We start from the raw sequence: 523976 nt of genomic DNA on the forward strand, positions 1-523976 counted from the left end.
TGGGATGAATGTTAGAAAAGTAAAAGCCATGGTAATTGGAACAAAGCGGCCGGTGTCATCATTAGTGATCATATGAAGTGCAAACGTAGTGACAGGAAAGAGAGGGAGGGGTAGAACGAGGCTAGTTAATGGACGGTATCAAAACAGAAAAGTCATACATGAAGACGAAGGGTTAGCTGAAGACTGTAGATCATTGAAACTTCTCACTTGCAGCAAGTGACATGCCAATAATGGCAGAATAGGCCTAGCTATGATGAAGGGGGTAGTAATATATCAGACTTCCGGGCAAAGGTTACCCTCACCCAGGAATGTAATAGCCGGGTGATAAGAAGGAAATCCGATCACGCGATGTTTTAACCGTAGAATCCTTGTTATTAACGATCCATAGATGAAACCACGAACGCGTCGCTTCAGAGAGGGTACACGTGTTTTCCTCTACTAAATGGTGACTGGGCTGAGACATGGTGTCCACAGAAAATTCCATCTCAATTTCCCTGACTTTCCCTGATTTTCCCTGACTGCATTTCCAATTTTTCCCTGACTTTTTCTGGCCTCCACCATCCCCATAGCCAGCCAACTCTCACCTTATTTACTGTCGTATTATTACATTTTATTACACATTATGCACACAAGATTACAAAGATACAGAAAGATTTTTTAACGTACATTTACAAGTTTACAAAATGTATTATATTAGCACATGTTGACATAAAACTGAAAAATATCATGGTTTAAAATAAAAAAATAATAATGATAATAATAATAATAAAGCGTCTTCTGTACAATATGGAGAATGTGTTCACATGAAAATTTCTCACTTATGATTGCACAACTATCCATAAAAGTGGGGAATAAAAGAGTTTATATTTTTAATAAGTGTTCCATATTACAAACTGCCTTTCTTCTTTTCCAGCTCATCGATTCTTGCTTGAAGAGCACTTTCTTCTGATTTCAAGTTATTCTGCAACTTTTGTCTTTTGTCATTTAAATCTTTTAGCTCTTGATTAATCCTTCTCTTTTCTACAATTTTCTTTTCTTCTTCGCGCTGTACACTTTTCTGTTTGTCCAGATAATCTTGGTACCTTCGTCTGGAACATTTTACAGACTGTAGTAAGCTCCTGGTGATGGATATATTACCTACACCCCCAGCACTGCTGATAGCATCATGCACAGTCTTTGAGACACCAGAGAGTGTTCTACAAGATTTTCTACAAGTAGTAATTTGTTGATGGAGAAACCACTTTCAACCGGTGAATTGCCATGTGACATTACCAAGCAAATTTTCACTACATTCAAAAGGCTAGCAAACTTGACATCATCCTTTAGCATCTTGTAGTAAAACTCATCTAATCCTACAGAATCGTCGTGTCTTGCAGTAAACTCGCAAAAGTATGATTTCAAGGAACCTTGTGCTTCAACACACAATACACTGAACTGTTTCTTTGCCTGTTCAGCCACATCTGACGAAATCCTGTTTGCACTGTGAAGGTCTTCAAGAACAATCTGCGCTCTCTTTCTTGCTAGAGATGGCTGCTCCAAAATAATACTTGGGGCAAAACAAGTGACACCACGCACAAACCTGTACTTCAGCGGGCTTCTTTCACGCAACTTCTGAACTAAACCTATGATTAATTTGCGAAACTCAAGTTTGAATTCTGCTTTTTCCTTGTCTGTACATACGGTTTCTCTTAATACTTTCCTCGTAGCAAAACCAATGTCAATCATTGCTGAAGGAAGAAGGTTCTCATTTGAAAGTTCCAAAGACATCAGTTTTTGAGCAGAGTCAGCTTGCTGCAATATTTCTGGTTTCACACATCGAGCCAATAAACTATGCATTAAGTCCAAAAGTGCTGTGTGCAAGAAAGGCATTAGTGGCTTTGGAGACTGAAATCTTCGAAGAAAAGTTTCACATTCTGCTGAAACAACTCTATAACCAGCCAACTTACTCTTCAATAGAGGGTCTTTCATCTGTTCCTTTAAAGAAGATTGTTGCCGACAACTAGGTAGTGTAGAATCTTGTATGAATTTCTTCACATTGTGATAAATTTTCACAGCCCTTTCCAAGCAATCCACATTCTCAAGCCATCTGATAGAACAGAACTTTTTTGGGAAATCGGTGGATCCTGTAATGGTAGTATATTCCGCCCGGCGAGCTGGGCTGTTATTAAAAAGGTAATACATATCCCTAAGAGTCTCGTCTAAATGCCACTGTGATGCCTTTAGCCCATTTTTCATGCTACCATGCAAAACATGTAGTCCACAAACACCAGTGTCTATCAAACTTTTTCCATCGGGATTTCGTTGGCACATTTCACTCTTTAGTTTTTCCCTGAAGAGGAGATTTACGTTTGGTCCATCCATGGAAACCTGCAGTAAATTGTCTAATGAAAGACCTATTCCCTCTCTGAATCTCTCCAAAAGATCATCGGCTCTTGCCCGTCCCAAAAATACACTATTTAGATATGATGTAGAAACTTTTTGTTGATTTACATTACGACTAGGTCCATCTGGCCTCTCTGAACTACTTTATTCAGAGATTCGTCGAAATATATGACAATCTGAAGCCTGTTTAACTCTATCCATAACACAATCTTTAAAATATGGAGCAAGCCATGATTTACTAGATAAGAGGCTTTTGTCTTCCCAAGGGTAAATTTGGAAGCAATAGAGCTGTCAGGAAACATCAACTGGAAAGTTTGGCTAATGTTCTGGCAAGCATTCAAGGATATTTTCTTTGCAACCAACTCCAAAGTCCATATTATTTCTGCCTTCATAACTTCTTCGGTCTGTATGTATGAATGTAAACCACGCTCTTTATTTTTGCTATTGATTTCACCACTTCCTTCACTTGATTCTGGCTGATCATCTTTATGCTTACACACAGTTTGATCAGATTCCTGGCTACAGTCACTTGTACCTGATGACTGACCTGTTGAACTGGAAGGCACAAACACACTGACAGCAGGTTGCATGAGTTTAGCTTTCAAGTTCTTAAGATGTTGAGGTCCTTTAGCATGAGAGGACACTGCTCTTCGTCCCATGTTACTAAGCTTGAATGATTTTGAACATACTTTGCAAAACGCACATCCACTATTTCCATGTACACGTCCAATCCAACATGAAAATTCCGGGTACAACTTTTCATCAAGCCATTGATCATTAAAAGAAGTTGACTTATTAGCCATTATGATGACTCATAAGGTCAGATTATTGAGTTGACATCCCACTTAAACCTGCAAAAAGAGAAAGTGATATTAATTTCTGAAGCAATGCAAAGAAAGGCATCTAAAATATTTTTGGAAGTGAAATTAGAAATTACGTACAATGATATACTTACCAGACAAAAGGTACTGATAGTAAACTGTTACCACAATTTGATTACCATCACTAATATATGTACGAGCTTTCAAGAACTAACTCACTGTTCACATCATCGTCCGTGCTGCCCTCACCCATCCTATTCTCCCATCTAAGCCTGATGATGAGAACAGTGAGTTAGTTCTCGAAAGCTCGTACATATATTAGTGATGGTAATCAAATTGGGGTAACAGTTTACTATCAGCACCTGTTATCTCGTAAGTATATCAATGTTAGTAACTACAAAGCGGTCCAACTTTTGCGGTTTAGAAATTATGTAGATAGGTAGATACAATAGAATATTATGCTCTGAAGCACAGAAAAAAATATAAATGTATTGTAAGAAATGGAGGACTTTGGACTGACAGCTAGGCCAAGTTTGTTTACGGGAAGCAAGCGCTCACGGAATAAGCAAGCCCATTATGCCTGCATCATTGACTCACAATCACATGTTCACGGATGTAGTTTATGGTGCAAGTCTTTTGAATCATCCTGTTGCTTTTCATCATTGGGTACAGGCCATGCGAAACAATCTATTAAGTATCTAGACAAGCCCTCAGTTTTGGTATGTTTCATTATTGGGCTCAGGTCGTGCGAAACATTTCAACTGATATTAACAACTGAATTTCTTTCGCTTAGCCTACCAAAGAGCCTGAAATATTGACTTGGTATTCCTATAGTACAGGTGTTAGAAAAAGATGAAAATAAAGTATGTATGAAACCAAGAAGAGATTCAAAAAACTCTACTGTCAAGTAAAAAGCAAAAAACGGAAGAAAAAAATGAGCCGCTAGGAAGGCGGGAAAGTACCTTCTGATAAGCATCAGAAGGTGAATACAAAAATACTTGTACATTTCCATCAACATATGGTGTTTGTCCCTCCAGGAATCAACTGCAAAACATACAAGAAATCTTTCTAATTGTAATGTTTGTAATTGATCGTACAATTTCTTGTGCATTTTCCCTGACTTTCCCTGACTTGGCAAGCTTTTCTTGTGATTTCCCTGACTTTCCCTGACTAAAATCCATTTCCCTGACTTTCCAGAATGTGGACACCATGTGAGAGGTAGTCGAAGAACAGGAACAAAAAGTTCAAAATGTATTAATCTCGCAAGAATTTACATAGATCTCTTTAACACACACACACACACACACAAAGTGATTAACGGAAGTGGCTGCTGAAAGTATAAATATATATATATATATATATATATATATATATATCAGGGTTTGCCCAAGTGAGCCAGCTCGAAAAAAAAAAAAAAAAAACCTCCGGGTTTTGTCGGGTTGGACACACCTGAAAAAAAAAACACCTTAAAACCAACCTGGGTTTTTGAGCTTTTTCCTAGTATATTATTGGTACAACTGAGGTGATCACATTGAAAGTGATTTTTATCAGATTTTGGACTTTGCTTGGGCGAATTAGATGCTTTCATGCTAAAGTTTACAAGAACATTTAACGTTAGACCTATATAAAGTTCTGAATGCACTAAATGAACAAAATATCTTACCTTAGTTTGAAATAATTATATAACAAATTAATGTATGAATTATGCTTATAGCCTATTTGAAGTAAAATATGCAAGTTTATATTTTAGAAAATACTTTCCATGAATAGTTTGCTTGCCGACTCGGCGACGCCGGGGGACGTTATCCCTTATACATTTGACGAGTTTAAGGCCATAGGTGCCTGTAACACCAGTAAATACAGGGAGTCCATAAAGTCCTGTAGGAAAGTAAAACTCTATAACTTGGAAACTACGTAATGTATTAACAAAATACTTTTTGGTGTACTTACAGAAAGGTTCAAAGTTTTGTTTCAGCTAGCCAAGGTTCATCGCCAAACCTCCAATTGTGCACCATTTATATTCAAACACTCTTGCACTCTTGCAACCCCAAAAGTTTATACACTTGAACATAATGGTTTCCGAGTTTTACTGCCCTGCAGGACTTTACGAACTCTCTGTATGTAAATACATTAGTAAAACTATTAGTATTATTTCGTAGATTTGATGATAACACAAGTTTTCTTCAGTAGAATTTGGTTTTCCAACACATTAATTTAGTTCCATCATTAGTTGCTACTCTTCAAATAAACATTCTGTAGAATCAACACCAGCAGTAGCGTAAAAATTCTCGTCAAATTTCAGAAGCTTAATGCTCGCAGTTCCGAAGACTATGTAACTCTACTCCCTCAAGTGTTGAATTTAAACTTCCGTACTAGTGGAAGTGTCAATATACAGTAAAGAAAGCTGCATTATCGCGGAAAACACGTCGTGAAAGAAGAGCTCGAGAAATTCCCGCAATTGAACGCACAAAGCATCGGAAGTGAATACTTCAACAATAAAACTATTTATTTTAAGCTGGAAGATATTTAATTTCATTTAAGAAACTTTGAAATATTTACTTTATAAAATATGAATGATCTCTGTTAATTGTTTTAAATTCATTTTCGGGAAAGAACCAGCTTGCTAGTGAAGTTCCCGTAATTGGACGCGTCAAGTATCGGAAGTGAACTTCAACAATAAAACCATGTATCTTACGCCGAAAAATATTTGCCATATACAGTGGTGGATCTAGAAAGTAAAAACTAGGGGGGGGGGGGCAGAATCCAGACAATGATAGGTATATCACGAGTTTACTACAAACTTTTGAAAATATATATAAATAATAGCTTAAATTATTTTTGTTACTCAAAAAACGGGGGGCCTAGTCAACCCCGGCCCTGGCCTAGATCCGCCACTGCCCATATAAAACATTTTGAAACATTTATTTTATAAAACATGAATTATACCTTTATTTTAAGTTAATAAATTTAGTATTCATATTTAGCGAACGTTACTAAGGCTCTTGAGATGACTCGATCTACAGTTATTCGTTTGTCTGCCTGTACCACACACACAGAGTACAGGGTACAACTTTCGGTCTTTTAAGTTTAAAATTTCAGGGTACAAGCACGAGACACACTAAATCCTCTGTATAGATTTTGGCGGCATACCGACGTAAAATTTCAAAATGGCTTAAAAAAAAAAAAAAAAAAAAAAAGTGGGTATCCACGCTACAAAGCGCAATTTTCGGTCTTTTAAATAGAAATTTTCAGAGTAGAAGCACGAGACACTCTTAATTAGCTGTATGTGTATATATTTTGGCGGCGATCCAACGTAAAATTTCAAAACGGGGGCCATTTTTCAACTAGCGGGTATCCACGCTACAGGGTGCAATTTTCGGACTTTTAAGTTGAAATTTTGAGGATAGAAGCAAGAAACATTCTAAGTTTGCTGCATAGATTTTCTCGGCGATCCAATGTAAGATTTCAAAATGACGTATATTTTTTTCAAAACAGTAGTGAACAGAAAATTGTTGCAAGTTGCGACAATGACAGTCTTGAAATATAAATCACATTTTAGCACTTTTACCCCAAAGACACTGAAATATTTCAAAAAAAACCCAATTATACCCGAAAATACCCGGGGTTTTTCAAACCCTGATATTATATATATATATATATATATATATATATATATATATATATATATATATATATACAGGGTGTTAATGAACTATCCCGACAAACTAACAGGTGATTCCTTACTTTAAAATAAGAGAAAAAGTTCATATGAACCTGTGGCGAAAAGTGCATAGTTTTAGAGCTACGGATGTCCAAAGTCGCGAAAAAGCCAAATCTCAATAGGCCCTACTTCGAATTCCAGAAACTGTGGATGGTGGGCCTTACCAGCGTAAAGCAGGTCACACATATGCAATTCAAAAATGCATATTTCATTAATTTTCAGTGGGTGTACAGAGTATTCCATACAGCGTGAAATTCCCAGACATACCATCAACTGAATTTTGAGATATGTTCTGACTTTATGATTGGTCTAAAGTAGGCAAACGATAAGCCTTGATAGCAGTGAACACATAATCCTTTGGCGCGATGTCGGAAGTGTTAAGGATCGTCAGCAGTACGTTTTCTCGTACTCAGGAAAGTGCATGCTGTGATGTTTTCTTTCACACTTGTAAGTGAAAAAACCTGGAATATACTGTAACGAAATACATCGCATCACGCATTATTCCAAACACTAAAAAGCATGTAGCTGCCGGTTCCTAACACTTCCGACTTCCCTCCGAAGCATTGGATGTCCATTGTTGTCAAGGCCCACCTTCTACCTACTTTGGACCCTCCTTCAAATTAGAGTATATCTGAAAACTCTATTCAGAGCATATCTGAGAATTACACACTGTAGGGAATACCCTGTATGCCTATTGAAAATTGACGAAATATGCACTTTTGAATTGTGTATGCGTGGCTTCCTATACGCTGATAAGGACCAGCATCCACAGTTTCTGGAATTCGAAATAGGGTCTGTTGCAATTTCGCTTTTTCGCAATTTTGGACAGCTCTAGCTCTGAAACTATGCACTTTTCACCATAGGTCCATATGAACTTTTTCTTTTATTCTGATGTGAGGAATCACCTCTTACAGTTTGTCGGTATAGTTCATTAACACCCTGTATATAATGAGTACATTTGGTTAAGCAAAGTACATTTTTCTCTCAAATATAAAGCAAATCAGCTAAAAGAAATAACTCTATTGCCTAAAAGCTCTTCATTGGCTTCTGTCCTTAGCCAACAAAACTAGTTGGTACTTTGTATTCTGATATCTCAAATGTAATATTAGGATTTCTAACTGATATATGTATCGCTTTGAAGAACTGAAATTACTATCCACTAACACATGTGTTTAAATACTCTCTCTCCTTACCTAAGGTCAAGTACTTCAAAACTCTGCACAAGTATTGAATGACCAGAAATGGAGGTATCATCTAAAGGTCGAACACCAAGCTTGCATTTACTAGGATGATTTCCGTGAGCCATAAGTAAAATTGCTATAGAACAATCCTGAAACAGATATTTAATTCCTTTATTAATTTATAAAAGTACATTTTACGATAAAACAAGGACTTAAAAGAGGTACACTTTCATTTTAATAACTTAGAATTCAAATGTGGGAGGAACATACATACCACGTTGCACTAAAATATAAGTTCTGTACACAAACAGGGAAATAATTTTTCTTTCAAGATGAAAAAACGATCGAGGAAATATATTGCCTTATGTTTGGTAAACTGCAGAAAGTACTCGAAAGAATAAAACTAAGTTGACTATATTGGTTCTTCGCCGCAGGTGACGACTAATTTATGAGACAGCACAGAAGGGTTCCTTCTGTAAGGTTCTTGCAAACATAAAACGCCACGTTCTGTTAATTTCCATATTTTTTGTCGACTTTGATATTGGACAATGTTGGAGGGTTTGATTAACACTTAATCACCGACCACTTCGCTCTCCATCAGGGGCTCACTTTGGTGATGAATCAACAGAGTATTGTAGAATTTTACTCTCTGCTGTTTCTCAAGTTTAGGCATTTGTTGCGGAACCAAATTATCCATTTGTTTTCAGTTTCTCGATTTGGTGTAGATGATACGGAATGGTTAAAATAGAAACGAAACTGTCGATGAAATTCTGTGACGATAGAGTATTTATTCCTCTCCATACTTAAATTAAAACAGAGTTAACTACAATTAAAGTGCGCCATCTGTCCTTGCACCTAAATTCCACAAACAAGTTTTTAAACAACGCATTACTAGAAATATTTTTTTTTTCGAATTTCAAATTGTTTGATGTGATGACTTAATTTTACTAGTGATTTGATTCGAAGTGATGACTTAATTGCACTTCTGTACGAAAGACATTAAAAAAAATCAACTGCGTGAGTTTTCTCGGGGCTCTCCCGCTTTTTTCATTCTACCCTTTTCATTCATTTCTCATCATCACCGCCTCCTTTAGCCTAACCGGCATTATCGTATGATGTAAAACTTAAAGATTTCATTTCATTTTCCATAAACGCAGAAAGGAAAGAAAAAAGGAAATAATATACAAAACAAGCAGTTGCAAGTAGCGCTGTACGCAAGGTATTTAAGAGCCTTGTAACACGGCAATTACGTAATCCTTCCTGTTTTTATCTGATTTAAAAAAATCAATATTCAAAGAACCCATTTACACTTGCGCAAGATACAAATAAAACAACAAAGGCATAACTAATTCACTCACAATATTCAAAAACTCAGAAAGCCCTTCCCGCTCCGACAAGCACGAAAGGAAACCTCACTCGCTTTCAATATCACCCACATCAAATTAAGTATAATCGATAAACTGATAATTGAGCATAAGGAATACATTATAATATAACGATAATACAACCGTTAGCGGTGTTTCGAACATAGATACTGGACTTGTTCGAGGATAAAAGCTAGGTTATGGTGAAAGCCATGTGGTCGGAGTGCGGACTGGGTAGCATAATGGTTAAAGTATCAACACGGTACGCCAAAGGTCCCGGTTCAGCCATGCCCCTTTTCACTCTGTGTATTATTGAATTCGCACCTACAAAGGATTTGGTGTACATAAATAAGTTTAAATCGGTTGTTTCCGCTTTTTATTAAAAAAAATATACAAGTTAGTAAATATATATATATATATATATATACACTTTTAAGAATTATTCATTGACTATCTAGGATGTTAAAAATTAGATAATACCTGAGTTCTAATTAGTTAATGAGTTATTGAACAAGAGAAGAAGACGTGCCTGTATTCCGCTCTCGTTGTGTCCTGAAGTGTGTTTATTTAGTTTGACGAGTAGCGCTTTTCAAATGTTCGATGCCATGTCACTGAATGCAAGCAACTTTGTGTGCGCAGATTGATATAGGTGGCGGAGGAGTGAACAAGAAAGCAGAGAAATATGGCGACGGAGAAGTGTGTACGTGGGTTGTGGTGTTTGAGCTGTGCAATTGTGTTTTTGAATTCTATATATTGTGTGTTTTTCATGTGTCCTGAGTTTCTAACTCCGAATACAAATAGTGTGAAAACAAATGTACTTAGAACACGCGAACATGGTGGAAGAGAAGTAATATTTCTTTGTACTAACTTTTTACATTACTTGCTCTGTGGTCGGGTTTTTTATTATTATTAATTTTAGTCCGTTGAGATCAGTGACACCCAATTGTCAGATCGAAGGAAAAATACTTGGCTCTTCTCATTTGTCCGTGGCTTGGATAGTCCCAATAGTCGTAGAGGTCACGTATTTTTGTCTCTGTTCCTGGGTTCCTTCGTAAGGGTCCCAGTTGTCGGAGCACATTTATTAGAAGTTCCGGATGTAGGCCATTGACGTAGCCGAAAGTTGCTAAGACCATTCGGTCGTGGTAGTTCAGATCCCTTCCCCAGAAAGCAGTTCGGATGAATTCCGGAAATTTCCGTGCGTGTCCAATGACGTCTTGCAATTCGAGCCACAGGTTCGCTCTTCGCGGAGGTGCCATTGCTACTGAATAGTGTCCGCGAATGGAAGTTGTACATGGGTCTGCCTACATTGACGTAGTTGCCCTTGTACTTAAGGTGTCTTTTCTAGGAATATCTGTTTTTATAGTATGGGAAGAATAATAATGTGTCCTTGTACTTAGTGTATGACTATGTGTAGGGGGTATGCCTGTGGGGAGATTTGAAAACACACATTGCATGTCCCGTGCATGTGGATACTTCTGTTGCACTACGTACAAAAATGATTCTATTTGATGTAGAAGTGGTAAAACAACACATAACAAACGCAGATCACGGTGCATTCTCACTCCATGTTGGTGTGAATACAACATGATCTGAGTTTGTTGTGCGTTCTATTACCACTTGTACATGATATAGAATCATTTCTGTAGGTAGTGCAACAGTAAGAAGTATCCTCGTGCACAGGAGACGAGAAGTAGCTGTTCCTAACTATTACCGGTTTGAGATGTGGAAAAGTCACCATGAAATTCACGATTTAAAGCGTCTTTCTTTCTTTTTTTGTTTTGTTTAAGCCAGTTTTTTTAAACCAGGTGGTTTAAACCAGCCAACCCTGGTCAAGACTAAATTTCTTCTACATCCAGTGAAATATCACAATCACAACTTAAGATAAATGACACAATAACACTAGAAATCATCAGAATTTTCGACGTTTTAAACTATCAATATTATAAACATCAAAACTAACCATTGTATTGGATTTCTTTGGGGTATGTTTAGTACAAGGGGTCCAGAAGCACGTAAAAAACACAAAATTTACAGGAGAAATGAGTGATGCAAGTACATATTATGCGGGACTCCTACACTAATATAACAAACTAACCTAACCTAACGTAACGTAACCTAACCAGCCCTACCCTAAACTAACCAAAAGTGAACAGAAATTGCCAAAATTGTAACAGTTTTTAGAGAGAAAAGCTGGACCCCTTCTGCTAAACATAGGCCATTCCTTTTAACAGGAGGAAGTTGATGAATGAAAAACTACTAAAACAAGGTAAGAATATATTTGATCTAGAAGATATAGAAATCACATACCAGTCCAGAAAACTGAGAATAAAGAAAGAAAACACCGTGCCCTGCGGGGCTATAAGCCGCCTTTACTCGCTTACGCTCGCTCTGCAATACCATGTGAATTAAATATGGGGGAAGTTCGATACAGAAAGAACCAACGTAGCTACTAATCTATATGGCGGAACCTGTGTTCTAGATCAGGGCCTTCCCGATCACGCCCAATAGCCACCACAAATATGGCTTTTGCCGTGCAGTTTTACTATGCGGATCCACAGATTGTAAAATATACAGAAAAACTTGGGGAAGTCCTTTTAATTTGCCCGTCAGGAACAGAACCCAACAAACACCTGCGGGGCTTCTAACCCGTTCCTACTACTTATACTATGGATCTCTATAGTAAAACTGCACGGCCTTTGCTTTGCAATAGTTACTCAAAGCCTTCCCTTTTTCATTAGGTAGAAACTTTAATAAAAGTGTATACAAATCACAACCTTAAAAAGATAAGCCAGTCACTAAACTATGCCCCTCCTTGATATATTATTTTCGGCATATAACTAAATTATTTCAGGAATAGTGATTCCAGCTTGTAATTTATCAAAATTCCTGTAGTACCTGGTTAAGCAATGGTTTATTTAAAGGCGTCCACGTTGTATGCTAACTTTACTATCCCGTTAACACAACGATTGGACGAATGTAGCCATCAGAATTAATTCAACTACACTGTATGTGAATAATGGCACCAAGCATGTTATCACAATTCTTTACATACTAAATACACATTCTCATTCACTTACCAAATATATTTAGTGATCCTAAATTCACTTCCAATATAAAATTGTACAAATTTGCATTAGCACAACCTTTTCACTGTCTAACCTTTTCAAAAACGTGGGCCATATACGTTGCACAATGTAGCCAAGTACAAACTCCAAACACAGTTTCCCTTGTGCCAAGGATGAAAATTCAATTTGATCATTTCAATTTATTCATAGGGTTTCTTCTACTTTATTTTGTACATAGCCATGGGCGGCGATTAGGGTGAAAAGAGAACAGTTGCACCTCACTTTTTTGAAATAAGCAATTAATGCATATAGTTTAATTTGGAAATGTAGTTTTTGTATGTATTAGTGGTTCATAGAAAAAATGAGGCAATATAATATTTGCGGTTTAGTAAGTACGTATTGGTTATTTGTCTTCCGTGAAGTTAATAAAGCTACAAGAATTGCGTTTTAGTTGCAATTCAAAGCAATTAATATTGCAATTGCGTATTTCTTTAAATGTCGTAGCATAAGTTTGTAGTATTTATTGTCTTCCATTTTCTAAGAGTAATAATACACGTTTAATAGCATGCGGGAATCTTTCTAATATAAATAAAATAAAGAGTTTCTTTGTGTGTTTGCCTGTCTCTGTGCGGCCTGGGGACGAGACGAGTGGACCGAGAGTTACCAAATTTTGGTCCTGGCTCAAGGGCGCCTGTTCTGGGGGCCGAGGGTGCCCGGGCCCCCCAAAGCTCATGTGGGCCCCTATTGTATTTATGAATATACAATATTTGGCATAATTTGAATGCGATATGTCTTAAACTCTTCATATATATACCTTCTGCATCTGAATGGGTCCCCCAAATTTACAGAGAAATCAGCGCCTTATCCAGGCACCAGACCAACATGAAGCATTTTTTCAAAATTCGAACCAGGGGGTCTCAGGGGGAGCGTTTAGTGTGACATGTAAACGTAGTAGAAAATGACTGATATTTTTCCTTCGTTGATCAGTTGTTTACATAGATATTTTATCTAACCCATGCGACAAATGGATATTTCAGCTAGTTAAAAATATAAGCTGTTCATTAATCACCAGTTTCAACATAACTATTGCAAAATAGACCGCATTATTCATTAATATGATTAATATTATTCTTTCTATTTATTTGTTTTTCAAATTTGTTATTAATTAATCTGATCACACAATTTTCCAGACAGAAGTTTAAGATGTTCATGAGTAAGCAATCAAATCTTTAACACTTTCGTTGTTTAAGAGTACAAAGGGCTAGTAGCAACTTGCGATGCTCTTGTCAATTTACTTAATAAAATATGAAATACGATATATGGTATTTTAACTGAAAAAGATAGTGTCCTATTAGTTATACAACCTTTCGGCAAGGAAAGTGTTAGAATCACCCAGGGGAACTAACACTGTTATGCAAATATTCAGATTATGTCTTGTCCCCCGACTTTTAACGTCCAATCGCCGCCACTGCACATGGCAATATCAGTAGTTTAGTTTTAAATAATATAATAAGACTAGCTGAAATGGCATTCCTTCACACTGGTAGAATGTTGGAAAATATTTGGGTGCAGATTTATTGTAGGACTCCGAATAAAAATTCATTGCATACAGTAGCTATATACTTCGTTTTCAGTAAATATAGGGGAGATCGTTGTACCAAGAGCATAGTGTACCTTGAGCCATTTCCAATATCTCGAAAGGTGCTTCTTTCTGGTGATCCAACACTAATGTGTTTCAGAAAGCGTTGTTTATGTGAGGAGAGGAAAACAATTTTCTACGATCAAAGTAAAATTTTCAGTGTTAAGTTGAATCAGTGTCGACTGTGAATAAATAGACTGGGATTAATTTGAATATTATCATCGGATGATTCATCCATTGGTAAGTAAAATATTGGTGAAGTTCTGAGTCTTAGCTGTATTGTAGTGTTTAGGTAGCCATCTTTGTTGAAATGTAGATGCTCATATACCTTGGGCCAAAGCTATAGTAGTAATGGGGACACCCTATCGAAGTTTGGACTTTGACCCCGACCTTTGTGACGTCATAGGTCAAAGGTCAATGACCTTGGCCCGGGGTCAATGACCTAGGGGTACATAGGACCACCCCCTCTAAATTTTGGGAGGGGTACCTTGGCGAACCCCTTAAATTTTGGAAATTGACCAATTTAAACATTGGGTATTATAGTACAGGACCTTAATATGTATTATGATAAATTTGGATGGTCCACCTCATTCCCTTCTAGGGGTACAAAATTGCCAAAAATATAAACGTAAGCAATACGTTATACCACGTGTTTGGTTTTTGGTCCATTTTATCCCCCTTTGATGAGGTCCTATTACCTTATATAGTTATATGGTCATGTATAGGGGTCCATTACCTATCATAAGACATGGGTATATTGGTGCACCCCTTTAAAATTTTGGGAGGAGTACCTTGGCCCACCCCTTAAATTTTGGAAATTGCCCAATTTAAACATTTGGTATTATAGTACAGGACCTCAATATGTATCATGATAAATTTGGATGGTCCACCTCGTTCCCTTTTAGGGGTACAAAATTGCCAAAAATATAAATGTAAGAAATATGTTGTACCACGTGTTTTGGTTTTTTGGTCCATTTTATCCCCTTGGATGAGATCCTATTACCTTATATGATTACAGGGATCTATTTCCTATCATAAGACATGGGTATATTGTTGCACCCTTCTTAAAATTTGGCAAGGGGTACACTGAAATTGTCCAATTTAAGCATAGTACAGGACCTCAATATGTTTCGGTGTTCCTATTACCAAATTTTTTTAGTACAACCACGTGTTTGGTTATTGACTCAATATATCCTATTTGATAAGGTATGGACGGGTATCCTCTTTCAATTTGGTATAACCCCTCGGGTGTAGTACGGTCACGTGATCGATGATTTGGTTTTGATGCGCGACGAGGTCCCTGGTCAATGTTCTCTAGGAATTAGGTGGAAACTTTGATAGGAAAGATTCATGGCATTTAATTTTTTTTGCAACTTTCAAACTAAAAAAAATCAAACCAAAGTTTTTCAAAACAAAAATTGAAACGAAAACTTTTAAACGAAAATCTTGAAACTAAAAAATTTTCAAAACAAAAATTTGAAACGAAAAATTTTCAAAAATTTTCAAACAAAAAAATTTCAAACAAAGTTTTCAAACAAAAATTTTGAAACGAAAAATTTTCAACCAAAAATTTTGAAACGAAATTTTTTTTTCAAACTAAAGAATTTTGAAAACAAAAAAAGTTTGAAGCAATATTTTTTTGAAACGAAAAAATTTTCAAACTAAAAATTTGAAACAAAAATTTTGAAACAAAAAATTTTCAAACAAAATTTTTGAAACGAAAATTTCAAAAATTTCAAACGAAAAATTTTCAATTAGAATTTAAATCAAACAATGATCAACTTTCACGGTTAACCGTTAAACTTTATCCGGTTTTTAACTATTCGATTAACAAATAAACGGTTTTCAACTATTCGATTAACAAATAAACGGTTTTCAACTATTCAATAAACAGATGAACGGATTTTTCCTTTTCACACCAGTGAGTGTAAGAATTGTTGTACTCGCTTTAAATACGCATCATTTTTGAAACAAGGTGTTAGTGTTCATCATGGATACACAGTGGAAACATCCATTTACCTGTATTCTCGCAGGGCCTAGTGGGTGTGGAAAAACGTATTTTGTGAAGCGATTACTTTCACATCTCCCAACCATGATCAATGCAAAATTTCGTAAGATATACTGGTATTATGCAGAATGGCAAGACGTGTATGCAACAATGCCGGTTCCAGTAGAATTTCACGAAGGACTTCCACGAATGAAAGATTTTCAGCCTCAAGATGGACCACATTTGATTATTATTGATGACCATATGCGAGAAGTGAATAGTGATACTGTTGATATGTTCACAAAAGGATCACATCATCGAAATATTAGTGTGATTTTTATAACACAAAATGTATTTCATCAAAGTAAAGCAAATAGAAATATGAGTTTAAATTGTTCGTATTTGGTGTTGTTTAAAAATCCACGTGACAAGTCACAAATCAAGCATATGAGTTATCAAATCATGCCTGAGCATCCACTGTTTCTACAAGAAAGTTATGCAGACGCAACAAGAAATCCACATGGCTATTTACTGATGGATCTTAAACAAGATACACCCGATGAAATGCGATTTCGTACAAATATTTTTCCCGACGATTTGCATCATTATGTTTACGTACCAACAAAACATGTTTAAATTATTGTGCATGTGAAAAGAATGACTTAGTCTGTCACGATGTCTCCTACAGTGAAACACGCTGATTTGCTACGTGCTCTGCACAAAGCTAAACCAAGATTGCGTAAAGCTATTATTGCCAATGCAGACGCTTCATTAATTCATAGTATTTGTGAATGTTGTTATAATGTCTTAAAAGGCAATGTTCCACTGACAAGTGCGCAGAAGTCAAGATTAAAGCGTTACAAGAACACGCTCCGTTATCTCGTAGACAATACAAAATCATTGGATAAAAAGAAGAAACATTTAGCCGTACAACAAGGAGGATTCTTACCTGCATTACTTGCACCTGTTGTAGGAAGTGTGTTATCCAGTATTTTGTTTAAACAATAAACATCATGGAACATAGCAAGAAGATGGTTTTAGTGGCACCAGAAATGCTTCAACGAATGCATGCATCATCATCCCGTGTGAGTGAAAATCGAGAATCTAATTTCGATCGTGAAATGCAATCTATATTGAACACATCGTATCCAAGTGATGAAGAAAAATGGAATCAGTACAATAGAATATTACAGAAATATCTTTATGTGATACGTAAACAAGAAGAACCAATACCACTTACAATTACATCAATGAAACCTGATGGTGACGTTCCGAATGTTGACGATAGCACGAAACAAGAAATTTTAGCCGCAATACCACAAATGTATCGTAAGAAAGCCGAACTACTATTCCGTCGTTTAAAACAAGATGACGCAATTACATGGGATCATAAAGGAACAGTGTACATCAACGACAATAAACTACATGGATCCAATATTGTAGATTTAATGTGTGATGTGACTCGACCGAGGAAACATTCTAATCCTCAAGGCTGGGAATTGTTTTGCAACTACCTTGCATCGTCAAACACACCTCAAGAATTGATTGGTAATCCACGAAGATTAAACTATATTGTCAAGCATAATAGTACAACAGCATCTGAAGGATCTGCACCACCAAAACCGGCACCTGAATTATTTTCTTCCGGAGAAGAAGAAGAAGAAGATGATGATGATGATGTTTTAGAAGTCCGACCAAAAAGAAAACGTATCATTCCACAATGGTCAACGTACAAACCATGAACAAAAAGTTGAATTCCATTTATTACAATCCAGCACACCCTGCATCATTTTCTACTGCAAAGAAATTATGGCAAGCCACAGGAAAATCTATACCTCTAGCCAAAATAAAACTTTGGTTAAACAAACAACCTACCTACACGTTACATCGTCCTGTACGTCGTCGTTTCCGTAGAGATTTTTATCTTGTCAACAATATTGATGATCAATAGGAATGTGATTTAAATGATTTACAATCACTTCAAAACTATAATAACAATTACCGCTATATTCTTACAGTGATTGATGTGTTTAGTCGGTACGGGTGGGCTGTACCACTAAAATCAAAAAGTGCCGAGGATATAGTGAATGCATTTGAAATGATTTTCCAGGAAAGGAAACCAATTGTGCTACGTAGTGATCAAGGAACTGAATTTACCAACAAGACAGTACAAAAATTTTTCAGGAAACACAACGTGCAACATGTTACAACAAAGGATCCAGATATTAAAGCCAGCATCGCAGAAAGATTTAATCAGACATTGAAACATCGTATGTGGAAATACTTTACCAAATATCAAACATACAATTACATCAAAGTATTGCCTTTACTTGTAAAAGCATACAATGAAAGTCGGCATTCCAGTATTAAAATGGCACCTGCTAACGTTTCTCAGGGCAATTTACTGGAGGTGTGGCATAACTTATACGACAAAAAGCTACAACGTTCAAAACAAGATACGGATTTATCTGTTGGTGATACTGTTCGTATAAGTAAAACAAAACGTATCTTTGACAAGGGTTACCTCGAGAACTGGACTTGGGAAATATTCAGAGTAAAACCCATTGTACCAAGAAACCCACCAGTGTATCGACTAGAGGATTTAAACCATCAACTCATCGATGGTGTTTTCTACAGAGAAGAATTACAACCAGTGCCGCTCCCTTCGACGTTCCTCATCGATAAAATATTACGTACAAGAACAAAAGGTCGCAGAAAGGACTATCTCGTCCAGTGGAAAGGATATCCTTCCTCATTCAATTCGTGGATCCCTGCAACTTCATTGAAGAAGAAGAAAAATGGAACCTGATCAAGATTTTTACGTTACACTTCCCAGTAATAGTTCCATGGATTATTTTCCAGAAAATACATTGACTTCATATATTACGAAATTACAACGACGTGTAGAGTTTCGCCAGAAATGGGATGTGGCAATTGTAGAGATTCATTATCCACATTCTTTGCTGAACATTAACAGTGAAAACAATAAAATATATTACAAATCATCAAGTAGTAATGATCAGGAACCGTGGAAGGTTGTAACGATCCCTGTTCGCTATTATAACAATATACGGGATCTTATTCATGCAATTAATATACATCATAAAGAAACCAATTTATTTATATCTCATGACGCAACTAATAATATATGCCTCATAAGACATCCCAATAAGGAAATCCATACTTCTGTACAAATCTCACCAAGTGTTAGTTTAATGCTTGGATTTGAACCAAAAAGTGATTTAAAAGATATGCAAAAGGGACAATATACACCGGATGTACGATTAGGTTTACCATCACAAATGTACGTCTACTGTGACATTATTGAATCTGTCATTGTTGGAGATACAATGGTACCCTTGCTACGAATTGTCAACATGGATCCTGTGAATCATACTTTTGGAAGTCATGCAGTACAAATCTTTAATCCTGCACATTATGTTCCGGTGGAAAAAATGAATTTTGAGCAAATACAAATCGATATAAGGGATAGCACAGGTCATCGTATGCCATTCACCTTTGGAACGGTGTGTACAAAACTACATTTCCGTCGTCGTCGTCATGACTGATCCGTATTTGCAATACTACCAAAAACAAGCGTTATCCGGTATCGGCAACGTCTATGTAGGAAGTCCCTATCAAGCAGGACATGGCATTGGAAGTTTCCTTGGTGGCTTATTTCGTTCAGTGTTACCACTTGTGAAGCAAGGCGCTAAAACTGTGGGAAAAGAATTATTAAAATCAGGTGCCAATATGATTAATGATGTTGTGATCTCGAATCAACCGCTGGAAGAATCGTTTCATCAACGTATGCAAGAGGCAAAATCAAATTTACAAGAAAAAGCTAAAAATAAGTTGAAAACTATGCTGGGAAGTGGATATCATAAACGAAAATGGGATGACTGCTCTCAGTTTGAGGTTGACCTTCCAACGATCAACAACATCATCAATCCTACAAAGAGACGTAAATTATCACATAAGAAGAAGAAGAAATCATTGGCATCGTCACCAGATATTTTTGATTAATTCAACGATGGCTTTCTTACATCATCAATCCTGTGAATGTGTAAAAAGTGAATTGGACATTTTTTCAACGTTGCCCACGCAAACCAGTGTTCTGGACAATCGTATTATAGGCTACAAACCAATTAGTTCAATAGCTGAAAATTCACCAATAGAATTTGTAGTGAGTGGTAGCAGTGATGAATACATTGATTTGCCACAAACCTTATTGTACATCCAAGCACAAATTGTGAAACCAGATGGTTCCTCCTTCACCAATACGGATAAAGCAATTGCACCTGTCAATGATTTTCTAAATGCTATGTTTAGTGAAGTACAAATCTACTTGAACAATAAACTGATTTCATTTCCGTCACATAATCATCCATATCGTTCGTACATGGAAAAACTGCTCAATTATAGTGATGGAGCTAAAAATACACATTTACAAACAGCAATGTGGTTTCAAGATACGGCTGGTCATATGAACGCAACCACAAGTGAGAACAAAGGATTTCAACAACGCTATGAACTGACAAAACAAAGTATGAAATTCGATATGATTGGACATCTTCATTGTGACATTTTTAATCAAGATAAATTTTTAATTCATGGAGTGGAATTACGTGTGAAACTTATTCCTGCAAAGCCAAACTTTTGTCTCATGGCCGGTGAAAGTGGTGTCAATGCAAAAATCAATATTCTAGATGCATCGTTGCAGGTGAAAAAAGTCAGCATCAGCCCTAGTATCAAATTGGCACACAATAAAATTTTACAATCTACACCGGCAAAGTATCCTCTGACAAGGGTTCAAATGAAATCATTTACCATCCCGAAGGATATACAATCCAAAACTATTGATAACCTGTTTATGGGAACATTGCCAAATCGTATTATTGTAGGATTTACATCGAATGAAGCATCCAGTGGAACTATTACCACCAATCCATTTGAATTTCAACATCTAAACATTAATTTCTTTACATTGTATGTGGATGGAAAAGCTGTACCTTCAAAACCGTTGCAACCCAACTTTGAAGAAAATCTTTACATTTCATCGTACCACACATTGTTCTCAGGCTCTGGCATACATTTTACCAATACTGGAAATACAATTTCAAGAGCCGACTACAAGAATGGATATACACTGTTTGTATTTGACCTAACTCCCGATTCTTCTGCTGGAGATTGTCACTATTGGAATTTACAACGACATGGAGCCATCCGATTGGAAGTTCATTTCCAAGAGAAATTAGCAGCACCTGCAAACTGTATTGTGTATGGGGAGTTTTCCTCACTCCTAGAGATCGACCACCAGCGCAACATTATCCTGGACTTTTAAATTACAAGGTACGTATACGTTATGTATCATTTCCATTCACGATGTTGAATACACTACAATTAGCGAGTGCTTTAAACGGTAGTCCATTGTTCAGAAATCATTTTACCGGGGTATTTGCAAGCGATGAGTTGCCCTCACGGATTTCTCTTCCTCTGGCAATGATTGTAAATACAGATCCATCCACAAAACTAGGAAGTCATTGGATTGCAATTTATATTGATAATCGCGGTGTTGGAGAATATTTTGACAGCTATGGCCTTCCTCCTTATGTACCACAACATGTTGCATTCTTAAAACTTCATTGTATGTACTATAAATATAATAATAGCCAAATGCAAAGTCTTGGTTCATCCGTATGTGGCTATTATGCTTATTTTTATTTGTGCTGTAAAGCCCAAGGAAAATCTCTGCGTGAAATTCAATACTTGTTCACGGTTAATGATCGTAGACTGCTGCAATATACCTTCCAGGTAATTTTATCATATTTATCATTGCAAATGTATTGTTTAATCATCATCTATTTCTATACTAATCATCTTTTTCCTCGTTCTTTTTTACAGAATTCACAATACGAAGTTTTGCAAACGGGTGCTATGCTGCAAAACATGGAAACAAATCATTACAATCAAGAAGAGGAGGCGGTCTAATGAAGAAATCCAGCTCAATATACAAACATTGTCAATAAGAAAGAAAAAGAAGAAACCAGAAAAAAAGAATAAAATACAATTTATGCTTATTTATGTGTTTTTATTGTCCATTCCATATACAACGTTATCAGATTCTCCTAAAGAACTGTGCGATATAAGACGAGAACCCTGGACAAAGTTTCCACTTAATTCCTAGGATACATTGAGTCAATAACCAAACACGTGGTTGTACTAAAAAAATTTGGTAATAGGATCACCGAAACATATTGAGGTCCTGTACTATGCTTAAATTGGACAATTTCAGTGTACCCCTTGCCAAATTTTAAGAAGGGTGCAACAATATACCCATGTCTTATGATAGGAAATAGATCCCTGTAATCATATAAGGTAATAGGATCTCATCCAAGGGGATAAAATGGACCAAAAAACCAAAACACGTGGTACAACATATTTCTTACATTTATATTTTGTCAATTTTGTACCCCTAAAAGGGATCGAGGTGGACCATCCAAATTTATCATGATACATATTGAGGTCCTGTACTATAATACCAAATGTTTAAATTGGGCAATTTCCAAAATTTAAGGGGTGGGCCAAGGTACTCCTTCCAAAATTTTAAAGGGGTGCACCAATATACCCATGTCTTATGATAGGTAATGGACCCCTATACATGACCATATAACTATATAAGGTAATAGGACCTCATCAAAGGGGGATAAAATGGACCAAAAACCAAACACGTGGTATAACGTATTGCTTACGTTTATATTTTTGGCAATTTTGTACTCTAGAAGGGAATGAGGTGGACCACCCAAATTTATCATAATACATATTAATGTCCTGTACTATAATACCCAATGTTTAAATTGGTCAATTTCCAAAATTTAAGGGGTGGGCCAAGGTACCCTTCCCAAATTTTTCAAGGGGGGCATTAATATACCCATGTCTTATGAAAGGTAATGGACCCCTGTATACGCCCATATAACTATATAAGGTAATAACACCTCATCAAAGGGGATAAATTAGGTCAAAAACCTCCGAAATTTGAATTTTTGGCAATTTTTTACTCATAAAAGGGAACAACATAGACACCCAATACTGATAGAGGTACATACTGTGGTCCTAGGCTACCACACCCAATTTTTAGATTTGGCAATTTCCAAAATTTAAGGGGGGTGGTCCTATGTACCCCTGCCCAAATTTAGGGGGTGGGCCAAGGTACCCCTCCCAAAATTTAGAGGGGGTGATCCTATGTACCCCTAGGTCATTGACCCCGGGCCAAGGTCATTGACCTTTGACCTATGACGTCACAAAGGTCGGGGTCAAAGTCCAAACTTCGATAGGGTGTCCCCATTACTACTGCTATTTGATGAAAAATACGTCAGCACTGACGTCATTTTTGTCTTGAATTCAATAGTTTCATTCAAGAAATTTCGTTTCGGGTCCTGTTCTAAACAATCCAATTCAAGAACGTTCAATAGCCAATCAGCGCTAGAGTTGAGTGCAGGAAAATACGAAAGAACTATGATGGTGTCGTGACAGAACGGCAGTTGTTGAATAAATATCTTTTCATTACTCTCTTCCATAATTATCTGATGTTCAAAGTGTGCTTATAATAATAAACGAAGTCTAATATCTGCGCTGGAAAATATTGTTAGTAATTTTGTTGGTAATATACACGATTTCTGTAGTTACAGTGCTTGCATGGCCATAACAATTGTTAAATTTTGTGGCAATGATATAGGTATTAACTTGAGAATTTAATATACAAGAATATCGGGTGTAAATTAAGAAAGAAGAGTCCATCAAATAAAAAACATATATCTGACTTTTCTTGCTTTAATCAGACCTTTTGTACTGTTATTAATCTGGGATAATTAAAATAATAATTATCAGATTATATGATTGATTCTATGCTCGCAAACTGAAGTGCCGTGGAAATGACTACATGTTATCCTATTATAAGATTACAATTATTTTAGTACGAAATTCACACGTAGCATTTCAGAAGTTATTTCTTAAGATAGTATTTGCTTTCATGCATGCAGGTTAATTTTGGGAGGACTTTCCCGTAAGGTACAAATGCCCATCCAGACGTATGCCATATATACGAAAGTAAAAAAAAAACTAAAATCGAGAATGCTATTTAACAGAACCAGGGCAGGAACATAAAAAGGGGCCCACGCGAGAGTACGACTGTAGAGAGCAGGCGCGTCATCGACGAAGGTTATACTGCAAGAAGCATAAGAATAAGAATAGTGCAACAAACCCTTCACATAGTATTCACTCATTTGAACTTAACTATAGACCTTGTAATGATTTGATACTGATAAGATTAAACTTCTAAACATAAAATATTTGTTTCCTATATTATACAGGCATGTTCCGACGGTGGAAATTATTATCCCAAACAGTCCTCTTTCATACGCACTTACACATTTTAACAGTAAAATTACTATTTGTTTTACGGGTTATTCTTAACCACTACCAAATATTGGTTAGGTTTGTGAAGAAAGTGTGATGCAGATATGAGCGGTAAATCCAGTGGCTGAAAAAAAATGTGTTATCATTGATCCGCTTGGTTTTTGTACATTTCAGCCTTTTCTCTAAACAGTCCTAGATGCCATGGCATAAATAACGTTTAAAGGTAGTCATTGCCTCGTGATACAATTTTGGGAAACAGTTCGATTTTTTTTTCTTTTTGAGTGTGATTCTGCCATCAGTACGCCGTTTGAAGAATCAGATTTTTAAAAAGCTTAGTACAGGGCTTTTATATCTAAGCAGCGCTTTACTCTTTTAACGTCAGCTAATCTAATCCGCATTTAATATAAAAAGGAGCTAAATACTTAGTGAAAATTCGGAGGGGGTTGCTACAAAATCAATTGACTTGTTTTCTAAATGATTTAATATACCGGTAATCTATTAAATTCCAAATGCTTCCAGAAAGTTAGGAAAGATATGCTAATATTATAGCTATTCATGCGTAGGTCTGAAGTAGATCAGGACGCAGTTTCGCTTTCATCTGTTTTCATAGTTTGTCATTTGTTTTGGACCGCCACCTATCAACAAGTACATAAAAAATGATTCAATATGAATTTCCTTGCTTTTGGTTGGCTGATAGTGATGTCACTTTATAGTTGAACACGTTTCAGATCTAAATAAAAATCCATTTTTCAAGTCCTACTTCCACGAAGATCGTGAATGAACGAAGGTGTATCTTTTGTGACAGCGTGACTTTACTCCGTTCCTTGAATTTGAGGTAAGTTCTTAAGAGTTTATTAACCGCGTTACTCAATATCAATGGAGTGCTTTTGAAATGTATTACGCATGAGGATAACATTGTTATCACTGTTTTATTTAGCATGAAATATTTAGTCTATGGGAGAGCAAATGGAAGAATTAGTGGGAGTATCATCACGTACTTGACCAGAGGGTCGAATCAAAAACACCCACACATTAAAAGTAAGCACGAGAAAATGATATCATTTGTTGATTTTGGTTTAGCGTCCCTTCAGTAGTGAGGCTATGAATACAGCTTAATGTCGAATCTGAGCGCATACTGGGTGTTGAGCCCAGGCCAGAGGTGCGTAACGCTAACCACTTAGCTATGAGGAGGCTCAGTTTCTGAAAGTTACCATTAACGTATACAAAATTTTAGTTTTTCAAAAAAACTACGCACGAATTTGTTCCCTACAGCATGCCTTTTAACAGTGAGACGTGGACCTACAGTTTAATGTGGGATCTGATCTCCCGCCGAGAATCGAATTCGAGTATTCCTTGTCTAACCGCTTAGCTCGAAAAAGCAAGCGCATAAGATTTTGTTTTCGTTTCATGTTCGACATACGTTTCAAAGTTCAGTGTGAGTGGAAAGATGCTTACTACAATGATTCTCTCAGCACAGTTAGAAAAAACAATTTCATTAATTCTTTTTATCACTACAGAGACTTAGGTCAGTTACATGTTGATGTTGGTCCCGGGTTTGATTTCCAGTATGACGACAATAAAATTTTTTAACAGTAGAACTATTTGAGATGTGATAATTCTTTTAGGATTGATCGTGTAGTGCTCCGACTAGTGACACCGATATTGTTGAGTGGGTTCAGGCCTCCTTTCAACAGATGTTGGATTATTTATTGAAAAATGTCGACGAATTATCGATGGTTGGATTATCGATTTTATCTCATGATGAAAAGAACAAACCGTTTTATTTGTCTTTTCGGCGTGCAAGTAATTTGACACTGGAAACTTTATGGGCTACCTTCGATCGCATCCTTCAAAGTAACGATAGTTTTCTCATGAACGAACCGTTCATTGTACATTTTCATCATGTGGATGTTCCCCGTGGATTTGGAAGAATGCGTCGAGGTCTTTTGTCAAACGACGAGCTACTAAAACGCAAGAAAGGCATTTTACGTGTGAAAAACACCGACAACAAATGTTTGGCTTATGCAATTGTGATTGCTATTGGCCTAAAGAAATATAAAGATACGAACAAGAAACTGTACAGATAATATCAGGACCAAAGAAAGTGTGTCGTTGTCCCTGACGTACATGAACTTTTGTCTAGATCCTCAGTGAATTTAGACCATGTGGATCCGTGGAAGAGTTCCGACAATTGCAACGCTACTTGACAAATTATTAACTTACCGTATACACCAGCTTTTCCGGAGAAGATATTCTGTATGAAGGGCCGGGTGGCGAAGACAAAATTCCAATCAATTTAATATGCATCAATTCTCATTATGACATTATCACGTCATTAACGTCTGTTTTTTCTACCAACCATTACTGTGCTGCATGCCACAAAACTATGATCATCTTAATAGACACGTCAAGAACTGTTCAGCCATGTGTGAGAAATGTTTGCAGAAACCGCCATGCAGTAGACCAATACGGAGAAGCAGTGTCCGGAGTGCAATCGTGAATTTTATGGTGAAACATGCTATACAAATCATCTGAATGTACCATGCCATAAAAGCCAGCCAATATGCAAGATGATAAAACAGTGTTCCAAACGTCTACGCATTTATTCGTTTGTCCATACAAGGAAAAGAGAACATTATCGTACAGACTATTTTTGTAATGTGTGTCGTAAACACGTTTTGTCGTCTCACCAATGTTATATGAAGCCTGATACGACTAAATTAGAGCCTGGAGTTCCATCAGTGTTACATGCCAAGAAGGCTATGATTGTCTTCTATGATATCGAAGCCTCACAGGATACTTTCTTCGATGAATACACGTTCATTCATAAGCCCAATTTACTGGTGGCCCACCAAGTATGTTACAACTGTGTTCAAGATGAAGATATACATCATCCGTGTGAAGTTTGTGGACAGCGGGAACATATTTTTCAAGATGATCCGATCAATGCCTTTCTTGCGTATTTACGTCAACCACGACCCAACATCAAGCTTATTGTAACTTTGGCACATAACTCTAAGGGATATGATGGTAATTTTATTCTTAAATCCTTAGTGGTAGAACATGAATTGAAACCTACTTTGATCTTGAACGGAGCAAAAATTTTAAGCATGAAAGTGAATCACTTATCGTTTATTGACTCCTTAAATTTCATGCCAATGGGTTTAAGTAAATTATCCAAGGCATTTCATTTACCAGCGACCAAAGGATATTTTACACACTTTTTAAATACAGCTGCAAATCAATCGTATGTGGGAAAATTACCAGACACCCATTTTTATGGTGCAGATGAAAGTGGATGAACGAGAGAAATTCATGACATGGTACAACGAACACCAGAACGATACGTTTATTTTCCAAGATGAATTGGTGAACTATTGTATCCAGAACGTCAACGTACTTCGAATGACTTGTATATCTTTCATGACCACTTTTGAACAAGACACCCACGTCTATCCTATCCTGGAGGCTATCACTTTGGCGAGTGCGTGCAATTTAGTATTTCGACGAAATTTCTTAAAACCCAATACTATTAGCATTGTTCCTGCACGAGGATACCGTCACAGAAATTCACGGATTGCTTTGCAGTGGCTTGCCTACATGGAAGAAAAAGAGGGACATCCAATTCTACATGCAGCTAGAGGAAAAGAAGTTTATGTTGCTGGTTTTCATCTGGATGGCTACTACAAACATCCCGACACTGGAGAGGAACACGTGTATGAGTTTCAAGGTTGTAGGGTCTATGCCTGTCCTCTGCGTCCCAGCGTAAAATGAAATTATTACGATCCATGGGATATAAAGTACATGAAATGTGGGAATGTGAATTTCGTCAAGTGTTAAAATCCAATCCAGCATTGGCCTCTTTTTTAAGCACACATCCTTATACTAACAAGACACCATTAAATCCAAGAGACAGCTTCTATGGTGGCCGTGCTAATGCCATTAAATTGTATTACGTCGTAAATGAAAATGAAGGCGAAGAAATTACATTTTTGGATATTGTTTCCCTGTATCCATATGTAAATAAATGTGGACGGTATCGAATTGGGAACCCACGAATATATCTACAGGGATATTCAAAAATGCGCGACATCCATGATGTCAACGGATTAGTCAAGTTAAATATTTTGCCTAGTAGAAGTTTGTTTCATCCAGTACTTCCATTTCGCTCAAATAAAAAGTTGTTGTTTCCACTTTGTGCTGCCTGTGCCACAGCATTAAATCAAGATTCTGAATGTACACATTCCGACAGTGAACGAAGTCTAACAGGAACGTGGGTGTCGTATGAAATTCAAAAAGCCATTGAACTTGGGTATCAAGTCATTGAAATTTACGAAATTTGGGATTACGACATCACCGTATATGATCCTGAAACCAAGACTGGCGGACTATTCAACGAATATATTAACACATTTTTGAAATCTAAGCTTGAAGCTTCTGGATGGCCCGCCAATTGCGTCACCGAAGAAGAAAAGCAGCAGTATATTCAAATGGTACAACAACGTGAAGGCAGAACTTTGGATGCAGCAAATATAATGACAAATTCAGCACGTCGTAGTCTTGCAAAACTCTGTTTGAATGCCTTCTGGGGACGACTCGCTATAAGAGACAATTTCAGCCAAACGACCATCATTAACGACCCCAAAGAACTGTATCAGAAATTAACTGCTCCAGATATAAAAGTCAACTAAATTTTACCTGTTAATGATTCGTTGTTATACCTTTATTGGCAGTATGAAGATGATGTTCCAGTACAAAATCACAATGCTAATGTTGTCCTTGGAGCATTTACAACGTGTCAAGCTCGTCTGGAACACTACAAATATTTAGAATTGCTGCAAGAAAGAGTACTATATTTCGATACAGATTCCGTGATATTCACTCAGCGACCATCAGAGCCCACAATAGAACCAGAAGTATTTCTTGGTTCAACGTCAAATGAACTAGCATCAATTGGACCAAAAGCATACATTAAAAAATTCGTGTCTGGTGGCCCAAAACAATACGCTTTAGAAATCTACGACCCCGACAGAAAATCAACCAGTTATGTACGCAAAATTCGTGGATTCACACTCAATTATACAGAAAGCCAAAAGTTAAATTTCAATAGTCTGGAGCAAATGATCGTTAATCAATCCAGTGAAATAATCTCCATTAGCACGGTACACAAAATTTACAGAACCCACGATCATTATCTTGTCACAAAACCTGAAGAAAAGAAGTACAGTTTCAACTATAAAAAACGCCGATTAATACCAGATACATACGAGACATTGCCCTATGAGTATAAAAAAGCCAAAACAGAATAACACCCATATTTTTCCCTAATCCCACCAACATCACCTCCCAAAGACAGGCAAAGAATCAACCGCAACACGGGACATGCTTCAACGATGCACGAGCGGAGACAAACTCAGGTGCAAAAGATGACAGCACCTTGCAGAAACCAGTGGAGAAAAAGAAGGATTTCAGGTATCGTACGTCACATTTGCTTTTCTTTTTCTCACCTCACTCTCTCTTGATCAGTTAGTTTATGTTCTTGTTCGATGTTAATAATCTGTTTTTCTTCTTTCACAGGAAACAAAATAAATATTACCAGTATATTCATATGTTTTATTTTCTCTTTACAGAATTTGTATCCGTCACGGACACGTCTTTCTTTGAAGAAAAATAAATGCACACGAAGATGAAGAAAAAAGGAAATTCTGTACTCTCTTTCACATGCTAAATAAAATGTACAGAAACTTGGAGAAAAGTAATTCTGTATTTTATTTCACATCCTAAAATCAAATTCTTTTTCTGTACTGCGATTTCAATTTCTTTTTCTGAATCAGTTTACCGGTAAATTAAATTTCTGAAATCAATGTTTTGCGAAAAAATCTAACTAAATTTTTGTTTCAGAACTTTTTTTCGTGTACAAAATAAAAAAGTTTTTGTACAAAATAAAATTTTGTTTTAGATTTTTTTGTGTACGAAATAAAAACTGATTCAGAAAATTTTTCGTGTACAAAATAAAATTCTGTTTCAGAAAATTTTTTGAGTACGAAAAAACTGATTCAGAAAATTTTTTGTGTAAAAAACAAAATTGTTCCAGAAAAATTTTTGTGTACGAAATAAAACTGTTTCAGAAAAAAAAATGTGTACAAAAAAATTCTGTTTCAGAAAAATTTGTGTACGAAACAAAAAATCAGTTTTCATCACGAAACTGCTCCGACTAAATGAACCGATTCATTCTGATAATGGTGGCAACACTCGAAAATCACGCAAAGTATCGCTCAGGCACTGAGTTACAGTGAACACAACTAGATTCGAACCAACAATCCTAAACGTCTGATTCATCTCTAAATACATCCAACTAAACAACAAGGCTATGTTTATACGTTTTAATGCCAACGCTTAGCACTGAGTCAGCAAAGTTTCCTTCAAGGTCAAAGTCGCACACGAAGTAAAAAGATGACAACACAGACCGTCTATCTTTCTATATGAAACATAAACCTAGTGTAAAAACTGCTCACACCGAAATATGTAATGTAACATAGCTTGGCCATGTTCTTTTCATACGAGAAATTGCTCGCATCGAAGGGTGGCTCAGCGCATATTTTTGATGTGTGAGGTCTCTGCTTCAATCCTCAGTCAAGTAAGTTCATGTTTCCTCCTGGTTCGTCCTATCATTTCTGATAATCGTTTCAAGGGGACGTTAAACTGGACATTTCCTTAAACTAACACCAAGAATCAAACTCGGGACCATTACATTGTCTATAACGTAGTAATCAACGAATTAAAATTTCTCAATGGGGCACGGTGGCTCACCGCTTGTTTCTAATGTGTGAGGTCCCTGCTTCAATCCTCAGTCAAGTAAGTTCATGTTTTCACCCTGTTTCGTCCTATCATTTCTCATCATCGTTTTCGCTGGGACGTTAAATTCAACATTTCCTAAACTAGCACCAAGAATCGAACTCGGGACGATTGAAATGTCTATAAAGTAGTAATCAACACATATACGGTACCCATGTTCACCCCTGAAGCGGAACAAAATGGATCACAAAGTACTTATCAAATTAAAGGGAATATATTTAAATACGCCTCCATATAACGTAATAAGGCTCCAAAATCAATACTCATCAAAGGGAACGATGGCTCCCAAATTTAAAAAAAGTAAACCATTGTACTCTATTAAATAACGAAAATGTCTCATCAAAATAATAGGATAAGTTTTAAAAAACTTCCAAATTTTAATATTTTTATACTCATTAAAGGGAACGAGGTCCCTTTCGTCACGTGGATCAAGGTGATCATATGTGTCCTAAATGATCCTATGCATTCCCTGGCCCCTGAGTAAATACAAGCAAAATTTCAATAGGTAATGCAATCCCGGACCAAAGCATCTCTAACTCATTCACATTAACGCTAGGGGCATGGGGTTCAAATTGGATAATCAAGAGAGAAATAGGGTCACCCCGACGTCAAACAAACACATTGGCTCGAACCAAATACCTCTACTTCATTCGCACCAGTAAGGGACGTGGTGGCTCAGTGGTAGAGCGTTCACCTCTGCTGTATGGGGTCCCTGGTTCAAACCCCGCGAAAGTAGTTTTGTGGTGGGCAACATTATGCTCGGGACACTCCAATTTTCTCCCACACTTTCATTCATTTCTCATCGTCACCGTCTCCTTTAGCCTAACCGGCATAAACGTGGGACGTGAAACTAAAGATATCATTTGCACCAGTGTTAGGCCATCTCATCAAAGGGATAACAATCTCCAAATTTTATGCCATAAAAGGGAACGAGAAATAAAAAGCATTCGTAAACCTGTACTAATTCATAACGTAATAAATCATCAAGATCATATTTTTAATAATTTTAAAGAATCATCTTGACCTCTGATCCAAAACTCCCAATTCAATGACGTCATAGCCGGGCCAAAGTACCTCTGACTCATTTGCACCAGCGCGCTGCATCGTGCATGGCCCCTGAATAAGCATAAGCAAAATTTCAATAGGTGACGTAATCCCAGGCCAAAGCATCCCTGATTCATTCGCTATGGACCATGAGGCTCCAAATTGGATAATCAAGAGTGCGATCAAGTGCTGCAAGTACTACTTGCTGTAATGCGAATATTGAGAAGTTACCTGCGTATGAAATAGCTGCAAATAAATACATTATATAACTTATTTATTGTTATTACACGATTTTCTTAATTTGTATTCAATATTCACATATAACATACCGACGCACAGTGCGTCGAGCATAGGGAGTAATGGACAAAAATAAAACAAATGATAATGAAGCTTTTACCACATGTTATTGTGTCACAAGGCACTCTTTGGCGACTTAGACTGAAGCAAACGTACTTGATGCTGTTGAAGTTGACAACTGTACTTATACACAAAGTAATATCTCATCCAGGAACGTTAAAAAATAAATAAATAGTTAAAATCTATGTTAGAAATTCACTGTTCACGGCACTCGAAAACACAAACCCAAGCGACTCAAAACTACATAACACTAAAATATAATGAAAAGTAATGCATTAAATGACTGCAAAAGTCCCAGAGTTTCTGAAGATCAGTCATCACCATCACTGTGTAAGACATCAGTTGCGATAGCGATGGAATTATGGAGCTGGACAGCATCAGTTTTGAAATAGTTTTCCAGATCCGTATCTGTCCTCCTTTTCTTTTACTGAATACGTATCTTGGATTAGACAATAGAAAATGAAATGAAATCTTTGAGTTTTACGTCCCACGTTTATGCCAATTAGGCTAAAGGAGACGGTGATAATGAGTGATGAAAGAAATGGTGGAATGAAGAAAGTGGGAGGAAACAGGAGAACCCCGAGAAAACCCACGCAGACGGTGTTTGTCCACCACAAAGTTCAATTGGCGGAGGCTGGGATTGAACCCGGGACTCCAAGCACCAGAGGTGAACGCTCTACCACTGAGCCACCGCGGCCCACGAGCAGACAATAGAGTCAGATAGAATAAGCATATGCGCCATCAGGTCTAAAGTATTGGAGCGACTAATGTTCCGTGTGTGGTGTAGCCTAGTGTGACGGAAGAATTTGTGGAGAGCTTCTAAATCTTCTTCCGAAAACTGCCCTACGGGTAACTCAAAAGACAGTAACATATCTACTTCATGGACTAGTAACTTATGTAAACTGCTGGGCATGTAATACCACTTGTATAACCGTAAGTATAAGTCTTTGGTAATCACAAATAAAAACTTTAAACTTATCTTGATCGATTACTGTGCTACTAGCAACTAACCGTGAATTCACTGATAAGTTTCGAATAAGGATTTCACCAATGCGTGTTATTTCAGAACCCTGCTTGGGATCAGCAAAGAACCTTCTGGCTGTATTGCTGTCATTTGAGGAGCCAAAGCCTTGTTTGGATTTATTTACAATCAGACCCATTTTCTCTTGAAACAGTTTGAATTCCCTTTGTCTATTTCTCAAAAACTGCCTTCTTTGCTGGACCCATCACCTGCCACGTTTTAAAGGGTAGACGGTACGCGATATCTAATAAACTTTCGAACGTTCTTATCGCCACGTGAAGGGGGGATAGACTAAATGAAAAGAGAGCTTCGTTTGCAACCTTAAAACAAATTGTGGTTGAATTGAACACTGGAAAACGCACCACGTGTCGGAAGACCAACACATGTACAAAATGAAGATCTTCAGGCAGCAATTAAGACGAACAATGTGTTTTTGGTGGAATGCTCGTGGCATCGTGCATCGGGAACTGCTACAAGTTGTCAGAGCATCAACGTAACTGTGTGCTGTAGGCAGTAGGTTTCTATTCAAGAACAACTTAAAACTCTAAAGCCACCACATCTGAATCACAAAGGAGTCCTCCTGTTACAGGACAACGCTAAATCCCACGTGTAGGGATGGTATCGAGACGAGACTTTGTACAGTCTCGGTTGATAAGTAGCTTTCTCGGGCTGGATCTCATCTCGAGTCAAAAATCTCGGTCTCGTCTCGGTCAACAGATGCTTGTCTCGTTCTCGAAGGCCAAGTCTCGGTCTCGTCTCGAAAGTCTCGAAATAAATAATATGAAATTAAAATTGTGAAAATATTATTATCGTACAGTCTGTCGTTTCCGGTTCTTACTTTTTGCCTTCATTCTTGACAGAATTATGGTATGATGTACTTCTTCGTCGCTAATTTGCTAGCGCTAATGCTTTCGATGCGTGTGTTCCGAGTTCAATCATCAGTAGGTATAACATACCTGGGATAAAATCCTAATAGTAACTCATATTTCACTTTCGACAATAGACTTTGTCTCAAATAGCCTCAGTACTGGCTATACAATTAAACTCTATCAAATTAACTCCAGTACTATACAGTAGTTTATTTACTTCCTTTGAATCAGAATTCTTCAATATCTCCTAACGGATAACGCAACATATAGCAGCACGAATGTATTTAATCGTACCGAAATTGAAAAGTTACAATTTCTCAGTTATTATCCAAAACACTCTGCTTTGATTGTCATTTTGAAAACAGAATATAACGTTCATTATCTTAACAAATAGAGTAAATTATTACTACCATATATTTTGTTTCAAATTGATCAATTACTTTATTCTCGTTTTACATCTCAGTGTTTAATTGACACTTTAAAACAGGCACTTCCTTAACCTTATAGTGGGAGCTACGGCACTCATTTTTGCTATCTGTGGTCTCCGGTTTGGATCACCAAGCAAGTTAGATTCAAAGTCTTATCTTTCGTATAGTTCGCGTCTCACTTTAAGTACATTCTGTATCTTGTACAAGTTTATAAGGTCGTAATGTAGTGTCGTATAAGCATATATCCAGTGCCGTAACATAGATTAAGCGTATTCCTGAGTTCTCAGCTGTGCTTGGGGTCGCGGTGGCTCAGTGGTAGAGCGCTCACATCTGGTGCTTGGGGTCACGGGTTCTATCCCAATCCCCGCCAAGTGAACTTTGTGGTGGACAAACACCGTGTGCGTGGGTTTCCTCGGGGTCCTCCCGTTTCCTCCCACTTTCTTCATTCCACCATTTCATTCATTATTCATCATCACCGTCTCCTTTAACCTAACCGGCATAATTGTGGGACGTAAAACTCAAAGATTTCATTTCATTTTTCTCAGCGGTGCATGTGATCTTTATTCAAGAAAACTAATCATTCGTTCATTACGCTAAAATTTTACGCTTGAAAATTACTTGCGAAACATAGACATACATATTATGTAAGTATATAGGTAATTCGAGCTATATGTATCTATTTTCTCTGTCCCGGCAAAACAAGTGATTCCTAACTTTTTAGTTTTCTTTAGTATTAATTTTCGTAGTTTTGCTGCAATATGAAGGATCAAATTTGTTTTTCGCTGTACGAATTTCGTTAAATTTTGGATCTGTTTTTACCCTACCTTACAGAGGTAGACTATGCTAAGTCATTTTTTGGTCGAAATTGAGTTAAAAATACTTTTTTAATAGACTATGTTCTTTCTAGTGGTGTAACAATGTAAGTCTAAAAGCCCCTATTACTTTGTAACTACTTAGTATAGTTTGAAAACAGTACTATAGGTCTTACTTAAGGAACTGGTTTTACGCTTCTCTTGCAAAATTATGAAATTATGACTTGGTTTAGTTTACCTCTGAGGTCCAGATATAATAAAATCATAGCCATAATCATAATCAACCATTGTCAATCCACTGCTGGATGAAGGTCTTTTCAAGTCTTCTACACAACTATCTATCTTGAGCAATTCTTTTTCAGGTTACTCCCCAGTTGTTCTTGATTTCGTCAAACCTTCTTGTATAAGGACGTTTCCTAGGTTGTTTTTATCTCGTGGTATCCTGTCTAGAATTGTTTTTGTTCACTGATCATAATTTCTTGCAATATGTCCAGCCCATGTTAAAAATTATTCAATTAGTACCAGTCATTAGTTGCCAAATAATTCATTTCTACAGTATATATTTGGCCTACAAATAGTTCAAATCCGCTACTTTTGGAGCACAGACACAGTACTTTTTGATCTTCGAATCTGGCAACACTGACTCAATGATTTAAATCAACACAATGTGAGGACCTCCATTTGGTCTAGCGGCTAGCACACTTGACTTCGGTTCGCGTGGTCCCGAATTCGTTTCCCGGTGGGGGTACAGTTAAACGACCGAAGTGGTTCAGTTTCAATTATAATCATTAGCTCCACGTCTCCTTTAGACGCCCTAGCATAATCATGGGACGTTAAACTAAAACAAACCAAACCAAAAATCAACACAATGTGTATTACTAACTGTAAGTCCTTGAATAATTGCATATAGCTATATGGTATCGATCGATTTTGAGGTGGTCGGTGGTCAAACTAAAACAAGTGAAATGTAACTAGGGTGTATTTAGAACTTTTAATTAAGCATGGTTTTGTGTACATCAGGCCTAAGACTTAGGGGAACAACTAGTGTTACTGAAAATTTATCAGTTACAATTTGCATTTATATGTATTGTTGGAACGAAAACTTTGACATTAACATTATAAATAACCCAAAGACTATGAAAACCGTCGTCTTTTGAAACCATTCTTGCACCATAAAAGAAATTACGAGTTATTAAAATATTTTGCAGCTTAGTTACGTTGTTTGCACTATACTAAGAATAATATTTAGCAATTTATTTAAGTTGGCAACACTGCTTAAAATAATGGAACTGCGACTTTGTTGTAATTAAGACCACCAAAAACTATTGTTATAATGTTATAGAAGCAACACAAATGCGTTTTTATAAGCAGTAAAACAATCACTATCCATGTGTTTGGTATCTCTGAAACGGTTTGAAATAACAATTCTTGTAAATGACATAATGATCACTTAAGTCTTTTGGAAGCATCTACATGATGAGATGTGATATGTCAGCACGTGTTCGAAGTAAAGTCTTTAGAAAAGTTAAATTTTTCATTTCTTGTAACTTTGTTCCTTCATTCATTCGAAATATATTATATCATGATCATAGTATTTGACGATAAGATACAAATGATGCGCATTGCACCGTCTATGCCAGCGTTTCCCAACCGGTGTGCCGCGAGGAAATCGAAACAAATTATTAATTCTATAGGAACCAAATTGCAAGACATAGCGAAAAATGTATATTTGTATTTCACATTACTATGAACCTCTACTAAAAATCTACAATTTTAAGTTTCATACTGTGTTACTTTTCTGTACATTTTTAATGTTGAAAAACATACTTATCATTGTCATGACCATTATTGTTTCTTTATTGTTGCAGAATATTTCGTAACTTTAAATTTTAACATATCATTCAATGAATTCAACAAAGCAAACATGCATACAAATTACCTACATTTGTGTTTTAAAGGTACAGGAGATTTGTTTATTTGTTCGTTATTTAGTGATCTTCCTTTTTAGTGAAAGGTTAGATACAGTTTTCGAAAGAGAAAGTGGAAATTGAAAAAAATCCAGTCCTATATTTCATTGTAATTGTTTTCTATTTTAAAATTAGAATGAAAAATAAGCACAAAGGTTTACCACGGGGGGAAACTAGTGATTGAGCTTTCTTCTCTCTAAAAAGATAAGTAATTACAGAAAAATATCACGGTATTTTATATTTACAAATAATATATATATATATATATATATATATATATATATATATATATATATATATATGTGTGTGTGTGTGTGTGTGTAATATGGGTGTGCCGCAAGTTGAAAAAGGTTGGGAAACGCTGGTCTATGCTATTTGACTTATTAGAGATCTCCAAAATGTTGATGTTAGTGATACTGTATTGTCCTTTGTTACACTGAATAATATATGTGGTATTGTGGTTTTATTTAATATCTAAATTAGAAATAGGTAATACCTTACATAGTGCAATTTGAGAAAATATAACTTTATTTTGCATGGTAACACTGCTTGTTTACATACAGGAGCGGATCCAAGGGAAGGGCTATAGGGGCTATATCCCCCCTTAACGTTCAGGTATACACTGAATAAAATGAGCTTCAATCCTGCTTTACACTGGATAAAGAGGCAAAGTATGGTTTAGCCCCTCCCTTGATCATATCCTAGATCCGTGCCTGTATATATATATATACGCCTCGAAAACGGTTGAACATAAATAAACTGAACAAAAACTCAAATAGGAAATACTATGGGACAAATCGACTGGTGATGTCATGGTGTCCCCCAGAGCCGCACTTCAAGGGTGCCCGGGGCACAACTTTAAAATTTTAAATAGAAGCATGGGGCGGGTGACACCATCGTTCGATAGATCTTTAAAAACTGAAAAGGAATGTAGCAAAAGATTTTTTCATATCGGTCACCGTTTTCAAAATGACAGCCAAGATAAAGTCAGTTAATTGTCCAGTAGCACTAATATGAAAACGGTTGAACATAAATGAACCAAACAAAAGTTCAAATAGGAAAGCCATGGGGGCACATCGAATGGTGTTGTCGCGGTGTCCCGAAGGGCCGCCCTTCATGGGGGCAGAGGGCCCAACTTTAAAATTTTAAATGGAAACATGGGGAGAGTGATACCTCGTTTGATAGACCATCAAGCACAAAATAGAGTTGTGACAATTAACAGAACAAAAAGTGAAACAGGAAAATGACATAAAGCACGTCGGATGATGTCGCGGAGACCCCCAGGTGCGGCTTTCATGGGGGCCCAGGGCCCAACTTTAAAATTGTCAATGGAAAAAACATGGGTCAAGTGATATCTCGTTCGATAGATCTTTAAAAACTAAAAAGTGTTGTCGTAGAAGATTTTTCATATCGGTTACCGTATTCAAAATGGTAGCCAAGACATGGTGGCTGTATTAGATAAAACGTCCAGTACCACTAATATGAAAACGGTTGGAGATAAATGAACAGGATAAAACTCGTATAGGAAATCGCAAAAGGTATTTATCATTCCAACGGAGAAAAGATTATTAAAGTATAAGTGATATAATGCTAAAGAGGAAATCTAATTCTTAGAAAATTACCTTTCCGATTTCCCTCCGTAAGTGGGTGAAGCGGAAATTAGTGGTAAAATCTCAAACGAGAAAAACATATGGTATGGTTTATCTGAACACTTGGGTGTACAAGTGACTGGTACTGTAATGAAGTAATGAACCAATATTATGCAGACGACTTTTGAGCAAAGTCCAACATTTGTACACGTTGTTCTAAAATTGCATTGTTCGACAAAGTGGTTTCTCATTTCACTTGATTGATTTTTGCACAAATCATTACCTGCAATCAAAATGGAAAGTAATATTTAACAAGAATTTTACCTACCTTTTTTTAAACACACCTATCTGTTATAAAATCACATTTCATATAATTTTGTTGTGTAGATACAACTTGCAAAAACTAAGGTTCTCATTTGCAATTTCACCGTTCCTTCCCGTCCCGCTTCACCCACTTACGGAGGACGTTGGAACGATGATTTTCTAGGAACTAGATTTCCTCCTTTGCATTATGGCACTTTTACTCTAGGCATCTTCTCCTCTGTTGCAACATTTTCGAGTCCTAGAATGATAAATACCCTCTGTGATTTTCTATAGGAGTTTTATTCTGTTCATCCGTTATTATCTTCAACCGTTTCCATATTAGTGGTACTGGACGTTTGATCTAATACAGGCACCATGTCTTGACGGCCATTTTGAAAACGGTGACCCATATGAACAATCTTTTGCCACAACGCTGCTTAGTGTATGAAGATCTATCGAACGAGGTATCACTTGACCTATATTTTCGTTTAAAATTTCTAAGTTGGGCCTGGGCCCCCACGAAAGCAGGCCCTGGGGGGCACCGCGACAACATCATTCGATTTGCCCCGTGGATTTAATATTTGAATTTTTGTTTGGTTCATTTATGATCAACCGTTTTCATATTAGTGCTACTGGACTTTCATCTGATGCAGGTAACATATCTTGGGGCTATTTTGAATACTGTGACCGATATGAAACATATTTTGCCACACCACTTTTTAATTTTTAAAGACGTATCGAAGAGGTGTCACTCGACCCATGTTTCCATTCAAGATTTTAAAGTTCGGCCCCGGGCCCCGTTGAAGAGCGGCCCTGCAGGGGCACCATGACATTGCCATTCGATTTGCCCCATGGTATTTCTTATTTTAGTTTTTGTTCAGTTCATTTATGTTCAACCATTTTCGAGATATTTCCGTGGAAAGCTTAAAATGGGCCACCCTATCTATCTATCTATCTATTTATGTATCTATCTATCTATCTATCTATCTATAGATAGATAGATAGATAGAGAGAGAGAGAGAGAGAGAAGATTATATACAACAGCATTGAATTTTGTTTCGGGAGAGGCTTGAGGAACGGGTAACAAACATTTGTGTTGTACCTGCAATGCGAAAAATGATTACAAATTTATTTCGGGAGGGGCTTGAGCCCGATACCTATCCCCTAAATACGCCACTGTGCAGGTACATCAGTCAACCGTTTCCATATTATCTCATACAGCAACGAAACAAATTTTGAGTAATAGCAAAATAACTATCAATATTCGAGACGAGACCGAGACTTTCGAGACTGACCATGGTCTCGTCTCGATTTATAGAGGTCTGTCTCAGTCTCGGTCTTGTCTCGGTATGTAAAATTCCGTCTCGGTCTCGTCTCGGTACATAAAAGTCCGTCTCGGTCTCGGTCTCGATAATTCGAGACGAGACCGAGACGACACCGAGACTAGTCTCGGTCTCGGTACCATTCCTACTCACGTGGCTAGGATGACACGAGACACCATTCTATGCCCTTTATGGGAAACACTACTGCATCCGCCATACTTTCCGGACATTGCACTATCCGATTACCACTTGTTCTACCGCGATGGAGTTCAAGGCCTTTCAGAGCGTTGGCAGATGGTCGTCGATGCTGATGAGACTATTTTTGATCTTCGAGGTGTGTCTTAAGTGACATATCTGTGTTTAAGACTGTGGGTGAAAAATTGACAGAACTTTCTTGGTTACCTTTATAATAACAAAGCTCCGCCTCCTTTGGAGACAAGGCGTATGTATTGTTCGTAACTTCAGTAGACTTGTCTAGGATTCTCGTCAACAATAGGGTTATTGTCTGCTAATTTCTTTATTGCTCTGACGAATTTCTTACTTGTGGTGCCGCACCGGCCCTGGGTAGGTCCCTGGGGTAGGAAGATTTATTACCTGACTGTTAGGTGGTCAGACTGGTTCCTGGAAAAGTTGACTGTTAGGAGGGATGATGTACAGTTTCTAGAAAAGGTTGAATGAACTGTATCACATGATTTCTTTAAAGGGATCTTCATAATATTATGATTTTAATTGGATCGTATCTTTTTTATTATTTCGTTTTCATTAAAGAAAACTCAACACATGTGTTGGATCGTATGCTAAAGCATACTCCGCAGAACAGTGATGTTGTGATCTAATTAATTAATTTAATTGGGTCGCATGCTAAAGAATACTCTGTAGAACAGGCATGCTGTGATTATATTAATTATTTTAATTGGTTTGTTTTCATAAAAGAAATCTCAGAGGAATTATATTCCAAAATATTAAAAAAGCTGTCCAAGAATCGCTGATTGTGATCATATTCAAGATGGGAGGGAATAAACTTTATTCATGTGAACTTGTTTTAACTGCTCGTAATGATTTTTAGTTGGATCGTATGCCAAGGCATATTCATTGTTAAATATGTGTGAGCGTACTAAAAGCTCGTTTTACGGAGTACGAATAGAGAGCGTGGTTCTCGTACGTCTTTTGCTGGTGAACTTTTTGGAAACCGTTTGGGCGAGTGTGAAAGATGGCTTTGTCGTGTAATGACGTTACAGGTAGGTGTTAAAACACGAAGACAATACAAAAGAAAATCAACACCGTGTCGGGTAGAAGTAGTTAGATATGGTTACTACGAGCGCATTTCCCCCTCCACCCCTAACTACCAAAACATTATGAACCCACCACTAACCATTACACTTTAACGCAGAAGGAACCAACTAATCATACAAAGTTACACGGCGCAAAGTATTCCCATAACTACAATGTTAAAGTGAGATCGCATAGGCTTTTATGACATTTAAAATCATAAAAACTTACATCTAAAAACTTCATCTAAAACCACAACTAAATTATTCTACGCATTTACAAATATAATCATATCCATAATTTTCATATCTACTACATCTTCCAAAGCTTCAGAAGTCACTTGTACATTCTTTTTTAGTTTGCGTTGCAATTGATATACATGTTGTGCAATAATATCGAAAATAGTCTAATTTTATTATGTTTTGTTTAGGCATTTATTATATAAATGAATTGTATATATATATTTCATTTTTCTTCTAACTTATAATGCCCCCATGGTAGGGTATTGATTCCATCCTTTAAAACACATCTCTTATCATCCACACAAATTAAAGCTAACTTATTTACTTCTATACTGTACAAATCGTGCTTATAACTTCTAATCAAATTCATCTTCTTAAATATTCTCTTTGGCTAATCAAACAGTCCTTATATTCGTTAAATGTAAGTTCTTTATACACGACACTCTTCTTAACACCTTTAGCTTTCTTACAACACTTTTCTTTATCGAACTTACCTTTAAAGTCTTTATCTGTTAAATCTATTTGAGGTGCTTTTATACTGTACATCTTACTTCTTAAACCCACAAACTCTTCTATGATTGTACCTTTAATTTCATCCTTCATCTTACCAAGTATTTTCTTATTGATTTGTGGTATCCTATATTTGTTATCTTTAGGGTAATCACTCGTGTCGAAGTAATCAATATAATTTTTCATGTCCTCGTACACACCTTCTGTTTGGATATGGTATATATAACTATCGGTACCTGTATAACATACTTCTATTTTGTCTTGATACTTAGGTTTCATCACATTATAATGGAAATCGTACATTAAATATTTTGACAAATCTAGAATTGACATACCAACACAAATCGGTTTGTTAAATTGCACTTTAACCTTGTTCATGTGAACTGCTACTAAATTTTCCGTAAAAACTGTAGTACTCTTATAATTCGGTTTTGCTACAAGCTTCTCGTATTTTTTCTCATCACTTACAAGTTTAATATTAACTCTCTTTCTAATATTCTCCATAGTCTTCCCAAATACTGAATTATTCATGAGCTTATAAAAGTCTTTTTCAAAATCATTTGTTGCTTTCGTTCTCATTTGTGTGTTTAAATCAATATATTTCTTTAACCAATCTGATTGTTCGAACTCTAATACTCGATGTATCTTGTTAAGTTTTAATCCAAGTGAAAGACATTGTTTTAGGTTTCGATAGTGAATTACATATTTTTCTTTGTCATATAGGGTTGTTAATAGCTTTGATTGTTTTGAACCAGGCGGACATATATTGTGTGGAGCTAATGGGTAGTCTTTGTGATAGTCATGTAATTCTTTAGGATATTCAAGATCAACTTCTAATATATAACCAGTATCAGAATCATCAGGTATATTTGTGAAATCTATTTCTCTTATCTCATCTTCACTTAACCATCTAAATCCCTTATACGGTAGATATTGACTCATCGCCCACCCATACAATTTATTGGCATCTAGATACATTAAGTAAGTATCTTCTTTATTCTTATCATAATCTTCCATATACTTATTGTTTGCTTTTACATATCTTTTTGAGCATTGACTAATCCCACCTCTTATACCTTTCTCTACCATTAATACCATATCATAATGCCACAACAATTCTAATTTTATATTTGTCATCTTTAACATTGCATCTTAAGCTAAACCTGGTGCTGTCATATACCAAGCAGGATCAAGGTCATAAGCTTTAAGACATGTCTCCCTAAAGTTCTCAAACACATCTGCTAACAATAATACATCTGTTTTCATATATAAATCATGGCATTGTCCGAGATTCTTAATGCCAAATGTTTCCCATACTTTCTTTGCATGTTCATAATCTTCATCACTTATATGTGTGTTCATAAGCTTGTTAAAGAATGCTTCCTTTAGCAGTAATTTTTTTTCTCTAAGCCTATCCCAATTATTAACATAATCATATGGGTAAACACCTTTTCTTATTACAAGTTGAAACTGTTCTTGATTAGGATAAAAGTGTTGGGTATGTATCATTTGCTCAGGTTTCAAGTTCGATGATAATTTGTCTAAACTAGAAGCCATAAATCTAAATGAATCTACAAATTTCAATTTAATAGTTCCAACCTCTTTACTGAATGATATGTATCTTTCTTCATTATTAGGTATTAGATCTATTTCTTCTTTATTACATCCAAGCTCTTTTATAAACAAGTGAGAGTCATATCCTGTCAAGTTATGTATGATCACTTGTACAAACTTTGGTACTTTGACTTTTAAATTGCAGTTATAATATAGTGGTGCTATAAATTTTCCAGTTATATGATCGTGATGCTTAACTTTATGATTTTCTTTAGTATACTCCTGCTTACAGTAATAACAACATTTAGATTCATTGAACTCTTTTCTCTGACTTTTTGTTAATGGTAATTCGTTATTTTGTTTGTGTATGTTCGATATGTGTTTAGCTTCTTTTGTTAACAGTCTTATAAATTTATTAGCAGCGTTCTTACCTCTATACAAAACAGGATTGGATTTACTTCCATCGATCTTTACTACATAATAACAAAATCCGGATGGTTTATGTTGTTGATATTTTTTCGTATATGGCTCGTTATCCGGATAACATTCTTCACAACCCATAACATTATGTAGCAAACATTCAAAATCAGCATAAATCACAAATGGCATTTTCATTGTGTATTGGTAGTTTTTAAATTCAACACATTTACCTTCTTCAGGCATTATTATTTTTACTGGTTCATTTAACGAACAATCTTGCTCATGTTTATTTAAAGCGTGTTGTGAGTAAAAGTATAACAAACATCTATCACATAAATATTTTCGAGCTCTCTTTTTAGTTAATTGTGTACATACTAGTCTGCTTAAATCCTTAATCCAACAATAGTATGTTTTAACTTGGTCTTCAATTTGTTCTTTTATATATAATAAATTGACATGATTTTTTGCTTGTTTTGTGTGTGATGTAGTATATAGATTGAATAGCCTTTATCATATGCATAAACATTTATAGAAATATTAAGTAATTTTTCAGCTCTTGGAATATCGCATAGTTTTACAGGAAAATGAATATCTTTTAATTTTTCTTCTAAGTATTTAACAGCTTGCTTGTACTTGGAAGGTCGTTGTGGATCTTTATTAACTGAGTATAGTGCAGAACAAATTGAATATAAGAAACATTTTTCATCTTAGTTCTTTACATTTATGATTGCTTGTTTATTTTTAATTTTATCAGGTAGATCTATGTATGTTGATCCTCTATATGGTGTATATTTGACGATTGCTAGTTGTAAAAAGTTAATGTTTATAAGAGCCCAGCCAGAACCTTTAGCTTGGAACTCATCCATTCTTGTTCTTAATTTTTGTTTAGTCTTAGTTATTTTTTCTTTTAAATTACTTGATTGATACATTTCTTGGTTTTCAGTGTTAAAATAGAAGTTTTGAGTTTCTTTACCTTTCTTATATGTACAACTTATATAAAGATTAGCTTTTAATGAACTATGTTTACTTAAGCTAATTTGTAATCTGTTTAATATGGCTTTAGATGTTGCAGTAATATATTGTTCAAGTGGATCTTGTGCTTTGTAATCTGTTGTAAATTCCCATGTTTCTAATCTTGATTTCATTGTCGTTTCTTTGAGTTTTACATCAATTGGTACTGATTCAACTTTGATTTTCGGTTCTTCAATTACTTCTTGTTTAAATGGGTATATATCTCTAATCTGTCTTTTGCTTTGTTCATCATCATATTGTTTAAGAAGGTTTATTAGTTCTGCTTTTCTTAATCGGGAATATTTTTTGGTTCCCTTTTCTTTACATTGTCGTCTTAACTCTATTACAGTAAATATACTATAATTACTCATCTTATTTACTATATAGAAAATCTTACTATTCAATTTTTATCTTCGCCTGATTATTTCTGTTCATTTTTGTACTATTTTTACTTCCATTTATCCTAATACAACACTTAACATTGTACACTCCTGCCATTGTCTACATATTACGTGTTGTATTAGAACACGACTTTGATGAGAATAACCCATCAAAGTCACATATACACATATTAAAATTAAATCATTTTTGTAAACTTACTCATCATCATCATCATAATCATCACTACCATATTTATATTCATCATCACTACTCAAATGAGATGTTTTTGTTGCATTATTAATAATTCTTTTTCCTTTACCAGTATTTGCTTCTCTAGTAGTGCTGCTAAGAGTTTAAGATCATGATGAATTAGTTTAAGTCTATCATGTAATAAATCAAATTCTTTCTCCATATTTATTATATGGAAAAACAACAAAAATGAGATAAATTTAAAAAATCTAAGAATAAAAACAAACATGACTAGTGCTAAGGAAATATTATCTTACAAACCTATATTTGATTGTGTATGTAAATATTTAGATATTGGTGGATATAATGATGAAGACAAAATAAATTTTAGCGTATCCATAGGTATGTTAGATCATTTGTTCAAGAAAGCCAATAAAGAAAAGAACTCATTTCTTATACAAAACATTCTCTATACAAACGTTATGAACTTGTCTGATGAGATATTAGATTTACTGACTGATGAACAATGGCTATCTATAGGTTATGATGATTATGAGAAGGAATATAACTATGATCACATTACAGAAGATTTTATAAGTAAATATTTGCAGAAAGTTAATTTCAGTGAAATATGTTCATGGAAAAAGTTATCGGAAGAGTTTATAAGAGAGTTAGCTGATAAAGTTGATTGGGAGATCATTTCGGAAAGCCAAGACTTATCAGAAGACTTTATAAGAGAATTTGCAGATAGAGTTCATTGGAGAGAAGTATCGTATAATCAAAACCTATCTGAAGAATTTATTAATGAGTTTATAGACAAAGTTGATTTTGATGCTATATCTTATGGAAGCAAACTCTCTGAAGCCTTTATACGAGAACATGCAGATAAAGTTTCTTGGTGGCGCTTATTTGGAACTCATCAATTATCAGAAAACCTTATAAGAGATTATGCTGACAAAGTAGATTGGGAAATGATTTCAATGTCTCAAAATTTAACAGAAGGATTTATTGCAGAGTTCAAAGACAGAGTTCATTGGCATAACATTTCAATTTATCAAAACCTCTCTGTAGAGTTTATATATTTCCTTAGACATTACGTAGATTGGAGAGTTATAATAAGAAAATATTATAATAATCCCGACTTAGGTAGTATTTTGAATTTAGCATTCGATGTTACAACAGATGGTTTGTTTAATGTTTAACTAATTACCATTTATGACTACTATATCATAAAAGTCGTAACCTTAGTTATCTAATATTAATCTTAATTATCTTTTATGACTATTATATCATAAAAGTTGTAACTTTAATTATCTAATATTAACCTTAATTATCAGATAATACCCGATCATATAAACAATCAATTTCTTTAACCAATTCTTCTTCTGATAGGGGTGTCCAAAACTCATTACCCTTACCTTTACGAATATCTAGTTGTTGCTGCATTAGGTTGAATAGCTTAATACTGTTAGGATCTCTAAACTTTTCATATATTATTACATGATTCGGATATTTTTCTTCTGCTTCATTAAGAGGTTTATATAGACTTCTCTTTTGACATCTGATAGCATAATAAGGGAAAGGATCATTAGGTTTGTTTTTCTTATATATGATTAGACAATTACCTTTTGAAACATCATCTGTATATGGTGCTGCGATTTCTTTTAAGCCCTCGTTTTGAATCTTTAATCTTTCCATTGTTTGTTCTATTTCTTCTACTTTTCTTTGCAACTCTTCTTGGTCTTCTTGAATTTGTTTAAAATTAGAAACGAAATAGTCTTCGATAATATCATAGCATTTGTCATAGAAGTCTTGTGATACCCATAAAGCAATAGCGAGAAATATCTTTTTATACATATATGTTCCTGAGATTAGATTGTTTATTTCGTTACCAGCTAGTTTTACTGTGTAAAATGAGTTTCTGAAGTGGCTGGAATCCAAGGAACTTCGAAGTTTTTGTAGTAATTTTATAACTCTTTTGATTGTTTATTTTCTAACCAGTTATCAAACCTCTTACCAGCACTCTGACACAACTTAGTAGCATTGAAATATCCTGTGTTTTTATCCATAATCAATTTAAAATCACCAAAAATACCATACCAATAATTGTCTTTAATCTGTTCATAGCAAATATCATTTAAACTAAGAGAATTATCCATAGTACTCATATTTATTATATAGAAAATGTTGATTTTTTTGCCGGAGGATATCTGCTCCAGCTAATTTTTTCATTACAGTATTGCATTAGTTCTTTTAATTCTTAAACCAGCCTTTTATGGTTATTATTCCATAAAAGACAATCATTTATATTTACATTACAACATTACTTTTATCTATCCAACTATTATGTGAATCATCAAAACCTAGCCATTTAACATATACTTTATCACCTTTCTTTCTCAACACCTTTTCTACCAAGTATTCATCCTTATGTTTCGTCTTTAATAGTTCTGGTTCATAAAATCTACCTTGTACATCCTCTTTTTCTAAATCTTTAATTCTATATGTAGGCGGATTAGATGGGATAACTTCACTAATAACAAATACTTTTGTTGACCAATTAGGTGTATATCCTTTCTCAAAAAACCCTTTCGATTTACTTATACGAACATGATCACCTAACTTGTATTTGGGTTTAACACGCTTATATTCTTTCTTATACACTTTCTCCAATATTGTTCGCTCATTCTTCTTATTAACTTCTATAGGCTTTAAACCAATTGTTCTTTGTACTCTATTATTATACTCACTAACCAATGTTGGTAATATCTCTATCCATTTATAATTCCCTTGTGTTGTGAACCTTTTCCACATGTTTTGTTTAAGTGTTCTATTAAATCTCTCAACAATAGAAGCTTTCTTACCACTATAGGTTGAGTAATGATTAATCTTATTTTCCTCCATTAACTTCTTAAATTCTTTATTGTAAAACTCTTTACCTTGATCAGTTTGTAAGTTACTAGGTTTTCTAGTTCTTAATATGGATTCGAGTGCTTCTGTAACATTTTTACCACTCTTATCTTTATCAGGAACAGCAAACGCATATTTTGAAAACACATCTATAATCGTTAGCAAATACTTATAGCCTTTATTTAATTTGGAAACACCTTTTAATACTCCACTATCCATTTCTACAAGATCAGCTTGCTAAAGATCATCAATACCTTTTATAACTACACTTAATCTGTCAAAATGTTTTCTAGATGGTTTGTGAATTTCTTCTATGATGTCTTCTCTAACACCTTTACCATCATATAGTCAATCATTCTTTTTAACGAATTGAGTTTTAGTAACACCACATACAGAACAAATACCTTTGTTTAGATATCTCCCATTCTTTGTTTGTTCAATTCTAATGGTATCTTTCTCCGTATCTGTCAATTTCTTACACTTAACACAATACATCATCATTATTTATTGTATAGAAAATCAACAAAAAAAATTAAAATTTATCAATACCTAATACTATACTTTTAACATTATCATCATCATCACTTAATTCGTTTTCACCTTCATCTTCTATTTCTATATACATAATAATCTATAATAATTTACCTTCTTTCAATTCAGAATCTTTAGATGGTCTAATTGTTATCTGATCATGCATATTAAAGTGTAATGGAAAACTTTCAACTAAAGCGTCATTTAAAAATAAGTCTATAAGATGTTTATTAAGACTTGATTCTATATCCATTAACCTACCTCTATAAAGAAATTTGTAGGCAGCATGTAACATGCTTGGCTTCTAGTGAATTCTATAAATTCAACGGAGGCCAGCACACGGATTATTAATAGATATCGTGGGAAATATAATACTAATTTTAAAGCAACAATTTTATTAACATGAAAAAGTATATGCTTTTTATACACGTTAAACAAGTAGTGAAAATGTAACGAAGAACAACAAGTAATATGAATATGCAATATCGAAATAGTAATTTAAATACGGTATCCTTTATATAATCTAAACCATTAATTTCGTGAAGACTCAAGACTAACAACAAGTTTAATAATTTTAAATGTGAGCACAAATGATCAGTTTGCATAAGGCCTCGTGGCAGGTTAAATTTAGAAGGTTAATATAGACCAAATATATATTTCCATGAGACCTAAATATGCCGGGATGATACCTAAATACTTCCTTTTCCATGTACATATAATCTAAATGAAATTTAGGAATTACATTTTATATATTATTACCGTTACTAGAAGTCTAGTATTTTATGACTATACTTCTTACCTGCGAAATCCAAAGTGAGGCAAATTCGTAACGGCCCGGCTTAGTTCTCGACCTGGTACCGAATTTGCCCACCAGATGGTAGCTCACTTCAGACATAGGCCTGTCAATTATAGATTATCTCTCCCTCTATGTAGTTTTCATCCTTTGCGCTCTTACAAATGTTCTTATACAAAATGCATACAAAAATACATTTATTGGGACTATTACGTTACATAATATATCCTACCCCTCTCTCTATATAGGATACTAACCTTATTACAAAAGGAATAGTCCACAATAAATGGTATATGAATTGTTGACCAAGAATAAATTCTCTACTTACAGTTTTCCAGAATCTTATAATAAACTACTCTCTTACATATTACATCTTATTGCCATGCCTGCTTTACAAGGTATTAGGAAGATATGGTATACTTCTCTCTGCAAAGAAAAAGATAATAAACCCACAGAAAATATCTAACAATGATTACAAGGTAACATATACATATTAAGGTTCATTATTGTTATCAACATAAGGTTTAATGTGATTTATGTGTCTCTTAATGATAACACTAGGTTGATCACATTTTTTTAACCAAAGGGTGTTTAACGTAGGTTTATTAATGACCTCAAATGGCCCATAAAATAAGGGGGATAATTTAGGTGTATAATGTTTAATTAATGAAGCCTTTTGAAACTTCCTAACCAATACTTTCTGACCTTCCGAATAATTACTAGGTTCTCTATTTTTATTATAACATTTCTCCTTTCTACGCCATGCTTTATCAATGTTGATGATGACTCTCCTCAACCTTTCTTCTTTATCCGGCGCCTTAGTTAACTCGTCGAAATCTATTTCCCACAACACATCCAGAGGTGTATAAAGTTTTCTCCCAAGAAACAATTCGGATGGCTCGTATCCCGTACTCTCACTCCTACTGATGTTTAAGGTGAATTGGATTCTATCCAACAGTTCAGCCCAATTATTTTGATGTTCATTACAATAAACACGGAGCATGTTTTTAAGAACTCTGTTCACTCTTTCACAAAGGTTACTGCTAGGATTGTACGGAGCTGTACTCACATCCTGGATACCTAAACTGAAGAGAAATTGCTTCATATGATGACTACAGAACACTTGAGCACGATCATGAATGATTTTCTGAGGTTGTCCAACTAACATGAACAACTTCATTAAATGTTTGCACATAACCTTGGAATTCAAGGAACGCAAAGGTTGAAGCATGACGAATCGTGCTGCTGCGTCCGTAATGACGAGAATATGACGATAAGGTCCAGAATTTGGAAGTTGGCCAACAGTGTCCAAATACCAACTGTTGTTTGGCGTAGTAACTTTCCTACTGTAGTAAACTCCTTGTTTTTTTCTGTTGGTGGCCTTGCAGAGTTGACATCGCTGATATCCTTTAACGTATTCTCTGACGTCACGGTATAAGGTCTTCCAGGTACATCTAGAAGCTATTTTCGCTATCGTCTTGGAATATCCAGCGTGAAATCCGCCCATCTCATCACTGTGAAAATATTTCATGATAGGATACACCATTTCCTTAGGGATGACTATCCTCCAACCATGGTCTCTTCTGCCTCGGGTCTTCTTCATTAAGATTCCGTCCTTAAGACAAAATTCATCCGCCCTTTGACCTCGCCGCACTTCTTGGATAATATTCCGTACTTCAGGATCTTCCATTTGATGTTCCTTTAACGGTTTGCTAAACAAGGGTGAACTCCAAAAATTGGCGAAACTAAGGTTGACTGGTTTCCCTTCGAATTCTTCGATTTCATTAACTGAAGGATCATTAGTATAGAATTCCACACCATTGTTCGTGCGCGAAATAAAATCAGCTAAAAAGTTCTGCTTACTGCGGAGATAAACAACCTTGAAGGAATATTTAGATAGTTTTTCAATTAATGTACCATACTTACGTTGACGCTTATGATTCCGTAACAACCACGTGACTGATGAATTATCACAAAAAACAGTAAAGGGTTTTATAAGATACATTTCAAATTTTTCGATAGCTAGAAGAAGAGAACGTAGTTCAAGTTCGTATATGCTTTTAGACCAATCTACTGATGAAATATTCTTAGAGAAAAATGATACGGGTCTAAGAAGGCCGTCATCATCATATTGAGAAAGTATAGCTGAATGTTTCTTGTAAGTACTATCTACATGAATAACAAAGGATTTATTCATGTCTGGTAATTGTAATACAGCATGTTCAACAAATGCTTGCTTAATATTATTATAGGCTTCATCTTCCCTCTCACCCCAGTGAAATTTAATTTTATTGGATCTTAAACGGTGAAGAGGTTCCATGATTTCTGCATAATCTTTCACGTATTTTCGGAAATAATTAAAATACCCACAAATACGATTTACTCCTTTCTTATTTTTGGGTTTAGGTAATTTAAGAATAGTGTCAATCCTTTCCGGATCAATTCTAGTTTCTCCCGCTTCAAATTCATAACCTAGGAATTTGATTTTAGTTTGGAAAAGTTGTGTTTTCCTTTTTGAAACTGTAATTCCCCATTTTCGAAAACGTTTGAGAATTTCCTCTAATACTTTTTTATATGTTTCAATATCTGAGGCATGAATAAGGAAATCATCTTGAAAAATTTCAAGATTTTTACCTACTAAATCCCCAAAGATTTTATACATGAAACTAGTAAGAACATATGGGCTCAATCGAAATCCCATTGGGAGAACTAAATGTTCTAGTAAACGGTTAGGTGTACAAAATGTAGTATATTTTCTACTACTCTCAGCGATAGAGAACTGATAGAAACTTTGCTTTATATCTAATCTTCCGAAGATGGTATCCTTTCCTAAATTCGCTATAGTAGCCTCTACATGCGGGGATGGATAACTATTAACCCTTACTTTCTTGTTAATTTCTGAGTATGCTATAACAAGTCTAGGAGTACCGTCCTTATTGTGAACTAAAAAGCACGGAGACGAATAAGGAGAGAAATCGACCTCACGAACCACTCCCTTGTCGATAAGCTGAACTATATATTCATTAAGAGCTTTTAGTTTAGGGCCTGTAATTTGATATGGGGGGAGACGTACTGGAGTTTCATCCTCCATTTCTATTTCATAAGTGAACCCCTTTATTGTCCCTAGTTGTTCAGTGATGACGTCACTGTATCTCTCACAAAGATTTTCAACATAACATGGTAGATCTGGGTATTGTTCTACAAGTTTAACTGAAAGAGAGGAAGTATTATCAAAATTACAATTGTTAGAATCACATTCATCATATGTGTCATTAATGCTATTTGATTTATTATGATAATAAACGAGGTATTCACTACCTGGTTTCTTTGTTGTGGCCTGGTCCTCCGGTCCACCGGAATCTGCTGCCAGAAAGGTACAGTGCTGTTTCTGCTGGGCACCTTGTTTATTTGTTTTTGGTTTCCAGTGTCCTTCCCGAACGATCCTTTGTCCATTGCACCTCTCTCTAGAGTGACTCCGGACCGCATCGGAGACGCTGGAATGAGATATAGGACGAGTAGTTTCCATTGGAGACAAATAATCCCTCCAAAATAGAGGAACAGTAAGATTCTTCTGTTCTATTATAAATTGTTTGGCACTCAATTTGATATCAGCTTTCCATTTTAAAAGAAAGTTATTTCCTAACAACAAATCAAAATGTGGAGAGTTTATGATGTAAAATGTTTCACTGAAATCACAACCTTGAATTGAAAATTTAATTTCTGTGTTTTCATAAAGTTCAACCAAATGACCATCAACAGTGGTAGTCACTAATTCTGCTGAAGTAGGTTTTATAGGAACACGACACATAATTTGACGTAAATATTTTCTGCTTATCAAATTGATACTAGAAGCTGTATCCAATAAACAAGAGTTTGTGATACCCGCAATTAGCACAATAATATATAATATTTGTTTATCACGCTGCATATTAATTAGTGTTTTTGAAGGTGGCACTGATGTACGCATAGGTTTTCCACTAACACAGAACCGCTGAGTATGTCCATAGCCAGCACATTTATAGCATCTAATAAGATAACGTTTTTCAGTTTGCAAGCCAGAAACTTGTTTTTGAATTTTAGAATGATTTTGTGATTCTTCAAAAATGTTCGGTATATTTATAGCAGGTGGCATTGTTTTAAGTGACATATAATCTCTTTGATATTTAACAAAATGATCGTAAGTTGCGCTATGGTCAACAATTCAGAAACTGAAGATGGTATGGCTTCCCCAAAACAATTTTGATATATTTCTGGTAAAACCAAACTGGTTACAATATTACAAAATATTTGTTCAGTGTATGTCATACCAAGAACATTGGCAACACTGATTTTCTCTTGGAAAAATGTTCCAAGTTCTTCCCCATTGTTCATTAATCGGTAGAAGAATTTTCGTACATATTGTGTACGCCCTACTGTGGATATATATTTACATAGCAAATTAGTACATATTTCCTCCCAATCATTACAACGTGTAAGGAAAGAATGAAAGGTTCTGTTAAATTCACCCCTAGTTTGGGTTAAACTTGCTACCAAAATAGCTTCTAATTCTAAGTCATACCTCCTTATAAGCTCATCTAACCTAACCAGAAAGATGAAGCAAGAATGGCTATCTGTGCCATCAACTATAGGTAATGACTTTATTTGCTGTTCCAATGAACGGAAAATACTTTGTCCTAGCAATTTATCAAAGTTGCATTGAATAGCAGGACGTGCCATATTTGGCTGCATTAAATTCATCTGTGTCAATGAAGACGGAATTCTACTTTCATTATTAATGTACTGTTTACAATGCGTTTCATTTTCATTCCTATAGGACACAGTTCGTTCATTTTTCATGAACTGATCCTGTCTACCCTGTACATTGGGAGTACCTTTATTATTATGTTTTGAAAAATAAATGTTACGCTGATGTATATCTGTGCCTTGTCCAAGATTATTTTGGCCTACAGACTGTACGTTCACACCGCGTCGCATCGGAACCTTAGTCCAAGATACCTTTGATTGGCCTACATAAAGTTTACCTGCACCACTAATATTGCCACAACGTGGACATGGGTACCTAATTGTCTGTGAAAAATGTTCACTATTAAAGGGCTCACACGGAGCTTGTACATTTTGTTCAGAACAGTATTGTTCTCTAAATGAGTGTGCATTGAATTCTGCACCATATAACCCACTGGCTGTGTGTGCAGTTTGTTCAGCACGAAATGGCTCCCGTGAACCTCGTGCATTCAACTCAACATTAAGTGGCTCTCTAAAAACCTGGGCGTTTGGGTAACCCACACCAACTTCATTTTCAGTTTCAATAGTTTGATTAAATTCACCTTTATCACTTTCATTACTCTCTGTTAAATCTTCATTATCAGAGAAAGAAATTAAATTATGTTCACTCATGTTTTACACTTAATAAAATCTCTAAGGTGCTCACAACTTTCAATGATTTTTTTCCCACACGATATCTCATCAAGAAGACAGCTGTAATTTTTATGCTTGTCCACTTGATGGACTTTGGATTTCGCAGCCTTAAAAATTATGTAACATGCTTGGCTTCTAGTGAATTCTATAAATTCAACGGAGGCCAGCACACGGATTATTAATAGATATCGTGGGAAATATAATACTAATTTTAAAGCAACAATTTTATTAACATGAAAAAGTATATGCTTTTTATACACGTTAAACAAGTAGTGAAAATGTAACGAAGAACAACAAGTAATATGAATATGCAATATCGAAATAGTAATTTAAATACGGTATCCTTTATATAATCTAAACCTTTAATTTCGTGAAGACTCAAGACTAACAACAAGTTTAATAATTTTAAATGTGAGCACAAATGATCAGTTTGCATAAGGCCTCGTGGCAGGTTAAATTTGAAGGTTAATATAGACCAAATATATATTTCCATGAGACCTAAATATGCCGGGATGATACCTAAATACTTCCTTTTCCATGTACATATAATCTAAATGAAATTTAGGAATTACATTTTATATATTATTACCGTTACTAGAAGTCTAGTATTTTATGACTATACTTCTTACCTGCGAAATCCAAAGTGAGGCAAATTCGTAACGGCCCGGCTTAGTTCTCGACCTGGTACCGAATTTGCCCACCAGATGGTAGCTCACTTCAGACATAGGCCTGTCAATTATAGATTATCTCTCCCTCTATGTAGTTTTCATCCTTTGCGCTCTTACAAATGTTCTTATACAAAATGCATACAAAAATACATTTATTGGGACTATTACGTTACAAGCAGCTAAATTATATACAAAAAAGGCTGGTTTCCCAAGATCATCATCTGCCAATGGACATGGAACTTCAACAATTTCTTTTCTTGTAAGTAAATTAAACTCTTCTTTCACTGATTCAAGCTGTTCTAATGTTACAACATCTTGTTTATCAATAGCATTAGATACATTAACCAATCTTTTATTCTTAAAATCAACCCAGGATGTAAAAACTTCTCTAGATTCTTCTATTATACTTTTAACATTACCAAAAATATCCATATTTATTATATAGCAAACGTCTTTAGGAAAGCTCTCTTTCTATGTACATTATAACAAACCAGAATTCACCTTCTTCCATAGCTGAATTTTTATTTGGTTTAATCGTTATTATATCATTCTTCTTAAAACCAAAAGGTATATTTTCAAGCAAAGTATCACCTAAATATATGTCTAAAAAGTATTGATCCAAACTTAATTCCATGTGCATTATTTTCCCATTATAGAGAAATGTGTAACCATTAGAAAGATTGAATATTTTAAAGATTGGCTCCTTAACATTCTTAATTCTCAATCGATATAATAAAGGTATAGTTTCTTTCTGCATAATCAATTTAGTAGTATCCATCCTAATCTTTTGAAAATCTTCTTTCTTTATGTATGTGTCTTGTAACGTTTCTAATGCATCTTCAAATCGTTTTATATCGTTCTCTAATTGAGCTTCTATTGATCTAAGTTGACTTACGCTAACAACATCATTTAAATTCTCCAACAATTTTAATTTTTCTTCACTAATATCAACATTATCTTTTCTATCTTTTCCATTACCAAATATATCCATACTCATTTATTATACAGAAAATGTCCATCCTAATTTTTCAAAACAATTTTTTAACATTTTTATTTGTTTAAATGAGTGTTTAAAATCAATATCAACATGAACATCGTGCTTTTTCAACAGATGGTACAATACACATTTTAAGTTAATAAACAATACTCTTTTCGGATACAGTTCTTTAAAGGTTTCGTATAAGTTTTCGAAGTGGTTTATAAGTGTTTCTTCCATATGTCGTAAGTTTATTGGTTTTTGATCGGTTAGGTGATAGTGTATTAAATAGACATCATCATAATATTTTGTGTATTTGTTTTTCTTTAGTACTTCTAGAACATCTTTTGTTGATATTAAATCTTTTGATATATCTCTAAATTCATCATTTAACACCTTGAACACCTCTTCGGGAATAATTCTATCCTGTAAAGCTTGCAAACGAGATAACTGTAACTTAAATCTTTTTATAGTATCATACCATGGTTTTCTTACACAAACCGCTCTCATTCCTACTCAAGTACTGTAAACCCAACCATTCTCTACAGAGCAATAATCACAAATGTAGCTACTCCTAAATTTTGTTAATGACTTACTACCACAATTACTTCATTTTAATGGTCTAGAACTATAATTTGACAACATGTCCTTTAAGGTAATTATTGGATATAACTTTACCTACTCTTCTTCCGTATACAAAACTTTAGGTATTAACATTTTCCATAACTGAACAACTGTATATGCGTTGTTTTTATCTTTTAAGTCTATCTTACTGACATCCCGAAAATACCAATTAAATTTATATTTAACTAGTGCATCTAGTTCATCCTCATGCTTCTCAAAATAATCTAAAAATCTATTGTGTATAGCTTCCATATTTATCTTAAAACAAAAACTTTTATGGATATAAACCATAAACGTACTTAAACTTAATAACATTTAATCATTTTTAATCATATACATAACATCACTAAAAGAATACTCTTGATTTAGAAGATTTAAACCTTAACACAAAGATGACCACATATAACTGAATCAAAGTCTTGTATTCGTTCATCATTGTAAAATAAGTTTTCGGTATCAAGATATTGTACTAGTTGTTTAGGAGGAACACCACCATAAGAATCAAAAACGTACTTTATGTTGTTATCTTTCCAATAGCATATCCAATGAGTACAAATGTTTTCTGATTTATCGAGGTTAACTATACCACACTCATGTACATAGGGTTTTTGTGGAAGTTCATCACTCATAAATACACCTCTAAATCGTTTTATCTTTAATTTTTTAACCAACCTCTCTATATCGAAGTTGGTCAATGGTTTTAGTTTTTTGACTTCTTTGGTTTACCTGCTTCCTGCTTTCCTTCCATAGCCATATTGTGCCTTTTTTGTTCTTCAAGTTCTTGTTTATTCTTCTTAGCATCCAGTACAGTTTTAGTAATCGCTGCTGCACCACCTGCTAATGAACCGACTGCACCTAAAGCTGCTAAAATGGCTGGAATTGTAAAAATAAAACCGCCCATATGCTCTTTCTTAATCTTTTTCATTTGTGCAGTAATTAGAGTTAAATCCATTCCTTTACCTTCTTTAATTTTCTTAGATTAATCACTAAGTTGTTTCTTTGTTAATACATGATCAATATTTAAATCCTTTAGTTCGTTATAAGGAACACTAAACATACAACCTTTAATAGAACACATCTTCCTATTTATTTAAGAGAAAATCTTAGTTTGTAAAAGTACAGTCGTTGTTGCTCCACCAAATTCAATTAAGGAATCATTCTCATCTGTTATCCTTCTTTGAAAATTGTCAACCTTGTCTTTAGATATAGGGAAAATTAATGGATAAGTAGGCTCATAAATAATACTAAGTTTAAACTCAGCATCTGTTTTAAATGATGCTATAATTCCTGTTTCTCTATGTGTGTATTCAGTATCTTTAACAAACATACCACCAGCTATATTACAGTGAACATTAATTGTATCAAACGGGTGAAACTTTGGCAACTTACTTCCAATATGTGTTTTGTTTTTTTCTAAAATTTCAAGAACATTAAACCCGAGGACAGTACCTATACCCCCAATTGTAACATCATTACTATCAATTTCTATTTTAACTCTATTTCTTAAATGATCTTCTGATAATGTTATGTTGATGGATTGAGATTTTAAATACTCATTAAGTGATTTTAAATTATATTGCCCTTCTGGTATAGAAACTTGTCTATCACCATATGAGAAACTTTTTTTCTGTTGTTATGTTTGGAGTTAGATATGTACTGTAAAATCCAACTAGTTCTATACTTAAATAGTTGCTACAGTTGTCTAATTCGTAATGGAGTTTCTTCTTTAAAACAGAAGTATCACTCGTTAACTTAAATACCTTAGCCATTTATTATATAATAAATGAATGAGTTTGATTTACCTAGAGATATTCCAAGAGAGAAAGTAATCAAGCTAATAGAAAATATCATTCAAAAGTTAGAATACAGTTTAAAGAAGAAAAAGAGAAAACTACGACTTGTTAAATATACATACTACACTTTGATCACGTTATCAGTTATACTTTCTGCAACAACTGGATTTATTAATATTTTTATACCTGTAACAATTTACTCAATATTAACAACGTCTCTTGCAACTGGAAGTGCTATTATAACAGGTTTGTCTTCCAAGTTAAACATAAGCAAAAGAAAAGACGAATATAAAACCATTGTCACTTGCATTAACTCATTTAAAGAACAGTTAGAGATGATAATAACATTAAATGGTGAAATGGATGAAGAATATATAAAAGATACATTGCATAAGATTAGAGAACAACTTAAAGATATAAGATCATAAAAGAGACGATTTTCTCTATAATAAATGAGTAAGAAAACTATTAATTGGAATGTAAAAGAGATGATAAAAGAAACAACAGTTAAGAAAAGAAATGAAGAACTTAATACCTGATGATATTCGATGTCTTATAGTGGGTCCATCTGGGTGTGTTCAAACTTTTTTGTTATTTAATTTTTTATTACAGCCAGATTGGTCAAACAATAATTACTTCTATATATATTCTAAAAGCATGAATCAGCCAAAGTATGAGCAACTAAAAGATCGATTTGAAAAAGCAGAACTAAAGTTCAATAAGCCTATAGCAACGTTCTTAAGCGGTAATGATTTTATTGTACCTATTGATGAATGTCAAAAATACTCTGTTGTTGTGTTTGATGATTACATTTTAGAGAATCAAGATACTGTTAGAAATTACTTTACAAGAGGTAGGCATAGACATTTAGACTGTTTCTATCTTGCACAAACATATTCAAAAGTGCCTAAACAGCTTATAAGAGATAACGTTAACTTCCTATGCATATTCAGACAAGATTATACTAATCTTAAACATGTGTATAATGAGTTTGTTGGAGGAGATATGTCTTATGATAAATTTAAAGAGATGTGCTCAAAATGTTGGCAAGAAGATTATGGTTTTATAGTAATTGATATGACAAGGAAGGTAAACAATGGCAAGTATAGGAACAAGATAAAACACTTTATAGACGTTTGACGTTTTTTGATGTTTGACGTTTTAACGTTGGACGTTCTTTGAGGTTTATTGACGTTTTTTCACGTTTATTGACGTTCTTTGACGTTTATTGACGTTTGTTCGTTTTCTATACAATAAATGGATGAGAAAGAAATTGATAAGAATATTAAGTTGAAGGAGTTCTTGATAAAGGGCTTCAAATCTTGGAAGAAAGAAAGAGCAGGTATATACGATAAATTTAAAACACAAGAGCAACCTGTAATTTAAAACACCTGAGGGATGCTATTCAAAACTTGGGAAGTGAGATCAAAGAAGTAGCAGAACAAATTAAAAATCTAATAACTGAACTGGTTCCAGTTGTACATAAGACGGTTTCAATAGATCCTAGTCTACTAGAAACACCTAAAAAGATAACTTATGATAGTTCCCCAAGTAGTAGTGATACACCTATAACAGGAGAAATAAAACAAATGAGAAAACAAATTAAAGACAAAGTTGAAGGAGTAAAGCCTTTAACAACAGCACAATCATTTGGTAAGATTGCAACGAAATATTATAGTAAAAGAAATGATAGTGTATTTGGAATAAGAACTCTAGAAGAAGATGGAAAAATAATAAATAAGATAGGAAATTCTGAAGTTAAAGTGAATGGTGATGATTTGATAATTAATGGTAAAACTTATAAAGGAACAGAAGGTCTATGGGAATTGTTAACGATGAATACTAATAAAACCATTGAAGATTATGACGATGACGATTTTGAACAGTACAAGGAAATAATAATAGAATCAGATGCTGCCTTCCAAAAATATAATCGAGATAAAGTAGCATCTAATAGAGGTTCAAAGTATATTAATATTATCAAGCCTATTTGGGATAATTATATTAAACCATCTTTACCTCCAACTCCTGAAAGGACTGGTGAAGGAATTAAACAACATACAGAGATACCTAAAGAATACATATGGATGGATGATGTGAGAAAGTTAATTGATCGGTTAATAGTTATAGATGGAGAAGAAAAGGCTGGTAATAATAACTTTTATAATGAGAAAGTAGGTATAGAGAGTATGATTAATAACAAGCTTTCACAATTTATTCCTAATGATCCAAAAGGTATAGGTTATTTGATTAAGATTTTAAATACATTACCACCACGATTCTGGAATGATGAGAAGCTTGGGAAAGGATTAGTAAATGATTTGATTAATAAACTCCCATTTGAATTACATATTCCAGGATTTTCGTACTGTGGTCCAGGAACTAAGCTGCAAGAAAGATTAGAAAGAGGTGATAAAGGTATTAACCCATTAGATGAGGCTTGTAAAGAACACGATATATACTACAGAGACAATAAAGATACAGAGTCAAGACATATTGCAGATAAGGAACTAGAAACTAAAGCATGGAAAAGAGCATTTAGTAGTAATGCATCAATTGGTGAACGATTAGCTGCTTTTGAGGTTGGTACTGCTATGAATGCTAAGGTTAGGTTAGGATGGGGATTATAAGTTTTTAAATGTTATTATGTATGATTCTTTTATGGGTATATCCCATAAAAGCGTTGTTTCAAGATTTTCTTTATAATAAATGGATAGTGTTGAGAGTTACGAGTTACAGTGTTTTAAAGCTAACACAAGAAAATTTAATAATTTGAATGAAGCTAACAAAGATATTGAATTTGATTTCGATGTGGGGGAAGGGTTCATACATCCACACAAAGCAGATTGTCATATGACTTTTGAAGTTGTTGGTGCATCAGTTGGAGGAACATTTGGTGCAAATGATACTATAAAACTTGTAGATAACTTCTTACCATTCTTCTTTTCTCAAATTGAGGTTAAAAAGCATGGAGTTGTTATAGATAAGATTGAACTACCAGGAATAACATCTACAGCTATTGGAACATTAAAGATTTCCAAACCAAAAGTTGAATATTTAAAACAAGCAGGATTTGAAACAGATGATAAACTTGGTCTAAGAAAGGACTTTAGTGTTTTGTACCCATTAAGATTAATTCCAGGCTTTTTAAGTGATTATAAAGAGGTTGTGTGGAAAGGTGGATTGAGAATAACATTTACAAAAGCTAACAACAATAACGATGTCTTGTACTAATGGACTGGATCAGCTGCAGGTGCAGCAGCTCCTCATGATGGAAAAATAACAATAAAAAGTATGGAGATAAGAATGCCTATTGTTGAATACGAATCTAATTATGAAAACAAGTTAAAGTTGAATATTCTTAAAGAACCTAAAATCATGTTTTCATTCCATACTTATCAATGTGTTCAGAAGACTGTTGTAGGTTCTTTCTTGGAGTTTGATGTTACTACTCAATTTAATTCTAGACAATTTGATATGCCTGATTTCGTAGTTGTAATGTTCCAAACTGATAGAAGTGGTAAACAAACAGCAGATGCAAGTAAGTTTGATCATTCTAAGGTAAAGAATATCTATCTTAAGAATGGGAGGAATGAGGTATTTCCAAAAGAATCAAGAAACTTAGATATTGCTAACAGGGATTATTTTAAGATGTATGAAGATTATACTGCATTTGAAAGAATAACATGTGGCAATACCGAAATGTACTATGATCCTAAAGAGTTTATAGATAACAGACCATTGTATGTCATTAATTGTAGTAAGAGGAAGAATGTATCGGTAAATGAGAGAACAAACATAAAGATTGTAGTAGACTTTGCAGAAGCTGTGGCTGCTGATACTATACGTTATGCGATTTTAATTGGACAAAAGAACTTTACATATGATCCCAAGAATGAGAAAGTAGTAGAAGAGTTTTAGATAGTTAAATGTATGTTTGTATTGTTTTATTAAAGTTTTTCCATAAACGAAATTGATAAAAAAATGATTAAATATTTTTGGTGAAGATAAAAATTGAATAGTGTTCATTGATTTTCTATATAGTAAATACGATGTCGAGTCATATTGAGCTTTTAAATAAACTTGGAAGTCTTGAGCAAAAACAAGTTATTGGATTAAGAGAATTAGAATTAAATACAGAAGATTGTGAAAATGGAAAAGATTAAATCTAAGTTTGGAAAGAGCATTTTAGTTGAGTGTGAGGAGTTTGTCTTTCTTCCACCTAGATTTACAAAACACTTAACAGATAAAATGATTGATGAGATCGTTAAAGATGGAATAAAAATCAAATACACTGGTCTAAAAGATAATTATCCAACTGTTGAGTTTTGTATGTAAATTTTATGTAAATTTTCTGTATGTAAATGAGAATCGGTTTTATGAATTTCTCATAAAACGAGCATTTTCCTTATAATAAATAAGCTATGGCTACTTGTTTGAATCAAAAATGACGTTAAAGCATTGAGATTCCTTCGCATAGATGAGTTAGAAAAATGTAAAGCGTACGAGATAACATTATGGCTCATTCCATGTCAAATGAACCAATATCAGATTTTATGGTTGCCCTTACATCATGGATTTTCTTCACATTTTGTCTGTGGGTAGATACCTATGAGAAATGACCACAGGAATATTTGCAGATCTTTCTCTCTTAAACGGACCTCAGGAAAAATAAATGAAAATCTGGCATTTTCCGAGACTTCTGCCGCGGAAAAATCGACATGTAATGTTAAAAATTCTTTAACTCCCTTATTTTTCGGCCAATTGAAGCGATACCAGAATATCAGAACTAAATCCTAAGTTGCAAGACAAAAGAAAAAATGCCAGTGTTTCCAACTCAATATTTTTTTCGGAACGTTCCAGGATTTTAATTTTTCAAGATATCGCTTTAAAACATATAGGGATGAATTCACCCCATTACTAATAAATGTGATAATTGTTAAAAGTGAGTTGGCAACACTGTAACCTCACCCCCAAATAACGTTAAAATTCAATAGCTCGGTCCCTAAGTAACCGATTTCGAAAATTCAAACGGCAAATGAATACCAATAACATAACCAATTTTATAAAATGCATAAATGATTGCATAACTCACAGGATATTTCCCCCTTTTTCAATATCTCTACAAAGTTTCATTAAATCGAAAAAATAAAAATACTACCATAATTTACATACAATTCTAAGACTTCTTAAAGAATAACATTTTCCCGAAAACTCAAAAATAAACCCGTAAAAAATTCCAAAAATTTTGAGTTTGTAATAAGTCGGCTAAATATTAACTGATTTTCAAAATTCAAATGGTAATCAATAGAGAAATATTACTATCTATCGAATGTTTTGTAGGTTGCATAACTCTAAGGATATGATTATAAAAAACTCAAATAAATCCCTTATTTATACATATATCTTTAAAATTCAAACGGCATTGTGTTCTGTATACCCAAAGGTCTTAGTTTTTTAGTCTTGATACTATAAAAACACTTATACACTTAAAACATACTTAAAATTACAAGTTTGGATATTGATAATGAAACCATAATAACACTTATACACTTAAAACATACTTAAAATTACAAGTTTTATTTTTGTTATTTTTTGGATTCATTTCTAAAGTAAAACTGATGTATTTTATAACCATTATCTACATCTTTCAAACCCTCATACTTAACAAACAGCTTACACTTTTTCAAATCTTTCAATACTTGCTCAGTTTCGTCATTATATCTTTGTGGTAATAACGTTTTATATTTCTCATCTAAATGTACTAAAACTCTTTGACCATAACGCTGTGTTTGAATCAATTTCCATAAGGCTCATTCCATGTAAAATGAACCAATGCCATTTGCCCTTATGTCATGGATTTTCTTCATATTTTTTCTTTGGGTAGATACCCATGAGAAATGACCACAGGAATATTTGCAGATTTTTATCTCTTAAACGGACCTCAGGAAAAATAAATGAAAATCTGGCATTTTCCGAGACTTCTGCCGCGGAAAAATCGACACGTAATTTTAAAAATTCTGTAACTCCCTTATTTTTCGGCCAATTGAAGTGTTTCTGGTGTCAAAGCTAATAGTCTCTACTATTCAGAACTACTGTTGAATCAGAAAAAGTGGTTCATAGAAGAGAGATACAAACTCTGAAACACAATTTGTATGATTTTTATGTTATTTTTGTAAAAAATCATATCTGCTAAATCACTGAAAACACAACCTCCATATTTTTACCTCACATTCACCTAAATATGTATGTTCAATAGTGCAAAAATGAAAAGGGTGTTTTTTGTGGTTTGTCAGTAAGAAATTATAATGCAGGGACACGACTTATGGCACGTTATTAACATTTAACATTAACATGTTATTAACTATAGAAATGTAGCATTTTGTTGGAATGTTTACTACATGTGTTACATTTGGCTTGGTTGAGATGAACGCGTAACGTGCAAAAATTAATATATTGAAACATTATTTTATGAATACGGAAGGATATCATAAATATTGAAGGAAGTCAATTGCAATGACATTCTCGCTCACTCACTCCCCATCACACATACCCACGTTACTATTACTAGTGGGTCTAATGACCAGGTGCCTCACGTGAATTTCAAAAATTGCGCCGTATTGAGTGGATGGCCGATATTTTGAAAAAGTTTGCCGCCATTTTGAAACTGTACATTGGATCACTTGATTGTTAGATACACTAAATTTTATACGTCTTTTGCTTCTATTCTCAAAATTTCAAGTCAAAAAACTGAAAATTACGACCTGGAGTGTAGATGGCCGCCATTTTAAAAATCGGCCGCCATTTTGAAAGTTGACATTGCTCCACTTTAATGGTACGCACAGTAAATTGTATATGTCTCATGCTTCTATTCATAAAATTTCAAGTCGAAAACCCGAAAACCGCCCTATAGCGTGGATGGCCACCATTTTGAAAATCTGGCCGCCATTCTGAAATTTTACTTCTGTTCTATTCTATAAAGCAAATTTCGAGCGTCTCACAAAATTTCGTGTTAAAAGACTGGAAATTGCGCCGTAATGAGTGGATGGCTGCCATTTTGAAATTTTACTTTTGATCACCGCCAAAATCTAGACAGCAAGTTTAGGGTGTCTCGTAGTCCTATCCTAAAAATTTCGTATCAAAATACCGAAAATTGCGCCCTGTAGCGTGGTACAGACAGACATACAAACAGACATACACAGGAAAATCCAAACGCAGATCGAGTCCAAGTAGGAGCCTCACTGACGTTCGGCAATTAGTTTTTATATATATATATATATATAGATAGATAGATAGATAGATAGATATAGATATATATAGATATATATATATATATATAATGTTACTGAGTGACTGTTATTTGGTATTTTGAAGTTATTCTAACAATGTTACAAATGGTACCAGGTGACCAGTGTTCGGTTTGCAGGCAGTATGAGGAATGTGAGGAAGTTCCAGACAGGAAAGTAACTTCCGTGTGTGACATGAAAGCAAGTGATGTGGAACTTATCAGACTTAGAGCCAAATGTTCTGACTTGAAATTTATTTGTGATTTCCATTTAAAGCAATATTTATCTCTTTATGAAGACAGGCAGAGAACATACATTGATCCTTTTCAAAAGCATAAGAAAAGGGTAGTGAAAAGTTTAAAATCTGTTTCGCTGGCATTTTCCAGAAGATTTACAGATATTGAACTAATTCCTGCCACGAAATTGAGTATATCTAGCAGGAAAGATTGATAGCAAACAGCAGCAAATCGGACAGTGAAATCAACTTTGATTCTGATGACGCTTACGAACCAGATGAATCTGTCTCAGAAAAACTTAATAAAGCGTATGAATTACTTAACTGTTCACCACTGAAAGCTACCAAAAGAAAAGTGGACAGAAGAGACACATACTTAACACATAAGGCTAGTCGTCTTGCTGCCAGTTTCACAGGGTTAGCAGCAAACGCTTTTGGTACTGAAGGGCCCCAGTCCTGTAAGAATGAGGTGGATGAAGACAAAAATGCAAGGATTGTGAAAGTCTGATGGAGAGACTTTGCGCAAAGTTTTCTGCCAGCAGTGTTGATGAGAAAGTCCAAATATTAACCCTTGTCCCTGAATCATGGAGTATCCAAGACATAGTGTCTTATTTCAATACCACTGTGTATTTAGCAAAAAAAAAAAAAAAGCAAGGAAAATATTACAAAATATCACGAAATTTTGAGGTAAGGACCGTGAGACGCTCGAAATTTGCTTTATAGAATAGAACAGAAGTAAAATTTCAGAATGGCGGCCAGATTTTCAAAATGGTGGCCATCCACGCTATAGGGCGGTTTTCGGGTTTTCGACTTGAAATTTTATGAATAGAAGCATGCGACATATACAATTTACTGTGCGTACCATTAAAGTGGAGCAATGTCAACTTTCAAAATGGCGGCCGATTTTTAAAATGGCGGCCATCTACACTCCAGGTCGTAATTTTCAGTATTTTGACTTGAAATTTTGAGAATAGAAGCAAAAGACGTATAAAATTTAGTGTATCTAACAATCAAGTGATCCAATGTACAGTTTCAAAATGGCGGCAAACTTTTTCAAAATGGCGGCCATCCACTCAATACGGCGCAATTTTTGAAATTCACGTGAGGCACCTGGTCATTAGACCCACTAGTAATAGTAACGTGGGTATGTGTGATGGGGAGTGAGTGAGCGAGAATGTCATTGCAATTGACTTCCTTCAATATTTATGATATCCTTCCGTATTCATAAAATAATGTTTCAATATATTAATTTTTGCACGTTACGCGTTCATCTCAACCAAGCCAAATGTAACACATGTAGTAAACATTCCAACAAAATGCTACATTTCTATAGTTAATAACATGTTAATGTTAAATGTTAATAACGTGCCATAAGTCGTGTCCCTGCATTATAATTTCTTACTGACAAACCACAAAAAACACCCTTTTCATTTTTGCACTATTGAACATACATATTTAGGTGAATCTGAGGTAAAAATATGGAGGTTGTGTTTTCAGTGATTTAGCAGATATGATTTTTACAAAAATAACATAAAAATCATACAAACTGTGTTTCAGAGTTTGTATCTCTCTTCTATGAACCACTTTTTCTGATTCAACAGTAGTTCTGAATAGTAGAGACTATTAGCTTTGACACCAGAAACACTTCAATTGGCCGAAAAATAAGGGAGTTACAGAATTTTTAAAATTACGTGTCGATTTTTCCGCGGCAGAAGTCTCGGAAAATGCCAGATTTTCATTTATTTTTCCTGAGGTCCGTTTAAGAGATAAAAATCTGCAAATATTCCTGTGGTCATTTCTCATGGGTATCTACCCAAAGAAAAAATATGAAGAAAATCCATGACATAAGGGCAAATGGCATTGGTTCATTTTACATGGAATGAGCCTTATGGAAATTGATTCAAACACAGCGTTATGGTCAAAGAGTTTTAGTACATTTAGATGAGAAATATAAAACGTTATTACCACAAAGATATAATGACGAAACTGAGCAAGTATTGAAAGATTTGAAAAAGTGTAAGCTGTTTGTTAAGTATGAGGGTTTGAAAGATGTAGATAATGGTTATAAAATACATCAGTTTTACTTTAGAAATGAATCCAAAAAATAACAAAAATAAAACTTGTAATTTTAAGTATGTTTTAAGTGTATAAGTGTTATTATGGTTTCATTATCAATATCCAAACTTGTAATTTTAAGTATGTTTTAAGTGTATAAGTGTTTTTATAGTATCAAGACTAAAAAACTAAGACCTTTGGGTATACAGAACACAATGCCGTTTGAATTTTAAAGATATATGTATAAATAAGGGATTTATTTGAGTTTTTTATAATCATATCCTTAGAGTTATGCAACCTACAAAACATTCGATAGATAGTAATATTTCTCTATTGATTACCATTTGAATTTTGAAAATCAGTTAATATTTAGCCGACTTATTACAAACTCAAAATTTTTGGAATTTTTTACGGGTTTATTTTTGAGTTTTCGGGAAAATGTTATTCTTTAAGAAGTCTTAGAATTGTATGTAAATTATGGTAGTATTTTTATTTTTTCGATTTAATGAAACTTTGTAGAGATATTGAAAAAGGGGGAAATATCCTGTGAGTTATGCAACCATTTATGCATTTTATAAAATTGGTTATGTTATTAGTATTCATTTGCCGTTTGAATTTTCGAAATCGGTTAATTAGGGACCGAGCTATTGAATTTTAACTTTATTTGGGGGTGAGGTTACAGTGTTGCCAACTCACTTTTAACAATTATCATATTTATTAGTAATGGGGTGAATTCATCCCTATATGTTTTAAAGCGATATCTTGAAAAATTAAAATCCTGGAACGTTCCGAAAAAATATTGAGTTGGAAACACTGGCATTTTTTCTTTTGTCTTGCAACTTAGGATTTAGTTCTGATATTCTGGTATCGCTGAGTGTTGATGGGAAGGAAAGAGAGAAAGAGACTCAAGAGATATTTCGTCACGGATTCAATGACGTATGTATGATGTATTCTCCTTCGAGGAGACTACGTCAGATAGAGCGCCCTCTCGACTGCTAGCTAGAAGTTGTGTTGAAGGAAGAGGCTAATCTATATATATATGTATGTTGTGTGAGGAGAAGGAAAGATTATCGGATTGGACGGTCCTGTGCTGGTACTGGAATCGTTCAAATGAATCAGTGACAGATCATCTATTCCAGTAAATGGTACATTTGTTATATTCCTTCTCATTGAATTTTTAAAACTAATTATTAACGGATTTTCACGATTCAAGTGTCAAATGAAAGCTTATAAACTGGAGATAAGGATGCAATAAATATATTTTGTGTAGGATTCCATTGTAATATTTTAGATGTAAGTTTTTATGATTTTAAATGTCATTAAAGCCTATGCATATCTCACTTTAACATTGTAGTTATGGGAATACTTTGCGCTGTGTAACTTTGTATAATTAGCTGGTTCGAAAAAAGGGTCAAAATTGCGCTCGTAGTAACCATGACTATCTACTGGTAGACATTACAGAATACCGACAGACTAATATAAACAAGTTTGGTGCCACGGTAAGTGAACATAAGACATTGTCGGTGGAGAATACGAAAGAAGATTGAGGTTACAGTAGATAAAAATCACAGAATGCAAAAGAAGTTTGGCATCATTATCGGTAAGGCTAGGACCGATCAAAATTATAAACAAGAATACCAATTGAAAAATCACCCTGAGCAATTATTAAAGCAGGTCAAGGATTTGTGCGATGATGCTGGTGTTACCATTGAACATCAAAATGGTTGTACTATTGCTGATGCGAAATAAGTTCCAAAACAAACTAACACTGTATACCAGATGGTCCTTTATGAGAACAACAAGATGAGTCGGGAGTATAATATATCTGGGAATTAAAGTTGGCAAACAAAATTTACATCTTGTATGAGGACAATTATTACCAATTTATAACTAGTGTCCGAAAACTTTTGGGAACCGATGGTTTTTGTGATCATTGTTTGTAGGAGAACAATAAATCTGAAATTTATTATTATTATTATTATTATTATTATTATTATTATTATTATTATTAGTGAACATCTTACTATCACTTATTTAGTAAAATTTTCATTCTTACATTATGAAACTTTTAAGAGACGCTAACATCTCCTCAAGACTTATAAACACTTATTTGCTATAATAATAATTGTACCAAAGGATTATCTTTCAATATTTTAAATTGGTCTGTACATAGTTTTAATTTTGTAATGGCGTTAATCAGTTATTCTTTTGCAACATTTACCACTTCCTTCGCCTCATTACCAAAACACATGTTTAGCATTATTATTGCACCTTAGTGCACTACACAGTAACTATTTTCAACTTTCTTAGACAATTACAACGGTGAGATTATATTGTTATCAGTTTATATGCCCACAGAAAAAAATGAAAGAATCTTTCTACGCTTTGTATGTGTAATACACCTACAGAACACTGACAAGATCATTCAATGAAATATAGTTCTATCAATCATGAACACAATTCTAAGTTTTTCTATTCACAATGTTCTTAGCTTAAAATCTTTTTGCAAGAATGTTTTTATCAGTTGTTTAAGAAATGTATCATTATTAATTCCTTCATCATATATATGAAAAAAATTTCTAATTTATTAAAAGTACGGTCATGCATCTTCTAAAATTGGTGCTGAAATTCATCTTGTATGATTATATCCGTAATAATACTTATCACATTTGTCTTCAATACATTTTTATCTAACAGAATGCAGTCATGGTTTATTGTGTCTTTTAATCCTCTTGTATATCCACTGCAAAGAAGCAAACTTCTTTTACATTCCCACATTTGAAACGTGTTTATTAAACATTAAATGCTTATGTGAATTTTATTGCAGTAACAGAGGCACACATCTTCACTACTATTTTCATTAGACATTTTGACTTCTAATTTCCAGTACTGACAAAAAAGAAGAAATAGAAGATTCCTCTATTCAAACACTTTTTGAAAATATTGCCTTTTTATGTAAAAGAGTACGAAGAGAGATGACCATAGTGCGTGAAATACAGTCACACACAGATTTATCCTTTCTTAACCGTGCTACTTATAGTTTTTACTAACCTCATTGTAGACCATTTACCGATTTTTTTATTGTTTTATTTGGAAGACCTACCTAAAACAGGTTCGAACAAGTATGAGATGACAAAACTCCCAGTCAATGACCCTGAAACTCCCAGTTTTTATTTTGTATTAGTAATAGGCTACATTCTTTCATGATTATGGAGTGTACTTGTGTTCTTATGTTCACTTTAAAATTACTTTTATAAATTCAATAAAACATTTTTGCAACAGAATACTCACATTTTTACTTTCATAGGTTTCAAAACTGTTCACTGTATTCACCTAATTATTATTTTTTCAATGTATATATGCTCACAGGACGAATTCACATTACATGTTGAACCAGTAATATTATATTTTAATTTGTTTTCGTTTCCAATTAAGACTATTCCACATATAGTGTTATATAAAATATTTAAAAGTTAAAGGAGACGTTTTAATATTATCTGTCTCCTATACTTTGTATTTGTCATTTTCCCACTTTGATTATCCTAAGCTTCACCTATTCATCATTTTCTTACTTTTGACCATCCTTCGGTCTCTCTAATGCTGAGTTTCCTACTTTGTCCACAGCCATCCCATCCGAATAGTCATTTTTCTACTTTGACCATCTTACATTTAAGCCTTAGCGGTTTACTCCCTTTTCTGTTTGCTTCTGGCATTGCTTGCAAAACAATATATATTCACACACTCTTTTGTGCGTAAAATTCAGCAGAGTTGTCAGCAGGAGGCAATAGCTGTTCTACTATTGCAGAAAAGTATGTTCACAGTTAACTACAACAAACAATACCTAAAAATAATACTGTTCAAACGCAATAGGCAAGATCAGATGGTAACAATAACTTGTTTAAAGGTTAAGAAACACGACAATGTTTGTTGGCATTGCATAATGTAGGTTGAAAATATATGTTACAGTTGATGTCCAAACCAACTAATTTATCTTTGCTACAAACACATGCAAATTCTCATGTCCACTTGATAAATCTCCGAATGCTAATTTTGATCACAGCATAGTACACCTTTTATCGATAGATAGATACTGAGAACTTTATAGGTAACATATTCTTAAATGCTGATAAGCTCAAACTGTGCAAATTATAAAGTTTCCAACGTCACCCTCTAACACCTTTCTCACGTCCGAATATTTGTTTCATGAAATTGGAATTTATTTTTAAGGATAAAGTGTGGAGTATCTCCTATTTATCTGGTTTCTCAAACATATATGTTGTACATTCAAAGAACAAGTACTTATTCAAATAACTTTATATGTAATAGGATATACATCTCTGATATGATGGTTTCTGATTCAATCACCCACACTCAAGTCTTCATTTTATTCATCCACTTGTCTTAAGAGGAATTCTTCATACAAAGATTTGAAGTTCAAGCATACTTTCTGACTTCAGGTTCTTGAGACCATTCATCTTGTTGGTATTTAATAACTTTAGCTAAATAATGTACAATGTATAACAGGTGTAACTTTTGGAGTGCTTACTTATCACTTATTTACTGTTCAAAACAGAAAAGATTGGAATTGATCCTAATAGTTTTCAAAAGAATTGTTGACAAACCTCTCATCAGGTTAGCCATAGCTCCGTAATGCTTTTGAGAAATTTAATTCCAATTGAATTTTAAGACCAACATGTTGGGAAGAAATAAGTAATGTGAACTATAGAAATGTTGTAGAGAATGATAGGAACATATTTCGCAAAAAACATGGAGTTTACTGAATTCAAACTTTTGAAGTCTCCAATGGCTCAGTGATAAAGTGTACATCTCTTGTGTATCTTTTTTTCAATGGCATTAATTGTCAGCATTATCCATTTCTCTTAGCTAAAAGAACATAAGCACTAGAACGTTAAACTGAATGACCAAGGTAAGTTAAATGGTAAAGCATTCAGGATAATTCCAAACACTACCAGAGTTTGCCCATAGCTAAATGGATAGTGCACGTGTTTTTAGCATGACAAATCTAGCCCAGTTCCTGGCAAAACCTTATTTTTCACTTTAGGTCTACGTCTCATATAACCTCACTTCTAAAAGTAAAAATAATAATTTCTTTCTTTGTTCTTTAATGTCAAGCTTGCCTATGAGACAAGACGAGATGAAATAGTTACGTCATGGTTAAGCGGTTAGCCCATACGCCTTTGCGACCTAATTTTTATTTGTACAATACATTTTCTAATGACACTTTCCTGTGTTCACAGTCATTGAGGGTTCGATTCCCAGTGGAAGCTTTTTTTAAAAAAAACTTCAAAATCTAACACTTTTCTGTGTAAGGATTACAAAACAATAGCCTTGATGGTGAACAGGAGCTAAACTCCAAACAGCACCATCAACACCAATGACTATTTTAGCTGAAGTTTTCCCTAATCCTTCCACGCAAATGCGATGTCAAATAAAATAAGATCGTTTTCACCTTATATGCAACTGGTCACAAGTTCAAAACCAAGTGACGTTTTTACTAATTAAATTTTATAATGAGACTCAACATACAACTTATAGCCTACTTTTCTGTCCTCCGATTCCACGAATATACATTTCAATCTAGTTGTTTAATCACACTTCACCTTAGATGGTTGGGATCCCGGATTCAATCCTTGGCCAAATAAGATTATGGTTGACAATATCGTGTCCGTAAATTTTCATGGTGATTTTCCCGCTTCTCCTCCCAGTTTCTTCATTTCTTATGATCACTGTCTCCTTTAGCCTAACCAACATAATCGCGGAATGTTAAAATAACAGATTTCATTTCATTTTAATATATAGTCAAAGGAAATCATTTCAATACATAGCCAAGGGAATTTCAAAGCCAAAGGAGATCACTAATTATTTATTCAGCTAATGAAGAATCTGATTTCAAATTACAATGTAGGGCACAAGTGGCTCAGTGGTAGAGTTTTCCCCAGTGTTGGGGGTTCACCAGTTAGTCTTTGTGGTGAACAACATCGTGTCCGTGGACTTTCTTGGAGTTTTTTCATTTCCTTCAAATTTTCTTCATTTCATTCATTTCTCAAAATCATTGTCTCCTTTAGCCCAACGAGGACGTAAAATTCAAAGATTTTATTTCACTTTACCAGCATGAAACAACCAGCATTAAGTTGAATTCATATCATTACTTGAAAACTCTGATAAATACTACTTCAATTCTCAATTTTTTCAATTGTTTTGAAAACTTCAAAGTTTGTACACTTTAGTGTGAGAGAACACAATATACAGGCATCGATTTTTAAAAATCGTAGTTTGTTCTCTAGTGCTGAATCATGTAAGACCTGTAAAATAAGCAAAATAAAAATACCAAGTTCTTTCATGGCTAAGTGGTTAGTGCTCATGCTTTTGGTATTTAATTTTTTATTCGTACGAAACATTTTTTATTGTCACTTTCCATTGTTCACACTCATCGAGGATTCGATTCCCAGTGGAAAGTCATGTGGCTCGAATACCAGGTTAATGAATAAGGGCCATGTCTCATAGACCCTCGGTGCTGAAAAGGACAATAATCTCAAAATTCAACCAATCATAAAAAATAGAACATGCAATAATTTGAAGTATATAAAAGAAGAGACCTTATGTGTTTTGCAGAGAATGAATTTTCATTAGACAATATTTACTGATATAACCAATGTGACCAGAAAATAAAAAGTTACACATCCATGAATACTGTTAGGATGGTTTTAAAAATTCAGAAGAAAGAAAACTTTCCCCCGCCTTCACTATAGCCCAATCCTCCCTATCATTTAAAAATATTTCTAGTTCATTATAACCCCGTACCGCTAATATTTCCACTGGGGCATCAACATCCATTGCCCGCACTTCTTTCATCGGTTGCATTGCCTCTTCTCTTTGTTGAATCATTGGTGCTTCATATGTAAGTGGAACTGCAACTGCTTCCACAACTCTTACTACTTCTGGGTTGCGCCCTTTATTTTTTCCACATCTTTTCCACCTCTTTTCCCCATTCTCCTTTTGCACCTGTTTCTTCTTTTTCTTATCCAGATTGTCCAAAGTCTGTTCATATCGTCTAACCAACCCACGGGATTATATGCTGAAGTACTAGGTTCTGGTTGCAGCTCCATCTTTTCTGCAAAATAAAAAATAAAAGTGTTATTAGTACAACATATTTTCACCAAAATAATACAAATTATAATCGTTGTTTTAATGTACACAATATATACTTAATAGAAATAGAAATAAAACTTTTGTTATTCTAACCACGTACCTGAATCAGCTTCTTTTAGCGTACAAAACGTATAAAAATATCTTTAGTTTGCAAGACCTATGTAGGATGCTGGACAGTTCTTCATACATTTTTGGATTCTCAATAAATCCGCACAAACAAACTATCCGTAATGTGTGAGACCCAGGCTTAATTTTCAATAAAATGTTCATATAATTCGATTTACCCGTTACAAGCAATATTTTTCTGAGAATTTACAATATCGCCGCTAACGCTGTCGCCCTCGGAGCGAAGCAACCCGGGTTCCATTCCCTGTTGGGGATTAGTGATCCCGCGTAGCGTACTCGCTAACGCTCTCACCTTCAGTTCAACCTGTCCCGGGTCCGATTCCCGGTGGGGGACTAGTGGTCCCGCGTAGCGTAGTCGCTAACGCAGTCATGTTCGTTGCAAGCGGTCCTGGTTTGATTCCCGGTGGGGCACTCGATCGAAAAAGTGTAATTTTTAGAATATCCTGAATGATGTTTTTCTCATTCACAACTGTCAAATGCCTTGCGTGGTACCTAACTTATAGGTCACAGATCGCTTCCCTTCCCCCATATAGTGTGCTCTCCGAGAGACGTCATCCCTCAGAACGCGACGGGTTAAAATGTCTTCCATGCCTAGAGCACAAAATATAAAATCCTAATCAAAACCGAGTCATTCTTTCACCGAAGTATAAAATGATAAATCTAATTCGCTCACAGAAACGTTCGCAAAGACTCTTGCAGTTGTAAAAATCCTATATTTCAATATTTCAATCTTAGTGAAAACTTTTATAATTCGAATTTTTCCCCAACAACAAACACATTTTTAATGGTATAAAACAGAGCACATAGAAAATTATTTATTTAAAAGTGGTAAAGCGTTCACTTCATACATCTGGGGATATGTAGTTCAATCCCGGGTCATGCCAACTGAACAAACACTATGTCTATGCTTCCCTTATACTTTTTCAACTTTAATGTACCCAGCATAAGTGTAGGATGTTAAACTAAAAATTTCATTTTATTTATTTAAATATAAAATATAGTCTCCTTGGTAAACAACAACAAAAAAGATTGTTTCAAGTAACTATTTCAATAGATACTCAAGATATAGAAAAACATTTTTTCCTAAAAAAAATTATCACATCCATTAACTCTGACAATAGTAACCTTATAATATATCAATAATAAAACTATCATATATATATCAATAATATCAATCATATATACCAACATTGGTACTACCAGTGACACCTAACGGCAGAATTCTAAATTAGAGGTTAGTTGAGCGATGAATGTTGTTCAGTGCACACGCTTGTGTGATAGTTTTACGTATATTTCTATATATATTTAAGGTAAGTACAGTATATTTGTATTACATTTGTTTTCAATTGTGTTATAAAGCCCTAGCACATATTCACTATTACAATCCTAATGTCATGCAGTAGTTAATACTAACAGATGCAAAACATGTCTTCCATGCGCTAAGTTTTCTCTTACCCATAAGATTCCGACATTTCAATAGTCCCACAGTAAAGCAGTGAGTATTTAGTTGGGAGACCCTACCCACATCATTTATGGAGCATATCTCCCTCTAGCACTATTGTTGTAAACGCTCTCTTTGAAATCCTATTACCAAAAAGATGGAGTAAAATGTCTTCGCTGAAGCAAAAGTCTAGGGGTACTACTTAACAATAAACACAGGTAAAGCCCTGCTGCTTCAGTGCGAAAGGAAACGTTTGCTTTGGGGGAACCAAGCATGAAACAAATAGCGCTCAGTGATGTAAAAATCTAGAGGTGAATTCGCTCTTAAACACGGTCAAATACTCCTCTCTCGGCGAAAGGGACCGTTCGCTTTGGGGGAACCAAGTATAAAACAAATAGCGCTCAGTAATGGAAAAGTCTAGGGGTAAATCACTCTTAAAACAGGGGTAACTTTGCCTCTCTAACAACGCTACATGGATGGTCTTCTTGCGTTTTCTTTTATATTCTAAAACCAAGCCTAACAACATTTCATTGGCCTTATGCAGAGCTGTCTTGAAGTCTTATTAACACCAAACTACGAGCTGACAATCTGATGGTTATCAAAATTGTATTTAGAGTCTCTAATTAGAACGTAGTATTTGACGAAGTTAATCACATGTGACTAATTAATCTAGAGCAGAGGGTACTGTATTACCAACGGTTTAGCGTGCAACACAACATTTCGTATTTCATGTATTTTCATCTTTTACAAACTACGCATGCGGTCACCTATTTTGCGTAGTTGCAATATTTATTTTTCTTACCCGATGCAATGGGGTTATATGAGTTAATCATACCCAATTCAGCTATTTACTTGTACTCAAAGTAGAGTCTGAATACCAAACAGTGCACCTTCCTTAATACAGATCTAGTATGATACTAACATATCTGACTAATCCCCGATTAACGAATTCTCTCTCAATACCGCCCCATATGTTTAAAATACGCAAGTCCATATTTCTTACATTTTCAGAGGGTTTCTCCCCAATGCTTGTCCAAAGACAAACACCCATAAAACAATATCTATCCTCAATTTTTTCTCACTAAATTACAAACCAGTATATCTTACGTCTTGGAAACATTTGGCTATTCATTACCTTTCGCAACACTTGCGATGGGTATACTAATCTAACGCAAACCCAAAGGGGGAGCCAATCGCACACTTCTATGATCAAAAATAAACGATTGTGTTTCTTTCTTTCGAGTCTAACTGTAGAAAAGTGTCACACATCTACAGGTAGCTCATGCAAATCTGGGTATAAAATATCAGACGCAATTTCTGCGATAACCAAATCTATCTCGGGAAACTGCCCCACTGTAAACTGAAACCCCTTTATATCTACATTTAAACACTTTTTAGTAGATCACAAATTTTAAAAAATGCTCCTTGAGTAATTACGAAAAAAAGAACCAAATAATTATCAATCAAGTAACAATGTTACCAAAAAAATCAATTAAAAATTAAAAAAGTAAAATGTTGGACAGTACGCAATTCTGTTTGATCTCGCTTTCAGTTCAAGCAAATTCCACACTTGGTTTCAGAAGTAAACTATAAACTCCATTATTGGGGGCTCTTAAGGGACGTCAACAAGCATTTTCTAAAAAGACTGACTAACTTCTTTTCGTAAGTATTTGAATATTTTCCGTGTAAATAAGACGGTACCTTGTTAAAAAGTATCATAAAATTTTAGATTTTTACATATTCCTAGTATTAATAATAATAATAATAATAATAATAATAATAATAATAATAATAATAATAATAATAATAATAATAATAATAGTTTCATCCTTCAATCTTTCTTGGTTAAGTTGTCCACGAGACGAAACGAGACTAAAACATAGTGTTCAAACAATAATTTGGTTAAGCGTGAAACAATTCATGAACAAATAAATATTGAGAACATTCAGGGGGGCCCGCGGGCTTGGTACCACCCTCAACTAATCTTTCAAAAAAAATATATCTCGTTCGTGGGGACCCCGCTCGTTCAAGGGTAGATTCCCCCGGTTTAAAACATAATGTCTCAGTGGTAGAGAATTTACCCGCCTCGGTGCTGCGAGTTCTTGGTTCGATCGTTGTGCAAATAAATTTTTGATGGAAAAACACCCTGTGCGTGAGTTTTTCTGGGTTCCCGCTTCAATCCTTGTGCAAATAATTTTGTGGCCGACAATCAAATGTATGTAAATTTCCTGGGAGTTCCCTCCACTCTCAATACAAATATATCAAAAAACAACAACAATAATATAAAAGTTACTTAAGTTTAATATCTTCTTTTGACAACCACAAAAATATCCAAAAAACACGTTGAAAAATAGACACACAAGTTTTTTTAGAGCGCGATAGCCACTAGTTAGCCGTCTCGCAAGAGCGAACTTAGTTATAAAAATTGGTGCAGTGGATTTATATATATATATATATATATATATATATATAACATATTTATTTATTAAAGTTATAGGGAGATAAAGAAGAAATAAGGTAAACGAATGTTCGTTTGTCCTTGTGTAAATGCCGCTTGGGTTCAATTCTTTCCGTTTACAAAGAGGAAAAGGAAGGAATATTTCTTTTGCCAACATCTTGTCGGATCTATGACCTGATCAAAGAATACATGTCTTTCTTTTCTATGAAGCTAGATGGTTAATAAATACAAATTTCTTGAAAGTAATAACCACTTTTAGACAGTTTTACAGTGTGCCTAAACTTTGTAGTCGGCTGATTTTATTTTGTAGATCCCCAGTATATCTGGAAAATTTAGCAAGCAGTTCTGTTAACAGGAGACATTTTGTCGAGTTTTAATAACACATGTCGCGCTACCAGACATCTAAGCTGATATCTACGAAGGTAGCGAATATTGCTGAGGTGGAATGCGACCAGCAATATTTAAAGCATCATAAATTTATTGATCCATACATTTGAACGATGGAATGAAAACCAGTGTGTTTTACACTCTTGAAATTTTTAAAATTCATTTCGACGTATATCTCAATAAATGTTGTATTTTTGCCGAAAAGAAAAGAGCAACCATTTTTGTCTTTGAATACAGAAAGACCAACAAACCCTTTTAGCAGAAGATGAAATTGTCTGAAACACTGTTTATGAGCTCCAATTGGTCGCTCAACGGGATATTGGTATTGGAAACAAACAAAGGGGCTTCAATAAATTAAACTACCGCCAGAGTTTCAGTTGTTTGCAAAGACAAAGCTAGTCACTCAACAGGGTTGGGGTAGTGGGTGAAATAATGCTTCCACCCAGCGTTTAGCTACAAATGCACCTCGTCAACCATTCGGGAAAAGAGAGGAGGGAGGAAAACCACTTCAACTTCTAGAATGGGTTGGCGTCAGACAGAAACGTGGTCAAAAGTGAACAAAATGCATTCATCCATTCGCAACAACAAATGTGTGCTCACCAAGTGGAAAATAAGAGAGAGGAAAAACAAAATAGCTGGTCAAACATCGCGGGGGAAGGTGGGCCTTACTTGTCCAAACAAGAAACTGTGAGTAATAAGGAGCAAAAGGAAGAGGGAAAATGAAATCTTCCTTTCACTCAGAACTAAAGAAAGTGACTGACAGGTAACCATCTCCCTTGGTTCAAGCAGAACACATTAGCATCGGATAATGGCAGGAGATGTGGCTCAACTGGACTTGGCTTGCCAATCAGATAGCAAGAATGATTTCTACATTGAGGCAGTGGAAACTTGAAAACCTAGCATTTCAGTTGGTAGAAAGCTTAGCTGAACGGCGGATGTGCGTATCTGTTACTGCACCGGAGGACTCTTGTCATTTGAGAGCCGAGTTGAAAGGAAAACGGAGTTCGCTTCGCAGCGAAAAAATGAAAAATAAAAAATCAAAAAATATTAATTCCCTTCCTTTCTCGTTCCTACATAACTTATTTCTATTTTTTCTGTTCTGTTCTGTTAATATTTTCAGAAAAAGTTTTCTAAGTTAGCGTGGCTCATCTTAGGACTTTACATAGTAAAACGAACCAAAAACAATCCATTAAAAATCATACTTTTTAAATATTTCCGGAACAATTTTAGCACGTACACATATCAGTAATTTCGAAACAAGTTTCTCGTTATGAGATTTCATTGAAAGCGATCCGTAAAAATATGAGGGAAATCATTTTAATGCAAACAAATTAAATTAAATGAATGACATCATTTTGACGGATCAAATTAAATATTTAAGTAGGATCACAACTAAATTAATGGTAAAAAGCTTGTGGGAGCCAGGGATCGCGTTTCAAGACTTATGCTGAAGTTCTAATGATCTGAAACATATTTTAATTTTAATTTAATTATAATTTTTAAAATTTCGATTGAAGAATCGTGTAGGATCATGTTCCAAACAGCAGAAAAGATCATTCCACTGTCCAGGAACAATTCAATCCCTTCTATTGCCCATGTAAATAATCTTCCTCCCGCAGGGACCTACCCAGGACCGGTGCGGCCCCACAGACAAGAAATTAGTCAGAGCAATAAAGAAATTAACAGACAATACCCCTATTGTTGACGAGAATCCTACACTAGTCTACTCACTTCTTGATGTATTTTCTTTCGCTGCTGCCTGTTTAGCAGCAAAGGCAAGCTCCTTTGCCGATTTAGTTGCTACAAGAGGATCTACGCGACTTTTCTTTGTTTTACGGAACACTCTGAGAACTGTTTACTGGGTCTACCACGAGTAGAGCAAGCGCCATCGGTTTTCACGTTGCTGTGATACCGAGCGGTTATCATTGTATCTTTGCTAGCATGTATCTTTGCTATACATAGCCCGAAAGCGAGCACGCACGATCAAGCCATTCGTTATTTTTAGCTGGGAAAACCGACCGAACTCGGTGTGACATTCGTCATTTTTTGCTCATCACATGTAATAACTTATTAAATTTCTCTAAACTGCTGCACTCATCTTCTGTAGAGTCTTCAAGTTTATAACCACTACAAATTGCCTGCAGAATTTTCCCTTTCTTCCGTCTAGCACTGGTTGTTGCTACCTATCTTTCAAAAATGTCCTTGTTTTTCCTGGTGTCTTCTGCAATTTTAGTAATTATAGTCACAATTGCGAACACTTGCAAACACATTATTGCTGAATCCAAAGGAAGATATTTCTGCAGAGATCTCCAGACATGTTTATGCTTTTTTGAGAAATTCCAAGTGTACCACAGCAAAAGGCTTACCAAACGTTCGTCGTAAAGGAAAGAACGTACCTGTGCTATAACTGCCCACTAGTGACAAGTCTCACCCTACGCTTTGGTCTCAAACACCAGTGCTAGTCCTATGGAGACATCGACTCAGGTCGGTCTAATATAGTAGTTGTGCATGCGGATTGTTACCTACAAGAGTGTCATCTCGACTAGAGTCGGTCAAATGTGGTAACTTCGCGCACGCCCTCTGTACACTGACGGGGTGTCGTCAGTTTGTGGCTAGGGATTTCTGTCTTGTGAATCATTTCTGATTCATTCCGTGCGATTTCCAAGTCCGAAGAACACGGTTACTTTTCTCATTTTTGTCCATTGGTCGACGCACTGTGCGACGTTCTGTTAATACCTCAGATGTTATATTTTAAAGATAATAAGTACTTATTTCGTGAAATGATTATATGAATATATATATATATATATATATATATATATATATATATATATATATATATATATATATATATATATATATATAACTGATGAATTTTAATTTAATTATTTTACATAATTTTCATGCATTAAGGAAAATACTACTGAACTAGAAAAAAATCATAAATTAACATAAGAGTAATGAGATAAGTAGGCTTACCATATTTCTTAAGAATTCTTCTCACTTCTGCATATTTCCTCATAGCACGTAATTTAACTTCGGCATGCTTCTATCATTTGGCGCACAAAGTAACCACGATTAAGCAAAATGTTGCCAAACCACTAAGAAAAGTGTGTGCGTTCATAAGTCTGTTAATGATCACAAATAACCTTACTATGTTCATTGTAAGATAAAAGCGTCAGCTTTTGGAACAGTGTCGGCTACTGGTGCACTTACCTTACCAGGGAAGAGTCCGAATGGGGCAATCGAGTTGCCGAACGACATGTATCAGACATAAAAGAGGGTAAGAAACTATGTTCATATGCAAATTTATAGCGGCTAAGGGCAACATGGAAAAGCAGGAGAGCCGGAAGGAATATGGCCGATGTAGGGCCCAGCAACACAGAAAGCTAAGGAATCACTCGTTCCGAGCGTAAGTGGCCACATAAATTAAGGTCAAGTGTTTAGTAGCAGATGAATGATAAGATCTGCTATATCTGTAATTAACATCATGGCCGCCATATTGAATGACCATCTTGAATTCGGATTCACAATGTGAAAGAGAAAGTGGGTCATGTAACATATGAAATCGAACTGAAATTTTACCAGGAATCCATTGCTATTAACCATTTTGGAGTAACTTTATTGTAAGTTGAGAAGTAACATACAAAAAAAAATCGTGAGGGGATATTTGAACAAACTGCGGAATAATCTGTCGGAATAATGTTGGTACATGATGCACATCTAGAAAAAGATTACAAAAAGCAGTTGCACGTGCAAAGAGCTGGTAATATTGCAGTGTAAAAGATGGATAGTTGTTACGTTAAAACACCGACACAAAGGAGGCTGGGGATTACAGGTACAATTACGACGTGGTTCTTCTCAAAGAAAATAACTTTTATCATCACATAAGCAAGTATACTGATAAAGGTATATACCATGTATGAAGGACAATTGATGTGAACATTATCTATAAGAGTGTGATGAAAACACAAGAGCTGTTCTCACCTGACACGCTATCATCTATCTCTAACGTTTGATATTCTTCGACCACTGTATCAATATTCACTAATAATTAAATTTCTGATCTTCTTACAGGGATTATTGTTGCACGTCCCAAACTCATGCACTAATAATGACACAACTACGTGGAGATTCATATTCATGCCCATAAGAAGAAATATTTTTTCCATATGATGAATTAGAATATGCCTTGTCATTTTCTAGCACGTCCTCAACAGTGGCTCACCGACCAAGGGCACATTTACCTTCCCACCAACCAATCTATCTTACTTGACTACTTCGCTGATAACACAGATAGTAGCTAATGAACTTTCTCTCGTATTTTCTGTCTGCAAACTGAACACACAGTAAGTGGCACGGACTCACCTGTGGTCAATTCTTTCTCTGTTGTCAATGATTATCTTTCCCTTACTCGCAACTATCCTGCATGTAAACAGACTTTTCCTTTGGTCTGTATACAAACTCCAGCTCTAGCTTTTGCTTCATACCAGTGAGTCTATATAACACAGTTTATATGCGTCTTTTTTTTCATGTTACTTCTCCACTCACAACAGTTACTACAGAATGGTAAACACACAATGTATTCCTGGTAAAATTTTAGTGCTATTTCATATGCCACATGACCCACTTTCTCTTTTATACTGTGAATCCAAATTCAAGGAGTTCACTTTCAATATGGCGGCCATGATGTTTATTACATATATCAGATGTTACGCATCTACTACTAAACATTTAGCTTCATTTCTGTGGTCATTCACGCGCCGAACAAGGGATTCCTTAGCTTTCTCCGTTGCTAGTCCCTACGGTCGGCCATATTTCTTCCGGGTCTCCTGCTTTTCCATGTTGCCCACAGCCGCTATAAATTTGCATATGAACATAGTTTCACACCCAGCTCCATATCTGATACATGTCGTTCGGCAACTCGAGTCCCCATTCGGACACTTCCCTGATTAGAGCAATTAAATATTCTGATTTGAAGCACTACCAATTATTACTTGTTACGTGTATAGAATGGTGTTCACCAGGTTATGGCATATGCTGATAATGTAAATTAAATAGAGGATGATAGGAGAACAATAGAAAGAAATGCAAAAGTACGCTTTATTGAACGCTTGCAGGGACATGGGTTTAGAAGTAAATGAAGAGAAAATTAAATACATTGAAGTTCGTCCCGATCGTAATATGCCAAATTATGGATGCGTTAAAATATCGAATAATACTTCTGATAAAGTGGATATTTTGAAATATCTAGGATCAATGTTAACAGACGAAAACGATATTGAGGAAAAAATTAAATGTAGACTAAAGGCAGGAAATTTGTGTTATTATTAAGTTCAAAATCTCTTGTCGTCGCGAATTCTGTCGAGAAATTTGAAGTTTGCAATATATAAAACAATAATCATGCCTGTTGTTCCGTATGGTTGCGAAACATGGTCGCTTACTCGGAATGAAGAACACAGATTGAAAGTATTTCAGAGCAAGATCTTGAGACGACTATTCGGAACCAAGAGAAACGGGAATGGGAAATTTCGAAAACTTCATAACGAGGAATTACATGATGTGTACGGTTTACCAAACATTGTTAGGGTAATCAAGTCTAGGAGGCTCAGCTGGGCAGGTCATGTAGTTAGGATGGAAGAAAGAAGGAACGTTTTAAAAGTCTTAATTGGAAGACCAATCGGAAAACGACCATTATGAAGATCTAGGCGCAGATGGGAGGACAATAACATTTATTAAGATGGATCTCGCAGAAATAGGAATAAAAAGTAGAAACTGGATCCAGTTGGCTAAGGATAGAAGTCAGTGGAGAGCTCTTCTGAACGCCGCATTGAACTTCCGTGTTCCATAGGCCATAGAGTTAGTTAGTTAGTTAGTTAGTTATGTATATAGAAAGAGAAGATAAAGATAAATCAAGCGATGAAGATTAAATGTTGGTAATTTCAAGTAGTGATGATATGAAGATGATGTATTGTGCTAAGTTTAAGAAGTCAGCAGATATGAAGAAATACACCATTAGAACAAAGAATGGAAGATACATAAAGAAAGGAGTATGTAGCTTATGTGGAATTAATAGAACTCAATTCGTGAAAAAGAAAGATTTACCAGAAGAAGATAAATGTGTTAAAGAAGACATTATAGAAGAAATACACAAGCCTGCAAGAAAACAATTTAAAAGATTAAATGTTTTTACAGAAAAAATTGATTTATGGCAAGCTGATCTTGTAGAAATGGTTAGTGGTGTATTAAAAAGTATTTCTAAATTGAATAAAGGCTATAAATATTTACTAACGATAATTGATATATTTTCTAAATATGCGTTTGCTATTCCTGTTAAAGATAAGACAGCTGTTAATGTTACAATAGCGTTCGAATCAGTATTAAAAATTAGAAAACCTAATAATTTACAGGCTGATCAAGAAAGGGGATTTTATAGCAAAGACTAAAGAGTTAGTGAAAATTTGCAATATCAATTATTACTCAACTTACAGTGATAAAAAAGCTTTCATAGTTAAACGCTTTAACAGGGCTCTTAAACAAAACATGTAGAAAATTCCTACTCAAGGAAATTATAAATGGATAGAAAAATTAAAGAACTGGTTAATGAGTACAATAATAAAGTACATAAAACAATTTACTAAAGAATGTAGAAGCTAATAAGAAAATGAGCAAATAATATTGGACAATGTGTACAAGAAAGAATATAAACATGTTAAGCCTAAATATAAAATTGATGATTATGTTCGTATAAGTAAATATAAAAGTTTGTTTGAGAAAGGTTATAAACATAATTGGTACACAGAAGTATTTGCTATTAGTGATGTTATTCTATCTAAACCAGCTACGTATAGAATTAAATATCTAAATAAAGAAGAAGTTAAAGAAATATTTTACTAACTAGAATTATTAAATATATAAAGATGAGTATACAGTTGTGAAAATATTACGAAAGAAAGGTGATGAACTATATGTTAAATAGTTATGATTTGGTGATTCACATAATAGTTGGACAGATAAAGTAAATGTTGTAGTGTAAATTTAATATGTTTAACTTTTTATGGAATATATGTATAAAATGCGATGGAACAAAAAATAGGCAGTACAGATATTGGCTCCCTCAATCTTGCTGCAGAACGTAGATCCAAGTCAATGAAATTTTTAAAGATTTTCTATATAACAAATATGGAGACATATTGTGGTTTAATATATGATCACCTTAAACTTATTCATCAAGATCTTAAAATTACAGCAGCACTAATAGAAAAAGAAATCTTGTTAAAAGAAAAGAAGTGGTGTTAAAAGAACAAGAAATGTTATTCAAAGGAGAAGAAATTAGGCAGAATATATAAGCGAGAATCAAATTGGGATAGTAAAAAGAATGAACCTGTAAATGATAGTGAAGGTGGTGATGAGGTAGATTCTAAAGTATATAGTTTAGAATGAAATTATTAGTGACTTTGATGGGTTATTCCCATAAAAGTTTTTAGAAGTTTTGTATTTGAAAAATGAAATCTACTTTTATAAATTTTTCAATAAATAAGAGGAATAGATATACTGTTGTAGAATTAAGAAAAGGGTATAAAAAGATTTTTCCAATCAGGAAAAGCAAAAATCGTTACCTTCATTCAACAACATAGCAAAATAACGAACATCAAGATGAAAATCAAAAATAAAAAGCAAAGATGATATTATGAAAGGTAAGATTAGCAAACTAGAATCTAAACATGTGGTAGGCTATTTTCAAAACATTACTTGTAGAGATATGGTTCTTGAAGTGCTTGATAAATCTAACTTTAAAATGTGGGAAGAGTTTTCTAAATTAAGGTCTCTGAGACTTTATTTATCACTTAAGAGAAAAACTAACTTGGAAACAAGTTTCATATCATCATCCACTCGTACTTTCCTTCGTTAATCATTTTAAAAATATATGTAGATTATGGGTGTATCTAATAATAGACAACTAGTTGCTCGTCATGATATCATAAAAAGTAAGGGGATAAATTAAATTGGAAAAGAATAAGCGAACAAAATAAGTATTGTTTAAGGGGATATTCTCATCTTAAATCCACATTTGTATTAGAATATGAAGACTATCTAAGATCACATTTAATTACTCAAGATATACACGAGAACACGATGAACATGTGTCTAATGATTATCTTAATAAGTTCAAAGATAATATAGATTGGTGTATGTGTAGCGATTACAACTGGAGTAAAAAACTGCAGAATATGCTATTGAGCACTGTAAGAAATTTAAAGATTTATTAGATTGAAAAGCTTTCTCTTATAAAAGTTGTTGATTAAGGCCTTATTTTTAAGAACATTTAAAGACCAATTAGTTTGGTGTTTGGTTTCAGATAATTACTATTTTTTAAAGGACATGAACTAGGAAACTCTCTTTAGATGATTTTGGTGATCTAATGCAGTGGGAACTTATTACACATTGATTAAATAAATCTCTGATTGAGAATAACAGGATAATATTATTTTGCAAAATGTTAGTTTACGTGATAAGAATGAAGAATTCATCTTTTAAATATCAACACAAATATATAAACTTAAATTTACTAATACACTGTAATGATAGGAAATTTTCTGAAGCATATGAGTGAATCTTTTTAAAAATAATATTAATATCAAGCAGTTTAGAATCCGTAAAGAGTAAATCCAGTATGTCCAATCGATCTCCAATATGTAAAGAATCAAAATCTGAAACGTATAAAACTAGCTGGAATCATATATTTTGTGTTGAATGTATAATTTGTTGGTTAAGAGAAAATAATTCCTGTTGCTTGTGTGGAAAGATTTTAAGAGATTTAACAATTAGAGGAAATAATGATAATGATGAACTAGCGAAAAATGTTACTGATAATGATATACGAGAAACCATTAATGCAATAATTAGAGATCAGAATGAATAATCAAACAACATCTATTATTTTCTAGCTTATGTAGGATGGTGATGTATTTTGTATAAAGTAACAGGAAACTCAATTAATATGTTACAGCTTTATTGAAATTATTTTATAAAAAAATATTAGATAAAAATGAAATATTTTTAAAATATATAGCATTTTTGGTAATGATGAAAATCATATAACAGTTGAAACATTTAAGAAAAGATGAACTCATAAAAAGAATAACATGTTTAGAATGTAAATGAAAACAACTAAGTGAAGAAAACAAAAGCTATAGGTGCATTTTAGTAAGCTGTTTAAAAACGTTCCATTACATCAGCTGATTAAGATGTATGAAGGTATAAATCGGATTAAGGTATGAAGGAAGATATAAATCAACTTATACGTTAAAAAAGTCAATATGAATAATTTAAGTAAATATAAAAATATCAGAAGACTATATAAGAAAGTTATTTCGGGGAAAATTTCATCTAATCAAAGATTATCAGAAGAGTTTATAAGAGAATTTGATGAGAAAATTGATTGGGAGAAAATCTCATCTAACCAAAAATTATCAGATTTTATAAAGGAGTTTGAAGATAGAGTTGATTTACATTACCTTGATTGTGACCAAAAATTATCAGAAGAGTTTATAAGTGAGATTGATTTTAAATTTAATGATGATGGTCTTTGGAAAAAATTAATAAATTTTCAGAAATTGTCAGAAGGGTTTATTAGATAATTTTCTTCTAAGTTTAAACATACTGGTTGTTGGGATAATTTACAATCAAACGTAAGATGAGTGAAAAAATTTGATTGGCATTTCATTTCACGTAATCAAGTGTAATCTGAAGATTTCGTTCTAGAGTTGTGGGATAAAGTAGATGAACATGAAATTGTAAGATACCGAAAACTCTCTTCTGACTTTAAATTTAAACTTTTTTTTAATGGATTTTTATGATGAATTAATACTAACTGATAATATATTCTATTAGTCTTCTCAATAGTATTTATAAAGTTAAAGCCATATGTAATCACATTTTTGTAAGAAATGCTTCAGAAAGTGGTTGTGCTTAACCTTTAGACACACGCGCTGGGGTAAAATCCCCCGCAAGCCATTTCATTTTTGTGCTAGAAAAAGGAAAAAAAAAACTATTGTATCGCCCTCTGCTTATAGGTATCTTTCTGGCTACAAGTAATGATTGTATTCAGCCAAAACTCAGTCAGTTTTCGTTAAGCGGTCGCATTGTGTGGATCATAAACAATTGTCTGGGGTGAAATCAACCTCGCACATGTATTTCTGTAATATAAGTTTTTTGCCAAGTTTTCAACCTAGGTTTTTAAAAAACGTGTGATTAATATATATATTTAGTTACTTATTTCAATATTATTTTGGTAAACTTTTTTTTAAAAAAATCTGTAAGGGAGAAGACACAAAATGGACAGTATTGCGCAAGGGAAGAAGAGAATAAGATACCTCTTTGATTCTGTTGAGAGTCATGAAGAACTACTTCTTAACGATTCTAGTGACGCAGAAGATCATCTACTTGAAAGTGGACATGATACAAATATTGAACAAAACTATGAACAAGAATTATAGTTTGTACGGGTACGATCCACGGGAGCTAATAGCGAAAAAGGAAAGGGAGAAATAATCAAGGTTATTCGCCTATTCCAAGTATATAACCATTGCTTCTTATGTTCCCAAGCCCGGAAGAGTTGTTGTTGTGGTATGAAAAATGCACCATGACAACAAAAATGATCCAGACACAGGCGAGGAAAATAAACTTGTTATGATAACTGATTATAATTTACATAAAGCGGCATGAATGTTGTTAACAAGCTGTGCGCAGCGTATACTGTGTCAAGAAAGTGTAAGCTTTGACCACTTACAGCGCAAGCTAAACGTTGCAGGCACAAATGCTCTTGTCATTTCCAAAAACAACATTGGAGTACAAAACCAAGTAACCAGAAGACTACTCCTGAAGGAACTGGGTTTGAAGCTTTGCAGGGCACATAAAAGTTTCAACATCTCATAATGTCTCAAAACTTAGTTACGCCACATTTCCATCCACCACCTCAATTAGTTTTTCTTATATTATTAGTGACTGATGGGCTATTCCCATAAAAGCCGTAATAATAGTACAACATGCTAATAAACATAGAAATTTTGCAGATCTTATGACTATTAACTTTTGTATTAGTGTTAAAGGTGTTCTCTATAATAAATAAGAGATGAGTTTTAATAGTACTGTTAAAAATGATATAACAGAATTGAAATCAAATCAAGTGGTGAAAGTAGAAAACAAGAAGGTGAAAAATTTGAATATACTGTAGTTGGACTTGAAAAACGTATGTAAAGAGAATGGGATAAAGGGGCTGTCCATATATTACATAACGCTATTTTGACCAATTTTTACACCCTCCCACCCTTTTGTCACCTTCGTAACATAAGGTCGAAACCCTACCCCATTTGTTACGTAACACTTTTTGATTACTTTGGGGGTTATTACAATAAAAAAACTATTTTTAATGGTAGACCTTTTTATTACAAAATGTGTGTATTCTGAATACATTTCTAGTGTTTTTCGCCAATAAATCAAAGTATTAAAAGTGGTAGTACCGTAACAATACTTTAACCCCTAAATATTGGTTAATTAACAGTCTTAATTCTTCGAAATTGCATACTGTCGTTCGCCAAGAAGATCGACCAATCTTTTAATTTAAGCTAGAAATACAAATTACGGAACAAAGCAGCGTTTGTTTTTATTTTAAAATAATAACTGTGTGACAGTTTTGTCACCAATTGAACATATTGACTTCATACTGTATGATGAAGCCAATATGTTCAGTTAGTTGGCGAAACTTTACACAGTTATTATTTTAAAATAAAGATTGCTTTGTTCAGTGATCTGTATCTCTACTTTAAGTTATTTAAGATAGCTAATATGAACCAATTAATTATTGGAATTAAGTTTTAAGTATCTTATTTTGCTCTGCAAATTGTGGATTGTTCCGTTTTGGAAAATGTTATTTTACGGAAAAGAGTTTCTTCTGTTCCAAATACGAAACCCCTTAGAAGAATAGAGTGGGTAATGATTCAAATCAAAAGTTTTGAACAATATTCTGAGGAATAGCGATACGAGTGGGAACGTGAGAGCATTTTCAAGCAGTGGCTACGATTACTAACGACTAACGCCAGAAAAGCATGTGTTGTAAATGCAGTGCTATGATATAGCCAAAAAACGGAGTTTTATTATCTTGCAATAAATGCAGTATTCGTCATCAGTCATTTTCGTATCTAGTAGCGACTTTGAATCTCTTCCGCATGGTTCAATGTATATGGGCCATATGTTCGCAATTTCCCAAAACAGTAGAAATATTTATTTACTTACTTATAAAAAGAAAAGAACTGAATAAAATTATTTGTTTAAAAGATTCCATATAAACCTGAAAACAAAATAAAAATTACAGCAAAAAATGCGTTACGGAACGAAGACGTAAGCTCCCTTCTCCCCTTATCACACTTCGTAACACAAGGCCTAACCCCTCCCCCTTTGCCGCGTTACGTAATATGTGGACGACCCCTAAGAAGTTACTCCTGTTTAAAACAAGCAGAACTTATTTATTTATTAAAAAAAAGATGATACTAAAATGCAAAACGTATTCCCATTAGAGAGATATTTTAAAAACGTAAACCTAGAAAGTAAATATAAACGTTGGACAAAAAGAAACGTAATTAAAGTATAGATTATAAGTCTCAGAATAACGAACACTGGTGTATATGAAGATCCAATGGACTTTTAATGCAATATTTAAAGCTTGTAGAAATATGATTAAAAACGGGTTTAAACATTTTAATGCGTTTAAGGTAAACGTTTCATTTATAAGCAGCTTTAAGAAAGAAAATCAGATGCAAGAATACAACTTTAAAACTCACACAAAATTACACTTGAGTTCACAGGTCTAAATGAATACCATAAAACACAAGTAGTAAACTTAAAATAGGAATGGAAGAATTTCAAGGAAAAGGTTCAGGCTGGACTTTACATTCCGTTAAATATTTGGATCTAAGAATTAATAAATATACAGCAACGAATAGATCATCATATATAGAACGTCCTGAGACAAATAGAAAAAGAAAACTATGTATTAATATTAAAAAGAAATATCAAAAATGCTTGTTTGGTCTATTCTAAGAGAATTACATCCTACTAATTCACATTCATAGAGAGTTCCAATTTGTGAGTGTAATTTGAGCATGAATTGATAAATTTCTTAAAGACATTCCCTTTCCTGTACAAATTACTGACATAGGAAAGTTTGAAGCTAATGCTAATATATTAATAAGTGACTTTGAAATTTGACGACAATGAAAAAATCTTTCCATTTAGGGTACCTAAAGACAGATAAAATACATATTCGATTTTTATTTCTAAAGCTTGGAAATAAAACACACTACTACCTAAAAATCTATGGAAGATTGTAGGAAGTCAAATAACTAAAAGTGACCATAAAAATTATTATGTGAAGGATGTTTGGCTAAGCATTTTGAATCAGAAAAGTTATTAAAAGAACATGAGAAATACTGTAACTTACATTCTGCTGCTAAAATCATATTTTCTAAAGGTTGGAAAACACACTACTGTCTAAAAATCTATGGAAGATTGTAGGAAGTTAAATAACTGAAAGTGAGCATAAAAATTCTTATGTGAAGGATGTTTCGCTAAGCATTTTGAGTCAGAAAAGTTATTAAAAGAACATGAGAAATACGGTAACTTACATTCTGCTGCTAAAATCATCTTACCTAAAGGTTGGAATAAGATATTAGAATTTGTAAATGATAAACGTTCTTTAAGAATACCATTCACAATAATTGCAAACTTAGAATCAATACTAAAACAAATAAGCGCATGTTAACTTGATCCAGAAAAATCTTATGAAAACGCTTATCAAGTTCATGAACTGAATAGCTTTACTTACTATGTTAAAAGCACTTTTGGTTCTTATAAAAGCGAATCAGTTGAATATATAGGAGACAGGAGACAATGTAGGAGAAAAAAATATAAAAAGGTTAACAAAAGAAGCAATCAAAATAGCAAATATATATGATAAATATGCTCATACGATCTCATTTCCTGAAGAAAAAGAAATATTTGAATCAGCTACAATATATTATATTTGTGAAGGAAGTCTCAAAGATTTACCATGTTTGTTAGTGAAAAAGATAGAAATCTTCAGGATTGAAATTGAATACTTAAAGAAAAAGATAGAAGAAGAGTTAATCATTTAGAAGAACTGCATCTTGAAATAAAAGATGGAGTAACAGAAATAAAAGAGCAAAGAAAAGAAATAAAATAACTTATGAAAGACTGTGAGGAAGAGTATGAAAAGCTTGAAAATAGTAAAGAAGCATGCGAAAGAAAAGTAGCTGATCATGATCACTTAAGTGGTAAATTTAGAAGTGCTGCTCATTCTTGCTGTAACGTAAGGTACACAAATCCTAGATATAGTCCTGTATATATTCACAATCTCTCTAGATATGATATATATTTATTTATAAGAAGCTTAGTGAGTGGAAATGGTAAAGAAACACGTAGATGTAGTAGCTAACACTGAAGAAAACTACATTACATTTTTGAAGGTAATTCAGTATAAAGATGCGAATCGAAAAGGTAAATCTATCAAGTTACGATTTGTTGATTCATTTAGATTTTTATCAAAGTGTTTAGCAGAATTAGCAAAGGACTTAACACCAGGACAATTTAAAGAAACATAGAAGTTCTTTCAAAGGAATTAATAGACCTAGTAAAAAAGAAATGGATATATCCGTATGACTATGTTGATCCCAAAGAAGAGCTAGAAGAACCAGTTCCACTATCCAGAGAAAAATTTTAAAACAGATTAATACGAGAATACATAAATGATGAGGATTATAATTACCATATATTAATCTGTAAAAGCTTTAAGAGAATACACTCAATTTTATAACAAAACAGATGTTCTTCAACTAGCTGACATAATAGAAAACTTTAGAGATACTGCGCTTAAAACATTTAAATTGGATCCAGCATTATATTTTGCTAGTTCTGGATTTTTCCGGGATGTAATGTTAAAAAGGACAAAACAGAAACTAAAGCTTCTAACTGAATATGATAAATTACTATTTATATACAAAAGTATAAGAGGTAGTGTCTCTCAATGTTCAAACAAATATGCAGCTGCTAATAATAAATACTTATATAACATTGACAAAAGGAAGAAAATTCTTACATAGCATATATGGATGCAAATAATAAATATAGTTGGGCTATGAACCATCATGTGCCGTATGAAAGAATATAAGGTTTAATTGTTAATTGGTAATACTGTAGAAAGAAAACTGTGCAACTTGATTTGTGACGTTCAGATGCTAGTGACCCTTGTAAGTAAAAGCGCCCGCGCCCCCGCCACCATAATGATGCCTATCTACCCTTCTTACAAGGGATCTTTTTCTGGTGTCACACGAAATGTGGAATGAGACTATGGTCAATCGATTTGTGTTAGTGAACAAGAAAATCCATAGGCGGGAAAACCCTCGATCGCAACCATTCGGTACTTATGGGAGGAGTAGGGGCTCTGGCAACACAACACGTTGTGAATAATGAGACGAAAGATGGAGGGAGTTCGATGAGTATGCATAGAAGCGCAGTTAAACATATACTGCAATGTGACATTACATTCGACAATACTCTGACAAGTGAGGGCAGAGGCTTAACACGTAACGACAGAGGAGAAGGGCGGGTAAGCGTTTTAGTATAACGTAGGGGAAAAGTTCCATAGACGGTAAGAACACATACAAGCCGATTTGAGATGAATAGCATAGTTATAATATACCATGGACATGGTCAAGTACATGGATGGAGAGTAGAAAGGCAAGGAGGCAGCGGCCCCCCACCTTTCTCAACGAATCTTTCAATGTAGAGTAGTGTATTGGACTTTCTCTGCCTTGCTTCCCTCCCACTGTAAGCATTCAAATGCAGTCCGACGTCCCTTCCACTGTAGCATCAAATCGTCAGCACTAATCAATTAAGTCATACAAATAAATAATAAACGATAGTCAGCTTAGAGACAATACTTTGAAGCACAAGTGAAAGTATGTGTTGTGCTTCTTTGGTGCTTTACAGTGCATTCACATAGGGGTGAATATTGTTATCTTACTTTTATGTCATCATCGTCAACATCGTAATCAACCATTGTCGATCCACTGCTGGATGAAGGTCTCTCCAATACTTCTTCACAACCATCTATTGTGGGTAGTCCATTGTGTTGTACTACATTTCTTTTTGTACCCTATATTTTTAGTCATACTTCTCGCTCATTCTTATTCATGTTCAACTTATACTTCCAATCAGGCACGTAGCAAGTCAGGGCTTTAGGAGAGAGGGAGGATCCTAGCAATGTTGAGGGGATACACAGACAGTAACACGTGCGGCAAACGTATGAAATTGAATGCCTACATGTATACAACAGTCTATTCACATCGGGGGGTGCGGTGGCTCAGTGGTAGAGCATTCACCTCCGATGCTTGGGGTCCCTGGTTCGATCCCAGCTCGCGCCGTGTGGACTGTGGTGGACAAACACCGTGCTCGTGGGTTTTCTCGGGGTTCTCCAGTTTCCTCCCACTTTCTTCATTCCACTATATCACTCATCTCTAATCGTCACCGTCTCCTTTAGCCTAACCGGCATAACAGTGAGACGTAAAACTTAAAGATTATTTCATTTTTCTATTCACATCGGATGTTACGAGGGGAGGGGTTCGGGCCCTACGGACAATCCCCTCCATAGCTCTCTTTCTTCCATTTGTGCTTCACGGTGTCGTCTACAGGCTGTCTATAGTTTGTGATTGATTACTTGACAATGTATTATTACTGTACCATTCCGCTGCTTCTGAGTTTTCCTCAATTGTATGACCACTTTTACTTGCGCTTATTCGTCCCCTCCTCTTGTCGTTACGTGCTACGCCTCTGCCCTTACTTGTCAGAGTATTGTCGACTGTAATGTATCATTGTAGTATATGTTTAACTGCGCTTCTATGCATATTTTCATCGAACTCGTCTATATTTCGTCTCATTATCCACAACGTGTTGTGTTGCCAGTGCCCCTACTCCGCTCACATAAGTACGGAACGGTTGCGATCGAGGGTTTTTCCCGCCTATGGATTTTCTTGTTCACTAATACAAATCGATTGACCATAGTCTCATTCCACATTTCGTGTGACACCAGAAAAAGGTCCCTTGTAAGAACAGCAAATTACACTACTTGAAACTACCAAATACTCACGTTTGGAAGAGATGAGTTATTCACCAGGTCCTTTTTGAATTTGAGTTTAGTTGATTTTGAATTTAACGTTCCTTTCAGCAGTAAGGCTATATGAGACGGGACCCAATGATTAACGTTGAATCCGAACCACATGAGTTACCGCCGGGAATCGAACCCGAGTCTTCCACGCCAAAGGCGCGTATGTTAACCGCTTAGCCACGAAGCAGTTACCTTTCTTGAATTTGTACTGATGTCATAGAAATACAGTTTTCAGAAACGCACACTCAATCATAATCATCATTATAGGTATTCTGCCATTATTAGTACCTCAAACCTTTTCGCCTTTACGTATGTTTTGATATCGTCCATAATTTTAGTCTCCTTTGCCCCTCCCTCTCTTTCCTGCTACCATACCCTCTAGCACGACCCTCATGATACAGTTACTTCTTAGCCAATGTCCCAAACAATTTATCTTCCTCTTCTTAATAATATCTAAAATTGTTCTTTTCTCCCCCACCATTTCTAACATCCTCTCATTCGTTTTCCGCTTGACCTAGCTAATTTGCTCAATTCTTCTCCACACCCACACTTCGAAAACTTCTAGTCGATTTTGATCATTATTGTGGAGTTTCCATCCATACAGAACAATACCTCACACAAAGCATTTTATGAGTCTCATTCTCAAACTCAAGGTCAAACAAAATAGTCTTTTCTCCCTCCTGAAGGCTTCTTTCGCCATTTCTATTCTTGCTCTTATTTCACTTCACACTTCATATCATCACTAATAATACTATCCCGCTATCGCCCAAATTTTCAACATAGATGAGATTCAGGCTTGGGATCGTTTTTGATTTAAATTTGACGGAGCAACGTAGGGGAGGAGAAGGACGGGGAGAGAGATAAAAATCAATTTATATAAGACTGAAAGTGACTGTTTCTAACTTAATAACTCTTGAACTATCCGAACAATCTCAATCAAATTTTCATAATTACATGAGGCTTTGATCTGGACACATTTTTGTAATTTCACTTTAACGGTATATCCTAGGGGAGGGGGACGTATAAATAAAAACTAATAAAACCTAATAACTTTTGAACCACCCAACCAATCTCGATCAAATTTTCAACATATATGAGGGTCGGTGTTCTTGGAAGTTTTTTTTGTTTCACTTTGATGAGTGAACCTAGGGGGGGGGGGGGAGATATATGTAAAAAAAATAAAATAAAAATGACTACCTTTCTGATTTCATCACTCTTGAACCACCGACCGATCTCAATCAAATTTTCAACATACATGAATTTAGGGACAGGAATTAATTTAGGCATTTCACTTTGACGATGCAAAGTAGGGGAGGGGGAGGAATTTAAAAATGATCAAAAATTACAGATATTAGTGTTGAATCCATAGTGTTCGGGGTCGATGAGAGAAATAGTGACACTTCTGATGCTGTTCCAATCCAAGTTCAGCCCTGATAAGTGGGGGGAGGGGGATAAACATTTAAAAATGATCGAAAACGACTAATATTAGTGTCGAATCCATAGTTTTAGAAGTATCTGAGATTAACAGTGACAATTCTGATGCCGTGCGACGCAGCACGGAGGAGAGGGAGCTATATATAACGTGGGGGAGGGGGAGAGAAATTTTAAAATGATCAAAAATGACCGATATTAGTGTTGGATCCATAGTTTTCGGAGTCGATGAGAGAAACAGTGATACTTCTGATGCTGTTTTAATCCAAGTTCAGCCCTGATAGTTGGGGAAGGGAAGGGGGATAAACATTTAAAAATTATTGAAAAAGTCTAATATTAGCACCGAATCCATAGTTTTAGGATTAGCTGAGATTAAGTGACAATTCTGATACCGTGTGCCGCAGCACGGAGGAAGGGGAGCTACATATAATGATAATCGAGAATGACCAATATTAGTGACTAATCCATAGTTTTCGATATCATTCAGATGAACAGTGACATTTTCGATCCGGTTTAAATCCAAAATCAGCACCACCACTTGGGGGAGGCGTTGAAAGAGAGATATAAAAATGATCGAAAGTGGCCACTATCAGTGTCGAATTTATAGTTTTCTGGGTCGCTTAGATGAATAGTGATACTTTCGATTTTGTTTAAATTCAAATTCTACCCCGCAACTTGGGGGAGAAGAGAAAGAGAGATTTAAAAATGATCGAAAATGACCGATATTAGTGCTGAATCCACATCGGAACGGTGACACTTCCGATGCCATGGCCCGCAACATGGAGGAGGCAGTGACGTAGCACACTTTTGCGGGCCCCCCCGCAAAGTATAGAGAAGGGGCCCTAGTTGTAAAGCCGATAGAAGTAAGATTGAAGTTCTACTTCTTTAAATCTTTATTCATAGCAAGACTTCGGGGCTCCCCCGCACTGCGGGGGTTGCGGGGGCAGCTGCTACGCCACTGAGGAGGGGGATATATATATATATGAATGATCGAAAATGACCAGTATTAGCGTCGAATCCATGGTTTTCGGTGTCGCCGAGATGATCAATGATCTTTCCGATGCTGTTTAAATCGATGGCATTAAAAACGAAAACAGCATATTTCACGGGTACTAATCACATGAGATAACGGAGTTGTGTATTTAAATTTTCATTTCAACCCAGCGAAGCGGGTAATATATGCTAGTAGTTCTATAATCGTCACATCTCTTTGGATTAAATTTCTTAGCCATCGGTATTATGATCGTCTTCAGAAAATATTTTGGTTACTCTCCTGTTTCATATATTTCATCGCAGAGTCGGAACAATTCTTTCTTTCCCTTGTCTCCCACATTCTTAATGAATTCGATTATAGTAAATTAAGGATAATTCAGCAAAATGTACACACAAACTCATGGTTTCCTACGTCAAGATGCCCTATCAAACAATTTGCGGTGAAAATGGCCGAGATCCAAAGCATCGTGGCACTACAGTCAGAAGAATGATGTAACACGGCGAATCTGTTGTTCAGTAGACATCGACAGAACAAGTGCAGTTGTTTCGCGGGCGTGTTTGTGGTGACTGTGTGTGGGCAAAGAAGCAACGAACACATATTGATAACGTAACGAGGAGCAGGTAAATAGAGCGTCTGGAGGCAGGCGAAATACAGCAGGACATGTCATGGAAGGTGCATGTTCCACGAAATGTTATCTCGCAAATATGTAACGAGTCTAACAGACGGGAAACCTGGCCCGCTAATACAGCAGAGGACACTTACGGTGTACAACCCCAAACGAAGACAGGTATCTTTCCATAAGTGCCCGCAGATGCAGAACTGCAGGGAATATTGCCCAGGACTTTGCTGCTGCCAGTCGAGCAGTTGTTTCAAAACATAGTGTACCGGCAACTCGACAGATATGATTTATTCGCCCGAAGGCCTGCACTTTCCATTCCACTGAACAACGCCCATAGAGGAGTCCATTATTTCTGGTGTCAAAAATACATGGAGAATGGAATAGTGGACTCAGATAACAGATGAGACACGGTTTAGTCTTCAGAGTGATTTGAGTCATATCATCATCTGGAAGGAACCAAATACAACCATGCTAATCTCGAAAGAGACTCATATGGAAATGGTGATGCTTTGGTGTGGAGTGGGGAGGGATTTGCATTGACGCATGTACATACATTCATGTCTTCGACAGGCAACTGTAACAGATCAGGTTTCCTGGGATATCATTCTGAAATAACATATTCACTTTTTCTCGGGACGCTGTAAGTTCTTCTTTCACACTGATGGACGACAATTCCGGGCTACATCGAGCTGCCATCGTGGAGCAGTACCTGGAAACAGACGATATTCGGCGAATACCGTGGCCTGCAGGATCGGCCCACCTCAATCCGATTGAGCACGCGTGGGATGCTCTCAGTCGACGTACTGTTGCCTATGTTCCACCTCCACGGACGCTTCCACAGCTCCCACAGGCATTAGTGCAAGAATGGAATATCACACCCAAACAGCTGCTCGATAACCTGATCCAGAGTATTCCAGAACTTTCTTTTGCTTGCCCCTGCAGATGTTCACCATGTGTGATTCTCTTTGTCTCATTTTTGCAATACAGTGTGCATTTGGATATGTTGTTTTCTTTGAACAACATGTTTCGTTTGTTTTCTCCACTTTCCTGAATTATCTTTTATTTATGAGCATGAGTGTATATAATTAGCCAATGAATATTAATGGAGAAACATAGGAATACAATAACAAATATATCTTTATTTATTCTTTACATGTAAATAAACAGTGACAGCAACAGGTTGTTCAAAAACTTGATGACATGATTGATGAGCTGAATTATTACTTTTTGTCTGAATAATAATAACTCACTGAAAAAAAGGACGTACAAAAGAAGTAATCGAAGAAACATTCATTTTTATAAATGTCAGACCGAAACTCACATTTTGTAAAAGAACAAGAATAATATCAAAAAGAGCATCCAGCACGAAGGTACGAACTTCTCTTCGTCTCCATGTTCTTTTAAGTTTTAATTTTTCGCACTAGGATGACATTTCTGAGCAACTGAGTGACACCTATATGTATTACAATGAATTACGATTGCAATTACAGGCCACACCCACACACCATAAGAAATATTAAACATTAAGATACATACAAACATAACAATTCTCTCGTGCAGTACGGACCCAAGAAATGTCGGTTATCACAGAACATACATTTTGTTTTTAATACAAGTTCGTGTAATTCTAAAATTGTCGAGTTGATACAATTTTTCAGTGACGCAGAAACCATATAACAATTACGTTACAGATAAAAAGAAAACATCGTGTAATAAATGGAAATTTCTTAGACTTTACATTATTTTAAGTGAGATTACTTCGATAGTGTTCTACGTGTTTTCGAAACTTCTTTTGCGTGATTTTGTTAAGCTGGTATATCTGGTAAATTCTTTGTATTAGATAACCAGCATTTAAAAGGTTATAACATAATTATGGAAGTTGTAACACATTCAAAGCAAAAGTACTTTCTTTATAACGACATATTGATTTTCTTTTAAAGATTAATTCCCCATATCACTAACAACAACATTTATTGGTGGGTGATTAGTTTTCAAGACAACTGGGTTTAGTCTTTATTTTAACAACAGTCGGAAACTATTTCAATCACAGATCATTGCAATACTATTCTTAAACATAAGTAGTAGCATTTTATAATGTACTGTGTGAGTCGTAATTGGGTTTTTACTTCTTTGTACGATGTCAAGTTCTTATAACTAAAAAAAAATAGAACCCTAATAATGCTATTTCGAAATAGTGAACACTGTAAAGCAACACAATTATTCTATGAAGAAACTCAATCAAGTATTTGTGTATTGTTTATTTACCACATAGAACAAGAATATTCATATTCACTAATAATATTACCCAGTGTAAATCTTCAGAAAAAAAATACTGTTTTACAAGAAAACCATATTACACGAACATGTTATATGATAGTGCAGAAAACGAACTTATCATTGTTACAACTGAGAAGTAATCCTTTTGGTAAATGTTTTCCTAAGAAAATAGAGAAAGTTGGGAAAAGTATTTACCGTCTGCAATCATGAAGTAACTTCCTCCATTGTTATATTTAGTCTAAGTTTATCTTTCTTTAAATTCTACAGACACTGTCTAATCAATGTACCACAACTTCAGTTTCATTATTCTGTTTAGTGTAGTTTATCTTGTGAAGTGCTACGGTAGGCATTTCTCTCTTAATGTTCAATTTTAGGATCTTAGTTTCGAACATTACTTAACATATTATACCTAACAGTATTTGACACAAGAATATACACTAACAAAATAAGTACCATAAATGTAGAGCATCGATATTCGTAGTCTATTCATAGATAAAAAAAGATTAGAAGATATAAACAAGGAGTCTAATGAAAGTTATCATGCATGCAGCTATCAGTATAATACCCATCAGCAGAAGAATAAGAAACAAATAAAGAGCTAAAGGCAAGTTCAACCGCAAAACATTGCTATGTACAAATAACATTACTTTAAAAAAAAAATCTTAAAGTTACCCAAGTTTCACTCAGTTTAAACTTTTGTACATACTACTCACACATACATAAAAAAAAAGAGCAATATCTGCAATTGGAATTCCACTGCCAACAAAATATGTACAGATATGGACCCACCGTTTGGAAGAAGTGACAATGAGTATCAAAATTACCACTGTCAAGAATTTTATCTGTCTCTACACCATCACTGAATGCTTTAAACTAACTGGTTGAAGTAATCTATTATTATGCGATAGTTTTTAATAATTCGTGGATTTTGAATTTTCTGACTATTGTAACAAACTGTTACTTCAATTTTAATAAATCACTGGTAAACTTAATAATAAACTAATCTTATCCGCGAAATGAAATATATGCAATTAAAAATTACAAACAACTGTTAGCAAACTACACCAATTTTAGTTTGATAATAGTTCTGCTAGGAAAGGCCTCGTGTAAACGTGGTAAAAATTTGAAGCTATATATGTACATTGGAATATTGTCGAACATATACGAGCACATCCCATTATAAAGTTTATTCTGAAACGACTCAAATGTTATCAATAAATTGAACATCGAACCTCTTTAAACAAATAATCATCATTAATAAATTAAATATTTAAGTTTTTAAACAGAATGTCATCATCTATCAACATACTTTGCAAGGAATTTTATTTACACAAACAGGTTGAAGAAAATATACGAATTGAAATAACATTAATATTCGCGGCAACATGGGACTAACAGTCTATGATGATTTACGAATCACTATTCAAAGAATGCTCTTTTAGAGACCTATTATAAACAATTAGAAAAATCTGTTCTAAAATACATATATAATTCCAATTTACCTAATGGCTAATATACACAATAATTTGGGGAGAAAATAATATTAACAAGCACGGAAAACATGAAATATGAAAACTCTTTTATAGAATTAACAAAGGACAGTGATAAACGATGTAAATATAACACATATACATTAGTAATATATGAATAAAAAAATATTTTCTACTCGATATGAAGTAACAGAAATAATACTACTACAAAATTCAACATGTAATAGACACATCACTATTCCTCATACACAAATTTGTACCATAATAGAACCATAGGAGGTTTCCGCACATATTCCACACTACTGATTGGGCAAATTATGTAAGATGGCAGAAGTTGAATTCAGAAGTCCAATTCTCTGTTTGTGTTTTCTCTGTTCAGTCATCTGTGGGAAAGAAAAAAAGTGTTAATATGTTACATAAGAATGTACAGAAAACTGGATTATTTTTCTAAAAAGGCTGTTTCAGAAACTTTGTACCATCATACAGATTCTAATCTCGCAGAAAGTAGTTTTCTGCATGTGACCTAAGGAATATCAGTGTTGTTGTACTAGGTATGTGTGACATTTGCTACTCAACGACAAGTCGAGAAAGTTGTAAGTATAAATTAAAACTGTAACTTGCATATGCCACTGATCAGAAGTATTCGAGTTCTGACCACTTCATCTAATACTTGAAAAGGACTTACATAGATTTACCTCTAGAAAAACTCCTCGCCAGCAGGTTAATAACATTAAAATATTTAAGAATATAAGAAAAATGCTTTACACAGTAGACCTCTAACCAAAGACAAAATACGGTACGTGTAGCATGTGAAAACCCTCCTGGAGCGATCACGAATTCTTTCCTTCATAACTATTGCTTCAGATTTGGATATTTCTACAGCTAAAGAACACAAGAGAATGAGTTGTTTATAACACATTATTCTGTACACTTACTAATGAAGAGAAGAGCCATGATTTTTCTAAGAAACATTTGCAGTGTTGCAAAGCAAAAACATGGCTTTCTTTGACAGAACTTTGACAGTTACCCAGCAGATAAACAGTGTAACTTTAACTGAATCTTTATAGCACCAAAGCAAGAACGATTATCCTATCATACTGATGGTAGAACTATGTGGACAATATTTGAGACTACATAGAACAGAAGGAGCAACAGCAACATATTCTCTTAACTTTTGTGACGCTACTCAGTATTATAGAAATAAAATCCAAAAGCTTATGAAATGACTCTCGTGTACATAGTTGCACATAAATACTGTATAAATGCAGGTAACTGACTACGTAAAGAATTAAATGAGTCATGAACTTAGTCCATATTTTTTACGTAACTCTAAAATGAATCTTTATGTAAAGTACTCAAAAAGAGTTGTTTGGTCAATTAGTTTTCTTGAACACTTAGTATTGTTCGCCAATCTATGTTTTACACGAACAAATCAGTACTTAAATTTAAGACAGGTTTCCTGCCAGCAAACAGACTGACACTTTCTGATCATCCCTTGTTTGATGATTAGCAGGATCTAACTTTAGGTATCCTTATTATATAGAAAACCCTAATAATATAAATGTCACGGCTTAATGGGTCGTCTTCTCCATACATATTTTTCTCTTACAAAAATTACTAAATGTTATTACCTCCTTCACATAATGCAATTCTCTAATACAGTTTACAATTTATGAAGACTCTTAAATAGTAATTATCGTACGTGCCAAAAGTTACCTCAAACAGATGAACTTAACCATATTTTAAGGCTGAACACGAATTGTTTTGCAATGGACAGTTTAAAAAAAAAAAACTTACTGAATATATTTGCAGCATTAGAATGTAACTTAAAGGACCATTGCACATGTCATTCCTTTTTGAAGGACTTCAAACTTCACAAAAGAGCATCAACCATAGCTTCTATATGTTTCACATGGGTAGAGTAAACCTACCTGATCTCTCAGTTCAGTTAGCTGCTGTGACAAACTTGCAACTAATGTTTGGGTTGCTTCTAACTGAGCTTGCAGTGTGCGAAATTCTATTTGTTCCCCTTCGCTTTCATCAGCAGACAAAGATTTTGCTCTCAATCTAGGAAACCATTCAAGGTTACGATCCTGTTCAAAGAGAAAAAAATAATACGATAAAACTTAAGAACATTGAAAATATTTGATGATAATGAAATAATATGAGCCGTAACTAAAACGAAAGCACATGATTACTAAGATTCAAAACTGAAACCACTATCAACTCTCAAATGCAGAGTTCATGGCAAACAGAAAGATCTCGGTTTTTCTCCGTCATTATTAGTAACATACTACTTTATCAGTTATTGAGATTTCTTTCGTAAAATGCTAAATTAACAGAATAAATAATTTAAAAAAAAAGTAACCGCAAAAACGAAACTCAATGAGTTTTAAACTACGGAAACTTTCAAGTCATCAAACAAGCATAGCCGTCCGGACTAAAGAGGGTATCAAGTCATTAGTGCTGCAAGTAATTTTGTGGGTATTTTCACGTACGTAAAGTATTTACAGTTTACAACCCTGCAATGATATGAAGCCAGAATTGCTATCCTTTCATAAACACTTTGTTCTAAAAACTGAGAACCTGAATCGTTGGTGCTTTCATTTACGCTGAGCTATTGACAAATTAAACAGGGATTTTGCTTGAAGTCAAACCAGAACTACATCTATACAAAATCACTATATACTAGTAAACAACGATGCCTGAACATTAGTGCTCGGTAAGTTAAATTATTAACAAATTGATATAGTCATTCCAGGATGACGTGGGACCAAAATCATAAATAGATACACTGAGAACCATTATTTTGTAATCTCAAAATCATGGCTGTTATTAACCTGTTTATCTATATGATACTGATTCATACAAAACGAAGGGCATTTACTATTCTTTGTAGACAAGATACATGTTCATATAATACTAGATCTATTACATGCATTGAAATCCATTTAATAGGCTATGGAATATTAGACAACTACTTGAATACAAGTATAAAAATTATTAATACCCATCGATAAAGAAAATTGTGCAACTGGGCTTCAATTCTTTTTCATAGTACTAATAATTCTCTTGAATATATTAGACCGACATGCTTGTTAGTCAGAATGAATGTAACTGGTAATTCTAGCTTGATATTATGGAGAATCGTCACACATTCATACAATAGTCTAGCGTACAAGGAACCATTAACAAAATGCTTACAGCACTCACGTAGCATTACCGGTTAATGTACATACTGCATTTATATTACAAAGCAATTTTGAAAGAATGGTAACGATTGATACCATTGTTTATCGGTACAAGAGGAAGAAAAACGTTTTTTCTATGGGTGGCGATTTTGGTTTGATGCCGTACTGGAATCGCCACTTTGATTGGTGAAGAACTTAAACGTACGCAAAAGCACTAACAACGTGCTTGCAACAGAACTATGATTAATAAAAACAAATCAGGACAAGACACTATTGAAAGGATTCTGACTACTTCATGCCACAGCTACAAGTTAACACGTGAATTACTTGAGGTATGTGGAAAGTCTTTGCACCACTATTCAATACTAAAAATAGCACTAACGATAAATATTTGTCGTCCGTCCTTTGATATATATATATATAAGGACAGCAGGCAATGATTTGCCAAAACATCATGACCACTTGCGTAATATCTGGTGTGCCCACCTATGGCTCGAAGGACAGCAGGAACACGCTTTGGCATGGAATCAATGAGGCCTTCTAGGTGGCTAGGGGCATGGCGCACAACATCTGCACACACAAATTACTTCATTCTTGTAAATCCGCGGAGGGAGTCGAAAAGCTCGGATACGACGTTCAATGACATCCCAAAGGTGTTCAACTGGGTTAAGATTGGGTGAGTTTGGAGGCATTGCAGCATCTGAAGTTCACCATCGTGTTCCTTGAACCACTGTAGCACAGCGTTAGCCTTGTGACAAAGAGCGTTATCATACTGAAAGATCCCATTCCCAGCTGGAAACATCCCCGACATGAATCCTCGGTCACGTGACATGATGTCCTCTATACATGAACTACTGAGCCCATGGACGACTACGTCAAGGTTCTTCAAACCATAGTGAAGCGATAACAGGCCTGTCGTTTTCCTACTATGCACGTCTCGAACAACTGTTCTTCTCGAAGATGATTGATTCTGACACGACCATCGATGCGATGAAGTCAGTATCGTGATTCGTAGGACCATGCAAGTTGTACCATTGCTCGGCGGTCGACGATGGGTGCTTGCCCATTCCAATTGTAATCACGGGTCACGGTGGCTCAGTGGTAGTGCATTAACCTCTGGTGCATGGGGTCGTGGTTCGACTCCAGCTCGCACCAAGTGGGCTTTGTGCTAGACAAACACCATGTTTGTCAGTTTCTTCGGTTCCTTTCCTCCCACTTTCTTATTCCACTATTTCATTCATTCTCATCATCAGTTTCCCTTACTCTACACGGGCTAATCGTGGAACGTAAAACTGAAAGATTTTATTCTCTTTCCAGTTGTAATTGATGATTCCGTGCGGTTAACATTGCCGCGTGGGACGACAGTAGCTATGAACCATATCTTAACAATGTACGGTGAATTGTGTGCTCAGATACATTCTTGCTTTGTCTGCTGTTAATTGAGCCATAATTTACGCTCTATCCTGTTATACCAACATCAACAGTCTACAACATCCGATATGTTCAATAAGGTATGGCCGCCCTGTGCCTTGTCGTTTGGTGCTGGTTTTACTGTCCTTTTCCTACCTAGGGAAAAGACTAACCACGGCAGCTCACCAACACTCGATATGGTGCGCTGTTTCCGAGATGCTCGTGCCCATCTGTCTAGATATCACAATCTGTCCCAATAAACTCTGATATATCGCCGGTCTTCTCACTTCTACACACAAGAATCACACTGACTGATCGCGTGAAATCCTTGTCACTGTCTGGCAAGCAGTTTTGCCGTACCTCATGCATGATTTACGTCACCCCAACTTCATTTAAAAAGTAGCAAGTGGTTGTAATGTTTTGGCTGATCACAGTATATCATAAGCTATTTACAGAACTTATCCGACTGATCAAATTTGAGACTGCGGTTGACATTGCCTTGCTTAGTAGCCATGTGAAATATTTTTCTGTACAAACTTTTAGTTCTTGATTACAGGACCATCAAATTTGGAGTTAAAACAGATAAATTTCCAAGATAGTTTTCAATAATTACTATTTAGAACAAGAATTAGAGGAAAATACATGGAACTAAAGTGTTAAACGATAATCTCACATTAAACTTTAGGTAAATGTAGTGTAATTTTAATAAAGATTAGGTAGATTCGATTAAGAATAATTCCCTCCGCAATCGGGAGTCACTATTTTCTTTGTATGTATGTATGGAAATACGTGAGTTACGATGGCAATTCTGCTTTACATCATGTCAGAATTCCACTTTAATTTACGAATAAACTGATGTGGTCTTTTATAGCAACAAAATATTTCCAGCACTAACACTTGAAACACATCTTTTACAGAACAACATGTACAATTGCCGATTATCCCTAGACATCATATCAGAATCCCTAAATTAGTTTGTAAGAAACATATAAACACTGAACATGCTGGCAGCACTCTCACAAACGTAGAACAAACAACTGACACCGAACTTATTGAATAAAGTGCTTTCGTAAGGAAGGCGATTCCAGGTTGATACTAAGATAGAATAGCCAGCTTAATTTGTGAATAAATTGGAAGTATTAACAATGTTTGAGCAGTCGTGATTCACATCCTTGTTTGCCAGAACAAAGAAGATTTGTAAGGATTGCAATTCTGGGTTAACATCATCAGTTCAATTTGTAAATAACTTCACGTACACTAAACCACTAACTAGCTCTAAGTATTGTGTTAAGTTTTGTTCTGGCTCTCGGATCTAGTAATGTTAAGAAACGTTTTACAGATTTCATTTTAAAAATAAACAAGCAACCAAGCCAGTATATTCTGTACCACATAATGTTGATTTTTTTACTATAGAAATTAATATATAATAAAGCACACTGAGTTACAACACTTATATGAGTTTAGTTTCTAAATGGTCTCTCTCTCTCTCTCTCTGTTTCATTATAAGTGCTTATAACTCGTAACACAGGCAATGACACGTGACAAGCAATAATGTATATATTACTAGGAACGATCTAAAATAATTAAGATTGTTAGTAACATGAAATGAAATCTTTCAGTTTTACGTCCCACGTTTATGCCGGTTAGGCTAAAGGGGACTGTGCAGATGAGAAATAAATGAAATGGTGGAATGAAGAAAGTGGGAGAACCCCGAGAAAACCCACGAACACGGTATTTGTCCACCACAAAGTCCACACGACGCGAGTTGGGATCGAACCAGGGACCCCAAGCACCGGAGATGAACGCTCAACCACTGAGCCACCGCGCCTCCCTGTTAGTAACATCGTAGAAATGAAAAATCACTGTAAGAGTTGTTTGTGTGTGTGTTTAATACCCTTCTTTAAGAACATCACAGTCGATATAAAACAATGGCAATAAAATATCACATGGAATGAGTGTTGTGAAGCTGACGTAAAGATATGCTAATTAAAAATTTAAGTTATAGGTCTAGCAAACATTACTGTTATATTAAGGTACTGTTTATTAAGAAAAGTATTTGCTTAAATATGCGTTCATAGCTTCAAGCTAAGCTTCAAAATATTTCAAAGACAGCACATGTTCCTAGAGAAGCCCATGTCCGTACCCTTTTAGGTATACGTATCATATTATTTCGATATTAAAACAAATGATGTCAAATTCCAATTATACGAGCAAAATAGAGAACGAGTTAAAAGTAGGTAGTGTTTAGATTCAAAATAAACATCGAAAATTCTATAACGTGGTTACGGCTGGAATAGAAGGATCATGGTGTTTCACACATTAACAGTTGTCAACCACAACAGAACAGTAATTGTCTTAACTCTAATGAGGATAATTCAACATTCTATGATTACTTGATGATAAATCAAACAAAATATTTAACACATGTATAAATACTAACACTGTAGTAAAACATTTATTTAGAATAATACCTTTACTATGTTCTTATAAAAGTAATTTGCCGATAAATTAATCTATAAAATCTACTAACATCAGTTTGCATTATTTCATTATAGTAACACAAAACAAGCAAGATTTAAGAAATAAATAGTAATATTATGACAAAGTAATGGCAAAAGGAAAAGGTTTATGTCACAGGAAAACTGGTTGGTTGCTTTAGGGCTTTGAGTTATTTTCAGCACCAATGGTTTTGAACCACTTGAGCTCTCAAGCATCTGAGTCTCCCACACCAAAGGCGAGAAAAAGTTAATTACTTCGGAGTGAGTGAACAACATGTCAGAGGAATAGTACCAAACACAAATTTAACCACTCCTTTTTTTTTTTTTTTTTTTTTTGACATGTGGTTACTATATTTTTAAAAAAATACTACATTAATGTAAATTTTTATGGAACTGTGATATTGTATATTACAATAAAAAGTCATGATATTTGTTTCCTTATTTTTCATGCACTCCACTTCTCATTCACGACCAAATAATTTCTCGTGAATAAAGAGATAATTTTGGACTGTCCATATTACTGCCATTAATTGATTAAAATAGCTTGCAAAATTTCCTTTCTTTAATATTTGTACTTGTTACAAAACTATTGCATTATAGTTTACCACATGTGATAATTCTAAACACATTAATGTAAAAAAAATAGTCATCTTTTAGTTCTATTGCAAAACACTTTATAGAATATTTTATAAGTAACTACATTACTTAAAATACACCCTGAAGAAGAGTAAAGCAAGGGTGGCATATTATATGAATCAATATTTCTCATACGATATAACAGTGATATGATAAACATATGTCGTAAGTGCTTGACAGCACTACATAAACATGACAACAAAAATGATGAATATAAACCTAAGTAATCGTAATAAGACAATAAAATTTGAAATTTGTCTTCAAAAAAGGAGTTAACGTATGTTTAAGGGAAAATCCATTAACCCTTTTAGCAGATACTCTCACAATTGTGAATGCAGAACACACTACTTATAAACGTTATGATTTCCAATATACTCAACAGATGGCAATTCAGTACCTGACAACTTATCATTCAAACACACAAATGTGCTTGTAGCTAATTTGTGTACTAAAATCCTTTGATTGGCATTTTTTGACAAATGAAAGTAGCATTCAGAATTGTGAGGGTATCTGCTGAAAGGGTTAAGAGAAGGAGGGAAAAGGAAATTCCACGGATTACTATGTTATTATTCTTGAGATTTATAAAATAAATACAAAGAGAAAAGTAGTTTCTTTTATATTCTGTACACCCTTTAAATATGCAAGCATCCTCTTTTTTGTTTATTTATGTTTATATCATATTTAAGATGTCTAAACGAACATACCTTTACCATTGCATAAACGTAACTTTCTGGTCCCGTGAACTCTGTTGGATCCTTAACTTTGGTAAGAACTATAAAATATAAATAATGCCACATATTGTGCTCGTACTTAATATGCTCTTCAAAACTAACGGTTTTATTATCGAATGAAGTTCTGTTAAGACCTGGAAGAGAAATTAAAATAAATAAATAATATCGAAACATTATTGCATGTAAATAATTACCATATTTACTTGCGTACATTATTTACTTTCTGGCAAAAATTCCGGCGTAAAACTTGTAGTTGTAATATATGCTTCGATTTTTTTTAATATATCCATATTTGTCTATATTACGTCAAGTGGGCCGCGGGGGCTCAGTGGCCCTCTTCTCCGGTGCGTAAGATCCATGGTTAGATCCCAGCTCGCGTCCAACGGACTTTGTGGTGGACAAGCACAATGTGCGTGGGTTTTCTCACGATCCTCCCGTCTCGTCCCATTTTCTTCATTCCACAATTCTCATCCATCTCATTATTACAGTCGCCCTTAGCCTCGGTGCATAATCATGGGACGTTAAACTCCGTTTCTATATATACTTCTGCGGAGCAATATCTTCTGGTATTTGTGACCTTCGGGAATTTCGTTAGTTCCTTGAAGTTTAGTGTCCCTTTTCAGCATGAAAAGTTTATGAAACGTGGATTTATAGTTTACGTGAAAGCAGGGTTTGAAAAAACCCGGGTATTTTTGAAAAAACCCAACCCACCTGGGCCCATGTGGGTTTTTTCGGGTATTTTCGGGTTTTATTGGTTTTTTTCGGGTTTAATTGGGTTTTTTCGAAATATTTCAATCTCTTTGGGGTAAAAATGTTAAAATATTATTTACATTTCATGTGTGTCATTGTCAGAACTTGCAACAACTTTCTATTCACTGCTGTTTTGAAAAAATTGCCGCCATTTTGAAATTTTATATTGGATTTCCGAAAAAATCTATACAGCAAATTTAGAATGTCTTGTGCTTCTACCCTCAAAATATCAACTTTAAAAGTCCGAAAATTGCACCTTGTAGCATGGATACCCGCTATTTTAAAAAATGGCCGCCATCTTGAAACTTTAGGCCGCCAAAATATGTACAGCTAATTTAGTCTCTCGTGCTTCTACTTTGAAAATTTCAACTTGAAAGACCTAAAGTTGCGCTTTGTAGCGTGGATATCAGCAGCGGCGGAAATTTGTCTTCAACATTAGGGGGACGGGTAAGACGGTATATATACATGGTGGTAGGTAACTCCACCGATAAACTTTGGGAGATGATTCCTTATATGAAACGAAAGATAAAAGTTCTGATAAACATAGGTCGAGAAACGTCTCCTTTCAAAGTTATGAACCGCCGAAAATTCGAAAAATCATGTTTCGAAAGCTCTGCCTTAGAAACTATAGGACCTATCCCAAGCGGTTTAAGGAATTACACAGGAACTAGTATCCTCCGTTATCGGCGAAACGAACGCGCCATTAGTACTTAAAGGATTATCCCTATACCTCAACTTCCTTTTTACAGCTCGTTTTGCCGATAACGGACCACGGTAGAACATGGATATTTAGATAGAGCGCATACTAGTTCCTTTGTAATTCCTTAAACTGCTTGGAATCGGTCGTGTAGTTTCTAAGACAGAGCGTTTCGAAACGTGAATTTTCGAATTTTCGGCGACTCATAACTCTGAAAGGAGACGTTTTTCATCCCATGTTTATTACAACTTTTTTCTTTCATTTCATATAAGGAATCGCCTCCCAAAGTTTGTCGGTGGAGTTACCTACCACCCTATATATATATATATATATATATATATATATATATATATATATGCGATGTACAAAATATTTACGAAGGCGAAAAACAATGCTGAGGAGGATTACCCATGTCGGTCCCGGCGTCCTCCACAGGGGACATAAAATACGACGATATTATTATTGCTTTACAACTTTAAAATCAGACTGGCAAAATTGAAAACTGTTTACAAGGGATGATCCAAATATGATCATTCCCTGTAAACAGTTTTCAATGTTGCCAGTCTGACTTTAAAGTTGTAAAACAATAATAATATCGTCTATTTTGTCCCCTTTGTGGGACTCCGGGACAACATGGGTAGGGGATCAGAGTTGTCTTCAACACTGGGAGACGGTCAGATTTGAGGCTTATTCTGGGAGGTATCAATTTCATCTCACTTTCCTTTGTGACAGTTGGACATAAATCATCACATTTCTTCCTAAAAGACACATTTCCAATCGGATTATTGAGGGGGACAGTTCCAAGATTGTAGGGGATATGTTCCCATCACCCCCCCCCCGGATTTTCGCCAGTGGATATCAGCTATTTTTAAAAAAAGCGCGCCATTTTGTAATTTTACGTTAGTATGCTGCCAAAATCTAAACAGAAAATTTAGAGTGGCTCTGGTTTGTATCCTGAAAATTTAAAAGACCGAAAGTTGAACACTGTGTTGTAAAGGCAGACAAACTAACAAATGTAGATCGAGTCATCCTAGGATCTTCAGTAACGTTCGCCAAATATGAATACCAAATAGCTATATTAATTTAAAACAAAGACATAATTCATCAAAATGTCTTAAATATTCTATTTTTCTATGTCTATTTTGTTTATTTTTCAACATAAAATAAATGGTCTTATTGTTGAAGTTCACTTTCGATCCTTTGCGTTCAATTGCGGGAATTTCCCGAACACTTCTTTCACGACGGGTTTTCCCTGAAAATGCAGCTTGCTTCACTGTACATCGAAACTTCCATTAATACTGAAGTTTGAATGCAGCACTTGAAATAGTAAGCGTTACGTAGTCTTCGGAGCTCCGAGCATTAAGCTTCTTAATTTTGACAAGAATTTTTACGTTATTGCTAGTGTTGATTCTACAGAATGCTTATTTGAAGGCTAGCAACAAATGACTGAACTTAACTGTTGTTGGAAAACCAAATTTTACTGAATACTTTTGTTACCATCAAAGGTAAGAAATAATATTAATAGTTTTACTAATGTATTTACATATTTACTGTTAGTACCGGCACCTATGACCTTAAACCCGTCAACGTATGAGGGATAACGTCCCTCGGCGGCGCCGAATCAGGAAACACACTATTCACGGAAAGTATTTTCTAAAATATACAATCGCTTACTTTACTTCAAATAGGCTATAAGCATAATCCGCACATTAATTTGTTCTACAATTATCTCAAGCTAAGGTGAGTTTTTTATTTATTTATTTATTTATTCATTCATTCATTTAATGCATTTAGAGCTTTATAAAGTTCTTATGTTGAATATTGTTGTCTATCTTAACATGAAAGAGTATAATTTGCCCAAAGAAAGTTTAAAATCTGATAAAAATAACTTTCAATGTGATCACCTTAGTTATACCAATAATACACTAACAAAAAAGTCAAAAACCCAGGTGGGTTTTAAGATGGGTTTTTTCAGGTGGGTCCAACCCGAAAAAACCCGGTGGGTTTTTTCGGGCTGGGCCCACTTGGGCGAACCCTGCGTGAAAGCCTAACCACCATAATTAATTCACAGTTTTCTTATCGGAAATTGGACCCAGAACCATTTGCACCAAAGGCGTGCGTGCTAGTCATTAGAGCAGCGGGTAGGGCTGATGGGAATTTTACTTCCACATATAGGCTCACATACTAATTTCTGAATTCCTTCCAAAAGCCACGTGTGTAACATACGAAAAATTAAAAATTCCAATAATTTGGTCCAAAAGTAGGGATGCGTAATAATCCAAGTAAATATGGTATGCTTTCACATTCACAGTAGATTTTTAACGAAATTCAAACTATACGTTAAGAAAAGGTCTCTATTAAGAACACTTCTAATCAAAACAACAGGCGAGAGGGGGGAGGGCATTGGTACACGGGGCACATAGGTACGAGGTAGATATTTTTCCACTGTGAAAAAGTAAATGGACAACAGTTTGGTGTTGACAACATTGGTGACAAATGAACACCGTGAGGCACAGTTGACGGATGGTCACAGCGTTCTTTTCTCTGTGCAGAAAAAAACTTGATTTCTTACAAGGTACATTCGCGAAGTGTCCCCTCGGGATTCATATAAAACTGATTTAAATGCAAAGTTCTCCATGGCTCAATGTATATTGTACTAATTTTAGCGGCCCATATGAGTAATTTGCATATTTATGAGCCTCCATATACCCGAAATTCAATCATACACTACTATAAAGCTCGGTCACAAAATTGCTTTTAGTTTCTTTAGATGTAACTGAACATGAATGTAGGCATATGCAAAACAAACTGGATCACATACTGCTCCTCTGACACGTGTTATGTACACCGGCCGCCATCTTGGATCTACCATATTGGATTCAACTTTCAGTTTTTTAAATTGGAATAGGTGCATGTGATACATCAAATTCATACAAAATTTTCTCGGAAATTCATTGGTGTAGTGAATTTCCGAGAAAATTTTGTATGAATTTGATGTATCACATGCACCTATTCCCATCTGAAAAAACGAAAGTTGAATCCAATGTGGCGGATCCAAGATGGCGGCTGGTGTGGATAACACGTGTCAGAGAAGCAGTACTTGATCCAATTTGTTTTGCATATGCCCACATTCATGTTCAGTTACATCTAAAGAAACTAAAAGCAATTCTGTGACCAAGCGTTTTAGTAGTGTATGAATTCCGGATATATGAAGGCCCATAAATATGCAAATTACCCGTATGGGCCGCTAAAATTAGTACAATACACTTTGGGCCGCGGAGAACTTTGCATTTAAATCAATTTTAGATGAATCCCGAGGGGACACTTTGCGAATGTACCTTGTTAGAGCAAAAGTAAATTTTCACTTATGTCTTTGTAAGCTTATATTTGTAATAAGCACTGGATTTTTGAAAACTTATGTATGTTGCATGAAAGTGTAATTCTTTACAAATAATTTCATTTATGCTCAATTGCCCTGCGTGGAGTAATTTTTCAGTTATAGGAATTAATGATCCTGGAGTTCGGTTGGGGCACATTAGTACACATGCATGTGGGGTAGATTGGTACGGACCAATGTGCCCCCACTGCTCTGTACCAATCTACCCCTTCCATTTGTAATTATACGAGTAGACTACTCTTTGTGCATTTCCCATGTATTACAGTTTTCATTGTGATTAACATCAAGTAGGAAAAGTTACTAATAATATAGGATATCTCTTGTGTGATCGCTTGATTCCATAATCAAAGCGTAAAAATAAATAAACCAAAATAATATGGAAAACTTTTCTATTATTATATTTCCCACCTTCCGGAACTATAGGTATAGCCGATATAAAAAACTTTTGAATCGAAAATTGTTTAACCATTTAGGAGCAGAGGCGGATCTAGAAAGTAAAAACTGGGGGGGGCGAGGGGGCAGCCAGACCCCAGACTATGATAGGTATATCATGAGTTCACTATACACTTTCAAAAATATATAAATAATAGCTTAAATTATTTTCGTCTCTCAAAAACTGGGGACCTAGGCTCCACGGGCCCAGGCTAGATCCGCTACTGTTTAGGAGTCATGATAGCGAAAATGTGAAGATTATTTCCCCCAGGTCATAACATGCGAGTGATTTTAATAGGCACATGTCTAACAAAATCAACCTCAAATATATATTTGTACATGGACGCTAAAAGCAAGCGTATAGCAAGCGTCATATTCGAATTTCAGTAACCCATTTTTTTTAAGTTATTAAGCGAAGTTCTTGAAACTTTAATATTATAAAGGTAACTAAGAAAGTTCTGTCGCTTTTTGTGAAGGTCTGTGTTCAATTGGCCCTCACACCGTTAGTTGAATGCGAATGGAGATAAGGCGAAGGTTAGTTGTTGTGTGGATATACCAACATACTACCTGATTGTGGCAGTTCAGTTACACAGTGAACTTGCGTAATGACAGAGTGAAAATGGAACCTCCACAGAGAGCTCTAAGGGCGAGTATAGTGTACGAGTTCAAACTGGGGTCAAACGCCGCTGTAGCAAGGAAGAAGATATGCCAGGCCTTTGGTGAGGGTGTTGTAACTACGCGGATAGTGCAACAGCGGTTTAACAAGTTTAAAGACGGTGACGAAACATTGGAAGACGCACCATGTGCCGGAAGACCAACATATGTACAAAATGAAGATCTTCAGGCAGCAATTAAGGCGAACAGTGAATAGACATGTAAGGAACTGACATTACAATTAAGTGTGGGTGAAGAAACCGTTCGGCAGCTCCTCCATCAACTTGGGAAGCACTACAAGTTGGGTCGATGGGTTCCACATGATTGAATCCGGGCCAGAAGGCAACGCGAGCAGATACCTGTGTTTCTTTGCTGTCTTGTCTGAGGAAGGAGTCATTTCTGGACAGGTTGTTGCCATATGGTGAGAAGTGGGTTCTGTACGAAGCTCCACGGCGCCGTCATCATTGGTTAACATCACTCGAACCGGTTCCGAAACAACCGAAACCGCACTGCACCAAAAGAAGGTCCTCCTGTGTGTTTGGTGCAATGCTCGTGGCATCGTGCACCGGGAATTGCTACGAGATTGTCAGAGCATTAATTCAGCTGTGTACTGTCAGCAGTTGAGCCGTGTTCAAGATCAACTTAAAACTCTGGAGCCAGAACATCTGAATCGCAAAGCGGTCCTCCTGTTACAGGATAACGCTAAGCCCCACGTGGCTAGATGACAAGGACACCATTCTACGCCTTGGATGGGAAACACTACTGCATCCGCCATACTCCCCGAACTTGCACCATCCGATTATCACCTGTTGTACCGCGATGGAATCCATGGCCTTCGAGAACGTTGGAAGAAAGTCGTTGATGAGGATGGAACTATTTTTGATCTTCCAGGTACGTCTTAGGTGATAGGTCGATGTTCGAAAGTTGTGGGTGAAAAAACGACAGAACTTTCTTGGTTACCTTTATAATAACAAAGGTCCGCCTCCTTTGGAGACAAGGGGTACGCTCGAACCAAAAGTATAACATCTTTTCCAGTTAGTAGTTGAGATATGAAATATTTCAAAATTTTATAAACTGTAGGTAATCGTTCGATTATTTACTTCTATTTTTCCTTATAGAGACAGAACCTCATTTATAGTACGTTTTTATCCTTGTAAATAGCTTGCGGAACTTTTAAATTTTGATGAGAACACAAGCAAGCATTGGACTTTTTATTATTTATTTACTAGCAGCGTTCACCCCGCTTCGCTGCGGTCACCCCGGAACGCAATAAACTTTGTTACTTAGATAATTTTTACTTTTTCGCTTTCAAGTGATATGATAAAAACCATAGAAGATTGCATTAAATGTTAACATTATATCGCCTGTCATTTATGTTAACCCGCCCCGCTTCGCTGCGGTCACCCCGGAAGTTTTCGCTTTCAAGTGATATGATAAAAACCATAGTAGATTGCAGTAAATGTTAACATTATATCGCCTGTAATTTATGTTAACCCGCCGAGTTACACGGTCATGCGGGTTGCATATAAATACGTTTATTTTTACCTATGATGAACTAACAAAGGATTTGTACGTTATGGACACTTGAATGGTCAATTATCTCAAGACACTGGTAATTGAAAATTAAAGTGATATGATAAAAACCATCTAGGGTCCAAATCCTAATAACCCCCCAAAAATGAAATAAATTGGTTCAGCCGTATTAGCGTGATGAGGTAACAAAGGATTTGTGCGTTCTCTTTTATATATATAGATTTATTTATTTTGTAACAGGTTGAACTAGATCTGTCGAATTACTAAAGATTCTTACAAATCTTCACATTCCTTTTTATGAAGCATGTTTTTATTTTGCACTTTTTTGCTGTAGGTCCTTAAATCTATTGTTAAAATAGTTGAGTATGTTGAAGTTTAATAGAATATTATATCTCAAAATATTTCATGGAAAAATAAAACAAAAAAATCACATTATTTCTATTATCAAAATGACTGTGTGATATTTCACTTCGCTCGTACCAATCTGCCCCAAGCCAGTAACAATCTGCCCCTATATGAAGAAGATTGGTACAGATTCCAGGCCTTTCGTAAAATGTAATTTAGTCTAGGTGGGACATTAGCAGAAACAATATTGTACACCTTGTCTTAAAAAGGTTGAGTGCATTATTTATTGCTGTTTCGAGGCAAAAATTTTCTATGTCCAACTTCGGGTATCTTCGAAAAAAAGTAAACCAGGTTCGAACCTCTAAGACAACCTTTGCAATCGGAAAAATTTTGCAGATGTGTTTTTCATCTTTTAAATACAATAAGACTTGTTATCAATTGTATAAAAAAAGCAACATTGATTGAAATTCGTAATGATAAAATATTTCGAAACTTTGTTTTAATGTCCGCACATACTTGTTTGTCATTTAGCTATCCATACGTAATGGAACATTTAGATACGTAAACGAATCTTTCCATATGTAAAAGAATGCTGAAAGTTAAGACATACAAGTCTCGCCTGGGTACTAAAATAAAAGTCAAAGTGGAACAAAAACAGCGTTTGCAGTGAGTATGAATGTCATAATTATCTAGAGAACTGCTATACATCGCTAGAAGCATCTTCCGAAGAGTGCTTATGTTAGCTCAGCGGTAAGCCTTTGGATTTCAAATCGTAAGGTTGAGTCGATTCCCATCTGAATCAATGTTTTTTAAAGTATATTTTCCGCAATGCATGAAAAATTATATAAAATAATTATATTAAAATACATAAGTTGTATATATATATAACATAATCATTGCAGAACATAGTAATTATTATGGTTAAAATATAACGTCTGAGATAGATGTTTACAGTACGTCGGTATTATATATGAGAGTGTTAAATACAAATTAAGAAAATCGTTTAATAGCAATAAATAAATTATGTAGTGTATTTATTTGCAGCTATTTGGCATATAGAGGTTAATTCTCAATATTCATATTGTGAAGATATGTGTATTTGGACATATGGAAAAGTTTCTTATTTTGAACAATGGGACATTTTATTTTAAAAGAACATCTCAGTCAAAAGCATCATCATTCGTTTCAAATTAAATCACCTATCGACTTGTTTTTTCTAAGTTCATTTGCCTTTGCTGTCTGCCATTCATTTCTTACGTTGTAAATTTTTCAGTTAATAAAATAACAGATTGCTTCCCCGTCCGCATTCCTATCATCACTTTACCTTGGTTAATCTACGAGCATGCACTTTTTCCATCGAGACACAAATCAAAGTGAATAACCGAGGATATGAACCCGGAAGGAACGCCAGACAAAATGGATTGAGAGACTATCGGAAGGGACAGTCGACATGGAGCGAGGGACGAGATAGAAGGTAGACCGCTAGCTACATTTGAAATTGACGATTGATAGCCTTGCTCTATCTTAGAGAACACCTTTGATTCAACGACGATGTGTTGCTTTTTAAGAAGAAGTTATAAGTTTGTCTAAAGTTGCGGTCTTCGCGAAGTTGGTTACTCAGTCCGGGTTTCCCCGACTCTTAACTTTGGTTACTTGAACGACCAGCCAGCCAAACAGAGGGATGGACGGACGTAGGCCCGTTGGAGGAATCGTGGAGAGGACAACGATCAGACCTGCAAGTAAGTGCGAGTAGATTAACCTATCCCGAAAGTTACTCCCTTCTTGCCCCTTTTCACCCCCTTTAACATCACAGTCTGTTTCTTTTGTACGTGTTGGATTTCATTTAAATGCAACCCAGGTTAGATCCCGTACCTCACATTTTGTTAAGTTCTATATTTACAAAATCCTGGGCGCAACTTGTCGGATCTGACATCCCCAAACACGTCAATCATTAACTCATCATCTGAGCTCTCAGACCGACAAGGGGCGACTGCACATGGCGGAGATGTGGTTTTAACTTGTGTGGATGCACACATATCTGCGACCCTCGATTTATTTTGCATTAGTTTGTTTGCCGCCCACCGTTAGAATTTGATGAAATTCTATTTGTTTTGCCACCCTCCCTCCACCCTCTCAATTTGTTGTGTTATTTTGTTTTGTGTGCTTTTAGTTATATTATTTAGAGATATTTAGAGAAAATGGTGAATACTAGCATTATGGCACAAACTCGACTTACGTCTCTAGATTCTATTGTGCGCCCCACATTTTTTCACGGCAAGTATGGGGAAGACGTCATTCGTTTTTTTGAGTATTTCGAATCTTACTGCGTCATTTATGAGTTCAATGCAGTAAAGAAGCGTCATTTGCTTCCATATCTGTTAAGGGACGGAGCCTTAGCGTGGTTTCTAGCTTTAACTAGGACAGACGAATTTGTGAACTTGTCGTATGTAGACATAAAGAGACGAATGATCACATTATTTGGTGGTTTTGTAGTTAAGAAGGTGACGGAACATACTATTCGTTCCAGAGATCAAAAAGAAGGGGAACCTATTATGACATATATTTATGAGAAGCTAGATCTCATACTTAGTTTTGATAAAGCCATGCCTATTCAACAACAAATTAATTTCCTTATTGAAGGGTTATTGCCTCAGTATTTTAAGCTTACATGCAACAAATCGTTTCCATCTGTTGATGCGCTATGTGAGTTTTTATTACAAGAACAGTCAGCTGAGTTAATAGTAAATTACAAGACGCTCATTAAATCTAATTCGAAAGAACAAGTCTTGCAGTTTAGTACACCGGAATTTATCGCTAAGATAGCTGATGTTTCATTGCGCGATAATTCTCATATTTCATTTCCTCTCGAAGAACAACGGGGAAAAAAAGAAATGCTTGCACGTTTGCATTATCATATCTCATCCGCTGAGAAAGAATGCGGTGATCTACAGTCAGTAGATTCTATTCCGCATCATCAACATAAATGTAACTCTTTTTTTTCTTTTTGTTCCTCTGAATGTAAGAGTGCCAAGAATAATAATAATATGCATGATAGAATGGGCTCTGCGACGAATACTTCTGTTATTGCTAAGAACGAACAGAACAAGTGCAAACAGAATCATAGTACGTCTCCCGCGAATAATAAAATACACTGTCCGGCCAAAGCATTAGAGTGCAACATGGCGCAAGTCAGGAGAAGTAATAATTGTAATGTTTTACATAGTGGAAATAGTTCAGGGAATAGTGAAAGACCTGTTTTTAAGACCCACACGATTACTACGCCTATTGTTAGGGATAGGATTCTGCCTTGCATCAAAATTACTATTGGAAATAAAGAGTATAAAGCGTTATTGGACTCTGGGAGTCAAATTTCAATTTGCACTAGAGAGCTCCTTCCTCCGAACACTAGACTCGTTAAAAGACGTACTATTATCCGTGGCATCTCGGGTAAAGGACTTGAAACTAACACGTTAGCTGTGCTGAAGTTCAAAATTGACGGCTATTCATTTACGCATACTTTTAGAGTTGTTGACAAATTTGCATCTTCTGTTTTGTTGGGAAATGATTGGTTACTTCCTCAACATGTCACTATTAACCAGGATATTCACGTAGTTCACATAGTTAGGTTTGGGAAGCCTACTGATCACGCTTTACCTGAAAGTCATGCTATAGGCACAATTTCTGAACAAACAGCGAACCTTATGCAAGCGTATCTCATAACGGCGAAATCTGTTACTTTGCCACCAAATTCCAGTGTTTCAGTACCTGTTAGAAAAATTAATGATTTAGTGGGAATTAAAAATGTTTTGCAACCCAATGAAAAAATCTGTTCTAAAGCCGAAATTTTTGTTAATGAATCTAGAGTGGATCCTGTTAATCCTGTCATTAGAGTAGTCAACCCAACCAACAAAAAGTTGTGTTTAGAGAAAAATCTTCATTTAGGTGAAGCCATTGACATTAGGCCGGGTGCACATGATCCAAATGATACAGATAGTGTTCAAAATAATGGTTTAGCCAGTAAACAAGACAACGGTAACTTTCCTGCTGGTTTTGATGTCAAGCGTGTGGACATTAACCCTCAACTTTCGGACGATCAGAAGCAAATGTTTTATTCTGTTATAGAGGAGTATAAGGATTGTTTTTCTTGGTCAGAGGATGATTTTGGAGTGGCCAAGGGCTACGTACATGAAATTAAAATGCTAGATAACGTCCCAGTTCACACCAATCAGTTTCCTATCCCCTTCCATGTAAGAGAAGAAGTTAAAAAACAGATTGATACTTTGCTTAAACAAAAGGTTATTAGGAGGTGCATCTCGAGTTATAACTCGCCTATTCTTCTCGTGAAAAAGAAGTCTGGATCTTATAGATTTTGTTTGGATTGTAGAGCGATCAATTTACACATTGCACCAGACAGTTTTCCTGTACCGTCGATAGAAGACATTCTTTCGCGTCTTAGTAAGTGTCGCTACCTGTGCTGCTCGGACTTGCTCAGTGGTTTTTTTCAAGTGAAAATCGCGGAAGAATACCAACACGTCACTGCCTTTTCAATCCCAGGAGCTGGTTCTTTTTGTTTTACAGCACTTCCCCAAGGCCTTATCACTAGTTCCGCTGGTTTAAACAGATTAGTGAAAATGACATTGGAAGGATTAGAATCTGAACAAATTTTCGGGTACCTTGATGATTTTTTCTGGGGTGGGAATACTTTTGAGGATGTTATCAACCTCACCAAGAAGTTATTTCAACGAATTAGAGAACGTGGTCTTAAACTTGCACCAGAAAAAACGAAATTGGCTTATTTTTCATTAACAGTTTTGGGACACGATATTTCGTACGATGGCTTGCGAATTTCCAAGAAAATAACTGACTCCATTAGTAATTATGAACGTCCGAAGACGAAAAAACATGTGAAAAGTTTTCTAGGATTAGCTAGCTTTGTAAGACGATTCTTACCTAATTTTTCTGAAATTGCGGAACCTTTGAATTCACTTCTCAGAAAGGATGTACCGTTTAAGTGGACACAAAAACAACAAGATGCTTTTGAGAAAATTAAAGATCTTATCATAAAATCGCCATATTTGATGCATTATAATCCTAAACACCCTGTATACTTGTTCTGTGATGCATCAACTCGCGGTCTGGCTGCCGTGCTCAAACAACCTATATCCTCTCCAGATGACCCAGAGTTAGCACCCATTGCTTATTGTAGCCGTAGCTTAAATAAAAGCGAGAAGTCTAGACACCCTTATGAACTTGAACTTTTGAGTATCATATATGCCTTTAGATCCTTTCGTTATTTTTTACTAGGACGTCACTTTTTTTTGAAAACCGATTGTAAGAGTCTTTTGTTCTTAAAGCAGACGAAAAATGTAGGCAAATTTGCTAGGTGGCTTAGTTTTATTGAACAGTATAACTTTACTGTGACACACATATCTGGGGTATCTAACATAGAAGCCGATGCACTTTCACGTTTTTCTCGTGCCCCCAGGGACATTTCTGATGAGCAACAAAATGAGGAAGACCCTCGAGTATTTTCTTCCACTGTTACAGAGTGTAACAATATGCTAAGTGACGAGCCTTCTCTCAGAGATGAACAAATGAAGGACCCGTTTTATAAGGATATTTTTGATTGGTTAGAAAACAAGGAAAAGAAAAATCCCAAAATTGAAAGACAGGCCTTTTATTTCACGGTTAAAGAAGGAATCTTGTATAGAAAACAAAAAACATCTAGTGGTATGAAATTTTTAGTTGCTGTACCTGTTTCATTACGCTACAAAGTTTTTGATGCGGCTCATACTTCTGCCATTGGTTCAAGTCACGGAGGTTTTTCTAAGACATATGATCTTTTAGTGAAATCTGTGTATTTTCCTAATATGAAACAATATATTTATCAGAAATGCAAAGAATGTTTAATTTGCCAGTCCAGCAAAAATAAACCTGGTTCTGCTTATGGTACATTGCAAACGTATCCTCAAGTGCCGCCCTTCTATCGCATTTTTGTAGACATTGGAGGGGTGTACTCCTCGAGTAATATTTTGAGACACAAGTATTTGATTGTCGTAGTCGATGCAGCTACTCGGTATACTATCTGTGGTTCATTAGCAGATATAACAGCGTCTTCTGTAAGTAGTTTTCTTTATGAAAATGTAATTTTGAAATACGGTATTTTCAAAGAATTAGTCACAGACAAAGGTCCATGTTTTACAAGTAACCTATTCAAGGAGTTGTGTGCAATGATTGGAGCTAAGATTCGATTTGTAAATGTTCAAGCTCATTACGCTAACGGGACTGCTGAGATAGCTATCCGAAACATTGAACAGAGACTGAAATCTGCGTTGTGTAATAAAGATCAAGGAAAATGGGTCGAACTGCTGCCATCTATTGTGTTAGCCCACAATTTAACTGTTAACTTATCCTCTGGATACAGCCCTTTTGAACTTTTGCATGGATTCAGATGTAGAATGCTACACGAAGCAATTTTGGACACCCCTTGTGAATTTCAGGACAATGCTGAACGTTTACAGCAACTTGGAGAAATACGAGACAAAGCCCATGATAAATGGTTCCAGAGACATAAGACGGCAACGAAATTTTATGACAAACGTCATTCGAAACCCAATTTCAAAGTCGGAGACAAGGTATGGATTTTGGACAGCACCATGAAGAAAGGATCCACCAGAGCTTTCAGTGGACGTTATTTTGGTCCAGGAATAATTCAGGATATTGACCACCCAAATTCCTATTTTGTTAAGTTCAAGACTGCACGAGGAAGATTCAAGGTTGATTCGATTGCAGTACAAAGATTGAAGAAGTACTACGAGAGACAGGAGAAGGAAAACGAGGGAGAGGAAGAAGAAGATAATGTTGACTTGGATATACAAGACGTTGTCGAGGATGCTACTGCGAATGCCTGCTGTGCCGAAGAACAGGAAGGAAGAAATAAGAGAGAAAGAAAAAGAAGAACTCTATGAGATTATTTTTAATCCTGCGGTAAACATGATAGAAAAAGAAGAAAATATTCCATCTGTGAATCTTCGTGAAGTTGTGATTGCCAACCAATTACCTACTTGGGCTGAAACAGGGAAGAATTGTTCCAGTTTGAAACCGAAGTTTGGTGCCAATTCTGCAATCAACAAGAAAATCAGTGTTTTTCGAGGAGATATCGCTATGATTAAAGCTGACGCCGTTGTCAATCCCACGAATGAATTACTTATTCCATTAGGAGGAGCAGATAGAAGTATCCAAGAAGCTGCAGGAGAAGAATTTCGTAAAGATTGTGAGAAAATACGTTCTTTAAAACCAGGACAAGTGAAGATTGCTCCAGGCTATAATCTCCCCGCTGATCATGTATTATTGACGTGTGGTCCCAGAGATGCGAACAAGAAGACTTTGGAGAATTGTTATAACAATTGTTTTGATTTTGTGTTGAAAAATCAGTTTTCAACTGTGGCTTTTCCTTGCATCGCTGCTGGTGCATTTCATTTCCCTAAGGAACCTGCTGCGAGAATTGCATTGTTGAGTACACGAAAATTTTTAGAGGATCATGTGGACAACGTAGACCGTATTGTATTGTGTATTTTCGACAAGGAGAATTGGGATCTCTATCAGCGTCTTTTACCTGTGTATTTTCCCTTGGAAGAAGGAAAAGAAGTGGAAGCTGTTTCTCTGCAATGAAGTTTTTTTTTTAAAAAAAAAAAGAAGGAAAAAAAGACGGTTCTCAAAGGAAGATTTGATGGATTAGGAACATCTGTGAAGTTGGTGACGAATTTTGTTTTGACACTGGCCATGTCATTATGGAATTTGTTTTGGTTTGTTTGTATTTCTAAGTCTTGCCGGCAATAACAATTACAACGAAGATAAGGAGAAAAAGGAGTACTCATATAGACATCATTTTTTTCAGTCACTTAGAACTGTTGGTTAACTTTGTAGAACACGTTCTTTTTCTTGGTCATCTAATCAACATCTTATTGATACATTATGTCTAGCAGAAGAAAACTAGGGAGATAGACGCAACTATGAATTTATATTTGTTTGCTATCTATGTTATGATAGTGATGAAGAAGGAATTCTTACGTTTTTTGCATTTTTCAAGATGCATTTTATGATATTAATGTGGATGTAAAGAAGAATGCAGTTTTTTTTTCTTTCCCTGGATTTTTGATTTGATCCTACGATTTGTTATTAGTTATTGGGAATATACTCAGTCAATGTATTCTTTTCAAAGGAATATACACTGTTATAACTTCTTGTGTGATTTTAGTGATCTTTTGGAATGATCAATTTTTCATCGCCTGCAGTGTATATAATAAATTTGTGTATTTCATCATGAAGATGACTTGGGATTTATGTATGACGAAGATTTGTACTTATTTGATATATACTTTTGTATATTTGAAGATTTGACTTGATTCCACATTTTCCTGTGGGTATACGTACTTTTACTTTCATATAAGAAGAAAGAAGTTTCTTTTCTTTTAGCGCATAATTAGTTAGGGATTTAGGAATATGTTTGGTGATAGTCTGTCATGTTGATTTCTTTTGAGGTTTTTAATAGCCAGTGCAGAGGGCTATAACTCTGCCAACACGTCGGTCATTGTGGAACTAAATTCTCCACAATTCGTTTTTCTAAAACCTGAAATCAACATTCTTTTGTGTTGTTTCATCTGTTCTTTCTATGGGTAGCTAGATTAATTTTTCTTCTACCGCGTAATGATAATTTTGATTATAGAGTTACAATTTTATTGGAATTGGAGTTTTATTTACTATATATAGATATATACGTATGGATTATGGTTTAGTTATTACTTTTGTTTTTTTTTTCCCCTGATTTTTCGTCGATTTTTATTCATTCCATCATTTTATCCAATTATTGTCCCTATTCTCATATCTTACGTGTTTTGGGCAGTCATTGACTGTATCCCCTAAATTTTGTGATGTTACTATCATATACCTGTCTACCCTACTCCTATAATCTACTTGTACTGAATGAACTTTCCAGTTAAGTGATGTGTAAGGACATTGTACCTGTGATTTCCAGTTCTACATTTTATGCTTAGTGATGCTGTGTTTACAAGATCGACGTTGCTGTGCTTACGTCATTTGGCATTGACTGTTCTGCTGTCAACTGTGTTAGTGTGTGAACATTTCTGCTGTACTCATCATTTCTTATCATATGATTCTTTTCAGATTATATTTGCTGCTGTGTTTTTATCATGAAGACTGAATGAAACTACAAAGATGCTTAAGTTTTTTTTTTTTTTAAACAGAAATTCTAAAAAGTGATTTTTTTTGTTTGTCTCCGAAATGTTTTCATTCGGGACTTTGATTTCAGGGGGGGGATGTGAAGATATGTGTATTTGGACATATGGAAAAGTTTCTTATTTTGAACAATGGGACATTTTATTTTAAAAGAACATCTCAGTCAAAAGCATCATCATTCGTTTCAAATTAAATCACCTATCGACTTGTTTTTTCTAAGTTCATTTGCCTTTGCTGTCTGCCATTCATTTCTTACGTTGTAAATTTTTCAGTTAATAAAATAACAGATTGCTTCCCCGTCCGCATTCCTATCATCACTTTACCTTGGTTAATCTACGAGCATGCACTTTTTCCATCGAGACACAAATCAAAGTGAATAACCGAGGATATGAACCCGGAAGGAACGCCAGACAAAATGGATTGAGAGACTATCGGAAGGGACAGTCGACATGGAGCGAGGGACGAGATAGAAGGTAGACCGCTAGCTACATTTGAAATTGACGATTGATAGCCTTGCTCTATCTTAGAGAACACCTTTGATTCAACGACGATGTGTTGCTTTTTAAGAAGAAGTTATAAGTTTGTCTAAAGTTGCGGTCTTCGCGAAGTTGGTTACTCAGTCCGGGTTTCCCCGACTCTTAACTTTGGTTACTTGAACGACCAGCCAGCCAAACAGAGGGATGGACGGACGTAGGCCCGTTGGAGGAATCGTGGAGAGGACAACGATCAGACCTGCAAGTAAGTGCGAGTAGATTAACCTATCCCGAAAGTTACTCCCTTCTTGCCCCTTTTCACCCCCTTTAACATCACAGTCTGTTTCTTTTGTACGTGTTGGATTTCATTTAAATGCAACCCAGGTTAGATCCCGTACCTCACATTTTGTTAAGTTCTATATTTACAAAATCCTGGGCGCAACTTGTCGGATCTGACATCCCCAAACACGTCAATCATTAACTCATCATCTGAGCTCTCAGACCGACAAGGGGCGACTGCACAATATTACAGCATGTCATTTATGTTCTTGAAAAATTATTCGATGCATAAACAGAGGGTATAAACAGAGAATTCAAAGTCGGAACGCTCGCAAGAAATTCATGAACCCCAAAGGTCACGTGAGCAGACTGGAATTGTCCTTATGAAGCACGCCACAGCAGAAAGTCTTTATACAGATTTTCACTTCAATACCTGATATATGCTTTTGCAATGTGGAAGTGGTGATGCCTTGGGTCACTCTCGCTCGCTCGCGGACTCTGTATTTATATCTGTATTTTTATATATATAAAAGTGGATGTATGTGTGTGTTTCAACATAATTATGATATGTCTGGAGCAATTTTAACCATATTTCTTACAGTCTGGAAAAAAGTACTGTCGGGATACATATCAAAAATTCTAGAAAAGGATCGATATTAATATCGAATCCATAGTTTCGTGGTCGCTTAGGTAAATAATTCTACTTTCAATTCAAGTCCAATTAAGCTCCCATTAGCACCCAGGGTGGTTACGTAGCGACATAAAAATGTCGAAATCAACCGATAATAGAGTCGAATCATAAGTTTTCAGCGCCGCTAACAGTACCGCATTTCCCATTAGTCCAACTAGGCCCATGCCTAGAGGGCAGCATATTTGAAGAGCGCAGTTTAAAAATTAAATATTATTTTAATTTTTTTTCGTATGAAAAACTTAAAAAATCAAGAGCAAATATACTATTTCATAAACAATCCTCTTTTACTATTCTAATATGTTTATGATAGCGTAAGAAACAGAACATTTTTCCCATTTGTTATTTTTTGTTACGTAGTTGTAGCTATAGCATCTAGTGAGTGGTATTTAACTATAATAAATTCACTAGTTAAGTATATTCGAATTAAGTTTTATTTTTAAGTTAGAGATCAAGGGGCGGAGAAATATGTAGTTATTGGGGGTGCCGAGAGCAAAAGTGCATAGGGACGCCGAGCTTCTAAATGTAGCACTGATCGCTAAATTAATTGGTAGAAATTTTAATGCCATTTAAGACCAAATTTAGTCCTAGCGGTGGCAGTATCCGTTTGCTCTCCTAGGGAGAATGAACGGGGCTGACATCAAAATTATAAAAAAAGACCGACATTAGTGTCGAGTCCATAATTTTGGGGGTCGCTTAGATAAAGAGTGGCACTCCAGATGCCATGTAAGTTAAGCCCCCATTAGCACCCTGAAGGAATGTGTGAGATTGTGGCATGTATAAGTAATTGAAAATGACCAATGTTAGTGTCGAATCCATATCTTTCGGGGTCCCCAAGGTCATTGGGGGCAGTTCTGATTACCTTTGAGTTTAAGTTCAACTTCCAGTAGGAGTAAGATCCCCTAACACATCTAATAAGGAGAGTTGAAGTGAGTAACATATACAATGATTCAAAACGACCGATATTAGTGTAGAGTCCATAATTTCGTTATCAACGAGATAAATAGCAACACTTCTGAACGAACATTTCAGCTGGGTTTTGAATTTACAGGGACAGCATCGAAGGCATTGGTCGCACAGATCTAAGTATTTTAAGGTTTCTGTATAAATGAATATTACAGCGTAACTCCGGAATGCCTAACCTTTATCAAACTTTGGGGACATATTACTTTCAATCTAAGAAGAAAATATTGTAGTAGTGTGAAGTTATAGAAGTTGGAAGGTGTGACATGTAAAAATAATGTAAAACGACTGATCTTAGTGTTTTATCCATAATTTTCTGGGTCGTTGAGATGGATAGTGATGTTCCCAATGGAGTTTACATCCAAATTCATCCCCATCTTCACAGGATGATGGCCTGGGAGAGCTAAAAATAAAATCTCAAAAATTACTGAAATATTTGTCGCATTCATAGTTTTCGGGGCTGAGAAAGCGTTTCCAATAACTTTGGAGGTAGTTTGTACCCACTTCATGATGGGCTTTTTAATCATATCAATTTCTTACCGTGAGAAGAAATGACCATTTCAACTATTATATTAAGCCAACCTTCGCAATCGATGAAAAAATTGTGAGGATGTATGTTTCGTCTTTTAAATGAAATAAGACATGTTAAAATCAAAGATCGAGTGGGTCAATGGGTCGGTTGATAAGTGGGTGAAATGAATGGGTCAAGATTTGTGAGTGGGTCAGTGAAACGTGACCTACTGCGAAATACCACTCACCGTGACTCACACTGATCCACCGACCCATTCTGTTCAGTGCATTGTAGGCAGCATCTTCTGAACACGGGTGAGCCTGTCTACGTTTTAGTTCAGGCAGTTTTGGATTTTGGTATTTGCAATTGTAAGAGTGGCAATAGCAATAGGAGTTCGATTTTGAGAGGCAGCCTGTGAGCTTTTAGAGGAGCTAACTGCTGGAAAAAATATTTTTGAATCACCTGTAATATATGAATTATTATATAAAAAATTGAAAGTAACTATGTCTGCGTGATCATCACGGTCAAATTGCAAAGTCAAATGAAATGACGTTTGGTATATAATCAGGCCCCAATCCCAACTTGGAAGTTATCATATGCGTATCACTTTCATTATAATACTTAGGGTGTATCGAAAAAACGTTTCTTTCGAAATCGTGTTACCCTTAGTGGCCATTTTTGGCCAAATGTGTTTAATATAACATAGAAAAATTTCAAATCGATACCTCAATTTTTTGAGGTGCCACCATTGACTTGAAATTCGAAATACAATGACTAAATCGTAGATTTTTAAAACAACAAATGAAATATTTATTACTTCATAAAGTATTTCCCTTAGTAATAATTGTTTTCCAAATAGCTCAAATACAATGAAAAAAGAAATTTGAAATCGTTAGCTCTGTTTATGAGGTGCCACCATCTCTTTGACTTGGGGGGAAAATCGATAAATTTACAATATTTGTGTGGCATCTGCCTTCCCTGCAACTCAATTTTCGAAACAAATAGACTTGCCATGCTCAAACATAACAATCAGTTTGAGGTGATATCACATTTAAGTGTTGTGCTTTTGCTAGTTTGGTAGCGCTGACGCATGATAATCTTTTTTGCTTGATCCTATTGGGTACAAGCCTGTGGCTTTTTCCATATAAGTTTGTGAGTGCGCAATTGTTTTGCTTGTATCAACATGGAATTTCAGAATAAGACTAGATTACAGTCAGAGGACACAAAAAACATTATTCACGATGTTATTGGGTCTCCAGAGGAGCTTAGTTGTGTTCAACTGCCTACAATAGAAAGTGTGCTGAAACAATTCCTGTTATAAAAGGGAAACAAAGAATAATTCCGGTTCTAGAAAAGATCAGCCAGCCAATGACATTACTTACATAGTTGCTTCTAAAAATTTCAAGTTTGGAAGAAGTCATCTATATGTGAAAAGCTAATGTAAGTCAACAATGAATTGTTGCCTTAATTCTTCAATATCATGAAAAGTTCATCAGCTCCTAAAACCAGTGAAAAAATCCAACCCTACATGTGACACTAAAATAGTACAACTTCACAAATTTGCCAGAGAAACCTTATTTGATATTGCTTGGTGTAAATGTGCTGATCCACTGATTCACTGTAAATGTAAAAAAGAAAGACGAATGTCGAAGTTAGAAGTGCCGTTTAGTCTTGATCAAAGAAGACAAAGGGAAAAGATTATAGGAGGATTAGAAAAAAGTGAATCAAAACGGCTTATGAAGCGGTATAAATGAACAAAAAAAAAAAAAAAAAAAAGAACATTTAAAGCAATTTGAACAAACTTTAAACGAGGACCAAGGAAATCTACATCAGGCGAGGTGGGTGACAACGGCTAGTGGAATTTTGCGCTTGCTTTTACATCGGAACGGAAAACCAGTCAAAAGAGCTCAATATTGTGGTTTCCTACATAATGAATATTTACGCTTCTATATTAAAAGTGAACCATCGTGCACACGAGGAGCTAAACATTTATGGAAACTTATATTATTTTCTAGATCTATGGATTCAAATACTAAATCAATCATAGATCCAGTGATAATACGAAATGCATGGTTTAGTTATCCCGAGAATTTACTTCGGGCAATGATATTGAACACAGATGTGAACATAAGAAAACTTGGTTGAAGAAGAATTTTGAAAACAAGAACATTATCCTTATCTGTCAGTGTGAGAGTATTCAAAGATCCTGAGGTCAAATTAGACGCGAAAACCTACATTGATATGATAAACTGGTCTGAGTGTGTCTTGACGGAGCCACTACTAACGCAACAGCTAAGCAAGGATGAGCTGCACATAACATAAAAACTGCCACAGTTGCAAGTGAATAAGTAACAAGTTTTCCTTGCCACTCAATCAGTAGAGCGCATGATAAAATTAGTGACAGAAGAGGCTAGTTTTGTGTGGGGTGCAGACGCTAACCATGGACTTATTTTGGCAAATTCAAAATCTCGGGAGCGGATACCACAGTTCACAAAGAAATCAGAATGCAAATTAAAAATGAGTAATTGAGATAAATATCAGACATCATTTGAGAACCAGTAATATAGTCTGCAACTACAAAATTAAAGATAGGTCCAAGAGTGGGAGGAAGGACGGAACTCGAACTGCAGCCACCTTCATCGTGGTGAGTTCTGGGTTATTGCCAATGTAATAAATTTATAAATTTATTTGGAAATGAGTTAAGTGTTGCAGGAACTACAATGTTGTATCTCAGTGAGTTTTCTGCAACTTTTAAAATATTATGCGTTTTCCAAATGTATGAAAACTGGAATACTTTTAATTTTATTGATTTCGGACTCCATTGTGTCTGATACTTGAAAAAAAAAAAAAAAATCACTAACATGTTTAAATGTTTTTGCGAATTCTTTTACAAATACACATTAATACACACGATAATTGACTTTTCCCCCACAGTTCAGAGGGATGCTGACAACTCAAAAACTGAAGTAGAGTCTTGAATCTTTTCACAGTATATTCGGACTGTCTGGAGAACAATTATTACTACGAAAGTGAAACATAGTGTAAAGTTGTAATATTTCATTTCGTGTCTTAAAAAATCTACGATTTGATCATTTTTTTAAAAAAAATTCAAGCCGATGGCGGAACCTCAAAACATTGATGTATCGATTTGATTTTTGTTTTTTGTTTTATTAACCACATTTGGCCAAAAATGGCAACGAAGGGTAACAAGATTTCGAAAAAAAACCGTTTTTTTATACACCCTAATACCTATCCTTAGGGGGAGTAGGGGTTCGAATTTTTGCGAAAAATTGAGTATCTCACAAGCCGTTTAACTTAAAGAGCTGAAATTCAGTATATAACTCTTTATTAAAAATAAACAGAACGTGTCCTGGCATTTTTTAAAATTTTCTTTTACGAGCGGGGGGGGGGGGGATTTTCTATATATTGGAAATTGGTAGTGGGTTGATTTGCAAAAATAATCGAAAACGATTGATATTAGTTGAGAAACAAATTGAGTAATGAAAACTACAGTTCTTCGCATTTTATACCCACTGCTTTCTATTATAATAATTCCTGAAGTTGGTGTTTAATATATGGAGCATTCAGAGCATAAGGCAATCAAGCCATAAGTTGTGAGAAAAATGGCCATAAAATTTGTATTCCAAGCTTAATTACATGGGCATTTTTCAATTAGTACGGCATGCTTAATTATATGGAAAAATAGTTTTTTTCATTTTTTTTTTTACGTTGGTCTACTTTATCTTGATTTGAGACTTTCAAATTTCATCCTATTTTCTACTGAAATGTATCTGTAAGCCAACAAAGAAATAATTATGTATGATAAATTTAAATTCATCTTAATTCGAAAGATGAGAAACACTTTACCATTGTATATCGTAAAGGTCAGATCCACCGGTATTGTAACAGAGCGGTGCTTGAGCGATTGACAGTAGGAATTCAAACTCCGATAAGTGGTAATTTCACAGTCTTGTTTTATTACAAGTGTAACCTCTTTAGTCAATGGAGAGGAGGACGTGGATCATGGGTCAGAGTTGATGGCAATGGGTTTTCATGGGTCGGAGTTGGTCACAATGGTTCAGAGTGGTTCATAGTTGGTGGTGGGTCAGACTGGGTCAATGAGTCATTTGGGTGGTGGGTGATAGTGGGTCATGGTGTCCTGGATCAAATTTTCATTGACCCACACCATCTCTGGTTAAAATGGTACTGAAGAGAAGAGGCACCGCGGTGGCTCAGTGGTAGAGCGTTCACCTCCGGTGCTTGGGGTCCGTGGTTCGATCCCAGCTCGTGCCATGTGAACTTTGTGATGGACAAATACCGTGCTCGTGGGTTTTCTCGGGGTTCTCCCGTTTCCTCCTCCTTTCATCATTCCACCATTTCATTCACTTCTCATCCTCACCGTCTCCTTTAGCCTAACCGACATAATCATGGGACGTAAAACTGAAAGATTTCATTTCATTTCCAAAAAGACCTGTATTATTCTTTTCTCATTAGAACCAAATGAAAAAAAAAAAAAAAATTGAGGTCTTGGAAGTAAAACGTAGACAAACTTACCAGTGTTCAGAAAATGCTATCTAGAAAGCATTGAGCAGAATGGGTCGGTGGATCAATGGGCCAATGTGAGTCATGGTGAGTGGTGTTTCGCAGTGGATCATGTCTTGTTGACCCACGATCCACTGACCCATTCACACATCTTGACCCAATTGATCCACTCAATCTCTGGTTTTAACATGTAGTATATCATTTAAAAGACGAAACATACATCTACATTTTTTTTTCTCGATTGCAAAGGCTGGCTTTATAGGTATACTAGTTGAGATGGTAATTTCTTCTTAAGGTGAGAAATTGATACGATTAAAAAGCCCATCTTGAAGTGGGTACAAACTACATTCCAAAGTTATTAGAAACGCTTTCACGACCACAGAAAACTATCAATTCGACAAATATTTAAGCAAGTTTTTACATTTTATTGGTCATATCTCCGAGCCCTTCATCCTATGAAGATGGGGACGAATTTGGATATAACGCCATTGAGTGCCTTACTATTCATCTCAACGACCCAGAAAACAATGGATAACACTCTACGATAAGTCGTTTTACACTATTTTTACATGTCACTCCTCCCAACTTCCGTTCCTTGTAGTATCTGACTTCCATAATATTTTTTCTTAAATTGAAAGTAATATGTCTCCCACGTTTGGTAAAAGTTGCTCCAGACATTCCGGAGTTTCGCTAAAACATACACTTATACATACATTAAAATACTTAGAGCTGTGTGAGCAACGCTTTTGATGTTGCCCCTGTAAATTCAAAATCCAGGTGACATAGTCGGTCATACCAAAACGTGACATTAAATGTTACTGCAACTGTAATAGCTTGTAACCCAAACTATGGATTTGACACTAACCTCAGTCACTTGAGACATTTTATTTTTCATTCTTTATCGCCCGTCATGACGATGGGGTTTGAATCGATTGAGTTGATTTTGAGTTTAACGTCCCGTCAGCAGTGAGGCTATATGAGACGTGCAGCTACTAATTAACGTAGAATCCGAACTGCATGAGCTCTCGCTGGGGGCCGAACCTGGGTTTCCCATGCCGAAAACGTGTACGCTATACGCTTAACCACAAAGGAGCTTTACGATGCGAGTTGAATCTGGACTTTAACGCTATCGGAGTTGTAATTATTAATATCTACAACAACGAGAACTATGGATTCGACACTAATATCGATCGCTTTTACTTTATATATATATCCCCCTCCAACTCCCAATAGCTTACCCCGAGAGTACTCTTTTTTTAGACTGTAAGCACTATATGTAGAAGTTTGTTTACATGATGGAACATACACGCACAATATATATATATATATATATATATATATATATATATATATATATATATATATATATATATATATATATAAGAGGCGGAGAGAAAGAGACCACATTCATATACAAAAGAATTGCAGATTATTGAACTGAAATCCTTTGGAAAGAAATCCTATTCTGCCTTCTTTCTTAAGTATAAATAAGTCTCTTAGACATGACTTCGTGTTCGTAGATTTCCTGTTTAGATGGTTTTGGGGTTCGTGAGTTTTGTGTCTGTAACCAAGATTAGAGTTTGTATAATAATTTCTGTTTATACCCGCATAGTCTCTTTACCTTTCAGAAAGCATACATCACTTGCTGTAATGAGAAAATTGAGAAGAAGTAACCTCTGTATGAAAAATAGCTGCAAATAAATACACTATATAACCTATTTATTGCTATGATATTATTTTCTTAATTTTTATTTAACATTCACATATACAATATCAACATGCTGTGAATACCTATATCAGATGTTATATTTTAAACATAATAATCACTATGTTACTTGGTTTACTTTTTTCCGAAGATACCCGAAGTTGGACTTAGAAAATTTTTGCCTCGAAACAGCAATAAAGAATGCGTTCAACCTTTTTGAAACAAGGTGTACATTGTATATGTAGCTAAAGAATCACAGTTTATGCCGGGGAAAAAAAATCATGTTTCTCAAGCTGACGATATCTTCTAAAATCTCGGAAAAGTAAAATTCGTACCAATGTCCCCCCCCCCTCTCCCCTAATTTATCCAGCCAATTTGGATAAGGTTGCATTATTTTCTACTAAGAACCCTATAAAACATTAACATCTATAGCCTTAAAAAAAGGAATGCAATAGTATTTCCGTAACACGATATATGTACCTAGGTATATTTCCTACTTTTGTTACAGTACTAGTAGTTTGTGTAACAAATTACCAATAACTTTCAGACAATGTGATAGATCTTTACGGAGACTAATTTCTCTGTATAATTCTGATTGGTTGATTGCATTTTAGCGTTCATTTTCAACACTGAGACTAATAAGAAGGGGTCTACTGATTAAAATACGATCTGAATCATTAAGCGGGTTTTTTACCCAAGGCAAGTGCCTCCACCGGAAATTTGACCAGGACCACGCGCAAACAAAGTACGCGCGTTTACCGTTAAGCCACGAAGAACGCTCATTGCATTTCAAAGCAAGTCCGGACTAAGTTAACTCTTTTAATTAGGAGAAAAAATTAATTTGAAACGGCATATCTACAATCCCCCTTTGAAGGTTGCTAGAACTTTCTCTTCGCAATTTTTGTTCTACTTTCACTCGATTACCTGAATTCAACTTTCCGAATTTGACAATACCTATACCCTTGATAAATCTTGAACTCGATTTATGTCATATGTAACTCAGGATGGTCATGTGAACACTCATTTTAACTCAATGTACCAACAATCTATTTTTGTGTGGGTCTACTTTTATCTGTGTCTAATACAAATAGCATATACTTGTAAATTACATGAAATACTTACCACAAATAAAGCATGTACTCTTTAAGATGTGTTCTTTAGCTTGCTTTTCACTTCTTAAATCAGCAAATGTATCAATAATAACACCAAATATCAAATTCAAAACAATAATGATGACTATGAAGAAGAAGAGTAAATCATACACTACTCTGGCCACAAATAATGGTTCCTAGAAAAATAAAGCAGATATACACATAAATATAGGTATCACTTTACACATACCCAAAAATTATGCTTTTAAATATACTCTGTCGTTTAATTTCACACAATCAAAAAAAGATAAATACTATTGAAACTGCGTAATAACCGAAACAGATATTTCTTTCATATTTATAACTACATGTAACCTTCAACATTCTTATTTTTACATTGTTCGCGTAAAAACCAACTTAAAACAACTCCTCTGGATTAAGATTTTTGAAATTACCTGTATGCATGAATTGAATATTAATAATGATACATTGTGATGTCTTACTTCTCGGAAATACACTAAACATGTGTATGACAACACTTTTTAGTTCCTGCGAATTAATAACCTGATTTTTTATTTATTTTTTTATATTTTCAACACTACTACATAAGTAAATCGCTTTTAAAAATATGATGCTGAAATTTTACGTGCTTTCTAATTTTTCTTCTCTCCTCAAAAACATGTCGTCTTGGAATTACAATTTCTTGAACTATTCAAAAAATTTACTTAAAAGTACAATGCAATTGAGTCGAACCATTCTTTTACAACTAAAAGGTAATAATAATTACTAATCTGTATTTATAAAGGTAACCAAGAAAGTTCTGTCACTTTTTGTGGAGGCCTGTATTCAACTGGCCTTCACACCGCGAGTTGAAAGCGAACGGAGATAAGGCGAAAGTCAGTTGTTGGTGTGGATATATCCAACATACTACTTGGTTGTGGCAGTTCAGTTACACTGTGAGCTTGCGTAAAGACAGAGTGAATATGGGACCTCCACAGAGCGTCATAAGGGTGTGTATGCTGTACGTGTTCAAACTAAGGTCAAACGCCGCTGTAGCAAGGGAGAAGATATGCCAGGCCTTTGGTGAGAGTGTCGTGACTACGTAAACAGTGCAGCGGTGGTTTAACAAGTTTAAGGACGGTGACGAAACACCCATAGACGCACCATGTGCCGGAAGACCAGTACATGTACAAAATGAAGATCTTCAGGCAGCAATTTAACCGAACAGTGGCCAGACATGTGAGGAACTGGGACTACAATTTAGTGTGAGTGGAGAAACCATTCGGCAGCACCTCCATCAACTGGGAAGCACTACAATTTAGGTCGATGGGTCCCACATGATTTGACTCTGTGCTAAAAGGCAACGCGAACACATACCTATGTTTCTTTGCTGCCCTGTCTAAGGAGCCATTTCTGGACAAGGTGTTGACATGTGATGAGAAATTAGTCCTGTACGAAGCTCCACGGCGCCGTCATCATTGGTTACCATCCCATGAACCAGTTCCAAAACAGCCGAAACCAGCCCTGCACCAGAAGAAGGTCCTCCTGTGTGTTTGGTGGGCTGCTCGAAGCATCGTGCATCGCTAATGTTACCGGCTGGTCAGAACATCAATGCAACTGTGTACAGTCAGCAGCTGAGCCGTGTTCAAGAAAACTCAAAACTCTGGGCCAGTCACAAGGGGTCCTCCTGTTACAGGACAACGTTAAGCCGCACGTGGTTAGGATGACCCGAGAGACCATCCTACGCCTTGGATAGGAAACACTATTGCATCCACCATACTCCCCGGATTGCATCCACCATCCGATTATCACCTGTTTCATTTCTTGGGCAATCACCTCACTGGATGCCAGTTCAAATCCCTAGTAGAGATACAAAACGTACTTGATACTTTCTTCGCTTCACGCCCCACCAAGTTCCACCGCGATGGAATCCATTGCCTTCCAGAACATTGGCAGAAGGTCATCGATGCTGATGGAGACTATTTTTGATCTTCCAGGTACGTCTTAGGTGACATGTCGATGATCGAAGGTGGTGGGTGCAAAAGCGATAGAACTTTCTTGGTTACTTTTATATATTGCCGTATATCCAGAGCTTCGATGTTTTAGACTAAAGTTTGACAGACAGACCGTACAATACCCAATTATTTTATCAAGCCCCTTTACTATCTACGAAGTCTGTCCATAAAGAAATCGAACTTTCAAAAATTACGATCAATGAAACCGGATCTTCTGTTTGCCAGCGCTGCGTAGTGGGATTCTTCATAAGCATCTTAACGATAACTACAGCTTATCTTGTGTCGCTATGAATTGCAAGCGTTGGAGTGAAGTTGTGTTCCGTGCTTGTGGCAATTTTATGGTATTAAGAAAATGAAGATTTTGGAAGAGCACGGTGTAAAGTTCAAATTTTGCTTCGAACTGAACACGACATTCATAGAAACTCTGAAAATGTTGCAGGAAGTGTACGGAAAGACTATGTAAGCCGACCCAGCGGCACGAGCGATTTCAACATTTCAAAACAGAAAGAACATTTATCGAAGATAAGACAAAACTTGGATGCCCATTATTATCACGTGACGATCTACACATTTAGAAAGTGCGGAAAAACAGTAATTTGACCATCCGCGAAATAGCCGAGGAAATAGGAATCAGTAAATCGTCCTGTCATGTTCCTTAATTGAAAACTGAACATGCATTGTGTTGCTGCAAAATTTGTTCCTAGGTTTTTAAAAACAAAATGAACGAAAAGTAACACGTATGGAAATCAGTGAAGATCTTTTCAATCATGGAAACGAACACGGTGTATGATTGAAAACACCATAACAGGTGACGAGACTTGGGTTTATGATTATGACATTGAAACAAATCTCAATAGGTGGGGGAAAATTTTCGCCGAGACCCAAAAATGCACGTGAAAGTTGCTCAAAAGTTAAAATGATGCTTACTGTTTTCTTTGATTTTGGTAGTGTTGTTCATTATGAATACGTACCACGTGGTCAAGCCATCCACAAAAAATATTTAGAAGGATGAGGCGTCTAAGGGAGGCTGTGAGGACGAAGAAACCGGAAGCCTGGAAAAATGGAACATGGATGCTGCACCATGACAATGCTCGGAGCCGTTCGGCGCTTCTCATTAGGAAGTTTTTGGTGAAGAATAATACGACTATTGTACCCCAACCATCCTACTCGCCTGATTTGGTAGCTGCGGACTTCTTTCTATCGCCAAGCAGAATTCCACCCTGAAAGGTCGCCATTTCCAATCTACTGAAGAAAAAAAAATCGCTACGAGACTTCAAGGTTATTTCAAAAAGAACGTTCCAGGATGGGTTCCAGGAGTGGACGATGCATTAGGAACGATGTATTGATAGTGGTGGGAACTATTTTGAAAGAGATAAATCAGAAGTACTTCCACAAACGGTATCATAGGATTCAGAAAGTTCAGTTTCTTTCTGGGCAGACCTCGTCCATATTACAACATAATATTGAAACCAGGTTGTTGTTGCTAACTACTGAAACAAGGTTTCAAACTTTCGCTAACCCATCTATTACGAACTTTGTTTATTGTTTATAACTTCCAAGTTAACAAAAAATTGACAACATTCATGCATTCATGTGGGCAAATACATTTACCTTATATTAAAGGTGAATAATTTCTTGAAATGTTAAGAAGTTGAGTATGAGAAATAGAATATGAAAAAATGTCAAATGAAAGAGCAACACTTAAGGAGAACGATTGTCCTTCAGACTGAAAATGTTAAAAATTTTTGTTTAGAAGTAAAATGAGAGTGTTAAAGATGTGTTAATTAATTTTTCCATATAAAATATATGGAATTCAATTTAACGTGCTTATTTATAGTTCTGTATTTTTGTTTAACAGTTCATATGAAGGCTATATCCCTTGTCTAGTGAGATTCAGACGAGATTTTACTTGCCTCTTTGTTTTCGCATTACGGGTAGAAAAATGGTGTACTTATTACGCACTTGGTATCCTTTTTTATAACTTAGTTCACAAAATCGTTTTGGTATCCTTTTTATAACTTAGTTAATATAACCTAGTTAACAAAATAAAAACTGACAACATTCGTGCAGACAAACACATTTACACTGCATTAAAAGTGGATCATTTTATGTATCCTTAAGTGAGACTGCTGTTAAAAATGTATGATCAATGCATGTACGGTGCAGTAATTTTTTTTTGAATAAGTAAATAAATAAATCTTCTGTAATTTTCTGTTATCAGGATTGTAAAAAGTTGACTTCCTTACTTCTGTATAAGTTTGAACAACTTACCTTACTACTTGGAGCTCGCAAAATATCACCAATGCCACCTCCATTTCTTAGGCCTTGATTCAGAGTTGTCACTATACACATGACTAGAGAGTCGCAGGCCCGTTCTTTCACCTCACCTGACACTGTCACAATGTCAACATCCTCATTTTCTGTGAAAGAAAACAGTTGACCTTTAATGCTAATAGGAAGAATAAATGGAATATGTCTAATTTACAAAATATTATGAGCGTTATATGCTTCACTCACATTCAAATAATACATATTGCTTTTTTTCTCTTTCTTTGTAAAATATACGTACTTCGTATTAACGCGCAGGCCTGTAGTGTTACTTTCCTTTCCAACACCGAGACTATATGAGACGAACACTATTTAAAGTGGGATCTGAAACTCTTCTGTTTGTGTTTGTTTTCGCACCAAGTATCCCCACCGGAGGATATTAACGTAAACATTACCACGTAAGTTCATGAATATTTTGTGGCATTCTTCATCTCAATATATGTGAGATGAATTGTTTACAATAATATATATATACACACCACCACCACCACTACCACTACTACTACTAAAATAATAATAATAATAATAATAATAATAATAATAATAATAATAATAATAATAATAATAATAATAATAATAATAAGGCAAATGTCTACCAAATACGTCAAACTACACCAAAATTACCTCAATAATATTGGAAAGTCAATATTCAATGAAAGGGGACAAAGCAAACAACTTTTTTCGATCCCATTTTTTAAATTAAATTATACTATACTGTAGAGATGCAATCGAAATACGAATTTGTATATGAAATATGAAGAAACACCGTAAAACCTTCAATTTCCTCCTCTATGGATTTTTTTTTTTTTTTTAATGAAAAATCTTATGCCACATTGTAGGATACTTAGTAAAATACTAGCAGCGTTCACCCCGCTTCGCTGCGGTCACCCCGGAACGCAATAAACTTTGTTACTTAGATAATTTTTACTTTTTCGCTTTCAAGTGATATGATAAAAACCATAGAAGATTGCAGTAAATCTTAACATTATATCGCCTGTCATTTATGTTAACCCGCCCCGCTTCGCTGCGGTCATCCCGGTGCTGGCATATTGTAAAAGTGTCTGTAAAAATAAGCAAATCAATTAAAAAATTTTAAACAGAAGATTCAAGCTATTTTCCGCTGTATATCGCCTGTCATTTATGTTAACCCGCCGAGTGACACGGTCATGCGGGTTGCATATAAATACGTTTATTTTTACCTATGATGAACTAATAACAAAGGATTTGTACGTTATGGACACTTGAATGGTCAATTATCTCAAGACACTGGTAATTAAAAATTAAAGTGATATGATAAAAACCATCTAGGGTCCAAATCCTAATAACCCCCCAAAAATGAAAGAAATTGGTTCAGCCGTATTAGCGTGATGAGCGGACAAAATTTTGTACGTTCTCTTTTATATATATAGATTTATGAAGAATGAAGAAAAGAATTGTAAACGTTCTTGAGAAAAATCTCCGGTAAAATCACCCTAAGACTGAACTATCCCTCGTGGATTTGTTCAAGAGGAATGACTTATGATATATGATAAGCTTCATAATAATACTTTTATTTATGTTACATGAACTAAATCGACTGAATAAATTTTATTTTTCTTTTAAGATATCTGTGCGAGTAACACTCAAAGAGTAAACTACCTTTGTGGATCTCTTCATGACACATGACCTGTTAATCAGTTACTATCGTAACCCCCCCCTCACGTGTTACCACGGGCAATATTTTTCATCTCTTCCTCTCACTACGTTCCATTTTTCTTCTTCGATGCTGAATGCCAGGAATAAAAAAAAAAAAACAAAAAAAACTTAACCCCCCAATCTCTCGAAGAATATGTAGTTCTCGAAACTTCGTCTTATTTACAGCCTAAGATGCAAGAAAAACATTTACAAAAAAATTTCAAAGTTCTACGTCTTCTAGTTTCGGAGATCTGGTAAACGGTAAAAATCGAATTCGCCCTATCTCTCTTAGGACATTTAATTATCAAAACCTTGTCTTATTAACAGTCTAGAGAAGCATTTCCCAGTTTTTCTAATGTTGTAGACTCCTTGTAGCGATTGTTCATTATCCATGGAACTCCGTCAAATCAAAAGTGATGTTTATATATATTTACGTGTCATAAAAATTAAAAGATAAATTACATATTTACAATCTGAATGTATCGCTTATGGCAATCCAATACTGATATAAATGGAGATATTAAAAAGAAAAAAAAAATATACAGTTAAATTTAATATTGTGAATTCAACATTCATCTACTGTGATGGATGATGCATATTTCAGCCTAGGTTTAATTTTATCATTTTTTTCTTTTACCTTTTGCAATTCTATTCTTTTGAATTGGTTCAAACATAGGCAATATATATATCAAATATTCGGTGTAATTAAAATGATAAGACCAAGTTAAATGAAAATAAAATGTTCTGCGGGATCCCGTTCAACCTCTAGATCCGTAGACTCCATATTAACAAACACTAGTCTAGACTGTTAGAACATTTATTCAAAATTTCAGGTTGCAACACCTAATAGTTTCGAAGTTCTGGCGAACGGTGTAATAACTAGTTAAGCTTCCACCATCTCCCTTTAGTCTGCGCAATTCCCGAAAATCTCGCTTTATTTGCAGCCTAGGACGCAACGAAAATATTTATACAAAATTTCGAGACTTTACGCCAAATAGTTTGGAGACCTGGCAAACGACGATAATAATAATAATAATAATAATAATAATAATAATAATAATAATAATAAGAAGAAGAAGAAGAAGAAGAAGAAGCGCTCTAATTCCCCTTTACGATACGCAGTTCACAAAACCCCACCTTATCTGCAGCGTAGGGTGCAAGGAAAACAAAATTTTAACATGCTACCTACGCCTTATAGTTTGGGAGATCTGGCGAACGGCATAAGAATCCATTTCAGCACCCTATCCTCTTAGGACCCACGACTTTCAAAACCTCGCCTTATTTACAGCCTACGGTGCAAGGAGAACATGTATACAAAATTTCACTATCTACGTTTAATAATTTCGGAGATTTGGGGAATGACAAAAAATCATTTAAGCCCCCTGCCTCTCATCTCCGTTCGGATACATATTTCCCAATATCTCGTCTTCCCTGCAGCACAGGGTGCAAGGGGAACATTTTTACAAAATTCCAAGGTTCTATGTCTGACAGTTTCGGAGATCTGCTGATGAGTAAATCACTGAGTCAGTCAGTGGATTTGCTTTTTTATATTCTTGAAATAGAAACAAATCGCTCGAGCTACTTCACAGAAAATCATCCGACAAAATCTCACTTCTACCACCTCTACTATTGTGGTTCTTTTCAAGAAAATTGACATATTGTTGCATTATAAATGAAATATGAACAAAATCAGTGAAGCTGCTTTTGAAAAAATCTTTGAAAAATGCTCACCTCGGAAAGAAAACTATTTCTTCTCGATTTTTCAGAGATAAATAATTTACCACATTTTAAAAGGTGTTAAAAAAATATTGATGCATGAAAGATAAACATCATCATTAGAGACGTTTTTCAGAAAATAGCGATTTGAAATATTGAATGCTGTGGCCTTTAGCCTAGTGCACATACCTTGGTACGACGGAATCGCAAGAACACTTTTTTTTTGTTATATAGGGATCTTAAAATATACACATTCTCTGAAATACAGAATTAGATTTTTTCAGGATCACATGGCTCTTTCCTCTTGTTTTAGAACGTTAAAAATTCCTACTATATGGTATGAATGTAAGCAAATTTGCACCCTGTAACTTAAGAAGACGAACGATAACGATCATTATGAAAGATTTAGTGGAATGATGACAGTAACAGAAACTTACGAAAAAAACGAAAAAGAAAAGAGAAAGCGACGAATACAATGTTGATTAGTATAACTTTTTATGGTCTTCTAAGAAAGTGAATTTCTCATACCAGATTTGAGCGCTATACCACTGTCCAGTGTGTTCCCTGCTTGTTACATACTAAAATACGTTTACGTTCTGTAGTATTGCTGTAGTCTTACAAAACGTAATGTTTCAGACGATAAAAGCCTACACTTACCTCTCATTGAGTATCTTGAGGTTGCATTATAATTACAGTCTTTATTATCTGCAGCACATGTTCCTGAATCATTTACAGCTTCAGCATGTTCATCAGTTAATTTTCTTGCTTGCACTACCAAAAGAAATAGAATTTTAAAAAGGAGAAGGCACTTGAAGAATATATACATTTATTGCTTGTCACCAGACTAGAAGAAAATAACTTCAATACAAGTGCTTTAATGAAGGAAATTATTTTAAATTACTACTTTGTGAGGTGAAAGTGCTAAAACTTCTTAAGAAACCAACATACAAAGAACGAAAGTAATTGAAATCCTTTACAGTCTTACAAGGGAAGTTCGGGAGAATGCACTTGCTTGTAGAGAAATTAAGCATGCCGTTTGAAAGATCAATTCATGCTGATTGTAAGCTAATAAAATTCCTGTACGGTTAAGAACTTTTCGAGAGATTCAATGTTAAATGTTAAATGCGTTAAATGCACGATTGCGCCTCATAGCGACCTATCGTTATTATGCAGTTTTGAGAGTTTGAACTTGCTACTTGTTTGATCACTGGGGTTCATTCACAGTCAAATTGTCTATTGCAAGTTGGATAATGGATGGCAAAGACATAATGGTTGAGAATTTAGCAAAGAACTGCACACGATTTGTACAGCCATTTAATGTGTTGGATTCCGACCAATGAAATATTATGGCAGGAGGTTTGTACATAGTATGAAACTTTTTCGTCCGGACGTTATGTTGTACTAACAAAATATAAAATACAAAATTATATACAATACAAAATACAAAATTCGAATTCTAAATATCGATTATTAGCAAACAGAATTCTCACCTAGCGGACTGGCCCAAGTGCTAGTGTATTAACTTGTTTTAAAACTTTAAGGTTTAACTTCTCGTCGTTAGTTTTCTTAAATGATTTTCTACCAATATCTTTTACCGTTAGACAATGTGAATTTTGGTATGATATCTTATATTCTCTCTCTAAGATTTCTTTTACTGAAATTTGAGTAATGTAATGAGTAATATTATTTCAATGTACTTACGTATGGGTTCTTCATCCACACTAACAAGAAAATCATCTTTGAAGAACATATAGCCAATAATTGAGAACATATATACAAGAATAAGCGCTAACACTGCTGTCAATATAATAGATCGACCGTTACGTGTTACAGATCTGATAACGTTTAACAGTGTTTCTTCTCGGTAAACAACATCGAAAAGCTAGAAAAGAAAAATAAAATATTGAAATATTATATATATATATATATACTTATTATATTTCAATATAATAAAATATTGAAATTTCTGCATTATGTTGAAGGTCAATAAAATGAATTTTGATACAAAAAAAAAAAAAAAAAATGGAGCATCAGATAAATCGTAACATAGGGTCAATCCATATGAAGTGATCCATTTTTCTTTATTGCTTAACCATTTTTGTTTTATTTTTAAAAAGTTTTCTTATATATTAATACCATATACATTGACAACACAAAACTGGTTTCTAAAAATTTTATTCCCAGCCCGTTTGAGAGTGGTGGCTATCTTTGTTGAGCAGCGTGTGCCAATTAGTAACTTTGCAAACGTTAGTGTAATTTGTATATTTTAGGACTGGATTATTCAGACACATTGTAAGAAATAGCCATATGTTCTTCAGCACTCCGTCTTAATTTTCTCTTTTAGCATGAAAAGCCTTAATTGAACCCTGACAGGTAAAAATTAGTCACTAAGTTTATTATCGAAAGAGAATGAATTCCACTTTATAGAGTCGAAGTTTATAATAAAAAGTGAAATATCAGTTATTATTTTTTTTAATTATAAGTACATATGGTATTATATTCACTATAGCTAGAGTATTGACATTGATAAATGCTTCCTGTTTTTTCATTCTTTTTTTTTAATTTGAAATTTTGTATTTTCTAGTACGATATCTCTGGGGAACACGGATGTATTTATTTATTTAACAGAATATACACCTATATACAAGAAAACTATAGTAAAAATTTCAACTTTAGTATTGACTGTGAACAAAGTTATGAATTTTAAAAAGTGGACAATTACCTTAACCATTTTCTTCTAAAAACAGACTAATTTGCACAACATACATTTTAATTCCCATTTCCAAAATATTATATATTATTATTATTATTAACAATAATAAGAAGAAACATTAACCTTTTAATCTTACACGGAATGTACTTGAACCTGAACCCACAAAGTGGGGGTGATGTATATATTTCCTGAAAGCTTGGGTAAAGGTAAGATCAAAACCGGTTACCAAAATTGGGGAGGTCTCAAGTATTCCGCTTGAGGGCAGCATGTTACTCATTTTTATTAACACATTTAAGCGTGTCTTCAAGTGCGTTGCAACCCCGAAAAATCTGAAACGGTGGGACAAATATGAAAACAGAAAAACATGTCTTTCATCATTTCAAAAGTATAATGTATCAAAGTAAAACAAATTGTCCCAGGGTCCCCCGCAGGGTCCCAGATGGGGTCCAACTCAAAATTTTTAAATGGAAAGGTGGATCAACTTGCACATCGTATGAAAGTTGGTGTTAAATAAAAGAAGATGAATCAAGTCGCGACTCTCTACGATAAGCCTGTGCAAAATAGCGGTGGGTCAAATATCAACACAATCTTTATTGCAAAGTCTATGGCCACTCGTATGAATCTGAAACGGTGGAATAGGTGTAGAAACAAAAACACGGATATGTACTTATAATAATAATAATAAAAAATCCACTTTGATATTTCGCCCCTTCATTATGAACTTTAGTTCTATAAAATAGCATTTTGTTCCCTTTCGATAATAAACTTGCGGAGCAGTTTTCACCTATTAGGGTTCCATTAAGGCTTTACATATTAAGAGACAAAATTAAAGAAGTTCTGAAGAAAATGATATTTATTTCGAAGTTGTTTTTTTTAATAATCTAGTCCTAAGATATGCAAATTTACAATATCTGCAAAGTCACTAGCTGGTACGCACTGCTCAACAAAAAGGACCACCACTCACAAACGGGCTGAGGTTGAAACTTTTAGGAACCAGGTTTGTGTTGCCAATGCACATGGTAATAGTATATAAAATATTTTAAACAGTTAAAAATGGACAAGCAAATAACTAATTTGATGTAGTGAGCTAGATTTATTTCTTACTATTGTTCTTCATCCATGCAATTTTTATTACTGTATGGATTTGCTGCAGTTATGTGTAATTAATTTACTCAATGCTACTCGTTTAAGAGGAAAATATGGTGCTGGTTATAGACAGGATATTGGCATAAGTACCAGCTGTTCAGAAATGTGTAAACGTTCACCTTTAACACTTTCCGGTCCGGTCAGTCAATGGTACAACTAATGGCCAGTAGGATGAACGATGGGTTTAGCCCTCCCTTTGCGTCACACTTTTATTGCGAACGAATTATGGGCTATATTCGCGGCATGTCTTCTGTACACATTCACTGGTACCACTTTGTTCAATTTTGACTCGTTAGATTTCATGTGCGTCATAGGGCAAGCATACCTGAATACGTGACCAAGACAGCTGTATTCACGTTTATGCTGTCAAGAATGAAGTCGAGCAACTTAGATGCTCATTAGATTCAGGTTCTAACGAGAAGGTAGAAGAAATACATTCTCAACTGTCAACTTTAACGTTGAGATTAACAGGGCGACAGACAGATTAACAGGGCGTCACTTTCGAAGAAAATTATCTCCAACGGAGAAGAAATCAAAGCCGTGCTAATCTACGGGAAATGGGCAAGAAAAGACGCTACGTTTTACTGCCCCAAATGTAATGTACTCCTATGAGTTTCTCAGTGTTTTGAACTTTTTCAGTTCAAGGCGTATTACCTCTAACACTTTTTTCTTTTGGTTTCTGTAAATATTGAGTTTTGAACTAACCTGCGAATAATATATTCAATTTTTAAGACATTATGCATTAACTACTTTTGTATTAGTTGCTATCACTATCTATACGAAATTTCTTATATAATTTCATTTTTTTTTCTTTCCCAAAAACTATTAATGAAAAAGATTTTCAAATGTACGAATATTATAACAAGTTGCTATCTTTTCAAAGAGTAAACTCTGTATTTTTCAAAAATGCCTTTAAAATTAAAGCAACTTAAGTGTTTTTTCCTACATAAAAAATAAAACTCCCATCTGCTGGGAAAAACACGGCATTTTGAAGTCTGTCCGCTATGAGATTTCTTTTAAAAAACAAGAGTCATACTTTCCCTTATCCACTAGAACCTAGCACACATTAGAATTTCGTCATCTAATTTAAACAGATACCAAATACAATTCTACTGTCAGAACATAGCTTAAAAAGTTCAACGACAAAAATGATCATACAAAAAGCAAATTTTGATCGAATATCACATGATTTGATATTTAAGATGCTTTTTCTGAATTTTAATTGTAACAAGATTGTGCTGATACTTCAATGTCGAATTGGAGTGGATTATTAATTTCCCCTCTGTAATCTTGGTTACCCAAAACTGGGTAAATATGATTAACAGAACAAATGAATTCTGATGAACATCGCCCAAAAACGCATCGAGTAGAAGACGCTAGACAAAATGTTGAACTATCCGAAGTTAGAACATTGAATATAGATGGGTACATTGATAGCGGTTAGTGACAGGTAAAGTAAATCCACACATAAGAAAAATGAAATGAAATCTTTGAGTTTTACGTCCCACAGTTATGCCGGTTAAGCAAAAGGAGACGGTGATTATGAGAAATGAATGAAATGGTGGAATGAAGAAAGTGGGAGAAAACGGGAGAACCCCGAGGAAACCCACGAGCACGATGTTTGTCCACCACAAAGTTCACACGGCGCGAGCTGGGATCGAACCAAGGACCCCAAGCACCGGAGGTGAACGCTCTACCACTGAGCAACCGCGCCCCCTCCACATATACATATACATATATAGAATTTCTATAGAATTCATATACATTTTTTATGGAAGTAATTCTCGAAAAAAAGTCATCTGTCTCTTGGTAAAAAATAACAAAGAATCTAATATTATGAAGAGTCTACCACAGGATATTGTGCCTGAAGTCAATTCGAAGGGCACCCATCATTCGACTATTGTTTGTAATGAAGTTACAGCGTATTTTCATGTAAATCAAGCTCCACATTCAGCATGTAAATCATGAGTTCTTTGACTAATGTCCATTTAAAAGTTTTTCTTTCCCTCTTTCGTTTATTTGGAGAATAATTTACATTTTCTCAAAGAAAGTACGGTATAATTTTAGGTTGCTTAATAGATTTCAAGAAATGTTTCCACCCAAGAAGGAGAAGTTTGCGGGGTCATTACATACTAAACAACTTTATATATATATAGCATACACAACAATGGAAAGCATTTTGTGAATGATCTATTTTTTGAATTATTTCAATTTTCTGTATTGTCTCATTTTAGGTAGTAGTGTATATTACTATCTACGTTAAGGAAATATTTCGAAAATGAAATGAAATGAAATTTTTCAGTTTTACGTCCCACGTTTATGCCGGTTAGGCTAAAGGAGACGGTGATGATGAGAGAGATGAATGGAAACATTTCGAAACTCTAAAAATGTCTTGTACAGTCAGCGACAATTTTTTTTCCGTTTGATGAAATTATTTTCGTAAATAACTTCAGAATGGAAGGACAATTTAAGTGAATTAAAGGAATGCAATTTTCTGTACATTCCAGCCTTACCATCATTGTACGTTCCAGCCATACCACCGTTATTCTCAAAATAAATTTTACCAAACGGAAATAACTTTTGTTCCTGATTGTACTAGAGCTAATGTTACTATGATCATTCTATAAAATAAATGAGTTATGAATACTACTTACGAGAACAGAGTAAAAAAACGGATGCATACAAAGACCAAGAACACAAAAAATTAAATATGCTAAGTGATATAACAACTCAGCATCAGTTATTATCTGATCGAAATTTTTAGTGAATGTTCCCTGATTGCCCATTATGCTGACTAAATGTATTCCTTTCAGTAACACCTATAAGGAAAGAAGGAAAACAAACATATATTCAATCTCTTTGTAACTATGAAACATCAATTACCACAAATGCTATTAATTATCAGTCAAGTGTTTCACATATTAGCATTTAATACACACAGTCCTGGGGTCGTATACCTACAATTTGGAGTCATTGTACCTATAATTTTCGTTACAATACAGAGAAGAATCATGAAGCAGAAAACATGAAAGAAAAGGGGAAGAAAAAACATGAAACAATAAATTGTACTACATTACGACATGTATGTATTTGTACACTCTTTGTTGTTAGTTATGTGCAAACCAACTTGCTCTGACTGCATGTACAGCGAAATCTATATTGAACAGAGTGGGTTCCATTGAAAAGTAACCAAGTTACAGATATTTCGCGGATATACAGTACACTTTGAAGAAATAATAATATATATTTTAAAGTATGTTTCTGTAGTCGGGAACTAATTATTACCTTTGTATTAGCTTATATTTTATTTGTAACATACTAAATTTTAGTTCTACAATGTGGAAACATCGCAGATCTTGGAGTGCCATTCGCAAGCTGCGATATAAATGTTGTAATTGCAATATCTATTTGTCTTCAAAACGCGACGACATATTCTTTATTCCTTTACCTCTTCTTTATTCATTTTCAACATAAGCAAATAAGATATGTACACGGTGGTTACAAAAAGTACGCTATTCACGGCGGTCCAACGCGGGCTGTAATCAACGTATTACATTGAAATTTGCTAAATATGCTAATGAGACCATCCGAAAGAGAGTTACGCTGGAAAAAATATTAGTTTTACTTTCCGCCACCAGGGGAAATGTGGCGCTGTACAGGCCGTAATACACATGAGCTCACACTTCACACACACACGAACGCGTGAGGAACAGTATGGCTATTGTTAACAGAGTGCGTGCACTGTTAGTAAAGTTGGTCTATCAGGACGGGAGCAATTACAGTGCAGCATTGAAGGAATATCGGCGTCTGGAAGGAATGAGAAGAGGACCGCTATTAAGAAATGAGTTAGAGAAGACGGTACTGAAGTTTGAGACAACGGGTGAGTTTCATGTGTCTCCAGTAAGAGGAAGACTACCCATTTCAACGGAGGTTGTTGACAGTTGATGTGGCTGTTGTGAACCACGCGTTCCATATTTCGCTACAAGTGATCGGGCGGTGTTACGAGAGTTGGCCATCCCATGGCCAACAGTGAGGAAAGTTCTTAGGGGCATTTTACACTGGTATCCTAACAGGATTCATACAGAACAACAACCGAAACCTCAAGATCGCCGTAACGCCTTGAGTATGTCCTTCGGTTGTTGGCACAGATGGAAGTGGATGGCATGTGGCTGTGGGTATTCTGTGGACTGATAAGGTGCATTTTACACTATAAGGGGCAGTGAACACGCGAAATTGTCGGATATTCCACAGGTTGTGCAGGAACAGATATTAAACTCTGCGTACGTCACTGTGTGATGTGGATTCAAATGAACGTTCAATATTGGTCCGCTTTTGTTTGAAGAGACGACACCCCAAAGAGTTGTTACCTATACCGTGACATCGGCACGTTGTAGGAACCTTTTGGTGCAACATGTGATTCCTGCGTTACAGGCACGAAACTGTTTTCATGCAAGACGGGGCAACACCGCACATCGATTGCTACGTGAAAGATCTGTTCGTGAAACCTTCACTGCTGATTGCATCATCTCCCGAGGTTTTCCAGATGTGTGGCCAGCAAGATCTCCTGATCTAAATCCGTGTGATTTCTCGCTGTGGAGATATCTGAAACCGGGTCTACCAGAGAAATGTCCAGTCTGGTAAATCTAAAGGACAGCATAAGATGTCATGTCGCAACAATTCTGCAGCAACTGCTGCAATTAACTTTTGCGCACGCCATTTTGTTAATGCGTCGTTGTCTGATGGCCATATGGAGCATCTTATGCAAATTGGTCACTGTAACCACAAATGTTAATAAAGTTATTACCATTGCAGCTTTTGCTACCATTAAATGGAAAAGTTGTTTCACCTTTTGTTATCCTCTCATTCTTCCTAAATCTCTTCCCTTTGCACCATTTGTTACAATCACCTGCCCTTCACCTTTTTTGCATGACATTTACGTGTATCTCAAATATTTTACCTCTTCGACCTAGATAATCGTCTTATCTATACATTCAGGATCATTTCCATGTGAGTATTACCTTACACCGCCACATTTTCCTCTGGTGGCGGTAAGTAGAACTAATATATTTTCCAGCTTAACTCGCTTCCGCATGATCTCATTAGCATATTTACCAAACTTCAATGTAATACGTTAATTATAGCCTGCGCTGGACCGCCGTGAATAGTGGCACTTTAATTGTAATCACCTTGTAGTTCCATGGAACATTCGAAATATCGAAGCTACCTCGTTCCTTCCAAGTAGAGGAACAACGAAGTTCTAGTTGTGGATTTACAAACAAACCTACTTTGACCCTGCCAGTGGGGCCTGACCACCAAACAACGGATGAGACAGATTTGCTTAGTCATATAGGTTTATTTTTCGCACTTTGCAACATTAATCCAATTGTTATTTGTTAGTAATTTCCTGCAAAAGAAATATGCTTCAAATACTTGAAGAAAACTGGCGTCCATAGCTTAATAAATTTGTGTGACTGGACTACAACGTCTCGGGGAAAACTTAATGGTGTCAATCTGTTTATCATTTGCAAACATCAGGCATAAAAAGAAAGAAAAAGTAGTATTACAGGCTCTCTCGTATTTCTGGACAAGTCTTATAATTCACCAATTCACAAGTTTTCTCCTTTTCTTTTCTTTTTTTTTTTTTATTGTCTTCTGAAATATAACGGTAGTAAAGGATTAATTGAAATGTCTTTTGATATTTCATTAGTGTTTTAGTTTTATATCCGTTCCGTCAACGTTTCGAAAAGCTATAACAATTTTGTCGTAGGTGCTACTAAAATTTCTATTTTAACGTCTCGACAATGGAAACACTTTAATTTTTAGAAACGACAGCGGAATGGATATTAAATTTGTCAAAATACGGATGAAACGTCATAAAATTTTTCACACTTGATTCACGCTTATAGAAAATCTTCACAAAATATATAAAGGGATGTTTAGAAATGTTTCCAACATATAGCAAGATCTCGTATATATTCAACTGTTAAAGGCATCTAACATACAGGAGTAAACTTGACATAGCGGTATAGAAATAACACAGCTTTAATGCAGTCAAGTAACAAGAGAGACAGATGGACAACTTATCAAGTAATAAATAGTGTATATCTTTTGGAAAAATACAGGTTTAATAACAATGAGGTCATCCTTAGGTAGGTGGCTAAGCTAACAGGTTCATTGTAACAAGAACATAAAACCTACATTTAACTGAGGTTAAGATTAAGTCACACAGTTTAAACAAATAGTAATAAATTCTTTTTTAAAGATATATATATATATGAGTTTATTTGAATTTCAAAATGATCAAAAAAGATTCAAGGTATTCGATTATTCATTTTCGAAAGTTATACAGAGTCAATTGGTAAAAACAGTTTTATCCAGTACAGCTTCAATTAATGACATTTGTCCGGTCGCAGGAATTCTACCGTTATATCTGAACCGATCACAACGATAGTGACGTATTAATTGCAAGGGAAAAGGAAGCGTGCCGATTTGAGTCATATGCTAAACAATCGGACCCCGAGGCAGATTAGTGTTAGTACCTAATTACTGCAAGTAAGTTGAAGTTGAGATGGAGTTGAAATTTTTAACAAAATTATAAAAAAAATGTTCAACAATTGAACTATCGAAATTACTTTTCTTTGAACTTAATCTGTTATCCTATATAATATGCTGTGATCCTATATACTTTTTAAAGAATTAACTTGCAAGTTCCTCCAAGAACAGCAAACTAGTCTAGTAAAGTCATGTTACCAATGGTTATCACCATGACCAACTTTACAAGTTTTGTATTATTATTTATTTATTTATTTATTTATTTATTTATTTGAGATAAGTATACTGGTGAGTAAATATATCCAACTTTAATATATAAAAATATCTGTAAAACTAACTAGCACCTGAAACCGTTTTCCAAGAGTTATTACTATTAACCTTCATAATAATAAGCCACTTCAAGCATAAGGAACCGTAATCCAAACTATGTATTAGTTTTATGTGAGGATATAAATTAATTCTGATTGGTGAGGTGGTTCAATTCAAACTAGCTGATCTTTTTACACGTATGGAGAAGCAACTAAGATTGTGAAGAACCAAAATTCAAATCTGCCATTGAGTTCTGTGTGGAAAAGACAAAAATTAAAATACATTGATATATTTGTGCAAAATGAATGTATTGAAAAGGTAAAAGTAGGATGCCAGAAATAAACTGGTGAGTCTTATAATGCTCAAATAAGTCGGTTAAATAAATTAATGACTGTGGCTCATTAATTATTTCCCCACTCCTCGAAAAAGTACAAGTCAATAATAAGGGATGATATACCAAAATTCACATTTTGATTTAAGTACAAGTAAAACTATATTGGTATAGGCTAAGAAAAAAGGAATTAACTTTATATAACTTCATCTGACGTTGCCTATTGTCAATATACAGACTGATGACAATAAAATATGCAAATTTATTCTAGTGTTATTTAGTGTGCTACATTCTGATTTCAGACGTCATACACTATTGACATCCATTTTACGGAAAACTAGTTTGAGCACTTTGCTGTATTTAATTAACCTTCTAAATAGGGAAGATACATGCTTTGGATGGTCTTCACGCTATTACTCGCATACTCTACTGCAGTCACAATAGAAATGCCTGTGTTCCTGATACTCGTTACTTGAATGAGTTGGATTCGATTCCCTATATATGAGTAACATCGTATTCTGTATGTTCAGAGAGATGGAATTTAACTATCTTAGATCTGAGTGTAAAGTTATGATTTATTTTGCAGTATTCCAGTTTTTTTTCTGAATATTAGGAAATTGTGATGAGGAAGTTCCTTTCCAGTTCTTGCTCTTTTCTGCGTAAATTCACTGGTGTGGAAATAAGTAAATTAAAACTGATTAAGTGATCTTCGTCCAGATGAGAATTACGGACGTAACATAATGCCCACACAGTGTTTCTTTTTCTCCTACAACTATCTTGTACTTACACAACATTAACCATTCTTTAAGTAACTTTACCAAGGATAATAAATACAAACATTTGTTTTCTTTTAAAAAGAATAGTATCCTGTAATGAGAACGTGTATTAATATACACTAGAAGGTTTTTTTTTAAAAAAAAAAAAAAAAAAAAAGAACCAAACCATTTCATGCTTTCAAAAGTTTTATTTACTAACGACTTTATGATTTCATTAGACATTGTTCAGAAGATTTACTCCGTAACCCACCGGGCACTGTAGAAATCGGAATAATAGAGGTAGATAACATACAGAGTTCGGGATCCGAAAGTGCAGGGGCGAGCACTACTTACAGCTACTATGATTCACAGTAAAGAACTGGTTTGTTAAGGTTAAGTAAGCTTTCTTAAATTTGTTAAGCTTATGTTAACTTTCGGGTGATCGTCGGTTGGAAAGCTTAGGTTATGAAAGTAATATATTTATAGATCTTTTCTTATGTAAGCGTAAACTACAGTAAGTTTACACCTACATGACGAGGAATTATAAATATGCTAATTACTTACTTAAACTTTTCTGCTCTCAAGCTACCCTAAACCGATTAAACAACTATGTGTGGACACCAACCGATTACCAAAGTCTACCACTATGCTAAGTTTCACCTAAATTGGTTGACTTTGGTTGAAGTCGTGCGATATATAGTTCCTTGATTCTTCAGGGAAAGATCAAATGAAAGACGCAAATCAACGAACATTGAGTGGAATTCACTTTGTATATAATAACATTTTCTGGCCATATAGGGTAATACCACAATAATTACAGATCTCTGAAGCCTGTCATTTGTTTGCAAGCTTAAGTCAACTGCCTGGGCAATATTAATTCAAAGCAAAGATAAATAATAATGAATATACCCAATTTCAAAGAATAAAAAAGTCCATGTACTTACAGTAATAGTACCTAACAACCATAGCGTTGGTTCAGGTCCAACTGAAAATATCATTCTCAAAATTGTTGATGCAACAAATGTACGAACACCGGACTGCCTCGGCAAAGTAATGACTATCGCTGCTGAGACCAACATAACTGCCCATATCAACCCAGAGAGATGTGGTCCTAACTCTACATGGGAGACAAATGATTAAAATTACTTTATTGTCGTTGACATTTGCTCTAATATTTTCTACCTATCATCCTAGTTTATATAACCAAAATCAAAGATAATTAACATATTATTAATATACAAAAACACACTGAATCACTAAATAAAGATACCTAGTTTTGAAGCATCATATCAGAGTGCAGAAGAGCTAAGAACAGAAAAAGAATGCTAAGCAATATATAACATAGTAGGTATCAAACTGAATTGTATATCAAACAGGCATCGAGACTAAACGGCCATCATTACCCCTCATTACAGTGATGGTTATGTGTCACTGCCGGCCAAATTACACACATATATATATAGATGGTTATTAAAATAATGGAAACATCTAAAGTTTTTTTCAAATCGTAAGATATGTGAAGTAGTAATACTAGGGATGTATGAGAAGCGCCTGGCTGTTGTGAGTGGTGTGGGAGGTAATCGTCTATAATACGTAAGGAGTTAGAACGGAGGTGTATGTTGAATCGGGCAGACGGTGGTGATGCAAAATGCAGGAATTCTCCAAGTTAGAGGTCAAATTGTTTTGCGCGTTTGACGCAAGTGTGTCTAAAATGGCCACTGTGATAGGTATATCGGAAGAAACAATCGCGACGAAGAATGAGTTTAACTAGTATATAGAAATGGTACCAAGGTATGTCCCGCCATTTTTTAAATTTAGAATTTCATATAAATACATCAGATACGGACGCCAGTGGTAACACGTGCTAGCACACCCATTTCCAGAGTATCACAATCCCAGAGTAGCCATGTCTTTGTACAGTTTCAACCTGGCACGCTGGATCCACGGCTTCGTAGATGGCGTTATATTTGTAGCCTACCATCAGCGTGATGCAGACAAAATCGAGACTCATCACTTCATTCTATTCGTTTCTAATCGTCGATGACGGTGTTCTGTGGCCCATGCAAGACAATGGGTGCGGTGAAGTACAGAGCGAAGTGATACTCCCTTGGGTAGTCAGCTTCTGAAGCAGGAGCGTCATTTCAGATTTTGCTTGGGGGGAGGGGGCAAGACCCGTTGATATAAGTAAAATTTCGCGTTTTTCACTGATTTACTACTATTCTATTGATAAAATCTGTATACATCTCAAACTCAGGGAGAGGGGCAAATGCCCCTCCCTGTCCCCCTAAATGACGACCCTGTTCTGAAGCCCATTCGTTGAAGCAACCGCTATACAGCCCGTCTTTTGATTGTTCAACTAAAATCCTCACTTAGTAGGTCGGTCACCTGGGTTGAAGGTTGGTGGCGCTGGCTTATTCCTCGAAAATTACAATTTTTTAAGATTGCCTGTCATTTACAATTTTCAGTATTACTGTTTCGTTTTTACCACTATCCTTGTATCTTGCCATACTCTCGATCCTATGGAAAGCGGAAACCCCATTTTCGCACGATTACTGAAACTGAGTTTGTCCTCGATCTAAATCGTGCGTTTTACCCATTCTATCAATTTTACCAATTACTTCGAAAGGATTACTCATACCGTTATGTATTATATCCTACGGCAGCATCCGTTCATGCACAGAAATAAAGCAGCAGCAGAAATGACGTAGCGTTATGGCGAAATATGGCGTCCGGTGAGCAATGTATACAAATACTTCCTATTTACTAATGATATTTTTTCCCGTTAAATGCGGGAATTTACTAATAGGGTTTCTTTTTGAATGCGTTTTTAAATGTATTATGAATATAGCATTATTTTTCGAGACCAAATTAATCTTTCGTTTCATGCGAGTTCGTAAAATCGGGGTTATATTGTATATAAATTACTTCACCTCTCCAAGAGATGGCAGGTGTGTAAACCTCGTGCATGCTGAATGGTAGTTGTTTGAAAATGGCACCTCAGCCTGAGACGCTCGAAACGGTGAAGATGGGGAGTATTCTATGGCCTAAACTACAGAATTCACCCGAAATCTATCGTGAATTATGTATAAAGTGTGGTCAGAAGTGCATAACATTTACAAGCGTGTGTACCTCTATGCCAAGTTCAAAGCAGAGCAAGTGTGTTCGATGAAACCTGTCACAGACGGCCGCGCATATCCCACACACAAGCGAAGGTTGACGCTGTGAATGAAATGGTTCAATGGAACCAACGTGTATCAATCCAAATAATAGCGGATGAATTAGGTATTTCATATGGCACTACACCTCCAGTCTTAGAACAGCATCATTCTTGAAGTGGGATATCACAAAGTCCAAGTGAGATGTGTCCCAAGGCACCTCACACTATTGCACATGCAGAAGCAGATGGGATGCTGTCTTGGACATTTGCTTCGGTACGAGAAGGATGGAAGTGCATTCCTTGACATTACTGTTATCGGTGGCAACTCGTGGGTGTTTCATTAAACCTCGGAACAAAAGAGAATGGTATGAAAACACACAAACCTGCTCCATCCACAAAATTCAAGACAACTCCATACGCAGGAAACGTTTTGCTCACCATTTTCTGGAACATCCAGGGTGTGATTTTTGCAGTAAAAAGACGAACTTTGGATGCAGCTGAACTTTGAATTGTGCCACACTGGACAATATATGAGTTGCTCTGCGTCAAAAATGATGTACAAAGCCTTCGAAGATGATCACTCTACATGAAAATAAGCGTCCCCATATTGCTGCAATAGTGGGCAATAGTCATGAAACATCAAAATTAAAATGCATACTGCAATACAGTTCAGACCTAGCACCGTCAGACTTCTTGTATCTATCCGAACCACTAAAGGAGAACCTTGGCACCCAACGCTTCCGCAACAACAATTAAGAAATCACAACCGTGCGTCAATGGTTTAGCGTCCAACCGAACGAATTATGGGTATCGAAAACTTGGTGTCACGTCGGTACAATTTCTCATTATCAGTGGCTGCTGCGTAGAAGAGAAAAATAATATTTCCGCTTCAAACTGTGTATTTCAGTTTTTATCAATACATTTCTGTTTTGCCGCGAAAATTTTATTTCTTGATTTTTCTCCGTAAGTGTAGTAAAGTGAAAAAAGATTACGTAATTCTTTAAAATTAAAGTAAGAGTCCTATTGTGTATTTTATATCTGAGCACTCCAAGCTAGCTGAGCGGTTACCGCGTTCACTTTTGGCTCCAAATTTCATTCCAGATACTAGTATCAATCATATCACAGAACAGTCAGAAAACTATAAACACGTCTCTTCTCTAACATGATTATTATTTCTTTTAACGTTTTTCAGTTGAATGGTGAGGTTTCAAATTCATATGTATTTCCTTCTGTTCTTTATCTACTAATAATTGGAATTATCCGAGTTTTTCATTCATTAATTGATTTGTAAATATACAACAGATAAACAAAGAAGTTTTACGTATACTAACAATTGTACTTACTTGGTACAGAATCCATAAATGGGTAAAAGAAGGCAACAATTAAATTGATGAGAACAGCACAATTGAAGATCACATTGCTCCACAACGACATGTAGCTACTAACCGAAAATAACACAGGTTGACCTTGTGAAAAATAGAAACATTCGTTAAGTCTGCTGTATTGAATTACACAAATATTTATTACGTATGTACATGAAACTTGCAACAAGTGAAATATCTACACACCACACTCACTTAAATCAAGAAAGTTATTTCTGAACGACTTAATAAATTATTTTATATATTACGTTAATTTTGAAACATATGCAGTAAAGTGACATCAAAACTGACGAGGTAAATTCTACTTTGGATTATGTATTGGGCCACTTTACTAAACAAAAATGAAATGAAATGAAATCTTTGAGTTTTACGTCCCACGAATATGCCGGTTAGGCTAAAGGAGACGGTGATGATGAGTAATGAATGAAATGGTGGAATGAAGAAAGTGGGAGGAAACGGGAGAACCCCGAGGAAACCCACGCACACGGTGTTTGTCCAACACAAAGTTCACTTGGCGGGGGCTGGGATCGAACCCGGGACCCCAAGCACCAGAGGTGAACGATCTACCACTGAGCCACCGCGGCCCCTATACTAAACAACTTGATATTTAATTTCTTATACTTATTAAATAAAAGAGCAAAATTACGATTCTTGCAGAGCTACTTTATACTGACATTTAAGCGAATTTTTCACAACACAAGCTTTCTGTACAACAGACTATGTTTTAACACAAAATATTATCTATTTAATCACACTTCCAAATCTACCTTAATACATACCTCGTAATTTTTTCTGCCACTTCATTTCATTAAACATATCTCCCGTTCTTTCAAAGAAATCAGATACCTTAGAACCCTGGTCATCTCTCTCTGCCGTATGAAGAACTCTTATTTTAGTATCACTTGTAAGATACTCACAGATCTCTGGGATAGGGAAGACTATCTGTTCCAATGTTCTGTCTTGGCGAACAATCTGTTAAACGATAAAATATTATACATTATGCTTTCTGCATATTAATTGGTCTTTCATTTTTACTATACACCTATTTACAGGAAGAAAATATATACAAAGACGCGAAGTTTAAGATAAACGAAATAACAATAAACACAAACAATATTAAAATATAAGTGATACGTTGTTGACAATATATTTCGACAATATAGTTTAGGTATATATATTTTTTATTTATTGAACAAATTCCCAGATATAGCATAATTGTGCCATTTTACACAGGGAAATATCAACAAGCGGGAAAAAAAAAGAAAAAGAAAAATAAAAAATAAACAACAACAGTAACATCAATAGTATTAACAAAGAGTGCACAAGTAATATTATTTGGCCAGCGCGCGTTTTATTGCTCTTTCAAACACCGGGTAGCTTGAAAAAATGTCCACCTCACTTGTTAGATTATTATAATAGCTGGGTACTCGGTGAAAAAGAGACCTCTGTATAATTGTCAACCTAGGGCGTGCAAGATGGAATAGGTGGGCATTCCGGGTTTTTCGGGAAGGGACATGTAAGGATAGTTGTTGAATTAGGGTTTCTGATCGTAGGTTCCCATTTACAACCTTATGAAGAAACTTCAAGTCAGAGTTATTTCTGCGTACTTCCGGCGTCTGGATATTAAGATACCGCAAAATTTCCTCCTTAGGTAATATTCGAACTGCGGGAACACGAAAACGTACTATTGCAATAAAGAAATTGAGAACAGACTCAAGTCTAGAGAGATGTGTAGGTGCGGCCATGGCCCATATGGGAGAGCAGTATTCGATCTTGGGTGCTATAAGAATTTTATAGAATGTTGTTAATGATGCCACAGTACGTAGTTCAGTGAATCGGTAAAGAAGCCCCAGCATACGCATTGACTTCTTAACTATTGAGGAGATGTGGTCAGAGAACGAGAGTATGGAATCAAAGATGACACCAAGATCATTATGACTGGCAGAATATGTTATAGGGGAATCGTTAATATGGTATTTGAAGGGAACAGGAGACTTTTTCAGAGTAATTGTAATACCGTCACATTTCTTACTGTTAAGTTTCAAATGCCACATTTCACACCAGTCTACAAGATAATTTATGTCTTCCTGTAGGGCAATTGTGTCGTGGAAACATGATATTTCTCTATATAATTTGCAATCGTCAGCAAAACGCGAAAGGCCACTAGGATTAACTGATAGGTGAGAGTAGAGATGGTCCATATACAGGACAAATAGCAGGGGCCCTAGTACGCTTCCCTGAGGCACCCCCGAGATCACAGGTTGGGGGTTAGAAGTCGCCCCTGAAAGAAGAACTTTGTGTGGTCACTCGGATGTGACTTCCATAGATTCCAGGCAACCTTTTTGTTTTTAAGAAGATCACGCAGCTCATTGTCGAACCAGACCGGAAACTTCTTCGATTTTGATGTTTTTACAGGACAAAATCCTTTATAGTTGAGTGGACAACAGATGTGAATAGGTCCACCGCCTCGTCGACAGATCCTGCCTCCAACAAACACCAAGGAAAGAGTTCAATAGCCCGACAGATGTCGCCCCAGGGGGCTTTCTTCCAAAGAAGTTGTGACCTACTTTTAAGGGGCTGGTTTATAGTACTGGAGGGGGAGAAATTGAGTGAAACATCCAAGGAATCGTGGTCCGAGGGAAAGAGATTTCTGCATGGAACAATACGACGAGGTTCTAATTTAGAGAGAACATAATCCAGATTGCTATTTTTGCGGGTATTATGCATATTGTGCTGACCCAGTCCAAGTCCATGAATAAAATTGTCCATGAAATAATTGTCATTTCCGTCTTTACCGATGCCATGCTTACTGTCCTGCCACGTGATGGAGAGGTTGAAATCAGCCAATAGGATGACGTCACCGAGTGATAATGCTTGTAACAGTGAGTCATGGCAAGCTTCTAAGATGTACTGAGGAGTGTTCTTATGCGGTCTATAGAAGCACCCAATAAACACAGAGCTACACTTTGAAATAAACACTTCGACCCAGATAAGTTCACAATTCCGTTCAAGTTCCAATCTTCTCTTGCTCTTCCACTTATTATTTATACAAATCATCACTCCACCTCCACGAGTTATGCGGTCTTTACGAAACATGGAGAAATTATTAAATATATATAAACCTAAAGAGTACGATACTCTTATAAAAAAAAAAAAAAAAAATGTACAGCAATACACAGATAGACGAGGGCAATATGCTGTCACACTTTGAAACTAATAGCTTTATATATATTGGAAATCCTGCAAGTTGTGAACTTGAGCATCAAGCGAATTCCATCCGAGACTTGAATTCTAAATTATTCGGGATTTCAATAGAATATTTCAGTGAAGTTCCAGTGTTTATGCTTCTCTATAGACATGATACCAGACCTGAACTGGAACAACACGCGAGTACATAAAATTCACTAATGTAGAGTTTTAAGACTATTGCTGACCCCCTGTCTCTGAAGTTCCTGGATATGAGTTTGCCCACTAAGAGAAAATTATATTGACAACGTCTGCTTCCTTAAATGTTTTCATACGAAACGCGTAACTTCCCGCGACTACCATTTACACACCAAATTTAGCCTGGTTTCAGATAGTTTTATTCGCAACAGAAATTACATGTGTGTATTAAGTTTACTTGATCTATTCATACCTTTGGGCTACTAATTAAAATCTTGAAATTCGACAGACATCGAATGATGACCGAGGTTTCATTTGGACTTTTCTTCTCTTGCTTAAAAAGGTAGAGGAGGAGAGAAACATGCCCCACGATATAGTTATAATTAAAGAGTAACCTACAATACCATCTATCTATTAAAATGCTACAATAGCAATAAAAGTACCTGAGCTCCAACCTCTAACTTTTGATTTCAATCCTTTAATTTACGGGTATCTGAGATTTCACGTTTAAAAAAAGACAAATATTTTAATGTGTACTTTAAATAAAATATTTATTAAATATTTTTTCATAAAGTTTATTTTCTAAAATTATTGTTCAAAGTCTTTGTATTTTGATAAGCTTTCTCCAAAATCAATGCAATTGAATTGTGCTGCCATCTTTGGAGCTCTTTTAAACTATACTTTTTTGTTTATATATTTGTGGCCAATCCTTTCTACAATGAGATCTCGGAAACTACATGTTTTACAAAAATGACGTTTTCACTGATCGATTGCAAATTTTGCGTAGATTGTCCAGTTCTAATTGAATATTTTTAAAGAAAACATGTGCATTATTTCTTTATTACATTTTTTTTCGGGTACACTGGAAGTGTTGAAATTAAAAAAAAAAAAAAAAAAAAAAGTAAAGCATCATATTCTACGCATTATACATTCCAATACCACATAATTGTATATAGGGGTTGCATATCTGTCAGATGTTTGTTTCATGGCCAAATGAGAATGAAAAACGTTTATAACCATTTTTTTCAGTCTAAGAATAATCTTTATTGTTTGGAATATTTTGCCCAATGAACACCATATGTCACTGGCATTATAATTAATTGTGTATGTAATGTATTTGCTTATTACATACTGCATGCAAGAAGAAAGAAAACACTGATCATACAGGAATTAAAATCTCCAACCAGAAGTAGGCTTAAATCTTGCAAATGGTGCGAGATATTCAAAAACTAATCGAAAAAATCTCTCCTTTACGGTATATCTGGCCGATTTTTATCAAGACGTCTTTCACTTGTGTTTGTAAAGGGACATGTACAGATGTGAAGAATAACAAGGAGATTCATGCTCATATGTGAATGATGCGCTGTGTAGAGAGCGCAGGTTCAGCTAGTCTATATATTAAAATGCTAGGTTTATATGTTTGTCTCTAATCCTTTCGACAATGCGATCTCAAAAACCGCAAGTGACGTTTTCTATGGTCGATTCCAACTTACGCTAACTTATCATATAGAATTTTATGATCTACACAATCAAATGCTTTATTTAAATCGCAGAATGTAGCTAGAGCAAAACCCTTATTTTCAAAAACTTCATATATTGTTTTCGTTAGTGATCCTACTGCATCAATTGTGGATTTCCCAGATCTGAATCCAAATTGAGCTTCTAGAATTATGTTTTGCTCAGTCATGTATTCATATAGCTGATTTTTAACAATAGTTTCCATAATTTTAGAAAAAACTGGAATAAGAGATATTGGACGGTAATTAGACGAACACGATCGATCTCCCTTTTTGTATATAGGAATAACTTTTGCTATTTTAAGCGCTTTAGGGAAAATACCTTGAGAGAGACATTTATTGAAGCATATTGCACGGGGTTGCGAAACGTGATTAATGATAGCTTCTACAAGGTTGTTCGATATGTCAAATATATCCTTACTGTCAGAAGTTTTCATTTTTTTTTTACAACTTTTATGACATCATCAGGGCTAACATGGTTAATAACAAAAGAGCTATTAAATGGATTATGTTGACTTAAATACTGATACATATTTACATTAGTATCTGCATTTTTTTCTTGATTTCCTCTACGGAAGTAACAAAATACGTGTTAAGAGTATCAGGCGACAGCGTAACATTACCTCGTTGATTATCTTCCATGCAGTTTTTCATTTATTTGATGATAATTCAATGCAATTTTCATTGTATGTTGCTTTCGCTACCTTTATTGCAGATTTATATTTACTCCTTTGAGACTTATAAATATCACTGGATTCACTAGTCATTTTATTCTTATATATATTATAATACTGCATTACTTTAGCTTTCATAGCAGAGAGTTCTGGGGTATACCACGTTCTTTTACCTAACTTGGTTTTCTTTGATGAATTATATCGGACCACCCTTTTAGCCACACACATTTCAAAAATATTTAGAAACTTTGTTAAAAAAAGATCAAATGTATCGCTGGCATTTAAATTATCATACTTAATGTTTACTTCCCAGTTTATACACGATAATAGTTGAATGAAACTTTACAAATTAGTTTCTGTGATGGGCCTAGTTGCTATAAGTTCGGTGGTGGGAAAACTAAAATTGCAGGATTCTGCTTTTGTTGTACTTAGATTGACTAGCAGGGCATCATGATCTGAGAAAGGAAATTGACATACATTACTGGTTAAATATTCCGTTTTTACATTGGTAAATGCATTATCTACGCACGCTGTGCCTCTAGTCGGTTTACGACAAACCACTTGAAGATAATGTTGTCTGAGTAAATTAAGTAACTCATGGACAGTTCGTTTGTCAGTAGTCACATCAAAATGTGCATTTACATCGCCCTCTATTACTATCTCATAATTATGCCAGTTGCTGAAAAATTCCAATAACTTCTCCAATTTTTCAAAAAAAAAAAAAAAAAAAAAAAAAAAAAAAAAAAAAAAAGATTACTATCAGGAGTTCTATAAACAGATACAATTATTAACTTGTACTGATCCAGAAAAATTGCAGTTGATTCAAATTCACGTTCAGTATTAAGACAAGTTATATCTAATTGACGATATTCTATTTGGCTATTAAAATAAATAGTGACCCCACCATGTATGTATATTAGGGTGGAGCGAAAATTTTTTTTTTAGAAATGCGAATTTGGATAGGGGGCAAAAGTTGCATAATATCATAATACTTTACCATAGAAAATTTCAGCTCTCTGAAATAATTTTTAGCCGGGGCGCAAGGGGCCTTAAGTTTGAGATTTTGTAAGTCAATTTCCATTTACTACGTAACTATTTTTCAGATCTTCGCTGGAAGCAGACTGTAAGTTTTAGTGTAGATAGAGTGCAAAAGATGCATCCTGTATCAGTACATAACAACAAGAACTTTTAATTCACTAAAATTATTTTCAGCCGGGGCGCAATGGCCCTGAAATTTGGGAATAATTAGACGAAAAGTGATCAACTATAAGCAATTTGCTAGTTTGCCATAAAGAAGTTTTTTTGCTATTTAGTAACAGTCTTTTTCTGGTATAATGAACTTGTTAGCTATATTAAGTCACTAGTATAATAGTTTGGTGGGTGGAGATAAGAGGGTACAAAACGAAATCAGGGCGCGCGCTCGTGCAGGTGTTAAAGTATTGTGTAACTGTTTGGCAGCTTGACGATTGTTATTAGTGTGTTGTACCTGTGCTCGGGGCACGTGTCTGGTTAGCGGCCATGTTGCTACGTTAGTTATTTGATTAGTTTTGCGCTTTTGTAGTTACTGATGAGTTTATTATCTACCACTGTATTACAGCCTAATATCTGGTGTTTTTGTTTTATGCTATAAAAAAGAAAGATGGCAAAATCAACCAGGTAGAATATGTCAAGAACACAAGAGATGTTTCGTAGTGCCAAAGGTCGCGACTGGAGAACGCTTCCAACTTACGAAGACGTTATGGCATGTTATTTATTTACGCGTCAGCAGCTGAAGGGGGCGGAAGTAAAGAACCAGCAGAGAATTTGGTTTCCACGAAGGTAGCAGAAAAGGTGGAAGACATTTGGTAACGTGTTTCAATTCCTGTTGTTTCGCTCAGCCATGTATCAATAGTGATCAACAGTCACCACAGGAAACTGAAAATATTTTTAAAATTGGCAGTAAAAGGGAGAATGAAAGAAGAAATAAATTACAAGAATTGAAGAAGCAGGGCAATAAACCATTTGATATAGCAGCTTGCAAGTGTTTAGATTTCACGGTGTGTCGTTGTACAGAACACTCAAAATGCCTAAATCGAAGAGTGTGTTTTATCAGACCAAGGGATAAGTAGAAAAAAAGTAATCGGTGGTATTGATGTTACTTGGACAAAGAAAAGAGAAGAAAGGAACGCCAAAAAGCAACTTGCGGTCAAACTTTCAGCCAAAACAGTACCAGTTACATTATTGAATCTTTACACTCCTCGTCATCTTTGGAAACAAGAAACGAAGGCAATAAAGAACACGCTAAAGCTGGAGGAGATCCTGATTTTAGTTGGAAGTATCCTTTAAAGACAAGAAAGCAATCACAGATTAGATGCACGGAAATGAGAAAATTTCTCTCGACATTAGCAAAAGTGAAGGAGAAAACCGGCGTGACTTAAAGAAAAATTGCAGCTATTGCTACTGAAGTTTTGGAAGATTTTAATGTTGTGAGTCCAGAGCAGCTGCAAAACGTAATTGATAGAAGTAAAATACAAAGAGAGGTTGCGAAAAATTGTAAAAGTGTAAGAACTAAAGTGACTGTTAATAAAGAGAAACCTCGTACCATCTATTTTGATAGGAAGAAAGACCAAACACTCGCAATGTCCGGCTCCGGAAGTCATAGAGATATGAAGAGGAAAGATCATTATTGTGTCCTTCAAGAACCGGGTAATAAATTTCTCAGCTATGTCTCTTTGACAGTTTGAGCATCAGCAAAGAATACTGCTAATTCCATCTGCCGGGAATTACAAGAAAATAATGTGAACCTATGAGATATGGTAGCTATCGGCTGCGATGGTACTAATACTAATGTTGGGTTGATTAGAGTACTCGAAAACCATTTAGAGAGGTCCTTGCAGTGATGCATACTACTTCGTCATTTACTGAAAGAAATTATGTATCTACTGGTACTTTGTCTGGTCCTATTGGTAGATCATTGGTGAATTGAGAGACGAATCCAGTGTGCAGCGTCGGAAAGATTTCTTCAGAACTCCCTACATACCTAAACGTGCGTCATCTCAGTTATGATCAAAGATATTTGTATGAAATATGTCAATCTGTCATAAGAGGAGGCTGTGATAAAAACCTAGCAGATAAGAAATCTAGGAAACTTGCGCATACTCGCTGGTTAACAATGGCTTGCAGACTTTTGCGTCTATGTATATATACGCCAAATTCTTGAGAGAAGCTCTAAACTCTCGTAAAGTTCGTAGTAAAAGTATATGCACCAGTGTGGTTCAGCATAAAACTGAAACCTCTTGCAAAATACGGAGCTAAACATTTGTTCTTGACCATAAGACTTTCGTGATGTTTGCAAGAACCATACAAAACTTTCGTCAATAAAGTAATTTCCAGAAATGCACTCTATGCGAATTCTGAAAATATTCTTATTGGCATGATTGGTTACTACAGATCAGCTACGCGAATCCTTGCTGACGATAAAATCCTCAAATCCAGAAAATAATGTAAACGTTGTGAAACTTGTTCCTTCCAAGTGCCAGTGTTAAACTTCAAGGCTAGTAATTACACAGAAAAGATAAACTAAAATGAGTGTAACAACAGAACCGCCAATACTGACTCATATTACAGATGATAAATTGCGAGAAATTTGTTCTTGAGAAAGTACAAGTGTTGATATCCCTGAGTTTCCATGTTATACGCGAACAGTGGAAAGATTAGTGAAAATACTTAGTGCAGGTTCTTCGTCAGTATGTGAGCCACGAGAGATTTCTTTATTCGTTCCAAATTTGACTTAAGAAAATACATGACTACTTTTCAGATAAAGTCGCAGTATTTTGCTTGAAGACGTGAATGAAACATTCAATCTAATACTGATGTAGCCTGTAACATAGAATATGACCTTCGATAGCTTTAGAAATCAACCTGGACATGACAACGAATCTTAACACCTTCAAATTATAGTCTCCTTCAAGCGAAGAGCTGCCTAATAATTACACAAATGAATAATAAACGTGTATTTATTTACAAAACCTATCAAACTTAAGGCCCATTGCGCCCTTGCTAAAGAATATTTTAGAGAATTGAAATTTCCGGCGGTAAAGTACTACAATATGATGCAACTTTTGCCCTATATCCGAATTCGAATTTTAAAAAAATAAAAATTTGAGCTCTTTTCACTCATTTATAAAATCTGTCAAACTTAAGGCCCATTGCGCCCCGGCTAAAAATTATTTTAGGGAATTGAAATTTTGCATGGTAAAGTACTACGATATTATGCAACTTTTGCCGCCTATCCAAAATCGAATTTCGAAAAAAAAAATTGGCCTCTTTTCGCTCCACCCTAATGTATATACTCCTACTGTAACTATTCCGATGCAACGTAGCGGAAAGGGAGGGGGAAAAAATGTTAAAATGATGAAAAGTGACCGATATTATTGTTGAATCCATAGTTTTCGGGGTCGATGAGGGAAAAGTTTACATTTCTGATGCTGTTTCAATCCAAGTTCAGCCCTGATGGTTGGGGATGGGGAGGGTACAACGTAGGGGAGGGGGATAAACATTCAACACTGATCGAAAATGACTAATATTAGTGTCGAATCCATAGTTTTGGGAGTAGCTGAGATTAACAATGACAATTCTGATGCAGTGTGTCGCAGCACGGAGAAGGGGGAGGGAGAACTATATATAATAATAATAATCGAAAATGACCAATATTAGTGTCTAATGCATAGTTTTTGGGATCATTCAGATGAATAGTAACATTTCCGTTCCGGTTTAAATTCAAAATCAGTCCCGCCACTTGGGGGAGGGAGAGAAAGATGTATATATATAAAAATGATCGAAAGTGGCCGCTATCAGTGGCCACTTCGAATTTATAGTTTTCTGGGTTGCTTAGATGAACAGTGAAACTTTCGATCCCGTTTAAATTCAAATTCAACCCCTGGTAGACAAACACCGTGCTCATGGGTTTTCTCGGGGTTCTCCCTTTTCCTCCCACTTTCTTCATTCCACCATTTCACTCATCCTTCATCATCACCGTCTCCTTTAGCCTAACTGGCATAACCGTGGGACATAAAACTAAAGATTTTTTCTTCCAATTCAATCCCGCAACTTGGGGAAGGGGGACGAAGAGGTATTTTAAAATGATCGATATTAGTGCTGAATTCACATTTTTTGGGGTATCTGAGGTGAACAGTGACACTTCCGATGCCATGGCCCGCAACATGGGGAGGGTGAAATATATGTATAAATGATCGAAAATAACCGATATTAGTGTCGAATCTATTGTTCTTGGATACCCGAGACGAACAGTGACACTTGTGGTGTTGTTTAAATCCAAATTCAGCCCCGCATCTTGGGGGAGGGGGAAAAGGAAATACATAAAATTAATCAATAATAACCCATATTAGTGTCGAATCCATAGTTTCCGGGGTCGCTGAGATAACCGGTGACACTTCCGATGCCGTGCACCGTAGCATGCAAGAGGAGGAGGCGAAGATATATAATAATGATCAAAAATTGCCGATATTAGTGTCTGATCCGCAGTTTTTAGGGTCGCTGAGATGAAGAGTGCACTTCCGATCCCGTTTAAAACCAAATTCAGCCCCGCAACTTGGCAGAGGGGGAGATAATAAAATGATCGAAAATGACCAATATTAGTGTCGAATTCATGGTTTTCGCGGTCGCCGAGATGATCAATGATCTTTCTGATGCTGTTTAAATCGATGCCATTAAAAACGAAAACAGCATATTTCACGGGTACTAAACACATTAGAAACGTAGTTGTGCATTTAAATTTTTATTTCAACCCAGCGGAGCGGGTAATATATGCTAGTAACTGATAAAACTTTGAACTGCTATGTCTAGTGGAAAACAGTACAAGCACAATATTAAATACACATTGTCAGCGATTAAGATTTTTTAGTAAGATTTAATTTTTAATTTGGATGAATTATTATTTGGAATGGGTATACCTAGGTACGCTGTTATTATTACACTCCCCCTTAATTTTATTTACTAGTGGTAATTTTTTTTATCCTTTCTTGTACAGTATAGTTTCCTGATAGTTATGCAAAATGGTGATGTGTTACCCGTTTCAATTATGTAATAGTAATTACAGTTAAGCTTATTTCATTTGTAACACAAGATGATTATAAAATCACTCAACATTTCTCAAATATTGAGGAATTTGTTTGTGTCTCAGATAATGTGACAGAATGCTAACCAAAGAAGTACGAATCACCATTGTTTCTCCCCGCCTGCGTGGAATGACGTATGCATAGGTGCGAAATGACTTCATCGTAGATTTCGAAAACCAGATTAATTATTAAGAACCTTGTCAGAACCTTCCAGCATACTAGTAGTGTTGGAGGCGAAGAACGTAGAGGAAGCTATCACACGTAGCCCAACCGAATCTATAGGAGACTTGGCACTTTCAAAGCACTGTGTGGAGATCTCTCCGTTACAAGTTGCACAAATGTGCATACCACATCCCTGCACAAACTTGAAGCTAAGAATTATGCAGCTCGATAGGCTGTGTGTTATAACCTACGGGCTCTGGAACATGACAATTTGATGCAGCACATGTTATTTAGTGATAAGGCAACATTTCACATCTGTAAACGTGCGAATAGACACAACTGTAGGATCCGGGCAGCTCAACAACCAAATATGTTGCAGGAGTGGATAGGGATACACCGAACGACCGGCGTTATGAACGATCTTTCGGGATTGTTTTTGTCTCCAACACTACCAGTATGCTGGAGCTTCTTGACTAGATTCTTAATACTCAAACTGGGGGACCGAGTTTTTGAAATCTACTGGAGAAGTCGTTTCGCACCTATGCATACGTCATTCCACGCAGACGCACAGAAACAATGGCTATTCGTTCTTCCTTGGTCAGCACTCTATCACATTATCTGCGACAGAAACAAATACCACCCACATTTCACAGAAATGTATAGTGATTTTAGAATCGGCCTACAGTTTTCCTTTGCATTTAGTATATTACCATTTTGATAGTATAGTTGTAAATATGCAATATCTATGTATGTTAGGCTAATATATGGTAACTAATGCTAATAATAATTACTTACTTCAATTTGTGAAGTATGCTTAGCGTAATATTGAAGAGCTTGATGGACTTTTGGATCGTTAATATTATTTGCTGCTTTCAGAAGTGTAGCCAATTCTTTATTGTGCTGAGCCAGCTGATGACACAAAATGTAAATGTTGTGTCCTACCTGGAAATACAAAAAGGAATGAAATGCTTACACACAAACGCACATGAGGTAACCTTTTACAGGAAATCAGAGATACTAAACACAACATATTGATTCGACAGCATATTATTTCTACAATACTGCAATGTACTAGTAAATCTGGTAATAACTACACTCAGAAATTTCGTTTTAGAACGCAAACGCTTAAGTATTCTGATTTATGAATTTTAGTTTATATCACACTGCACACTTTATTATTATTATTATTATTATTATTATTATTATTATTATTATTATTATTATTATTATTTACTTCGAATCATTTCTGAAGTAGTGTCTTGATTCTTCACAGTATGAAACAAAGATACTTAAACCGTTTTCAAGTATACTGTTCACCCTTAAGTAATGAGATATATACACTTAAAAATAAATGGAATAACCGATAAACTGTGTTTATTACTTTCCCTAGCTACATAAAAAATGGAACTAACAAGCAGTGTTGGGTAAGTTACTTGTAAAATTGTAACGCGTTACAAGTTACTTTACTTTCCCTTAAAACATAACGCGTTACTTTTAGGTCCGAAACTTTGAATAGAGTATATGTAAAAACTTCAATTTTTCGTATTACTACTACTACTACTACTACTATTACTACTACTACTACCCACTATTATATTATTATTATTATTATTATTTTCCCCAATCATCGTAAATGTTTAGAACTGTAGGTTGATAATAATAGCGCTGCTATATCCTTTCATGCGGACAGTTACTTTATTGGAAATTTAATGTGCTTCCTTGACTTTATAAAAGCAATGTTGCAAGTTTTGAATCGCTTTATGTAGATGCAAGAACAAATTCCTACTTACAGCTATATGAACATTTTCATATAATGTAACACTGTGCGACACGGCGTCAGAAAAAATGGCTGCTTACTATTATTCTGCTAAACTAATTATATAATAATAACAGTATTGTTATGTAAAATTAAAAATACAGAATATAGAGAAGCATTACACTGCAACTAATAAAATGAGAACACACGAACTGAAGGTGAATCAAAACTTACCAGTAACTCAAAAATCGATACATGTTTTTTTTTTAAAGCTAGTTGTTCTAACCTTTATAATCAACCGAACTCTAGGATACACAAACTGACCTGAAAGAACTCCAATATCACATATCATCAACAAACTATTTTCTAGTAATAAAGTAGGCCTGCTCATCAGAACATAGTTTATTCATATTAACCCCTTACTATATATCGATAATTATAGCATCCTAGCTGTTGATAAATATTTCCGGCCGGGCACTTCAGGCACTTTACTTTTCAATTCAGTCCACGATCATCCTCAGCTTTTAAGAAAAAAATATATTCTTTCAAATGTTCGAACGCTAAAATATTTTCGTTCTCCATTTCTATAAAAACAACATAAATCAGAGTAAACTAGACTACCATTGCACTCACAGTTCCCACACTGAATGGGAACAACATCTATGACAAAATCGTCCAAGTGCTTGCAATCAGTACACGTGATTTCTCTGAGGCTGTACTCATCTTCCAGAAATAGCAAGTGGCACTAAGATCTTATCTGTTTCTCTGTGTGTCGGGGGACTGACTGTCGGTCACTGACATACTTCATGCTCCTTTGCTTAATTCTGAGAAATTCACTTACAGGAAAGAAACATTTGTTTCCGGAAAAAGAAATATACATATATTGTATTTAACTCGTTCGAAATGTAACGCAAACTAGGTAGGTTACCTAAAAATTTGTAACGCGTTACCCTCACAGTTACTTTGGAAAAAATGTAACGCTTTACTAGGAAACGTTACTTAAAAAGTAACGCGTTACTTGAGTTACGTTACTTCCCAAGACTGCTAACAAGCGATGTACTGTAGTGACAATTCATAATATTACAGTTCTTACTTCTTTCGGTCGAACCCCGTCTTCGCCGTCTGCAGAGTCATCATCACCATCATCATCATCTTCTTCTTCTAAAGTTTCCTGATGGAAAGCTCTACATGCAACATCCACCTGAAACACAGGAGAAAATTTTAGGAAAGTATTTTTGTTTCTTCACTTTAAGCACATACTGCTTACAAACGATAAAAGAAAGCTTTTTAAAAACTTAAAATACAAGTATACATGTCCTATGTACTTATTTCTTCTTTTTTTCAATACGTTGGCTTCTTTTTGTTTGATTATTTAACGTTATTTCTAGCTTGCCCAATAACTAAATACTTGTCTATTTTATGAATACCAAGCAGGTCCTGAATTGTTCACTATGGCAATACTAACAGAACAAGAACAAATACAAAAACAGAAAGCAAATTTTTGAGTAAATGATGTGTCCATATCGTAGTAATATATTTATAAAGTATGTTGCCTCTGTCCATAATCTCTACATTCGTATTTATGCATAAAGCAAAACAATAAACATTACTGATAATAGTTATTTCCATTATAAACACAGGGTGGGCCATATTGATGGGACATATTTAAAATTCATTTGTGAAGCATGTTGAGAACATTTATTACCAACTTTGTGGAACACATTGCTAAAGGACGGGAGTTTTGCACTGTTAAGTGTTTAAAGATTACATCCCTTAGATGGGCATCACCTTAAGAACGTTCTTTGGTCGTAACAATCATCTTCAAAAGAGTTTGGTGCAGGGTTTCGGTAGAGATGGCTGCTATCTCCCTTCAGATGCTGTCCTTCAGTTGATTGATAGTAATGAGCTTTATACTGTACACCTTCTCCTTTATATAACTCCACAGGAAATAGCACGGTTGAGTTAGATCGGAGGATCTGAGCGACCAACGGATATCACATCATCTGGAGATAAAGCATCCCGGGAAGTGTCGTCGAAGGGTTGTCATCCTGCTGCATCCACATGACCCTTAGGGCAAGCCGTCTCATTTCAGGAATGAAAAATGTTCGTAAAATTGTGTTATACTGCTCAGCGGTGATTGTGACGGTGTCATTACGTTCGTTCTCAACAAAATAGGAACGTACCACACAGGCATGACTCACTGTACATCACACGGTAACCTTGATACCGTGCAATGGCGTTTCATGCAACAGTTACGGATTTTTTTTTTCTTGCCCACAATCGACAATTTTGTTCATTGACATAACCTCTGAGGCGGAAGTGAGTTTTGTCGGACGCGATAAGGTGTTGCACAAAATCATCACCTTTGTTGATTAGCCAATCAGAAAATATGCTTCGTTAATCCTTACCTTAGTTTAACAATTTATGCACCACCTGCAATTTGTATGGATATAGTTGTCCTTTTTAATGATTCGCCGCACACTGGTACGGGAATTATGCATTTGACGACACAACTGCCGAGTTGACTTCTGTGGACTTTGGTCCATGGCATTGGACACACGTTCAATGTTTATTACATTACGCGACAATCGAGGTCTCTCAGAGAACCGTTGTTTGCTAGCGTTGTCTCACGAAAGTTGTGAACAGCATGCACACCTTTCGGGATGATGGTACTCGATTCTTAAAATGTTTGAAACGCCGTTGTGCTGTGATGACGGAGCTTCGACTACTGAAGAATGCCTCCACGACGTACGAAATTTGAACGGCGGTCCACATCACGATGATTCACTGCAAGAATGAAAGAAATGTGTACGTATCAGTAACTCCCATTCTTACATTTCCTGTTAAGCTATATGGAAAACTTGCACGACTGTTATTGCTCGCAGTATTCAAAATATAAGTATATCCCATCAAAATAGCCCATCCTGTACTTCATAATCCATTCATTATAAAAGAATTAACTTTAATATAATTTTATGTTATGTCATATATTAAACTTTACTTGCGTTTAAGTTGTATATTAAAGGAACCTACCTCTATTTGGGAAACTGTACACTGGAACAGCAATCAGCAGATTTATTAATAACTGAAGCAGAAAAACAACAAACGCTCTCATATTACATACATATTATACACTAAGGTGAATGCGAAGCTTCCGAGAGAAAAATGGATGATATCTTTCTAATCCATTGCACCACGCTGAGCTTATTTAGTTGTATATTTTGCTGTATGCTCAAAACTAGAGAACCGGCCAAGATTTTTTTTTTTTTTTCGTTTAAGGGATTAAGAAGAATACTAAAAAACATAGTTCTGATTTTAAAAAAATCGTATTTCTTTAAAAACGTTATACACTTTCACCCATATAAACACCCGAGTTTTCTTAGTTATTACTAAGTCTATCTATGTAAACAACCTTTGTAAAACGTGTTTTAAAGAAAAGCAAGTGCTTTTCTTTTTTTCCTACACTGTGACTATTTTGGGCACTTTCAGTATATACACGGATGGGAATGACTTTAAAGTTACCCAGTAACAGCTCACGGATCTTGTCCGAGGCTGGTACACAAGAATATTGTAATAGGTAGTAGTGGTCCCAAACATGGCGTATATGGAACATCTGAACACTTTTTACAGGGTGTTTCTCATCTTAATGACACGTGAAATCATTCCGAGAGGCCACACAAGCAGCCGTATGCGTAAAGTAGCTGGTCATACATATGCTAAATATCTGCCTCGGGTATAGTGTCTCACTCTCGCTGTAGATCTTGACGCAGGTGAAAGATTGTCGTTGCCGAAGTTCGGCTGAAGGCCAGGGATCGTCTCACGATATCGCACACTCCTCGATAGAGCTTAGTTCCGGATACCTAGTAGACCAGGGTAGATGTCGTATAGAGCAAACAATGCACTCAGATGTCATACAGCATTCCAACGTAGCACCTTCCTAAATGCACGAAACTCATTCTCTGTTATTTAATATTTTTCCTTTCCTCCTACTTCTTTTCCTTTCGACTTACATACGAATACCATATCTTTAACTGTTACTATACTCACCAACTTCCTCTAGACGTAAAATTTATTATTATGCAGATTCCTTACTTTGGAATAACCCACCATTTATTTACAACAATCCATGAACTTGTGATTCAATGTAAATGAAATGAACATGATCACATCAACAAAATTAGTAATAGTCTTAGTAAAATCTTCCTGCATTCTCCCCTCTTTTTTAATACAATTATTTTGATAAATAGATTAAAAAATATGTATGTTCATGCTTATTATATTAGTGTTTCTCTAAACTAAACAACAACATACATACCAGCTGCTTTGGATTCATGTTGTACAATATTCTCTCAGCATTCTCACTGTCCCCTCGACTTTCCATGATGGCCAACAGAAGTTTCGATGCATTGTTTTTTAATTCTAGCACAAGATCCATTCTGGTTTTCCCAAGTGGATTAATGTCATTTAATATTAAAGCTGTGATTATATCCAGTCCATTAGATTCATGTGTAGCAATGCAGTTTTGATTGTCATGGCATGGTCCTTGGCAGTATTCAGTTAATGTCTCCAGAGTTTGATTTATGAGTGCTACATTATTTTCATTGATATAGAGTCCTAACAAACCTAAGCCTCCTGTTGTTGAACCACATATACAGTCTAAAAATGTCAAAGTTTCAAAGACTAGATTGTAATTTGTTTTGTTGTTTTGATTTCGTAGCAAATTCTGGAAATAAAAACATAAGCGTTATTAATTTTGTGTCAGTAAATTATATTATTGTAAAATACAATATATTTCAAGGCGAATCTAGCAAGTTTAAAACTATTTTCTCTGCTAATTTTACAAAATGTGACGAAACGTACGTGACACACTATGTGTGCCTGGCTGTTCGCAGATAAGTTTATCAGACCAACCCCAAAAATCTTTGGAAGAGTTAAAGTCAGCCATAGAACTTAAAACTTCTGTCACTTCAGTGGAGTTTCTTCACAAAACAATGTCTAATTTTGATATTATATTGAGTAAAATCATTAAAGTTGATATAAAACATATTGAAACTGTTGTAATGTAAATGGCATGATATATTGTCGAAACTAACATTTAAATAGAAACTTCATTTCTTTTCATTCAGTAGTTACTTACAGCCTTTTTATTCTTGCTTTTATTTTTACGTTCCACGGTTCTCCTACTTAAATTAAGGAAACGATGAGAAATGAATAATGATAATGAGGCAGATGGCAAAACGACGACACGTAACAGCCATGCATTCAGCGCGATCAGACCACGTGACAGGTCTTGTGAGACGAATACTTTACTCAAATATAAGTAATCTAACACATGATTAGCAGGAAGAAGGAGCGGAAGCCCCATTGAAGGAGACAAGTGTAGTGCAAACTCTGCCGTACCCCAATCACTGGTAGAGATACAAGGGCTCGGAAGAAAACCAGATTTTTCGGAAAAAACTCGTTTTCTTCCGCTTCGCTCTTTTGCTTGGGAAATACTGGGCTTTTTTCAAAATTCTGCTTTAACCCTTAGAATTCCGGAAAATAATACTGACGAACTGTCAAACATAGTCTTGGGGTCCATTGGACCCCACCGGGAGTCCTAAGGTTAAATTGATAAAGGAGACTTTCTTTTGCTTCTCTACAATACAAATATTCATTTAATTAGTGGTTGGTGCAGATAATAATATAAAACCTCCAAAATAAACCATGAATTTCGAAAAGATTTTTCAAACAATTTTAATTCTTAACATATATACATTATGAATCCCAAAGAAATAGCCAATTTATATAATTTTTTAATCTCTTATATACAGAAGTAAGTTTTTTTTTTTAAAAAAAAAAAAGAAATACACAAACAACTAGCCAAATTGTATGTAGTATTTTTACTTCAAAATACCCCACACCCACTTTTTGAAACAAAATAAAATTAAAACATGAGAGGAATACATTTACATGATACTCTTAAAGGCTGCACGTCAAGAGCTTGGTTTGGGGTGGTTCTGTATATTCTTGAAATTTTAGAATTAAGTTTTAGCTTTCATATACATTGTATGAATATTTCAAATGAATTTTCCATTCATTGTTCACATACGTAATAATCTGTTACCACCTATCATGTGCTTCGGACCTACGAAATCGGTAAAGTCCCGAATTCTGTAATGTTCTGAGTCAGAACTTCTGACTGTCCCTCTTTCAAACGTTATATTAGCAAGATTGATCCCATACGCAAATGAAATTATTGGAGATTATCAGTGCGGATTTACGCGAAATCGATCAACTATCGACCAGATATTTACCATTCGACAAATACTTGAAAAGAAATGGGAATATCCTAGTACATTAACTACTTATTAATTTTAGAAAGACTTATGACTCGGTTAGAAGGGAAACATTGTACAACATTCTTACAGGATTTGGAATATCGAAAGCTAGTTAGATTAATTTAAATGCGTGTAAATAAATCCGAGAGTAAAGTTCAAGTAGGAAAATTCTTGTACACGAGCTTCCACGTCGAGAACAGCCTGAAACAAGGAGATGCGTTATCGTCATTGTTATTCAACTTTGTTATGGAGTACGCTATAAGGAAAATCACAGATAGCAACCAGGGCCTACAGCTGAATGGTATTCACCAGTTTATAGCGTATGCTGATGATGTAAATCTGATAGGGGATGATAGGAAAACAATCGAAAAAAATGAAATGAAATGAAATCTTTACGTCCCACGATTATGCCTGTAAGGCTAAAGGAGACGGTGATGATGAGAGATGAGTGAAATGGTGGAATGAAGAAAGTGGGAGGAAACGGAAGAACCCCGAGAAAACCCATGAGCACGGTGTTTGTCCACCACAAAGTCCACACGGCTCGAGGTGGGATCGAACCAGGGACCCCAAGCACCAGAGTTGAACACTCTTACCACTGAGCCACCGCGCCTCCAGGAAAACAATCGAAGTACTGCAAAGTCTTATTAAATGTTTGCAGGAACATTGGTTTAGAAGTAAATGCACTGAAAACTAAATACATGGAAGTTCACCGGGATCGTAATACGGCAAATTATGGATGCGTCAAAATGTCAAATAATACTTTCGACAAGATGGATACTTTCACATACCTGGGATCAATATTAAAAGATCAAAATCATATCCGCGAAGAAATTATATAAATGTCGACTGAAAGCAGGAAATTCGTGTTATTATTCAGTTCAAAATATCTTGTCGTCGCGAATTCTGTTGAGAAATTTAAAGCTTAAATTATATAAAACGATAATCATGCTTGTTGTTCTTTAGGATTGTGAAAGATGGTCGCTTACGCAGACAAAGTATTTGAGAATAAAATCCTGAGACGAATATTTGGATCCATGAGGAATGGGAATGGGGAACTTCATAACGAAAAACTGCATAATTTATACGGTTTACCAAACATCGTTAGGGTCATCAAGTCTAGGAGGCTCAGGTGGGCTGGTCATGTAGCCACAATGGACGCAAGTAGGAAGTTTCAAAGTTTTAACTGGAAATCCAATCGGAAAACGTCTATTGGGAAGACTTAGAAGCTGAAGGGAAGACAACATTAAGATGGATCTCGCTAAAGTTGGAATACAGAGTAGAAAATGGATCGAAATGGCTGAGAGAAACGAAAGGAGGGCTTTCGTGAACGCGGCATTGAACCTTCACGTTCCATAGGCCAGAGAGAGAGAGAATGCATTTAAATCAAGCACAACTGCACAACAAACATGAGTGAGTGGTTAGCTTTTGCGCTTCTATCGCGAAGTCCGGGATTCAACCCCGCATGCGACCATAGTCTGACAAGTTTTATATATATATATATATATATATATATATATATATATATATATATATATATATATATATATTAGGGTGGTCCTTAAAAAATAATTTATGAAATGTTAAACTCTTACCTCATCATTTTATTCTCTGTGATGAAAACCGTCTACACGCAAAATTTAAGAAAGGTTGGAAAATTTTAAACCGTGTCTCACAGACCTTGAAATTTATCATTACTGTCCAATATTACGCATCGGTGAAATAAGACGAAATGCGCTGCCTACAATACAATGGAAAATATTCTTACTGTGGTATTTATTTGAAGCTATAAGAAAATGCAATATTGTGTAATGACTGCATTGTTCAATTTTCATTATTGACCCACCTTATCCCGTCGAGGCTTCTTCGCGTTCGGAAACTTGCGCCGGTGTTCTTCCACAACTTGCAGCACGTATTGTTTTTGCTCTTTATCCTTTGTGAATATGCAGTTGAACTCCTGCATCAACGCAACTGCCCGTTCCGCGAAGTCGTTCACAACTTTTAGCTTTTGTACAAACTCCCTACCAGCATTATATTCAGGTCTGGTTTCCCATTCTTCCGGGTCGAATGCAAGAAAATAGCTTGGAATCTCCAAAATTTCGGAAAAGCGACGAGAGATGCTTTTGTAACAAACTTAGCGACCGTCTTTTCGCTTAAGTTCTGTAATTCTGGTTCAATGTTGATCCTCTTCATCACATCCCCTGAGCTCTCATTCTCAGATAATGCTTGAACCATCTGTCTTTTCAACAAGACAGTTATATTCGGCTCAAAGAACGCGAGAGAGACCAGTACTTCACTTAAGTACCACATGTGACGGGAGAAGGCTGTGACCGCTGCTTTAGAAATATGCTTGTCCTCATATGAAATAAGTTGCTTCAAAAGCGAGAGATCATTGGAAGGAGCAGCTGTAGCAAGAGGGGCCTGGAACCATGCGCGAATGTACACTCTGATGGAAAACAAAGCGAATTTCTGCATAGCCGTGAGCTCTCTCTTATTCATAGAGAACTGAGAGCGATGACTCTCGCCATCAACCTTGCCTGGTGGAGTGCTTCCGGCTTATAGAACCGTATCCCTCTATGAGAAGTACCTCCCAGGTATATTATTGCCAGTTCAAGCATCTCCCGGTAGTCGTCACGAGGTTGGGTGTTGAGCTGATTCTGGCAAAAATCAATTATGAGTTCTTTCTCATCAACTTCTTCCTCGATCGGTAGATAAGCTTCATAATTTATATTTTTCCACGCCTGCTGGAACCGTTGGAAGATTGCGATGTTGGGGCCTGATGAGTAGTTATGACTTTCGGTGAAGACCGCATTTGCGATGATCTCCATGATGTGGTGTCTGCATGCTAGATGGAGTAACTCCTTTTCTATCAGAGTGCAAGCTCCGCTCTTTTTTCCAGTATTGCTGACGGTTATATCGAAGCACAATCCTCGCACTTTGTCAATTAAATTCCACTCTTTCAAGCATCACATCACTGCATTTGCCATAGCTAAGCCAAAACCTGAACCGGAAGGAATACTAGGAGCACCGAGTAACTTGTTTACTTCTCCCCCAGACACAAGCACTGCAATGCGGTCAATTTTATCGTTGCCAGTTACAGCTGGTAAGATCTTTCCATCAAAGTGTACAATGAGGGAGATATCCTGGGAGAAGATTCTTTCATAACGCCAGCTGTTGTCTTGCGATTTTGCATCCTCTTCTTGCGTATTGTGCTTCGATTAAGTGCCAGTTCGTCGACGTCTTGGCCAAGGCTGGAAGCAGCAGCAGACAGAATATGGACAGCATCGCGATCACTCACTTTCGTACGGTCCAAGGCAGCTGCCAAATTCGGTGTAACAATGGATTTGGTTCCTGTTTCTTTGTTTTCGGTTCAAAAAGCGCTGTTCCTTTCTCCTCATCGTCGTCTTCAGTACTGCTACTGGAGGAATCTAGTTCAGCTAAGGCGTTCAGCCCCTTACTACTTTCTTCCTCTTTCTGTTTCCTTTCTCTGAATCGTTGATACTTTTCTTCTCTTTCTTTATTTCGGTCTTCCTGGTCAGTAAACTTCTTTTCAATTCCCACCATGTATCCCCTGTATCTCTGGGCCAACAAAACCTCTCTATCCTCTTCAATTATAATAATTTGTAAGGTATTTGCATGTGCAATATCAAAGAGATTTTCCAAATCCGCTTTAAAATCTGTTTCCATTTTTACCTGTGATGCCGATCGTCGGGATTTGCTTTTCTGAAGAGTTCACCACTTCTCATACTCCTTCTGAACCTTCGGGATTTTGTTATATGATGCCATGGTGGGTATTCGAGCCATCTCCAAGAATTTCAGCACCTCGTTGACCAAATAGGTGTTGGCGTCTCTCAGTATATGGCGTCTTTTCGAATTAGAAAAAACAAACGTCGAAGGACATCGCCTTTGGAAGGAAGTTTCCTACCGCCAATCGAGCTAATTGGTTTTCCGATTAGCCAAACCTCCGTATTTGTCCGCGTACTCCGCGTGCTTGTGCTTGGTCCTGCTGTTGGCTCCTTGGTGGCCATTTCAATATTGTATAAAAGATCACTAACTCAGCGGCCCAATTATATATAATGTAAACATTTATTTTACACAATTAAACCTTTTACCACTACGACAAAATTATAAGGAAACCCTTCTAATACTAAAACAAGAACAACCACTTTGCTGCCATAAGTATTACCGGTAATAGTCATTTCGGAATCACTAATACACAGTGAGTTTCACCGGTGATACTCATAAGCAACATTAGGGTATACACCCTTTTTATGTTCGGCATGCAATCACAGTTTCAGTCGTATCAAGATTGGTACCTGAACAATCTATACTACATGTAACGTGGCTATCTACGTGGTTATCAACGTGGCTATCAACGTGAAACATCTATCGTCGGTTTTTTCGAAATTTTGAGATTCGCTTACGTATTATTTGCTTTGTTTTATTCTCTGCTTCTGGGCCAATGCTAACATTTTAGCGCGAATAAATAGAGGGAACAAGTGTTTTAAGCGATGTTTTTCTGTTAATTAGCTTATAAATAACACGATTCTACAAAAGTGTCCAGTGTTCACATACCCATCTAAACCTCAGAAGGACTTCCCAATTTCAGGGTCGATTCGGCACGGTTTAAAATTGTGTTAAGAAGTTAAAATTTTGTTTACTTACGTTTTTCATGAGAGAGAACATATTTAGGGGGTAAGACTCGGAATAATTTAATAACAAAAAATTTCTTGTATATAAGGACCTCCCTAATATATATATATATATATATATATATATATATATATATATATATATATATATATACAGTGGCGGATCCAAGGGGAGGGCTATAGGGGCTATAGCCCCCCCCCCTTGACGCCGAGGTATACACTGGATAAAATGGGTTTCAATTCTGCTTTACACTGGATAAAACGGCAAAATATGGTTTAGCCCCTCCCTTGATCATATCCTGGATCCGCCCCTATATATATATATATATATATATATATATATATATATATATATTCCATCTGTGAATGTAGAGATAATGTGTGTACTGTGAGTCATGGCCGACCAGCAGTGATGGATTTGCGAAGGAGGTATGGGTGGGAAGGTGTCTTTCGGATTGTACCCCGAAATTACGGGATTTCTAAAACAAACGAAATATTAGTTACGCCTTTACTCATAAACTGCAAGCTCCCTTCAAATGAAATTAAGAACTCTTATAAAAACATTAATAAGAAAAACCCCTGCCAAAATACTTCTTTAAATTGGCCACTGGTTATCAGTATAAAATGGTCCTCAAGGTTGTATCCGGAAGATTATTGCTGAATATACAAACCGAAACAAAATATTAGTTATGCCTGTACTCATAAACTTCAAGCTCCTCCCAAATAAATATTAGGGACTTTTTGAAAAACCAAACATTAATCAGAGAAGCCCCTCCAAAAATACTTTTCTAAATCCGCTACTGATTATTTCTATAAAATGGTATTCAAGGTTGTATCCAGAAGATTATTGCTAAATCAATGCACAGCTACAGTATAACAGAAATGTGGAAGTACGCCCTGACGGATATATTGAAAAAGATAAGTTTAACTATGTGCTAGAAGCTAGAGTACTAAGCTCTAAAAAATAAAACACGGATGACAAAATATGAAATGATCTAGAAGAAAAAATGATGATAACTCAGAAGTTAAAATAAAGTTAAATAGCCTCTCAAATTGCCCTCAAATACTATGTAATTTATGTTTAATTCATAGAACATGTGCTTTATCCATCATGCTGGTGAACTCCACAGCGAAATATGGCATTTAGGTCATGAAATCTTATTTAACTATACAGCATACTGTAGAAAAGCTAACTGGATAGAAAAATCATGAAAATGAAAACAGCCAAAATTTCCATTATTTAAAAAACTTTTTTGAATCTCTAATCACCGGACACAAATTCTGTCGAAAAAGTTTTAGTCGTAGGCACCTCCTACAACTAACTAAGATTCTACAAATGGCCATACAAGCTGCAAACAAGCATGGTTACGTGAAACACTTTGTGACAAATGGTACCATCTATCATAGAATGACACAGATAACCTGCCATCTATCATAGATACCATCTATCATAGATAACCTGCCACGTAGGGTTAGTTAGGAAGTTTTGTGTGTTGCCGAACGAGATCCTATGCATCAAGTACAAATTCCAATATCTGAAATTGTTCTTTCTGTGCACTCATACAAAAACAATGGTTGGAAGTTAATTTTTCGGGTGCCCAATTATCTCAGGGTATTGCATTACATATACACACGCGTATCGTGTAACAAAAGTTAGGGAACACTTAAAAAAAAAGTAACAAAGCGAATAGCATTACAAAGTAAACCATTTCGAAGTAAGTGTTACGTGTAGTTTACATATCGTTGCTGGGTGGTGTAATAATCCAGATGGCGCTTTCTAGAGCTGAGAAGGCTTTCTGCGTGCTAAAATTTGACAAAAGGAAGAATTCAACGGATGTCCAACGAAAATTTAGAATGAAATACGGGAAAGCATCAACCAGGAACGCAATCTACAATTGGCATACGTAAAGTTTGTCGAGACTGGGTGTTTGTATATCAAGAAAAGAAGTGGTAGGCCAGGTGTGAGTGCAAATGACATTGAACGAGTGAAAGAAGCTTTCACAAAAAAGTTCGAGAAAATCTATATGCAGAGCTTCATGTGAGTTGGAAATGTCAATAATGACTGTGGTGTGTTTTGCGTAAAATAAATAAATAAATAAACACGAAATAGTACAGACATTAGTTAGTCCTAAAGACAAAGATCAGCGATTCCAGTTTTACAGTGCAGTGCAGGTCAAAGATGATGCTTTTGTGATTTGATATATATTTTTTTTCGAATGAGGTAATATTTCATACAAATAGAAAAGTGAACAGGCACAATTGTAGAATTTGGGGAATAGAAAACCCACGTAACATTGTTGAACACGACCGAGATTCTCCGAAGGTAAATGTTTTTGTGCTATGTCTCACTAGAAACTTTATGGGACTTTCTTCTTTGAACAACAAACTGTAACTGAAGAGCCCTTCCTTCAGATGCTGCAGAACTAGTTAATGTGCACAGTGAACCAGAGAATTTTGCCCTTTAGTCAGACAGGACCCCCACATTTTCACCGTGAAGTTAGAGCATATCTGAGCGCAGAACTACCTAGTCGTTGGATTTTGCGTGGTGAAGCAACAAACCAATGTGTGCTCAAATAGTCTCCTAGGTCCCCGGATAAAACTCCTTATGATATTTTAATGGGGTTATGTAAAGGACCTTGTATATGTCCCATCTCTTCAACGTGACGTTGTGGAACTTAAGGGATAATTGAAAAATAACAGCCACAATTTCGGAAAACATGTTGGGAAAACGAGAGCTTCCAGCTTAACGTCCCACAATTATGTTCTTTAGGCTAAGGGACGCGGACGATTAAAGCAAGTGAATGATGATAGAAGAATTGGTGGAATGAGAATGTGGGAAGATCCACAACAAATTCACTTGGTCGGAATCGAACCAGACACTACGCACCAGAAGAAGCGATTTACCACTGAGCTACCGTACCCATTGAAAGACATGCTGCACCGTCAGGGGCAGGAGCTTGATTACTGTACCGACATTTGTCGGATCACATATGTTTCCCACATAGTATGTTTGTAAATTGAGTGCTGTTTATTCTTTAAAATGATGTGCTTTGTTACATGGTAATGCTACTAGTTTGGCTATATATACTACCACTATATATGTCTATATCTATATCTATCTATCTATCTATCTATCTATATATCTATATCTATATATATATATATATATATATATATATATATATATATATATATATATATATATATATATATATATATATATATATATGTATGTATGTATAGGGTGCAAAGCAAACACCAACAGGGGAAATCTTTTGATATATGCCGCACTACAACAGATGAAGAGTGTTACCAATCAAACAGAAAGTTATATTCTTTTTCAATACTACTAAGTCCGATTATCACATATTTCAAATCTACATGTTAAACAAGAACATGCAATACCACATTTAATATCCAAATTTTGACAGTCTCTACCATACCAACACCACAACTGACATAGACAGGGAAATGTATATTTAAAGTACCTTAGTGGTAGATACCACGACATATATCGAATAAAGGGGAATTAAGTTACGTAGGGTTGAAACTTTGTTTTCTCGAAAGGCTATATCTGAGAACAAAAACTGATTACATAAGTGCCATATCTAAGTACATACGTAACTTCCAATACACAAATAAATCATTTTGTTTACGGCAATTTGATATCTCGAACCGTTCCAGAAACATGCTAAACATTGGTAAAGTTTGCAACACGGCTAAAAATTATGTAATTCCGAGAATTTGTTAGCTACGATTACCAAAAGCTCCTTTTGTAGTGTTACAAAAGGAAAGGAAAACAACAATTAATGTAAATACTTTCCACAAACATGTTATTTTAAGTAATGTTACAAACTCTCCTAATGTTTATTATATCTCTGGAACGGTTCGAAATATCGAATTGCCGTAAACGACAATATGATTTAATTGCCTATTGGAAATCATGTAAGTACTCAAATGTGATGTTTACGTAAGCACTTTTACTCGAGATATACCCTTTCCAAAAGAAATTAAATTTTCAATCCCATGTAACTTAGTTCCCATTTATTGTAAATAAGTCTTATCATTCTCATGCTGTCTATCACTACTGCATGTGTATTGTCCCATTCGTCTGTTATGCCATTACTGTTGCAGAGGTTTCCAAAATTTGGATATTTTTGATACTGCAGAATCTTTAGTTTGCAACACTGAGTAATAAATGTGGAATTGTAAATTTTCATTTAACATGTAAATTTCAAATATGTAATAATACGTTGTAGTAGTGCCGTTTGGAAAATATAACTCTGTTGGATTAGTAACGCTGTTCACCTTTTTTTTACTGTAGCGTATATCAAACGAATTCCCAATTGCTGTGTCCTTCGTACAAAATTACAGCATTTTTACCTATTGGTTCAAAAGTTACATGGTTACATCCAAGTTAAAAAAAAAAAAAACACCCCATATATATATATTAAACGTTGTTCAGTTTTTTTCTTATTACTATTACTCTGAATAATTTTTCCATGCATAGTGTAAATGCCTGGGTACTAGAAAACCGTGAATTCTTTAGTACGCTCCATTTGTCGACCATGTATCGTTGCGTGAAATAAAGTAATTCACACAGGATGCTACTACTACAATCTTTTACACTACAGAGTGGCGCGAAATTCAGTTTACCCACATACAAAACTCACCATACTACAACAAATTTGAGCCTCAATTGGCGAGAAAAACTACGAGTACACTGTTTGCAAGATCACACGACAAAGTAAACAAAAAAAAAAAAAAATATTTAAGTTTTACTTCCCACGGTTATGCCGGTTAGGCTAAAGGAGACGGTGAATTTGAGAGATGAGTGAAATGGTGGAATGAAGAAAGTGGGAGGAAACGGGAGAACCCCGAGAAAACCCACGAGCACGGTGTTTGTCCACCACAAAGTCCACACGGCGCGAGCTGGGATCGAACCAGGGAGCCCAAGCACCGGAGGTGAACGCTCTACCACTGAGCCACCGCGCCCCCCAATGTGAAAAAATCAAACATATAACTTACCATTAAGTGTATGAGGCGCGTCTAGAATGTAAGCTGCTGTAGAGAGGTAATTACAAAGAAGACATAGTGCCCTTCAAATGTTTATTGCCACAGATGCTGCACATGTGACACTACTTTTCAACATATTCACCACCACATTTAAACATTTGTCATACTATCTGATCAACTTTTGTGTTCGGACGTTGTGAAAGTCATTTGCCTGAAAGTGGAACCAATTTATGAAAACTGTCTGCAATTGTTCATTTCTAATCAACATATTTACCAAACGGGAATTTCTTGAAGTATAAGAAGACATGAAAAGAGCGAGGTGCACGATCCAGACTGTACGGTGAGCAGTCAAACATATTTAAGTGGAATGAATGATCATGTAATAAATGTCTCTTTTCGGGGGAAAGGGGGAGGGGAGGCTGAGTAAAATTACTTTTGCGCTACTGTGTTCACGTTAGGATTTTACAGCTTCTTAGCAAAAAATTCGTGCCACAAATTAGAAAAATTTTTATTATACAATATTTGATTATCAAAAATTATTCTCATAAAGAACACAGACATTTGACACATATTTTGTAAACTTACTTGCAGATCTCTGTTGTGGTTTTCACAAAGGAGTTGAAGAAATCTCAATATAGGCTGCATTACTAGTACTTTAGACGATAATTTGTTCTGTTCTTCTCTATCACGATGGCGATCTAGCTTTTCAGCCAATATATCCTCCAAAGCAGAACCTGAACTCAAAATTAATGATCCCATGTCTTCTCCTAAAACACACAAGAATATAATTATGTTAAATAAACATCATGGAAACAATGAAAGTAATCACATATGGTTTAAGAACCGAAATGTGATTACTGCTTGTTAAATTCTTTTGTAATAATTACAGAACCACGATGTCCAATGATTTTTTTTTTTGGGGGGGGGGGGGCCAATGAGTGAGGTTACTGCAGATCCGACTTTATCGTATTAATCGGGTTAAAGAGCCTATGTTTCAATGTATTTTTTGGTTGTTGTTGATATCTTGAGATCCGCCATATTAGATCGACGTCACATTTTGTAAACGGAAAGGGGGTCGTATGCGACATCAAATGACACGTTAATTTTCTCGCAAATATAAATCCTGTGATTGGTTTCATGGTAGTCGTAAGGGTTCAAAAATTACAGTTTATGACTGACATCATCTCTATTGTAGATGACGGATGATGTCCCTAATGATGAGAAAGGATTGAAGTGATCCTGATACTGGAGAACTTAAGCGCAACGAGTATAACAGACATCCTGGCGGTATCATAGTCTTTTTGTATTGTCAAGTTTCATGAAACAGGTAATGTGGCGGACAAGCCCCATAGTAGCTGTCCGAAAACTGCTACCAACGGCGAAACGTTCACGACAGTCCTGAAATTCTTTGCCGGAAGGTGAGAGAGAAACACACGACGTCCATCAGCAGAACCTGGAGTCAGTCACATGTCCAATGTGCAAATTCTGCAAACCGACAAGAGGCATGCGTATAAAATAAACTTCCATCAGAAAATAGCAGAGGATGACCCTCATAGGCGAGTGCATTATTGTACCTGGAGCTTACGCCAACAACATCATCCATCGCTCGCATAATACATGACGAGACGTATTTATAAGTAAACTGATTATATAAACCATCAAAACCATAGATAACAGAGATACCCAAACAGTATGCACACATTCAAAAACGAATTATTAGTTTGAAAGTGTTGTATGGAATATGGAACTCCCATGTCATTGGACCCATATTCCTAGGCACATTTTTTGTTTCTGCGGGCTACCTCAAACTGCTTTAGGATATAGTGGTTTCGTCTCTTCTAGCATAAAGTTACACCTTTCCTAGTTATTTCCAGAGGATAATGCACAACAAACTACGGACAAGAGGTTCGCCAATGGACAACTCCTCGATCATTGGATTAGGAGGTGTGGTCCTGTTTGAACTTTTTCCTATGGGGTTACTTGAAACGATGTTTACTCCGGAAAATGCAAACCACCTTCAACACGCATCATGGAGAACGGCAGTATTTAACATAACATACTTCGCAAATGATTTTGTAAGCCTATGCAGAATGACTGTGCACAGAACAAGAGGCAACAGACTGGAAAAACCTCTACAATCTTACCTATGGATACCTCAGTATGAGGTGTGAACATTTAGATATAAATAACGTTTGAAGCGTTATCAAAAACTAATCATGAAAGTTTACGTGATGTTTGATACTTCATTGACCATCACGAATTATAAAATGTGACGTCGATCCAAAGGTTAATTTCAATTTTTGATGTTTTTATTAGTTAAGCGTCCCTTTTCGGCTCAAGGCTACATGAGACATGGACTTGTAGATAAAGGCGAAACCTAAACGACCGTAAGGCAGTCAATGCTATCCTAGCAGGGGAACGTTTAAAAAAGACACGCGTGCTAGCCACTAGATAAGCGGGAAAAGCTATGAGTGCAGTAACCTGATTTACATAGGTGAAGTTAAATCGGATGTACCGTAAGCTCTTCCGTTTCAGAGACATAAAAAAATGTCATACCTTTAGTTGCAGCAAGTATTAATAAGTGGTGAAAGTAAAGAAACTAAATGTAAAAGCAAATTAGACTAATTGCATATAAAACATGAATAAAATATGGTGTGTTCTAAAATGTACAGAAAAAAGGATGGGGTACTACACACGCACACATAAAAATGCGATTACTGAGCCACAATTTGCCTTCAGCTTTAATGATGAATGAAGCTTAAATCAGTCTAAAGGACACTTCATAAAATTTAATTGGTAAATTTAGTCCTGGTAACAATCAATCGGTATCAAAATAAACTGGTAGAAATGTGAGACAAAGATATAAATATTGTAATTTAGTATTCTAGTAGCTATAACAGAGATAAATCTTTACACACTGACTTTGATTTTATTGAAAAGTTTTAGACATTATAACCTCTTAGGGAAATAAATACTGGATCTTTCTATAGTCACATAACCAGATTTGATTTTGTGGTTAACAAGCTTCGCATGACAAAACTATGAAAAACGATGTAGCATCCAAGTGCTTATTTATTCATTTTTAGGCTAAAGAAGACGATGAAAACTAAATGATGATGATGAAATGGAAGGTGAAATAGCAACACATAACACCCATTCCCTGATCGGGATTCGAAACAGCGACAGACAGGTTTTACTATTGCTAACCTGACGGCCTAGGCTACTTGACAATACTATGCGAACTTCTGAATGTATTTTTGAAATTTCAATAAAGTGAACAAAAAAAAAAAAAAAAAAAAAAAAAAAAGTGATAATTCAAGAGCAATAATGTACACATGGGGTGAGGCACCCAAAGAATTCTCCCACACAATATATTCTTACAACTGCATAACCTTTGCTGAAGTCAACTAACCCGGGGTTCCACTTCTTGCACCGGCATATGCTTGTGACGTAGCTATAGCAGCTTGATTCAACTCCTCTCTTAGTTCATCTGTAATTATTATTCCGTTTGGCTTAACTGAAAGCAAACACACAATAATTAAATATATTAATACATAAAATTGCATAAAATGTACTTTTCCTGTTCTGATATAATGAAGACTGACTTGTTTTAATTAGCTGCTTCAAATACTATCTTGTTTCAAACGTTTGCTCTGATATGATTTATTACCGAGAAAATGTAAATTCGGATTGAACTCAGTGAATAAAATTTCAACATGCTTACTAACTCATTACATGTTGCCCAGTAACTTTAATAAATAAATAAGAAAACTGGACATTGTAATGTAGTAAATAAAATGGGATTTTTCATTTTAATACCCATGTTAAAAATATTAGCTTAAATAGAGTACGGTTTCCGCACTATGTCGCTCAATGAAATTTTCATTTTCTTCCATCATTAAACAGCCTTCTCTGGATATTTTCGAGATATTGTAGAGTTGCTTAAATATATTCAATAATGACATATCAACATTATCAGTAGCACAGAAAAAAAATCCGTCGATCATTCAAATATCTTTATTTAAAAGAACAACGAAGCAAGAAAGAAAAAAAGATTCCCATTCTAACCCTTCGGAAGAAGGGCGGTAAGTTTCCTATTGATGTCTAGGCCCAAACCAAGTACCTTTGACAGTTGTACGGACCGATGAGGTTCTACATCCTGACAAGTTCTTCCGAAATTATTACACGAAGAATATGGAAATTTTCCACAAATATTCTCCATGTACTCTAGCCTAAAGACAGGAGTCGTGAAATTGCGACACCGTAAGGTGCGAAAGGCGAGCTTGATTTTCCTTTTCGTTCTCCAAAAATGCAAAAGGGTAGGGCCTTGAAATTTCGTATATTTCCCTTGTACATTAGAGCCTACACTGAGGAAAAGTTATACGAAATGACTCCTACAGAAAAGAAGGGGATCTTCAATCTTTTCATCAGAACTCTTGAGCATAAAAACTTAAATTTATGCAAAATGTTATCCCTGAATTCTTGGTTGAGGATAAGACAGAGTTACACGAAATGTGACCGCTACGAGAAAAAGGAGGTCTTATAACTCTTCCTTACCCTTCAATAGATCTTCGAAAATGTCGGGCATAGCAGCTTGAAATTTTGTACGAATTTTCTCATTGAACCTAGGCTGAAGGTAAAATGAACTTTTACAGTAAGACATGAGACTCCTTAGGAAAGCGGGCTTGGACCATTCTTCACCGTTGATTAAACCTCCAAAACAGTTGGGCGTAGGTAATTAAAATTTTGTACAAATATTCTTAGACTCTAGACTATGGGTACAATGGAATTTTCTGAAATTCAAGAATCAAGAAGGTTGAAAGGGGAGTTAAATGGTATGGATAGGGTAAACCTTTTCTCGTTCTAAGAAGCTGAAATTGTGTAAGAATTTTCTCTCTATATATACACATCTAAATTTTGTGTAAGACTCAGTTTAGAGTACTACATAGGAAGATTAAATAATGATTTTCTTTTGAAACGCTCAGCACACAGCCACAAAATTCGTATACTATATATTTGAACAAAATACAAATACAATCATGCTAGAAAGAGATTTGGCGAAGTTTCGCTACTAAGAAAAGACTCAAAGATCATTTTTGAAAAGTTAATTTTGAGAGTTATAAATTGAGCAATACTTTCCACAAAACGGAGAAAAATCTTACGATTTTAGGTGAAAGAAAGTGATTTTACTTGGTCATAATTTTAGAAAGTACATTCACAGGCGCCTCTAAAAATGAGATTTCAGGATGGTTGGAAGGAATCCACCATTTCGGAGTGAAAAAATTATTTCACTCTTCCTCGAAGTTGTGAAAATTTAACAGGAGCGATTATGTGAGCGGTTACATAATTTCAATGACATTGAAACTGCAACAAGTATTTTAAAAACAGATAATTTATAATACATATAATCAGATATTTTTCTCTCGTGCGGAAATCGGGCATTTAGCTAGTAATAATAACAAAACAAATCTTATGAAAACCAATGAAATGATCTATTTATTGGGTTGATTGCGTTTTTCGTACTAAGTCCATACCAAATGTAAACTTTCAGTTTAATGTAAGGGTCTGATATGTTTAAATTTTCCCTTTCAGCACTCAGCTATATGATATGTAGACCTACAGTTGACGTGAGATTCTTACTACATAAGGTCACAAGTACGCATGTTTTCTAGTGGTATCAAACCGATTTTTTTTTTTTTTAATCTACTGTGTGTAGAGGTGCCTCGAAATTGAGAATAGATATGTTTAAACGGTTGGTAACTGTTGCGTACATTAAAGAAAACTTTAGATCACCAATAAGAGTTATAAATTCCAGGATTTCAATGCGTATTTTAGATTTATACGTAATGTTCAGTAGCACTGGAATCACAAGTGTTCGTGTTTGATTTTAACTCTATCTTCTCGACAATAAAATACGACAGAACTTGAAACATGGTGTTTACTTAATACTGTTTCTTTGCTTCTTACATTTCGACATTGCATTCAATAATTCTTTCATGTACTACTCTGTTTTATTTTTTCTTTTCTTTGTGTTTAGTCCTAACTTGTTTATTTAAATTGTTTAGTTTTGTTTAAAGATGTTTGTTAAATGTAACTTGTTAGCTGTAGAAGAAGAAGAAGCAAGTCGGGTAGGTGCTTGTTGAAACTATGTATAGCAGCAGTGTGTGAGTGCGCGCGTAGCATATAGTTGCACCATCGTAGTGTTCAATGTGCATTTTATGTTAACTCGGGACTTGTAAGAAACAGTCATTGTATTATCAAACCGAACTATTACAGAATGAACCAGCTTTTGTGTTATACAGTCCATCACTTTGACATGCTTTTTTTTTTCTTCTTCTGATGATGCATAATTTTGACTCCACTTAGACTTTACTTTCTAATGATATAAGCCATTGATGAGTATTAAATTTAAGTTTGCACATCATTGTGCCCAAAGTTGTCACTCTCCTTTGATTTTGGTTCGATAAAAAGAATGTTAGCAAGTTGTCTATATACGGGGCACATGCAGGTGGACGGATACCCGAAACTCAGCTTTTTCTTTAGCAAGAGGTAAGATTAAGGTCTTCATACCAATAAATTCCTTCTTTATTTCCATGCGTACGCGCCTTTGGCGTGGGAGATCCGGGTTCGATTCCCGGCGGGAGCTCATGTGGTTCGGATTCCACGTTAATCAGTAGGTCCACGTCTCGTATAGCCTCGCTGCTGAAAGGGACGCTAAACTAAAACGCTCAAAACGCTCTTTATTTCCATGTTTTGGTCGTTACAAAGCTTTTTCCAATTCTATGATTGCTGAACCTTAAAAGTAGGTGTTACGATAGACATATATTTCATGTGCAAAGTGAACATCAGCTTAAAAAGTAAAGAAAAGAAAATCAGGCCAGCCACTATACATTTTCATTGTAAATAAACTAGCAGATGCAATCTATCATAAGGCCAATTATTTTTAATAGTTAAAATTTCTTTGTCATTATTCTTACCAATAAATGTAAAATTAAAATAATAATAATAATAATAATAATAATAATAATAATAATAATAATAATAATAATAATAACAAAATTACAGAAATAACAAACCTTTCCTTCTTGCAATCCTATCAAGTTCTTTCCCTTGGTCTTTCTCTTCATTTGTCTTTGCTGCTATGTCTGATGTATTAACAGTGACTGTCGATTTAATTTCTTGTTGAGCATCTCTCATTTTATCGTGAAACACCTGTGAATCGCAAATAGGAAAAGTCACATTAAAAGAGCAAAATTCAAATTCCTACCACAACACAACTTCGATACGAAAAGAATTTCCAACGGGTAAGACAAGAAGCAAGCACTGGCCTAGGAGATAAAAGTGTGTGCAGAAAGTCTAAAATAAATATTTTTCACACGTGTGAGAAGCATAAAAAGGTTCGATTCTGAAGTCTGTACCGATATATCATTTTAAGTATATTTACTTTTCAGACAACTGTCATCATTCACGAAGATGATTTACATCTTGAAAAAGAGTAAGTACACTCTACAAGCTGCAAATAACATACTAATTCCAAGAAACCGATTTCTACTTGTACTATTAATAAAGAAAATATGACCAACCAAGTAATATGAACAGTCATAGGTAGGTGATAGTTAAATACGGGTTTGTGTGAAAGTAATTAATTATAGTTAGTTTGTCTCCTCGTCATGGAATGTCTCCAAATTAAATAATCTAGATATCAATTCTCTGTTGAATATTTGTAAGTGCAAAAAATCCTCGAAAATATCTACCTTAAGACCAGTGGCGTAGCAGCTGCCCCCGCAACCCCTGCAGTGCGGGGGGGGGGGCCCGAAGTCTTGCGATGAATAAAGATTTAAAGAAGTAGAACTTCAATCTTACTTCTATCGGCTTTACAACTAGGGCCCCTTCTCTATACTTTGCGGGGGGGGGGGGGGCGCAAAAGTGTGCTACGCCACTGCTTAAGACGAAGATACATATTGAATGCTTCGAAATTCATATTACAACGTTTGGGAAATAATTCAATTCACAAAAACAAGCTTAAAGGCTTACGTAAAGAGAAGTCAAAATATGTTTCGTTTTTAACTTAACTTCGTGATATGTGGAAAAATAAACTTGATATCCCATAGCACAAAAACTATTGGCATTTAACATGCTTAGGAAATTTTACAGAAAGTAGCACTTGCTCTTGCCATTAATGTGCACTTTAGAATTTGGAACACTACGAAGAAATTCCTATATAAAGTAGAAAATCTCGAATAATCTACAGAATAAAAGTTCATCAGTATGAAAAATTTCTAGTTCAGTATTCTTACTGCTCTGAATTAGATAATAGTAGCTAGTTCAAATATGAATCTTTAAATATCATAAACCGCTTCCCTTGAGGCCAGGCAAGTGTTTGTGCTTTCTGGTTTCAATGCTGGGAATATAAATTCTGAAACGAAGCCGATTCGATCTATCTTCAAATAGATTTAGTTTCTTAAGTAAATTATCTCTGAAACTTGCAACAGAATTTTGAAATGTACAATAAACTAACATGATACGAAGTTGCTACACAAAGAGTTAAAAAGTGGATGACTGAACGGGGACTCGGACCCAGGATCTTCCGCGTACCATGTTGATGCGTTAACTGCTAGGTCACCCAGTTTGCTTCCCAGAACAGCCATTCACTCTCTTACTCTCCAAGTCGGTGCTTTTTATTTAGATCACATGCCTTATACCCAGGGTTGTGAGAAACCCAGTTTTTTCTTTTTCTTTTTCTTTTTTTTTTTTTTTTTTTAAATAAAGACCAACCCAATAGTTGGGTCTTATTAAATTTTGTCCCTACATTTAAAGCTGTCTTCCTACTTAAAATACCATTTTTAGCACTTATGTTCTATTGTACATACTTAAAATGAAACTCTGAAGAGCCATCCACGTTTCGTGGGATATATTTTGCACTTGGCATTCGCTTATATTTCGATTTCTAGAAAGGACGAAGTAGACAATTAAGTAGAGTATAAAGAAGTAAATAATTCTATATAATATAGAATAGGAATAAAATCCTCTATTACACTCAGGATTCAAGAGCAGCCGTCCTGATTGAAGATTTCTTTCACTTCTCTCCAAACATTCCAGGTAAATACCAGTCACTCCTGAAGTCAAGAGCCAGAGATGAAAGAAAGTGGCTTTATTAACCCTTTTAGCACAAACGCTGTTTCATGCACACATATCATCAATTATCTTTAGAACTTATATGCTAGCTTCGACGTGATTTTAGTTTGTCTTATATCCAGAGGTTATGATGTTATAACAAAATGCATTTTCCGCTCCTTGCGTTCGACGATATAAGGTGAAGTCCTTTCACGTTTAGGCTTGAAATGAAGCTGCGTGGTTTGAGGTAGTGTAGAAATATTTCTATCTTTGCTTAGAAAAAAGTAAAAGAAAAAGAAAGTTTATCAGTATTGTTTGTCGGTACTTTAGGTCCATAGTTCATAAGTATATATTAAGATATAACTTCATAGCATTTAACTCGTTCTTCTCTTCCCATTCCCCTCCTTACATCCAGAAAACATTATATGAATTTTTTAAGGCAAACAAGGAAGTGGGTACTGGTTTAGCTATTATTTATGTGAATTTGTTGCATTTGTATTTGGGTGATGTACTTTGAGTGTAATGCGTGGCACATTAGAAGAATAAGAGTGTTGTCACTGTTTTCAATTCTCCGATAGTACAAAGAACATTCAATAATTTTTGCACACATAGTTATAATAGTGTTATAAGTTGCAATATGATGATGAAATTGTAAGTGAACATACTTTGATCCTTTGGCTACAAGTCCATGTCACTCAATGTAGCCTCCATCTGATGTGACGCATCTCGTCCAACGTTCTTTCCACACCTTGAATGTACTTCAGGTGGCTGACTTTTACACCATTGTTTCATACAAGAAATGAGCGCGTTGTCACTGTCGAATGTTTTTTTTTTCCGCAAATGGGCCTTCAGACGAATAAACAGGATGAAATTCGAAGGAGCAAGGCCGGAATATAAGGAGGCTGAGGGACTACTTCCCAACCCATTTTCATGATTTTCTGCTGTGCCATCATGGCTGTGTGACGCTTGGCATTGTCATGATGGAGATTTATAACCTTAAATTGCAGCTCCGGTCTCTTGGTCGGGAAAGCATGTCGTACTTTATCCAGTGACAAACAATAACACTCCTTATTAATCGTGGAGCCATGTTCCAAGAAGTTTATGAAAATGACACCGCACTGATCCCAGGAAAAGGGGACCGTAATTTTCTTCCAAGCAACATCCTACGAATTGATGTGGCTGATTCATTACTGGTTTTGAACAGGAATTCCATTCCCTACCGTTGTCGGGTCCTGATGTATACTTCAGTGTCCATTGTGATTTACATGTGAACAATACGAAACAATTATTACCATTTTGAAGCCAAAGGATTAATTAGTTTACCTATAATTTCATCACAATATTGTAACTAATAACAATATTATACCCACCTATGCAAAACTTATTAAACGTCCTTTGTATCTTATTTGTATTGTCAAATAGAACTGAGAAATATTTTTACCCACGTAACTCTTCTAGATATTGCTACGAAACTTGGCACACGTATTACGTATAAATCATAGTATTTTTAAGTTAGATCATATTCGGGTACTCAAGAGGACATCAGATTTCCAAAAAGCAATTTTCGGAGGAAAATTTCCCTTATTATCCCTTTTTGTACGTTATGAAGACATGCACATGGTATCATCAGAAAGAATGTTTCATTCTAGAGAATGACGTATAAGCCATGATACTTGGATGAATAGTAGTAGAATAATCAGAACTGAATCGAAATTTTTCTCTAAAATTGCAGAAATTTGAAAGAGTTCAACCTAATACGGAAAACAATTTAATGTTCATAATTGCGACTACTAGGTGTGAAAAGGATAGTTAGCTCACATCTTGCTTTTTCATTGTAACAATATATTGTATAACGTCAACCACAAAGAGCGGGCTCAGCGTGAGCCCTAATGATATTAGTGAGCAAGATATCGATCTAGAGAAGTCTCTCTCAGAAAAGCGATCCCGGACTCGCCAACTTGAGCCTCAGTGAGACGTGAGCGCAAGCTTCATTCAAGATAGTGAGTTTGAGCCCGAGTGAATCCTGATTACAAAATGGCCAAGAGAATGACGTATGAACCATGATGTCGGATAATTAGTACTAAAGCAGTAGCTACTTAACTGCAAGTCCACATTTTCCTTAGAAAAAGCAAGAATCTAAAAGGATAGACTGAATTTAATATATATAGTATATTGAAAGAACTGAAATGGAATATTTTTTTAAAATTTCGTTCTCAGTTGCCAATTTGCTTTCTTACAATATATTTTACGATTAAAGGACTTGCTATACTACATTTGATAATCATACTATATGCCACATATTTCACTAGATATGAAAGAAAAATCCGGGAGTTTCTCGATCTTCCTTTTAATGCAGCTACTTTTCGTTTATATACGTGTGTAGTGTAGTGTTGAGAAAATACAGGCAGATCTATAGTGATTTTCTTTTCTAAATGAAGCATTTAGTGTCTTTGATTAAAACTATAGTATTAAAAACAAAGTCTGATTTGGAATTTGGAATTATCATAAGAGATCTTGTTTCTTTTTTAATGAAACTCGTTTTCCTTTGTGTGTGTGTATGTATTGAAAAATCCTTTTTTTTTTTTTTTTTTTTTTTTGTATTGAAAGGATTTCAATACTTCGTATTTATTTTGTATTGTGTATGTATTGAAAAATCATCCGATAGTAGTACTGAAAAATCCTTTTTTTTTTAAGTGAAGCATTTTCAATTTGTAATTAACTAACACACGGAGGACATTTTATTATTTATATACAGTAATACGCGAGTATGTACGACAAAAACAAAGGGAACGTAGTCGTATTGCTTTTTGTCCCAGATTACACTTGAATATCGTTACAGTGAATTTGACAGAGTACGAACTAAATTCGTTAAGCATGATTCTGAAACACATTTTTTCCGCAGTATTTGTTCTGGAGATCTCCTTTTGATAATATTAAAACCAATTCTGAAACTAGGCGTGTACTGGGAAACAGTATTGAAGAAACTGATCACATTAAGGTTATCATTTCAATCCAAGTTTTGAAGTATAATTTTGGAAGTGGATTTTTTGGGCTGGGGAATATTCCAACAACCCTTCTTATACCACAACCTAGCTCTTGTACTTGGGCAATCCAGTGTCCATATTCAGAATACCTCTGACGGTTGTGTTATCATTATATATTAATGAAAGGAGAAAACAACTGGATCTTAACACATCAGGTGCGAATTTAATGATACACAAAGAATGAAAAAGTGGATGACTGGACTTGGAACTCGATTCCGAGTTCTTCGTCGTGCCGAACCGATGCGTTAACCACTACGGCACCCAGTTCGCTTCCAGTAACCGACTTCAAGAGAGAGAGAGACAGAGTATGGCTGTAATAATTGAAAACAGCACTGCAATTAATATGCTATGACTTTGTTTGGAAAAAAGTAATTCTCTGTTACTATATCATATGCAAATCAGATTATGTCTTATTCTATCATATAGTTTCTCCTAAATCATTCATATCAACATTTCATTCATATCAATATATAAAGATATTTGACATTTGAATATCCGAATTTTCGCTTTCAATACTGGAACAATTTTTCTCATTTTAACACCGTTAACGTGTAATATACTGAATATTACACGTAAGAAATAACAAAACGTCAATTCCCTTCTCACTTCTAACCCCACAAAGCGCATTAGTTAAAATGTAATGATCATATCTCATAGCTACTAGGAAATATCCACTAACAAATAAATGGAATACACCTACTTACTTTAAAGAAAGCTTGACTCAGATCTCCTCCCATAAGCTTCGTATACATGCTTTTTTGGATGACAGGATTTCCTCCTTCGAGAAGTGCTATACCCAATTCTACAGCTTCAACGTATATGGAGGGCGAGTGAACAGATTTAATCACCAATTCAACAACAAGATCGGAGGCACCTTCTCGATCCAGATGACTCTGCACTTCATGTAATGTCCGTCCTGCCCGGCTTAAAATTTTTGCTGCAGAAAATAAATTCTTGTACAGTTCCGAAAATAATAGTAACGCAGAAAGACAAAGAAAGTAACACAGACAAAGAAAGCATACTGCATTATTTCTTAGCACACATATTTTCCCAGCAGTTTTTGAACTACAGTAATCGGCAAACATGGTTTGCAACCAGTACGGAGTCAGAACGCAACTGTCTCAACATATTACTTCTTTTCTAACATTTTCGTCTAACACATGTTCGGTACCTGACAACCTTGTACCAAATTATTGACCATTAACCTTCTGTAGCACCAGCACTACGTATTGAAAGGCAACAATTGAATATTCAAGTGAAAAATATTATATTCATGGATGAAAATATCATGTAAAATATCGAAATAAGTTTTATTAGCAATTTCAATGGTTCTAATTTTGGCCTTATTAAACTGCAAGATGAATTTCTTTAAGATTCAGCTTCAACAGAGTAAGGACATTCATTTATTCGCGGATGTAAATTTTGTTTCCACTTATTGAAGAAGTAATAATATCTGTCTTCGAAGTTAAACACAAAATTAACTACGTAATCAATTAACTACAAATTTCAGAATTTTCTTGTTGTTAGTGCACATTCTCCGAACTATTTCCTTACCTCCTGGGCCGTGAGTTATAGTTGGAAGTTGAGATGGTATAGCAAGGTCTACAGTATTTTGCTTCTGCTGAAAAGTCTTCCCGAAATATCTGCTGAGTAAACTGTTGCGGAGAGCATCGCCCTAATGTACAAAAAGAACCTAATTAATGCTTTACTCACAGCAACCGGAAAATTTGTGATGGAAAATAGCATTTAGAAACTAAAGATATTTATTCCAATAGGCAATTGGCATGCTTTCAATCAAATATGAATTATATAATATACTCTACCTAGAACTAATCTTACAACTACGAAGACCTATGAGAGGATTCATTATATACGTGTACTTTAACTACTGCAACAATTCTACTTAGATGTAAGCTCATGCAAACTTTGGTATTACAAATTTGGTCATATACATAAGGTTTATCATAAAGTCTGCATTAATATTGCAAATATCACACAATATTAAATATGCTGTTATTCTATCTTAAACCTGCTTCAGTGTTAATATTATAATTTAAATTTTCACTTGTTCAGAACTACCATTCCTCATAAATGGATAAGCATTAACAAAAGCCAAACTATAAATATTTTGCTTTACAAGTGTACTATTTTATTTAAAACAGTATACCTCATACACTATAGGCGATGTCAATTACAAACCTTCCAAGCAATAAGGCATACTTTAGATACTCCAGTCTTCAAACTTAGGATGCATTCTAATAGAAAGAATAACATCAACATAATTACTGACCAATCAAAATACACTCAGAAAAGTAAACATCAACACTGGTGTCTGAAAGTTGTGTTCATAAAGAGCAAAGAGTAATAAAAAAAAGCACTTAAAGGAGTGGCTATCCACACGATAGCTAGAGTACTTATTAGTATTGTTCATTCGGTAAATGCGGTTATTCATATTAAATACAAGAATGGTATGCATCAGTGTAAGGAAAAAGAATACAACAGACAAGAAATAGATTCAAGCACTTTGCAGTTTTGCACGCTACGAAAAGATAGAGCATGCATCACAATAGTAAGGGATAAAAAATACATTTTAGCAGTGCTTCACTTTCATACCCTTTTTTGCTCTTCTAATTCCGTTTCATTCACTGCTCTAGGATCACCCTGACAGCATGTTTGAGAAAAGGGAGAATTTATTTTTCAGCATGTGTAGAATGCACATTCCTAACTCCATCACTTGTCTTACTCTCTAGACAAGGAAGAAAGAGAAATTTTTTATCACTTGTTAATTGAGAAAACAATGCAGAGGATTAGTCTCGCATTTCTCAGGCAACAATCTTCCCAGCAACATTAAAAGCAGTACCTACTGAGAGTTGGTAAAATAGCTTTGAGGAAGAGAAAAATGCAAGTATTTCGGTGTTTTATATGGCGGGCGCAATAAAAGTAATGTATTAGTACTTCACAAGTGACCATAAACCTTAGAATGTGTGATGAACTACCAGAGAAGTGGAAGAACACTGGTACACTACATTTGAGTGAAGGGAATGATTGCCCATACTACACAGTTGTCGAAGAAATAAAGAAACAAAACAAGCGACACGGAGTCTATTAAAATATTAATTAATTAAGAAATATGTACATAGATAAACAGTTTTTTCTAAAGTGTCGTGTACACCATTGTCAAACTCTGAATTACCCATCCATTTAATTTCTTTTTGTAATTAGAAAATGTGAAATTCTACATTTGTAAAATGCTATTCTCATTCTCTTTCTTTCTTGAGGTAAATGTTGTACACTTCGATTCATCTTGTTTGGAATTATTTTAGTTCTTTGAATAACATTTTTCTGCATGATGTGCGTGAATCACCTGCTAGTACTGGAAATCAGTGTATACATAAGCATCAAACACAATTTTCTGTACTGGTCGTCTTTCCACTTCTTCCTTTTTTGATATTTATCTTCATCAAACGTTTAAATTATACCTTCTTCATTTGCAGAGAGAAAAATTAATTTATAATCAATTTATAAAAGTTCCTTCGTGTCATGTATTTGTACAGATCAGATTAACATAGCTATAAAACTGCAGCTATGATAATAAATGTCATATTTGAAACAGTAGGAAAGTAAAACGATGAGCAGTCTTCAAAACAAACAATATACAGGGCCTACATTTCAACAGATAATTTTATCAAAACTTAAATGCATTAACTCAATTTCTCCTCACTCTGATGTGCTATTTTCATGACATGCACTAACATCCGTTTGAGAAAAAGCACAGAATGGAAATCAATAACTTTATATATATATATATATATATAATAAAATGACATTACTGTGTATTAGTACGTAAATTCATAGCATGTACACTACCAACTAAGATCCTGAGGTATATTTCAACTTTACGTCTTTCAAGTATATTATTTTTGAATATACATCCAAATAATGAATTGTTTCTTATGAGAAAAAGTAGAACTATTATTAAATTTGATTTCTTCAATAGGCAGTGCGATTATATTTTATTCCTCTGTTGGCTCTTTATCCAAAGCATCATTAATAACAGGAATACTGCCTTGGTAGAAAAGTTTACGTTACGAAAACTTAGAATTTGAATCTATAAATACATAATCATCCTTACACCGCTTATTGGCACTGTAAAGCAAATTTTTCTTAAAGGCAAAGACTCATCGATATATATTCTTTTTTATTCTTCTTAATTTGCCTTTTCTTACTGATATTATGATTTATGTAAATCAGACATCACGTTATTAAAACCATCGAAGCATAACGAGATAAGAAACCTAGAGAGAAACACACACAAGATAAACATAGTAATGCCGGACGCTGAAAATCAGAGTTATTCTTGATTCAACAGTCGTTTTCGACTGAGAACAGATTTTTACTCTACTTTACAACCATATCTGAGGATAAAGAATAGCTTGTCTTCGTCTTCTGAATATTTCCAAAATCGTAGTCTTTTAAGATCTAGCTTACACTGCATACTCTACAAAAGAATGAACAATTAAAATATCAAGACAATAGATTGGGAATAAGAGAAATTCCGATTTTTTTTTTTTTTTTTTTTTTTTTTTTTTTACATTGGAAACACGCACATAACATTTTTGTATATTCTAATGTCCCAAAACAACCAAAATAGTTTCGATTTTGCCTAAAAATCTTTCTTCTAAATTTCGACGATGGTAGAAAGATAGGGTAATTGGAAAATTAGCGTTATGCTTACGTAAGGCATTATATTGAATATTCTTTATAAGGAATTTCATTTTTTTTTATTTCTTTTTAAAGTATAAGCAATCGTGACATTTATTTCAACTTTAACACATTACTATGTCTCACACCCACCTCACACCACACACGGAAAGTATAAACACTTGGTTTTTATTTATTGTGTACACACTTAGGTCACTTGTGAAGAACTGATTTGTTACTAGAAGTAAGAAATAAGTAGTAGTAATGATACAATTATCCCTAAGTAACTTATTTACCTTTTCCCCATATTCTGGATCAATAGCCATCATCTCACGTAACGTTCGCAATACTTTCACACACAGCTTTTCTTCTTTTTCTTCAAGCAGCTTCTCAGTATGTTTGATCAATCTCAAAAGAAATAGAATATAAAATCAATAAAAGGGTAATAAACACTGTTAAGATTTAATTTGCTCCTGCATTAACGACAATCGTCTGTTCGCTAAGAGGAACTTGTCCCAAACTTCACCGAATATAGACTGGAATGATATCGAATATTTCCACCCACGTTTACACCAATAAAAATTAATCAATATATTAGTAATCTTTGTACATATTTAATTTACAATAAAAATACCTATTTCTAAAGCTTCAATCTGCCTCATAACTACGAGTACCATGAAGTAACCGTGCATACGTTTTATTTTTTTTCTTTCTTTTTTTTCAAAAATCTAAAGATCCCACTCAGATATTCGCTTTGCGCCATCACGTAAAACATTAGAACACCGGTACATGGAGTCCCTAGCTTAACTTTATCTTCTGCCAAGTGGGCTTTGCGGTAAATGAACACCGTGTGTATGGGTTTTCTCGGGGCTCTTCCGTTTCCTTCCACTTTCCTCATTTCAATATTTTATTCATTATCATCATCATTGTCTCCCTTAGACTCACTGCACAATCGTGGAACGTTAAACCAAAAACAAAAACTTACTCAGGATGCCCGTTTTGACTTGAAATCGTACTATTCCTATGTAATCTGAAAACTACAGTACAAAACCATGATAAAGTAGACATATAAATATTTATTTTTTTCATCTGAAGGTAGTAAAAAAAAAAAAAAATCTTGGCTAACTTTAGCGAACACTTCTTATGTTTTTCCTCTAAATTTATTTTAAACCAATACCATTGTTTATATGATCTACTAGAACGTATATTTTTGTATGCTTATACGGAAAATGGATGTATTACATTGTAAGTAATGAAAAATCTTCAAAGTTATCAAGATATAATTTTGCATACTGATTCAATGATTTAAATTTCCTTTTATAACTTACATAAATGTATAAATGTTCAAAACCATGTATCGCTTTAAAGCTCTTACGGCTAAAATACATACCGGCGAATGAATCCACCACTTTCACATCTTTTCCTCGCTTCAGTACCTAGAGGAAAAAGTAGCTCTGGCCTATACAAAATATCTACCAGGAGAGAGAGCTCAGACTGCACCAATGGCTTAAGTTGGTCCTCTAACAATGATACTATGTCCTGAAGACCTTCAATAATACTGCGGTCGAGGTGCATTAACTATGACGAAAGAAACAAACATTAATTCTGAAATTTCTGATCATGTTTAGAAGATATCTTTCATATACATGAACAATGTCAGAAGTACGAGGAAATATTTGCATATTTGGACAAAATTTACGAACTAGACTACAATTCGTTTTTTTTTTTTTTTTTTTTTTTTAACTGAACGTCTCTTTTTAACAACAAAGCTGTATCAAAACGTTAGTCTGGAATATTCACAAACATTATCAAAAACATACCTATTAACATATCTCTGTCTTATTCCAACATTATGAACTTTCAATAAAATGCTTTAAAATGAGTAAATGGTGCACAGTTTATTACTTTCAGTCTTTTACTCGTGTCTGATTATATAACACTCGTCCCTTTTTAAGTCAAGTTTCAAAAATATTAGTCATTGCTGGTAACTTTAAGGAGTAAAACTGTATTTGCTTTTGAGACATAAATATGTGATAAACCTGCTTCTTTGAATCTATAATATATTGGAAGGCTTGTAGTACAAACACAATTACCCACAACTTATCTAGAAATATTGTTCTTACCAGTGGCGGCGGTTGGACGTTAAAAGTGGGGGGGGGGGGCAAGACATGATCTGAACAATTGTATATCAATGTTAGATTTCCTGGTTGTTTCTAACACTGATCAAAAGTTGTATAACCAATAGGACACTACCTTTTTTCACTTAAAATACCATATATCGTATTTTTATTTTATTAAGTAAATTCATAAGAGCAATACAGGTAGGTACTAGCCCTTTATACTCTTAAACAACGAAAGTGTTAAAAGAGATTTGAGTTCTTGCTCATAAACATCTTAAAATTCTGTCTGGAAAATTGTGTGATCATCAGATTATTTAATAAATTTGCAAAATAAATAAATAGAAGGGACAATATTAATCATAGTAATGAATAATGACGCTTGTTTTGCAGAAGTTATATTGGAACTGGGAATTACTGAACAACTTATACTTTTAATTCCACACATGCAATTAAATCAATAATTTACTCTTAGAAAATGAAATACAATAAGCACTGCAAGCATATATGATACTTAAAGAAATATGAAATTGCAATATTAATTGCTTTGAATTGCAATTAAAACGCAATTCCTGTAGCTTTCTTAACTCCACGGGAAGGCAAATAACCAATACGTACGCAAAGGCAAATATTATATGGCATCATTTTTTTCCTATGAAACAGTAATACATACAAAACCTTTACCAGGGTGTCCACCTTCTGGAAAATAAGTGAAAGTCAGAGAAAGGTCAGGGAAGTAAAATGTATAAGGTGAAGTCAGTGAAATGGCAGATTGGTCAGGGAAAGTCAGGGAAAAATCGATTTAGGTCCATTGTTCAATTATCGAATTTATGAAATAGGGTTGATTTCTTTACTGTTACTGGATGCAAAATGTGGTGTTCTCAATGATGATATTGAGGGAGTCAGTATTCTCTGATATAGTTGTTGAAACTAATTTTCTGTGAGAAACACACTTAACTGCATCCTGGTATATTTGCTCAAAAGGGTAGACGCTGTTCTAGAAGAATTGCATGGTGCCAAGAGGATATCTGGACAAGTGGCTGAGAACGCGAAGAAATTGTATCTCCAGCTCACAGTGAAAGCTCAGACTGAAGATTTTAAGGAACACTCGAATGAATTCATAGCCAATGACAGAGATGGTATTGGACTTGATGAGTGTTTTCTTAGTCTTAGGAAATGGAAAGAATTTCGTTGACTTATGGACAGTTATGAAATTGTGTTTTATCTTCTTTCACGAAAATGCATTTTTTGAAAGTGGTTTCACAATAAATAAAATTCTCATTGTTGACAACTTACAAGAAGAATCTCTGGTGGCTCATCAATGGATCATATATGATTCTGTGATGAGAATAGGTAGATTATCAGGATTAATAATTACAAGAGGTATGATAAATTCAGTGAGAAGTTCAATGAGACAATATCAGGTGTATCTGGAAAAGGAAAGAGAAATAAATGCTGGAGATGAGAGAAACAGACGATTCAGCAACAACTAAAGGAGCTGGAGGAAAAAGAAAATTAAACTGCGGAGACAACAAGAAGGATATTCAGATCAATGAGAAGAAAACTATGCGAGAAAGGATGAAAACAAATTTCTAAATGGGTTGCATTTAACGACTGCACCAGCAAAAGTATGTGTTACATAATCTTTTTTTTTTTTTTTTAATAATTACTAAAATCATGTATGAACTATTTATTACAACAGGCAATATTATAATGCTGTGTAATTGGTATTACAATGTGTAAGCGTATAATGTGTAATTTTTTTCATATCTTAAGTACTCTGTATACTGCACACTTTCGTTTGTAACTTTACATTTTGTGTAATATGTAGGCCTAATGCACGTGTTTGTAAATTTACGTTCATTTGGAAAGAAAATTGAAAAAAGAAAGAAACAGAAGGGGAAGAGAACAAGGCCAACTATGGGGAGTGTGGAGACTGAGGTTTCTTTTTTCTATATTTTTATTATTCAGGAGTCAGGGAAATCTGGAACTTTCGTCATGGAATGTCAGGGAAAGTCAGAGATCTTCTCTCCAAATTGTGTGGACGACCTTTTTACATTTCCAAATGAAACTATATAAATTAGGGCGTCACTTCAAAAAAGTGAGGGGGCAACTGCCCCCCTCTTGCCCCCCCAAATCGCCGCCCATGGTTCTTACAATGTACTTGTTCTCTGTTTGGCCTAGTAAATGAATTTAACTTAGGCTGAGCAGGTTTTAATGTAGACGGGATCTTATTGAAATTCAATTAACTTAAGGATGTCATAAAATCAGAGAAACTTAAAAATCCTATTCTAGGGGAAACTCGTGAATTATACAACTACGTAAGAACAGGGAGATAAAAGACAGTACATAGCCTATTGAAAGAGTACGTTAACTATTTGAAGATGAATAAATAACATACGTTAATAAATCCTGTCAAGAGAGAAATTCATATGCAACAATTCATAGAATCTTTTATTTGGAACTGATTAAAAAGGAATATCATATTCAAATACTGCATGTCCTAACTAAGAAAATTATGCAAATAGAGCAAAAACATGTAGAATTTGTAGGTCAGATCGAAAAGATACATTGTTTTTGTATTATTTTTGGTAATAAACGTTGAATTATCAGGTTATCCAGGTTTTTAAAAATACATTTGTTCAATTTCGTGGAAATAGCTAATCCCTGGATAACTTTTATTTACTTAACATTTCTAATCAATGAATACATTGTACATAGATCTTTGAACAACATATATCCTGAACCAAGTTGAATGTGATATTTAAAGGAAAAATTCACTGAAAACACATTTCAACAATGGACTCACCTGTGATTGTGAACGCTCCATTTTCGGAGTTTTTGCATGCTGCAACCACTTGCTTGTCTGTCTACTTAACATCGCCGCTTTGTTAAACATGGCAGCTACCTGAGTTTCTAAATCTGAAGGAATGGCTATCCCTCTGCTTTTCGCTAAAGAGAACAAGTTTATAGTTTACGTACCACATAGTAATATTAGAGATGGGTGAAAAGTAATTAGGCATTAAAAATCTGCATTGTGCAATCTTAATGAAACACTGCGTACATATATATTATGGAATAGGATTACGTACTTACACACACATTTCACAATATGATTGCTTTCTTATCTTTCAAGTAAGATAATTAGCCGCTTGACTGTCCAGGAGATTGTGGTACCCTACGAGGTGTAGAGTTCAAGGCGAGTGCTACCTGACGATTTTTGAAGAGTATGTTAGGTCCAAAGTATCTAGCTGGGGAAACATCAATAAGCTTGTTTTCATAAGAGACTGCATGTTGCCACTCTTTGAACTTAACGTATAGGCCTGGTTGGATCGCGATTTCCCGGAACTTTGGCTGGGATGACGAAAACTTTACGAATGGTTTGCCAGATATCTAGATTTCACGCCCTGTGACTTTTTCCTGTAAGGCTCGGCAAAAAACAAAGTGTCCAAGACAGAGCCACGCGCTCTGAAGTCATTGAAGAAAAGGATTCGGGACATTATCAGTAAAGTCCTGCAGGAATTTCTACTGAATACTGTGGATTCCATTCCCATTCGTTGGAGGATGCCGTCTATGCCCACGTAGAATTCTGACCTAGCACATGCAATCCTATCTCATAATGTACAGACTTAAATAATAATAAAACAATGTTTAGTTGCTTCTCATTCATCTTGAAGTTTGTATGAAGATGATGTAACATTGTTTAAGTTTATATACACATGATATAATACACCGCATAATCAGCAACAAAAATATATTTAATAACTAATAATGCAATTTCCACATTCAACATTATCGATATTCTTCGTTGTTTTGTATTAGATAACGTTCCTCCATTATACTTGGCAATTGTCTAAGTTTCTTGAAATGTTATCAAAGTAGTGTCAGAATTTATATTCCAGACTATAAAATAAGACTTATTATTATTATAATTATTACAGGGTTTAACTTAGTGTTTACTTATTATTAGCAAAGTTGCTCTATCTACATCACTTTGGAATCTAAATTATGTTTTTTAAGCTTTTACTATAGTAAACAGAGAGAATCACGATTAGCTTTTAAATTATGACAATTTAATATTCATATTTTTATGCGTAACAATATGCTGCTCTGTCTTTAATACAATGTGTCAATATTATAACTGGCTATTTGATGAGATCAGATTAACTCATTGAAGAGAAATCTTAATGCGTTTTGTTCATTTTTCTAATTCTACGATACATTTTTGCCAACTTAACAACACAAACAACTTACGATTTGTCAGGTCCCCTGGAGACCTATTTTTGCTTACAGGAACATCCATTTTAATAAAAGAAAATGCTTAGCATTGTAATAAGCTGAATAAAAACGTATTTAAAACACAACTGAGCAAGAAAGATGGCGGCAGTATACAAATAAATGTGAGTGGTCCCGATGAGGCTCAGTCTCTACTGTGTATATACTATGCATATACTATTGTATGGAGCTTAAGGAGGGCATGGTGGCTCAGTGGTAGAGGGCTTACCTCTGGTGCGTGGGGTCCTTGGTTCGATCCCCGGCCAAGTAAGTTTATGGTGGACAACATCTTGTCTGCGGGTTTTCTCGGGTACTCCCGTTTCCTTCCACATTCTCTTTCCCCCAATTCTTCCATCATCGTCATCGTCATTTACTTGCCTCAATCATCGTCTCTCTTAAGCTAAAGGGCATAATCGTGAGACGTTAAACAAAGATTTCGTGGGACGTAAGCTGATGCAGGAACAATTCAGGATACTCATTCACAGCACAAATTGAAGTTTCGTTATTTATTACTTTTAAAAGTCCAGTTCATATAGAAATGTTTCTTCCATCACCTTAGCTAAAACTTTCTCATACCTTTGACGTTCTATACAGCTAACCTTTCTTTATAAAAACTACAAAAACAACTAATGAGAGTATTCTTATCGTTTTAATTCAGTGAATAGGTTGTTGGATTGGGGTTTAGTGCCCCTTTCTTGAACTAGGTATTTGAGACGGAGACCTACAGCTTAATGTGGGATGCGAACCACACAAGATTCCGCCAAGAATCGAACCCAGATTTTCCGCGCCAGAGACGCGAACATTTATGATATAGTAACGAGGGACCTCTTTAATTTAATTCAGCAAAGTTTACATTAAATACAAGAGGTACTACGACTAACTGCTTATGTAAATAGGAAGACTGTAAAATCATAAGGTACCTTGTATCTATACTTTAAATTGTAATTATTTGACGTATCCCAACAGGATTTCTTCTATCCCTTTTTCCCCAATTTTATCCAATTTACATTACTTGGAGCATATATGAAAGTATTCGAGGTTGAAGATCAGTCTCATATATTCTTACCTTCGACAGAACTAAACAAAAGCATATCTTTCTTGCCTCCTCGGAAATGTTTTTGACGATTTTACGAATTAAAATTACCTATGATTGTGGGCAAAGATGCAGGAAAGACAAATCGAGTGACTATCTTTTTAAACATGCTTGTACTAAAGTAAGTAGTAGAAAAAAATCCTTACCAACATCTGAGAGTGTTCTAATGCAATTTTCCACACTAAAACGTTGAGATGCAGTTAACCATGTACATTGAGACACTCGGAAAGCGGCCTGAAGCAGTTGTACAAAAATTGGTTGCCGAGTCTGCAGGAAAATAAACGGATGATAGAGGATTGATTGGAAACATAAGTAAATACAACAGATGAACTTAACTGGCTTAGATATTGAGAAATAACAATTTTCTAAAAGCTTATGCAATATTGTATTGAAGTAGGTAATATATGTATATATATATACTGTTGCAAGCTTAATTGTAACACCAAGGATCCCGAAATTAACGTAAGAAAGAAAATACAGCCCATCAACACGGAGTAAATTGATTGCCTGATAATGCACGTGTTTCTCACAACTCAACAAAAGTTGACCTTATCAAAAGATCTGAAAACACATATTTTAATTCGGTTGCAAGGAATGCAGAGTAATGTTTATGAACTTCGACAGTGATGAGGTTCCAATAACATAGTTACGTAGACACTTCAAGTAGTACACACGATTTAATTACATGTACAAAAGATTCTTGATAACTGTATAAAAGAAAATTTACATAAATACATAAGTCTAACATATACATCTATATACATCTCTCTCTCTCTCTCTCTCTCTATATATATATATATATATATATATATATGTGTGTGTGTGTGTGTGTATGTATGTATACAGGTTTAATCGTTTATATTAATTTTCTAGATCATTATTGCTTCTGAAATAATTTCTTAACACTCAACTCAATACACTAAAAAGTCAGTATTTAATATAATACGAAATCCAAGTATTCTAAAACTACTCATACTACCGTTCAAAATATTAACATAAGCACAATAGTTATAATTAGTACTAAAATAATATTTCAATCAACAGAGAAGGGGAGGACGGTCGAATGGATTAGAACCGGTAGATTAATACGTACACATGAAGAGAAAATTCTTTGCATAGTTCAGTTATTCTTATTGAGTGATTCACTTGTATGTTATCCGTCAGCACCGAGGCTATGTGGGACGAGTCCTCCCGTTTTAAGGGAGCTGAACCACTGTAGTACGCTCGATGCTCTCCCACCAGAAACCTAACCAAAGGCTTCGTGCACCAAAAGTCTAGATGATTATCATTATATTCGTACGAAAGATTATAGGTATGCTGAGTTCGTATAAATACCAATAAAACACACGTTTCACTCTTTTAAGATCACATTACACACTTAAATCTTACCACAAGTCGTGTAAAATAATCGAGAGTATTAAACAATGAATGGGTGTAAATTTACCTTATATAACCACTGACTGTATTCTTATACTCAAAATATATCACGTACCTAAAATGAAATACCCTAATATAAATAAGGCACAATGAAGACATGAATTTTCACGTCATGCCTTCATTATGTTATTCCCGATCACGGAACACATATGAACTACAGCAGTATGCTAAACGTGATTTTATTGGCATGTTCGAGCACTTCAATGAGTAAAATAAATATCTTTTAAAGCACACTTCTTCCATATAGAATTAAACTTCTATATATATGTTACTATATTTCTAGATTAGTCTGCCATTAAGTCAGTAGTAAATTCTGAAAAATATGCATAACTCTGGAAAAGGAATAATAATAATGAAAAAGAAAGAAAAGCATAGCGTATTATCTAATATAAGCGACACCACAAACTGCGCTTATATTTTCTAGTGCTATATCATTTCCCGTTATATAAATCACCATGTATTGCTTTTTGTACTGCAAAGTATTCTCTAAAGTATTTTTTACATTGATTATGTTTAATATTACCACAGAAAGAATATTTAAAAGCAATGTGCATTTTTGGTAGACACGGTAAAATAAGTTTTTAAAATCACTAACTTAATTACTGTAAGTTTAACCACCAAAATCTACTCACTTGAGAAGATTGTTATATTTAAGGGCCCTTTCTCAGGTTGTCTACCTGCAATGTAAGATCTGTTGGCCCATTTACACCCTTGCTCAATGGGCATTACAATTGATGCTCATTGTAATGTGTGGACATTACATTCATGCTCAGTGTAATGTTATTTTCATTCAATTGTCTTATAATTATTAGGAATGGTCCTGTTTCTGGTGCGTTTTCCGTTCCTTTTAATGTACAGGAAATATTGAACTTCGACTATAAACCCAGTCATCAGTTCTTCCATTTTAAGTACCATCTTTCTAGTCTGTATATGGACTGACATTCTTTACGCAGTAACTAACTGTCCCCGATATGCTTCCATAGGGAATTAATATTTTAACAAAGCAAACGAATATACTGCCAGATCACTATTTTTATCACAAACACTAAAATCTTTCATTACAGTTCAATGATTTTGACATTTGCAGATAACGGTAATACTGAATTACTGCCTAAATTGAAGATCCGTACATGAGTACTAGCAAAATATCTTGTCATTCTACCCAGTGTAATGATATCGGAACGTACGACCTTTTGAATACAAACTATTTTCAGTTGCTACCAACATATCAGATTAATGATGTTAACGACAATCGCTTCTTACGTATTATAAACTTTTCTGGTCTAAGTAGAGTAAAAGCCGTTAAAGTTAGTAACTTCAGGTGTAATCATATACGTACAAATATTTCTTGTTCACCTAGTAAGTTGATCATCTGTGTAAACTGAACAGATTTTTGTGGAACCACAGGTAAAATATAATAAAGTCACTAGCAAAAGTCCTGACCCACTTTAGGCATTCTTTCCCTTTAACTTCGGGAGAATAGGCCACTTAGAGTCTAGCTTTTTATTGATGTAGAGGGTTATGTAGTTTTCTGTAAGTAACCAAAAAGCAGTACTTAAATTCTTTATTTTTTAATGAGATTTTTAAAGAAAGTAAGGGGGTATGAGCTTTTGCTGACCACTGTACTAGATAATATACATACTTCCATTATCGACAAAAACAAAAGTATCATAGAAGTCTGGTACAGACCCAGGATAGTTCTCAACAATGCTCTACTGATATTGTTAAACAGAATCTTCCAACATGAACATTTCGCTAGGGGCTGTCAATTCATCTTAAGACAGAACAGAAAGCACATAACATGAAGCTCCCAACTTTCCAAAGCGCAACATTGCATAAGCTTTTAAAACAATGTTTAACCTGGATAATCTATAACAAACAACCAAGCATATTGCTAACTATTTGTTATCTACACTATGTCTATGGCATAACTGAAACCAACGACATGCTAAAAAGTTGGACTGCAAGAGTAATTTCCACAATAGATACAACATGTAAATGACAGAATATTTACGTTTAAATTCTACGTACCCTTTTAAATTAGTTACTTCATACATTTTTAAGTCTTACATTTCGAATTTCATCACTTGCACTTTTGTTTTGGTCTTAGAAATATTCACGTCACTCTTTGGCATTATTTGTAATAACATATTTATTATCCTGTTATTAAAAATGTTCAAATTCATGCATGCTGAAATAACTTACGAACATCCAATCTCCTTACATAATTTTATGAGAATTTTAAAGACCTTCGAATACGTACATAATAATCAATTAGATAATTTGTTGGACAAATCAGAGTATAATTATAAAAATGATAAATTCATTAGTAAAGTTTGTTCGTACGTCATTGGATATATATATGTCGGGAATTAAAAATATCAGGATAGTAGTTATCAACAATGCTTACTGTGTATAATATATAATAATAATTTTAGACTTTCATCTTCAAAATAAAACAGTGTAATTTCGGCGAAATAGAATTTTCTATAGGAATACTATTCAACTGACAATTTGTCACGAATTTCACATTAGCAATATGTTAAGTAAAGATTGGAGGAATGTAAAAGACATCTATATGTTTGTAGGATGAACATTTTAGGTTATTGCCCATTTATTTTATTTTGCTATAGAGTGTTAGTAATGGTATAGAAATATTTCATAAAATACTGGTAAAGAATATTTCATAGAACTGCTGTGATAAATTAGCAAATAACTCCACAATATGTAAACACTTATGAAAATTTTTCAAATTTATTCTTAAAAAGTTAAAAGTTTTACTTGTTTCATTTTCTTACATTCTTTTTTTTTTCGAGAACTAAAATCTGAAGCGATTAGCTGCGTTGGTCCAATTTATAGAAGTTACATAAACTTTGTTTTGGTGAAAATTTGATTAGCGTTAAAACTAAGGCTGGGGTATATACGTAAATTCTCATACAGAACAAAGCATACATTATGTAATTTCTTTTCAGGGATGGGTGAGAATGCTTTGGATTTGGGAGCGTTTTCACATAGATTAGTTAAAAAGAAAAAGAAATTTCAGTCGCAAAGTCCTGCAAGATACTGGAGAAAAATATCTTAGATATCATCTTCCAAACATATTTTGCACGCTACGAAAATCCCTGAAAACTTAAGTCACGGCAGTTAGCCTAAATGAGATCGAAAGAGTTTCACTACTAGTGCTTAATTTACTGAAGAAGAATTTATATAAAATTTTAGAAAATGAGATTGTAGGCACTATTACAATGAGTTTCGAACAAGATTTTACCGCAGATTCTTAAAGATCACTTTTGCCAAAGTGCGATATCTCAAAAGCACAATATGCTTCGTTGTGTTTTGGCAAATGACAACAATATGCATGGTGAAAATTTTTAATAAGAGTGTACATCATGCCCCATTTTCAATGAAGAGACTATCTTTTGTGTACCTCTTTCATGGATTGTTAAGGGGTTGGAAAGTAGATCTATGAAATGAAACTGTGTTACATCCCACAGTTATGCCGGGTAGGCTAAAGGAGACAGTGATGAGAAGGAATGAAGGGGTGGAACGAACAAAGTGGGATGAAGCGGGAGAACCCCGAGAAAACCCATGCACACCGGTGTTTGTCCACCACAAAGCTCACTTGGCGCTAGCTGGGATCGAACCAGGAACTCCACACACCACAGGTGAACGCTCTACCACTGAACCACAGTGACCCCTAAAAGTAGATCTAGTACGACAATCTTCGATTAATCGTCACATTGGTGGGGTAGTGCTGAGCGCCAAGGTACTGCCCAAAGCCATATCTTTACTCTCAAACGATGCACCTGCGTATTTAGTGGTATAAAGTTGGTATGAAATTTGTCCTATGACGGAAATGAATCGACAACTATGCTAAAGCTAACAATTCTTTAGAAAGACAAGGTCCTTATCTTACAACATAACTCCCGTCTCCCTCTGTAATAAAAAATAAAATGAAATCTTTCAGTTTACGTCCCACGATTATGCCCTTTAGGCTAAGGGAGACGAATGATTAAGGCAAGTGAATGATGATGGAAAACTTGATGGAATTAATACATGGGAGAACACGAGAGTAACCCGAGAAATCCTAAGGACACGATGTTGTCCACCACTAACTTACTTGGCCGGGAATCGAACCACAAACTCCCTCTGTAACCAACTCTGACACTACCTGAGTTGGGATACGAAAATCTTTTCTACTATCCATATTCATCGACTTCTTCAAACTTATTGATCTCTTGTGCCACTTCAACCGCTTTCTGCTGTAAAGTGATTTTAGAATTTTAGAGGCGAGTTGTTGATATTGTAGCCACTAATATATTTTCAGTATGCGATTCAATTTGAAAAAACAGTCTTAGGATGTCAGCGTGGATCGCACTGCCTAGGTGAATTTCGTTTATAAGAATGTCATAGGTAGGTAATGTCCCAAATATTTCAAATGTATCAAAACAATATGAATAACTGTCACTTGCCCAAACACGTATACACACATACGCACTTTTGAAAATTGTAAATCTGTCACACGAAAGACAGATAAATTTGAAATTGTATTCTATCAGCCTTTCAGAACATATTTCAGATTACTCTACCAACGAACTGCCTTTTAAAACCGGGCAATTAAACTGAGAAATATACCACTGAATTGGCAAGAATACCTACAAGAGGAAGGAGGGGTAATGACGTGCAGAGCGTCATTAAAATTTCTTGTGGGGGAGGGGAGCCAAATATTTGAAGCAGTTAGCCACTACAAGTCTGTATAAAATGTGCATAACTTTAATCATGGCCGTACCATGGGGACGGGGGAAGTATTGAAGATCACAAGCAATGAGAAGGTTTAAATGTGGATGTTACTTCTGTGAGGATATACATAGGAATAATTTAGAGGCGTGCGTCATATACATCGGAAAATCTCTTGAATTGGAATCCAATGCAATCTTTAAGTTCTACGTCCCACGGTTATGGCGGCTAGGCTAAAGAAGACGGTGATGATGAGAAATGAACGAAATGAAGAAGAAAGTGGGAGGAAATGGGAAACACGCATACGGTGTTTGACCACCACACAGATCACTTGGCGCGAGCTGGGATCGAACCAAGTACCCCACGCACCAGAGGTGAACGCTCTACCACTGAGCCACCGCGGCTCCTATCTCTAGAATTGGTTACATACAAGTATACCCTAAAGTATGTCATCTACGACTTATGATTTATGTATACACACGAAATTAACGTGCATAAAACCAAGATCGAAGTATCTGGACAATCCTACATTAAGAAAAATGCCCGACCAATGAAAATTTGAGTCCAGTATTCAGCCATTTGTCGCCTATTTTAGATATCAAAATTTCAACTCAACGAACCATGATTACGTTCTGTAGGTACATAATGGATGAAAGTAATTGATCGAACATTGTACACATAGGGGAAATGGAAAGTACCCTGAAAAAACGCAAAGTCAGTTCTAGGAAAGCTGGCATGACCTGCGGTAGAGAGCTTCATATTAATATACGTATAAGAGAAAACAAGAATACTTTTTAATTGTAAGTAATAATTTTTATTTTAATTGTTATTGAATATTAAACTGAAAGAGGTGCATCTATTAAAATGTCCACTTCAATATTGTAACCTTCAAATTGATGAATATATACAAAACAATTTATCCCCCTGTAGTAACATTTTGGCAACGTATCATTAGTGTACTTTTTGATGACAACAACTAGATGAACATACTATTAATATAGTTCATCAAATATATAGGCATTCTGCATTTTATGACTGTTAATCTAAGGCGCTATTCTGGACTATCTTTCCCGTATACATACATAATAATATTCGTGATCTGCACTGAGAATATAGCTTTTATTGATATGAGGTAGTATATAATGAAAATTCATGTGATTCGAAAATGAGTGCTCTACTGCCACCGCAACATTCAATTTGGATATTGAATAAACTTACTCATTAAAAAAGAAAATATATACAGGGTGTGGAAAAACAAGACCATCCAAACTTTAGGAGATGAAAAAAACAAATTTTTCTAATAAACAAGTATTGAGAAAAGACAGCATTTTTTTTAAGATCTGTAAATAACCTAATCTTTAGAAAATCCGTTTCAGAAGCATCCTAGCTTTAAAACTATGAGACTATGAGGCTCACAGAGTTCGAGATATCAGACAGGAACTAGTATAACTCATACATATCATCCATGTCTGTAAATCATACTGTACATATATAAGAAGGTAAGGTAAGGTATTATATGGATTTTCGGAAGTTAGTCAACTTGCTTTAGTAAAGTTAATTGTGTTGATATGATCAGATTCGCAAACATGTATTTAGATAGAAATTGTATTAGTTCTTAAACCATTTCTTGAATCTCTAAAACACAGCCTCAGTTTTCAAGCAAAGACGCTTCTAAAACTGACTTTTCGCATTGTTGCAGTTTATAGTTTCCAAACAAGATTTTCGAGTCGTGTTTATTATCTTCCTGAAGTTTCTCCGGACCCTGTATTATATATAAGGAAGGTTATAAGTGATTACTGCACTACATTACTCAGTTAACAAGGACATGCAAATCAAAAGTCTAAGAGTAACCCATCATCAACGTCACATCAAATGGGCACCAATACTCACATGGAGGAGATTCTGTATCGAGTTACAACACTGCTGGCTCCAAAACATCCTGGCTTCAAGCAGATGTTTCTATGGATACACCCAATACCATGACAACCAGATCATGCAACACAAAATGCCCACCAGATTATTTAAGTAAAAACATGCATCGATTTTTTTTTTTTTTTGTATTTATAATGAATTACACCTTGAAATAGTAGCAAAGCAGATACAAATCTAAAATCTTTAATATGTACTTAATACAGAGGCATCTACAAGCTTACCAATAAGCCCAAAATCTTCAATATACTACCACGTGACAGCACAACAGCAGTATTAAAGTCAGGAGTGCAAGAAAAATTAAACAAGCAAGAGATATTTATAGAAAAGGTTCAATTATAGCACGCAACAATTTGTTTTATGTTTACTACCTACTTTATTCCTTTGCAGTACTAGCATTTTCACTTTTTTCTTCTCTTTAATAATGAATTAAATCGAATTCGGCTTTAATACTGTGTATTCAACAGTTACTACTGATGTACAGCAAATACGAGTATAAGCACTAAAGGGAAGTCAGAGAAATAAAGGAAAACAATCATAATGAACGGAAGTAACTGAAGCCAACTAAAATATGTACAAAGATGGTTTTCTTCATATCAGGCATGTGAACTACACAAAATAATAAATTAAGAATGCTACGACCATACGTACACCACATTTTATTTAATTGATTAATTATTAACTCCCATTATGAAAATTGACTTTCTAAAATTTATTTAAATGTTAGGGTTAATAGCTCAAATTTAAGAAAGAAAGATTAGATTTTGCAATTATATCTATCATATTAGTTCTGTTAGTAATATCAAATAAGTATACTATTATATTTTATTTTTAGCCTTACGAGAATGGAGTGGATTACAATTCCGAAACATAGACAGCACACCTTCTACGAATCTGTAATTTCAGATCAGCCAAAATTCATTTAATATCACAATACTTAAAGAATTTTTCTTCCAGAAATATGGAAAATATTCACAAATAATTCTAAAATGTATATTCAAGTTAGCTGAAATGTCCATTTTTTGGCACAGAAAGAACAAAGTTTATGGAAAATAATTTAATCCTTCTCTCTCCCCTTTGGAAATCTAAGTAAAATGAAAAATTCCAGGTTAACTCAAATGTTGACCAATAATGTTCAAAAATTAATTTCAAACAGTTTAATAGATTCCTCACATTGAAAATTTTATGAACACTAAATCAGAAATTAAAATATAGAAAATCCTCCTCTTAGAAGGATAATTTTTGCAAGCACTGCCTTGTCAGATACACGTTATTTATTTTTAATGAGAAATTTATATGCTGTGTTACATCTCCCTAACTTGAGGAGCTCTCTTTACTCCCACTTAGCGTAGCTATGCATTTCGATCAAAATAAATATATAAACAAATAAATAGATAATAAGAAGAAAAATCCAGAATAATATAAACTTTAAAATCAGAGTACATTCGTAGAAAAGACAACGAAAAATTAGTTTGTGAAAAGCACTGCAAAAATATAAAGCCTGTAAAAAAAATCTGGTATTTTTTTTTTAGTGAGACTCCATTCACAATAGATTTTTTTAAATTTCATCCATTTGATTTTTTAAAAACATCAAATATAAGAATATTATACGAGGGTCATTCCATAAATAATGCACACTAATTATTGTTTAGTTATGCATTTAATTTTTATATCTCTACACATGTCTTCATGCTCCTCAATGATAGAGTTCCAACGTCTGAAAGCTTCAATATTCTATCCAGACGCCATTTTTGTTCAGCTGTCGAATTGTTCGGGTAACTATGACAGAAGCTCTTCTAGAGATAGGAAACGATGCATAGGTTGTTTCAACTTTGGGAATAAACGGAAGTCTTGCAGACTCACATCCGGAGTGTATCGAGTGCGAGATAACAAATCCCAGCAGTATCCACGTAACTTTTTACTTATGACATTCCCGAAGTGTGGGAGAGTGTTGTCGTGCAGAATGAATGGTCTAGCTTCGAGAAACTAAGGTCTGGTTTCTTGCATTTTTTTGTACAGAAGTCACAGTAATACACTGCTGTAACACTTTTTACACATGGAACTCTGTTTATTATGATGCTTCCTTAGCGATCATAAGGAAAAAAATCATCATCTGTTTGACCTTTGATTGAGCTCATCGACATTTTGTTAGTTGTGGTAAAGATTGAGCTCTTCACACTCTACAAGACAAGTAGGGTAACAAGCAACTCATCGCAAACTTCGCATAAAGGATTGATGATTTATGTCAGGGTTTCGAAACGTAAAGTTTCAATCTTAACATACGTCCTCTGATCGTTAACAGACATAGTACACGAAACACTTGCAGGCACCATTTCCAACACTTATCAGTCAAGATGTGTACACTACAGAGTTCACAAGCATACGTCCTGCTCCATAATGAACTGAAGCTGAAATGGCGCAAGGTTTACTGGGATTTCGTTATTCAAAACACACTGTTGCCAACTTGCGTATTATTTATGAAATGACCCCCGTGTATTAGGGACGATGCAAGGCACTAATCCTAGCTTCACCAAAACTGACATGGTGGTAGAGATTGGCGAGCTTTGTAAGTATATTAAATATTATGGTGTGCATACCTTTAGTTATCGAATTAGATTTGGGTTTGGAAAAAGGATATTCTATCTCGCATGCTTTCAACGAAACTCGTCCGATCTTCACTAAACTTGGCGTGCTGGTAGATCTCATAGGCCTTAGTAGGCAAATGGAATATTATGGTACGCAGATCTAAGTTATTGGCCATCAAATCTGGCTTTGGACTGAGGGAAATGATATTATATATCGCGTACTATCGACGAAACTCAACCGATCTTCATCAAACTTGGCATTGTGGTATACCTTGATAAGCTTAACTACGCATGAAAGATTATACTGTGTGCCAACCCTTGGCTTTCAAGTCAATGCATTTAAAATTTCGTGGTCCTGACTTGGCGAAATCAAGAAGTGTTACTAAAATGCGATCTGTGAAACTCACCTGAACTTGACCAATATCATCATAGTTGTAGACCCAGCCCTACTTAGTAAGCATGTGCAATATTTTTTGTTGATAGCCACTAAATGAATTAATTAGGGTATACAGATGGTCATTAGAATAATGGAAACACGTGGAGTTGGAAACAGTCAATGTCTGGGTTGGCAACGCTCACGCGGCGACCACAATACCGGATGGTTGGTGGTGATGTTAAGAAAAATACGTACTTCGTGAGGAGCAGTAGGATGGCAGTTCGGAGTGAACTGAGCAGACGGTGATAGCGTAAAATAGGCGGCCTCAATGATTTCCAAAGAGGGCAAACTGTTGGCCCTTGGTTATGTGGTGTGAGCGTGAAGAAAATGGCAAATATGTTGGGTATGTCGCAAGGGATAGTGTCCATAGTGTTCAAGATGACGACGGGCTCCAAAACTCATGGCAAAACCACATCGCGAAGAACAGTGGTCGGAAGAAACCCCTGAATGATAGGTCCTGCTAAGCATTAAAGCGGATTGTCACTCAGAATCGTCGTGCGACTACGGTGCAAGGGACGGCAAAATTCAAGCAGCACCTCCCACAGCCTGAGACAATCACAGTCCGCTGCAAGTTACATGACATTGATACACGAGTCGGGTTGCACGCGCCGAAAAGAGATCATAACGCTTTAGCACAATAGTGTCACGATCACAACATGGATTGATAATAACTGGATACGTGTGATATGGTTGAGTCAACGTTCACTTTATTTCAAACATCGGGCAGTGTTTGTGGCGGACGTACAAAGAAGGGTATAGTCCGCTCTGCCTTCTACAACCATGAAACATGGCGCGATTGATTCTATGATGCTATGAGTCGCAATAACTTTGTTTCCAATAGGAGCTGTGCTGACGCTTACCGATTGCGTTACTGCCTGTGATCATGTCGCTGTTTTAGGGGGTTATATGGTTCTTATGGTCTAGATATTTCCGGGCAATGACGTCATATTTCCGGATGATAATGCTCCCATACACACAGATCGAGATGTTGCGGCATGGTTTGAGGAACATCGAGATGAAGTTGAATATTTCTCCTTGTCCACCCAATTTACGGACATGAAGATAATCAAATATCTGTACCTCAATCTGGAGAGCAGATCTGCGTCTATCCTATCCCACGGAATTAAGTAATGCACTGCACGCGGAATGTTATAATATTTCAGTTGTTACCATTCACGACCTCTATCACTTCATTTCACGTCGCATCAGAGCTGTTCTAAGGGCAAAAGGTGGACCAACGCCTTATTAATCTGGTAATCTGCACTTTTTTAAAGGTGTTTCCATTATTCTGATACTCATCTGTAAAAGACATGCACTGGACAGAGACGATTCAAACGATCGGAAGGCATACTGTAATTGAAGTCAACTCCCAATTCTTGGTGAAAATTGGCCATCAAAATAATGCATCTCCAGATGGGAAATAGTAGATCTTTACACATACGAAAATTCCTTATGTTGATTTGTTGTTTGTTGAAATATAAGCTCAAAATGTTTTGCTATAATCAATGAAAAATTTTTCTCGCTTGCGTTAAACCTACTTGTCAAAAAGGGACAATTCTGGGACTGTTTAATCCAGAGTCAGTAACCAGTTTTGTCCAAATGTTCAGATAACGTTGTAAATGTAATTTTTATTTAATGTGAAACCAAAAGTAAAATCGAATCTTTCCCATCATGCCTTCATTTCTTGTTATGTTTTGTTCACATTCTATTCATATACTAGTGTCAATTATGCCACCAAATGTTATCAATATTAATCAAAGGAATAGGTCACTGCAGTAAATGACTGTATTCATTTCTTAAATCATATACATCATATCATACCCTAGATTTATTACTGAAATATGTATTTATGAAATACGAATAATGGGTGATATCAATAAAAATAAGTAACTACTCCTGAGAAGTCCTGCTCGAGAATCGGAGTAACTACACCTGGAGTAATCTCCTCCCTCAATTTCGTATCAATAAAACAAGCCACTACTCAGGTCTAGTCTGCTCCAGATTTATGAACGTTTACTCGCGCTTCCTCTGCACGTAGCACTGAGTCGTATCAATAAAAGAAGTAGTTACTCATTTCTCCCATCTGTTGGGCGGTCATTTCGTTGTGGGTAACTTCTGGCGCAGTATCCTAAACGCCATGGAAGGGACAAGTAGCAACGACAGTTTCAATTAAAGTGCATTTGTTGATATTATAAAAGTTCCAGTGGTACTTTCAAAGTCACAGTTACCACAAAGTAAACGAAGGAAAGCCGAAGCTTTGAAGGCAATTACATTGAAATGCAACGAAATATCAAATACATCTACAAATGAGACACAAATCCAAAAGAGAATCTTTAATATCCGAGCGAGCATTAAAAAAAACTAATTTGAAAGAAAAAGACGGGAAACAAGAAAGTATTACTGAAACCACGGGAACGAACCTCTTGGAACTGATGGATGTTGGTTGGAATCCAGCAATATCAAGATTAGCACGACAAGTGCATATCACGTGTTGTCCAAGGTCTTGTCCAAGATTGTTTGGCTTTAAGAACGAAATCAGACACTTGGCCCCTTTGTTTCCTTTTTTAAATAGTCCAGCCAGTCACGTCGTAAAGCACGTCCATCTGATTGCGTTTTCCACACCATACGTGTCCCCTTTCACCTTGGCATAAAAAAATATACATTCTCATGTATACACCCTTCCTATCAGCGTTGAGTTGAGTTGATTTTGAGTTTAATGCCCTTTTCAGTAGCCAGGCTATATGAGACGGGACCCACTGATTAACTTGGAATCCGAACCATATGAGCTCCCACCGGGAATCGAACGCGGGTTTCTCATGCCAAAGGCATGTACGCTATCCGCTTAGTCACGAAGGAGCTCTTCCTATTAGCGTATTCGTCTCCAAAATACTAGGTTTCTTTATTGCCACGTGTGTATAGTCAAGTGCTCCGATAGCACCCGGAAATGTATATTGTTCTTGCCACTCTGCCTTTGCTGTTTGAATATTACACACACCTCCGGAAACAATCAATTTTCAGATTTCACAATAATCGCATCCATTACACTTGTAGTAGTCATAGACACAGTACTTTGAGCCACAACAGAATCTCCCTGACATTCAGACCTGGGATCCCGGATCACTCACGTAAAGCAAGAAAACCCGCATCTTTTTATCATTACGTAGTGCATCACCCCAAATTTCCGTTGATTCTCCTAAATAATGTTGTGCTAACTACTCTACATTTTCTTTCATGAACCTATGTTTTTTGTAATCTCCATTTGCAACATTTCTATGCAATTTATAAATTTTGCTACATAGCAAAACAATCATATACTCTGCCATATTTCGCACGGAGTCACCTATTTAGCTTGCTCCACAAATTTGGAAAAGTTACTAGTATCACAGAAGAGTCTTTGATTTTTATTGATATCAAACGCGGAGTAGTTACTCGGCTCGAGAATAGAGGTGTGGTTACTTCAAAAGGGCGGGGCTTCTTCGAGGTCAGCCGAGACGACTAGTGCTCAGTTCTCTTTTTATTGATACCAATGCGAGTAACTACTTCAAAATTGGGCGTAATGAGTAACTTCTCCGTTTTATTGATATCACCCAATAATATACGATTTCGAAATCTTTCCTTTTCTTATTTTTAATTTTATTTTCCGAACAAATATACAAACTCACAAATACAGGATTTAACTTGGAACTACCGCTGACTGACTACTATATCTTTGAAACTCAATAACCGAGTGATATTACACGGTCGTTATTCTTCATTCCTAAGTATTTGCTAAGAAAGAAGTTGAAAAGTTAAAGCTGTAAGGGGATTGGAAAGGAGAGGCACTTCTTTTAACATGCAGGACGTAACTATTGATCTATCATATGAAAAGGTACGAAATTTTGTATTTGGAAATTTTCTGGTTCGCAAAATATAAATCTTTATCGGGTTCTATAATACGAGTGACAGAGGAGACGAAGACGAGAGATTTTTCTGACTCTCGGGCACAACTTTTGAATAACAAAACTTAGCATCACAAACTTTGGTATTTGGATCTTTTTGTTTTATGGGATGTCAATCTCTTATTCATTAGCACAACCGCAATATGGATGACGCAGTGGAATGTAAAATATTCACTGAGGTGAAACACAGGAAATTTGCTAGTCTATTATATGAAAATCAAATCGGCTTAAAAACTTTAACACGCAAAATTTATTTTGTAAATCGCGACGATTTTTATAGTATTATAGATCACTGTGAGCAGATGTTTACTTATTATACTGAATATTTGGAAATCGAATCCCTATAGGGAGAGGTGAAACTTTTAAAATGACCAAATGTTTCTTTTGAACAGATAAATGTAAAGGCAAGTAAGTTGATATAGGAGCATTTTCTACATAAAATACGGATGCTATTCATTTGCACTTAACTCAGTACCGCTTTAGCAAAGGGGGGGCTGGGATAAACCATCTGCATATCATACTTAACCTAGAAAAGAAATGAAGAAGGACATTGAAATAAATACATTTCATATTTGCCTAACTCTTCCTTTGTGTATCGATTTTGACGTTCACTCAGTCAATAATTTCAACTGCCTTTTCTGCAGTCTTCTTCCGGAGTTTGGAGAGGTCAGAAGTTAAGGAAAATAGTTTTCCTTAACTATTTCAATTAATTACAATTATAGAACAAAGGATACGCTAATATCTTGATTTCAGTGTACACAAATCGACTCAAGAAACTGGCACACTTAATTACAAAAAGCCTTCAAATCTGACATTAAAAGAAATCTAAATTTCAGATGGATCAAAAAATTGATCTATTTCTCTTTAAATCTAAAAATATAATGTAAACTACAGAAAACATAACTAAAACATAGATTCAACTCTCTCATTAATATGGAAAAGTCTTTAGATCAAAATGCTCATTCTGTACTTTATGAAATAAAAAAATGAAATGAAATATTTGAGTTTTACGTCCCACGGTTATGCCGGTTAGGCTAAAGGAGACGGTGATGATGAGTAATGAATGAAATGGTGGAATGAAGAAAGTGGGAGGAAACGGGAGAACCCCGAGAAAACCCACGCACACGGCGTTTGTCCACCACAAAGTTCACTTGGCGGGGGCTGGGATCGAACCCGGGACCCCAAGCACCAGAGGTGAACGCTCTACCACTGAGCCACCACGGCCCCCTTTATGAAATAAAGCGTGAATGCGAAAGTACATATACTGACATGATTATACGTGACATTACAATGAAAATTACACAACACATTAGATTCAAAAGATGAGAATGTATTCACATGAGGATTATCTTAAACATTTATTTACTAACAGTCATAGTGTAAAGGTCACGCATTTTTTAAATAAATAAACTTCACAAATAAAAAGAAGTGTATTTGAATCTTTCTACGTCTGCAAAAAATCCACGCCTCAAATAAAATAATGCAAATTTGGATAGACAATGGGACGTCATTATAAATAGCTTTATTTAATAAAAATCAAAACTTTACAATATTTATTTCCAATAAGAGTTGCAAATCAATCCTATTAACTGTTTCAGTGTATTAATTTAGAAAACTTATGAGCACTTAAAAATTTAAGCTAGAATGCACAACAACAAAACAGGTTATATTTTTAGCTCCCGACGTAATGATACGGGAGCTTTGAGTTGACTTCTGGTGTATGTGTGTGTGTATGTAGTACTTTACTTCTCGGTAACTATTCGCCGGATCTTAACCAAATTTGGTCAACAGATATCCCATGGCCAATTGAATAAAACGTGCTATATTTGGTGGCCGGACTCGGCCAGGGACAAGTTCCGCTCAGCTCGCTTTTTATGTGGTACTTTACTTCTCGGTAACTACTGGTCAGATTTAAACCAAATTTGGTAGGTAAATAGTTCATTGCCAAATAAATACAACTTGCTACACTTTGTGGTACTTTATTTCTCAGTAACTATTGGTCAGAAATAGCCCATCGTCTCCGAAATAAAAATAGTAGTAGGGTAAAATTCTTCACAAACAAAAATTCGAAAAGCTATCCGTAGGCTTTTCTTTGCTACAAGCAGCAACTATTGTTTTTCTATTTCTCATAACTTATGTAAGTAGAAAATCATGTCTGCCAACCGTAAATTTCATGAAGTCATCAAAAATTCAAAATGACGGACAATATGGCGGTCCGAAAACAAAAGCAAATTTAGCTGCCATGTGGTATCAAGTTTGGTATCGATTTCTATGTTTTCATGGTCGTAGAATCAAAAAATGGTACCAGAAATAGCGCCAGATGCGCACAGAAATAGAGAAATTTGGCAAACAATAGAATTACTGCAAGCTTAAGGAACATTTATGTAAAATGGTATATTCTTGCTTAAGATGACTGGAGTTCTGTTTGTGGAAATAAAATGAAGGAATGTGAGGAAAAAAGTTATCATTTGTTGACGTTGAATTTAAAGTCTGTATTGTACATCCAGAAACACGCATTGTTAGACTGCCATCATATGAGAACACATTTTGGCATTAAAAATGCTACAATCAGTTCACACACCAAGACCATATTGATCAGTTGATGAAGAAATGAGGAAGGATGAACACAAGAAAGGCTAAGTAGAGAGTCAAGATAAGAGGTTTCCAACTACAGGTGAAGAGATTTTTCAGCCTGTGAAAGCTTCTATGTGATCACAAGTCCCTAAAGTTAATTGGTAGGTTTGTATTTTCTGTCAGAAAAGGGAAGATGGCAAAAGACTCTCTCAAGTTTTAGCACTTGAATGTACACTCACGTCCAAAATGATTGTCGCATATCTATAACTGTCTTCTTGTAAGAATATAATTTGATTATGATTTTGCAGGGTACTTTTAATACTGATATTATGTGTATAATCGGAAAATGTATGTGTGTGGTAAATTTCATAGGAAAAGCTTTATAAATACGAAAATTAGAATGAGTAAAACAAAATGTTACTAAATGGACAAGAAAGTTTTATTTTCGTTTTATTGTTCTTATTTACTGCTCTTTTGACATGGAATTTGCCACATACATGTCTTTGCCGATTACACACATACTAACTTTATAAGAAATACCGGGCGATTTCGTTATCAAATTATATTCCTACAACAACATATTTATAGACATGAGACAATAATTTTGAACATGAGTGTACTTCTACTATTCGCAGACTTGCAGACTCCAATGAACCACTTAGATGTCGAATTGGTACAGAACACCTGATTGCAGCGGAGGCACATTATCATCCAAGCTGTCGAAGGAATGAAGAGAGGGTAATTAGATTGAAAAATTCTGTGGAAACCACTGATACTCATGGAAACCCTATATTCTCTGATGTAGCTACTGAGCTGAAACGAGGATTTCACATTGGAAACATTTACACAGTAAAAGAAATAGCACACAGGTATAGCCGTCAAAAGAAGAAAACTGGCGTTTCGTTGACATTAACAAAGATACGAAGAAAATGCTTTCTGAATATTATGGAAACAATATACAATTTGAAAAACAGATATGCAGAAATCTCTCTCTGCTTATCTTCCCAAGAAAATTACGTACAAATTAAACTGTAGAAGTTGTTATTGCTCAAGATGGCTCAAGATTGAATTTTCAAGAAATTATTTCTGATACTAAAAACATATTCTGTACTGCAATGAAAATTCTATCAGACCTTCAATTTATTCCTGCAATTGAGGATTGCTATCAATTAACTTTAAATGCTGAATTCCAATGTTTACCTAAAAATCTATATACGTTTCTATACTAACATACAATAAAAGAGGGAGATTATGTGACATGGCAAAAGACCCTGTTGGAATGCGAACACATTCAGAATGTAGTCATAATGAGCCGTATACAGGAAGACTAAGAAAGGGTGCTGAAGATGTGCAGTGCCTGCAAGAATAGTTTGAGAGATTTTACATGTTTAGCTGACCAGCAGAATCATTAATTTGTATCTCAATTGGTTATGTGTTACCCAAAGAACACGTAGAAAAGCTAATAAAGGCACGAGAAATAGATGCAGAGATAATAGACTTTTTTTTTTTTAAATAAATGAATGGTTTTGCCCAGATGCTACTGAAGACCTGCAAGCTCCAATAAAAAAATGAACATGATGACTTTCAAAAATATCGTTTTAAACCAACAAGTTAAAGAAGAAACTAACCACAAAAATGACGTGAAGATTCAACAGACTTCTTGCAGCAGTATGTTCAGGAAGAACAGTAGATATAAAGGACGTCTTAACATACGACTTTACTAGTAGTACACCAGCAATTTCAAGAGGCTCACGTTCAACAGACGAAGCTCCAGTTTTCACATACTAACAGAAGAAACCTACACTAATTTGACTGCTTTACCAAACGAGCACTGTGCTCTAATAGTAGATGGCATGTCTCTTGACATCGACTTGCAAAACCAAAGGATGCTGCAACATTTGAGGATTTAGTATATAAGAAATTCAAGTACTTAACAAAGAACAAACATGTAAGAAGAATCGATGTTGTATTTGACATATACTCCGATACACCTACTTAAAAGATGCAACAAGAATAAGGAGATCAACTCTGCCCAAAGTTGAAAGTATTAGACACCTCATTCAAGATAGAAATACGTCTTTACCTAAAAAATTGGGAGCGATTTATCAATAACTCTGAAAATAAAACAAATCTAATTACAATCCTGGCTGAGCAATTCTTTCTAATGCTACAAATCTGCCTGATTTAGAGTTTATTGTTGGTGGACTGACCAAAGGTAAAGCCTTACGTTCACAGATCCAAGATGTATGTATTCTTTGTTAGATGAAGTTGTTAGTCATGTAAATACCTTACATTGTTTATCCTTGATAACATTTTCAAAGCATGAAAATTGACACCACGTTTGATGCCATATGCCAATTTGAACTTACTTCCCTTTTGGGCAGCCACCTTGTTCTCCATCTTTAATTTCTGGTGACTCCAAGGGACTGACGGGTACCAAACGCAATTTTCTGTTAAAACCAGTTTTAAGAACCATAAAAATAGTGATTACCACTTGTAGCAAAGAAAAACCTATGAGATGTGAACTTCTCTCCCTTTTGGGCGGCCATCTTGTCCGCCATCTTTAATTTGTGGTGACTCCAAGGAATTAAAGGGTGGAAAACGCAATTATCTGTTAAAACTAGCTTTAAGAATCATAAAAACAATGATTGTCACTTGTAGCAAAGAAAAACCTACGGGTTGCAACTTTTCACTTATTCATTCCCCTACTATAGCTATACTTGGTGGTGGGCTCGGCATGCTTTATATGTAGTATTTTATTTCACGGTAACTACTGGCAAGCCAAATGTATATATATATATATATATATATATATATATATATATATATATATATATATATATATATATTGGTAGCTCGGCTTGGCTAGAGACAGGCTCGACTCGTCTTCTACGTGGTACTTTATTGCTGGACACTACTGGCAGGATCTAAATGAAATTTTATGAGCAAGTAGCCTATCACGTAGGAACTAAAGATCGCTATATTTGAAGGCCAAGTTTGGCCAGCCACAGGCTCGGCTCGACAACAGAAACTGTGTTCCACAGCTTTGCACAATGGAAGCTTCTGAGTTCAGTTTATCTCTTTTTGTTTAAAGTTTATATTTACAATCAATAACATAATTAACGCTATGGAAGTTTCTCAATGGATTTTTCTGCAATCAAATCAAGAAATTCTTGAATTTATCCTAAAAGTAACGTATTCTTTGTTACACTAGAATTGTAAGTAGTTGGATTTTTCTTTCAACTCAACCTCGCCAAATTTTCGAGGAAGACTGCCTCCTCTGCAGTTGAAATCATTGTATGAATGAACTTTAAAATCAGAAACACACACATAAAAGGTTAGTAACATATATAGCATTAAAAGGTGTTCTTTACGCATGATTTCAAATTAAAAATACTGTGTGTTTTCATCATTCTTCCTATAAATATTATGAACGGGCTAAACAATTTCTACATTAGCGTAACGAATGCACTTGCTAGCGAAGTTCGGTAACAGAAACTCCTTTTGCAGATGAATTTCTAGGAAACTATAATTTTAATAAAAAGGGGTTTGAATTATATTTCAAGAAGATCAAAATTAACTTTATGAGTCAAATTACACGCAATCTGTAGACAGGGTTGCCAACTCGCCCACATTCCAAGAACTCACGTATTTGGCACAACTTCTAAACTTTCTCCTGCCTTCCGATTTGATTTAATCCAGGAGCTCATATGTTCAGCATTATACACAAAGCAATATGGCGACTTCAATGATAAAAGTGCAAGTATGCAGTTTTGAAGGTTATCTTACTTCTTTTCTTTAAATAGTCAATCTTCTTTTAGAAACATAAGAATACCTTGTTATACTCTGCAAACTTTCAATACTTGCCAATAATTTTATTTCAGTTTTCTGTAATAAAACGTTTTAAGTCTAATATTTTTATTCATTTATAATAACTGTAAGGTCGTAACAAAGTCTTCTTTATTTTTACAAAAAAAGTTGGGAACCTTGCCTATAAAGCACAGGTCTTTTAAAAGTGTATAACACAAGCTTAAGCTGTAAGTCATGTGTAAAATATAAAATAATTACATGAGAATGGAATCAAAAGTAATCTTTTCTCATTATATTCAATGAATCGTGAACATTCTGCACTTCAAGTACAAAGCAATAAATTTTATTCCATTAAAGACAATGTATATTGAAAGAAATACTGTACATTTTTATCCACGGACTCACCGAAGTCATTTTAAATCTGTTTTTTTTATAACAAAAATAATTTTATTCAATATATATTGAACGAGAGTCATAATTCTTATTTCATTTTAAACTTCCTCAGAAATGTATATTGGATATCTGAACGTCTAAATGCTATTTTATTTGATTTGATTTTGAGTTTAACGTCCAGTTCAGCAGCGAGGCTACGTGAGACTTGGACCTACTGATTAACGTGGACTCCGAACCACTTGAACTCCCGCCGGGAATCGAACCCGAGTCTCCCGCGCCAAATGCGCGTACGCTAACCGCTTAGCCACTATTTTATTTGACTACGTATTACAGCGAGTTCATCATTCTGCAGAGAGTGACATAGAACTGATCGCGCCCAGTCAAGCAAGATTCTGAGTTTTGGATAATTTCAAACGATAAACTATCAAGGATGTTTGAATTGATGGTACCTCAAAAACAGGCACGTTTAGTCAATGCAAACGCTAACCCGTACACGTGTCCCCATTGTTACCATCTCATACGTATGACATCTTGCAAATTACAAGTGTCTCCATTATTTTGTTAACCGTCTGTAATGTTGTTATTAGGATAAATAAAAAGCTATTAATTAAAATCACTACATCCGAGTGTATCTTGGCAAAGAACAAAACAATGTCTCAAATTGGGTTAATGAATTACAAAAATAACGAATTCAAATGGGATGAAAATAATTAAGTCATCAGTTCCTTCAAATATCGTCAGGTGTTCCATAGCTAAAATTAAATCATTTTATTATCATATTTGGCTGTGACATACGTGAGATGTGGTGATTAATGACACTCATGTAAGGATAACTTCCAACTTTTTTGAAAGACTATTTTAGATTGATATTATATAAGTGAATGAATTGTTTCATGCTATTTACGACTTACGCGCATTATGTATATTTATATCCAATTTACCATAAGAGGGCCCTATCTGAATACGGTCTTCATGGAATGTTTTGCTGTAAAATTTCTTTACTCAAAAAATTGCATAATGGTTTAAGAAAATTCAGTTAGGACTGCTTCAATCTCAAGGCTCGGTCTCCTGAGTTGAAGATCGTATTGACCTCAAATCTACTCAAACACAATTCTGTTTTGAACTAAGTATTCATATATATTATCTGAGCATACAATTCAATAGAACCCTACATTTAACAAACATAGCAACATTAGGCTTCAAATGCAAACAAAACATATAAATATTAATAATAACCGAAATTTGTTACGCATAGGACATTAAATTACAAGATACAAACAACAAAACAATTTAACAGAGATATGCTAAAAAAGACGAGAACAAAACAACCACAAAAATAATAAAAAAGAAGTTTTGTAAAATATGACCTCTAAAAGTCAAGTGTATTCGGTGCAAATAACATACACTTTCTACTTGATGGCAAAACTTAACCACAACTCTTTAACGATATCAAGATCCTTCTCCTTTTCCTAACACACATCCTCTTTAAATATGTTGATTTTGTTTATTACTTATCTATAGTCGACATATGCATTCAATAGACAGATCCATACATCATCTTAAAGTACCTGGACAATTTTGTTTATTTAGAATACAGGGCCATAAATTATTTTGCTCATTCGAACACATTTTGGTTCAGTTGTAAGATACAAGCAGATATTTGAAATGTGTGATATTTTTACCCATAACAGAAGTATTAAAAGGAGCAATTTTCTTATTATCTTTCACGTTTTGATTGGGAACTTACGTATGTTTGTGAAAGAAAAGAAGTTCAAGGAGAGATAAATCGTAGACTTCCTTTAAAACATTTATAATGAGGGAATCATACAGCAATCACAAAGCATTGGTTTCCCACTAATTCCCTGTCTACAGCAGTACATACAACAAAATTCGACGAGGCATCATTTATAACCTCAGAAAATGATTCTTTGGATTAATATTTAACTTTATGTATTTTAAGACTAGCTTTAAGATTTCACCTCCTATTATGCATTTTTTTAAATGAAAATAACAACAGCACGACTCTAAAGTACTGTTTTGAAATATCCTTATTGAGATCGGAATAGAGAAAAGAGTGTCAGAGTAACAACTTTTTGTCGACTTATACATTCTGTGCAGTTTTTACAAATATTGATAAAGATGCAAGACATTTAGTTTCATATCCACGATTTGTTTCATTTAAATGGCGATGTTTTAAAAGCAACTGATTACTTTCCTTCGCAGTGCTAGAAAATAATTAAATATTTCGGACAACTGCATTAGAATTTTAAATTGATTATATGATAATTATTATTGTTTAAATTAGCTCTAATTCTCTGAAAATAAAAGCCATATGTCGCTTTTGAAACTTCAGCATTTAAAAATTATTATTATTATTATTATTATTAATAATAATAATAATAATAATAATAATAATAATAATAATAATAATAATAATAATAATAATAATAAAAATTGCGGAAGTCTTGTATCTTTCACCTGTCGATTTGTTAAGAAATGTATGTCTTTCCTAATTATACAGATCCATAGTCAACAGACTGATGTACTGTACCTATTAGTACAATTTGAAGTTTCGTAATCCGTATCTTAATTTTGGTAAATAATAATAATAAATCATTGGAGATAATTTTATGTAAATTAGTAGACGAAAATGTGACTAATATCTGACATATCGCTGATATATAATTTAGAGAATTTAACAGTACGTAAAATCCAAGCCACTACACAATACCCATGGATACATATATATATTTGTTTATTTACATCATCATAATTCCATCCGGCCAAAGTTAATTTTCATATTAATAAAATTATTTTTATCATAATATTTCTTCGTAAAATACACATTGACTTTTAGAGTACGTTTAATTATCAATTCATACCTGATCATACACAAGAACTAATTCTTCCTCCATACTCTAGAACTCAGAAAGAAACATTCACAAATTATGTTACCTTGTTTACATTAAAAAGGGAGGGTTATTATTTGAAGTAATATATCTACGAATACGAGCTTTCCATGTATGCTACAACCAATGAAAGTTATTGATCAATTCATAATTCAACATTTACACCTTGGACAATAATTGTCTCAACTCTTTTTTTTCTTGTAAATAAAAATGTAATTATGTATCGACAACCCTGAATATCTCATTTATAATACATATATCATTTACCTAAAAATGTGACCCACGAAATATCCACTGAACACAATATAGTGCCAAAACTGGAGTCAACACTATGCACATAGGTATATATATGTATATTTGTTACGCAAGTAAACCTACAAAAAACCAAAATTAACGAAAACAGCAGATAAATACAAGAATGGTACCTGAGCTATGTAGATGTTAGTAGACATCTTTTCCATCTTTTTATTAATTATTACTATTTTGCTTCGATTTTAACACGGCTTTAGCAGCTACATTTGGAACATGGTTAATAAAGTAAATATAAATAACGAACATCCCGACAGTGACGCATAATCGGACCCTTCTAATGTTATTTTTCTTCTCTTCTCACCATAGATGCTCGAAAATTAAAAGTTTGTGTTTCTTCTTTTCAATCTGTGTATTTTCTAAACAAACAAGTAGGTGTTTATTAATTTGATACACATATATAGGGCATTATTATCTACTTATATTCTTCTATAAACTGTTTTACTTTGTTCCAGCTTGGAAATTTACAACGATAAATAAGGTTAATTATGCAACCAGCATTTCAGGACTAAACAAAGACATATCGTACCGTAACCAAAATTTACGATTGTTCCGTAAATAGCTAATCTTCGGAAGTGTTCCTAAAAGCTACTTAGAGTATGCTGTCAAACTACTTTTTTGTTTCTTCTTCTGGTATTTGACTATCTAATTTTCAGGTTTTAGTAACTCCTTATGGAATGTTAGTAAGGTTTTAAATGAACAGTGCCCGTACTGTGCAAGAGTAATAAGCACACACACTTTTTCAAAAAATAAACCCTTACCTGTACAGTTGTACTCTGATCAGAGAAAGGACTATTGAAGAATGTACTTATGATGTTCATCACACTATTCGTAACATAATTTTCTAAGGCTGTATCAGCGTGTTTTCTATCATGAGTCGCATTTGCAACAACTCCCATATCTACTAAAAAGCTCTTTTCAAACAGAGTCCACATGTGATTTGATGTGTATATTTCTTTCATTTCGACTTCAGTATCGATGTAACAATGGTTTAAGAAATTAATGTATGCTTCTTTGACCTGAAAGAGAAAGCAGTCTATTTTAGAAAAATGATTTATACTCGAACTCTAATTACTTGTATTGAAATGTCTCACTTGAGAATACGTCTTCGCTTTAAATAATCCTGGCAGTTATTGATACTTCAAATATCAATCCGTACACAATTTATTTGTAGATATATTTGTTTGCTTATTTGTAACTTAAGTTTTACTTCGCATGGTTACGCTCTATAGAATATTGGATATTGGGCTTTCACCGGTATCACAAGTTTCAAAAGTAAGTGTACTAATTCGAATATTAGGTAGCCTTTGATGCCGAAGTTATCACTACACACAGGCCAAATATGAAATTTCGTGATAATTTAAATCATGCTTCGTAGGACGATGGCAACAAAAATCTTAATGTTTCATGGGATGTAGAATCGAAATGGTGTGTTCATATCGTATTTCATACTATTTTGACACCGCGTTCATCTTTAATTCAAAACCTTAATATTTTTTCATGGATTAATCCATTTGAAATAATCCAATTTCAAGGTTCCTCACAAAATTTATTACTTTTTAATTCTTGTACACACAGTTGTATTACATCTAGACAATAGAAAACGATCATTTATTAAATTTTAGATGTTCAGTTATATATATATATATATATATATAGGCGCGCAAGCCTATTTTGCAGATTATAAAGGTTTGCGGTAAATGCTCTAGCTCCGTTATTAACGAACTTACAAAGTTCATTACTGAATTTTCTATGTCTGTGTGTCTTTCCATCTGTCTGTTATTTTCAATGATTCCTGCATTAGATAGAGAATCAAAAACTATCAGAGAAAGTAATTAAATTTTTCGTGTCACTCTTACCGTTCCCAAGATATTGGCCAAAAAAATGGCCGACTTCAAGCGATTTAAGGAGCCATATCTCGGGAACCATAAGTTATAGAGAGATGATATTGATGTTGATCAATACCTAAGAGGATGCTAAATATTTTGGTACTAAATAGTAACCGGTGGTCACTGTCCAACTGGTTTGACCAGTGGCCAGTTGGATAGTGGTCATCAATTAATATCGTTACGAAAATGTTTAACATTCTATTAGAGATTGATTAACACCAATATCATCTGTCTATGACTTACCGTTTCAATGATATTGACCAAAAGATAGTTCCGATTTCGGAAGATTTAAGGAGCCAAATCTCGGGAACGTAAGTCACACAAAGATCATATTGGTGTTAATCAATACCTAAGAGGATGGTGAATATTTTGGTACCAAATAGTAACCGGTGGCCACTGATTAACTGTCTATTGGCTAATTGGCCATGGCCACCGTTCCCCAGATATTGGCTAAAAAAAGTTCGAATTTCTAGATATTTAAGCAGCCATGTCTCGAGAACTGTAAGTCATAGAGAGATGGTATTTTGCTAATTTTTGCGAGAAAGAAAAGAAGGTGCGGATAGAAAGATTCACATCTAGGAACAATCACAATTATCCTTCCCGTTCCATATCTCCATTCTTTAAGTTCGTTCTGGCAATGCTCTTGGAGCATTCTCAACTTTTTTTTTTTTTTTTAAATGTACTAATTTCAAGCAAAATATATTCAAAAGAGAATTAAATGTGCAACATTTTATATCAAATGCATATTTAAGCCTACTACACTACAAATACATTTAAAAACTTGTTGAAAATTCAAGTTTGAAAAACGCAAATTGTCATTTTTGAAAATAAAAATTTTAAAAAGGAAAAATATGTGACTGTTGGTGGTCGGAGAAAGTCATGTTTCTGTGAGCATGCACTCGCTTTATGATAAAAATGATGTGATTAAGACACTACGATCATTGATATAATAATATTTGTTAGTTAAGTTAAAATGTTACGGAAAATGATGATAAAGTGATCTTGTGCTGTAATTTTTAATATTAGGAGGCAGAGGGAGTTAAAAGGCAACAGTTTATAAGGTAAAAGGTACTAGATTAGTGACTAGCAGCTGGCGCAAGAAGTAATTCCGGACTTATGTGCAATAATATATAGTCTAATGGGTATAGTTATTTAAAGGAACCGATGTATCATTAAAATGCAATAAACAAGAAAAAAATTTCTTTTACGTACAGGAGCCGTAGTGTCAGCTATTGGACATACAACATCTATAATAGAATGTAGGTTATTGGAGTTACTTAAAGGAAAAATGAATAATGCGGAAGGTTCGCCAATTAAGATAGTACGTCAGTGAACGATTGAGGTGTGACACCAGTAGTATAAACATTCGTTGTTTACAATAGTAATAAAGGAAGAATCTTATCAACCAATCCTAAGTAGAACTTGACTGGATACATTAGTTTCACAATGGAGGCATAAGATTACGTCTATGTTTCATCTTAGGTGAAATAAGAGATACATTTAGATCAGAAACTGTTGGCTAACCTTACTAAACGACAAAATAGTGATAGAACTTAAAGTACTCGGGGAGTCTATAAAAGGTATGCCTATTAAAGAGTACAAAGTTTCCATTCCATTAAGATCTGGAGTTACACACCGGTATTTTGAAAAGCATAGGAGATACTGTATTCTTTGGCCGACCAGGTAAAAAAGTTAAGAAACATGTGTAGAGCACGAGTTCTAAACAAGATCTGTAAGTCGAGTTGGGCTACACTTATGGTCAGTGATGATTTCAGAGGATTTCTCCCGGGAGAGGAGGGAGGGATTTCAATACACAGGAGGTTCAAGTAGTACTGTGAAAATACTGGTAACCCTTATTGAGCACGATCAGAGATTTGCCCCGGTAGAAATTCCCATCGGAACACCCACTGAAATCATCACTGACTATGGTGATAGTTAAGAAAAAGAACGGGGCTCTTAAGGCTATGTATAGAATCGAAACGATTACTGAATTTAATAACTGAGAGAGTTAGTTATTCGCTTCCTAAAATTGAGGACTGCTGGATAGAATAAAAAATGCCAAGTATTTTGTATTGTTGTACGATCTCCGCCAAGCTTATCTACGGTTAGACGTTCTGCCAAAATCACAAAAATATATAGTAAATACTTCTTAGGGATTTTATTCACAACATCGGCCTGAATTGTTCTCTGCAGGTTTCTCAAAGATTCATGGATCATGTGTTGAATTGAAAAAAGTGTCATGTTATTTAAATGATGGGTTAATTGGGACGGGGAGGGACTATCAATGAGTGTTATCAACGTACGGAGCAAGTATTAAGGTGATTTAACGATTTCAAGATACACGTAAACAAAGCGTTGAGTTGATTTTGAGTTTAGCGTCCCATTCGGCAGCAAGGACACATGAGACATGGACCTACTGATTAACGTGGAATCCGAACCACACGAACTCCCGTCAGGAATCGAGCCCGGGTCTCCTACGCCAAAGGCGCATATGTTAACCGCTTAGCCACGAAGGATCTCTACCTGAACAAACAAAAAATCATTTTCTTTGCACACGCTATCAAATGCTTAGATTACGAGATTTCCAGTAATGGTATTTTTCCAGCTCAGCATAAGATGTGGCCTATATTAGATGCTCCGCTATATTAGAAAAATTTAGTTAGACTTTCAGCTATATTACAAAAATAATACAGTTGCCTTTTTTTTCCGGGATACTCATTTTTATCATGGGAACTTGCCCCCGCTACCATCATAAATTTTTTTGGTTTTATTAGTCCTGAATTTCTCGAACATTGTAAGAAAAGAGGTATTAAGCTAGTGTTTGCACCGCCATACTGGCATATTTTGGAACTTTTAATTTTCATATTTTCTTATTCTTCTTCACGCTTTTGTTTTCTTAAGTTATCACTACAATATATAGTTGAAAAACTATAACTTGATTAAAAATGGTTTCATTTTGGGTAATAAAAAATTGTTTTTGTATACTTGACGGCAAAGGGGAGGAATGTAACAAAATTGGAAGTAAAAACAAAAGAAACTGCTAAGAACACACTTTAAAAAAACGACTGCGAGTAACTTGACATGTAAAGCAAGGAAAATTTAGAAAGAAGGAAAAAGATTGGAATTAATGGGCAGTATTAAAAAAATGCAGAGGTCAACGAGGTAACAATACGTACAAACTTTTCAGTTTGTGGTACGTTATTTACCATAGTGGCAAAATAGTTATGCTTTTCACTTTGGGTAAAAAAAAGTCTCATTTAATAAGCCACACACCATTCTTAAGGGAGAAATTTTAACTATTGTGAAACAAGAACATCAATGAGCTTTGATATTTCATAATAAAAACTATCAGTGAATGCAACGTGTCGCACGAAGGAATTTTCATTAGAGAAAAATGTGCAATACATTTAAACTCTTCATTTTAATTGAATAAAGTTAGGTAGAAGAGACTGATATATAAACAAACTTACCTCTGGTATACAATCTTGGTGGCACACCATTGATACAATGTCATCGAGAGGTAGTAAACTATGGCATTTTATTTCAGTATACACATTCTTTCCCATCGTACAGCAAGCGAGAAGTTTTACTAATTCCACATGATATCTATAATTAAAACAATAAATTACACATGAAATAAAATAACTTGTCTTCTCTATGAAATATTAACCCCTGCCATTGAGGGTTTACAACTGGAAATTCATACCAAAATTTTATAATCAATTTTAACCAATATCGACCGTACCATACTCCTTTTAGCTACATTAGGGGTATAACGGTACATATACAGGGTGGGCAAAATAAAATTGGCCCGGAAAATAATTGTAATCCTGGCATGGAATGTACCCTTGTTCATGAATAGGATACTGCTCTTTACACAAAATGCTGGAAATGGCCATCGGTGACGTCGATGCAACAACTGGTTGCTATCACATGTCTGCACATACTCTGTTGTGTCATTACGTGTGTGAATGAGTGAGAGGTGCAGACATGTTTAGTGACCAGTTGATTGGATTTGGATTTTGAGTTTAACGTCCCTTTTCAGCAGCGAGGCTATATGAGACGTGGACCTACAGATTAACGTGGAATCCGAACCACATGAGCTCCCGCCCGGAATCGAACCTGAGCCTCCCACGCCAAAGGCGCATACGCTAACCGCTTAGCCACGGAGGTGCTCTAGTGACCAGTTGAATGCAACACAAAATGGTTCACGACAATACAGCATTGTTCATTGTTGAGTGTTATGCGAAGCACAATTCGTGGAAAACGTGTGCGGAACTGTTTGCGCAAGAGTTTAAGAATGAAAGTGGTTTGGCAAAACTTACAGCAAAGTCTGCAATGCCAAACCTAGTAGCAAAAGGCGCGAAACGGCGTCTGTAGCAAATAAAAACCGTAATCATCCGAAAAGAGTTAGAACATTAGAAAACATGGCTCGAGTGAAGGAAAGCCTGGAACAAAGCCTAACGAAATCTTAACACGCCATTTATCTGTGCAAATGGGAATTAAGAGCTCGTTGTGTCAAAACGTCATAAAAAATAGAACCTGCACTTTTATCCTTACAAATTAACCGGTACTTTTACCCTTACAAATTAACCATCGTATATGATTTAAAGCCTCCTCACTTCCGCGTGTTGAGTTCTGACGTTGATTTCTGAGTGAAATGAAATAAGGATGTTTGGATCCTCAGTTTTTCGTTTCTTCAGATGAGGCCTGGTTCAGCCTGTCAGGGTATATGAACTCTCAGCACATGCGCCATTATGCAATAGAAAATTTCCATCAGTTCTTTGAAGAGTCGTTGCATAATCTCAAGATTAGTGTTTGGTGCGCAATGTCTGGTTTCCGCATCATAACACGATTCTTTCACTATGCTTAATGCTTATGCTTATAGGTATGACCAGAATGGTTAATGCTTATAGGTATGCCCAGAATCACTTTAGTCCATTTGTGTATCAACTCACTCAAGATGTGAGGCAAATCGAAGGGTCAGGTGTATTCAAATAATCCTCACACACTGGAAGAGCTACAGCCAAACACTGAAAACCCTGCTGAAAGTCTGCTGCTATCCCTCAGGCAGAATTTCTACGCGTGTCGCACAGTTTGATAAATCGAGCACGGCGCTACATCGATGTCAAAGGTGACCATTTACAGCATTTTCTGTGATGGGCAGTTCTCCTGTTCATTACCAAGGACCAACTCCGCGTCAGTCTTATAAATATTTTCCGAGCAAGTTTTATTTTGCCCACCCTGTATTTGTTAAAATATATTCCACTATTTTATATGTAATTTAAAGAAAAGAAGAAAAAGTAAAGGCATAATATGTACAAAAAACGTACAGGGATGTTGATAAAATGTATATATTTGTGGAGTCTCCTTGTTCAGTTGATTTGAATTTCATAGGAAACCCAAGCGACCATGAATCAAGAATTTTTACTTCTTTATTGTTTCCTTTCTAGTTTTACAGTACCGCAGATGTACCTCATTATTTCGTCGAACGCTCTCAACCGGGCAAGAATAGCTAAAACTTTCAAATCTCAGCAAGACCCATCTCACTCAAACGGGTTTGCTACCTACTGCTGCTTCCAGCTTATAATACGAGAGACAAGAAACTCACTACCATGCCCAACGCATTCAGTGGGACAAGAATAGCTACAACACTCAATTCTCGGTGAAGCCCATCTCATTCAGGCGGGATCACTTACTTTAGCTTTCTACCTTGTTCTCCAGTTTGTAATACCGGGGAGACAAGAATGAAACCATGTTCAAGAAACCATGCCTAAGCACAGTTCACTTTATCGGTCTTCGCAGAAGAGCCCCTCAGACTCTCGTCCGGGTGCTTTTATACTTTTGCAAAGTGAGGGGTGAGACATTTTTTCTGACTGAAAAAAGAGGTGGCTTGGTTTCTACGGACAAAAAGAAGAAACTCGACTCTCAAGGCAACGCATGTCAGAGTTTATACAGGAGGATGGAAGAATTTACAAAAAGCTATTCTTAATGTTGTGACGATTATACGTTACACCAATCACTACAAATTTAAATTTTAAAATATTTCTCAAATATGGACTCAAATCCCCGTGTTTTCACACCTGAACTCAAATGGCTTAAGACACTGAGGCATGTTTTTTCCCTCGGTTCTTTGTACAGCAAAACAGTGCTAAAACGTTGGAGTCTTAGAGTAATCCATAATTACAATAAATTATTTTTTATCTCCTTTACATTTTTTCCATCTTGTTTCAAAATGTCATTCATATACATTGAACCTCGCAATGATGCCACGGAGAAGTTGAAAAAGTTCTTATATCGTACGCTATTTACAAGGATCATTGAAGTGTACCAATCATTTGGCTCTGATAACCTTGAAAACAAGTGTTTAAGTGAAATATATATATTGCCAGGTATATATTACGAAACAGAAAGTTCTCTTTTCTTGGAAGTTAGGAGAAATAAGGGGTAGGTGAAACAATCCTTTCTCGAACGGGAAGAATATGTTTATGGAAAGTATTTGAACCCCTTTCCCCTTCGGATATGCATTAGAATGAAAGTGTAATGATCAAAATCTGCCATGTCACCCATATTGACCCCATTTCATTACCTCTTATCACCCCCCAAGTGGACGTTGCGATGGACAAACGCCGTGTTCGTGGGCTTTCTCTGGGTCCCCTCCCCGTTTCCTCCCACTTCATTCATTCCATCACTGCATTAATTTCTAATCATCACTATCTCCTTTAGCCTAGTCGGCATACTGTGTAACGTAAAACTGAAAGATTTCATTTCCCTCGTCACCCCATGTCAATGGGGGATGAACTTGGACTTAAACTATATCGGGGGTATCATTATTCATCTCAGCAACCCTGGAAACTATGGACTGGACATTATCATCGTCGTTTTCGATTACTTTTACACGTCAATATTCAAGTTCTTCCAAAAATTTTGACCTACCGTTCCCTCCTTAAAACAGTAACTTTTAAAAACGTTGGGACACGGGTTCATGTATTTCTAATGAATTTATACACCGAGTTTCATTTTCGTAATTTGATGGGCTTGTGAGATGCTTAGTTTTTAAATAATTTATGACCCTTCCGCTCCTTCCTAGGGTATGAGTTTTCATAAAATTATCAAATGATCCTTGGGAGGCGTAAGTTGATAATCACGCAAAGTATAATTTTAATTGGTTTAGTGATTACTGCGTGATGCGATTCAACAGAAACTTTCGTTATACACTAGATTTCAGAGATTTAACTCTCTTGTTGAACGCATTTCCACTTTGATTTAGTAATAAATAAAAGTAACCTAAGTACCTATTTAACAGAATATTTAATACAATATTATATGTTAGTTACGTATAAAGCTATGACTTCCTTAAAATTAAAACAAATCAATTACAAAGAGCACGCACAATTCACCAATTTCAATACAATTCACATCCATATATCTGGCATATTTGCTGCCACCAAACACTATACCTTAATGCACTGCTTTCATCCATTCGATGTCTTTCAGATCTCATCATCTCAACGAAGTAATTGAAAGATGCTTTATCATTGTAGAACACAAGCACATCTTCACCTGCGTTTACTAACTGTGTTTTAAGAAATAAAAAAAAAAGAAAGAGAAAAGAAGGAAATCAATATAATCAAAGTCATGTCACTTTTGCAACAAGAGAGAAAGAGGGTGCTTTACATATGAATAAAAGAGACAGTTCTTTATATTACAGTTTAAAAATATCAATATAAATTTTAAAATTCAAGTACTGAGAGAAAAAGCAAACAATTGTTTAATTACTGAGGGAAGGAATACAAGTGACTAACTAAATCTAATACAAGTGACTAAGGAAACCAAGCACGCTTTCCTTTAGTAACTCTTTCTTCTAACTCGATATGGCATCTGACGATAATAATTATTATGTTTTGCCTCCTTGTCTCCAGTTTTAACATGCTTTTGCAGTAACGAGGATATATCTGACATGGAACTACAGAACATATATACACAGTGTGTCCCACCTAACTTTGCGACCTGAAATATTTCCGAAATGACAAAAAATGTGACAAATCTAGTTACGTAAGAATGTACCCATGTCAGGGGCCTATAAAATTCTGTAAACAACAAGTGTCCCCAGAGGTCCCATCATAGGGCCTCAGGGGCCAACTTGATAGTTTTAAATGGAAATTCCCTATTTTTATTGCATATTCTGATTCTGCGACCGAAAATACGCAAATTTTACTTGAAGTATTTTTCGTTATCCGCCTAGATGGCGCTGTAATCACAAAAAAAGAAATATCATCGTACGCTACTTGGGATTGATAATAAACTAAATATCTCAAGAAATACACGTGCAAGTAAAAAGCAAGAAATACGTGTCCAATATTTTAAAAAGGCTTAGCATAAAATAAAATTGCTTTTATTTACATTTCAATGCGACCATGGTAGGCCATTGCAATATGAAAAGGAAAGTTTTTGTGTTTTGCAACAAGAAACATCTTCCCTAGAATTGTAAAGCTCAAGTAGACAAATATGTTTGTTAAATATCACGTGACACGGACAGATTAAGTAAAATCATTATTTCACACTAGTACAGAAAAGCAAAAATGACAAAAGAGATTTCACGGAGAACAAATTTAGAAAACCGGATAAGAAACTTAATTGATATACAGGGCTATTGTAAATGATCTTCCCGATTCCAAAGGTTAATAACTCACGTGTGTTTAGTAACAATGACATGCTGCTTATGTTAAATGACTGAAAACTCAAAATTATTTTTTGTTTATAAATACATGCGTGTTATGTTTCTTGTCAAAGTTGCTCAAGATGAGAAGATGAGTGTTAATGCAAAATACATCAGTTTGATAATCTAATTCTTGGCACACACTTTTTTACATTCCACAGCCAGGAGATCGATCTGCTTCTTAAATGCATTCTCAAAGTTTAGTTTAATTGTTAGGGATGGGTGACTGATACTTGGATTTAACATAACCCTAACTTCGTTGAAAATTCCGTTTCACATGAATGTAGAGAATAAAAAAAAAATAATAGTAAAAACATTGTGCTGTCTTCGTTTCCTGGTATCTAGATTTACTGTTACCCTAGTTACGGAATGCGCAACTACACATCACCTTTATCACCTTTAATAGCCACGTACTGTCTCCCCAGTTTTATATATATATATATATATATATATATAAAGAACTTGATTATCATGAGTCTCCTTGCCTTTTGCGACTTGGTTGTCTAAAATTAGCAGATGAACAAAGTGTAACTGATGTTTCACAGCATGTGCTTAAACTGCGCACCTTTCTTGGTTTTACAGTGAACAATTCGATGGTAAAACACAAATACTCTGGGCACCAAAGTAAAGAACCTCTAACCTAGTAGGCATTTTCGAGGAAAAATTGGCATGCAGCATTTTCACAAAGTTCAATGTCCACATAATACAAATCCACCGTATGCCACTGAATGTAGGTCTCCGTTATTTTGTAAAATTAATCAGAAAAAAGTAGGCACTACACAATTTTTGTGTATTGAGATTAATAGGTACATTGCAGAGTTATATGAAAATCGCTAGATGGTGGGAAACCTAGAACTTAAGTTCACTGCGACTAACATTACTCACAAGAGGTTTATATTAACTATAAGGACGAAATATGATATAAAATATAAATTTTAATAAAATAAACTTTTAAATTTGCATACTGTTAAAGTTGTTTGTATCTAGTTAAGATAAATATCAAGTCTTACACGGTAGTTTGTTGAACTTCCATGCTTATAATCTTCGTTTACGTTTAGTCGTTACAAGGGACATGCTGAAAACAAGACAAGTTGTGGTGTTCTTAATTAAGAAGCATTCTACTCTTCATTGTTCTTTAACCATCATGTACATGCTGTTCAAATATTTTACTAACAGGGGTCAAGCTTAACACCTTCCTCACAACTATCATAATATAAATTACATACCATGCTTAGATCATCTTCTTGTGTATGCTTAACCAGATAAATTAACACTGATATCCATCTCCCAATGAAACTACCAATGCTCATGGCTTCAGAGAAGGCGTTACCTTCTACGGCCTGCCCACTTTCGGATGAGAATGAAATTGCACATTTAAAACGTACTTTAGTGCTGTTGTCATTACGGTAGTTTCAGATTTTGTTGTGTTTCTGAATTGATGACATTATTCAGATTCGAACATAGAAGCTATTTGTAGCCTCGAAAGTACTTAGAACACCGATGTTGAAGAGTGTCTTATCTGTCAAGATACAAGTGAGAGACTAATAATGTGGCACCGAACGAGGTCGTTAACTCAAGCTTCCTTGATAAGAAATAAACTGCTTGACACGGACAGCAGATCTGCAATCAATCGGAACCAAGCAGTGGTATCATCAGGAGTCAATTTACTGTGGGGTTCATGGTTTTTATCCTTCACAAGCAAGACTAAGATTCGGCGACTACAAAACAGAGCTAACAGCTCAGGATCTGAAAATTACATATCACCCAAAAAGCTGAGAAGCTCAACACCATCAGTCAATTTGGAGGTTTTGGTTTTCTAGGCAACGAAAAAACTATGTTCACAACGAGACAATGAAAGACAGAATGAAATTGGATTCGAGATATGTAAATACATGGTTTTAGTTTTGCAGGGATTTTACCTTTTCTCAAGTAACATGCCTCAGACATTGTAAAGCATTGCAGACAAGGACTTGGCTACCCAAGGCATTGAGGATGATCTATTGGAGTCTGCACAGAAAGGACAAGATCAGTTTGATTCCTCTGTGGAGAACAGGTTAAATACAAGCTGACTCAAAACAAGTATCTGATTTTTGCATCTCTGTATGAAGTGAAACAGTTGCAAAATCTGGGATTATAAAAACAGTGAAAGCTGATAGGAACATTTTGCAGCGACTCATTGCTGCATATGAAGCAGGACATCCAGTCAACCTTAACAACTAACGCATGAACTGTTCGTTTTTCCTCCACCTCTGGCAGAAACAAATGTGCAGCTTCACACAGGCTAAAAAATGATTCTTGCTGGAATATTGACTGATCTTATTCCTTATCCCAACAAATTTGATGCCAAAGACTTTGACGACGAATCACAGATAATCATAGATTGACAGACCCTGGTAATAGGAGTTGGAAAGCTACAGGCAGTACACACTTTCGGAGATCTTGCGAATACTTTTGTTCAAAATGATTTCCAATGTGGGGAAAAGTTCCAGTGCATTGATACAATTTTTGGTCTTTACTATCATTACTCAATCAAGGGTGGTGCACGGAAACTGCGTGGGAAAGGCTATGTGGGAATCAGGAGACCAATAGATAGCAGAGATGTGCCTCTTCCTGCAAAGCATATCTCGCTAAATTTCTCTCATATGAGCTGATTCTGCAAGCACCATCCAAGAAGACCATAGTTGCTGCAGGTAGCTTCAGTGATGAGGGAAGGGTCAAAGCTTCTGACGCAACCCTTGACACTAATGACTTGGAGGCTAAATACGAAGAAGCTAAAACCAGGATTATTTTACACTGCGTTGAAAGCAGGACAAGAAGCATTGTTGTCTCTACAAGAGACACTGAAATCTCAGTTCTTCTTAGTTACTTCCACGTAATGTCATTACAGAAACTGTGGATGAAAGCAGGGGCAGCAAGGATCAGAAAGTACATTCCAGTTCACACCATCATTGAAAAGCTGCAGATGGAACCACAAGTTCTCCAGCTTCTTCCAGCTTCCTATGCAATCACTGGATGAGACTCAACTTCGTACATTGCTGGACATACGAAAAGGACGTGCTGTGGTATGTTTGCACAGCATAACCATCTGCTGAAATTATTAGGTGCTGATACAGTTCTTAGCGACTACACCATTAGTAATGCTGAAATCTTCTTGTGCAAAGTGTATAACGCGCTGAATGCTCACAGCATCAATGAAGTTCGGTCTGGAATGTTCGCCAAGGGCATTACAATAGAAAAACCCCTACCAACCAGAGATTCTCTTTACTTTCACATACAGTGTTCTCATTAACAGGGATTAATGTGGAGACAAACCCATTTGCAGCACCCAATTCTGCCTTACCCTTTAACAATGGGATGAAAATGGAGAATAGTTCACTTGCCTCTCATTTGTTAACATTGCCGCAAATTCCAGACGCTTGTGAGGAGTTGATTACCTGTACCACTGGGTGTACGATAGCTCGGTGTAACTGTAAACCAATGCCATGCACAACGTCTTGCAAATGTAGCAAGTTCAGTAACACTTGCATGAATCAGAAATTTGATCGGAATTTTAACGTTCGAGCTGATATAAAATCAACAGTTTGGTACAATGCATAATTTACTTCACATATGTGTATTATCATTAAAGAAGTACCAAAATACTCTACACACCGATGCAGTGTCATTTCAAGAAAATAATGTTCCTAGAGTATCGGATAATTTTCATATCAAGTTTGGCGCAGATACGATGAACTGTAAGGAATACATCGAACAAAAGTAATTTTGTAATAGGTTAGTAATACTGACAACTGGGTGCTTGAAGATTTAAATTCCAGCAATTGCTTTTCTAGAGTAGCGAAGAATATTTACGCCAACTTTAATAGAAATTTTGTTGAGCGATATGCAAACTGTTGTCGAACAAACACATATTTTGAGTTCTCTGTGCCACAAAACGTACTTTCGACCGCCTTTTTTTTTTTTTTTTTTTTTTTTTAATTTCTGAGAAACAGTGAATGTTACAGCTTGACATACGACGACAGATATGAGCTCAGCAACAACAAATCATACTGAAATAGCACTTAAAGTCTTTTTCCTCACAAATGCCCACCCAACTTTATTTTTGAGGATTTCTCCATATCGCACCTGAGTAAAATACTGCATTCCTGATGACGTCCAGTTCAATAAGAGCAAAATCATCAATAACCCTTTGACGAAGATTATCCAAAGTGGTTGGCATTGTTTGATATACTCGAGTTTTTAGATAAACCCAGAAAAAGTAGTCTACTGGCGATAAATCAGGGGAACAGAGAACCAGAGGGCTACCCAATATAACCTCTTCTGCAAATCCGTTATTTAGGAAATTCCGTGTTAAAAAATGACCGCATATTTACACGGTTGTGCGGTCCTGCACATCTCGCTGAAACTATCTGTGGGCAAAATTGTCTTCTGCAGTGTTTCTTATTGCTGGAAATATTTGATTTCGAAGCATCTCCTCACAGGGTTCAGAAGTCAAATTGTTATTAATAAAAAAGGGACAAATTATTGTATATTTAGCACTACCGCCCAGATATTCAACTTTTCAAGATGTAGAACGTGGTTGAAAGGAGCAATGAGATTGCTGTCAAATCAAAACCTGCAATGACTTCTGTTAATGTAACCGGTTAGGTGGAACGTGACTTCATCAGAAAACACATTGCTGGTAAGAAAAGTAAGATGATCATTGATTTATTTCATCATATCTTCACAAAATTCTACATCCCGATCAAAGACATTCATCCAGCTGGTGTATCAGATGAACTTTGTATGGGTGGAACTTCATTTTCTTCATTCTTTTCGCAGAAATGTGTCTAATGTCATGTTGTTCAGCAGCTTTATGAATGCTAAGTTGAATATTTTCAAGAAGTAACTGCAACATCAAGCTGTTTGTCGCCGATTTCGGTCGACCAGGAATGTTACAATCCTTTATAGTTACTGTTTCTTCGACGCGTCTTACGATGCACTCAACAGTAGATCTCGAAATGAGATTGTGTGGAACGCGATTTTTTTTTTTCCCGTTAAATATTACCCTTACTTCAGCACATGACCTTTGGTGATTGCCTCATGCTCGTATCATCGAGAGCGTTAGAACTTTACTTTTGAGAGCTCTAACACAAATCAGTTGAAATGCAGCTTGAGTGTTCAGAGGTTCTCTGTAATAATGCTTACTGCTACCAATATATAATGGCTTCTACGCTGCTGGACCATAATTTACGATCAACCATAAGAATTTACAGAACATGACATATTGGAATTGACAGAACATGATATGTTATTTGTTCCACTAAGTTTATAGGAGCACATTTGCTCTCTTAGATGTACGGATCAACTTTACATGTTTTTACTTTCACTTCTCAGATGGAATTACATGCAGTTTAAAATCAAATCGTAATTATGGACATCTATATCACCATAGCAACAAAATGATGATGTCCTTTTAAACTTTGATAGATCCACCGATCAACCTTACATGTTCACTTTCACTTTCGCCTCTCAGGTTTATACATATCTACATAAACAGGACAAAAATTAATAACATAATTCTCTTTTGACACTATGTCCGATTATCAATTGAAACTTCATGTCCCAACGGACAGCTAGAGTTAATCAACTTTCATAGTGTCCACAAGCTCATAGAAAAAATTCAGTTCTTGAAGAATATTGTTACAAACATGTTCATAACTTTATTTGTTTGCAAGTCTTAGAACCAACCTCACACAGCATGTCCAGTTCTTGAACCAGGTTTTCATTTATCAACCTCAGGTGACATACAATGATATTATTATTATTTGCGATTTATGTGTTATCTAGGACAACAACGAAAAAAATAATCAAACTAAAAGTTGCGTATTTTCGGTCGCAGTATCCGAGTCTGCATTAATGTAGAGGGTTTCTATTTGGAATTTTGGGAAGATGAAGGAAACTTTATTTTATGTTAGTTGAATAGATGTTTTAAAATGATTGGACACACACATAAATTGCAAGTGCATTTCTCGAGGTATTTAGTTTATCGTCAGCCTTAGGTGGGTAGCGTGATGTCCATTTTTGTTTCGTTATTACAGCTCCATCTATTAGAATAACGAAAAAGTGCTTCAAGTAAAAGTTGCTTAGTTTTGATCGCAAAATCAGAATCTGCAATAAAAATAGGGGTTTCCATTTGAAATTTTCAAGTTGGTCCCTGGGGTCCTATGATGGGACCCGTGGGGGCACTTGTTGTTTACAGAATTTTATAGGCCCCCGACATGGGTACATTCTTACGTAACTAGATTTGTCACATTTTTTGTCATTTCGGAAATATTTGAAGTCGCAAAGTTAGGAGACGTACGTATGATGATATTCATTTTTTGCGATTACAGTGCCATCTATTAGAATATCGAATAAGTGCTTCAAGTAAAAGTTGCTTAGTTTTCATCGCAGAATCAGAATGTGCAATAAAAATAGGGGGTTTCTATTTGAAATTTTCAAGTTGGCCCCTGGGGTCCTATGATGGCGCAGACGACAGCAGAAGACGCAGAAGAAAATCAGGCAGTTGTGTGATCCATCCAATTGACGCCGCATTGCGTGTGAGGAAATCATGGCGTTCACATTGAAAAATTTGACAACTGAGGAGCAACGAGGTATTATCAGATTTCTGACTGCAGAAGGGATTAAACCGGCCGATACTTATCATCGGATGGTGGCTGTATACGGGGGAGACTGTGTGTCCGACAAGTCAGTGACAAAGTGGAGTCTTCGTTTTCGTGAAGGTCGGAAGAGTTCAAGTGATGACCCGAGACCAGGCCAGGTAATCACGCCGAACTCATCGACAAGGTGAGCGACCGGGTGAGAAGTGATAGGGTCACAATGCGAATGTTGAGAGTGATAGTGGAGGCCAGCGTTGGAACAGTGTTGACAATTGTGTTGACAAACAGGTTGGGTTAGCGGAAGGTCTGCGCGCAGTGGGTTCCGAAGATGCTCCGCGAACCGCAAAAGGAACTGCATATGGGGCTACCACTGCAACACCATGAATACCTCGCATTCCTGGAGTGGATCGTCGCCGGTGACGAGAGCTGGTGCCATAACTTCGAGTCAGAACAAAGCGAGACAGCATGCAATGGAAGCATGCGTCGTCCCCTCTCCCTAAAAAATTCAAAGCTGTGCCTTCAGCATGGAAGGTGATGCTCACTGTCTTTTTCGACGTCCGAGGTCCGATACTCATCTAGTTTCTCGGAAGAACCATTAGCAGTACCGTATACTGAGAGACACTCCGTACCCTACGCAAGCCCATCAAGAGCAAACGGCCTGGGATGCTCACGGAGGGGATGATTCTGCTCCACGATAACGTTCGTCCACACGTCTCCCAGGTCACATAAACTGTACTGGACAAGTCCAAGTGGAAACAGCTTGAGCATCCTCCCTTCAGCCCCGACATATCCCCCTGCGACTTACATCTGTTCGCTCCGCTATTTAAAAATAATAATAATAAAAAAAAAAAAAAAACTCAAAGGGAAGTGCTTCAAAAATCGGATGACGAACTGAACGGCATAGTGGGAGATTGGATGCTGTCACAGCCACATGAAACAGGGAATCCCTCGGCTTGTGAAACAGTAGGATAGTTGTGCTCAAGCCTCTGGTGATTACCTTTGAATAAAGATGTCGATTGTACCCACAGTGTCGTTTCGTACCTTTTCATTTGAATACCCCTCGTATATATATAAAAATGTCAAAGTTCATATTGACGAAATCAGTTACTTAGTCCAGTAGCTGTAATAAGCGCCCCTAAGGCACTTGTTAGGCTCTGACCCACTAAAGTGGTGGAATAGATATGATGATGATGCCACAAATTTATCGTTAATAATACTATGGAAAATACTTTGGAAAATCTTTCTCTGTGTGTACTTACCTCTTGCATAACCATATCCTGACATTTTCTAATAAATTGATTTTCAGCTTTTACTATTGTCTGTAGAAATTTCAGATACTGGACATGACGACCATGCGTTTCAATGCAATGCACAAAATGCTGTATAACTTTTTCATTAACCTCGTTGCATAAAGTCGAATTGTCTTGAAAAATGCTGCAAACAGTTTGCGCCTCCCGGATCTGCAATAACAAATTCATATTAAACATTCATGTCAAGGCAATGCTTAAAATAAGTTAAACATTTAATTATTTCGTAATTATGTTCCTTTAAAAAGATAATTCTGACACAACTCCTTCTTTAAAAATTTTACAAATTTTTACAAGTTTACAAATAATTAGTGTCTGTAATTAGCAATTTGACAACAAAGTTCTACTGAAGACCTTAAATTTAGACACAAAAGATGTCGTATTAAATAACTAGTTATAGACATAATTCAAATAGATAATATAAAAGACAGGAATACACTATATTATGATAAAGAAAGTATGCATTAATGGACACACTTAACAAGGAAGAAAAACTGGTCAAAAACCCATAACAAAACTTAATCCTTAGAAGACGGAAATTGTAATGTTTTCACCATTTTAATTCCTTTAGTATAATTCTTATAAACACGAAAATTTTGCACGATACGACCAACAAAACAGTACGTATTGGAAAGACTTTATCATTTAAGAATTTTTAAAACTATTCTTAATTAGTAGCACGCGCAAAGTCGTGAGCAGGAGTGGCACAGGGCAAAAAATAAACAATCGTTCAAATATTCTTGAATGGCATATATAACGATAATTTCAATAATTTACTAACTAGTGAAAAATACTATAATTTCAGTGTTCATTGTGTTAGTTTCATCTCTATGGGAATTGATGTTAATTTTAAAAGAATATAACGTTTAGGAGTTAATGATAATTTTGTTATATCTAATTAATAACAGTACTCTTATCTCGGTAGTGTCATAATGGAAGATTGGTGGGGATATATTTTAGTATCACTTTCATCTTAAAACTTTTTTTTTCTTTTTTTAAATATTCATGTTCTCGGAAACTGTACACGAGGATTTATCTTTAGCATGCCATTTTGCTCAGTTTGAGGAGGGCCATTGTTTGATATATATTTGTACTCTTTGGACAACCATTTACGCTAATAACATTGTAGAATAGGTCTTAATCTTCATTTCTGTCATAAGACATTCTTTTTCCATTTCAATATTAGATGTTTCCTTCATCTGTCTGATGTACTTTGAAAAATTCAAGAAAAGAACAGAGAAAGAGAATGATCATCACGGAATAATGGTTCAGCACTATTTTTTTGTTGCTGAAAATACATGCAAACACAATCAAGTGTTAGGTCTGTGTGTTAATCAACGTTAAACAAAACCCATCCTATTGAGTTACTGCCCTTTAAACAATTGAAAGCGCTTTACTTATAGCACAGCTCAGATGTGATCTCTTTCCCTACCTTTTTGTATTATATTCTTTTAATTGCAAGTGAGCACAGAGCTCAGAATTTTAACTATCTGAATATCATTATGTAAATATACAAAATCATATTCTACATTGATCTGATCTAGTTAACTAATTCATCTCCCTAAATTGGCATCATTTTTATCCAACCTGTACTTTTCCAAAATGCATGCATTATTCATTAATCTCCATTTTGGACACCTATCTATCTTAGTAGCTGGGCATACCGAAACAAATGGTATTCCTGTGCAGCTGATGTTAAATTCACCTTTGTACTTCAGGCATCTAACTGAATATTCGGCTGTATACGTAATCTTCATTTCTTAGTAAACCTTTCAGGGTATATTTTAGTATGTTACGTTTCTCAGGACCAATAAACCCAAGGGAGAAAGGAGACAACTTGCCTGTTTAGAAAACCATTCATCTCCTAATAATACAGTAGGAAAGAGTACTGTTTCTTTTTAAGTCTATTGTTGGCAAGTATACGAACAGACCAGCTCAACTAAGTCTCATTTATAACACTGTGCAACACGAAATCTGTCCTTTACATGGAAATATGTTTTTCTTATGTATTTTTCCATGAGAAAATCAAATCTATGATTACTTTTTATGTTTCACGTACCAATTTTGTGAAAAATTGACGAGTTTGAAATTTTGCACTGTAAAATCCCGTATTTTTACGGATGTGATGAAGTATGATTAAAGTTTGGTTTGGTTATTGGAATTTAGCGTACCTTTTTGGCAGCGAGGCTATATGAGACGTGGGCCTACAGTTTAAGGTAGAATCCGAGCCTCCGTATCGTTCAATGTTTTCCTACCGGGAATCAAACTCGAGACCCCCTGCACCGAAGGCGCACATGCTACCCACTAGATCAGTGGGGAGACAGAAATGCGCTTAAGATAGAAGTTGTTGCATATGTAATACACTTACAATATAGGCTCATTTAAACATCATCCAAACGACAATTTTTCTTCTCTACAGAAGGAATACGCTCTTTAAAGAGGGGTTCTCTTCATCCAAAATTTTCACCTACCGCGTAAGAGTTTTTTCTACGTTATAATAGGGAACACTAGTTTCTCATATTTCCCCTCATTCTTTATCTTCATTTCAGGTAGTAGCCCATTAACATCTACTGATAAGTGGGTTCAGATTTGTGTTGCCTAACACTGTTGCCAGACGTTCTAGCATTTGAGTAATTTTTGGTTCGATTGTATTGTTATTTACTAAGTGGTTTCGTTTGGAATGGTCGGATTTGTCGCGTAGTGTCTTTTTGTGGTAGTGTTTCTTGTGCATCTGGGTTTCAAGAAAGTGCTAAAAAATACGTTTAGTTATATGCAGTGGAGTACAATGTCCCGTGCGTGTAAAAATAAACCAGACTTATTTTGTTATGTGTGGTGAAATTACATTTAAAACTCAAAAAGTAGCCTTACACCTTTAGTGAAAAAGGCTATGAACTGTACTTTGGCTGTAAGGTTGGAGATCAGGATAAGTGTTGAGCCCCACACATATGTTGCACTACGTGTCCTAGGAATTTGAGAAGCTGGCTACAAGAAAAACTAATTTCTATGAAATTTCCTGTTCTTATAATTTGGCGCGAACAAATATATCATGTAGCTGACTGTTACCTTTGTTTGATAGATGTAAAGGGTTTTTTCTCTAAATCTAAACATAAGATTCAGTACTCTAATTTAAAGTCAGCTATCCGACCAGTTCCCCTCAGTGAAGATCTTCCAGTACCTAAACCTGCAGAGCATTACATTATTGATTCGGAAGAAGATACCTCAGACGTTACAAGCAGCAGAGAAGATGTGGACTTTCAGCCTTTTACATCCCAGACAACGTTACCTCATTTGATCACAGAAAAAGAGCTTAACGATCTTGTAGGAGACAAATTTTCCTAAAAGAAAACGGGAATTATTGGACCCCAGGCTTCAAGGTTGGAATCTCTTAGCTCAAGATGTTAAAATAAGTTTCTTTAGAAAACGACAAAGTAGTTTTGAGGACTATTTTGTTGTAAATGGAAGCATTGTTTATTGCAAAGATGTGGATGGCTTATTTCAGTCTTTAGGACATAAACACAACCCTACCGAGTGGCGCTTGTTTATTGACAGCTCGCAACTGCCTGAAGGCAGTCTTCTCCATATTGTAAATGTTCACCTGTCTGTTCCTGTAGCATATGCGGCTCATACAAAGGAGACGTATGAAGTTATAAGTGCGATATTGGACTTCATTGAATATAAAAAATTCAAATGGCATGTGTGTGGAGACTTGAAAGTTATTGGTATTCTCACAGGAATACAACAAGGATACACCACGTATTGTTGTTTTTTACCCATGACAAAGCAAACCACTAATTCCGTAAATACTGGCCTCAAATACCAGATTTCATTCCCGGCACCAAGAACGTATCTCGTACACCAATTGCGAACCTTCAAGATGTATTTTTGCCACCACTACATATCAGGCCTGGGTGATAAAGATTTTTGTTAAAGCACTAGATAGAGAAGGTATTGCTTTCATGCACCTTAAGGAGAAATTCCCAAACTTAAGTGAGGCAAAAATTAAAGGAGTATTTGTTGGTCCACAGATTAAAACAGTCATGCAGGATGAAGACTTTGAAACTAAACTCTCTGAAATTGAAAAATTAGCTTGTCTGTCATTTAAATCAGTATGTTCAGGTTTTCTTGGAAACGTAAAGGATGAAAATTATGAAGCTATTGTTAGTGACATGGTGCGCAGATTTCAACTCAGATTTCAACACGTGTCATTAAAATTACACTTTTTGCACTCACATCTCGACTTTTTCCCCTCAAAACCTCGGCGCAGTAACTGATGAACACGGAGAAAGGTTTCATCAGGGCATTGTCACATTTGAAAAGCGTTACAGTGGAAAGTGGACTGGAAGTATGCTTGCTGAGTATTGCTTGTCTATCATCAGAGAGACTCCAGAAGATGTCTACAAGCCTAAGCGAGCAAAGAAAGTATTTTAAAGGGTAAGTCAACAAAATTTAATATTAATATAATACGACTTCCTAGCCTACATTGGATAGTAAATATATGTAAATATGTACATTTCGTATAATGTGATGTGGTCTGCCCAACAAAAACGTGACGTGATGTTTTGTTTCCACCAATGAATTCAGCACCTGTCATTTAGTCAGAATCACACAATTTCATTTGAAGGACGGAAAAAAAGTTTAAATTTGTTGCACAGTGTAATTCATACTCTACAATTGCAAGACACTTACTAGTTCAATCAAAACTAGTTTATTAAGATGTGGTGTCCTACGTTTTCTTTGTGTGTGTTGGAAGTATCTTCCTACTAGGGAACATGGAGATTGCTAACAAATAACGATCAGATTTATGTTGAATGATGTAAAAACATAGTTAAAAAAATATATGATAACGGCCTTGTGTCATCCTGTTGCTTGCTGGTCAGTCTCCAATAACAGAGTGAATCTAGAACTTTACAAATGCACAATTACAGGTCGCCTTTGGTATTCCAACACTTAAAGTGAAACGAAAAGGGTCCACCACGAATGTTTTGAATGTTTCCTAAAACTGAGAAATTTATCTGCATCGATACTTTTTTTTTTCTTTAGGTGTATGTTAGGTGTGTACATTTTAATACGGACCATATTACTTCAGACTGGCTGCGGCATTGACGACAGAAAGGCCTTATCTAGTTGGACACTTTATTCCATCTGTAAAGAAAGAGTTTCCTTAGGTTTTTGAAATGAAAAACCCGAGCTTACTATTCAGAATCTTTTCTATCTTTTCACAACTGTTTCATAGCATTTGCACTGAAATGGATAAAGGAACATGTGTTGGTCATCATATCAAATTGATTAAAGGCGCATTCTGCAGGGGCAGGATGTTTCAATATTTAAGCCAAAAGCAGAGTGTCATCTGTATTTTTGTCATTACACTTTCTTGAAACAAATATCCTAACGGGGAACAAGATTCGAATATTTCCCATAAACCTATTCTCTCCATGCGAAGAGCGGGCATTTCAGTTACTATCATATACGTATATAAAATTGAGCATAAAGTTTGTAAAGAAGTCTCTGGTGCACTTTATATTGTAAAGTAAAACTTCTTGTCAACTGTTTATGTTAAGCATGTTTCACCTGCAAATTTGTATCAATTACAGTAAGTTCAGACATCGGACATAACGTAACAACTTCAAAATGACTTTTCGTACTAAAGTAACATATATTCAACTATTCTGAATTATAGTAATAATAGAAACCGGCCAAACAGAAGGATCAAATAATATCATTTATTATCTAAAAGTGACAAAAGATTACAATGAACTATGTGAAGTGAATCATGTAGAGTACAAGCACTTTCTTACAGTTAAGTTTATATTTAACTAAAAGCTCCATAACTACTGGCTTAAAGACAAGCAAGATGGCAGTCCTTACCCCTGGATTAAGGAAAAGATCCAACTGTTTATGAAGAAGAGCCTGATTTTGTTGATTACCCAAACAGAAGTTTTGTAAGAATTCATGAGCAAGGCGCATCAATTCGTTCATTCTCACATCTTCTTTCTTGTCGTAAGGAATTTGTAGCAGATCCAAAACAACTGTGTGCACACCTACATTCCGAAGAAGACGCTGATCATGTTTACGAGGCTTAATAACTCCTCCAGGCCCTACTTGCGTACAAAGTTTATTCATACGTATCAGAATCTAGATTAAAGAGAAAAGCATAAACAACTTCAAAATTCAAAACAACTTAAACAACTTCAAATCAAGAAATCTCGGATACCCACGGAATATTTTTAATGTTTACATTTTATAATAAAAACATAAACTACTTTCTCAAAGTAAATTTAGCATAGTATAAGTCATATGTCTCAATAGGTACTAACTTCCTCAGACACCGAAACAGTCGATCTCTTTTTAAGGCATTAAGAATTCTATACACAAAACATTTATCTGAGAAAGAACTTAAAATGGAAGTTCGTTGACAATAATTGTATACATATGTATGTGTACGAGAACATTATACAACCAAAAGCACGCACCACCTTCCATATTATATATATATATATATATATATATATATATATATATGCACTCTTTCTATGTGTGTGTTTGTCTTTTCGATATGAGTACAATATTTGAAATGATCTGATAAATTTGCTGGAAGTTTTAGCCCTAGTTATCTTTATAGTAGGGTATCTAATATAGAAATTAGTGATGCTGCTCAATTTAGTGTTAAATTTGATTTTTATTAAACTGAGATTCAAAATTACGATGTGCATTTTGAAATATGGGGTGCCACTTTTGTCTATTGTTAACTTTTGTATTTCAAGATGACACCCAGAATGGTTACTCTATTTAAAACTAAAACACTTTTACAAGTTACATTGATGTGTCAAACGATACGTATGTTATTGGGTCAAAAATAGCTAAGAGAGAATTTACTTGCTAAATAGAATATACTATATACTGTATTTATATACAGGGTTTTCGGTGAGGAAGTACAGATATTTTGGGAGGTACTAGAGGAGAACATACTAAGCCAAAAATTTTATATGAACGTATATTCTATTCCCCCTGGTTTCCGAGATAGAAGGTATACCTTTTCAGCTCCTGACCAAGATGAAGACATTATTCATACTTAGGATTTAGGATTTAGATTTCTGGATTTTCGGCATTATGGCCATTTAGCCCGTCACGTATGGGGAATGACGTCCGTCGGTGATCACACTATCCGGGAAAGGGAAGGAAGAAAGGAAGCGGTCTGGGACCTGTATAAGTTAGGTACCAGCCCGGTATGTGCCTGGTGTGAATGAGGAAAAGCCAGGAAAACCTCATTCAGGATGGCTGGCCTGAAAAAGATTTTTACAGTTTTTCGACCAAGTGCCCCCACCGAGAATCGAACCCGGGACCGCTCGCACCGAAGGCGAGAGCATTAGAGACCACACTACGCGGAGCCACCACATTATTCATAATATGGAGCAGAGTCCAACAAGTGTTAGAAGGATTTCGCGTTGGATTGAACTTCCTCGTACTCATGTACATGATGTACTTTAAGGAAATGGACAATCTTCAACGTGTGCAGCATTTCCATCCAGAAGACACTGAACAATGTGTTGTGTTTCGTAAATAGGTACAGGCGCACCCTGTTTTGCCATTTATTCTGTTTACTGATGAGGTCACTTTCACCCGGATCGGGATCAACAACACTCGGAACACACGCTGAAGTAACGAAAATTTGACGGCAACGACATTAAGAAATTATCAATAACGATTTATGGTCTGGGAATATTGATAGTAAGATTATTGGTCCCTTTTTCTTCTCTCAGCGTTTGACCAGTGAACCTACTTGCACTTCCTACGCCAGGTCCGCTAGAGGATAACTCCTCTTCAAACTAGGTTGTCATCAATATACCAGCATGGCGAAGCACCATCCCATGCTACCAAATTTGTACGCCAGTACCTTAATCAAAATTTTCCAAATCGTCGGACCAGTCTGGGAGGAATAGTTAACTGCTACCTCGTTCACCTGACTTAACACTTATGAATTTTTTGTTGTGGGGATGGTTGAAGGGCATTATGTACAAAGATATAACACAAGAAAATGAAATGAAATATTTGAGTTTTACGTCCCACGGTTATGCCGGTTAGGCTAAAGGAGACGGTGATGATGAGTAATGAATGAAATGGTGGAATGAAGAAAGTGGGAGGAAACGGGAGAACCCCGAGAAAACCCACGCACACGGTGTTTGTCCACCACAAAGTTCACTTGGCGGGGGCTGGGATCGAACCCGGGACCCCTAGCAACAGAGGTGAACGCTCTACCACTGAGCCACCGCGGCCCCCAATATAACACAAGAGACGAACTAGTACAGAACATCGTCAAGGCATTCACTACCATCAAGGAGTGCATAGAAAACATCGGATGGGCAACAAGACGTGTAATGACCTGTACTGTATAATGCATCGAAGAAGATGTAATAGTTTTGAAATGGGAATTTTGCATGGGAATGTCAAACTTTCTTTTCCAGTTTACTCGAAAGTTAGAAAATGTGACATACTATTGTCTTCCCCCGAGCCACTCAATTTTTTAAAGCTACACTCTAAATAAAGCTGCCGTGGCGTAGTCCGTAATGGGTCTATCTACTAGCCGGACGGACAGGGGTTCGATTTCCGGTAAGTCTGGGATTACTACTTTTGTTCCAAAACAGCTCAGTGGTTCACCCAACTTTGTTCAAATGTGAAAAATTACCTTCACATCACGTGTGGCTCATTTTGGTCTTATCCCGCACGGGGATACCTTATATCTTCCGTACTAGATACTATTATTAAAAATCAAACTTGACACGAAAATCAGGCGCGAAGATGTATTTTATCAATACTATTTCATCAATAGTATCCACAAGAAAAATAACCATGTGGATGTCACACAATTCATTATGGATTTTACACGACGAATGAACTTACATTAAACATATTCATAGGCTGGCCATATATTGACCCGAGGACAAGACAGTAGCGCCAAGATTCAGTACTGTGAACAATGCAACAAAACCTCCTAACGCATATTCACTTGAACATGTGACAGAAAAAAGCCTCTCTAGCATTATGACAGAGACATCAAGTACATGCACTAAGCCTCTCTCTCCCCATCCTTTCCTGCCTCAGCTTGGCTGGCCTTTCTTTGGTCAATTTCCGGTCGGCCTTACTGCAACATTATATATGTTAACTATGTACTTCGCAAAAACTCTTTATCACATTAATGAACTGCATTTCAGATAAAGATTTAACTTAAGGTTTGTGTAAAGGGACAAGTTTTGCCGATAGATATAACTACAGTCTTCGTATCTCTCCCATGTATTTTTCACCTTTCACGAAAATTTACAATTTCTTTTATAAATTCCAACCTAGAGACTTCAAATTTTTAGAGAAGGAACTTCATAACCTATTAAAGGGAACAATCCGTGCTGATTATTTATTTAGAATTTTCTTCATTGTTGAAACAATTCCATTGTTAAAGGTTTGGATATCCATTTCAACAATGAAGAAAATTTTAAATAAAAAATCGGCACGGACTATTGCCTTTGAAGTCTGTAGGTTAAAATTTGTAAGAGAAATCGTGAATTTTCGAGAAAGATAAAAAACTACATGGGAGTGATACGAAGACAGTAGTGCCATCTATCGGCAAAACTTGTCCCTTTAAACCAACCTTAAGGAGATTCGAAAGTTGAATGGTCCGACTTCAAACCCAATTGACATTTAATAATAATAATAATAATAATAATAATAATAATAATAATAATAATAAAGGTGATACTTACGATTACAGGTACATCAGATGTCTTCCCATCTTAATTTGAACAATAGTAATAAAACAGGATGTCAAAGACAGATGGATTAATATCGTCCACAACAATACCACAAAAATAAACATTACAAATAACTTTTTGTATTGTCGATATTTAAACAATCCTAATATGCATGACTCTACTTGTGCAAGCAACTGGTAAGTGCTTACTCTTCCAGTTCAAATTAAGATTTTAAACCAATAGAGTGAACAGATATTTGTACTTACCTGCTGCATCTTTTTATATTCCTCAGCTTGATCTGGGTGCAGAGGTGGACCAATATCCAGATCTATTGCTGAACCCTGTTTGTCTGACGATGATAACACTGGCGGACTCTTCTTTTGGACTTCTTTCCTATCTTGAGTATCATCTGCATCATCGTCTTTGCTTTTCTTTTTCTTACTGTGTTCTTCCGCACTCTTTGACTTATACACCCATAATTCAGATTTTTCTACAGATTGTCTCAATACATCCAAGTCAGCCTTTATTTGTTTATAAGACTCAACATCACTGTCAGAAACTAGTAGCTGAACCTAAAATAGTCGAAATAAATTACTAAACCAACTTAGAAGAAATTTACGAAATGAAAATAAGCAATCAACAGTTCTTTGCAATTAACGAATTCAAGTACGATTTCACTAGAATTTAAATCGATCTCATCTTCCTAGTTCCTTTTGCATAGTGAAAGTAAGTTATTTTCCACTGGTATTCAATATATTAATATCAACAACTAAATTTACATTGTGTATGACTTACCTGTTTAAATGCTTGTAGAACTTCTTGTCTTTGACTAAAATGCCGGAATAACAAATGGAGAGCACCTGACACCAAAGGAGGGTAATCATGCATTGTAAGATGCAGAAGTACTCGCAGAAATGTTCGTCCGCCCTGACCATCCAAATCTAAAGCTGCACAGTCTTCACTAGTGAAGATAAGACGAAAGAAATTACAGTTTCAGGAACTCTTGACACTGAATTTATATAATAGTTATAAACAACTTCAATTGTTGTTTACCTTAACAAGACATCATCCAAGAAAGACGTTACTTTATAGCACATAAGTATAAATACTGTAACAGTAATAAATAAAGGAAAATATGATGTATGGATTGATACCGTAATTTAAAACAGCACCACAAAAGTAAACATTACAAATAAGTTTTTGTATTGTCGATAGTTAAACAATCCTAATATATATGACTTTACTTGAAAATTTCTTGATAACCAACTGGTAAGTAATATACTCTTCCGGTTCAAATTGAGATTCATCATTGAAAGAAGTAGAAAGAAGTCATGATGAAAAATGACATCTTTTTTTATGCCACACATATGCCCTGTAAGTTAGAGGAGACTTATAACAAGTAGATGATTAAGAAAAGGAAATGAATGGCTATGGAAGAATGGGTAGAATGAAAATATGTGAATCCCACCATAAATTTATCTTTTATCCTCGAATTCAATCAGAAGTCTCCTTGTACAATAGGCAACTGCTTTACAATTAAGACACACTGTACCTCTGTACGTAGAGGTCAGTCTTACTTTCTTCTTACAATCTGAAATTCTTACCAGGCTGATGCGTGTAAATATTACTGAGATAGCTCGCATTAACAATTTTATGTAAAGGCATACATGATGTCTATAAGTTCTTATACGAAATTTTCTATGATACACAAATCAGCATTCGTTCTCATTTGCATCTTAGCAAATAACTGTTATTATTGAAGTTTCGTCTCATCAATCATTGAGGAGTGGGGGTGGAGGACAGACACAATGACATAGTAGTAATGGGTTTACCTCTGGTAGGAGGGGTCATGGCGATCTCAGGACATGTGAGTTTGTGGTGGATATCGTGTGCATGGGTTTTCTCGGGTTTCTCATTTCCTCCCACATTCTCATTCTGCCATTTTTTCATAATCATTTGCTTTCATTAATCATCCACCTTCTTTAGCCTACAAGGTATAATCATCGGACGTAAAACAAAGATTTCATTTAATTTCATTTCAGGTTTTTCAAATTTGCATTTGTTGTATAAAACATGAAGATAAAATTAAGGTGAAAGATTTGAAATTAAAAACTGTTAGTGATGAATATTTCATTAACAGGATTAAACTGAAACTTTATTCGAAAATCAGATTAAAAAAAAAAATCTTTAGCAAGTTTAATTTCACATTTGCTGAATTATTATTGAGCAAATTCAAGCTTGCGTTTTGTTGAAAATGGGAAGGAATGTTAGCTTTGTAAAAATACAAATGAAATTTTAGCAAAATATTACTTTCCTTCGTATTTTATCTATCAAGAGATAGCACAGTTTAAACGGGATGTATTAACCATGTTTAATTGAAAAACGCATCAGGATAACTAGGGAACATTATACATGAAAGAACCAGACTAGTTCATTTTCTTCCAAATTGCTTTGACATAACAGGATTGTTCAAAGGCAAAACACAATGGCTTTTCTTTATTTCATTTTTCTATTAGATATTAATTCTTCAGAAATTCTCTTATATGTTTCATTTGCTGGTATAAAGTTTTACGTCCCATTTCAACAAGACTAAGGAAGACGTACACCTACAGCTTAACGTGGAATTGTCCCTCCGAAAAACAAATCCAAATCTCTCGCGTCAAAGGCGCGTATGGTAGCTAACGATACCCTGAGCTCGACCACTTGTAGGCATTGGATTATTTATTTACATTTTTAAATACTTTACTAGCCATAAATGTAAAACATGTGTATTGATAACTAATTTCTATTGCCTAAAGAAACAGAAACAGAATCAGCAAATACATTTACCTCAAATTTTTATATAGATGAATGCTATAAAACTATTCGATTTTAAATTGAAATGGTGATTTATCTAGATAAAAGAATGCAATAGTCATACTTTAAATAATGATCTTGATCATTAAAAACGCTTACGAAACTGCTTACTTATTTCTGAATTTTTTTTCATAATTTGTATATATTTAAGTTAACATACTTGCTCCCAAAAATGCCTTCAGCTTGCGTTCCGATACTTTCTAGATCTATCCCCTTTTGCCCAACAGACACTGCTTCGCCGGTGCTCCTTTCTGTTTCATCGAATTCCCTTTTGAAGATGGACAATAAGCAGCTGATGCGGTAATCCAACCGGACATCCAATATGAACTATAAACAATGAAAGGAAGGAATTATATTAATTCATGTTTATTAGTCATAGTTTTTTGTAAACTGCAAAAACAATAATTTTGTTAACATAAAATGAACGCCTTACAACTCTCACAGTATATTGTTAATAAATGTTAAAAATATAGACAAATTAAATATTGTAATCATAAAAATATCATACTTCATCTTACACTTTTTTCCATCGAAGACCTTAGTTGTTATTTAATAAATAGTGTTTATTACGTTTTTATGCCCAATGAATTGACTTAATACTTTGATTGTACATAACTTATGAATCAGGAGCCTGTACAACATAATATTTAACATGTTTATATAGCAAGGTCAAGTTCTATAATCACACTAATTTTGATCCCTATCGGATTAGATCGGTACATTTTTTTCTTCCTTCTTCGAAAGTCTGACTCAAAATCTGAGCGCCCATAACTCAGGAATCAAAAACCTACACAATATATTGCTTCACACGACTCTACAGCAGGTAAAGTTCTACTACCGTGCCAAGTTTGATAAAGGTCAGATGAGTTAAGTTGAAATCATACGACATACAGTGTAATTGACTTTTCTAGGGAAAATTAAATGAGACGAACAAGGTATACAAAATTTGATATGGAATCGAACGACTGTTTTCTGCTTGATGGACACACGTTTTACCATTGGATTACCAGCAATATAATTTTCAAATGATTCAATGGATCTAATTTACCAGATAACTTCTAAAAATCACTAACAGAGGCAATTCGCTATTTTGTGATATTTTTTAAGTTTTTCTCCATCTACAATATTCCGTAACAGACTGATATATTTCACTTCTTATATTAGGCACTACTCTGGTGTTAGGCCACTGCCTAGCGTATCTGAAAGATATGACCAGTTCTGGTAAGAAAAGCGATTGAAAATTTAATTATTTACAGAAGACATTAGACAGGGTGACTTGCTTGAGTAGAAGTAAAGCTCTCACAGTGTCACACGAAATAATCAGAGAAGACATCTGTCAGCCTTAAATTGCCGACTAAATATTATCAATACTTGTCGAGTCTTTAGTCAATATGAACATACATAAGAAAGCAGAAAATGATCACAGCAATATTTATTCTTGACTTAAGATAAACGTGTTAAGATGGCCAAAACTTACAATGGAACCCAGGATATGCCAATTTGTTATATTATCACACTACCATATCGTCCATTCATTCTTGTGGGCCACGGTGGCTTAGTGGTAGAGCGTTCACTTGTTGTGCACGGGGTCCCTGGTTCTATTCCAGCTCAAACCAAATGGACTTTGTGGTGGACAAACACTGTGTGCTTGGGTTTTCTTGGGGTTCCCCATTTTCTCCTCTTTTCTTCATTCCACCATTTGATTCATTTCTCATCATCACCGTCTCCTTTGGCTTACACAGCTAAACATGGGATGTAGAACTCAACGATTCCTTCTTGATTGGTATGTAAAATAAACCAGAACTGTACGAATTTAAATGCTAATTCTGAAATGTATTTCTAAGTTGTTTTTCATTTGTCCTTTCAACTTATTTGACAATTTTCTTAATTCTTGGTGAGTTTACTTATACTAACCTATAAGAGTGGAATATCACTGATGGAGTGACTTATCACTTTACAAGCATCCTCGGAACCTCTTGATCGTATGATCAAACTTGGCATTGTAGTTTGTTTCTTAACTCCTAGTTGCTGGACTTTTCAAAATTCAATCCCTGGACATAAAAGCATGAAATTTTATACACGGAACACGAATAAAGGATTTTCAGTATCTTGGTATGTTGCAGTTTTACGCAAGAACTACTTTGCAATTCCAATGACCTTTTGTATCATAGTAAGTCATTAACTGGGAATGGTTATATGACACTGAAATGTATCTCCCAAGAGAGGGGGGGAGAGGTGCAAATCCGGAAAACCTATTTGTTCCATTGCGACTTTTTTGTTTGTTTGTTCTTGTCAGGTCATGACTTCAGGCAGGTTTCCACGCCTTTCATTTTCTGAAATTACACTCTGAAGGGGAAGAGGGAGAGAGAAGTCTTGCGATTATGTGTTTATCTTGGACTGTTGGGCATACAGGCACGCAATTTTGTATGAGGTTGCTTCTTGCTGCAATATGAAAATCGCATTTACTTGCCTCAACTCAGAATGAGAGGAAAATTTACGATTTATCTTCGGTTTCAAATTGTTGGTTATTCACAAAATTTGATATAACGAATTTCTTTTCTCCAGAGAATATGAATCTATCAATCAACTTGATTGACAAGAAGGCAAAAAGTGGAGTGGCGGCACTTTTTAGAACTACGAGATGTAACTTTCGGAATCAGATATAGATGAAACGGTACAAGGCTCAGTATCTGAAGTGCTTCTGTTTCAGGAAATATGAGAATCATTCACTCTGTAGATGAATTTAACATCACTATTGGAGTAGGCGCTAAAATATTGATCACATTGAAACGTAGCAAATTTGTTGATTTTGCGTAACGAGTCACATGTAATGGGATGAATACACGGTTTTCAAGTAGTGAAAAGTTATTTAATTAGGTATTAACTTTGAAAAACATACGTATAAAGAAAATCCATGTCGGGGAGGCTAGAGACCTTGTGGAACGATCTCCATGAAGTTGGGAAATCTATATCATTTCCGGGTACATGCAAGCATTTGGACAAAATTAATCTAGGTCTCGATTTTGAGGAAAATCATTTTGAATGAGTTACAAAAACTACCTAACGATTTTCAAAAAATGGGGTTAATCTGTGGTACGAGAATAGTCATTACTGAGGGAAAGAAACTACTTTTCTGAACAAGTTTTATAACTTGGGTCATTTCTTTTGGAAGCAAGAGGGCGATTCAGGTACGTCCCACTTTTCCGAAAAACTATTTAGGGCAACTTTAGGAGAGTTTCAAATTCCAGAGAATTCAACTTGCGTCATGGAGTTTTCTTAGCAAGACGTAGGGCAGTTGTAAATCTTTCAAATACTTTCTATTTGTTAATCTACTGTGAGAAGAAGGTCGTTAATAATATATGTGCTATTATACATGTTATATATGCGTTATTATACGTTAGTAATATATATATATATATATATATATATATATATATATATATATATATATATATATACTAATAACTGTACCAAATAATAACTGCAAGAGGTGATTCCCTACATCAAAATAAGAGAAAAAGTTCATATGGACCTATGGGGAAAAATGCATAGTTTCAGAGCTAGAGCTGTCCAAAATCACGAAAAAGCTACATTTTTACAGGCCCTATTTCGAATTACGAGAAAGTATGGATGGTGGTAGTTATCAGCGTAAAAGAGGACACGCACGCGCAATCCAAAAATGCATATTTCATCAATATTCAATTGGTGTACAGAATATTCCCTACAGGATGTAATTCCCAGACAAGCAGTCAACCGAATTTTCAGATGTATTCTAACTTTATGTTTTTTTTTTTTTTTTTTTCAAAGTAGGCAAACGGTAAGCATTGACAGCAGTGAACACCGAATCCTTTGGCGCGATGTCGAAAGTGTTAAGGACCGTCAGCAGCACGGTCTCTCGTATTTGGGAAAATGCGTGTTTTCTTTCACGCTTATAAGTGCAAAAAACGTGACGAATTACGTCACAGCACGCGTTATTCCGAACATGAAAGAACGTAGAGCTGATGGTTCCTAAAACTTCCAACTTCCCTCCGAAGCATTGGGTGTCCATTGTTGTCAAGTCTTACATCTTGCCTATTTGAATCCACCTTGTAATCAAGGCATATCTGAAAACACTGTTGACAACACATCTGAGAATAGCACCCTGTAAAAGATACCCTACACATCCTTTGAACATTAATGAAATATGCATTTTTGGATTGCGTATGCGTGACTTTTCTTACGCTGATAAGGACCACCATCCACAGTTTCTCGAATTCGAAATAGGGCCTTAGAAAGTTAGTTTTTTCGAGATTTTGGACAGCCCTAGCTCTGAAACTATGCACTTTTCCCCATAGGTCCATAGGAAATTTTTCTCCTATTTTGATGTAAGGAATCACCTCTTACAGTTTGTCGGTATAGCTCATTAACACCTTGTATATAAAAAAAAATGATACTAACTTATAAACTGGTTACAGTGACTAGGATATACAACTATGACGCGCACTTGCAATTTACTTCACAGTTTTTTCAGTTTTATTAACACACAGAAAACCCTGCAATTAAACATCTGGTTTCTCAATATACAGTAGTCTCGATTATCCGAGCTAATGTGGATCGGATCTAACTCGGATAAGCAAAACCTCGGTTAACACGGATGGTTAGAAAATTTTGTGTAGTATTTATTATTGTTGTTTATTGGTTATTTCTCTTTATTAGAATATTTATTATTACTGTCTTTATTATTTTCATTGAACATACAGTGCAGTACGTACAAAAGGAATTACGTACATACATACGAAAGGAATTAGCCATAATACAGTAATGAAAATGCAGGTTCGATTTAGATACGTGCATAGTAAAACACAACAGAAAGAAGGTATTGTTTATCATACATATGAATCTTTTAGAAAGTCTTTTACAATATCCTGCTTCAATACAAGCTGACTCACTTTTTGGCCGATATATTGCGCAGACGTCGCAACATCAATTCATGTGGTGTCGTGGGGGAGGGGGGCGTCGTTATCTTTACGCCAACTTCTTTTTTGCTTTGTTGCTGAAACAAAGGCTTGCAAAGTTGCTTATCGTTGTAACCAGATCAGTTTGTAAATTTTTGTTTGTTTATTTGGATTAAACTAGGATAATGCGGAACCTTGGTTAATCGAAACTCGGATAATCGGTACTCCACTGTAAATAAAATGTCACATATATAAAGGAACCACATACATAATTTTAATTCACATACTTTTCATGTTATACGATCTAATTTCCAACAGAATCACTTGCCAACATATTTTACACTTACTTGAACTTTGTATTAAAAGAAAGAAAAAACTTTGATCCAATACTTTATTTCTTTATTTTCTTTTGTATAATGATATATATTTGACGTTTATATTCTATTACACTATTTCTTTAAACTCTAAAAATATGTTATGAGAGTTCCTAACACCTAAGATTTCACACGATTAGTTTTAGTCTTCGATATTTGTTATTAAACAAGTATGAAATAAGTCGACTTCTTGTTTCTCAATTTCAAGGTAGCTACCCAACACACTGAAGTGACTGAAAACTAAGGAAATAGCAGGGATGCAATAGTGCATAATTCATACCAGGACCGAGTACACGTTTATAGTGTTCGTTCTGTTTGGTTATTTTATTCTTACTAATATACCAAGACTCATAAACACAGTAACTTACCTGCAAAATTTCTATTATTTTCAGTTTCGTGTCCATCACCAAGGGATTCTCCTTCTTCAGCTGCGACTGCTTCTTCTGCACTGCTGGAAATATCATAGATCTTCCAAGTCCTGCTGCTCTAAGGGTAAGGCTCGTAACGACTACACCCATATCCCCAATGGAACGAAGAACACCCCCTTCTGCTACAGTATAACACAGGGAAAGAGTCCACATCATGCACACGTAAAAGCAATAATAAAAACATGCACCAAATAAGAAAAATTAGGCCACATAACTCTACAACCATACATGCATCACAGATATTAAATTAACAGTATTCAGTGAGAGAGACATCATGTCAAAAAAATGTGGGCAAAATCCATAAGCTAACACCTATTTCTATTTGTGGATATTGTTTGCCACAAACTAATTTTATATTAAAGCTCTGTCCGTACTAGCCATGTTAACATTAACATGACGATGATCTCAAATACCGTTAAACAAACAAAAAAGTACCACCATACCAGAAAAAAAGGGGAACAAAAATTTACTAAACAGACATGCACACATGCGTGAACGCATACAACCTTTTCACCGTAGCATATATATAAAGGTCTTATTGTCTTTGTTCCTTCAAAAGTAGTCTTTAAACCATGGAGCAAAGAAATAAATGAATACAGAAGAAATAACACTGCTTTCATCTCATGTAAATTGATTCCAACTTTTCTTCAAAAATCAAATCAGTAATATTATATATACTGTGTGCAAGTGAGATTTACTTAAAATTAATGTGATTCAAAATTCCCATGACATTTCTCTGATATTAATAAATACTCTTCTTTTACAGATGACTTAAAAAGATGCTAACTATAGGAACTGGAAGTACTGCGGATGAGCAGCGTTCGGGGAGGCCGGTAACAACACCTGAAACAGTGGAAGTTACCGAAGTCATCATCACACGGAATCCCAAAACATATACCTGAAGATTCAGCAAAAGATTCAACCTGAACACTACTCAGCTCGACAAGCTGTGTGTTCTGACTTGTTAAATACATTTGAACATGATAACCTATAAACAATGTGCTGTTCAGCGATGAGTCAACGTTTCAAATGTGTAGTCATGTAATACATAATTAAGGATTTGGGTAGAAAAACAGCTAAACGCAACACAAAAACGACTCACCTAAGTAAATGTGTAGAAAGAAATAAAGAAGACGAATATTTACTTTACGAGTTTTCATGTTTAAGGAACCAACAACAAAGGGAACAAATACCTTGATATAATGGAACACTTCTTGGAACCACAGCTGGAACAGGATATAATTAAAGATACCATTGTATTTAAAAAAAGAAAAAAATGTGTTCCGTTTCCGTTATTTGTTTGTGACCACCTCAACAAAACCTTTTCCGAGAGATGTATTCGTCGTCACTCTGCGAGACATTGAGCAGACTGCTCTCCAGACCTGGCACCACTGGACTTCTTTGGGATGTGATATAAGTCGCGAGTATATTAAGATCAACATCAAGGAACAACTGAATGCGATACACTAGATATGTTGACAAAAGTATTCTGGTCTACAGGAGAAACTTGAAGTCTGTGCTTGGATTCTAGAGGGTCAGCAAATTAAAATGTATTAAAATTATCTGCTACAGAAACGTAATTCTCATCTGTACCAGATAGTTTGTAATATAGCAGCGTTTTGAGGGAAATGTACAGACTTATGGGTTATCCTGTATATTAACCTCCTCTCCTACAAGTGAGATTATATGCAAACAGAGTTCATTCTTTCTTAGCTTTTAAAAAGTGAAACACAAAATTTTAAAAATAAACATTATCTTCAATGAGTTTATTACTACGTACTTAACAGAACTTTGTTTGCAATATGAAAATATGCATTTATAATAGTACTCTATCTCCACTGTTTCGTGTTCATAAATCTCACTTTTTCACACTGACTAAAAAAAAAAAAAAAAAAAAAAAAAAAAAAAAAAAAAAAAGGTACAGTCCGCAGCAAAAAACCTGCAACATGAGCATGTAAGTTCATTGTGAAACGACGAAGTCTTTTACTCCAAAATAAGTGTGATGGGGAGGACGCGGAGGTTTTTCCTGACGTGATTCGTGCCATTTAGACGTTATGTTGATTCCCTGTTCTGTTAGGCGTAGTTTCACAATAAACTTACATGCTCATGTTGCAGGTTTTATGCTGCGGACTGTACAAATACGTCTCGGCCTCTTGTTTGCTGCACTAAATAAAGCTATTTCTTAAGCTCTTATAACACAATATTATTCCAACTATTCAATATCAAAACACCTATTAATGAACGTCATCTGTTTCGAGGACAAGACTGTTACTTGAGTAAGTGATTAATCAACATTGATGACAAGACGATGACCATCACCGATAGCGTAACATAAACATATAACTTCACATAAAACCACTTCCTAAAATAACATATAATATCTTTAGTTATATTAATCACATAACAGAATAGCTCTGGAGAATGGTAGATAATATGAGGATAGTAACAGTTCACATAACATGAAATTCGTCTTTATGGATCAGTACGTAATCACTACGTAACCAAGTGGTACAGGATTTAATTTTTGAAAGAGGTGAGCAGTGAACAATAACCAACATGAAACAGGATTTTGTATTATGAGAGAAGTACATGGTTTCACGTAGGATGTTATCAAAATATTATACAGGTGATAACTTTTAAATTTAAATTCCACCTATATTTTTCTAGATCATCCTTTCCTTGGACTAATTAATTTATCATACATACAGATATAAAGGATAATGCCCCTCGACGAGTGCTCTTCTGAGGAAGATGGGACAAGAAAATGGCCATGATCTCTACTAAAGGTAACATATTCATACTTTCTGATATGACTTTGGAAAACGATTGTAAATTTGAGCCACAACAGAGGACACCAATAGGCCGTCACCTACACTTGATACCTTGTAGAAACTATACGTTCATTATATGAACATCTTAACAATTACAGACTCACGTTTTAAAACAGTACAATGAAAATTTAATAAACAAATAAAAGCATCAACAATCTAATGCTCAACATGCTTTAGAGCTGAATAGTCTTTGGTATTTACTATTCAGCGGATGCAATGTTATGAAACATCACTTACTAAATTTCGTTCCATCAAATATGTCCACACATGCTTGGCTTTACGTAGCATTCACAGTGTTTAAGAAAATATAATACCTTGCTTAAAAAAAGTGATGTAATAAAAACAAGCAAACATCTAATTTGTATAAAGCAAAACTAAAGTACAACTTGAATCAAATCATAAGAATTCAACTACAAATTATTAGGAACTCAAAAAGTTATTTCTAACTTTCATATATTGAACTTCGAGGAGCTCCCTACATCTTTCGTTTCGAGGTTAACAAAGAAAAACGTATTAGTGAGTGTTTCCTCTTGTAGCCTGGTGACTTTGGTCACTACAGTTAAATTTGGACGTCAGCCAAAGAAGGGGAAAGAAGGGAAGCCCAAACAGTGTTATAAGACCTGTATGATTTGCAAGTTTGAACTGGGAACAAATGCTAGTGAAGCGTGAAAGGAAATATGCCTGCCACAAAGTAGTGATGTGGTAAATGAGCGAACAGTACAATGATGGTTTAACAAATCTAAGAACTGCGATGAATTCCCTCAGGATTGAGAATTCTAAAGCCACAGATAACGCGGCATTTACCTCGACAATTGATGTCAAAAATGGTCAAATAAATTAGACATTTCGAGAACCTTTCAACTGCAATGCAGAAACTTTTGCAAACATTTTCCACCGGCTTGGGAAAAGGTATACAGTAAGACGGTGCGTTGTACATGAGACTTAGGGACACGAGCAAACGGATGTTTCTTTGTTTATAAAAGGGATTCGTTCCTGAAAAAAATGCTGATGTGCATCAAAACCGTTACATCAACAAATGTTACGTTTGAGTCTGAGGAAGTGATCGGAGTGTCGTCACCTGGCTAGACGATCAATGCAGAGTTGTATGCTCGCAGGAATTGAGACATGTACGAGAAAAATTGAAAATCATGGACAGTGGTTGTGAATCTGAGATGTTATTCTGCTTCAGCACAACGCAAAGTCACATGTTGTTACGTTCACCAGTGACATCGCTAATGCACTCTTGTATTTCCGCGATGTTGTATTGTCGTATAGTATTTGTTCCGTTCGTTAAACTGTCACCTTCGGAGATGACTGCTTCAAACATTCGATGAGGCTACCTACGTACTGGACGATTTCTTTGGTTCAGGTTCCGTTGCGTTCTACCACTTGGGATCCGTAATATGTGAAATGTTGGATGGAAATTACTATAATGTCGAAATTCGGCAGAACTTTTTTGAGTTCCTAATAAAAACTATTGGAACTGTCGTTTACCATACAATGCCATTTGTTTTCAGAACAAAAGTAATACGCATTTTCATTCACTTGGACAAACACAGTACAACAGTGAATATCATAATCTTGCACACAAAGACATTGTGCATATTTTAACCCACAAATAAAATTCAATAATAAAAATAATTCTCTTTTAAATGTAACATTTCAGACACTTGAAGGTTATTACCAAATACACTGTCCTGATTTTCCACTGCAATTGATACTATGCCAAATTCTATTTCAATAAACGAATTTTAAAAATGATTACAAGTAATCATAATAGAAAGAAGTAATAGTAACAGTAATAAAAAGAAGTCTTTTAATAACAGCTTACGGAAATAGTACAGTACATAATTATAGTAGCTGAAAGAGAAACATAACTATTGTGACTTGCTATGTTACTTTCAGTCAGGACGATAGTATTTTCAATTGGAATTTTGAAAATCTAACCAATTTAGCAATTAGCATAAACATTTTCGCAAAGAATCTCAATGATGAACATAATGTGCAAATCAAAGAAACTGAAATTATCCCTATAATTTAATACTTTTAACCAATATTCTACCACAACATTTGGAGGATTCTAATAAATTTAGGAGAGTACAATGAATGAAAGTGAATAATTACTCTAACTCTCATATCTAATTATTAAACTTCACAAAGCTAAATTCTATTGCTTTCAGACATGAATTTCAAGTATCTTCACATCTCAAATGCATGTATGGTAACTAGTACACGAACTATATAACTTTGTATTACAGACATCCTACCTTCACTGTCATCCGAATCCATTTGTTCAGCTTAAGTGAAAAGAAGTAAAGAAACTAAGAAAAGTATTCTCTAAATACAGCAACACAACTTAGATTTTCTCTAATACAGCGCAAACATTTAAACGAACCTTTTAATGAATATATATATATATATATATAAATCATTTAATAAAATTACCAATTTACGTTTTTATAATTAGAAACGTAACTTTTACTATGCTACACTACTGTCGTTTATATTTAAACTTCAATCTTACAGTTCATTTCAGCGTTCAGCAGGTTATCATCAGAAAATATAGGGGATCAGAGAAGTAAACGAACGACGAATTAATACATATTATTCGTCCAAAAATGTTTAAGTTGCTTCAGGTGCCGTTATGGATCACGTGAATAGAGACATCAATTTGCAACAATAAATAAATAAGTAAAAACCGCATATGACAAATGCAGGTTCACGGAAAAAGAGGGAGTTGAAATAACAATTAAAAAACACCAAGAACTACTAAAGCAATGAAAGTGCAAACAGGGAGGTTAGTAGGGGCTTGACATAAAGGCGCATAATAGAAATGTACTTTAAGTGTTTCTGACGAAGTCTCTCACCGAAACTGGTTTCGGTCTTCTCCAAAACCGGTTTCGGTGAAAACTTTTGGAAAACACAAAACTATTTCTGTGGAAACGGAATCAGTTTCTGGAGAACAATGAAACACTATTCTGGTCAGAAATAGAACCAATTTTGAAAAGAACCGAAATTGAATCCGGTGAAAAACGGAACCGATTTCGGAGAAAACCGATAAACGGTTTCGGCGAAAAACGGAACAGGTTTTGGAGAAAACCGAAACGGTTTCGGTGAAAACCATTTCTGAAAATTTTCAAAAACCGGTTTCGGTTTTCCTAAAAACCGGTTTTTGTGGCCACCACTAGTTGTTACGTCCAAGCCTTCGACCCGCTGTACACTATAGGTTAAAATCGTGCTTAATTAAAAGTTCTTAACTGTTTATATTTAAAAAATACAGCTTAAACCGAAATGAGAACATTTATACAAAATTTCATGATTTTACGTGTGATAGTTTCCGAGATCTGGTGAACAGAAAAATATCATACAAATCCCTTTATCGCGGACCTTATTTCAAGAAAGCTCAGCTTATTTACGTCTTGAAATACAAGATGATGATTTGTACAAAATCTGAAGACTCTACACCTAATAGTTTAGGCGATCTGGCGAACGGCTAAAACTCTCTTTGTCCCGAGTGGCCGCATTTTAAAAATCCCGCCTTACCTTCAGCTGAAACTGCAAGAAAACTATTTATGTAAAACATTCAAGGTAATAGTCGTAATATGTTCGGAGACATGGAGAACAGTAAGAAAATAATTCAAGCCCCTTATCCCTCTTTAGGGCCTCAATCTTAAAAAGCCCTTCTTATCTACAGCTTGAAATGTAAAATTATTTATTCAAAGTACCAAGGCTCTCAACTAACAGTTTCGGAGATATGTTGATGAGTGAATCAGTGAATGTGTCAGTGGGTTTACTCATATTATATATATAATTTAATTTTGGCGAAAACTTAAACTGCAAAGAAAATGTACAAAATTCAAGATAGTAGTCCTAACAATTTCGCAGATCTGGCGAGCGAGAAGAAAATCATTCAAGTCCCCTTATCCCCTTTAAGGGGGCTCATTAAAAGAAAAAAATCTTCTACAACTAGAAATGTAAGATCATTTATTCAAACTATCATGGTTCTACGCCTAATAGTTTCATAGATCTGTTGATGAGTGTATCAGTGAGTATCTTATATATATATATATATATATATATATATATAGAGAGAGAGAGAGAGAGAGAGAGAGATTACAAGAAAACCGTCAGCAACACAAACAACCTACGCACTTGTTGTGGCATATTTTCGAATAAGAGCACAGCACTTTTGAAGGAGTTGAGTAATCCAAGTTTCTCTGAACATGACTATATGTACTTAAAAACAAAGGAGTTTCATTTCGCAGTGTGAAGCTACTGTAAACTTCCAAACTATGCGAATTCAATACTCAAATTTAAAGTAGTACATCTATAAATACTTAAATAGAAGAATAAAACCAAAGATAGAACATGTTCCTCGGAGCTGAATCCATATCAAAAGCTACTTGTCGCTATCTATTCCCGCTTTATCAAGTATGCAGTCAGTGTTGACCGGAAATCGCAAATTTTCACCACTTTCAATTTGAGGAGGTAAATCAAAGTCGAAACAAAACTCATTCTTGGGACACAGAGTTTGTGTCAGAAAAATCACTTTCCGATAGTTTTTGCTCTATGAAAATAAATACTGAAACCGGAAGTACTAGTAAATTTCAACCACTTCTGGTTTTGGTAAACTATTGCCGCTTCTAGTGATCTAAATCGATTTCAGAAAACCGCTTCTAGCTATTATCGTTTTTCCTCTATGGCGATAAACATTGAAACCGGAAATGGTTAATTTCTACCACTTTTGGTTTGAATAAAGGATTAACGGAGGAAATTGAGAGCCTATTCTTGGAGTGATGAATCGAGTGCAGAAAACAGCTTCTCGATGTCTTTTACCGTTCTTGCTCTATGAAAATCAATATTGAAACCGGAAATAACAGCAAATTTGAACCACTTCAGGTTTTGGTAAAGCGTTGCTGGTAGTTATGATATGTTGCATTGAGATATTGAATCGTTCGCAGAAAAAACACTTCTCGTTAGGTTACCGTTTTTATTCTACGGCCGAAAAAAGTTGAAACAGAAAATGGCTAATTTCAACCACTTCCGGTTGGAATTGGGAGTTAATGGACAAGATTCTTGGGACAAGATTCCAAGAATACTGCTTCTCGATATTACATACTTTTTCTCTCTGATACCAGTCGGCAGACAAAGGAACGAACAAAGCCATTCAGTAAGACTTCTAACACTTATGTATAGATAGTTTGGAAGTGTAAAATTGAGCTAATACATTGCTACCCACACACAAACTACCAACATTATCGAAAGATTAAAGTAATACACAAAATATATTTGTGTGTGTTGAAAGCCGCTATCTACGTTTCTTGTACATAATCTGTACTGTCATAAACATGATAAACTGTATCAAACAGAGGGCATATACTCTGTGATTGATTGAAAATTTTGCAAAAAGCAGTTGTATTGAGAAACCTAAAAACGCACGACAACTGTTTTTTTTTTTTTCTTTTTTTTTCTGAAAACACTGCAACATGATTTTTACCTCTGGGAAAATAATACGTGATTCCGGTGTAGAAAACGAAAAAGATAATTTTTGTACATCACGTCACAGTTTTGAGATATTGCATGAGATATACTTCGCTCATATATGTAACTAGCCTTTGGCTAGCTGGGGCTCCATCCCCAGACCCCCGAGTTTCCTCGGCCTATGGCATCGCATTTCTTATTTATCAGCCTTTGCATCAACAGTGAATTTCGTAAACTTGCTATTTTCTAAATTTGCCCATCCGGGGGTTTCGCCCCCACACACTGTCTTTACTCGGCCTACGGCTTCGCACCTCTTGAACCCACAATTCTATCGTTTGTTTTCCTATTTCAACTATCTGAAAGATAAGATTTTGTATCCCAAGAAAACACCCCCATTTAAATAGCATGGAAATTTCTTCATCTCCTTTTAGACCTCTAAGAAATTAAAAATATTCACTTTTTTCAACTTTTCTGTCGGTTAGTCCTAGAAGGCTACAATCATGCCAAATTTCATCATTCTTATCCTGCCGGGAGTACCTAAACATTTTAGGGTGTAGAAGAGGCCCCATATAAATAACATGGGAAAGATTTTTCAGTTCCACATAAAACCATTCTACGGTTGGAAATTTTTATTTCTGATGATTCACTTAGGTAACGATAACGAAAACGTACAAGTATACCAAATTTCAAGTTTTTATTCAAATTCTAAGTACCTAAAATATGCGATTATAGGTCCAAAAAAAGGCCCATTTAAATAACATGGGGAAATTCTTCATCCCCTCTTTAGACCCCTTAAAAATTAAAAATATTCACTTTTGGCAATTTTCCTGTGGGTTTGTCCCGAAAAGCTACAATTATTTCAAATTTAATCATTGTAGCCCTACAGGAAGTGCTCAATAATTTGGGGGTGTAAAAGGTGCCCCATATAAATAACATGGGGAAAGAATTTTCAGTTCCCTATAAAACAACTCTAAATTTGGAATTTTTAATTTTTAGTGATTTACTTGGATAGTGCTAACGAGAACGTACAAGCATACCGAATTTCAAGTTTTTATTCCAATTCTAAGTACCTAAAACATGAGATTATAGGTTCAAGAAAAGGCCCATTTAAATAACGGGGAAATTCTTCATCCCCTCTTTAGACCCCCTAAAAATTAAAAATATTCACTTTTGGCAAATTTCCTGTTGGTTAGTTCCGGAAAGCTACAATCATTTCAAATTTAACTAGGAATGCAATGCATGTACCCGATTGCAATGAAATGAGCTGAGCGAGCTTAAACTACGTAATCATTCCTGGCCATTATGCAATAATAAATGCCATTTTTAATTGTTGACAAAAAAATCGCGTGAAAACTTTTTCCCCATGTTAAGTCTATGCAAGCGTTTTTCGGTGATTATTCCTCGATGGTACATCGGATTTTTGATTTCGACCTATGTTGTCACTAAACACGACATACTCTATCAGCGTGCTAAGTTTTCTTGAGATCGGCCAAACGGTCTAGGAGGAAGCGTTTTTCGGTCATTATTCCTCGATGGTACATCGGATTTTTGATTTCGACCTATGTTGTCACTCAGCACGACATACTCTATCAGCGTGCTAAGTTTGGTTGAGATCGGCCAAACGGTCTAGGAGGAGTTCGCGGACAACCAAACGGCTAACCCGAGTATAAGAGCTTCGCTTCGCTCAGCTCAATCATTGTAGCCCTACAGGAAGTGCTCAATAATTTATGTCAGCTCATGTAGTTTTATATATAGTTAAGATTAAGATTTATTGAAATGAAGAACGTAAAGTAAGCCCAGTTAACCTTTAAGAATCGAAGAATGGAAGTTTAAAATACTTTGCCATAAGAACATTGTGCCTCTCAAAGTCCTCTTATCTCTTTTTTTTTTTAAATAGATAACAACAGTGTTGTCAACAACGTTAACAATAATGTCACTAAACGTACTGCAAAAAGTCGTCAGAAAACTTAATTGTAATGGAAATAATGCTAGTTTATTCGCTGTACGACATTACAAAAGTCCCTAAATCCCTAGTTTAACAATGGTAAACGAAACAAATCTTGTCTCTAAAATATATTATCAAATCGCTAGATTTAGCGACAAAATCCCTAAATTGGCAACACTAATTGTCAGCCCTTTAGGTTATAAAAATTTCATTTACTTGATTTCTCGCGCCGCATATAACTATGTATTTTCGTTCCTATTGCCCATCGATGATTCAAAGTGAGAAAATCTATGCCAGATCGTCTTATCGCGTTCTCCTTCCTTTACAAAGAAAAATAGATCCTTATCTGAGGTGTCAGAATTCAGAGTTGTTGACAAGATCTCTCTAACACGCGACAGTGTGTTGTTGACAAGATCTATTCGCGCGTGTATGGTTTACGTGTGTCTGAAGCCTATTGTTTTAGAAATAGTGTGTTGTGCTGTGTATCAAGTGAGTTATTGGTACAAAACGAAACAAGCTGGTTCACGCTGAACGTGTACTAAACATCTGGATAATTTTTGTTATGTGTGTGGCAGCTTTACATCCAAACCACAACGGAAGAAGATATATAACATTACAAAATTTGCTTATTCTTTGTACTTCGGTTGCCTATTTAGAGACCAGGACAAGCCATGGGCTTCGCATCAGTACTGTATAACTTGTACAACAAATCTTAGTTTGTGGTCACATGGGAAAGGCCTTCCCGTTTGCTGTACCGATGGTGTGAATGGTACCAACAAACCACCTCAATGACTGTCACTTCTGCATGACTAGGATCTCCGACATGTCTAGAAAAAATACACACGTCATCCAGTACCCTAATATTCCTTCGACCATACAACCTGTGTCTCACAATGACAACTGTACCAATACATGTATCCTCAGACACAGGACAATGGAAAAAGATGACTGGAATGACCCTGATGTTTCACCGGAGCCAGTGGCTTCTACGTCAAAAGATCCGTACTATATACCAATACATGCTGACAGTGATACACATTTAATAGGGCAGGAAGACTTAAATGATTTACCACGGGACTTAAATTTGTCGAAAGAAGCATCCGAACTTCTAGATTCTGGACTACAGCAATGGCAATTACTTGCTCCTGGTACAAAAAATTCTGAGTTTCGACATAGGCATCAACCCTTTGCACAACATTTTGCTATGGAAGAGAATATGTGTTTCTGTACAAACGTTACTGGTTTCATGAACAAAATAGCTATTTTATATAATCCAGATGAGTGGCAATTGTTTATCTATTCCTCAAAATTTTGTTTGAAAACCATATTGCTTCATAATGGTAATACTTTCCATCAGTTCCGGTGTTCCATGCTGTTGACTTAAAAGAAACCCATGAAATTATGGCTACCATTTTGCTTGTTACAAAATACAAGGATCATGGTTGAAAAATATGAGTGACCTGAAAGTGTTTGGCTTGCTGCTTGGATTGCAAAGTAGTTTCACCAAATATTGTTGTTTTTTGTGTTTGTAGGACAGTCGCGCAAAAGACAAACATTATGTGGGGCAACATTGGGAGAAGCGAGAAGAATTTATCCCAGGAGTATATATAACATAAAAGTAGAACCATTGGTTCCTCCTCATAAAATTCTTCTTCCTCCATTACATATAAAACTTGAGTTGATGAAGAACTTAATGAAGGCACTCAACAAAGATGGTGACGCTTTCACGTACTTGAAAAATGTTTCCTCAGATCACATATGGTAAATTGAAGAGAGGAATTTTTATTGGGCCCCAAATCAGGAAAGTCATTTTGCACGAAACGTTTGAAATATCTTCTACAAGGATCTGAGTTAATAGCTTGGCAGTCCTTTAAAAGCGTCGTACGTGGGTTTCTTGGAAACAAAAAAGCTGAAAATTATGAAATATTGGTCAGAAATTTGTCAGAATGCTACAAAAACATAGGTTGCAGTATGTCCTTGCACTTCCTCCATTCACATCTAGACTTTCTCCCTAACAATCTACTAGATGTTAGTGATGAACTAGGGGAAAGGTTTCATCAAGACACTTCCGTGATGGAGAAGAGATACCAATCGTAAGGTTCCTGCAATGATGAGTGACTATTGTTGGTTTCTTCTGCGCGAAAGTAAACAGGGTTACAAGAGGCAGCACAAATGCAAGCGTTTGTAAAAGAGGTACGAGGCATATTTTCTTTCAATATAAGGTATCAACGGTGTAGATATAGCTTGACAAAGGTGGACACTTAATAATGAAATTATCATCAAAAGTTTGAATAGATGTTTTCAAGGCATTTTATAAACATCTTATCTCCGTGAACCCTAAAGTTTTTCAATTCTTCTCTACGCGATTGTTATGTACGATTGCATGCATATCAATTTAGATTACTAAGGTGATTTAAAAAGTGAGTTACATGATTTTATGTGTTAAAACCTTATAGGCGTGACCATGTAACAATCTGTATCGAAACGATTTAATGTATGTATAATACAGTAGGACTTCGATTATCCGACGTAGTTTTCGGACTATTTCTCAACCCCTATTCAACCGATCTGTTTCAAATTTTGGGAGATACAAGTAAATAGCCCTAAAACCTTACCCTCCAAATCTGCTGTAAATCGGTTAAATAGGGACTAAGAAATATCCCGAAAACTGTGTCGGATAATCGAGGTTATACTGTATGTAATGCGAATAATAAATGTCCATATCTTTTGATCCTGACGTGACAGGACATTCTTATGGTGATTTTCGAAATCAGTATGACCGTTCAGTATGACCGAAATCAGAATCACATATTTTGACCGCGAAGGTATTAAAAAAAAAAAAAAAAAAAATGTTGGGCAGCGAAATTATTCTACACCATATACAAGACTTGGGAAGTAAAAGTTTCCAACAACTATTTGTTCTTCTTTCTTTACGTAAAATGTTTAACGAATGTTTTTTCAAGTTCTGATTCTAAATTCTTTTCAGGAAATAGCATTGCTTCCAAGCAAGAATTTAATAGTTAAAATAACATTATTTGGGGGAAACTTACTACCACTTAAGAAAATAGTAAATGTCAAACTTTTGGACAAATGCTCAAAGGATATGATCTTTATTTCAGATGTTCTTTACGACCTACTGAATAACGTAACAGTTAAGCACAATTTCCACGAAATACCAACTGTGGGTATACAGGATGGATTATTTATCTTGATATGCCCTTTTAACTTTTAAACTAGTAAATAAAATTTCAATAATTTTTTTAACATCCAAATATCGACAGAGGGACATTGTTTTAATATACTATGCAATACCACCAGATTAATAATGTTGCCAACCCAACATAAGGACATCTTTTTTTTTTTTTTTTTTTCAAATGGCACTACGACTATGTGTTTCAAATATATATGTTAAATGAAAACTTACAATGTCACACTTACTATTCAGTGTTACCAACTAAGGACGCTACAGTATCACAAACATCGAAAAAGAACCTAATTTTGGAGGCTTCTTCAACGGTAATAATGTAAATGAGATGGACAGGCAATGCACATCCAAAGTACCTTGATGTCGAATACTACAATCATCATGACGTATTTTGAACAATTAGAAACAAAGTTACCACGAACAGAAAATTTTGTTTGTTTCAAAGGAATTCATTTCAAAAGTACTTAGGTAAGTATCATATCCAAATACATTGATGGTTTTCAATAAACATAAAGATCATAATGCCGTTTCCAGCAATTTGGTATCTCATACTACTTCGGAGATAAGAAAAACATCGGTAAAGATTGCTATACTGCTTAAAATGGCGTATTTGTGGGAGCTTTTAAACCAATTGTTGTACTCCTTTGCTTCCATAAGATTGCAACAGTGGTTTCTGAAGAATAACTAAAACTTTTCTGACCAGAATATATAGTTATTTATTAAAATTGAAATAGCGTTACGTTTTCCACAACTTAACGTTATCTTCATCAGATCCTAACTCAGAGAAATACCTTCAGAACATTAAAATATATACTAAAAAGTGAGGACAAAATGGAAGAACTTAGGGTATTATCGAGGCAAATGACCACTTATAAACAGGTGGACTGACAGAAGAAAAATATAAACACAGGTGGATGGGTAATTAAGGCAGGTGACCGATTCAACAGGTGTAGACTCGAAAAGAAAACACACAGGTGACTGTAGGTGGTTTGCCAAACAGAGAGAGTTAGGCCTTTCTCTTTTTAGTATATATTTCAATGTTCAATGTTCTGAAGACATTTCTTCCAATAGTTTTTGGTAGGTGTAATTACAAGTTTTACAAGGTGCAATTAGGTGCAATTACCTAATTTTAAGCAATGTTGCAAATTCACCAGTGTTTACTGTACCTCTAGAACGGTGAGACATCAAATTCCTGTAAACACCATGATCTTTGCATCTAATGAAAACAATTTATGTGGCTGGACGTGGTATTTATCTAAGCAGTTTTTCGAAATATACGGTAGCCTTTCAAGAATGAAATGAAATGAAATCTAGTTTTACGTCCAACGGTTATGCTGGCTAGGCTAAGGAAGACGGCGATGATAAGAAATGAATGACATGGTGGAATGAAGGAAGTGAGAGGAAACGGGAGAACCCCGAGAAAACCCACGCACACTTCGTCCCCCACAAAGTTCACTTGGCACGTGGTACGATCGAACCAAGGACCCCATGCACCAGAGGTGAACGCTCTACCACTGAGTCACCGCGGACTCCTATAAAGCTTTTGAAAAAGTCGAAATTTAAATCTCTTGCAACTTTGTTCCTATTCATTCACAATACATCAATCATAATTATGGTATTAGACCAGAGTATTTCGGAAATAAACTACCCCGTCCGTCTCACATTATTACTGTTGTAGAGGTCTCCAAAATTTGGATATTTTTGATACTGTAGCGTACTCAGTTTCCAACACTGAATAACAAATGTGATATTGTAAGTTCTCGTTTAACACGTAAATTTGAAATACGTAATAGTCTGACGTAGTGCATTTGAAAATTTTAACTATGTTGGGTTGGTAATACTGTTAACCTAGTTGTATCGCAGAGTATGTCAAAAACAATGTCCTTCTGTAGATAATTATGCTATTTATATTTAAAGGTTTCATTGTTCCAATAGTACTGAATACTGAACAGCACCCAAGAACATTCAACCTAGTTGTTTCAACCAGAATTTATGTATAAAGGATATCTTGACCTAAACAAATTTTCATTTATTTCCAATCTAAATATTACAAGGTATAATACTTGATAACCATACGCGCACCAATAACTGTAAATAATTATAATCACGCACCAATTACGACTACAACGTACGCCGATGTTATTTATCCGTATTACAATTCAATGTCTGATTGCACAGAATAATATCTGTAACCAACTATATACATGATGGCATCACTAAGCCCTTCTTGCCAACACTATAGGTATGTGGGATGATCAGTACAATCAAGACAATAACACAGCTTCGTTCAACTCTACTTAAACTATTTGCATAGTATACAAAATTTCAGTTATTTATCTTTAGTTTAAAAATTACAAGGGTATATCAAGGTAAATGGCTCACCTTATATATATATATATATATATATATACGGGATGAGTCAAAATAAGTGTTACAAGCCAATATCTCGCGAACTATACATGAAATAAGAAAAATGTTAAGAGTCAATGTACAATACAGAGGGGCCTAAAAATGGGTCAAACATGAGGCTCCCCTCGCCTTCTATTTTGGGGAACGGGGGTGTACGTGAAACTTTCAAATGGGAACATAGGTCGAGTGATAAGCCGTGGCAGTCTGTGAGTTTTATGCCTCTTGAACTCCCAATTTTCTTCACAAGCCTTAAGACGATTTATAATATTCCGCTTGTCCTCGAAAGATAACTTCTCAGAGAACAGTGAGAGTGGAAATAACTCTGCTTCAAGATACCACAAGTTAGTTTGAAACTTGTTCATTGCAGATTCAGACAGATTTATTCACTATGGCGTATTGTTTGATCTGTTTGAACAGAAGTAAGTCGTTGACGGGGCATCACATGTCTTGGGACACGAAATCCATGCTTTCACGTATATGAGACTTGCAAATAAACACACTTTCCGCAGATTTTTTTCCTCTTTGACTATAAGCTTTAACATTTCGCGGAAAATTTATAACTTGAAGCAGCATATTACCTTTCCCATCCAACGAGCCATATGGTAAGCACCTGGTGACTTGAAACGGTACTCCTTTGGAAATTCACCAAGTATCAACAGGCAAAGCTCTATCATTTCTTTATAGTCATCACGGGGAACATAGTTATTATCTTCCTTATGTACAAGACAATTTTGTAGAAACATAACTTCATTTTTCAGTGTTCGTACATATGGCATGGAAAGGCGTTCGTCTTCCAGCGCCTTAAAATTATAATGCTTAAGGTTTGGTCAAACTCTTGGAAACGTTGAAACAGTGGAATATTTGAACCTCTAGTATGTTCTCCAAAATTGTGGGAGGTGCATAATTAATTAGGTGAAATTTATCCGTATTTTAGACTATACCAATCATAAATAAAACTCCGTTTCTCTTCCAGTCGTGGACTTATATGTCTTATATTTATGCCTACACTAGAAACGCCATTTGTACCAAGGAGGGGGGGTATGGACCCCCCTTCGAAACTAAAAAATGGAAAAATTAAGGAAGGATTAAACAAAAAGAAACGAGAAAAAGAAGAATCAGCGTTAAAAATAAAAAGCTACAGCAAGCGTTTGGTTACTCTTTCTTATGAGCAGCTTTGTGTGGAGGAAACGGGGGGTGTAAGTTAAAAATGGATATTGTTGTCACGGGGTTATTTCATTTCACGGACCCCTTCTCCCCCTATTACGAAATCCTGGCCACTTTAAATGTTGTTTTTGAATGAAATTCACAAGCATTGCACAAAACAACGAAAAGGTCCATCACCGCTTAAATGCGAATACGTTCAATATTTCAAATAACAGGTATGGAGCATAATTGAAGGTTTTAAACGGCCCCAAAAAATCTTTTTACTGCAATGGAATTTTTCATTCCGTATATTTAGATCACACGGATCAAAATTAGCAACTATGCGTTTAGATCAGAGATCTTTTTTTTTTCAGCATAGAATGGACCACCCTAATATATATATATATAGTGTAACGGGAGGTAATGCAAATACTGTGACAGGTGATTGTACGTGACTAGTACATGAAAAAAGTTGATATAAACATATATCGCGAAACGCGTAGTTTTCGAGTAAATTGGGGAAAACCTGTAACAATGAATAACACCACGCACGTATTTACCGATTTATCACTAGTAGTACCATTAATGAAAGTACATGTTTTGGCGAATGTCCAGTGGTATGCCCTCAAACGCAGGTGTTTCCAGAAACTGAAGGAAAGTTTGTCCATTCAGGTTATTGACTAGGACGATTGGGCCAATGAGTATGTCATTCACCACGGCACACTATATATTAACCGAGAATCTGCTCTGGAAATTTGTGGAGATGGTGGCATGCGGATTGGCATCATACCAACAATGCCAATCGTGGCTATTATTTATGCCATCTCGTGTAAAAGTAGCCTTGTCGGTGAACATGATGTACAGGATTAAGTGCTCATGTTGTGTTACCCATGTATAAAAGGCCACACGTTTCTCTTCGTCACGATTATGAAGGCTCTCTTCACGCTGGAAATTGATGCAAGACTTCCTCCGCTAATGTTCTCCACACTGCCATATGAGACCCGACCTCGAGCCGACGACCTATGCGCTTGGTACTTGTTATTGGGCCAATTGTCCTAGACAATAACCTGAATGGAGAGACTTTAAATCAGCTTCTGGAGACACTACCACCTGCGTTTGAGGATATACCACTGGTCATTCGCCAAAACATGAACCTTCATTAATGGTACTACCAGCAATAAATCGGTGAATACGTACGTAGTGTTTTTCATTATCTCTCGTTTTCACCAATTTACTCGAAAACTAGGCGTTTCCTGATATATGTTCATCTGAACTTTTTTCATGTGTTAGTCACGTACAATCACCTACCTCAATATTTGCATTACCTCCTGTTACACCCCCTCTCTCATATATTCAGATGCTATGCGAAATTAAATGGTTATCTATAATAAATGATTCGTACTCTTCATGCTCTGTCTGTTACTATCTAACGAGAGGAAAGTACATTATATCATTATTTTATATTACTATGATATACCACCAGATACTTACAGTCAATCTCACCAGTTGGAATTTTCCCATTAATATCACTCTCTGAAACGCAGTCCAGTATGTTCAGAAGTGTTTTAGTTAGTCGAAGAAGATCACTAAAGCTATAAAATCCAAAGTAGATGAGGTCTCTCGCAAGTTTTACTACCTAAAAATGAAGCCATATAGAACGAATCAGAGAAAAATAACAATGACATAGAAAAAAATGTTACACAAGTTGCCTTCTAGTTACTGATTATTTAGTTGCTGTAAACGTGACTGGAATGCAGAAATTTAAAGTAAACATTGAAATGAAATGAAAACTGAGTTTTACGTCCCACGGTTATGCCGATTAGGCTAAAGGAGACAGTGATGATGAGTAATGAATGAAATGGTGGATTGAATAAAGTAGGAGGAAACGGGAGAACCCCGAGGAAACCCACGCACACGGTGTTTGTCCACCACAAAGTTCACTTGACGGGGGCTGGGATCGAACCCGGGACCCCAAGCACCAGAGGTGAACGCTCTACCACTGAGCCACCGCGGCCCCAAAAAAGTACACATTGGATATATATATATATATATATATATATATATAAGGCGTTCTGAGTAGTAACGACGAACTCAACAAAATTTGTACAATTTGAACGCTCCGAAATTATATTTGAGGTATTCTGGGTAGTAATACCAAACTGCTGTGTGGTAGTTCTCGTGACTATAGTGGAGGCCGTTTTTCTCCTTAGAAGATAGTTTATAAAATAAATAGACGGTCATTTTGAGCCTTCAGAGAACATTTTCAGGAAACAAGCTTTTGTTGAATTCGCCCTTACTATCTGGAATACGTGATCATATGATTATTATTATTATTTGGTAAGTAATCATAAGATACATTTATCATTCCCTTTTCGGGATTCCTTTGTTCCAATATGTTGAAGCAAAGGAATCCTGAAGAAATCGTTACCACAAAATAGTAAGCATGCGACCACATACTAAAAGATACAGTATAATATAGTATGAGAACTTTCGCTAAGGTTCATCAAATAATGAAGGTCAAAAGTAAGGGAAAAAAAAATTAAAAACAGAGAAAAAGCTGAGAAGCATGTCATGCTGGAATACAGCATGTGGTCCCGGGATTGTATTATTAGGCTGTAAGTAGGTAGAAATGCAGAAAGACAAAGGAATAATAAATGAAGAAAAAATGTATAATATATGGGGAAAAGGATTAAAAAATAAAAATTAATGAAATTACCAAAAATTCATTTAAAAAATGAAATAAGAGATAGTGCAGTGATGTAAGGGTAATACAGACTTCATACCAGACCAGGGTTGGCTGGTTTAAACAAAAAACGAAAAATGCTTTAAATAGTATGAATTTCATGGTGACGTCTCCACATAGCACATCCTCTGCATTTTGTTTAGCTACTTTTCACATTTTAATCAAGGGGACCCGTGTTCAATTCTCGGTCGAACTACAACCCATCTTTCAAGTGTAAACCAAGTAGCGATTCGAGGTGTCCCTTTAAGCGAAAGTCTTCTCCGTGATAACCTTGGTATTTCATAAGGATGTTAAGCCTAAACATACGAAACGAAACCAAATTATACACTCTGTAAAGAAAAAATAGCGACACCTCAATTTTCAAGGTAACTTACAAAGAAAGCCATAGTTGCAGCCGGCTAGAAGAGGAATAGAAGGAAATTATGAGTGTGATAGTTCATTTGCATTATCTGTGAAACCTATGGTGTACAACGGCGCTTAATAATTATTTATGTATCAGTAATATTCTCTCCAGATGGCACCTGAGAGCGTCTCGTAAATTATTGGAGTGAGAATTCTGTATTGCATTTGTGATGTGTAGGTCCAGGTAATTACCATTTTGTGATTGTTCTATGCTTTGTCATTGTTTGAACAGTGTCAAATGGCAATATTGTTGTTGTGCAGCGTTATTTTTGTATGAAATTGTTGCTACATGTGGACTGTAAAATGCATGATTGGTAAGAAATGTGACTTGTCGTCACGTTAACAAGACATACTTCTTGCTTTGCACAGCTAAGTTACATCTCTAAGGGAGATGGCTGGAATACTCAAAATTCGCCATTCGACAGCAGAAAGAGTAATTCACAAAGAAAAATAGTATAAGAAATAATCCCTTCGTCAACAGTGTAATAGAAAAAAAAGAAAGCATCACCCAGAGCAGATCGCCAGATAAAATCAATAGCACTGCAGAATTAAGGAATGACTTCCCCAAAAATCGTTTCGACCTTCGAACTGCAGTCACTCATACGACTGTATTGTCTTAACTGTATGAAGAGGATCTTATGAAGAAAAAAAAACTACCTGGAAAGTCGAAACTAACAAAAACACAGAAGACTTCAACACGTACGTTTGTGAGGCGATATGCTACTTGGACTTATGACAACTGGAAGCATGTTGTTTTCTCCGTTGAAAAAGTTTAGAATAGTGGGAAACGATAGTGGTGTGAAGTTGTGGATACGAATGAGCGAGGAACTTGATACGGATTTTGTTTAAGAGATGCAAATATTCAGTTACTGAGTGATGGTATGGGCTTGCTTCACTGCCAAAGACGTCAGAACAATTGATATATGTGAAGAGTCATTTAACGCACAAAAATGTACTCAAATTCTGGTACGTAAAATTCTTACAACAGCTAAAGATAACTTTCCTGAAGAAGATATGGACTACTTCGTTTTCCAAGACGTTAATGCTTCATGTCAATGAACGAAAATCGTTAATACGTGGTGCAAGAATATGACTATTGAAAGACTCATGTGGCCTCCAAACTCACCTGACATGAATCCAATTGTAAAGTTTGGGTCGATATGAGCAGAAGACTCAATAGACAACTATCTGGGATAGAATGGAACTCACGGAACAGATAATCTGGGAGTGATTTCATGAAATCAAGGTTGCATTTTGCAATACCCTTGTCACCAAAAGGCCTCGACGATTCCCCTGCACCTCCTAAAGCATGGTCCACATACGAAATCTAGTTTGATGTATGGTACCTCTCAATGTTCGTACACAATATGTCTTACTCTTAAGAAATTACATTTTTTGTTTTGTGCTATTATTGTTGATTTTTCATACTTTTATGTATAATTCTTCCCACAGCCGTTTTTGCTGAAAACACACATAGCTACTAATATATGCATATAAATTCATTATATGCATATAAAAAACCTGAAACTGTGGCGCAAGTATTAAGAATGAACTGCTCATTAAGAATATGCATTGTAATATTATCAGTAATTCATGTAAAAACACATATTGGTTAATGTATGTTGTGAAGACCATATCCGAGCAAGTGTCGCTATTTTTTCTTTACAGAGTGTATATTTCTACTTGCCTGAATGCCTGTTATTTTATAAAGAAGCCAAGGTTGCTCACATATATTGATAGAAATTGGTAAAATGTATCAACTGCCTACGTAGCTTCCAACATCAGCTTGGATTCGACTTTGTTTTAATTTTATTGAATGATAGCTACATACCAAATTTGTAATTTAATACATCAGTTTTAGCGTAGTGATTATGATACGTTGACCTTAAAATTTTACATACAGATACATTTAAAGTAATAACAGGATTTTCCCAATGGCTAAGGCGGAAATTTCCCGATTTATATATAATTCAGTATAATGTTTTTACTTGTGTAACTGTTTATCATTTTGTCCTTCTGAAATGACTCTTGACAATTATATTAACAACTAGGCCTATGTAAAGATCAGTACAACGTATTTTTATCAAGAGTCCTTTGTGAGTGAGTCGGCAATCGCATTTGTGACCAATTAGTCCCGGTTTCGTGTCGAAATGGACAATTTCTCTTGGATGTAAGCCAAGAAACGGTTTGGATTCTGCTTTAAGCTTATGTGACCCCTTCCATCATAACCTTGTTGTTGCATAATAACACCAAGGCGAAACAAACTCATTTCTGTCCATATCTAATATAAATACATAGGAGTAAATTATTTAAATAAAAAAAACCTGGTTTAAACCAAAAAAAAAAAGGGGGTTTAAACCCAAAAAACCTGTTTTTTTTTTTTCAATAAAAACCATGGTTTTTGCCAATCCTGCTTCAGACGAAGGAGTGCCACGGACACAAAAGTTCCCATCTCTGTCTGAGGGACATGACGGAAGTTGGGAAGGACTGTCAGGATATTGTTGTGAATGGTTGTGTTCTGTGACAAGTAGAGAATTTGAGTACTCTACGAGTATCGGTTATTGATGCGAATATCACAGGACCTAGTTTCGCTAGATAATGCGATTATTTAAGGTGTAAATTAAGCTGCAAAAATCGCAACTATAGGATAAAAAGAAGTGTATGTTATCTTTGTAATCATGTGTCAGAAGTTCAAATGCTTATCAAATATTAGGCAACTTTTACATCTGGGTTTCTTGCGTTGTTTCGATAGAACTATGAGCTCTTTCAAACAACGTTCTCGTAACCAGGATATTGCAGTGATGAGCCTTTGGTAAATTACTTTCGCGGGATGGGTAGGGCGTGGCGGAAAGCGTTTTCGGTTTCAGACGAGGTGATAGAAACGAAGCTAGTTTCTGTAAGGACTGGTATTAGATATGGAAGTTTAAAGTAGATTTTTTTTTGTCGGAGTTTTTGTGGAATTAAATTGTTTACTGATCATGTTGAGCAGATATCCTCAGCTAGCTGAAAGACGATGGCGTTGTGTCAACCGTATACACACACAGTTTGATTTAATCATGAATTGTTCGTGCCAAAACAAAAAATGTTATTTGTTGGTGTATTCTCCAAGCAGCAATTTATGGATACGAGAGGTAGTCAAACAAACTATCGCATAAGTAGGTCAAAGGATGGGCTCTACGGTTCTTGACCCGTTGGCGTTGCCTCCATACCCTGTGGAGAAAAATAGTTCATCATGCGAATCCAGTGGCGCAAAAGATAACCTTGAATCTCATGGTGTTTCAAAACAACACCGACAACGCTTCGGAGGTGATTCCTGACATCAAGATAAGACAAAAATTATAGACCATCCTGGGTACACAAATGCTTCCTTTCGGAGTTATAAGCTGCCAAAAACATGAAACAATGAAGTTTAAAGGTTCATAGCTTTAAAACTATGGGGCCTGCCATAATCGGCTCAAGACTTCACTTAGGAACTAGTATGTGCCCTATCTAAATATCTAAGTTTCAGAATCCTGCGGTACTTCCGTAACAATTTTTATGGAGGTAGTTGGAAAGCACTTCACATTTTATGTCCGCAGCGAAACTCCCTCTATAAAAATTGCTTCGTGAGTACCTTATGATTCTGAAACATGTATTTTTGGATAGCCCACATATTCGTTCCTAAGTGAAGTCTTGAGCCGACTACGGTAGATCTCATAGTTTTGAAACTATGGACCTTTAAAGTTCATTTTTTCAAGTTTTCGGCAGCCTATAACTCCGAAAGGAAGCATTTGTGCACCCAGGATGGTCTATACTTTTTGTCTAATCTTGATGTCAGGAATCACCTCCCAAACGTTGTCGGTGTTGTTTTGAATCACCCTGTATATATATTTGTATCTATTAAAAAAGAAATAGATATGTAGAGGAATAAAGAGAATATAGAACACTTATTTCTAAAACTAAATATTGTGAGATGATGATGATTATGATAATAATAATAATAATAATAATAATAATAGTAGTAGTAGTAGTAGTAGTAGTAGTAGTAGTAGTAGTAGTAGTAGTAGTAGTAGTAGTAGTAGTAGTAGTAGTAGTAGTAGTAGTAGTAGTAGTAGTAGTAGTAGTAGTAGTAGTAGTAGTAGTAGTAGTAGTAGTAGTAGTAGTAGTAGTAGTAGTAGTAGTAGTAGTAGTAGTAGTAGTAGTAGTAGTAGTAGTAGTAGTAGTAGTAGTAGTAGTAGTAGTAGTAGTAGTAGTAGTAGTAGTAGTAGTAGTAGTAGTAGTAGTAGTAGTAGTAGTAGTAGTAGTAGTAGTAGTAGTAGTAGTAGTAAAATTCAGATTTATAATGCATCTACAAAAATAAGCAATTAAAAAAGTAGCCAAGTGTATATATAAGGCACTACGTAAATCGGCTCTCACAAATGAATGAATCATGGTGCAAGCCAGCAATCTGTGAAGTAGCTAGAGCTACGCCTGTCCGCCCTTTCACTCTCTCGCAATAACTGTAAATCCGTACGATGTGATCAGTAGTTAGTTTAACTGAACTAAAGAAGAAACACTTTTGTGCAATGATTGTATACGAATTCAGCAAAGAACCCTCCCCGAAAGACATTACCTATATATTGTCAGGTGGGGCGAAATGCATACTGCAATGAAATTTAAGGCTAAGGGGATGGTGGATCACTACGAGAACAACCACCCGTGTCGAATTGGTCTAACAGAGTACCCAGACGACCAATGGGAGAAGGCATTAGTTTCCTCAGCAATCAGACCAATGGAAATCACACTGATTGATACGGAAACTTTGGCATTACTGATCAAAATAATTTTAATGGCAGGAATATCGTGGTGTATAAAGAGATGGAAAATTGCCAGAAAAAGATAGAGAAAATATGTATAGCGAAAAATACAGTTCCAGAGTAAAACAGACCCTCATTCTGATATCCGGGACGGAGGTGTCTTTTAAGATACTGGATGAGAGAGTAATAACGTGAAGAACAGAGATGGAGGGAACAAATTATACTGACATGAGATGTACTTTCTATGTTACAGGGGGGAAAATCAGAAAATCTTAAAGATGATATGAAACAAAATAATATTGATTTAGAAGAGTTTATTACATTAGGTGGGAAGATAATGGGGAATTGCAAGGCGAAGGAATTAGGATGTTTTACTGATGTAATGAGGTAATAGTTATGCAGAAATAATTATGGATAATCGCTTGAAAAAAGACGGTGGAGAAAGTAGAATACGTTGATGATAGAAAAATGAAGCCAATAGAGTAGTGATCCACACGTATGCACCAACCATCCTGCAAATATTTGAAGAGGTAGAGATGAAAAATAGAATACGTCATAATAAGAAAGAAGAGGGTGTATTCATAGCTATAATGTGGGATTTTAGTAGTGTAGTGGGGAAAGGACACGCATGGTCATGTAGGCAAATATGGGTTTGACTAAAGAAATGAAGAGGAAAAGGACTGGAAAATTTCTACAGATGGAATTTGTTCGTAACTGGGAATACTTAGTTCAACCAGCAAAAAAGAATGGGATATACATGGAAATCCTCAATAGATGGCCGTAGATATAAAACGGGCAATTTTATGATTCGTGAATAATATAGGAATAGTTTAAAGAATGAAGATTCTTACCCATGCTGACACTCCCCTAATCATAATATTATGCTGCACGAACGTCATGCAAGTGAAAAATGTAGCGTAAAGAAAACTAGGAAACAAAAAATTTGGATATTCAAAAGTAGAAAAACTAAATAAGAAATCGATTTATACGAAAACTTGATCTCGAGTACAAAAAAGGATGCTTACGATAAAACAGTCTACTTTCACCGGCCCTTCCGAACGACGCATTTAACCGCTGTTATTCCGGTACATTATGGGCTACACGGGCGTCTGTACTTAATAGGAGAATATGTTGAGCACGACCCGTAAAACGATGAAAGTATAAGTAACAGCTTTCTGAGTGGAGTTCATTTCTGTACTTTCCGGTACCCATTATAGTCATTCGGCAACACTATAACGGTGAAAAACAGAGGGTTTAATCATCAGTAAAGCTGATGCAGTTATCATCCGCAGGCATGCTGTACATGACCAGCCGGAAATTGTGAATACACAGTCCCGGACCGCTTGAACCGCCAATATAATTTGAGGCATTAGAAGAGCAATGAAACAAGACAATCTCTCAACGCAGAGAAGTTTGTCCATACAACAACACGGTATCTCAAAAGACAAAGCTTTCAATATCATCCGGAAGAATCTAGCATTGGAAGTACATTACAAAAAGCGCGGACAACGGCTCATACAGCGCCACATCCAGAAGAAGTTCATATGAAAACATAGATCAGAAAACTATGAAACATACCTCGTAGGGGACAAGTGGAAATGGGTGCGACCCTGTACAAAAAGTGGCTCTACAGAGACGAGACCAATAGAGCTCGATCCATTTTCTGCTCAAACAGACTACACAAAACCTGTTCACACTCTGTGCTGCAGTGCAAGGAAAAGTTTTCAGTTGATTTCTGGCGGTGGGAATATTGCAGACATGGAACGCTGTCGAAGTGCATTCCACCACTAAGCCAAAGCCGATTACTTCCAGGAGGATTTCATGGACCCTCTGCATGACACACACATCCCCCACCTGTACGGTGACGATATCACACACGTATGGAGATTCACATGGGCAAGGCTTCCAGTCATACCGCTCGATCATTCAAGACATCCAACCTATGGAAGACAGAAAAGGCGGGAAGTCGAGTGATCCCATTTTCGTCCATCCCTGTGAAATCTTCGGACGCCTCACCGACTATTGTGGGTTTGAACTAAAGCACGCACTTGCTTAATAACGACATCGTACTTTGCAGGGTTTTCGGAAAGTTCTGAAAGCAGTAGGGGGAGACATCCTTCCCATTCTATGCAATAATTGGCCAGTGTAAACCATGCTGCTAGACGGTCGTTCGGGCCCGTAGACGTCACATCGAATAATTGATAATGGGGGAAGAGAATTTACTAGCCAGGTAAATGATTCAAAGTCAACTATTTCTATCATCAGTAACAATATTATCAAGACAATCCCTACAGAAAACAACACAAATACTGACATTCGGGGAACTTGTTCATCTCCAGGTATTAAGAAATGTATTAAAATATGGACAAAAATAAAGAAAAAGAGTTAGAAATGACACAAACTGAAATGAGATTGAAAGAATAGTAAAAGTAAAATGGGAAAACAAATGGATAAATACTACGAGAAAACAAATGGACAAGAAATATAATACTAAGCATAAAATCAAGAGAAAATATAGAAAACCTCAGTGAAAAGACAACAGAATATATTTAGGACCACGGTCCTTTTAAATCTGAACCCCAAAGTCAAGTCCTAGTAGCAAAGATTTTTGTCCACGAGCCTTCATCTCAAGAATGGCCTGAAACAATTAAATGCGGTTGTCGCCATTATCATTCAGCTTTGTTCTGCAGTGCGCTATAAGCAAAATCAAAGACAGCAACCAGGATCTAGAACTGAATGGTATTCACCAGGTAATGGCGTATGTTGGTGATGTAAATATAATAGGGGATGACAGGAAAAGAACAGAATGAAATGCAGAGGCTTTATTAAACGCTTGCAGGGACTTGGGTTTAAAAGTAAATGCAGAGAAGACTAAATACATGGAAGTTCGTCGGAATCATAATACTGCAAATTATGGATGCGTTAAAATATCAAGTAATATTTTCAACACAGCGGATACTTTCAAATATCTAGAATCAATATTAACAGACGAAAACCATAATTATGAAAATATTAAAGTTCGTCTAAAAGCAGGAAATTCGTCTTATTATTCAGTTAAAAATGTTTTGTCTGCGCGAATTCAGTCGAGGAATTTCTAGCTTAAAAATATATAAAACGACAATCATGCCTGTTGTTCTGTATGGTTGCGAAACATGGACACTTACTTTGAGGGAAGAATGCACACTGAAAATATTTGAGAATAAAATCCTGAGACGAATATTCTGATCCAAGAGGAATCGGAATGGAGAATGGCGGAAACTTCATAACGCGAAACTGAATAATTTCTACCGTCTACCAAACATTATTAGGGTCATCAAGTCTAGGAGGCTCAGGTGGGCAGGTCATGAAGCCAGAATGGAAGAAAGCAGGAACACTTTCACAGTTTTAACTGGAAATCCAATCACAAAACGACCATTAGGAGGACCTTGGCTCAGATAGGAGGACAATATTGATCTCGCAGAAATAAGTATACAAAGTAGAAACTGGATCCAGTTGGGTAAGGACAGAAGTCAATGGAGAGCTTTTGTAAAAGAAGCATTAAATTTCCGAGTTCCATAGGCCATAGAATGAGTTAGTTATGTCCTTTTAAATCACATTTTAAAAGGGTGAATATAAGCAACGAAGATAAATGTACCTGAGGAAAAAATTACACATTCGAACATATTTTTGGAACTGCGACATTTACTTTACAATTCATAAAATAAGAGAGGAAAATTCGAAATAGGAGCAAGACATAGACATTGTCAAAAGTCTGAGCATATAACTGATTTTTCAGAATTTTCCACATGAAAAACATTGTGTCCATACAAAACCTGTTTATTGAACTCGTTTGTGAAAACAACGTTATTCATATAAGGATACAAAAATTCATGGTCTTGTTCAGATTGAGACAAATTTATTGAGGAAAGATGTTTGGCAATACGCAAATAATTAACAAGCAGGCAACTAACGTCGCGCTTTGTTTGATGATGTATCACTTCAACGATATCTAGTGGTGTGTACGAACCCTTATCAGTAGTTACCTCTTTGTCTTTGCTTCAACGAACAGTTGTATATGCGCTATTCAATCGTGTCATAATATGGGCAGAATTGGATGCAAATCTGTGACATGTTAAATTACAGTTTTCATTCGCGTGAACCAGCTGAATAGTGTGAAGAACATGCAAATACTAGTGGAAGATAAACTCACAGTAAGAGTCGAAACACGTAATCAAATGGTTATATTGAGAGAAGAGAGTCATTCTCTGCGGAAACGCACCAATTGTCCAAAAGGAACAACTTCTCTTAAGGACAAGTTCATCGAAAAAAACAAACAAACGAAATAGACGTTAACCACTCCGGAAGAACCAATAGAACTACGGAAGAGTCATGTCCAATCGGTATCAAATACGATGGTGGCCCAATGCTTTCTGATCTGTGGTCTTGGCGGTAGTATTGCAGAAAAAATCATTCCTTCAAGCAGGAAACATTACAAAAAGATCTTCCTGGGCCAAAAAGAAATAAAAAATAAATAAAAAAAAAAAAATAAAATAAAATAAAGCCTGGAACGATAAACAATGAAAGAGGGCACTCTGGACTGACGAATCTAAACTCCAACTCTTCACCTTCCAATGCTAGAAGTTTGTGCGTCGTAGTCCCAAAAAGCGATTTCATCCCGATTGTGTTAACATCTACAGTAAAGCACGTATAAGGCAGCGTCACTATTTGGGAATGCTTTACAGACTGCCAGTTGATAATTTAGTTCGAAAAATGGAATAATGGACAAACGCACAACTTAGTGCACTTAATTGAATAACACAAATAGAAGACATACCTCAAATGTAAGCTTATTTTGCTCCTGATCAACAAAGCTCCACATTTTTGCAACAACATCAACATTGCATAAATAGTCTTCCACAAACATAATTGTTGAACCAAATCTTGCTCTTACGGCTTCTTTATTATGATCCGGTGTTTTGTTGCTGTCATAACTGGAACACAAATACATGGAATACAAATACATATATTAGCATTATATGAACTTTAAAAGATGTAATACTAAATACAGTTTAGTAGAAAATGTCAGTAACAAAGGAACATTTATTGTTCATTTAAAATCTAACACCTCTTTTCAGCACCGAGACTATATGAGATGGGAGCTACAATTTAAGATCCGAACTACTACTTGGGAATTTTATCGAATGTGTTTTGTCACCACCGGAAATAAAATCCAGTACCATGCGTACAGAAAAGCACGCGGCTTAGTCACGTGATAACAAAATGGCATTCAAAAGAATCTTGATGTATATTACAAAAGTTTAATGGTATAATAGATAAATAAATTAAATCTATTCTACTCTTCAACGAATTAAATTTTTTATTTATATTTCATAGACATCCTCTTCTGTAAAGACTGAGTATTATTTAGGATTTGGTAAATTGCATTGAATATGAGATTTAAAAAACAGTCAAGAATGTTATTTCTAAGTATGTGCAACAGTGAATTTTTTACAGAAATGTAAATAGTCATTCTTTATTGATTTTTGGGTGCTGAACACGAAACTGAGAATAAAAATGTGCTCCTGGCAAAGATTTACTTGTAATTACACAGTTTACATGTTACATATAAAGCTATAATAATGAAATCGTAAAGCTAAAAGTCACAAAACACTGAAATAAAAATAGCTATTCTTTATAATTTCTTGGACGCTGAACAATAAAGTGATAATGATAATAAGCTCCTAGCTCAGATTTAGTGGTAATTGCATAATTTACCTTTTGCATGTAACGCTATCAGGTCCGCAACCAGAGGGGGGCTAGGGGGACCTGGCTCCCCTAAACTTTTCGTGGCCCCTCCAGACCTTAACACAAAATGCTATTATTAATACAATATATATATATATATATATATATATATATATATGTATAAGAATTTTTAGTGACTTGGCCCCCTAACATATTCATGGCCCCCCTCCCCAAACCTCTGTGGCTGTTTGCGGGCCTGAACGCTATTATAATGAAATTGTAAAGGTAAAACTCACCAAATTTTCAAATGATTACATAAATAGAAATATCCGTCCCTTACATTTTTTGGGGGGCGCTTAACACGAAAAACACAATAAATACTTGTTCCAAATTCAGATTTAGTACTAATCACACAGTTTACATTTTGCATATAACGCCATGATAATGAAACTGTAAAGGTGAAAGTAACGAACATTAACATAATTACGGAAATAAAAATAGCTGTCTCATAAATGTTTGGACACTGAATATGCATATCAAAAATATAACGTCCTCCTTCCACACTATCGGTGTAATAGGCGTGCGTAGTCCTACCCCCCCCCCCACCATCACACAATTCTTCGAAAACAATTTCAATCGTTTGTACTTCGTTTGCTCCCATTTGCTCCGCAGTAGCTCCATTTGCTCCCTTACCGTTCCCGAGAAAATGGAACCTTAAAGTGGGGGAGGGGCAGAACAACGTCGTCCCAGCCCCCCACCCAACTAAAATAATCGCTGAGGGGAACGGATGGTGGCATTCGTGTGTACTTCGTTTGCTCCCATTTGCTCCGCAGTTTATGCGTTTGCTCCCCTACCGTTCCCGAAAAAATAGAAATTTAAAGTGGGGGGGCAGAACAACATGGTCCCAGCCTTCTTCCCCGCCGAATAGCAGAGAGGAACGGATGGTGACATTCGTTTGTACTTCGTTTGCTCCCATTTGCTCCGCAGTAGCTCCGTTTGCTCCCTTACCGTTCCCGAGAAAATGGAACCTTAAAGTGGGGGGAGGGCAGAACGTCGTCCCAGCCCCACCCCCACCCAATAGCAGAGAGGAACGGATGGTGACATTCGTTTGTACTTCGTTTGCTCCCATTTGCTCCGCAGTTTCTACGTTTGCTCCCCTACCGTTCCCGAGAAAATAGAAATTTGAACTGAGGGGCCAGAAAAAGGTAGTCCCAGACCCTCGAATAAAAAACAGTCACAGAGAGGAACAGATGGTCGCATTCGTTTGTACTTCTTTTGCTCCGCAGTAGCTCCGTTTGCTCCTTTACCGTTCCCGAGAAAATGGAACCTTAAGTTAGGAGGAGGGGCAGAACAACGTCGTCCCAGCCCCCCACTGTACTAAAAATAATCGCTGAGGGGAACGGATATTGGTATTCGTTTGTACTTCGTTTGCTCCCATTTGCTCCGCAGTTTCTACGTTTGCTCCCCTACCGTTCCCGATAAAATGGAACATTAAAGTGGGGGGCCAGAACAACATGGTTCTAGCCCCCCAAGCAATGGTAGAGAGGAATAGATGGTGACATTAGCTTCTACTTCATTTGTTTCCATTTGCTCCGCAGTTTCTTAATTTGCTCCCCTGCCGTTCCGGAGAAAATGGAATATTAAACTGGTGGCCCAGGAAAGCGTAGTCCCAGGACCTCGAATTGAAAATAATTTCAATGAGGAACGGATGGCGGCATTCGTTTGTACTTTGTTTGTTTCGCGGTAGCTACGTTTACTCCCTTACCACTCCCGAGGAAATGGAACTTTAAAGTGGAGACTAGAACAAAACTGTCCCAGCATCCCACTCAAATAAACATAATAACATAGGGGAGCGGATAGTGGCATTATTTTGCACTTCTTTAGCTTCGATTTGCTTCGCAGTTGCTTGGGTTGCTTCCCTAGTGTACTCGAGTAAACAGAACTTAAACACGTGATTTCAGACACCCTCCCAACTAATTTGATCGCAGAGAGGAGTGGATGTTGGCAATATCTCGTTTATTCATATTTGCTCCACAATTGCTCTGAGTACTCGTCTACTCCGATTGTTGTTAAGAAAGAGGAATTTTGAAGCGGTTGGTATGGAAATGTGATCCCAGTCCTCAACCTCCTAAAAATTGTTGTAAGAAATAATTGTTTGCGTGATTTGCCCCGAATTGCTCTAGAATTGTTTCACCTTTTCCCTACTGTTCCCCGATTTTCAGGAGGTTGAGGACTGGGATCACATTTCCACACCAACCGCTTCAAAATTCCTCTTTCTTAACAACAATCGGAGTAGACGAGTACTCAGAGCAATTGTGGAGCAAATATGAATAAACGAGATATTGCCAACATCCACTCCTCTCTGCGATTATATAAGTTGGGAGGGTGTCTGAAATCACGTGTTTAAGTTATGTTTACTCGAGAACGCTAGGAAACCATTCCAAGCAACTGCGAAGCAAATCGAAGTTAACAAAGCACAAAATAATGCCACCATCCGCTTCCCTATGACACTATGTTTATTTGAGTGCGATGCTGAAACAATTTTGTTCTAGTCTCCACTTTAAGGTTCCATTTCCTCGGGAATGGTAAGGGAGTAAACGTAGCTACCGTGAACCAACCCAAGAACAAACGAATGTCGTCATCCGTTCCTCACTGAAATTATTTTCAATTCGAGGTGCTGGGACTACGTTTACCTGAACCACCAGTATAATGTTCTATTTTCTCGGAAACAGCGGGGAGCAAATTGAGAAATTGCGGAGCAAATGGGAGCAAATGAAGTAGAAGCGAATGCCACCATCCGTTCCTCTCTACAATTTAGGTGCGGGGCTAAAACCATGTTTGTTCTGGCTCCCCCAGTTGGAAATTCTATTTTCTCGGGAACGGTAGGGGAGCAAACGGACAAACTGCGGACCACATGAGAGCAAAGGAAATACAAACGAATGCGACCATCTATTCCTCTCTGTGACTTTTTTAATTCCTGGGGATGGGATCACTGTTTTCTTGCCCTTCAAAGTTCCTGGGCTCCTTTTTTCTGGCCCCTCACAATTTAAAGTTCCATTTTCTTGGGAACGGTAAGGATGCAAACTTAGGAACTGCGGTGCAAATGGGAGCAAATGAAGTACAAGCGAATGCCACAATCCGTTCCTATCTGCTATTGATTGGGGGGGGATGGAACCATGTTATTCTTCCCCCACTTTAAATTTATATTTTTTTCGGGAACGGTAGGGGAGCAAACGTAGAAACTGCGGAGCAAATGGGAGCAAACGAAGTACAAACGACTGCAACCATCCGTTCCCCTCTGCGATTATTTTTAGTTAGGTGGGGGCTGGGACGACGTTGTTCTGCACCCCCCACTTCAAGGTTCAATTTTCTCAGGAACGGAAAGGGAGCAAACGTAGAAACTGCGGAGCAAACGAAGCACAAACGAATGCGATCATCTCTTTTTCTCTGTTACCGATTTTAATTCGAGGGTCTGGGACCACCTTTTTCTGGCCCCTCAGATTAAATTTCTATTTCCTCGGGAACGGTAGGGAAGCAAACGTAGAAACTGCGGAGCAAATCGGAGCAAACGAAGTACAAACGAATGCCACCACCCGTTCCTCTCTGCTATTGAGTGGGGGGGGCAGGGACCATATTGTTCTGGCCCCCCACTTTAAATTTCTATTTTTTCGGGAACGATAGGGGAGAAAACTGAGAAACTGCGGAGCAAATGGGAGCAAACGAAGTACAAACGATTGAAATTGTTTTCGAAGAATTGCGTGATGGTGGTGGTGGGGGGGAGGACTATGCACACGTGTAATAGCATTCTTAACATTTTGCATATAGCGCTACAGGACAAGAACTGCATGGGTAAAAGTTACCTAAAGTATCTGTTTTAAGCACGCCATCTCTTTGCTTGTTTCTTGTGAGGAACATCTGGAGCATCTCTTGGAATCATCCAGCAGATATTCGCTAACATTGAAACTGACCACTTTCCTTTGTAATGTTGTTCCAGTGCAGAAATGTCCTGGTGAAATTGCTCTCCTTGCTCGTCACTGAAAGATCCACAATTCACTGGAAACACATCAAGGTGGAAATAGAGGAAGTGCAGTTTGAGTGACATATTGCACCCAAGTTTCTCGTAAGCAGATAGCCATTCTTCTACTAATTCTTTGTAATTTTAGTATCGATGGTTGCCCAAAAATCTGGTACAAACATTGCGGAAACAATGCCATGCATGGAGCTCATCAGCACTGAGAATAGATTCAAACACCTCGTCTTGCAATAGCTTGCGTATTTGCGGACCAATAAAGACTCTCTGCTTAATCTTTTCTGTACTTAGACGCGGAAACTTTTGGCACAACTATGCCAATGCGCGTTCATTCCTGTTCATGGCCTTCACAAATGCCTTCATGAGTCCAAGTTTGATGTGCAATGGTGGTAGCACAATGCTTTGTGGGTTCACGAGAGGTACATTTGAAATGTTTTTTCGCCTGGCAACAAAGCTGTTTGTCGCAGCCATTCCTTTTGAGTCTAATGGAATTCTTTGCACGACTATCCCACTCACATATGTAACAACCGTACTTTGTATAGCCACTCTGTAGATCAAGCAAAATTGCGATCACCTTAAAATCACCACAAACTAACCACTTGTGTTCACGATATTTTATAAGATCCAGAACGCGTTCCGATATGGGATAACATTCTTTACCTAGGGGTGCATAAGCAACAGGGATTGATGCTGATATCTCCTTACTGTTGTACAGGAGCACAGCCTTAAGGCTAGTTTTGGAGGTGTCTATAAACAGTCTCCAATTTTCTACTTTGTATGGAATCTTCAATTTCTGCATCAAACCTGGAACATCATTGCAAAATACTAACTCAACGGTGCAGCAGAAAAATTTTGCAAGATCTTTTTGACGATCGCGTAGAGTTGATACCCTAACTATATCTTCCAGAAGGTTCCACTGCTGTAACCTAGATGCTACGAGCACAGCTTTATTCTTTGGCAGTTCCAAATCTCTAATCAGGTCATGAAGCCCGCTTGTGTGAGTAGGTGTGGTTCAGGATAGTTGGTTTTTGGTTCGAATGAAGGATCAGTGTCACTGGTATGTGGAGCAGGTTCACTTTCATTCTCTGTATCACTTTCCGTCGGAATGGTAGCCGGGGGATTGGGAACAAGCAATCCTTCTCCATGGGCCACTAGACGAATAACAGATGGTATCACTGCGTATTCGATCTTTCTTTTCTTCGTATTTATACCTTTCTTCAAGCAGGGTAGCATGCAAAAGTAGCAGTCTGTACTATGGTTTGTTGGTTCACGTCAAAATGCGGGCACAGCAAAGCACATAGAAACGTTCTTCCAATGCACCCAGCCATTGAGAGTAGATGAACAACTCGTACAACGAACGTGGGAAGCATATGATTTATCCTGGTTTCCAATACGACACCCAAAATATAGTAAATATGCCCTTCGCACTGCAGCAGTCAATGGCCGCTTCCTGGAACCACAAATCACGTCCGAACATATGTAGCACACACTGTCCACCGAATTTTTACAAACGCGTGGCATTGCTGCATTTTTCTTGAATCACTGACACTCCGCAATGAAAACAGTATGTACAACAGCGATAATGTCCTCACTCACTACTTTCAAACTGCTGGATCACCAGTAACACAAACAGTCTGCCAAACTACTGTTTGAAGCACGCCACGAATACGATTAGAGACGTTAACTGGAGCTAATTGCAACTTGCAATCATTGCTTCACGTGACTCATGCGAAGCTCGCACTAGCTGTTGGTAAGTACAACGTTGCCAAGTCGAATATGTAGCAAATACTTGTCAAGAACGACACTTTGTACCGTGTAGAACAATAATTTCAAATCATGTACTTATAATGTCCCATAGCGTTATATGCAAAATATAAAATCCTAAATTACTCAGAAACCTGAGCCAGGAGAAAATTTTAAGTGCGATTTTCGCGTTCTGTGGCCAAAAATTAATAAGGAGCGGCTACTTAGTTCTGTAAAAAATAAAAAGTGAAAAAAATGCTGAACAGTGAATCAGTAAAAAAGAGTTGTACTTACTCATGTATAGACATTTTAGGAGGAATTTCCGACCAAAGCCTTGCGTACTTTACAGGAGTGACTTGTTCCTGAGGATCTCTATCAACATGAAGGTGTAACATTAACCGACAAAATGAAGCTCTTAATTCGTACGGAACGGTTTCGTCCGACATGCATCTGTATAAAGAAAAATATAAATAAATGTGATATATTTTGTCAATAATTTCAATTACACAGAAGCAAATGTATAAAATATTCCAACAAATTTTCATTTTCTGGAAAATGTTTTCAGTATAATTTACAAGTTCAAATAATACGATCTACGATAGCAACCAAGCATTGGCTGATGTTAAAGATAACCACACTGAAGAAAGCTTCAATACGTTTAACTTCACATTGGTAAACATATAACGATACTGACATTAGACATTCCATTAAGCAGACTGAAAGGCACTTAATGATTGTAAATATAATGGAAGCAAGTTTTCAACACTATAGTTGATTAACAGTTCCGCGAAACTGCACAAGTGTTATATCTGTATTTATTTATATGATATTAGTATCAAACAAAAATCTAATACAGCAGCACACCTGATGTACAGAATTCTTCAACTGAAAAATTTTTAACATTACAGTTAGTACTTCTCCCTTGGATCTTTGAATTATTAGATTTTCAAGGATATATATGCATTTCGTGTAACACATTTTAAATTTATTTAACAAGAATGACTGAAAAGCTCAAATCGCTAAAACCACGGGTATAGAAGTAACCATCAATGGAGAACACACGCACACATACAAAAACATTATATATATATATATATATATATATCAACACTCGCCTAGTAGTGGTGAAAATCCCATTTAGAATGATTAGTCTTCGGATTTGCATCCGTGACTTCCAGGTTATGCATATCTATCACCTGCACCTGCTCAATCCCTAGTTTAAATTTATTATATTAATGAAACACTTACTTGAGGATCAGATCAATATCAAGGTGTGGAGAAAGACTGTTTAGTGCCAAGTATTGCCTGTTTAAGCACATATTTGAAAACAGATCTAATTGATGTCGATAGTAATCTAAAATAGCTTGGTCCTTTTTATCGCCATTTTTCGCACCTCGTGCCAATTCGGAAAGAGATCTTGATGTCTGAAACAAAGGTAAAAGTGTACAATATTAAAAATAAAGCACAACTAATATTACTGATGCTTCTCAATCATTTTGTAAGAATCAAGAGTCTTTTTCTATTAGAGGCAATTTTGGACAGAAATAATTTCTTATTAGTTTAGATTTTATATGATAAACAATTCACCGCGCTGCACTGTGAAAATTGCAATTTCACAAAGAAATCAAGGATTATGCTCCGATTTCACTAGAAACTTGATCGCACCGAAATCAAATTACATTTCAACTTGCACAATTAATCCAAGATTCGTCAGTGTTAAGCTAAAGTAGGAATTGAAAATTAATTAACAGAACACAGAAATAAACAAATACACTATGATAACTTTTCTTTTAAACTCTTCACGATACCTTCAATGCATACAGATCAATCCTCACAGTATAGGCCATTCCCCACCACAGTATCTCGCCTCTAAGAGAGACGGACTACAGGAACACGCCACCAACCACGGCTAAAAGATAGGGTATTACAACTGTCAAGATCAGAGGCGGATTCACGGACCGAATGGTAATATGTAAGTATCTTCCTATTTCATTCTGAAGAACACAAAAACGCCCGGAAAGGATTATGAGGGTACTTATGCGGAAGGTGTGGTCAAATATTCTGTTATAGTGGGTTGTGTGTTTTGGGGCAGGCAGATGGCAATTTAAGAATTGAAAGAATATTGGTGATTCTTAATGAAAATCGGAGCAGAATGTAGGATTTAACCAATATAGAAAAAATGAAATGAAATCTTTAAGTTTAACGTCCCACGGTTATGCCGGTTAGGCTAAAGGAGACGGTGATAATGAGAGATGAGTGAAATGGTGGAATGAAGAAAGTGGGAGGAAACGGGAGAACCCCGAGAAAACCCACGAACACGGTGTTTGTCCACCACAAAGTTCACACGGTGCGAGCTGGGATCGAACCAGGGACCCCAAGCACCGGAGGTGAACGCTCTACCGCTGAGCCACCGCGCCCCCTTAACCAATATAGAAGGTTGGACAACGGGTGCATTGGGTAAATTAGATTGAAAGAATCCCAACTTCTCAAATAGTAAAAAGAGTACCCTATCTTTCTGATGAGATGTCGAAAGGTCAAATTGATATCGAATAGTGGAAAAGGGGCTAAGAGGCCAAGTTTAACTTCCCACGATTACGTACCGAGGCTGAGAGTGACTGTGATAATGAACCAAATGGTAGAATGACGAAAATGGGAGGAAACTGGAGGACCTCGAAAAACTCACGCACACGATATTTGTCCATCAATAAGCTCACTTGACGCGAGCTGCAAAGTTTAGGGTTGATATTAATGAGAGGGAAGAAAAACGCACGCTAGCTTCGACAATGTATCACTACTGTAATTAAAATACGGCTAAAGCTACATACCCAGAACGAACTTATTCTACACATACAGTTCCACACACACTAGTGCAACTAGCAAATATGATTAGAAAATTATGTTCTGTTCTATAATACCTGTGAACTGTTCCAAGTGAGAGTAACTTCCTCCTCTTCTTCCATAACAGGTATCATTTCATTTTCTTCGTAAATTTCAACTTGAGTCTTTTCCATTCTGAAACATGATATAAACGTACACTCACTTAAAGTGCTTTTACTTTATTAATAATAACAAAAACAAAAACATAAAAAGGATGACAATAACTGGAATGACTTTCACCTATGAAAACTTTCCTACTGATTCAGGTCAGTTTAACAAGTGACGCAGAAAAACTTTTGGAAATTGTACGGTCAGCAACAAACTTTTCGTCATACATGGAGTCATTCTTGAAATTTGGTTGTACTCTATGTTATAGTCTATCTATATATAACTTTTACTCTATGTTATAGTCTATCTATATATAACTTCTTTTTTTAATAAATAAAAAAAGCGCTGTATTTGAAGTTTTATCAATAGAATTAAGGAACACAATGTTTCTTACTCATGTCACCATGGCTAATGTAGCTAATACAAATATTACGAATGGTGAACATTATAAATTCTAGTTATAGCTCTGAATTTCTGTCATCTTAATTTTGAATGACGTTATGACTAGTTCGATTTTATTCTTGAGTGGTAAGAAGACAGTAGTCACGCAGGTTAAAGACAAATATACTATCACTAAATGGAAGTTTTAAACATTGAACTTTGAATGTGTTTTTCCGCGCTCACTTTGTCGTACGTCGTTTAAGTGTTGCTCTCTCAATTCTCACTTTATTGTTATTCTATTTATGTCTTATAGATAAGTGAAGAATTCGATCCCAAGTACTTGGAACACTATTTTTAATCATTTTAGATAAAATTCTGGTACTTGTTGAGAAGACGTCATCCCTCAGAACTGGATCTGAGATCATAAAGTTAGGAACCTGATTGGAGATTTTTACACGGTATTTACCACGAAAATGAATACATAAAACAAACACTAACTACAATTCAACAATAATAAACTGAACTACTGTGCTTACACGATAATCTATCAGCGTGCTTTCTCAAACACATACACAAACACTAAGTGTCCGGTTGATCTTACGTACACGTATTAAATCGTTCGACGTTAAACGAAAAACGAATGTAATCAAATGTAATAATAAATAAATATAATACTTTTCGAAAATAATATTCTGAAAAAGTTGTACGAACAAGGATTTGAGATACAATTAACTAAGACTACAGAAACTGCTATATAAAATAAAAGAGTACCGAAAGGAACATAAAAGAACTTACGAACAAAATTAAATCAAACTAATACATCTCAACATGCACATCTATCCCATAAATGAAATTAATACATATGTACGTTAATTAAACACAATCTTTGTCGAAACTTGCCTTGTTTCGATTAAGATGTCGGAATTCTTTGAACTTAAAACGCTCTTGCATATTAATTCCTGGGTTACTGCAATTGCTTTCTTGTTTGAAATACAGAGATCTGACAAGTAATCCAGAAATCTTGATTCCCAATTGTACATATTTTTTCGCACTAAACCAACGAAAGTTTCAATTTCAGCCGCTGTTATGTGTTTTTCAAGAAGTTTTCTGTTGTTATGAAGAAGTGCAGTAATTGTATCTTCAGCCAATATATCATAACCTATTTGTTTCTGCATAAATCCGAAATGTTTGGCAATGTATTCCTGTAAAAAAAGATAATAAAGTTGGGAACTAAGCGATTATACAATAAATTAGCAAAACAAAAGAAAAAAAACAATACTAACAAAAATATTTGTTCATAATTTCAAAATAAAACAGAACATAACTGAACTAAGTATATTTCATTTAAAAACAAGCAAAATGAAACTAATATGTTTATAAATAAAGCAAAAATGTGTTATATATAAAAGTGTCTTTCTGCTACCTAAATTTTCGTTATCTTGAACGCAGGAACTTGTATATTCGACTATTCAAAATAAATTCCATATTAAAAGTGACAGATATTGAAATGAATACTAACGGTATTAACTCCAACAGTTTCGTGTATCTTAGTTTTATGTCCCATAGCTAGTCTTGTAAGGTATAGCGACTGGACCCCAACCGAGAATCAAATTAAGAATCACAAGTAGCAAAGGCAAAACTGCTAACAGGGAGTCCTTACTGACCTTAAAGTGAACTTAAACATAATATGATGCTTGAATAAAAATTAAATCTGACCCTAGCAAACACTTATTATTACTAGTCTGTTACAGTTTAGGGAGTAAATCATTGCTTTCATCAAACACAGAAAATGTGCCCGATAAAGGTAAGTTATATATTGTCTTAGATTAGAAAGAAGTGGTTCATTTAGTCAGATTTTATTCTTATCTAATTTGTATGGAGTTCCAAAGCTAGATGGAGTAGCATTCAGCATGAAACTATTTATATTGTAATAATAATACTTCCGAGATTTGCTAACTTCTAAAAGTTCAGGAGGTTTATTCTAGTAAGATCATCTAGAAACCCGGAGGTTCAATGCCGCGTTCACAAAAGCTCTCCACTGACTTCTATCCTTAGCTAACTGCATCCAGTTTCTAATTGGTATTCCAATCTCTGCGAGATCCCCGAGGTCTTCCTAATGATCGTTTTCCGATTGGTCTTCCAGTAAAGACTTTGAAAGTGTTTCTACTTCCTTCCATTCTAGCTACATCACCTGCCCACCTAAGCCTCCTCGACTTGATGACCCTAACAATGTTGGGTAAACCGTATCAATTATGTAGTTCCTCGTTATGAAGTTTCTGCCATTCCCCACTCCCGTTTTTCTTGGGTCCGAATATTCGTCTCAGGATCTTGTTCTCAAATACTTTCAGTCTATGTTCTTCCCTCAGAGTAAGCGATCATGTTTCGCAACCATACAGAACAACAGGCATGATTGTCGTTTTATATATTTTAAGCTTCAAATTCCTCGACAGAATTCGCAACAACAAGATATTTTGAACCGAATAGTAACACGAATTCCCTGCTTTTAGTCGACATTTAATTTCTTCGTGAATATGATTTTCGTCTGACCCTAGATATTTGAAAGTACCCACTTTATCAAAAATATTATTTAATATTTTAACGTATCCATAATTTGCCGTATTACGGTCCCGACGCACTTCCATGTATTTAGTTTTCTCTGCATTTACTTCTAAACCCATGTCCCTGTAAGCGTTTAATAAGATATCTGCATTTCTTTCTATTGTTCTCCTATCATCCCCTATTAAATTTACATCATCAGCATATGCCATAACCTGGTGAATACCGTTCAACTCTAGGCCCTGGTTGCTATCTTTGATTTTCCTTACAGCGTAATCCAGAATAAAGCTGAATAATAATGGCGACAACGCATCTCCTTGTTTTAGACCATTTCGACATGAAAGCTTGTGGACAAAAATTTTCCTACCCGGACTTTACTTTGGGATTCATTTAAACATATCTTAATTAATCTAATTAGCTTTCTCGGTATTCCAAGTTCTGTAAGAACGTTGTATAATGTTTCTCTCCTAACCGAGTCGTAGGCCTTCCTAAAATCAATAAATAGTTGATGTACCGGGATATTGTATTCCCGCTTCTTTTCGAGTATTTGGCGAATGGTAAATGTTTGGTCGATAGTTCATCGATTTAGTCTATTTCCGCACTGATAATCTCCAATAATTTCATCTGCATGTGGTGTAAATTTTGCTAATAGAATATTTGAAAGGATTTTATAGAATGTTGACGAAGAGAAATGCCTCGATAATTATTACAGTCAGTTTTGCCGCCTTTCTTGTGAATTGGAACAATGATTGATTCTTTCCACTCTTGTGGCAATTCTTCCTTGTTCCAGATAAGGAGAATGAGGTTTTGTATCTTGTTTCACAATTTTTCGCTTCCAGCTAAAATTACCTCAGCCGGAATTTCGTCTACACCCGGAGATTTGTGTTTCTTTAATTTCTTTATAGCGGTTTCTACTTCTATACGGTTCTGGAAATTACAGTTCTGCGGTGTGTATCTCCTTTTCTCCATGCACATTAGTTTTTGGCTGCGTGTTCAGCAAATCGTCAAAGAAATCTTTCCATCTATTTAAGATGTTATCCGTATTAGTGAGAACTGTTCCGCCAGATTTCTTTAATATATAAGCACGAGGTTGATAGTCTTTCTTAAATTCGTTGATCCCCTTATACATATCCCGAATGTTTTTATTTTTACTATTATCTTCAAGTTCCTTAATTTTAGCTTTCAAAAAATCGCGTTTCTTTGTTCTAAGAGTTTTGGAAGTTTCCCGCCTGATGTCTGCGAAATTCTGTGTAGTTATTTCATTCGGATTTTGTAGCCACCGTAATTTTGCCTGTTTTCTCTTCTCTGCTAGTTAAATGCATTCCTGGTCGAACCATGGTTTGTTCCTACGTATTTCCGCGTGTCCCAATTTTTCTTTAGTTGAAATTTTAATGGTATCTCTAATTTCAATCCAAGTATCCTCAACACTAATGCACTCCGAATCTTCTAAAACCGAGAATCTATTCGAAACTTCAATCTGGTATTCCTCTCTTCTAATTTCTTTAAATTGAATCTCTCCGTTTTCGGACATTGAATATTTCCTTTATTCAACGATAATCTCTGTCTTATTATCGCTGCTACCAGGTAGTGGTCAGTGTCACAATCAGCCCCTCTAAATGACCGGACATCAATTATGCTAGATTGCCTTCTTCTATCTACTAAAACGTGATCAATTTGATTATGTGTGTTTTCCGTCTGGTGAGGTCCAAGTGTATTTATGAACGTCGCAATGTGGGAATTTTGTACTCTTCACGATTAGGTTTTTGGATGTTGCAAAGTTTACGAGTCTAACACCGCTGTCATTACTTTCTTTATGCAGACTTTCGTTCCCTATAACTCGTTTGAAAATATTCTCTCGTCCTACCTTTGCATTGAAATCTCCTAATAGAATTTTCATATGGTATCGCGGGAGTTGGTCAAATATCCGTTCCACTTTTTCGTAAAAACTGTCTTTTATATCGTCATCCTTATCTTCTGTTGAGACATGTACATTTAAAACAATAATATCACACCATCGACCCTTAAGAGTAATAAAAGAAAGGCTGTCAGTAACAAATTCAACCTGCTTAATTGCTGGTAATATTCGTTTGTGAACGAAAAACCCTGTTCCTAATTGGTGGTTTTTATTTCCTTCCCCGTAAAAGAATGTAAAATTTCCGGAATTCACAGATCCATTTCCTTCCCACCTGACTTCCTGAACTCCTACTAGGTCCATCCTGTATTTCTCTATTTTCTCTAACTCACTCGTTACGGATTTTAACGCGCCTGCCCTATAAAGACTTCTATTTCATGTTCCGAATCTCATGTCCATTTTTATTTGCTGAGGTCGTGCCAAGTTATCAGTCCTTGTCCGAGGCTTTTGTGAATGTTTCTGAACTGCTTTTTTTTTTTTTTAATTACAAGATGAGGATGTTAGCCTTACCCAAACCCCCAAGGTGGAGGACCACTCCTAGTCGTCTATCCGCGACTGCTTATTCAATATATTCGCAGTTAACCTCTATATCTAGAGATCTTCTTCTCGACCCGCAACCTGAGGACGCGCCATGCCGTGGTGACAGGAACCCACGTTACACGACTAGTAAGATCAACATGATATTTTATTTGTTACGAATTGATATGCCAACAACAGTTCCAAAAGTTGCTATGAGATTAACCAAACGGAGGAAAGTTATGTTTTGTATGTTATTTGCTGCAAAGCTGCTTTCATATTGCTGTGGTTATCAAACTTCTGAGCCTGTAGAATTCTTTTTCCTCAACGCGAAGTTCGCACATCTTTTCTTTGTTTTTAATTACAAATTCTGAAATAGACCACTCATTGACTGGCAAGGGCTTTATAAAGTTGACTATACAGCATTTTTAAGATTAGTTCTAAAAAAAAGTAATATATCTCTCGTAGCACGTGTATGCTGGTTGAGACTGTAATGGTTGTAGCTTTTCAACATTACTGAAAGCTAGAGCTACAGCTTGGTCTGTGAAACAGCACTGTGTGCAATTAGTTTTGCGAAACTCAAGATCTGAGAACATTACACTTTGAAAACTATTCCCACTGTATCGCTACTGTTATTTCCTCAGTTTCATGTTATATAATTTTAACGCGTTTAATGAACATTTACATTCAGTTTAATATAGTTAGAAATTTTGAAATCGAGAGTTTTAATTTAGTTCCAATGAACGATTGTGGCTTATTTTCTGAAATAAGTTTAATATTTTTAATTCGATCAAACGTGGTTTCCTAGGCCAATACCCCTCTCATTTATTTTCATTGCTTTATCCTAAGGCAAGAAATGAGAACGGAAACGTTCTTATATAAACCTGTCAACAATTATATGAGATCTAATGCGTTCAATCACTATTTACATCTGTCTCGTATACTTTCGCGTTCAATTCTCAGTATTGTATTAATACTATATTGCACTATATTAAAGGAATACACTATTAATACTGATTTTTAAAATGATAACATTATTTTACACCGGAACTTCATACAGTAATGATGTGATGTTTCAAAACGGAAATGATACTTATCCTATAAGGACACTAAAGCGGCAATATCGTTCTAGAATAATACTCGAAATACTTACCTGATTTTTACGATAATCCTGCTGGCTAAGTCGAAGAATTCGGTAGCATAGTCTGAACATATATTTGTATGAGGCGTGACGTGGATCATTCAATTCTTCTATTCTCAAAAAGGGACCTTCGCCTTCGGCAGATTCTAGAAATGGAGCTTGCAGTATTTTGAAGAGTTGTTTTAGAATATATTGCTCTCTAAGCAGCTTCTGGCGATCCCTATTGGGATTCGTTACTATCAGATCTAACGCTTCTGATTTATTTTGTTCATTTTCTTGACCAGCAATAAAGTAAACAATATCTTGAAGTAAGCTCGTGACTGCTCTGAAAGATCATGAAATAAGATACATTTAAGTTATCTGTACAAAGTGTCAATTACATAAAAGTTTGAAGTAATACTTGATATTAGTCTATTGAATGGGACTAGTCGTAACAAACCACTAAGATAATATCAAGACCCAGAGATACCCTTCCCTATGTCGCAGTGTTGATTCAAGCGTGCTCTCGATTGTTCGAGATATCCTCTCCCAAGATAGCGTATTCCGCAAGTTTCAGTCAGCATATAAATAATGGTGGGGACCCTCCAGTTGCAAGCTCTCTAATTTGTAATACGAAAGCAAAGGCAACGCTGTATGTGACAAGTGCGTAAACTTCACAATAACCCTGCGAAACTTGTCAATAAGTAACATTTTGTTCCTTGTACCTTTTAGAAAATATTTCACTTACTAATGGTACAAATATGGTGGGCTAGTTATCTGCACCCGTTATATATTGTATTACTTGTCATGTTTTTCAGCACTCTGCTCTTGTGGTATTTAACTAAGCTTAATCACTCCAATGGTGCAGATGTAAGCGAAGTGGAAGTTAAGAATATCTGTGGAAGGCAAACTTGAAATAAGTGCCTAAAAATTACCATAGATTTTGAACAATGGCAAATGCTACAACCCTTTACGTTATCCGCTCTACGCTTTACGACACTAAATCGAAAATTATTATTCTTAAAGGTAAATTGTAAAGCCTGTGATTTTTAACTAGCAAATTCCACGAAAACAAAAATAATACGAAATATAAATTTTCAATTTGGTAGAACTGTCTGCTAAAGTGAACGTGAACTTATTTACAAATATATTATTTTTGTACAGAATATCAATAAATAACGTATGAGAGATAGGTCTATTGTTCCTTTCAACAGTAACTGCCATCATTAGGAATTTTTAACATAGGCAAAGTAGGCCTACTCACTCCACAACCAAACAGTTACCTTGCCAAGATATCACAGGACACTTGTACGTTACATAATTTTGGCAAAATTTGCAACAACTCATATAGCTCAATAAGCAAACTTAATAATAGTTCGACAATTCTCTAGGTAGTAGTCTTTACGAATCTTTTGACAGTGTGAATACAATGCATATGCCTATTCATACAATGTTCTTACAAGTACACAACTACATTAGGGAAAAGAAGAAAAATAAATTACTTATCTTTGACATATTATGAAATTCCAAAGAACGTTGATTTTTTTCGTTGTACAATTTTTCCTAGGAGCACAGACAATCAACAATAAAACAGACATAAATTACTATGGAGTCTTACGTTAAAAACGCCTCTTCCAATATGGCGGATCGATTCGATATATACAAGTTCGATACCATCAAAGATCACACATCAAGACACTTCTAGGTCTTTATATTATCTCAATGAAACACACTATCTTTTGATCTTTCAGTACTGAGACCTCTATATTGAAGTTCAAATCTAATGACAGTAAATAACAGAACTGGAAAATGTAGCAACTTACTACAATTTTTTTTTTCGGCAGTTACTGACCCTCATGTGTTCTGGGAGTATGGGCCGGGGTCGACTGCCGGAGAAGATATTTCACTCCGATAAGATCCCAAGTTATGGTTCGAATAACATTCAACACACTAAGTCTTGTCTCATGTAGTCTCGGTTCTAAAAAGAAACGTTAACTCCAATTATCCGATCAATAAGTCGATCGATGGCTATTTGAACACTAACTTTCTGAAAACTTCAGTTTTCCTCAAACATTACTTCTAGGAAACTCGCCCTCCATATCACTTACCTTCTTTCATTATGTGAAATGGTTCCCTTTTCCAATTTAGACGAAACAGACGCCAACACTTTACATGCGTCATTAGCAAAATCTAAATCTCTAACTTCCATAGGTGAAACAGAAATCAATGCAAAAGCTTCCTTGTCTTCCTTAATTGTAGCACATCCAACCTACAGCAGAAGTTATTGATTATATGTTAAACATATATCATAAAACGCAAAGTAGCAAACGATTGATGTTACAATTAAGAGTGAACACATGTAAAATTACTACTTTTCTTTAATAAATATGTTTAACAACAGTAAGAACACTTTAAAAGTACACCAGTTTTTCATGTTAGTGAAGATAAAAAATTAACAAAGATACACACTACTTATACCACAACTACTATTTTCATACATTGCCGAACGTAAATAATAGATTTACAATATGAATAATATCTGTTTCATTTCATACAAGGTTTACATATATTTTATGAAATTATTCTATCTGATCTTGTTTACGTACGTTTTTGTCTGATTTCTAAATCGGTGTCTTTAGAAACACGACGGTTCATCGCAGCAGAAACAAAAGTCTGTAATTGGAAATGAAATTAAATCTTTCAGTTTAACGTTCCACGATTATGCCCCTAAAGCTAAAGGAGACGGATGATTAAAACAAGTGAATGATGGAAGAATCAGTGAGTGAGAATGTGGGATGAAACTATGGACACGATGTTGTCCACCACAAACTTACTTGGCTGGGATCGAACTAGGAAACCCATGCATCAGAGGTAAGCGTTCTACCAGTGAGCCACCAAGCCGCACAAGTCTGTCATTGAGTCTTACGCCAACCCAATCAAATTACGATTGACGTCACCTATTCCTTATAACTAATTTTTATAGTATTCTCATAACTACCTTAGCCTATTCAAAAACCTTGTTTCCGAAAGTTTCCGAACTAGAACTTTATGCACACACTTAAGATTTCGTTTCTCGAGAATCTTTTTGAGACATTATTACAACTTTAGTATCCATTCAGTATAACCCACGAAATTATAATATTAGTTAAGCAAATGTATGAAAGCTTTTTCTATTTGACAACTGATATTTGTACCTGTTCCACGATAAACTTCCTAAAATGTGTACGATTTTAATGGAGCTTTCCATGTGCCTTCCTCCAACCTTAAGAATACGATTACTTATTATTTGGGGATGAATCCGCCAGGAATAAGGTATAAAATATGCACCATGTAGCAAGTTTACATATAATGGGGTAAAAATAAATATATTCCAATGTAATTTTGATAGAAGTTATTCGATTCCATGATATGCGTTGTATACTTTTTTTTTTAAAAAAAAAAAGGACATTTCTACCATCTTAATTGCTTGGGGTTGAAATTGACGAAATATTAGGGGTAAAAATCGGTAAATTTACCTCCAGTTTGGAAGAATCCTCATATACGTAGTATGATAACATAGTTTGTCGCAATAAGTTTTGTAGAAACTATTCGATTTTGATACAATAAGGCGGATAGTCTGTTCATTCAAGATTTGCTAACTGCTCTTACTGTTTGGGTGAAATTACCTCAATTGTATATAAAGTGTGTAAAGATGATATTATACCATTAAGTATTTGAATAACTCGAGAACCAATAGTAATACAATCGCCCGGTTTTGTTTTTCATAAAGAGGAAGAAACGGAATTTTATATTTAGTACAAAAAATATCACTCATCTCAAGTACACCTCTACATGTGTTCTCGTTGTTGCTCGGCAAACATCAAGGTGGTACTGAAGCTCCCTCCAGGTAACATTTGAGGTGTCACGGATTCACAAGCATTGAGAATTCTGTGTTTTAAAGCATTCAAATCTTGAACTTGAGTCTGGTACACAAAAGTCTTCACGTAACCCCAAAGCAAAAAGTACAGGTAGGTCAGATTGGGTGATCTCGGGGGCAACGGACTTCGCTGAAAGAATTCCCGAACCGTCTCCACTTCTTTATTCACGGATTTTTCCCCTCTCACTGCCTTTCTTTCTCACCACAGACCGTTTCCAGCAATTGTTTGTACCATCTAACAATGCAATGGCGGTCTGCTGGTTTCTATCCATAATTGGTTTCTAAATTTTCTCTGTACGGTTACACGGGACTTCGAGTTCTGCGAACCAAAAACAGCACTCCACTTTCTGATGAAGAGTAAATAACGCCATTTTGCTCACGAGTAACGTGCATGTGTGAGGTCCTGTTGCGTTCACTTGTCTGGTGGGCATAAAATTCTCTTCTTTCCGAAAAATAAAATCGGACGATTCTATCATTATAGGTTCTCGAGTTATTCAATTATTTTATTGGTATATTCAACGAACTTAAAAAGTTCGTTACTGAATTCTCTGTCTGTGTGTCTGTCTGTCTGTTATTTGCGATTTTTTCAATTTTGAACCCTGCATTCGATAGAGCATCAAAAACTATCAGAGAAAGTGATTAAATTTTTCGCGTCACTCTTACCGTTCCCGAGACATTGGCCAAAAAATGGCTGACTTCCAGAGATTTAAAGAGCCATATCTCGGGAACCGTAAGTCATAGAGAGATGATATTGGTGTTGTTCAATATCTAAAAGGATGGTAAATATTTTGGTACCAAATAGTAATCTTTGGCTACTGTCCAACTGGCCACTGGTTTGAGCAATGGCCAGTTGGTCAGTGGCCACCAATTAATATCGTAACCAAAATGTTTACCATACTCTTAGGTATTGATTAACACCAATATCATCTCTCTATGACTTACAGTTTTCGTGATATTGGCCAAAAAATGGCCAATTTCTAGACATTTAAGGAGCCGTAGCTCGGGAACCATAAGTTGTAGAGAGATGATATTGATGTTGATCAATACCTAAGAGGTTGTAAATATTATGGTACCAAATAGTAACCGGTGGCCATTGTCTAACTGGCCATTGGTTTGACCAGTGGCCAGTTGGATAGTGGCCATTACAACGATATTGTATATCAGTGAATTACTTTATTTTTATCTTGTAGTTATTTTGAGCAACGGTGCTTAAAAGTATACTATCTGTTGTGAAGAAGAAAAGAATGCATAATATACATATATGTGTCGATATCAGATAGATATTCATGTAATGGTAGTTACAGTAACGAGATATAGTTGTTTGTTTAAAAGTTGCTATGACAACTGTTAATGAAGAATTGGGAATAAAAGGTATTTGTGATGTGTATTAGATGTGTCTAATTTCCAGGTTATGTAATTGCTAGTTCTTGTGGTGCATGGTAGTGGTGACTTATCTTATTATTCGAACTGTGGGCATAAATGTAACGTATAAAAGAGAGAATTACGTATAAAGTAAGAAAAATATTATATATTAGTAAACTGTTACACCATTAATTAATATCGGTACGAAAATGTTTAACATTTTATTAGAGATTAATTAAGACCAATATCATCTCCCTATGACTTACCGTTCCCGTGATATTGGCCAAAAGATAGTTCAGATTTCGGGAGATTTAAGGAGCGAAATCTCGGGAACCGTAAATCACACAGAGATCATATTGGTGTTGATCAATACCTATGAGGATGGTGAACATTTTAATACCAAATAGTAACCGGTGGCCACTGATTAACTGTCTACTGGCCAACTGGCCACCGTTCCTCAGATATTGGCCAAAATTTTCGAATTTCTGGATATTTAAGCAGCCATATCTCGAGAACTGTAAGTTATACAGAGATGATATTTTGCTATTTTTTGCGAGAAAGAGAAGAAGGTGCGGATAAAAAGATTTACTTCTACATCTAGAAACAATGACAGTTATTCTTCCTGCTTCATCTCTCCATTCTTTTTAAGCTCGTTTTGATAATGCTCTTGGAGCATTCTCAACTGGTTTCATCTGGACACACTGTATTTTTCAGGATAAATTTTGTAAAAGTTTTCCGATTTCTTAATGGAACATAGCGTGTTCTTTGTTTAAGACAAGAAATGTGACAGCTATACTGTTCAGGGCTGAAATTAGTGAATAGATGCAAGAGATGAACTCACTCTATCTTAAAAGTTATAAGATTTTAAAGAAGCTTTGGATATTTTTTCTTTGGGGCTTTCTAATGAAGTCTAATGTTTCGATTGATATCATTCAGGTGAAGGGATGTGTTTACGTATCGGCTGGGGTTGTGAATTTGCTAAGAAGTGAGTGCTAAATTCACCTCCTCTCCCCACGTTAAAAAAAAAAATAAAAATATAAAAAAATACAACGAAAAAATAAAATAAAATAACGCACTGACTTTTTATGAAACATAGTGTGTGTTTTGCTAACGATTTAAAATTTAACCGGGTTGTTTGGGGGGGGGGGGGGGTTGAAACTGAAACAAGAGAACAAATTTACCAATCTTGAAAAAAGCATGGTAACCAACAATTTTCCTGAAATATTCGATATTCATCGAATGTGGCACATACGTTGTTTCAGAATTCCCAATAGGGTCCGCATCTGTCTATACGTTAGTGTGTGGAACTCGTCGTGATTTAACGTGCTGAATTTTCGTACGGGGAAAAAATTTGGCTGGATTAACTTTTGGCGTAGAATCCGTGTACAAAAGTGGCTTAGATGAAAGTGTATTCTGGTAAGAGTTTTTTTTTTTTTTTTTTTTTTTTTTTTTTCGCGGCCATGTCTCCCTGTCCGATATTTATGTTTTCAGAAGAAAAAACCTGTTCTTGACTTGTTCCTCGCGACTCCTTTATTTTTTCTGAGGCTTTCTGGCAGTATCACCAGAAAACAACATCCAAATCTAGTATCAGAGTTTCTATACAATCACAGCTCCACGTGATTCAATGTTTTCTATAACACAAAACGATGCATTATATCCTAATTAGAATGAATTATTTATTTCCACTGCACGGAGAAAACAGTAATATTGAAGTTCCATACTTTCTAATCAGAGTAAGAACATGATGAGAGGTCCTTCGTGACTGCATGCTTAGCGTACGCATCTTTGGCACGGGAGACCCGGGTTCGATTCCCTGCGGGAGTCCAAGCGGTTCGGAACTCACGTTAAACTGTAGGTCCATGTCTCGTGTAGCCTTGTTACTGAATGCAATAATAAACTTAAATCCAATCCAATCGAATATAATGCCTTTCAACTAGGAATTCAAGTTAAATATTTTTACCAGGGTGTGAGATTAAACATATATAAAATGACTTTTAATATCGTGTGATCAACTCCCACCAAATTGGAAATAATCTATAAATGACGCCACGCGAAGTATTACTTGTCAGGAGAGAGAAGGAAAGTAAGATTAGAGCGACCGGCACCAGTGCTTCTCCCAGGCATACTTCCGGGAGCATGTTTCCCTCTGGCTGGATATGAATAAACCTACCCCTAGAAACAATCTTCTGTAGGGCACTCCTTTACCAAACAGCATCCCAGGGCAGTTTTCTCATAATTTGGTTTGTCCTTAGCAGCGCGGACAAACTTTTTTGGAAGAAGGCCACTTCAGCACTGTGGCTATAGCTGCCTACTAGGTAAGCTTAAAAATATAAAAATTATAAACCTGATATTGAACAAGGTGCTCTCCCGATATCTGCCTGATAAAACCACAAAAATCTGAGGAAACAGTTGCGTTTGAGTATCGAAATTCGCTGAAAATTCTTGCAATTTTCTTTGACAATCTGTTGCTTGTTATTTTAAGTACTTTCTCAATTTTTGTTTTAAGTACCTTCTCAATTTTTAAAAAGTTCAAAAAGCCTTTTCCTTTTTCCACTTGGTCTTCATATTACTTGTGAGAAACAAAGTTTGATAAATCACACTATATCATGTTTGCTTGTTGCTGTATTATTCCAAGTCTCGAAATCGTTGCTAATTTTTGAATCTAATTAAAATCTTATCTCACCATTAAGCTTATATGCTAAGTCTAAATAACACAAATGATCTACCACTGGTTTTTGTATGCCCGCTTTCTACCCGTAAAGGTTCTGGTCCAATCCTCGATGTCGGCCATGCTGAGTATTTTTCAAACCTTAACGGATTTCAAGATATAGCCATTTTATTACAATAACCGCAACCTCCTAACCTTTTCCCTTCCCTTCTAAGGCATCAGAAAACGCTGAAATACGCCCTCAATTATTTTAAATTAAAAGCCTGAATACCAATTCTCATGCCTCTGACATTAAGGGATAGATATGGCTATCTTATTACAATTATAACTCCCATAATTTTTTGTTACTACATGTTTTCATGTTTTTCTGTCTTTTTTCTTCTATGGCAAATATATATATATATATAAAACGCTGAAACACGTCTAATTATTTCAAATGAATAGTCTAATTACGCAACTTCATGTCTCTAACTTTAACGAATTTCGATGCATGGTCATCTTATTTTAACAATTGTAGCCCGACCCTACTTTTCTTCCTGTCTTTTCTTCCCTTGTAAAGGAAATATCACAGAATGTTTAAACACGTATTTAATTATTTTAAATAGGAACTCTTACCAAATTTCATGTCCCTAACCTTCAGAGACTCCGAGATATGGGCATTTTCTATAATGATTACCACTCCTATTTCCCTTTTCCACGTTGAATTTCCAAAAATCCTTCCTTGGTGACATCTTGCGTCACAAATCCTATGCACGGTTTAAGTTTCAAGTTTCTAGATTAAGCGGTATGGTTTGGGCGTTGAGCAGGTCGGTCAGGAACTCACCAAGTTACTCATTCAGCACTTCTTTTATATATAGGGATTACGTTTAGAAACTAATTTTATTACGTTTACAATCTTATTTTCTATCATCAATCAAAATTAAAGAAAGTGATCCGATTTGAGTTCGTCCTTACTATGCTTCAACTGTTCTCTAAGTATATGTGCAAACTTCCGACAACGAGTAGATTTTACCCTCCTTTCCTTAATTACCCTCTATAGACTGCACTTCCGAACAATAGGCTTATTTCGGAAGGTAAGAGGAAAACACATCCAGGCTTCAATAAATTTGTATTAAATCATCATTGGTCGGTTTTAGTCCTTCTGAACTTCGTGACAACAAATTTCTTACTGTATTTTAATGATGATACTGACTTACCTCGCGAACATTTTGACTTCAGATGTTCATTTATTGGTTATAGTTGAAATAATTTATATTACATCTAACGGTGCGACCAAGACCATGTTTATACTAATCTAGGAAGAAGGATTGATTACACATAAAAGAAGCTTTTGTTCCTGCGATGGTGAACACTGTGGTTCGTTGATAATCTGATTGTGTTTTTGGTTTTGTGTAATCTTACAATTCTTCAACCAAGTGTATATTATTCTCTATGTTTTTAAGTCACTTATTCGCAATTCTTATTGTTGATGTGCTTATTCAGTGTCTCGCTCTAAAATTCATATCCTTGTCCATATATTCTTTTTCTTTCGAGTTTGCCCTTTGAGTTTTTCAACAATACATTTATAGCATCTGCATTTCATGGCCTTCGATCAGCCATTCCTTATCGAATAACAGGAAAACTGGAAATTGACTGTTTTCCTTGGTTTATGGTCATAAATTCAAGCACAGCGTATGGGCCACAGTGCAGGCGTAAATTTACAACTAAGTTTACGCACGTGCGTTGCGGCTATAAACTCATGGTGTATGGCTACCTTAAGACAAAGAATGAAAAGAAATGATAGCGGAAACTAATCAATTCATGCATGTAATGATAACAATGATGTCTGAGACGTGTTCACTCCTAAAACAAAAGGAAGAAATTTTCACTAAATCAAATATCGTCACACCCAATATATTAAATTTCCTTCTTTCTTTCTTTAAATAAATAAATTCTTTAACGAAATCGAAATCACTTTACCAAACGATTATTATCCACCTCGTTGGACTACTAAAACGTGTTCTATTCAGACTGGAAGTAGAGTTCTACAAATGAAACATTGTAGTTTTTTTTTTTTTTTTTTTGATTCAGAAACGGCTTGCACTGAAGAAAATAAGAAATTTTACTTAGAGCATTTTCGGAAAATGTCTTTTTTTTTTTTTTCACGAAAATGAGTGAAAGCGTGATCAAAACAATTGGCTTCACATGCACTTTTATATTCCCTTTTAATTTTTTTTTTCAATGAAAACAAAACTAATTAAGTCGCAAATCGTTTTTAAAAAGTTTGAAAAAATCTGCCGTACAATAAAATTCCGAATCAGAAAATGAAATCTTTGAGTTTTACGTCCCACGGTTATGCCGGCTTGGCTAAAGCAGACGGTGATGATGAGAAATAAATTAAATGGTGGAATGAAGAAAGTGAGAAGAAACCCAAGCACACGGTGTTTATCCACCACAAAGTTCACTTGGCGGAAGCTGGGACTGAACCCGGGACCCCATACCCCAGAGGTGACAGCTCTTTCACTGAGCCACCGCGGTCCCCAATTCCGAATCAGAAACACCATTCTTTAGTTTCATCTGTAAATTTAATTTCCTGTTTGGATTGAAAACTTCCAGTCATTACAGGAAATTGTAAATGTTCTCATTTGATGGAGCATCTTCAATTTATTTATGACAATTTTGGACATTTGGATAAACATTACTTTCAAAAGAGTCGACAGATATAATACAAAAAGCACAATACTCATAAATTTGAAGTAAAATATACAAAAACCAAAGTGTACTTGTGAATGTTTCTGAGTGTTATCAAAGTGTGTGTATGATCAGGGCACTCATAGTATTAAAGTTTCTTTCTTTTCTATACAGTAAAACCTGTTTAAGCTGGTCACTCTTGGATCCATACTAAATGTGCAACGTATCCAAATGGTCAATCTACGGGTGATAATAGCGGATGGATAGAGTCTATGTGCTTTCACAAGCATGCGATAAAATTTAGTAGGTGGCTAACCAACTTCTAATAGATTTTACTATATCTATTTCTTTTTCACAATGACAGCAAAATTCAGAAATGTTGCAGTTTATTTTGTTGAGATTTACGTGTTACTTACAAAACGTTCCTGTATCAATCGATTAGTGTTCCTGTTTTGGCCTTTTATAAATATACAACTATTTCTATTCAATAATTTCGTATAAAAGTGTACACTAACCTTCGACATAACAGGTTTTTCTTCATCTTTGTCTATAGGAATAGATGTGCTATGCACCCACGTGTGTGTACACAGATGACGAAGACGAACGTACGATGATTGAGGAACTAGAGAATCGCCTCTTGTAAGAGTAGTAGGATCTAACTCGAACAGTGATGAAATCTCATTCGAATGTGGTACAGACACTAAATGGAAAACAGCCCCTCCTTGAGGATCTGGCGAAAGATAAAAAAAAGAAGACACACATATTAAATCAAATAAAAATTTTGACATCACGCTGATGAGTAAAACTTAATGTTGAGCTCCCTAAACTAAACTTACGTTACTCTAATACACATACAAGTATCATTCCTGAAAGTATCAATTAATATATATATATATATATATATATTATTTGATCTTTCATACTCTTCAAAATATTTTGACGATACTTTTAGGAACGATACTAAATATATATACAGTGTGTTTGTGACCTTGGGTAAAATTTGGAGGGATGATGGATAACGACATAAGCAATTTATATTCCGCGTGTCTTATACAAAAGTACGACGGGAAAGCATACATTCTAATCACTGTAATTGTTTTAATTGTTTTATGTAGCAATATGTAAAATATCGTGAGTAAAAAAGGATAAAAAATGGGCTAAAAAAATAAATGTCTGGTTTTACATTCCACGAATATGCTCTTTAAGCTAAAGAAGTCGGATAATTAATAAAACTGAATGATTATGAAATAACTAGCGGAATGAGAATGTGGAAGAAAATGGGAGAACCCGAGAAAACCCACAAACATGATCAGGTGCCCTTCGCACCAAAGCTGAGCATTCTAGCACTGAGCTATCGTGTACTCGTCCACTGTCCAAAAATACGTCGGTAAGGCGATATATGCTATTAAAGTGTAAAGGTCTGTGGTGTTATTGTATTGCAAGTCATAAGGATGTGCACCTCGCAGAAGTTAAAAATCGATCATGGGAAGCTGGATGTTTAGAGAAAGAAGTACTTGCGGCACAAAAGACAAGAGCGAAATAGAAGGGCAGCTGCATTTAATCCCATGTCTGCATCGAAGGCAGGGAAGACTGTAATACCCTTGGGCAGGTGGCAAAGAAGCAAACCACCTACCCATCCAAGAAAAGACCGAATAAAATATGTATCTAACTAGGCTAAACGTAAATGTTAGCACCTGTACTTACTTTCACAGCAGATGCTCAAAATGGCGTCCCTTGGCTTCGATGCAGGCATAGCATCGTCGCAGAAAGCTCTGTCGCATCCGCTCGAAGATCCCTGGTGTCGCACAGTGCGGTGAGCTAATAGGGATTAGGGACAAAAATCGACATTAAACTTAAAAAGAGGTTTTACGCCCAAGACATCCTTTATTTGTGTCTTTTGGCACAAATGTAGGTTTTTGTGAGTAGAAAAAGTAAAAACAATGGTTATTTTAATGGAACTATATCGTGTAAACGCACGGTACAAAACCCAAAATTACATATTTTCATTGGACCCGACTTTGTGCTGAATTTTCTACTGAATGTGCCATCATTCTTCATCGCTGGAAAATTCAGAGTCTCGACTACATGCAAGGTAATTTTGAATATCATTATCTACTTAAGGAGGAGTCAGATAGTTGCACGCACTTAACGGAATAAAGATCATTGCCCTCTACAAATTCTAGCAATAATTTTGCCCATAGCTCGTTCCAATCTAGAAAAATCGCAGCAATGATGACTACATATTTGGTCATAACAACCATGTTCTATACGCCCCAATTCGTCATGCATAAACTACTCTATAGTCAGGAAAGGAGCAGGTTGCTGAAGGAACTTGTTAAAGAACCGAATAAATACTTTTGTCCTCACTGTTCCCAACACAGTCTATCAATAAGTTAGTCTGTAACTTGCTCTAGTTTTCAGGAAAAGCTCAATCAAAATAGCTACACGTGCACTATTACTGTTATTTAAGACCGCATGAAACTTGGCCGACTACTTTGAAAATTGTAACTCCACATCAAATGACTGTTCGATCAGAGTACTAACTCTAGACTAAAAAAATGAAAAAGGAAATCCATGTGAGAAATTGTTATCCATACTGCCACTTCATACTTAAGAAAAGAGCGAAAACGATTTTTATTTGAAGGTGCTGCTTCTTCATTTGATTTTAAGTTTAGCGTCCTGTTCAGCAGCAATCGCTATATGAAATGCAGATCTACAGTTTAATGTGGGATCCGAACCACATGAGCTCCGCCCGGAATGGAACTCGCGTCTCCCACGCCAAAGGCGCGTTTAAGTGCTGCTGCTTTCATGCCGACAGCAAAACTGAGCGAAATTTGTATGACATGATCACATCGGCGGATTCATTATTTTTTATTTTCTACATCTGATTTTAAACTACTTTCGAAAGACCCGAGTTTTCGATTTTTGTTCATTAACCTACGCAGTATATGTCATTCTGGTTGTCACAAGTACCAGGATTGATTATTGTAAGGAGATTCTCTGCGTTTCACACATGTTTTGAAAGCATTTTTTTTAACGTAACCCCAAAAGAAAAAAATCAAATAGATGGTGAACAACTATGGAACAGATCCACCTCTTCCGATATACCTACTGCGGAAAGTACCATCATGATGCCTCACGAGCAGCACCTGCAAAGTAGGAAGGTCCTCCGTACATGTTGGACCCACATTTATGTCAATGCACATCACAAGGATGTTTTCTAATAACTCAGAGAACGTACAAATCTCACACAAACGCTGTGTACACTGATGCAGTTAAAAAAGGCGGAAGAAGATAGGATTTATTAACTGATCACTAATTTCGCCTGTCCACTCGTTTCCTGCAAAGTGCAGTCTCTCGTAAAGCACGCTTCAGCTGTGAACAGTACATAGGCATAAAACTGAGGATCTGCCAAACAAACACTGCACTAGTCATTCAGTAAATAAAACGTGGAGTTTGAAGTCAGCTGGATGCAGATCCTGGACTCTGTGCATGAGGGAGACGTAGTTTCTGTTCATGTAGTAGGTTGTGAAATTCGTGTCGCAAGTGTCCCGTTCCCCGTAAATGCTGGAAGCCTGGAAAACAAAATAGTTTGGATGTTCCCTTTGTGGACAGCTGCTCCTATACAACCTAGTGGCTGCATTATTTTTTCCGTCAGGCAGTCCCTACACGAACATCATACCTGCAAGTTCTTCAAGCGTAAACTCCACTTCAATGATAAAATAATTTATCACAGCTACAAACAAGAGTATATACGTCACACCAATACTTCAGGATTCACCACGGGACTGACAACACGCTTTTGCAGTGTAGTGAACAATACTCCTCACAACATATCTGACAAGAAGTGAGGTACATAAACTCTCAGAACTGCATTAACACTCTTGCTATGGTTAGTTTTTACGCACATGTTCAATCGCACCATGTGTGATTATCATGTTTGACTCAGGGCAATGGAAAAAGGCAGTTTTGCAGAGCATTTTCTCACTTGTTTTCTACGTATGATGAAGTTTTTGAAATTAAATTTAAGGTTAACGTCCTACGTTTATGCTTTACTTTTGTTCAGTACATGTCTTTGGCAACGATTAAACTAACTCCAACACCGTTTTCAATATCTCCGTTAGGCCCATACATAGAGCGCAGATGTTCAGAGAACAGACAATTTTCTAAAGAAGTAGTATTATATAACGATGACAGATATAAGGCAACGGTTATTTGCACATTCAAAAATTGTATTCTACTTTCCTGTGGGACTACCCTTGTGCCGCCTATGTTCTCAATTAGTTTTTACATTAACGAAATCTACAGATTCAACAACGAAACTTCCTTTGACTAGACCTTGATCCAACAAGTCGTTCTTCAGTTATGCCCATGTTTGCATATTCCGACATCGTTTTTGCGGGTTGTAACTCGAAACCGACGTATTTTCGGACAGTGGTTCCGTACCTGAAATTGCTGGTTTTGTCATTGTCCACCAACCCTCGAGGTCTTATCAACGGTCATGGCAACACCTGTATCCTTGAGCAAACATGAAAATTCGTTTATCAAGAGATCGTTTTGTACAAGTGCATTTCTTCTTCAACAAAGCAGTCATTGAAAAAAAAAAAAAATTAAAAAAATAACATACTTAAAACTACTCAGTTTTGAATTAATTTACTTTTAGCAAGTTATCGCATATACTACTCGGTTTCCTCATTCCAAGTAGTTTTGTATTCACGCACTCAAATGGAACATTTAAAAAAACTCTTACTGACAATTTATTCAGATACATTTTTACTCTTAACTTTACAATTTACACTTGCCCTTTAGAAGCTTATCTTGAGGCAATCAACAAAAATATAAAATAATAATAGCCCAACAAATGTGCATGTTTATAAATAAATGAACAGCTTTAAGAATGAACATTGATTTCTGAAGTCAACATCAATAAAATATTTTGGCACAATTCTTTCCTTACCGCTATAAGCATAACATCGATATTTAACAAAATTGTTATCAGTAAGAAATCTGGGTTTGACGTTTCCCTGCTATGAAAAGGGTCGTAATTAATGGAAGTAAACGAGTTACGGAAAAATCAGTACAATGATAAAATGAGAACAAAAGAAACTGTCTTAAAAAAGTCCATATACATAACCACAAAGTACGATTGTGTGACCTCGAGTCCAAAAAGTTAACTTAAGTTTTAGAGATGAGCGCTCTACAACTCAATAATGTATTAGAACTCTCTGCTTGAAACATGAATATCCGTAAATATTTATATGACTATAAAAATACCAACAAATTACCTCTCAGTTTGGATCTCATCGGATCTGGCGTTTCATCATAATCAATTTCGGCTGCTAAGTATTGGCCCGTAGCCAGGTGTTTAAAACGAAAGAGAGAATTCCAATGACCAGCACCACCTCTACATGGATCATGTTGCACCACCTACAGAAAATAAATAAGGTATATAATAACACAGTACCAAATACTAGTAAGGAAAAAAGAAAGATATTAAAACTGAGATAAGATTTGATATTTAATGAATATCTGTATTACTACTTTTAGGCTTTATTAGCTTCAGAACCTCAATATATCCCACGCATGACATAACTTCGCTACATGGGATCTTTTGTAAAGAGAAAGAAAGAACGAAAAAGTTGTAATGCAAGTAGGTTAAAGAAACTGCGTATTACGAAAAAAGCATTTTAATGAGATTTATTAAATTTTACTTTTCCCATGCAACTGGATTTCAAATTTGGGCAGCTTTCTACAATCTTAGAAAATTATAAATGATGTCAAAAAACAAGGGAAAAAATCCTCAAGTGTCTCACATTCAATACGTCGAGAAGTCTCAATATACAATATTTTACAATATTCATTACAATTAATCCATACAAAGAATATGACAATACAGTAATGAATCTAGATCTTCTGTTGAAACCAAAGACGAAAAGACGTTATTATTCTCAACTGGAATTCAATAAGTTGATGGGAGTGAAACAAAAACGAAACACTTGTTCTATAATAAGTAATTTGTAATAAAGTATTAGAAATTTGGTTTTTCTAACTTCTAAAATTGTTTCAAGAAAGAAAAAAAAATTACTACTCAAGATTACGTCAATGTAATTTTGTATACAAGAGCGAAATTGCATGTCATCTCATACATGTTGTAAAGACTTTTTTGAATGTTACATTTGAAAATGATTTTATGCAATATTTCTTTCATAACATTTCTTCAAGTTTTAGAGAAGAGTCCGTTATTCTTAGTGTAGACTATCAATAAGAGCAAACGATTCGCGGTGACTATTCAGTTAGCGCTCTTCACTTAAATATTCTTCTTCCTACTTCATTCTCTCTCTGCCTAATGAAATCTCAGCGAAATATAGTGATTCGAACAAAGACATCCCGAAGTAGAAATTGTAACATGTGCGCTCTTACTAGGCAAGCATACCGACAGTAACACTGCTGTAAGACTTTGCTAATGGATTTACACAAAATATCACTTGACTGATGGAAATTAGTGGCACATGTGGAATGAGAAAGGCATTTCAGAAAACATATAAACTTTATTAACATAACTTTTCAACAAGACTATATAAGTAACAAATATTAAGCAATATATATATGTAACGATTAAATATCCAAAATGTTCTACTGTCTGTTTTCGAAATGTTCGATTACATGTAGTTAGTGCTTTTTTTTCCTCAAGTGATTTCTACTGAGTCTCTCGTTTCTTGCAATTTCAATATTTTACTTTTGAAACATGTTATTCCAATTAGGTTCACAAATGCCAGAAAGGTCAAAAGAAATACATGTATACAGTATCCAAATGTACATCGATATACCGACAAAAGCAAAGCAATACAAAAATAAAATAAAATAATAATAATAATAATAATAATAATAATAATAATAATAATAATAATAATAATAATAATAATAATACGAAAATAACCAACTAAACAATCAGAATATAGATTTTATACTTGAACACTACCTCATACAAACGCAAGTTACACTTTCATTGCACTATTTTGCTTAAGTATCAGTGTAAAACACAACTCATAACATAGACTTAAAGGAGCTATACAAACACGTAACTCTTCCTTCCATTACCTTTCGTTCACTATACAGCTGACTGCGCGTAACATCGTCCTGGTGGTAGCACCACGTAGCTAGTTGCAACGAGTTGACATAAGTTTTGCCATCTATCTCAAGCAGTAGACATGATGAATACGTTTATTCTTCTTTTGAAGAATAATGTTACGAAATGAAAAATCAAATATTTACCAGCACAGGAACTTTTACAATTCAACACAATTGAAAAAGGTACTACATATGCTTTTGTGTAGCGCATCAATCAGATAGGAATTAGGAAGAAAAATTATTATTTAAAAGAAACGAAGAACTGTCATGATGGCATCTACAATCTTCCAGGTAACTCGTAGTGTACCTTCTAAGTAAATTGTCTTATGATGTTCGCTCTATTTTCTGGTGAGCTTCAAATCGTCATCAAATCACTCTATTGCTTCCCTCTTCGTTACATCATCTGAAAGTCTACACTTCTGCGAATCGAACTAGATGTAATTTGTTCTCTGTGGCAATTACACAAGGTGAGTCATAAATCTTGCAATATTTCCACAAGCCAAACAGCAGGCGGATGTATACGCCGTGATGGACCGTAAATACAAGATCAAACTGGCCCAAGAGATAGTGTGGCACACGGACTATTTAACACGGAGACCGCCAGTATCTTCAGTTAGTTTTCAATGGCAGTGACGATTAAGTCTCAACGTCTCATACGTGAACTGTTACTGTATGACTCGGGCATAGCTCTGATGCAGCAACCTATATTTGTCATATGAAAGGGAAGGGTGCAGTGAACCACAGCACAGCAACTCGTTGGTTCTAGATATTTCGTGTAGGTTGTAAAGAGATCAAAGATTAACCAAGGTCTGGTCGCCCAAGTGTAACAGATTCTGATGTCATACGACACGCCATTGAGGAAAATTCGTCCACCAGCTCATGACGGTTGTCAAACAATCCGATATATCCCAGTTCACTGTAGTGCGTCACGTTCTCGAAGCCGGGAAGACCACCAGGAGCTGCCGCATTGTGCCACATGAGTTGACCCCAAGCTGAAGCCCAGAGCGAACTTCCTGAAATCACGACAGTTCAGCAACCAACAGGAGATGAAAACAACGGTGACAGATTTCTTTACCTCTAAGGGCAAGATGTGATATTGACGTGGAATCGAAGAACTAGCACGAAGGCGGCTGCAGACAGTTCAACACGAGGAGCTATTCACTTTATGTTATCCTGTTTTCATTATACAGTAATAAATACAGATGTGTTGTGTACTAAAATATTGCAAGACTTATGACTAATTCTTGTAGCATGAACTATAAATATTTAAATACTACAGTAACTTTCTTAAAATATTTTGTGGTTATGAAAGTGTTAATCCTTTATATGGAATAACCCTTTGGAATCTCGAGATTTTCTACGAAACTTATGAAAAACAAGAAATGGAATCTTTGAGTTTTACGTTCCACGGTTATACCGGCTAAGCTAAAGGAGACGTGATGATGAGAAATAAATGAAATGGTGGAATGAAAAAAGTAGGAGGAAACAGGAGAACCTCAAGAAAGCCCACGCACACGGTGTTTGTCCACCACAAAGCTCACTTGGCGCGAACTGAGATCGAACCAAGGACCCCATGCACCAAAGATGAACGCTGTACCACTGAGCCACAGCGGTCCATACGAAACTCATGGTTTCATATTTAAATATTACAGAAAATTAAATGAAATTTCTTGTTTTACGTCAAACGATTTTGCTTTTTAGGCTAAAGAAGAGGTGATTAATGAAGGTGAATGACTGAAAGAATAGGTGGAATAAGAAAATGGGAGAGCCCACAGAAAAACCACAGACACGGCGTTGTCCGCCACAAACTCACCTGGCGTGAGACCAAACCAGGAACATGTTCATCAAAGGTAAGTGCTCGACCGGTGAGCCACCGTGACCCCTTTAAATACTATAGTTCAAGTTATAATTTCCAGAGAAATATATATATATATATATATACCTTGTTCAATTTGTAATAATCTACTTTCAGGCGATATAATAAAATTAATATTGCGTATATGATAAAAGTAGTAGAAGAATTCTTTTTTTTAAAAAAAAAAAAAAAAAAAAGTTTACAGATTTTTTTTATATATATAGCATACTGCAACACTGGATCTAAGGGTAGATGAAAAAAATATAAATGCTCTATCACAAACCAATATATTGCTAAAACTTCTGTCTCGATTTATTTATTAGAGTTAGACTAAAATATTTCATACGTTATATTTTCTTGCTTTGCTAATAGTTACTGGATTTGATTAGTTAGTTTTAGTCACCGAAATATAGAATGTAATGTAACTGGGAATAAATATGATTTATACCTCGTTCGATTATGCACATTTCAGTCTGCTTTCTGTTTACATTGTTCAAGCAAAGACTACAGATTACTTACTTTTCTTAGTAGTTTGCACAGAGGAAAAATATGATATACAAAAGGAAAGGAAGGAGAGAGAGAGAGAGAGAGAGAGAGAGAGAGAGAGAGAGAGAGAGAAAACACTCACGAATGAACCCTCCCCCCGCAAATAGCTCCGTTGATTCCAAATATAACGGTTCTATTTTCCTACCGAAACAAAAGTATTTTCATGCTTGTTTGGCTCTATTAAAGCAATATTTAGCAGCTCCTTTAAATTTATTACCGTATACAATTTTTAGATTTTTCTTAAATTAATCCTGTGATATGATAATGCAAAACTATAGATAACATTACATTTCCTACACATTTTAGATAAATGTGTTAATAAGTAAGCGCACTACAGCCCTGTGAAATAAATGAGCTTTGTTGGTACACCCGGTGTATATCAGAGGTTCGGAAAAAGCTTGAAGAAACCGTTGTAGAAAGAAATCCTAACCATTGAATCCTATCTTATACCAGGAAGGAGTGTTAATCAGCTCTTAAGTATTTTGCTTTGTATTGTTGTAGAACCTTCTTGGTCTACTTAAAGGTCTCTTTTCCACAGATCGTTATCCAACTAAAATCACGTATAACTCCCTCATAATTCCCACGCGGGCGACATCTTCCACCCACCTTACACATTTCGATTTTATTATCTGCATGACATTTGCTAACGAGTGCATATTGTGTATATTTCCACCAAGAAACTAAGCATGACATTGGTTATTTCTTACACTTACGGATCCTATTGCACTTAAACTCTTAGATAGTATATGTGTCACACTTACTTCCACTTCCCATAAGGCTTTGCTACTTGTTGCTGCCGTTGCAGAAGTTCGCCCTGTTGTACGAAGAAACACATGTTGTTTCTTCTTATATTCATCCATGGTGAGGAACTTTTCCTGCTCAGCATGAAATAAACGAACAACATCTCCACCTTTTAGAATTTCCTCTTGATTTTCTCGATGCTCCATGAATAATGTTATTTTCCACGAGGTGCTTGAATTAACCACATTGACCTAGAAAATAATTAAGAAAGCTTCTCAAAGAAGATATTCATGTATAATTACTTAGGGTATTACATTAGAACACACACAAATTTGTTCTAGTTAGAATTGTAGATATATATATGGAATCTTCTGTCCTTACATCAAATACTTTCATGTCAATTATTATTCTATTAGAGCATTAATATGTATCAAAATATATCATTTAGGACTACCTAAAGATCTTATAATCAGGTTTTGGGAGATAATGCAGTCTTTACTGACTGTATTCTCACCTTTATTCGTGAGACTGGATGGTAAACGTGCTCTGAGGCATTTTCATTTTGCCTTTTTTTCCTGTAGAGAGTTTCTGTTATTGCTATTTTTGAGCCATTTTCTTGTTATATACTTTGTTACTTATTCCTTTACCCTCTTCGTGATCTCTGTTTTAATTTTTATTATTGTTTGGATTGTTCTCTTAATATGTAGATCTTATATTTGATTTCCGCTTTTTACTTTCAACCGATGATGAGAGAAGAAAGTATAGTAGTCGTTAAAAAAAATCGTATTCGAGATTTCAACGGATGTACACGTTTCATGGCCTCTACATGCCGGAAAAGTGATTTTTGGATATCTGCTTGTCTGTTCGCCCCGCCATAAATATATTCACTCGCCTACAAGCGTTCAACGTATCCACACAAACTTTTAAACTTAAAGTTTTCATAAGATTCTTCAGTCATTTACTTCTTTTATTTTCTTCCTACCCTGGAAATTAAGGAAAGTTTACTGAAGGATGAAAATAAAATGTGGCTATTTTCTTGTAAACGCTTATAACGATTTTGTTTGTATTTCATACTTCAATATTTCATTAGCAATCCCATAGTTTGGTATAAGTCATTTCTCTAGGAATAATCCAGAATGGGTAGTTTATAATTGCGAGATGTTTTTTTTTTCTTTCTCGGATAATTTTCCCGAAAAGGGGATTTTGTTCTTATTTCATAAATATATGTTCCATTACTAACCTCATAATATGGCATAATTTATTTGTCCTGAAAAGATCCAGAAGAGGTATTTATTCTTGGGGTTTGTTTTTATTTTCGCACGATTTTTTCAACAAAGATTCGGCGATTTTGTTCATATTCCATAACTAAATATTTCATTAACAACCTATAATGTTGCACAATTACGTTTTAGAAAAATATCCACAAGAAGTTTACTTCGTCAAACGAAGATTTTCGAAAAAGCCTTATAATTCTATTTGTATTTTGCAGATAAATGTTTCAGTAATATCTGCAGCATAACGTGATTTACTTTAAGAAATTCGAGCGAGGAAGTTTACTGCGATGGTCCATACTTTTTATTTAGAAGTTTTATTGTGAATTTTTTTTGGACATTTGTCTTTTATGTAACAGGGATAAATAGTCTCGATACTGACGTCCCCATTAAGCTTTAACCAAACAATCAATCAAAATGTGTAATTTAGAAACAATATTATACTAACTATACCTAAAATTTTATCTGAAATTTCTATGAAATTGAATGTACCACAAAAGTATCTTTGTATTTGATGTCACGTAAGTTTTCAATCAAGCAAACTGAAACTGAGATCTTCATACTTATTTTTTCTGCTTGCACACTCTTTTCTTTAATTGAACCGCAAATTAATTGGTACAAATTTCTGGATTGAAATAGAATGGAATCATGATACTTATTTCAAAATACTACTTATTTCAATACAACGATCGCAATACACACACATACACAAAAAAATACCTATATAAAAAAAAGTCTTGTCTGCCTGACTGATCAATGGCCTGGACAAACCACTTGAAATGTGGACAGGGAATAGGATTTGTGATTTAAGATCCCACTAACGAAATTTTTTTAAAAATTCGACCGGGTAGAGAGGTTGCAATTATTATCTTAAAATGTATATGGACTTCTCATTTAAAATAACTAGACACGTGTTTCAGCGCTTTTTGATGATATTTGATATAGAAGAGAAGAAAAAGGGTGAAAAAGAAAAAAGGGTGAGAATTACAATTATTATCAGGTTGTAAAGAAAAGTTATTGCGGTTTTTGTTACTTCTATTTTCAATTATGTATTTTCAACTCAAGTGTCGTTATAATATTGTGCCTATATATATAAGTTTAAAGCGTGTTTTTTGCTCTATTTATTCATTGTATTGGTTTTGTTTTAAAATATTTTTTTCCACTTTTTTCTGGACTTGAAAGATAGCATGGACAAGAGGCAAATTCGCACGATTTTCTTGTTCCAGTTCAAGCTAGCAGAAATGCTGCCCAGACAGCTCGTGATATCAACGATGCGTTTGGCCCAGGAACCACTAACGAACGTACGCACAATGGTGGTTCAAGAAATTCCGCAATGGTGACGAGAGCCTGGAAGATGACGAGCGCAGTGGTCGGCCATCCGCTGTTGACAACGACCAACTGAGAGCCTTAGTCGAAGCCAATTCACGCACAACTGTTCGAGAGCTTGCTGAAGACTTGGGTGTAACACCTATGACAATTTCCAACCGCCTGCAAGAGATTGGGAAGTCAAAAAACACGATAAATGGATGCCACACGAATTGGCCGAAAATAATCGAAATCGTCGTTTTGAGGTGTCGTCATCTCTTCTTCTGCGGAACAAGAACGACCCGTTTCTCGACAGGATTGTTACGTGTGAAAGTAAGTGGATCCTTTACGACAATCGGTGACGTTCGGCGCAGTGGTTGGACGTCGGCGAAGCTCCTCATCAGTTCCCGAAGCCGAAACTTCACCCACAAAAGATCATGGTGACTGGTGGTCTGCAGCAGGTCTCATCCATCACAGCTTCCTGAATCCGGGCGAAACGATTACAACGGAGAAGTACTGCCAACAAATCGACGAAATGCACCAGAAGCTTCGACGTATGTGCTCGGCATTAGTCAACAGAAAGGGACCAATCATGCTCCACTACAACGCTCGTCCGCATGTTGCACAACAGACGCTGCAAAAGTTGAACGCATTGGGCTACGAAACTCTGCCTCATCCACCACACTCGCCGGACCTCTCTCCCACCGACTACCACTTTTTCAAGCATCTCGACATCTTCCTCCGCGAGAAATGCTTCAAAAGCCGAGACGATGCCGAAGCGGCCTTCAACGACTTCGTCTCGTTCAGAACTCCAGTTCTATGCTACTGGAATTAACACACTTTTTTTTCGTTGCCAAAAGTGCATTGATTGTCATGGTTTTTATTTCGATTAATAAAGGTTTGTTCGAGCTGAGATACGCTCTTTTGAAGTTGAAGGTTGAGAACCGCAAGAACTTTCTTTACAACCTGATATAATAAGATGTCCATATCTCGGAATCTCTTAAGGTTAGATGTACGAAATTCGAAATTCGGTATTTAGACTTCTTATTTAAAGTAATTAGTTTCAACTTTATATATTTATGGAAAGAAAAAGGGTTGCGGTTACAACTTTTATAACTGGATGACCGTATCTAGAAATCCCTTAAGGTTAAAGGCATAGAGGCATGAAAATTGATGTTTATACTTTTAATTTTAAACAATTAAAGGCATATTTAAACGTTTTATGATCCTTCCTTTAGAAGGGAAGAAAAAGATGGAAGAAAATGAGGTAGGGGTAATAATTGTTAAAATTAGATGGACATATCTCGAAATCCCTTAAGAGTGGAGATATGTTAATTGAAGACGTATTTTAGTGTTTTTTGATGATGAAAAAAAAAAAGAGGTGGGTTCGCAATTGTTATAATTAGATAACCATAACTTGAAATCTGTGAAGATACGACATACGTTAAGAACATGGGAAGTGCGAAGCCATAGGCCCGGCCAATACTGGGGTCTGGGTGCAAAGTCTCCAGCTAGTTAAAAGGAGGCTGACTATTAAAAAGCTATACTCTGCATGCTTTAATATACAACACGTGTTAGCAAACGTATTTAGAATGTAATTTGATACATTTCACAGTAAAGTTTGAAGTAACTCTATTACGCCTCACTGCAAAATGAACCTACACTTCACTTATATAAAGCTAATGCCTTACTGACAACAACAACAACAACAACAACAACAAAAAAAAAAAAAAAACTTATTTCAATTCCTTATTAAGTGGTATAAATGTCTACCAAATGTCACATATCCCCTTCCATTCTTCTTTGAAACAAATTTTAACTACTCGAAATTATCATGACACTAACTCCTGATTACAAGTAGATAAAACAATGGAATTGCATATACTATACTGATGGAAATTTATTACTTCTAAAATATGAATTATGTTACTAAAATGCCAGTTTGTCCATGGAGAAGTGCAAATGTATATATATATTTCAGTGGTGAATGAAAACCAAAACTTAATAAATTGTTAAACTATTATCCTACTTTAAAATGAGATGTAAGCTTTGAAACGTACCTCTTTACATCCTGGATTGTCAGGTAGTTCATAGTTGGCAGCTACATGTAACACTTGCTGACCTGCATTCACTGGATTCAATATAACCTTATCACCCACTACAACGTTGTCACCAGAGGAACGTAGCTTGTAGAATGGCATAATGTAAAACCATGAACCTTCATTACCATTTGCATCCAAATAAACTCGCATTGCATTCTTCTCTAGTAAGGCTGGCAGTCGTTTGTTTACAGTTAGATATTTATTCGATTTCAAGTGAAGTAGCTGTTGGATAAAAATTCCGCATTAATGTTACTAATTTTAACAAATATGGAAATTTTGCGACACTTACAATATACATTTCTGAACTCTTGTTGCAGATGCAACATACTTTTCAACACCTTGATATTAACGAAAACTATTCTTGAAAAGTTACTGGTGCATTAATTTTGTAGTCAGCGTCACTCCTAAGACCCGCAGTTCCAATGCTACACAGAAAAGAGTAAACAAGATGTATCGTGTGTTATCATGTTTAAGAAGCCTGGGAATATAATTTAGATGCAAATACACTGAATGTTTATTCTAATTGTTGCCAGCACTATTTGAAACAACGACTTTTAACTTTGAAAGCTTAATGATGCAAAATAAAGGAACGTAAAATTAACACAAAGAAAAATATAAAAATTGAAAGACAATATAAAATAAAACAGTACATTCGTTAAATTTGAAGAAGTAAATATCTTAAGATATGCAGTAAGCTTATATGTAGTCAGAGCAAAGAAATGTCAGTGTGGACATATAATAATCAAAATAACACGGTAGAAAACGAAAGAACACAAGACACATAAATATGGTCGTATATCACTGCCGGTCATCTCGGCTATATTTTTGTACCTGGTTTAGTTTTCTACAATTTAATATGTTTGCTCTTAAAAGTTTATTTGACTTTATTTAGTTACTTAAGTGAGTTTCTGTTCACAACTATCATGTTCATAACTTTTGCGTTTTATATAATTCGGAGATTACGAAGAAAGAAACACTTGTTACAAAGTAGTGGAAACATTCTCATACAACACTAAAAAGTTGACAGATATATGCAAACTCTCATCTTTCTACCTTGTTTTTCTTTTAAATTGCAGTCTTCTCTCTCTTTTCTACTAGAATCTTTAGTGTTCTGTCTCATTTTAGTATCATTTTAAATTTCAGTATGCGATTTCTGTTTGTGTTAGCTTATTTATTATCTGCATTTAGTACACCTATAGTTTTCCTCATTCTTTCCGCTTACGATGTTTTGGCCTCTTTCTCATTTTCATTTCATTTTTGCCTTAAATTTTATACTCTGTTTCAAGTTTATTCTAACTGTTATCGTTATTGTTAATACTTTTTTCTTTGCTGTTTTATTCATACCATATGTGTTATCTACCTGTGCACTTTTCTTACATATGGATATCACTGCAACAAAATTCTTGCTTTCCGTTTACATTTAACCACCTTTAATTTAACACTACTTTCGTTGATAATGATTTTCTAATCCTATTTAAGTGTAAGACTGCCTCTCAGAGGACTTACATTCAACGATCCAATTTTCTAGTTTTTCTTCTATTACCCGTCATACCATCTATTCTTCTTGTCGAACCAATGCCGTTTTAATTACAGCATTAACTATTCAAACCCACACATTTAACGAAAAGTAACTTCTTTGTTTTGAGTGCAAGCCTCCTGATATACATATTTCTTTAAAGCTGTCCTATTCGTTGAAGAATAAAAAACTCACCTGAAGAACAGCACCATATTGTACCACCGTACCAAGCAATTTCTTGTTTTCAGTTTCGTTCTGTTTCTTCTCTATCTCTGCAGCATGCTGGAGAAAAAATAAAATAACAAATATCAAAATGGTTAGAAAAGTCTAAATGAAATCATAATGGAGGTAAACACGCAGACAGAATAAATAAGGGATTAAGGAAATCATCGTATGGTAGATATACGTTATAACAGGTAACAAAATTTAATTACAGCGAAAATTAAACAATCGTAAAGAGAACATAATTAAAAAAAGAAAGGAACTTGTCACTGTTTCCTTTGCAGCAACAGTTTGTATGGTGTGCGTGTAACAGTGTCGAAGTTTATCTTTAAACATCGTTCGAATGTCAAATATTGATTTGGTTGAGAAATTGCCATTACAGTTTAACGTTCTATATAGTAACAAGGAAACAAAAATGCATACTTTCAGGTTGCACGATTAGAGTTTCAAAAAAACTCGTAAAATGGGTTCCAAAAATGTTTCAAGGAAATGTATAGATGTTAGCAGGAGTGTGAAGCTGTTAGAATGGAGCTTACCTTGTGAAAAATGTGATGCATGCTGTTTTATAGTTCATTGTTTTTGTTAAATTAATATATTACGGTATCATTTTGAAACTACCTCACACCCACTTTCTTAAATATCGGAAGTAAATAAAACTTATTATCTAGAGCAGGAACATAAGAAAGTGGATACAATAGCATGTATTCGAAAGCACGAGGTTATTATTCATATAAAATACACAGACTATTGACAAAAAAATATATTATTAGGACTCGAAACGTTTTGTTGTAATCTAGATATCACTTCTAGAAACCAGGCGTTACAGCGATACCAATCCAATTTGATACATAGGATTACATGTTTGGCCTCAAGTTACTGAAATAAAAAGTAAAGCTTACTTCTATCTACACGCTATGCCTCAAACAGCAAATTGAACACACTATAAAAGAGGTGTTAGAAAGCAGCAGCAATGTGTGTTTTATGTCCATATACATATCTTGTAGTTTGACCACTGAAATACCAATTGTACATTTTTCTGAATTGGTATTTCCTCTCTAATGATGGGCCATTCATGTTAAGATAAATCTGAATTGTAAATTTCGACGTTTATAACGAATTTTGCTTTTAATCCATCCAAGGACGTAAAGGTCACAACTACTGGCAGGTAAAAATCGGGAACACTAACGTCAAACAGAGCTAGACTCCAAATTCGTAATTTAGTTGCTATCGAGACCTGGCTACCGAGATTATTCGAGCCTCTACACTATATATTTTACAAGTGTGTATGTTTGATAAAGATGAAAGATCCGAACTTCATTATTTAATAATTTTTACAAACAGTATCACATTTTTTATTAATTGAACCTAAAACATCTTGTCAATATTAAACTTACTGTAATCAATATTTGCTTATTTCTATACTTACATGTAGTCGTTTGAGTAATACAGCATCTGTGGTAGAACTAGCACTTTGTTTTGCTGCTTTCCAAAACTGCTTTTGAGCTGAATATCTGTTCATCGGACATATCTTGAAGAGGCAGTCTACAGAAGTAACCATATAAAATAAAATAAACCATATAAGTTAAAATTAAAAAAAAAAAAAAACAAAAAAACAAAAAAAAAAAACTAACTACACTAAACTCATTAATCTGGACTTCAGTTCATTAATGTCTTTGAAAAGAGCATTATGTGATAAATTTTTATCAGTTTAACAATGATTAATATATTCACATGATATTCAATAACCCATTTTCGATTGAATTCACACATAATTGTTGAATTCTGTTTTGTTTTAAATCACACGTTTATCTAACGGATTTGTTTTGAACTTCACTTTAGCGTCTCTCTCAGCAGCGACGCTATACGAGACGTGTACCTACTGCTTAATATGGAATCCGAAAAACATGAACTCCTGCCGGGAATCGAACTCGGATCCCCACGCCAAAGGCGCGTACGCTAACCGCTTACCCACAAGGGAGCTCTCAAACCGAAAGAAGGTTGGACTACCAGGGATTTAACATGTCATATGTACCAACGGCCAGCTCGTTAACCACGCTGCAACTACAGAAATTGGTACTGAAATTGACGATCATACAACAATATGTTTTAGTTGCAAACAGCTTACAGCTCCAAGAGAGCAATTCTAATATTGATTCCTTACTTTCATTATTTCATTAAGTTTTTTGTAGTAAGTTTGTTTCTACAAAAAATTATATATATGATATTCTGTCAAACAAATACCAGGAATCGTACATTTGAAAAGCCCACATGAAAAGTACGAGTAAAAACTGTAAGTTGGTACCAGTTTTATTTATTTATTTATATAGTGGTATGGCATTACAGTTTGCTACAGAAGATCTGATAGAAGTGAAATATAAACAAAAAATGGGATATCAATCTCCGACGAATCTTTGACCATTATTTACTACCGAAGTGGGTTATTTTTGTGACAAAAGCAATATATTATTGTACTCTCCTTCATGACAGAACAATTCTCTTTCGATCTCATACATAGCTGACAATCAATCATAACTGTCCATGGAAAGCACATTTCTAATTCCTCAATAACACGAACCAATCCACCACAGATCTCAGACAATAGTACTAGAGAATGGCAGTGGCCCTGACAACAGAGATATTGTGTACTTTGATATTTTATTCCATTTAGAAATAAAGCGCCTGGACTTTCGCTTACACAAGCTTACTTTCCGTAAACCAGATCACTAGCGAAAATACAAGACTTAGCAATATCTACTTCTTCTTTTCTTTTCTAATCCTTCTATCCTTCCCTTTCTATTTCAGTAAAGGGTTCATGAATGACACCCAGTTGTTCAGTGCATAGGTCCATAAATATTTGTTTTGTTATGTTCTGTTGTTCTTCATTGAAATGCAGATAGAAAAGTAGTGTTCGGCTTCGTCGCTTAAAGACATAAACTATGAACTGGATTCGAATAGTCGAGATCCATTCTAAGTGATCGAGCATGTGCCGCTCGACCATCTCCAAAAAATATAATTTGTTCAGAAATGTTAAGTCGATGTAAGAGTACTTCAAAACCACAATTTATTACCGTATTATTATTATTTACAACATCTTATGGCGACGCAGCGGCTCCCGCCATTTTGCATTTTCTCGAATTCAGGCGTTTACGTTGTTGAATATCTCAGCATGTATTTATCCTACCAAATTGAAAATTGTTGGGTGTTTCCAACTTGTGCAGAGCTAAAACTTTGATCTCTTAACATTTTTGCCTAAAACCACTTGAAAGGGGTGAAATCAGGGCCTATAGTAGCAACATTTTTGGACACTGAAGATATGTTTGTGAAGTGGAAACAACTAACGTAAGGAGCCTGAATTTGTGTGTGCATGTAGTCTGGAGCCATAAGTTTATACACAAAAATTTGCAGACGTGTAGCTGCTCTTGCAGACCTGTAGCTGCTCCCAAAGGCCTGAAAAAAAATTGTAAATTTGGGAAATTATGTCAATTCGCATTTTTCACTGTCCAATATCTCCAATGGGCCTGGATAAAAAAAAAAAAAAAAAAAAAAAAAAAAATCTTAAACTTTGGAAATAGTTACTCCTTTAGTATACCATAACACACAACAACAGTGCGTTTTGTGTTTTTGAGTAGAAGGGGGTCAAAGTATTAAGGAATGACATCATACTCTACACGGTGTTTTGTTCACAAATTCAGTTGGAAATTCGTTGTTGGAGGGTGGGACAACATCCAGATCCCGTTTTGGACAAAAAGTCTTGTACAATCACTGCCTTGTGACTTGGGGTACTGTATGGAGCAAACACCACTGAATATCACCCCCCACACTCGGGCCTGACACGTGTGATATACGTAACCGCTTCAATACCTAAAGGTAAAATGAATCATTAACTGCCTGTTCTGTAGGCACAAATTCCTTATGCACAATGCCCTTACTATCGTAAAATAACAATGAGCAAAAGATTGAATTTTGACAGGCACAGTTTTTGGCTTGTGGAGAGTTAAGAGACTTCCACTCTGCATTCTGACGCTTAGTTGACTGGTCATACTGAAAACTCCACGTCCCATCCCCTGTAACGATATTCAGAGGGAAGTTACGGTCCCTATCGGAGGTACCAATCAATTCTTTGCAATGATCAATAAACGGACAGGGTTGATCATTTATTAAGAAATGAGACATGAATCGGGTACAAACTTTTCTCTTGTTAAGATCATGGGTTATTATTTTCCGCATAGTTTCCTTATTCACGTGTAACTCCTCAGCAAGGATTCACAGTGTCGCATTCGATCTTCCGTGATCAGTGTCCTGATTTTCTCCACCAATTTCTGTGTTCTCACTGTCTTTCCTGCACTCGGATGTTTGTCGTGTACTGACTCCCGTTCCTCCCTGAAACGACTGTGCCATGTAAATACGCTCGCACGGGACAAACAATTTGCTCCATACACTTACTGCAACATTTGATAAGTTTCTGTAGCAGCCTTACCCAGATATGCACAAAACTTGCTGTTCGATCATTGTTCCACGATGAACTAAGGACGTTAACAACACTTGTTTACACTAACACACCCACACACTGTCATTCAAGATCAATGCACTTGGTATCAGTTACTCACGAAACATTTCTCTTTTATTTGCACCACAGCTAACTTGCACAACTGCGCTACACATTGAGAAAGAAATTAGTCTCAATTTCAAATTGCCGCACTATGTATTTTCGAAACTCAAATTGTCAATTTGTGGAGGACGTTTCGAATTCATAAAAATTTCGCAGGACCTGAATGCCATACCGGAAAGTGCTCATAGGAAGTATTGTAACGACTGGATTACTGCTGGAGCTCCTTCGTGGCTAAGCGGTTAGCGTACGCGCCTTTGGCGTGGGAAACCCGGGTTCGATTCCCGGCGGGAGCTCATATGGTTCGGATTCCACGTTAATCAGTAGGTCCACGTCTCATATAGCCTCGCTGCTGAAAGGGACGCTAAACTAAAATCAACTCAACTCTAACTGGATTACTGCTGGCATGAGTGTATCCCATCAAATGTAGCCTATTTTGGGGGCGATAAAATAAATTAGGATTATTAACACCAGAAACACCAAGCACGTATTTGGTACGTATACCACCAACGAGAGAATGGGTCAAATTTATCCACACTATTTTCAAGTGAGTTTTACACTATATCTATTGAATTTAAATTACATTTTGAACTAAAGTAATGACAAACATTTAAAGTATTCTACTTTACATTTTTCGTAAATGGTTACATCGAGATCATACATATATTACATACCGTATGTGAAAACATTAAAGAAAGGACGAAACTACACTAATACTACAAAATGTTCTCGTAAGCTTCAGTGTTTTAACAAGAGACAGAAGTAACACTTTTAAAAAGGAAGGTTATGGACTAAAAGGAAGAACTGCGAAAACAGATGAGTTACAGTTAGTACCAAAGGGGCTCAAAAATCAGCCTGAATCAAATGAATTATTTTTTAATAATAATAATAATAATATATGATATAATAACAATAAAAAACTAACAAAACCATTACATTCAAACAATGAAATAATTAAAAACTCTTAAGAAACAATTTATCCTGTAAAAAAATAATAATAATAATAATAATTTCAATGCGCGAGCAAAATTAATCATGCCTTCTCTTCTGATATTTCTATGGTTACACCAATATTTTTATTTTATTGAACGATTCTCTGTATCTATTTGACAGAATGTATACGAAAAAATCATACTCATGTTTCAGTACTATCTTTATATTTAAGTTTCATATGAACCCACCTCTGAACTTCTTAGGAGGATTATCAAGATCTCCTGCTTCTGGACACACAACACATCGGTCATCAACCAAACTGTAAAACAAAAAAGTGAACAATTACAATATATACATGAAAATCGAATCATCATAATCATCACGTAATAACAGTGTATTAAATTATTATGATATTTGTTAAATGCATGTACTACCCAGCAACCTCTTTCTAAGAGCCTTGTTTACGGCATTGTTTGACAAGCATTTAATGAAGAAGCAATTTCAAAGAGAAAAAATGGCAGTTATATCAATCTAATACAAACTCTTATATTATTCGTAATCCAGGACAAATGTTTCCTTTTACTAATTCTTTGTAGGCTACATATTTACAGGCTTACTTCTATGAATATTTTAATAAAACTCTTTATTCAGAAAATTCTCATAATGATTAATTTCAAAATCTGGTTTCCTCACTAACAATTATAGACCATTTTGAACACAAAAAATGACAATTAGTATGTTATCTACGTTACGATTTATTTCTTAGAAACATTCCCTGCAAGTGATGCATATAACGATAATTCGCAGTAATGTCTAGTTATGGATTAGATTGACTATATTCAGAAGAATTCATGACGTCTAATAATGCGTGAGCGTATAGCAGAAACTTAATTTATGTGATGCAGGCGAGCCATACTGGCACCACATTTTTTTCTGACAGTGTATGTATGAAGTGACTTTCCACAAGTAGCTCATTCAGTATGTTTGTCGTAGTAAGTGTATTCGAAGCTAAATAAAATGGGATATATATATATATATATATATATATATATATATATATATATATATATATATATATATATATATATATATATTTGGTCTAGGAATTAATTCGTGCGGTTTTACAAAAGATGGCGTAACTAGCTTATTGTCCCATAGTTTCGTTGATCCAAACATGCGTTGAAAACTACTGTCATTGAGCATCTTGTTTAGTATATGTCAGTTGCTTGAAGCGGAAACAACAACATTTTTTCTTCAACTGAAAATGGCGCATTTTGTGCCTGATAAAGTGTTTTTGCGGGGAGTTATTCTTCATTGCTTTAACATGAAGAAAAGTGCTACCGCAAGTCATCATATTTTAGTGGAAGTGTTTGGTGACCATGCTCTAGCTGAGCGAACGTGTCAGAAGTGGTTTGCACGGTTTAAAGGTGGTGATTTCAGCTTGGAAGACCAAAAGCAATTTGGACAGCCAAAAGAATTTGAAGATGAAGAATTGAGAGCATTGCTTGATCAGGATTCGTGTCAAACGCAGGACGAACTTGCAGAAGCATTTGGAGTTGAGCAAACAACAGTTTCCAAACGTCTCAAAGCCATAGGAATGATTCAAAAGATGTCTTATTGGGTTTCACATGAATTGAAAAGAAAGACGTTGAAAGAAGAAAAACCGTTTGCGAATTGCTGCTTCAAAGACAGAAAAGGAAGGGATTTTTGCATTGAATTGTAACTGGTGATGAGAAGTGGATTCATTACGAGAATCCTAAACGAAAAAAGGCCTGGGTGAAGCAAGGTGAACCAGGTCCTTCACAACCGAAACGAGATATTCATTGTGCAAAGGTTATGCTGTATATATGGTGGGATTTGAAACGTGTGGTGTACTATGAACTTCTGAAACTTGGTGAAACTATTAATGGACACCGCTATCGACAACAATTAATGCGTTTGAAGCAAGCTCTGGCCTGAAAACGACCAGAATGGAATAACAGGCATAATAAACTTATTTATCAAGATGATAACGCTCGACCACATGTCGCAAAACCGGTCAAAACCTATTTGGAAAATGTCGGATGGAAAGTGTTACTCCACCCGCGATATTCACCAGACACTGCTCCGTCTGACTACTACTTGATCGATTGCATGAATAACGATTTGATTGGACAGCGGTTCACTTCTTCAGAAAATATCGAAAAATGGATCTTTGATTAGATTGCGTCAAAAGATGAGGAATTCTTTCGACACGGAATCCGTAAATTGCCTGAAAGATGGGAGAAAGTAGTGGCTAGCGATGGACAATATTTTTGTTAACGTATTCATTTACTTTGTTTTTGAAATAAAGCTTCAATTTTTATTAAAAACCGCACGAATTAATTCCTAGACCAAATATATAAAACTAGGCAGTGTAGGGTTTGAACCACAACCGCCTCTTCTAGAGGTCAATACTTTATCATTGAACTAACATTACTTGTTGGGATTTGTCCTTTTGTAGATCAAACCAATACAACAATATAGTAAATTATCAAAGTAGACATTTTGAAATATTGAAAGGCTATTCCATTTTCGAAATCCTGACAACATTTCTATATGTGTTTACACTATTAGTGGCTGCGAACTCATTATTCAATGAAAACCTAAGCTTTAAGCTATAACACAGGCCTGCGAATATTTTGAAACATGATTTATGACAGATTAGTCATATAAAACGCTATGAATACAAAACCATTAGTTGTTTTGGCCTATCACGTACAGATTTTGTACAATCGACGCATTTATATATAGTAGTAGCGTATGTTGTATTTAAAGTAGTGTCTTCATCAGCATCTCTATAACAGTATTTTAAATGCTCAAATACTTCAAATTGTGGTTTTCCTACAAGGCATTTTTTTCTTAATGTAAATTCGTTCCTTGGAGACCAGAACCGAATAAAAGCCCCCTACCCCCTCGAACATCCATATCGAGATCCTTAAAATTGTTCCATCATTTGCTTTGTAACGTGATAAAGACAAGGTATGGTATGTGTGCCCCTTGAGTGAGCAATCTGCTGTTGCGACTTCATGAACAATATGTTCGTAGATTATCTCGAGGTAGGTTTTCTCTTGTTTCTTCCTGTTCTCTTCATTCTACCATTTCGTTTATCATCATCAATACTGTCGCCCTTAATCTCAGAGCACAATCGTGGAATGCTAAAATCCGCAAAGAATCCTGAGCAAAATATCAAGATTAACTGGTACGAGGTGCATGTAAACGAAAAAAAAAGCTGATAATTTTACGCAGGGTTGGCAACACTGATGAAGTTAAGGGTGCCCTTGTATTCTGTGCTTGCAACAGAAATAGAATCGTCCTCCGAGTGGAGTTGCATACGTGCTACTAGCAGGAGGATGAAATAGTTACTATAAAACAAAATCCCGCCAAATGTGAAGTGAGATCTGCCATACGATTTTTGACCGCCAAAGAACAAAATGAAGCTAACATCCATCGGGATTGTGTGCCATTTACTGATTGACAGTAATAAGTGGAGGGAAGGTCAGGCAATAGTGCAGAAAGTTTCGAAAAAGGCCTTCAAATGTTCATGACCTAGTGTTCAGATGGACGAGCTGTTGGAACGCGTTAACGAGAAAGTGCAATCCAATCGCCGGTTCTCACTCTACCTTTCCTAAAAGCACAAACTTAATAATTACACAGACCTGCGACATGAAAGTTTTGTTTTACCTCATAAAGAGAAACAGGTGCTATTATTTAATTTCGATGTACTGGTTTCAAATCTGCTATTTGATTTTCCGTGTCAAGTGAAGATTTTCTACAATGTACAGATGTGGTATTTAATGGCCTACTGATTTGTGGTAAATATTCAGTATCAATGCAACTATCAAATTTGTGCAACACTGACTATCAACAACAATACGTAATGGAAACAGGTGAGAAACATTCCAAAAAAAGATTCAAGTTCTCTGAAATTTAGCTAATACGGGTTATCTGCTCCGTCGCTTAGTTGCAAACGTGCGCTATGTCGTCTTGAGTTTGTGGTCTTCATGTGAGTTATCTTGTACTAGGCATCAACAGTGATTTTCCGCCACAAACGTGTCCCATCGACGCTGATACCTCATTTTCATCTATTTAATTTCTTGGTGGAAGTTTCCCGCCTTCCTTCGCTCAGTGCACCTAAGTTTTAAGGAAAGTAGCCAAGGTAAGGGTGGAAGTTTGACTAGTTGTTTTACTAGGCTTAACTTAATATGTAGGGAAGTTAACACCTGAAGGTTAATTAATTCGGAAAGCAACCGTCTTCTAATACGAAGCGCATGTCAAAAGAAGTTGATTTTTTTTAACACAAGAAAATGATAGAAGAAATTTATTTTGATTGATATATAAGTACATACTTTGGCCATTTTTCGACGTAGTCAGCCAGTTTCTATCGAAACCTTTGAATTGTCTCAATAGTACGAGCAGCTGTGTGTGGGCGGACGTTGTTACAGGCCAGAAAAATTACAGAGCGTAGCATTCCTCTTTACCGATTTTGAATGACACATCGCAGATTATTCAGAGTTTGGCATACATGTGTGTTGTGATAGTTTGTCCTGATTCCAAGAATTCCACAAGAATCACACCCTTTTGATCCCAAAACACGGTTGTCATGATTACGAGCTGATGGTGTTGGTTTCAATTTCTTTCCTTTAAGAGAAATAGAGTACCGCTGTTGCACTGATTACTGTTTCGACTCCCCAGTAGCCCATGGTCTCCAGGATTCATCTCCCATCACTATATGAGAAAAGGTCATTACTATCCTACCCCCAGCGAGACAAAAATTACGTGCAGCTGTCGCTATTTGCTTTTTGTGAGCGTCTGTCAGCATTTCTGGCACCTATCTTGCACACAGTTTCTGATAACCCAGCCTGTCAATTATAATTCGATGCACTGCTTTCACAGACAATTCTGCAAACTCTTTGGGGAGTTCAGTCATTGAGAACCGGCGATTGGATCAAACTTTTTCGTTAACGTCTTCCAACAGATAGTCCATCTGACCACTAGGTCATGAACATTCGCACGCCTTTCTCGAAAGTCTCTACACTGTTGCCTGACCTTCCCTCCACTCATTACTGTCAATCCGTAAATAGCAGACAATTCCCGATGGCTGCATTCTGTCCTTTGGCGTTCAGAAATCGTATGGCAGATCTCACTTCACATTTTGCGGGATTTTGTATTATGGTAAACCATTTCATCCTTCTGCTACTAGCACGTACGCAACTCCACTCGGACGATTCTATTTCTGTTGCAAGCACAAAATACAAGGCCAACTTCATCAATGTTGCCAACCCTGCGTAAAATTATTGGCTTTTCTCTTTTACATACACCTCGTACCAGGTAATCTTGTCATTGTGTTCAGGATTCTTTTTCGGATTTTAGCGTTCCACGATTATGCTCTGAGACTAAGAGAGACAGTATTGATAATGATAAACGAAATGATAGAATGAAGAGAACAGGAAAAAGCGAGAGAAAACCTACCTCGAGATAACCTACGAACATATTGTTCATGAAGTCACTCTCTGAAGGAAACACATGTACCGTATCTTGTCTTCATCACCTTACAAAGCAAATAATGCAACAAGTTTCAAGGTGCCGATATGGATGTTCAACGAGGATGGGGCGCTTGTATCCGGTTCGCTTCCGATCTCCAAGGAACGAATTTACAATCAGAAAGAAATGCATTATAGAAAAACTGCATTTTGAAATGTTTAAGCATTTAAAATAATGTTATGGAGATGCTAATGAAAGCGCTACTTCTAATGCAACATACGATACTTATCATATACAAATGCGTCGATTGTACACAACCTGAATTGAAGCCGGAAGTGGTGGACATTTATCTTCCGATTACAACGTGGATCATCACAGCGAAAAGCGGAACAGATAAAAAGCAGGTTTTCGATAGGAATTCAGCAACGTAACAATAGTTCCCATCTCCAACTTCACTCCTCTATTGCAACTGACTCCCATAGAGCAAAAATGCTAACAGAAAGCGAGAAACGATTTTATATATGGATTCAGTACCAAATATAAAAGATTTCATCTCAGTTTTATTCTTCTGCTGCAACCGGAAGTAGTAAGAAATAGTAAACTTTGTTTCAGTGTAGATTTCTATATGGTAATAATCGTAAGACATATCAAGAATTTTTTTCTCAATAGATTCATCATCAGAAGAATAAGCCCGTCTCTCACATTGTATGTCTATTGCAGCCGGAAGTTGCAGATCGGTTTCAATATTAAATTTGAATAGTCCGAAAGTTGATTGTATTTCCGTAACTGTGAAACGAAGCTCACTTTGTTTCTTACATAATGATTCCCCTTGCGCAAAATGCTGAAGAGCAAAATAAACATTTTTCTGTATCGATTTTCGCTCAGTAATACACATTAGAGTCAAAAGGAGGATATATGACTTGGTTTAATATATGTTTTAACGTAGGGTCAAAGTGTGATAATTGTGAAACTTTTTTTTTCCCCTCAAAACTCTATGATTTGAAGTCTCAAAAAAAAAAAAAAAAAAAAAAAAATGATTTGACAGTAAATGTATTGTTACATCTATTGCATGTATCTCACAAATCTGAAGTATGACAGTTTTTGAGAGGAAAAAATATAGTCTGAAAGCATCCATTTTGCAACTAAAAACACTTTTATTTTTTCTTGTAAAACTTTCTTATATCTCGTATGATTCACTAACTAAATATATATCCTTGTTAGGGTTGGCAAAAACCATGGTTTTTATTGGGAAAAAAAAAGTTTTTTGGTTTGAACCAGTTTTTTTTTTCTTTTTTTTGCTTAAATAATTTGCTCTATGTATTTATATTGCATATGGACACAAATAGATTTTGTTTTGCCTTCGTGTTATTATGCAACAACGGGGTTATGCTGGAAGGGTTCACATAAGCTTAAAACGGAATCCAAACCGCTTCTCGGAGTCTGTAGATATCATTCAATTAAATTAAAACTGAAAGTCCAATCCAAGGTAATATTGGAAGCTACGTAGGCAGTCGATAAATTTTACCAATTTCTATCTATATATTCAAGCAAGCTTGCCTTTTTTTTAAATAGAAAACAACAGGCATTCAGGCAAGCAGAAATACACAATTCGGTTTCGTTTTGTATATTTAGGCCTTATGTAATACCGAAATTATCAAGAAGACTTTCGCTTAAAGTGACATCCCACACACTACTTGGTTTACACTTGAAAGAAGGGTTGTGGTTCGACCGAGAACTGAACATAGGACGCCTTGATTACGAGGTGAAAAGGAGATAAAGCTAATGCAGATGGTTTGATATGTGGAAACGTCACTATACGATTTAAAACCTTTTTCGTTTTTCTTTTTTTCTCTTTTTGTTTAAACCAGTTTTATTTATTTATTTATTTATTTTTACCAGCTGGTTTAAACCAGCCAACCCCGATCCTTGTAGAGGATATTTTGGGTTTTTCAGACCATGTAAGTAATGTGTGAAATGATGCATGGTGGAGGGGCAGCATGGATCAAAAGTCAAATGGCTGTTATGAAACACTGTATGGGGGCTATCATGAAACGTGATGACATGTAAGTATATGAAGGACTGCATGTTAACTATGATGTTTCAGTGTTACTGTAATGTTTTCTTGTAAAAACAAACTTGTGTGTTAGAGTATCCAAGAATAAACAATCGAGGGCAAGTGACTTCGAGCAGCAACGAAGAATGTCTTGCTGAAACTCTGACAGCATCTTCTGATGATGATAATGTGGATGACGATTTCATCGAAACGGAGGACCCTGAAACAGAGTGCATTAGACCAGGAAACTGTTGTTGTAAATTTTAATGGAGGTCGCCAAAATAGTACTACATTTCGTTATATTGTGACAGTATTAAGAGTTCTACCTCATGACGGATTTGAAGTTATGAGCCATAAATCAGACGTGAACAAGAAAACATTTATACCTGTCGAAAATGACATTTTATTCATTAAAGAGTCGGATATCATTGGCATTTTGCCTACTCCAGCAATGGTAACATCTGGTGGTAGATGTAAGTATTGTTTTGAGAAGATTGTTGATGTGTTTGAAGTGTAAAAGGTAGAACTATTTGAAGGTACACCAATACGAACACGATATTGGAATCTGTGTCTATGTTTATCGTTCAGTACAAGTTAACCATAAAAGGTTAACCTTATTTATTAATTTATATTTTCCGCGTTTAATGGGGTCGTGTTGAATCACGAAAACGGCATGATTTTTTATAACTGATATTTTCTGCATAATACGGAGCTTTTCCTTAAAACAAAGGAATTTTTAGTGAACTCAGAACATGAAAATAATTTTTCTTAACTACAAGCCTGTTTTCCATCTTCACTTGCAAAGTTATTACTGATAAGGTAAGTACCTAAAACGAGTTATTTTTATTTTTTATTTAATTTTTGAAAGGCAATAACTATCAGAGATAATTACACCAAATTTTGTCACGTGAAACATTACATCCAATGCATATTTCATTCTAGCTCCCTTTAGAGTCTTCAGTCCTCTAAGTTATACAGGTGTTTCACAACAGCCCCATTGCTGTTTCAAAACAACCCCAAATGCAGGGGCTATTTTGAAACTTTTTTTTCTTTTCTTTTTTTCTTTTTTTTTTAAAGGAAAACTGAACGTCATAACGAAAAGCACCAGAGTTATTTCCAAAGATGTTTGTGTAACGTATATAATGGCATTTTCTTTATTTATGTTTCTAATCCAAGCAGTTTTCGCAATATACTCAAAACTATGGTGTTTCATTTCACAATTACACAACTTGACCCTAGTATACTGCATAGCTATGTATGTTTGTCATTTTCTTACATACATATTTTTTGCAATAGAACGCCGATTCTTTATTCTTTTGTTTAAAAAATAATATAATTTTTGGCAAATAGGATTCAGAACCATGCTAAAATGATGGCTTGTTTACAGATCCGTTACGCTAACCACTATACCACCAAAACTCGACTTTAATATTTCTGCAGCTGTATATTACTATCTTGATCATACACCCCCTACACCAATCATGTTCCACGAAATATGATTGTTTTATCTTTACTCTTTTGTCATCTTTTATGTGTCAATTGTATATTCAGTTGACAGCAATGTTCAGATGGGGTATATATCATGTGAAACTATGCATGTTCTGAATGGAGGGGAAAATAGATTGCCCTGTAAGCACAGATCAGAGGAACGTAAGGATATAGGTTATTTTTTTTCGGACTTATTCTCTGGAAAGCACACTAATTATTTGCTGAGCAAAACTATATATTTTCATTAAAAATTAAACGTGTGTTACAGTTTCACCAACTAACTCTTTGGCTTCATCAGACACTATGAGATATAGAATAACTATAGTGTACAAGGTACATAAAATTGTATAGTTATTTAATAATTAGTGTGTATTTAATTATATACAAAGCAAAGCTTGTATTCATGGAAAATATTACATCTGGAAAGCAGACTAGCTTTTTGTGGACAGAAGCACACGTACAAATATGTACACAGAAATGATATCTCACATACCCTAAATATCTTTTAAGTTAAGGAGACGATTAATATATTATAGTGGTAAAAAAACGTTGGCGGAATGATAAAGTGCAACAAAATCGAATATTTAAACTAAATGTCACTCACGAACACAGTGTTTGCTCACTATTAAGTCCTGTGTTCGAACATTAGGAATCTATGCACTACAGGTACGCAGTCTACTAATGGCTACTGCGGTCCTCAATCTTCCAGAAAAAATTATTACTTTCAATGTAACCGCATGGTATATAGTTGGCAACAGAAGTATGCTCAATGCAATACATATCCTTCTGTTAATAACTTTGAAGCAAATAAACCAATATAATTACAGTTTTCGTCAACATGCATAAAATATTTTTCCATATTCCGGAAATTACATTAGCTCATTCGTTCAGTTCCGAAGTTAATGGCGAAAGACCATAAATGGAATGGGTATAATACGTTTACTGCTCAATGTTATTCATCATTATATATCCACTCCACGCGTTACAATTGTTTGCAAGATTGGTGGTGGTATCGTAACTTCTTCCAAGCGTTTCTAAGAAAACTGTGTGTATGTAGGGAACATCTATAACAAATAAACAGAGCTAAATTCTTATACTTTTACAAGTCTTTTAGTTTAGCTTTGAGCGGAAAATAAATTCAAAATAGGTAGGTATTATCCTCCTCTTCATTTGGTACAATTTAAAAGGAAATCAAGTCAGAAAGGATAACTGACAACGGAAGCAGAAGTCGATATGTCCTAATATTGAGATGCATACAGCTTCTTACTTCACAGCACTTTTGATTTTATTCTCTGTTAAGGATTCGCATTAGAAAGTAGTTATCAAAACATTACACAATTTGAATCAAAAGCGCTATTAAGTAAAAATACAACTTATAAATATTATTGAATTAAAAAATATATATATAAATAAAATAATATGATTTGGAAAGTTGGTATTTTAAGTCTGTAAAAATGCCAAGTAAAATCTGTAAAAAAGTCCACAAATATACTTTGCTCAAAATTATAAACATTACAGATAACCACGATCAGAGTATTAGAAATATCTGAAAGACACTTACCCAAGTGTGCTCAGAAATCCACAGACAGTCCCTTCGGCATATAGTGATACAATATCACCGTTATGCAAGAAGCTTGCAGATCCAACTAATTCTCCCATCTTCTACACCTTCTATGAATCTCAGCCCAAGAGAAACATACCACACGAAAATACACGCAACTGATTTCCACTTATCACGAACGCTGAACTTCGAATAATAATCCTTTTATTGATAATCATTTTCTGTTGGTATCAGCTGATATACTGTTGTTTCCTATCTCCATACCTTTGCAGTTTTTCCGCGACTTCTGAAAGTAAAATAAAATAGTACTGATCAACCATTACGAAACAGTCTCACAGTACTCTGTAATGTAGTCACGAAGTCACGTGACTTACCATTTAATATGAAAAATAATAACTAATAAAAAATTATTATAGACATTTATATACATATATATACAGGGTTTGTCCGGGAAGTAATAGGACTGATTTTATTCCGCCATGACTGTACTTCGGAGCGTGCGCGCACCGACTGGATCCGGTAGAGGGCGTTCCTAGCTAACGAACGAGCGGCTGGTCAGTTGTCTCCGAGCACACGGAGAGTCAGGACAGGCTTTTTCGCGCGACGTGTTTCTGTGAGTGGTGCAAGCCGAAAATGCAGCGTTCGTTAGAGCAGAGGTACGCGATTAAATTCTGTGTTAAACTCGGTAAATCTGCGACAGAGACGTTTGATATGATCAAGCAGGCTTACCCAGATTATGCTTTAGCAAGTTTCGGTGTCACAAGGCCTTTTCGGAGGGCCGGGAAGAGGTTGCCGATGAAGACCGTGCTGGAAGACCTTCGACTTCGACAAACACCGACAATGTGACTCGTGTGCGCGAAGTTTTGAACTCAGACCGTCGACTAAGTATTCGTTTAGTTGCCCAGATGTTAAATTTACCAAAAACTGTGGTTCATGAAATTGTGACGGAGCATTTGAACATGCGCAAGGTGTGCGCAAAGATTGTCCCAAAATTGCTCACTGACGACCAGAAATTGCAGCAAGTGAAATTGTGCCAAGAAAATTTGAACATGTGTGAAAGTGACCCCCAATTTTTGAATAACGTAATCACAGGTGACGAATCATGGATCTTTGAGTATGATCCCGAGACAAAGAGGCAATCTTCTGAGTGGCACATGCCGGCGTCTCCTCGCCCAAAAAGGGAAGAATGAGCAAATCCAAAGTGAAAACGATGCTCATTGTCTTTTTTGACATCAAAGGCATCGTCCACCATGAATTTGTTCCTCCTGAACAAACCGTCAACGCCAAGTTTTAAGTGGAAGTGCTCAAGAGACTCAAACGAAGGGTCAATCGGGTCCGACCAGACATCAGAGCCGACTGGAAGCTGCACCACGACAACGCCCCGGCTCACACCGCCTTTCTTGTGAACAGCTACTTGACCAAGGCCGGCATCCCAACGCTTCCGCAGCCGCCCTACAGCCCAGATGTGGCCCCCCGGACTTCTTTTTGTTTCCTCGCCTGAAACGCCCGATGAAAGGCAAGCATTTTGAGACGACAGAGGGGATCCATGCAGCTTGCACCGCGGCTCTTAAGGCTATTCCGGAGAATGACTTCCGTGACGCCTTCAATGCTTGGAAATCGCGCTGGCAGCGCTGCATCGACGTAGAAGGAGCCTATTTTGAAAGTTTTTAAAGAATTGTAATGATTGGATCAATAAATTTTTTAAAAATCGACTCAGTCCTATTACTTTCCGTACAAACCCTGTATATATATTAAATATGAAGAATGCAGTCGCGATTGAGTCCATGAGAGATTTGACGACAGTGTAAGCCACGATGCTTCATTTTACCCTCTGTTCGCGTGTTCTGGCTTGGCTCTCTCTACCGCTAGTCTGCTTCAGAGAATACCCATTTAAACGCCTGACTTTGTGTGCAAGGTAATCACACTTTAAACGTGACGAAAGAAACGTGCTTTCTACAGCATGGTCCGGAAGTGGGCGTACCCCTAATTGGTGTTTTCTGACGGTTTTAGGTTTTACCCACATTTGTTTGGTAATATTGCTTGACTTTGTCTGGTAACATTCCTTGGCATTGTCTGGCAACATTGCTACCCATGTTCATTTGTTTTCTGCTGTTTACTGCTTGGTAACGTTTCCTGGCCGTTGGATTGGAAGAGGTTGTGCATCTTCACTAGCTCCCTTTGGCTGGACCCCAAGAAGTCCCGATTTGACGACACCAGACAATGCTCTCTGGGGTTTCATAAAGCAACAAGTAAGAAACACTCGATACCACCGAATGCAGGAATTACGAGCAGCTGCGGAACACGCCTTCCCCCACATGAATCCGGAGTATCGCCGCAAAAAATCTGAGAGAACTTGGTGCAGAATTCAGCTGTGTTGCGACATATATGGTGATCATACCCAGTGGTGGAGGTTGGGCGTTAAAAGTGGGGGGGCAAGACATGATCTTAACAATTGTATATCCATGTTAGATTTCCTGATTGTTTCTAACACTGTTTGATGAAAGGTTGAGTTGATATTAAGTTTAACGTCCCGTTCAGCAGCGAGGCTATATGAGACGTGGACCTACTGATTAACGTGGAATCCGAACCACATGAGCTCCCGCCGGGAATCGAACACGGGACCCCCACGCCAAAGGCGCGTACGCTAACCGCTTAGCCACGGAGGAGTTCTGATGAAAGGTTGTGTAACTGATAGGATATTATCTTTTTTCACTTAAAATGCCGTATATCGTATTTCTATTTTATAAAGTAAATTCGTAAGAGCAATACAGGTAGGTACTAGCCCTTTATACTCTTAAACAACGAAAGTGTAAGAAGAGATTTGAGTTCTTGCTCATGAACATCTTAAAATTCTGTCTGGAAAATTGTGTGATCAGATTATTTCATAAATTTGCTAAACAAATAAATAGAAGGGATAATATTAATCATAGTAATGAATAATGACGCTTGTTTTGCAGAAGTTACATTGAAACTGGGAATTAATGAACAACTTATACTTTTAATTCCACATATGCCATTAAATGAATGTTTTTACTCTTAGAAAATGAAATACAGTAAGTACTGCAAGCATGTGCTATGACATTTAAGGAAATATGCAATTGCAATATCAATTGGTTTGAATTGCAATTAAAAAACGCAATTCCTGTAGCTTTCTTAACTCCACAGGAAGACAAATACCCAATACGTACTCACGCAACGGCAAACATCATATGGCACCATTTTTTCTATGAAACAGTAATACATATAAAACCTTTACCAGGGTGTCCACATTCTGGGAAATAAGTGAAAGTCAGGGAAAGGTCAGGGAAGTAAAAATGTATCAGAAGAAGTCATGGAAATGGCAGATTGGTCAGGGAAAAATCGATTTTGATCCATTGTTCAATTACTGAATTTATGAAATAGGGTTGATTTCTTTACTGTTACTGGATGCAAAATGTAGTGTCCTCAATGATGATATTGAGGGAGACAGTGTTCTCTGATATAGTTGTTGAAACTAATTTTCTGCGAAAAAGACATATCTAACTGCATCCTGGTATATTTGCTCAAAAGGGTAGACGCTGTTCTAGAAGAATTGCATGGTGCCAAGAGGATATCTAGACAAGTGGCTGAGAACGCGAAGAAATAGTATCTCCAGCTCACAGTGAAAGCTCAGACTGAAGAATTTAAAGAACACTCGAATGAATTCATAGCCAATGATAGAGATGGTATTGGACTTGATGAGTTTTTTACTTAGTCTTAGGAAATGGGAAGAACTTCATTCATTTATGGTCAGTTATGTAATTGTGTTTTATCTTCTTTCACGGAAACGCATTTTTTGAAAGTGGTTTCACAATAAATATAATTTTCATTGTTGACAACTTACAAGAAGAATCTCTGGTGGCTCAACGGATCATATATGATTCTGTGATGAGAATAAGTGGATCATCAGGATTAATAATTACAAGAGGTATGATAAATTCAGTGAGAAGTTCAATAAGACAATATCAGATGTATTTGGAAAAGAGAAATAAATGCTGGAGACGAGAAGAGGAGAGAGAAACAGAAAATTCAGCAACAACTAAAGGAGCTGGAGGAAGAAGAAAAGAAAATTAAACTGCGGAGAACCAAGAAGGATATTCAGATCAATGAGAAGAAAACTATGCGAGAAAGGATGAAAACACATTTCTAAATGGGTTGCATTTAACAACTGCACCAGCAAAAGTATGTTACATAATGTGTGTGTGTGTTATTTATGTTTTTTTTTTTTTTTTTTTTTAATAATCAGTAAAATCATGTATGAACTATTTATTACTATAGGCAATATTATAATGCTGTGTAATTGGTATTATAATGTGTATTTTTTTCATATCTTAAGTATTCTGTATACTGCACACTTTCGTTTGTAACTTTACATTTTGTGTAATATGTAGGCCTAATCAATATCGGCCTAATGCATATGTTTGTAAATTTACATTCCTTTGGAAAGAAAATTGAAAAAAGAAAGAAACAGAAGCGGAAGAGAACAAGGCCAAATATGGGAAGTGTGGAGGCTGGAGTTTGTTTCTTTTTTCTATATTTTTAAGTTATTCAGGGGGGTCAGGGAAATCTGGAACTTTCATCATGGAAAGTCAGGGTAAAGTCAGAGATCTTTTCTCCAAATTGTGTGGACACCCTGTTTACATTTTCAAGTGAAATTATATAAGTTAGGGTGTCGCTCCAAAAAAGTGGGGGGAGCAACTGCCCCCTCTTGCCTCCCCCTAATCGCCGCCCATGATCATCATACCAATGTTCATGACTCTTAAGACTTCAAGGTAACTGTGTACACACATTCTACCATAACTAACACTATACTGTTGAAACTAAAGGGGGATACGCCCACTTCCGGGCCAACCTATACTTTCTAGCTACTTTCTTGCGGTCTGTGGATATCTGTGCTAGTTTTGCGCGCTCCACATGATGAAGGTCGACATAGGAGGAAAAACCTACTACTCGCAGGAGAAAGAACGACTCATAATTTCAAAGGTGACACAGCTTCGCAATAGGTTTTCGACGAAAGGTTGTGTTTTCTTTACGACGCTCATATATAAATTATTATTAAAAAAAAAAAAAAAAAAAAAAAAAAAAAAAATACTTCGTTAATGCTCTTTACAGCTTCGGAATTTAATAACTGACGATTTTTTTAAAAGAACGAATTAATGTTTTAGAACCACACACACTTTAAATTAATGTACTTCTGAAATATTATTGTGAAGGTAAGCATGCCAAGCCACAGACTAATATTGTGTGTTAGTCTTGTAATTCAAATAAATAATTGTGAAATAATTATTACTAGAAAACAGCCAACTGCCAAGCCATGTACAATAGGTTTAAGGCGGAGAAACCTATCGTACACACTACCTCCCCCTCTTACTACCTCCCGCGGCATAGAGGGGGAGGTAGTAAATTCGGTTTCCACTAGACTTGAGAAATTTCACCACGCATATATTGAAGCTTTTTTGTTGACCTATGGTTAGCAAACACGTTTTCGCGTCACAACTGATTGCTGTACCAATGAAGTTATAATGTCCATGAAGTTTTAACGTCATTTGATTCACAGTTCTGAAAAATAAGAATTCTGTACATATGATGTGGCTAATTCAGAGTTACTGGGATATTTCATGACGAATCACGAACACAAAATCCTTACAAAACGTACCTATATTCGAGTTCACATTAGTAGTGTGCAGTCTAGGATATTGCTTACCTGAAGTTTCGTGCAGAAGCTTGATACAAAAAATGGATTTCCACAAATTTGAAATTTTATATGTAAACAAAGCATTCCACACATCTTCAATCAGTAACTAAGATTTCCCGAAACATATTTCAGGCGTGTTGTGACCCTTATCAACTTTCCAACGCTAATAGAAGGATTGAAAAGTTGTTTTTTCACGCTTCTCTTGTTTATTATATACACGCCGTTAATGAACTTCCGACAAACTGTGGGATGTGATTTCTCTTAAGTTCATATGGACTAGAGGGAAAAGTGAATAGTTTCAGAACTAGGACTGTCTAAAATCGCGGAAAAGCTCAATTTCAACACAGAAAAAGTATTAAAACAATACACTTAGTAGGATACTTCTTCTTAATGATCTTAAAATTTGGACAATGTTAGTCATAGTATTAACTCAGAGGCCCCTTTCTCTGGTGCATGGGGTCCTCGGTTCGATCCCAGTTCGCGCCAAGTGAACTTTATGGTGAACAAACACCATATGTGTGGGTTTTTCTCTGGGTTCTCCCGTTTACCCCTACTTTCTTCATGCCACCATTTCATTCATTTCTATTATGAAAATTTTTGAGGAAACATGCAATGTTTTGTACATGGAACTGCCTGTAAAAACCTGTCAGAATTTGACAGGCATTATACAGGTGCCTGTTTCGGCGAAAACACATATTAGAAAATATTACAGGCACATTGTCTTCAAGTGATATGCATGTCGATAAAGTATTAAACTTCTGTTGGAAATTTTGCACGGAAACACGCGTTGTACAGAGCCTGTACATTAAAACGAGAACATGCAATGTACACGTAGTCACTCACATGCAAGTAAATGGAGGGAATATGTGCATGTAAAGTACCTTGAATAGATTGTTGATAACATTCGCAATACAGTAAGAATGAAAAGTACAAGGAAGGTGCCTGTTTATCAACATGTAATATACATGTGTGGCATTCGCATTACATGTAAATACCATGTATTAGCGTATAGCATGGAAAGCGCATGATGTAGAATATGTTATTTTACATTTATCATTTTCGTGTACCTGCGAAGTGTGTAACTCCCGTACGTGCAGTGTACAGGCAATGTACAGGTGAACGGGAACATGCAATGATCATAATTACCAATAAATGGATTAAACAGATACGTGTGGTGAACAAGGTGGATTGAAGCTAAACATTCACGTTATAGGCATAGGAGACATGGAATATTCAGGCACAAGTCTCCAATTCGACATTCGCTATGCAAGGTCCTGACACATATATAATACATGGGATTACATCTGAATACATCGTCTCTGTGATATTATCTCTGTGTACCTGCGAAGTGTGAACCTATATGCAATGTACAGGCAATGTGCAGGTAAACGGAAAATGCAATGATTATGATTGCCAATAAATGGGTTAAATAGGTGCATGCAACAAACAAGGTTGATTGGAGTGAATCATTAATGTTACAGGTGTAGGAAACATGTAATATTCAGGCACCAAGTCTCCAGTTTGTCATGCACATATGCAAGGTCCTGACACATGTATAGTACTTAATGCGATGTACTTTACATGCATATTCCGCTAACACGCCTACTAATTCGCTAACGCATGTATTTAACATGTGAATTACATTTTTATCAAATGAAAAGCAGCTGTCGTCAGATCCTCATAAGGTAACGTATGTGTCAACTACATGGAATATGCCGGTTACGTACGTCTTTTCACTCTACATGTTGTTTACACGCATTTTTCACGTTGCAAGGCTGCAACCCTATCAACATGAAAACTACCTGTTTCCGTGAAATGAACATGCAATTATCGTGAAAAAATCGATACCTGTCTCATGCGTTTAAAAGTGTTTCATTTTCAGGCGCATGTATAGGCGCCTGTAAAAATATGCCTGTTTATGCATGTTTCACAGGCGCCTGTAAACCACCTGCATTTTCCGTCTGGGTTCTCATAATCAGCGTCTCCTTTAGCCTAGCCAGCGTAACTGCGGGGCGTAAAACTGAGAGATTTCATTTCATAGGCTCCTTTCTATGATCTAATGAACCTGCAGGATCACCGTCTCAGAAACAAAACTTTTATATTTGATTCTACTAAGTACCAAGCCAACCAGGTTTGTTGAACGGAATAAAGCGAAATCTTTTAATTTACCGTCAATCGATTATGCTTTTAAGGCTGAAGGGAACAGATGATTAATAAAAGTGAATGATTGTGAAACAATTGGTGGATTGACAATATGGAAGGAAACGAAAACACCAAGAAAACTCATGGACACGATGGGTCACTTACAAACTCTCATAGTCTGGTAGCCGAACCAAGGACCTCTTGTACAAGAGGTGAGCACTCTATGACTGAGCCACCGTGGTTCTCACGATAATCCTACATCAGTTGAACTAATACAAGTTGACTATTACATACAATTTAATATGATTTCGATTTTCATTCACTGTCTTCTGTGTATTTTTCTACATTGGTTTTCGTGCCTTAATATTTCGTTTCTCTTTCTTATTGTCTAGTGTGTGCCGTCCAGTCGGGAAATTTAGTGATTATTGCTATAGATTTTTCTATTATTATTTTATACATTGCATATTTCAAGTTTTGATAAATATACAACTGCTACGATAGGAAGTTCGAGGTTCAAAATTTATCAGTATTTGAAACGTGTGATGTTAGGAACAAATTTTAGAAGCATTGCAGTCCGAACCATCATGCTTCTGGCCGATTCGGTTTCGGAGGAACTGGTTCCTGGTGATATTTAAGAAATTGTTCCGATGAATCAGTTCCTTAAGAATCGATTCAATGAAAGCTTCACTGAATGAAATGACTAAAGTAAAAACCTGGTTAATAATGTTTCAGGTTAACACACATCGTAAGCTGAAATTTACTGCTGATTTCATTTGACAAACTCTGCACCATTTATGAAAAATTCAAGTATGTGAAATTTGTATTTTACAACAGTATGATTTCTTATCGGTAATAACCGTTTTGTCATCTTTTACATATGAGGGAAACAGTGATAAGAAAGAGCTGTTATTTTGAGGTGTTCACGAATGCACGGAATTCCTACATTTTCAGCAAGAACGAATGGCTTAAACATTACTAATAGGTATCCAATTATTTTCTGTGTCTGTGAATCAGGAAAATAAGTTGAACATAGATTTTTATAGGCACATCTGCTACGGCTCTACTTGTCCCTTATCTCCTGATTTTTCCGTCGAAACATTACTTACGATAAAACGGACTAGATTAAGAAACTAAAAGATAGTAGACTAGACAGAATTGTTAATCTAGCAGTATTCAGGAACCTTTGTCAACGACTAGCTGAAAATACCCATTTTTCTCAAGGGGGCTGTATTTGGAAGTCAACGTCTATTGGACTATCACCTTCATTTCAGCGACCGCGAAAACTACGGGTTTGATACTAATATCGGACATTTTGGGCTACTTTTACATGTCTCGGTATACCCCCGCTGATCCCCGGCTCGCATACAACGGTAGCCGAATTTTCAAGTCATCGCTAACGGAAGTGTCACCATTGACCTCAGCGACCGCGAAAACTTGGATTTGACACTAATATCGGTCATCTTGGATTACTTTTACATGTCTCGGTATCCCTCGGTGACCCCGCCCCACAGCCGAATAGGGTGAATTTGGAAGTTAATGCGATCAGAGTTTCACCATTGAACTCAGCGACCGTGAAAACTATGAATTCTACACTAATATCGTTCCTTGTCTACTACTTTTATATGTCCCAGTAAACGCCCCCCCCCCCTAAGACCCCCTGGTTTGAATTTTTTTAAAAAAAATGCCTCACCTTGTTTTGGGGCCCGAACCAAGCTACACGTGACCAAAACTTGGTAACTCTCGCTCAACTTGTCTGATCCTCAGGCCAGTCCCAGTAAACGCCCCCCTGAGACCCCCTGGTTCGAATTTTTTTAAAAAAAGCTTCGTCTTGATCTGGGACCTAGGCCAAGGTGCCGGTGACCAAATTTTGATAACTCTCGGTCCACTCGTCTGGTCCCCAGGTCGCACACAAACAAACTCTATATTATGTTAGAAGCTGAAATACCCATTCTTCGCATGGGGGCTGTATTTGGAAGTCAACGCTTCTAGGAGTATCACCATTCATTTCAGCGACCGCGAAAACTATGGATTTGCCACTATTATCGGTCATTCTGGGCTATTTTTACATGTCTCGGTATCCCTCCCCCCCGCTGATCCCCGGCCCGCATGCAATGGTAGCTGAATTTGCAAGTCATCGTTAACGGAAGTATTACCATTGATCTCAGAGACCGTGAAAACTTGGATTTGACACTAATATCGGTCATTTTGGATTACATGTTTTGGTATCGCCCCCCCCCCCCGGTGACCACGGGTCTGCAGCCGAATAGGGTGAATTTCAAAGTTAATGCGATCGGAGTTTCACCACTGATCTCAGCAACCGCGAAAACTATGAATTCGACACTAATATCGGTCATTTTCTACTACTTTTACATGTTCCGGTAAACACCCTATGGTTCGATTTTTTTTTTAAAAAAAAAAAAAAAGAAAAGACAAGAAAACGCTTCGCCTTGGTCTGGAGCCTGGACCAAGGTGTTCGTGATCAAAATCTGGTAACTCTCGATCAACTTATCTCGTCCTCAGGCCGGTCCCGGTAAACGCCCCCCCTGAGAACCCCTGGTTCGAAATTTAAAAAGAAAGCTTCGTCTTGATCTGGCTCCTGGACCAAGGTACCCTTGGCCAAATTTTGGTAACTCTCGGTCCACTCATCTGGTACCCAGGTTTCACACAGACAAACAGACAACACACAACACAAACTCAATATTTATATTAGATTAGATTAATACTTAACTTCTCAAGCCTGAAATGTAGCTTAACCGAGTATTAATAACACTGGTCAGCATGGATATTCTTGTTTTCAAAATCTCAGGTGGGCCGCATGTTTCTGAGATCGCTCATTGAAAATCTGGTATTACCGTTTTCCTTTCACCCTAGAAATACTAGCAATTAACTAGTTACGCCCCAAATTAATAGTACTTGTTTGCTCTCTAGTGGTCCATTTGCAAGCAATTATACAGATCTAGTTATGAGGAAAGAAAATAAGTTATAAATTTGCCCGACATAATCTACAAACAAAATTGTGTAATGTGCATACCAATGTCCCATAAAATCTCGGGTATATATATATTTTGGTTCCTAATTTGATTTGTTTGTTAACGCATCAAGAAATGAACTTGCGTAACATTCGAATTTCAGCTGGATTTACTTCCTCTGTAATCCTGTGCTGACTACAAAGCAGTTACATAATTTCTTTAAAAAAAAAAGCATATTACGGTTATTTTCATATAAAATTTGGTGACCAATAAAAACCATGGTCTCTGCATGAAGTGTGCCATTCTTGTGTGGAATTTTTGCGAAGTTGCAGAAAGGAAAAACACGTGCTTATGCCATTTGGAATTCCTATGGTTTGGACGGAACCGAAGACTCGTAGGATAATTGTTACTTTTGGTCTTATGAAATTGCTGGCCTCAATGCAAGAAGTAAAAAGAAGGTAGTTTACCTAAAGATTCCATCAGCCATAGGGCCCGTGGATCAAGGTGCAGGCATTCCTATCCCAAAAGCTTCGTGAGTGCGTTAGTGATCTATCTTTTCAGGCATTCCTATCTTTTAGAGTGTGTTAGTGATTCTAGTTTGCCATGCCAGGAAGTGACATAAAAGATGACAACTTTTAACCGCCTAGTGGTTCATCTCAGACTATATCACAAAATGGTCTTAACGATTTAGTTAGGGGCTTGAAGCTGTAGTAGATGTTCTTGGTTCTAGGCTTCACGAAAGGAACCTTCTGGCCGTTGGTGCAACATTTGCCTGGTACAGAAAATTTTCACCCTACTTCGTACAGTAAACATCTCTTATGTATTGTTGTAATGTGTTGAATTTCTTTAATGAGTTAAATTTTCCTGTACTTTCCACAAGCTGCAAAGACTGTTGATTCTAATAGGCTTAAAATGTGTTAACTTTCATACAATAGAAATGGAATGATTTTTTTTACTTTAACGTCCGACGATTATGCCCTTTAGTCTAAGGGAGATGATGATTACGTCAAGGAGGGACGATGGGATTGGTGGAATGAAAACGTAGAAGGAAACGGGAGTACTCCGAGAAAACTCACGGACATGATGATGTCCACCACAAACTTTCTTGGCCGGGAATCGAACCAGGGACCCCATGACCCAGGGGTAAGCGCTCAACTACGTAGCCATCGAGCCCCCTTTTTTACATAACAAATAAGTACACATCTGTACTTATTGCGAATTCTATTTCAATGAAACTTACGAAACATTGAAATTAATTCTATCTAAATAATATTAAATATGAAGAACATGGGTGGGAAGTGCGTGATGATTTCAAAATTTTAGGCATTTTACTAGGACAACAATCAGGATATACAAAGACGCTATGCTTCTTTGCGAATGAGATGGTAGGACAATAAGTGAACATTTAGTAAGAAGGGAGTAGCCATTAAGGGTACTTAGGAATCCAGGATCTAGAAATATTGTACATGAACGTTTAGTTGATCATGACAAAATATTACTTTCATCTCCTTACATTAAGTTGGGTCTCATTAAAACAATTTGTGAAAGTACTTTACAAACAGGGTTAATGTTTCAGTTTATATGTAATAAATTTCCATTCTTGTACTATGGAAAATTGAAAGAAGGGCATTTGATGGTCCCGACCCGACATACGAAACTTATGAAAAGCAGAGTTTGAAGCTACAATGAATCCACGTCAGAAAGATGTCTGGCTGGCATTCAAAAGTGTAACAGATTTTTCTCGGTAACCACAAGAGTCCACACTATAACATTATGTTATTGAAATTTCAAGAACTTGGTTGCAACATGAGTCTTAAGATACATGTCTTGCGTTCATATTTTGATTGCTTTCCAGAAAATCTTTGCTAAGCAAGTGAGGAGTAAAGTGGGAGTTTTCACCAAGATGAGAGATATGGAGCATAGATACCAGGGTGGGTAGAGTCTTAGAATGATGGCAGACCACTGCTGGGCCATAAAACAAAGGCATATATTTGGATTTTTTGGTGGGGAAAACTTTTTGGAGCAAAGTATGTTTACTGTATTTTTTGTTGCTTCCGGTTAGGTTAAATTAATATTGGCCCTGCAGTTTCAAAACTACCCCCAGACAAATAGTAGAAGAAAAGCATAAGAAACTCACGAAAGCTTACCAAAGCGTGTGAAAAACTAAAAAGTATTTGTTTATTTTACATGTTCATCAGATGCAGGGCTGTATATGTGCATACATAGATCTACCTAAGGGTTACATTCATTTACATTTACGTATAAATATTTCAGTGCAGACATCTGTATAGTTCCTTTGTACTTCTGTTCCATATTTATAATATATACATAGGTATAAATTTTGAAGTATCGAGTTGGATTTTTAAAGTCCATTTCCCGGAAAACCCTACGGGTATATGAGAAAATGAATTTATTTTTCGGAATCAGCATGTCAAAAACTAATGAATTTACCTATCAACACGAAAACAAGTTTTAGATGGTTTTCCTTTGCAGCCCTGAGCTACTCGCCTCAAAATTATTGTAATTCACATATTATTAAACGTCAGATATCTGGAAATCTAATTCAACACCTAGATACAACTAAAGTATTGTCTAACATCTTGCGCATTTGTGAAATATATACTGAAAAATTGTATTTTTGTTAAAGAGCATTTACAATCTAATTTCAATGTGTTCCAATGTATTGGTTCAAAATATAAATAAACGCCACGCCCACGCTTTTCGACACTCTTCATACAAATTTAAATACATAAGGATTATCTTACGTACATACAATACCTTAGCTATCATTGATTGCAGTAACTGTTTGGTAACAAACCGCAGTCAGTGATACAACGAAAGGAAATCATGATCTTACTAAATACGGTGAAAGGAAACACTGCACCCCCCACACGTTTTCCAAATTTAGAAACTAATTTTGAAACTCAAATCTTAGCATATCACTTCACATAATCACCTTCAGTAGGATTCAATCCGTATTCTTTCAACATTCAATGCCGATTTCACTTGAAGTAAATTAAAAATTATTTCTGAAAATAATTGTAGTACAAAATTTAATTCAACTCGCGAAGAGGAAGCATATAACATAAACTGAAACTCGTACCCAGCACATAGACACAAGTTTACCACAGTTGTGCTGCCATTTCGCCACAATCGTATCACATTCAGTCTACGCAACGCGCTACCGACTTTTGATTTTTATATATCATGTACAGACGCTTTAGTTTTTTTTCTTAGACAAATTATTCTAAAATAATAAAAAGAAATTTAAATTTTGTCTCTAAACTATCATTTACATTTCATTCAAATTCTTTAACATATAAAGATTAAAATGAGGGTAAGAATTGGTGCAGATTGAGAATAGACCAGGGGTAAAAGTAATGGGGAACGTGGGAGAACGCCGTCCCCCACTCCCAAAAGATATATGTGGCGTTCCTCAACTTTCTAAAATAAATACAGTGGGCAAAGAGAGGCTTGGGGGACGGTGTGCCGTCATCCGTTCCCATACTTTTTCAGATCCATACCCCTGGAATAGACCATAATAAAATGTTAATTTATGAATCTATGAATGAAAATGGTTAAAATCAATGAATGCATATGAAAGACTGTTTAAGATATTAATTTCTACTACCAGAGCAGTTCTGCACAATGTTCACTAGCGTCTTCACGATACGTATTTTGTGACGGAGTGAGCTATTTTGGACCTCTATTACAAACCAAATTATTAGCTTGTGGCAATTCTTTTGAAGTGTCTCTGTCATTACTTCTCTAGGAGCAAATCTAGGAGGTTTCCCAAATCTCCTTTACTCTATTAGTGTTTTTAGAGGGATTAATAATCATTTGGCTTGTATGTGTTACACTGCAGTATATGAGCATTTAACTGTTAATAATAAATGTAATTAAACTAATTATTGTAAAGTTGGAGCACATTAAATATTACAATATAGTTGTCGGTGTTTCGATAAGGTTATGAGGCTGTGGAAGGCAGCAAAGAAAATTTATAAGCTGGAATTATTCGTAACATAGTGTCCCTTGAAGTAGTCGGCTCCTGGGCCCCCAAAGTCTTACTCCGTCCCTGCGAGTGTGTAATATATTTTCTATCGGCGAGTGTTTCTTCACAATGTAGGAATCGTGTATTTCATGTTTAGAAATATAGACTTACTAGTATGGAACCATGACAAATGCTTTAATCTATACAAATGCGCGATTTTATGTGATATAAAATGTTCTCCCCACCAGCCTTGTTTGTGCGCATAATCTACGTCACTGACGCATCTGTTCGCTACAACGCAACTTACGCGAGCCTCCTTCCTGCCATACTGCCCTGACTCGGTTAAATAGCATTCATTTTTTTAGTAACTATCTAGTACAGGTTAGTTAGTGTTTGCTGCAAATACTTTATTATAGCATTTCGTCCGAAAGTGTAATTATACCCGTCATGGGTACCATCATTTTGCTCCCATATTATCAATCTGTACGCAATTATTTGGGCATGTGCCGAGAAAGTAATGGTTTAAAATATCTTTAAAAAAACATTTAGAGCACAAAAAGTGAAGCATTTTATTTTAAATTGACAGTCTATTTTCAATTTGCACGAAAAAAATAAAGGTAGCGACAATATAATCTCAACCTTTAATAATCAATTTGTTCACAGAGAGGTATATAAATAAAAAGAACTTCTTTTATTTTATTTTTTTAAAGGAAATGATCTGCCTGTTTCACACTATTAGGCCTATTATTCAGTACCACTTTTGGCAACATTCTGCGTACAGTAAAGCAACGCAAAAATGCAATTATTTAACTACTATGCCGGTGTAAATTGTACGATCCTTTGACACAAACTGTACGGAATGTGTCCGAAGGGGGTAAGCTGGTTATACTCTATAGGATAGATCCTAGGATTTCTCCTAGGACAATCCTATGAGATTTCTCTTGTTTAGAGCACGCTCAATTTCGGAAAGAAAATTTGTAAGACTTCGAATAAAGCGACATCAGGTGAGAGAAGGTGAAAACAAACAACTGATGAGGCATGTTTTGATACTTTATATTCTGATCGTGCAGGTTTACTTTTGGCGCACCACTCTAAATAATTGTTGAAAAATTATAATTTTTCACTAATTTCCTTATTATTGTTTCCTAAATAATTTGCGCTGAGTGACATGAAAATATCTCACATCGCATAGATAAAATTCAAGGGGACCACCAAAAGCAATTGTTCAAAAACTACTATTGTTTTACGATTTGCGTATAAATACGAAGTCCGGACGTATAATATAAAAACCATAGCACAAAACCATAAACCAACCTGTGCTAGGTGACCAGTGAAAAGCACGAATGGTACCTAACCAGGGTCCGAGTGTTAGCGGGGGTTCGTCCGAAGGAAGCAGTCGCATCAACGAAGACAGTGAAACCGAGTGGATTTTGGCAATGATACGAGTTTGAATACCACTAGTCATGGTATCATGTTAGTAGCGCTCCACTTATAGACATAAATTACAGCTTCTGTAAACTGTGCAGAAATACACCGTTGGTGGAAAATAGTATCACAGGTCATCTTTCATATGCACTGATTTAGGTAAATGTTTTGCAGAAGTTGTCCAGAAGTACGTAAAAAAATACAAAATTTACAACAACAGAAGATGCAAGTACTTAGACCTAACATAACCTAGCCAAGTCTAACCTAAATTAAACTAACTTAAACTAACCTAATATTAATAGAAATAAGCAAAATTCTATCATCTTTTTGAAAATTATGCTAGACCCCTATACTATTACATCTAACATAACCTAACCTAACCGAAACTAACCTGAACTAAACTAATGTGAACAGAAACTACCGAAATTGTAACACTTCTTAGAAAAATTAGCTGGACTGCTTCTGCTAAACATTGTCTCTCACTTATTTGATCAGTCGTAAAACACTTATAATGATTATAATGTAATACACCTCACACTTTTAAACATAAAATACAGGTGTATTACTTTGTATTTAATTCTATTGCTTGCAGAAATTTGTTTTTTATATGTATATATAGATATGTCTTTTTATGAAAAGTATTGAATTTTGCTTGTAAATCTTCTAAAATGTGGTGCGTCAAAAGTACACCAGCACCCTTCTGATTTTTATACTTCTTTTAGAGGTATCCAATTTAACAATATAGCGCCTGGCATTAATATCAGTATAATATAGTTAGCATAGGAATTCATCAATTTTTTACTTTTATTAAATAGAACTATTTCATAATATTGAAAAACGTCATTAGGTCAGATAGGAAAACTCTTCACGTGTATGGCACAAAAGGTCAAGATTTCTTACGAGATATGTCATATCATTTTTCCGAAGATAAATTTTAAGATATTTCCTAGAAATTTATCTTATAGTGTATAGTCGGCCTTAGCGTGCTTTTATATCGGAGGAATTTTAGTTGGCGTGTGCAAATGTATATGTGTGGAACAATAATTATCTAGTTCTTCTATATAGAGCAATCCTAATTACTAACATATCTTCCGGCTTCTTAACTTCCAGTAAAGCTTTCTATACTACACGTCGTACTAGCCACCCTACCCTGACACACTTTACTAGCTTAGTGCCTCATTAACCTCGAGAAGAATATGCAAACACATGGCGCTTGAAGAAAATTTTCTAGGATGGAGCTAATCTTCCTGGTTGCTATATTACGTTTGGTATTTTTTTTATTTGCATTCAGAAAATCTTAAGAAGTTTAATATATTTTCTTGAGCCAGGGTGGGGCTGCCCATGCCCAGACAAGATAGTGTAAATTTACCCAAAGATGATATAATGTAGAATAAGCTCATAGAGGAAAATCATGTATCCATACGTCAATTTTGCTACGGTAAATCCCAACATATTTGTTGGCTCAACTTTATAAGGTGCGTCAAATGTTAAAGATAAAAATTTCAGTATTTTGTATTAAATTGGAAGTTAAATAAACAAGAGGTATTAGTAAAATGGTATTGCAACTCACACGAAATGTAAATTTGAGTGATCAATTGAATTATATTTCTGTAAGAACGAAAAGAATTACAATGGAGAGATATACGCACACATACACACACAGATAGACTAATGCTTATTAAATGTATCAAACTGATATAGTTTTACTTTGTTTTTCTTTGTACGTTTTGCGTTGTCGATTTTATTCAGAATTAACTTTTGTATGCACCATAGGAAAGTAATAAGTGAAAGGCAAATCTATCACTATTCTCGGAGACATGTACTATTTCTCCCAAACTGTTGCACCAAATACAACCATTTCAGTTTCTATCTCTTGTGGACACCAGATACATGAATAAGTGCTTTTACAAATGTAGTATTAAATTTTACAAAATAATACAGTTCGCATAATGTAATATACATATAAAATGTATCAACTAGTGCATTTTTTAATGGTTGGTTGTGTTATTGTTTCAATTGCGTCTGAGAAATGGAAGAAAGAATTTGTCATTACATTGTGTTACGTGATGAACGTTAATGGCAATTAAAGGGAAAAAAAATAGAATACTGTGCCACTGCATTCCCACCCCACACAAACAGACTTCGAGCTCTATTTGTCTCTCGTCAATCACTTGCCTATCCTTCTTACAATAACTTCGTCAGGCACTCATACAACAGAACCACACGTTTATAGCATGAAATATAATTTCGCTAAAGCCGACAGGAACAAACGAGTAGACCAATGACAAAACTCGTTAAACATTCTTTTTTTTTTAAAGAGATTGTGGTTGCCCTGGTAACCTTAGTTGGTAAGCTTTTATTTCCAAATAGTAGGGGAGAGTGTTGTACCTAGAGCCAGCGGCACAAAACTGTCTTCAACATTGGGAAGGGGGGGGGGGAGGATAAGACCGTTTTTATGACAATGCTGTGGAGGATCAGGAGAACAGAGTTGTCTTCAACATTGGGAAGCAGGCAGCTTTCAGGCTTATTCTAGGGGAGCACCAATTTCATTTCACTTTCCTTTGTGGCAATCGGACACAAATCATCACATTTCTACGCAAAACACACATTTCAAATCGCATTATTGGGAGGGACAGTCCTCCTCAGTTTCAAGATTGGAGGAGTCATGTCCCCCTCATCCTCCCGGGATTTGCGCCAGTGTCTAGAGCATAACGTAGTTAGGAAAATTTGTAATTTCTGGTAGGCGCTGAAGCTTGTCGGCGTTCTGCAATGTTAGATAGAGAGGAAAATACCAGATGTGACTGCAGTGCGTTTGTCTGTGTCATTGAACAAGACTTCCGGTGGTGAGAGGTGATAGAAACTTTAAGCTATGTTTAGTAAATATTTTTGTAGTGACATTATTGTGACCTAGTATAAACCGTTGATGAATTTACAATCAACAACATAGTCATCGTTTTCAGCGTTTCTCAGTAAGAACAATACACCACTTTTTCCTTTCTGTAGTTGTAACTTATAAGTTTGATAACAAATTTTCTGAAACATGGCGTCCTGTTGCACCAAGAAACACAAGCACATGATGTACCTTGGAACATGTTTCTAGGTACACTCATGTCCAAAGTGATTGTCGCATATCTATAATTGTCTTCTTTTAAGAATATAATTTGATAATGATTATGCAGGGTACTTTTAATACTGATACTATGTGTATAATCGGGAAATGTATATTTGTGATAAATTTCATTGGAAAAGAAATATAAATACGAAAATTAGAATGAGTAAAACAAAATATTGCTAAATAGACGAGAAAGTTTTATTTTCGTTTTATTGTACTTATTTACTGTTATTTTGACATGAAAGTTTCCATATACATGTCTTTGCCGATTATACACATACTGACATTATAAGAGATACCGGGCGAGTTCGTCATCAAATTATATTCCTACAACAACATATTTATAGACATGCGACAATAATTTTGGACATGAGTGTACATCAGTACATTTATCTTTTGTTATTTTATTGCAGATCACAATACACGTAGTACATTTGGTGTAAAGAGCTATTGAAACTGTTACAGCTGAACCTGGTACGAAGTTCTCAATTATGGAAGCCTGCAAAGTATACAATTCGCTATGCTTTGTAGAAGTTTGTCCAAGTTCAAGAAATCTGGCGTACAGACTTACGAATATGCTACAAATTTTCATGTGAAGCGGTTGTTTAGTCTTCAAGTTGAAAATCAATTGGTGAGATACATAAAAAAATACAAAAATGAGTTTTGGTTTGTCAAAAACGGTGTAAGACTATTGGCATACAAATATGCAATTGCAAATGGTAAGAAAATTCCTGACACTTGGAATGTGGAGAAAAAAGGCTAAGGAGCAACGGATGCGTAGTTTCAAGCGAAGACACGGCAACGAATTGTCGATAAAAAGACAGAACTTACGAGTTTGGCTCGTACAACAAGCATCATCTAATCAAATGACTGCTTTTTCATTATGGAGGCCTGAGGATGGCCATAATTGCTTCGGCCTCATTTCCCAGAGGTGGTCTTTTCCTTTGTTTTCCGATGATAACGAAGATAGTGCAGATGAAGAGTGCATGTACTGCAGACAACCTTATAGGGAAGATAAAGGCGGAGAACAATAGATTCGTTGTGTGAACTGTCTTCGATGGACTCACGAATATTGTACCGATTCTGACAATAAGACTTGGAAGACTTACATCTGTGACTTTTGTAGGACTACTCGTCCCTAAAAGTGATTTCGATTCTGAAAGAGAAAAGCTATTAGTTCTTAAGTTGAAATATATCTTGTATGCTACAATTTATTATTTGTAGGCAATAACGGTAGTTAACCTAAGCTCATCTGAAAGCCTTTCTAAAGAAACTTACTATAATTATTATTTCCTAGTGTGTTCATTTCTTTTATTCAGTATAATAATTGTTGTCTAGATTGCAAATACTAGTATTTCAGTTCATATTACGTTTCTAATTTTTACACAAATGCTGTGTTCCAAGGTACAAAGGGTACTGTTCCATGGTAAGTCAACATGTTGTACCATGGAACATTAATAACCATGGAACTATTTTTCATTTATTTCTACAAGACAGTGGTATTACAACTTATAATTTTGAAATTAATTAGGGTAAATATGGCGGTTTTTAGTGGTGACGTTTATTACTTTCCTCAGTTCAAATAAATTATATTTAAGAGTAGTTATGAAAAAAGTGTTCAATCTTACAACACTCTACCCTATTCAGTAGCAAAGGTCGTTTTAACTAGTTGGTAATTAACATTGAAATATGTGCCAATTTCCAAAACTTGTTAAATCCATCGTGGCTACAGATGCAAAACCAGTTAAATTCATCTTTCATATTCAGTTACATAAACTGTTAAATCCCATACATGCAAATGTAATGAGAAAAGCAGAATCAAACCCGGATAATTCCATATTTCAAACAATTTGAGGTTTCGAACTGTATAGGATTAGTTTAGTAGTCTGAATATTTATTGCCACTCTTGGTAAATCATTCGAAATTTAATTTTTCAACATTTGCAGTCTGAACTTTCGTTTTCTTATGTTTTTGGACTGAGAATTGAGGCACTAAACGTCTTCACCTAACTGTTCGTGACACGCTTCTGTGCTAATCGGCTTTTCTTTAATGATTACTCGACAAATGAACACAAAATCGAAAGAACTGTAGGTAGCGATACTGTAGGCAGCAATTATCATAATTTTGTTGTTTAGATAACACCAAGAATGTCTAGAAAACGTACACAACACCTGGAAAAGTGGAGACGAAACGTAGCCAAACAGACAAGTGGATTATCCCATGGTTTGAAGTCGTTTGTGCTATTTTTAGAATAACTCTTTAGTTTGAGCAGAACATTGTTGAGTGAGGTTCTTCTCTAAACAGTCTTCACCTTGAGCAGAACCTCTTCCTTAAAAAGGCTCTTATCAATTAATGTTCGAAATTAGCCTTTAACATGAGTCCTGGTACAACATGTTCAAAAATTCAAATATGCGAAATATGAAGAAATAATTAAAAATTTCAGTACTGCTGTACATTTAGGAAAAGACTGTGAGATCGTGGAATGGAAACATGCCTCTGACGAAATCTTGAAAAAAAAAACCCTAATAATTGGCACTTGCATATCTAAAAATTTCGTAAAATTATTCTCAAAAAAGGACAATAGCTGTACAACAGTTCTGGTCCAATCAGAATGGCTTTTCAATTTCCAAACAGGCACCCTGAAATCAATTAGCAAGCGAGGAAAGGCTATAAGAAATATCCTAATCGACACGGTTCCGAGGTCACATTGTGTCAAAGAAGAGAAACTGCATCACATTAAGCGGCTTTTGTTGTTACATTTTGGTGAAAATTGGGAAAGTAGCCCAAAGTTTACGTTTTGCAAAGGGGTTTCTGCAGAAATACGAAACCGAGGGAATGATGCTGCACCAGAGGACGACGAAGATATGAATTTCCATTTGGTAAAAGGTGATGAAGAGAAGCTTATAAAACTCAACTTTTCCTCACTTAGATCAGTTTTTTTCTCTTTTTCAATTCAGAACATAATTAATGCGGCATTTATGTGTCAATATTCATTTGTTTCAATCTGTATAATGTATAATAATTGATAATACATTTTTTTTCAATATTTTAGTAGGTACAATGCTGATTTCTGACTCTGATTCCCTTTCATTCAGATGAAAAAGCTGTTATTTCCATTTACATACACAAAACCTGTAAAAATCCAAACTATTTTCTTCAATAGCTCAATTCAGAGACTAGTGTGATTATACGGCTTTCGACATACCAACATTTATATTATTCTTCTTTCTTTTTTTTAAAAAAAATGTTTCTAATGTTATTTTACAATTATGACGTGTTTAAACAGTTTTTCTCGATTTGCCACAAATTTTAAAATGTGGATTTAACGGGTTTTGCTATTCGCCTATTCAGATACAATATTCCACACCACAAACTCACTTTGTCGTAGATCTAAAGCGGAACCCATTGCCATATAGGTGCACACTAACACTGAATTACTGTGTACCCCTTTTCCCCTTCCCACGTAGCAAACAACAGATTGTTTACGATTTATGAGGACTGAAGACATATAAAAGCAACAATGCTGGTTGTATAACAAAAAGAGGGAAAAGTCGTATTAAGAAGGTAGATATCTTGAGAAGAGTTAGTAACTTATTCTTTCAGATTTGTTTGAAACAGTGGCGGCCGGTGGATTATGGTTTCGGATGTTGCAGTACGAACGATCGGAGACAGAAGATATAAAGTGGACTCATTGACTAATCAGCATAACTTTAGATGCAAATGCTATGTGAAATATTAAATTAAATAAAATTCTGTTTTTAAAAATAAAAATGCAGAACATTTAATCGGATTAATCACCTTATTTAATTAGTAAGTTAATTCTTCTCTCTTTGATTGGAACAAATCTGCCTAATACATGCTGGTTAAATTCTAGTATTCTTATTGTCAGGTCTTTTTCGATGGAAAGCATAAGCAATGGTGATAACCTTTCTTGGGACATTCAATTTCTTGAAAGTGTCAATTCTTTTTCATGTGAAAAAAACTTTTCTTCTTTTACTGACGCCATAGGTACAGTTAATATTAATTTCAGAAGCTTTGTAGATTCACTAAATATTTTTTCTAGATTATTGTGAACAATTCATCCTAGCAAACTCAGTCCCTGACAGTGATCCGAATTCCTCTTCAGTGTAGACTGAAGAGAGTTCGTAGCAGAGATTAATGTTATAAAAAAATGTACATTGAACACACTTTATTCACAATTTATCTAGGAAAATTTCAAATAAATTGTGGAAATGTACCTAGTGCATACAACATTACTGCCATAAGGTGTCCTGTAAAATTAAACCTTTTTTTTTTTGAACACCTCCTGAATTGCACTTTGCTTGTTTTGTCTAAGCCTTAATTGTAAGTTTTTCCTCAGTTGAAAGCTGGGCAATTTTTTTTGTAAGTTATTTACAGAAGTCATGGTATGCAATTCATTCAGAATTTGTAGGTTATGTACAGAATTAAAGCACACACAATAAAATTAAATCTAATAACTAATAACCAAAACAGCTGATACAAAAGAGATACTGGTATATGAATTGAGCATGTCACATATTCATACGCAGGGCTGTCAACTGGCCGGCTTTTCATTGGCCTGGCCGGAAAAATTGCTGTTATTTTGATTAAATCCGGTAACGGGTACATACTTCTCACCAGCCCCTTTATAACAGTTTTTTCTTTTTCAAATTTGTATCTAGTTCGAAGTATATATATTGAAAAGTAGCTGTCATTCTGTAAACTCAAAGCTGTTACTTTCACCATCTATCAACGATTTATATATTTTGTTCACCTGTTTAGAAAATTTTAGAGAGATGACAGGGACTGTATCAGGGAAAATTTGAAATTTACTTTCAAGGAATTGTATACATTAATTAAGAGTGGACAAGGACTTTTTAAAGCAATTTCCTATAGTTGAAGTAGAGACTATATGTTTAAAGAGTGAATTTCATTTTCCAAATCCAAAATTGTCACGTAAAGATTATTATACTTTTGTTCATCTGTTTCGATAATTTTAAAGAAATGGTAGTTACTGGTAAATACAATAAATTGATCAATGCCGATTGATCAATTTCAGTTTCTCATTTATAGCACAACGTATCTATTGAGCTTATCAGTGAATGTTCTAAGGACGTACAGAATATATGTGTTAATGCACTTTTGTTCACGATAGTACATTTCCTTTCCATGGATAGGCCCGAACAGAGATCTATATCATAGAAACACGCTGAGACCTATATCATAGAGAATTTTGAGGAAGTGCCGTTTTTTTATTTTACAGAGTTGGCAACCCCATTCATACATCAAAACACACAGAGAGAGAGAGAGAGAGAGAGAGACATGTGCGTAAAAGAAAATAAAACTACATTCCAAATCATCTGTCTTGGTTGTTACGCAATGCACGATGAACACAATATACTTCCACATGAGGCGAAACAATGTTTATTGTCATATGTTCTGGAAAGCAACCTTGAAACCCGCCAGATGTAGGAACAGCATGTTAGCTGGGAAGGGTCCAAAGTATTTGAGGAAGGTCTAATATGTCTACGTAATAACGAACCTGTCTTAAATTGTACCCGAAAAGATAAGTAATTCTTAATTACTGTCACCTATATTTTTAGAAAAAATGATAGAACGGTTATTTCTATAAGAAAAGAAAGAGTACATGATGAGGCGTAAAATAAAATAATTAGCGTACATCAATCATTTCTCTGTTAAACAAGTATAGTTCGTTAAGAAAGTCTACAAATGTTAGTCGAGTTTCGAAATTTTTGGGAGGTCCGGACCCGGTGGACCCCTCGTGGCTACGCCTCTTAGCATTGCTAACTAGTCCCAAATTCAATGTGGCGTTCCGCACCATACAGTTTTATCAAGGGTATAAAATATATTTATTTTATACAAGAAATATGTATATATTAAAATACTACCACAGAGGGGGGGGGATTCTGCATATTAATTTATTAAGATTTGGTTCATAAATTACTGTAGAAGAAACCTTCATTATCTATATAAGCTAACAATTAACTTGTAAATACGGATCTACTTTCATTTGATTTCTGCTTTACTACATATTTTCTTTCTTATTTTGTAATTCTGCTATCACTTTTTTAAATTGTCATTATATTGATTTGCTACAGTGTAAGTACCGTAATTTAAAAATATGAATGCATAAAAACAAATTCCATTTGTTAATTGCTAGTGAAATAAATTTCAGAAAGCTTATTTAGCGCGAAAAACCTTCTCATTCACTGGAAACCGTGCTGTGTTGCAGAAGCACTGCAACAACCAGTCCCTTTAACTTCTGAGATAGGGGAAAGGAGACTTAACATTCGCTCCAATTCCCGCGCTGAAGGAATCTGGTCGTTGTGTGCTCGCTGCAACACAATATAAATTAGAGACTCTGTGACGGACTATTTTTAAAAACGGATTAACGAAACGGACAGTTACAGAAGTAAAAAAAAATGTTATTTAAAGTATATATGGGAGCATTAGAAAGTAATTTTTCTGTTCTTTACTACTATTGCTGATAATATTCTTTTTCTTGAAATACTTTGGTCGTTGCGCAACGCTGCAACACTTACATTAGCCGCAACTGGTTTGAAACAAATTAATATTGCACAGTGTTGCTTCTTAGGTAAAGGAGGCGGATAATTAAAGAAATATGAAAAGCGTTGAGTGAATGAAAATATCCTATACAATGGAAAAACCGGAAGGAAATCCATGGACACTTCTGTAAAGACGCCTGCTTATTGCGTTGACCAACATGGAAAATTTCTTGGCTATGTGAGTCACGTGTAGTTAATAATAGGAAATATGACACATGGTATTGCCAGGCAGTAGTAATGATGAGAGTGTCATTGACGGATCACGAGCACACGGACATGTCTGGGAACAGTCTACACTGAAAGTAATCCCCCTCCCTTCATACGAGATTATTTTTGGGACAAGGAAAACAAACTGTAGGTTAGTTGAAAACATTTAAAAATAACAAACAAACAAAAAACAAGTCTTCTCGGGCTATCAGCCAAGTGAAGATATTGACATCCGACGTTTTGAGTGCAGACATCGCATTCATCAACACGAGGATGGAATGTTTCTTGGCCATGTGAGTCATGTGTAGTTAGTAATAGGAAATATAACACATGGTATTGCCAGGTAGTAGTAATGATGGGAGTGTCATTGACAGATCAGGAGCGCACAGGCATGTCTGAGAATAATTTACTCTGAAAGTAATTCATCTCCCTTCACCTCTCGCTGCTCTCTTTGATGTATGAATATACGATATTATCTCAGGGACAGCGAGAACAAATTGCAGTTTAATTGAAAACCAGCAGTTTTTTTCCTTTTTTTTTTTTGACAAGCCTTCTTGGGCTATCAGCCAAGTGAAGATATTGGCATCCGACGTTACCCGTAACATTACGCCTCCTTTACCTAAGAGGAAACACTGTGCAATATTAATTTGTTTCAAACAAATCTGAAAGGATAAGTTACTAACTCTTCTCGAGATATCTACCTTCTTAACACGATTTTTCCTTCTTTGTGTTACATAAACAGTATTGTTGCTTTTATGTGTCATTAGTCGTCATACTTTGCAAACAATCTGTTGTTTGCTACGCGGGAGGGGGGAAAGGGTACATGGTAACTCAGTGTTAATGTGCATTTACATAGCAAGGGGTTCCACTTTAGATCTAAGACCAAGTGAGTTGTGGTGAAGAATATTGTATCTATTGTTCTTATTTTCGTTTCCGTTTTTTTTTTTTCGGGAATACTCTCATTTTCTCGCAAATCCTCACTGGATCAATTCTTCTAATATTATTACTTACTAATAATGTCTATCTCCTTTGGCACACAGATTATGACTGTGGGTCATGAACCTGCATATGTAATGATTTTATTTGATTTCCTTTTATCCACTAAATTCAGCCCCAACACACCAAAAATCCTTCGCCATCTTGATTTTCTTCAAAATATTGATGGTCTTTCAACAACTGTTTGTTACTTGGTGGTACTTTGTTCTATCAGTCATGAATAGGATCCATCTGTTCTAACGGAATATCCGGGACCCCCCACTTCCTATGGTGGACTCCCTTGCGACGCCACTGAACGATTTATGCATTTTTGGATAGAGCAGATTACAAGTTTAAGATAATAACAATCCGCCTCAGCTCAATAGCTAATAGTTTTGGAGATATTCGCCCCCAAAGTTCACTTTCCCACAGCTTTGGACAGTCCTAGGTGTGAAACTATGCACTTTTGAGCACGAATCCATATGAACTTTTCCCCTTATTTTAATGTGAGGAATCACCTGTTTCAGTTTGTCGGTCTAGTTCATTAATACCCTGTATATATATATATATATATATATATATATATATATATATATATATATATATAATTTATTGAACAAATCCCCAGATACAGCATAACTTTGCCATTTTACACGAAGAAATGTTAACAAAAGAAAGAAAAAAACAAGACAACAATAACAACAACATAGAACTGTATCAAAAAAGTGTGAAAGTAATATTATCCCATCAAAACTCGTTTAATTCCTCTTTCAAACACCGGGTAGCTTGAAAAATGTCCATATCAGTTGTTAGTTGATTATAACAGTTTGGTACTCTGTAAAAAAAAAAAAACAAGAGAGAGAGAGAGAGAGAGAGAGAGAGACCTCTGTATAATTGCCAACCTAGGACGGGCAAGATGGAATAGCTGGGTATTCCGAGTGATGCGGGAAGGGACACGTAAGGACAGTTTCTGAAGTAATATTTCCGATCTTAAGTTTCGATGAACTATTTTATGAAGATATTTCAGGTCAGAGATAATTCTGCGTACTTCCGGAGTCTGGATATTAAGATGTTGCAAGAGTTCCTTCTTAGATAATATTCTAAGTGCAGGAACACGAAAACGGACTATCGCGATAAAGAAATTAAGGATAGAATCAAGTCTGGAGAGATGTGTCGGTGCTGCCATGGACCATATGGGAGAACGGACGCTACTTGACAAGCCGAATACGAACGGACAGTATTCGATCTTGGACGCTATTAAAGTTTTATAAAAAGTTGCTAATGACGAAACAGTGCGTAGTTCAGTATATCGATAAAGAAGTCCCAACATTCGCATTGAATTCTTAAGTATTGAGGAGATGTGGTCAGAGAATGTGACTTTTGAATCAAAGATGACAAACAAGATTATTATGACTAGCAGAATGTGTGATAGGGAAATCATTGACATGGTATGTGGAGGGAACAGGAGACTTGTTCAAAGTAATAGTAATTCTGTCACATTTCTTACTGTTGAGTTTTAAGTGCCACATTTTACACCAGCCTATAAGGTAATTTATGTCTTCCTGTAGAGCAATTGTGTAATGGAGACATGATATTTCTCTGTATAACTTACAACCGTCAGCAAAAAGCAGAAGGCCACTAGGTTGAGCTGATAAGTGCGTGTAGAGATCATTCATATACAGGACAAATAGTAGAGGCCCAAGTACACTCCCCTGAGGCACCCCTGAGATCACGGGTTGGGGGTTAGAACTCGCCCCTGACAGAACAACTCCCTGTTTACGGTCCTTCAAGTAGGTGGTGATTAAAGAGAGAAATTTGTCATGTATCCTCGTCGCCAAAAGTGCCTTTACATCGCCGTGACGGGTATGTGACCCCGCAGTACTCTAAGGAAGGGATGGTTGCATAAGAAATTGTGATTAATTTTGAAGAGTTTTTATTTTGACAAGGGAAATAACGTAGGTATCGGGACTAAAGGCATAGATTAGAAGCATCACCGGACTGTCCTCTATGAAAATATTCGTATTCTGAGTTTTTGAATTTACTGTCTTATATGTTAATAACTGCTAACAACTGTTACTAGAGCTTTTCACTCTTCAGGACTATACTACGACATGTTCGCAGGCACTTTTCTAAGTCCTAAATGTGTGCGTGAATTATTTCATTCCTCTCACTGTAATTATTTGAAAATGGAAACTGATTACGCTGAACGTGAATATGTTTCGCTGTCGTAAAGCAAGGACCGTAATAAAGGTAGATAAGGTTCTTATTATTATACAAAACACAGAAGTAATTATTCCGTATATAGAACAATATAATACAGCAACTAAGAAACATCATAATCACTTACGCCCGCAGGATTTTTTCCAACGGGGGGGGGGGAGGGAGGGCAAAATGCTGATATAGTGTTTTTCATTTTATTGCCCTATATATGTTGTTAAAATCCATAACATTAATATTGATAGCGTATATCGTCTTTTGCCGCTGAAGCCCATTAGTCAGAACATTCATCTCCAGACATGATGTTGAGAGAATAGAAAGAAAGAGATATGAACAGTGGTGTAATTAATTTTACTGCGTCCTGGATCGATCGATCATTGATTTACTCATACTCCACCAGGCCCCCCTGTCCCAGGTATTTCAGCTGCTGCCTTATATAGAGGGTTCCATGTCAGAAGGGCAGACAAAAGGGCAAATACAGAAAGGCCCGAGTCAAAACGGCCCGCGACAAAAGGGACCCGCTACAAAAGGGCCAGACCAAAAAGGCCCCGCCTCAAAAGTGCCCGGGTGAAAAGGTCTCAGCAACAAAATGGCCTGAGTCAAAAGGACCCGAATAGAAACGTCCCTCATAAAAAGGGACCTGGGCAAAAGGATCACACAAAAAAGAACCCGAGTCAAAAAGCTCTGCGTCAAAAGGGCCCGTGTCAAAAAGGGGCCCCGCTACAAATGGGTCCGAGTGAGCCATGCACCAAAAGGGACCGAGTTAAAAGGTCTCCGCAACAAAAGGGCCCGAGTCAAAAGGCGTCGAATCAAAACGACCCATATCTAAAGGGCCGGGTCAAAAGGGTCCCAAGACAAAAGAGTCCTAGTAAAAAGGGAACTGCCTCAAACAAGCCCGGGTAAAGGGGGCCACGCTACAAAAGGGCCCGAGTCAAAACGGCCCCGCGTAAAAAATTCCACGGGTGAAAAGGTCTCCGCAACAACCAGCGACAAAAAGACTCGGGTCAAAGGTCTCAGCAACGAAAGGGCAGGAGTCAAAAGGCTCGGGTCAAGCATCTCAGCAACAAAAGGCAGGAGTCAAAAATGGCCGAATCAAAACGACCCTCATCAAAACAGCCAGGTCAAAAGTAGTAATCGCCCCACTTGGTCTCACTTTGGACTTTGACCCCGACCTTTGTGACGTCATAGGTCAAAGGTCAATGACCTTGGCCCAGGGTCAATGACCTAGGGGTACCTAGGACCACCCCCTCTAAATTTTGGCAGGGGTACCTTGGCCCACCCCCTAAATTTTGGCAGGGGTACATAGGACCACCCCCTTAAATTTTGGAAATTGCCAAATCTAAAAATTTGGTATGGTAGGGTAGGACCATAGTATGTACCTCTATCAGTATTGGGGGTCTATGTCGTTCCCTTTCATGGGTAAAAAATTGCCAAAAAGTCAAATTTCGGGGGTTTTTGACCTAATTTATCCCCTTGGATGAGGTGTTATTACCCTATATAGTTATATGGGCGTATACAGGGGTCCATTACCTTTCATAAGACATGGGTATATTAATGCACCCTTGAAAAATTTGGGAGGGGTACCTTGGCCCACCCCTTAAATTTTGGAAATTGCCAAATCTTAAAATTTGGTATGGTAGCCTAGGACCACAGTATGTACCTCTATCAGTATTGGGGTCAATGTCGTTCCCTTTCATGGGTAAAAAATTGCCAAAAATTCACATTTCGGAGGTTTTTGACCTAATTTATCCCCTTGGATGAGGTGTTATTACCCTATATAGTTATATGGGCGTATACAGGGGTCCATTACCTTTCATAAGACATGGGTATTTAATGCACCCATTGAAAAATTTGGGAGGGGTACCTTGGCCCACCCCTTAAATTTTGGAAATTGCCCAATTTAAACATTTGGTATTATAGTATAGGATCCTAATATGTATTATGATAAATTTGGATGGTCCACCTCGTTCCCTTTTAGGGGTACCAAATTGCCAAAATATAAACGTAAGCAATACGTAGTACCACGTGTTTGGTTTTGACCTAATTTATCCCCTTGGATGAGGTGTTATTACCCTATATGGTTATATGGGCGTATACAGGGGTCCATTACCTTTCATAAGACATGGGTATATTAATGCACCCCTTTAAAAATTTGGGAGGGGTACCTTGGCCCACCCCTTCATTTTTAGAAATTGCCCAATTTAAACATTTGGTATTATAGTATAGGACGCTAATATGGATCACTATAAATTTGGGTGGTCCACCTCGTTCCCTTTTAGGGGTACAAAATTGCCAAATTTTAGTACAACCACGTGTTTGGTTTTTAACCTAATTTATCTCCTTGGATGAGGTCCTATTACCTTATATGGTTATATGGTCATGTATAGGTGTTCATTCCCTATCATAAGACATAGGTACATTGGTGCACCCCTTTAAATTTTTAGGAGGGGGTACCCTGGCCCACCCCTTCAATTTCAGAAATTCCCCAATTTAAGCATTTGGTATTATAGTACAGGACCTCATTATGTATCATGATAAATTTGGATGGTCCATCTCGTTCCCTTTCATGGGTACGAAATTGCCAAATTTAGGTACAACCACGTGTTTGGTTTTTGATTTAATTTATTCCCTTGGATGAGGTCCTATTACCTTATATGGTTATATGGTCATGTATAGGGGTCCATTTCCTATCATAAGACATAGGTACATTTTGCCCCCCCCCGGGAGGGGTACAATGGCCCACCCCTTTAATTTTGGAAATTGTTCAATTTAAACATTTAGTATTACAGTATAGGACCCTAATATGGATCACTATAAATTTGGATGGTCCACCTCGTTCCCTTTTTAGGGGTACAAAATTGCCAAAATATAAACGTAAGCAATACGTTGTACCACGTGTTTGGTTTTTGACCTAATTTATCTCCTTGGATGAGGTCCTATTACCTTATATGGTTATATTGTAATGTAGAGGTGATCATTTCCTATCATAAGACATAGGTACATTGGTGCATCCCTTTCAATTTTAGGAGAGGTACGTACCTTGGCCCGCCCCTTAAATTTTGGAATTTTTTTGATTTAAGCATTCGGTATTATAGTACAGGACCTTAATATGTATTATGATAAATTTGGATGGTCCACATCGTCCACTTTCATGGGTACGAAATTGCCAAAATATAAACGTAAGCAATACGTTGTACCACGTGTTTGACATTTTGACCCAATTTATCTCTTGGATGAGGTCCTATTACCTTATATGTTTATATGGTTATGTATAGGGGTCTATTCCCTATCATAAGACATAGGTACATTTGTGCACCCCTTTAAAATTTGTTAGGGGTACCTTGGCCCATCCCTTAAATTTTAGAAATTGCTCATTTTATATATTTGGTATTATAGTACTGGACCCTAACATGTATTATGATAAATTTGGGTGGTTTACCTCGTTTCTCTTTCATGGGTACATGTTATATTGGTATGTACAGAGGTTTATTACCTTTATATGTTTATGTTCCCTTTTAAATTTGGGGAATTATCAAATAACAAAATTCGGTAAACCTTTTTCTAGGACCCATTGTAGATGTTGGTGTTCCTCTTATGGCCAAATATTCAAAATTTAAAGGTTATTGACCGGCTTTATTATTGAATAAGTACAGGATTTATTACTTTTTCATAACACACAGGTGTATTTGTGTACCAATCTTAAATTTTGGGAGGGGTACATTTCTTATTGTCATATCAATAATTGGTAATTGGATAGTATCTCATTCATTGGGTAAATCATTGTGATCACGTAATCAGTTATTGACCTATGATGGAATTAGGAGTCCAGGACATTGGAACATTGAAACTTTGTAGGATAATTTGAGAATTGCGTCATTGGTTTTGATTATTCCCGCCAAATATAAACGTAAGCAAGACGTTGTACCACGTGATTGACCTTAATGAGGTAGTGTACAGGGATACATAACTAACCTTATTGAAACTTATGACTCATAGACGAAAGGCAATACATGCTACAACACTGGCAAAGTTATTGTTGATGCAATTTGATTGGATGATCACTATCTTTCCTGCAATCTGATTGGTTGATCACTATCTTTCGTGCAATCTGATTGGTTGATGATTTCCAAATCTTTGCTGTATTCAGTTTTTAAGTTTTGTTTTACATTTAAAAATCTTGTTTTCGTTCAACATTTTGCACTCAATGATAAATATGATCAAAACCGTTTATTTGTTAATCGAATAGTTAAAAACCGGATAAAGTTTGACGGTTAACCGTGAAACGTAAAAATTTTTTAGTTTGAATTTTTTTTGCTTGAAACATTTTGTTTGAAAATTCTTGCTTTCAAATTTTTTGTTTGAATTTTTTGTTTGAGAATTTTGTTTGAAATTTTTTTTGACAACTTTTGTTTCAAAATTTTTTGTTTAAAATTTTTTTGTTTGAAATTTTTTTCGTTTCCAAATTTTTTTGTTTCAAAATTTTTTCGTTTGAAATTTTTGTTTGAAATTTTTTTCGTTTGAAATTTTTTGTTTGCAAATTTTTGTTCGAAAATTTTGTTTAAAATTTTTCGTTTCCAAATTTTTTGTTTGAAATTTTTTGTTTCAAAATTTTGTTTGATGATAAATTTGGATGGTCACCTCGTTTCCTTCTAGGGGTACAAAATTGTCAAAATATAAACGTAAGCAATACGTTGTACCACGTGTTTGGTCTTTTGGCCCAATTTAACCTCTTGGATGAGGTTCTATTACCTTATATGGTTATATGGTTATGTATAGGGGTCTATTCCCTATCATAAGACATAGGTACATTTGTGCACTCCTTTAAAAATTTGGGAGGGGTACTTTGGCCCACCCCTTAAATTTTAGAAATTGCTCATTTTATATATTTGGTATTATAGTACTGGACCCTTACATGTATTATGATAAATTTGGGTGGTCCACCTCGTTCCCTTTTAGGGGTACAAATTGCCAAAATATAAACGTAAGCAATACGTTGTACCACGTGTTTGGTTTGACCTAAGTTATCCCCTTGGATGAGGTTCTATTACCTTATATGGTTATATGGTTATGTATAGGGGTCTATTCCCTATCATAAGACATAGGTACATTTGTGCACTCCTTTAAAAATTTGGGAGGGGTACTTTGGACCACCCCTTTAATTTTGGAAATTGCCCCTTTTACATGTTTGGTATTATAGTATAGAACCCTAATATATATTACTATAAATTTGGGTGGTTCACCACGTTTCCTTTGATGGGTACGAAATTGCCAAATTTTAGTACAACCACGTGTTTGGTTTTGGCTCAATTTATCCCCTTGGATGAGGTCCTATTACCTTATATGGTTATATGATCATGTATAGGGGTCCATTCCATATCCCCTTAAATTTTGGAAATTTTCCAATTTAAGCATTCGGTATCATAGTACATGACCTCAACATGTATCATGATAAATTTGGGTGATCCATCTTGTTCCCTTTCATGAGTAAGAATTACTAAAATATAAACATAAGCAATATGTTGTACCATGCGTTTGGTTTTTGGCCCAATTTCTTCCCTTTGATGGGGTTCTATTACCTTATATGGTTATATGGTCATGTATATGGGTTCATTTCCTATCATAAGACATGGGTACATTGACGCACCCCTTGAAAAATTTGGGAGGGGTATTTTGGCTCATCCAGTCGGTTTTAGAAATTGTTTTAATATAAGCATTTGGTATCATAGTACAGGACTTCAATATGTACCACTATAAATTTGGATGGTCCACATCGTTCCCTTTCATGGGTAAAGAACTACCAAAAATCGAATTTCGGAGGTTATTGACACCTATTTAGCACGTTATATGGTTTATTACCTTTATATGTTTATGTTCCCTTTTAAATTTGGGAATTATCAAATAACAAAATTCGGTAAACGTTTTCTAGGACCCATTGGTGTTCCTCTTATGGCCAAATATTCAAAATTTAAATGTTATTGACCGGTTTTATTATTGAATAAGTACAGGATTTATTACTTTTTTTCATAAGACACAGGTGTATTTGTGTACCAATCTTAAATTTTGGGAGGGGGTACATTTCTTATTGTCGTATCAATAATTGGTAATTGGATAGTATATCATTCATTGGGTAAATCATTGTCAAATATGAGTATGATCACGTGATCAGTTATTAACCTATGATGGGATTAGGAGTCCAGGACATTGGTACATTAAAACTTTGTAGTATAATTTAAGAATGCGTCATTGGTTTTGATTATTCACGCCAAATATAAACGTAAGCAAGACGTTGTACCACGTGATTGTCCTTGATGAGGTAGTGTACAGGGATTCATTTCCTTTGTTGTGGTACTTCTTAAGTTTGAGTACACACACTTCTAGAAAACAGTTGGTTCTACTCAGGTAAACAATTGACGGACATTATTGACCTTATTGAACATATAATAATATGATTAACTCTAAGACTTAGGTATATTAGGAGAAGTATTCTTTAAATTTGGGAATGGTGATAAACAGAATTTTAACATAAGGCGCGAAATTAGAAACAATACATTGAACTTTAGTCACAGCTCATAGTCTAAGATCATTGGTGGTGATTGATTTGAAATCTGATAGCTATCCTTATTGAATCTTATGACTCATAGACGAAAGGCAATACATGCTACAACACTGGCAAAGTTATTGTTAATGCAATTTGATTGGTTGATCACTATCTTTCCAGCAATCTGATTGGTTGATCACTATCTTTCGTGCAATCTGATTGGCTGATGATTTTCAAATCTTTGCTGTATTCAGTTTTAAGTTTTGTTTAACATTTAAAAATCTTGGTTTCGTTCAACATTTTGCACTCACTGATAAATATGATCAAAACCGTTTATTTGTTAATCGAATAGTTAAAAACCGGATAAAGTTTGACGGTTAACCGTGAAACGTAGATTTTTTTAGTTTGAAATTTTTTGCTTGAAATTTTTTTTGTTTCAAAATTTTGTTTGAGATTTTTTCGTTTGAAATTTTTTGTTTGAAAATTTTTTCGTTTGAAATTTTTTGTTTGAAAATTTTTTCGTTTGAAATTTTTTGTTTGAAAATTTTTGTTCGAAAATTTTGTTTAAAATTTTTTGTTTAAAATTTTTCGTTTCCAAATTTTTTTGTTTCAAAATTTTGTTTGAGATTTTTTCGTTTGAAATTTTTTGTTTGAAAATTTTTGTTCGAAAATTTTGTTTAAAATTTTTTGTTTAAAATTTTTCGTTTCCAAATTTTTTGTTTGAAATTTTTTGTTTCAAAATTTTGTTTGAAATTTTTTTCGCTTCAAAATTTTGTTTGAATTTTTTTTTGGTTTGAAATTTTTTGTTTGAATTTTTTTTCGTTTCAAAATTTTGTTTCAAAGATTTTTTGTTTGAAATTTTTGTTTCAAAGTTTATGCACCTATTAGTAAAGAACCGGAACTGTTTAGAACAAAAACCTTTGACAACATTGTGGTGCAATAGTACACGTCAGAACCTGGGGTTGTACTTGAAATGAAAAAACACAATTCATTGAAATGGATCATTTTATTACACTCCACATACATCCATACCAGATAGTGGTTCTGGATATTGTCGATACAATGTATTTTGAACTTCTTGCACTAGTTTGTCTTTAGCATATAATTTTAATTCCAATTGAAGTCTTTTAAGGTCTAATGCAATATCAATTGGTGGAAACTCAATGTCCATTTGATCACAAATAAACTGTTTATCAATACAGGTATGCACCCACGAACGATGTTGACAACCATCACAATATCTAGATACATGTTGTACAATATGCATAACACATTTTTCAAAATAGTACTTTTTCAGGAATACACTAGTTTTGTTGCACACTTCCACTGCATGTTTCACACACTGAAATACGCTGATGAATTTGTTCCATTCCGTTTGTGTTAGATACACCATGTTGCGAGGGACATGGAATGTACTCTTTTTACGTAACAGCACCATCTTCTCTTCGAGGACTGTACGCAGCACCACTTCATGATTTGAGCCTAATGATTTGACTATGGTCACATTTAGCTCATCATGAAAATAATCGTTCATTTGGTCGATTCGTGAACATAATATTTGCCATTCTTCACAGGTCAGTTGTACACCAAATTGTTCTGCTTTGCCCAATCGAATCACAGGTTCAAATGTTCTAGCACTGATACCAATCATCACATGTTTTGTTTGAAATATATTTATTGGATAATAGCTTGCGAAGATGAACTCTTTATCGTTAGAAGTACACATCTTTCCTCCTGAAAAGCACTTGCTCAAATGATTTCACGGTATTGGTTGATTTATAGAACTACGGCTGACGTCATTGGTAAGGAATGTGCTGACGTTTGAATTCATGATTTCATCACAGTTGCTGACGTCATGCCGACCAACCACATTCATACAACTACAGCTGACGTCATTGGAAAGAAATGTGCTGACGTTTGAATTCATGATTTTGCTGACGAATCTGGCTGTGTACTAAATTCAAGTTGATGACTTCGACCCAAGAATCCTTTGTAACATAAAGATACAGATCCAGTATTTAAGAAACGCAGCAGTTCTTCTTGTTTTGATGCTTCCATGGGAAAATATCTTGCTGGTAAAATTATATTCTTATCATTTTCAAGCTTCACTACGATTCTTAATCCAAACTTTGTATGGATTTTTTCGCTAGCTAAGATTCTATAAGGTACATTCTGTTGTAAATCAGTAATCTTGGTAAATGCTTTCATCACATCACGTGTGTTTAGAAACTGCAGACAAGTAGCCATGATGACGTTATCATGAATACTAACGCGAACGATGATGCAAAACTGATGACGTTTCATTATCATGTTCTGACGTGTACTATTGCACCATAATGTTGCCAGAGGTTTTTGTTCTAAACAGTTCCGGTTCTTTACTAATAGGTGCATAAACTTTGAAACAAAAATTTCAAACAAAAAATCTTTGAAACAAAATTTTGAAACGAAAAAAAATTCAAACAAAAAATTTCAAACCAAAAAAAAAATCAAACAAAATTTTGAAGCGAAAAAAATTTCAAACAAAATTTTGAAACAAAAAATTTCAAACAAAAAATTTGGAAACGAAAAATTTTAAACAAAAAATTTTAAACAAAATTTTCGAACAAAAATTTTCAAACAAAAAATTTCAAACGAAAAAATTTTCAAACAAAAAATTTCAAACGAAAAAATCTCAAACAAAATTTTGAAACAAAAAATTTGGAAACGAAAAAATTTTCAAACAAAAAAATTTCAAGCAAAAAAAATCAAACTAAAAAAATTTTACGTTTCACGGTTAACCGTCAAACTTTATCCGGTTTTTAACTATTCGATTAACAAATAAACGGTTTTGATCATATTTATCAGTGAGTGCAAAATGTTGAACGAAACCAAGATTTTTAAATGTTAAACAAAACTTAAAACTGAATACAGCAAAGATTTGAAAATCATCAGCCAATCAGATTGCACGAAAGATAGTGATCAACCAATCAGATTGCAGGAAAGATAGTGATCAACCAATCAAATTGCATTAACAATAACTTTGCCAGTGTTGTAGCATGTATTGCCTTTCGTCTATGAGTCATAAGATTCAATAAGGATAGCTATCAGATTTCAAATCAATCACCACCAATGATCTTAGACTATGAGCTGTGACTAAAGTTCAATGTATTGTTTCTAATTTAAAGAATACTTCTCCTGATATACCTAAGTCTTAGAGTTAATCATATTATTATATGTTCAATAAGGTCAATAATGTCCGTCAATTGTTTACCTGAGTAGAACCAACTGTTTTCTAGAAGTGTGTGTACTTAAACTTAAGAAGTACCACAACAAAGGAAATGAATCCCTGTACACTACCTCATCAAGGACAATCACGTGGTACAACGTCTTGCTTACGTTTATATTTGGCGTGAATAATCAAAACCAATGACGCATTCTTAAATTATACTACAAAGTTTTAATGTACCAATGTCCTGGACTCCTAATCCCATCATAGGTTAATAACTGATCACGTGATCATACTCATATTTGACAATGATTTACCCAATGAATGATATACTATCCAATTACCAATTATTGATACGACAATAAGAAATGTACCCCCTCCCAAAATTTAAGATTGGTACACAAATACACCTGTGTCTTATGAAAAAAAGTAATAAATCCTGTACTTATTCAATAATAAAACCGGTCAATAACATTTAAATTTTGAATATTTGGCCATAAGAGGAACACCAATGGGTCCTAGAAAACGTTTACCGAATTTTGTTATTTGATAATTCCCAAATTTAAAAGGGAACATAAACATATAAAGGTAATAAACCATATAACGTGCTAAATAGGTGTCAATAACCTCCGAAATTCGATTTTTGGTAGTTCTTTACCCATGAAAGGGAACGATGTGGACCATCCAAATTTATAGTGGTACATATTGAAGTCCTGTACTATGATACCAAATGCTTATATTAAAACAATTTCTAAAACCGACTGGATGAGCCAAAATACCCCTCCCAAATTTTTCAAGGGGTGCGTCAATGTACCCATGTCTTATGATAGGAAATGAACCCATATACATGACCATATAACCATATAAGGTAATAGAACCCCATCAAAGGGAAGAAATTGGGCCAAAAACCAAACGCATGGTACAACATATTGCTTATGTTTATATTTTAGTAATTCTTACTCATGAAAGGGAACAAGATGGATCACCCAAATTTATCATGATACATGTTGAGGTCATGTACTATGATACCGAATGCTTAAATTGGAAAATTTCCAAAATTTAAGGGGATATGGAATGGACCCCTATACATGATCATATAACCATATAAGGTAATAGGACCTCATCCAAGGGGATAAATTGAGCCAAAACCAAACACGTGGTTGTACTAAAATTTGGCAATTTCGTACCCATCAAAGGAAACGTGGTGAACCACCCAAATTTATAGTAATATATATTAGGGTTCTATACTATAATACCAAACATGTAAAAGGGGCAATTTCCAAAATTAAAGGGGTGGTCCAAAGTACCCCTCCCAAATTTTTAAAGGAGTGCACAAATGTACCTATGTCTTATGATAGGGAATAGACCCCTATACATAACCATATAACCATATAAGGTAATAGAACCTCATCCAAGGGGATAACTTAGGTCAAACCAAACACGTGGTACAACGTATTGCTTACGTTTATATTTTGGCAATTTGTACCCCTAAAAGGGAACGAGGTGGACCACCCAAATTTATCATAATACATGTAAGGGTCCAGTACTATAATACCAAATATATAAAATGAGCAATTTCTAAAATTTAAGGGGTGGGCCAAAGTACCCCTCCCAAATTTTTAAAGGAGTGCACAAATGTACCTATGTCTTATGATAGGGAATAGACCCCTATACATAACCATATAACCATATAAGGTAATAGAACCTCATCCAAGAGGTTAAATTGGGCCAAAAGACCAAACACGTGGTACAACGTATTGCTTACGTTTATATTTTGACAATTTTGTACCCCTAGAAGGAAACGAGGTGGACCATCCAAATTTATCATAATACATGTTAGGATCCGGTACTATAATACCAAATGTTTAAATTGGTCAATTTCCAAAATTTAAGGGGTGGGCCATGGTACCCCTCCCAAATTTTTAAAGGGGTGCATTAATATACCCATGTCTTATGAAAGGTAATGGACCCCTGTATACGCCCATATAACTATATAGGGTAATAACACCTCATCCAAGGGGATAAATTAGGTCAAAAACCCCCGAAATTTGAATTTTTGGCAATTTTTTACCCCTAAAAGGGAATGAGGTGGACCACCCAAATTTATCATAATACATATTAGGGTCCTGTACTATAATACCCAATGTTGAAATTGGCAATTTCCAAAATTTAAGGGGTGGGCCAAGGTACCCCTCCCAAATTTTTCAAGGGGTGCATTAATATACCCATATCTTATGAAAGGTAATGGACCCCTGTATACGCCCATATAACTATATAAGGTAATAACACCTCATCCAAGGGGATAAATTAGGTCAAAAACCCCCGAAATTTGAATTTTTGGCAATTTTTTACCCATAAAAGGGAACGACATAGACACCCAATACTGATAGAGGTACATACTATGGTCCTACCCTACTATACCAAATTTTTAGATTTGGCAATTTCCAAAATTTAAGGGGGGTGGTCCCAGGTACCCCTGCCAAAATTTAGGGGGTGGGCCATGGTACCCCTGCCAAAATTTAGAGGGGGTGGTCCTAGGTACCCCTAGGTCATTGACCCTGGGCCAAGGTCATTGACCTTTGACCTATGACGTCACAAAGGTCGGGGTCAAAGTCCAAAGTGAGACCAAGTGGGGCGATTACTACTTCAAAAGGGTCTCACGACAAAAGAGTCCGAGTCAAAAGGGACCTGCCTGAAACGAGTTCGGGACAAAAGGGGTCCCGCTACAAAAGGACCCGAGTCAAAACGGTCGCGGGTCAAATGATCTCGGCAACGAAAGGGCCTGAGTCAAAATGGCCCGAATCAGAACGCTCTTCATAAAAAGGAGTCGAGTTAAAATGGTTCCACGACAAAAGAACCCGTGTCAAAAGGCTCTAGGTCAAACAAGCCCGTGTTTAAAAGGGGCCCCGCTACAAAAGGGCAAGAGTCAAACGGACCTGCGTCAAATGGGCCGATTAAATGTCTTCGCAACAAAAGGGCCTTAGTCAAAAGGCCCGAATTAAACGCCCCTCATCAAAAGAGTCCGGGTCAAAAGAGTCCCACGACAAAAGGTCTCGAATCGCGAGGGCACAGCGTAAAACGGGCCCAGGTGAAATGGGGCTCCACTACAAAAAGCACAAGTCAAACGGCCCGGTGTCAAAAGGGCCTGGGTCAATAGTCTACGCAACAAAAGGGCCCGAGTCAAAAGGGGCCGAATCAAAACGCCCTTCATCAAACGGACCTCGGTCAAAAGTCTCACGACAAAAGGGTCCGTGTCAAAAGGGCCCTGCGTCAAACAGACCCGGGTAAAAAGTAGTCCCGCTACAAAATGTCTGAGTCAAAACAACCCCACGTCGAAAGGGCCCAGGTAAAAGGTCTCCGTGAGAAAAGGGCCCGAGTCATAAGGGCGCTGCGTCAAAAGAGCCTGGGTCAAAAGGGTTCTGCGACAAAATGGTCTGAGTCAACAGGGAACTACGTCAAATGGGCCCTGGTCAAAGCTCACCGCTACAAAAGGGCACGGGTTAAAACGGCCAGGCGTCAGCCGGGCCTGAGTCAAAAGGGCCTCGTGTCAAAGTGGCACAAGTCAGGAAGGTCCCGCGTCAAAAGGGCCCGGTAAATACTGTTTCACGGGTAAAAAGCTTTAGATCAAAGCAAGATTGGAGATCAAACATGCACAAGGGGTTTGTGTCCTCTTAGTAAATTGAAGTGTTTGTCCAAAAGAAGGAAATATATTTGCGGTTATTAGTAACAGAAAGGAAATTTGAATGGTGATATTAGTTTTGTTTGCTTGTTGATTGGTTTGCAACAATCGCTTTCGCTTAAGTCGTTCTCCATGAAAGTTTGCTTGCACTCCCGTCATAGGCGGACTGGGTGTATTAGGGCCTAGGCCGCGGTTACCATGGAGGGCTCTCAGACTATAATATCAATTTCTAAAATATCGTACAATCAGTGGCGCAACCAGCTATGAGCTCGGGAGCTCATGCCTCCCGAAACAAACCTGGTCTATCTTATACAGCCGCGCTGCAGACAAATTTCGGTGAAATTTCAAAATACATCAATGCATAAATGAATATTGAATTTTCAAAGCACTGTCGAAAGATAAATACACAGAGAAAACGGGGTGTCTTAAAAGTCCCCTTGACTTAGGATAATAACTCTGTTATTATCAGAGTTACAGCAAAATGTAAGACGAGATAAAGTCTTCAAATAAAGTTTTTAATAGACAATAACTTCATTCATTTGTGTTCTGGGTCCAGGTAAATGGTAACGTTGCATTTTCTTGTAACATTATGCGCATATAGAGCGTAAGCCCAAATGGCTTGTGCGATTTGAAAAATTCTTTCACTTTAGATCGAAAACATTATATTTGGAGACGGTTCCCCCTCCTACATTTTGTTATAACTCTGATAATAAGAGAGTTACCATATATCATGGGACTTTCTAGATACTCTGTATAGTAGCTGAAACACTAAACAAATAGTAGCCAATAGCTTTTTACTATGGAAAAAACAGAACAGCTTACTGAAAATTGTAACAAGCAACTAATAATAATTTTTGACTCTGGAATGAACACGACGTTTTACTGAAATGAAAAACACTGCTGAACAACTAAAAAACTAATAATTTTAAAACGTTAAGATTCTTTTCAGTTCAGATTATGAATGGCAGAGTTCCTGAATAACTTCGTTCACAGACACTAAATTTAACGTATCTCTTTCCATTTTCATTAGTAAAAATGTGTCCAAAATGTCTTCACACAAATTAGCTCTGAGATTTGTTTACTCTCTAATTTTAACTTTGGGAAGCACCTTTCACATGTCACTTGTGTGCATGGTAGATACAACGCATGTTTGTATGCAAATTATAAATTATTAAAACAACTAGACTGACAGAAATTGGTACAAAATTTTCCCTGCACATGACAAAAAATTGTTACACAAGGTGTTTGCAGCATCATTATCACTCTTGCCGTGAATCCCGTCCAAAATGTTCCATCTTTCATAGCATGCTCAGATGCATAATCATCATCACCTTTTACGGATTCAGGGGCATCATTCTCTTCAGGATCATCAAAAAACAGAACGTTTTGTGACAGAATACACGACAAAGAACTGCTGGAGATCTTTGTATATTTCCTCATATTTTATATTTAGTTTTTTCGCAAGGACTCTGAAAGCTCCTGCAGACACACCATTTTTCCCGATTTCCGAAAAGTGCTTGGCATCCAGCATTTGGAGTTCATTTGGCTGCTGAAATCTATCACTGACACATGTAACAGCTGTATTCAGAATTTTCGTTGAAGTTTTTTATTCTGAATAAATCATGTTCACTTATATTTAAGTTCTTTCCCAGTTCAACTGCTGCAAGCTCTCCTGACATTTTGTTCTTCTTTGAGATTCTTCTGGGCGGAAAGTTTTTTCCATTGCTATCTCTACACCAGATTGCACAAGCTGTTGTTTTTTCACACAAAATATTTTTGTATTTTCATAAAGCTTAAAAAGGCATCTTTTGCCTCTATTTTCTTCTGAAGCTACTGCAGCAAGTTGCCTACAAGTCTCCAGGTTGTACGATAGTCCAATCCGTGAGACTGCAGGTATTTTGAAACATGCTTCGTTTCTGTAAACAAGTCCTGAAACACAGAGCACATCATTACAGTGTTAAATTCTGTCAATTTATTCAGCAAAGTTTAGCTTGAAATGTTGATTTCGCATTAAAACTCCTGTCCTGTACATCATCATTGAGGAACAATAAAAACGAAAGAAATCTTGATGATGATAGACAGTCGTCTCGTCTTGGCTTCATGTTTCGTAGCGAAACTCGTTAGTGTCGACTACCGCATTCAGTGCCTTGTTTTTGCTCCACAATTGTGTTGCACCAACTTGTTGAACTTTCCGTTGTTTGTCATGTTCCTCGTGGCTTGCATCAATCATTTCTTCCAAACATTCTTTCTTTTGTAGTATTCAGACAGAACACGGTACTGGTTTCAACCACACCAAATAACTTTGCAGCTTCAGGGATCTACTCAGTCAAATTTGTCATAGCCAAATTAAGAGCATGAGCCATGCATTGGGTGTAAATGATTTCAGAATTATCCTTCTCCACTAATGCTTTAACTCCTTTATAGCATCCACTTAAGTTAGCAGCTCCATCAAAAGAGCAACTTACAATATCAGAGATCAAAACATTGTTGGCAAAAAGTACTCTTTTGTTTTCATTTTAAGTTACTTGTCTTATAGTGTCACTCTTTACGACAACTGCTAACAGCCGCCCAAATTCTTGACCGCTTATAACGCAGAGAATTACTATAGTAAGCTGATTCAGCACTGAAACATCTTAAGTAGAATCAACCATTATGCTGAAAATGCCCGCTTTCTTGCCGTCTTCCACTGTTTTCTCCTGCAGTTTTGAAACGTTTTTAACGTGGGTTCCTGTCACCATGGCATGGCGCGTCCTCAGGTTGCGGATCGAGGAGAAGGCCTCTAGATATAGATGTTAGCTGCGAATATACTGAATAAGCAGTCGCGGACAGACGACTAGGAGTGGTCCTCCAGCTTGGGGGTTTGGGTAAGGCTAATACCCTCATCCTGTAAAAAAAGGTACTTGTTCAGAAACATTCACAAAAGTCTCGGACAAGGACTGATAACTTGGCACGACCTCGGCAAATGAAAATGGACATGAGATTTGGAACATGGAATATTAGAAGTCTTTATAGGGCAGGCGCGTTAAAATCTGTTACGAGTGAGTTAGAGAAATACAGGATGGACCTAGTAGGAGTTCAGGAAGTTAGGTGGGAAGGAAATGGATCTGAGAATTCCGGAAATTTTACGTTCTTTTACGGGGAAGGAAATAAAAATCACCAGTTAGGAACAGGGTTTTTCGTTCACAAACGAATATTACCAGCAATTATACGGGTTGAATTTGTTACTGACAGACTTTCTTTTATTACTCTCAAGGGACGGTGGTGTGATATTATTGTTTTAAATGTACATGCTCCAACTGAAGACAAGGGTGACGATATAAAAGATAGTTTTTACGAAGAAGTGGAACGGTTATTTGACCAACTCCTGCGATACCATATGAAGATTCTATTAGGGGTTTTCAATGCGAAGGTAGGACGAGAGGATATTTTCAAACCGATTATAGGGAACGAAAGTTTGCATAAGGAAAGTAATGACAACGGTGTTAGACTCGTGAACTTTGCAACACCCAAAAACCTAATCGTGAAGAGTACAAAATTCCCACATCGCGACGTTCATAAATACACTTGGACATCACCAGACGGAAAAACACATAATCAAATTGATCACATTTTAGTAGATAGAAGAAGGCAATCTAGCATAATTGACGTTCGGTCGTTTAGAGGGGCTGATTGTGACACTGATCACTACCTGGTAGTAGCGATAATACGGGAGAGATTATCGTTCAATAAAAATAATATTCAATGTCCGAAAACGGAGAGATTTAATTTAAAGAAATTAGAAGAGAGCCATGTAAGAAAGGAATACCAGATTGAAGTTTCGAATAGATTCTCGGTTTTAGAAGACTCGGAACGCACTAGTGTTGAGGATACTTGGATTAAAATTAGAGATAGCATTAAAAGTTCAGCAATAGAAAAATTGGGACACGCGGAAATACGTAGGAACAAACCATGGTTCGACCAAGAATGCATTAAACTAGCAGAGAAGAGAAAACAGGCAAAATTACGGTGGCTACAAAATCCGAATGAAATAACTACACAAAATTTCGCAGATATCAGGCGGGAAACTTCCAAAACTTTTAGAACAAAGAAACGCGATTTTTTGAAAGCTAAAATTAAAGAACTTGAAGATAATAGTAAAAATAATAATATTCGGGACATGTATAAGGGGATAAGCGAATTTAAGAAAGGCTATCAACCTCGTGCTTATATATTAAAGAAAGCTGACGGAAGAGTTCTCACTGATACGGATAGCCTCTTAAATAGGTCGAAAGATTTCTTTGACGATTTGCTAAACACACAGCCAAAAACTAATGCGCGTGGAGAAAAGGAGATACACACCGCAGAACCGTATATTCCAGAACCCAATCGAATAGAAGTAGAAGCCGCTATAAAGAAATTAAAGAAACACAAATCTCCTGGTGTGGATGAAATTCCGGCTGAGTTAATTTTCGCTGGAAGCGAAAAATTGTGGAACAAGATACACAAACTTATTCTCCTTATCTGGAACATGGAAGAATTGTCACAAGAGTGGAAAGAATCAATCATTGTCCCAATTCACAAGAAAGGCGACAAAACTGACTGTAATAATTATCGAGGCATTTCTCTTCTGTCAACATCCTATAAAATCCTTTCAAATATTCTATTAGCAAGACTGAACCCATACGCAGATGAAATTATTGGAGATTATCAGTGCGGATTTAGACGAAATCGATCAACTATCGACCAAATATTTACCATTCGCCAAATACTCGAAAAAAAGTGGGAATACAATACCCCAGTACATCAATTATTTATTGATTTTAGAAAGGCGCATGACTCGGTTAGGAAAGAAACATTGTACAACGTTCTTACAGAACTTGGAATACCAAGAGCTAATTGGATTAATTAAGATATGCTTAAGTGAATCCCAAAGTAAAGTACGGGTAGGAAAATTTTTGTCCACGAGCTTTCACGTCCAAAATGGCCTGAAACAAGGAGATGCGTTGTCGCCATTATTATTTAACTTTGTGCTGGAATACGCTATAAGGAAAATCAAAGATAGCAACCAGGGCCTACAGTTGAACGGTATTCACCAGGTGATGGCATATGCTGATGATGTAAATTTAATAGGAGATGATAGTAGAACAGTGGAAATAAAGATCTTATTAAATGCTTGCAGGGACATGGGCTTAGAAGTAAATGCAGAGAAAACTAAATACATGGAAGTGCGTCGGGACCGTAATACGGCAAATTGTGGAGGCGTTAAAATATTAAATAATACTTTTGATAAAGTGGATACTTTCAAATATTTAGGATCAATATTAACAGACGAAAATCATATTCACGAAGAAATTAAATGTCGACTAAAAGCAGGGAATTCGTGTTACTATTCGGTTCAAAATATCTTGTCGAAGAATTTGAAGCTTAAAATATATAAAACGTTAATCATGCCTGTTGTTCTGTATGGTTGCGAAACATGGTCACTTACTCTGAGGGAAGAACATAGACTGAAAGTATTTGAGAACAGGATCCTGAGAAGAATATTCGGACCCAAGAGGTACGAGAATGGGGAATGGCGGAAACTTCATAACGAGGAACTACATAGTTTATACGGTTTACCCAACATTGTTAGGGTCGTCAAGTCTAGGTGGCTTAGGTGGGCAGGTCATGTAGCTAGAATGGAAGAAAGTAGAAACGCTTTCAGTCTTGACTGGAAGACCCATAGGAAAACGACCATTAGGAAGACCTAGGCGCAGATGGGAGGACAATATTAAGATGGATCTTGCAGAGATTGGAATACAAAGTAGAAACTGGATACAATTAGCTAAGGATAGAAGTCAGTGGAGAGCTTTTGTGAACGCGGCACTGTACCTGCGGGTTCCATAGGCCATAGAGAGAGTTAGTTTTTTGATAGAAAATATTTTTTTAAAAAAACACGCCGTTTTTCCATTTTTGAGTTATCAAATATAGACCTACAGGATGTATTAACATCCATAAAGGACCAATCAGCCTGTGGTTAAATATGGACCCAGCTAGAAACCAGACCCCAGTCTTTAACGATGAAAGGGCCCCATCTGCCCAACATAATGAAAAAGTTCCAGGTCCCAACAGCTCAACATGATGAAGAAAGTGCCTAGGAGCCCAACTGCTCAATGAAATGGAAGAATGTCCCCAACTGCCCAGTATAATGAATAAAGGACTCAGGGCCACAACTGCTCAATGTAATGTAAGAAGGTCCCAACTGTCCAATATATTGAAAGAAGGGTCCAAGGCCCCAAGTACAAACTAAATCACAGTTTCTGATAATAAAAGACCATAGTGAAAGATGGACCTAGCCACAAATCCAGTAACAAAAGGACCTTATTGAAAAAGATAACTTACTGATTGATGAAAGGATGGAAGAGAAGTGTGTGCTGGCAGCATAATAACAGTGATCTACCGAATTATTTAGCTTTCTTCTGTTTTAGTTTTTCTCTCTTTCTCTTTCTTTCTTTATTGTTTCATAATTTTTTTCTGAGAGGGCCTAGGCCGCGATTGCGGCCTAACGGCCCTGGCCAGTCTGCCCCTGACTCCTGTCTTTCTGAGTTTGTATTCTCGTGACATAGCCCAATCAAACTTTATCTATTGCTGATTTTCCCCTTACTTGTAAAATTCCATTTCTACTCCTGGATCAAAGTATAGTATGAAAAATATTCTGTGGAAAAGATTAGTTGAATTTTACTGTGAGAATACATATGTGGATCTGCATACAGGGTTAGTGAAAAGTATTGGGACAGAACAATAATAACGACATACGTGGACGGAGGAAAAATAAATGTTACAAGTGGTATTATTGCAAAACCTGCATTAATTTGGAGTGTGGTCACCATGGAAGGCATATTGAATTTCGCCATATTGCATATCACACAATATTGTTTTAAATGTAAAAGGTTATGATTTTACGCTTCAACTTAGGCTTGAATATTTCCACAAATGAGAATGTGAACTCATTTATTACACATCATTTGTTTGAGACAGAGTATGCTATGTTTGACATATGTATCTAATAGAAAAAAATGTATCATGATAGGGCAGTAACAAAGAGATGCATAGACGGAGGAAAAACAAATGTTACAATTTGGCATTGGTGTAGAAACTGCGTTAAATAATTTAGTATACATCATAGTAGCCATCTTGAATTCCGCATATTGTATACCACACAATATTTTTAAATAAAAAGAGGTATGTGTTGAGTTTTGATTTTGAGTTTAACGCAGCGGCAAGGCCTGAGGGGAGACAGGGTAGACAGCGTCTACCCTTTAGAATGTTATATGTATTAAGCCATTAAGCCTAGATTACTAACTTAAAATTTTGCAATTTAGATTCTGAACTTAAAATTTCCTGTAATTTATTCTGAGCTTTTTTTTTAATGCTTGCGTATGTAAGACAGAAAGCAATGGATCTCGCGAAACCTTGAAAATTATTCCTATAGAAGCGTAGGAGAAACAAACAGCAACGTGCGAAGTCCAAAGACTCGTGCTATGTAGTACAGTGAAACCTCTCTAAAGCGGACAGCCATGGGGAATCAAAAATTGTCCGCTATAGAGAGGTGTCCGCCTTAGAGAGGTTTCAATATTTTATGACGTAAATTAGTAAACAAGGTAATACACAATTAGAAAACAAATATTTTTGCATGAATCATGTATTTACGAATATTACAAAAATGCCTGAATTATCCTCCGCCACCCAATACTCTATGTTCGAGGCACAACATGGAAATAAGATGATATAGTTCTCTGCTCTTTACACTTGCTACTACTTACTACATTTTCGGTATGTTGTTTTAATTTGTGAGTTAATTGCAGTCCAGAAGTGTCTTTTTTCTGACAATATGTGTACCCGCAGGCCAAAAATACCAAACTTGTCTTCTGCTTGCTTACAGATTCTAGCGGAACAGTACCATAACGTGTCATCCCAAATTGTGGGTAACTGTCAAACACTTTTCTGTCTAAAACAGTTTCGGTGGGAGTGGATGTAAGCAAAGGACATGAGAGTGTTGTTAAACAGAGACTTCGTCTGGGTTGCTGAGCAGCCAGTTGAGGAGGCAAAATGTCACAATGCTTCCTTGATGACACATGTATGAATTACTAAAAATGTATTTTTACTGCACTTTCCAACTTGTTTCTAGAGAAAATGTCCGTAATACGGAGGTAAATAATACCTATAAAAGACAGGAAAGACTGTCCGTGTCCGTACTAAAGAGTGTCCGCTTTAGAGAGGTTTATCAATATGTTTTTTCCTATTACAGTGTTTGGGGATTACAAAATATATCCGTTACGGGAAATGTGCGTTAATAGAGGTTTCACTGTAGTACTTGCGAAAAGACAGTTGCTATTCTGACTACGTTTACAGGGCTACCTATCTTCTTTTTAAGCTGTATTTGTAAGTGACAGAAACAGACCGCTATTTCTTCTTATTTGTTTTTATTTTAAACCATCTTTCGAGCTCCCTCTATAAAATGTTAAATTGTTGTATCCTTGAAGAACATTAGTGTATATATATATATATATATATATATATATATATATATATATATTGTCCCTATATGTCTCCAACATCAGAATAAAAAAAAGAAAACTACCTAACGAAAAGTTTAGATGTATTGGCAATTCTATAACTTTTATATTTTTCGCGAGAGTGACCAGTACTTTTACATGTCCCGGTAAATGCCCCCCCCCCGGTTCGAATTTTGAAAAAGAGAAACCTTTTTTTCTTGGTCTGGGGTCTGGATCAAGGTACCCGTGACCAAATTTTGGTAACTCGGTCCACTCGTCTGCTCCGCTGGCGCACACAGACACAAAGATATTTAGATAGACACACAAACAAACTCTACTTTATTTATATTAGATTCTTCGCTCAATAATTGTGCAGACGAAAGATTTGAAAAATACGAAAATCTCGTCATTAAAGAACTAATAAATTATAGAATATTTAGTATGCATCAACAAATTATTGCATACGGCAAACTGAATGACTTGATATTCACCTTTCCTAATACTTTTTGCTCAGATCAGCTTAAGAATGAACTTATCAACATATGTTCCGATAGAACAAACACATTTCTCTTCCTGAATACTTGAAATATATTCTCAGTAATGAACCTCAAAGCATATATCAGGAAACAACGAAGCTGCTAAATATGGTATTGAGCATTCCATCAACTCCAGTTTTTTGTAAACATTCATTGAGTGCCCTGAAAAGAGTGTAACTTACTTAACAAACAGCATGACAAAATTTCTGAATTACGGACACTTACAATAAAGAACTTGGTATGGAAGCTTTGTAGGATACCTGAATTCAAAAAAAAAAAAAAAAAAAGGTTATTAATGTTTTCGCCGAAATGAAGAAAAGGGTATGGAGCTCATTCACAAAACTGTAAGGTATTAGTTAAGGTATTTGGTATTAGGTATTAAGTTAGGTGTTGTAAGGTGTTTGGTTTTTTACTTGTATCTTTTTTTGGTTTTCTTTACAGTTCATTTTTAAGGTATTTAGAAATGACTATCCCTAAGGAGGGTATGGGGAAGTAATGCCTCCATTTCTTGCAAATGAGGTACCATTCAGAAATCTATGCTTCGAAAAAAAACTATTCACCAAATTTCACTAATTATAAAATTTTATACTTAAAGGAAGAGAGTAAACATATGCCTTACAAATACTATATATATACAGATAGTGATCAGAAAAATGGAAACACCTGAACGAAATTGCAACTTACCAGATTAATATGGTGTCGGGCCACCTTTCGCCTTTAGAACAGCCTTGATGCGACGTAGGATGGAGGCATAGAGGTCGTGAATGGTAGCAAGTGAAATTTTACACCATTCCTCGTGCAGGGCATCGGTCAGTTCTGTGAGAGAGGATGGAGGTGGAAATCGTCGACGGAGTCGTGTTTCCAAGACGGACCACAGATGTTCAATTATGTTGAGATCTGGGGATTGGGCGAGCCAGGGGAGGTGTTGAACTTCATCCCGATGTTCCTCAAACCACGCTGCAACAACGCCAGCTGTGTGAATTGGTCCATTATCATCCTGGAAGATGGCGTCATTGTCCGGGAAAAACATCAGGACCATAGGATGCAAGTGGTCTCCTAAAAGTGTGACATAATCGTTGGCAGTGATTCGTCCGCTAAGTGTGACCACAGGTCCCAATGAAAACCATGATATGGCGGCCCACAGCATCACCGAGCCGCCGCCATGTTTCACAGTTGGGCGGAGACGCTGCAGATCATAAGCTTCTTTGGGCGTTCTCCACACATAAACACGGCCCGTGGTTGGGAATAGGGTAAAGAATGACTCATCCGACCATATCACACGTTTCTAGTCCTCATCGGTCCAAGTTGCATGGTCGTGGCACCATTTGCGGCGTGCGAAAGCGTTATGGTCCCTGATGAGCGGTTTGTCCCGTACAACACGACCCCGTAAGTTCATGTCATGTAATTCGCGGCGGACTGTGATTGTCGAAACACGGTGGGGGAGGTGCTGATTGAATTCCTCCGTCACTTACTCCGCAGTGGCACGACGGTTCTGCGTGACAATGCGCTTTAATACCCGGCGTGACCTGTCACTCATGATTTTCTTCCGCCCACTGTTCCGCTTCCGCCAGATGTGGTTTTCCCGTGTGTTGTGTAGGCCGTCATCACCTTCGACACTGTCCCGCGCGACACACCTAACACAGTAGCCACTGCCGTCACACTCACTCCTCATAACCACGCACCAACAATTTGCCCTCTTTGAAAATCTGAGAGGTCTCCCATTTTACACTAGCTCCGTCTGCTGCAGCCACTGGACACTGCTGTTCCACTGCGCCTGACGTAGTGTGGAGACCGACCTAACACACTACCACTAGCGGTCCGGCGCTGCGGGCGCCACGACACCACTGGCAACCCATACATCTGACGTGTTGCCAACAACAGGTGTTTCCATTTTTCTGATCACCATCTGTATGTACAGCGAAACCTGTCTATGCTGGCCAACATTGGTTCCATTGAAAGTGGCCAACTTACAGAAAATAAGTGTGATTCATGTATTTTTAGAATAGGATTTCTAGTATTACTTGGTTGTTAATAAGCAATGACACGGTAGCTACTTTAAAATAATGTATATAGATTAATCATTTAACTACTTTTTGTTAATGAGCTATAAGTGTTTCCCTCGGAGCAAAAGATGTTTTGAGAAATGTTAAGGGAATTCATACTTCAAAACCTCCACTACCTTTTGACAAGAAGTCATGTGCCAATAGTTAAGGGAATTCATACTTCAAAACCTCCACTACCTTTTGACAAGAAGTCATGTGCCAATAGTTGAGAATTGAGATGGTTAGCTTTAGCCTTGAGAATTTTCCAAAATTACTAAAGCTCCCCACCGATGAACGGAGCTGATATGCTATAGATAATGATTTTACCAAAACAGATAGGGTAAACAAGTACGTGCAATCATTTCCGGAATTCCTGTACGTGCTTTTTCTTATTCATGTCTTCCTTCCCCAACCCTTTATCAGAGTAGTGTTCTGGCCTTTGACTTCCTAGAACAAATCGTGGGAATCTATGCTTCTTTGTCTCCACTTACAAATACAGAACATCTGCTTCGCGTATGGGAATACGAAAGAGTTAAGAAAAACAACAAAATGGTACTTTGCGTGGCGAAGATATGCAGGTAAATTTATCATTATCATCATAGGGTAAACATTGTTTCAATGTGACCAACTTCCAAGATAGACAGGTGGCCAAGTTGACAGGTTTTACTATATATATACATTGTGCCCTATTTTAATCTTTCCACGGAAATATCTCAAGAACGGTTGAACATAAATAAACTGAAAAAAAAAATCAAATAAGAAACACCATGGGGCAAATCGAATGATGATATCGTGGTGCCCCCAGGGCCGCTCTTCAAGTGGGGCCGAGGCCAACTTAAAAATTTTAAATGGAAACATGGGGCGAGTGACACTTCATTCGATAGATCTTTAAAAACTAAAAAACGATGTGGCAAACGGTTTTTTATATAGGTCACCGTATTCAAAATGGCCGCCAAAATATGTTATTTATATCAGATAAACGTCCAGTATCACTAATATGAAAACGGTTGCAAATAATAGCGGATGAACAGAACTCCTATAGGAAATCACAGAGGGTATTATTCATTCCACGCCTCGAGAATGATCCTATGGAGAAAAAGATTATTAAAGTGTAAGTGATAATGCTAAAGAGGAACTCTAATTCTTAGAAAATTATCTTTCCGATCTCCTTCCGTAAGGGGTGAAGCGGAAATGAATGGTAAAATTTCAAATGAGAACCCCCATATTTACTTGCAATAGGTATGGTTTGTCTGAAACACCTGGTTGAGTTGATTTTGGGTTTAATGTCTCGTTCAGCAGCGATGCTATATGACACGTGGACCTACTGATTAACGTGCAATCCGAACTACACTTGCTCCCGCCGGGAATCGAACCCGGGTTTCCCGTGCCAAAGGCGCGTACGCTAACCGCTTAGCCACGGAGGAGCTCCTGAAACACTTGGGGTGTACCAGTGACTGGTACTGTAATGAACCAATATTCTGCAGACGACTTTTGAGAAAACCAACGTTTCTACACATTGTTCGACAAATTGGTTTCGCATTTCAGTTGTTTCATTTTGCACAAATTATTTCCTGCAATCAAAATGGAAGGTACCGTTTAACAAGAATTTTACCTACTTTTTCCATTACAGACATATATCTCATAAAAAACATGTATCAGATAATTTTGTTGTGTAGATACAATTAGCAAAATCTAAGGTTCTCGTTTGGAATTTCACCGTTCCTTTTCGTCCCCTTCACCCACTTATCGTTGGACCGTTTTCTAGGAATTAGATTTCCTCCTTTGCATTATGGCACCGTTACTCTAATCATTTTCTCCTCCGTTACAACATTTTCGAGCCGTTGAATGATAAATACCGTCTGTGATTTCCTATAGGAGTTTTATTCTGTTCATCTGTCATTATCTTCAACCGTTTTCATATTAGTGGTACTGGCCGTTTTATCTGATACAGGCAAGATGTCTTGGCGGCCATTTTGAAAACGGTGGCCCATATGAACAATCTTTTGTCACAACGCTGTTTAGTGTATGAAGACCTATCGAACGAGGTATCACGTGACCAATATTTTTATATAAAAATTTTAAGTTGTGCCTGGGCTAAGATGAAAGGCGGCCCTGGGGGCACCGCGAAAACATTATTCGATTTGCCCCACGACTTTCCTATTTGAGTTTTTGTTTGGTTGATATATGTTCAACCGTTTCCATATTAGTGCTACTGGACGTTTATGTGATACAGGTAACATTTTGGTGGCCATTTTGAACACGGTGACCGATATGAAATATCTTTTGCCACCTCGCTTCTTACCTTTTAAAGATCTATCGAATGAAGTGTCACTCGCCCCATGTTTCCATTTAATATTTTTAATTTAGCCCCGGGCCCGCTTGAAAAACGGCTCTGGGGGCATCTCGACATTGCCGTTCGATTTGCCCTATGGTATTTCCTATTTGAGTTTTTGTTTAGTTTATTTATGCTCAAACGTTTTCGAGATATTTCCGTGGAAAGATTAAAATGGGCCACCCTGTATATATAATGTGTGTGTCTACTCCGCCACTGGTTTAACGTCTCGTTCAGCAGCGAGGCTATATGAAAAAAGGCATGTGTGTCACAAATTGATGCTAGAATCTTCCTACAAACTACGTCTATCGTCCGTTTCAAAAGCATCGTAGTCTACATTATTTATTATTTCCGTAATTTCTCGGGGCGAAAATACGCCACTGTCATAAGAACCACGACTTGTCAAAAGCTCAACTAAAAAGAAGAAGGAATAGTAAGCAAACTACAAGAGGGATGTGAAACAACCATACACACTTCCACTGGATAATAGAAAAGGGGAAAACAAAAATAACTACATATTTTTGCCTTTTGAGTACTCATATCTTTTTGGGAATATATACTTGACATATGTCATTTAATCTACGCAATACGTAACCTGTACGCATGAAGGTGAAACATATTCGTGAAAAGTAAACAGAAGGGACTAGTTGTTGCTGCTGGAACTGACCTTGATAGGTACTGACTAAACGTCTTGTAACAAGAGGGCAACTAATTACCCATGTGTCTCTTGCAGCTATACAGCGAGCTGTGTGCGTTCTGAGTCACTCCCTCTCTAAGCCTGGCTGTTTGCGAAAATATTGTTTCCTTTTCTTGCCTTGGGGCAAGGATTAAGAAGGCACCCTTGCACACCTTGGGGAGTGGGACGGAGTAACATAAAATAATCGAAAGACGACCGATGTTAATATAGAGTTAATAGTTTCGAGCAGTGGCGTATACTGGTTTGAAAGCATGGGCTACCACTGACCTTGTATATTATTATTATTATTAATGATGATAATAGAAAAAGTAATAATAATAATAATAATAATAATAATAATAATAATAATAATAATCATTAAATTTGCATAACAATGAACAAAAAGTGGTTGTTTTTTCTTCTTTTTTTGAACGTTTGTTTTGAGACCATTAATGTTTTCCACCGTAAATGAAATTCGACCATACATTTGCGCAGTTCTCGTGGATTACATTCGTAAAATTTTTAATTTTACATTCGTTAATTTTTAAAATTGTAACTTCCATCAAAAGTCTCCTTTGTTACTGACGTTGGTTGTCATTCCTTAACAGTCTTCGCAAAAATTCTGAGTATAGTAACGTAATGCAAAAATGCAGACAGTCATTATAATTATGTTTATTATCGCTACCTAAATCACAAGTTTTTGCATTAACAAACTATCCTCGGGCCATTTCGTTGCGAAGATCTTTTGACCGGGGCCCTTCTAATGAGGGGCGTTTTGACTTGAGCCCTTTAATAGCGGGCCCATTTTTGACAAAGACCCGTTTCACGCAGGTCCTTTTGACTGGGGTCATTTTGTCGAGGGACCCGTTTGAGCGGGCTCTATTTATGAGGTGCGTTTTGATTCGGCTAATTTCGATTTGGGCTATTTTAACCCGGGGCCGTTTGACTCGGGTCCTTTTGCAGCGAGCCCGTTTTTCACCTGTGCCCGTTTGACGCAAGGCCTTTTAACTTGGGTCATTTTGTCGAGGGACCCTTTAACCTGGGCTCTTTTTATGAGGCGCATTTTGATTCGGCTCCTTTTGACCAGGGCCCGTTTGATGAGGGGCGTTTTGATTCGGGACTTCACTCGCGCCCTTTTGTTGCGGAGACCATTTGACCCGGGCTCTTTGAAGCGGTGACGTTTGACTCAGGAGCCGCGGTGGCTCAGTGGTAGAGCGTTCACCTCTGCTGCTTGGGATCCCGGGTTCGATCCCAGCCCATGCCAATAGAACTTTGTGGTGGACAAACACCGTTGCGTGGGTTTTCACCCGGGATCGTTTGACGCAGGGCCTTTTGACTTGGGCCATTTTGTCGTGGAACCCTTTTGACTCGGGCTCTTTTTATGAGGTGCCTTTTGACTCGGTTCCGTTTGACTCAGGACCTTTTGTAGCGGGACCCTTTATATCCTGGGCCCGTTTGACTTGGGTCATTTTGTCGTGGGGACCGTTTGACCGGGCTCTATTTCAGTGGCGGCCGGTGGATTGTGGTTTCCTACGTTGCAGTACGAACGATAAGAGACGGAAGATATAAAGTGGACTCATTGACTAATCAGCATAACTTTAGATGCAAATGTTATGTGACATGTGAAATTAAATAAAATTCTGTTTTTTAAAAATAAAAAAATGCAGAACATTTTACCCGATTAATCACCTTAATCAATTAGTAAGTTCATTCTCCTCTCTTTGATTGCAGCAAATCTGTCTAATACATGCTGGTTGAACTCTGGTATTCTTATTGTCAGGTCTTTTTCGATGGAAAGCATAACCAATGGTGATAACCTTTCTTGGGACATTCAATTCCTTGGAAGTGTCAATTTTTTTCATGTAGAAAAACACTTTTCGTCTTTTGCTGACGCCATAGGTACAGTTTATTAATTTCAGAAGCTTTGTAGATTCACTAAATATTTTTTCTAGATTATTGTGAACGATTCATTCTAGCAAACTCAGTCCCTGACAGTGATCCGAATTCCTTTTCAGCGTTGACTGAAGAGAGTTCGTAACAGAGATTAGTGTTATAAAAATGTCCATTGAACACACTTTAATGACAGTTTATCCAGGAAAATTTAAAATAAATTGAGGAAATGTAGCTATCTAGTGCAAACAACATTACTGCCATAAAACATCCTGTAAATTTAAACTGGATTTTTTTCGAACACTCTTCTGAATTGTCTTTTCTTTGTTTTGTCTAAGCCTTAATTGCAAGTTTTTTCTCAGTTGAAAGCTGTAGGTTATTTACAGAATTAAAGCACACACAATAAAGTAAAATCTAATAAATAAAAACCAAAACAGTCATACGAAAGAGGTACTGGTATATGAATTCCGAATGTTACACATTCATACATCAACACACACACATGTGCGTAAATGAAAAAACTACATTCCAAACCACCCGTCTTGGTTGTTACGCAATGCACGATGAACACAATATACTTCCACATGAGGCGAAACAATGCTTATCAATGTCATATGTTCTGGAAAGGAAACCTGGAAACCCGCAAGATGTAGGATCAGCATGTATACCTAACAGAAAGTAAAAGTCGAAGAACATCAAAACAAACAGCACTGCCAGTTTTAGACCCAGAAATGTGTGTTGGGAGGGGTTCGATACGTCTATGCAATATATACCTTTCTTATTCTGCATCCGAAAGACGATAAGCAATAACTGTCATTTATATTCTTAGCAAAAAAATGACAGAACAATTGAATCGGTGAGTAGAAAAAGGAGAACATTCCAAAAATAAAGAATAACATTCCACGATAACAATTTCTCTATAACTAAATATCCAATCCCATTACGTTTTTGCAATTTTGGGAAATGAAATGTCTTAACATACGCTACAAGTCTCCCATACAGATATTTTTACGTAAGCAATGGTATATCCGGTAAGCAAATTTACTTTTCGTTTTTCAAAAGTAACGTGTTGGGGAATATCCTCCTTTTTCTAGTTACTTATTCAATTGTTTTTAAGAAAAGAGAGAGTACATGATGAGGCGTAAAATAAAATATTTAGCCTACATTAATCGTTTCTCTGTTAAACAAGTATAGTTCGTTAGGAAAGTCTACAAATGTTAGTCAAGTTTCAAAATTTTTGGGATGTCCGAACCCGGTGGACCCTCCTCGTGGCTACGCCCCTGAGCATTGCTAACTAGTCCCAAATTCAATGTGGCGTTCCCCATCATACAGTTTTATGTGGAAATTATCAAGAGTATAAAATATTTTATAAAAGAAATATATATATACTAAAATAGGCTATCCACAGAGGGAGGGGGCGATTCTACATACTGACTTATTAATATTTGGATTACAAATTACTATGGAAGAAGCCTTCATTATCAATATAAGCTAAGAATTAACTTCTAAATGCGGGTCTACTTTCATTTGTTTTCTGCTCTTCTAGATATTTTCTTTCTTATTTTTTTTAATTCTGCAATCACTTTTTTTAATTGTCATTATATTGATTTGCTTCAGTATGGTCCTGTAATTTAAAAATATAAATGAATAAAAACAAATTCCATTTGTTAATTGCTAGTGAAATAAAAATCAGAAATCTTATTTAGCGCGAAAAACCTTCTCGTTCACTGGAAACAATGCTGTGTTGCAGAAGCACTGCAACGACCAGTCCCTTTAACTTCTGAGATAGGGGAAAGGAGACTTAACATTCGCTCCAATCCCCGCGCTGAAGGAATCTGGTCGTTGTATGCTCGCTGCAACACAATATAAATTAGATACTCTGTGACGGATTATTTTTCGCTTTTTAAAATGGATTAACGGAACGGACAGTTACAGAAGTAAAAAATATGTTATTTAAAGTGTATATATGCAAGTAAAAAAAAGTATTTTTCTGTTCTTTACTACTATTGATAATAATATTTTTTTCTTGAAATACTTTGGTAGTTGCGCAACGCTGCAACACTAACATTAGCCGCCACTGCTCTATTTATGAGAGGCGTTTTGATTCGGTTCCTTTCGATTCGGACCCTTTTAATACGGGGCCGTTTGACTCGGGTCCTTTTGCAGCGGGCCACTTTTCTCCTGGGCCCGTTTGACGCAGGGCCTTTTGACTTGGGTCATTTTATCGAGGGACCTTTTAACCCGGGCTCTTTTTATGAGGGGCATTTTGATCCGGCTCCTTTTGACCAGGGCCCGTTTGATGAGGGGCGTTTTGATTCGGGACTTCACTCGCGCTCTTTTGTTGCGGAGACCATTTGACCCGGACTCTTTGACGAGGTGCCGTTTGACTCAGGGGCCGCGGTGGCTCAGTGGTAGAGCGTTCACCTCTGCTGCTTGGGATCCCGGGTTCGATCCCAGCCCACGCCAATTGAACTTTGTGGTGGACAAACACCGTTGCTTGGGTTTTCACCCGGATCGTTTGACGCACGGCCTTTTGACTTGGGTCATTTTGTCGTGGAACCCTTTTGACCTGGGCTCTTTTTATGAGGGGCCTTTTGACTCGGGACCTTTTGTAGTGGGACCCTTTTTATCCTGGGCCCGTTTGACTTGGGTCATTTTGTCGTGGGACCCGTTTGACCGGGCTCTATTTATGAGAGGCATTTTGATTCGGCTCCTTTTGACCAGGGCCCGTTTGATGAGGGGCGTTTTGATTCGGGACTTCACTCGCGCCCTTTTGTTGTGGAGACCATTTGACCCGGGCTCTTTGACGCGGTGCCGTTTGACTCAGAGGCCGCGGTGTCTCAGTGGTATAGCGTTCACCTCTGCTGCTTGGGATACCGGGTTCGATCTCAGCCCACGCCTATTGAACTTTGTGGTTGACAAACACCCTTGCGTGGGTTTTCACCCGGGCTCGTTTGACGCAGGGCCTTTTGCCTTTGGTCATTTTGGCGTGGGACCCGTTTGACCCGGGCTCTTTTAATGAGGGGCGTTTTGATTCGTCTCCTATCGACTCGGGTCCTTTTGTAATGGACCCCTTTCCCCCTGGGCTCGTTTGATGCATGGCCTTTTGACTTGGGTCATTTTGTCGTGGGACCCTTTTGGCCCGGGCTCTATTTATGAGGGGCGTTTTGACTCGGCCCCTTTCGACCCGGGCCCTTTTGATGAGTTGCGTTTCGATTCGGGACTTTTCTCGCATCCTTTTGTTGCGGAGACCTTTTGACTCGGGCCCTTTTGACGTGGGGCCGTTTGACTCAGGGGAGGCTGTGGCTCAGTGGTACAGCGTTCACCTCTGCTGCTTGTGATCCCGGGTTCGACCCCAGCCCACGCCAATTGAACTTTGTGTTAGACAAACACCGTGTGCGTGTGTTTTCTCGGGATTCTCCCGTTTCCTCCCACTTTCTTCATTCCACCATTTCATTTATTACTCATCATCACCGTCTCCCTTAGCCTAACCGGCATAATCGTGGGAAGTAAAACTCAAAGATTTTTCTATATGTGTCTTTTGCCCCCCCCTCCCCCGCGTTGAAAAAAAATCTGCGGGCGTTAGTGATTATGATGTTGCTTAGTTACTGTATTATATTGTTTTATACACGGAATAAATACTTCTGTGTTTTATATAATAATGAGAGCCTTATTTACATTTATTACGGTCCTTGCTTTACGACAGCGAAACATATTCACGTTCAGCGTAATTAGTTTCCATTTCCAAATAACTACAATGATATAATTCATGCACAGATTTAGGACTTAGGAAACATGTCGTAGTAAATTTCTGAAGAGTGGAAAGCGTTAGTAGCAGTAATTAGCTCAGTCAGTCCCTATAGTTCCTTAGTGAATTACATAAATCTTCCAGATTTTGTATTTCTTTCTTTCTCTTCTCTCTACATCATGTCTGGAGATTAGTGTTTGGACAAATAAGCTAAAGTGGCAATTTTAAAAAGTAAGATGATTTACGCTATAAGTGACAGATGTTGTGGTGTTTAACTTAACATATAAGGCAATAAATTGAAAAACAGAGATGATAGCGCACTGATGTTTGAAATCTGTGCCTTTACTCTTTATACCTACGTTATTTCCCTAGTCAAAATAAAAACTCTTCAAACTTAATCACAAATTCTTATGCAACCATCCCTTCCTTAGAGTACTGCGCAGTCACATACCCGTCACGTCGATGTAAAGGCACTTTTGGCGACGAGGATACATTGAATCTATTGGAGAGCTTATGAAGATGAATGTGACTGACAGAACCAAAGGCCTTCGAGAGATCAAAGTAGATAACTCTAATTGAGTATTGTTATTCATACATTTGACTGCACAGGAAAGAAGAGTTCTTAAGTTTGTGAGACTTGAGCATTTCGGTAGAAAGCCGTGCTGAGAACTGTGGATGTAAGGTGAGGTGAATTTAAGTAGCCTGTCTTTAATTATTTTTTCGCAGATAATTGATATTACAGAAAGAAGAGATATTGGCCTATAGGAGGATACATGATCTTTAAGTCTTGATTTATATATTATATACATGATTTATATATATATATATATATATATATATATATATATATATACATATACATATATATACAGGGTGTTAACTAACTATACCGACAAACTGTAAGAGGTGATTCCTTACTTCAAAATAAGAGAAAAATCTCATATGAACCTGTGGGGAAAAGTGTATAGTTTCAGAGCTAAGGCTGTCCAAAATCGAGAAAAAGCCAAATTTTAAGAGGACCTATTTCGATTTCAAGAGACTGTGAATGGTGATCCTTATCAGCGTAAAGGAAGTCACACATACACAATCCAAAAATGCATATTTCATTAATACTTGCAAGTACACATCGGTCAATTTGACCGATGGACATTTTTACGTTCTGATATTGGCAAAACTGGTTGATTTTTGCGTTTGTCGTTCACGATACCTTCCTGTCTCCCCGCCCCTATTTCATGCAAAATATCGCAAAATAATACTGCTCCCCAGGTTGAATGCGTGCATGATGATGGATTCCAGAAAGTATTGGTGACTTTTTCGGCTGAAATAAGGTATATATTGAACTACAATAATAGTGGGTACCTGTTTCCCATCCATAGGCACCAAAGATGTTATAAAATAGAGGATCTGCCCATACGTATCTTCAACATATGAACTTAATGAAGCCAAAAAAAAAAAAAAAACAGAGCATCGTCCGAGCCGGCACGTCTGATTGGCTACTCTCGTTTCCGACATGATTGTTGGCGAGAAAAATTGAGATCTTAGTGGCCCGGAGTGGGCAGAGTAGGTGTGGCGTAGCTGTGACGTATGTCTTCACGATTTTGTTGTATGGGCAGATCCTTTATTTTATAACATCCTTGATAGGCACAGATCGTCACCTTCCACTCCCGACTTAACGTGAATTATGCTTTTCATATGGATACGCGCGCTCTATTACTATATTCTTTTTGATACTTATTACGGACAGGGTTGGAAATTCACATCCGTTCAACGGAAAACGACTGAATGTCTTATTAGTTCGAGATTCCCAAGATTCTGCGAACGTCTTCAGAGTAGTTTTCATACTTTCTTATTTTAATAAAAGCTAAATTAACTCTTAATAAAAATTATTCTCGAAGTTAGGAAAAGCAGGAGATTCTTAAATTTTCGTGTTTAATTGCAGTAGAGCAGTAGATTGTCTAAAATTCAGGAGATCTCCTACAAACTCAGTAGATCTGGCAACGCTGCCTTCCACTGCACCAGTCAGTAAACTACATCTTGTCTCCATTATGTTTACGTGACTGTGCTTTTTATATCGCTTAGTAACCTGTTTCAGTGCAAATATTTTGTGTGTGCTTCTAATAGCCTATTTATTTTAATTAGTAAGCCTTGTTTGTGTCTCATTAATTTCAGTTATAATAAGTTAGAAGTTGTGGTTAATTCAGAAAGTAGTACTAACCTAAACAATGGATATGGACGACACCGACATCAGTGGAAATGAACCAAAAAGTTAGAAGACCCTTTAAAAGAAAAGTAAAATAACCAAATATGCGGGCTCTTTTAATTATAAAACCAGATTCCAAAAGGAATGGACTACTGATTGGCTTTTTGAACAACCTGCCCCTGGTAAAGACCTTTTTTTTTTTTTTTTTTTTTTTACGTGCAGTGTGCCGAAGTTAGCTGTGCCCACCAAGGGAGAATACATGTAATACGGCATGTTAAGTTCAACGCATGCAAAATTGGCTTCTTCTCTTAAAAAACAGCCTAAACTTAATTTTGCCAAGTCTAAGGATGACAAAGTAACAATGGTACACTTGATGGTGCAAGAAAACAATCCGATTTCTTTTTCTGATCACCTAACTCTTGCTATTAGGCAAAATTTTGCTGATAGTAATATTGCTAATAACTATGCATGTGCCAGAACTAAGACTTCCAGTATTTTGAACGGCGCTTTAGCTACATTTTACCATACCAGTTTGGTAAACAGAATGAAGAGTGGGTTTTTCTCTTTGGAAACAGATGGTTCTAATGACATGGACTAAGAAAAAAAATGAACCCTCTTACTGTTAGGATTTTTTATGCAACCAGATCACGAATCACTACAGAGTTTCTTGACATGTGTCTTACTAAAGGACCTAACGCCGGTACAGCTGAGGCAATATTTGTCAAAATGGATGATTGCATCACTAAGTATCAAATTCCTTGGGAGAATTTCAAAGGATTTTCTGTTGACAACATCAGCATAAATGTTGGGAAATATAACTCAATCAAAACAAGAGTTTTGGGGGAAAATGCTCGTGTTTTTTATGGCATGCCCTTGCCACATTCTCCACAATACGGCCTGTAAAGCTATGTCAGAGTTTGGGTCTATTCTTGGTTTTGATATTGAGGATTTTTGTGTGGATTTACGAGTATTTATTGGTTTGAACACAACACTAAAAGGATGGGGCTCCTGGACGAGTTCTGCTCATTTTGTGATATAGAATACAAAAAAAAATCCTAAAGCATGTTTCTGTTCGATGGCCTCGAAGTTCTATTTTTTATCATCTGACGAGTCACAAGCAAGGTTTGAAAGATTAACAAAAGCTTTTACTGACCCTATGACGGAAATGTATTTGCTATTCACGCAAGATTCCGCTCTTCACTAGTTTTAAGAAGATGTTACAATTTGAAAAGCCTTGTATTTACCTTCTACATGAGGCCATGGCTACCTTTTTGAAGAAATTGGCTTCCACGTTTGTCGACATAAATGTTGTCAAAGAACGCATCAACGCTGCAGACTTTAGGAAGGCAAGTGAACCCGAAAATCAATTAAAGAATGATTCTTTGTTTGTTGGCTTCACAACAAAACAAAAGTTGAGCTGTCTTCTACAAGAAGAAGACACATCTCCACATGACCTACAAATATTTTACGAAGCAGTCAGGCAGATTTATGTTAAAGCTATTACCTATTCCCTTGGGATTCTCCCCTTACATGATGAAATTATACGAAGTTCGAAATTCGTCAACTTCAAGGAAAGGCTCAACTTTGAACACGAGACTACCGTTGTAAACAGACTCGGACTGACGTTTACTCTCCAAGAATATGACAAGTTAGCTGATGAGTTCACTACCTACCAATTGTTGGAAGAAAGCGATGTGAGTGAAGAAGTATGGAAGGACGCAACAGATGAAGAAGGTGGTTTTCTGAGAATGGACGTAATTTGAAGTTTCCAAATGAAGGAAGAGAACACTGCCGGGTCGAAGACTTTTAAATATCTGGCCAAAGTAGTGGAGGCAGTGTTTGTGCTTCACCATTTAAACGCTTCAGAGGAAAGGGGTTTTTCTATGGTTAGAAAAAATAAAATAGCCTTTCGGGCCAGCATGAGTCTAGAGGGAACGCTTTCATCCATTATTTCAGTAAAGCTTGCTTCTGAGGCAAATGAAACTTTCGTTCCACCACCAGACCTTCTCGAAGCAGCAAACAAGCCACGAAGAACTACAATGACCAACATAAATCGAAGTGAAGTTAAAGTGAAATGAAAAGTTTAAAAATGACCGTTTGTCATAATGTGTTGAGCTTTACTGTTTTCTATTCTCTGCTTCTGTCCGTGTTATCACGGCAACTGTTTTTTTTCTTTCTTTTTTACTAAACCTAACTATTCAAATATTCTATAATTTTACTTTCATGAGTTGCAAAAACTAGAGGTTCTAAAAATATTTTAATAACTAAAATAAGAACTTTTAAATTGTAATTTTAACCATTTCGGAGTGACAACGGTGGTGGCCAACTGCCCGTTTTCGTCGTTGTCGTTGTATTCCAGAGTACATCTTACATTGTTTGATGTCATTTTCCTCATTATAATGGTATAGCAATAAAAAAAATCATTAGACAATTTTATGTTGTTCACTCACAGTAAAAACTAACGGATTGAATTTAGGGCCAAGCTGTCTTTACACGTGTGCGTGTGTGAGAGAGAGAGAGAAAGAGAAAGAAGGAGAGAGAGTAAGTGAGAGACAGATAGTTTATACGTCCTCCGACGGCTGCTACCATTATAGTTTATATTTCGAGAAAGTCTCCCGCCTAAAATTCCTCCCAGGTTGCAGGTCTGAGAAAAATCATTGTAAAAAAAACTTATTAGCATATGGCAATAGAGATTAGTGGTGTTGAAGTGCCTTTTTCTAAGTGCGCGCGTTTTTCGAACTGTGGTGAAGACAGGCTTTTTTCTTATAAAAAAAGAAGCTTGGAGTGTTTTTTTTTTAGTGTCGTAAATTTTGTACACTCCGCATCAAAAAAATTGCGACAGCTAACGCCATGCAGCTAGGCCACCCAATATACACCTTCTTATCCCATAATCGTGTCTGGTTCTCTCCCATACTAAAATTAGCTAACAACATGAACGCAATCCTAATTTCAAACTACACATGTATTACTATTGATAAAATGAAATAACAAAACCGAGACGAAACAAGATTCATAAGTTGATTTAGGGAGAAACTGAAACACACATAATGAAAAATTGAAACCAATGGATGTGTTTTACACAGAGGTTCAGAAACGAGGCAGACAGACAGAGAGAGAGAGAGAGAAGGCGAGAGAAGAAGAATAAGAAAAGGGGGAACAGATAAAAATGTGGAATTTTAAACTTAGTAAGAAAACAACCTAACATTATAAAGTTCCGTTGCCAGAAATCCAACAGTAATATAGAAATAACGTTTGCTTTTGTATATATTTTTTCAGGACTATTCGAATATATAGGGGATGCTTGAAATATTCATTAACTCACTTTCAAAAAGGATAGCATACTCAATTTCCAGTAGAACTGTAGATCTCACAGGCACATCTAAAATAATGTCAAAAGTTTAACACATGCTTTGTTCTCGCGTGGTTTGGTTGTAAATTCGGTAGTGTTCATTGGACGTACTGATGCAAAGTACATTCTAATATACCCAATAGGTAGCGTAGGTCATATCTTCCATTCCAGACTACTAATGCAAAGTGAACAAAAAAAAAGAAAGAAAAGAAAAGAAAAGAAAAAGGAAGAAAGAAAGAAAGATAAAATTGAATGAGTGCTATTTTACTGGTAAATTTTTATCAGAAATATGGTATGTTAAAAGTCCAAACCGTATCATAATGAAAAGTTACAAATGTTCAAATGGAAAATTGGATGTTCCTTATAGATATAGCAGACCTTGCATGTTTCAAATTTCAACGTGAATAAATCATATTGAATTATAAGATGGAAACAAATTTATATCGAGCTAGTGTAAATAAAATTTTGTTTTCAAATAACCAAAGAGGTTGCCATTTTCTAGTCTTTTCCGAAGATTTATATGTACCGAACATCCAGCATCACGTTCATCTCTTGCGAATATAACGTTGTAATTTGCACAAAGAGAATGAACACCCTAGAGCTCAAACGGATCATAGTGTCAGTCGGATGATGTTGGTTAGCTTATGGGCCACCACTGGGTCGAGGATTCAAACCCGTAGTGACCCGGTAATTCGACTGAGACTCGGTAACCCAGATGATAAAAAAGATATTTTACTTATTCCCTTGCGCTTAAAAAGTATTTCTATCAGAGATGACCATGACTGAAGATGTTACGTTCAGAGCACGAAAAACTCCACGCTGAAGTTGCCAGTTAATTACATTCTCCAGACCAGTCCTATCGATCTCTTGTTCCGTTTCAACTTTGGAACAAGCACACGCACGTGAAGTGTGTGTGTACGTGAGAGAGGGGGGAGAAGTGAAAGATACAACGATAGGATAGGGAAACGTCAAGAAACAGAGAGAAAGAGAGAGAGAGAGAGAGAGTGAGAGAGACGAATATAAATATGAAACATATTTATCATTACAGTGTATGATGAAGAACGCACACACTGTTTAATCGAATTCTCGCTAGTGATGCTTTGTAAGTTCTCCAACAGAAGATAAATCTCTGTTTGCAGCCATTATTTTATGCGAAAAAGTTATACTGCCTGGTGGGTGGGTGGGTAGTTATACTACCCAGGTTTTCGGCTCGGAAGTCTGGTACTTTACCACTACACTACCGATTGCTTTACCCAAACTTTGTTCAACAAATGCTGTAATATTTCTTTCCGAGAACTATAACACGAAAAGTGTTTACTGCAGATCAATATATGTTTCAAATGTCCTGGTAAATCCCTTGCCCTTTCCCAACCAGCATTCGTAAATTGTCTCTATCATAATAAAGGTACTTGCTTCCACATTCTTACGTATTGCACGTATGATATGAGAAATCATTTCTTCACTATCACTTTGTAAAAAATGCAAGCTTGGCGTGAACAGGATACGAACCTATGCTGGATAGCTGTGTTAGTCGAAACTCCATTACGTTACTACTACATTACCATGCCACCTGAAACTAAAGGCCAAATATTACTTACTTTAGCCTTGATCTTTGGAACGATCAAGCTTCTTCCTGTAAGTTTATTTGCACCTAAGTACACAACGAAATTCATTTATTCGACGACCTAGAGAGATATTAGTGCCCAATAATAAAGGAAACCACATTCAATCCAGAAAAAATACAGAAATAAAAACATATTATGCAGTAATTTCGCCGTGCAAATTCAAAAGTACGCCAATAATAATAATAATAATAATAATAATAATAATAATAATAACCTATATTGTAAATTTGAAAGGGACTCTCTTATAGTTTCTTGAACCACCCGACCGATCTCGATCAAATATTCAACATTGATAATGTTCGTACCTGTGAGTTTTTTTATCTATTCGTTTTGGTGGTGTTACTTAAAGCAGGGGGAGGATAGAAAAATATAAAAATATAAAGATAACTTAATAAGTCTTGAATCAAACGACCGAACTGGATGAAATTTTCAACATAGATTACGCTTGTGAGGTGAAATGCTTTTCACTTTGATGGCGGAATGTAGGGCAGGGGAGGACGGGGAGATATACAAAAATCAATGTAAATTAAAATAAAAGTAACTATGTTAATGAGTTAATGAGTCTTGAACCACCGGACAGATCTGCATCAAATTTTCAACATGGATGAAGTTCGAGCCTGGAGTGGTTTTTTTATCATATCACTTTGACGGTAAAGCTTAGGAGAGTGGAGGGAAGGGGAAAGATATATAAAAAAAAATAAAATTTAATAAGTCTTGAACCACGCAACCTATCTCGATCCAATTTTTAACATAGATGAGGTTCGGGCCTGATATGGTTTTTATTATTTCACTTTGACGCTAGAAATTAGAGAAGGGGAATGCGAAAGGGATATATATATATATATATATATATATATATATATATATATATATATATATATATATATATATACATAAATAAAATTTAATAAGTCTTGAATCACCGTACCAATCTCGATAAAATTTTCAACCTATATGAAGTACGAACCCGAGATGGTTTTCCTCATATCATTTTGATGGTGTAACTAATTGAAGTGGGAAGAATAGCAACATTTAAAAGAGAACGAAAAATGACCGATATTAATATCGAATCTATAATTTTTGGAGTCGCTGAAATGAACAGTGACACATCTGATGCCGTTTAAATCCTAATTCGTCCGCAACATGGAGGGGGTTGGGGCAGACATAAAAAAATGATAAAAATAACCAATATCATTGTGGAATTCATAGTTTTCCGGATGGCTGAGATGAACAATGGAACTGAAGATGCCGGTGGCCACTGATTAACTGTCTAATGGCCAACTTGCCACCATTCCCCAGATATTGACCAAAACAGTTCAAATTTCTAGTTATTTAAGCAGCCATATCTCGAGAACTGTATTTTGCTATTTTTTGCGAAAAAAGAGAAGAAGGTGCGGATAAAAATATTTACTTTTACATCTAGGAACAATGACAGTTATCGTATCCCTCGTGCTCCATCTCTCCATTCTTTTTAAGTTCTTTCTGCCAATGCTCTAGGAGCATTTTCAACTGTTTTTTTATCTTGTGAACCCTAAGAAGTACTTTATTTGTTTACTAGTTGAATGCTCACCGAAGTCTATGAGACAAAGATGTCATTCACGAGGTTCCCGGTGTGAGTTCCGAAGAAGCATGTATTCAGGCTTGTGTAAAAAATGGGTAAAAATTATCGTGCGCCGGGCATACAGGTTCAAACCTGTTCGGCCAGGGTTGGGATTCGGTTTGGGCTACCTCTCTGCCTTGATAATAAAGTAAGTAAATACTGATATTCACGCACAGAAGACAAGTTTTGACGAGGCTGTCTTGTCATAAATGTTTATTCTCATCTTGTTATATAGATAAGGCAGTTTGGAGCGAGTTTTATTTGAAACGTGACTCTAATCGAAAAAGTTTCTCCAAGTAAAGTCGAGTTCACTCAAAACGAAGCAAATTCTGTGTGCTTTAAGTACTCTGGAAGAATTTGAGGCACAAGAATACGAAGGATCATACCGTACTTCAATGTTCACTGCACTGCAATTATGATTTCTATACCATTATTATTATTATTATTATTATTATTATTATTATTATTATTATTAATAATAATAATAATAATAATAATAACATGAAGAACAAGAACAAGAAGAAAATTGAAACGATTTTTTCCTTTCTTTCAGTTTTTAACTTCGTTTCTGTCTCTTTCATGTATCGGGCCGCAATGGCTCAGTGGTAGAGCGTTCACCTCTGAAGCATGTGATCCCTGGTTCGATCCCAGCTCGCGCCAAGAGAAATTTGTGTTGGACAAACACCGTGTGCTTGGGTTTTCTCGGTTTTCTCCCGTTTCCTCCCACTTTCTTCATTGCACCCTTTTATTCATTTCTCATAATCACCGCGTCCATTAGCCTAACCGGCATAACCTTGGGACGTAAAACTCAAAGATTTCATTTCATTTTCTTTCATATATCCTCCTGAAGGGCTGCTTTTTTTCTGCGAATACTAAAAAGTACAGTATTTGTTTACTGGTTGACTGGTGACCTCGGTGGTTGAAAACTCTAGGAGGCAAAGATGTTATGCACGAGGTTTCCGGTTTGAGTTCCGAAGAAGCATGTATTTCGACTTGAACCAAAAAGGGTTAAAACTTATCGTGCGCCGGCCAAACACGTCCAAAACTTATCGGCCCGGGTTGGATTTCGGTTTGGGCTGAAACATTTGACCATCACCGTCTCTACCTTCATAGTAAGTAAATAGTGATATTCATGCATACAAGACAAGTTTTGACGAGGCTGTCTTCTCATAAAAAAATTTTCTCCTCTCGTTATCGAAACAAGTTGAGATGTTAGAATTGTCCCCTCTTGTGAACAACACTAAAACTGTTCCACATTACTGCTTACGTTTCTCATAGCTTTCGTTTTCCAAATAATCAGGTGATCACTGATTTCAAAACCAGTGTAAACGAACTGCACGGACGAGTTAAATATTAAACTCGATTCGACTGCAAACTTAAGCTCAAAAACAATGAATTGGCTTGCAACTCGAATCGGGTAAATTACATCTAACTCGACTCGTGCTGATCCTTTCCGGTTTCAGATGTTCTGAATTTTCAATCTGCAATTGTGGCAAGCTTAATTGTTCGTGGAGACAAGTATCACAGGTTAGAGATCTGTAGAGAGAGATATAACTTTCCTATTGTTATATCACTTCTTGCTTGCTGTACAGCGGTGGACACTTCTAAATGGTACACCTTAGCCGTAAATTTCCATATGGCTGTACCATTTAGAAGTGTCCACCGCTGTACATAGACAAGCATTAAGCATACGTTTCCTACGCGTCACACCAACACCTTGAAAATCACTCTCTAGCAGTCGTGTTCTTCTTAGCGTATTGGTAAGGAAGTAACTTCTTACTTTCTGAATGTTCACTTCGTACTGTTGGCAGTTCGGCTCTTACCCACTCCATTCGGCAATCTTCATAGTACCTTTTCGTAATGCAAACCATTCTCTGTACAGATGTAAATTAACAAATGCCGAGAAATATTGCAGAAAGTAGGTAGATATATGTGTATGTGGAAAGAACGAGTAATTGTTACGTTCTTTTCCATTGCAGATCTTATTATATCTACGCACACACTGTAAATTCTTTGTGGTTCGTATTTCATGTTGGCTTCGTGGCACAGTACGTAGTGTTTCTGTTTAAGAGTAAGAGGGTCGCTGGTTGGAATCACTTCTACCCCATTTCTATTTTCTAAAATATTATAATTTAGTAGATTTTTATAAATATTGCCAGTAGATGCTCGTCTGTAATTATGCCTTATTTCAAACGCAACAGACATTTGAGAATAGAGGTAAAGGAGACAGGAGATAATGCTTGTTTCTTTGTTTTATAATGCTTTTTAAAACTCACCTTAATGTAGACAAATCACACATATAGGGAATTAAACATATTTTGGGTGGAATAATTTTTTGGTTGATTGGCGGTTTGCCGCGTCTCTGTCTCTAGTGGGTGTAATTTCCAAAACACAAGTTGCGCCACCACGGATCGTCGCTACGGAGCCGCCAATATTCGGCGGCGGCTAGTTCCCCATTGGTGGTCCACCGACGCTTACAGTATGGGGTTGCTTCTGAAATTTAATTACGTATCATGATATCACATATCTCATATTAATGTTGAGTGGAGTTGATTTTGAGTTTAACGTCCCTTTCAGCAGAGAGGCTATATGAGACATGGACCTACTGATTAACGTGGAATCCAAATCATATGAGCTCCCGCACGTCGAACGCAGGTCTCCCACGCCAAAGGCGCGTACACTAACCACTTAGCAACGAAGGAGATCTCTCATATTAATGTGTAAGAATGATTAACGATATATTTTCACTGAACATTGGGTGTTACAAAGGGTATAATATTGGATGCAAAATGTAATGGCTAACTTGTATATTTCCGTTACTTCTAATTCCAAATGAGAGTTTTGTGATCGAGACTTCTTGTAAAAATAGTAATTTTTACGCGAACAAGAATACGTGCTTCTTTGTAACAGTGAAAATTGGTACACTGTAAATTTGCAGTACTCTAACTATAAGTTTCGACTTTGTTTTATTTCCATTAATTACATTGGAAATATGTTTGATCGTTGAAAACCACCCCATGCCGTAAGCGTCAGTGGACCACGGATGGGCAAGTAGCGACATCTCGCCAAGAATTGGCGGCCCCGCAGTGGCCTCACATACGTTTTGAAACTTATACCACCAGCATCAGGGAAGCAACGAAACGCCAATGAATCAGAAAATTATTCCCCCAAAATACGTTAAATCGTCTATATGCTTGATTTGTTTACACTATAGGTGAATCTAAAAACAGTATTGTAAAACTTTGTGTAATTTCGTCTCATATAAGGAAGAGGTAGAGCAGTTAATAAAAAGAGTGTCCGGAATCGACTCCCACTACCAGTTTTATTATAAAAATCCACTATAAGAGTATTTGTACAAAAATACTATACAATTTGTTCTCTACTTTAAAAGGGTAAGTGAAAGGTAGTCTTTGACCGTAAGGTCGCAGACAGGATCTCCAACAGAGCCCCGAAGCAGGCAAAGCCAGGAGAAAGGATAGGCGTAGTCCGGTAGCAGACTAGAGGCCCTGGGATAGGTTACTCCTAAAGTCCCGAAGCAGACAGTAGGAGGGTCACCAGAAAACTGGTACTGAGCTGGATTCTTCTGCCCAATTTATAGCGTCCCTTGGGTGGCGGTGGCGCTTCTGCTTCGATTTTGTCTTCTGCTCCGTGGGAGGGACTAAATGTCGTCTGCAGGTGATTGCAGGTCAGCCTGGTGGAAGTTCCTCGTGATGCAGCACGTGGTGTTGTTTATAAACACTTGATGCATGTATTTGTTTTTAAACAACTTCACATGGGATATTACACCCCCCTGGCTTGTTTAAAAATAAGCCGAAGGGTTATTTTTGTTTATGTGATAGTTGGCAACACTGAGGAATCACACACACAAAAGAAATCACTGAGCACTAAACACTTGTGGCACTGAAATAAATGAAAATCACTTTTCGGAGCAGTAATGTGGTAGCGGAATATAGAGCACTAAACAGGTGGTCCCTATATACAGGCAGGATCCGTACATGGTACATGATACTTCATTTCCCTCGAGATAGGGCTGTTTTTGGCTTGGCGTCAATAAATATAAACTAATTCACTTATAGTAAGTGGGGTTGGAGTCTGTGTTAGCTGTTGCTCCTTAGTTGTATTATTGGTATTAAATGTTTCCAATGGAATAGGAGATGAAATTTCTATGCGGTTCGTTCTAGATTTGTTTGGTAACGAACGAAGACGACGATATAATATGTATAAAATAATAAGGCTTAGGAATACTAAAAAAGTTGCAACTAATACGGTTATATAAAGATGCTCCATACTGGAAGGAGAGAGAGAAAAAATTTATTACAATCGATAATCAGTGGAGATCTTGTACAACGTAAAATGTCTATGAGGCATTATTATGAATAATGCGTTTATAAATAAAATATAAGAATATGCCAAGACCAATCAATAATATGAAAATAAGAATGGCTATAGCAATTATAGTCCACGGGAATGCAGTGAAAAGATGTAGTTGCGGCATCTTATCCAACAAAGAATTTTGTTCGTGCTGTAGTAAGGAGTGCATCGAAGTTATGGTGCGTTGTAAATTTTGAAGGTTATGAGTAAAATTCAAGTTTGGATTTTTTGGCAAATTTCTATATATTAACGTGAAGTTAGCTGAGGTCCTAGTGGGAAGATTCAAAGTATCGGTAATTATGCGTTGAAATTCTTCATACTTAAAAAAGTAAGTTGATGAGCGGTTAACTGCATCAGCGGTTAACATGTGGTTTCTTTGGAGTGCTATTTTAACAGATTTACGCGTAGTAAGATGAAGTCCCATGGGCGTATATAGATAAAATTCTTCTGTTTGCGACAAAGTAGGTTTCAGATGGCAGCTATCGGTTGTATTTCGAAAAACTAAATTAAATAGACAGCCTGTTTGTTGAGAGCGGGGTTGTGCCTGTAATTTACATATAGAGAACATATTATGTGATTGGCATAGTGATAAGTCTAACTCATAGATTCCTTGGTCTGTCCAAATTGCATATTCAGGTGTCTGAATGCGTATATGAGCTGTCTTAGTGAGAAATCCATTGTTATAAATTTTATATAAAATGTGATAATCGTTAGTGTGCACAATTGGTGTTTGTATTATAATGTCTAAATTGGCAGATTCTGGGTCAAATGAGATTAAAAATGCCTTTGAACACTGATAAAATAATCCAAGATCTCTTTCCATTAATGTTCCTCTTAAGTTTATATTTTGTCTAATCATTTCTTTAGCTAAAGCAGGTTTTATTAAGGCGTCGTTAACTTTATTTTGAAGAATGCTTTGTATGATAGTATCAAAGTGTTGTTCTACATTTTGAAAATTAAGAAGAGCGATCAGGTAGCGTTCATTTGTGGCTGTTGTACATATCAATTTCAATATACTATGATGAGTTTCGCTTATCAATTTTTCGACGGCTACTGAAAAGTTCGTCACCAAATGTGTGAGTTCAAAATTACTTTTCTTAATTTCCTGTATCTGAGAGTTTAGGTAATCATTCTGTGCGCGCATTTGACTAATAGCTGATTTTAATTTATGAACCTCATATAGACTATATCCACTAAGTCCAAAATTTGCAAGTCCAAGTAATAAGTTAAAGATCATTCGTCGCGGTCTTTTGGAACACCCTGTTTTAAAATCGCAGGGTATGACATCTTTAATTTTATTAATGAATTGACGCTCTTTATCATGCATAAGTGATACTATTTGTTCATATCTAGTACAAGAATCATTCGGTAGGTGTACTGCCGAAAAGTCTAAATGGAGCCTATAAGGTAAGAATTCTATATTGTCGTAACTAATTACGGGCTTGAACTTAGCTATAGAAATCCCATATTGTGCGAATACAAGTTCATTGCCTTTAACACCAGCCGTAGGCAGAATGAGGAAGTAACAAACTAAAGTGATCAGCATTCTCATATTGTACGTGTTCTTCCTATAAAGAAAAGAAAATAATGCTGAATAGCAAAATTATATTGTATAGCAATAAAGCAATACGTGCCATTTAGTTTAGAAAGATGCGTATGACCAGTGAGGTGCTAAAATCTATCCATCAGTACTTAAAAGATAAAGGTGTGTTGGGACAAGACAGGAGAAGGATTGTAAAAGCGTATAGGTATTTAGATAAGGTCAAGGGTGATAAGTTGTGGAAGCAGGTTAGGACTATAGCTGAGACGTATTTAGAAGTGTTGGAGAGGAACGGTGAAGTGACTGTTCGGTTTGAAAAGAGGGTGGATGAAAGTGGCAAAAGAAGGGTAAAATTCAGCGTGTATTAGGTAAGTACTTTGTACTGTCACTTTAGTATATTATTACGTTATATATATATATATATATATATATATATATATATATATATATATATATATATATATATATATATATATATATCCTTTTTTTAAGATATTAATGCTTTATAAAGTATTTGAGTTGAAGATACATATACAATCCAATTTTAAATGTCGATGACAATAGTAATAATGGTCCTGAATTCCTGATCATCCTGTATAATGTAGAAGTGGTCATAACTTTTGAAACGTCCTGTACAATATTCAAGTTGCATAATGTCAGGGACAATATGTAGTTCACAGAGGAAAAGAAAAAAATATCGATGAAAATGTAGAATTATGTTAGCTATCCTTGTAAAAGATCAGTTGCCTTTTAAATGCGGAAATGCAGATCTCAGCACTTTTTTTTTTCATTCAGTTGCAGAATAATGATTCAGCTTTTTATAAAACAAAGAGGAAATGAATGTTTGTGTTGTTATGAAAAGTGTTTTTATCTGTTGAAGTCGTCTTTGTATTTCTTTCTTCCTAGTGTGAGTACTGCACTTTTTTTTTCGTGTAGAGAATAAAAAGAACTTATTTATCCTGTTCTATGTCTTGTAATTCTTGATAAAATGGCTTGATTCGGTCTATTGAGATTTCTTGTATTTTCTTCCGAAAAGAATTTGGAAATTCTATCTTATAAACGTTAGGATTCAGTCTATCCAGGATTTGAACGGGTCCAACATAGGAAGCTGAAAATCTTTCCGGCACTCCTATTTGCCGATTAGGAAAGTAGACTAGTACTTTTTGTCCCTTTTCAAATTGAGTTTGTCGGTGTCTGCTATCGAAATACTTTTTCTGCTTATTATAGCTAGCGATCAAGTTATTCTGTACACTCTCACGTATTTTATTCAAATGTTCTTTGTTGACACATAATGTTGGAGTTGACGCTAACGCAATATCAGAGATGGTCTTAGGTTCATATCCATACATGAGGAAAAAAGCAGAATATTTAGTTCCGGCTTGCACAAATGTATTAATAGCGAATGTAATATATGGTATCAGCTTCGGCCAAAGATTTTGGTTTTCTTGCACGAAAAATTTAAGTGCATTCTGTATTGTCTTGTGGAATGTTTCCACTACGCTTAGGTTTTTATGGTCGTATGCGGGGCAAAATTTAAATTCAAAGTTATAGCATTTTGCCAAATTTTGCAGCCTCTTAGCGCTACGTACTGGATGTCTATCCAGATATAAATATGAAAAAGGTCCAAATTTGAGTATGATGTCATATATGAGAAATTGTTCAATTTCTTCCGCTGTTATGTTGTCCACCACCTTGGTTACACAATATCTTGTGGACATTTCTATGGCTACTAATATGTGTTTAAACTGTCCATTTCCCACTGTTACTTTTCCAATAGAATCATATTGCCAAGCTGTTGCAATCGGCTTAGGTGGGTGATGGAGTAATTGACCCGCTGGTTTAACTGGTAATTTCTTGAGTTTCTGACAGGAAACGCATGTTTTAATTCTATTGGCAATGTACGCTTTCATATTAGGAAAGTAGTATTTCCTAAGCGCCGATTGATATGTTTTGGTATATCCAAAGTGTGGTGCCATTGGGTTATTGTGTAAGGCATCAAACCACTTACTTAATAAAGATTTCGGCACACAAAGTAGATATAACAATCCTAATTGGGGATGCTTCTGTGTTCTGTATAATATCCCGTCCTTTAGAGAAAAGTATTTTGCGGCTCGAAAAGTAGACAACTTATTAGGTTCCTTATTTTCCAAAACAGTGATGATGTCAGAGAATGAAGGATCTTTCCTTTGTTCTTCTCCTAAATTTGGTAGGATTATAGGTTGTTCAATTTGGAGAGTAGTGTCTAAAGAATGGGATGCAAATACTTTAGCATCTTCCGTGTCCGAGAAATTGTCAATTTCTTGTTTTTCTCCCTGTTTAATCTCCTGTTTATCTTCTAAACGACTAAAGATGTCCGCTGGGTGTAATTGACTTTTAATGTGTTGTATTTCGAAATTGTAGTCTGCTAAGAATATTCGGTAGCGACTAAATTTTCCAACTTTGTCCGCCTGTGTTGTGAGAGATGTCAGGCATTTGGCGTCTATAAATAATTTAAATCTTCTATTTAGTAGGAAGTATCTAAATTTTCTCAAAACATAAATTAAGGCGTACAGCTCTTTTTGCCAAGTGGATGCTTTCCTTTCACTTTGTGTAAAACGTCTACTAGCATAGGCAACAACACGCTCTTGTTTAGTTTTTTGGTTATAGCATGCTAATAAGCCTCCTGCGGAGATAGAGGAAGAGTCGGTATACACACGTATTTCCAGTGAGGGATCGAAGTGAAACAAAGATGGCGCGTGTATGATGTCCGTCTTAAGTTTCTCAAATAATTCGTCATGCTGAGAGGTCCATTTAAATTTTGAATTCTTGTCTAAAAGGCACTGAAATGGTTCTATTTTTTCTGAGAAATTTTTGATATGTGCTCTTAAATAAGAACATAATCCTAAAAAGCTTTTCAGAGTTCTTTTAGTAGTTGGTTTCTTAAAATTTCGAATCTTGTTAGCGATTTTGGGTGAAATCTTGATTTCTTTCCCACTAACTGTGAAGCCTAAAACGTCCAATTCTGTGTATAGTAAGTGGGTCTTCTTTGGACTGGCACGAAAATCATGCTTTCTTAATCTTTTAAAAAGTAATTCTAAATCCGATAACTGTTGTTTCCAATTTTTACTCCCTATGACCAAATCATCAGCGAAGGCAGTTATACGGGGTGGTAGGCCCTCTAAAAGCATGCGTACAGCTATACTGAGTCCGGCGGCGGAACTGGAGTGACCCATGGTACACCTCTGGAATTTATATGCCTTTCTAGTATGGTTGACCTCAAAAGTCATGTATTTTTGGCTTTTGGGATGCAACAATAGCTGGAAATAGGAGGATTTTATGTCGATTGTGGATATGGAGTTTTTTCCTCTTAAAACGTGTAGAATATCCTCCGTATTTTGAAATGGTATACTTAGGTAATGTGAGAACCTATTACAAGCCTGGAGGTTCAAGACTAACCTGAATTCCGAAGTCCCTGGCTTCTTCACAATGAGCAATGGCGATGAAAACGAACTATCGCTAGTTTCCTTGATAATATTTGCGTCTAAGAGTTGCTTAATTTGTAAGTCAATTTGAGGTCTGACTGCTAATGGAACCGGAGGAGATCTTTGATGGAAGGATGCTCCTTTGTCTATCCTTATTTTATGTATATAACCTCGGAAATATCCAATGTCTGTTGGTGTGTAGGAAAAAACATCTCTATATTTAAAGAGTAAATCTTGTACGGCTTTCTTTTTTTCTTCTGATAAATCCGGGTTTATGTCAAACAAATTAATATCAAAGAATGATTTTGTTTCTTCTAATCGATCCTGAATTTCTTTGTCTGATCTGTAAAAAGTTTCATCATCATGGCCATTATCTTGACAATTACCCTGTAAATCTACTTCTTGAAAATTCTCTTCTACGTAAGCAATTGGGGTGCTCTTTACTAACGTTACCGGTCTACTAGTAGGATTTGATATTAATAAAGTCAAATTATTCTTAGGTACCTTAGTAGGTAACGTTTGTAGTCCGTATTTGTCCAGCAAATTTTCTAATGGAGAGATGAAAAAATATTTATTATTCTTTTGCCGATTCTTGACACTAATTGGTAAAAAGAAATGTGACCTGGCTGGTATGGTAACCTTCCGAGTTGTAAAAACATCCGCCGACTTGTGCTGTTTTATTGTATGCATAGCGTTAGCAGAAAATTTTTCCTGGGTATCAATTTCAATTGGATACTGCGGAGGCCGTGGTTTCTTGTATACTGACAACATGTTATTCTTTAAGTCAATTTTGGTCTGTAATCGATTTAGAATGTCTTCACCGAATAAAGGCAAAAAATCTCCATGCTCTAAAATTCTGAAATAATGAGAAAATGTTGTTGAGCCAATTCTAAATGTAATCAAAGCTATATAGCGTAAATTTACGACAGAATTCTCAATTCCTCGTAGATTAGTGCTAAAAGGAATCAATTTTGTGTTTGGTGGAAGCCAATTTTTAGGCCAAAGACTCAATGAACTGCCAGTGTCTATGATTACAGGATACTTTTCTTTATTAATTGTTACATTAATTATTAATTTATGTTCCTGATTTAACATTTTAATGTTCTCCCTTCTATCTGATAACGGAGTCACTGCATAAAGTGATGTATTTGCCAATTTTTGATGTTCACTTCTTTCCTGGTTCTCGGCCCTCAGAACATGTTCTTGAGAGGGTTTGTCCTGGGGCCCCCCTAGGCGTTTCCCTGCTGATTGTTCTTATAACATGTACTGGAAGAATGACCTTTCTTATAGCACGTACCGCATACCGTAACTGTTTCCGGCCTAGGATTACTATTATTATTTTTATTATTATTTTTAGAATTGTTCTTATTTCCATTTCTCTGCCGATTTTGATTTCCATTATTTGTATTTTTCGACCTATAATTGTTACGTCCACCTCTCCTAAATCGTGAGTTCTTAATGGCATTTTGAGCTACAAGAAGAGATAGTTCAGCCATTTGATTTGCTAATTTAGTGAAATCTAATGTATTGTTTGCACTGGAATTACTAGATGTGCTAGGCGCGGGGGGTTCGGGAGGGGGATTCGGATTAGCAACTTGGGGGGAAGGATTTGGAATTATCTGATTTTGTGATGCACCCTGTAGCTGTGGTGCTGAGGGTGTAGGAAAAACTGAAGCTGGTTGCTGGTATTGATTCCAACTAGGTGTTGGGTTACACATTGGATAGGTCAGTTGTTGTTGATGCACAGGGAAGGAAGCGCCAGCGATTGCTGATGAATGTAAACTGCGGACTGGTGAACTCTGATCGCAGAGTGAATAGAATGCCTGTTGTAATTCCACGTAATCTCGTTTCTTCATTAGGTCATTTGCTTTCTCGAGGTTGTGTAAATGCGTTTGTAAGGCTTGAACAGTTGTAAATGTTTCTAACGCTATCTTTTGCAAAAAAGTTTTCTTTAAACCTAAGGATAAATAATTTATTTTCTGCTCTTCGGTGGCCTGAGGCAGAACTTGTCTAATGACCCTTAATTTTCTGAGAAAATAAGCATCTACTGGCTCGTTTTAACCTTGTTGGACTTGAAAAATTTCAAATTCCGCCCGGTATGCCGGTAATCTTGGTCTACTCAGTGCAACTAATTTGTCTTTTAATTGTTCATAATTAAGCGCGTCTAACTGATTCTGGGCCTTTAACTGTAGGACTAAGTCAAGTGCTACGTCTTGTAAGTACATAGGTAATAGTTCTTTCTTTTTCTGTTCATTCCATGAATGTAATAGTGCCAGATGGTCAAAGAGCATAAAAAATCTATCGGGGTCCTCCGTAACGTGTCCCGAATACTTAGTGAGGTGTGGTATATTAAAAGAAGGGCGCGAATTCTGCTCCATGTTAAAATTGTTTTCTGGAAAAGTGTTTTTACCAGTTCTAGTTTGAGGCATAAACAAAACTCAGTTCACTAAAAGCACTAACACTTAAAATTCACATACCTTCCAAAGAAAAAATGTCCACTTCCGATTAATAAAAATACTGTCCGGTAGGGGAGTATTCAGAGCTTATTCTGAGTCGGTCAAGCCTCTACCATGTAAAACTTTGTGTAATTTCGTCTCATATAAGGAAGAGGTAGAGCAGTTAATAAAAAGAGTGTCCGGAATCGACTCCCACTACCAGTTTTATTATAAAAATCCACTATAAGAGTATTTGTACAAAAATACTATACAATTTGTTCTCTACTTTAAAAGGGTAAGTGAAAGGTAGTCTTTGACCGTAAGGTCGCAGACAGGATCTCCAACAGAGCCCCGAAGCAGGCAAAGTGGAGTGGAATTAGGTTCCCAAAGCTCCGAAGCAAGCAGTGGGTAGGTTAGATGGCCAACAGAGCCCCGAAGCAGGCAAAGTGGCTGAGGTTTGGATTCCCAGACAGAGCCCCGAAGCAGGCAAAGCCAGGAGAAAGGATAGGCGTAGTCCGGTAGCAGACTAGAGGCCCTGGGATAGGTTACTCCTAAAGTCCCGAAGCAGACAGTAGGAGGGTCACCAGAAAACTGGTACTGAGCTGGATTCTTCTGCCCAATTTATAGCGTCCCTTGGGTGGCGGTGGCGCTTCTGCTTCGATTTTGTCTTCTGCTCCGTGGGAGGGACTAAATGTCGTCTGCAGGTGATTGCAGGTCCCCCTGGTGGAAGTTCCTCGTGATGCAGCACGTGGTGTTGTTTATAAACACTTGATGCATGTATTTGTTTTTAAACAACTTCACATGGGATATTACAGTATAAACAAGTACCCTGGGGTGAGCGCGAACCATCAACATTATGATTACTAAGCGCGTGTTCTTAAGACTTCGCCACAGTGGCGACAAAGAAAAATTCGCCTGTAGAGGGATAAATGATTGAGATCTTTTAAATTTGGCCAATTAGAGCTGCTCTAATCGTGTATATTCGACGATAACGGGTTCGGATCAAATAAAATTCACTCGCCATGTAATTTTATTACAAAATGAAATCCTCGCTGTTACGCGGTGGTAACTTTAACATCCCGACTCTAGACATCTGTTTGGACCCGACGAACCTTGCCGCCAGTGGCACACTAGAGGCAATACTTCGGCACGTCTCTACGTCAACGATCGACATTTACCGGCATATTGGCCACTAAGTGTTGTCGACGTTTACGGTATGGGGCAATTAAACAAATCTTTCAGAATTAGCCCATATTAAAAGTTTGTTTGCATATATAACATACACTGTAAGAAATATACAATGTAATTCTTCGCAATTATGTTCATGTAACAGACAAATTATAAAGAATGGCACCTACCATTCAAATGTAACCCATGTCCCGATGTGCGTTTGAAATGAAGTCTAATTCTGAGTTAGGAATAAAAACAATAAAGAGGATTGTGTTGTTTCATGCAAATAATAGTAATGGAAAGCTTTAATATTAGTATTAGTATTAATATTAATCAATGTGATTTCACCAAAATTAACAGAGAATTACTCACAAAATTCAAAGAAGCTATGCACAATACGTTCTTAAAAGCATTCCATACCAGGATTCGAAACAACGTTCTTTGGATTTAGAATACCATGCATTACTGATTGCACCGCGCAATATCAGATTGATATTGTTATAATTTGTTACTTCGTATTACTTACTTTAAAGTCCGGAATAGATCTAAACGCTGAAAAGAAAGAGAGAACAGAAATGACAAAAACACTATAACATTACCTGAATTGTAAAATATTGTATTGAATAGTAACAGCAAAATAAAACAGTGTGTATCGTTCCTTAAGTTTACTATTGATTTGAGAAAGAACTAAGGACAAAAGTGATAGAGTGCTAAACTAAAACGGAGTTTTAGTTTTTTATAATATCTGGTTTGACATGACTGTAGCCTTTCGTTCAAGAAAGTTACATTCAAGCTATTCCAATGTGGTTTCCTAGACACAGGTACGTAGAATATACTTCTGTACAGTAAATCTTGACGAAGATGCCATGGATTAGGGGAAAGGCGCTGAGCTTCAAATCAAGATGTTTGCAGTTCTAATCTCCCCTATAGCTGAGATCTTTAAAAAAAGTTGAGAATGCTCCAAGAGCATTGTAAGAACGAACTTAAAAAGAATGCAGAGATGGAGCGGGAATGATAACTCTCATTGTTCCTAGATGTAAAAGTAAATATTTTTTCCACACATTTTTCTCTTTCTCGCAAAAAATAGCAAAATACAATCTCTCTATGACTTACACTTCTCGAGATATGGCTGCTGAAATATCTAGAAATTCGAACTTTTTGGGCAATATCTGGAGAACTGTGGCAAGTTAGCCAGTAGACAGTTAATCAGTGGCCACCGGTTACTATTTTGTACCAAAATGTTTACCATCCTCTTAGGTATTGATCAACACCAATATGATCTCTGTGTGACTTACGGTTCCCGAGATGGCTCCTTAAATCTCCCGAAATCGGAACTATATTTTGGCCAATATCACGGGAACGGTAAGTCATAGTGATATAATATTGGTGTTAATCAATACCTAAGAGGATGATAAACATTTTCGTACCAATATTAATTGGCGGCCACTGGCCAAACTAGTGGCCAGTTGAACAGTGGCCACTGATTACTATTTGGTACCAAAATATTTTATATCCTCTTAAGTATTGATGTATATTAATATAATCTTTCTACAAATTATGGTTCCCGAGCTATGGCTCCTTAAATATCTAGAAATTGACCACTTTTTGCCAATATCACAGGAACGGTAAGGTATAGAGAGACGATATTGGTGTTAGTCAATACCTAAGAGGATGGTAAACATTTTGGTACCAATATTGATTTGTGGCCGCTGGCCAACTGACCATTGGCCAAACCAGTGGCCAGTTGAACAGTGGCCACCGGTTACTATTTGGTACCAAAATATTTACCATACTTTTAGATATTGATCCACACCAATATCATTTCTCTGACCTACGGTTCCTGATATATGGCTCCTTAAATATCTGGAAATTGGCTAATTTCTGGCCAATATCTCGGGAACGGCAAGAGTGACGCGAAAAATTTAATTACTTTCTCTGATAATTGGAAGGTATGTGAATTTTTAAGTGTTAGTGCTTTTAGCGAACTGAATTTGTTTATGCCTCAAATTAGAAGTGGTAAAAACACTTTTCCAGAAAACATTTTTAATATGGAGGTGAATTCGCGTCTTTCCTTTAATGTACTACACCTTACTAAATACTCGGGTCATGTGACGGAGGATCCTGATAGGTTCTTTATGCTCTTTGTCCATCTTGCATTATTACATTCGTGGAACGAACAGAAAAAGAAAGAGCTGTTACCTATGTATTTGCAGGATGTCGCTCTGGATTTAGTTTTGCAATTAAAAGCTTAGAATCAATTGGACACACTAAATTATGATCAATTAAAAGACAAATTAATAGATTTGAGCAGGCCAAAATTTCCAGCGTATAAGGGGGAATTTGAAATTTTCCAGGTTCAGCAAGGGCAAAATGAACCTATAGATGCATACTTTCTTAGGAAATTAAGAGTAATTAGGCAAGTTTTACCTCAGGCTACCAAGGAACAGAAAATCAATTACTTATCATTAGGTTTGCAGAAATTTTTTTTTACAAAAAAATAGCATTAGAATTCTTTACAACCGTTCAGGCTCTACAGACTCATTTACATAATTTAGAAAAGGCAATTGACTTGATGAAGAAACGTGATTATGTTGAGCTACAACAGGCCATTTACTCGCTGTGCAAACAAAATACACCAGTCAGCAATTTACATTCGAGACCGATCGCTGGCGCTTCCTTTCTGTTCACCAGCAACAACAACAAATCACATATCCGTTATATAATCCAGCGCATAATTGGAGTCAATATCAACAACCTCCTCCTATGTTCCTTGCACCTTCTGCACCACAATTACAAGCTACACCACAAAATCAAATACCTACAAGTTCCTCCCACCAAACCGCGAACCAGAATCCCCCGACCAACCCCCCGGCGCCTAGCACTTCTAGTAATCCTAATACAACTAATTCGTTAGACTTTTCTAAATTAGCAAACCAGATGGCCGAACTATCACTTTTGGTGGCCCAGAATGCTATGAAAGCATCACAATTTAGAAAAGGCGGCCGTAATAATCATAAACCAAAAAACACAAATAATAATCATAACCATCAGAAAAATGGGAGAAAGAATGGTCCTAAAAACAATAATAATAACAATAATGATAGGTCTAGACCGGAAACTGTCACTGTATGTGGGACATGTTATAAGAGAGGACATACTTCCAGCGTATGTTTTAAATATACACAACAACAGGGAAACGTATAGACGGGCTCCAGGACACACCCTTACAAGAAAATGTTCTGGGAGCCGAAAACATAGATAAAAAGGAACATCAGATGATAGGGAACACATCGCTATATGCAGTGGCTCTTTTGTCGGAAAGAAGAGAAAGTGTTAACATGTTAAATCAAGATCATAAATTATTAGTTAATGTATCGGTTAATAAAGAAAAATATCCTGTAATTATTGACACCGGAAGTTCGTTGTCTCTCTGGTCTAGATTAGTCATTCCTCCTAATACAAAATTAATCCCTTTTAACACTAATTTGAGAGGAATTGAGAATTCTATTATAAATCTACGATACATAGCTTTAATCAAATTTAGATTGGGCTCAACGACATTCTCACATTACTTCAGAATCTTAGAACATGGAGACTTTCTACCTCTATTTGGCGAGGATATTTTAAACCGATTGCAAGCAAAGATCGATTTGCAAAATCATACACTGTCAGTGTATAAAAAACCTAGACCTCCACAGTATCCAAGGGAGATTAATACTCAGGAAAAACTATCGGCTAGTGCCATGAATGCAATTAGGCAATGCAAATCGGCTGATGTTTTCACAACTAGAAAAGCCACTATACCTGCCAGGACACATTTCTTTTTACCTATTAATATTAAAAATCAGCAGAAGAAACAAACATTTTATCATTTCTATATTAGAGAATTTATTAGACAGGCATGGTCTGCATATATTGCCTACCAAGGTACCTAAAAATATCCTCACTCTATTAATATCGAATCCTACAAACAGGCCGGTAACACTAGCAAAGAACAGACCTGTAGCATACGTAGAAGAGAACCTTCAAGAAATAGATTTACAGGGTAATTATCCAGATAGTGGCCATGATGACGAAACTTTTTACAGATCAGAAAAAGAAATTCAAAATCGATTAGAAGAAACAAAATCAATCTTTGATGTTAATTTGTTGTGACATAAACCCGGATTTATCAGAAGAAAAAAAGAAAGCCGTACAAGATTTACTCTTTAAATACAGAGATGTTTTTACCTACACACCAACAGATATTGGATATTTCCGAGGTTATATACATAAAATAAGGATAGACAAAGGAGCATCCTTTCATCAAAGATCTCCTCGGTTCCATTAGCAGTCAGACCTCAAATTGACTTACAAATTAAGCAACTCTTAGACGCAAATATTATCAAGGAAACTAGCGATAGTTCGTTTTCATCCCATTGATCATTGTGAAAAAGCCCGGACTTCAGAATTCCGGCTAATTTTGAACCTCCAAGCTTGCAATAAGTTCTCACATTATTTGAGTATTCCATTTAAAAATACGCAGGATATTCTACACGTTTTAAGAGGAAAAGCCTGTATATCCACCATTGACATAAAATCTTCATATTTCCAGCTATTGTTGCATCCTAAAAGCCAAAAATACATGACTTTTGAGGTCAACCATACTCTAAAGGCATATAAATTCCAGAGGTGTATCATGGGTTACTCCAGTTCCGCAGCCGGACTCAGTATAGCTGTACGCATGCTTTTAGAGGGCCTACCACCCCGCATAACTGCATTTGCTGATGATTTGGTCATAGGAAGTAAAAAATGGAAACAACAGTTATCGGATTTAGAATTACTTTTTAAAAGATTAAGAAAGCATGATTTTCGTGCCAGTCCAAAGAAGACTCACTTATTATACACAGAATTGGACGTTTTAGGCTTCACAGTTAGTGGGAAAGAAATCAAGATTTCACCCAAAATCGCTAACAAGATTCGAAATTTTAAGAAACCAACTACTAAAAGAACTCTGAAAAGCTTTTTAGGATTATGTTCTTATTTAAGAGCACATATCAAAAATTTCTCGGAAAAAATAGAACCATTTCAGTGCCTTTTAGACAAGAATTCAAAATTTAAATGGACCTCTCAGCATGACGAATTATTTAAGAAACTTAAGACGGACATCATACACGCGCCATCTTTGTTTCACTTCGATCTCTCATTGGAAATACGCGTGTATTACGACGCTTCCTCTATCTCCGCAGGAGGCTTATTAGCATGCTATAACCATAAAACGAAACAAGAGCGTGTTGTTGCCTATGCTAGTAGACGTTTTACACCAAGTGAAAGGAAATCAACCACTTGGCAAAAAGAGTTGTACGCCTTAATTTATGTTTTGAGAAAATTTAGATACTTCCTACTAAATAGAAGATTTAAATTATTTATAGACGCCAAATGCCTGACATCTCTCACAACACAGGCGGACAAGGTTGGAAAATTTAGTCGCTACCGAACATTCTTAGCAGACTGCAATTTTGAAATACAACACATTAAGAGTCAATTACACCTAGCGGACATCCTTGGTCGTTTAAAGGATATACAAGAAATTAAACAGGAAGAAAAACAAGAAATTGACAACTTCTCGGACACAGAAGATGCTAAAGTATTTGCATTCCATTCTTTAGGGACTACTCTCCAAATTGAACAACCTATAATTCTACCAAATTTAGCAGAAGAACAAAGGAAAGATCCTTCATTCTCTGACATTATTACTGTATTGGAAAATGAGGTACCTAATAAATTGTCTACTCTTCGGGCCGCAAAATACTTTTCTCTAAAGGACGGGATATCATACAGAACACAGAAGCATCCCCAATTAGGACTGCTATATTTACTTTGTGTGCCGAAATCTTTATTAAGTAAGTGGTTTGATGCCTTACATAATAACCACATGGCACCACACTTTGGATATACCAAAACATATTATTCGGCGCTTAGGAAATACTACTTTCCTAATATGAAAGCGTACATTGCCAACAGAATTAAGACATGCGTTTTATGCCAGTAACATCAAGAAATTACCAGTTAAACCAGAGGGTCAATTACTCCATCACCCACCTAAGCCGATCGCAACAGCTTGGCAATATGATTCTATTGGAAAAATAACAGTGGGAAATGGACAATTTAAACACATATTAGTGGCCATAAAAATGTCCACAAGATATTGTGTAACCAGGGTTGTGGACAACATAACAGCGGAAGAAATTGAACAATTTCTTATATATGATATCATACTCAAAATTGGACCTTTTTCATATTTATATCTGAGTAGACATCCAGAACATAGCGCTAAGAGGCTGCAAAATTTGGCAAAATGCTATAACTTTGAATTTAAATTTTGCCCCGCATACGACCATAACCTAGGCATAGTGGAAACATTCCACAAGACAATATAGAATGCACTTAAATTTTTCGTGCAAGAAAACCAAAATCAATGGCCAAAAGTAATTCCATACATAACATCCGCAATTAATACATTCGTACAAGCCGGAACTAAATATTCAGCTTTTCCCCTCATGTATGGATATGAACCTAAGACCATCTTTGATATTGCGTTAGCGTCAACTCCAACATTATGTGTCAACAAAGAACATTTGAATAAGATACGTGCGATCGTCCAGGATAATTTAGTCGCAAGTTATATTAAACAGAAAATATATTTTGACCGCAGACATCAACAAACTAATTTTGACAAGGGCCAGAAAGTACTTGTATTTTTTCCCAATCGTCAAGTTGGGATATCAGAATCATTTTCATCCAAATATGTAGGACCTCTAGAAATTATCGAGAGAGTTAATCCTAATCTTTGTAAGATCAAATTTCCAAATTCATATCGTCAAAAAATACAGGAGATTTCAGTAGACCGAATTAAGCCATTTTATCGAAGACACAGAATACATAGAACAAGAATAAATAACTTCTTTTTATTTTCTACGCGAGCGAAAAAAATTAAGTACACACCTCTAGGAAGAAGGTAAAACAAAGACAAGACTTCAGATGGATAACAACACTTTTTATTACGATACAAACATTCATTTCCTCTCTGTTTCATAAAAAGCTGAATCATTATTCTGCAAGTGAATCAAAAAATGCTGAGATCTGCATTTCCGCAATTAAAAGGCAAATGATCGACACAAGGACAAATAACCTGCAATTTTGTGACTTTAATATATATATATATATATATATATATATATATATATATATATATATATATATATATATATATATATATATATATATATATATATATATATATATTCTTTTCTTTTCTTTCATTCTAAATCACATATTGCAGCCGATATTATAAAAATATTATACAGAATGTCCTAAAACTCACGATCTATATATAGAGAGCGTTCAAAAATTAAGGGCTATCATTGTTACCACCAGCATTTGAAATTGGATATTTTATTTAAATATATATATCAACAAAATAAAGTTCTTAAAGCATTTTTATCATTCGACCCAGAATCAGCTAATTTAGACATTATAATACAAACCCCAATAGTACACACCAATGATTACCATATTCTATATAAAATTTTTAACAATGGATTTCTTACAAAATCAGCTCATTTACGCATTCAAACTCCTGACTACGCAATATGGACAACCCAAGGAATCTACGAATTGGACTTAGCAATATGCCATTCCCATAATATGTTTTCTGTATGAAAATTACAGGCACAACCACGATCTCAGAAAACAGACTGTTTATATAATTTAGTTTTTCGAAATTTAACTGATCAATGCCATCTTAAGCCTACCTTATCAAGAACTGAGGATTTTTATCTATACACACAGATGGGACTTCACCTTACCACCCGTAAGCCTGTTAAAATTGCACTCCAGAGGAACCATATGTTAGCCGCTGACGCCGTTAATCATTCATCAACTTACTTTTTTAAATATGAAGAATTTCAACGCATAATTACCGATACTTTGAATCTCCCTACTAGGACTTCAGCTAACTTCACGTTAATATATAGAAATTTGCCAAAAAAATCAAAATTTGAATTTTATTCATAACCTTCAAAATTTACAACGCACCATAACTTCGATGCACTCCTTACTTCAACACGAACAAAATTCTTTGTTGGATAAGATGCCGCAAATACGTCTTTCCACCGCATTTCCGTGGACCATAATTGCTATAGCTATTCTTATTATCATATTATTGATTGGTCTTGGCATATTCTTATATTTTATTTATAAACGCATTATTCATAACAATGCCTCATAGACATTTTACATTGTACAGGATCTCCACTAATTATCAATCGTAATATTTTTTCTCTCTCTCTCCTTTCAGTATGGAGCATCTTTATATAACCGTATTAATTGCAACTTTTTTAGTATTCCTCAGTCTTATTTTTTTATACATATTATATCGTCGTCTTCGCTCGTTACCAAACAAATCTAGAACGACCCGCATAGAAATATCATCTCCTATTCCATTGGAAACATCTAATACCAATAATACAACTAAGGAGCAACAGCTAACACAGACTCCAACTCCACTTACTATAAGTGAATTAGTATATATTTATTGACGCCAAGCCAAAAACAGCCCTATCTCAAGGGAAATGAAGTATCATGTACCATGTACGGATCCTGCCTGTATATAGGGACCACATGTTTAGTGCTCTATTCCCCTACCACATTACTGCTCCAAAAAGTGATTTTCATTTATTTCAGTGCCACAAGTGTTTAGTGCTTAGTGATTTTTTGCGAGTGATTCCTCAGTGTTGCCAACTATCACATAAACAAAAATAACCCTTCGGCTTATTTTTAAACAAGCCAGGGGGTGTAATATCCCATGTGAAGTTGTTTACAAACAAATCCACGCATCAAGTGCTTATAAACACCACCTCGTGCTTCATCAAGAGGAACTTCCACCAGGGGGACCTGCAATCACCTGCAGACGACGTTTAGCCCCTCCCACGGAGCAGAAGACAAAATTGAAGCAGCAGCGCCACTGCCACCCAAGGGACGCTATAAATTGGACAGAAGAATCCAGCTCAGTACCAGATTTCTGGTGACTCTCCTCTAGTCTGCTTCGGGACTTTAGGAGTAACCTACCCCAGGGCCTCTAGTCTGCTTCGGAACTACGCCTTTCCTTTCTCCTGGCTTTGCCTGCTTCGGGGCTCTCTCTGGGAATCCTAATCACAGCCACTTAGCCTGCTTCGGGGCTCTGTTGGTCAACTAACCAGCCAGCTACTTGCACGGAGCTTTGGGTTCCTAACTCCACTCCACTTAGTCTCCTTCGGGACTCTGCGGGGATCCTGTCTGCGACCACTCGGTCAAAGACTACCTTTTACTTACCTTTTGAAATAGAGATCAGATTGTATAGTATTTTGTACAAATACTTTATAGTGAATTTTATAATAAAACTGGTAGTGGGAGTTCGATTCCGGACGCTCGTTTTATTAACAGCTCTACCTCTTCCTTATATGAGACAAAACTACACAAAAGATTACAATATATACGAACAGTCCTGAAAAAAATAAAAAAAACGTTATTTCTATATTACTGGTAACGGAACTTTATAATGTTAGGTTCTTTTCTTACTAAGTTTAAAATTCCACATTTTTATCTGTTCTCTCTTTTCTTTTTCTTCTTCTCTCGCCTTTTCTTTCTCTCTCTCTCTCTCTCTCTCTGCCTCATGTCTGAACCTCTGTGTAAAACACATCCATTGGTTTCAGTTTTTCATTTTGTGTGTTTCAGTTTCTCCCTAAATTAACTTACGAATCTTGTTTCGTCTCGGTTTTGTTATTTTATTTTATCGATATTAATACATTTGTAGTTTGAAATTAGAATTGAGTTCATGTTGTTAGCTAATTTTAGTATGGGAGAGAAGAAAGGAGGAGAGAGACGGGGTCTCTTTACCAGACACGATTATGGGATAAGAAGGTGTATATTGGGTGGCCTAACTGAACGGCGTTAGCTGTCGCAATTTTTTTGATGGGGAGTGTATAATATATATATGTACAATGTATGACACATCGAATCATTTGTGACTTCTTTTGGTATATTGAACAAAAAGCTTATGTGTTCAACTTTAACTTGATTCTTCTCCATTTTTTTAAAACAAATGTGAGTTAGACCACTGTTGCGCTCACCCCTTCAATTCTTCACGTCCTTTGCACACATCTGACATACTGCTACTAGAACTTCTGGCTTTTCGTGATCAAAGGTTTCGATGGGTCCGTGCCCCAACCAACCGTTTTCTACAGGAAAATACGAAACCGGTATCCTCATTTTATGTCTGCAATATCTGTGCACAATTTCATTCCCTTCGGTTCACTTCTTCTTGCCTTTGGGGTGTCAACTTTCAAAATTTTGGGTGCGGCTTTTATATTAAACCTTTTCATTATGTAACGTATTTCTTTTTTATGAGATTCTTCTTTTGGAGGGGAAGAAGAGAAATGCTTTCCTCTGATATCTGTTTCTTGCCATTTATCTTGTTTTAACTGCTTAAGTAAGATCATTTTGTAACTTTTGAGGTCATCCAACTCCGTCACGATAATAAAATTGTCATTCTTAACAATTGATTTTATTCTCTTTTTTGCAGTTTGCCACACTGATATATTTGTTACAAAATTGAGGTTTGGTCCAACGCCTTTCGAATTTGCAACGAATCCAACTGCCGAGCTTTTTTGGTTCCCTGTTATTGCAGAAAAAGGAGAAAAATGAAATGAAATCTTTAAGTTGTACAGTCGCGAACATTAGAAAGTGGAGGTTGAATATATAAGAAATGATAGATTTTTCCAGTAGTAGCATAGTTTCGCTGTATGTCACATGATCAGGATCACTTATATCAACAATTTTAGGATTTTTATGAGAAGGTTATACTGATACATTTGTCAAACAATTACAGGATTTATTCAAGAGTAGTTCATTAAGTTTTTCATTGTGAGACCTTAATTGCATTATTTCCTCTTTCAAACTTTCAAATTCTCTTAGAAATACTCTCTTCAGATCATTCAGTTTATTTTCAAAAATTTTCTCCAAAGAATCTTCAAAATTTGACTTTTCACAGTCTCCAAAATTACCATATTTCTGAGATATTTCAGAAACCCTGTCACCCTTTATACAATTATTACATAAAAATTCAGATAGCTGAATGAAACTATTGTTCATTTTCGAATATGATTCAACACATGCAAAATGACACATTATTAAACAGGTATTACATTTGATGGATTTTTGTCTACCATAAATGGGCTGACTACAAAAAGGGAAATTCTCGCCAGTAGGAGCCAAAATATATTATCTATTGAATAAGTTATGTATTCACATGCGTATATACAAGACAATTCTACACATTACTGGCCCTAATGTGAGAACTAAAAGATATTAGACAAAGTGAACAAAATTACACAAAGTTACACAATATTCACAAAAATTTGCTTCTCGACCTGCATTAGGATCTAAAAAAGAAAGACCACACGACCCAGCCTACCAAGTGAGGTGTATATATAGAGAAAAGATAGAAGTTCCCTTTTAGCCACTGGGAACCCTTCTGCAACACACTTCCCATCATAAAGGTTGGAAGGCCGACTTACTGCCCGCAGTGTTACCAGCCCGACCACGAGGAGGCAGGGACAGTCACTCATAGATGGAAATTGACCAGAAAAGAAAGGAAGACCTTCAAGAAATGAGCGACCACGGGGCCAAAGGCCGAAAAGCGATAATAATAATAATAATAATAATAATAATAATAATAATAATAATAATAATAATAATAATAATAATAATAATATAGAATATAGAATATAAATTCTGTATGAGGACAGATTGTATTGAAATTTAAAAATTCGCCCCCAGCGTTAGGCAAAAGTTACAAAATCGTCGGGATTGAAGAGAAGTGTCAGGATCATCAGGACATACCCTCTCCATACGTCCCTGCAAATAGCTTAATGTTAAACGGAATGTTTCCAGGCAAATTTTGTGTAGAAATTAGGGCTACTGAACTCACAAGAGCCCTAAGAAAATTTGCTTTTAAGTAATGGTTATGCCGGCTAAGCTACAGAAGACGTCGATGATGAGAATGAAAGAAATTTTGGAATAAAGAAAGTGAGAGGAAGCGGAACCAGGAGGAAACCTACACACACGTTGTTTGTTCAGCGCAATGCCTACTAGGCAGGAGCTGGGTGGAACATTGAGAACCATTCAATTCACAACACTTCAATAACAATAATGCTATTAAAAGTTTTAAACTTGCTCTAAATTTGAAAAAAAAACATACTTAAAAGTAGAGAGTTGGGGGAAAGGGTTCCGTACCTTCAAGAAACACCTCTGCAACTACCCAAATTTTAAACTAAAGCTTTCCACTAAAATTTCACGTAGAAATTATTTTACTGTATGTTTTAAGGAAAAGAACTGTAATAAAAATAACTGAATATCACGCAACAGTAAGGCATATAATGAACTAATTTTTAGGATATGCAGAGGTAAATATAAAAGCTTTGCTATAAAAATAACTACACAGAACATAATTCAATGAGCTCTGAAATACAAAGTATAGCCTATAAGATTCAGTCTACAGAGCAATTGCTACTTAAGGAATGGACATAAACTATTTCGAGAATCGAGACAAGACGAGAAATGTCTACGATACTTTGCGTGACGTCTCGATACTCATCTCCAAAACGAGACGATAATTTGAGTTACCCTTCTCCCGTCTCGAATGTAAAATGTTAATTCTCATGTTATTTATTTTTTTTTTAGAAACGAGATTAGGAATTCTTCTTCTCGTGGGCAACATTATACAAAACCAAAATATTCTTTCCAAATGTTACTTTTCCGCTTTTAATGGTATGACCTGTGTGATAATTAGCTCCTAGCTTTTAATCTGCTACGAGATAATAATTGTTATTATTACTATTATTATTCCTAAAGATTTGGTAGTTCAAGTGCTGAAACATCCGAGTATTGAAATATCAGGGTACAATAAAACGTATGTCATCGCCGATCAATCGCCATCAAAAATCCTAAAGTAAAAAAAAAATGCGACGTTGATTCCAACAAGGACCATGACCACTGAACCGCGATCACTACGTGGTAAACGATTTGTCTTTCGTCTAGTTACGTTAGGTTTCTTTGCCTCGGCTTGCAAATTTGTATGTTATATTTCTTCGATTCAAAACGTCTTTCGTATTTCTTTTGTGAATAAACTTGGGCCAACTTTGTATAATAACTTGAGTTGTTCTTAAACCTTTGGTTAAGATGTTTGTTTTTTTTTCACACGAAACTAAAGAAAGACAGATTCAATTGTCATACTCCGCATTTCTTTCAAAGCAGCCGCCATTACCTGGTCAAAAACTTATGTCTGCCACGTTACATATTGACCAAGAGATATTCAATTCAAAGAAGCGAATGTTTCACTTTCCGGATTTCGGAAAATTATGGAATTCGGTAAAATACCGGAATTCAGAAAAATTCCGGAACAGAAAGAATCCGGAATTTAGAAAATTCCAAAATTCAGAAAAATCCAAGAATTAGGAATAATTCTGGATTTTTTCGAATTTCGGAATGTTTACGAAATTAGAAATTTCTAAATTCCGATTTTTTTTCCGAATTCAGGAATTTTTACAAAATCGGATTCTTCCGAATTCCGGAATTTGGCCGGTTTTACTTTCGGGAATCCCTAAAGTAAAAATTCCGAAATTGGCCATCCCAAGTTTACACACAACCTTTCAGAACACTAAACTAATAGTTGTTTACAAACAAACAAGTAACGAAAAGCATTTTGTATTCTGCTATACGTCATCTATTAAAATCCGACAGCAGTTTCAGTATCTAACCAGAAATTGCATGTATGTAGCTACTGGAAGCTGAGGTATGAAGAATTCTATTGTGTCTTATCTTTTGTGAATATACAACCCTGCAAACCACTGAATATCTAAACGGCTTTCTTTGAATCTAAGTTGTAGTACTCACAGTTACATCCATTTGTGTCTATATGATCGGGTTAGTAAAGCTTTCTATATGATAGGGTGAGTAAGTCTTTCTCTGCTCTCCCGTAAAGTTGTGATTCGATCTATTACAGGATACAGAACGAATTATCAATTTAACCAAAGTTTTTTTAATACTACCCATCTGCTTCCGCCTCTGTCAACTCTGGTCGATCTCGTTGACTTGACATGTTTGCTTTCTGTACCCTTTTTCGTTTACTGAACTAAACAGTAACTATTCTGAATTATGTTACTGCACATGCCTCGTAGTTAAATATTTCTGATACTAATAGTTTGCGTTTTGGCCAAGGAATGTTCTTTTTCTTATTCCCAGCATGACCCTTTTATTACATTTTATGACCCTTTTATTACACGTATTCACAGCTTGTGCCTCTCTGCAATATCTTATTCTGATTAGACTTTTCTTATTACCCCTCAGTAAACACTTGATTGATTTAATTCTCATACTGAGGGGCAAGAAGAAAGTCTAATCTGAATAAGACATTGCAGAGGGGCACAAGCTGTGAATACGAATGGTGCATAGTGTAAATAAAGGACGTCAAAGAAAGAGAAAGCCAGAAACAACTGCTAAACCGAGAAAAAAGAGTAAAAATTGTCGAAGTGGGCACATAAAACACAAATAGAACAAATACGCCGACAAGTAAACGTTTACGAAGCAATGATCTTGGTGTGGTGGTTAAGGTGCTGACTTACAAATGCGAAGGACGTCAGATCGAATCCCTTAGAAGGAGATCTAAATTTTTTGTTAATAATGCATACAGCTCATAAGAGATGGTAAAAGAGGTCGTATTTAGTCTTTCGTAGCAATTGCTATTGGCAATGTTTATTACTGATAATACTTTTTGTTTTTGCGTATTGATTTTATTCTTTTCTTAATTTCGAAAGAGAAGAATATCCGAACAAATCCCTAAAATGCCTCTTATTTTGCATGTAAACGCCATTTGCAATTAGTAAAGAATAAAAATTGAACGTTCCGACGTAGCTGCAAAAAGTTAAAAAAAACATGGGAGTGGAGGGGTTCAAACCCATACTCATGGTCATTAAAAATACAATCAGTACATACCTTAAACCTCTCGACCACGGTTTCTCCGTAGAGCCCTGGACGGCTTATGTTATGGTTAGGCTGGTCAATACGTTTTGCAAAGAGGGCAGGTTTAGCTCTGACGCAGCACAGGTGCGAGAAGGGAGAAGGGTGCAAGACACTTTTTCTCTCTCCCTCTGTGTTTCTATCCATCTATCTGTATATATATATATATATATATATATATATCTATATATATATAACGCTATTTGAGAATGCCATAACCACCCTAATTTTAAGCGGATTGAGACCAAACTTAGCACAAACATTAATTGTTGAAATATCTGGAATGGGTTCGTTAGCCAGAATAATAAGATAAAATGTTAAAAATGACGGCCCTTCATACTTTTAAAAAGTTCCAAGGGAACTAAATTTTGCCCATAAATGGGTATTCACAATGTTTGAGTGACTTTTCCTCTTTTACTGAAATATTTGTGTGCAAGGACTTATCCTCTTTTATTGAAATATTGGACCCGATTTATCGGCTAATGAAGTCTGACGCTCTTTCGCTACGGTCAGGCTTTTTTGCATGGGGGGTAATATTTACTATCGGAACAAGACGATTGTTAGTGATGATATGAAGTTACACATTGAAAGTGAAGTAACTTGTGAAACGTGTTATTTGAAAGAATAATATAATAAATGTGCTTTTCCCTAACACAGAGAACTGTAAATCATGTATTTCGAGTTCGGGAGCGTGAATGGCGAGGAGTGTTATTTGACACGCTTTTTAGTAACACATTGCATTGCAAATAGTGTTAGGTAACATTAGTGGTAAGCAAAATAATATATATAGCCTATATATATATATATATATATATATATATATATATATATATATATATATATATATATATATATTAGTTGTTTATGGCAACGTAATATCTTCTTCAATTCTTCATCAAACGTAATGATTGAAATGCGATATCTCCCTTACAGGCAAAATATTAGCAATTTATATCGAGAGATTAGGAAATGGTAGAGTGATGGGAGCAAAGTTGAACAGTATGCACTCATAGTACTGAGAAAAATAAGCGATTTCAATGCAAAATGAACGAAGAGGCGTTGTCATGGGAAGTCATGGGGCAACGGCAGAGCTCTCTTTAGGCAAAATATCGATAACTTATATCGAGAGAACAGGATTTGATAGTGGGATGGGACCCACGTTGGACATCGTGGACCCAAATGGCGCATCGAAAAAAAATATGAGGGTGCGCCAGCCAGCCTTACTTATTTCCACATGATAATATAAAATTATATTGTGCGAAATAGCTAGTAATATTTAATATTATTACTATTATTATCAACAGCGTCTTTTCATTACGTGTGCATGTTAGATATGAAACCAAAGAGAAGATCCATCATTCGTAGAAAGAATAACGATAGGCAGTTACTTTAACTGTGAAGGACGGCAAAAAATACGAAGCGAATGACTACCTGAAAACGAAACAATACTTTCTCTCAAATGGATAAAAGATCAAGCCAAGATAGATTCGAACTCCGGTGGCCGGCACGAGAAGCCAATGTTTTGTCCACTCATACACTGTATCGTTAGGGATTACAACTACTCCATTAAGAGCTACCACTTCCGTGGGTTGTTTACTATGATCACATGTTTCTTTGTTGGAAGTCGACAATGTTCTTACATGTAGTTGTTAAACCTACATGCTATGTAATACATGAGGTATTTAGACCTACATACTCTCCATATAATATGATAAAAGGGTCATGCTGGGAATAAGAAACAAAACATTCCTTGGACAGAACGGAAACTATTGCTGTCAGAAGAAATATATATCTACGAGGCATGCGCAGTAATATAATTCAGAGTAGTTACTGTTTAGTTCAGTAAACGAAAAAGGGGTACAGAAAGCAAACATGTCAAGTCAACGAGATCGACCAGAGTTGACAGATGCGGAAACAGATGTGTAGTAATAAAACAACTTTGGTTAAATTGATAATTCGTTCTGTATCCTGTAATAGATCGAATCACAACTTTACGGGAGAGCAGAGAAAGACTTACTCACCCTATCATATAGAAAGCTTTACTAACCCGATCATATAGACACAAATGGATGTAACTGTGAGTAATACAACTTGGATTCAAAGAAAGCCGTTTAGACATTCAGTGGTTTTCCAGGGTTGTATATTCACTAAAAGATAAGACACAATACAATTCTTCATACCGCAGCTTCTAGTAGCTAGATACATGCAATTTCTGGTTAAGATACTGAAACTACTGTCGGATTTTAATAGATGACGTATTGCAGGATAGAAAATGCTTCTCTTTACTTGTTTGTTTGCAGACAGCTATTAGTTTAGTGTTCTGAAAGGTTGTGTGTAAATTAGGGATGACCAATTCCGGAAGTTTTACTTTCCGGACTCTTGAAAATAAAACAATCAAATTCCGGAATTCACAAAATTCCGGAAGTCGGAAAAAATCCGATTTTGGAAAAATTCCTGAATTCGGAAAAATTCTGAATTTAGAAATTTCTTATTTCGCAAACATTCCAGAATTCGGAAAACTCCAAGATTTTTCAGAATTCCGGGATTTTTCTGAATTCCGCAACTTTCTAAATTCCGGATACTATTCGGATTCCGGAATTTTTCTGAATTCCCGAATTTTACCGAATTTCATAATTTTCCAAAAATCCGGAAAGTGAAATTTCCGCATCCGGAAAATGAATTTCTCTCGGTTTATATGTATCGTGGCAGACATAAGTCTTTGACCAGGTAATGGCGATTGCTTTGAAACAAATGCGGAGTATGAGAATCAAATCTGTCATATCTGTAGTTTCGTGTGGAGAAGAAACAAACTTGTGAACCAGAGGTTTAGAAACAACTCAAGTTACTGATATAACCTTTGCCGAAGATTATTCACTTATATCATGATAAAAGAAATACGAAAGACGTTTTGAATCGAAGAAATGTAACATACTACTTTGCAAGCTTATGCAAAGAAACCTAACGTAACCAGACTAAAGACGAATCGTTTACTGGGTAGTGATCGCGGTTCTGTGATCAAGGCGCGACCACTAATCTGGAGGTTCTTTTTTTAAATCCACGTCTGTCATTTTTTTTTACTTTAGGATTTTTGATGGCGATTGATCGGCGATGACATTCGTTTTATTATATTCATATATTTGAATACTCGGATGCTTCAACAATTGAACTATCAAATCTTCAGGAATAATAATAGTAATAATAATTATTATTATTATCTCGTAGAAGATTAGAAACTAGGAGCTAATTATCGCTCAGGTCTTACCATTAGAAGCAGAAACGTGACCTTTTGCAAGAATATTTCGGTTTTGTTTAATGTTGCGCATGAGAGGAGGAATTTATCATCTCGTTTGTATAACAAACAAAATAACATGAGAATTAAGATTTGACATTCGAGACGGGACGAGACTAAGTCAAATTATCGTCTCGCTTTGGAGATGAGAATCGAGACGAGACGCAAAGTATCGTAAACATTTCTCGTCTTGTTTCGATTTTCGACATAGTGTATGTCTACTCTTTAAGTTACAATTGTTGTGCAGACTGAAACTTATAGGCTATTTTGTTGCTTTGTATTTCAGAGCTCATTGAATTATTGTCTCTGTAGGTATTTTTCTAGCAAAGCTTTTATAATTACCTCTGCGTATCCTAAAAAATATTTTATTATATGCCTTACTGTTGCATGATTTGAGTTATTTTTATTACAGTTATTTTCCTTAAAACATACAGAAGAATACTTTCTACATGAAACTTTAGTGGAACGTTTTAGTTTAAAAGGACCCTGTGTAAGTTCTCGTCAAAAATAAAATTTCTATTTGTGTCGCTTTTTTGCGGTATGCCTATAGATATAAAGGCAACTCCTCAGGAAAACAATATTTCGACGACACTGATAACAATTTCAAGAAAGTAGGGCCAAAATACCGCATATGTTTATAATGGAGCATATGGGAAACTACATGTTATATTCGGATTTTTGTAGTACTGTCCACAACTCTGAGATCAATGATTTGCACATATGATGTGCATCAGAGTACGGGACAAATAATAGGTAGAAACTAAAGTGGCGCTATGTTTCCTTGATACAGAGTACATGATACAGGGTGTTGAAATTGGGCACCATCTGGTAGTTTAATAGACTGTATGGGAGAGTATTTGGTGGCTGGGAATTGTATTACGTACCATCAGTGCCTCCGAAATGCAGATCAAGATGATATAGTGTTCCTCCCAAAAGCATGGTTGTGACCCGTAGGTCCTTGGGCAAGGTGTACCCACGATGGTTTGCCAATGCATGCCATGAGATGATGACGTCCGAAGGATGGAACCTACAGTTGAACAAGGGATCCGGACTTCCTCTGTTCCTACCGAAAAGCGAACCTGGTATCCCTTGATTACGAGGCGAAGACCTTATCCATTCCTCCTCGGAGGACACTTTGTTACAAATAAGATCATTGGCATATTATGATATTTAATATTACGAAATAGGCAGAAAAGAAAGCGTTTGGGTCTCTTTCACACACGCACACACACCGACACACACATACACATACACACAAATAAGGCATCGGAAACATAAAGATCACAAAGTTTAAAATTCTATGGGAATGGACAATATTGTCGTTAGATGTGAATGACAACAGCACGATTACTGGTCAAACTGTGCCGCAGATCTTCTTATAACCAAAGTTAAGTCATGCCTGGATCTTCATTACCGTGTGTCCTTAATGTCGAGAAAAATACCACTTAGTTGCGAAGCTGGAAAATGAACAGTTTCATAACGAGCAACACCAATATACCAAAGAACGGTAGCCACATGCGAGTAAAACACGAGCTCCACTGGAACATTTGCAGTATCATCCAGGAATACCGTCGGATCCTGGTTTTTCTGGATCATATGCTATGAAAAGTGTGTACTGCAAACTCTGTACATGTCGAGACTGAATTTTAAACCTCAGGATGTGTGAAGTGATACGCAAATGGAACAGTGAAAAACAACCATCAGATTTCACGTGCTCTGCTGCATATGCGTGAGCATTTTGGATTTGATAAATTCCAAGCATGATTTTGAATAAGTCTCCTTCTGTCAATCGAGGGAATAGAGTAATTGACGATCCGTCACACGGTTCCCAAATCTTTGCTGAGCGTTTGTCAAAATCACCGGATGTCTATAGTTTCTTTTGTAGTTCGTTTGTTAAACGGGAACGTGATAAGATTTCAGTACTTTCGCCAGACTTTTCTGGTGCATCGTTGGTCAATGAAAGCGCAAACTGATTCTCTAAGGCACCTGCAATGAGTAAATACCGCGTAAGTAGGGGAGAGCCGCAATTGGTACCCTATCCCTAAACATCTTGTACTTCATTTTGAGATGGTCATTTTTCGCTTCTACACACAACCAGCCCTATGTGAAATTACGGGATTGGTTTGCAGCCAGGCAGTCATGCTGCTTCTTTCCTTTTCTAAAATACATGGCAGTTTCGCAATGATCCCCGCCTCCTCCAACACCGTCATCGAATCTTGGAATCCCCTACCAACCAAAACGCAGTCCCCTGGTTGTAAGAGCTGGTTTAAACCATTTGCTGTGTCGGCGAACATAGAGTTTGTAATAATAGCATCATTATTTACAACTGTAACTATACGGTCTAGTTGATCGATTATTAAAGAAGAAAATTTTTAACTTTTTAAATGAACCTCGCATAAAAGTGTTCTCAAGAATTTTTCTCTCAGCCAACAAACGAATGTGCATATATGTGTGTGCGTCTCGTCTGCGACGGAGATCGTAGAGTTCCTCTCTCCTTCCCAAATAAGGAGCTAAAATTCAGCACAGAGAACAATCGTCGTCTCTAAACATTCCTATCTAAAAGTTGTCATAGTTATTTTTAACTTCTGACATCACCAAACTGCGTATCAAAGCGAGTTGTTGCTTAGCAACGCGAGGAGACGGAGAGAAAAAGTGCTTTAGTCTGACAAATACACCCGGTGAAGTTACCACGAGAAACTGGTGCGAACGACTGGAATGAATGAGCAATTCGAAATAATGTTTTATTCAGTCAAGTGCATAACATAAATCTAAACGTCGTAACATTGAATTAACACCATAATAATGAAGATTATAAATAATTTTAAAATGTTCGTCTAGGAACGTTAATCCAAAAGTTATCTCAGCGACATGGAGTAGATAAACAGCAAAACCAACCTGCACATCGCCCGGAAGATGAAAGGAGAGCAACCTGCAACCTTCGGGACAGGCCCCCTGGAATCACTAAAATAGTTTCCCTTCAAGTGCTATCCCGAGTGAACAGCGTTAGTGAATTGTGAAAACAACGATGTGACATAACATAATCTATAAATTCGGGTCGTCCGCGTCATCCGCGTTCATAATTATAAATGGGCCTAAGTTAAAATATCATTACAATAATTAGTTATCCAATAGAAGTGCCTGAAAATAATGTAATATATGTTCGTGAAGTTTAGTGTTGTTAATTTAAGCAAATAGTGGAATTCAGAGTATCCTTTCAAGCATCAATCATGGTTCATATTTTTATTTGTTAATTTTAAGAAATAATATAACACAATTTTCTTTTCAGCACAATTAAACAGCGCCTATGCAACGTAATAATTCGTACATTATTAAATTGCATTAGTGCTGAAAATACAATTAGAATTTGTTTTTGTGCCGGATTCCCCAAGACGTTCTGACCGAACTCTGGAGTAGTGTAGTCCTGTGGCTATATGGTCAGTTTTGATGGTCGATCCAACCCGCTAGTAAATACTAAAGAAGACATGCTGACGGTGGAGAATCGAATCCCAGACCATAGTAAACGCCTAAGCCCACCTTGGGACCGTAGGACACGAACTACTTACAGTAATAAAAGGGTTTACCCCGATAGGGAGTGAGTAAAATCGAACCCAATACTCTAACATATGGTTTACCCCCATGTGGGACGTACCTGAATCGAACCCTAGTACTGTTATATATGGCTTCTCCCGAACAGGAACAAACGGTAATCGAACCCTGATACTGTTATACACCAACAATGTCAACAATGTACCCGTTGATGTAACGATCATCATGGGTTTCACTAAAGGACGTCCTTTTTGCACACTATGCAGACGCCTTTGCAGAGTGTAGTTCGTCAATTTTTCGGTATAAATGTATGTTCCGTCAAAGACTAAAACCAGCTTGTCATCCTCTACCCCATAAAGTTTGCGGGCCCAAGCTGGAACCTTGCTGAGAAGAAACGAACGATATAAATGCTTTGAACCCAATACGGACGGTACAAACTGCCTCAGCGAAGCCTGTCTGATTGATATCAATGCATTTGACACACTTCCGTGGCATGAATATCGAAATATTGCTCCAAGAAAGTCATTATAAAGATCATGCCTTAGTTTCATTAACAACATGCCCAGTCTGGTTTCAACGGTTGTAACACTGCTGCTATGTAAGGTGTCACAGAAGGTGCACAGCACATTCAATTGTTTATTGTTCAATCCCGTGAGCACTACTAACTGTTCTTCAGGAATTTCTGCGAGGTTTATCTTCATGTGCACAGGCACAGTTGACGGATCTTCAACGTTGAGATCCGATCCCTGACTACTCATTTCTGGTTGTTTCTGCACACTTCTCACATAAGAACTTACCTTTATGTAGCATGTTGTACATAGTACTGTTGACGGACCGAAGCACTGGAATGACTTATCTTTGCTCCCACCCATGTAACTAATCGCTTGTATAAACTCACTTCCACACACCGGGCGCTTTCTTTGCCCTCTAAACCATAGTTCGCACACGGAACATTGCCGATGTTTATCCGTGCTTCCATCGGAAGCCATTTGTCACACACGTCACGAAATTGTTTTGAAATTAATAATATGGCTTTTGCATTACACGTTTCCACACTGGCGAAACCTACCAGAAAATAGTACCAAATAGTACTCAACAACAAAGTTCGCAAAAATGTCACGAGAAACAGAACATCAAAAGTAACTGGACAAAAGCATGCAGGAATTGCAAATTCTTGCAGGCACATGAAGTAGGCATAATACACGAATCGATCACCACCTACTGGTAGTCACTAAAGACGAGTAAGCTACTACAGAAACCAACAGCTCCACAATGACGCTTTTACTGTACTTCCCTCGATAGAAGCAGCCAGATAGCGAATATGAAGCGAACGTTTGCATATACAGAACCTCAAACGTCCGGATCAGTCAAACAGAACATAATGCCACTAACGTATTCAACTATTATTTGCCCCTTACCCTGCTATATATCATAATATGACAATGATCTTATTTGTCAGAATATGTCCCCGCTGGATGAGTGGATAAACTCTTCGCCTTGTAATCAAGGGACCTCACGTTCGATTCGCAGTGGGGACAGAAGAAATCCGGAACCCTTGTACAACTGTAGGTTCGATCCTTCGGACGTCATCATCTCACGACAGGCAATGGCAAACCATCGTGGGTTCACCTTGCCCAGGGTCCTTCGGGTCACAGCCCTGCCTTCGGGAGGACCATCACATCATCTTGATCTGCATTTCGGAGGCACTGATGGTACGTAATACAATTCCCAGCCACCAAATACTCTCCCGTACAGTCTATTAAACTACCAGATGGTGCCCACTTTCAACACCCTGTATCATCCACAGGAAACATATCACCACTTTCGTTTCTACCTATTATTTGTCCCGTACTCTGATGCATATCATATGTGCAAATTATTGATCTCAGAGTTGTGGACGGTTGCTACGAAAATATTATTATTATTTCTAATAAGAGTGGAAGAAATTAGAAACAATTCCACAATGAAACAATAATGTTTGAGACAGATTTATGACACATACTTACGACACGAACACAGATACATCGTGGACATTTAATATTTCAAAGGCACTCCCAAAGGGAATCGAAACTGAGACCTCGAGTACTAAACTATCTAATGGGTGGAGTACGTGGTTCGTTCCCAAGGCAAGTAACCTTAAGACGAACAACATCGTGCTCGTGGGTTTACTCGGGACACTCCCACTTTCTGATTCCACCAATTCATCCATCATAATTCACTTGCTTTAATCATAGTCTTCTTCAACCTATAACAGGTATTATCGTCGGACATTAAACATAAAGATCACATTTTCAAGCTGTTAACCGAAATCAATCCGAACCGAAAACAGTTTATTTTCTTTTGCTTATTAACGTGTTTTCATAAAAAAAAAATAGAGAGAGAGAAATCATGGGGAATCGTAATTCCATTCAAAAGTGAAACATCAGACTCATAATACCTTAACCTAAAACGAAATCATTACATATCGTTTGGAACTTCTCCAAAATATATACGGATATTCTGAAAAGTGGCAATAGTGTCCGTTTTCAAACAAAACTGAACCAAATTACGGTTCGTTTCCTGAAATAAACGGACACATTCTGTTTCAAGCTTAAACCGAACCTAAATCATAGTCTAAACCGAACCTAATTCTTGAGCCAATGAAAACTTGACCCACGGCTCACTGACCCACCACCCATCGTGATCCACTCGGACCCACCACCCACCATGAACTACTGACCTACCAAAACAAATCGTCATCAACTCTGACACATGATCACGGCTTCTTCTCTACCGACTAAAGAGTTTACACTTATAATAAAACCAGGTTGTGAAACTAACTAATCGAAGTTTGAATTTCTACGGTCAATCGCTCAAGCACCGCTGTGTTACAAAAATGATGGATCTGACCTTTACGATATAAAATGGTAAAGTGTTTGTCATGGGTAAAATTACCAAGACTTTAAATTAAATAACCGTAGTCTAATTACTTCCTTTTTGAATTATCGATACTTTTTATTGTAAAAACGAATGAAATTTATAAAGTCTGAAATCAAGGTAAGTAAGTTCGTTCCCAAGGCAAGTAAGCTCGAGATGGACACCATCGTGCTCGTAGGTTTTTCGGGACACCCCGTAAATGTGTCTGAAACGTGTCCCATAGTTTTGGAGCTATGGGCCTTTTAACATTCATTTTTTCTTGTTTTCGGCACCCTATAAATCCGAAACGAAGCATTCGTGCACCCAGGTTGGTCTATACTTTTCGTTATATTGGTGTCAGGAATCACCCCCAAACTTTGACTTTGTTGTTTTGAAACACCCTATATATATATGGACCTATGGGCGAAAAGTGCATGGTTTCATAGCTAGGGCTGTTCAAAATCGCGAAAAAGCTAAATTTCAACAGTCCCTATTTCCAATTCCAGAAACTGTTGATGTTGATGGTGGTCAATATCAGCGTAAATGAAGTTACGCACACAATACAAAAATGCATATTCCTTTAATTTTCAATGGGTGTACAGAGTATTCCGTGCAGGGTATAATTCTCAAATATCCTCTCAATAGAGTTTTGAGATATACCTTGATTTCAAGGAGGGTCCAAAGTATACAGGACGTAAGCCTTGACAACAATCGACATCAAGTGCTTCGGAGGGAAGTCGGAAGTGTTGGGAACCTGCTGCTCCATGTTGTTTGTGTTCGGAATAACGTGTGATGCGATGTATTTTGTAACGGTATATTTCACGTTTTCTTCACCTATAAGTGTGAAAGAAAAAATCGCAAAATTCTTTTTTTCCGGGTACGAGAGATCGAGCTGTTGACGATTCTTAACTTCCGACTTCGCGCCAAAGGATTCCGTGTTACGACTGTCAAGGCATATCGTTTGCCTACTTTGGACCAATCATAAAGTCAGAGCATGTCTCAAAATTCGGTTGATGGCATGTCTGGGAATTTCACCCTGCTGGAAATATTAATCACACCCATTGAACATTAATGAAATATGCATTTTTGGATTGTGTAGGCATGACTTTCTTTATGCTGATAAGAACAGCAACTCCACGATTTCTCGAATTCGAAATAGGGCCTCAAAACTTTTTTTTCGCGATTTTGAACAGCCATAGCTCTGAAACTATGCAATTTTTCCACAGGTCTATAGGAACTTTTTGACTTATTTTGATGTGAGGAATCACCTCTTACAATTCCGTCTGCTTCATTAACACCCTACATACATACAAGATAAAGATTTTGCAATTCACATACCGTAAATATATAGAAAAGTTTAATGTTTGAGATGCTTACGTGAACATTCCATGGTATTTATAAGAGCTACATGATATTCAAAAAGAGAACAATGACAAAAATACTATTAAACTACTTTCAAAATCAGTTTAACTGTTGATAGCAACTCCACTTTCCTCGGAACGTCCTTTGCCTTCAAGGTCTCCAAAACCATGATACTTTCCTCTAGGACCTTGCATTTGACCTGCTGCGCTCTATGCTGAGAATTTAAAAACAGGATTGGTTTTCTTCAAGTTCAATATAATTGTTCAACGCTTTGACATCTCCCAGGGGATTTGGGGTGCAAATGTATTCTAGATCTCTAACTTCCTTTCCAAAACTTAATGCTGTTAGTGTACTAGGCGCCGTCAGAAATTATAAAAGAAAAAATTCTTCTAGTTCTTTACCAGTGGGTAATGTACCAATAATAGCGGCTACGTTCCCTCGTTAAATGGCCATGCTAATGCGTTGAATTATAAATGATTTGGCTCGAGTGTCTCCTGATTTAATGGATATACGTTTGCCGATTTCGTTAATAAATTTAGCACCCTCTTGATCCCAGGAATCACTAGACTCAATTGCTATTGCAACAAACCAATACTTGTCTAGGAGATTAATATATTTATTTCTCTTTTCTTTTGCTCTTCGTGCAGCGACAAGTCCGGCTTTTGTTGATGAAAATATAAGATTCGAGGGGGCATAAGTGTCTGAGCAAGTGAAATCCCAAATCAACGCCTTTCCTGGCTTCCATGGTACTAATGTCATACCATCCGGCCTTTTCCCCTCTTAACGGCTGCAACCAATTGGTTCTCTCACAGCTGGCACATTAAGGCTCTAAAAATTATGTCATTCACATTCCAATGGCATGAATGTCTGCCGGCACTACTTTTGCATGAAAGACCGTGTGAACCTCTTTTATCCACGAGAGCGCTGCAACTTGGACAATGGTGCGGCTCGCATATATTTGCTCCTAGACGAAGAGCGACGGATATTCGGAAGCTTTCGTTGTCTAGGTTAATCCGAGAGAGGTGATGGTAGAGCTTGAAGCTATCCACCGTTTTCAGGGGACATGGCAGCAAGAGGCCTGGTCTTATCTTCGATGTTATTAAAAGTCTGCATTAATGAAGCTAAATGGTAAGTCACGTTGGGCTCGTCCCAGACCGACTGCTTATTTCCACTTTCAGGAGCCGGGGGTCTGACTCAACTGAATTTGACCATTTAGCTATACAGTCCAGTACATCGGGGTTTGTGACTTCTTCATCCTCTCTCTGAAGGAGGGCTCCGATCAGTCTTCTTGAACTATAAAAAGAGGCAAGAAAAGACGGGATAGCCAAGTCTGTGGCGCAACGGATTATTAGACCTCCCCTATTAACTGGTAATGGTGCTTGTAGAAATGCATCGTCACTGAGAGTACAATTCTGAACATTCTTCAATCCTGTTTTAAGAACGCTGTCGAATTTCTCCAGTAGATTATCGTCTCTATAGGATTGGGAACACCGTAGGAAATACAAAGTCTTAGGATCGAGATAGATGCTCTGAGAAGGTAAAATGCTGAATGTGCAGAAAGTTTGGAAAGGCGCGAAAGTATACGATCTAAAGATGAAACGTTTTCCAATAATATCTTGCTCCTTGTGTCTGGTGTAAGAGCCGCTCCTAGCAGTTCGGTGTTAGATGTTAATAACTTAATTCCAGGCGCCGCCTCGTTGAATCTACCATATATATTTTGAGTTTCAGCATTTGTTACTCCTAGAAAGCCTATTTTGCATTTCGAGTAATTGAGAGAAAATCCAATCGATGTTGCTTGTGTGTGTATATGATCTAAAGTATGTAATACTGACTCAGTTTCTGCAGCTATAGTGCCATCGTCTACATACCAAATGTTGAGCTCTGTATTAATATCCCTAATGACTGGCTGAAGAGTTAATACAAATAGAGCAGGACCTAGTGGATCACCCTGTTGAACTCCTCGTTGCGAAAGGATAATATTATCCCCTATAAAGAGGTTGTGAGTAGCTCTGGTATATATATTTAAAGAAAGAAGGGAAGTGGCTTTTAATTGAAGACAGCATTGAATCTCTGTTAATTTCGTTGGAGGCGTTTTTGAAATCTATTTTAAGTAGAGTTTTGAGGATGTTGAGAGGAATAATACATTCGTGCTGTTTGGAATGCAATTTCAGCTCCGTAGGGCACGTAGTCTCCTAGCTGGTGTGGGGATAATATATCAATTAATGATTCTCGCATTCTCGAGCATATAACTTTAGCTGTGAGTCGTCTTCACACATTCCCTACTGCTACTGGTCGAATGCCACCAATTTTCTTCTTGAGCACAATGAGTGATGCATCGAAAAAAATCGGATTTATCAAGGCTGGAATTTTCCTGAAATTAACAGATTTAATAATTCGCAGATTTAGTTGATTAAGCGCTCTTTCGTCTCGGAATCTTGAATCATAATAACATCTTTTAGAATCACTGGACGGAGATTATCCATTCCACCTGCTGAACTCGCCGTAAAAGATTTAAATGCTTTGATGATCTCCGTCCCTCCTACGGAACGTTATTGTAACTGTTACGACATATTTTTATTAATAAAGAACTATATATCTTAACTATATTTAAAACTACATGAGCTGACATAAAATACTGAGCACTTTCTGTAGGGCTACAATGATTAAATTTGGTATGATTGTAGCTTTCCAGAACTAACCGACAGGAAAATTTCCAAAAGTGAATACTTTTAATTTTTAAGGGGTCAAAGAGGGGATGAAGAATTTCCCCATGTTATTTAAATGGGCCTGTTTTTGGACTTATAATCTCATATTTTAGGTACTTGGAATAACAACTTGAAATTTGGTATGCTTGTACGTTCTCGTCAGCACTACCAGTAGTAATCGCATGACTTGGCCTAACTTTGGATTATCCTCAATGAGGGGCCCCAAGGCCAGGGGTCAATGACCTAGGGGTACCTAGGACCACCCCCTCTAAATTTTGGCAGGTGTACCTTGGCCCACCCCCTAAATTTTGGCAGGGGTACATAGGACCACCCCCCTTAAATTTCGGAAATTGCCAAATCTAAAAATTTGGTGTGGTAGCCTAGGACCATAGTATGTACCTCTATCAGTATTGGGTGTCTATGTCGTTCCCTTTCATGGGTAAAAAATTGCCAAAAATTCAAATTTCGGGGGTTTTTGACTTAATTTATGCCCTTTGATGAGGTAATATTACCCTATATAGTTATATGGGCGTATACAGGGGTCCATTACCTTTCATAAGACATGGGTATATTAATGCACCCCTTGAAAAATTTGGGAGGGGTACCATGGCCCACCCCTTAAATTTTGGAAATTGACCAATTTAAACATTGGGTATAATAGTATAGGACCCTAATATGTATTATGATAAATTTGGGTGGTCTACCTCATTCCCTTCTAGGGGTACAAAATTGCCAAAACTATAAACGTAAGCAATACGTTGTACCACGTGTTTGGTTTTCGACCTAATTTATCTCCTTGGATGAGGTCCTATTACCTTATATGATTATATGGTCATGTATAGGGGTCCATTACCTATCATAAGACATAGGTACATTTGTGCACCCCTTTAAATTTTTGGGAGGGGTACCTTGGCCCACCCCTTTAATTTTGGAAATTGCCCAATTTAAACATTTGGTATTATAGTATAGGACACTAATATAGATCACTATAAATTTGGGTGGTCCACCTCGTTCCCTTTTAGGGGTACAAAATTGCCAAAATTTTAGTACAACCACGTGTTTGGTATTTGGTACATTTTATCCCCCTTTGATGAGGTTCTATTACCTTATATGGTTATATGGTCATGTATAGGGGTTCATTATCTATCATAAGACATAGGTACATTGGTGCACCCCGGGAGGGGTACCTTGGCCCACCCCTTAAATTTTGGAAATTGCCCAATTTAAACATTAGGTATTATAGTACAGGTCCTCAATATGTATCATGATAAATTTGGATGGTCTACATCGTTCCCTTTTAGGGGTACAAAAATTGCCAAAATATAAACGTAAGTAATACGTTGTACCACGTGTTTGTTTTTTTGGTCCATTTTATCCCCTTTGATGAGATCCTATGATTACAAGGGGTCCATATCCTATCATAAGACATGGGTATATTGTTGCACCCTTCTTAAATTTTGGCAATGGGGGTCCACTGAAATTGTCCAATTTAAGCATAGTACAGGACCTCAATATGTTTCGGTGGTCCTATTTTCAAATTTTTAAGTACAACCACGTGTTCGGTTACTGACTCAATTTATCCTATTTGATAAAGTTATAAGGTATGGACTGTATCTCCTTTCAATTTGGTAGTACCCTTCGGGTGTAGTACGGTCACGTGATCAATGATTTGGTTTTGATGCGCGACGAGGTCCCTGGTCAATGTTCTCTAGGAAAGATTCTTGGCATTTAAAACTTTTTTTTCAACTTTTCAATTTAAAAAAAATGAAAACAAAAATTGAAACGAAAAAATTTTGAAACAAAAATGTTCAAACAAAAAATTTTAAACAAAAAATTCGAACATTTTTTAAACTTAAATTTCAAACAAAAAGTTTTTTAGTTTGAAACAAAAAAATTTTAAACAAAAAACAATTGGAAACGAAAAATTTCAAAACAAAAATTTCGAACAAAAAAATTTAAACAAAAAATTTTGCAACAAAAAAATTAAAAATTTTCAAACGAAAAAAATTTCAAACAAAATTTTGAAAAAATTTCAAAACAAAAATTTTCAACAAAAAAAATTGAAACGAAACATTTTCAAACAAAAAATTTTGAAAGAATAAATTTACAAACAAAAAATTTCAAACAAAAATTTGAAAAAAATTTGAAACAAAAAATTTTCAACAAAATTTTTGAAACAAAAATTTCAAAACAAATTTGAAACGAAAAATTTTCAAATAGAATTTAAATCAAACAGTGATCAGCTTTCACGGTTAACCGTTAAACTTTATCCGGTTTTTAACTATTCGATTAACAAATAAACGGTTTTCAACTATTCGATTAACAAATAAACGGTTTTCAACTACTCGATAAACAGATGAACGGTTTTAACCTTTTCACACCAGTGAGTGCAAGAATTTACAAACTAAAACAAAAAAATTTGTACTCGCTTTAAATACGCATCATTTTTGAAACAAGGTGTTAGTGTTCATCATGGATACACAGTGGAAACATCCATTTACCTGTATTCTCGCAGGGCCTAGTGGGTGTGGAAAAACGTATTTTGTGAAGCGATTACTGTCACATCTCCCAACCATGATCAATGCAAAATTTCGTAAGATATACTGGTATTATGCAGAATGGCAAGACGTGTATGCAACAATGCCGGTTCCAGTAGAATTTCACGAAGGACTTCCACGAATGAAAGATTTTCAGCCTCAAGATGGACCACATTTGATTATTATTGATGACCATATGCGAGAAGTGAATAGTGATATTGTTGATATGTTCACAAAAGGATCACATCATCGAAATATTAGTGTGATTTTTATAACACAAAATGTATTTCATCAAAGTAAAGCAAATAGAAATATGAGTTTAAATTGTTCGTATTTGGTGTTGTTTAAAAATCCACGTGACAAGTCACAAATCAAGCATATGAGTTATCAAATCATGCCTGAGCATCCACTGTTTCTACAAGAAAGTTATGCAGACGCAACAAGAAATCCACATGGTTATTTACTGATGGATCTTAAACAAGATACACCCGATGAAATGCGATTTCGTACAAATATTTTTCCCGACGATTTGCATCATTATGTTTACGTACCAAGAAAACATGTTTAAATTATTGTGCATGTGAAAAGAATGACTTAGTCTGTCACGATGTCTCCTACAGTGAAACACGCTGATCTGCTACGTGCTCTGCACAAAGCTAAACCAAGATTGCGTAAAGCTATTATTGCCAATGCAGACGCTTCATTAATTCATAGTATTTGTGAATGTTGTTATAATGTCTTAAAAGGCAATGTTCCACTGACAAGTGCGCAGAAGTCAAGATTAAAGCGTTACAAGAACACGCTCCGCTATCTCGTAGACAATACAAAATCATTGGATAAAAAGAAGAAACATTTAGCCGTACAACAAGGAGGATTCTTACCTGCATTACTTGCACCTATTGTAGGAAGTGTGTTATCCAGTATTTTGTTTAAACAATAAACTTCATGGAACATAGCAAGAAGATGGTTTTAGTGCCACCAGAAATGCTTCAACGAATGCATGCATCATCATCCCGTGTGAGTGAAAATCGAGAATCTAATCTCGATCGTGAAATGCAATCTATATTGAATACATCGTATCCAAGTGATGAAGAAAAATGGAATCAGTACAATAGAATATTACAGAAATATCTTTATGTGATACGTAAACAAGAAGAACCAATACCACTTACAATTACATCAATGAAACCTGATGGTGACGTCCCGAATGTTGACGATAGCACGAAACAAGAAATTTTAGCCGCAATACCACAAATGTATCGTAAGAAAGCCGAACTACTATTCCGTCGTTTAAAACAAGATGACGCAATTACGTGGGATCATAAAGGAACAGTGTACATCAACGATAATAAACTACATGGATCCAATATTGTAGATTTAATGTGTGATGTGACTCGACCGAGGAAACATTCTAATCCTCAAGGCCGGGAATTGTTTTGCAACTACCTTGCATCGTCAAACACACCTCAAGAATTGATTGGTAATCCACGAAGATTAAACTATATTGTCAAGCATAATAGTACAACAGCATCTGAAGGATCTGCACCACCAAAACCGGCACCTGAATTATTTTCTTCCGGAGAAGAAGAAGAAGAAGAAGAAGATGATGTTTTAGAAGTCCGACCAAAAAGAAAACGTATTATTCCACAATGGTCAACGTACAAACCATGAACAAAAAGTTGAAATCCATTTATTACAATCCAGCACATCCTGCATCATTTTCTACTGCAAAGAAATTATGGCAAGCCACAGGAAAATCTATACCTCTAGCCAAAATAAAACTTTGGTTAAACAAACAACCTACCTACACGTTACACCGTCCTGTACGTCGTCGTTTCCGTAGAGATTTTTATCTTGTTAACAATATTGATGATCAATGGGAATGTGATTTAAATGATTTACAATTACTTCAAAACTATAATGACAATTACCGCTATATTCTTACAGTGATTGATGTGTTTAGTCGGTACGGGTGGGCTGTACCACTAAAATCAAAAAGTGCCGAGGATATAGTGAATGCATTTGAAATGATTTTCCAGGACAGGAAACCAATTGTACTACGTAGTGATCAAGGAACTGAATTTACCAACAAGACAGTACAAAAGTTTCTCAGGAAACACAACGTGCAACATGTTACAACAAAGGATCCAGATATTAAAGCCAGCATCGCAGAAAGATTTAATCAGACATTGAAACATCGTATGTGGAAATACTTTACCAAATATCAAACATACAATTACATCAAAGTATTGCCTTTACTTGTAAAAGCATACAATGAAAGTCGGCATTCCAGTATTAAAATGGCACCTGCAAACGTTTCTCAGGACAATTTACTGGAGGTGTGGCATAACTTATACGACAAAAAGCTACAACGTTCAAAACAAGATACGGATTTATCTGTTGGTGATACTGTTCGTATAAGTAAAACAAAACGTATTTTTGACAAGGGTTACCTCGAGAACTGGACTTGGGAAATATTCAGAGTAAAAGCCATTGTACCAAGAAACCCACCAGTGTATCGACTAGAGGATTTAAATCATCAACTCATCGATGGTGTTTTCTACAGAGAAGAATTACAACCAGTACCGCTCCCTTCGACGTTCCTCATCGATAAAATATTACGTACAAGAACAAAAGGTCGCAGAAAGGAGTATCTCGTCCAGTGGAAAGGATATCCTTCCTCATTCAATTCGTGGATCCCTGCAACTTCATTGAAGAAGAAGAATGGAACCTGATCAAGATTTTTACGTTACACTTCCCAGTAATAGTTCCATGGATTATTTTCCAGAAAATACATTGACTTCATATATTACGAAATTACAACGACGTGTAGAGTTTCGCCAGAAATGGGATGTGGCAATTGTAGAGATTCATTATCCACATTCTTTGCTGAACATTAACAGTGAAAACAATAAAATATATTACAAATCATCAAGTAGTAATGATCAAGAACCGTGGAAGGTTGTAACGATCCCTGTTCGCTATTATAACAATATACGGGATCTTATTCATGCAATTAATATACATCATAAAGAAACCAATTTATTTATATCTCATGACGCAACTAATAATATATGCCTCATAAGACATCCCAAAAAGGAAATCCATACTTCTGTACAAATTTCACCAAGTGTTAGTTTAATGCTTGGATTTGAACCGAAAAGTGATTTAAAAGATATGGAAAAGGGACAATATACACCGGATGTACGATTAGGCTTACCATCACAAATGTACGTCTATTGTGACATTATTGAATCTGTCATTGTTGGAGATACAATGGTACCCTTGCTACGAATTGTCAACATGGATCCTGTGAATCATACTTTTGGAAGTCATGCAGTACAAATCTTTAATCCTGCACATTATGTTCCGGTGGAAAAAATGAATTTTGAGCATATACAAATCGATATAAGGGATAGCACAGGTCATCGGATGCCATTCACCTTTGGAACGGTGTGTACAAAACTACATTTCCGTCGTCGTCGTCATGACTGATCCGTATTTGCAATACTACCAAAAACAAGCGTTGTCCGGTATCGGCAACGTCTATGTGGGAAGTCCCTATCAAGCAGGACATGGCATTGGAAGTTTCCTTGGTGGCTTATTTCGTTCAGTGCTACCACTTGTGAAACAAGGCGCTAAAACTGTGGGAAAAGAATTATTAAAATCAGGTGCCAATATGATTAATGATGTTGTGATCTCGAATCAACCGTTGGAAGAATCGTTTCATCAACGGATGCAAGAGGCAAAATCAAATTTACAAGAAAAAGCTAAAAATAAGTTGAAAACTATGCTGGGAAGTGGATATCATAAACGAAAATGGGATGACTGCTCTCAGTTTGAGGTTGACCTTCCAACGATCAACAACACCATCAATCCTACGAAGAGACGTAAATTATCACATAAGAAGAAGAAGAGATCATTGGCATCGTCACCAGATATTTTTGATTAATTCAACGATGGCTTTCTTACATCATCAATCCTGTGAATGTGTAAAAAGTGAATTGGACATTTTTTCAACGTTGCCCACGCAAACCAGTGTTCTGGACAATCGTATTATTGGCTACAAACCAATTAGTTCAATAGCTGAAAATTCACCAATAGAATTTGTAGTGAGTGGTAGCAGTGATGAATATATTGATTTGCTACAAACCTTATTGTACATCCAAGCACAAATTGTGAAACCAGATGGTTCCTCCTTCACCGAAACGGATAAAGCAATAATTGCACCTGTCAATGATTTTCTAAATGCTATGTTTAGTGAAGTACAAATCTACTTGAACAATAAACTGATCTCATTTCCGTCACATAATCATCCATATCGTTCGTACATGGAAAAACTGCTCAATTATAGTGATGGAGCTAAAAATACACATTTACAAACAGCAATGTGGTTTCAAGATACGGCTGGTCATATGAACGCAACCACCAGGGAGAACAAAGGATTTCAACAACGCTATGAACTGACAAAACAAAGTATGAAATTCGATATGATTGGACATCTTCATTGTGACATTTTTAATCAAGATAAATTTTTAATTCATGGAGTGGAATTACGTGTGAAACTTATTCCTGCAAAACCAAACTTTTGTCTCATGGCCGGTGAAAGTGGTGTCAGTGCAAAAATCAATATTCTAGATGCATCGTTGCAGGTGAAAAAAGTCAACATTAGCCCTAGTGTCAAATTGGCACACAATAAAATTTTACAATCTACACCGGCAAAGTATCCTCTGACAAGGGTTCAAATGAAATCATTTACCATCCCGAAGGATATACAATCCAAAACTATTGATAACCTGTTTATGGGAACATTGCCAAATCGTATTATTGTAGGATTTACATCGAATGAAGCATCCAGTGGAACTATTACCAGCAATCCATTTGAATTTCAACATCTAAAAATTAATTTCTTTACACTGTACGTGGATGGAAAAGCTGTACCTTCAAAACCATTGCAACCCAACTTTGAAGACAATCTCTACATTTCATCGTACCACACATTGTTCTCAGGCTCTGGCATACATTTTACCAATACTGGAAATACAATTTCAAGAGCCGACTACAAGAATGGATATACACTGTTTGTATTTGACCTAACTCCCGATTCTTCTGCTGGAGATTGTCACTATTGGAATTTACAACGACATGGCGCCATTCGATTGGAAGTTCATTTCCAAGAGAAATTAGCAGCACCTGCAAACTGTATTGTGTATGGAGAGTTTTCCTCACTCCTAGAGATCGACCTCCAGCGCAACATTATCCTGGACTTTTAAATTACAAGGTACGTATACGTTATGTATCATTTCCATTCACGATGTTGAATACATTACAATTAGCTAGTGCTTTAAACGGTAGTCCATTGTTCAGAAATCATTTTACCGGGGTATTTGCAAGCGATGAGTTGCCCTCACGGATTTCTCTACCTCTGGCAATCATTGTAAATACAGATCCATCCACAAAACTAGGAAGCCATTGGATAGCAATTTATATTGATCATCGCGGTGTTGGAGAATATTTTGACAGCTATGGCCTTCCTCCTTATGTACCACAACATGTTGCATTCTTAAAACTTCATTGTATGTACTATAAATATAATAATAGCCAAATGCAAAGTATTGGTTCATCCGTATGTGGCTATTATGCTTATTTTTATTTGTGCTGTAAAGCCCAAGGAAAATCTCTGCGTGAAATTCAATACTTGTTCACAACAGTACCCACGGTTAATGATCGTAGACTGCTGCAATATACCTTCCAGGTAATTTTATCATATTTATCATTGCAAATGTATTGTTTAATCATCATCTATTTCTATACTAATCATCTTTTTCCTCGTTCTTTTTTACAGAATTCACAATACGAAGCTTTGCAAACGGGTGCTATGCTGCAAAACATGGAAACAAATCATTACAATCAAGAAGAGGAGGCGGTCTAATGAAGAAACCCAGCTCAATATACAAACATTGTCAATAAGAAAGAAAAAGAAGAAACCAGAAAAATGAATAAAATACAATTTATACTTATTTATGTGTTTTTATTGTCCATTCCATATACAACGTTATCAGATTCTCCTAAAGAACTGTGCGATATAAGACGAGAACCCTGGACAAAGTTTCCACCTAATTCCTAGAGAACATTGACCAGGGACCTCGTCGCGCATCAAAACCAAATCATTGATCACGTGACCGTACTACACCCGAAGGGTACTACCAAATTGAAAGGAGATACCGTCCATACCTTATAACTTTATCAAATAGGATAAATTGAGTCAGTAACCGAACACGTGGTTGTACTTAAAAATTTGAAAATAGGACCACCGAAACATATTGAGGTCCTGTACTATGCTTAAATTGGACAATTTCAGTGGACCCCCATTGCCAAAATTTAAGAAGGGTGCAACAATATACCCATGTCTTATGATAGGATATGGACCCCTTGTAATCATAGGATCTCATCAAAGGGGATAAAATGGACCAAAAAAACAAACACGTGGTACAACGTATTACTTACGTTTATATTTTGGCAATTTTTGTACCCCTAAAAGGGAACGATGTAGACCATCCAAATTTATCATGATACATATTGAGGACCTGTACTATAATACCTAATGTTTAAATTGGGCAATTTCCAAAATTTAAGGGGTGGGCCAAGGTACCCCTCCCGGGGTGCACCAATGTACCTATGTCTTATGATAGATAATGAACCCCTATACATGACCATATAACCATATAAGGTAATAGAACCTCATCAAAGGGGGATAAAATGTACCAAATACCAAACACGTGGTTGTACTAAAATTTTGGCAATTTTGTACCCCTAAAAGGGAACGAGGTGGACCACCCAAATTTATAGTGATCTATATTAGTGTCCTATACTATAATACCAAATGTTTAAATTGGGCAATTTCCAAAATTAAAGGGGTGGGCCAAGGTACCCCTCCCAAAAATTTAAAGGGGTGCACAAATGTACCTATGTCTTATGATAGGTAATGGACCCCTATACATGACCATATAATCATATAAGGTAATAGGACCTCATCCAAGGAGATAAATTAGGTCGAAAACCAAACACGTGGTACAACGTATTGCTTACGTTTATAGTTTTGGCAATTTTGTACCCCTAGAAGGGAATGAGGTAGACCGCCCAAATTTATCATAATACATATTAGGGTCCTATACTATTATACCCAATGTTTAAATTGGTCAATTTCCAAAATTTAAGGGGTGGGCCATGGTACCCCTCCCAAATTTTTCAAGGGGTGCATTAATATACCCATGTCTTATGAAAGGTAATGGACCCCTGTATACGCCCATATAACTATATAGGGTAATATTACCTCATCAAAGGGCATAAATTAAGTCAAAAACCCCCGAAATTTGAATTTTTGGCAATTTTTTACCCATGAAAGGGAACGACATAGACACCCAATACTGATAGAGGTACATACTATGGTCCTAGGCTACCACACCAAATTTTTAGATTTGGCAATTTCCGAAATTTAAGGGGGGTGGTCCTATGTACCCCTGCCAAAATTTAGGGGGTGGGCCAAGGTACCCCTGCCAAAATTTAGAGGGGGTGGTCCTAGGTACCCCTAGGTCATTGACCCCTGGCCTTGGGGCCCCTCATTGAGGATAATCCAAAGTTAGGCCAAGTCATGCGATTACTACTACTACCTAAGTAAATCAGTAAAAATAAAAAATTCCAAATATAGAGTGGTGTTATAGGAAACTGAAAAATCTTTTCCATGTAATTTATATGGGATACCTTTTACACTCCCAAATTATTGAGCACTTCCTGTAGGGTTACAATGATTAAATTTGATATGATTGTAGATTTTCGGGACAAACCCACAGGAAAATTGCCAAAAGTGAATATTTTTAATTTTTAGAGGGTCTAAAGAGGGGATGAAGAATTTCCCCATGTTATTTAAATGGGATTTGTTTGAACTTATAATCTCATATTTTAGGTACTTAGAATTTGAATAAAAACTAGAAATTCGGTATGCTTGTACGTTTTTGTTCGCGTTACCTAAGTGAATCATCAGAAATAAAAATCTTTAACCGTAGAGTGGATTTATGGAGAACTGAAAAAGCTTTCCTATGTTATTTATATGGGACGTCTTCTACACCCCTAAATGTTTAGGCACTTCCGGCAGGATTAGAATCATGAAATTTAGCATGATTGTAGCCTTCCAGGACTAACCGACAGAAAAATTGCCAAAAGTAAATATTTTTAATTTTTTAGAGGTCTAAAGGGGGATGAAGAAATTCCCATGTTATTTAAATGGGCGTTTCCTTGGGATACAAAATTCTATCTTTTAGATAGTTGAAATAGGAAAAGAAACGATAGAATTGTGGGTTCAAGAGGTGCGAGGCCGTAGGCCGAGCAAAGACAGTGTGTGGGAGCGAAGGCCCGGCATGGGCAGATTCAGGAAATATGAAGAGCAAGTTCACGAAAATCACTGTTGATTCAAAGGCCGATAGATAAGAAATGCAAGGCCGTAGGCCTGGGGGGTCTGTAGTCCAAATTTGAACTACATAATGGCAGTTGGTTTCACTAGACAGTAGTAACCAACTACAATCTATGTACTAGACGGGTTTCACCATAGCTGGAGTGGGTCAGTGGGTCGGTGGGTCGAGTTTTCTGAGTGGGTCAGTGGGTTAACAGCATGTGACCCACTCCAACCCATCACCCACCATGACCCACTGCGACCCACCACCCACCGTTACTTACTGGGACAAATCACGAACCATTATCTACTCTGACCCACCGACCAACTCTGCTCACTGCATTGTAGACAGCACCTTCTGAACAGCATATTTTTCTTCACCCTTGACCCTAGCCATAGAAACTAAAACACGTATCTGATTGGCTGCAGTTTACGATTATCTAAACCTTCTGGTGTACGTATTGTGTATTATAGTCACAATAGAAGAAAATTGTCATTTTATTGGAATTGAAGAACATTGAAGAAGCAGTTTGGTTAAATTTATATCATGGCAGTCAAGGTGGAACAAAACGAGCACCGCGGGCCTTCTAACCTATTCCTACTACTTCTACTTCTACTCTTACTATTAGTACTATTTATACAGTGGAATCATATAGCAAAACTGCACACGTAAGGTAAGTAAATCTCGTTTTTGAGTATATTTTATAGAAAAATCCTTTGCCCGGGTTTGAAACCATGTCAAAGGCAATTATAATTACTAGCTCATTGCGCTAGTACGCTCGCTCACGTAGACCACAAATAACAGTCATTTGATTTTTGCTATATTTATGCTACGTGGCGAGAAACTGATAACTTCAACTAACCAGAACCATGTATTTAGCTCCTATGAGTAGGGTCAAGCGTGATTTAAAAATATGTTTCTGAACACTGGTCAATTTGTCCACGTTTAACTTTCAAGTCCTCCATTTCCCTTTTTCATTTGTTTCTATTTACTCACCTGAGATTAGCATCTCTAAGTGAAAAAGTAAAACTTGAGGCATTTTTGGATATTGATATTTGTAATTGTAATAAGAGCAATAGGACTTATACTATTACTCGGCTTTCAAGACACACAGCCTGTGAATTTTATATTAGCTAACTACTGGAAAAAATACATTTTTGAATCACTGTAATATATAAATTATTATATAAATAATTGAATGTAACAATGTGTGCCTAATCATCACGGCCAAATGGCATCAAACGAAACGAAGTTTGGCACGTAGTAAGGGCTTAATCCAAACTGGAATGTTACCATATTGGTTTCGTTATAATAATTTGCTAAGGGATAGTGGAGATACGAATTTGTGCGAAAAAAAATGAGTATCTTACAAGCCGTTCAAATTACGGAGCTGAAATTCAGTATATTAACATTTTATTGAAAATGAACAGAACGTCCTCTAGCATTTTTAAACTTCTCCTTTATGGGGAGGTGCGGCACTTTCTACATATCGTCGGCGGCAATTCAAAACCTGCTATGTGCATTTTGCAGGAGAAGCGAAAAACAGTATCCTGGTTAGCTTTTTGGCTTTATAAAAGTGATGTTATAAGTAATATTTGATGCTGCACGTAACTTGATACCTTTTCAAGTAACTTGAGAAGGTACCAGTTACGTGCAGCATCAAATATTACTTATAACATCACTTTTATAAAGCCAAAAAGCTAACCAGGATACTGTTTTTCGCTTCTCCTGCAAAATGCACATAGCAGGTTTTGAATTGCCGCCGACGATATGCTAAATTGATACTGGGTTAGCTTGTAAAAATAATCGAAAGTGATCGATGTTACTCGTAGTTGAGAAACAAACAATACAGTGCTTCGTATCACATATCCATATATGCTTACCATGTGCGTTCTACTATAATAATTGAATCACTGATTGGAAAAAGGGAATAAGTGCATCAGACCTAATTTTTCAAAAACGCTAAAAAACCTTCCCGAAGCGTTGTTTCTATTTGTTGCAAAAAGTGTATAATTGATTACTTGTAGCAAAATAACTAACAAACACTAAGACAAGAAGAAGAATCTTGTATTGCAGCACTGCAATTGGTTAGATAAGCTTAAAAACGGAAAAAAATATTCCCTTTTTCCAATCAATTAGAGTTGGACGCAATTGTAATTGTGTGTAGGGTATGTAATGTGCAGTTTATGATAGAAAGCTATGAAAATGTACATGCTGAATACAATGTTGTATGTTAATCTTGCATATATGTATCCGAACTATCACAAATGTTAGGCTTCTAACACTTTTATTGTCACCGTTCATTTTTTTTTTGTACAACACATGTTATTCGTACAGCAAGAAAAGTAATACAATAGACAGCTGAACAAAATATGTAGCAAAATACGTTGTCACAATAGAATGGCTTTACATAGGGTCCTATCCGTGTGCATCTTCGCCTTCTACAGTTTCTTGGTCAGTGGTTTTCCATGAACAAATCATCCTGTAAAACTGTTTGTATTGGTCAGGTATGCATTTGATAATTTGTAAAGAATCGTTGATCTTTTTCTGATTGATCGAGACCTGCCAATCGTATGCCTTTGGCGTTGGCAGTGGAACGTTTGTGACATTACTTTTGAGTAATCGAAAAATATATGTTCTTAGTCCATTGATAAACTTATGAGCTTGCACATAACCTGGAGATTCTGCTTCGTAAACAGTGTCTCTATTTACTTACTTGGAATTTCACTGTTTTGCCCACAATGCTACCTGATGATTTCTTGTAAAACGGTTACCACCAATGTTTAAAATCTAAGATTTCGTCATTGACAACTTAGTAAATCTGAAATGGAGTATCAGTATTTCTTGCATTCGTAATCATGTGGTTATACTGTGCTGGTAAATAAATGCGATTGTGTCGTTTCAGTTCTAGTTTGATCATAGCAATATTTCGGTCACATAATAAAAACTGTGACCTCTGACAGGCAAATATTGCTGTATAGTTGTGAACCGTTATGACACGGCCAGGCTGAAAAGCATTCATGTCATTGTATGATTGCAGTTTTAACATTGTATGGTCACCACTTGTATCGCTGAAAACACGTAAATCTATAACTGATTGGGACAAAAATTTCTCTAGACCCTATAGATTGTGCAATGCGAAGACAAGGCGAAGTATCGAAAAGTCAGCAGAGGGCTCTAGCGGTTGTCTACTTACACACAGTCTCACACTTGTGGTGGTATCCTATAGTGCCTGGAAGAAGGAAATAAGAAACGTAGTTATTCCCTTTTTTTAATCAACGAGAGATTTTGTCTTTCTACATTGGTCATATAGAGTTGCCCAAACATTCCTATTTTCTACTCAACGATGTAACTATCTTAAAGGAACACATCTGCTATCTCCCCAGACAACACGTACGTGTACGACACATGTGCACTATCCATGCATAAGCCGTACATTTGCACATGTGCATTTGTGTGGATGATGAACACATACATAACCCGTACACGTGAATTTGCGTGGATGAAGCACACATACATAACCCGTGTATGTGGACATGTGCATTTGCATGGATAAAGTACACATTTACATAACCCGTGCCTAAGCCGTTACATACACATGTGCATTTGCGTGGATGAAACACAAGTACAGAACCCGTGCTTAAGCCGTTATGTACACATTTGCATTTGCGGGGATGCAGCCACGTACGGAACCCGTACTTCAGCCGTTATGTGCACATGTGCATTTGCATGGATGAAGTACACATTTATATAACCCGTGCTTAAGCCGTTATGTACGCATGTGCATTTGCATGGATGCAGCGCACGTACGGAACCCGTACTTAAGCCGTTATGTGCACATGTGGATTTGCATGGATGAAGCACATATTTATATAACCCGTGCTTAAGCCGTTATGTACGCATGTGCATTTGCATGGATGCAGCGCATGTACTTAACCCATGCTTGAGCAGTGGATGTGCACATGTGCATTTGCATGGATGCAGCGCACGTACGTAACCCGTGCTTAAGCCATTATGTGCACATGTGCATTTGCATGGATTAAGCACACATTTATATAACCCGTGCTGTAGCCGTTATGTACACATGTGCTTTTACGCGGATGCAGCGCATGTGCATAACCCATGCTTGAGCAGTGGATGTGCACATGTGCATTTGCGTGGATGAAGCACATTTAAATTACCGGTGCTTAAGCCGTTGTGTGCACATGGGTATTTGCACGGCTACTGCACGTGTGTATGAGACGTCCATAATACCGTGCAAGTGTATACTTTTACTTTCATTCTTTTACTCTCATTCTCATCAGCAGAAAGTAACCTCCATTTTTGGTAGGTGTCGTTTTTCCTCCAGGCGGTGTTATAGAGACTTTTCGACGAATAACAGCTAAATGATTGTAAAAGCTCCATAACGTCCACTGAGCTAGGATACAATATCAACAGGTGGCAGCATTGTACTGATGTAACTACTGTCAGACAGCTCATAGGTTTACAAAATTATTTTCGTGACCGATTACAGTAGAATATGTTGCGTTATTTGTTGTTTGGCAAACATGTCAAAGATACTACCTAAAGCTTTGCTCGTTGCAAATAATAAACTCCAAAACTAAAATTCTCACCGACTATTATTAGTTACTTGTTATATACTCTGAAGGTGATGTCTTTACAGTTATAGATTGTGTTACTACATAAGACACCAAATATATAAACTTCTTTTTTTTTCGTTGCATCTCGAATTTGCTTTTACATCACCTCTGTACTACGAGGAAATCACCTGTGCACTACATGTAAGTCATCTGGGTATTGTTTAAGATACCTCTATTTTACATGTAAATCATCTGGGTTCTTCGTGTAAATCACCTGTGTGTTACGTGTAAATCATCTCTGTCCTACATGTATATCATCTGGGTACTGCGTGTAAATCACCTCTGTCCTACATGTAAATCACCTGTGTGTTACGTGTAAATCATCTCTGTCCTACATGTAAATCACCTGGGAACTGCGTGTAAATCACCTGTGTGTTACGTGTAAATCATCTCTGTCCTACATGTAAATCACCTGGTTACTACGTGTAAATCACCTGTGTGCTACATGTAAATCACCTGTGTGCTACGTGTAAATCACCGCTGTTCTACATGTAAATTACCTGTGAACTACATGTAAATCGAATACGTGCTACTTGTAAATCACCTGCGCTGTAGGTGTAAATCACTTGTGCAGGACGTGTACGTTGCACATGTTCTGTGCACGTGAAGATGTTGAATAGAACCTGGCATGTATATGTGCATCGCATGTACAGGCGTGCATTTATACAGATGATGCACATGTTGCATCCGTGCAATTGTACATGTACTATACGGATACTGTACGTGCATTGTGCTGTCTGGGTCAGGTTAAAATCGCAAAAAATTGTACTTATTCCCTTTTTCCAATCAGAGGTTCAATTGCTGAAGCTTGTTTATTATATAGAGCGCTTAGAGCACAGGGCAATTAAAACATAAAATTGTGAGAAAAATAGACATAAAATTTGGAATGGAAGCTTCTGCACTTTGGTCTACTTACCTTGATTTGGGACTTTAATAAATTCATACGTTTTCCCACCGAAAAGTATCGATGATTCAACACAGAAATAATTAGGCCATGATATTTTAAATTCATAGAATTTTACCCATGACAAACACTTTACCATTTTATATCGTAAAGAACAGATCATTCGTTATTGTAACAGAGCGGTGCTTGAGCGATTGAAAGTAGAAATTCAAACGCCGATTAGTTAGAATTTCACAACCTGGTCTTATTATAACTTTCGACGCCGTGGATCATGTGTCAGAGTTGATGACGATGTGTTTTGATGGGTCAGTGGTTCATGGTGGGCGGTGGTTCCGAGTATGTCATGGTAGGTGGTGAGTCAGAGTGGGTCATGGTGGGTCGTGGGTCAGAGTGGATCACGATGGGTGGTGGGTCAGTGAACCGTGGGTCAAGTTTTCATTGACTCACGACTCGGTTATGAGTTAGGTTCGGTTTAAGCTTGAAACAGAATGTGACCGTTTATTTGAGAAAACGAACTGTAATTTGGTTCAGTTTTGTTTGAAAACGGACACTATATTGCCACTTCTCAGAATATCCGTATATATTTTGGAGAAGTTCCAAACAATATGTAATGATTTCGTTTTAGCTTAAGGTATTATGAATCTTATGTTTCACTTTTGAATGGAATTACGATTCCCCATGATTTTTCTCTATATATGTTTCGTGAAAACACGTTAATAAGCAAAAGAAAATAAACTGTTTTCGGTTTGGATTGGTTTGGGTTAACAGCTTGAAAATGTAATTTTTACGTTTAATGTCCGACGATTATGCCTGTTAGGTTGAGGAAGACTATGATTAAAGCAAGTGAATTATGATGGACGAATCGTTAGAATGAGAAAGTGGGAGTGTCCCGAGAAAACCCACGAACACGATGTTGTCCGTCTTGAGGTTACTTGCCTTGGGAACGAACCAGGTACGCCACCCATCAGATATTTTAGTGCTCGGGATCTGAGTTTCGATTCCCGGTGGGAGTGCCTTTGAAATATTAAATGTACTCGATGTATCTGTTTTCGTGTCCTTGTCGTTTAAGGTTACTGGAAATAACTGTAAAACGACAATAACCGAATATAATAGAGATAAGTTACTTAGATACTTTCGGCGAATCAGAAAAAAAGAGTGGTCTGAGTCTCCAGGTTATGGATTCGAAATACTCTTAAGATCACTTTCTCCTTCATGTTCTTGCGTGTTTGTAGTCTTTTTTAATTTAAATTTTAATTTTCTGGACTATAGTATTTTATCATAACCGAAATGAGTGTTTCATCGTTAATAAAATATTGGAATCTCAAACGTGTCCACTTTGATACATAAACGAGTATTTCTTGACTCTTACTTAACACAGCTGTCTTATGGTATTGGCCTGAGCATTTGTTTCGTAACTTAGAGGTCCGCGGATCGATTCCCTGTGAGGAAATTAAGAAAAAATTTCATCATTTACAATGTTGATATTTCTTACGTATATTAACACCAAAAATAGTCATTTTCTCTCTTTCTTACAAGTTAGAGTTGAAACGATTTTCTTCACAGGGGAAATACTGACAACATGACGTCACAGTCTACAATCTCGATTCGTAATGTCTGAAAATTTAGCGTCTTTATCAAACAATTCATGAATACATAAATGTGTCTGAAACATTATTATTTCATTGTGGAATTGTTTCTGAGTTCTTCCACTCTTATTAGAAATAATAATAATATTTTCGTTTGCCATTTCCAACACTTTCATATATCTGTTCAATTAAACTTTGTAAATAATTCTCTTTTAATATTTTTATGCATAGTTTGTTAAAATATCAATATAACGCAAAAATAATCCAAAGTCTTTTACCCAAAGAGAGGGCATTACTATGTATCGTAATTAAGAGAAATTATACTTAGTTTCTGTTAAGGCATTCGAAGGTCCGATTATTGTATTGCCCAGGAGCTGATATCTTTCTCCCCTTCTTTTCCTTCCAAAGTATCTCTTATAAAGCAATTCATCCTTATAGAGGGTCCAAAAATTTCTTTTCATTTTTCTTAACTTCATGATGCTTATTTGTATTTTAATAGGATGTAATATTGAGGTCTCAAATAGTAAGTACTAATAATAATAATAATAATAATAATAATAATAATAATAATAATAATAATAATAATAATAATAATAATAATAATAATAATAATAATATAGAAGATAAATTCCGTATGAGGACAGATTTTATTAAAATCTATAAAACAGCCCCTAGCGTTAGACAAAAGCTACACAATTGTCGAGATTCGAGAGAAGTGTCAGGATCATCAGGACATACCCTCTGCATATGTCTGTATAACTAGATAAATGTTAAACGGAATGTTTCCAGGCAAATTTCATGTAGAAAGTAGGGTTACCGAAAACACAAGGGTCCTAAGAAAGTTTGTTTTTAAGTAATGATTATGCCAGATAAACTACAGAAGACTTCGATGATGAGAATGAATGAAATTTTGGAATAAAGAAAATGAGAGGGAGCGGAACCCAGAGAAAAACTACACACCCAGTGTTTGTCCAGCACAGTGCCTACTAGGCAGGAGCTGGGTGGAACAGGGTGAAGCATTCAATTCACAACACTTCATTGATAATAATAATAATAATAATAATAATAATAATAATAATAATAATAATAATAATAATAATAATAATAATAATGACATTAAAATTTTAATTTTTCCTAAAATTTGGCAAACCTTACTTAAAAGTAGAAATTTCGGGTAAGGGGTTCCTCACCTTCATGACACACCTCTGCAACTAGCCAAATTTCAAACTAAAGCGTTCCATTAAAGTTTCATTTAGAGAGTATTCTACTGTACGTTTTAAGGAAAATAACTATAATAAAAATAAGGCATATAACAAACTAATTATTAGGATATGTAGAGGTAATTATAAAAGCTTTGCTACAAAAATACCTCCACAGACCATAATTCAATGAGCTGTGAAATACAAAGTAACAAAATATCCTATTAGATTCAGTCTACGCAGCAATTGTTACTTAAAGAATGGTCATACAATATTTCTAGAATCGAGACAAGATGCGAAGTGTTTGCGATTCTTTTTGTCTCATCTCGATTCTCATCTCCAAAGCGAGACGATAATTTGAGCTACTCTTCTCCCGTCTCGAATCCAAAATGTTAATTATCATGTTATTTTGTTTGTTATACAAACGAGATGATAAATTCCTGCTCTCATGGTCAACATTAAACAAAAGCGAAATATTCTTGCAAAATGTCACGTTTCTGATTCTAATGGTATGATCTGAGCGATAATTAGCTCCTAGTTTCTAATCTTCTACGAGATAATAATAATAATTATTATTACTATTATTTTTCCGGAAGATTTGATAGTTCAAGTGTTGAAACATCCGAGTATTCAAATATATGAATATAATAAAACGAATGTCATCGCCGATCAATCGCCATCAAAAATCTTAAAGTAAAAAAAAAATGCCCGACATGATTCGAAAGAAGAACTTCCAGATTACTGGTCAAGAACACAGAACTGCGATCACTACGTGGTGAACGATTTGTCGGTAGTCTGGTTACGTTAGGTTTCTTTGCCTAAGCTTGCAAAGTTGTATGTTATATTTCTTCGACTCTAAACATCTTTCGTATTTCTTTTATCATGATATAAGTGAATAATGTTCGGCAAAGTTTATATTAATAACTTGAGTTGTTTTCAAACCTTTGGTTCACAAGTTTGTTTCTTCTCCACAAGAAACTACAGATATGACAGATTTAATTCTCATACTCCGCATTTGTTTCAAAGCAGTCGCCATTATCTGATCAAAGATTTATGTCCGGCACGATACATATTAACCGAGATAAATTCATTTTCCGGAAGCGGAAATTCCGCTTTCCGGATTTTTTAAATTATGAAATTCGGTAAAATTCCGGAATTCAGAAAAATACCGGAATTCGGAAAGAATACGGAACTTGGAAAGTAGAGGAATTCAGAAAAATCCTAGAATTCGGAAAAATTCCGGATTTATCAGAATTCCGGGAAGTTTGCGAAGTCAGAAATTTCTAAATTCGTGATATTTTCCGATTTCAGGATTTTTTCCAAAATATGATTTTTTCCGACTTCCGGAATTCTGTGAATTCCGGAATTTCTCCGGTTTTTTTCAGAAGTCCGGAAAATAAAACTTCCGGAATTGGCCATCCCTCGATTACACACAACCTTCAAGAACACTAAACGTATAGCTGTCTACAAACAAGCAAGTAATGCAAAGCATTTTGTATCCTGCAATACGTCATCTATTAAAATCCGACAGCAGTTTCATTATCTATCCAGAAATTGCATGTATGTAACTACTGGAAACTGAAGTATAAAGAATTGGATTGTGTCTTATCTTTCAGTGTTAGATTGTATTGTATTGTAGATAGTATTGTGTCTTATTGTGTATTACAACTCTGAAAAGTACTGAATGTCTAAACGGCTTTCGTTAAATGCAAGTTGTATTACTCACAGTTACATCCATTTGTGTCTATATAATCAGGTTTGTAAAGCGTTCTATATGATAGGGTTAATAAGTCTTTCTCTGCTCTCCCGCAAAGTTGTGATACGATCTATTAGATACTACATGGGGCCACCGGAGTTCGAATCTATCTTGGCTTGATCTTTTATCCATTTGAGAGAAAGTATTGTTTCGTTTTTAGATAGTCACTCTTTTCGTAGTTTTTGTCGTCCATCACAGTTAAAGTAACTGTCTATTCTTATTCTTTCCACTAATGATGGATCTTCTCTTTGGTTTCATGTCAAACATGCATACCTAATGAAAAGACGCTGTTGATAATCATAATAATAGTAATAATATTAAATATTACTAGCTAACTCGTGCATATATTTCGCACAATATAATTTTATATTATCATGTGGAAATAAGTTAGGCTGGCTGGCGCAACCTCATATTTTTTCGATGCGCCTTATTGTTCCACCTCCTGTTCTCTCGATATAAGTTATCGACATTTTGCCTAAAGAGAGCTCTGCCGTGGCCCCATGACTTCCCATGACTACGCCTCTTCGTTCATTTTGCATTTAAATCGCTTAATTTTCTCAGTACTATGAGTGCATACTGTCCAACGTTGCTCCCATCACTCTACCATTTCCCGTTCTCTCGATATAAATTGTTAATATTTTGCCTGTAAGGGAGATACGGTGTTTCAATCATTACGTTTGATGAAGAATTGAGGAAGATATTGCGTTGCCACAAACAACATATTTTCGTAATATATATATATATATTATTTTGCTTACCACTAATGTTGCCTACCACTATTTGCAATGCAATGTGTTACTAAAAAGCATATCAAATAACACTCCTTGCCATTCACGCTCCCGAACTCGAAATACGTGATTTAAAGCTCTCTTTGTCAGGGAAAAGCACATTTATTATATTATTCTTTCAAATAACACGTTTCACAAGTTACTTCACTTTCAATGTGTAACTTCATATCATCACTAACAATCGTCTTGTTTCGATAGGAAATATTCCCCCGTGCAAAAAAGCCTGTCCGTAGCGAAAGGGCGTGAGCCTTCTTTAGGTGATTAATCCTGTCGAATATTTCAATAAAAGAGGATAAGTCCCTGCACACAAATATTTCAGTTAAAAAGGAAAAGTCACTCAAACATTCTGAATACCCATTTATTGGCGAAATTTAGTACCCTTGGAACTTTTAAAAAGTATGAAGGGCCGCAATTTTGAACATTTTTATCTGATTATTCTGGATAACGAACTCATCCAAGATATTTCAACAATTAATGTTTGTGCCAAGTTTGGTCTCAATCCGCTGAAAATTACGGTGATTATGACATTCATAAAAAGCGTTATATATATATATATATATATATATATATATATATATATAGATAGATAGATAGATAGATAGATAGATAGATAGATACACACAGAGAGAGAAACTTTTCGCTCAGAGAGTGATGATCGGCAAAAGTTCCTCGCACCCGTGCTGCGTTAGAGTTAAACCGGGCCTCTTTTCAAAAACGTATTGACCAGCATAACCTAAAAACAAGCCTCCCAGTACTCAACGTAGAAATCGTAGTCGAGAGGGTTAAGACTTGTAGTAGTTGTATTTTTAATGATCATGAGTATGGGTTCGAACTTTTCTTCTTCCATTTTAATTTACTTTTTGCAGCTACGTCGGAACGTTCAATTTTTCTTCTTTACTAGTTGCGAATGGCGTTTACATTCTAAATAAGAGAAATTTTGGTGGCATTTGTTCGAATATTCTTCTCTTTCGAAATGAAGACAAGAATAAAAGCAATACGCAAAGACAAAAAGTAGTATCAGTATTAAACATTACCAATAATAATTGCTACGAAAGACTAAATACGACCTCTTTTACCATCTCTAATGAGCTGTATGCATTATTAACAAAAAATTTAGAAAATCTCCTTCTAAGGGATTCGATCTGACGTCCTTCGCATTTGTAAGTCAGCACCTTAACCACCACACCAAGATCATTGCTTCGTAAACGTTTACTTGTCGGCGTATTTGTTCTATTTGTATTTTATGTTCCCACTTCGACAATTTTTACTCTTTTTTCTCGGTTTAGCAGCTGTTTCTTGCTTTCTCTTTCTTTGACGTCCTTTATTTACACTATGCACTATTTGTATTCACAGCTTGTGCACCTCTGCAATGTCTTATTCAGATTAGACTTTTCTTCTTGCCCCTCAGTAAACATTTGATTGATTTAATTCTCAGATTCACCATGGATGATGCGCAGGAATGCCAGACTGAAAAAATAGGCATACATTTACTTTCCTGACAGACTGTAAAAGTCTTTTTTCTTGTGTAGTCAGTAAATTTTGGTTCACGTAACTGTGGAAATATGATGCAAGACCATTAATAGAATAGCGTCAAATTCACCTTCCATAGAACGACACGTATTAAAGGACCTACTCTTGTTTTCTTAAATAAATAGTTATGTTCTCATTTTCTGTATATTTTCTCTGATATATAAGCACTTCATACTGTAGAATACTGCATTTATATACAGTTCTAGAACAGTGATAGTCAAACCGTTTTGGGAAATACCTCGGACAAATAAACGTTTACACATTTTGTTCAGTCTAGTAGTGACGCATACATCATGGATGTTCAGGTTAATACAACACAAGTTGAAGTTATGGATCTGCCGTTTGACTTTCCTAATGAGCAAGTGTCTCAGGTGTTACGTGAGTAAAGGCAAATTAAAAGCTTTGATTATGAAGTCTGGGATACTGTTTCTCCGATACGTATTCTGAATGGTAGTAAAAATTTTTGCGATGACCTTAATTAAACAAACTTATTAAAAGGCGACTCTATTTTGATACTTTTAAGGAAAGTGTCACGTATTCTGGCAAATTTCAAACTTGTCATAGTTGTGGCAGTTTCCAGTATTTAGTTTCTTTCTCTTCTCAGAGCCGATACACTGCCCGACGCCCGTGTCTGGAAGTAGATGCCTCAGTTACGACTGACTTTTGACAACTTTCTAAATCTACTGGAAAATCTCACGCTCTTAATGACTGGGATTCTCTGAATATTGTGCATTGGAGATGTTTCCGGGAAGACAACAACCCGCAGGTCTCCATTGCCTATCTTCCATTGAGAAATATTTTCCGCATTTAAGTCACTTTGAAGATCAATGTTCCGTTCACTCAGGATATAAAATGCTATTTCAAACGAGGAGAACAACGTCACGATCTGTCCGAGTTCCAGCCTCCCTTCCTTGCACATCATCCACATCAAAATCATTCTATGCGACAGCCGTTCTTCATGATCCCGACACCTTTCTTACTGACAAACATGACTATGGACCTAATTTTGCATATTCATGTGTCTTCGGCAGTGGACGAATATAGTGAGGAACTGACCAGTTACTTGCCCATCTTCACAATTAGACAGGTAAAGAAACGTAAGATAACCATACAAGATAGAGTGATGCGTTGCTGACCTTGTGCCTTAGAGTTAAGACGAACAGTTTTCAATATATGTTTGACTCGTTTTTAAGACTACCTGTTTGACTTGTTTTTAATACTCTGAGTTGCGCCATTGTTCTTTTGTATATCTTTAGGCCTATCTTACCAATTAACTTTATCTGTGTCCCAGACGTGTCCAGTTCTGTATTTACATAACATTTGGGTTACGTTCAATTTGTTCAGTGTGGCACTTTGTACCGTTGAAGCTTTCACATTGTTTTGTGGTGAGTGTTGTTGTGTTTGCAAGGCATAGCACAGGTATGTCTCAAGTCTCTTCTCTAGATCTAGATTTGTGTATTTATTGCCATAGGTTACATGCCTTATTTTTTATACTATGAACGAAGTGATAAATATCCGTCCTTGCATGACGTTAAAAGTAAATTCTATCAGTAGTATGTCTAACAGCTGCTAGCTCGCTTTATTGCGAGTCATAATTGCAACACTTAAAGATTTTTTCTTTACATAATGATACCGCTATTGTAAAAATACTCTGTCACCTCCGTCTTTGGATACCATGTATTACTTTTAAAACGTAGCATAGAAGCTGCTCACATACTACTTTCTGTGTCCAGATGAGTCACTCGATGTGTTATCGATTTTATATGTCTCCTGGCAGTTTACTCCCCATCGAGGAATTCTCAGGGTATGGCCCGTGAACGGTTTCGTAGTAGCGAAATGGAAGAATTGCTCCCCATTACTCGATACCGTATCCGATTCTTTTTCTGGATGACATAAATTGTCATGTCTTTCTTCAAGATACAAACGGGAAATTTCTCGGAGCCCAGCATTTCATAAGTTTATCACGCATTTGAGTTTGAAAGAAATTTGGCTTAGTTATTGTAATAATCACCAATTCTCATTCAAGTCCGCAAGATATGGTTCCCGCTTGGACCGACGCTACTTACCCAGAGAGATTATCAGTCGTATCTTTGATATTCATCTGTATCCAGCCTGCTTCACATATCACTAGACTTCGAATATTTGCATATTTGCATGTTTTATTCCTGATATGATATTGATATGCTCTTTAAACAGAAATTCGTTTGAGCTGTTTTGGGGTAAAATAGCAGAGTTTTATAGTGTATATATTTGCATATTTCGGAGGTTAGTGCATATTTATATCGTTCCTGCATATAAATGCATATTTAACGGAACGACCGAATTGCTAATTTTTTAACGACCAGCGACTTTCCTCAAAAATGGAATTTCAAGTTTCTAATATAAATAGATTCAAGTTCTTTAAGTGGTTCATTGTTGTCGGTTTAGAATATCTTCCAAAGTCCGTGAAAGAAAAATAAGAAAAGGGTGAGTGATTCATCCTCCACAGAATTTATTCTTGATGGTAGAAAAATGTTCAAAAAATTCGACACAATTCTGAGCTAATTGAAATTCGAATTTGAAGATGTCGCCGTACAGATAATCGAAGTAGCCAATTTTGAAATGGTCCTTCCTCGTTTATTTGAATGGTACATTTTTTCTTGGATGGACCAAAATTGGACAAAATTTTGAGCAAGTTAAAATTTGAATTTGAAGAAGTCGCACTACAGGAGATCGAAGTGGCCAACATTTTGAAATAGCCCTCCTTTGTTGATTTTAATGGCACAATTTCTTTTGATGGTACAATTGTGTATGGAAATTAGACAAAATACCAACTCGAATCAAAAATTCTGAGCTAATTAAAATTCGAATTCGAAGATGTCGCATTACAGGTAATCGAAGTGGCTAATTTTTTAAATGACCCTCGCTAATTTATTTTAATGGTACAAAATGTTTTGTTTCTAGTACTTTAATGCACAGAAATTGAACAAAATTGTAAACTTGTTAAAATTCGAATTTAGAGACGTCGCACTGCAGGTGATCGATCTGGCCAAATTTTGAAATGGCTCTCCCTCGTTTATTTGAATAGCACAAAAGCTTTTCTTGGTTGGACAAAAATGGACAAAATTCTGAACTAGTTAAAATTAGAATTTGAAGATGTCGTGCTAGAGGTGATCGAAGTGGCCGAAATTTTGAAATGGCTCTCCCTCGTTTATTTGAATGGTACAAAAATTTTCTTGGGTGGACAAAAATGGACAAAATTGGACAAAATGCTGAGCTAGTTAAAATTCGAACTTGAAGATGTCGCACTACAGGTGATCGAAGTGGCCAAATTTTGAAATGACCCTCCCTAGTTTATTTGAATGGTACAAAATGTTGTCTTGGGTGGACAAAAATGGGTGAAAAATGGACAAAATGCTGAGCTAGTTAAAATTTGAAGACGTCGCACTACAGATGATCGAAGAGGCCAAATTTTGAAATGGTCCTCCTCGTTTATTTGAATGGTACAAAGTTTTCTTTGGTGGACAAAAATTGGACAAGATTCTGACCTACTGTAGTTAAAATTCAAATTTGAAGATGTCTCATTACCGGTGATCGAAGTGACAAAGCTCACTTGGCGCGAGTTGGGATCAAACCAGAGACCCCATGCACCAGAGGGAACACTCTACCACTGAGCCACCGTGGCCCCTTTTATTAATTTCAATAATACGTATTTTCTTCTTGGGTGGACGAACATGTCACACACATTGGACAAACATGTCACACTACAACTAAATGGGCCCGAAAAATCTTCTAGAAGTTATCTTCTAAAACAATGGATTGAAGTTTAGAGACATTAACAATTCAAGAAAATATATTTTACAAAGTGTATGCTAAACAAGTAATATTTTCAAATTAAGTAAGCTTGTTTTTATAGAAAAGGACATTTCTATTTCTCACAACAGCAAAAGCTCAAATTTCAGAAGCGCTTAATTTTTTGGCCTTCTTATATTCTTATAGCAGTTTCAAGTCTGGTAAGGACTAGCGGTCTTTATACAACTATGAAACAACCCAGATTTGGCTTTTCTTTTCATACTCGACAGAGTTCAATCCAAAGAAACCGTTCAAGAATATATTTCAGGAAGAAATTAACAACCCTTTAGAAAATGAGCTCTACAATTAATTAAAATATTTGCTTTATAAAATCTAAAACTTGTTACAGCAGTTACTTTCTGAGATAAGTTCTCAAGTTTTCCTTTAAGGAGTTTAGGAGACTATTAAAATAAAAGCTTGTGTTACTTTGATACGCACCTCGGTCTCTCGAAACGTATCAATAACCTTATCTTCTTCACATATATGCTCCATGCCTCGCTCAAATCACTTTTTTACATTCAAAGTATCAATATTATACATTGTAAATTATTACTGTTTGAAACGGACAATATTACGCTAGAAGAAAATATTGGATGCAATATTGGATTTACACATAATTGGCTACAAAAAGTAATTTCAAGTGATTTATTTTCTTTTAATCAATAACAAGGTTTTCGAATACAGGCTTTTAATGCAGTAAGAACTGCCTTCAACATGCCCCGTTTTAAGCGGAAATTTATCTTAAATGGAAATATTTCATGGTCCCATGAATTTAAAGGTAAAAAAACAATGGCTATATTATATTGATTAGACGGAACCTGTGTTGCGAACAACCGATGTTAATATATACTTTTTAACGTAAATTTTCAAGTTCCCTAATGCAGCGTTTAGAAAAATTTTAGACATTTCTGTGAGAAGTTAAATATATGAACTACATTGTCTGTATAGGTCTTCGTTTACTTGTTACCCTACACATTTAACCTTTAGTCCACCGCCAAGTAAGGCCCTAGATACCGTGCGAGTTTTTGAACGGAGTGCAATTTAAATAGAAAATTCCAAATACCAATAACTCGTTTTCTATATGGTCTAGATACATGGAACAAGGAGCATAATATACACAATAGATCAAAAGGGAGACTAAAGTAGAAGGAGGAGCGCTGAAGAGGGCATATCATTTACTTTTTGTCTTGACTTTTGAAGCCGTATGTAGGTTCTTTTTGTTCACTGTAAGTTTTATGTGTATTAATTCGTAGCATAAATAAATACTGTAATTGAATACGGTAGGCCTATGTACAATATTTTATTTGATCTCACTACGTCCATTACATGTATGTACCCTATTTATTTTTCTCATAGATTTATCTTCGTTAACTTGAAAACCTTTAACGGAAATTTTCGCGAGTCATGTTCAATTTCGCGAATCATGTTCAATTTCGCTAGGCAGGTTTTATTATGTGCTTATACCAGAAATGTTTATTTGCTTCTCTGAGTATATTTATTCTTTTTCACAGATACTTGGCGTATTCTTTTTTTATTTGTAAATTTATATATATATATATATATATATATATATATATATATATATATATATATATATATATATATATATATATATATATATATATATTAACTGGATGTATTTTGATTTTCACATAGTGACTGTGAGCTGTTTGAACTCAGAGAAACCAAATGTATTCAAGAAGCCTTGGACGCTTTCGGAGCTAAAAACATTAAAAGCGACCTTGCATTTATCAATTTCAGTTCAATTTTAAATATCATAACGAGATTAGAAGAGCGATGATTAGGACTTTGTTGTACGTTTGAGCTGTTTGATTCAATAACGAAACAAACGCCACCAAGACCAATCAGACAAGCATTTCTTCGAAACGCACAGTGAATAGACGCAAAAAATCCTGGCATAAAATTCTTATCTACTGTAAATAAAGTGTTCCTGGGAACAACGACGCACGAATTTCGGATTTATCGGCAAGTAACATTGCTTCTTTGAAATACTGTCTCTTAACGACCTGTGACACGGAAGGAATATTTTCGACGTACAGTAATGTTTTGACTGATAAATACAGGTTTTTGCCAGAAACAGCTAAAATTACACAGTTGTGTATTGTAGCATGAATGCATCATAGTTATACACCAAGTATATGTAGTTCAAGTGATGCAACTTTTTTCTCTAAAGTAATAAACTTCCTCATTTAACTTTAGCTTCTGATTGATGCATATTATAATTTTAGTGCATATTTCCAGTGCATATTTTCGTGATTTTTAGCGCATATTTCCATTATATTTTGCCGTTTTTCGTGCATATCGATCCGAAGTCTACATATCACACGGGCATAAGGATGATATTGAGTTTTCCGACCTTACTAGAGTAGCAATTGCGTCACCTGACGCAAATTTTGGCGCCACCCTAGTGGTGCCTGGCTTCTGGCGCTCAGGCCAATTACCTAGGGTACCTAGGACCACTCCCTGGCAGGAGTACCTTGGCCCACCCCCTAATTTTTGGCAGGGGTAAATAGAACCAAACTCTTAAATTGGTCGCCTGGCGGTGGAAGGTTGTGAACCACAAATTAGCTAGGACCTTCGGTATGCATAAAAGATGTAGTACTCCATAATCGGGGTGGTTTTGTTTTCGATATAAGATGCCGTTTTTAAGACAAAAAATCTTGCTGATCTGACTGTGGAGATCTTTTCCGGCTCCCTTCCCTCTAAAACGGAAATGATGTCTTTGTAATTTTCATACTTGCGCTGTTCCCTTGCGATATTCGGTAAAAGCTCGTTATCTCCTGCTTCTATAGTATTAACTTTTAGGCTATTTGATTAAAAAACATAGTAGTCTTCCCCCTTTTCTTGGTCATTTTCTTCTTTTCCCGAGCCTATTGACTATATCTCCTGGGTGTTTGAATCCAGGCAAATATTGTTTATCAAAATCATAATCAGCTAGAAATAGCTTATATCTTGTGTACTTCCCGACTTTGTCCGGCTGGGTGTTCCCCACTGTCGCGATACACTTCGCCTCTACGTACAGGTTAAATTTTCTATTTAGTAGAAAGTAGCGAAATTTGCGCAATGAGTATATGAGAGCGTAAACTCTTTTTGCCAAATGCTAGCTTTCTCTTCACTTTCCGTTAGCCTCCGGGAACAATAAGCAACCACCTTCTCAGTGTCAGGTTTTGGGCCATAGCAGGCGAGTAGTCCTCCTGCCTAAGTTAACTTGCAATCGCTATAGACGCGAATTTCTAGCGAGTCGTCAAATTGAGCAAGTGATGGAGCGTTTAGTATGTCTTCTTTTAATTGTTCAAAGAGAACATCGTGATTCTCTGTCCATCTAAATTTAGATTTGGGTGTTACTAACTGTTGGAAAGGCTCAATTTTTAACGTAAAGTCTTTATTCTGGGCCCTTTGATATCAACATAGGCCGATAAAACTTTTGAAAATCCGCTTTGTAGTCGGTCTCTTAAAATTTCTTTTCTTTTTGGCTATCTTTGGGGATATTTTAATGGATTCACCACTAACAAGGTGTCCTAATACATTAAGTTCCTGATAGCCAGTGTGGGTCTTCTTGGGTGATGCTCGAAAATCTTGTTTCCTAAGCTTCTGGAATAATAATTCTAAATCCTGCAAGTGCTGTGGAAAATTATACGAACTAGTAACAAGATCGTCGGCAAAATTTGTAATTCTATCTGGTAGTCCCTCCAAAATCATTCTCGTGCCGACACTAAGACTTTGGGAACTTGTTTTGGTCCCCACTGTGCATCTCAGAAATTCGTATGATTTTCTATTATGATTGAGCTCAAAAGTCACATATTTACGGCTCTTAGGATGCAACAAGATTTGGAAGTAGGAATTGGAAAGATCGGCAGTCGTTATGAAAGTTTTCCCCTTTATAGAGTTTAGAACGTCCTCTGTTGCTTAAAATGGCACCGACAAATACTTGGTGTAACTGTTACATTTCTGCAGATTGAGAACTATTCGAAATTCCTTCGTATTAGGCTTCTTGAGCACAAGAGGTGGAGAAGAGAATTCGTTATTGTCAGTTGGCCTGATTATGTTTGCCTTGATAAGGTCTTGAATTTGTTTATCTACTTGACTTCTAATATTTAATGGAATATTAGACCAATCTCCTACGCTTGACCTATCTCGTACGATATCTTGCGCAACCTCTCCCGTGATACTCAGCTTGCATTATTGCAGGTGTATAATCGCCTCTGAGTAGAGGAGTTTTTTCCACCTGCTTGGTGCGAAGCCTTTGTTTTTCCACTCTTGAAGTCAGGGAAAGTCGCAACTAGCCCCGCCAGCTACAGACCTATTTCTCTCACGAGCTGTGTCTGTAAGCTGCTAGAGCAAATGATTAGCAAGCGCCTGGTGTGGTATTTGGAATCGAATTCATTGTTGAGCAAGTTTCAAGGTAGATTTCGTCGTTTCCGTTCGACTACTGACAATCTCGCTTATCTCGAGAGTCATATTCAGGACGCCTTTCTTCACGGAGAACATCTTGTTGCAATATGTTTCGATTTAGAAAAGGCATATGACACCATTTGGCGTTACGGTATCTTAAAACAAGTATGTGACTGGGGTTATCGTGGACATATGGCACAATTTATTACGAATTTTCTTTACGAGCGACATTTTAGAGTGCGTGTGGGATCTAGTCTCTCAGAGTACTTTGCGCAAGAGAATAGTGTTCTACAAGGCAGTGTCCTTAGTGTTACGTTCTTTGCTTTCGCAGTCAACAGTGCTTTTCTCAGTTCCAGGCTCCTGTGTCTGGTCTGCTTTATGTTGACGACCTTGTCATTTTCTGTCGCTGACGCTACCTTCGCGGCATTACTCGACAGTTCAACTGACTCTCAATCGTCTTGTTCGCTGGTCGAATGAGACGGGATTTTGCTTTAGTACCGAGAAATCCCAGTGTGTTCACTTCTGCCGGCAGCGTAAAGCATTGTTGGCGCGGACTAATATCTTGGTGGCACCCGTTTGTCATTTGTTGATACTGTCCGTTCTTGGGTCTGGTGTTTGACTGTCGCTTGTCGTGGGCACCACATATTCAGAATCTTAAGTACTCTTGTCTTCGAGCTCTGAATCTCCTTCGTGTGCTTTCCCACCGCACACGGGGTGCTGATCGAACTGTTCTACCGTAGTCTAATTCGGTCCAAGTTAGACTATGGCTGTATTGCCTATGGATCTGCTCGTGATTCTATGTTGCGACAACTTGATATAGTGCATCACCTGGGTATTCGGATTGCTACTAGCGCATACCGTACTAGTCCAGTTGCCAGCCTGTATGTTGACGTCAATGAACCTTCCTTAGCGTATCGTCGCAGGAGACTTCTTCTTAATAATACTGCGCGTGTGCGCTGTATTCCAGACCAGCCTTGTAGCCCATGTCTCCGTGGTGGTGGGATTTACGAGCGCTATGCTTAAGTTTGTCTGTACATTCGAAACTGGCTGCTAGTTACCAGGTGTATCAGCAGGTGGTTGTGCCTCTGTCACCGACGAGGGCACCTCAGAATTCAATTTGCATTGCCTGTGTTCCGTGTTCACTGCTGAATTAACCGCACTTAAGCTTGCCTTGGACCGTGTTCTCACGCTTTCTTTACGTCGTGTGCTTGTTTGCACCGATTCTCAGAGCGTGGTTCTGAGTCTACAGAATGTCTTCAGTACGCACACTCTTGTGCAGGACATTCTTGTGAGATGCCATCAATTGCAGCAACAGCGTTGTGTCGTCGTTGTCTGCTTGGTGACAGGTCATGTCGGCATCCAGTGAAACGAACGTGCTGACACAGCTGCCAAGACGCCGCCTTGGCCGAAGTTGCACTGGAGCATAGCCTTCCTTGCTCCGATCTTCATACGTATTTTCACACATTGATGCTCTCTCTATGGCAAGCAGATCGGTACCAGGCCCTTGAGAATAAATTATACGCAGTTAAGCCGCTCCTCGGAGAGTGGCGTACGTCTTGGTGCTCCCGTCCTCGAGATGAAGTGCTCGTAGCGCGTTTACGTATCGGATACTCTCATCTGACGCATGGCTATTTGCTATGAAGATTGAACTGTCCGTATTGTGAGGAGTGTATAGTCCCCTGAGTATTCACCATATTCTTGTTGAATGTCTTGAATACTGAGATCTCAGAGAACGTTATGGATTGCCTTCTGTTCTTCTCCGCGCGTTGGGGGATTCAAGTGATATAGTTAGCCGGGTACTTGAGTTTATTACTGCTTCTGGGGTTGCTCACGTTCTCTGAGCTTTTCCTAGTCTGTTATCACTATTTTAGTGTTGCTAAGTTTTATATTTCTCTTAGCATTTATTGTTTTTCTATATATTGTTATTGTTATATATTTTAATTCACTTATTGCTTAGTTTTTATTTTTCCTTTTCTTCTTTCATTTAGTAGCACTTTTGTTTATTGACCTCTATTTATTTTAGCCTGTTTGTCTTTTAACCTTTTAGTCCTGAGCAACCGTATTCATCGTGACGGGGAGATATAGCCTCGATTCTGACATCCCCATTAATCCCCCACTCATTGATTCATTCATTCATTCGAAAAACTTTTGACACCCAAAAGCACTCTATTTGTTTGAAGTCTTACAGGAGTATCACTTCCCTCCTCAGATACTTATCGTTTTGCACCAGCCCTATCATAATGCTACTTCCCTGTTACAACTTAATGGCCATCTTCTCCCCCCTTTGGAATTCATAAAGGTGTCAGACAAGGTTGCGCTCTCTCAAAGTTACTATCTTGCATTGTACTAGATCCTCTACTTCATCACTTCCAGTACTCCCCTGCATCGGCTCTTTACTGTTTCAATCAATTAAAACAGCCATTTCGTATATGGATGATTTAACGCTTCTCTGTGCTACCATTTGTCAACTTGTCTCAGCGTTACGAAAAGTCGAAGCTTTTCGCTAGCGAGTAGTTTGCAACTTAACATATACATTTGTCGGTCAATAACTTTCAGACCTTACTTCCCAGGGACGTATTAGCCTCTCTGACTTACATGGCAGAGTCAGTCATTTTAGGTATCCGATTTCATGTCCCATCTCGCACGTCTTACGACCATATTTCGCAGCCATTACTCTTTTGCTGCGTATGAACTTAGCAATGTACTGCTTACGTATTTTTACTCTAGCTCGACGCATTCAATATCTGAATATTTACATTAGTTCCAAGCTCTGGTTCTAGCGCGTATTTTTCCACTGCCCGATAAATATGATGCGCACCAAACTGATTCATTATTTGGTTGGTACATATGGAAAGACTACATGTTCAGCGTGCAACGACATGTTTTATATCTTCCGTCTGCATGTGGTAATTTAAATCTAATTAGTGTGCGTCATAAATATCGAGCTCTTAACATGATCACCGCCCTCCGTCATCTGGAACATGGCTCCTTCCACACTGCGTAATGGTTCCAATGCTGGTTAGATCGCGTTTGGCCAGGCAACAATCCTGCTCACTTTCGTTTTCCTGAATCGTGTCCAATACATCTTACAGTTCATCCTGGCCTGGTCCATGGTTCCGAGTGAAAATCCTTCCACGTCTTGGACACCTAAATCTTTCTATATCACATTGTTGGGATCTGAATTGATAATGTCACTTCAATATGTCAAGACAGAGAATCGCACTACAATTGGCCTGATATTTGGCGTACCATTCAAGCGCCGATTCTTACATCCCCAATGAGAGAAGCCTGGTATCGTTTAGTAAATAACTTGACTGGCACAAAATTCAGACTGTTACAGATTTGTAGGACTACATCCGACATATGTAACTTTTGTCCGCATGTGGACGCTTTAGAATACCGATATATACAATGAACGGCTAAGGGTTTTGCGTGGCAAACTATGTGTTCGTTTCTTTGTCGCTGTCCATGGAGATATTACACCTTTGATCTCCTTTTATTTATGGAGTTTCATTGGTTCCCGCCTACCAAACAAAGAGCAGTTACTTGCGTCATTTGCTCTACTATTTTATTTAAAGACAATTACCGACCCTTCTGTGACCGACATCTATGCTATGCATATTGAACCGAGTTCGGAAAAAACACTTCACTCACTTAGACGAACAAAGATGGTTCGCTCGATTTCACCAGGTGACTCCCGATGTTTATTTTTAAACTGTAATGTTCTTCGTATTGTATAGTCTCCTTGCAGATGTATTTTAGGTGTAGTCTTTAGATTTAAGTCTATACATATAAATATGTCTATGTATTTGTCTCTCATGCAAGATTGATTGATTGATTTTTGAGTTTAACGGCCCGTTCAGCAGTGAGGCTATACAAGACGTGGACCTACTGATTAACATGGAATTCGACACACATGAGCTCCCGCCGGGAATCGAACGCCACGAAGGAGCCATAGGCGCGTACGCTAACCGCTTCGCCGCGAAGGAGCTCTCTCTCAGGCAAGTAAAGCATAGAATGTATTCTATATTGCTCTAGATAACTACAATTAAAACGGCGTAATTGGAAACAACGTGGGTTCAAGTTCATGGGTCCTCAAATCGATTCCCACTGAAGACATGTGTTTTTTCTTTACAACAATAGAAGTTTTTTTTTAAAATTATCCAGTCGTTCAAAAAAGGAAATCGTATAGAAACACAACATATTACTTTGATATTATCACAAAGAAATATTATCATTTCTTGCAGTTCAAATCGTGGACAATAAGTTAGTGAATAACGTTTTTCAGTCTTTTTATAAACAACGTCCAGTGTGTTGTCGTCGGCAAAGCTCTACATTGTAGATCTTAAAGTCGCAAGTTTCTGACGAAAACACTCTATTATTATTATTATTATTATTATTATTATTATTATTATTATTATTATTATTATTATTATTATTATTATTATTATTATTTCTAGAACGACAAAACAAGGAAAGAAAATGCCACATAGTCGAAGCTATTAATAGGAACAGAAGCAATATATTTTATGTCAAATGCTTCTTAGGCTTACATATGAACGAAATAATATTATTACATTTATGGAATGCATATAGATAGACCTGTTATTTTACAACAAGAAATGGAGTATAAATATTTGTTAGTTGGTAGCAGTAATGAATTTTGTTTCGCCATTCTTCTAGATAAGTTGAATTGATTTTGAGTTAAACGTCCCTTTTAGCAGCGAGGATATATGAGACGGGACCTACTGATTAACGTGGAATCCGAATCACATGAGCCTCCACCAGGAATCGAAGCCGGGTCTTCTTCTATATAGGAAGGTGATATGACACCTTGAATAGCGTCGTTCTTTTGACTAGAGTTGTAAGTTGGATCACTATTTGTAATTTATATCATTCCTTTAATGCTTTAATGCTTTATGAATCTTGCATGTAGCGTTAAAGCTAATAATAACTTATTAATTACGAGTAAAATTTGAAGACACAGTCAATTGTGTAGATTCAGACACAGATCGAACGAACGAAGCCAGAGTATGCGTATGTTTCTAGAACAAATAAATCAGTTTCTCTGTTCTAGCCATCGTTTAATTGCTGATTTCAATTGCAATTAACAATTACAATTAACAATTACAAGTTTCAATTGTCAATTGCAATTAACAATTAAATGTTTCAATTGCATCCTTTGCGATTGACAATTAACAATTAAAAGTTTCAATTGCCTGGTGACCAATTAACAATTAACAATTACCGAAAATTTAATTGAAAATTTTATGATTGAATTGAATTGCAATTGAAAGTAATTGCTCTGAAAATTAATTGCGATTGATTTCAATTGCAATTGATTTCAATTGATAATTGACAATTAATTTCAATTGCAATTCAATTCAATCATAAAATTTTCATTTAAATTTTCGTTAATTGTTAATTGTTAATTGGTCACCAGGCAATTGAAACTTTTAATTGTTAATTGTTAATTGGTCACCAGGCAATTGAAACTTTTAATTGTTAATTGTCAATCGCAAAGGATGCAATTGAAACATTTAATTGTTAATTGCAATTGACAATTGAAACTTGTAATTGTTAATTGTAATTGTTAATTGCAATTGAAATCAGCAATTAAAACTGAAGATAAGATGTCTGTATATTGTGTTGTCCACTTATTACTGTTTTACATATTTCACATAATGTACTTATAAGAATTGCTGAATAACTTCCAACCCTTCGCCCCCCTGGGAAGAAAGCCATGAAGCTCACTATTTTTTAAATATATTATGTTCATGGTAGTATCCTCCCTCGAAGGAACTCTTCGGGGGATGGGCACGAGCGTGTTCGAGCGAGTTTTCTTTAAAACTCGACTCGACTCGACTCGAAGCAGGTATCTTTCAGCTTGACTCGAGAACTCGGTTCGAAAAATTTCCCCAACTCGACTCGAATTCGGATTGAGTTTCGGGTCGAGTCGAGCCAAAACGAGCCAATTCGAGCTAAATCCTTTGTGAAGTTCCAAGTACTACTCTCTTCTAGTATCCTACATAGACAATATAATTATCAATGATACTACTACTAGTAATAAACTAATTATTATTATAACACCGTGTATAAACATGGAATATAGGCGTTTTGTATAAATTAGTTGACTGTCGATCTCGGTCGGCAAGAAATCTTCAGGAGCCAAGGACATCGCTCACGAGGTTCTAGGTGTGAGTTCAGGAGGAGCAAGTATTCGGGCTCGAGCCAAAAAATGTTCAAAGTTATAGGACTTCAGTAAAACATGTTCAAAACTGTTCGACCCGGGTTTAGGGTTGCCAACGACTCAAGCGGCTCGATCACAGCTCATTCACTTATCGACCCGAACCGAGAAGTAAGCCGAGCCAACAGCTCATCCAGCCGAGCTAGCTCGAGCCGAAGGCTCACACGATCCGAACCGAACCGAGCTGATTGCTTACTCCAACCGAGCCGATTCGAGCCATCGGCTGAGTTCAGTTCGAGTCAGCTCAAATTCAAACAAGTAAGAGTGCTTTAGGGTGTCAAAAGTTTTTCGAATGAATGAATGAATGAGTAGGGGATTGATGGGGATGTCAGCATCGAGCTATATCTCCCCGTCACGATGAACACGGTTGCTCAGGACTGAAAGGTCAAAAGACAAACAGGCTAAAATAAATAGAGGTCAATAAACAAAAGTGCTACAAAATGAAAGAAGAAAAGGAAAAATAAAAATTAAGCAATAAATGAATTAAAATATATAACAATAACAATATATAGAAAAACAATAAAAGCTAAGAGAAATATAAAACTTAGCAGCAATAAAACAGCGACAACAGACTAAAAGAGCTCAGAGAACGTGAGCAACCCGAGAAGCAGTAATAAACTCAAGTACCTGGCTAAGTATATCACTTGAATCCCCCAACGCGCGGAGAAGAACAGAAGGCAATCCATAACGTTCTCTGAGATCTCAGTATTCAAGACATTCAACAAGAATATGGTGAATACTCAGGGGACTATACACTCCTCACAATACGGACGGTTCAATCTTCATAGCAAATAGCCATGCGTCAGATGAGAGTGTCCGATACGTAAACGCTCCACGAGCAATTCATCTCGAGGACTGGAGCACCAAAACGTACGCCACTCTCCGAGGAGCGGCTTAACTGCGTATAATTTATTATCAAGGGCCTGGTACCAATCCGCTTGCCATAGAGAGGGCATCAATGTGTGAAAATACGTATGAAGATCGGAGCAAGGAAGGCTATGCTCCAGTGCAACTTCGGCTAAGGCGGCGTCTTGGCAGCTGTATCAGCACGTTCGTTTCACCGGATGCCGACATGATCCGCCACCAAGCAGACAACGACGACACAACGCTGTTGCTGCAATTGATGGCATCTCACAAGAATGCCCTGCACAAGAGTGTGCGTACTGAAGACATTCTGTAGACTCAGAACCACGCTCTGAGAATCGGTGCAAACAAGCACACGATGTAAAGAAAGCGTGAGAACACGGTCCAAGGCAAGCTTAAGTGCGGTTAATTCAGCAGTGAACACGAAACACAGGCAATGCAAATTGAATTCTGAGATGCCCTCGTCGGTGACAGAGGCACAACCACCTGCTGATACACCTGGTAACTAGCAGCCAGTTTCGAATGTACAGACAAACTTAAGCATAGCGCTCGTAAATCCCACCACCACGGAGACATGGGCTACAAGGCTGGTCTGGAATACAGCGCACACGCGCAGTATTATTAAGAAGAAGTCTCCTGCGACGATACGCTAAGGAAGGTTCATTGACGTCAACATACAGGCTGGCAACTGGACTAGTACGGTATGCGCTAGTAGCAATCCGAATACCCAGGTGATGCACTATATCAAGTTGTCGCAACATAGAATCACGAGCAGATCCATAGGCAATACAGCCATAGTCTAACTTGGACCGAATTAGACTACGGTAGAACAGTTCGATCAGCACCCCGTGTGCGGTGGGAAAGCACACGAAGGAGATTCAGAGCTCGAAGACAAGAGTACTTAAGATTCTGAATATGTGGTGCCCACGACAAGCGACAGTCAAACACCAGACCCAAGAACGGACAGTATCAACAAATGACAAACGGGTGCCATCAAGATATAAGTCCGCGTCAACAATGCTTTACGCTGCCGGCAGAAGTAAACACACTGGGATTTCTCGGTACTAAAGCAAAATCCCGTCTCATTCGACCAGCGAACAAGACGATTGAGAGTCAGTTGAACTGTCGAGTAATGCCGCGAAGATAGCGTCAGCGACAGAAAATGACAAGGTCGTCAACATAAAGCAGACCAGACACAGGAGCCTGGATCTGAGAAAAGCACTGTTGACTGCGAAAGCAAAGAACGTAACACTAAGGACACTGCCTTGTAGAACACTATTCTCTTGCGCAAAGTACTCTGAGAGACTAGATCCCACACGCACTCTAAAATGTCGCTCGTAAAGAAAATTCGTAATAAATTGTGCCATATGTCCACGAT

General features: G+C 36.0%; 2 protein-coding genes across 15 annotated transcripts in view; both read right to left on the reverse strand.

The window, feature by feature from the left end:
- The window catches only part of LOC145688329 (cell division cycle protein 20 homolog), a 99976-nt gene extending 87271 nt beyond the window's left edge, over positions 1 to 12705 (reverse strand). The window contains exons 1-2 of the mRNA XM_081762385.1: positions 12547 to 12705; positions 8118 to 8254 (exon numbers count right to left, since the gene is read on the reverse strand). Coding sequence (XP_081618511.1) covers positions 8118 to 8230 — 113 coding nt within the window. The 5' untranslated portion in view covers positions 8231 to 8254; positions 12547 to 12705. The remainder of the gene's footprint in view (positions 1 to 8117; positions 8255 to 12546) is intronic.
- A 90283-nt stretch (positions 12706 to 102988) lies between these two features.
- On the reverse strand, positions 102989 to 384723 carry Itpr (Inositol 1,4,5,-trisphosphate receptor). 14 transcript variants are annotated; one of them, XM_081762392.1, is made up of 53 exons: positions 384499 to 384702; positions 370719 to 371004; positions 360363 to 360433; positions 356002 to 356117; positions 354549 to 354635; positions 352796 to 353059; positions 348180 to 348410; positions 343175 to 343316; positions 339594 to 339707; positions 338405 to 338619; positions 329382 to 329542; positions 327307 to 327619; positions 322070 to 322371; positions 320719 to 320815; positions 319052 to 319227; positions 318098 to 318253; positions 311120 to 311276; positions 299878 to 300022; positions 286471 to 286500; positions 281313 to 281392; positions 275797 to 275963; positions 273576 to 273741; positions 273047 to 273352; positions 268909 to 269175; positions 262996 to 263196; positions 253840 to 253955; positions 249850 to 249985; positions 245252 to 245509; positions 227498 to 227566; positions 219580 to 219700; positions 216875 to 217017; positions 213339 to 213526; positions 212245 to 212356; positions 209861 to 209908; positions 208802 to 208922; positions 207952 to 208184; positions 202166 to 202301; positions 198502 to 198606; positions 195675 to 195856; positions 183420 to 183827; positions 180198 to 180305; positions 178144 to 178290; positions 166275 to 166467; positions 165457 to 165579; positions 161901 to 162073; positions 155664 to 155828; positions 150852 to 151032; positions 149808 to 149921; positions 145704 to 145852; positions 141449 to 141614; positions 114076 to 114236; positions 107568 to 107729; positions 102989 to 106019 (listed from the first exon to the last, which is right to left on the reverse strand). In XM_081762392.1, the coding sequence occupies exons 2-53, from the start codon at positions 370814 to 370816 to the stop codon at positions 105936 to 105938; spliced, it is 8364 nt and encodes a 2787-aa protein (XP_081618518.1). In that variant the 5' UTR covers positions 370817 to 371004; positions 384499 to 384702; the 3' UTR covers positions 102989 to 105935. The 14 variants fall into 14 exon arrangements, with proteins under 14 accessions (XP_081618518.1, XP_081618517.1, XP_081618514.1 ...); XM_081762391.1 differs by having other exon boundaries at positions 281313 to 281395; XM_081762388.1 differs by lacking the exon at positions 286471 to 286500 and having other exon boundaries at positions 281313 to 281494; positions 384646 to 384723.
- Positions 384724 to 523976: the final 139253 nt, after the last annotated feature.

This window comes from Thermobia domestica, chromosome 6, assembly GCF_964235325.1.
Source record: "Thermobia domestica chromosome 6, izTheDome1.hap1.1, whole genome shotgun sequence".
NCBI classification, from domain to species: Eukaryota; Metazoa; Arthropoda; class Insecta; order Zygentoma; family Lepismatidae; genus Thermobia; species Thermobia domestica.

Excerpts from the sequence above, each read along its gene's own strand:
- Itpr (XM_081762388.1), bottom strand. The coding sequence starts at position 370,816 with ATGGGAGAATTAGTTGGATCTGCAAGCTTCTTGCATAACGGTGATATT. Across the intron at positions 343,317-348,179 it reads AAGCCTTATGGGAAGTGGAA|GTGGTGCAACATGATCCATG; the intron begins GTAAGTGTGACA and ends TATTTTCTGTAG. Across the intron at positions 329,543-338,404 it reads AAAAACCTGTTATGTCGAAG|GTTGGATGTGCTACAATTAA; the intron begins GTTAGTGTACAC and ends CTTCTGCTGTAG.